At 53.9% G+C, this 491066-nt stretch overlaps 5 protein-coding genes and 3 long non-coding RNA genes across 48 annotated transcripts; 4 read left to right on the top strand and 4 right to left on the bottom strand.

Annotated features, from left to right (window-relative positions):
• Window positions 1–8762: 8762 nt before the first annotated feature.
• On the bottom strand, window positions 8763–21205 carry POFUT2 (protein O-fucosyltransferase 2). Of its 3 annotated transcripts, none has more exons than XM_074323570.1 (10): window positions 21037–21205; window positions 19578–19828; window positions 17181–17325; window positions 15439–15549; window positions 13524–13590; window positions 11997–12122; window positions 10919–11099; window positions 10556–10720; window positions 9837–10031; window positions 8763–9656 (listed from the first exon to the last, which is right to left on the bottom strand). In XM_074323570.1, exons 1-10 carry the CDS (start codon window positions 21165–21167, stop codon window positions 9640–9642), a joined length of 1389 nt encoding a protein of 462 aa, XP_074179671.1. In that variant the 5' UTR covers window positions 21168–21205; the 3' UTR covers window positions 8763–9639. The 3 variants fall into 3 exon arrangements, with proteins under 3 accessions (XP_074179671.1, XP_019571303.1, XP_019571300.1); XM_019715744.2 differs by having other exon boundaries at window positions 10597–10720; window positions 21037–21204; XM_019715741.2 differs by having other exon boundaries at window positions 8763–10031; window positions 10597–10720; window positions 21037–21204.
• A 121251-nt stretch (window positions 21206–142456) lies between these two features.
• COL18A1 (collagen type XVIII alpha 1 chain) lies at window positions 142457–188810 on the top strand. 3 transcript variants are annotated; one of them, XM_019715725.2, is made up of 41 exons: window positions 142457–143105; window positions 153200–153744; window positions 158901–158990; window positions 160382–160441; window positions 161218–161347; window positions 164247–164323; window positions 164629–164748; window positions 165117–165143; window positions 166265–166327; window positions 166438–166524; window positions 166906–166959; window positions 167105–167263; window positions 168068–168130; window positions 169102–169128; window positions 170872–171003; window positions 171589–171651; window positions 172181–172207; window positions 173070–173105; window positions 173598–173669; window positions 173935–173970; window positions 174171–174260; window positions 174796–174825; window positions 174920–174946; window positions 175224–175286; window positions 175613–175687; window positions 176632–176658; window positions 176833–176886; window positions 177223–177297; window positions 178265–178333; window positions 178882–178924; window positions 179316–179378; window positions 182716–182759; window positions 182970–183092; window positions 183720–183873; window positions 183957–184030; window positions 184523–184651; window positions 185078–185110; window positions 186428–186673; window positions 187053–187250; window positions 187598–187713; window positions 188393–188810. In XM_019715725.2, the coding sequence occupies exons 1-41, from the start codon at window positions 142472–142474 to the stop codon at window positions 188604–188606; spliced, it is 4449 nt and encodes a 1482-aa protein (XP_019571284.2). In that variant the 5' UTR covers window positions 142457–142471; the 3' UTR covers window positions 188607–188810. The 3 variants fall into 3 exon arrangements, with proteins under 3 accessions (XP_019571284.2, XP_074178667.1, XP_074178725.1); XM_074322566.1 differs by having other exon boundaries at window positions 142457–143849; XM_074322624.1 differs by lacking the exon at window positions 142457–143105 and adding an exon at window positions 151476–151578.
• A 1698-nt stretch (window positions 188811–190508) lies between these two features.
• Window positions 190509–209647, bottom strand: SLC19A1 (solute carrier family 19 member 1). Of its 7 annotated transcripts, none has more exons than XM_019715730.2 (8): window positions 209572–209647; window positions 209057–209215; window positions 208002–208318; window positions 203255–203466; window positions 198650–199418; window positions 198374–198566; window positions 197217–197358; window positions 190509–191610 (listed from the first exon to the last, which is right to left on the bottom strand). In XM_019715730.2, exons 4-8 carry the CDS (start codon window positions 203459–203461, stop codon window positions 191329–191331), a joined length of 1593 nt encoding a protein of 530 aa, XP_019571289.2. In that variant the 5' UTR covers window positions 203462–203466; window positions 208002–208318; window positions 209057–209215; window positions 209572–209647; the 3' UTR covers window positions 190509–191328. The 7 variants fall into 7 exon arrangements, with proteins under 7 accessions (XP_019571289.2, XP_074179007.1, XP_019571288.2 ...); XM_074322906.1 differs by having other exon boundaries at window positions 198781–199418; XM_019715729.2 differs by lacking the exon at window positions 208002–208318.
• Window positions 209578–267566, top strand: LOC141569497 (uncharacterized). Of its 2 annotated transcripts, none has more exons than XR_012493207.1 (4): window positions 209578–209716; window positions 211304–211656; window positions 212219–212425; window positions 266727–267566. It is a non-coding gene; the product is annotated as an uncharacterized LOC141569497 (long non-coding RNA). The 2 variants fall into 2 exon arrangements; XR_012493206.1 differs by lacking the exon at window positions 266727–267566 and adding an exon at window positions 237208–238988.
• On the bottom strand, window positions 231419–234821 carry LOC109436862 (non-POU domain-containing octamer-binding protein). The gene is given in 6 exon segments (XM_074322970.1): window positions 231419–232307; window positions 232310–232333; window positions 232336–232504; window positions 232506–233221; window positions 233224–233428; window positions 234284–234821. Coding segments are annotated over 6 exon segments (1407 nt in total). The 5' UTR covers window positions 234365–234821; the 3' UTR covers window positions 231419–232095.
• Window positions 267567–269230: 1664 nt separating the features above from the next.
• Window positions 269231–462209, top strand: PCBP3 (poly(rC) binding protein 3). 30 transcript variants are annotated; one of them, XM_074321464.1, is made up of 17 exons: window positions 269232–269392; window positions 303602–303757; window positions 339008–339252; window positions 402971–403096; window positions 431915–432069; window positions 433090–433113; window positions 433913–433945; window positions 434319–434435; window positions 435291–435422; window positions 436006–436134; window positions 439126–439269; window positions 442842–442883; window positions 454531–454609; window positions 455248–455307; window positions 458264–458316; window positions 460438–460607; window positions 461494–462209. In XM_074321464.1, exons 4-17 carry the CDS (start codon window positions 403087–403089, stop codon window positions 461528–461530), a joined length of 1185 nt encoding a protein of 394 aa, XP_074177565.1. In that variant the 5' UTR covers window positions 269232–269392; window positions 303602–303757; window positions 339008–339252; window positions 402971–403086; the 3' UTR covers window positions 461531–462209. The 30 variants fall into 30 exon arrangements, with proteins under 30 accessions (XP_074178072.1, XP_074178052.1, XP_074177565.1 ...); XM_074321400.1 differs by lacking the exon at window positions 269232–269392 and adding an exon at window positions 295379–295638; XM_074322297.1 differs by lacking the exons at window positions 303602–303757; window positions 339008–339252 and adding an exon at window positions 407043–407133.
• On the top strand, window positions 306883–311016 carry LOC141569154 (uncharacterized). The gene is made up of 2 exons (XR_012492583.1): window positions 306883–307005; window positions 309334–311016. It is a non-coding gene; the product is annotated as an uncharacterized LOC141569154 (long non-coding RNA).
• Window positions 418838–423447, bottom strand: LOC141569149 (uncharacterized). The gene is made up of 2 exons (XR_012492575.1): window positions 422312–423447; window positions 418838–419181 (listed from the first exon to the last, which is right to left on the bottom strand). It is a non-coding gene; the product is annotated as an uncharacterized LOC141569149 (long non-coding RNA).
• Window positions 462210–491066: the final 28857 nt, after the last annotated feature.

Genomic DNA, 491066 nt, shown 5'->3' with positions numbered 1-491066 from the left:
TGAAACATTAGCTCTCCTCCGTTCTATCACTGCCTTGAAAAACTCTTATTAGATCTTTGCATATGGTCGAGCCTCTATTTCTATCTTCTATGATTTTTCATCATCTCCTTTTGAGTTTTCACCTGTTTCTTTGAATGGTGGTCTGGTATAATTTCTTTGGACCCATTTTCCAATTCACTGTTTCTCTCCTCAGTTGTATTTAATCTGTTGTTTAGACACTGGGTTTTATGGGACGGGTCCCCTTTGTTCTCATGACTTTCAGTCACCAACTGCCTGTTTGCTGTGGAAGCACATCCTTGGGTGGAATTCTTTGAGTCCTTGACTTGGTCTTTTCCCCCAAAAGTTTCGCATTTGTTTCTGTCACCTAGGAGATGCCACCAAGATGAGGCGCTTTTTGTAAAGAATCAGCTTGCACTTTGGACCACACAGCATGGCTTTAGATCACCAACTTCATTGAGGTCTGGTTTGAGTTCATGAATTCTCAGGGGCGTTTTCTTCCTTCCTCATTGTAAGGGCTGATGTAGGAAAGGTTCCTGTGTCTGTCTACTTCTGTGTACAGGTTTTCATTCACCCTGTGAAGTCTCTGCTTTTCGAAGTGTCCTCGTCTATATTTCCCACCAATGAGAAGATTCCCCAGCCTTATTTCATTTCTCCAAGTCTGTGTGGTGTCACAGGTGCTTGAGAGTTTCAGGGCACAGCAGAAACCCCAGCTTTGAAAGCTGGTTTGGACCTCGCTGGCCTCCTGGGGTTCCGGAATTCCCGGTTTGGTATGTTGCAGTTTCATTGTTTCATGAATGCTCTGTGATGTGTTCTGTAAGTTTCCCTTTCACCCCATTATTTTCTTCAGAAGAATTGTTCAGGGCGTCCAGTCTGCTGTACGTAAGAAACAGAAGTCCCCACAACTGTTGTTCACTTCCTGTGTCCCTTTGGTGTGGCTGTGTTTCAGCCAGGGTTCCCTAGAAAACAGCCCGAGGCAAGGCTGAAAGTGCTGGTTCTTTATTTGGGACGTGAGAATCAGGGCAGTGAGAGTGTGGCCCGGGAGGTGACATGGGGACAGACGTGCTTGTGCGAGGTGAGTCTTGCTGAGCCAGCTGCTGCTTCGGGAGGAGCTGGAATGACCCAGCTTGGCAGCTGCTCCACTGGGCACATAGGACTTCTCAGGACAGGCTGACTGGAGGGAATGGCCCTGGGGGAGCCCAGGGGCTGGGGGGGGTGTTTGCCTGGCCTCCTCTAGCACCCACTTTCCATCGGTCAAAGTTTGCCCCATGGAATCACCAGCCCTGGGTTGCGTCCCCGGCCTTCTTACAACCTCTCTGGGCACCACGTAAGCTGTAAGACGGTGTGTCACTTAGGTCCAAACGTGGAGCGCACCGAGGTGGCCGAGGGGGCAGGAGGCTTGTGCTGACACAGGCTGAGCACTGGCCCCTGTGCACTTCAGGCGACACCTGCTGAACTGAGGTGTCAGTGCCATCACAGGTCTCTGATTTCTGGGTGACAGAGAACCTCACACTTTTGGAAGCAGCATGAACTGATTATGTTCCCAGCGCCCGCTCCCCGTGCTCTCGCCATCTTCCACCCACGGTCCTGGCTGCCCTGCCAGCTCCACGTAAAGTCAGAGGCTCTGTGTGCCGGTCAGCGGGTAGGGGAGGTGTGGTTCACTGTGTGCCTTTGAGGGTGAAGGCCCTGGGCCCCAGGCCGCCAGCCTGCAATCTGATGGGAACGTTCAGTTCACAGGGACAGCAGAAGGCTTGCTAGCAGGGCACACCTATCCCCAGGCCAGCGGCATCCTGGTTTTCACACCTTCCTGACTGCAATCCTTTGTGGACAAAACTCCAGACCTCCACAAAGTGCTGGGCGGGGACCTTGGGCATGCCCTCCACACCCTCATCCACGTCCTTCCCTGCCCATGAGAAGGTCACACGAACCCAATGGGGCCCTGCACAGACCCTGCCATCGTGACGTGGTCACCAAGGCTGTACAATGTCGGTCTGTCCGTCCGTAGGAGAACGTTCCCCCACAGATACACTGTGCAGAAGTCACAGTGACCGTGGAACGGCATCCAGTGGACTTGAGCTTGGGCAGCTTGGCCAGACTGGGTGCCCGTCCCCAGCCCTGGGAGGTTCTTGTCCAGGCCCAGCAATGACCTCCAGGTGTGGGAGGCGGGGTGGGGGGGCACAGGAGGCGCAGGGATCGGGACAACCCAGGCTCCTCTCAGGCCCCACGCAGGGTGTTTGGAGGACACGTGCGGTGTCCTGTCCGGCTGACAAGCAGGAGCTCACGGGAAGTTACAGCAGAGCCAAGTGCCGTGGCGCATGGACCTCGCAGTGAGGGAGTAGCGGGGGACTGCTTGAACAGAATTCACTATTTAAGGGACTGGGACATGCAGCGAGCCGTAACGGTGCGGGTAATGGGGCGGACAGCCTGCGCCGATTGCTCTCTGGGGCCGGAGGGAATGGTGTGGCCCTGCAGGCGGCAGTGCTTTGCCGTCCTGCTTGTTTGCAGGTCAACATTGTGAGTTCGCCTTCCCGAGTCCCCTTCTGCTCTGCGTGGCAGGAGCGCCCATGTGACACAGATCTTCCTGGGGTGGGGGTGGGGTCTCAGGGTCAGGGCCACTGCATGAGGCTCCTCGGTGATGTGGGAGGGTCCGTGCCTTATACTCATCGCACCGCGTGGCCCGGCAGTGGAGTCATGGGAAGCGCCGTTTAAGCTTCTTGAAACAAGAAACCACAAATATTGAAGGTGAGCTAAAAACAAGCTGGTTTCCAGAACCCATCTGAACGGACAAATCCTTTGAACTTTGCCCACGCCTTACACACCGATTCATTGTTACAAAGGCGGTTTTGTACTATTTTGACTTTTTCCCTTTTCACTTTACTTCAAATCCGATACTTGTCTCCATGCCTCGTAATTTCACTGTGTCTTTGATGTTCCCTACGCGTCAAAGAGAAGCACAGTAATTGACCAAAACAGCGTCCCCTGTCCCGTTGGTCATGCCCTGCTTGTCATGCAGATGACTCTGCAGTGACTTCTTCTCTGGGCTTCGGGCTTCGTTTTGGGTGACATGTGTCCCCCGCCAGCAGGACTGCAGGGTCAAAACACTCTCGTCTTTATAACTTTCGCTGCCCGTGAGCACAACTGGTAATAATGACGTTAAGTCCCACTTGAAAGTGGTTGTGTCCCAGAATTTTACAGACAATTGCACGTGAGAACCCACGACAGACGGTCCACAGCTCATCAAAGAAACATCGTCTATGGTGTCTGTTACATTATTCGCTAATTAACTGGGACTTTTCTGTTCACCACAGCTGACTCATTAGCCGGCTTCGTTTCAGACGATTTGTTGTTTGTACTGGAACACGCACGCGCTGACATTTACTGACCGCTTTTAAGTCCCTGGCTCCCCAGTAGGCTCTGACCACGAACGAGGCGCCTCCTAGGACAGTCCGAGGGGCCCTGTTTATTTTCTAGGTTTGGAACCTGCGCGTGGAGACTCACGCAGCCTGTTTGCAGCTGGCAGGGTGGCCGAGTCCTGTTGGTGACAGGCGCTGCTCGCTGGGCCACCAGCTTACAGTGCTGCTGATGTCTTCATCGGGGAGCTGTGACGAAAGTCAGAAAGTCAGCCCCACGCACCTGGCAGACAGGTGTCTGTCACTTTCCCGTCATGCACACGAGGTCCGGCAGCAGAGACCAGCAGGCACTGCCCTAAAATGTGCTCACCTCAGTGCCCTGGGCGCCAGCACAGCCGCGAGAACAAATGCTGGCGACGAGAGTGACGTTGGTGATGAAGGGAAGGGACTGTGCTTGGAAAGCGTGTTTTCCTATAGATTTAGAACCCAACCCCAACCTGGTGTCACTCTCCCCTGGAGGCAAAGGTCCACCCTCCTTTCTGGGTGACAATCTGACACTGGGCAACTGTCCAGCTCTGTCCCTGTGAAACCGACAGGGACGTCACATCAACTCAGTTCCCAGGGGTGGGTGGTAGCGTCCAGGCCGAGACCTGTGTCCCAGTGTGAGACGGCCGTGAACATGTTACTGACACCGCACAAGGGACGGAGCAGGGCAAGTCGGTGACAGGGCGCCTGACCTCAAAGTAGGAGGCTCTCCTGGAGTCTCGGGGGGCTGGCGGGATCCCGTCGGGGGGGAGGCGGGCAGTCATGTGGGAGAACCGACATGCCGTGGCTGGACTGGAAGAGGTGAGAGGACATGGTGACAAGGACACACACCATGCTGCTGAAAGCCCGAGGTGCGTGATGGTCCTCAGCACTCGGGGAGCTGGGGAAGCCCCCCTCTTCTGAAAGACAGCTGTCCCCATGCTGGGCTCACATCACCGTCAACAGAGGGACCTGGAGACCAAGGACAGGGTCCCACACAGGACAGGACAGGCCGCCCACCTTGCCTGCCTGGCCCACATCTAATAACGTCTTGTAACCGGAAGTTTTGTCTGCTGACATTTATTGGGATCTGATATGTTGGATTTGCCGACACTTTTCTCAATTGTGTTTTCTCATTTGTCATTTTCCCATGTTTTCTTCTTTCTTGTCTTCCTTTGGTTTGATTCACTCTTTTTTCTCATTTCACTGACTTCTCTTCAAACTATGTTGAGTTAGACTCTACTGCTATCATTCGGGGGGAAATTAAACCTTTAAATCTGCTGCTTACCTCACAGGTCCGAAGTGGTTCAGTCTCTTGCTTCTCGAACGTCCTGTGGTCCTTAAGACACTATCTCTGGCCACTGCTGTCCCCTGCTTGTTCCATCTTGGCTCTCAGCCCCACAAAATACACGTTTCACTGTTCTCAATTATGGAAGCAGATGGTTTAATTTTGCTCTGTGTATGGTCGCCTTCCTTCCATGTCTCCGTTTGCACCTTAAACTTTGTGATTATTTTCTACCTTTGGAGTCTTTATAATGTTTATCAGCTCCTTCAGTGCGGTCCATTTGTGGTTTTGTTTTGTTTTGTTTTGTTTTCTGCCTGGAAATAGTCTACATTTTGCTCTGATTTGGAGAGTTTTGCTGGTAACGCGAGTGCAGGCTGACAGTCGCCGTCCCCGGGTTTGAAGCCGTCACTCCCTGTCTCCAGGCCTCCATAGCTGTGAAGACGCCAGCTACGGTCGTATGGGTCACCAGGAAAGTCACCCTGACTCTTGTGGACTCGTAGGACCTCCCCGGCCTTTGTGCTTCTGCAATGTCATTGTCACCATCCAGGGTCTCTTGTGCTTAAGCTGCAGGGGCTCACGGGCCCCTGAATATGAGGATCACGTCTGCAAAATCCTTGCCGTTAACAGGTCCTTGGACACGACGTGCCTGCGTGTCTGTCCTTCTAGAATACCGTACGTGGAGATGAGACCGCGCGCTCTCTCTCTCCCATGTCCCTTTATGTCGCCTTCATTTTCTCTCTGGCTCCGGATCCCTTTCTGGGGCTGGTGAACCCAGGACTCCGACCTGCAGGCCCAGAGGCGCCGGTCAGAGCATTCGGCCGTCAGGTGCCCGTGGACTCACGCTTCTCGGTGGTGTCTGGCCTCTGGGGTTCCCCTTACATGCTCCTTGGCTCCGCCTGTATTCAAGAGACACCCCAGGACTGTGCATGGGCATCCACAGGTTTAGCAGCTCCCCCATGTCCTGCCCTGTGCAGCCCCCAGTGCTCCCAGCGGGGCCACAAGGCCTGGCTGTCCTCTCCGGGTCCACCCACTCCTCTCTGGGCATTTGTTGCATCCCTGCCAACGAGCTGTGCATCTCCTCATGGCTCACTGGGACACCCCCACTCATCCCGGCAGCAAAATGTCGCTTGTTCTACAACCACCATGTGCAGAGGCTTCTGGGTCCCTCTGTGACTTACTGTCCCATCACTGTCACTGCATCACTCATGTCCTTGCCACCCCCAAGAAGCTGAGGGTCCGGGAGGCAGTGGGAGGGGCCCTCACGCCCCAGCCACCACAGTCCAGCCTGTGCCGGGCACCAGTGGGCCCCATGGTGACACAGCACCAGCTTGGGGACTGGCTGGGTGAGGGCGGCTCATGGCTTCTCAGGTGTGGGTGTCAGGGCTTTCAATGCGCTTCCTCGGGGGACACATGTGGCTGACCCTGCAGGGTCCACATGCCTGTCCACGCCCAGGGCCCAGCCATGAGGGGCACGGCACCACCCTGGTGTGTCCTGAAAAGGGGAAATGAGAGATTCAATTTGTCACAGGCCATTTCTTACAGCATCAGCCTTCATTAGTCAGCTAATGTGGCCGCGAGGAGCAATGGGACGACCGCGGGGAGCAGATGGTGCTCGGTGTGACTGCAGGGCCGCTGGCTCCCCCAGGACACAGAAACTGGGTTACTGCCCACAGCCCGTCTGCTGACTTCTCAGGGGCCCTGGGCCAGCCCTGTCCTCCCTGTGGCCCCTCGTCCTCCTTCTTTTGGGTGTCCGGCCTCCGCGTGTCACCCTCGTGCTCCATGACCAGCACTCAGGGTCCGGATGTGGTTCCCACTGTCTTGCCGAGGACCAGAGAGGGCAGTGACAAGCCAGAGCGCACCAGGCTGCCCACGTGGCAGCAAGTGGCTCCTGGGGGCTCACGGCTGCCCATTTGGGGGGGGGGCAGTGGAGGCACCAAGAACGTCCTGGGCTCCCACCTGGGAGACACAGTGTTCTGCACTGTGAGGCCTGAAGCGCTGCCACCATCACCCCAGCCGGAAGGTTATCTCCAGGTCAAATCCAGTGAGCCCGAACTTTCACTGTGTTTTCAGGGAGGGACACGGGATGGTCACCTGGCTCAGGAGGTGGGTCCCAGGTCACGCTGGTCAGCACGCAGCAGCTCTGGGATTACAGCCACAGCTGCAGGTGGGGACATGGGGTCGGGGGCTCTGGCCCCCAGCGACGACAGCACCGGATGTGCTGGGCTGGGGCCTTAGGGGAGACAGAGCTCCTGGCGCAGGCAGGCCCCAGTGTCCGTGGGAGGGGAACCATGCCCGTCCCCTCGGCTTCCGAGGGGGCCCATGTCCCCAGCCCTTCTAGTACCACTGTTCTGGGGTTCTGTGTCCAGGAAGCTTCTGGTTCTCCAGGCCGGGGACAGGGGGCAATGCCAGCCGGATCCCCAGGCCCTCAGCAGCCTCTTCAAGTGAACTTCCTGCCCCATCCCCCTCGAAACCTCAATGGTCCGTGTACCCCCGGGCCTAGAAGTGGGTTTCATGGATGTGGGGACAGAGCTACGAGTGCAGTTTCCAGGCTCTTGGCCTCATGTGGAAAGGTGCTGGCTCAGGTAGTAAATGGCCATCAATTGTGATTGGATGGCCATCAGCTGTGGCTATTTGGCCGTCAGCTGTAACCAGTGAGCCAGTAGCCAGTAATATAACTGCTGCGGCTAAGCTAGCAGAAAATGGGGGCTAGCAAGAAGTAGGTGGCTGGCAAGCGCGGGTTGCAGTTAGCAAGGGGCTGGTTGGTTGGCAGAGGCAAGTGGACGGCAGGTTGCGGACAGTGTGGCTCCTGCTTCCTGTGTCTCCAACCCAGCCGCCAGTGAGAATATAGTGGTGTGACTCTCCTATCTATGGCTCCGTGGGTGTTCCTGTTTGGCCTCACCATGTCCTGCGTTCTTATGTTCTTACGTGGGGAGCGGGACCAGAGACCCTGCATGACAGTGGGCTGGAGGAAACTGCCCCTCTGCAGCTTTTCCTTCTGCCCAGTGCTTAAAAAAATGTGCAGACTCATTTAAAACCACACACACACACAGACACACACGCCGGGTGGGTGTGGGAGTGGGAGCTGAGTCTCCCTGCTGGAGGGAGGAAGGGGATGACACTGACGGAGGGCATGGGGCCGAGGGGCCGTCTGGGGCTGCAGCTCCACGGGCCTGAACCCCAGGGAGCACGCAGGGCGTGAGTCCCAGCACTGGGGTGAGGCCCCCACGAGCAAGCAGAGCTGCGCCCAGCTTGTGGCCCAGGCCTGACCTCCCTCAGCAGGTGCATCCACGCATGCCCAGCGGCGCTCTGCCCTGGAGGGCCGGCCGTGATCTCCCTGCGAGGTCCCTCTGGCTCGAGCTCAGGACGTCCTTGGCTGTCCTGCACGGAGGACCCCAAACATCTCAACAGCGGGACGTGCAGCCAGACCAGCGACAGGAGCCAGCAGCTGAATCATCACTAACAGGGCCGCTTCCTTCACTGCAGCCCCCGGAAATGTCACCTGCGGACACTCTGGGGGCCTCCGGGCCTGAGCGGGGCAGACTGATCATCAGAGAATCATCCCCACCCCTGTCCTCCATGCAAGAATGGGGACAAGGAGGCCACGTCACAGGTACCACCACCACCGGCAGTCCTCACCCCCGGTGGTCCCTCTGGGGTCCCTCCGGGGTTCAGCCAGGGCCCCTGAAGGGCCACCTCACGCCAGCAAAGCGGCCAGCTGGTCAGCGAGATTTGACGCGGGCGACTCATAACCATTGGCTGGCAAGCTGGGTCCCACAGTGTGTTGTCATGTCCTGGCCTCTTGGGGGACTCGGGGCTGGGCTCCTGAGCTCCCACATTCCCAGCGTCCCCACCCCTTCCCCGCAGGACACAGCTCGGGGCCATGCTGCCTCCTGGGCCTGAGGCTGGCAGTTCTCACAGCTGCTCCGACCTTCCGATGGCGGGACAGTGGGACTTCGGCCGCCTCTCAGCTCAGGCCCACAGCACCCAGCACGTCCCCACGTCCGGGCGAGCCTGCACGCCCACCACGCACGTCACTTCCCTCATCGCTCTGCAGGGCTCTCAGCCAACAGAAAATTCAAGAGTAAGAGGAGGCACCACTTCCAACATCCTGCTTTCTAGAAAATTCACTTTATTAATACTATCTGAGCGTACAAACGGAAATAGAATAAATATCTCGTTACTTCACTCTGCACAGCTGACAGTATGGGACACCAGTGCACTCACATCGAGTCTGCAAGCTCGGGAGGACACGGAGAGGAACCCAGGCTCTGGGCCGCGGCCCCGCGTGGCCAGACACAGCAGGGGGGCCCATGGCCGCACTCACCACCCGCGGTGTCCCTGAAAAGTCAGGGTCCCCGTCAGAGGAGACAGGGCCCATGGCCGCACTGCACCGCTGACAGGTGGCCCTGGTGGTCCCTTGGTGGCGGCAGTGCTGAAAGAGGGTTCCTGGAGACGCAGGGCTGAGGTGCCCCTGCTGCGAGGGGAGCAGGTGGGCGCTTCTCAGACAAGCGATCAGCGACAATCACAGACAGAGGCAGCCAGCCAGACACAGATGTGACGATGGACTGCTAGCTTCCTGCAGCCGTGGAGGGTTTCCGTGTGAACAAGACAAGTCACTGAAGATCTGCGGTAGAACTTTCTGGCACTCGGTTAAGGGGAGGAGAGAGAGGACGGCTTCACAGGCCCCGAAGGCCTCGACCGGCTCTGCGAGACCGCAGGCCCTGTGCCCTCCAACTCACACCAGGTCTCAGTCAGGACAGGGGCCACCACGGGGTCACGACGGCCACACCAGACTCCAATCACACCACGTCCCAAGGCACAGCCAGCTCTGCGTGGCCACTGGGATGGGAGCCGTTCGCAGGCCACACCTGCCCATGACACACGCACCAGGAGAAACACGCCGCGGGCCTTGCTGGCGGGTGACACACAGGGTCAAATTCCAACAGGAGACACAAGCAGGTTTCCCAGGAAGCGGCAGCTTTTTCACAGGCGGCAGGCGGCTGGCAGAGACACAGAGAATGGACGCAACTCCAGACACAATGGGCTCCCGCCATGGCTCACATGGCCGTGGGCTGTGCCCGCACGTGGCCTCTGGGACTGACACCCGAGAAGTGACAGTCTGACTGCCCAGCCACGGGCCGGGAGCAGGGGAGACCCCACGGTGACACGTTACCAGTCACCTGCATGTAAAACGGGCCCAGGCACTGGCCCCCGGGCCTGCTCAGTACGCGATCCTCCAGTGCGTGGGCTGCTCGCACACTGTCTCCTGGTCCCCACAAAACCGGTTGTACGTCGTGCTGGGGTCCAGGCCCAGGATCTCTCTCTCCTCGTGAATCCGGAAAGAAAATGTGGACACAGATGTGCCGATGAAGAACCTGCAAAGTGACACCAGAGGTCACACCAGTCGCTCGCTCCCACACACCTCTGGGCCCGGCTCCCAGCAGCTGGCACCACCGCCAAGTGGCCTGGACAGGCAGCACGGATCAGAAACCGGGAGAGCGCCAACCAGGCAGGGGGGCCCCAGCTGCGAGTCTCAGGATACAGACAGGTCCTGCGTGGGGGCAGACTCCAGACATCGGGAAGAAATGGCCTGCAGCCCCCTCCAGATGGTGGTCTTGCAATAAATGCAACGGAATCTGTCCCCAAGGACGTCCGCCAGACCTGGGTCTACCTAAGGCAGGCGGCAGAGCCAAGCTCACAACCTCCACGGAACCCAGGGGCCCAGAGCACAGCTGCCAGGCTCTCGCTCAAAGGCGCAGGGTGCCCGGCCGGGGCACAGGCTGTCAGCCGACACCCCTCCATCCCCACGGGGCTGAGCCCGCCCCTCACCCCGCAGGCAGCCCCTGGGGCCGTCCCTGCAGCCCCCAGCACACAGAGCCCTGTACAAGGACAGACGCACACGTCGAGCCGTTAAAACCAAAGGCGCGCCGCGCAGAGCACCTGGCGTGCGAGCAGACCCACTGGTCGATGATGGCCACGCCGCCGTCCTTGTAGAGCTCCAGCTCTTCCCACGTGGGCTCAAACCTCACCATCTCGGGCAGCAGCCTCTTGAGCTCCTCATACTCTGCAGAGCAAGGAGAGGCCGTCGCGATGGGAGGTGCAGGTGCCAACAGACAGGCGTCTGCCTGACGGGTGACGTACGTGCCCTGCCACGTGCTAACTTCATTCCTCGCACACCCAGCTCAGCGGGGTCCCCAGTCCGGTCTGCCCAGAACCCCACCAGGGCGGGAAGGGACACACGGCAGCCCGAGGGCCGGCCTACCTGTCCTGACGGCGTCGGTGGCCACAAACACCTTGTCCAGCCCATGGGTCTCCATGAGGCTGCGGATCTTCTTCACAGCTCCACCCAGACTGGGCACATCCTCCCGGTGTCCCCAGATGAAATCCTTCCTTCTCAGGTGAACGCCGAGGTACGGGCCCCCCAGCGAGGAGCCCAGCTTGACCTGGCAAAGCAGGACCAGATACACTGACATGGACCTTCGAGCTGTGTCAGCGTCCAGGCCCAAAACAGCAGCGGGACGGGGGACGCAGAGCGGATGAGCGTTCCACATGCAGCGTCCGGCGCCAGGGACGCTCAGGGGACAGGATGTCTTTCTAGGGCTGCGGAGCAGTTAATTACCACACTCTTCGATCTGAGTGCAATAAAAACCGTCAAAGAGACACTGGGAAAGAACACAAGTGCTACTTAATATTGTCTCTTCCCAGTAACGACTGTGCAAACACCTAATTGTCTTGGCTGGAACAATGCCATTCCACCTGCAAACAGTCTTGTGAAAGAACAAGCAGGGAGGCTGGTGCTCTCTACGGAACAGTTTGCTGGTAAAATCCCCACTGCAAGGAGAGCCTTAAAACTACGTGGCGCTGGAGATGCGTAAAGACAACGCCAATTTGAAAAAGCAGTGTATTATGTGGTGAAATTAAACTACAGGAAAACCCAACCTTTCCTTGCAGAAAAGATTTTTAAAAAGGATGACGCTAGGCCAAACGTGCTCGGGGAGCTGTGAGTCTTGCCGTTTCTTTCTCCAGTGCTCGTGTATCATGAAGCAAAACACGCCGACATGGCTCCCTCTCGCTTTCTGCTCTGGCATCTGTCACTGGGCTTTACTCAAGAGCAGCCAGACCTCTGTGCTGCCCGACCTGCAGTCATTTCTCACTTCACCAAAGGGAAACCTGACTGGAGCGATTCCCCAGGATGGGTCCCCAGGAGCCGCCTCCACGAGAATCATGGTAACACAGACTGTGTAAGGGAGGTGACACCTTCCGTAAATTCATTATTCGGTTCATTATTATGCAACTGAAGACATCATTTCCATTTGCTCTGATCAGAAAATGGACTCTACCTTCATCTTGGTCCAGTCCTCCTGGAAGGGGATCCTGTCGGCCTCGTCGGTGGAGTTAAGGTATTTGCTTCTGAACTCGTCACCCACGGCCCGCAGCTGCTTGGCAAACACCATGCTCCTCCGAGTCTGGGCAGAGACAGGCTGCTGAGCGCCCCGCACCCCACGCCCTGCGCCAAGCCCCTGGGGCCCAGCCATCTCCCAGTCCAGACAGAGAATCTGATGGAAATGCCCAGGACGACACCCTGGCTCTCGGGAAGGCGGAGTCGTGCACAGGCCACACTCAGTCACTGAGGCCACCAGCAGGGTGACACATCATCAGCTGTGTCAGTCGCTGAGGAGCGCAACCTCCTAGGCTGACACCCGAGGGTCTCCTCGCAGCGACAGGGTGCAGGCAGCCCAGGGACGAGGATAGGCAGTTACTTTACGGTTAAGAAGCAACAGGGCGCACCCCTCGTCGTGAATCGGGCGCACAGATCACAGAACACAGACAGCAATTTCCTGAACGCAAAATACTGTGTTTGCCTTTTTAAAAAACTAGCCCATGAAACCACCTGTGGCTCAGTCAACACACCTTGGAGCCGTGAGGACAAAAATCAAGCCAAGTGTGTGGTGGAAACCGTGCTGCTGCGAGGCAGCCAGGGGACGGGGCGCCGCATGCAGAGGGTCCTGGGAGCCTGTCTGCATGCGGGGCCTCTGGGAGGCAGCCGGGGGAGGGCGCAGGCCCGGCCGGACAGGCACCCAAACCCAACTGTGGGCACAGAAACAGCTGCCTTGGGGTGAGCCAGTGTGAGTCAATTCCAGCTGGAATTTACCTAAAAATGTCTATCTCTTTAGCAGCAAACAACGCACCTTCTAAGCATGTTTCTCTCCACAGACTAGGACCTGGGTGAGGCTGGGAGTCGAGCGGGGCTGGGCTGATCCGAAGGGGCACGTGCCCCCGCCCCCCAGGGTCCCTTGTCCCCCGATCCTTGCAGAAGCTGTGTGCCCCTCGTCCACAGAGCCCCCTACAGGCCAGGCCCCCAAGTCACAGCTGTAGGACACATTTCATGCTTTTGTCCCATCAGCAAGGACTGTGCCTCTTTTCCAAACCAGACGTCACCAAGGCGTCAGCGCATGCCACAGCCGGGAAGCCGTTTTCCAGGGCTGTGTCACCGCTCCCTCTGATGACGTGGCATCAGGTCACCCAGAGCCAGCTCCCCATCGAGGTGGAGCCCAACATGAAGGGGTCAGGGCAGGAAATGCCCCACCTCTTTCAAAGCTGGGGTGAAACGAGCAGGAAGAGCCCTAAACCCAGCCACTGGAAGCGGCAGAGGGAAAAGACAGCCCGATGCAGGGACAGCCGAGGCCGGGGCTGGCAGGCACCGAGGTGCCCTGCGTGCGGTGGGCAGAAATCTCTGCGGTGCCTACGCCCACTCAGCCCTTGCAGTCTCAGACAGCAAGCCTGAAAACAAGAGTTCTCGACGGCCTCACACTTTCACACACAAAACCAACTATGGAAGTGGCCCGGGAGACGCCGGCGGCACTCACGTCCCAGTACTCCTTCCCTCCGTAGTGGTCGTGCAGGAGGTTCTCGGCTCTGTCCAGCATCACCGACCTGCGCACAGCACGGAAGAGAGGCTCACTTTAGAAATGGCGCCAGCCACACGCTGTGGAGGACATCAGAGTGGGGGGCCCTGGGCCAGGGAGCTGCAGGATGAACTGGGGGCACTGACCTGGTGGGGTCAGCAGCGTGCATGGGGGCAAGTTACTGCCCAGCCTGAGGCAGCGGCCTGGCCCCCACACCGATTCGGAGGGTTCTGGGCTCCCCCTGTGTGGGCCTTCACCTTGGCCGTGGTATGGTGCCTTCCGATGGACAGAAACCCGAAATCGTAATGTAACTGAACGCCGATCTTTTCTTTTTTGGTTCGTGCTTTCCACATCTGCTGTAAGAACTCTCCCCACCCGTGGTCTTGAGGCTTTTTTCTCTTCAAAGCTTCGGGGTTTCGCCTCGCACACTGCTGTGTGCTGGGGTGAGCCCCTCCCTGTCTCTGGCTGCTGCCCTCCCCCTCGCAGGGGCCTTGCTCCTGACCCGAGGCTGCTTCCAGGCACGAGTCCTCCTCTGGGCTCAGCTCCGTTACGACCCATAAATGAGACCCAGGGAAAGTGACCGGCAAGCTCACACATCCTACAGGCCCACACTTCAGGCAGATCTGCTTCTGAAACCCAAACGTGTCTCGTGAGGACGCTGCCCTGGGCACCAGTAGAGCCAGAGCTCAACGACTGGGGCCTCGGCTTCTCCGCGAGTGACAATCTGATTCCTTGAGCAGAGGTGTGCGAGCCTTTGACGCGCCCACAGGCATCTGTTTCCAAAGGCCCAGCATGCCCCACGCTGGTCCTAACACGGAGAAAACGGGCTGAGGGGGCGGGAGGGTCCTGCCCAGCGCCCGGGCACCAGGGGCAGTGCCGTGACCCTGCCTGTCATCTGCAGGCACTCACGCGGGCCTTAGAGACACACAGCAGGCGGCACTGGGCTCCCGAGAGTTCAAGGGGCACGAGCGGGGCTGTCACAGGAGGCCCGCCCCGTGCACCTGCTTCCAACTCTGAGGGAGCCTGAGGGTAGCCAGCAGAAGGGGCTCCTATTTCAGGGTCCCCATGTCCCCCAGCACCTCCACCTACAGCAAAACTCCTAAGAACATGGCTGCCTGGCTGCCAAGCCCGTGTCGCCCTCCTGTCAATGTCACAAACCAAGCCACTCCACTTGTCCCTTCCCGCTGAGTCCTCGGTGCCACCTAGTGGCGAGGGATGGCAGCTGCATCCCAAGAGGGACCCGGGGCTGACACTTCCCGGAGGCTGGGAGCAGCCGCCCTCCTCTGACCCTCCAGGGTCAGGCTTTGGGGGTTCATGGGAGCGCCTCATTTCAGAAGTGACCCAGATGGAAAGCGTGTGCTCGTCCCCCGTGGAGCCCTCACCATGGAGCCAGCGCAGTCAGTCATTTCAAACGCCCCCTGGCTCTGCTCGTCCCACTCCCGTCCTTGCCCTCACCTGCCTCAGCCACACGACCCCACGGCCAAGGGTGCACTTTGCCATTATCCCGGCAGGAATGAAGTAAGTAAATGAGAAGGGTGCCCCCTTCCATTCACCCTACTTCCTTCATCCTCGTGCCTACCTCCCCGAGGTTCCCCTCACACCCAGTGCACCCAGCTGGGCCCCGCTCGCCACCATCACCTCAGACAGGGACCCTGGCGCAAACCGGGTGTGACCAGTCACCAGCAGTGTGACCCCTGAGGACAGCAGGCTGCGCTGGTCAACCTGGGACCCCCTGGTCTCGCCCCAAGGACACTCCATCCCAATGCCAGGCTGCCTTGCTGTGGCGTGGCTGTGGGGCAGGGGACGAGGTCACACAGGCCCCAGCCAGGTGTTCTGACACCAGCAGGACAGGTCCCGGGGCCCTGCAGGCACCTACCGTGCCGACGTGTTCCTCAGAAGCACAGGTGCAATGACAGAAGCCGATCCCTGAACAGACAGACAGGAGACGTTCAGACCCCTCGTTTCTTCATATCCCCAAAACCATCCCCTGGAAAAGAAGAGCCACAAAGCCCTGTTACTGCAGCTCGTCTCACTCGGGCAGCGAGGAGCATCCAGAGGCCTGTGCAGCTGGGACCTGCATAAACAGCGACTCCTGAGCGAGACCCACTGGCCGTGATTGAGGGACTGACAGTCCTGGGAGGGTTTTCAAGCAGCTGTGCACCTCGTCTGACGGAGGGGCCACTGAAGCTCTGCTGAGGGACGGACGGCACAGTGGCGGGCAGAGGGGCAGTCCGGAAGGAACCTGCTGGAACTGACATACGCTTGGGTGCCAGAGCCGTGATGGCGACGGTCCCTAAAACCACGCTCTTCCAAAGAGCTGTCCCTCGAGTCGTGAGAGCTGCTGAGGTGGCAGCTCTTCCACAGGAAGGCCTCTTGACAGCAACTTACAACTGGGGTGACAAGAGCGCCGTCCCCAGGGCCTCAGCAACAGTCACCATGTGGGGAGAGGTGAACGTGTCTCAGGTCTTTCACACGCCCGGACCCGGGCCCGGGGCCTCAGACCCAGCACGGCGCAGGCGCCCCGCAGCCGCACCATGTGGGGACAGGTGAACGTGTCTCAGGTGTGTCACACGCCCGCAGCCGCACCATGTGGGGACAGGTGCACGTGTCTCAGGTGTGTCACACGCCTGCAGCCGCACCATGTGGGGACAGGTGCACGTGTCTCAGGTGTGTCACACGCCCGCAGCCGCACCATGTGGGGACAGGTGAACGTGTCTCAGGTGTGTCACACGCCCGGCCCGGCCCGGGGCCTCAGAGCCAGCACGGCGCAGGCGCCCCGCAGCCGCACCATGTGTGGACAGGTGAACGTGTCTCAGGTGTGTCACACGCCCGCAGCCGCACCGTGTGGGGACAGGTGCACGTGTCTCAGGTGTGTCACACGCCCGCAGCCGCACCGTGTGGGGACAGGTGCACGTGTCTCAGGTGTGTCACATGCCCCGCAGCTGCACCGTGTGGGGACAGGTGCATGTGTCTCAGGTGTGTCACACGCCCGCAGCCGCACCGTGTGGGGACAGGTGCACGTGTCTCAGGTGTGTCACACGCCCGCAGCCGCACCATGTGGGGACAGGTGAACGTGTCTCAGGTGTGTCACACGCCCGGCCCGGCCCGGGGCCTCAGAGCCAGCACGGCGCAGGCGCCCCGCAGCCGCACCATGTGTGGACAGGTGCACGTGTCTCAGGTGTGTCACACGCCCCGCAGCCGCACCGTGTGGGGACAGGTGCACGTGTCTCAGGTGTGTCACACGCCCGCAGCCGCACCGTGTGGGGACAGGTGCACGTGTCTCAAGTGTGTCACACGCCCGCAGCCGCACCATGTGGGGAGAGGTGAACGTGTCTCAGGTGTGTCACACGCCCGCAGCCGCACCATGTGGGGAGAGGTGAACGTGTCTCAGGTGTTTCACACGCCCGGACCCGGGCCCGGGGCCTCAGACCCAGCACGGCGCAGGTACCCCGCAGCCGCACCGTGTGGGGACAGGTGCACGTGTCTCAGGTGTGTCACACGCCCCGCAGCCGCACCGTGTGGGGACAGGTGCACGTGTCTCAGGTGTGTCACACGCCGCAGCCGCACCGTGTGGGGACAGGTGCACGTGTCTCAGGTGTGTCACGCCCGCAGCCGCACCTGTAGTACTCGTGCTTGTCCTGTGAGTACAGCGGCGGGTCGATGCAGGGCCGGTCGTCAACCTTCTCCTCCCAGGTGCCCTCTTTCCACCCTTCTGCGTAACCTTGCAGAACATAAACCTGGTCGATGAAGGGCCCGCCGGACTCTAGAAGAGACCAAGAACCGAGAGTGTAACAGTACCCGAAGCGCATGGGTGGCACCTGTCAGACTGCCACAGACACAGAAAACTGTCACTTTATGTAATGCCACTTCCTCTCAAAAAAGACTGGAGAAAGCTTACGAAAACGGAGATAGGACAGAATAAATGATATCAGGGCACAGGGTCCCTGTAGCAGGTGAGTGGGTGGGGTGGGGGAGAAGCTTGTCCAGGCCCTGGCTGGGCCATGGGCTCCCCGCCCGGGACTTGCCCTCAGTCCTCTCCTCTTCCTGCCTGCACCCCACTTCCCTCCGACAGGGCTGGGCCTCCCGATGGCCGTCCTTCTCCTGGGCTGGCCTCCGTGGGGCCCCCACGGCATCAGCATGCTCCCGGCCAGGACTGCCCCTCCCAGGGCCCCAGGGTTGTCCCCGCCTTCACCGTCCCCTCGAGGGTTTGCTCTGGACCCGTGTGGCCATTCACACTTCCCCTCCCTGGGACACCGTCCCGGGCCATGGTCACCCACTTTCCTCTTGCTCCGTGGCACCCGTCACCTGGACACTGCACGTTTCCATGACTTGTTTACATTCTTGCTTTCTGCTCCCACAGGAGCCCCAGGAGACCAGGGCCTGTGTCCCTCTCACCCAGCACTCCTGCCCACACCTACGTGGCGGCCACATCTGTGGGGGTCAAAGATGTGTCCCAAGATGGAATGAACGAGCCCAGTGACGAGAGCCACAGCAAACGAAACGTGGTCTTTCCCACATTCGCTCTCGCGCAGGCACTGGCATCTCCACTAAGGACGGTACCTGATGCCATCCAGGGGTCCCTCAAACGGTAGGGGACAGTGATGGGACACTGAGAGGCTGGCCAGGTGCCCTGCTGCACACATCTCAGGATGGGCACCCATGTCTGTCCCCCTTTGTAGGGGAGGAAATAGCGGAGCAGTCAGCTGGTCAGACAGGTGGAGGCAAAGCCCATCTGCTGTCGCCCAAGGCGTCCCGTCCTCCCTGCCCCCAGCAGATCTGGCTCCAGGGGTGAAGTCTGGACAGCAGCAAGGAGGACACCTGTCTCCCATCCCCACACACCCTAAGCACTATCTCAGGTGGCTAAGGCCCAGACCTGTCCCATGCCCACTTGTCAGGAATGTATCGCCCACCCCGCAGGGAGGATCCATAACCAGGCTTCAGACCAAGGGCAGACAGCTTCCCAGAAGGCAGGCCGGACGACACACCCAGCTGCAAGCTCGTCTAGGGTCGGGCGCGTCTAGGATCAGGCGACAGAGTTCCGAGACTGCTTCGTACAGTCTCAGAGTTTGCCCGTAAGCCTGAATGAGATGTGAGAAGGTACTCCTCTGCCATTCCAGGCCTGCAGCATTCACAGGGCTGATTCTGGCACCGAAACATTTCAAAGAGACAGGGACGAAGGTGCAGCAAAAAGAGAACTTGAAAACGAAGTCGTGAAAGCCACTGTACTCAATGGGAGCACAGGTCTAAGGGGCCCAGGCCCCTGCAGAGTAAGAACTCAATCTACGTCACAGAGTATCTGCCACTTGGAGACAGGGATCCATCAATTGTTACAGAGTATTGGCCCCTTACAGACAGGACCCATCACTGAATGTTACAGAGTATCCTCTGCTTAGAGACAGAACCCATCAATCAGTGTTACAGAGTGTGGGCCACTTAGAGACTGTGACCCATCATCAATGAGGGATACAGAGTATCTGCCTCTTGGAGACTGTGACTCTCTTCTCAGGAAGCAGAAAGGAAGTTTCAGTGACTTTTTAAGTTTGTGTTTCCTAAACAAAACAACGGTAAACTCTAGCTACCTTACTCTAAGAAAAATCTTTAACTATTCTCTCTTAAAAGAATTAGAAAGGGAAGGTTAAGCTGGACTAAATGAAACAACGCATCATTACAAGTCCTCATTGCGGTGAGATAGCACAAGGTCAGTGTCACACACACGCCGTGTTTTCCTTCAGGTAAAAACGGCCTTTTCTACGCAGGAAGCTAGCTGTCTTGCTAGGACAGCTGGTCTCCGTGGCAGTGGCTGTGTCACGGCAGCTCTAACTGCATGTCCCTGATTCACCAGGCTGCCATGGTTGTCAGAGGCAAGGGGGCAGGAACCTGACACTTCAGATCTATTTCCCTGGAAGAATTACACAGACTGACTGCTGGTCGTGTGGGAATAGAAGCAGGGCCCCTCTGCAGACAAAGGCTACCATCACAGACAGGGAGACGACATCACACCGAACACCGCCTTACCCGCAATGAACTGCTCGTACTCAATGACCGGGATGTTTCTATTGAGACTTGGAAGATCGAAAAAGTCGGACCAGGGAATCCGGACCTGGTGAATGTCCGGGCTCTGCCAGTGGTAGAGGCGGCCCCATGGAGGCAGCACCAGCACCCACTCCTCAGTCTTCAGCAGCGTCTTCAGGAGGGAGGCAATGCGGATGTAGACATCCCTGCGTAGGTTGAAGCCCTCCGGGGGGTTGACATCATACAGCAGATACCTGGCCGAGGGAACAGGAGAGCACTGCGTCAGCACCCAGGCCTCTGCACAGAAAACCTGGACACGTCGAGGGGCCACGGGTGGTTGCCCACCGTGCACTTACAGAGGCTTCCAGTCTGGAATCTGACTGATTTCTTAGACTCCACAGCCGAAGCAGCACACATCTTAGCATCTGCTTAACTAGCAGCCTCACAACTAAGCCCAGGCTCCTCTTGGGGACCAGTACCTGACACGGCCGTCCAGCGGTTCTCAGATGCTTTGGTCTACAGCCTACTTTACACTCTTAACAATTACTGGGGACCCCAAAAGGCTGTTATGAGTTAAATCTATTGACAATTCCCCTACTAAAAGTTAATGAGTTAACGTAAAAACTTAAAAAAGTATTCAATATTTCCCTTCAGAATAGCAATAAACCTATTATGTTGTTATTAATATCTTTAAATGAAAATAAGTATATTTTTCTTCAAAACGAAAATAACTAGTGAGAGGAGTGACAGTGTCTGTAATTTTTTGGAAACCTCCTTTTGGTGGCGCGGGCGGGATTCTCACACCTGCTGCCGCACTCAGCGCGTTGTATCCCAGTGCGTGTGTGTGACGGGCGGGTCTCTGGAAGAACCACTCGGAGCGCCCGTGGGAGGGAGGAGTGAAAAAGCCTGCATTTACCAGAAAAGCGCTGCGCCGCCTCGGGGCTCCCGGACACACTGAGAAGCGCCGCCCCCACGGGACCGGGCAGGGTCCTCAGCGGCCGCGACCGCTCCCCCCGCGCCGCCCGTCTCTGCAGTTTTCCCCGCGGCCTCCAAACCCTGGAGGGGGGGCCTCCCGTGCGCCCCTGCACCCAGCACAGGCTCCGTCCTGTACCAGGACGACCAGCACGGACCCTTCGTCTACAGGCCGGAGACTCGAGCACCCAGCGTCTGGCGGGACACGGAAAGGCCGGGCGCGGACCCACGAGGCTGGGCTTCCCGAGAACCGCCCCGCTGACGATTCCGGGCTCCTCCAACCCTGGGCTGCGCCTACGCCGACCCGCAGCCAGCGGCCTTCCCTGGGGTCCCCGGGGCCGAGTGCGCCCAGGGCGAGCCTGGTTCGCGTCCAGCGGCCTCCGCCCCGGCCCATCCGCTCCGCTCCCATCCGCCCCCATCCGCGCCCCGGCCCCGCCGCCCGCCGCCCGCCGCCGCGGGAGCCCCGCCGATGGCTCGCGCGCGTGCTTACCGTCTGCGGGACGCCGCCCCCGACAGGATGTCCGCCGCCGACTGGCCGGGCCAGAACTCCTCGCCCGAGGCCGAGGCCGACGGCCAGGACGCCGCCCCAAGCAGCAGACAGACGACGCCGAGCGCCGCCATGGCCCAGGGCGGCCACGCACTTCCGTCAACCGCGCCCCGCCCCGGAAACGCTCTCCCGCTAGTCCCGACGGAGCGCGTCACCTGTAGCCACGGCAACGCCGCGGGACCCGCCCCGCGCATGCGTCGTGCGTCTTCCCGAGCCTGCTGGTCTCCAGGGCTGGTTGCGCAGGGAAGCTTGGGGCCTGGGACGAGCCTGTGGGCGGAGCCTGGGCGGGCCCTGGTGGGCGGAGCCTGGGGCGGGGCGGGGCCGGTCCTGGGGGAGGGCGGGGCCGCGCGTCCCGGAGCACGGAACCTCACGGCTGGCGGCTGGATCGCGGCCTCGGTTCGGTAGCTTCTCCTGGCCGGTGAGGCGGGAACGAGGCAGTGCTCGGGCCTTGCTGGCAGGCGCCGGGCCTTGCTCCAGACCCGAAGCCCCGTATGGTGGTGACTCTCCGCCTGCCTACTCCAGGGGTCGCGGGGCCCTCTGCGGCCCCCGCAATTGTTTCTTCCGGGAACACCTCCCGGAGAGAGAGGCCCGGGAACAGGCGAGCCACGCCAGTCGCCAGCGGCCCAGTTCGTCACCCGAGGGAGAGGCGCCCCCGCTGTCCCCCCCTCCCGCCTCTGCTGCTGGACGCCTGGATTATGGTCCTTAACGAGGACAGACCGGGAGAGGTTTTATGCATCTTTCATAGAAAGGAAAAGGAAATCTTTGTACAAATAGCTGGAAATAGCTTCCTTCTTCTGCGCACAGCCTCTCCCCGGCTAGGATTTACCGACTGGGTGTGCAGTTTGGAGAAAGCGCGCGCTCTCGCCGCGGCCACCCGCCGCCGCTTGGCCACACGAGGGCAGGAGCGCCCTTCCCATGCGCCTCCCGCCGGCGGGCGGGACCGAGGACAGGGGGCAGTGGCGACAGCGCCTGCCGGTCACAGACCTGGGCCACGGCCCTCTGGCCCTGGGAACACCCGGAGCCGCCTCTCCCAGGCCTGGCCCAGCTCCCTCAAAGGAGAGCCTCAGGACCCTCGGCTGAGGCGGGGGAAGGAACCTCATTTGGCCTGGGGTCTGTGAGTCCTGAGGCCACACCTGTGAAGCTAGCGCCCTTTGGGCCCCGGGTCTCGTCTCTCCCCACGCGCCTCAGAAGGGCCAGTGCTGGGCACCAGGGCCCCAACCCTGAGGTGGAGGAGGCATGGAAACTACTCTGAGTCCTGGAGTCTCTGAAGAGGGACAGAGATTCTTCTGGAAGCTGGGATTCCAGGGCTAGGCGCTAGCCCGAGCTGGGAGGGAGGGCTGTGTCCGAGCAGAGCACAGGGAGGGGGAGGGGATAAGGACCCGCGGGGGTTCCTCTTCAGAAGGGACACACAGTGCCCAGAGGAGCCCAGCACTCGGCCCCTCAGCTCGGTCCAGTCCAGTGGTGTCCCCAGGTTGCTTCCACATTCACAAACACCTCCCAGCCCAACCTGGGGTGTCCCCAGGGGTGGGACAGTCAGGGAGAGAAGGGGCAACCTTAGGACCGCCTGGTCAGCAGTCACAATGCTTGAGGGTGGGGACAGGGAGGATAGTTAGCCGGCATCACCATCGCTCCTCTGAGAACACAGCAAAGTTGCAGTGAATCAGCACAAAACCGTGAAATTTGACCATGAGACACGGGCTGGCGCCCACCACAGAGGGAGACCCGACAGTGGAAGATGACGCAGCTGTGGCCAGGCTGAGACTGTCCAAGGCCAGGACCCCTGAGTGGCTCTCCTGGGCACAGACACCCCATATGCACATTTCTCATATGAGGCACACCCTGCTTTTCAGGGTGCAAAGTGAGTTACCTGGATCCATATGTTACAGCTTCTGGGCTTGGTGTGGAATTCCACCCCCTTGCTTGTCACAGACCGCTGGCCAGAAAGTAGAAAGTCCTGGCTTGTGTCTCTGGAAATGCACAGGGGAGCTGACCGCTGTGAGTCACCATGAAGGGCGAGGGACTTCTGGTTTGGGTTCTGGGGCCACGGGCCACGCACCAGAAAGTTTCCTTAACAGGAGCATCTGGGGGCCACCTGCCAGGACACATTGCGAAGGCTGCCCATGGTTTCCTGGAGGCATGCCAATTCCTGTGGCCAGCGAGTGGGTGCAGCACCACAGGGGACCTGCCCTCTAGGATAGTGGTTTGCCAGGACTTGCAGGAAGTCTATTCTCAGGGTCCCAGGGGTCCACAGTGAGTGTGACAGGTGGTGTCCTGATGGCCACAGCAGGCCACCTTCCCCCGAAGCAGACAGGGCATAACTTTTCTCTCTGGGGTGCACATGGGCACTTGAACATGTCCGTCAGTCGGCCTACATGGGGTGTGGTTGGTGGGGGCAGGGAAGGCCTGGGGTGGGGACTCATTCAGGGGCAGGCCAGCTGCAGGGATGCTGGATCTGGGGGCACGGCCTCAGAAGTCCCCTGACTGCGTTCCCCAGCCTGACCTCCTCTCCTGGGATGTGAGGGCCTCTCCCTCCTGGGGGAAGTGGGGGAAACTGGACTCACAGTGTTGGGGGGTGAACTGCAGTTGTGGGAAAGCTGTGAGTGTGAGCGACAGAGCATGTGGGGGTGAGAATGTCCCACAGCCTTTCTGGAGTCAGGACACTGGCAAGTCAGTGTGCACTTTGTTTTATTAAACAGGCTGCTTATTTATGTTTGGAGGCCGGTTTCAAGGACTAGTCTTCTGCCCTCTCAGATGCTAGCATCAACAGAACCACAAGCAGACGGTGGGGGGCCTGGGGCCCTCCTTGGAAGGAAGCACTGAACAGGGACTCAGTGTGGCTTTGCATGAAGACGCCGCCACAGGACCCCTGCCCTCTTTGCTTTGGGCGCTGCCTCTGCCTAGGATTGCAGATTCTTCCAGCTGAGTCCCCAAAACTGCAGCAGTGGAATTTGGGGGGCTGCTTCAGACCCAGCCCATGAGAACCCGGGGATGGGTGGAGGGATAAAGGTGCAAATACCCCTCAGACCCCCAGCACAGGCCTGGCTGGGGACTCAGGCAGCACCTACAAATGGGGTACAGCCTGCCCATGTTCAGGGCTCCCAGAGAAGCTGCAGCCACGTGGAAGGGACAGTGAGGGCCAGATCTCCACATGTTGGTGGGTTTAACGTTTTCTTTTTCAAACGCACAGCCAACTGTCACATCATCATTTATTGAAAAAGGTATACTTTTTTTTATTATTATTAGCTTCAGGTGTACAAAGCAATGTAATAGTTAGAAATTTACACCCCTCACAAAGTGATAACCCCCCAATCTACTGCCCCTGTCACATCATATATAGCTGTTACAATACCATTGACTATTTTCCCTATGCTGTACTCCACGTACTGTGAATATATGTATTAAGCTATAGTTGACATTCAGTATTATTCACCTTCAGCTCTTCAGGTGTACAGCGTATTGGTCAGGAATCTATACAGTATATGAAGTGATCCCCCCGGTAAGTCCAGTGCCCATCTGACACCCTACATAATCTTTACAGCATTATTGATTATGTTCTCCAAACTGTATTTCATATCCCCGTGACTATATTGTGTCTACTAATTTGTACTTTCTAATCCTTTCATCTTCTTCCCCATCCCCACCCCCCTCCCACCCAGCAACCGTCAGTTTTTTTCCATATCGCTGAGTCTATCTCTGTTTTGTGTGCTCGTTTAGTCTGTTCTTTAGAGTGCAAGTAGAAGTGAGATCATACGGTATTTGTCTTTCTCAGTCTGAAAAAAGAAAAAGGTATCGTTTCTTCCCTGACATGAAATGCTACTTCACCGTAAATTAAATTCCCACAAATGGACAGGTGGTGCTGTCCCTGCTCTTTCAGTGCTGACCGTTACCTGTTTGTCAATTTCTGCCCAGGAGCAGCGTGTTCACGGTGATGGCCTCACAGCGCGGTCCCTCTCCGTCCTTCGAGAGGTCTGTCCCAGCAACTCCTGCTACTTTCCTCTCTCACATGAAGTTTGGAATCTGTTGTTTCAAAGCAGCTGTGTTGGGAATCTCACCGGATCGCAGCAACCCTGACGGGGTGTGGGGTCCTGCGTGGGGGTGGGCCTGTCTCAGCTTATTTAGAACGTCAGTAAAGTTTTCTGGTTTTCTTTTATGATGTCAGATTTGCTTATTTATTCATTTATTCTTGGGTTTTATTGCTATCATGAATGGGACGCTTTTCCTCATAAAACGTTATGTACGTTTTCATAAATGCTATTGTTTTTGAAGATTGATCTTGAAATTGGCCACTTTTCATTGTAATGGTTTTCCAGTTAATTGTTTTAATTTTCTAGGCAAATAGTCATATAATTATGCAAATAATTGTATTTTTACCTTTGCCTTTTTAGTGTTTATACTTCACATACATTTCCTTGTACCACTGCATTCGCTAGGATTCAAACATAAAATCAGGCATCTTTCTCTTGTTTCTGCCTAGAATGTGAATGGTGCTAGTGCAGGGCTCTGCAAACCATGGCCGGTGCCAAGTCCTGCCCACGGTGGTCTTTATGAATAAAGTTTTATTGGCACGCAGCCAGGCCCATTCCTTTACGTCATCTAATGGTTGCTTTCATACGGTAACATTGGTGTTAAGTGGTTGGGACAGAGACCATATGGCTCGAAAAGCCTAAAGTATTTGCTATCTGACCCTTTCCAGAAGTTTGCTCACCCCTGTTCTCATGTATTAAATACGATGTTTGTTAGAAGTTGAGGAATTTTCCCACTGTTCTCAGCTTCCTGGAGACCCTGTGCTGTGTGTGCTCCTTCAGTAATAAGCATTACGTTGACCAGATGCTTTCTGGGGACTGGCCGTCTGGGAGGATGGAGGATTTCCCTCCTAATCTCAAGAGAGCTGTGTGCACGGATTGTACAGTGTTGACTCACCCTGCATCCCTGAGCAGGGCCTCACTGCCTCCTGGTGAACTGGGCTGCTGGTCAGCGCGTCTGTTTAGTGTGATTATGTTCTTCTCATAAATTGTATGCGGATGTCTGCATCACGCCACCCTGGTTTGGCAGCTTTTTGACTCGCTATGTAGAGTGAGTTGTGATGCTTCTGTCTTTTTCTGGGCTGGGGAACAATAGCAACGCTCCACGACAAATCCGCTGTTCCTACTTGTTACTATGCAGTGGGCCCAGTTCTGTATCTTTTACATGAGTTAGGCCTTTAACCTTCAAATCATCCCTGTGAATTACGGACGACTCTCGTGCCCACTTGACGGATGAGGAAACAGGCACAGAGGGTTTACAGAACCTGCCCAAGGTCAAGTGCTGGTGAGAGGTGGATGTGGGATCTGAACTCAGCCCTGGTCTCCAGAGCCCCTGCTGCTAACCGGAGGCTATCCTGTCTCTCCCTGGCACACAGATTGTCTCTGACAGGTTGTGCAAACACAATACTACAATATTGCAGTGGAACTACAATAACTGCCTATGCTTGGTACCTTTTTAAGGCTAAACCTTTGGCCCCTTCCCACCATTGTACTAATCAGATTTTCTAGTTCTACTTGAGTCAATTTTTAAAATTAAATGTATTGGGGTGATACAGGTTACTAAGATTATATAAGTTTCAAGTGTGCAATTCCTTAATACATCATCTGTGTTTTCCATTGTGTGCTCGGCACCCAAAGCCTGGTGTCCTGTCACCACGTATCTGACCCCCTTTACCCTCTTCATCCTCCCCCCTCCCCTTCCCATCTGGTCACCACCATTCTGATGTGTTTCCATGAGGTTTGTTGGTTAGTTTGTTTTGTTTGTTCATTAGTTGCTTTCTGTTTTATACGCCACACACGAGTGAATTTGTACTTTATATTTTCCAAGAAAGTCATCCATTTAATCTAGCTTTTAAAACTGATCGTTATAAACTAGAACACGATAGTTTCATAATTTTTAAATCCCCATTCTCTTCTCCTTTCTCCCTTTTTGGGGGGATGGGAGACAGCGGGTGTGTCCCAGCAGTGGCCCTCTGTCACCACCAGGTCTCCTGGGTGAGGCTGGGGAGCAGGGAGCCAGCTGAGAACTGCAGGCCTTGGGTGTGGTCTGTGCTGCCGGGCGCGTGGTGCCTGCCTCACCTGCAGGACGTGGTGGGAAAATTGCTGTAGTCCAGCCTCAGCATTTATGCAAGTCTCCTTTATCACAGAGACTGACACATAACTGGGCTTGCAGATACCCCACAGGGAACGCGCCTGATGGCCCAGGGAAAACAATGGTCAGCAAGAAGTTGCCGAACATTTGCCAGTGATGACACACATGCAGTTTTAAAAATAACCCATTTAAAGTTACTTGAAGTGTCTCCTTCTCCGAGTTTTGTTAATCAGTGGAAATGCACTGAGGAAGGCACTTATCATAAGAGGTGTGTGTGACACCTACTAGTCCCAGTTCAAACTCTGGGAATCATCTAGTTAAGCGGTGATGCGAACATGCTGCAATGCCACCATACAAACAAGGTCTCAAAGGATGGAAAGGAGAGGCGGGAGCCTGTGGTCAGCTGTGGCCGGAGTGCCTGCCTGACTCAGCACTGCAGACCACACCGGCTGGCCCGCTGCCCTTTGGGAAAGATAACGTGGTTTAACATAGTCTGGCGGATGCTGCTGCAGCACAGTGAGGGCTGGAGAGGCTGCAGAGGCTGACTGGGGTGGGGGCTGGGACGGGGGGGCTGCTTCCCACAGTCCTCTGTGTGGGAACCTTCCAGACCAGAGAGTCATATCTGGGCAAATGTCTCCAAAGGGGCTTAGACTCAGAGCCCAAAACAGCGCCTGGAGACATGAGATGCTGGGTGATTTCACAATCAAATGGACTTGCTGTCAAATATCAAATATTAAAGCACAAAAATGAAACCCAACATGTGCTGAAGTCTTGCCCCCGGGCTGCTGCCCACGTGCACACAGTGGCTTCTCTGAGCTCCTCGGACCCCTTGTTGGGGGGGGGGGCCCTTGGGCTGCAAGCACAGAGCTGAACTCCAAGGGGCTTGGGCTGAGAGAATGCTCTGGAGTTTAGAGGTAAATAGCAGTGGGGGAGAGACTGAAATCTGGGCTCTGATGCTCCCTCGTCCTCAATGTACTGATATCTGCCTCTGTCCCCTCCTCACTCCTCCCCCTCATCTCCCCTCTCTCCCCATCTCTCTCTCTCTGTCTCTACCCCTCTCTCCCCTCCCCTCTCTCCCCTCCCCTCCTTTCCTCTCTCTCCCTTCCCCTCTCTCCCTCCATCTCTCTCCCTGCTCACATAGACACGCACTGCTCAGGGGACAGCCACATGAGAAGTTGGCAGGACACACCTCTGGGAAGATGGGCTGGGCACAGGGCACGAGGCACCAGGGAAAGCCTGGAGCCGCCCGTACGTTGACGACAGGTGGCAGAGACACCAGAATTAGGGGCCGTGGGAAAGCGTCTGGTTTTGCAGACACAGAATATTAGAAAACAATCAGGCCCTGCTACACCTGACCGTGCAGTGACCCACACCCCAGGCCCTGAGCAAGTGCGAGTCTACACTTGCACCGTCACCACCCAACCCCCAGCTGGTCCCCGAATGGTGCAGACCCCCGTCTGGGGGAGGTTTCCCAGAGCTGGCCGGTCCATGCAAACCCCTGCAGGCATGTGTGATCCTGTCACAGGGCAGGATGGAATGTCCATCGTCTCAGTGGACAGCTTACTGCAAACCACAACTTTCTATCTTAATCTCACCGAACTGGGAAAGCCCAGGTCATGAGAACATCAGAAAAATTCCGTTGACAGCTAGCGGATGCTGGGGAGCGGCTAAGGGATGTCAGGGTCCTGGGAACCTCCTCTGTCCCAGAAACGCCCCCTGCCCCTGTCCCCTGGGAGGGACGGGCACTCGAGGCCCCATCCATCTGCCCCCATGCAGCCCCCATCCTCACCCAGACTCATCCCCGTCCTCACCACCTTGCTGCCTCCCAGGGAGCCCCACCCCCACACCCCCCATCTTGCAGCTGATACCCTGAGGAATCTCACTGAGCACTGTCCCAGCGTCACCTGCACCCACGCCTGTCCCAGACACCTGACACCCCGGGTCCCATTCCCTCGGCCACTCCCTCATAACTGACCCTTCGCTATGGTTCACCCCAGCACAAGTACACCCCATAGTACTTCTCACCCCAAACAAAGCAAACCACACAGGAGGCTGTGCTGGGGGGAGCCGGGGCCTCGTCTGCCCTCTATGCTGTCTCTCCCCCAGGTCCTCACGACCCACCCCTGCCTCCCTGGACTCAGTGAGTGGCCAGCTCCACATTTTAAATCTGGGCAACTGTGACCTCACTGCAACCCCAAACCCAATGGTCTCCGTTGCCTCTGCTGTTGTATTTGGTTTTCCAGAAAGGGGTGCTCTTTGTCACTGCACGTTGGTTTCTTTCCCCATGGCTTCCCTCTCGTGTCACATGCCAGGTCCTCTGTAGATTTTGTTGAAAATGGGGGAGGGAACATCCCGGCCCCAGTGTCCCATGAGATCTGTGGGTTCTGCCTCCCAGGGTCCCTGTCCTCCTGCCCTGGAGAAGGGGTCAGGCAGGGTCAAACGTGGGCTGCTCCTGCCACACTTGTCTGACCTGACCGTGTCTTCTTCAGTCCCCATGGCAGCCTGGGGGGTCGCCCTCCCCAGGTCATGGGGATCCATAGGAGGTAGGAAATGCCCCCTGTGCCTGTTTCCCTGGGGTCCCCACGCCCAGCCTCCCACCCCTCTGTGTCCTCAGGGCAGACACGGGACCCAGATCTGGCTGACCAATTGGAATGACAGCCTCTGGGTTCTGAGGGGCTCGGCTCTGGCCAGGACCCAGGCCTAGGGGTCAAGGGCCCTGGGTTGGTGCCGATTCTGCCTCTCACACGTGTGCAGCTTTGGGCAGGCTGGCTGCCTTCTCCAGGACTCAGTTTCTTCTCACAGGGAGGAGGGACCAAGCCAGCGTGTCCCCAGTGTGGCTGCTCACTGTCATTTGGGGGCTTAGACAAAATCAGCGTCCTGGGCCTGGCCTGGGCTTCCTGGGGTGCCCATGAGACATCTGACAGTGGAGGCCAGACAGTGCTGACCTGCAGGGGCAGGCCCTGGCCCGATTGGCCACCACGCCTGCACTGACCATGAACCCAGGGGCAGGGCCTGTGGCAGCGGGCAGCCGAGTCCTGTGGTTGGTGGGAGGGCGCCCTGATTCCCGCCCGCTTGTGCTGTGCTCCAGAGACGAGGCTGCCGGCGCAGCAGGACAGGCTCACGCACCCTCCTCTGGCGTCCGCTGACGCTGGCAGCCGTTCACACAGCCAGGACCATTGTGGGTGCTGCCACCACGTTCTGAGTCACGGTGTCAGCCAACTGCCCAGGGCTGTGACACGGGCTCGACCCAGAGGAACCAGGCTTCTCTGGGCAGCCTCCAGGGCCAGGACCCCTGTGACCGGGCAGCTCGGACACGTGCCCATGAGGCCCGTGTGTGCTCTGGGTGCTGGGCCTCATCTGGCCGCTGGTGTTTGCCATGGAGACGGTCCTATGTGCCTGGGGGGGGCAAGACTGACCGGTGGGGGTGGGCGGGAAGTGGGGATGTCCACACGACTCCTATGAATGATTTCAGAATCAGTCCTTGTGTCCCTGCACTCAGCAGTTAAAATATTTACTTAGAGACGCTGGTGTTTTGAAGCCCAACTTCCCAGAAGCTGGGGGAAGGGGCGGGAGGAGGGACTAGGAGCATTTGTAGGTGGTTTTACCCCCAAAAAAAATTCAGTGCAGCAGCCACCCTCCCACGCAGAGGAAGTGGCCCAGCCCTTGGCAGGCCGACAGGGGAACTGTTCCCCCAGCCTCGCTCAGGCACCATAATGAGGCCGCAGGGACTGTCCCCAAATGCTGGCCTCACACCCTGGAGCGTGGTGGATGGGTCCTGAGCGTCTTGAAGGAGACTGTCATGGCTCTAATCAGGGCCGGATGGAAGGAGCAGGGTTGCCCGCGCCAAAGCCTGCTGCACCCAGGGCCCCAGGCGTGTGGGGGATCCATCAGCGTCTGTGTGGAGGCTGGAGGCTGGACGCCTTTTCCTTCTATTCCTGTAAACGCGTCTCTATGGGACTGGCCAGCGCCGGTGAGGCCAGTGGCTGTTTGTGGAGCACCGGGCACCCAGCTCCGGGCCAGCTGCACCCACAGAACAGACCCCACAGAAAGGGCCATTGGGGGCATGGCTGGGGGCACAGTGTGCTGGCGTGTGAACCCACGTCTGCCCTGCGGCCGTATTATTGGGCCACCTCACCTGACTTCTCAGGGCCTCGCTGTTTCGTGTCCCCTAAGCAGGAGAAAAGACGATTCTGGGGGCCCAAGGGTGGCAGTCCTTGAGTGGAAGATTGGGGACCTCACTCTGCACCACCCCTGGGGCCAAAGGGGCGGGTTCTGCTGGTCCTAGGGGAGCTCCACGGTCAGGCCGGGCGACAGAGGAGGGGAGGCAGAGGCACGTGGAGGGGGGACGGCCCTGTTCTGCCCTCGCTATCCCCACCTCACATGAGGCCATGGGGGCCACACAGGTGCTTGCTGGTCTGTAGTCCCTCACAATTTATTCGCAACTCAGACCCGGGACGGGGCCTCAGCCAAAGCCACTCAGATCATCCACTTGCAAGTGTGGGAGCTGCTCTGAGCACCCAGCACAGGGAACACATCTAGGAAGACTGTAGCCTGGAACAGTTCCCCTGGGGGCCAAGTGCCCTGACTGCAGCCAGTGTCCCGGGCTCCCCTGCAGTCTGGGGACAGGGCTCAGCCTGACGGGGGGGGGCCTCAGACACTGATGTGACAAGTGGAAGAACTGTCCCCCCCAGGGCAGGCCAGGCGGCCAGAGGCCCAGCTGCCCAGCAGCACACAAAGGGACCTTGTTCACGGGCATGAGCACCGCCCACTCCCGACCTCTCTGGACGTGATTAGGTGTGGGAACCACTTCCCCTGGGCTGCCTTTGACATTTGCCATTCACCCTGGAGGAGGCCTGTGGACTGAAGGGGGCTCCCCAGCCCCCACCCGCAGCTGGCTCACTGCAGAGGGTCCAGGAGCAGGTGGCCCTGGGCCCCTGCTCACCCAGCACCACTGAGGGGTGGCCTTGCCTGCCACTTCAGAACGGGAAACGCTGGTCTGGGGGCAGGGAGTGAGAGAACGGGAGAAAGAGGGAGCGAGGGCACAAGCACACACACGCACACACGTGCACACATGCACACACACACGCATACACACACAGAAATATGGAGCATTCCACGGAGTGGTGAGAGGTGTAGGTCCTTTCCCTGAGGAAATGGGCACACGGACGCACACTCTCGGGCCCCAGCACCAGTACAGCCACAATCTCAATGAAATCAGGAGCCTGATGTCCCCAGGAGCAGGGGGAGAGGTGGAGCTGGGGGGAGTGCCGTGCTCCCCTCTGTGCGATTCTGGCACCGTCCAGCACGACCGTGGGCCAGAGCTGTTGGAACTGCCCACCAAACCGCAACTCCACAGCCTGCGTGTTTACAGGGCCTGGGGTAACAGAAGAGCCTCTTGTAAACATTGCAGGAGAATTGCAACATCCCACTTTCAGTCCCAAATGCAAAGCAGGCGTCATCGTGGCGTGCAAGCGTCCTGGGCACCGGGGCCACGCAGTAGCCTGTGTTCAGGCTGGCCGGCCGCCGGCCCTCAGGCCTGCAGACAGCTGCAGGCAGGTGAAGAGCTGAGCCTAGTGGGCAGGGATGGCTGGCCACCTCGCTCGTCCTGCTGTCTGGTCCTCCTGAGAGTGGCCCCAGCAGCCCAGCCAAGCCCCGTCCCTCCAGGCGGCCTCGGCAGGACCTTTCCCCGGCCCTCTGCACAAGGGCTATGACCACCCACAGCAAGGTGTCCCCCAAGGCCCATGTCCATCCCCTGGAGCCCATGAATGTGACCTAATAAGGGACAAGGCATAGTTTAGGCTCCTGGGGTGAGGCTGTCCTGGGCCGTCCGGTGGGCCATCCGGTGGGCCCTACACACGTACAGAGAGAAGACAGGACAGACGCTCAGGTGGAGGCCACAGGACCACAAACACTGACCTGGAGCCACCAGGAGCTGGGTGGCAGGGGGGACCCTGACCTCAGAGGACTTCCAGCCCCTGCACTGAGGAGATTGAGTTTCTGTTTTGGCCGCCCTGGGACACAGGCAGACACTCACCTCAGAACCACAGGAGCACTTTTGTTCAAATTCCTCCAGAATGAAGGGTGACAGGCTGCTCAGAGAGATGCCCATCCAACTCTTCTGCAAGGAAATTCTTTGTGGACAATGAGTTATGACTTTTGAAATTTCCAAAATTCTCTCTTTTTCCTGGACTTTTAGTCCTCTCTACATGGAAAAATCACAACAAAACAGCCACGCCTGAGCAGCCAGCAGCCACCCTGTACTGTGGCTGGGCCGGCCCCAGAGGGGCGCCTGGGACGGGGGGCTTGGTCGGGACGCCAGGACTGGCCTGTGGCTCCAGCCTGACTTGTGTGCCTGGCTCCGCAGCTCTAGGGGCCAGGCCAGGAAGCCTTGCTTGCTGAGAGCTCAGGGCCGACGGCACACCTGCCCCGGCCAGCAGCCTACGCAGAGCGTGCCTGCCCTTAAGCTGGGAGGAAATGGTCCTGAAAGGGGGCAGCGACAGGGCTGAGGTCCAACGGCTGCTCCAGGGAAGCCAGTCCTTCCCACGCACAGGGCCACCTGCCCAGGTGCTTGGACTCCCAGACACGCCCGGGAATCCCAGGGTGCCTCTAATGCTGGCCTTGGACACGGCAGGAGGGTGCTGCCCCCGGATAGAGATGGACGGGACACCCATGGCCAGCACTGTCCTGGATGATGGACTTATGGCAGGAACATACATGTACACACCTGCTCACGCACAAACACACACACACCTGCTCACACACCACACACACACCTGCACACCAGCTCACACCTGCTCACACCTGTTTACACACAACCGTACACACCTGCACACCAGCTCACACACACCTGCAGTTGCACACACACAGTCAGTATGTCCGTACATAGAAGTGAGTGGGGAAGACGTCCCAGTCGGAGAGATAATAAGAGCACAGGTGTGCCCGGGGACAGTGGTGCGGGCAGGGGTGGCATGTGTTTGCTTTAGGATGCCCAGGGTGCCTGAGGTTGTCCGGACCCCCGACTCCCTGGCTGCTCCCAGCCGAGGTGAAGTAGGCTAAGTGCTCGGAGAAGAACGGGTGACCCTGAGTCCGGGTGAAGTTCCCCGTGCACCGGAAGCTCCCTTCCCGGCAACCCAGCTGACCCCAAAATCGGGGCTGGGCACTCTGGTCTTTCCCAGAGCCAGCAGAATGATGGAAGACTAAACAATTTCATCCACTTCTCATTTCCCGAAAAATCCTTTCAGCTGAAATAAATAGACGTCAATCAGCTGCCGGGTCGTCCATAGAAACACTGGTCGTCTCCAGAGACAGAAGCAGAAGAGCCAAATGGCAGAAGAATTCAGAAGGGCTCAAGGCTCCTGCGACATTTGCTTTTGCCTGTGGAGCAGGTGGGCAGCTGCTTCTTGACCCTTGGACACAGGAAACCCAACTCAACCAGAGGTGCTTCTCCCAGCTGCACAGCCCCCCTGAAAAGCGCAGGGCAGGGCTTTTGCAGCAGCCCCCCTCAGTTACAAGGCCACGCCGCCATCTGAGCACGCCCAGCTTGGGCTCAGAGACCTGGCCTCCATGTCCCAACCCCCTCAGAGGCCCTACGCACCTTCCCCCCAGTGGAGCATGGGAATGCAACCTGGGTCCCCAACCCTCATGGACCCTGCCGTTCTTAACCAATGTGCAGCTCTGGGGGGGTCCTGCCCAGGTCAGAGGTTTCACCCTGTCAGCTCAGAACATTAGCCCTCACCTTCCCCCAAACTTGGTTCTCTGTGATCCCCTCTGTGGTCTGTTTCCTTCGATGGGGGGCGGATCAGAATAGCAGACTCAGATATATATCCCGAGACTCAAAACTGAGAAAATGTCTCTTCTCCCCACACTGATACCTGTGTGAGAAGCAATCGTAGCCAAATCCACAAAGATTTTGATGGAACCTGACAGTAGGAGACAGTCAGTGTGTAAGGAGAACAAAGGCAGTTCTGAAAAATATCGAGGAAGCCAGCTCAGTCCTGAAGGAGGAGAACCGAATTGGAAGACCGGAACTGCCCGACATTGACTTACTGTCAAACTACAGCGATCCAGACAGTGCGGTATTGGTGACAGACAAGTCTATCGATGGAGCAGAACAGAGAGTCTGGGAATAGACCGACTTGAACACAGTAACTGACCTTGACAAAGGAGCAACGGCAACACAGTGGAGCCAGAAGTTCTCTCCAACAAAGGGTGCTGGAACCACGGGCACCCACATGCAAAACGCGAACCCAGACACAGACCCTACACCCGTCACAGAAACTAACTCAAAGTGGATCACGGGCCTCAATGTAAAATGCAAACCTCTAAAACTCATAGGAGAAAACACAGGAGAAAACCTAGATGACCTTGGATTTGGTAATGATGACGTTTTAGGCACAACACCAAAGGCAGGACCCATGAAAGAAAGAACTGGCAAGGTGGGCTTCATTACAATGAAACACTTCTGCTCTGTGAAAGACAGGGTCAAGAGACTGAGAAGACAAACTACTGACAGAGAAAATATCTGCAAAAGATGCGTCTGATAAAGGACCGCTACCAAAATATACAAAACACGACACGATAAGAAAACAGACAACCCGATTAAAAACTGAGCCGCAGACCTTAACAGGCATCTCCCCGAAGAAGGCACGCAGGTGACAAACAAGCACATGAAGATGCTCCCATCATGTCACCAGGAAAACACGAGTACAAACGACGGGACAGCAGCACACACCCACCAGAATGGCCCTCACCCGGGTCACTGACAGTACCAGGCGCGGCGAGGACGTGGCCCCACAGGAAGTCTCACTCACTGCCGGTGGGACGGCAGGTGGTGCAGCCACAGGAGGACAGTGGGTGGTTTCTTACCAAAGTGGACGTCCCCTCACCTTAGGACCCAGCGATCACACTACTTGGTATTGACCCAAAGTTGCTGCAAACTTACGTCCACACAAAACCTGCCCACGGACGTTTACAGCAGCTTTATTCATGACGGCCAAACCTGGACCCACCCGGATGCCCGTCCGTGGGTGATGGATAAACTGGTCCATCCAGGCGATGGGCTGTTATTCAGTGAGAAAGAGAAATGAGCCACGAAGCCATGAACAGACACGGGGCACCTTAAGTGCATATGACTGTGTGAAAGAAGCCCATCTGAGAAGGCGTCCAGTTCTGCGACATTCTGGAAAAGGCAGAACTGCGGAGACAGTGGGAGGTCAGGGGTCGCCAGGGGACAGAGGGAGGGGTGAGGAGGAGGAGCACAGAGGGTGCTCAGGGCAGTGACACGCTCTGTATGACACTGTGACAGTGGGCACACGTCACCGTACATCTGTCCAAACCCACGGGAGGCACAGCACCAAGAGTGACCGAACGTACATTGTGTGATGATAATGTGGCAGAGTTGGTTTATCAAGTGCAACCAGCACGCTACGCTGGTGGGACTGTGACGGGGGGCAGCTGGCTGAGTTTGGGGGACACTCTATACCTTCTGCTCAATTCTGCTGTGAACCTATAACTTCCCTAAAAGGGTATCAAGAAATAACTGAGAAGTACCGTGATAGACATTTAGACACCTAAGAAAAGCAGAGCAAATAAAAGAGGGTTTTCTGGCTGCAAGAATAGAGACAGAAGACGATGGAGCACAGCACTGCCCTGTGGGAGCTCCGCACAGGACGGGACGCCTCCCTCCCTCACCGGGACCTCCGGGGCCCCCCAACTACTGACCTCCACCACGGAGAGGGCGGCCTTGGCTCTGGCAGGACGGGTGCTGTCCTCTTAGCGAGAGCCCCACAAAGGGGAACAATGTCAGGGAGCAGCAGGGCTCAGGTCTGAGGGGAGCCAGTCTGGTGGGCCAGGCAGACTGGGGTTGAGTCCTGGGGTTGGCCGTGGGGCTTCCTGAGGTGCAGCCAGGGCCAGGGTTACAAGAGGTCCCCTTCAGGCCCCACTCCTGCCCCTTCAGTCCTCATCCCTGCCCTTCCCCCAGGCCTATTCCTGCCCCTCCACCAGGTCTCAGTCCTGCCCCCTCAGCCACACCCCTGCCCCTCAGGCCTCACTACTGACCCCCAGACCTCACCGCTGCCCCTAGGCCCTCACTCTTGCAGTTTTCGGCACTACACTCGCTATGGGACCTTTTCAGGTCTGAGTGCACCCTGGCAGTTCTCCTGGGCTGGGCTCCAGGATTTGGGGCGCCTCCTGGCCTGGAGGTGGAGTCACTGCCACCCTGTCCCAAAAGGCCATCTGGATGGGAGGTGGCCAGACATCCTGCAGACCCCGGGCACTGAGTGACCTTCCCTGGATGGAAGGGCTTTGGATGACTCATTTCTGAGTCAGGCCAAGGTCAGAGGGCACCAGATGCTTGTGGTTCCACAGACACAGGGAGCTGGGTGGGGCAGTGGGTACCAAGTGGGAGGGGCTGTGTCGGGGTAGGGAGAGTGTGTGACCGTACAAGTGTGTGTGTGTGAGAATGTGTGAGAGTGTGAGCATGTCAGAGCAAATGAGTGGTCCTGTGTCAGTGTGTGAGTGTGTCAGTGCAAATGTGTGAGCGTGGAAGCTATTGTCCTGGCCCCACCTGTGTAAATGTGTGAGCGTGTGTGTGTGTGTGTGTTTGTGTGCAGATGGAAAGTTAGGTGGAGAAACACACAGGAAATGGGCTTGTATCTTACTGGTGACAAAACCCTGTGAGGTGTCAGATCTGAAAGCCCCCAAGACATGGTCCCGCCCGGGCCCGGGGGAATCTGAGGGTTTGTGACCCTGGGTGGGAGAGGGCTGGCAGCCACCAGACTCAAGCCTGACGCTGCTGTTCAGCATCTCCACAGAGCACATGCCCTCACTCACACTTTATTGGTGTATGTCCACACCACGGGTTTGCATCCTTTGTTTTTATTCTACGCATTTTGAAACAGCATTCTAAGAATCCACAGTTTTCTCCAGATGGCCAGAGAGACCATAGCACATGAAAAGCAGCCCTGGGGTGGCCCCCGTGGGCAGTGACCAGTGGGCAGTGACGGGCCCGGGGGCCAGGACAATAGCCCAGGTCAAGCAGCCAGCACCTCCCTTCTGCCCGCTTCCCGTGGCCGCCAGGAGGAAGGAAGGCAGTCTGAGCGGGCCTGGCCAGCCTCCGGCCTCGCTGCCCTGGCGCTTTCCTCGCGACCCTGGCGCCGGCCCGGCCATAGGCCAAGCGAGGCTATTCTGGGAGCCTGTGTGGAGGCCCCGGGAGGCCCTTATAAGGACAGCTCAGTGCTGTCCAGACCCGAGGTCCACCCGCCACCCAGCCTGCAACTGGACCTGAGGCCTGCAGAGGCCCCACTGCTCTCAGCCCACCTCCTGAGGTTTAATGAGTTGACCTCTGGTCTTGGGGAACCTGGGAGAGCCATGGGGAGCAGAGCTCGGAGCAGCTCGGCCTTCCACATCCTTATATGATGAAGCGTCTGGTCTGGGCTTAGTCACAAGCACGGAGAGGTTGGCCGTGGGAGCCGGTGACCCGCTTATTTTTAGAGTCTCTTACCGGAACACCTGGGTTGAGCCCAAATTATACAAGCGTTTTAGTAGTTCCACAAAATAACTGTATGACAAGTCATCCAATGGGGAGACCATCAGGGAGAACAACAAGGCGGTTCCTGAAACTCACGGGCCTGTTTCCTCCCCTCACAGCTCTCCAGGGACCGAGGAGGACCCAACTCTGTCCAGGTGCGTTCCAGGAGGACACACAGCTGCACCTTGCGACACCATCATTTCTGTTCTTCTCACAAGGAATCAGTCACAAGGAATCGGGAGAAGGAGCCGACACTAGACATGAAACCAGGAGCAAATTTTTTTTTTTTTTTTAAAGATTTAATTGGGGAAGGAGAACAGGACTTTATTGGGGAAGAATGTGTACTTCCAGGACTTTTCCAAGTCAAGTTATTGTTGTCCCTTCAATCGTAGTTGTGGAGGGCGCAGCTCAGCTCCAGGTCCAGTTGCCTTTGTTAGTTGCAGGGGGCGCTGCCCACCATCCCTTGTGGGATTCGAGGAACGGAACCAGCAACCTTGTGGTTGAGAGGATGCACTCCAACCGAGCCATCCGGGAGCTCAGTGGCAGCTCAGCTCAAGGTGCCGTGTTCAATCTTAGTTGCAGGGGGCGCAGCCCACCATCCCTTGCGGGACTTGAGGAATTGAACTGGCAACCTTGTGGTTGGGAACCCACTGGCCCATGTGGGAATCAAACCGGCAGCCTTCAGAGTTAGGAGCATGGAGCTCCAACCACCTGAGCCACCGGGACGGCCCCCAGGAGCAGATTTTAACTGTCTTCCACGAGAGGGTTTATGGCTCGACCCCTGGCACCTGGCGTTGAACCTGGCACCTGAGGGTGTTCTGATGACACAGGGAGTGGAATGAATGGAGTGGGTGAGAGGAGCGAGCAGGCATCTTCAGAGCCCTGTGCGAGGTGGCTCTACACAACAGCTGCTCCAGGTCCCGATGGGTGGTGCCCAGGGCCCTCCTGTAGGGCTGACAGGCAGCAGGACGTGCTTACTGCCCAGGCGTGCGGCAGTCATGCCACCTCCCCAGGTGCCCCCAGGTGTTTCCACCAGGACTGAACGAGGTAGGCATTGCTAGGAAGTACTCGGGACACACCAGTGACAAGGAACTGTTGGTCCTCCCCTTGCCACTGTGAAAAGCCTGTGCCCCCAATTTCAGGCTGAGCCCTTTGGATGCCGCCATGTGGTGCCTGACCAGCCTCGGTGTCACCTTCCCAGAGCTCCCAGAATGCAGCCTCACGCCCAAGCCGATGTGCCGCTCTTCCCGCGGCCCCTGGAAGGCTCAGCGGGGCGGCTGTGGCCCTTTGCTGCCCGCCCAGTCCCCTCTTGTAGGCCTGTCCTCTCACCCCTTCAGCCAATGGCCCCTTTCAATCAGCGCCTCAGACACATCCAGCGCCAGCTTCCCAGCAAACGGGGAGTGTACCCCAAGCTCCCTGGGACCCTGCTGTCTGTCCTCATTTGTGTCCCACCTGCACAGCTGAACCGCTCAGCCAGCTACCTCCCGCCTTCGCCCGTGGGTCCCACTTGCCTCGTGGGCCCCACACACTCGGACGCCATCTCCACTTGTCCTTTCTGCAGCGCCTGGCACCTTCCACACACACGACACGCGTCGGCGCTGTATGAGGTGTTACCGTGCCTTGCCCCGCTGTGAAACACATGCAGGGTGGTGGGAGGTCTGTCTGCTTCGCTCCTGACGTGTCCCCAGGGCCAGGACAGAGACGCCAACACGTGGAGGACTCCACAAATCCTTGTGGGACGAGTGAAGGCCATGTGACATCCTTCATGGGACTGCAATCTCTAACCTCACGTCGCCCGACTTTGAGGGTTGAGGCGGTGATTTGCCCTTCAGATGCCCTTCAGCCACTGCACGTCTTGCTGCATTGTCTCTACAGCACCTGTGGGCTCCAGGTGGCCACATCCCTATCTGCAGTCCTGACAGGTGGAAGCTGCCCAGCCAGGATGTCAGCCGTGGACAGAAGCTGGCCTGGCACGCGTTCACCTGTCCCTGAGATGACCAGGGAAGAGACAGGATGAGCAGTCCGGCCCCCACCTCAGGGAGGTTCGGAGTTACTGCCCTGGAGGACCTCCCAAGCCACCTGCGGTCCCGACAGGGCCCTCGGGGATAAGGTGCCGACTTGCTCTGTGTCACTGGTTGCCTGGCACTAGCCGGAGCCACTGGAGCCATGGGCCTTCTCTGCTCTGCAGAGAAGCATTTCAGTTCATCCTTTCCCCAGACCACGGGCTGGGCTGGGGCAGGGTTAGGGCAGCACGTCTCCCACCCCAGGGCAGCCTCCAGGGCCTGCACCAGCCTCACCTGCCGGTCCCTGGCCCTCCCGCCCTCCACCCACCCCCCACACACCAGAAATGAGCCCTTCCCACGCCCCTTCCTCCCAAACCTGGTCTTACCTCACCCACCCCACTACGCCCTGACCTACTGCAGGCCTGAGGCAGGAGAGCCAGCAAACACGAAGCCCAGGAGCCTCCATGGTGGGGGGTGGGGGTGCCAGGCAACAGAGGGAAAGTAATGCGGGGGTGCAGCCAGGGCGCCGTCGTGTGCAGGGGCACCCACATAAGGGGGTAGGGGGCAGGCACTGGCTGAATGATGGGGAGCAGGCTGGCAGACGTTGGGACACAGTTCACTCTGGACAGGAAAAGCATGGTCCCCAGCTATGTCCCTAGAAGCGGACTCTGAGTGCTTTGCAGGTTTCCTGTCAGGGGAGGGGACCATGTGGATGCTTTGAGCACAGCTGAGTCGTCAGCTGCCTTGAACAATCAAGGAAGGCTCACTAAGCTGCCTGTGGAAAAACCAGGAGAGCCAGGGGAGGGCCAAGCATGAGATTGGGGGGGAAGGGCTCAGGAGAAAGGTACTGGGGCCAGGCTGGTGGTGGGGATGGTGGCGCAGTCAGACTGGGAAGATGCATAGGGACTGATGATGGATTGAGTGGAGTGTAGGGAAAGGTGGGAGGGAGGACGGGGTGTGGATAGAGGGGGATGGGGTGTGGATAGAGGGGGACGGGTGTGGACAGAGGGGGACGGGGTGTGGACAGAGGGGTCGGGGTGTGGACAGAGGGGTCGGGTGTGGACAGAGGGGTCCGGGTGTGGACAGAGGGGGATGAGTGTGGATAAAGGGGGACGGGTATGGACAGAGGGGGACGGGTGTGGACAGGGGGGGAGGTAGATGGGGTGTGGGCAGCTGGAGACAGCTAAGATTAGATAAGGCCAAGGCCATCCCCTAAGATGTCCTCCGGCCATGAGTGTCCTTTGAATGACTGGGTTGTGGCCACCACGTCAGCCTGTCCCCAGGAGCCAGGAGACCACGTTGGCCCAGGAAGTGGAAGCACTGGCATTGAAAGGGGCTCTGTCCTCCCCAGGGGCCTCGCCTGGAACGGCACAGAAGGGCTTTGTTCTCCAGCCTGGGCCCAGGAAGACCCCTCCTCCAGGGCCCTTGGGGCTGTCTGGCAGGACAGGACACTTCTCCACAGGGCCAGTGCAGGCTGCTGGGGCCCTTTAGAGTCACTGCCTGACTTGTGGCCCATTCACCTTCTTCCCTGGGACCCGGTCCAGGCCCTGCGGTCTCATACTTTCTGCATAGACCCAGCACCCCACCCCAGTCAGCGGGCAACATACCAGGAATGACACTGCACAGGACACACGCACGGACAACTCAGAACTTGCTGGAAGGAGGCTCAGAGGCCTCCTCGACCCCCGGGATCCCCACGACCCTTCCTGGCAGGGACCAGGGCGCCGATCCTCTCTCCTGGGCCCGGTTGTCAGTATTTTCTAACTTTTCTTCACGATATGTATGGTGCTTTGAAATAAACACAGGGCTAAAACATTAGCAGATGGGCCCTGTCCATCACATCTGAATCCCAGGTCACCCAGCGTCTGCTGCCCTTGTTCCCACCTAATTCTGTCAGTTCTGCTCAGAACTGTCCCAGCTGCCACATTCAGGGCCCCGGGACCCTGACCGCCATCCCACACTGGCCTTATTCATAAGCTTCCCCCCAAAATGCAGGTCATGTCCTCTCTCTCAGTCATCGCTGCTGACTCTCATCTCTGTGGGACAGTCCCACCCTCTGTGGTTGCGCACCAAGGTCCCCACGGTCCTTCCTGGCTCATTTAGTTCTCTCCCTTTCTTCTCTTCTCCCCACCACCATCCCCTACGTAGCTACACTTGGCTGCAGACTGTGTGGACCTGGAGAGATTAGTTCAGCCTTCGAAGCCCAGTTTGTGTGGCACTTCTTCCAGAAAGCCTCCCCTGACTGCCTGGAGGAAAATCAATCCTCCCCATCGAGGTGTAATGGAAGAGCAAGGATTTCGGAGTCCAACAGACCGAGAGTCCCTCAAGGCTGCAGCCGGCCCCCTGCACCCCTCAGATATCAGCCCCAGAGAGGCTCCCTGAGCCATGGGCACTGACACCACCGAGTGGGCCGGTGGCCCCTCAGACCGCGGGGGCAGGGCAGACCCCCTGGGTGTGGCCAGGGTGTGGGAGAGTTGAATTTGGCGAGATGGTGCATCTTCAAGGAACAGGAGATCAAGAAAGCCATGTGTTGCCCACGTACAAGGCCCCACGGAGGACCCATGGAGGTGTTTTGCTCCTGGAAGGACGTTCCTGACGCTAAAGAAACCCTTCGCTCCAGGATGCGGGCCTTTTCAGCAGAGGAGAAAAAGTTTTCAGGTACAGCTGGCCAGATTATGGCACAGTGTGAAACGGGAAATCCTCTTGGTCTGTTTAAAATGGCCTCAGTCCCCAGAAGTGCCACGGGGTCCCTTCCAACTTTCTGTCCCAATTTAGCAAGAACAGCTGACTGCCCACAGAGATCATTTCCCTAAAAGTGTCATTTGACAGATTGGAAAAAAGCTTTTGCCTTGAATGTCGTTCGCTTCCCAGAAGAACTGCAAGGACAGCAGTGTTCAGGTCCCACCCACCAGTTTCCCGCGTGGGAACGTTTCCATGACCGCCGGCAGCACAGCACATGGGCCCACACCAGAGAACTGTCACCTGCGTGTCACTATGGATAAACACTGGCCTCTGCTGGCATCTCAGCAGCCTTTTCCCAGTGCCCTTCTGTGGTGCAGGGTCTTGTCCAGGACCCACAGTGCGTGACGCAGCCGCTCCGCCCTTCCCGGCGCCCGGGCAGCCCTGCTCAGACGCTCTGTGGAGCGTGTGCACATTATACTTGTCTCACGTCTCCTCACAACGAGACGGAAGTGGAGGATGCGTGTTTGGCCAGAATGCCCCAGAGGTGAGGTACCCCTCCCGACACGTCACACCAGGGGCTCACGATACCCTCCTACAGGTATCGCTGACCTTGATCGTGGGGTAAGGCGGTGTGTGCCAGGTCTCCCTACAAAGTTCCCATTGTCCCCTTTCCCCACTTGATTCGTTGGAAGCTGCCACTAACTTCAGCCCCCGGGAGGGGGGGAGGAAGGGGTCCATCTCCTGAAGGGAGGAGTGTCAAAGAACGAGGGACACATGTCAGAACCAGGAGCAAGTCACAAGCACTGGGCGCTGTTTGCAGGCTGTGTGACCACCTGCTTCTCCTCAGAGGGTCCCTGTGGCTTGGGCAGCGGCGATGACGGCTGAGGGGGTTGGATGCTGGTTTCCGGCGTCCCCACTCCTGGTGCTCACCTCTCGGGTGCTCTGTGAGGAAGGAGGCCTCTTCCTTCGCCTGCCCTTACTCACTGGGTCACAACTCATTCACACCAGCGTGTGCTGTGAGCATTTATTTCACCCTCGAGTTGCCACCCAGTAGTTTGCAGGCCTTCACGACGACCTTTATGGTGTTGCTTATGGAGTCCCACTGATGGAAGACATGAGGGAATTTGCATAAGCACCCCACAATCAGGGTCCTGAACCAACCACTCCTCTCACTCGTAACCCTGGCAACCGCTGACGTCTTCCTCACTGTAACTTTGCCTTTTCAAGCATGACCATAATAACTGCAGTCACACAGCACGTACTTTTGTCCCTTTCATTCAGCAACATGCTCTGGCCCGTGCAGGTGCGTCCAGTCCGTTCCTTTCCTTACTGAGCAGCGTCCATGGTGCAGCTGGGCCACAGTTTGCTGAGCCCCTCACTGTGGAAGGACGCTGGTGGTTTCCAGTCTGGGGCAGCTGCCAACCCAGCTGCTGTGAGTGCCCGCCGGGTGCCGTGTGCAGACACGAGCGGTGGGCCCATCTTCGTCCCTCTGGGTGGGTGCCCCCCAGTACGACAGTGGTTGTGTGGGAGCTGCGTGTTTAGTGTTATGAGAAAGTGCCAGACCGTTTCCTGACATGGCTGCCCTGTCACGTTCCCACGTTTGGGAGGCACACAGATCCTGCACTACAGGGAGTCCCTCCCGCTGTGGGTGCTGCTCCCATCGGAAGCCAGCTCCAAACGCCTGCCGCCTTACCTGGGTTTGCCCCACACCCCCACCCCGTAGCCTTGGGGCCTTGCTCTCTGAGCGTCCACTCGCACAGCCTTACCCACAAGGGGTGGGAAGGCCGTTCTCTGATGTTCCATCTGCCTCAGCCTTAGGTGCTGGGAGCCTGGTCTCAGGTGTGCCTTCTCCAGCCATCCTCCCCCCTCCAGGGGCCCCTGCCTCAGACCTTCAGGAGCAAGAAACGGGAACTTCAAAATAAGGAGCAAGAAACGGGCACTTCAGCAAAGACCTTCCCTTGGATATCAATGCCCACTGATCGGCCTTAAAGTCTGTGACGTGATCATGGCTTCCGGACAAACCGCCCTGAGTACAAGGAATCCACTTGCCTCCGTTTGAAGCACAAAATTTAGAAAGTTCTGTGGTTTTCACACCTGGGAGAAACAGGGAAAATCTCCCAGGTGTGTTCATTGTTCCAAAAAAGGAGCACTCCTGGGCCACAGGTATGTCTGGAAACCCTGCGGCCTGCACAGGCTGCCTGCGGGATCCTGAGGAATGTTCCTCGGGACACAGGAGCCGCCCGTCTTCTCCCTGGAGGCGGCAGGAGGGTGAGAGCCCGGATGCGAGAGCTGACATCACCGCCAGGCGTGGGCGGAAACCCAGCCGCCAGGCACACAGTGGACCTCCCACCAGTGCCAGCCCCAACCTGCTAGCCCCGGGAGTGAGTCACCTCCACTCTGCAGCCCGGTGAACCCTGGATGAGGCACCAGGGACAACCTGCTGCCACCTACGCGAGCTGAGCCAGGAGCACCCAGCTGGCTGCTGAGGACAGAGAAGGGGACTGCAGGTGACTGTCCTGGGGCAGCTTGTTCCGCTAGCACACCATGCGTGAGGCGGTCTCCCGGCCGGGGGAAAAAGTCCTTTCCAAGTCTTTGCTCAGCCCTCGCTCACAGAGACGTTTTCCTGCTGGTTGCACTGCATCTCCCAAAAACGATGTGTTGAAATCGTGGCCCAGCACCTGTGCATGTGGCATGACTTGGACAGACGCCCGGGTCAAGATGAGGTCATGGTGGGGCCTAGGCCAATAGGACTGTGTCCTTATCAAAGGGAAGATGGACACAGAGATGGACACGCACGGGCGAAGACGAGGCAGAGACTGGAGGGGTGTGGCCACAGCCGAGGGACGCCTGGGGTTGCAGGGGCTGGAAGACACAGGAAGGAACCTCCCTGGAGCCTCTGAGGGGCGCGGCCCTGGGACACCTCGACCTCGGACTCCTGGCCTTCACTCCTGTGGGAGGACGAATGTCTGGTGTTTTAAGCCCTCGAGTTTGTGGCATTTTGTTGCAGCCGCCTCAGGACACTCACACCGATTTCTACACCTTCTGAGAGTAAATATAAAATCCAAATAAACTGAGCAGCACTTTTGTGGACTAAACCATCGCTGACATAGTCCTCGCGGTCTGACAAGGAGAAGGGCTGTTGTCTGAGAACCTTAAACGCTTGCAGCGTTTAGAGAGTAAACTTACTCTGAGTGGCCGTGGGTTGTTTACTGTCCGCGTTCAGGTTGTCACTACCAGATCAGCATGAGCTTCCTGAACTGGCACCACCTTGGGAAGACCCAGGAAGGCTTCTGCACCGGGTCACCACCAGGCCATCCTCGAGACGCCTCTGGTCCTGACACTCCAGCGACAGACCCTACACAAGGCTTTGAACTCATGAGTACACCCCAAGATGTGTAATGCAGCCGCTGCGTCATATATGACAGCGGCCTGAAGGACCCAGGCTGGCGTGTTACCCTCCTGGGGAATAATTTTAGGATGTTACAAGTTTTTCTCCAACTAAACACCTTGATTCCGGTGAACACGATTGCCTGTTGGTTGTGTTGTTGGCCGAACAAATGAGTGTAAAATGATATAAACATCAATGGTAACACGAATGTAGTGGATAAGGAGATTTTATGTTACAGATGTACTGCGTGACCTGCTGTTGAGTAGATTTCTTCAATAATATGCAGTCTAATTGCTTTGTGTGTGCATGATATTTTGCGATGATTGTGGCTCTTTAAGCCCTTCTGTGGCTTAAGCTTCTGTCCGCTTATTAAATGTTGCATTTGGTGGTGCTGGTGTTTTAGTATCGGGAGCGCCTGCCCACAAGCAGCTTTCAGTCACGAGCTCTCCCTGGGCCCTGGGAGGGGCTCTGTCTCGTCCCCTGTGACACAGGAGGCTCACTGTACCTTCAGAGTTCTGGGCAGGGTTCCTGGGGCCGCAGGGCCACGTGGGTCGGACAGGTACACGGTCCACACATACAAGGGTTATGTTAGACAAACCCACTCCGTTTTTCTGCTCACAGGAATAAAATGTGCAGTAGAACTGTGGGGAGATACACGTGGTTTTATAAAGGGAGGTGCCACGCTGTAGGTTATACACGGCGGATAGCAAGCGAGGCCCAGGAACTGTGTCTGTGCTTTCCTCATCTTGTTTTCATGTATCAGCCTTTAAATGGATCGCTCTGACTTTTCTGGTTAACCAGGCTTTTCCTTCCCAGCCCCACTGAGCTGTTTTCTCAGTCATGTTCATACACCACCTTATACTTACATGGCCACCTGACATGACACCCTGAAGTGGTCGATGAGCCTCCACTTAAAATGCAACTGAGCCTCATTTAAACACATTCAGAGGTGACGCTTTAGATATCAGTTGTGTTGCCACTTCGTTCTGAATTTAGGAAAAGCCCCCGTGGCTGACGCAGAGAAGGACAGGGTCTGGTTCCCCAGGGACACTGGTGACGCCTGGCCTTGTCCCTTCCTTCCTTTTGCCCAAGTATCTTGGGATTGGAGTCAGAGAGATACGGGAGGGGGTTATCCCTGGGAGTGCTATTTAAAACAACACAGCTCTCTGAGAAGAGAAAAGGCGTCTTTATCTTCAGACAGCCAGGGAGGGTCCCGTGTTTCAGCAGAATGTGAAACCTCCACACAGACGGGGCTGGACGCACAGGCTGGCGTTTGCCTGGAATTTGTCTTTGATTTTTTTTTTTTTAAATAACCTAGTTTGGTGTTGAATGCTAATACTTTAAAGAAACTCAGGCATTTATGTCTTAACGTGGGATTTGTGCAACGGCCTCTGAGAATGCCGGGGACCATGAGGAAGACAGATGGAAGCAGCACAATTCCCACTCGTGTCCTCAGAGAATTTACACTGCACCCTGGACATCGTGGTGTGGACTGCAAGTCTGCGTCCCCCAGAATTCACACGTGCATTCTTCACCCCCAGGCTGACGGTGTGAGGAGGCGGGGCCTTTGGGAGGTGACTCCAGAATGGGATCAGTGCCCGAATGAGAGACCCCAGCCAGCTCCCTGCCTCGTCCCCATCAGAGGACACGGGGAGCGTGCCCTGGCACCCTGATCTCAGACGTCCAGCGTCCGGGGCTGTGAGCAATAAGTTTCTGTTGTTTATAAGCTGCCCCGTGTGTGGTATTTTACTATAGCGGCCTGAACTAAGATAATTCAGGTGAAGCAATTGTATAGACCTTTATAATATGATAACACAATCTGTGCTCCTACAAATTCCTGTTTCTAAATGAAAGAAAAGGGAGCAGTTGTGTATGTTACAAGTCACTTACAGGCATTTACTTTGTAACATTAGGTAATGAAATGACTAAACAAAGAGTTACTAAAATGCCCAGTCTTCTTATACCCTATATTTCAAAAAGTTGACATGAAAGACTCCACATTTGACAACTAAATTGATTAATATTACCATTAGGAAAAAACATATCGGGTTTAGCAAAGAAGGACTCTGAGGTTTGGCTCCCTTTAAACACTTTTTAAAAAAATTATTAGATTATTTTTCAGGGCAGTTTTGGGTTTATAGAAAAGCTGAGTGGAATGCGCTGTGTCCCCACGTACCCCTGTCCCATGCACTGGGCTTCCACCCTTATTAACATCTTGCATTCGTTCGCGTGCTACCTTGTTACAATCAAGAGGCCTATTGATACACGATTATAAGAGAAAATGCATGGTTTACATTCGGGTTTCCTCTTTGTGTCAAACATTCCATGGGTTTTGACAAATGTGCAGTGACACGTGTGCACGAGTTTGGCTCCTTCTAATTTGGTTAAAAATAAATGGGGCTTTCTAGAGATTTAAATGTGGTGGTAATAACCTTTGTTATATTTCTCCTTCTGAAAATATTGGCCTTGGAAGGAAATGTTTTAACACCTGGCCACTCTTCCGCGTTTTGGGCACACATCCAGAGGCATGTTATCTTATCTATTTTGTGGCATGTTGCCAATTTACAGGCGAGTAGCTCAGAGGCTGTTTTTCTCTTCTGAGTGTAAGCTTATATTCAAAACAGCATCTTTGATTCAAAAGGCAGTTTAGTTTCATGAGAATATTTTGTTTTACTGGTTGGAATTCATATGGAAACTGATGAAACTTACAATCTCTTCCTTTGTAAACACTCAGCCACCCACTCACCCACTTATTTGCTCATTTGTTCGTGCTTTTCTGCCAGGAGTCCATCAGTCTTTCATACTAAGATTCCAGCATCAATTCGTCCTCCTAGGAAGCACCCGCTTTGTCAAAACAGACCAAAGCCCAGGTGAGCTTTCACAGCCAGGTGGGCTCAGAGCAGGCCCTGGTCACCTTGCCCCTCAGCCTATTGTTCCGGAAACCCCAGGACAGGGAGGGAGAGGACGAGGGAGGGGAAGGGAGAAATCAGCAAAGGGGATGTGGCTCTCATTGGAGGAGTTTGTTTGCTCAGTCGTCCCTGGAAATTTAATTTTAGCTCTTAAAACTTGACACTTGATACAATTGTGTGTAGCAAAATTATAACACATGCAAACTTGTCGATGTGAAAATTCCTGCGCTGTTATTGACAATATTTCTCCTGAAAGACGCAAGCTCTGTGTACCGTACTTACGCAGAAATTCTCTTAGAGTTTCTTGCTCCCAGTGTACCTGAGGTTGACACAGAAAAAACAGTTCAGCACAGAGAGACTCTCTTCCTCTTACCTGTTCAAGGCACCTGGAGGTTGGGAGCAGCCCCAGTGCTGGGGGCACATGCTTTCACTCTCCAGGGACCATTGGAAATGATCCCTGGCCGGCCATCGCCTGTGCCTCTTCTGGGAGGGGGCTTGCATGTGTCTGGTCCAGGGTGACCCCTGTGGCATCTCCCCAGAGCACAGCTGCCAGATGCTAAGGTTTGCCTGGGGACCCTTGGCCTGCCAGCAGCACACGTGAGAAGACAGCTTGGCCGCCTCTTCCCATCTCTAGCTCTGTCCTTGGGGACCTGGCACATTTAAACTTTGGGGAGGGAAGGAGATGAGCTTGGAGAGACGGGCCCCTCGGGAGCTCGTGCCGGGATCCCCCCCACCGCCCAACGCTGTCGATGCTATTGACGCCTGGCAGAATCTCAGCCCATGCCTAAGATCAGAGCGCACACTGCAGTGAGCCAGCCGGGAGCACGTAAGCACATGCACACACACGCACGCTTGCCCTGCGCCCCCACTGTCTGCGAAGGTGCACATGTGAACTCAGCCTCTTCTTTTTGAGCTCAATTTGTTTCCATCACCAGCAGACACATGTTTTATTGAAGTTTTATGGGTTCTTGCAGGTTTCGCACAGAGGAGTGTGTAGAAAAGCTGGAAGCATCTGCAGATAAATGCTTAGAAGTAAGAGTGAAGTTAGCACAGGCATGGGGTTGGGGGAGGATGAGGAAATGTTCTAAAATTGGTTGTGACGCTGTTGAAAATCCTGTGAAAATGCTAAAAACATTGAGCTGTACATCTTGAAGGGGTGAATTATATGGCTTGCAAGTTACATCGCAATAAAGCCATTACTTTTAAAAGTAAATTTAGCAAGTACACTGGATACGAGATAATATAAACAGTCACTTGCATTTATATAGATCTGCAACGAATAATTTAAAAAATGAGAATTTTAAAATGATAACATTTCAATAGCATAAAAATATCAACTGCTCAGTAATAAATCTAACAGAAGATTCTGACCCCTATAAAACATTTATTAAGGTGGAGTAAGCAAGGCCTAAGTACATGAAGGGAGATGACATATTTATAGGTTAAAAGACCAATGTGACAATGACATACAAATTGATCTATAGATTCAAGGTCATCCCAGTGAAAATCCCAGCAGGTGTGCATGCATGTGGCAGGGACATGCAAAGGGACAGGCGTAGCTAAGACAACCTTGCTGCCAGGGAGCACCAGGGCGGGGTGGGATCAGGAAAGGCAGATCTGGGACAAAACTGGCAGGAGGAGGCCGCTCAGGGCAGCCCTGCAGCCGCCCTTTCAAACTTCGAGGAAGGTATCAATGCTGAGCAACAACAGAGGTTCAGCGAACTGGCCTGAGAGGTGGGTAGAGGCCTGCAGCCTGGGTGGGATCTGAGGCCCCCAGCCGTGTGTGTGTCCAGCTCCCACTGGGGGCCAACTGAGCATCTTGGGTCTGAGGCCAGGCCTCCCGCCTCCCCACCTACAGCACAGCCAGACAGCGCTGGGGGCAGGGAGGGGAGCCCCTGCTTTCAGAGTGCACTTGGTCTGTGTGCGGCCTTGGGGGGCCGGACTCCCTCCCCACCCGACCCCACAGGTGCCTGGGGTCAACCTGCGCCCATGGTTTCTGGGGAAAGAAGGGTCCAGATGAATCAGTGTGGCCCACCCTTCCTGTGGGGGCCAGAGGGCTCGTCTGCCCCTCCCAGGACTGCTTCCTTCTTCCCACACTAGTGACCCCAGGGGCACAGCCTGGAAAATCTGACCAGCCACTGCAGCTGACCTCGTCTTTCCATACATTGTGAGGCTCATGCCTGGTCCCCCTCACCAACATCTGGCCCCCATTTCCTGCTGGTCGCTCACTGTCCGTCCTGGGCCGGGGCTAGCTGGACAGTCTGGGCGCCCTTTGCTGCCAGTCAGCCCGGCAGCCAACAGCCCACACAGAAACCGCCCGAGGCCAGGCACCTCCTTCTCCTCAGAGTGGCCACCGGTGTCTGGGGGCCCAAGACACTGTGGGGCTGAAGTAAAAGGGACTGTGTGGGGGCGACACCTGAAATGAACACACCAGAACCGGTGCTACACGCAGGGCCTTGTGGGAAAAGAGGGCGGACCCCACACCCTGGTCCTGCTGTCCCCCTCCTGCCCCTCCCAGGACTGCTTGGGGCCCCTCACCACCCGTCTGGCTCTTGGCTTCGCAGCTCTGCCCTGGAGCTGGGCAGTCACCTTCTCTCGACCACATGTAGTGCTAGTTCGAATCTCTGTGTCATTGTCACACCCCTGCCCACGGGGCTTCTCGGCACATGGCTGGAGGAGCCAGAGTGGCCCCAAGGAAAGTCAGCCCCGGGGGGGGGGGGCAGTGTGAGGGGAGGCCATTCGCTTGGCCTCCTGAGTACCCTGGTAGGTGCTCTTTCTTCACCTGTGTCCTTTCCAGAGTCGTGTGGTTTACACACACAAATACACACACGTGCACATGTAGCATGTATACACGTGTCCCCCTCAAAATTCACATGTGAAGTCCTGACCCCCAGCAGCTCATAAAGGGGCGCTAGTCAGAGAAAAGGTCTTTACAGAGTGTGGTAGTGTCTTGGGGTGACTGTAACACCAGGAATCGGCTTAAACAGCAGACATTCCTTCCCCCCAGGCCTGGAGGCCAGAGTCCGAGTCTCTGCAAAAGACAAAGACTAAGAATAAACTGGAACTTCCTGTTCCGACATGGGCCACCCATGACACGTCCACAGCTAAAATCACATTTCATGGTGAAGTAGGGAGTGTTTACCCCCACGTTTGGGAACAAGGTCAGGCTGTGTGCTCTGACCATGTCCACTCAGCACAGTGCTGGAGACTGTAGCCAATGCAATACGGCAGGAGCAGGAAGCCCGAGGCAGGTGGCGTGCAGAGTGGGCTTGCCTGTCAACAGGGTTGCCTTTCAGCCCAGACCTGCCCTCGGGTCTCAGCTCTGGGCGCAGACTCTGCAAACAGATCCACTGGTTCCCTCTCACACTCCACACACTTACATTCAGAAACGGGTGCTAGAGAGATTGCCACAGCCCCAAGGGACAAAAAGGCCAAGCGACTGAAGGAGACGTTGTGATTCCACTCAGTGTGTACTCCCAGACAGCACCCTTGACAGGAGGGGATGTTATTGGGACCAGCGACAAAAACTGAACGTGGACGTCAGTGAGATGAGTGTATTATACCATTTGGCAATTGTACAAGGATTTGTAGGCAAATGTGCCCCTAGGAGATGCACCCTGAAGTATTTAGGGGTGAAGGGACATGATGTCTCCCTCCTACTTTCCATCAGTTTTAAAAACACTTCAGAGAGAGGGAGAGGGAGAGAGCTGAAGGAAATGGTACATGATCTAGGCTATACAGAAGGTTCCCTCTCCATTAAGTCTGAAATTATTTCAAAATAAAACACTAAAAAAACACAAAAGCAGCTAAGTCAGGAAAACAATGACTTTCTTTCAAAGGGAAGTGGCCGTATGTTTGTAACCACAACAGAGAGGCTCCGATTCCCAGTTCACAAAGCTGCTTTGCTGTCAGAAGTGCTGAGGCTGCACATTTCAAAGCCAACCTTCGCTCGCCGCAGGCCCATTCCCGTCAGGTGCGCTGCACAGAGCAGGAATGTTCAGTTTTCACTTTGGTCTCACTGTCAGCGATGCTTTCCCGTGGGGCACACCTGCACACCCACCGCCTGCTTCTGTACGGTTTAGAAGTCACACGCCAGGCAAGGCATCAGGCATGGGCACGCCTTGAGGGGGACGGTGATCTCTGGAGCCTCGCGGCATCTCTGGGCTGCTGGGTGGAGAGGCCGAGTTCATCTCCTGTCAAGTACAGAAGGAATGGTCCAGGTCTCCCAGTAATGTGCTTTTCAAACTTCTCAGTCCGTTTGCCCACAGCAGCGTCGACGTAATGAAGATAAAGATGCAAGTCCCAGAAACGACGGTCCCGGCTTAATGGGGAGCTGGCCGGAGCCCTGCTCCTAGGAGGGAGGTCCCCATTGGCAGCCAGGGACTGGCCCAGGGCTCCAGGAGGGGCTCATTGTCACAGAGTAGCGTCTCCTTTGCCCAGGGTGGCCAACAAATGCCACCCAGTGGGCAAGGCTCAAAGAGCAGGGACACAGCCTGTCCTGAGCAGTCAGTCAGCACACTTCTCGCACGGCCCTTCATCATCTTGCTGTGTCTTGCGGGCACCAGCAAGTTCCTGCCATTGGGAGATCTGACCAGCGGTGACAATGGCTATCCAGGCTCTCAGTGACCAGGGCCACTAGCACATCACCCTGAGTAAGGCAAGGGCGGGGACCCACAACCAGCTCTGGAACAGAGGTGGGTGCTCAGAACCCATGGTCGCCGTCTGCGCTCCTCTACACAGGACAGAGCTGGGCGCAGGGCTGGTGGGAGAGGGGCTGTGGTCATTATTTGATTCCAGTGTGACCATGACGGTGAGCCTTTAGTCAGCACTGTCTGGGTGACAGTTCTACGTGCTAACTCACCCATCCTCTCAGAAGGTGGGATGCAGGAGAGTGGGGCGCAGGGAGGCCACCTAGCTGGGTGGCATGGTGCCTGGAGCTGACGCCCTAAACCACGGGCAACAAGGGCCGCTGAGGACCGTGCAGGACACTGTGCTTGAGGGTCCCGGTGGTTGGGGGAGCTGACGCGTGGGCGTCCTGGGGGCTGTGCTCAGAGGCTGCTTGGAGCACAGGGCCAAACACACAGGGACCTCCCCAGAGCCCAGGCCCCACAGGGCACCTTCCTTAGCACTGTGGTTACAGCCATGCCGGCCCCCACTCCCGCTCTGCCCCGGAGCCGCAGGCTCCATCTCCCACACCAGCCAGAAAATGTGAGAAACAAACAGGCCCTACCCACAACTGCAATCACCATCCCAGCACTAGGAAGGGAGAGTCACAACGTGTGTGGCCCAAGAAAGGAGACTTTCAAACTGCATCACTGTCTGGACAAGGAGATTTCAGCCTGCGGAGCCTTTGTCCTTGGGGGGGGGATTGGTGTGCTCCCCCCTCCATTCACCCATAATTATGGGCACTGCGGGTGCCAGCCACACGAGGCTCTGGGGGTCCTGCTCCTGCCAGACCCCCACATCCTGGTAAGTGACAAAACGTGAGACCATAGTGACAGCTTGGTTTAGGGTAGGAAGGAGGTAAACAGGGGCCACGCTAGTGTGGGTGGGAGGCCCCTCTGGGGCGGTGTCATTCTCAGGAGACCCAGAGAATGAAAAGCCATGGGTCGTTTGAAGATGGGACACTGACTTTCTTGGCTGAGGGGACAGCAGGGGCACAGGACTTTCTTTATCATGATGACAATCCCAGAAGGACTCCTGTAGAAGCTTAAAGTGAGTGTAAAATGCATTTTATACCTAAAAACTAAAGAATATAGGAGTATTTTAATGAAAAGAACAGTGAGGGGCGGGGAGCCTTACTGGAAGGACAAGCACCCCAACATTAATGTGAGGGACGGCATCTCGGGGGATGGTTACAGGTTCATCCCCCCAGGGCACATGGCTCTGCACCAGCCGTCACCTGGGGAGGGGCGGGGCTTCCAGCACGATGGCACCATGTTGGAAATGTCACCGTTCCAGGGGTTAGTGATGGTGGCAGCTCTGAGAAGGTGATGGGGCAGCAGCCTTTGAAAGCTGGAGAAGGCAAGGGGAGGGGTCCCCCGGAGCCAGCCTGCTGGCTTCCTACCTACAGCCCTGTGACTCGGACTCCAGGACTGTTAGGGAGTAACTTTATGTGGTCATTTGTCTTGGTGGCCATAGGAAACTACTACAAACATTGAAAATCACTTGGGGGTAATTGAAAATAAATTACAAAGAGGAAAACGTCAGGAGCAAAAGGCCTTAATTCCGTAAATACCGCATAGATGGATAGATAAACTGCTACCATCTGTGAAATACAGTAGTGGTGGGTCTGCGAGCCTCAGGAATTGTCCCATTTCCACACTGCAGCTGGGCACACGGGTTGGGCCAGAGCTGGGGACGTCCCAACAGGTGCCAGGATTGGATTCTGGTGTGTTGGGGGTGAGGGGCCCAGGGCACGGTAGCCTCTGCGTGTCTTCACTCTGCTGGGCCAGGAACTTTCAGGCCGTGGGAAGTCAGAGCTGGGGGCGGGGAGGGGCGCTGAGGAGCCTGGGGACACCAGTGGCTCTCAGAGCCCCATGGTGGCATGAGAGGACAGCTCCTCTGAGCTGGACGATGGGGAGGGAACTGTGCCCACAGCCAGAAGAGTGGAGTGGAGGCTGCTACAGGCTCCTTCTCAAGTGAGGGCCGGCCAGCACTGGGCAGCAGGGGACAGGCCGAGGGATGGAGGCCTAGAGTTTGGTGTCTGATCTGGACTTGGGCAGGAAAGAAGCTGAGTTTGGGCGCTGGCCGTGGACTGGGGTGACATGCTCTGCCATCTGGGGAACAGGGGGCTTCTCACAGAGACAGGACTGTGTGAGGGGTAACAGGCCAGAGGACGTGACAAGAACAGTCATGGACCCGGCATGGAGGCTGGAGGGTGGAGAGGCCGGGAAGCTCCGGGAACACTGCCTGAGCTGAGGACCCACCCCGGCTCCTGGAGCAGGGTGGCCCCGCCCAGCCAGCAGCAAGGGCGGCCCGGCTTTTGGCCCCAAAGCATTGCATGGGTCTCCAGGTTCTCTGGGACATTTGAACTGAGAGCCAGGCTGGGGCGTGAGAGGGGAAACTGAGTCTCTGGGCTTCACGGACAGGTAAAGAGGGAGCTGGGGGAGGCCTGCCTGCTGCCCGGCCATGGTCCTGTGTGGTCCTGCTCCCATCAGGTCCTGCTCCCTCCCTCCTTCTTCCTTCTGCACAGCGGCTCCTGGCCCCGGGCCCTCCTGTGTGGCCCTCCTGCGTGGCAGTCACAAACAAGGCCAAGTGGGGGCCCCAGCTGGGGGTCCAGCAGGGTCCAGTCTCTCCTATGGGGCTGAGGTGGTGAAAGCAGAGTGAGCCCCTCAGAGATGCCACAGGCAGCGCCCCGGAACACCCCGTGTTCTACCTCCTTCTATGCAAGTCTGACTCAGGGCTGTGAGCCCCAGGAGGTGTGAGGGTGGTGAAGAGGAGGGGCTGCGCTCATGTGACGCCCCTGGGGGTGCCCCAGGGCTCCTGGGCTGGGCTCTCTGAGCTTATAGTGGGGGTGGCTGGCCCCGGAGGCACCCCCCCAGCTGTCCGCCCCACCGGTCCCATCCTGTACCTCTCACCATTGGTGCCTTTGGGGTGAGGTCAGGGCTTTGGGGACAGAGTAGGACAGATGAGGGATGTGTAGGGGACTCTTCAGTGTGAGAAGGAGGAGAACCTCAGTGACCTCCTTCTGGGAGGAGAGGCCAGCGGGAACAGCCGCCAGCTGGGTCCATCCCGCTGCTTGGAGCCCAGGGCCTGGGGCAGTGAATGGGGAGTGAGACAGAGCATCTGGCCAACGGAGCTGTGGAGTTTTGTTCATCAGCATTTCTTTAAACTTATTTTTCCTTAAAACTCCCTGATCTGGTTTTGGATTCAAGGGGATCAGAACATGCCACCCGTAAACATGTCACTTTGGGTTGAGGATTATTTAGAGCTGAAGCAATTAGGAAACAGCAGACAAGGGAGGCGCTTCCTGCCCCCTTCCTCTGCCTAAAAGCTGTGCGTCAGGGGCGTTTGCACAGGTACCCCCAGGAGGCCGCAGAAGGAGCCGCAGTAATCTACCCTCAGCGCCTGCATTTCCTGCCCGTAGCCCCCAACCCTCTCCTTTCCTGCCTCTTCTCCACACTCACCCTTTGTTAAAACAGTGAGTGACCCTTCCGGGGTCTAGCCATCTGTTTGGAGTTTTCACTTCTTGTCTGTGAGGCCGCCCTGTGCATATAAAATAAACCTTTTCTTCCGTTAATCTGGCTTTTGTCAGTTTAATTCGCAGACTTCAGTCACTGAAAGCAAGAGTGTAGATGAAGGGTCCCCTCCCCTGCAGTTGTTTGCAGGACAGACCACCTCCACCCCTCTCAGCCCTTGGTACCCACCCAGAGTCCTTCTTACTTTAAACTCTGAGAAACCCTCAAGGATGTTTCCTTTTCTTTTAAAAATCAGTGTAGTGCTCCCCCAACCCCGGCCGGCAGGCAGCATGTCCCATAGGCAACGTGGTGACCAGGAGGTGAGAGGACAGCCACTGCCCCCAGGGGTGTCTGCACAGGTGTCCTGACTCCCAGACCCTCCACACGAGAGCTAGAGGCCATGCCATCACCCCCAAGTACATCACGTCACGTGTCTGGAAGCTCAGTTTGAACTTTTACAGGAAATGATTCCGTAGGGCTGGGGTGCAGCATGTGAGTGGACACTTCCCCGCATGTGCAGCCTGCCAGCGACCCTCCAGCATGAGTCACCGGTGGCTCGCTGGGTGTCCTCGGTCCTGGGCTCAGTGAGAACTCCACATGCAGGGCTGTGATTTGGGGGGGAGTTGGAGTCTTACCAGGAACCCCGTCAGCCTTTTCTCCTGCCAGAGAACGGGTTGGGAAGGCAGCTGTGATACGGGCCAAGTGAGTAGCCCTCCCCGCCCACTAAAAAACTAAGTTTTATTTCCTATAGAGATTTTAAGTTCCCTTTTCCTTAAGCTTTCTTTTCCCCAGTTTCTTATCTCCTACCCCCCGTTTTAAATAATTACCCTAAAACTTGTGATTTATGCTTGTTGATTGTAATCATTGAAGCCTAATGTTCTTTCCAACCCATTCTGGGCACAGCTCCTTTACAATTGACACCACCTGCGTGACCGGCTGAATGGCCACAGGCTCTATAGAGCTGACAGACTTCCCATCACATAGCCACCTCGCATCAATGGTGTGGGGACAGAGCCAGGAGTACAGATTCCAGGCTCTCGGCCTCACGTGGAAAGGTGCTCACTCGGGTAGTAAATGGCCATCAACTGTGATGGGATGGTCATCAGCTGTGGCTAGTTGTCCGTCAGCTGTAACCAGTGAGCCATTGGCCACTAATATAACTGCTGTGGCTACGCTAGTGGCAAAATGGGGGCTGGCAAGAAGATGGTGGCTGAGCTAGCAAGCGGCGGAGTGTGGATTGCGGATGCAGAGAAGTGGATTGCAGCTAGCAAGTGAGGTTGGTTGGCAGAGAGAAGTGGATGGCAGGTTGCGGATCGTGTGACTCCTGCTTCCTGTGTCTCCAACACAGCCGCCAGTGAGACTATAGCGGTATGACTCCCTTATCTATGACTTCGTGGGTGTTCCTTTTTGGCCTCACCCTGTCCTGCGTTCTTATGTGGGGAGCGGGACCAGAGACCCTGCAGGCCACCCTGCATGACACATGGTTTTAAGCTCTCCTCACTAAGCCAACACTTTTAAATTTATTAATTGAAATCTGTTTTTCCTCATTCAAGGGACTTGGGGACACAGGATGCGCAGCAAGGTTGCCAGTCCCGACCAAAGAAGCCAACACGGTCTTCCAAGCAGGTCTGTCTTCCAGGCGGATGTTGAAACCCCTTCTCATCTGAGATTAGATAGGGCGAGAGTTCCGTGAATCCCCCAATAGGCAGGGACAGCTCTACCCCTCTGCCCAGCAGGAAGCAGATACAGAAGAAAAGACCTTCTGACCCTCAACTGCCCCCAGAGATTCTATGGGGATCACATCTCACGGGGAAAACTAGGCAGGCAGTAGAGACAGGCACCGGGTCTCTGCATTCCTGCACCACCCACAGGATGTGACCTCCCAAAAGACCTCCCCTCTCCACCCAAAACTTCTCCTTTTCATTGTAATTATCTACCCCTATGAGGAACAAATGGGAAACAAAATAGCCAACTAGACTAAACCGGCCACTCACACCTGCTCGGTAAAGGCCGCAACAACTTTCATTTCACCTGGGCCTCATTATACCATCATTATAATGTCATACATATGTGCGGAAGTTCATTAATATCAGTATAACAGACTGAATTCTGGGAAGGAACACGCGCAGTTTATAAAGATGAGGTAATAGCCTCTTGTCAATCACAGGTGTCAGTCAAGTGGTCCCACACCTGGAGAGGAGCAGCCCATCCCAGAGAAGGAAAGGTAGGACCCCCAGATTCCTGTGAGCCGCTGCCCCTCTTGAGCCTTGTCTGTGCTTGGACCCGCTCCAAACCCTTTGGCGTGCACTTTTTCTTCTGATAACCTGCTCTTTCACCACGTTACCTCGGTGTCTCACTCAATTCTTTGCTCGAGACGCCAAGACCCTGGGCACCACGCTGAAGATGCCCCCCCTCCGGCAGCCGGAGCAGCTGATTCCCAGTTTTGCTTAAAGGCCCAGGTTTGATCCCCGGTCTGGGAACCTAGCTGGGGAACCGCCAGGGTTCGACCCCCGGTGTGAAAGCCAAGCCTGGACACCGCTCAGAGAAGGGCCCACTCTCTGGTAACAGCTGGGCAGTGACCCAGACCTGCCCTTTACCAACCTTCTCACAAAGTGGGGTGGGGGGCAGCCACGGGGCTCCATCCTCTCAGGGCTGGGTGCTCCTCCCTGCTGGCTCTGCTCATCTCACACACCTCCCACTCCTGCACCTCTGCCTGCCAGGGGCCACCCTCGGTCACCAGTGGGGAACTCTAGGGAAATACAATTTCCTCCCTGTTGAAAATAACAGAAGGGACTCCCCACCCTTCCTTCTTTCAGGATTGCTTTCTCTGTTCTTTGTGTGCAAATCTTCTTAATGGCCCCATAAGCCCCAGCCAGTCTCGTCAGGAATGTTTCCTGAAGCCTGGAGCCAGCTCTTTGAACTGTAATCAGCAGTGAGGGGGAGCCGTCCCCAGTTTCCTGGGAGGGCTGGGCTAATGTGTCACCTGACTCCAAACTGCAAGACCTATTTGAAAGTCAGGATCCCTTGTGTTTTCATCACTTTAGCGGGCCGTACCCCATTCGGGTTTAATGCTTATTCCAGAAGAGAATTGTGTTCATTTTTTTATCCCCCTCTGCCCCCAGAGCTCTGGTGGGCCACGGCAGTGGGAGGAGAGAGGGCTTGAGGCAGCCCCTGTCTGGCGCCAGGTAACTGCTCACTGCCTCACCCTGCAGGCCTCTGCTGTTGCTCATCCTGGCTACTGCAACAGTCCTTGTAAACAGCCCTTTGTCAAACTTTCCCTGCATTCTGGGTGTGTCTCCCTTGGCCAGGTCCCCCACCCCCAACCAGGGGGCCACCTTTTCAGAGCTGGTCGCTGTGTCAGCTGCATTTGGCCCTGGTGGTCAGGAACGGCCCAGCAGATGGAAGGCCACACAGTGTCTCAGGTTCCAAGGCTGGACCTCACCGTGGACCCCCTCCCCCCTGCCTGCTTGTCTCACCCTCCCCCACCCCCACCCCCGCCTGCTTGTCTCGCATGCTGTACCTGGTGTCAGGCTATGGGACCCTGGGGACCAGGACTCTGCTCTGTGTCAGGATGAGCGTGGACCTTTCCTCTTCTGTCCAAGGGCTCTTTATCACACTGGTGGGTCGACAGTTTAGACTAGCTGTCCCCACTCTGGGGGGGACAGTCCCGGGCAAACCCAGCCATGCTGGTCACCGGCCAGAGCACCAGCTGTCTCTCAGCTCCATCAACTCAACCCCCCACACACAGACTGGCCGCCTTTCCCACCTCAGGGGCACCCTGTAAGGAATGCTTCCCCAGCGCCCCTCCCTCCCTCAGGTCTCTGGTTGTGGGGGCAGTTCTGGGACAGAAGATGGCAAGGAGCATCTTCAGTGGCAGAAGGACCGCCCACAGCCTGGTCTTGGGAGTCCACATGGGTGCAGCTGGCCTCACAGATACACATCACGCATGCACGCGCCCATGCAGGCTTCCTCACTCACACTCATGCATGCACACACATTCATGCACTCACACACTCAGGATCACACACATTCATGCACTCACACACTCATGCATGCACACACATTCATGCACTCACACACTCAGGATCACACACACCAACACATGTTCTTCATGTACACATGCTCACACAGTTATACATGCGTGTGCTCACACACATGGATCTGGAATGAGTGACTGGGGCAGCGTGCCCACCAGGCCAGGTGTCTCGGGAGCTGGCACAGAGGTCCGTGAGGACCCAGCTGTGGGAGGAGGGCCCCTTGGTACCACCCTAGGCCGGAAGTGCCCTTGAGAACAGAAGCCTGGAGATTTAGCAGCTGTCTTGGGTGGGCCTGAGATTCCCACAGAACTGGGATATAGGCAGAGAGCCAGACTGGTTCCTTGTCTCCAAGGCCCCAGGCCAGGATGGTGCGGCCATCTGGGAGCAGCTCCCCTCCTCCCCCCACTAGTGCAGAGAGGGCCTGCGCTGCACCTCAGATGTTCCTGTTCCCAGGCCCCCTGACCCACCCGCCGACGCTGCTCTGAGCCTGGAGGGCTGCCCAGTGCACAGACCTTCCTTCCCTGACCTCCAACCCTGAGCCCAGTGCCTTCTGCTCTCACCCACCCTCGGGGAAATAGATGGCTGGTGCCCTGAGGACCAGGCTGGGGTGGAGAGTCTGGCTTTTGACTTCTCCCTTCCATCTGATGAGCTCTCTCTCAACGTGCGGCTAACACATCCGAGGTCCCTGTTGTGCCTAACCAGCCCCGGGCCTGAGGGAGGGAGGGACCTTACTCGGCAGGAAGGCGGTCCCGCAAGTGACCAGGCCTCTCCCATTTCCCCATCTCTCAGTGGGAACAACCTCCCCAAAAGTAACTGGCCAGCCGTCAACTTTTGTGTCACCAGTGTCCTTGAAGTTTGCACATGTCAAAGGGGACTGGCTGGGAGGCTGTCCCACGGCCTGTGCCACCTCGGTCCTCGTCGAGTCTGTGGGCACCAGGGATAACACAGAGGTGAGTGATGCATGGCCCTCTCATCCCCAATCAACCGTGCCTTGAGGTTTTCTTATTTAGTCAAAGCACAGGTAAAATAAAGCTGCAGAGAGGCAAACCAATGTGCCCAGAACTTTAATTTCTTTTGTGGCTAGCCCCCAAATGTCAGGAAAGAGGCACAAGCCAACAGAATTGGGAAGTCGGTTTGATTTGATGGAGGGAGGCGGTGCTTCCAGACCCCCCAGGCTGTGTGCCTGAGGACCACTCAGGGGGAGAGGAATGGAAACGGAGCCCCTCTCCCTGCCGGTCCCGAACCAGTCATCACAGATGCTGAGCACCTAAGGCATATACGGAAACCGGTTTAAACGACAGCGGATGGTGGAAACAGTCCTACTCTGTCTCTGGTCACTGTGCCAGGGACCTCACCCTGAAAGGGGCTTCCTACGACCCGGGACAATGGGCTGATTCCCCTGAGGTGGCTGCGATGGCCCCACGCTGGGCCAGACCTGCACCAGGAGACCCTGGCTCCATTCAGGGTGATCTGGTCTCTCCTGGGCCAACACCGGCCTCTCTCCAGTTAACATGCTCTGTCACTGCCGCCCAGCTCCCTGCAGGCGGGACAGCAAGCCTGACTGTGCCGTCTGTGGGTCGGTGCACGCGGTCCATTGGGCTCCACATGGCCCAGTCTCTGCGACGAGTGCCCTTGGGGACACGATTTCGCTGCCAAAGCCAGTCCCGACCTCCCCGAGCCTCGTGAAGGACGTTGTTGGGGGTCAAAATCTTTCACTCACTTCTCAAACTCCTATTTGCTCCCTGAGGCAGCTCGTCCAAACCCCAAACTGTTCCAACGAAGCCCTTTGGCTTCCACGACCTTGGACCGCTGACCACTACCTCCTGACTCTCACCACGTCCTTCTCTCTCGTCCTCGCTCCCCGTGCTTTCTCTAGAGCACATCCAGGCCTGGCTCCCTGGGAATGGGCAGCCCAGGACCATCTAATTGATTGTTAAGGAAAATGCTGACAGGGTGATTTTGTCAGCCCATCTCCCCGGGTCATTCCACATTACAAGCGTCACGGGATCCCCGTGTGATGGGAAAAACCTAGAACTAGGCCTTCAGAGTTGGCTGGTCTCCACCCCCCTGTTCACGCCCCAGCTCCCAACTTCCTTTGGTGCTAAATGAGCAGCAATTGCTGAAGGCTGTTTACCCCATCAGCACTCACGTGGCCTGTGTGACTCATCTTTCAGCCACTTCCTTCTGGTTGCATTCACCAAATACCCACTGTTTCAGTCCTGGAGGCCAAGAAATGTCCGTCTGTTCAGAGCACACAGTCAGGAATACGTCCAAACCCATCCAAATGCAAGGAACCTGTGAGTCAGCAGGATCCCCAGCACTGAGTAAACCTGGCCCTGACGCTGCCGCCGACACTTCCTGCTCACTCCCTAGGCCCCGACAAGCCGCCTCCAGGCCAGGAGCTCACTGTCCAGTGAGGGGAGAGGCTTAATCAAAGATGCTTTTAGAGAAAACATCTTGACTGAGGATGGTGCTCACACAAGTGGAGCTGTGCTTGGGCCAGGCAGGACCAGGGGCGGGAGTGAGGGCCAGCACAGCACTTCAGGGGTCCCACTTGGGCTCTGGCTGCCCCAGCACCACTTTCATGCATCGGCTCCCCACCTGGCTGCAGGTCTGTGAGGTATGCCACACTGCTGCATGCAGCAGGAACTGGCCCCATGGCTGCCGTGTCCCACTGTATGACTATGCCCAAGCATCCCACCCTCACATGTCCCATGTAGGGCACAGTGCACAGGCAGCTGCGAATGCCCCTAAGCAAGCCTTTGTGTGAACGAGCACGAGCAGGTGCTTCTGCAGCCACACACCAGGGAACAGAGTCACTGTCACACTGAGAGAAGGTTAAGCTTTAGTCAGTAGTGACAGTGGCTTTCCAGAGTGGTTGTCCCAATCTGCCCGTCTGCCAGCGCTGTGTGAGGGCTCCAGTTTGTCATGTCCTGACGACAGCTGGTGCTGTCCATCCCCAGCGTAGTCGTCTGGTGGGATGGAACCTTGTTTCCCTGATGAAATGGGGTGGAGTTCTGCCCCGCATGTTTGCTAGGTGTTCCCACCGTGAGGAACTGTTTTATTCTCCAGCCATGTTTAGTCTACAAGCCAAGTCCACGGGGCTGTGTACTTCATTCCTCTCGATCTGAGTTCCTCATACTTCTCCAGACAAACCTCTTATGAATTCTACAATGTGATGTGCACTCAGCACCCTCTCTCTCTCAGGTCACACTTTCCATCTTTCCATACAGTATTTATGGACTGTTTAGATCATGATTACGTATTTCTTTGTGTCATGTTCTAAATCTTCTTTGTTTCAACTTTCACCATTAGAGCGACAATCCGTCTGGAACTGATGTTTTAGTGTGAAGTGAGGTGGGGTCGAGATTCCTTGTTTCTGGGATGGATATCCAATCAAGTCAGCAGCAGACCCCACCCCCGCCCCCACCCCCGCCCCCGCCCGTCTGCACAGTGCTCCATCCTCATCATTTGTGTAGCTGCACTGCTCTCGTTCGTGTTTGGATGGTATGTTTTTGCATCTCTTACTGTGATCCTTTCCGTGTGTTTTCTGTGGTAACCTTCATAAGCAGAATAGTATTAGTTTCATTTGCTATTTCAATCCAGTCTGACAGTCTTTGAGAGTACTTGGTTAATTTGCCATCAATGTAATTTCCATTGTATTAGGGGTGACAACCCTCATCTCACAACTTATTTCCTCTCCTCCAGCCTGTTCTGTGTTCCTTCTCTCCTTAATTATCCTCTTTTTAACTTTGTCAACTATCTTTTTAGTTATTCCTTATTCTTCCTCCATTAGCTTGCCTGTTATACCTTTTAATTGTTCTGTCAGTGGCTACTTTAGAAATTAGAAAAAGCACATTTGACTTTTAAGAGTCTAATAGAAGTCGGTCCTTTTAGTGAGTTCCCAGATGCTGCCAGGACCTTGGAGCCCTTGTCGTCCCTTTATGACCCATGGAATGTAAAATGCCTGCCCCCACCCCAAGACGTCCACATTTTAATAGCAAAGAGCCCATGAATATAGAAAAGAGACGTTCCAGGTGTAATTAGGGTATGGACCTTAAAATACAGACATTACCCGGATTATCCGGTGGCCCAATCTAAGCACAGGAGCCCTTAGGATGAACTTTCTGTGGCTTCCATCAGAGATTCCGAGCAGCGAGCAGCAGAAGGTCTCGATGTGTGCTGCCAGTTCACAATGGAAGGAACAATAAGGAAGGCAGCAGCCTTCAGGAGCAGAGCCCCAGCTGACAGCCGCACAGGAAAGAGGACATCAGCCCTACAATGGTGAGAACAGGAAGTCTGCCAACAATGGGGACACTGGGACATGGGTTCCCCCAGGCCTACCGGCAGGAGCGGCCCAGCTGGTGCCTCGACTCTGGCTGTGTGCGACCCCAAGCAGAGGCCCCAGTCCAGCCCCCAGACCTAGGGCCTTCAGAGCTGTGAGATAATAAATTCATGTTGTTTGAAGCCACTAAATCGGTGGTAATTTCTTACGCGGCAATGGAAACCTCCCCTCCTGCCTTTTGTGCTATTGTAACCACCAAGTTCAGTCCCACCCGCGCTGTGTCCTACCAGACGTTCTTATTGGATGGCTTCAGTCGCCGTTCACTGCCACCACCCCTGCGTGCTGCCTTCATGCTGCCTGCATTTGTGTCACATGTATGCAGGGCTGCCTTCATCAGAACAACATTGCCCTCTGCAATTCCCCTTTAGTGCCGGTTTGTTGGGGGCAAATTCCCTCTGTTTTTGTTTTTCTGAAAGTACCTTTATTTTGCCTGGTTTTTGCAAGTATTTTTGCAGATTTATTGTACTTGGAGCAGCAACATAAGTGATGATATTATTGACTTTGACCCCAAAGAATGAGATAAATATCCACGAGTCCCTATTGACTTAAATGATGATTGAATATATAAATAAATAAGAGAGAATGAGCAACTACTCCTTATAGCAAATTCCAATTAATATACGTAGAAGGCATGAGGGAAACAGGAAAATTATTATGACACTACAGAAATTGTTGCTGTAGCCAAGATCCCCTGATAAACACTAAGCTTGATGGGCTCGGCGCCAAGCGGGGAGTGTGGAGGATAAAAAAATTAGGGGGGAACTTTAAAGGAAACCAGGATATTTGCAAAACTCAAAATAGTCATTGTTGTGGTGGTTCTAGCAGGAGCCACAGATTCCCTCACCCCGCCGTCTGCCGGAGGCCGACACAACTTACTGGCCCTGCCCCCAGTGTGAACTGCACTGAGCGACTTGCTTCCAATGAACAGAGCAGCAAGGGGAAACTCATCACCTCATGTGGAGGGCGCAGAAGCCACCGCATGTCCCAGGCGATGAAGGTTAACAAGCACCTGCCATCTGGTGCCCACTGTGATGTGGTGGGAAGTGCCCTTCCTCCGTGGGGGTCCTTCCCAAAGCCTGGGACCCCACTGTAATGGCGAGGAAGCATCAAACCAACCCCAACTGACAGTCATTCTACGAAATGCCAGTGCTTGTCAGGAATGTCAGTCGTGAAAGACAAGGAAAGGCTGAGAAACTGTCCGATTGGAGGAGACTAAGGAGATCTGACAGTAAATGCAGGAGGGGGTCCTAGAGCAGAAAGAGGACGTCAGTGAAAGCTGGTGAGACCCTCACAGAGCCTGTTGTCCAGTTAATAGTATTATTGCATCAGCGATCGTTTCCGGGTTCTGATCACGGTCCTGTGGTTACGTAACGTGTTAACGTCAGGGACTCTCAGTGAGGGACTGTGAGGACCCTTGTAACTCTCTCTACGAATAAAGCCACCTTACTTCAAAATGGAAGTTAAATTAATTAAAACATCGTGAAATCCTTGCTTGGAACTCACATTCTTTCGGCACTTGAAGGGTCTTGTTCCATCACGCCCTCACCACCATTGTCTCCTTAGGAGAGTTAGCTGTAGTCTTGGTTCCCTCTGAAAGAAGTTGCCGTTTCTCCTGCTTCTAAGATTTCCTCTTTGTCTTTATTTCCGGTGGTCTGGCTCTGATGTGCATGGGTGTGTTTACCTTGGTCTTGTCTGGGCATGTTCACCTGCAGGGGCTGGATGGCTGAGGACTGAGCCCTGCAGCACAGGCTCCCGCGCCCAGCTGACAAGCCCGGGCACGGTCTGATGCTGGTGGCACACCCATGGGCACACGCCCAGCTGCATACGCCTTCCTCAGGCCTCTGCTGACACCCATTGGCTGGAGGGTCACATGGCTGGGCCAGGGCACAACAGACCCCAACTTTCACGGCAAAGGTGGGGACCCAGGGCCATGGCTTCAATCTATCTATGCACCTGGTCACAGCCAGTGAGAGGCCAGCTCCCACGGAGGAGTGCTGTCAGGGAACTCAAGTGGACTGGTTGGGTGAGGGGCACCCCCGTGGGGCAGGGTTATCACGTGTTCCCCTCTGACGAGCAGTCAGGTCTCTTGCCCACGTCACACAGCAGTTTGGACCGTCCAGCTCCAGGGCTGCTGGGTTGGCCACCACAGTCTTCCGGGCACTTAATAGACAGGTGCCCCTGCCCCACGGCCCTCTGTGTGGGTAACACCCAAGCTGACCAATTGAGAAGGCCCACCCTACTTCATTCAAGTCCAGGCGACACCCCGTCACCCCCACTTCCACCATTCTTTTTCACACTCAGAGACACAGTAGTGTGCAAAACCTGTGGGCGGCCCACCTCAAGGGAACCACCCCCTCAGCTGCCAGGAGCCCATGGCCTTCCGCGTTCTTGGCCTGAAGGTCAGGGTCAGCATGTCCAGGAGGACGAGGCCCCTGTCAACCCCCTTCCAGTTCACAGCAGTCCTCAGGCAGAGCCCTCAGGGTGGTGTGGCTGTGGACCCGTCCCCACAAAGCTCGAGGAGGGCCTGGGGGTCTGTGTGGTGAGTGAGTGGCCGGAGCCCCTGGCAGCTGAAGCCAGAGAGGCTTGTGGAATCCAGGAGGTGAGGCCGGAGCCTGGGGCTGGGCCTCCGTGAGGTGAGGGCGTCTGTGAGCCCTCGGTCACCCTGCACACTGTCCTCTGCTGCTTGCAGAGGGCCCAGCCCAGGCTGGGGCAGCTCCTTGGTACATCAAGAAGAATCTGCCTTAGGAGGGTGCGAGGGGAATGGGCAGCTTTGGGGAAACTGAGTAACCCAGCAGGTGCACCCAGCCCCCAGCCTGCAGTGCGTCCACCATTAGGCTCCCAGCACTGCCCAGAGCAGAAGGACCCCCTGGAAGTGGGCGCCGTCCAGAGCACAGCCCACCCAGGAGGGCTGCCCAGGGAAGCAGAACTGGCAACCCAGACACAGCGTCCACCCTCTGGTGGATGCCTCCAGCCACAGCCCAGGATGGCTATTGAATCAGTGATAACAGCAGAAGCTCCCAAGGGTCCTGGAGACTCCACGGGACCAGGGAGGCCGCCGGGCAGCCAGCTGCTCGCACGCAGCGTCAGACAGGTGTTTTGACATCTGTGTTTCTTCCAAGGAGGAGAGCTGGCTGTGTGGGCGGCACCCTGCCTGGGGGGCTGGTGTGCGTGGAACCCTGGTCACAGCCATGTGTCCTTTGTCTGTGGTAGTTGGCCCCAACTATTGGAACGGTTTCTGTTTTCCCTCCCGTTACATGGCCTTGGCACGGAGGGGAGGGGTGGCCTCCTGGAAATGTGTGCTGCATTTATTGTTGCAGAGGCACAACTGACGTGGCCATGTTATGAGTCAGGGGGCCACGTCATCCTTTCCCTGTCACAAACCTGATTTTCCACACCAGCCTCCGTGTCTCGTGACACAAGTGAATGAGGTCTGGGAAAGCTGGGGCACACAGGGGCTGTGTGTGTGTGTGATGTGTGTGCAAATGTCTGTGTCAGTGTGTGTGTGTGTGTGTGTGTGTGTGTGTGAGTGTAAGAGGGAGTGTGATTCTTCTTGGACACCCTCCTTCATTCTTGTTCAGGCAGTTTCTCCTGTCAGAGACCCAGATTAGCGGTCACACTAGCTGGGGGAGGACAGAGGACCGTGTTTAGGTGCGTCCCCCACAGGCTCTGAGGCCGAGGTGCGCCTGGCCACCTGGCAGGCCTCCGTGGTGGGCTGTGGGTGTTGGCGGCTGCCACTCGCCCTTGGTGGGGATGGAGTCTAAGGGCTGAACCTCCTGCTGTGATGGGGGCTACTTGGAAGGGCCGCCCCAGACCCAGGGGTCAGAGGGCAATGAGCCAGCCATCTTACACTTTCTAAGACGCAGATGTGACATCAGCACTGGCGGGTACAGGGCCTTCCCTTGGAGGTCAGGGGTCCCAGCCTCTCAGTACGGCTGGGAAACAGTAGGTCAAGGGCTTTGGGACAGGGGCCACCCCAAGCCAGAGTGTGGAAACCCACCCAGGTCCTGAAGGGCCCAGGACAGAATAGAAGCCCTGGGGCCTGACTTCCCTGGACAAGCCACCCTGGGGCCTGTGCTGTGAGGGAAAGTGCCTCAGAGAGCCGTTTTCTCCCTCCATGCATCGGAAGCCTTGGGTTTATTTTTGTAGCCTGTCTCTGACATTTGTTGGAGCCAATATTTATTTGCTAAAGGAAAACAAACATTAAAACATTTGCTTTGTTACAAGTAAAAGCCACATTCCAGGAAGCAGACAAGGGTTTTACCCACAGAGATGACTTTAAAAGCCTGCCTTGTGACCGCAGCCTGTGACACGCCTCCACACAGAAGAGATTCCAGCGAGCCCCAGAGTCTCTGGACTGGTCCTTCAAAGACCCGAAGGGAACACAAGCTTCAGGAACAAACAAACACTCACCCAGCGGGACTCAGAATGTACACAAGCCTCCTGGAGGGTCCTGGGCAAGCTCACTGGGGTTTCAGGCCCATAGGCTCTGCTGGTGCTCGGAGCAACGGGGGTGGTGGTGGTGCTGCCTGGCCCCCCAGACCCCCTGCAGGACAGCCAGGCTGTGGTCTCAAGCCCACATGGGCCTGACCGCTGAGTCCTCCTAGGTCCTCCCCCTGGCTTGGGCTGCCCCCCGCCAGGGCACCCAGGTGAGGGAGCCCTGCCACTCAGGAAACAGGAGACCGGTGGTGAGGTACCACCAGTTAGTTCCTGGCCTTCTGTGCGGGTAGGTGAGTAGGATAACTCTTTAGTCCTGGATCAGAGTTCAGCCTGTGTCTCTGCATCTTGAGGCCTGCGTGTGCCTCCCCACCCAGGACACCGTCGTCCCTGCCTCTACACCCATGTCCCTGTGCCCCTTTGCTGTGCCCGACTGTCCAGCCCTTAGGTCAGCAGTCCCAGACTGAACCCTTGCCTCTGCCCTAAGCCACATCTGCGCACCTTGACCCCACGGGCAAGGGTACAGCACAGCCAGCGTGCAGCCAGGCTCTGAGCCCGGTGAGCTTGCCCAGCGCTCTCTCAACAAGCTCCTCAAACAACCACCAATGCCACCACAATGGTGGGTATTCTTCTCAGGAAAAACACACACTCCTTTTCCGTTCCTTCTGCCTCCATTTTTCCTTTTGGTATCTAACTCCAGGGTCGTTGTGCCTGCGCTGGCATAGAAATGTCACTGTGCTTCACAGACTTCAGACGCCATCCCAGTTTCAACGTCTCCGTATAGCGACGTATCTATCTATCTATCTATCTATCTATCTATCTATCTATCTATCTATCTATCTAATCTGTCATCATCTACCATCCATCTACCTGTCCACCCACCCAGCTACACACACATACACCCCACCCCCGCCACGCACACTCACTTGCTGTCTTTGCACCTTTACTCTGTTGTGACACAAGAAGCCAGCAGGCTCTCTGGTATTTCCTCCTAAACACACAGTCCTGCAGTCTTGGCGACACATTTGACAGCACGAGCTGACCCTTTCGCTGTGTCTCAGTAGCTGCTCTGTGCTCTGCTAGCCCCAAACTCCCCCATCTTCCCACTGCTCCCCCACTCTCCCCACCTGCCCCTCCCTCAGACACATCCAGTGGCCCCTCTCCTTCCACTGTGCCCATCTCTGCCACCTTGGCCCAGGTCCCCAGAACACTGGAAGGGAGGCCTATATGCAGAAGCTTTTTGGGGTGCAATCTCGCAGGAAGGAGATGGAAGAAACGGGAAGTAGAACAGGGTGGGACAAAAAAGGAGCGGAAGAAGGTGACAAACGCAGGAACCAGGGTGTCCCCCCAGGAGACAGAGACACAAGCCTGGGAGGACGCATCAGGGGTCTCGGCCATCTGCCACATGCTGACAGAGCCTCATTTTCTGCAGGGCCAGAGCTGACCGCCCTCCACGGACCTTGACCAGCTAGTCATGACCAGGCTGCTGTGCTACCATGGGGTCCCTGAAGGCAGGCACCGGTCAACAGGGAAGAATGAGGCAGGTCTACAGGAACAGGCCCTCCCTGTCGGGGGATGGGAAATGGCCAGACCTGCAGGGAGCACCCTGACAGTCCAATGTTGGTGTAAAGAGCGTGATCAGTGAAAAGTAGCCCCCAAAGACAGCAAGGCCTAACCTGTGGACCCGTGAATGTGACCTCATTTAAAGAAGGGTCTTAGCTGATGGGATTAAGTTAAGGGTCTTGAGATGGGGAGACCATCCTGGATTTCCCAGGGGGTCCCTAAATGCCATCATCTATCCTTATAAGAGGAAGTCAGAGAGAGAGAGATCTGACACGGACGGAGAGGCCGTGTGACCAGACAGACAGAGGTGGAGAGATGTGAAGACGCTGCCCTTTAAGACTGGACGTGGTGACACAGACAAGAGGTGCCCGGAGCTGCCAGGACCTGGGAGAGGCAGGGAGGAGCCTGCCCGCCCCTAGGGCCTCTGGAGGGAGCACGGCCTGCCCATACCGTGGGCTTGGACACCCAGCCTCCGGAACTGAGACGATAACTTTCTGTGGTTTCAAGTCACCCAGTTGGTAGTGATGAGTTCAGGCCACCCCAAGACACTCACAGAGAGGACAGGTGTGAAGAGGAAGGGGTCTTGGCAGAGCTGTCTGTGGGAGGGGCCCCCAGAAAAGGGAGCTGGGGAGGGGCAGCCGGTATGTGTGAGTGAGGCAGGGATTTCCCACCAAGGGGCTGCTCGCTTCTGCTCTGTGAGCACAGCGCCTGGTTGAGGAGCTGTCAACCCACCGTTGCTCATGCCTGTCCTCGTCACAGCCCTCCCCTGGGAGGGACCCCCCGGCTGCAGCCTTACACACGGCCATCTCCCTTCTCCCAGATGAGTGCTATCCCGCTAACACAGGACTGGCTTGATCTGCTCTTTGTAGAATGGGAGCTGCAGAGGGTGGGGGCTCTGTCACCCCAGTAGGCATTGCCCAGTGGGGCACACCCCACTGTCTTCTGACCCACACTCCCCCAGGCCCCTGAGGTAGGGTTGGCAGAAATGCTGGGCTGACCACTGGTCACTTGTGGGAATAGAACAGGAGAGTCCCTTCAGTGGCACAGAGGCTGGGCACCCAGCACCCCAGGAGTAGATGCTAAGGGCGCCAGTGAGCCCCTGAAGCAGGACTGTGTTATGAGGGTGACAACAGTCGTTCTGGTGTTCTACACTGCGCCCACCCCAGGTGTGCACCACTTGCTCTCAGGTAAGGCACTCTCTCCCTCCCTGTGCCATCTTTAGGCACACGCCCTCTGGTCCAGGGTCCTCAGCCCTGGTCACACATTTGCATCATAGCAGCTTGTCAAACACGCTGATGCCCAGCCCCGCCACCCAACACCCGGTCCCTGGTCCCTACAGGTGGGGCCTGGCATCGGGATGGGGTGGGGGTCAGCTCCCAGGTGACTTTCCACTGATTTCCAGGCCTGAGCAATATGGCCACGCTGCTCCCAGCTTCAGTGGAGAGGGACTTTGTCAACCCGAATCAGACAAGGACCCTGGTGTGGCAGGGACACAACTGCAGAGGGCACGCAGCCCACAATGTCATTGCCTGGATAGCGGCCCCAGCCTCCTGCATCCTTTCTTCGTGTGAAGGCAGCTAAGTCCTCTCAGACCTCCCAGGAGAGTCAGTGAGGGGCAGCCTACACCCAGCACAAGCCAGAAGCTCCAAAAATCAAAGCAGCTGGTTTCATGCCTAGGAGGTAAATTTTTTAGATGAACTACAATAAGAAAACCACACGGGTCAGAAATAGAGGCGTCTGATTTCTCTAACTCAGTTAACAGCAGTGCCAATAGAAACGCGGTTAGTGATGTCAATAGTAGAGAGCCCCGAAACGCTCGGCGGTGAAGGAAGTGTGCTTTGGGGCCCGGCCTTACTTTGGGGTGGTTGGACTGGGGGTAAAAGAAAACTTCTGTTCACCCTGGGCTCAGACCTGCAGAACCGGGCAGACACACTGCCATCAACAATTTCCAACTCCTGCAGGAAACTCTGTCCCCACGTTCATTATTCCTCACCAGAGGCCTTCACTGGAGCCACTGCCAATTCTCGCTCCCTGTCCTCTGCCACCAGAGCCAAGGATGAAACCACAAAAGTCAGCATGAGAAGCTCAGTAGTTGGGAGCCCTGGGACTGGCCTGTGCTCATGGTGATAGGATCTCAGGTCCCTTGTGTACAGCCTGGGTTGGTCACCATAACCATTTCCAGGGGCTTTCAGCCGCAAAGGGTTTGTGGCCCCCTTGGAGGCTACTCATTTATTGATACAGATAGGTGGAGCTACACTTAGGGATAGAGATGGAGAAAAAGATGAAGTTGGAGATGATGTGGAAATGAGATGAGGTGAGGTGAGGTGAGATGAGGTGAGATGGAGACAAGGTGAGGTGAGGTGAGATGAAGTGAGGTGAGATGAGGTGAGGTGAGATGAGGTGAGATGAGGTGAGATGAGGTGAGGTGAGATGAGGTGAGGTGAGGTGAGGTGAGATGAGGTGAGGTGAGATGAGGTGAGATGAGGTGAGGTGAGGTGAGGTGAGATGAGGTGAGGTGAGGTGAGGTGAGATGAGGTGAGGTGAGATGAGGTGAGGTGAGATGAGGTGAGATGAGGTGAGGTGAGGTGAGATGGTGATGAGATGAGATGAGGTGAGATGAGGTGAGATGAGGTGAGATGAGGTGAGATGAGGTGAGATGAGATGAGATGAGATGAGATAAGGTGAGATGAGGTGAGATGAGGTGAGATGAGGTGAGATGAGACGAGATGAGACTAGACGAGGTGAGATGAGATGAGATGAGGTGAGATGAGGTGAGATGAGGTGAGATGAGGTGAGGTGAGAGATGAGGTGAGATGAGATGAGATGAGGTGAGATGAGATGAGATGAGGTGAGGTGAGATGAGGTGAGATGAGGTGAGATGAGGTGAGATGAGGTGAGGTGAGATGAGGTGAGATGAGGTGAGATGAGGTGAGGTGAGATGAGGTGAGGTGAGGTGAGGTGAGATGAGGTGAGATGAGGTGAGATGAGATAAGGTGAGGTGAGGTGAGGTGAGATGAGGTGAGATGAGGTGAGATGAGATAAGGTGAGATGAGGTGAGGTGAGGTGAGATGAGGTGAGGTGAGATGAGGTGAGGTGAGGTGAGGTGAGATGAGGTGAGGTGAGATGAGGTGAGATGAGGTGAGGTGAGGTGAGGTGAGATGAGGTGAGGTGAGGTGAGGTGAGATGAGGTGAGGTGAGATGAGGTGAGGTGAGATGAGGTGAGATGAGGTGAGGTGAGGTGAGATGAGGTGAGATGAGATGAGGTGAGATGAGATGAGATGAGACGAGGTGAGATGAGATGAGATGAGATGAGGTGAGATGAGGTGAGATGAGGTGAGATGAGGTGAGATGAGGTGAGATGAGACGAGACGAGGTGAGATGAGATGAGATGAGATGAGATGAGATAAGGTGAGATGAGGTGAGATGAGGTGAGATGAGGTGAGATGAGACGAGATGAGACTAGACGAGGTGAGATGAGATGAGATGAGGTGAGATGAGGTGAGATGAGGTGAGGTGAGATGAGGTGAGATGAGGTGAGATGAGGTGAGGTGAGATGAGGTGAGATGAGATGAGGTGAGATGAGATGAGATGAGGTGAGATGAGGTGAGATGAGGTGAGATGAAGTGAGATGAGGTGAGGTGAGATGAGGTGAGATGAGATGAGATCAGGTGAGATGAGGTGAGATGAGATCAGGTGAGATGAGGTGAGATGAGATGAGGTGAGACAGAGATGAGATGAGGTGAGATCAGGTGAGATCAGGTGAGATGAGATCAGGTGAGATGAGGTGAGATGAGATGAGGTGAGACAGAGATGAGATGAGGTGAGATGAGATGAGATGAGGTGAGATGAGATGAGATGAGGTGAGAAGAGATAAGATGACAAGATGAAGATGCGATGAGATGGAATGATAAGAGATGAGACAGAATGAGATTGGAATAGAGACGGACATAGGTATAGGAGTAAAGATGGAGGTGGAGAGAGGGAGAGGGATTGGGGTGGGGTGTGGTGGAGACAGGGGCAGATCCATGCCCAGAGGACTGTGGGAGTCCCAGTGGGGAGGGCTCAGAGAAGGGGAAGTGAGATCCCGCCTCTGTGCTGCCCAAGGCAGGGCCCTTCTTGTTGGTGAGGGGTGCTGTCAGGCAGGTGTCCTAGCCAGGAGCCCATATAGGTTAGAGTGAGTAGGCTTTGACCCCCTCCCTCCACTTAGTAGCTGCTTTAAGGCCCAGTGGGGCGCAGGGCCACTCAGACCATGCTCTTGAGGGAACCCCCTTCAGATGTGCCCTGCCTTCTCCAGAGGTGCCTGTGGGTGCCCCTCGATGCCTTGCTGGGGCCTGGCAGACATGCCAGACGCTCCATGGGGCAGCAGAGCCTGCTGGGGCAGGGCGGCCTCACTGTGCTCCTGACTCGTGCACACAGATGTGACTTTATCAATGGGAAGGGGCGATTTTATTTTTTAAAAAACGGAAACCATACTTGAGGGACTACTTCCTACATAGAGGAATTGTAGCAATTCCTGCATCTCAGTCCCCTTGGACCATGACGCTGCCCTGAGGTGACCTGGGGCACAGGAGCCAGTTTGAAATGCACAGGCGTGTTCTCCGAGGAGCCCTTTCTCTGCGGAAGCAAATTCCAAGCGTGGCCCTGCTCTGGGCTCCCCCCTCCTGGGGATCCTCGGCTATGTGAGGAATCCTGTCCCGGCAGCCCCCACACGAATAGTCTGGCTGTCCCTGGGAACTGCATGGTGGGGTCGGGTCGGGTGCATCCCTTTCATTAGGAATTCCCCGGCCAGCGGCCAGGCCTTCCAGGCAGGCTCATGGCCTGGGCGGCCACCTGCATTGGCCCTCGCCTGCTGCATCAGGCCTGCGGTGCCAGTGGGGGACACGCCTGCACTGCTTTCTTGGGTGTTTTCACAGAAAGAACTTCAAGGTTTGATCGTGTTTCCACGTGGCAGGTCCGCTGAGTGCTGTGCAGATAAAAGGAGCTGTTCTGAGGGTGGGGAAGGCCGGAAGCGAAGCTAAATATCTAGTGAGCCCAGAAAGCGGGGTCCACCGTACGCCCCGGCCAGCCCTGCAGGGGCCCATCTGCTCACTAGCTCTCAGATCTAACTTCACAGTAGAATAGACCACGAGTGTCACCGTGACCTTGCAAAAGTTCCGACTATTTTTACATCAGCTGTCCCAAGGGACAGCACAGATGATTCATCCGTGACAAATCTGGCCTTTATGTTCCTCTTAAACCCACCATCCCTGGTCACACAGCCTCACAGGAGGCTCCACGGAGCTTGAACTTAGTGCCACGGACTAAGCTTCACACGGGGGGTGGGGAGAGAATTCTCTTCGTAAGTGGCATCATAAGGCTGACCCAGAAGGAGACGCAGCGATGGCGTCACCCCGCCAGGCTGTGCCAGGTACCCCGGGGCTCCTGCGGCAAGGCAGCCGGAGTGTCTCCTGGAGCAGCTGATGGGAGGTGGCAGTGTCGCTGGGAACTCGCACCTCAGGCACCTGGCACAGGGCCAGCCTGTAGGCTGCGGGCTCCACACAGCACCCATTCAGGGCGGACCTTGGATGGCGGGTGTCCTAACACTATTTCCCTGTTACTTCTAATCCAAGTTCTCCTTTAAGGAAAATTCACTTGTTATTCACAAGTTCCACGTCTGCAAACTCGCCACTCGCTAAAATTTATCTGTAATCACAAAATTAACGTGTGTGCGCTTTCGTGGTCACAGGCGGACGCCCACAGAGCTGTGAACAGGCTGGGTCACAGCGCGTTCCCAGGCTGACGGCCGTGCTCTGCTGTCCTGGTGCGGCCCTCAGAATGTGAACATGACCTTTCCGGGCTGCTTAGTGCTGCGTTTTTGCCGTTTTTGCCCCAAGCCATGCCAAAGTGCTATCCAGTGTCTGAAGCACAGGAAGCCCGTGACCATCCTCGCAGAGGACGCAGTTTGCTAGGCGCCCTCAGGCCTGAGCGGTGTGCCATCACGAGTCCCGCCTTCATGGGCCCTTGGTGTGTGTATCAGATAAGGTGTCTTCCAGCAGAAACACATGTTAGGGAGCTTATCCACCGGTGGGGTGATACAAACATGACCAGAGGCTAACCCTGCATTTCCCCTGGCGACAGTCCAGTGCTCGCTATTTGGTTTTTAAGACGATTTCATAGAACATGACCCCCACAAATAACTTCGTAGGCCATGCTGAGAACGTCTGTGAAACTCACAGATTTCAGTCTCCCATCAGATTTGACCGTTTCATGTTCTATCTCACTGTCAACATCAAGGTGTCCGTCCTGAAGCCAGAGGCCAGGCTGGGACCAGAGTGGGGACGTGCAATGCGAAGGGAGCCGCTGTGGATGTGAGGTAGCGAAGGGTTGTTCTCAGGTGACACAAACACCGGGGAGGGTGCCGCAGGCACCTCCTGGCACGCGTAGGCTCCTGTCTGTGCCAGATGGGCTCACCAGTTCAAACTGGGCACAGAGGGAAAGAATAGAAGTGACCGTTACCCTCTGCCCCTCCTTTGGGGCCCAAAGGAAGTTTACACGTCACATGTAGCTCTCAGGAATCCGGGTGTTTTCTGAAAACCGTGGTGCCTCTGAGCCCATGAACTCCCTGAGAACAGTGATGGGGCCAGCTGTGGGCAGTGACAGAGGCTGATGACTGCTTCTGAGCACTTCTGCCCTTCCCATGTCTGCTGGACACTGTCTCTGGTCCCCAGGGGCCCGTGTGCAAGCCCCCTGACCCCCACTTGTGAATCAGCCCGCCAGCCTTGTGTGCGCATTTGTTCCAGGCAGGCCCCTCCTCCAAGGTGGTCTCAGCTGGCCTGGGCACTGCCCTTAAAAGGAGCTCCCTGTGACCCCATCTTAGGACTCCCAAGCGGGAGTTGGAGCCTCTGTCCTCAGAGGTCTTCTTGCCCAAGGTCACGGCTCTCTGGGTCTGAGGAATTCTGGATGCTCCCCAGAGTGGCTGGCTGAGACAGGCAGGATTGTTCCAGCACATTCGAGCGCTCTGTACATGCCACCTTGCAGCCATGGGGAGTGGAGCAGGCACTGAAGCTGGGAACCACTCACTCAGAAAGAGTGAAAGGCATGAGGGTGCCTGCCTGCCCTCCCCTGTGGGCCTCGGCCTGCAGAGCTGGTCATCACCAAACTTGACCAGAGACACCCCCTCCCCACTGGTCCACAGGACCCTGCTAGCATGTTGTTGTTACTTTGTTACCTGAAGCAAGGGTTCACCCCAGGGAACAGTGGGGACCCTGCAGGACCTCCCTGCTACCCCAACACCCCTCCATTTCCTGCCCCACCAGGAAGACCACTGCGTCCCACTGGCCCCACTCCTTTGCTTTCTGTCTTAACTTGGTTCGATTGCATGTTGTGCCTTTTTTAAAAAAGATATTTTCTGTTTCAGTTGCTTCTAACCATGCTGCATGCGACCTGTAAGCTTTCCTTTCCTTCCATGTGTGGAGCTGTGACGCATGGGTGGGGCTGCTGCTTCTCATCCGTGGCTGGGCACCTCCGTGCTTCTCGCCCGGGTGCTTCTCAGGCTTTACTGCTGTGAGCACACGTTCATGGGCTCCTGTCACTCCCAGAAGTGCAAGTGCAGGGCCACGGGCTCAGACTCAGGACAGTATCAGAGTATTTCCCACAGTGGCCACACTGAATGCCCCCAGCAGTGACAGGAGACATCGAAGATGGTTATTCTCTCTGACCCTTGGTATTACCAGATTTTTAGTTTTTCTCCAAACACATGGGTGTAAACCATCGTCCAGTGCATGCCTGCTTCGCTTGTCCCGCCCACCGCGCCACTGAGCTTGCGATTCCTGCCACGAGCTTCCCATTCTGGGCGCTGTGTGCGTGTTTCCCTGTTTCTTTACTGACGACAGTGATCTCACTGCCAATTCAGGGATGCCCTGCCTGCCCGTTTCCAGCTGTGTGCACTGTAAACATCTTCTCTCCAGCACGGCTCGTCTTCCAGTTCCTCGGGATTCCCTCTGCGCACCACCGTTCTTCACGCCACACAATCACGCACGCGCTGAGCCTTCCTCTCCAGGTGGGCACGTGGCTCCCATCTGCCTGTCCAGCTCCCTGTCTCCTCCCAACTGCTCCGGCCACGGTGTGAGGAGGGCCTGCACAGGCTGCTGCCCTTTGGCTTGTGGTGGGTTCAACTCCAGGGGGCACCAGCAAGAGTGGAGACTGGCACAAGGTCAGGGACAGACGCCCCAGGACCCCCCATTGGGTCACTGAGGGTCCTGCCACCAAAGGCCACAGCTCCTGAAGGAGCCACTCTCCAAAGCTCCCTCTGGGTTCTGGCCAATGTCCCTCCCTGCTTCCTGGTGTCACTGCCCCGGGGGCCACATATCCCATATTGGGTTCCTTCAACCTTGCCCACACCTTTGCTATGGGGCCCAGAAAGTCCGCTGACTCGTGTATATGCATCTTACCTCTGTGACTTCGCCAAGCTCCCCTATTACTTATAACGACATGTCTGTGACCTCTTGGGTTTTAATGTGGACAGTGTCCCACACTGACCTGCCCTGCCCTTGGGCGGTTCCCCAGACTGACCCATCATCAGAACTGCACGAGATCCCCCAGCTGTGCCTCACCTCTGTGGATTCTGACCCTGTAGGGTCTTGGGCAGAGCCCTGGAATCGGTATTTCTAAAAGCAGTACTTGAAGGTGACTCTGACCATCAGGACCAGACCCCTGCTAGGGACCACCCGTGGGACCACCCTGAAACCACCCGTGGGATCAGCCCTGGGACCACCCGTGGAGAGCTGACGGGCTCTGGGTGAACCTCCCACCCACTAGACTGCAGAGGAGAATTTGCTACTTTGGGCCAATGGTAGAAGTGTGGCCCCACCTGCCTGTGAGAAGGAGATTTCTGGAGAACTGGGACAGGATTCCAGGCTGGCTCCAGGGATGTAGGAGAGGCAGTCATTCCCTGGCGGCACAGCTGACTCACTCACTCCACTGCCCCTTTCCCGTACACTGCTGCGGGACCCAGGGTCTGCAGCCAACAGCTGGGGTGGCCACATCTGTTGGCTTAAGGAAGCCCTGGTTGCCACCTGGTCTTCGGTCACACCCTGACATCCAGACTGGAAGTCTCCAGAGGGCTGCCAGCCACACTCAGCTGCACTTTTATTCCAACATAACACAGGCATCAAGCAAAGCCCAACAGTGCACAGGGATAGGTTACATGACGTCCAAGAGCAAGTATGGTGATAGCACGCGGTCACCTAGGCAGGGCAATAACTACAAGGGACATGAGGGGCTTCCAGGGCCCTGTAACATTCCATCTCTTGATCTCAGTTACATGGGTGTGTTTTCTGTGAAAAGTCATGGAGCTAGGCACTTATAATTTGTGGACTTGTCATATGCACGAGAGCTTCAATAAAAAGTTTACTTTTGAACAAGTTACATATAAGGTCACTAAAATAAGAACATTCCATATCACAACTTACGTATGTGCCCCAGCGATGCTCAGAGAGAAATTCATGCATTAAATGCTTTTATTATTAAATAAGAAAGAGTGAAAATAAATTGTGTAAGCTCTCAGTACTAGAAGTTTCTAAAAGAGGAACCAAATAAACCTAAGGAAAGTAAGAGGAAGTAATTAAAAGGAAGAGTTTGGGCCCTTATAATTTCTCACCCACAACTGGCAAACTACCCATCTCATCTTGCTGTCGCCATGCGTCCTCTTCCGCACGTCCTCCTCACTGCCCCTGAAATGGCCTTTCTAACATACAGATGTTCAGAGCCTCAGCAGGTCCCTGTTGCCACCCAACTTCTTGGCAGGTGCCGTGAAATCCTGGGAAAGCAGGACTCCCCACGGTCCCCAGACTGGGCTTCAGACTGACCACCTCATGGTCAGGGATCCATTTTAAGGGTACCTAGGGCTTGATTTAATCAGGAACGGTGAGACCGGCACACAGGGAAAGGCCTGTCCTGAAGGAAGAAGTGTGTCCTCACAGGTCCCTAGAAAGAGAAGGCAGGCCCCCGATGTGGCCGCATGGGAAGCACCGGGGTGGGTCAGGAGGCAGAGGAGGGCTGAGCTTCTGGGGACAAGAGGTTACTTGTGGGTCAGCAGGTTTGGATGGGCAGGCTCTGGGACAGAGGGGCTGTCCCTGATTGATTCCTGGCCCTGTGTGACGGGCCAGGGGGACAGTGGCCCAGAGCTAGGGCCCATAGAGGAGGGGGGTGGGCTGTGGGCTCCCATTGGTGGGTTTGCATGTGAAAGGAGCCCCCTCCCAGAGGGGGGCATCGTTTATCCTCTCTCTAGGAAGTGACTGACTCTAGGACAGCCCTCCAGGGTCCTGAAGGCCCAGGTGTCCGAGCGAGAGAACACAGAAAATAAAGACGCTCGCAGGGCACACGCACAGGGGATATCCTGCCCCACTCTGGGGCACCAGTGACGTACAGACCAGGTGGTGGGCGGCTTAATGTCAGCACTGGCCTGAGCTGCACAAAGCTGTGTGTCCTCAACGCCTCCTGCTTCTGTCCTTTCCAGACACCGTTCTTCCTACCAAACAGTCACCACAGCAAAGAGAGTTCTCCCAGATCAAGCATGGCCTCTTGGTTGGGGCCGTCCCCAGCGGGTTAGTTGCTGCCTCCTGAGCAGCCTATGGACACAGCAGTGGCCCGTGGCCCGGCTTTCCAGGCATAGTCATGCATATTTTCCTGGTGTAGCTTCACTCTCTCATGAGTGTCCCGGTTTACATAGTAAATGACATGGTCAGCCTATCTAATTATGACATTATTGTAACACTTGTTGTCCTATTTTGAAATTGTATATGGCTCTCTTCTAACAGAATATACGTTCCTAGATGTCATGCAGGGTGTCATGCAGGGTCTCTGCTCCCGCTCCCCACATAAGAACGCAGGACATGGTGAGGCCAAAAAGGAACACCCACGGAGCCATAGATAGGGGAATCATACCACTATAATCTTGCTGGAGGCTGGGTTGGAGACACAGGAAGCAGGAGCCACACGATCCGCAACCTGCCGTCCGCTTCTCTCTCTGCCAACCAACCTCACTTGGTAGTTGCAATCCGTGTGCTAACTGCAATCCGCTCTTGCTAGCTCAGCCACCATCTACTTGCTAGCCCCCATTTGCTGCTAGCGTAGCCACGGCAGTTATATTAGTGGCCAATGGCTCACTGGTTACAGCTGACGGCCAAGTAGCCACAGCTGATGGCCATCCCATCACAGTTGATGGCCATTTACTACCTGAGCCAGCACCTTTCCACGTGAGGGTGAGAGTCTGGAAACTGCACTCCTGGCGCTGTCCCCAAACTAGAGATGGGGGTTTATTTTCTATTGTTTTACTCCCGAACCTGGTGGTGTAAATACAGTAAGAATCAATAAATACCAGTTAAAGAATGGCTGAAATGCTAGATCTAGTTTTTTAAAGTGTATCTCCATTCCTCCTTGTAAAGGGGAGGGTGGAGGAGGTGTACAAACAGGTGGGGGAAGTGGGGCAGGAAACCGAGAGAGATCGGGGCAGGGAGATCCCACCTGTTTCACACACTGTAGCGTGTGTGTACTTTTCTTTGTCCCCCCCACAGTTTTCTGTATCACAGTTTTCTGTATGCGTTCTGCTGTAGTTTGGGCTACACCATGTGTTCACGTTTGTGATCCGCTGTTTTTTTTAAAAGGATAGTTTATTGAAAGCAAAGAGTCAAAACTCCCGAGTGGAAGGGGTTCCCAAATGGGGATGTCCCCTGTGATCCTTTTTATTTAATGCAGAGGATATGTCGCACATATTGTACAGACTTTATTATAGTCATTTTCAACACTGCATAATATTCCATTTGTTGATGTACCCGGACTTACCCAAGGAATTTCCAACAGTTGATCATTTAAATTTCTTGTGAGTGGAAATAGTATCACCAGTATGAGGGGTGGTGCCCAGACACTGGAACAGCTGGGAAGGACTGGAACTCAGACCTTCCACACACAGCGGGGCGGGGCCATGGGGCAGGGAGGCAGGTGGGTGCAGGCGCCACCAAGGCTGACTCCCTGTCACCGTATTTCTATAGCTTACAGCCTATGACTCCGGGCTGGCGGCCTTCCCAGGCTGGTTCCCTTTTCCTTTTGCCATAAATAAAACTAAGACAAGCTAAAGGCATCTCTACAGGGATCTTTGCACTGACTTGTCAACTACACAGAGAAAGGGTTCTGCTGCTGGAACAGCTTCAGGGCAGACAGGGAGCGTGAGCACAATCTAAGAACTCTTCTAGAACCTCCATCCCGATGCAGACAGAGCCCCAAAGCAAAGGTGACTGGAAGGAAGTGCCAAGTCCGGGCATCCCACAGGCCATGGGTCCCCCCTCTTCTGCCTGGCCTCGTGCCTGCCCTTTCCTTTTCCTTCATAGACAGAAAGCCCTGGAGGGAGGCTGAGGTGGAGAGAAGAGAAGGGCGGACAAAAAACAGGAAAAGGGGAAGCAGATGGGGGAGCCGCCCGGGCTCAGAGGAAGGGGTACAATAGAGAGAGGAGGGGAGGAAGGGAAGAGCGGGCTGGGGGGGCCTTGGGGGAGGCTTGGGGAGCGGCAAAGGCATCTGGGCCCAGCCCTCCTGGGCTCAGTCCTCACCAGCCCTTGCCCCATGTTGGACATCACAGCCCCTGGTTTTTCTCTGTGGCCCCTGCCAGCACCCCAGTTCTTCCATGTGTCAGGGTCAGGAGTGTTCACATGCCCCCATCACAGCTCCCAGTGGCACAGGAGGGGGGCCTGGTGTGGATGGCCCCTCTTCAACTAAGAATTTTCCTGGAGAGTTCACGTTTATCAGAAATATTTATTCATATTTGTAATTCTGGTCTTACATTTTTGTTTTTTGTTTTTAATTTACTTTTCTTAGTGTAAGAGGCACTATGCACCAGACGTGTGTTTATAATGCGTACGTGGAGTTTAAAGAATAACAACAATAATTGCCCCCAAACACACCACTGTGTCTTCAGGTTGCTCCAGAAGCTGGTTCTGAGACCTGAGTTCCTGGGAAGGAGGTGATCCCTGGAGACACAGGCAGGGCAGTGGGTATGTGACCAAACCAGCTGCCCGGGGTCTGTAGACATCTGGTAGACCCCAGGGCTCAGTCTGTCCACTGGATGGGTGACGGGCAAGGGAGCAGTCACTCCGGCTAGCTGCGTGCATGGGAGGAAGCCCTCAGGCGAGGGCAGATGTTGGCGGGGCTGTCATCCAGGGTGCGCCCTGAACTTGGAGGGCCCTGGAGTTTGGGTGGGGCCTCAAAGGTGTCGGCTGCCAGTCACCTCAAGAACATTCCAGCTCCATGAGCCCCTCCCCATGACTGTTCATTAGTTTCACCCCATCAGCATGGACACTTATAAATCATTCAGTTTTGCTCTTTGAGCTTTATAAAGAATCATGCTGTATGTCTTCTACTAACTTCCCCCTCCAGGTTATATTTCTGAGGCCTATTCGTGTTGGTGCACGTTCCTGTGTTACTCAGGCTATGAAATGTCAGGAAGACAACCCACACCAAGTAGGTCAACAGAGGGAGTTTAATATGGGGCTCCAGACACAGAGCCATGCAAAGCGCTGGAAAATGAAGCGGGTGCTGTGAGGCAGCCAGAATCTAGCAACAGCAGGACCACTACTGTCCCCGAGCTGGAGGGAGAAGCGAGGAGGTAGTGTTACCGGAGCTAGGAGCCAGTCCACCTGCCAGGAACCAAGGCAGACTGCCAGGTGGGATTTGGGACCATGGAGGAAATACGCCACTGGTGGACATGCCCCCTTGAGATAAAACAGACGGAGAAAGACCCTGGCTTCTCCCTTCCTCCCACCTTCCAGTCTCTTGCCAGCCTCTCCCATTGGCTGAAACTCTATGACAACCAGTTGACAAGGGAGCCTGGGAAATGTAGTGTTCAGGTACAGAACGGAGTGGAGCAGGGAAAGGGTGGTGAATGGATCCGAGCACAAGCAGGCCCTTGTCTGTAGCTCATGTTCGTGTTTGTATAGTTGTCCGTGTCTGAAGGACCCTGGTTGGTCCCAGCTTGTTTTTCCTATAAGCCCTTTTGTGCATGTCACCTGGTACACATGTGTATAAATGTTTCTCTAAGATGGTGTTTTCCATACTTTCTGACTGCAATATTGTCATGGTGATCCATGCATACACACACAACTGAAACCAATGGTTACAGAACAATACTTGCCCTTAGAATGTGCAGTATTTGCTGTTACTTTCTGTTCTGTTTTTCATTATTGCTATTGTTGTTATTACCATCACCACCATCACCACCACCACCACTATCACCATCACCATCATCACCATCATCATCATCACCACCACCATCATCGCCCTCATCACCATCACCACCACCATCACCACCACCATCACCACCACCACCATCACCATCACCACCACCATCATCATCACCACCACCATCACCACCACCATCATCACCATCATCACCATCACCATCATCACCATCACCACCATCACCACCACCATCATCATCATCACTACCACCATCATCACCACCATCATCACCACCACCATCATCACCATCATCATCACCATTACTGCTGTATCCCACTAAGTTGATTTGATCACTCACTAATGGGTCTGAAGTTTGAAAAACACTGTTCTAGGGTATGTATCTAAGAATGGCGTTGTAGCAGCATTGAGTATGCATGTTTTTAATTTTACTGGGAAATGTCAAGTAGTTGTCCAAGGCAGTGCCACCCCACATACCCACCAGCAAAGTGGAAGTGTTCCAGTCTCTGCCCAGCCTCACCAACATGGGCGTGTACCCACGGGAAGCTTATTGTGGGTTTGATTTGCATTGTTTCCTAACGAGGGAGAACTAGTTCATTTCTCTATGAGCCAGTCCTACATCTTCTCTGTGACATTTGTTCTTAACACCATCTTTCTTTTGCATGGTTGGGTTTTTTTCTCTTTTTACTTTGTAGAAGTTCTTTGTAGATTCAGGATGCTAAACCTTTGTGACAAGTGTCTTTTCTCACTTTGCAACTGGTCTTCTCACTTCTATTTTTGTGTCTTTTTATGAATAGTTCTTTAATGTAGTTGAATGTATCGATCTTGTTGATGAATGAATGTTTTGTGTTTTCTTTAAGAAATCCTTCCTCCCCTTGTGATCATAAAACACTCTTCTATATATACAGTTTAAAATCTTTCCTTTTCCATCTATTTGGAATTTATTATTATTTTAGGGTCATGATCTGACAGATTCAGTTTCCTTCTTAGCCACATGGATACTCACCATCCTGTGCCATTTGTAAGGCCTGTCCCTGCCCACTGAGCCCTAAGTGCCTGGTTTGTTCTATATCTGTGAGGCTGTGTTTTGGGTCTTTCTATCCTGTTTGGTTAATCGCTTTGTCTGTCCCTTTGCCGACATGAGACTATCCTGATTACTCTGTCTTTTAAGCCATCTTGATACCCAGCAGTGCTAATTCCCCAGCTGGTTCTTCTTCTAGAATGTCTTAAAAATTCTTGGGCTTTTGTTCTGTCATATAAATCTTAGATCTGATTTGTGAAATTCCATAAAACTTCTCTGGTATTTTATTTGAACTGCACTGAGTCTGAACATCAGTTTAGAGAGACTGGACATCTTTACAGAGATCTGGTCTTCTGATTCATGAGCCTGGCTTGTCTGCCCACTTAGAGATGTCTTCTTTAATGAAGGTCCCGGGGAAGAGGTCTGCTGCGTTTCTTCAATGGCTTGAGAGCTGCTCATGGGGTGGGGTGAGGATGGTATGAATTCCTCTTGTGAACCCCGGGAAAGAATCTGTCTTTCGAGATGGACACCCTGCGGTTAACTGGGCCTAAATTCCACACTGGAGTCTAGAGGCTGTTTGCTGATGGAGGCCACTCCCGTAGTCTGCATTCTGGGAAGACACAGCCTGAACCTCAGCCTCCCACTCTGTGCCCTGCCTGTTTGCCACTCCTGCTGCAACCATGTAGGGAAGTTCCTTAATACCACTTAACTAATAGACTGTGACCTGCCCTGACTAATCAGAACTGCGCAAATTGTACCCTCATTTGCATCTATACTGACCACACAGAACCAGTCAGACTTGAGGTCCTCGTTTGCATAAACAGACTTGAACCGGAACCTGGGAGGGAACTTTCTCTATAAAAGACGGACTCTCTCCTCTATCTCAGGAGAGCGCACTTTCAGTTTCCACTGGAGGCTGTGTCTCCCTGGTTTGCAAACCTTCTCTGAGATAGACTTTGTCCCTTTTGTATCTTTCTGGGAATTTTGACTGACATTCTGTACTTCCAGCCTGGCTCTGGCTGGAGGGTGCCTCGGGCTAAGAGATGCAGATGCCGGCAACAGACTGCAGTGGTCTTTGCTGAATGCCTGGGGGACAGGGTGGCAGTCAGAGCTGGGACAGCACAGCATCTGCCATCTGCAAGGAGCAAGATTTTCAAAAGTCATTCCTGCAACTGCAAGAAAAATCCCTTTGTTCACAGCCCATCATTTGCTGCAATGAGAGCTTAATTACTTCAGATGCAGACACAAATCAAGCATTCCATCTGTCACATTTCAGAGTGGCCTTCTAGGAAACAGTGGCCTTTTCATCTGCCCCACTGTTGCCATGTCACTGCAGTGCTTGGTGTACTGAGTCACGTAGTGTGCCCACAAAACCCGTGCCCTTCCCAGCAGCTCACTACGTGGACTTATATGGAAACAGGGCCACTGCAGATATAATTAGCTAAGTGGCGATGAAGTCAGGCTGTTGAAGGGCAGGCCCCCAATCCAAAGACTGGTGTCCTTATAAGAAAGGGGAAGACATATTGGGGTGATATGTCCACAAGCCAGGGAGTGCCAGGGGTTGCCAGCAGCCCCCAGGAGCTGGGAGACCTCTGGAATTCCCCTGAGCCTCAGAAGGAAGCAGCCCTGCCCACACCTTGATCTCGGATGCTGGCCTTCAGGCTGAGACAATAGATTTCTGTGTGTAGTCATGACAGCCGCAGGACACACATAGCTGCGACGGCTGTCTCTCACCTGAGCTGATCTGTCTTCGGTACCGTGCGGGGCCCAGACCTGGACCTTCTGTGGTCACATAGTAAGATGGGCCACCAGCCTGCACTTGCTGCAGAGAAAGCGGGAAAGAGAGACAGTGTGGCAGGAACTTGTGGACTCTCAGGGGCAGCATGAGAAGCCACGCACTGGCCGGGACCTTGTCATTGTGTCCAGCATGGTTAAGGATTGTTCGAGAAGGCTAGCAGTCCTGGGGTGGGGATGAAAGACCTCTGCTCACGCCCATGTGAGGAGAGAGGAAAGGCATTTGGCTTCTCCTGCAGCCAAACCTGTAATCACGTGGCTGGTTCTTTTGGGGACCAGCCCCCATCCTCCAAGAGTCACCTCATTAGTATAAACTCAGGTTGAAAAAGGGCTCGTTCCTATCACCCAGGGAATTCCAAGGGTTTTAGAAGCTATTGTCCAGAAACCGGAGCAGAGACTGAATGTCACAGGTGGGGCCCAGCCCAGCTCTCCTGCTCCTTGCGAGGAAGTTCTGCACCCCATTTCCGAAGGGCTTTCTGTCCTGTCCTCCACCTGTGTCATCCCAGAGCCCATGGCTGCGCTGTGGTGTCTCCCTCCTACCTCACCACCCAGTCGCCTCACCTGGCCTGAGGCTTGACTGGGGGCTTGAGCTTTGTAGGGAAGCTCCTGCTCTGGGTCCTTACGTCTGTCCTCAGAAAGAAACAAATCTCAAGCTGGTCTTTAGGTGCTGTTTTACCTTCTGAAGTTTAAATAAAGTTCATGGGTTTTGACCACCGCCACCACCACCAACACAGGGTGGTGTTGGTTCCAACCCCAGCCAGCTATCACGTACCATGTGCTCCAACCTCAAGCGGGCTGATTAAAATAACCAGCAGCTGAACCCGCTCAGAGGCAGTGTCTTTAAACAGCTTTACTGACGTGTAATCGGCACACGATAAACTGCACGCAAGGCGCTGTTTCACGTGGTTGACATCTGGGGCTCCCTCACCACCGCCCGCACAGCGGACAAACCACTCCGGGATTTGCGAAAGCTGCCTGTGCCCCTGGTCCCCTGTCCTTCCTGTCCCACCTGCTCTCGGTCGCACAGGTTAGTCTGCGTCTCCTAGGCTGTTACCCGAATGGGCTCAGTGCGCAGTCTGGTCCGGCTCCTCTCCGTCCGCACAGCGCTCTGACATTTCCTGCGCTGTGCTGCGAGGCAGGGATGAATTCCCTTCTGTCGTCAAGCGCTTTTTATGGTAGAGGAATTCCAGTAGCTCATCCACTCACTGCTGGATAGATGTTTGTTTCCAGTTTGGAGCTGTGACAAGTAAAGCCCTGTGCGTGTCGGTGCAAGTCTCAGTGTGGATGTGTCCTTCCGGTCTCGGGAGTGAGCGCCTGCCCGTGGATGTGGGGACCATATAGGCACTGTATGTCTAACTTTGGAGAAACTGGGAAACTCTTTTCCGAAGTGGTTGCTCCCCTTGCATTCCCTGACCGGTGGCGAGCGTTCAGTTCCCCCACAGCCTCGCTAACACTCAGGATAGTCGGTCTGCTAATTTTGGCCGTTCTAACGGGAGTGTCGGGTATCTCACTGCTGGCTCTTAGCTGTGTCGCCCTAATTAATGACTAATGGTGCGCAGCATCTCCTCAGGTTCAGGCAGCACAGATGGCACCTCTCTGCGTTGTCACAGGCCACCATTCGCCCTACAGTGTCACTGGTCTTCCCAGGGCCCTGGCATGAGGAAATTCAGAGAGAGGTTAAGAAACTTTCCCAGGTCACAGACCTAGTAAGTGCTAGAACCAAAGGTCCTCTGAGACAAAAGCTGAGCTGGTGAGCGTTGGCCCCTTGTGTCAGCTGGAAAGTGTTCGTGTCCCCAACAGCAGCTTCAGAAGGACCTACAACCTTTCCCAGAAGCTGCTGCCCACTGGTCCTCACTGGACAGAGATGTCCACATCACACGTGGCATCTGAGCTGCCCCTGCGGAGCCAGAGCCCCTGCATCCAGGCAGGGCTGTCTGCAACAGAGGAGATCATGTGAGCAGCTGGGTGAGGGGCCGCAGAGCTGGGGAGGAGGTGAGACCCCGCCCTGAGATGCACTGGGTGCTCTGCTGCTCAGTGTCTTGTCGGGGCTTTGCTCAGCTCTGCCAACAGGGGATGCAGTCACGCTCGTGTTTGCTTTAATTCTTGAGGAAAGAAGCCCATGAGGTCCAGAGGACATGGTATTCAGACATGGGATTAGATTAGAAGAACGGGGGCCATGGTTCCCGCTCGTGTTGGTTCCTTCCTTGCACACACTCCCCAGTTATCACTTGTTGCACAAAGCTGTCCACCAGACGGCCAGGCCCTCGGGCAGGGTGAGTCAGCGCCCATTTCTCATGACCCCAGGCAATGTCTTCCTCCCCACGCATGCTGCCTGAGCCCAGACTGATTTAGCAAGCATGGGTGTGGGTGCTTCTGAGCGAGCCAGCCAGCTGCCAAGGGGAGGGTGCTCCTGGAAGAGGAGCCTGGTGAGCGCATCGGGCTGTGAACCATTTGTCTGCACCATCTGAGAAGAAATGATGTGGGTGAGTGTGCAGGAATGTGGTGATACCATCTCAGCAGTGAAACTCTCAACAAGAAGCCGTGCTTCTGGAACTATCCGGGAGCCTCTGGACACTGGCACATTGAAACACATTCACTAACAAGCAAATGCACCAGGAAAGACAGGTTTTAAACACATTGCACTCAATCCACACTCAACACTAAGCCAGGTTGTCACTCAGATATTAAGGCAACCAGCATACATTGTCAAACGTGAAAGAACTTTAGGAAAACCCATCCATGAGCAGAGAGAAGCTAAGAATGACATCCCGCCAGAGGACAGCCGAGGAAGGCCAGCATGTGCCCCGTGCTGAGGCTATGGGGGTCCATATCATAGTCAGGATGAGAATATGGTGCCATGAGGGGGACGGAGGGGCTCCATGGCTGAGACCTGAGGAGCCGGCACAGTGACCTCGTGAAGAGAGGGGGTAGACATCCTGGCACAGGGAACAGCATGAGCAAAGCTCAGAGCAGGAGGGAGCATGGCCAGATGGAGGGAGGCTGAAGGGGGAGCTGGAAAGAGGCAGGGCCAGCAGCCGTGGTCTGCCTGCTGCGACACCGAGCTTGAAGAGTGACAGAGCCATCAACCTTGCATTCAGCAGTGTTGAAGCTGTCCTTTGGCTCCAAGGTGGAAGACAGTTTAGATAGGGAGCCCCGAGTTCAGAGTGGGGTAGCAGTGGCACAGACTGAGGTGTGATGGACTCAGAAGGAGCCCAGGAGACAAAGGAGGTACAGCTGGGGCGGGGGGACATGCAGCGGAGAGAGGAAGGTGACAAACTCCATGAGCTCTCTGAAACCTGCCATTGCTGTCTTGTTCTGGCTAGCCAATTCTAGTGGGTGAGTAAAGGATTAGCATGACCCTTTATCCTCTCCTTGGATGGGTTTCATATTGGTTTAACTTTCTAGCTCTGTTCCCCTGGGAATCTGATGAAAGTGGAACATTACCCAGGAACAATATGAATGAGAAAAATGGCCCTCTTGACATGGTCCAGCTGGGCTGGTAGGTGTCTGCAGGCACTGGGGATGCCTGGTGGGCTTGCCATCCATTGAAGTCCCCTCAGAGTATGACCTGTCACTGGGCATATTTCTTGATGGAAGTTGTGCCAATCCCTCTTGAGCTGTGTTTGGGACATGGGGCTTTGAAGCTGGGTGGCTTCATTCATTCTCTCACATCTGAGCTGTCACCTAGTTGGAGAGGGGGACATAAAAGACAGCTAGGCACCTTTGCTGAAAATCAGTTGACCATATACAGATAGATCTATTTCTTGATTCTCTATTCAGTTCTGTTGATCTATAGATCTATTCTGTCACCAATATTGCAGTGTTTTGATTACTGTAGTTTCATAATAAATTATTGAAGTCAGATAGGTACATTTTCCAACTTTTTTGTTTCAGCATTGCTTCGACAATTCTTGGGTTTTTTTTTGCATTTTTATATAAAATTTATAATTAGCTTATGAATATTACCAAAAAGCCTGCTGGGCTTAGCTTGGTATTGTGATATATATATATATATATGTATGTATGTATATATATGTATGTATGTATGTATATATATGTATGTATATATACACACATACATATATGTATATGTATGTGTATATATATACATGTATATATATATTTCTATATATATTGTTTTAACTTTTAATTTCCAATTGTTCATTGCTGGTATGTAGAAATACAATCAATTGTTTTTGCATTGCTCTTATATCCTGCAGCCTTGCTCAACTCACTTATTAATTCTAATAGCTTATATGTAGATCCTTAGGATTTTTGACATGACCCATCTCATGTGTGAATAGACACTTTTATTTCTTCCTATCCACTCTATAATCCCTTTCTCTTTCTTTCTTTCTTTCTTTCTCTCTCTCTCTCTCTCTCTCTCTCTCTCTCTCTCTCTCTCTCTCTCTCTCTCTTTCTTTCTTTCATTTTTGACTAAAGACCTTTCTTGTCTAAGATCTCCAGAACAATATTGAATGGAAATGATGAGAACAGTATTTTGTTTTATTCTTTGTCTTAGGGAGAAATCATTCATTTTTTTCAACATGAAGTATGATGTTATCTATAATAATAACTATTATTATAATATATTGCATACTGAATTACATTGGTTTTTGAATGCTAAGCCAACCTTGCATTCCTAAAATAAATCCTACATGGTTGTGATGTACTATACTTTTTATACAATACTGGGCTTTATTTATTAACATTTTGTTAGGGATTTTTGCATGTATGTTCATGAAGGATATCGGTCTATAGTTTTCTTTTCTTGCAGTGTCTTTGTCTGGTACCAGGGTAATACGGGCCTTATGAAATGAATAGGGAAGTGTCCCCTCTTCTGTTTTCTGTAAGAGCTTGTATAGGTTTGCAATTATTTCCTCAATAAACATTTTATAATAGTTATCAATGAAGCTCTTTGGGTTAGGGGTTTTTTTTCTAAGAAGGTTTTTAGTTATGATTTCAATTTCTTCAACAGATATAGAGCTATTTGGATTTTTAAATTTCCTTCTTGTATCAATATGGATAATCTGTGTCTTTCAAGGAATTTGCATACTTCATGTAAGCTACACAATATATTAGCATAGAATAAAATTCTTTATAATATTTTTAAATTATCTTTTGAAAAGGTGCAGGATCTGTAGTGATGTCCACTCTTTCGTTCTGGATATTGGCAATCTATCCTAGCACTCTTTCTTTCTTGATTAGTCACTCTCAGGGAGGCCAGAAGCCTCAGGGAGGCAGAGGGGGTCCTGTTCTGTTCCTTGGCACTGCCCAGTGGGAGCCGGGGGTGGGGTAGTGATGCCAGTTGGCTGATGGCATAAGGCTTGAGGTGGGTGGGTCTGGGCCACTGCAGAATGGCTGTCAGGAGCCATTGATTGTGGATGTGTTGAGTCAGGTTCAGCTTGGAGGCTGCAGGGCCGTGTCTGCCCCGTGTCTGCAGCGGTGTGTCCTGCCTGCCTGGCTCCTGCTGCAGGGGCTTCAGCTCGGCCCTCCTGGCTGTCCTCAGCAAGAGCCCCAGAAGGAGAACCTGTGTGCAGGCCTCTTCCTTGTTCTGGAATCCTGTGCCGGCAGACGGGGTCACTCCCAGGCTGACCGGTGACGAGGCAGTATAGGGTAGGGGCACCTCACACTGGGCCGGAGTGACTGGTGAGGCTCTGGCCACCCCCAGTTTCTGGCAGACCAGGAGGCCCTGTGCTGAGCACGAACCACGGCTGCGTCCAGTGGCCCAGGCGCTGGCCGTGGGTCAGGACTGACCTTACAGGGTGTTTCCTAGGGAAGGCTATCAGACCAGAGCCAAAGGCTCGGGACGATGGGGTGGGGGCTGTGATGAACGAGCCTGGCAGGGCCTGGGTCTGAACCGCACACACCATGTCTTACTGTCGGATCCACTAACTGGTTGTGGCGGGGCCTGGACTGCCAATCTGCAGACGTCACACACTATTTTTTTATTCATTCAGTCTTTCATTTAATTGTGTTCTGAAATACTCGTTTTTACATTTTACACTCTTCCTTTGAGTAGGTTCAGAATTAGCCACAGTTAGGCCTCCTCCGTTTTGAAACCAAGTTTAGAAATCTGTGCGATAGTACCAGGTTTTGGCAGCCGGGTCCCCTCCGTCTGCAGAGAACCTGCTAGCCTGGGCTGCTCTCCGTGAATGAGAGGCGCCCTGCTATTTTGGGGTGACTTGAGCTGGTGCGAAATGAGTGTTGGGAGGGTGCGTCTCAGCCACGGTTAACCACATCTTGAGGCCTGCCGTCCAGAGCGTGAAGGGGTCGGGAAGAGTGGCCGGTTCAGCTGTTTGGGAGCCAGAAGCCGGGCTGCCTCTGCAGGGGCCTGAATCCAGGTGCCCAGGGCCTCCAGGGTGAAGGGGGAGCTTTACTCCATGGGAACATTTAGACACCAGGGGACTGCGTGTTGGAAGAAATCACATGATTCAGTGCCGGGGGCAGAGTGGTCCTGCCGGGGACTGCAGGGGACCTGGGAGGAGAGTCGGAGACGACCCAGGACCCCTGGGGGGCCGGTCAGCTGGCAGAGACCCAGCCCACCCAATGGGCTGATGCATGGTGGGCTTGGGGGTGGAAGGAGACCACCTGAGATGGCCCTCCCTTCCTCTGAGGTCACTTGTCCTGTTGACCCCATGGAGCTAGCGTCTGACGTCTTCCAAGCTAGGCCTGAAGAGGCTGGGGTTCGGGGCTGGCATGACTGGACAACTTCAGAAGACCTCGCTCTCACCCCTGGCTGGTCTCTGCCGCGTCCCTTGGGCGAGTCCAGCCACCCGACCTCTTTGTCCGCCTGGTCATTGACTTCCTGTCCCCTGCGTGCATGACTGAGCCCCTTCTGTGTGCAGGCACCCTGACTGCCCCCAAAGATGGGGAAGTGACTGGCAGAGTCTCCCCTGGGGCCCCTGGTGAGTGAAGGATGATACGGGGGCAGTCTGTTCCCCGGCGGGCGGGAGAGCACATGCACTGCGGGGTCTGGCTTCCACTGACCACTTCGTGTTCTCACGCTTTCTGCCTTGGCACCCCCTCGGCCAGCATTGGGGCTGAGTGTGGAGGCTGTGGCTGGGGACCTCCAGGGCCATCTGTCCAGTTGGACAGCGTTAATTTACAGCAGCTTTCCAGCCCAGGTCGCTCTGGCTGGGCACTATCACTGAAACTCTTGCTAATTTGACAAATGGAAAGACACCATTTCAGTGTCATGTCTTGTGAGTTCTTAATGACGGGTGAGGGTTCTAAAGCGTTAATTGGCCACTGAGTTTGTCCTGGTCCCACCGTCCACTCTAGGTGCGCCGTCTTTCCTCATGGATTTGTTGCTTTTGGGGTCAGCCCTGCAATGGCATATTTGGGATATTTTTCTCATTTGTGGTCAGTCAGCCTTTAATTGGGGATGTGGTGTTTCTTGAAGCATGGAGTAGTTTTTTTCTCTAATTTTCATGGCCTATTCCGTTAGAGGTGGGACATAGGTGGCAGCGCGGCTCGGGGACCACTGCCGAGCTCATCGCAGCACCTGGGTGATGGGGGCAGTGAGGATTCCGTGAGTGAAGTTGTGCGAGGCTGGTTTGTGCCCGTGGGGGCCGGGGGCGCAGTGCATGTCAGCTGTGGGCCTCTGCCTTGATGAGTGTGGAGCTGGAGCTGGTCCTTGCGGAAATGACGCTGGAGTCGCTGAATTGTGGCCTATCGCAGCCGGAAGGTGCCTGGGTGTTCACTCTGTGTTCATGGATGGGACGTGTCTGTGGTCACTTGTCCAGGCTCCAGGCGTTAACTCCAACAGTGCCCCTGACTTGGGCAGGCTCCTTACCCTGTCTCTGACCTGTGAAATGGGGAGGGTGACAGTGGTTCCACAGTTAGCAGCGGGAGACTGACTAGCACATCCATGCAGGGCCCCCATCGCATGTCAGCTTCCTGGGACGTGTCCTGGTCATTCCTCCTAGGCTCTGGGGACACCACGATGGGGAAGGCTCTGACCCAGCCATGGGGCCTGGTGTGCACCGCGAGCCACAAGTGGGTCCATGTGACCGGCAGGTGGCCGTGGGCCTTGCCTACTGAAAATATCACGTTTTAGATGGAGCAACCCACTCGCTCCTACCACCCGAGTCGTCCAAGAGTCTGGGCCACGCCCACCACACGCTGCAGGGATCCAGGGAGCACACTCCTGCCTCTGCTTGTTGGATCTCGTTCCCGGCTGCTGTGTTTTTAAGAAATCTCCCACTGAGATGCCGCGAGGCTGTCAGGAGACGCCTGAGACGGTGGGCCTCGTGTTCTCTGTGAACGGTGGGGCGTCTGGCAAACTGGCCTGCACCTGGTTGGAGGCCCCGTCTGCTTCGTAAATCTGGATGCAGCCTGATGTGGTGCCACCACAGAGCTCAGAGGCACAGCTTCCTTTCTGTCACCTGTCACATCAGCCTTCCAACCAGAAGAAAGGTGCCATCAGTCCCCATCTGTGCTCACCTGTGGGGTCCCCTCCAGCTGGCCAAACTGCTGCCTCCACCCCAGGGTCCTCAGACACCACCTCTACGCCCAACTTAGACACCTTCCTCCCCTCGTGTGCAGCCTGAGGGTTTCAAAAAGGCAGATGCCCTAGGCCGTCCCCTAGGATGGGGTTGAGGAATCTCCTGTTCCAGGCGGGCAGGTGCCAGCATCCTGTGCAACCAGCCCATCGCTGCAGCTGGGAGAGGCTTTTTCTAAAAGAATTATTCCAGCTAAACAGCCTTCCATCGCCCCCAGCATGTGTGCACCTGGCCGGCGCTGAGCCATTGCCCCGCGCCCCCCGTCCCTGGGGGAGGAGGAAGGCCCTTTCTGAGTCCAGATGCCTGTCCAGGGCCCCAAGCCCTCCTGCCCCCTCTTCAACGATCTGGCTGTCACTTTGCTCCCTTCTCTGGGTCTCTAGGCTGACCCTCACCGAGTTGCAGTGGCCCTGGGAGTGACCCACCTTCATCCAGGGTCACCAGTGCCCTCGGGCAGCCAGAATCTTCCTGTCTTCTGGTTAAAATGAGCCTTCAGCCCCAGGGGACCTGGGGCCCAGCCTGTGCTCTGTCTCAGTACCAGGTGTCATTCATAAGTTTACATTGTGACAATACTTAGGATTGGCACAGAAGGTTTGGAAACCAGAAAAGGAAAAGCACCCATCCTAACACAACCTTTTCTGTCGCTGTGGGGGAAATCTAGACATCTTAGCTCCAGGCCATCTCCTGGGGCTCCTGACCCCAGCCAGGCCTGTGGACACCCCCTCTCTGGATGCCAAAGCATGAGGGCCCCAACAGCAGCCGTGTCACAACAGCCCCGCCTGCCAGTGAGAGGGCCCACGACAAGCAGGTTCTGACATCCAGCATCCCCACATTACAGATGAAGACAAAGACCCCCGTTCGTACTTCCCGTTCCACGGCACACGTGGGTGGCTGAATGACAGTCCCCGCAGACCGTGTCCTAACCCACAGAGCCTGTGAGCACTGCTCACGTGGTAGGAAGGGCTGTGCAGCTGTGAGTGAGGCCGTGAGCTGGGGAGGTGGCCCTGCATTATCCAGGTATGCCCTACCTGTCATCCAGGGGCCATAGGGGACAGGGCAGGAGGGTCAGTCAGGAAAAGGAGGTGCAGTGATGGAGGCGGAGCTGGCAGAGAGACTGGAAGACAGACCCCCGCTGGCTTTGAGGCTGCAGGAGGTGGCCACGAGCTAAGGCTGCAGGTGGCTTCCAGAGGCTGGGTCCTCCCCGGAGCCTCTGGAAGGAACGTAGTCCTGCCGACGTCTGCACTTCACACTTCTGGCTCCAGAACCATCTGTGGGAGAACTAACGTGTGGGGTTTTAAGCCACTAGCAGTGGACAGCATATCATTAGGTCATTTCAAGGGGTAGAATGATAGTACCTGCAAAGCCTGTCTTTGGCCAAGTGTGGCTTCAGTTTGGTGTGAACCCCTGATATGTCCTAAGGCCTTGGGACATCCCCCCCCCCCCCGCCTGTGCAGGACCCCTGGAATGCCCTTCTGACCGCTGAGACCGGAAGGTCAGCTCCTCCATCCTGCACACGAGCACCCCAGGCTGTGGGCAGAGAGAAGTGACAGGTGAGGGCCCAGCCTCGGAACCTTTCAGGACACAGTGGAACCTCCTGTCCCAGGCCCCGGGACAACCTCAAGAACAGCTGACCGAAGGGCTGTCTGGGGCCCAGTGACCTTGGAGGAATGGGCGGCTTAAACCAGGGAGGGAGGTGCCCATGGCGTCCTGCTGCGTGAACACCTACTCGTCACTGCAACCCTGAGGCTCAGTGGCTGCTGGAAGGGGAGGTGGGGGAGGTGCCTGGCTGTGCAGTGACCGTCCAGAGGCTGCTGAGAGCTCACCCAGCAGCCCCCGTGCCCCCAGCCACAGCACCTCCATGGGGCATCTCAGGAGCTGGGTCCTTTATCACTATGGCTTGAAAAATTCACCACATAATGCGGAGTTCAGGCAGAGCATTTGCACACTTAAGATGATTGTAAGCTAATTGCACCTCAGAAAGATGAGGTCATGTTTGCATTTCGGACGAGCTGGATATTGCACACAGTGTACAGACCTTCATGGGACATGTCGCCACCCAGGGGAGTGTCCCCGGGCAGTGGGTGCTGGGAACATGGTTCCTGGGTCTGCTCCATGGACGCTCAGGGACACCTGCCAGGCCAGGGCTGGTCATCAGGCAGGGGACAGGGACCTGTGCCAGGGCTGACCAGCTCCTCTCAGGCCCACGTGTCTTGGACAATCTCTGGTCTCCAAGTGAAGTAAAAGAGAGGACCCACGGCACCAAAGAGGGGTCTTTGGAGGAAACGCCTGGCTCGGGGAGTGTCCACGGGCAGGGGACAGGTCATGGGTGGTAGGTTGGGGGTGGGTTGGGGCAACGTCGGAGCTCACAACACAAGGGTCTCTGAGAGCTGAGCAAACTGAACGCCGGTCTCTGAGCTCCTGAGGCAGGCTTGCTTCCAGGTGCTCAGAGCTGATTTTCTCTGTCAGTGCCCCTATCGCACTGCCCCTTCTGGGATGCATAAGGACGGTGTTCCTGTGCCCTGGGTTGTGTACAGGCCCCAGGCAGGCATGTGGAAGAGCAAGGTCAGCCCACATGGCCAGGGGGTGGCAGAGGGCTTAGGAGCACTTAGAAGCTGGGGGGTCATTCAGAATGACAGCCATGCAGATGGGGGTGTGTGCTCAGCGCCTTCCCTTTCCACGTGCTTATCTGATCACACCTCCTCAGGGCTCCTGCTGTGCAGACCCCAGGGATGACCGTCCAGCGGGCCAGCAGGACTTCCCATGTCGGCCGAGAGCCTACCATGCATCCAGGAATCCGTCTGCATGCGAGCGAGTGGAGGCGTGCAGACACAGACAACACATGTGTGTGCACACACACACCTCATGTGCATGTACACAGACACACGTGCACACAGATACAGGTACATGACAGATACATGCACCGACACATGCGTGCACACGTGCTCACAGACACAAACACATCCACACCTAGACACTCACACGCACATACACGTGGAAAGCCCTGGGCGTGGATTAACAGGAAACGGGTGGGGAGACCATCTGACTTGGGCCGTGAGCTGTGTGTGTCATGGATGGAGATGAGGAGAGGGCATTTCGGGAGGGAGGGATGGTCCCTGCGTGAGGGGAGAGGAAGGCGCTCTGCTGTGGGTCAGCAGCTCCCATAGACACAGCGAGTGATTTTTGGTTCATTCCAAGGGTGCTCTCAGAATCCTGTGAAAGAGGCAGCCGTCCCTAGTGACTCACGGTGCTACTTACCTGTCTCCACTCAGGTCCAGGACTCTCTTCCATAATTTAAAATTCCCTCGCTGTCTGATAACATCCCGGAGGCGGAGATCCGGTGTGTCCCTCCCGCTGAATTTAATGGCCGTCAGAGACAGCTCTGCCGACTCGGGGCAGCCAGGCCGTTGGATGTGGGACGTGCAGAAGCCCTCAGAGATGGCAGTGGCTTGTGGGGTGCGCAGCAAGGGCACGCTCTGGAGTGTGGGGCACTGTGTGGACAGCCTCCCCACCCCGCGCAGGGCAGTGGCGGAGGTGCCCCCTGAGCCTCGCGCCTCACTCCTGGCTCTGTCCCCACACCAGGTTTCCCAGACACTCTGGTGGAAACATTAGTCAAGTATTAACTTCCTGGGTCAAGAGCCTCTATTGGAAGAAACACCAGCCCTGTGTGCCCCGTCGCGTGGCTGGATTCATAGACAGGACACTTGAACTTTGTTCCTGGTAAAGAATCCATTAAGCAGGACTCATGAGGACACTGGAATGACACTGGTCCTACAAAGGGAGCCGCCCTCCCTGCTGGCCGCATGGCTGCCTGTCCCTCCCCTGAGAGGCTGAGCAGGTGTCTGGCCCTTCCAAGGGGGAGACCACATTACTGCATAAGAATTTGGTGTCCCTCTGTGGGGAGCCTGCCTCCTGGGGGTGGGGTGAGGGATGCGTTGCTTCTTTCCATCGTCTTTTGTCCCACATCCTCGTCTGGGGTCGTCACCTTGTGTCCTCTCCTGTCTCTTGCCTGCTTTATCTCCTTCCTGTGCACTCGTGGTGCTTTCCCTGCACTACAACTGAGTGCCCAGAGCAGGGCTGGGCACACAGAAGCCAGTATTTGTTGAATGAAAGAAGGAAAGTATGTCCCTGCAAGGTGAAGAATTAACACATAGCCATGCAGTTTGTGTGGGGCCCAGAGCGGGGGGGTCCTCACTGCCCTGTACTCACTGTAGGACCTGCCACCTCCTGCAAGTTCTTCCTGGAGGAAGACAGGGCACGGCACCCACCTCCATGCCAAGCATTTTCCTGGGCGGTTAGGAGCATGCCAGGTCCATTAAAAGTCTGGAGCTGAGACGTGTGTCTGAGAGCAGGGCTGTCTGGAGCAGCAGGGCCTCTGGCTCTGGCTTCTGTGGTGTGTGCGTCCCCTCCCCTGTGGACTCTGCATCCCCTCCCCTGAAGGCACAGGCCTGTGGAGTGAGTGAGGGCCCTGCTGTTGGCGACATGCCGTGAGGCATCTGAGGACTCGGGTGGATGTGAAGTTGCAAAGGCAGCTGCAGCTTCAGGCGCCGTGCTCCTGCCCTGACTGGCCGTGATGCGGGCCCCGGAGGGTGGCGCCGGGGGGTGGCACTGCCCTAGAATCCTCGGGCACCGGGGGCTTGCCAGCCGTCTGGGTGGCTGTGCTGAGGCAGTCACTGTGGGTACCCCCCCTCTGTCTCTGGGGGAGACACCTGTTGCGTGCTGGGTGTTCCACGGTCAAGTGGCTATTTCTGAGTTCCTGCTGTGTGCCTGGGAATGGGTGAGGAGGAGACCTGCGTGCTGCCCGTGTGGTGGTCTGTACTCAGAGCGGGGCTCGGGGACCCCCAGTTGCCCTTGTCAGCCGTATGGCCCTGGTCAGGCCCAGTGGTTATGGTGTGCGACCTGGGGGTGTTGGTGGACTTGGGGTGTTGGCACGTGGAGGTGCTTGACTCGTCATCCCTACCTGACTGCATCGGCCGTCACAGGTGGGGGCTGAGCAGATCAGCTGCCCCACACCCTCCCTGTGGGAACCTGGCACATGAGACTGCCCTCCAGTCTCCATTAAACCCAGTTAATGAACAACCTGTGAAACGCTTAAAACCTGACCAGACCTGTTCACTGCTGACTGTCTCTGCTGGTCCCTCGTCTCTGCTGGTTGCTCCTCAGCCCTGCCCTCGGGACCCCAGCTCACAAGTGGAGCTGAGTTCTGGGGGGCCCCTTGCGGTGCTTGGGCCACCTGCCCCCGTGGCCAAGGCCTCCTGTCCTTCCATGTCTTCATGAGTTCTAGAGGGTCACGGGCTGGGGCTATGCTGTGCCCGTATTTGGAGGTTGTGGGGATGAGCCCACATTTAGCACTCACTTTTCCCCCACATCTGGAGGATGAAGCAGCAATGTGACACTGCAATGCCATGTGTCATGCGGGGTCTCAGCTCCCACTCCCCGCTCAAGAACGCAGGATAGGGTGAGGCCAAACAGGAACACCCATGGAGCCATAGGTAGGGGAGTCACACCGCTATATTCTCACTGGCGGCTGGTTGGAGACACAGGAAGCAGGAGCCACACAAACGCAATCTGCCATCCGCTTCTCTGCCAACCAACCAACCCCACTTACTAGCTGCAATCCGCGCTTGCTAGCTCAGCCCCCATCCACTGCTAGTGTAGCCATGGCAGTTATCTTAGTGGCCAATGGCTCACTTAGTGGCCAATGGCTCACTGGTTACAGCTGACGGCCAAGTAGCCACAGCTGATGGCCATCAATCACAGTTGATGGCCATTTACTACCGAGCCAGCACCTTTCCACGTAAGGCCGAGAGCCTGGAAACTGCACTCCTGGCTCTGTGCCCAGGGCCATCAGGACAGCCAGCGGAGGTGGGCGCTGCCACAAAGAGCCCAGCCCCCTCTCCATCCAGACCTTTGGAATTTTTGTCCTGATTTTCCAGACACATTAGGCATAAAATCACATTAGTGGCGGGAATTTCTAAGAATTCTCAGCATTGTGGGGATGAATGTTGGGAACAGGGCCTCGCTGAGACAGGTGTTTGCATGTGGGATGCCCCCACCTTTCAAGAGGGGACATGTTTCAGCTGTCCTAAAAACGTGAGTTCTCATCCCAGACAGCTAATCCCTGCCCTTTGGATGGAATGCAATTGATCGAATACTCTGTTCTGAGTCGGGGACACATCTTCAGGGCTGTGTCACCAGAGCAGCTCTCACTGCTGAACCCTGCTTTGGGGGGTGGACCAAGACCCCAGTACAGCCTGGAGAGGGGTCCTGGGCAGAAGAGATGGATAGCTGGCGTGCAGAGCACACGTGGGGCCTCGTGTGCAGTGTGCTGCTAAAAGCAGTGTGTGTGTGTGTATGTGTGTGTGTGTGTGTGGAACTGGCCTCCTTTGGAGCATTTACAGGGCCAGGTCAGCTGCAGCACTTGGGCTTGTGTGATGGTGCAGTGGCCCTGAGAGGGGAGGGGCGAGCTGCTGATTACATTTTCGTGTTTTCTCCCGTCTCATCACAACAGAGCTTCTACATCACGTCACCTTCCCCCCCGCACTGTCCCTCTTTCCTACGTGAGCACAAGGTTCTCAGAGAGGACCGGTGCCCTGGGCCCTTCTCTGCTGTCATCCCCAGTCACTTCTGGGCGTGGGCCCCAGGAGGCAGGTGTAGAGCCTCTCTCCAGTCACTGGCAGCCCCAAGGGAGTGTTTTCCCGCCCAGGCGCTGGCTGGGATGCTGCATGGGGAGGGCGCTGAGCCTGTGGGCCGGGCGCTGCCTCCTCTTGGGCAGGCCCCCTCCTGCCCGTGGCCCATTGGCCCTGACCTCACCGTCTGCCTGCGTGTCGGGACACTGCCATCCTCGGCAGGCGGGAGCTCTGGGAGGCTCTGCACTGAGGCTGGGCTCCGTGACTGGGTGTGGACCATGTGGCCTTTCCCTCTCCTGACCCGTGCTCGGTGCATCAGTTCTCCTGGATCTTGGGGTCCCACGGCCCTGAGCACCCAGTGCTGGCGCGTTCTGGGTTTCCCCAGGCTCTAGGTTCTGATTTCCGTGCTCAGTAGACAGTTTGCTGTGACTTGTTTCCAGTCAGCTGGGGGAGCGCTGGGCCTGTTGCTGGTGATGTGGGGCTGGCAGGACAGGGAGGGGCGAGGCCTCAGGAATGCGGGCTGGCACCTGGGCTACCAGCTCAGGTTTGACTAACGGGTGAGGTGCGGTGACTCATGGCCCCGGTGCCTCCAGTGGCTCTAGCTGCTCCCAGCAGCCTCCAGACTCCTGGTCGGGGCGAGGTGGACGGATGTGCTCACGGCACCTCAGGAGCAGGTAATGGATGGCCCTCGCTGCAGGAATGTCCCCACGAGGCACCGCAAACAACTTCCTCCTTTATTCGTGCTATCAGCTCATGATGCTGGATGATTTGGGTCCAATTATATCTGGAGAAGGAGGGGAAAGGTCGCGCTGTCTAGACTCTAACCCAGCACGATTGCGTTTCTTCCTTGGCCTGTATCCTGGCAACAGGACTCTGGCTGGTGGGGACCGGCATTCCCAAGGCCCTGCGAATCCTCCTGCTCTCAGGAGCCTTCCGGGGCCAGCAGTGGGGTATTGGCAGGAAAGACTGCACAGAGAAGGCCAGCTGCCCTCAGGCTGGCCACCAAGAGACAGCGGTGAGAAGGAGCCAGAGCTGCTGGGACCCTGGGGCTGCGGGAAGGCCACGCGGTGGTGGAGAGACTCGGGGAGGCTCGGCCTTGGCTGGGAGCTGTATGCGCCCCCAGCCCCATGCCATGGGTCCTGCCTTTCACCGGGATGGGCACTGTAGCTGAAGCCCCTCTCTGCTCCTCGCCCGTGTGCCCCCAAAGCTGAAAACTGGCCCCTCTCTCCAGAGGCTCCAGAGTGTTCCCTAGTGGAATCTGTACTGGGTCCCACTGTGTTTATGTTGGTTGGTACCCGTGCATATCCTGCTCAGTACCTCTGGGCTCTTGGAGGACAGACAGACAGACAGATGGGCTCTAGGCAACACTAGACTGTGCCCGGGAAACATTTGCTGCCCCTGCTGAGATTTTAAATTTAAATCCTGTGCCAAGTGCTTAGCCCCCTGCAAATACCCTGTGCCAAAGATTCGGGGCCTGTGCATGCGATTCCAGGAGGGGGGAGCAGCGGGACGTGGCGGGCAGCTGTAAAGTGACGATCAGCGTGGCTGTAGTGATTAGAAGGGGTGGGAAGCGGGCCCCAGCAAGTGGGAGCTGACCAGTAACAAGTGCTCCCCACTTCTCACTAGCGGGGCACACAGCTCCTGGCGGTCCACAGGGCCCTCCTCTGACTCTTGGGGACATCAGTCCATGACTTGTCCTGGCTCCATCACGTGGTCCCCGGTGCAGTCCAGGGCAGGCTGGAGGTGGGGGCGCCGGATGTAGCTGAGGGCATGGGCTCCCCCGTCCTCTGGGCACAGCTTCGCCTGCCTCTGCCAGGCCCTACTGGGCCCCTGCGCCCCTTCCCTGCTCTCCTGCCCGTCCTGGAAGGAGCCGGCACTAGGGGTGGTTGGCGCAGGCCTGGATCCTCCCAGGGCAGCAGAGACCTGGGCCAGCTGTGCCTGACCTGCTCCGTGGCGGATCCCTCCCCGAGCTGGGTAGAAATAGTTCCTCCTTGGGGGTGCTGGACGCAGCAGTGGTCATTTTGCAAAGCCACACAATGTATATGGGGTACATTGTACTTTACACCCCACACTGTATCTTTCCATCATACGATGTATCTGGACCACACAATGTATCTCCACACACCAGGTAGTCACTCTCAGGGAGGCCAGAAGCCTCAGGGAGGCAGAGGGGGTCCTGTTCTGTTCCTTGGCACTGCCCAGTGGGAGCCGGGGGTGGGGTAGTGATGCCAGTTGGCTGATGGCATAAGGCTTGAGGTGGGTGGGTCTGGGCCACTGCAGAATGGCTGTCAGGAGCCATTGATTGTGGATGTGTTGAGTCAGGTTCAGCTTGGAGGCTGCAGGGCCGTGTCTGCCCCGTGTCTGCAGGGGTGTGTCCTGCCTGCCTGGCTCCTGCTGCAGGGGCTTCAGCTCGGCCCTCCTGGCTGTCCTCAGCAAGAGCCCCAGAAGGAGAACCTGTGTGCAGGCCTCTTCCTTGTTCTGGAATCCTGTGCCGGCAGACGGGGTCACTCCCAGGCTGACCGGTGACGAGGCAGTATAGGGTAGGGGCACCTCACACTGGGCCGGAGTGACTGGTGAGGCTCTGGCCACCCCCAGTTTCTGGCAGACCAGGAGGCCCTGTGCTGAGCACGAACCACGGCTGCGTCCAGTGGCCCAGGCGCTGGCCGTGGGTCAGGACTGACCTTTACAGGGTGTTTCCTAGGGAAGGCTATCAGACCAGAGCCAAAGGCTCGGGGACGATGGGGTGGGGGCTGTGATGAACGAGCCTGGCAGGGCCTGGGTCTGAACCGCACACACCATGTGTTACTGTCGGATCCACTAACTGGTTGTGGAGGAGCCTGAACTGCAAATCTGCAGACGTCACACACTATTTTTTTATTCATTCAGTCTTTCATTTAATTGTGTTCTGAAATACTCGTTTTTACATTTTACACTCTTCCTTTGAGTAGGTTCAGAATTAGCCACAGTTAGGCCTCCTCCGTTTTGAAACCAAGTTTAGAAATCTGTGCGATAGTACCAGGTTTTGGCAGCCGGGTCCCCTCCGTCTGCAGAGAACCTGCTAGCCTGGGCTGCTCTCCGTGAATGAGAGGCGCCCTGCTATTTTGGGGTGACTTGAGCTGGTGCGAAATGAGTGTTGGGAGGGTGCGTCTCAGCCACGGTTAACCACATCTTGAGGCCTGCCGTCCAGAGCGTGAAGGGGTCGGGAAGAGTGGCAGGTTCAGCTGTTTGGGAGCCAGAAGCCGGGCTGCCTCTGCAGGGGCCTGAATCCAGGTGCCCAGGGCCTCCAGGGTGAAGGGGGAGCTTTACTCCATGGGAACATTTAGACACCAGGGGACTGCGTGTTGGAAGAAATCACATGATTCAGTGCCGGGGCAGAGTGGTCCTGCCGGGGACTGCAGGGGACCTGGGAGGAGAGTCGGAGACGACCCAGGACCCCTGGGGGGCCGGTCAGCTGGCAGAGACCCAGCCCACCCAATGGGCTGATGCATGGTGGGCTTGGGGGTGGAAGGAGACCACCTGAGATGGCCCTCCCTTCCTCTGAGGTCACTTGTCCTGTTGACCCCATGGAGCTAGCGTCTGACGTCTTCCAAGCTAGGCCTGAAGAGGCTGGGGTTCGGGGCTGGCATGACTGGACAACTTCAGAAGACCTCGCTCACCCCTGGCTGGTCTCTGCCGCGTCCCTTGGGCGAGTCCAGCCACCCGACCTCTTTGTCCGCCTGGTCATTGACTTCCTGTCCCCTGCGTGCATGACTGAGCCCCTTCTGTGTGCAGGCACCCTGACTGCCCCCAAAGATGGGGAAGTGACTGGCAGAGTCTCCCCTGGGGCCCCTGGTGAGTGAAGGATGATACGGGGGCAGTCCGTTCCCCGGCGGGCGGGAGAGCACATGCACTGCGGGGTCTGGCTTCCACTGACCACTTCGTGTTCTCACGCTTTCTGCCTTGGCACCCCCTCGGCCAGCGTTGGGGCTGAGTGTGGAGGCTGTGGCTGGGGACCTCCAGGGCCATCTGTCCAGTTGGACAGCGTTAATTTACAGCAGCTTTCCAGCCCAGGTCGCTCTGGCTGGGCACTATCACTGAAACTCTTGCTAATTTGACAAATGGAAAGACACCATTTCAGTGTCATGTCTTGTGAGTTCTTAATGACGGGTGAGGGTTCTAAAGCGTTAATTGGCCACTGAGTTTGTCCTGGTCCCACCGTCCACTCTAGGTGCGCCGTCTTTCCTCATGGATTTGTTGCTTTTGGGGTCAGCCCTGCAATGGCATATTTGGGATATTTTTCTCATTTGTGGTCAGTCAGCCTTTAATTGGGGATGTGGTGTTTCTTGAAGCATGGAGTAGTTTTTTTCTCTAATTTTCATGGCCTATTCCGTTAGAGGTGGGACATAGGTGGCAGCGCGGCTCGGGGACCACTGCCGAGCTCATCGCAGCACCTGGGTGATGGGGGCAGTGAGGATTCCGTGAGTGAAGTTGTGCGAGGCTGGTTTGTGCCCGTGGGGGCCGGGGGCGCAGTGCATGTCAGCTGTGGGCCTCTGCCTTGATGAGTGTGGAGCTGGAGCTGGTCCTTGCGGAAATGACGCTGGAGTCGCTGAATTGTGGCCTATCGCAGCCGGAAGGTGCCTGGGTGTTCACTCTGTGTTCATGGATGGGACGTGTCTGTGGTCACTTGTCCAGGCTCCAGGCGTTAACTCCAACAGTGCCCCTGACTTGGGCAGGCTCCTTACCCTGTCTCTGACCTGTGAAATGGGGAGGGTGACAGTGGTTCCACAGTTAGCAGCGGGAGACTGACTAGCACATCCATGCAGGGCCCCCATCGCATGTCAGCTTCCTGGGACGTGTCCTGGTCATTCCTCCTAGGCTCTGGGGACACCACGATGGGGAAGGCTCTGACCCAGCCATGGGGCCTGGTGTGCACCGCGAGCCACAAGTGGGTCCATGTGACCGGCAGGTGGCCGTGGGCCTTGCCTACTGAAAATATCACGTTTTAGATGGAGCAACCCACTCGCTCCTACCACCCGAGTCGTCCAAGAGTCTGGGCCACGCCCACCACACGCTGCAGGGATCCAGGGAGCACACTCCTGCCTCTGCTTGTTGGATCTCGTTCCCGGCTGCTGTGTTTTTAAGAAATCTCCCACTGAGATGCCGCGAGGCTGTCAGGAGACGCCTGAGACGGTGGGCCTCGTGTTCTCTGTGAGCGGTGGGGCGTCTGGCAAACTGGCCTGCACCTGGTTGGAGGCCCGTCTGCTTCGTAAATCTGGATGCAGCCTGATGTGGTGCCACCACAGAGCTCAGAGGCACAGCTTCCTTTCTGTCACCTGTCACATCAGCCTTCCAACCAGAAGAAAGGTGCCATCAGTCCCCATCTGTGCTCACCTGTGGGGTCCCCTCCAGCTGGCCAAACTGCTGCCTCCACCCCAGGGTCCTCAGACACCACCTCTACGCCCAACTTAGACACCTTCCTCCCCTCGTGTGCAGCCTGAGGGTTTCAAAAAGGCAGATGCCCTAGGCCGTCCCCTAGGATGGGGTTGAGGAATCTCCTGTTCCAGGCGGGCAGGTGCCAGCATCCTGTGCAACCAGCCCGTCGCTGCAGCTGGGAGAGGCTTTTTCTAAAAGAATTATTCCAGCTAAACAGCCTTCCATCGCCCCCAGCATGTGTGCACCTGGCCGGCGCTGAGCCATTGCCCCGCGCCCCCCGTCCCTGGGGGAGGAGGAAGGCCCTTTCTGAGTCCAGATGCCTGTCCAGGGCCCCAAGCCCTCCTGCCCCCTCTTCAATGATCTGGCTGTCACTTTGCTCCCTTCTCTGGGTCTCTAGGCTGACCCTCACCGAGTTGCAGTGGCCCTGGGAGTGACCCACCTTCATCCAGGGTCACCAGTGCCCTCGGGCAGCCAGAATCTTCCTGTCTTCTGGTTAAAATGAGCCTTCAGCCCCAGGGGACCTGGGGCCCAGCCTGTGCTCTGTCTCAGTACCAGGTGTCATTCATAAGTTTACATTGTGACAATACTTAGGATTGGCACAGAAGGTTTGGAAACCAGAAAAGGAAAAGCACCCATCCTAACACAACCTTTTCTGTCGCTGTGGGGGAAATCTAGACATCTTAGCTCCAGGCCATCTCCTGGGGCTCCTGACCCCAGCCAGGCCTGTGGACACCCCCCCTCTGGATGCCAAAGCATGAGGGCCCCAACAGCAGCCGTGTCACAACAGCCCCGCCTGCCAGTGAGAGGGCCCACGACAAGCAGGTTCTGACATCCAGCATCCCCACATTACAGATGAAGACAAAGACCCCCGTTCGTACTTCCCGTTCCACGGCACACGTGGGCGGCTGAATGACAGTCCCCGCAGACCGTGTCCTAACCCACAGAGCCTGTGAGCACTGCTCACGTGGTAGGAAGGGCTGTGCAGCTGTGAGTGAGGCCGTGAGCTGGGGAGGTGGCCCTGCATTATCCAGGTATGCCCTACCTGCCATCCAGGGGCCATAGGGGACAGGGCAGGAGGGTCGGTCAGGAAAAGGAGGTGCAGTGATGGAGGCGGAGCTGGCGGAGAGACTGGAAGACAGACCCCCGCTGGCTTTGAGGCTGCAGGAGGTGGCCACGAGCTAAGGCTGCAGGTGGCTTCCAGAGGCTGGGTCCTCCCCGGAGCCTCTGGAAGGAACGTAGTCCTGCCGACGTCTGCACTTCACACTTCTGGCTCCAGAACCATCTGTGGGAGAACTAACGTGTGGGGTTTTAAGCCACTAGCAGTGGACAGCATATCATTAGGTCATTTCAAGGGGTAGAATGATAGTACCTGCAAAGCCTGTCATTGGCCAAGTGTGGCTTCAGTTTGGTGTGAACCCCTGATATGTCCTAAGGCCTTGGGACATCCCCCCCCCCCCGCCTGTGCAGGACCCCTGGAATGCCCTTCTGACCGCTGAGACCGGAAGGTCAGCTCCTCCGTCCTGCACACGAGCACCCCAGGCTGTGGGCAGAGAGAAGTGACAGGTGAGGGCCCAGCCTCGGAACCTTTCAGGACACAGTGGAACCTCCTGTCCCAGGCCCCGGGACAACCTCAAGAACAGCTGACCGAAGGGCTGTCTGGGGCCCAGTGACCTTGGAGGAATGGGCGGCTTAAACCAGGGAGGGAGGTGGGTGGACTGAGAGCAGATGAGGGGATCGGGTGAATGACAATGGACAGTGCGAGAAGCCTGGGTGCTCTCCCTGCTGGGGTGCAGTGCTGACTGTTACTCAGGCCCCATTGGGGGCTGTCCTGGGCCCCACAGCCTTCACATGGTGGCGGGCGTGTGCCATCCTCCACAAGGTCAGACAGTGACCCCCTCTGTTGTATTTTTGGAGAGTGAGGCAAATGGTACAAAGCAGGCTCCCAGACGCCCATTCTGCCCAGGGCACCCGCCATGTAGGCGTTCGTAGCAGAGCTGAGCAGGTGTGTGGAGTGCTCGGTGCCTGCCACGCGGACAAGCGTGTGGGAGCCCTTGGTCGTCCACATGCCGCGATGGGCCTCCAGTTATCTGGGATGGCGCATGGGACCTGGGGACCAGACGGGGCTTACTTAGGAAAATAGCCAAGGTGGCCACATGCCTGAGACTGGACTCTTGAGACTTTTAAGTTACATCTGTCATTTCCTCCATAGATTGGACAGTTTTCACCTATCTTCGGTGCATGGGCCTTTTCTGAGAGTTCACGCATTTAGCAAAAGCAGTGGACATCCAGGCTGGGCACGTGGCCAAGAGCTGCCTGGTCCCCGGGCTGGCTTTGTGTCCTGAAGACAGCAAGGAGAGACCGCAGTGCAGGGGCTGCTGGGGGAGGCATGGGGGCTGGGGGGCTGCCCAGCCGCTTTGTGGGCACAGTTAACTCTCATTCTCCCCCCTCACTTGGAAGCGGATAGGCCTCCCTGGGCCCTTCCATGGGTCAGCAGCAGCCAGGGCTGGCCCAGCAGGACAGGTTACTTCTTGGCCAGAGGACTGGAGCTGCGGGCAACCTCCGTGTCCTCTGTGAAATAGGCCTTCGGACCTGAAGGGACCTTGGGGGAGGGGCAGGTCATTTTTTTCTCATATTCGGAAATCCAGGCCCTGATGACTGTGGATTCAGCCCCCCCCCTCCTTTGCGGGGCGTCCTCAGGACCCACGCTTGTCCTTCCCCCGGCCAATGATCTCTTGCCTCAGTTTCCCCATTTTGCCCCCATTGTCTGGGGTGCCTGGGGAGCATCCCTTCTGGTAGTGAGTCAGATGGACGGAAGGTCTAGGACTCAAACATGCTCCTGTGTGTCCTCGCTTGGAACTTCCAGTTTAGGGAGCATCTCAGTTGATCTTTGCTCCCTCTCTTTAGCAGAAACAGTTCTTCTTCCTCGTGGCGCTTTCACCCAAGGGCTGCGCTGAGCGACTCCGTGGTGGTCAGAGCTCAGGACTCACTCCTTAACAGTTGACACTGGAACTCGGAGGGAACGCCAGCTTCTCTACCCGGGCTCAGTCTGTCCGGAAGCCCCGAGCGCAGAGATGGCGGGCCCGCAGGAGACCCTCCTCACTCCTGTTCTTCTGACGCAGACCTGTCGTCCTCATGTGGAGACAGGGCTGCCTGTGTCTCGCAGCCGTGGTGCCTGTCGCTGGGCTTGCTGCTGGCCGAGCCTGGGGCTCCGCCTTCCTTTCCTGTGGTGGTTATGGTGGTCTGGGGGGGCCTCACCATGCCTGTTCCTGTGCCAGGGCTTCGGGGTCACCTGGGTCCCCCTCAGCTGCTGGAGCCATCACTCGTGGGCTCATCACTGCGCGTCTGCCATCTCCTGGGCCACGTGTGCCCTCGCACTGCGCCAAGGGCCATAGAGCTAGGGTCCTGCCAGGCACTTGGCCCGGCCGCCCTCCCCTCCCGTAAGAGTTCCCTCGTAGAAACCGTCGTCTGTGTCCACTTTCTTTTCTAAAAAAGTAAATTAAGTGTTTCAGTGGCATCTGTGCAGCAATTGAGAGACCTGGCACATGAAGCATCGTAAGACGGGGCTCTCAGGGACCTCATGTCCGGTTCTTTACCAGCCATGGACCTGGCCACTGGCCTCAAGCACCTATAAGTCAGGTGGCCGGTTAGGGCCGCCTCAGCTCTGTCATCTCTGTGGGCAGCTGGACAGATGACCGTTAGGATCCAAACGCTTGTTTGGAGGTCCTACACGTCCGTGTGTCCTTGTGCTTCGAGGCCTGGCCGCTGGCCTCCTGATGGGACTGGTGTCCACTCTCCCCGCAGAGCCCGTCTTAGAGAATGCACTTCTTGGAAACATTTGCACAATCCAGGTGTCATGGGGTTTTTAAAAATTTCCTTAGAAACGTTTTTCTTTATTGTGGAAAAGTATGTATAACATCAGATTTGCCATCTGACCCATTTTTAAGTGTCCATTCTTCAGCGGCCCTAAGTACCTTCATATGGCTGTGCCGTCATCACCACCATCATCTCCAGAACTTGAAGTAGAACATTTAACGTGAGAAGGTGACTCGGGAAGTTCATCTCTCAGTCCTGAGAGATGCGCTGGCTCAGCGGGTGGGTGTCAGTCAGGCAGCCGGCCTGGGGACGGTGGGCCAGACTCCCAGAGCCTTTGCTGGGCTCCAACCTGAGGGAAGGGATCTGGGGCCACCTGGTCGTATTGTGCAGTTTTCATGATTTTTAAAATGATTTCCCTTTGTAAAATTATGCAAGTCAAATAGGAATGCGCACTTACTATTTGAACCCCAAACAATACAGGACACAGGATACACGGTGACAGGCTCCCTCCCCTAGGTCACCCTGCCAACCCTGCTCACAGCTTCACTTTTCAAATATGGTAATTTGAATTGTTAAATGAGACAGTGGCCTGGGTCTTTGGGGGGTGGTGGGAGGGGCTAGGCCCATGTGATTCTGAGTCAAAATGGGAATTTGTTTAGATGCAGTTTTTTTTTTGTTGGTTTTTTTTTATTGGGGAAGGGGAACAGGACTTTATTGGGGAACAGTGTGTACTTCCAGGCCTTTTTTCCAAGTCAAGTTGTTGTCCTTTCCGTCTTAGTTGTGGAGGGTGCAGCTCAGCTCCAGGTCCAGTTGCCGTTGCTAGTTGCAGGGGGCACAGCCCACCATCCCTTGCGGGAGTCGAACCGGCAACCTTGTGGTTGAGAGGACAGGCTCCAACCAACTGAGCCATCCAGGAGCTCAGCGGTAGCTCAGCTCAAGGTGCCGTGTTCAATCTTAGTTGCAGGGGGTGGAGCCCACCATCCCTTGCGGGACTCGAGGAGTTGAACTGGCAGCCTTGTGGTTGAGACCCCACTGGCCCATGTGGGAATCGAACCGGCAGCCTTCGGAGTTAGGAGCACGGAGCTCTAACCACCTGAGCCACCGGGCCGGCCCGAGATGCTTTTAGGGCATGAAGAAGAATGAAAGGCCAGCTTCTGGGAAAAACCGCAGTTGGACAGATGGCACGATCCCAGGCCAGGCCTCGTGCTGACAACAGGCTCTTAGGTGCGCAGGGCTCCCCATGGGCCCCCAGGGTCCATGTGAGCCACACAGCAGCCCTTGGGGTCAGGAGGCGATGGAGGGAGCCACTGGTGGCCCCGGTCGGATGTGTCCGGCCTGCGGGGACCGTGGACAACACAGAGTTAATGGGGCGCCTCCACGGGTGCCAGGATCTGTGAGTTCTTTCATCGCTAATTGACGATGTGAGGTCCCCTGGGATGAAAGCCCTTTTGTGCCCAGCCTGGGCTCGGCTGACAGCCCTGGGCTCTGCTCGCACGGCACCTCAGGAGCAGGTAATGGATGGCCCTCGCTGCAGGAATGTCCCCACGAGGCACCGCAAACAACTTCCTCCTTTATTCGTGCTATCAGCTCATGATGCTGGATGATTTGGGTCCAATTATATCTGGAGAAGGAGGGGAAAGGTCGCGCTGTCTAGACTCTAACCCAGCACGATTGCGTTTCTTCCTTGGCCTGTATCCTGGCAACAGGACTCTGGCTGGTGGGGACCGGCATTCCCAAGGCCCTGCGAATCCTCCTGCTCTCAGGAGCCTTCCGGGGCCAGCAGTGGGGTATTGGCAGGAAAGACTGCACAGAGAAGGCCAGCTGCCCTCAGGCTGGCCACCAAGAGACAGCGGTGAGAAGGAGCCAGAGCTGCTGGGACCCTGGGGCTGCGGGAAGGCCACGCGGTGGTGGAGAGACTCGGGGAGGCTCGGCCTTGGCTGGGAGCTGTATGCGCCCCCAGCCCCATGCCATGGGTCCTGCCTTTCACCGGGATGGGCACTGTAGCTGAAGCCCCTCTCTGCTCCTCGCCCGTGTGCCCCCAAAGCTGAAAACTGGCCCCTCTCTCCAGAGGCTCCAGAGTGTTCCCTAGTGGAATCTGTACTGGGTCCCACTGTGTTTATGTTGGTTGGTACCCGTGCATATCCTGCTCAGTACCTCTGGGCTCTTGGAGGACAGACAGACAGACAGATGGGCTCTAGGCAACACTAGACTGTGCCCGGGAAACATTTGCTGCCCCTGCTGAGATTTTAAATTTAAATCCTGTGCCAAGTGCTTAGCCCCCTGCAAATACCCTGTGCCAAAGATTCGGGGCCTGTGCATGCGATTCCAGGAGGGGGGAGCAGCGGGACGTGGCGGGCAGCTGTAAAGTGACGATCAGCGTGGCTGTAGTGATTAGAAGGGGTGGGAAGCGGGCCCCAGCAAGTGGGAGCTGACCAGTAACAAGTGCTCCCCACTTCTCACTAGCGGGGCACACAGCTCCTGGCGGTCCACAGGGCCCTCCTCTGACTCTTGGGGACATCAGTCCATGACTTGTCCTGGCTCCATCACGTGGTCCCCGGTGCAGTCCAGGGCAGGCTGGAGGTGGGGGCGCCGGATGTAGCTGAGGGCATGGGCTCCCCCGTCCTCTGGGCACAGCTTCGCCTGCCTCTGCCAGGCCCTGGTCCTTAAGGGTGGGCATCACTGGGAGTGGGCAAATCTGAAAGTTGCTCAGAACGAGAAGCTGGGCTCTCTATCTGCTTGTCCTGCTGTTCGTTTGACTGGAAAATCTCGTCTTCCAGGTGGTCGCCCCACAGCTCTGGCTTGCATGGGCTGTGGGGGTCAGCAGGGGAATGAGGCTCAGGTCATTTCAAGGTCGGCCCTGTACGGTGGTGTCTTCCTTGTACAGACACCTTCTCTCCTGCCAGCTCCCAGGAATTAGGCAGCCAGACAGAGATATGGCAGAGCTGGAGGCACGCAGGCCCGGGGACCAGCTTTACAGGAGACAGCAAGTGCACCCCATGAGTGTGCTCTGCAGGGCCCTTGGGGTAAGTGCGCCTCCGGGATCTGCAGGCACTTGAGCCCAACCCCTGTGCAGGGGCCCGTCCTGCTGAGCCCCCGGCATTCAAGTGCAAGTCCAAAGACTGGCCTGGACGACTGCCTCCGCTGGGCTGAGTGTGGTCATTTGACTTCCTTCAGGAGAGTGGGTCAGCGTCCTTTCCTGAGTCCTTGTCTCCAAAGGGTCAACCCAGGTCAGTACCTTCTCCCCGCCCCGCCGTGGGCCTGCACGAGTCACCCAGGTGAACGCTGAGCGAGTGAGCCCAGGCTTGGCCAAACATTAACACACCAGCTGTCCAGAGCGTCCCCCCTTTTTTGGAAGGATGACTTCATTTTCACCCTGATGATTGTCCGGTGCTGATGGTGACTTTGCACTGGCTCCAAGGTTGTGGGGTGGAGCCGTCACTGGTCAGTTTGGGGCTGTGTCTGCAGTGTTGTCCCTGTGGGCAGTGGCTGGGTACAGCCAGCTCCCCTGTGCTGGTGACCCCTGCCTGGCATTTTGATTTGGAATCTAAGGCGGAACATCTGCTCCCACAGGGCTGGCTGGCTGGCAGACTCGGCCTGGGGAAGCTGGGCAGCCACTGCCAGGCCTGGTGGGACAGTCCCGAGGGAGTTGGGCGCTGGCACCATGGGGTCGGGAGAGGGTCTCGGGCTTGAGGACCCAGCAGGCCGCCTCCCTGCCGGGCACCTGATCTGATGTCCCTGCTAAGGAACACTTACTCGCAGAGCAAATGAAGGTTTACTGTTTCCTGAGCGCCTTCTGTATGGACTGCAGTGTGAGCACGCCTGGTGCCGCCGGAGGACAGGGCTCAGGCTGGGAGGTCAGAGGGACGGTCTGGGTACTTGGAGTGCTTGGGAGGGTGACCACACAGGCAGCCTGCTGCTGGCCTGGAGGCCACTGCAGAGAATGTCACCTCGAGCGACTGAGTGGCCTCTGTGTCTCGAGCTGCTCTGGGCAGGAGAACTCAGGAAGATGATGGTGACGGAGGGGGGTCCGTCTCCAAGGCCAGCCGCCGAAACCTGGTCCGAGGTGTGGGCCATGCCCCTGAATTCAGGGCACAGGGGCACTGGGCCACATTCTGTGGTTTTCGCCCTGCAGTTTGGGAGGAAGGCGCCAACCTCCACCCACAGCTCCTGAGAAGCCCCTCCCTCTGGGTGGCTTTTGGTCCTAAAGTTTCTGCTGGGGCCACTACTCCTGGACCCTGATCGTCCCCGTGGGTCTGCAAACGGAGGCCCAAAGTCATCTGTCTGTCCCCCCTTCCTGCCTCATGACCATCCGCTGTGATTGCCTTGGGCAGCACAGTGCATCCCCTGGAGAGTCACAGCCGCGGCCCCACCCTGGGGCCCCCTGAAAACCCCCGTGTCACAGTGGGACCTCGAGGAGGAGAAGGCGGGTGCCAGCCCAGGCTCGGCACACTGTCCAGTTCATGGGTGTCCCTGAGGGCCACGGGGCAGGGCCCACAGCCCCTGGTAGCAGCCTGGGCTGGGCCGGGGGTGCCTGCCAGGCAGGTCAGCAGGCTCCGTGCTGACTGAGCAGTGACGACCACAGAAACAGACTTTCCTGCGGTGGGGCTGGAAGCTGGCGGCTTTATTGTTACTTTGGGAAGGATTTTAAACTGTGTAACTTCTGGCCCACACACCTTTGGTTCAGCCCTCTTCTGGGTGTGTGATCCTGTTCCGTCTATGACTTCTCACTTTCTGAACCTCCTTCTCTCGTCAGGGTCAGTCCTGCACTATCTTTGTGTTTAATGCCTCGCGGTGCCCGGGGATGCCCGCAGAAGGGAGGGAGCCTGGGCAGGATGGGCTAACGTGGGGGCTCAGACTGCCCCCAGGGCCGCCCACGGGGACTCTGGTTTCTGAAGCCCAAAGGTCTCCTCAGCATATCCTGCCTCCCTACCTTTCCCGATGGTTCATTGTTGGGGGGGGGAAGGTGTAGAGCTCGGGAGCTCCAGATGTGGGGTGCCAGAAGGAACACCCTCCCTGATGGCTTGGTGTGGAGGTGATTATGAGGGCCTGTGGGACCCCCATGTCCCCCCAACTGACCGGGAGAGCACATGGTTTTAAAAATAGACCCAGAAGCTGAGGGCTCTTCCCAGGGTCCTGACGGGAGTGGCTGCACCTTCATGGGAACTGAGCGCTGTCTGTTAAACCCTCATAAAATTGAGAGAGATGGAGATGGAGATGGAGATGATGGAGACGGAGATGATGGAGACGGAGATGATGGAGGTGGAGACGGAGCTGGAGAGAGATGGAGATGGGGCAGGTAGAGAGAAAAGAAGGCACACTGAGCACCCGATGTTCAGTCAGGTTCATACTCATCAATTGAAAAGTGCAAATAGCACAATTGTGTTCACAGACTCCCGCGTGGGGTAGTGGACCTGCTCTCAGGGTCTTTCTTGTCTGAATGCCAAGCATGTGGCCCATGGCTCCTGTTGGCCTCTTTAACACGGGGCAAGAACTCGGAGGGCCTGCATGAGAACCCTTCCTGATTTTCCCGTCTTTCCTCAGTCACCTTGCCTACGTGTAAACTGACAGCAATTGTTTTAAGTTTTTTATCTTTAACCAAGTCTCTCCAAAGCATTTGCCTCACTCTCAGAGAGGCCGATCCTCCTTTTAGGGGCCATCCCGGTGGACTGTGTGTTAGCTGACGTGCTGGAACCAGGCTGACAGCGGCTCAGCTCAGCGGCCGTGGTTGAGGTTGTGATGACTCTGGGCCAGGGTGGGGCGGCTGTGACCCGTGGAGACCAGAAAGCATGAATGTTTCCTCTGAGGGATCCTCCATGTGGGGGAGCTTGAGGGGGACCCGGCTGCTGAGTGGACATCTGCCTGCCACCTCCTGCAAGTTCTTCCTGGAGGAAGACAGGGCACGGCACCCACCTCCATGCCAAGCATTTTCCTGGGCGGTTAGGAGCATGCCAGGTCCATTAAAAGTCTGGAGCTGAGACGTGTGTCTGAGAGCAGGGCTGTCTGGAGCAGCAGGGCCTCTGGCTCTGGCTTCTGTGGTGTGTGCGCGTCCCTCCCTGTGTCGGCTGGGCTGTGCCTGCTGGCCACAGAGGCCATGCCCTTTGGGTAGTGACTTGGGTACCTCTGGGCTTAGGGTTTGGCAGTGGTTTGTTGGTGTGAAGCCTTGTTCCCTGGCGTGGAAGCTGCCCTGCTGCCAGCACACACACCCCCATGGGGGCCCACCACTGCCCTTCCTCCCTGCAGTGTCCAGTGGTCCCAGGGCTGCTGGCTGCTGGGAGAGGGCAGGACCCCAGACCTTGGGAGGTGGCTGAGACTCCCTCAGGACGCTGGTGGTGGAAGTTGCTGCCGAGCAGCTGTGCGCAGCTGGGCTGAGCAGTGGTGTGTGTATAGGAGGGGATGGCCACTGTGCCCCAGGTGTTCTCCAGAACGCAAGGTGGACAGCCCTGAGAGAAGAGAGGTCCCTCCTTGCAGAGACTGTGTATGTGCATGTGTTCTGTGTGCACGTGCGTGCATGTGAGTGTGTGTACGTGTGTGGTGTCTGCGTGCATGTGTGTGGTATATACGTGTGTGAATGTGCGGTGTATCTGCATGTGTGGTGTGTACTTGTATATATGTGCATGTGTGGTGTGATGTGTGTATATATATGTATGTGTGTGCATGTGTGGTCTGTGTGTGGTGTGGCATGTGTATGGTGTGGTGTGTACATGCATGTGGGTGCATTGTGGTGTTTGTAGCTGTGTGTGTACATGTGTGGTGTGTGCATGAGCGTGTGTGCGCGCACGTGTGTGTGTGTGTGTGTGTGTGTGTGTGTGTGTGGAACCGGGCCTCCTTTGGAGCATTTACACGGGGCCAGGTCAGCTGCAGCACTTGGGCTTGTGTGATGGTGCAGTGGCCCTGAGAGGGGGAGGGGCGAGCTGCTGTTTACATTTTCGTGTTTTCTCCCGTCTCATCACAACAGAGCTTCTACATCACGTCACCTTCCCCCCCGCACTGTCCCTCTTTCCTACGTGAGCACAAGGTTCTCAGAGAGGACCGGTGCCCTGGGCCCTTCTCTGCTGTCATCCCCAGTCACTTCTGGGCGTGGGCCCCAGGAGGCAGGTGTAGAGCCTCTCTCCAGTCACTGGCAGCCCCAAGGGAGTGTTTTCCCGCCCAGGCGCTGGCTGGGATGCTGCATGGGGAGGGCGCTGAGCCTGTGGGCCGGGCGCTGCCTCCTCTTGGGCAGGCCCCCTCCTGCCCGTGGCCCATTGGCCCTGACCTCACCGTCTGCCTGCGTGTCGGGACACTGCCATCCTCGGCAGGCGGGAGCTCTGGGAGGCTCTGCACTGAGGCTGGGCTCCGTGACTGGGTGTGGACCATGTGGCCTTTCCCTCTCCTGACCCGTGCTCGGTGCATCAGTTCTCCTGGATCTTGGGGTCCCACGGCCCTGAGCACCCAGTGCTGGCCGCCGTTCTGGGTTTCCCCAGGCTCTAGGTTCTGATTTCCGTGCTCAGTAGACAGTTTGCTGTGACTTGTTTCCAGTCAGCTGGGGGAGCGCTGGGCCTGTTGCTGGTGATGTGGGGCTGGCAGGACAGGGAGGGGCGAGGCCTCAGGAATGCGGGCTGGCACCTGGGCTACCAGCTCAGGTTTGACTAACGGGTGAGGTGCGGTGACTCATGGCCCCCGGTGCCTCCAGTGGCTCTAGCTGCTCCCAGCAGCCTCCAGACTCCTGGTCGGGGCGAGGTGGACGGATGTGCTCACGGCACCTCCCCCATGCAGCCGTCCCAACTGCCTCCTCCAGTCCCTCCACGAACAGCCTAGTTGTGCTGTGCGGGGGTCTGGGGTGAGCAAGACCGTTCACCTCAAATGTGCTGTGTAGGGTTGACCACTCTCAGCCCAGGGTGCAAGTGGTGACCGGCCAGGCGAGGCCAGGGTCCAGCCTGGAGGTCAGGAGACTCCAGGACACGAGGGGGCAGTGTCCACTCATTCCTGCTCCCTCTTCTGTCAGCTGGGGAATAGTCAGGCTCCCTCTTTTTATTGGGGTAAAATTCACACAGCAGAAAATTAACCATGTTACAGTGAACGACTCAGTGACCTTTAGTGCCTTCACTACGTGATGTCACCATCATCATCTCTAGTTCCAGAATATTCTCACCTCTGAAATGTTGCCCTGGATCCGTGAGCCCCCCTCCCTGTCCCTGCCCCCAGTGGCTGGCAGCTAATACCTGCTTCCGTGTCTGGACATGTCACATAACTGGGGTCCTACAGGACTGGCCTTCAGGGCCTGGCCTCTGTCACTGAGCAGCGCGTTCCCAGGTCCATCCACGCAGCCTGTGGCACTGCCCCGTTCCTTTTCACGGCCGAGGGCACTCCAGCACAGAATCCTTACCTTTTAAACCAGTTTTTATGTAACGAAATGTCCCTGGACATACAGGACCCCAGGCTGGGGGGTGCAGGTGGGGGGGGCAGAAAGCAGGTGCCCCTAGGGCTGGGGGCTCTTCTGTGCAGCTCCCATCGGTGGCTATCTAGTGTCTAGGGTGGCTCTGCACAGACAGACAGACTGTGGGCATGTCTTCTTCCTGCCGTCCGTGTCCCCATCACCAGTGTCCTTAGCTGCCGCCTCAGCAGCTTTGGTAAGCTGGTCACGGCTGCAATGGGACCCTCAGCTGCTGGTCCCTGGGCCATATGCACCTGGGCTGGCTGCCTTGCTTGTTATTTCTGTACTCATCACGGTGCAGGGGCCAGGAGTGCAGAGCCCATGGTGTGGGGGGGTGGGACCCGGGGGTCTTGGTGTCAATATACGTCGCTGTGCCTTCCCATAGGGCAGGCTGTATGAAAGGGTCAACATGGCAGGAAGGGGGCCTCCTGCCACCCGAGGCCCTCAGCCACCTGCCTGGTTGCCCGGGAGGGGGTTCCAGGTGGGGTGCTCTGGCCTCTGCCCAGAGGAGGGGCTGGGTCCACCAGGGCAGGCCCAGGGTCACTCCTGGTGACCCTGCGTCTGGTTACAAAGGCGGGTGGAGCACCTGGGTGGCTTGCTTTCTAAGCCTCTGGACGTCCAAGAACATGGAGAGGGCTCGTCCTGGCCTCAGGTCTCGTGGTTCCTGGGGCGAGTTTGCTTTCATTTCTAGGCAGAGACCACACGGCGTGGCCTTCCATGGCTGGGCAGACTTCCGGCAGATGGCCCAGCCCGCCCTGTAATCAGGCCAGCCCTCAGTGGGGACAGGCGGCCCAGGAAGCCAGGACCACGAAGCTCCATCAGCACGGTCACCCCTCACCCCATGCTCACCCCACACACGGTGTCTGTGGGCAGCGGCAGCTCGGGACCAAGGCAGGGGGCGGGAATCTGAGGGAACCAGCAGAAATGCAGGCCTGCGTAGCCCGCTGTCCAGCAGGCACCTGGTCATTTGTCTTCCAGGTGATTTATTTGCCAGGCTGGGGGCTGACATCCCAGGAGGTCACATTCCACTCATAGCAGCTTATCTGGGCTGTCAGGCAGGCCTGGGAGGGGCCTGAGGCAGAACAGAGCCCTTGAGGCCTGGCCTCTCCTCTGCCCCACCCCCCCGGGGTTTGCAGAGACCTCCGACCTCACCTCCCATTGCTTACAATGGGAAGGACCTCACCTCCCATTGCTTACAATGAGAAGGGTGTTCCTGGTGGGCCTGATGGCTGGGGGGGGGGGGGGGGGAGAGGAGACTCATTCTCGCAGTGGTTCCTGATGCCTCCAGAACATGGTGACATTCTGAAGGCTCCAGTCATGCTGGGTACATGTCCAGGCCCCACCGAAAGCTCCTGATGCCCCCCAGGAGAACCCCAGCTGCTCTCTCTGGCTTTCAATGTCTGTTCCTTGAGGTAGTTTCAGGCCTGGGCCGGGACTAGTGCAGGGGGCTGGTAAGGACTGGGAGGCTGGGGCTGGGGCAGAGATGGGCCTTGGAGTAAAGCAGGGTGTGAGAGCGCCCCAGAGAGGCCAGCTGGCTTGTGGGTCTGTGGTGGGAGGCATTTCCAGATGGCTTCGGGGCCCAGCCTTCATGTCTTTGGGACACCTGGTCCAACCAGTTGTGGTCAGGTGTAAATGGTGCACTGACTGAGGGCCATGTCTCTTCTGCATCTGGACCTGCCTGCTGAGGGGCGCCGCCTAGGGTGGGAGGGCGTCCTGCAGGTCGGGGCGCCTGGGAGCCTGGGGCCCAGGACCAGCCCAGTGGGGGCATGGAGCAGTGGGCCTCCCTGGCTGGGCTCCCCCCATCTCCCCTGAGGTTCTGCATATGGGACGTCTCTTCCTGCACCTCACCCTTCAGGGCTCTGGAGCAGGTCACCCCACTGAAACCCCTGTCATACCCCTGGGGGCTCCGCGCTCGGAACACGCATCTTGTGACTTGGGACCTGCTTGAGGCGCCTGCTGGGAAGGGCCCGAAGCTCCCCTCCTGCCCGAAGCTCGCTCACTGCCCCATCGTCCCCCCTTCAGACTTCCGGAGTTACATCAAATGTGCCGTTAAGTTCAGCCCGAGAATTGCCCCCTAGAGGGCACCTCTGTTGTCCCCTTTTCCTATAATGACCGTCTGGGAAAATTCCAGCTAGGTTCTAGAGGAAACCAGCGATTGCACAGATGTTAATCCTCTTTGAAATTACTTAATAGTTTAGCCAAAGAAAATAATAACAGTTTCGTTTTGAAAGGGGTCACAGCTCTCTTTCATGTTTCATTTCCCCTGACCTGTAAGTATTATAGAAGAGTAAGGAGACAGAGACACATCAAGTTTGTTCAGATGTGCGGACGCAGTTTGGGCGATGAGAGGGAACATTTCGTTCGATTTTTTAAAATGAAAAGAATTCTTTATTTTTATAGGTACATTCCTAAAAGGCTTTCAAATAGGAGGTCAGTGCCACCCCCTGTGTGTGACTGGGACAGTCTGGTCCTTTTTGGGAGATGGAGACGCTGAGTTGGGTGGGGCGCTGCCCGGGGGCAAGAAGGCCTGGGGCTGGGGTCCTGCCGGGAACGTACTTCCTTCCATAACCCACAGCACCCTCCTGGCATGTGAGCCTGGCACAAGCACTGGGGTGGCTAGGTCTCCCACCCTTTACACCGGAACTGCAACGTGGCCCAGCGAGGGTGTGTTGGGGTCTCCGGCTCTTCTGGGGCCGTTTTATAAAGCCAGGACAATTTGGGGCCCTTGTCGACAATGTTCCCTCTGAGAAAGAACAGGAATCCATCTAAAATCCTGCCTTCAGTGCCTGTTTGGTTCCTCTGTCATCTCTTCAGTGAAACGTCCACCTGCACCTGGGTGACACTGACTTTAACAGTTATTTGCTTGGGCCGTAAGGTGGGAACCTTGTTTGAGAAGCGGGCCCGTTGGGAAGGCCCTCATGCACACTGCATCTTTCTCTCTGTGGGATGTGGCAGTCTCTGTCTGGGGCCCCCTCCAGCTGTACTGAGACAGGGCCGGCCCCCACGAGCCGGGGTGGATGTGAAGAGGGGCTGTGCCTGGTGGCCCAGTAAAACCAGCCTGTCTACAGATGAATCAATGCTCTTTTTTTTTTTAATTGGGGAATATTGGGGAACAGTGTGTTTCTCCAGGGCCCATCAGCTCCAAGTCGTTGTCCTTCAGTCTAGTTGTGGAGGGTGCAGCTCAGCTCCAAGCCCAGTTGCTGTTTTCAATCTTTAGTTGCAGAGGGCACAGCCCACCATCCCATGTGGGAATTGAACTGGCAACCGTGTTGTTGAGAGCTCGCGCTCCAACCACCTGAGCCACCGGTCGCCCTCAATGCTTTTTTATAACTTCCTACAGACCACATTTCTTGTGATTTTAAAGTTTAGTGAAATATCCATTTCCAGCTTTTATCTGGAATGAGAGGGGCTTTTCATTAGGTGAAAAGGTCGACTTGTCGGACGCCAGCGGGGCTGAGGCGATGGACAGAGCTGCCCAGGCTGCAGACAGGAAGGGGCCATTAGGACTGATGGAGTGTCCCCTGAGTATGCAGTGGGAGGCACCGTCCCCTCCGACATTTCTGCTGGTTCGAGTGCCCGACATTAGGGCACCCACTCTCACACTCACTCCCTCTCATACTTACACTCACACAAACTCATAGTCACACTCAGTCATGCACACTGTCTCACACACACACGCGTGCGCATGCACCACCACCCAGGTGGGGCTCCCAGTGGGGATGGGCGCCTGTCTCCGGCCTCCTCCTCTCAGAGCTCTTGCCGACATCTCCTTCCTCTTCCTCCAGCCTTGCCAGACAGCCCTCCGCCTTACCCGGGGCTGGGGCCCACCTGTATGGCTGGTGGGTCTGGTTTGCATGGGCAGCTTCCCCCCAGGAAAGGGAGGGTGGTCCTCAGGGTTCGAGCTTTCTGATGGCCTCTTGTTTACTGGCCGTTGAGGACACAGCGGTGTGTATTACCTGGGATGCTGGAGCTGTCGTTCTCCTGGGAAGAACAGTTTCCTGGTTAATGGGCGAGAGCAGCGTTGTCCGTGCGCTGGAAGAACACAGATTAGACCCCGCTGTGACAGGACAAAGATGAATTCCAGATGCTGACCCAGTCAGTGCCCCTGAGAGCGGGTGAGGCTAGGGGCCATGCAGCATCCATTTCCAGCTGTTCTGAGGTGGGCAGAGCCAGAGCAGCTACTTAGAGAAATTTATAGCCGTTCAGCATCACCGTGACCTTTTTACTGTGTTTTACAAAAGTATTTGCCACAACAGATTGAGGGGAAAAACTGGTCCTTGACCATCGTTTGAGAAGCACTGACTTGAAGGTCAACATTAGGGTGCCATTTAGGGGGACATTCCAGTGGCCGTATGGTGGGGGTGAGGGCAGACATGACAGGACCCTCAGAAGATGAGGATGGAGGGTCAGTGTGAGTAAGTGCAGGAGAAAAACCAGGACAAACTGGAAGGAAGCATGTGCCCTGAAAACAGGGTGCCTGTGACACGAGTGGCCAGAGCAGCCCCTGGAATATTGGGGCGAGGATGGAGAAGGGGCCCCTGAACGAGGAGATGCAGGTGCTGGTGATCATAGGCGAAGGGCCTCACCTCAGAGCAGATGGGAAGTGCCAGGTGGATGCGTGTCCTGGGGCCGCTGTAACCAGTTACACAGATTTAGTGCCTTAACACAGCACAAACGTCTTCTCTTAGCGTTCTCAGGGTCGGAGTCTGGGGTGGGTCTCCTTGGGCTGAAATCTGGGTGTCAGCAGGGCTGCTTCCCCCTGCAGCCTCTGGGGAGAATCTGTTTCCTGCCTTTTCCGGCTTCTAGAGGCGCCACTTTCCTTGGCTTGTGGCTCCTCCTCCATCTTTAAAACCAGCAGTGACCAGTTCAGTCGTCTTGGTGGTGCCATCTCTTTGGTTCTGGCTCTTCGGCCTCCCGCTTCCCCACTGTAGGACCCTTGTGAGGACAGTGGGCCCATCTGATGATCCAGAAGAATCTCTTTATTTAAGGTCAGCTGATGAGCAGCAACCTTAGTCCACCTGCAGCCTCAGTTCTCCTTTGCTGGGTACTGTAACCTAGTCACTGGGGGTGCGGGCATTATTCTGCCCTCTGGCCCCCAAACATTCATGCCCGTCCCACATGTAAACACACCCATCCCGGGCCTGCATGCCCACAGAGGAAACAAATGCACCAGTTCCCAGCACCTGTTGGCACTACCCAGGGGCTGCTTCCTGCACAGGGGCATGTACATAATGGGGTGTCATCCTTGGAAGAGACTCCACCCTCTCTGTTAAATTCTGGGATCTTCATCCCGTTAACCAGGTGACCCCATTTTGGGAATCTACTCCACAAAGCAAAGCATTCACCTGTCAGGACATGAGCTCAGCATCACTTAGTCACCAGCCCGACCCGGGGAGGGGGGAGGGGAGGAAGCAAGCGCACCTGCACTGCGGGAGGGTCTGGTGAATGGGCCGCCCGCGTTGCGCTCCTTCCTAACAACGCATGCGTATGCCTTGGTCGGCCTGGGGAGTCCTGAGTGACACAAGGTTCAGCATGTGCAGGGGGCGGGGTTCCTCCCTGTGCCTGTGGCAGAGAAGAGGTCACCTGGCCGTGGGACCCGGGGGTTATTAACTTGTACTTCCTCGGCCTTTATGTAGCACAACATGTACACTGCTTTTATACTTTGAAAATCCGGCCAAGTGAAGAACCAAGTGACCTTTGGGTTCAGCTCTCCCGTCCCGACCTCTACCTGGATGAGAAATCCCGGGTCTGGGGCGCCCCCTGGTGGTCAGTCGCAGGCGTGCCAGCCTGTCGCCTCCGCGGGACCCAGGGCGTCTTCCATCCGTGCACATATAGCCTCAGCATTTGCACTCCTCTTCACATTCAGCAAGGTTTTCCTCGAGTTGCTGCCACTTTGGACAGATTTGGACGCGTGAAGCGATTGTGGCTCGGGATTTGGAGGGACAGCTTTATCTGCGGTGACCCCCAGGCTGGCGTTTGATGCCGGCTCCCTGCATGTAAACTGGACACCCTGGGCCCTGGGTACGAGTCTGCGAAGTGATACGGCCGCCGGTGTGTGTTCAGCCAGAAGTGAAAATTGGAGTGGGGCAGACTGGAGTGTGTCTGGGTGACTTCCTGTGAAAGCAAACAGAAATCCTGGGCCAGCCGGTGGCTCTGCCACGCTGTTCCTTCCACCCCTTCTGTGTCGCCAGCAGCTGTGAGAGGGCTGGGAGCAGGGACCCACGTGGGGTGGCGCTGGCACGGCCATTCCAGGTTTTCTGGACTCCTGGCACCAACTTACCGCCCTGATTGCATTCCCAGGATTCCTAGAGGAATTACCTTTTCCCAGCGTGCACCATTCCTCCGGGCAGCGGGTCATTAAAGTCACCTGGGTTATGACACTCCCCTGGCTTCTTGACCTGTGGAGATGGCCCCCAAGTGAGTGGCTGAGCTCCGGACCAGAGCCAGCCTCTCTGTTCCACAGGCCTGGAGGCAGCAGGGCCTGTGTGATTTTATTTCATGCCCACCTGCCCGTGGGAGTCACCTGGGAGCTTTTCAAAATGTGGAGGCCAGACCCACCCCCAGCCCAGTGCAGAGACCTCTGGCCGCGCCCAGGCTGCTGTGGTGTCTAAGCCCCCCGGTGACGGTGACGAGGTAGGAGCAGGGCTGCGGCCCTGGTGGGAACGCGCCTTCTCCTGTGGAATCCAGTGCAGATGCGCATTTGGAGGAGAGGCCGCCATGCTGCCGTGGACACTGGCACCTCCTGCCGTCCTGCCGGCCAGGCCCCGGGGGTTACACAGGCGGGCCTCGTGGGAGCCCACCTCTCCGGCGCCGTTCTTTGGGCAGAATCTGCCCAGACCCTCGGGACTCTCCCCCATCTTCATTAGAAGTCCCCCTTTGTCATTTTCAGGGGGTGGGACCATTGAATGCCCCACCCCCTTTGTATCCTTGGACACATTTCCCTTCTTGCCACCCCCTTGGCTTATTACGTGGAACAAACTTGGTTTTATTTTTCTCTGGTGGGGGGCTGTGTCAGCAGAAGGTGGTCTGTCCCCGACTGCAGATCCTGGCAGAGCTGCCCCAGCGTGTTGAGGGGGTCTGGCCATGGTGTAGGAAGGGCAGAGCCCACTCCCTGATGAGTCCTCTTCTGGAGGTGGGGGAGGCTGGTCTTCCCTTACGGAGACAACTACGTTTGCTTCATCCCTTTAAGAAAATAGGACAATTGCTCCTGGAAATAGTTTCCCAGCAGTGGGATGGGTGTTTCAAGGGAGCCAGGTGAGGAGGCCGCGCTTGGCACTGGGACCCAGGCCACATGCCCCAAGCCCAGTGATGAAGGGCGAGAGGCTAAAATTTGGGAAACACATTGTCATATTTTACTGCAATGCCAGTGCAGGCAGGGACCCTCCCCCTCACCTGCCTGGGAGTCTGTTACTCTCTTCCCTTCCCAAAGTAAAACACAGCAGCGTCTCTGAGTGAAGATGGTGAGTAAACAGAGAAAAGGGGCTGAGAACAAATGAAGCTCCCGGGATGCACGTGAGTGCAGGTGACTATGGCAGGTGAGGGGGGTGCCCACGGGGCCGGAGTAGCCCATCAAATGGGGTCCTGTGGAGCAGCCTGGAGACAGCTGCTGGTGCGCAGGGGGTGGAGTGGGCATTTGGGCATTTTGCTGTTTTCAAACAAAAACATTGAGCCCGGGTGTCTGCGCACTCCCACATCTTACGTCCCATTCCCTACAATCCAAACCATAACCAGGAGGTCCCCCGAGCTCTTTAGTTGTTTCTCATCCCTGGATTTGCCCGCATTCTTGCTGTGAAGATTTCACAGCGAGGAGAAAACAGAACTTGTTGCAGCCTGCCTCTGCGGAGTATGTGGCCGGCGGGCAGGGGCAGGGCACAGGCTTCCCTCTGCTTCCTGACCTGAGCAAGCTGAAGGGCGCACTGCACTCACCCCAAGCTGATGGCCGAGCTCCATGAAGGTGAGATCACGTTCTTGCAAGGAGAGTCAGCAAAGACTGAGACCACCTCCCAGTAGAGGCCGCCTCCCAGTAGAGGCCACCGCATCGAGGAGCCTGGGTTGACTCCAAGAGGTGACCTGTACGATCCTCCTGCCTGGGAGTGCCATAGGCACTGACCCAGTGCTGAGCTGTGGTCGTCCTTGGGAGGGCCAGGTGGGCTTTGGTGGCCACTGGGCCTTTGCTCTGCTCCAGATGGCCTCACTTCACACAGATAGCTGGTCATGGACCCAGTATGCCTGGTGCCTGGACAGGGTCTGTTTCCACTACAGATGAGGGTGCCAGCACTGGCAGTGGGCAGGTCTCAGGGTCGTGGCCCTGCCTGCTCAACAAAGCCATCGGGCCCCAGTGGGCTCTGCTGCTGCCCTCCCCTTGCCCATTCCCCTCGGCCTCCCACTGCTCCCACCTGTCCTAGCAGTCCCTGGGAGCCCCTGGGGTTGCCATTGCCATTACCTCACTCAGGGGCCTAAGACAGCAGAAACAGATTCTCTCCCAGTTCAGGGGCCAGGAGTCTGAGGTCCAGGTGTCACAGGGCCTGCTCCAGGGGCCCCAGGGGAGGGTCCTTCCCGCCTCTTGTAGCTTCTGGGGCTCCAGGCGTCTCTGGCTTGTGGCTGCATCACTCCAGTCTCAGCTCCATCATCACGTGGCTTCTGCTCTGCATGTGACTCTTTCCTTATCTCTCTTATAAGGACACTTGTCATTGGATTCAGGGCCCACTCTGGATGATGTCATCTTGAGATCCTTAACTAGTTGCATCAGCAAAGACCCTTTTTCCTGATAAGGTCTTATTCACAGGTACGGTGGGGTTTAGGCATATCTTTTTGGGGCCACCATTCAACCTGCTGCAGCATCTCCAACACTTTTTGTCTCCTACCACCCGTGAGCCCCCAGGCCCGTGTGACATGGCGTGGACACGCATGTGGTCAGCCTTTGGGTCACGCCACCCAGTGACCCAGGAGGGCAGGAGGGAAAAAGTACACTCTGCCAGGGCAGCTTGGGGCTCCACAGTGCCTGGCCTTGGCACTGCCCTCTCCTGTCTGTGCCCTGTGCAGCCCTGTGGGCTGGCATTCAGGCCTGGGGGCACCCAGCCCAAAGCCGGTTCCTGCTATGTCTGAACCCAGAGATGCACACTCACCCCGGCCCTCCAAATCCCTCCCCTGCGGACTCTGCGTCCCCTCCCCTGTGGACTCTGCATCCCCTCCCCTGAAGGCACAGGCCTGTGGAGTGAGTGAGGGCCCTGCTGTTGGCGACATGCCGTGAGGCATCTGAGGACTCGGGTGGATGTGAAGTTGCAAAGGCAGCTGCAGCTTCAGGCGCCGTGCTCCTGCCCTGACTGGCCGTGATGCGGGCCCCGGAGGGTGGCGCCGGGGGGTGGCACTGCCCTAGAATCCTCGGGCACCGGGGGCTTGCCAGCCGTCTGGGTGGCTGTGCTGAGGCAGTCACTGTGGGTACCCCCCCTCTGTCTCTGGGGGAGACACCTGTTGCGTGCTGGGTGTTCCACGGTCAAGTGGCTATTTCTGAGTTCCTGCTGTGTGCCTGGGAATGGGTGAGGAGGAGACCTGCGTGCTGCCCGTGTGGTGGTCTGTACTCAGAGCGGGGCTCGGGGACCCCCAGTTGCCCTTGTCAGCCGTATGGCCCTGGTCAGGCCCAGTGGTTATGGTGTGCGACCTGGGGGTGTTGGTGGACTTGGGGTGTTGGCACGTGGAGGTGCTTGACTCGTCATCCCTACCTGACTGCATCGGCCGTCACAGGTGGGGGCTGAGCAGATCAGCTGCCCCACACCCTCCCTGTGGGAACCTGGCACATGAGACTGCCCTCCAGTCTCCATTAAACCCAGTTAATGAACAACCTGTGAAACCCTTAAAACCTGACCAGACCCGTTCACTGCTGACTGTCTCTGCTGGTCCCCGTCGTCTCTGCTGGTTGCTCCTCAGCCCTGCCCTCGGGACCCCAGCTCACAAGTGGAGCTGAGTTCTGGGGGGCCCCTTGCGGTGCTTGGGCCACCTGCCCCCGTGGCCAAGGCCTCCTGTCCTTCCATGTCTTCATGAGTTCTAGAGGGTCACGGGCTGGGGCTATGCTGTGCCCGTATTTGGAGGTTGTGGGGATGAGCCCACATTTAGCACTCACTTTTCCCCCACATCTGGAGGATGAAGCAGCAATGTGACACTGCAATGCTATGTGTCATGCGGGGTCTCAGCTCCCACTCCCCGCTCAAGAACGCAGGATAGGGTGAGGCCAAACAGGAACACCCATGGAGCCATAGGTAGGGGAGTCACACCGCTATATTCTCACTGGCGGCTGGTTGGAGACACAGGAAGCAGGAGCCACACAAACGCAATCTGCCATCCGCTTCTCTGCCAACCAACCAACCCCACTTACTAGCTGCAATCCGCGCTTGCTAGCTCAGCCCCCATCCACTGCTAGTGTAGCCATGGCAGTTATCTTAGTGGCCAATGGCTCACTTAGTGGCCAATGGTTACAGCCACAGCTGATGGCCATCAATCACAGTTGATGGCCATTTACTACCCGAGCCAGCACCTTTCCACGTAAGGCCGAGAGCCTGGAAACTGCACTCCTGGCTCTGTCCCCACACCAGGTTTCCCAGACACTCTGGTGGAAACATTAGTCAAGTATTAACTTCCTGGGTCAAGAGCCTCTATTGGAAGAAACACCAGCCCTGTGTGCCCCGTCGCGTGGCTGGATTCATAGACAGGACACTTGAACTTTGTTCCTGGTAAAGAATCCATTAAGCAGGACTCATGAGGACACTGGAATGACACTGGTCCTACAAAGGGAGCCGCCCTCCCTGCTGGCCGCATGGCTGCCTGTCCCTCCCCTGAGAGGCTGAGCAGGTGTCTGGCCCTTCCAAGGGGGAGACCACATTACTGCATAAGAATTTGGTGTCCCTCTGTGGGGAGCCTGCCTCCTGGGGGTGGGGTGAGGGATGCGTTGCTTCTTTCCATCGTCTTTTGTCCCACATCCTCGTCTGGGGTCGTCACCTTGTGTCCTCTCCTGTCTCTTGCCTGCTTTATCTCCTTCCTGTGCACTCGTGGTGCTTTCCCTGCACTACAACTGAGTGCCCAGAGCAGGGCTGGGCACACAGAAGCCAGTATTTGTTGAATGAAAGAAGGAAAGTATGTCCCTGCAAGGTGAAGAATTAACACATAGCCATGCAGTTTGTGTGGGGCCCAGAGCGGGGGGGTCCTCACTGCCCTGTACTCACTGTAGGACCTGCCACCTCCTGCCCTGAGCTCCAGTGGTGGGTTGTGAGGTTTGCATCCTCGGGGATGTGGAGTGTCGTTCTGATGCGCCTTATACACAGTGCCCACTAAGCGTCAGCCTCCAGCGCGTAGGAGTGAACACACAACTGTGTGCGGACTGAGCGGGGAGGGAAAAGGAAAACCGCATTTCCTGAAAGGACCGCGACGAGCTTGCCAAACATCATTAGCAGCAAAGATGACGCGTGTCCACTCCCCAGTTTTTAAAAGATGGCAGATACTCCTTTAGAAAATGAATACAAGTGCACAGGAATTTGTAAAGGAAAGAAATGCTTACGTCAAATATATTTTAAAAAATCTATTGCACCAACAGTCAAATAAATGCAAATTAAGCAGTGTTCAGGGTTGTGTGGCTTCAAAACTCTGACGCAGTCTCCCTGGGTTCTTTTTGTAAATGGCTCTGTCAACATGAATTCACACACCATGCAACCTGCTAGCTCACCGTCTGCAGGTCAGTGCTTTTGTGAATTCAAAGACAAGGTGTGACTTCATCACAGCCAATTTAGAACATTCCCATTATTTCAGAATTTCAGAAAGAAGCCCTTTCATTTTCATCCCCAGCCGTGAGCCATCATGAGCCTACCTGGTATGGACTTGCTTGTTCTGGGCTTTTCATGGACATGGGGTCATACCGTTGTGGCCTTCTGCGTCAGCACGTTGTAGCAAGTGTCAGGATCTCACTCCTTTTGATGGCCGAGTGGCACTCGTGTGTGTGGATGGGCCATGTTTTCTTTATTCACTCAGCAGTTGATGGACGTTTGGGACGTTTCCACCTTGTGGTTGTTGTGAATAATGCTGCATGGGCACTCATGCACAGGAGTTTGTGTGCAATATTTTCATTTCTCTTGTGTTCACATCTGGAGTGGCATTTCTGGCACATAGGATGGCTCTATGTTTGATAGTTTGAGGAGCCGCCAGACCGATTCCCGAAGTGGCTTCGTTTCACATCCCCACCAGCAGCGTGAGTGTTGTGACTTCGCCACGTCCTCGCCAGCACTTGTGATTTATTGTCTGTCTCTTTGATCCTAGTCGTGCCAGTGGGTGTGAGGTGGGCTCTCGCTGTGGTGTTGCTTTGCATCTCCCTGACGACCGAAACCAGTGAGCACCTTTTCCTGTGCTGCTTGGTCACTTGCGTGTCTTCCTCTGAGCTACTGCGTTTCCCGAAAATAAGACCCAGCCAGACCATCAGCTCTAATGCGTCTTTTGGAGCAAAAATTAATATAATTTTTATGTTATATAAGACCGGGTTATTATGTTATGTTATGTTATGTTACATAAGACCAGGCATTATATTATATTATAAGACCCGGTCTTGTATTAAAATAAGACCAGGTCTTATAGGAATTTTTGCTCCAACAGACGCATTAGAGCTGATAGTACGGCTAGGTCTTATTTTCGGGGAAACACAGTATGTCTACTCAAGGCTTTGCACACCTTTTAACTGCGTTGTCTATCGTTTTATTGTTGGGTTGTATGTGTTCATTATATATTTTAGATACAAATCCTTTATCAGATATGATTTGCAAATATTTTCTCCCAACTGTGGGTTTTATTTTCACTTTCTTGATGGTGTCCTTTGAAGCACAAATGTTTTAAGTTTTGATGAAGTTCAACTTATCTGTTTTTTTCTTGTGTCACTTAGGCGTTTAGTGTCATGTAAGAATCCTTTGCCAAACCCCACGTCATGAAGATTTATTTCTGTGTTTTCTTCTAAGAGTTTTATAGTTTCAGGTCTTCCATTTAAGTCTTTGATCCATTTTAAATTTGTGTGTGGTGTGAGATAGGGGTCTGATTTCATTCTTTTGCTTGTAGCTCTTTTGTTTTTCCAGCACTATTTGTTGAAATACTTTTCTTTCCCCACTGAATGGTGAGGGCACACTTGTCAAAAATCCATTACCATGGGTGTATGAGTTTCTTTCAGAACTCTCAGTTCTGTTCCACTGACCTCTGTGTCTATCCGTGGCTGATACCACGCTGTCTTGGTTTCTTAGCTTTGAAGTAAGTTTTGAAATTTGTAAGTGTGAGTCCTCCAGCTTTGTTCCAACCTCAACGTTCTAACCCAATACTATCAACAACAGTAGGTCAACAAATTAGATAACCTAGATGGAATTGACAAATTTGTAGAAAGATACAAACTACTGAACCTTAATAAGAAATAGACAACTTAAATAGATTTTAACAAGTGAAGAAATCGATTTAACAATCCAAAAACTAACCATAAAGAGAAGCCCGGCTTCACTGCTGAATTCTACCAAAGATTTAGAGAAGAATTAAAACCAGTTCTTGGGGCGGCCGGCTGGCTCAGTTGGTTAGAACGCGAGCTCTCAACAACAAGGTTGCCGGTTCAATTAAAAAAAAATAAACGAGGGCGAAACACTTCCTAACTCATTTTGTGAGGCCAGTATTACCTGGATTCCAGAACCAGACAAAGAAAGACATCATACACACAACAGGAAAACTACAGATCAATATCTTGTATGAATGTGGACACAGAAATGCTTAAATACTAGCAACATAGAAAAACAGTTCTACCCCATGACCAAGTAGGCTGTATCCCAGGATTGCAAGGCTGGTTTAATGTCTGAAAATCTAGGTAATTCATCATAGCAATAGAACAAAAAACGCAGATCACGTGATCATCTCAATAGACACTGAAAAGGCATATGACAAAGTTCAACACCCTCTCATGATAAAGACATTCAACAAAGTAGGAGTAGAAGGGAACTTCCTCAACCCTCTAAAAGGCATCTCTGAAAAGCCCACACCTAACATCAGACTCACTGGTGAAAGGCTGGTGCTTCCCACAAGATCTCGAAACAGACAAGGACGTCCCCTCACACATTGTGCTCTGTTCTCAGATGACGTCCTACATGTATAAGCCCTAAGGAATCCACTAAAAACCTATTAAAACTAATAAATAAATTCAGTAAGATTGCAGGATACAAGATCAATAAAAAAAATCAACCGTTTCTATACACATTTTGAACAATCCAAAAATTAAAAAAAATCCATTTTTGTAAGTCTCAAAAAGAATGAAATACTTAGGAGTAAATTCAACAAAAGAAGTGCAAAACTTATAAACTGAAAACTAAAAAGCAATTTAGAGGAAAATTGAGGAAGAGCTAAAGAAATGTATAAACCTCCCTTGTTCATAAATCAGAAGACTTGACGTTAAGATGGCATGCCACCCCCCCCATCAGAATCCCCGCTGATGTCTTTGTAGGAGTTGCCAAACCAACCCTAACATTCATATGGAATTTCAAGGTACCCTGAATAGCCAAACAATCTTGAAAAAAGAGCAGCAAAGTAGGGGGAACCCTTGGTTCTTAAAGGAGGTACTAACGTCAGTAAAAATTTCTGCTTTGTTTTGGGTAGGGGCTTGAAGGACTCCTGTGGATTCTAAAACTTGAGTCTGAGAAGGTACTTTAGGTCTTTTGTTTTGTGTACATGAACTTAAATGACAACATCCAGGGCAGTTGGTGATTCACTGGCCCCTGTGGTTTCAGTGGCAGACAAGGAGGCCCGTGCCTCCAGCCCCTCCTGGCAACCTGCGAGGGGTTTTGCGGGTGGGATTGACACCCGTGGGGTTGGGGATGTGGGCTGGTGCCTGGAAAGCAGCTCTTACCACCTCTGCTGAGCCACCTGCGTTTCTGGAGATAAAGCTCTTGAGAGGGTCTTCCAAGAGCTGAAGGGAAGAAATCTATGAAGTTCCCTAGGAACTTTTCACATCAGAACACCTCAAACCTACAGAACAGTTGAAAGGACCCTGCAATGTTTGCTCACAGATGTCCTTCACCTCGGCTCAGCAGTGTTAACACTTGCCACACTTTCCAGCCACTCTCTTCACCTGTCTGTGTCCATATCCGTGTCTGTACCCATGCATGAGTGTGTCTGTGTGCGTGCATACCTGTAGACACACATGCACAGGCACCCATGTGTGAGGACACGCACGTTATCTTGGCAATGGGAGTGGCAACACCCTGACCCGTCCTGACCCCTCGCCCTCGCTCTTCCATATGTACCTCCTAAAGCAAGGACGCTCGTGCCAAGTCTGTCCTGCCCTCCGACATATGGGCCCTACTGCAGTGTCATCCATGGTCCCAGGAACGTCCTGCATGAGGCTGGCTGGCAGCTCAGCTCGGTGGCCCTGGCGCCATCCCGGTGCGAACTCTGCTCTGGTGGTCGTGACCGCTCGGCCTCTTGCCTCGTCCAGCTGCTTCCTCACAGTTGCATTCAGGTGTTTGGTGAGCGTCCTGCACAGGTGACCACATGTCCTCCCCATGACATTCCATCGGGCAGGCGGAGGGCGCAGGTGTTACGGTGGCTACCAGGCTGTGCTAGACGGTATGCTTTCCCCAAGACACTTAACACCCGAGAATGTCTGCTCTCTACCGCCTTTCGCCTCCATGGTGACTTTTCCTAGCAGTTGGTCTCCCATCTGCCCTGGTGGCTTCTCAAGGGCCAGCTCCGGGGCACTGGGGAGGCCCAGGGTAAGCCTTAGGCCAGTGGTGGGGTTCTTGGAGTGGCCCACCCAGCGGAGGCCTGGGCAGTGACCGGTGTTTATTTAGGAGCTGAAAGGTAGGGTTCTTTTGGTTCCGCCGTTATCCCACAGAGAAATTGGGGGCTGGGGGCTGGGAGACGCTTCTTCCCAGCAGGCAGCACCGCCGCCCCAAACACTGGGGGCTAAGCTGAGTGACGTGTTGTCTGGCAGACGTAAGAAAGAGCTCACTGTGCGCATGGGGTCTGCTTGCCCCACTGGGGAGGGCATGGGTTTGGACCTCACTGAGAACTGAGGCACAGAGCAGCCTGCTGGTTAGAAATTATTAATAGATGGCGTTGCAACATTCCCGCTGCCACCTTAGATCTTTCGGCTGTCACTTGGCAGTGGGACCAGGAGGGTTCCTCGGTGACTGAGCACCCACCAGGGAGGGGAGGTGCCCATGGCGTCCTGCTGCGTGAACACCTACTCGTCACTGCAACCCTGAGGCTCAGTGGCTGCTGGAAGGGGAGGTGGGGGAGGTGCCTGGCTGTGCAGTGACCGTCCAGAGGCTGCTGAGAGCTCACCCAGCAGCCCCCGTGCCCCCAGCCACAGCACCTCCATGGGGCATCTCAGGAGCTGGGTCCTTTATCACTATGGCTTGAAAAATTCACCACATAATGCGGAGTTCAGGCAGAGCATTTGCACACTTAAGATGATTGTAAGCTAATTGCACCTCAGAAAGATGAGGTCATGTTTGCATTTCGGACGAGCTGGATATTGCACACAGTGTACAGACCTTCATGGGACATGTCGCCACCCAGGGGAGTGTCCCCGGGCAGTGGGTGCTGGGAACATGGTTCCTGGGTCTGCTCCATGGACGCTCAGGGACACCTGCCAGGCCAGGGCTGGTCATCAGGCAGGGGACAGGGACCTGTGCCAGGGCTGACCAGCTCCTCTCAGGCCCACGTGTCTTGGACAATCTCTGGTCTCCAAGTGAAGTAAAAGAGAGGACCCAGGGCACCAAAGAGGGGTCTTTGGAGGAAACGCCTGGCTCGGGGAGTGTCCACGGGCAGGGGACAGGTCATGGGTGGTAGGTTGGGGGTGGGTTGGGGCAACGTCGGAGCTCACAACACAAGGGTCTCTGAGAGCTGAGCAAACTGAACGCCGGTCTCTGAGCTCCTGAGGCAGGCTTGCTTCCAGGTGCTCAGAGGTGATTTTCTCTGTCAGTGCCCCTATCGCACTGCCCCTTCTGGGATGCATAAGGACGGTGTTCCTGTGCCCTGGGTTGTGTACAGGCCCCAGGCAGGCATGTGGAAGAGCAAGGTCAGCCCACATGGCCAGGGGGTGGCAGAGGGCTTAGGAGCACTTAGAAGCTGGGGGGTCATTCAGAATGACAGCCATGCAGATGGGGGTGTGTGCTCAGCGCCTTCCCTTTCCACGTGCTTATCTGATCACACCTCCTCAGGGCTCCTGCTGTGCAGACCCCAGGGATGACCGTCCAGCGGGCCAGCAGGACTTCCCATGTCGGCCGAGAGCCTACCATGCATCCAGGAATCCGTCTGCATGCGAGCGAGTGGAGGCGTGCAGACACAGACAACACATGTGTGTGCACACACACACCTCATGTGCATGTACACAGACACACGTGCACACAGATACAGGTACATGACAGATACATGCACCGACACATGCGTGCACACGTGCTCACAGACACAAACACATCCACACCTAGACACTCACACGCACATACACGTGGAAAGCCCTGGGCGTGGATTAACAGAAAACGGGTGGGGAGACCATCTGACTTGGGCCGTGAGCTGTGTGTGTCATGGATGGAGATGAGGAGAGGGCGTTTCGGGAGGGAGGGATGGTCCCTGCGTGAGGGGAGAGGAAGGCGCTCTGCTGTGGGTCAGCAGCTCCCATAGACACAGCGAGTGATTTTTGGTTCATTCCAAGGGTGCTCTCAGAATCCTGTGAAAGAGGCAGCCGTCCCTAGTGACTCACGGTGCTACTTACCTGTCTCCACTCAGGTCCAGGACTCTCTTCCATAATTTAAAATTCCCTCGCTGTCTGATAACATCCCGGAGGCGGAGATCCGGTGTGTCCCTCCCGCTGAATTTAATGGCCGTCAGAGACAGCTCTGCCGACTCGGGGCAGGCAGGCCGTTGGATGTGGGACGTGCAGAAGCCCTCAGAGATGGCAGTGGCTTGTGGGGTGCGCAGCAAGGGCACGCTCTGGAGTGTGGGGCACTGTGTGGACAGCCTCCCCACCCCGCGCAGGGCAGTGGCGGAGGTGCCTCCTGAGCCTCGCGCCTCACTCCTGGCTCTGTGCCCAGGGCCATCGGGACAGCCAGCGGAGAATTGGGCGCTGCCACAAAGAGCCCAGCCCCCTCTCCATCCAGACCTTTGGAATTTTTGTCCTGATTTTCCAGACACATTAGGCATAAAATCACATTAGTGGCGGGAATTTCTAAGAATTCTCAGCATTGTGGGGATGAATGTTGGGAACAGGGCCTCGCTGAGACAGGTGTTTGCATGTGGGATGCCCCCACCTTTCAAGAGGGGACATGTTTCAGCTGTCCTAAAAACGTGAGTTCTCATCCCAGACAGCTAATCCCTGCCCTTTGGATGGAATGCAATTGATCGAATACTCTGTTCTGAGTCGGGGACACATCTTCAGGGCTGTGTCACCAGAGCAGCTCTCACTGCTGAACCCTGCTTTGGGGGGTGGACCAAGACCCCAGTACAGCCTGGAGAGGGGTCCTGGGCAGAAGAGATGGATAGCTGGCGTGCAGAGCACACGTGGGGCCTCGTGTGCAGTGTGCTGCTAAAAGCAGTGTGTGTGTGTGTATGTGTGTGTGTGTGTATGTGTGTGCATGTGAATGAGGGTGAGAGTGCGTGCTAATCCCATCCTGGCTTGGGCTCTCCTGGGCTCTACCCTCTGGAGCCAGGAATCTGGCCTGGTGCCTCAGTTTTCTCATTTGTACGTTCATACAATGGCTGATGGCCATGCCGGGCTCTGGCTCCCGGAATGGAGGAGGCACTAGGGCTGTGCCCACCCTGCCTTACAGCCTTGTAGCAGCTGCAGCATGGCAGGGAGCTTGGGGCAGTGTCTGTCTACTAGGCACACTCCTCCAGCCACTGCCCAGAGCTGGGGACCCCATTCGGGCTGGGAATTCATAGGGCAGCATAGAGGGTGGGTGCTGGGTGGGCACTGGGGCCGGCCCGGCCCTGTGGGCTGGGTGACAGCCATCATCAAAGTCAGACACCAGTGCACGTAGTAGGTCCCAAGCAACCCCAGTGCAGGCACTGGCAGGACCTATGGCCACATGGCAGCACCCTTCCAGTGTCTTGCACAGAAGGAAGTGCTATCTGAGGTTTTACAAAGGGAGGGAATTGGGACACAGTGGGAACTGTCCAGCTGCAGGCTGACCTGGCTAACACCCCCTGGAGCAGTGGCAATGCCCAGGTCCCCTCCCTTCCTGGGACACTGCCCAGAAGAGGTGCCTGGTAAAGACACAGCTGAGAGGAGGTAGCTCCGGGGACCCACACTGGGCTGGCACCAGGGCTGTGGGCAGGGCTCGTGCAGCTGGGGTGCTCTACACACCGGTGGCTGAGCTCTGGGGGCGGCAGTGGCAGTGGTGGCAGGGGAAGATGTCTGTCCATGTGGAACCTGCCGTCGATGGTGACATGAGTCAATACATCCCATAATCTCCTTTTCCCTTGTGCCCAACTGCTGCTGTGTTCTGTCCCTTCAAGCAGTCAGTCCCCAGGGGTTAACTGAGACCCCCCCCCCCCACCTGCAGGACTTCGAGGAGTGGAGAAAGGGGGCCAGGGTGTTACAAAAGGTGGTGTGTCTCCAATGCTGGCCCCAGCGCATGGTCTCTGGTCAGATGGAGTGAGGGCAGGCTGGCGTCTGTGATGGGGTGGGGGTGATGGGCGCCCGAGGAGGGGAACCTCCAAGCAGGTGGGGAGCCCTTGTCCCTCATGGCCCCTCCCATGTCGGATGTCTCAAGCAACAATTGCAGTAGAATTGGGCTTGGAACTAGTTGAACATTTTCAGGTTGTGGTTTTTGCCCCAGGCCAGGCTTCCCAGGCTGTTCTCAGTTGGAGCGGCTCCAGTCACAGAAGGTGGTGGGCAGTGTGTGTGGGGGGGATGTCTCCGTATCCTGGGGTTCCCAGCCCTGCTGGACGGGCCAGGCGCCTTCTCCTGGGGCGGGGCTCCGCGGAGGGTGCCCAAGCTGCAGGGCCAGGAGGGGCTGCCCTGGGATGGGGTGCTGGCGCGGAGCCCTCACACCCCACGCAGGGATCCGCATTGGTGTGCTGAGGCCTCCTCTAGCTCACAGCCCAAGGAGTTGGGAATTCCATTGAATGTGCTTAAATGTCCTCTTGGCGTCTTGGAGACTGGCCGCTTTAAGGAGGTGTGATAACTCCCGAGGGTGACTGTCGCCTTGATATGGAGACTTGCGTCTTTTTCCTGCTGTGAGAGTGAGAAGGTGGAAGAGAGCTGCTTGGAAACCTGAATGGGGCCGCTGGGCCTGCCGTGGGCGGGGAGGGCGGAGCCGGGCTGGCCCCACCCCCGACTGCATGCGCCTGCCCGCTGTCCCGCTGTCCCACTGGCGCGCGCTCCTCCGCAGCGCACAACCCTGATGGCTCCGGACCCCAGCGGCCGCTGCCGCCTGCTGCTGCTGCTCGCCTGCTGCCTGGGTGCCGCCCGGTCCGATGGGCTGTGGTCCTTCACCAGGGACGCGGAGCCCACGGCCGCGCCGGTCTCCGGGCCCCCGGGCAGCTCACCCGCGCAGCCCACTGAGGTTAGCAGCACACACGTGGCCCCTCAGGATGGCCCCACTGAGCAGGGGACAGCCCCTGCCAGCCCTGAGCTGCCGCTGGAGAGGCTGGAGGCTGGCCAGGGCAAGGCCTCCGCTGCCCCCAACGCCTCTACCGCGAGCCCGGACATGAAGGAAGAAAACATTGCTGGCGTCGCAGCCAAGATCCTGAAGGTGGCTATGGGCATCCGGAGCGTCCTCCAGCTGTGGGGTGACATCACCCCCACCAAGAGCACGAACCTCACGGTGACCCCCATGCTCCCCCTCACTCTTCCTGGGCCCTCTAGCGCCTCCCAGGAGAACGGCACCACTCTCTGGCTGAGCAGCGGGACCCCAAGCTCTCCGGACACCCAGAGGACAGAGGCTGGCATGCTGCCAGTGCCCACCCAGCCACCTCCCTCCCCGGGCAGACCCCAGGCACTGCTCAGGGAGCCCTTGGTGCCACCAACATCCCCAGGTAGAGCGCTCTCCTCCGTGCGGGGCGGGCCCCCTCCTTGGGGAAGCTGGCAGTTTCCGGGGTGGCCCCAGGATCTGGACCACAAAGGAGCCTGGCCGGTGGCAGCCCATCCGCACCAGCAGCACCGTCGCCCTGACACTCGAAGGCGTGCGCTACTTCTGCTTCGCCTGGTGACGGGCTCCCCGGGTGTGCACACTGCCCCTGCGGCTCTCTCCTCTGACTCCTCCGCCCAGCTGTCTCAAATCTCACTCTCAGCTTTACCTGGGGACAGTGGTGCTTGGGTTCCCCACGTGGCTAATTCTGTGGGGCCTGGTCTTGCTAATAACTCTGCACTGCTTGGGGCCAGGCCACTGACCCCCACTGGGCAACCTCTCCGCCCCGCCGTGGGCCGCTGCCTGCCCCTGCCGCCCTCACTGCCGGTCTGCGGCCACCTGGGCATCGGGCACTCCTGGCTGCCCAACCACCTCCACCACGTGAGCAGAGAGGAGGTGCTGGTGGCCTGGAGGGCCTGGGGGGGCCTCCTCCAGACGCACTGCCACCGCTTCCTCTCCTGGTTCTTCTGCCTGCTGTTGGCCCCCCCCTGCGGTGCTGGCCCCCCACCCGCCCCACCTCCCTGCCGCCAGTTCTGTGAGGCCCTGGAGGACGCATGCTGGAGCCACCTGGATGGGGGCAGGCTGCCGGTTACCTGTGCCTCGCTCCCGGCCCAGGAGGACGGGTACTGTGTGTTCATTGGGCCGGCGGCAGGTAATGGCCAGCCCGCCTGCCCACCCACCCTTTCCTTTGCGCCCTGCCAAGCAAGCTCGGCCCAGGCTGGTGTGAACCTGGCACAGAGCCCTCCACCCCCAGTGCTGGGTCTTTATGGCTGTCACACCTCTAAGTGCCTATTACACCCTTGGGCAGGGGGGTGCCATGCCTCCTCTGCAGGGGAGGCTGAGCTCTGGAGAGGCCTACACCAGCCCCTAGCAGAGCAACCCCTGCCCAAGCATTTTAAGTCATTTCGTCCTCCCCACGCTCTGAGACAGCCCGTTACACACCCAGTCATGGAGGGGAAACAGGTACAGTGGCACCAGGCAGGATTCCGACATAATTCTGGCCACTACATCATAGTATCTGATGTCCTTCCTGTGGCCCCAGCCTGTGGGCAGAGGGGGCTGCAGGGTGGGGGCATTTGCTGCTCTGAAGGTCGAGAGGTCGCCACCATGCCAGTGGTCAGTGAGTGCAGAGCTCACATGGGGCCACCCCAGCCCAGGCCGTGAGCCCCAGAGCGCAGCCTCTCTGCCTCTCGGATGGGGGGGAGGGGAGGGCAGCTGCAGCCTTTCAGGCCCCACCAGCCCCCTCTGCGCTAAGGTGGGGGCCCAGAGCTGAGCCTGCTCCCCGATTGCCCTTCAGGGACTCGGCCCCATCCACGTTGGGCTGTGCGTATCCCCTCCCTTCCCCCGTAGCAAGCAGCCTTGGCCGCTCCTCCGACCCTGCGACCCTGCGGTCACTGGGCTTTGGACTGGGCTGTGGGGGTGGGGTGGCAGCATTGGCCCCCGAGAGGGAGTGTCCTCATGCTGGGCCCCTGAGGGATGTGTGTGGGTGACTCCCTGGCACACTGTGCCAGGCCCGGAGTGAAGGGAGGGGAGCTGCCAGTGCCCAGGCTCTGGCCAGAGCTGGAAAAAGTGCCAATGATGGGTGTGGCCCGGCCCCAAGGAAGGGGCACAGCAGGGGCTTAGCTGGAGGGGGGCTGGGCTGGAGGGATGCGTTTAAGAGCAGGAATAGACAGGAGGGTGTCAGGCGGGGCTGCTCTGGGAGGCCTGGTATGTGCAGAGAGGGGCCCTGTGGCTGCCCCTGTGAGCTGGGGGGGAGGGTAGAGGCAGGGCTGGGGGGCAGGGGTGGCCTCCAGAGCCATTGGCACTGTGGGCTCTGATTTGGGGCCACTGGGAGCTGCATATTCCCACATCCCACACACACTGGTGCCTAGAACACCCAAACATTGGGCTAGCAGCAGAGAACCCCTTCCTTGGTCTGTCCCCCCCATCCCCGGTCACCAGCTCCCCACAGCCCACCTGCTGCTCGTCCTCCAGGGGCCACTGGTGGACACAGCAGACCTGCTGTTGGGCCTCACACAAGGCCCCAGGTCTCCTTCAGAGGGGGAATGTCAGCCACACGGGGCGTGGGACGTGGACTCTCTCATCGCAGCTGGCCCGGTCAGCTGCGTGCCCTGCAGGGGACTTCCACTGGACACCCACATCACTGGCCTGTGAGGGAGGCTGTGTTCTGAGCCAAGCCCTGGCGTTCTTCCGCCAGTGCTCACTGAAGGTGGGCTTCAGACATTCACCTCACCAGGGACGCTCCTGGGTGTGGCCTGGCTGGGGAGGTCCCACTGGGAGCCAGGGCTGGGGGCTGGGAGTGATGCCCCTTCTCTGGCCTCAGCCCCCACCTGGCCCTCCCACCCCTGCATGCTGGGGGCAGGCTGAGGTAGAGGAAAGCCTGATGGGGACGGAAGAGACTGAGGAAGGCGCCAGCCCCTCTCCCAGTGATGGGCTTGGGGACGTGGTCCTCATGCTGGGCCAGTGAGGTGTGAATGGGTCACCTGGTCCCTGCACACCAGCCACAGCTCTGTCTAGACACTTGAAAGGCCTTCCTCCGTATCTGCTTCTTCAGTTTCCCCACAAGCAGAGTGGAGTGGGGGAGGGGTCAGGCAGGTGGTCAGGAGGGGAGGGCTACGTGGGAGCTCCATGCTGTGACTGGAACTGGCTGTCGCTCAGCACATGTTGGGGACCCCTACAGGCCTTTGCGGCCTGTGGGCGTGTCCCTCAGGGCCCAGAGAAAAGGGAGTGAGGGCCCACTCTGGGGAGGGCCAGAGCTGCTCCCAGGTCACCACTGTGTCCCTGCTGAGTGGGCCAGCAGGGGGACTGTCTGCCTTGAGGGAGCTCAAATCAGAGGTGGAGGGGGTGGGGCTGGGGGTCTGGGGGCCAGGTGGCTGTAGGCAGCCCTCCTGGAAGGGGCAGATTCTGCCCACGTGTGGCCCAGTCCTGAGTGGGGGGAAGTGTGCTGAGCGGTAAATGCTGGCTCTGGGGGGACCACCTTTGTCTGCCGCTGTCACCCTCAGGACCACCCGCCCCTCATCTTGTCCTCAGCTGCTTCTGTCCTGTGTGAGGTTTTTATCTGAGAACTAGCTCACAGACACACTGTCACCAAGAGGGCTGATGGCAGCTCCCAAGCCCCTCAGCCGGGACGGGGCATCCTTCCATAGATGCCTGTGTAGGAGTGACCTGGGGCTGCTGTGACGATGACCGCACCTAGCGGCTGACTACCATGCAGGTGTGCTCCTGTGACTCCTGGAGGTCAGAAGTCCAACACCATGTCACTGAAGGGGCCCCAGGGGTTTCCTCCCGGGGGCTCCTGAGAACACTCTGTCCCTGCCCTTCCCAGCTCCTGGAGGCGATGGGCTCCTGGCCCTGCATCCATCTTCAAAGTCGGCCAGGTCCTCATGCTGCCATCTCGGCGGTTCTCTTCCTTTGTCACAACTCTCTGTGTCCCCGCTGGAGAGCTTCCCTGCTGGAAAGGATGTGTGTGGTTAGGTTTGGAGAATGTCCAAGGGCCATAGCCAGTCACATCTGCAAAGTCCTGTTGGCTGTGTAAAGTGACAGCCACAGGTTCAGACATCTTTGGGGCCATCGTCCTGCCTAGTGCAGCACGTGTGTGTACTCGCGACTCTTGTTTTGCACAAATGGGGTCACTTCTGTGTCTGACACATCTCCTTGTGTCACTACAGGCAGACGCCCTCATTCTGCACGGCTCTGGTATTTCTTTCAGTCCTCCTCAGTGACAGACCTGTCAGGGTTTCCAGCTCCTCTGGTAACACAGGATGCCATAACCCTGCATGTCCCCTCATTCACGTCTGTTACCCACTCCCTGGCCGAGCACCCCTGTGGCCCTGACGCGGGCAATGGGTGGCAGCCTGCTCACCGCGGCCCACGCTCAGTGAGTCACGGCTTCTTCAGAGACCCATCGCATGTCCTTGGGCATTTTCTGGACGGTCAAAAATACCCCACTGAGGCCTTTGTGGTGGGGTCAGGTGGGGTATTCTAAATGTGTCTCCCTGCGTGGTATCTACCCAGGGACGTGGGACACCTCCATTGGCTCAGCGTGCTTCTTGGTCCTTCAGCCAGTGTGACCATTGTCGCTGCTCCTTGAGGTGTATGCTGTCTGTTTCTCTGCCATCAAGGGCAGGTTCTGCACCCAGCACTGCCGACACTTGGACTTGGCAGTTGCTGCCGACAGCGTCCTTCACTCTGTCTGCTCAGAAGCTCTTAACAGGTGGTCTGCTCTCTGCTCACAGGAGAGGGGGTGGGCGGGTGTCTCAGGCTCAGACCTGAACGAGGTCCCTCCCACTCACCATGTGTATTGGGGATACCAGGGTGGTACGGGGCCCATCATGTGCCAGGAGTGTGAAAAGTATCACTCCCTCGTCCCATTCAAAGGCTTTCTACTTGAATTCTGTTTTATCTGATGTTAGTGTTGCAATATTTGCTTACTTTTCATCATTTGCCTGATTTTTTTTAAAGACTTTATTTTTTTAGAGCAGTTTTAGGTTCATAGCAAAATTGAGGGAAGTACAGGGATTTCCCATTTACCCCCTAACCCCCCCCCCCCGGCACAGCTTCCCCCATCGTCAGCGTCCCCACCGGGTGGGGCCTCTGTTACAACTGATGGACCTACAGTGACACACACGTCGTCATCACCCAGGGCCCACACTTTACACCAGGGGCCCCTCTTGGTGCTGTGCCTCCCGTGGGTTTGGACAGATGTACAGTGACGTGTGCCCACTGTCACAGTGTCATACAGAGCGTGTCACTGCCCTGAGCACCCTCTGTGCTCCTCCTCCTCACCCCTCCCTCTGTCCCCTGGCGACCCCTGACCTCCCACTGTCTCCGCAGTTCTGCCTTTTCCAGAATGTCGCAGAACTGGACGCCTTCTCAGATGGGCTTCTTTCACTTAGTAATAATATGCACTTAAGGTGCCCCGTGTCTGTTCATGGCTTCGTGGCTCATTTCTCTTTCTCACTGAATAACAGCCCATTGCCTGGATGGACCAGTTTATCCATCACCCACGGACGGGCATCCGGGTGGGTCCAGGTTTGGCCGTCATGAATAAAGCTGCTGTAAACATCCATGGGCAGGTTTTGTGTGGACGTAAGTTTGCAGCAACTTTGGGTCAATACCAAGTAGTGTGATCGCTGGGTCCTAAGGTGAGGGGACGTCACTTTGGTAAGAAACCACCCACTGTCCTCCTGTGGCTGCACCACCTGCCGTCCCACCGGCAGTGAGTGAGACTTCCTGTGGGGCCACGTCCTCGCCGCGCCTGGTACTGTGAGTGTCCCGGGTGGGGGCCATTCTGGTGGGTGTGTGCTGCTGTCCCGTCGTTTGTACTCGCGTTTTCCTGGTGACGTGATGGGAGCATCTTCACGTGCTTGTTTGTCACCTGCATGCTTTTTTCGGGGAGGTGCCTGTTAAGGTCTGCGGCTCAGTTTTTAATCAGGTTGTCTGTTTTCTTATCGTGTCGTGTTTTGTATATTTTGGTAGCGGTTCTTTATCAGACGCATCTTTTGCAGATATTTTCTCTGTCAGTAGTTTGTCTTCTCAGTCTCTTGACCCTGTCTTTCACAGAGCAGAAGTGTTTCATTGTAATGAAGCCCACCTTGCCAGTTCTTTCTTTCATGGGTCCTGCCTTTGGTGTTGTGCCTAAAACATCATCATTACCAAATCCAAGGTCATCTAGGTTTTCTCCTGTGTTTTCTTCTATGAGTTTTAGAGGTTTGCATTTTACATTGAGGCCCGTGATCCACTTTGAGTTCGTTTCTGTGACGGGTGTAGGGTCTGTGTCTGGGTTCGCGTTTTGCATGTGGGTGCCCGTGGTTCCAGCACCCTTTGTTGGAGAGAACTTCTGGCTCCACTGTGTTGCCGTTGCTCCTTTGTCAAGGTCAGTTACTGTGTTCAAGTCGGTCTATTCCCAGACTCTCTCCTTTGTTCCATGGACCTGTTTGCCTGTTCTTTCAACAGACCACACTGTCCTGATTGCTACAGCAATAGAGCAAGTCTGGAAGTCGGGTGTTGTCAGTCTCCCAACTTTGTTCTCCTCCTTCAGTCCTGAGTTGGCTATTCCAGTCTTCTGCTTCTCCCCGTAAATTTTAGAATCAGTTTGTCAATAGCCACAAAATACCTTGCTGGGGTTCTGGTTGGGATTGCATTGAGTCTGTAGATTGAGCTGGGAAGAACTGACGTCTTGACAGTATTGAGTTTCCTATCCACAAACAGAATATTTCTGCATTTATTTCGTTCTTGATTTCTTTCATCCGTGTTTTATAGTTTTTCTCATATGGATCTTGTACATGTTTTCTTTGATTTATGCCTAAGTATTTAATTTTGAGGGGTGGTAATATAAATAGTGTTGTGCTTTTTATTTCAAATTCCACTTGTTAATTGCTGGTACACAGGAAAGAGATTGACTTTTGTATATTAACCTTGTATCCTGCAACCTTGCTGTAACCACTTATTAGCTCCAGGAGGGTGGGGTGTGTGTGTGTGTGTGTGTGTGTGTGTGTGTGTGTGAATTCTTTTGGATTTTCTACATAGATTACATCTGCTAACAGACAGTTTTATTTCTTCCCAGTCTGTGTACTTTTATTTCCTTTTCTTGCTTTATTGCATTAGCAAGCGCTTCCAGTACGGTGTGATGAGGAGGAGGGTTAAGGGGGCATCCTTGCCCTGTACTTGATCTTAGTGGCAAACCTAGTTTCTCACCATGAATTGTGATGTCAGCTGTAGGGTTTTTGTAGATGTTCTTTATCAGTGGAAGAAACTCTGTTCTATTCCTAGTTTACTGAGGTATTTAATCATGAATGGGTGCTGGACTTATCGGATGCTTTCTGCATCTATTGATAAGATCGTGGTTTTCTTTTTTAGCCTGTTGATGTGATGAATTCCATTAACTGACTTTTGAATGTTGAACCAGCCTTGCAGGCCTGGGATAAATCCCACTTGGTCGTGGCTGGCCTGTTTGCTGAAAGGGAAACTGTCTTCAACTAGGCAAGTCCTCTAATTCCTTGATCTGAGGGGAATGTGGGCCAATGAGAGGGGCTGCAGCTTGCCAGAGGTGTCGCCCACCGTGTTCTGGGAAGGTGTTCCTCTGAGCTCTGAGGGCATGGCATTTGCTTTTTGGAGAGATGTTGGTTTCCTGCCCCGGACAGTAGGCCAGCACTTCAGGCCACGCCTCCAGCGCAGCAGCTGCCGAAAGGTCTGCAGGGAGGTGGCCATAGCCTCCGCTCACGGTGCCTGATCGCAGTGTTGGGAGCCTTGCTCCCAACGGGAACCTGAGGAATTTTGTGCAGAGGAAATGGGAGAACTTTGGGAAGGAACCGCTCATGCATATTGGGACCCTGGGACTGCCCGTGTAGCACGCTGCTGTCTTCCAACCCAGGAAGTCGACAGCTGCTGCATCTTGTAGTCTTAATTTGGAAAAGTTCTAGCTTCCCAGAAGGAAGGGTGGTGGAGCATATCCATGTTTAACTTTGGGGACAGTGAGTCAGGGCACCAGTGCTTCTGGCACCCACGCTGGTGAGAGTCCTCTTTCCCAGTCTCCAAACATTTCCCTGAGTGGACACTTGGGCCCTGGGTACTTCTGATACAAAGGGACCGTCATAGCAATTGCCACCCTAGTGGACAGCAGTGTCTGTCTTTGAGTGGGAAGTGACCACTCGCCTCCCAGAGCCCAGGGTCTTCCTGTAAGGTCCCCCTGCTCCTGTGAGGGGCCGTCTGCCCTCGGCAGGCGCAGAGGCCAGGCCATTGTTCCACCAAGGCTGCTGTCTGTGCTGTGCTTATGTTCCCCACTTCCCATCTGCATGAGGGACTTACCTGCAAGGGACAGGGGAGGCCAAGGGGAACCCCCATGGCATGTAGTGCTGCCCACATAACGGGAAGTTGGGGTGTGCAGAGTGACCCCAGGTAACCAGCCCTGGCACAGTGCATGTCCCGGTGGTGGCCATTGTCTCTTCCTTGTTTTCAGTTTTTGTTCTCAGGGAGCTCTTGAAAGACCTGTCTTAGGAAGTTGGAGTACGGCATTTCTTCCCTCTGTGTGGCCCAGGAAGTCCCGGGTCAGCCTGGCCCTGCTCAGAGGTCCAAAGGCAGGTGCCCCCCCACACACAGACACACACATTCACACTCACTGTCACACACGCACACATTCACGCTCAGTCACGCTCCCATACACGCATTCATGCTCACTGTCACGGTCACACATGCACATGTTCACGCTCAGTTACACTCTCACACACACTGTCATAGTCACGCTCACATTCATGCTGTCATGTTCACACACACTCACACACATTCACACCCACACATGCTCGATCACTGCAGCTCTCCTCAGGACACGCACATGTCACAGCCCTCTCCCAGAGGAGCAGCTTGCCATGTGACACACTTTGGAGGTAGGCCCCACCAGACTGCAATTGGGAGGAAAGGCCTTAGGTCAGGACTCTTGGCCAGAGCATGGCCCCAAAGTCCAGAATCCGCCTGGCAAAGGGGGCATGTGGGAAATTCACTGATGAACGGGCCTCTCCTTGAGTTGGTGTCTGTCCCTGTCCTGTGTCCGGCAGTGACCACACTCTCTGGACAGGGAGGTAAGCCCTGCCCTCAGCCCCAGCGCTCATCACCACTGGTCCCCAGGGTGTGGGGTCAGGCCACTAGTGGCCCCCACATGCCCAGGAAGCAGTCTGCTCTGTGCTGCACCCCAGGGCTCAGGTGGGTCCAGGTGCATGGTCAGATTTGGCCCTGCCCCAGAGGCATGGACGGCAGAGCCTCTGGTCCCTCCCGGAAGGAGAAGCAGTGAGGGGAGAGAACCGGGCACTGCAGCTGCCATCCCCAGCCTGGGCTCACACTGCTGAGGGGTCTCCAAACGGTGGCATGTGGGTAAGAACTCGTGCTCCGGGACATTGATGGCCGAGGAGGAGGACGCACCGGTTGGTCTGACTGTGGGCTCCTGAGGAGAGTGAGCAAAAGGGCCGGGACAGCCGCCTGCCGTTCAGGAGGCAGGATGGCCCCGTGCGTGGCCACGCTAGTGTGAGTGTCAGTGGGTTAGGGAGAGAGCAGACCTCCCACTGGTGGTTCCCCCAGGACACAGTTGCTCTCAGGTCATCCCAGTGTGGACGTGGCAGGAGGGGAGGAAAGCCCCCACCTCCCAGGAGTCCCACTACCAGTCGTGGCCGGGCTGTCACACACTGTAACCCCCCCCACACACACACACACACCACCAACAACAACCGGGGGCCTGGGAGCAACTGGCTGTATTGAGTGTCAGGCTGAGCTTGGGGCATCCTTGAGGACGTATAGCCTCTGGTTTTCCACCTTCCCAGGAGTTAGATTCGTTTTCAGGCTGGTTCCTAATGTCAGTGAAGCTGCAGGGAACTCTCCACTGTGCAGATTTAGTTTCCTTTTTCGTAAGGGGTGACGTCATTAAGGTGTAACCGCCTGCGATGGGCGTGCCAGCCTTGCCCTGCATTGCTCCTGCGGGATCCCAGTGTGGGGTGAGGGTGGGGTCCCAGCGTGGGGTGAGGGTGGGGGCGGGTCCCAGCGTGGGGGTAGGAGTGGGGGCGGGTCCCAGCGTGGGGTGAGGAGTAGGGGCGGGTCCCAGCTTGGGGGTAGGAGTGGGGGCGGGTCCCAGCGTGGGGTGAGGAGTGGGGGCGGGTCCCAGCGTGGGGGTAGGAGTGGGGGCGGGTCCCAGCGTGGGGTGAGGACAGGTGCAGGGCAGGGGTGCAGTGGGTTGTCCTTGCCCCTGGAAGGAGCCTCTGTGCTCTGGTGGAACACCCTGCCCCCCTTCTGCCAGGCTGGTTTGGGGTGGTCCCTGCTGTGTCCACCTTGGACTTGCAAGCAGGTTGATGGGAGTGTGTTGTGGCTGTGGCCACTGTGTCCTGGCCCAGCAAGGCACCTGGCTGACACGCGGTGGCGGTCCACGTCCAGGCCAGCAGGACGCAGAGGAGCTGGGCGGATGCCAGGCCTGAGACTCCGAATTCTTGCGCGCAGCCTCATGCGGCGGCTTTCTTCTCTTCACAGAGAGCGTGGGCATAGAAGTGGGGCTCCTGCAGCTGCTCGGGGACCCCCTACCGCAGCAGGTCACCCAGATCGACGACCCCGACGTGGGGCCGGCCTACGTCTTCGGCCCAGACGCCGACAGCGGCCGGGCGGCCCAGCCCCACTTCCCCAGCCCGTTCTTCCGCAACTTCTCGCTGCTCTTCCACGTGCGGCCGGCCACCGAGGGCGCAGGGGTGCTGTTCGCCATCACGGATGCGGCGGAGGCGGTGGTCTCCGTGGGCGTGAAGCTGTCGGCTGTGAGTGACGGCCACCAGGAGGTGCAGCTGCTGTACACTGAGCCTGGCGAGGCTAAGACGCACACGGCCGCCAGGTTCCGCCTGCCTGCCTTTGCTGGCCAGTGGAGGCGCTTTGCACTCAGTGTGGACGGCGACAGCGTGGCACTCTTCGTGCACTGCGAGGAGTTCCAGACGGCACGCTTGGAGCGGTCCCCACAGGGCTTGGCGCTGGAGCCCGGCTCTGGCCTCTTCGTGGCTCAGGCTGGAGGAGCGGACCCCGACAAGTTTCAGGTAACGCCGGGGCTGCTTGGGGAGGGCTGGGTCGGCCCTGGGGGTGGGGCCCGGCCACTCGGACAACACAGTGGTGCTCAGTGTCCACTTGTTGTAGTCCCCAGGGGGCCTTGCTCCTTGGTCCTCCTGGCTCTAGCCTGCCTTTTATGCCCTGGTATCCTGGCCCCTTGGCCACCCCCAATAAGTGTCTCTCCGGCTTCACTGGCCCCTGAGGCCCCTTCCAGACCATCTTCCTAACTGGATGCCTGCCCTGCCACCGTCTGTGCACAAGTGAGGGACCCTCATTCCAAATGAAGAATTTCAAGATGGCAACATTGGAGGGTAGAAGTGGGGCCGGGCCTGGGCTTCCTGCCCAGAGCCAACATTAGTCGTCCTGATTATTATTATTTTCACCACGCTGCTGAGCGGCCTGCAGCTCCCAGTCGGTCTTCCCCAGTGGTGCTGGGCAAATGGCTGTCCACTGTGTCCCCAGGGAAGCCCCTTCTCCCCCGGGCTTGGCCCATGTGGGGGGAGACAGATCCCAGAGCTGGAGTGGGGTCTTTCTCTTGGGCCCTCAGTCCCTACACTTCTTAGAATCTCTAGCTGGAGCCACGGCCTCCTAGATGCACCGCGTGGACCCCCTCCAGGGGTGCTGATACAGTCTGCAGCTGGCACACCCCTACCCAGTGGTCCAGACAGGGGTCCCTGTGTCTGCTAACGGGAGATGTGTCCCCAGAGGACAGAAAGTTAATTATTGCCCAGACAAAAGCTGCTTGATGAGAGTTGTTCTAAGGCCTGGTGACTCAGGTTCTGAAAGCTGGCCTTTCACCTTTGACAGAAACTTGCACCAGTGGGGTCTGGGAGCTAGCGGGACCTTGCTACCAAACTGGGCCTCTTTGTGTTTTCCTTTTGATCCTCAAACATGATTAACTGGAATAAGTCAGAGAAAGTCATCCCAGCCAGGGAGGGGCTGTGTTTACTGGCAATTTACTGTGTGATCTCCCAGGCATTTCTAGATGGAAAAGTATGCCATAGTTCCCTCTGCCTTTGACACTTCAACAAAAAGCTGCCCATGTGCCAATGGGGACAGGGGCTGCCAAGAGCTCAGGGTGCTAACGTGCAGTGTGCCCCCCCATGCCTCATCAGACCTCGTCACCAGTGCTTGCCAGTTGGACACATAGGCGACTGATGGTGTTTTCATTGGCATTTCTTGGTTGTGAGCGAAGACAGACTAATTTTTTCACATGTTTGCTGCTGCTATCTGTCTTTCCTCTTTGTGATTGGCTTGTTTATAATTCTTGGTTTTGATGGCTTCTACCATCTCTTCTTGGTTTATACAAGCTTTTTACACATGAAAGAAACCAATCCTTTGTTCTGTATGCTGCAAATTTTATTTCCCAGTTTGTCATTTGTCTATTTATCTTGTCATTTTTTTTAAACCTTTGGGATAAAGTGTTTATATGGTTAAATCTGGCCTGGAGAAGACCCCCATGGCACTGACCGTCCCATCAGCGTGTTCGAAGGGTAGGAAGATGCAGACATGTTCGTGGACGGCCCTGTGTTTGGCTCTGGGCTGTGGTCCTGCCTCCTGGGGGTCCTGTGGCCTCTTCCCATTGATTTCACTGTCACATCCAGCTGAGTCAAGCGTGGTCTGGCTCCTGTGTCCCCACAGACTAGAAACTTCAGGAATTTTCCGTGTAGGTGTCTGATCAGATTCCAGTTAGGTGGGAAGAGAGCACATTGTCTGGTGGAACTGAAGACCAAATCAACCTAGTACAGGGTTTTTCTGACTTTCCGAATTGAAATTCTTGGGAAAGATTCACTCAGGTCGTGTGATTTATAAGATTTGGCAGAAACAGAAGCTCAGAGTGCTGGGAGGGAAGTGGGTGCCCCCTTGATGGTGTCCGCACGCCCTGCCCGGTGCTGACCCCACGGGTCCTTGCAGAACCCTTAACTGTCTTGTTGAGAAGGTCCTGGCACCTCACTGGGCTCTTCTGGCGTATCCTGCAGTCAGGTTTGGTAACTAGTGTTCCGGGGACATGTCCGTCCCACCCGTTGCTGCAGTGTTTTGATACGTCACTTGCAGCTCCTGGCAGTGTTTCGGTGCCTTTCCTTTTTGTGCCATTTCAAAGGTTCTGCAGTCACTTCCCTCAACTTGCTTCTCTGTGGATAGTGTCCCGTTTCCCCGTTCACTGTTTGCCTGTCTGGGGAGCCACCTCCTCTTTGCCTGGAGTTTCTTTGTGCTTCTCTTGGCCTCAGTCATCTGTTAGCAGACGAACCGCCCACGAATTGCCTTGGACCCTCGTCTGTAGCCTCCAGGCGGGCAGGGCTGGGCCTGCCCCCATTCCCAGCACCTTCCACGTTCACTTCTGTGTTCAGCGAGGTGCGTGGATTGTCACTGCTTCACACGGGGCTCTGTTGGCCTTGTTACATAAAAATGAGCGCCTGGCCACTGAAGACAAGAGCTTGCCCACCGGCCACCTAGGCTTGGGCCCCCGGGACAGGCTTGACGCTGACGGTGGGGGGGAGCAAGAGGGAAAGTGGCCCCCAAGCCTAGCCGCACCAGACCCGCCACTCTTGACAGACCCCTCTTACAACAAACACTTGGAACCCTGTCATTCATCAGAAGTGACATTCGGTGGCATAACCGAGACACTGTGCAGCAGTCACACGATGACCTGACTCCACGGAATGGAGAAGTAGAAGAAAGTGTGTTTGTAATGGAGGGATGTGCCTGGGCGTGACCCCATGGGAGGAAACCGCAAGGCGGCCAGATGCTGCTATGCAGACAGTCAAGGAGGAATCTGGGCAGGATGCCGGCCAGGTGGTCCCAAGTTCAGGAAATGGGACAGTGGGGGCGTGGCCCGGTCACAGCTACAGCTGTGATGGGTGACAAGGGATCAGGCCCATTTAAGGGGTCAGCAGCAGAGGAAGGAGGGGCCAGGAGGTGGAGGGGAGGCAGGCCTAGGAGTGCTGTGTTCCCCTACAGGCTCCCCAGCCCCTCTGCGCCAGCCAGGACATGGCTTTCCAGGTCAGAGGTCACCCCCAGGGGATACTGGGGAACCCTGAGGTCGGGGTCCCAGGGAGGCAGCCCCCACATCCTCCAATGACATGCTTGCACAGAGTGTGGTTCTGACCATCTACACACAACTGTAAGACCTGTGGTGTGGCAGTGACAAGCTTTTTAAATGGTCTTTATTAACAAAACCTCTGGATTTCCTAACATTAGGTTCTAAGTCCGTTCAATATTTTCAGTGGGTCTCGTGGCTTTTGCACTAGTTACGTCTTCCCCAACTAACCGTGTCCTTGGGGAAGCACCTACCCCCAGACAGGTAGCTGGGACCCACCACGCTCTTCTGCCCTCTTCACTCAGGCTGCGGTGAGCCTGGTCTGTCGGAGGTTCAGAGCCTCACAAATGGTGTCGGGGTGGGGAAGGCCGTAGTGGGACATCCAGCACCCTGACCCCCCACCTGCCAGAGTGCCCCTGCCCTCTTCCCACATACAGAGTGTCTCTAAGGAATGTTTAGAAGTGTGGTTTTCTAGAATTTTAGCATCTGGCCCCTCCTGCCGTCCCACAGGCCTCACCGTGAGCAGTGGGGGTGGAGTGGGCGCTGTGGAATCAGGGAGAACTGGCCCCCAGAGGGCCTAACCCTCCCCAGGAGGGAGTCCAGGAATGCTTCCTGGAGGAGGCAGCCTGAGCCAAGCTGAGAGACCAGAGACAGTGGAGCCTTCAAGCGAGGGCTCAGCTAGGGACACTCGGGGGTGTTTGTTTGTTTTGTTGTCACATGTTTCTTGGTGTGGAGCAGGAAGGTCGTGAGGTTGAAGGTCAGCTGATAAAGGGCATTTGGAGGAATAAACAGAATGACCTAGGTGGTTATCAGCACAGGGCCCGAGGACACATCCAGCCGGCTGCCTGTTTCCACACAGCCTGTGCGATGGAAAGCCTTCACATGTTTAAGTGGTTGGGAAAAAAGAATGTTTTGTGACAGGTGAAAATTGTATGAAATAAGAATTTCAGTGTCCCTACAGTTTGACTGACAGCCACTCCCGTCTTTTACTTATTATCCTCATCGATCACTGGGTACAACACAGTCCTTGTGACAGAGGCCTGGACGTGCTGACCGTCTGCCCTTCACAGAGAGTGTTTGCTGCCCTCTGACCCAGGCCTTTCTGCTGTAAGGGTGGTTAAAATGTGCACCTTACAGTTGGCGAAACATGCTCGCTGTTAGGAAACAATGCACTGAAGTCAATCCCAGTGGATGAAAAAGTTAAGTGAAAAACAGAAAATGCAGAAAAAGCATGTGAACACATTCATAATTTCCCAGTGGGGAGAACCTTTCAGCAAGTGGCATCCGAGACAAAATCATGAGCAGCTTGGCCTATTTTCTGTGTCCTGGGGACGTCACCTGCCAAAGGCGCAGGGTCCACCTCGCTTTGTGGGAGCCCTGAGGGTGCTGGGGGACTGCAGGGTCCACAGCCTCGCCTGCAGGCCCGTCATCCCTGCCCTTTAGGGACCACGGAGCCTCGCGGAGAAGGCCCTGGTGCAGTGATTCAGGTCCTCGTCACCCACGCTGCCCTCGCCAGTGGCTGTCCCCTGCTCCCTGACTCAGGCTGGGGGCCTCCTGCTGAGGCGGGGGTCCTGTGTCCTCTCCGTATGTACGCTGGACCCTCTGCACTCACACTTGAGGACGTCGTCTGGCTGCGTCTGCTTCCCTGCTGCCCTCCCCGCGCATCGCCTCACACCCCTCAGGGCAGCACATCTACCAACATGCCTCGTCCCGCTCTGACCCCTGCCTGGGCTGCTCCCCTCTTCTCCTCACCCAGGGCCCTGTCCCTGCCGCGGCCTGGTGCCTCACGTGAGAGAGCATGTGCGGAGGGGTAGAGAGGGCGAGCGAGCGAGTGAGTGAGTGACAGTGACGCGTGCGCTTGGAGAACCCAGAGCTGTGTTCCCAGTGCTGTGGGCTCAGTTTTCTCCTCGGTATCTGACTTTCGTTTTACAAGAAGGTGGCGTCAGGATTCCGCCCAGTTAATCTGACGCTGTTTCCTGGTGCGTCTGAGGTCGGACCCATTCAGGGGCCCCTCTCATTCCGGTTTATATCACCTGCTGAAATCTTGACCTCGAATGGTGCCAGGCTCCAAGCTGGCTGCCAGTGACTTCTCTGTCCCTCTGTGTCCAGGGCAGGATCGCAGAGCTGAGGGTGCGTGGGGACCCCCACGTGGGCCCCCAGCACTGCCTGGACGATGACGATGATGACGATGACGACGGGGTGAGTCTCTCTTCCCCTCCCTCCACCCCGTGGAAGGTGACCAAGGCAGAGGGGCTGGCCTTTCCCCAGGAACCCGAAGTGATGGGACCAGAATGGTCTCTTTGAAAGATGCCATTTTGGGTACAGGACCATGGTGACATTTTTAATTACCTGTAGCGTCAGAAAGAGCCTCCCCTTCCCTGCAGAACACACAGAATGTAAAGCAAATGTGGGAAACTGCCCCAGCATGCCAGTGGGTGGCACAGGCGATAGCAGTCACCTGGCAAAGGAGTGAGTGCAAGTGTGTTTATTGGAGACTGTGTGTGTGAGGATGTTTGTCACAGACTGAGTGTGCATGAGTGAGTGTTTATCACCGGTTGTGAGTGTGAGGGAATGTTTTTTATCAGAATGAGTGTGAGTGTGTTTATCACAGACTGTGGAGTGTGTGTGTGTGTGCCTGAGAGTGTGTGTGTGTGTGTGAGTGTGCCTGAGAGTGTGTGTGCCTGAGAGTGTGCCTGAGAGTGTGTGGAGTGTGTGAGTGTGCCTGAGAGTGTGTGTGAGTGTGCCTGAGAGTGTGTGTGAGTGTGCCTGAGAGTGTGTGTGTGGAGTGTGTGAGTGTGCCTGAGAGTGTGTGTGTGCCTGAGTGTGTGTGTGTGAGTGTGCCTGAGAGTGTGTGTGTGAGTGTGCCTGAGGGTGTGTGTGAGTGTGCCTGAGAGTGTGTGTGGAGTGTGAGTGTGCCTGAGTGTGTGTGAGTGTGCCTGGGTGTGTGTGTGAGTGTGCCTGAGAGTGTGTGTGTGCCTGAGAGTGTGTGTGGAGTGTGTGTGAGTGTGCCTGATAGTGTGCATGCACACAGTCCCATGGGATCTGAGGAAAAGTAAGTCCACCTGTTCCCGGGTGTGCAGGTCAGGACCGGAGGACAGATGTGTCCCCAGGGAGGCTTCAGATCACAAAACACATCACCCGGGGACACAGCTGTGACTAGAGTGAGGTCGTCCAGTCGCAGCCCCAGGGCCGCCTGCTTTCTGTTCCGTGCCCACTGTGCGTCCTACACGTGGACAGACGCGTGCCCAAGCACCCCTTGGCTGGGCCTCTCCTCTGGGCCGTTTCCTAGGACAGTGTCCCAGGAGTAGGATCGCAAGTGGAAAGAAAGGAACATGTTTTTCACGGTTCTCTGAATGTCTGGCCAGGAGCCAAACTGATTTCCAAAGGGTCGTTCTAATTGGTCTGATTGGTTGTGCCTCATTGATGACCAGCTGACACCACGCAGGGGAGGGCTGCACTCCCCCCCCCCCACAGCCACTCAAGGACCCCACTCCCTCCGCCTCCCACCAGCTGGGCTGGTTTGCTCTCTAGGCCCTGCTGGGGCAAGGGCTTCAATCAGCAGCTGCTTCCTGTCCTTGTGAACCTTTCAGGTGTCAGGAGACTTCGGAAGCGGGCAGGCGGAGAACCAGGAGCTGCTCAGGGAGGAAGTGGTGAGTGCTGAAGCCAAACCACCCTGCTAGCACCCGGCAGGGTCTCCAGGCCCATCCCAGCCTGGGCTGGCTTCCTCTCATCTTGGCACAGGAATGCTCTTTGAAAGTTGGTTTCTGATTCTAAATGTTCCTTGGGTCTCTGAGGTGACCTTGACATTCTGAATGGGATCCCAATAGCTGGTAGGGCCCCAAGGTACTAGTGGGTCGGTAAGTCAGGAGGGGAAAGCTGTGTGGGCAGCAGGCAAGGCCCGATCAGTGAGTGTCCCCAGCTCATGCCACCCGAAATGACACAGGAGGCGGAGACAACAGGAGGCGGTGACAGCAGAAGGGGTGTGTCAGGGATGTGAAAGGGGCCAGCCCCTTTGCTCCCGCCATGTGTCTCACGTTTCTTCCCAGGGCTTGGCACCAAAATGGGCTGGATGGCGGGCGGACCCCCAAGCATGGCGTGGGGACCCTTGGTCTTGTCCGGTGGAGGGGGGCCCGCCCCTCTTTGGGAAGCAGTGCCAGGATGCACGCCCACGTGCGTGTAGGGTCTGGTGCCTGGAAGGTCCCGAGACCCAGGTCAGTGGGTGGTGACCCATGACAGCCCTCCAGGGTCAGATGACCTGAAACTTATTCCTGCCTCAGATGAAGTCCTCATGGCTTCTTATTTTTCCTAAAATCTGGAAAACACTTATTTTGCAAACAAGCCTAAACCTGACATTTGCCAGCACACGTGTTCATAGGTCATTGCCTTTGCTGAGTAGCAAAGCTGTTGTCCCTCTCTCCCCCTCCAGGGCACGTCCCTAAAACCCAGCCTCCCCGCCGCTCTCCCAGTCACATCTCCACCCATGGCCGGAGGCAGCAACTCAGAAGATTCCAGAACTGAAGAAATCGAGGAGAATACCACAGTGTCTTCATTAGGAGGTAAAGCTCACTTCTGGGTGTGCTGTGTGCTGTGTGCTGTGTGCTGTGTGCTGTGTGCCGTGTGGTATGTGCCGTGTGCCGTGTGCTGTGTGTGGCCGAGTGAAGGGCTCCCATCACAACACACCCCAGCCTGGGGGTGGTCAGCACCTGCCTGGTTCCCTCGCCGCCCTGGCTGTGGGGTCGTCCACAGCACAAGCTGCCCCAGGAGACGTCAGGGTAGAGCGGCTGCGTGGATTCCTGGTTTGTTTCTTGTTTCGGAGGACCTGTGGCACCGTCTTGAGGGTGCTGCTGCAGTGACATGCCTCTTCCCAGCCTGGGGCCAGCGGGGCGAAAGGAGGACATGAGAGGGGGTGGTGATGGTGGAGGTGGCCTGGGAGCACAGACGGCTCTGCCCAGGACCTCTGTGAAATGGGCCCGCATGGGTCACCATTTGGGGGCAGGGATTCCCCCCGTGGCCTTGGAGGTGGGCTGGCCCAAGGGGGCAGCAGCGCAGACCTGCTGGGGGCCCCAGGGAGGGTCGGTCTCCACGGCTGTAGGATGAGGTCCAGGTTCCTGCTGCTCTGCCAGGGACCGTTCTCAGGTCCCACCTTCCTCAGCTCCTGTCCCCTCTTCCGGCTCCCCCTCCTCAGGACCTCCTCTCCCGCCTCACCTCTCCCGCCTTCCCCTTCTGTGTTGGGGCCTCATGCGATTACTGGGTTGCACCCTGATAATCCAGGATAATCGCCCTGTCTTAAAGTCAGCTAGTTAGTAGCCAATTACATCTGCAAAGTCCCTTCTCAGCAGAGCCTAGGCTGGTGTCCCACTGCATAAGCGGGGACAGAGATCTCGAGACATGTGTACACTTCTGCCGGCACAGACTCCCACGTACCACATATTAACACACACACACACAATACACTGTTGCCGGCACAGACTCCCACGTGCCACACATTAACACACACACACACATCATACACTGCTGCCGGCGCACTGATGTCAAGGTTTTAGACACTTATATAGACTTGTTTTTGTTTTCAATAAGAGCACTGACTGCTTTTTAAATTACAGCAATAAAACATGTTCAGTGCAGCCAGCTTAGGAGCGGAAGACAATGCACGAGACAGAGCCAGCCGTCAGCCCCCGAGGACGTGGTGCCTGTGGCATTTGTCACGGACATACTTCCCACGGGCACAACAGGCTGGGGAGGGGGGTGAAGTGTCCAGCCCCTCGGAGTCCTGAGTGAGGGGCACCCAGCCCCTGCCCTGCTGTGCTGTGCAGCCTGCGGTCCCAGCTCAGGGCCGTCCAGGTGGAAGGGCTGGGTCTAAGCTCTTCTCTTTCGCATCCACACGTCCACTTGTTCCAGCTCCTGTATCGGAAGCCTGTTTCTGGACTCTACTATGGCCACGACTACTTGTCGTGACGACAAGACACGCTGCCATGTTGCTGCGTCCTGTGCATTTGCCCGCCCTTCACAGAGTTCTGTGTCCTTGGCATGTTTGTAGGAAGCTTTGAATCAGTTTGTCACTTTCTACAAAAGCAGCCTGCTGGGGTTTGGGTTGGATGTCGTTGAATCCGTAAATCAGGGCTGGGAGAGGGGCGCGGACGTTTCAAGACGATTGAATCTCCAGACCCAGGAACACGCACCATCTCCCTGTGTCCTCAGGTCTTGGCTATCTCTTCTTCTCTTAGTGACGTCTTGCAGTTCCTCCCGGCAGGGGTTTAAGTTTGCCTGAAATCATGCCAATACTTAGAAACCGCCAGGGCGGTTTCAGCCTCACGCCATCCATGGGGAAGGGGCTGGGCTGCTTCCCTGGCCGGCTTGTGACTCATGCTGGGTCCTGGGGCGGGGGCTTCGTGCTGGTTGAGGCCTCAGCCAGGGCCAGGAGGCGGGGCTCTGAGCAGAGTGAGAGGGTAATGTGCTGGTCGCAGGGGGGTTGCCGCCCCCCACTGTGGAGCAAGCGCAGAGGCTACACATGGGTATAGCTGGAAATGGGGCAGGTGCCCTCAGAGCTGAACTCATGGAGACGCTGGTGCAGCTCCACCAGCGTGCTTCCTTGGGAGTCATCTGGTCCACTTGGGCTGAAAGGCCTCAAATCCTGTTCACTCCGTGAGCTCTGTCCCCAGCGTGCTGATCGGACTCTGGGCAGGGCAGACACTCTTGCAAACCGCCCTTGGCAGATGGGGTGTCCACCAGCCCCAGGAGCCCGCGGCCTGTCAGTGTGGTGGGAGGCCTGTGTTTTTCCCGTGACTCAGTGGTGCTGACGCTGCTAGGTGAAAAGTTTGGGGAAACGGCTTCAAATTTCACTCCACAAATTACTTGTCAGTCACAGAGAGGAAGATGTCAACACTGCCCCCAATGAAGAAATGGAGGAACTGGGGACAGGAAGGGGCAGGGCCGAGGGAGGGTGGGGCCAGGCCCAAACACTGCTGCTGGCATCTCGGACCTGGCTCTTCCCCTCTGCTGGCGGTGTCGTCATCTCTCTGGAGATATACGCCCCTCAGGGGGCTGATATGGCTGGAGTTGGCCCCCAGGCAGGACCCTCGGTGAGGCCCTGGTTCCCCCACTGTCATCATCCACCAAAAAGAACCTACAAAGGACACTGCTGGGCTGTTAGGTCACTGTATGTGACAACGCTGAGTTTCTGTAATGTGACCATCAGGTTGACAGAAAACGTCCTCGCTCTCAGGAGACATGTGACTTTCAGATGGGAAGGGTGGTGATAAATGCAAGGGACTCTTGGGTGGCACAGCAAGAAGTGGCCAAGTGTGCAAGTGAGTGAGAGAGTATGAGTGTGCGTGTGTGTGAGTGTGAGCGAGAGCTGAAGTGTGTGCTAAGGGGCGCTGGGCTCCGGGCAGGACAGAGCCGAGAGCAGGGCCACCGCTCGGGGTCTGACCTCTTCGCGCCCCCCCACCCCCTCAGCTCAGACACTCCCTGGCTCAAATGCAGTCACCTCCTGGGACGAGAGTGTCCGGAGCCCTGGGGACAGCATGGAAGAGGTGAGGCCACCTCCCTGACTCAGAACCGAGGGGCCCCAGAGCAGTCGGTGCCTCTGGTCCCTGGCGACCTAACAAAGCCCTGGGCTCACACCCTTCTTCTCTGTCCCCACCTCCACCCATGCCTGGCACCAGTGGGTGTGGCTGGGGAGGCTTGGGCCCGAGCACGAGGAGCATGTGGGCAGGGGTAGGGCAGACCCCTGTTGGTGTCAGTGCCACCAGCCTCGCCCATGCGTGTCTACTCTGTGTGTCCCTGAGCCCAGCCCGGGAAGCTGGGCCCCCCAGCCTGTGCCCTCTGCTCCTCCCAGGGTCCTGTAGGCCCAGTGGTGCAGAGGCCTGGTGCACAGCCTGTCCCCGGGCCACAGGGACCCCCGGGACCCCCAGGGCCACCAGGGAAGGATGGCGCCCCTGGAAGGGACGGTGAGCCGGTGAGTACACATCTCCCCTCGGTTCAGCTGGGGCAGGAGGCTTGACTGGAGGGGGAGAGAGTGTGGCAGAACAGCTCGGCTCTGAGGACCCTGGAGACCCCAAGATGGCACGTCCTGCGCTGGCTGCTCCCCTGCTGTGGGAGAGCTGGAGGGTGTCGGGCAGGCAGGAGGCAGAGCCAGCTCAGGCCAGCCCACTGCGGACGATGGCAGTCAGATGTTAGCTGGAAGGTTCTCAAACCCACAGACAGCTCTCCCGTGGGACTCAGGTCTGCAGAGGCTTTGGAGCCCCGGACACATTTCCATGTCAGATCACGTGGGGGAATGGAGCCTGGAATTCCATCACTAATGGTTTCTCCTACACATTTCAGGGTGATCCTGGGGAAGACGGAAAACCTGTAAGTTTGCTCTTCTCTCAGAGCCAGATGTTTTCTGTGACGTTTGTATAAGACCTATTTCATCCTGTGACACTTAAAACAGTGCAGTGAAGAGATTTTGCAATGAAGCCATTCTGCAAATGCAACTTTACTTTGTTAAAAAACAAATGTAACTGTTGATAGAAAAATTGAGATGTTTAGGCTAACTACCAGAAAACAAGACAAGGAAAGAACTAAGAAGTACAGCTTCCAGGTTTTCAGAGGGAAAACACACATAACAGAGGTAGCAAGGCTGCCCGTTGTGGGGCGAGGGGAGCACAGCTCAATGAACAGAACACACATCTGCAAGCGTCAGAGCAGACTTAGCCGTCACAGTCGATGTGAGACTTTCTATCTTAAAACACTTAGTTTGCATTTTTAAAAACCAACAAATGCTATTTCCAAGAAACACAATAAAATGACACAAAAAGGTCACAACTAAAGGTTCTGAGAAGCAACAGATCAGCAAATGGGCAGAGAAGGCAGGAAAGCACATTGCACAAGCAGCCCTGGACGTGCAAAACTCGAGTTTAACAACATTCCGAACAAGAAGGGCTGTTTCATGTTGACACCCAAATGACCCTTCCTGACTTCACAACTGACGGCAAAGCTTTGCAACGAGACCTCTAAGGTGTGCAAGGAGAGTGGCCAGTGCTGTTGTGGGGGCTTTGACAGTGCGGGCGTGAGCGTGTGTGTGCGTGCCTGTGCATGAGCATGCGTGTGGTGCCGGTGTGCGTGCAGCTCAGGACCCAAATGACTCAGATAACTGGCTCGCTCTAGCAGAGTGTTAACACTTCACACTCACAAACCCTGAACAGTCCGCTCCCAGTGCACATGGACATTCAAACACATTGACGGTCAGTTAGGCCGTGAAGGCCTGTTGCCCACTTGCCCACGGCACACACACACGCGCTTGCACACATAACTGGCAGAGCCCTGCTCTCTGCTGAGGTCGTCCACAGGACGCCGCAGTGAGCTCTGCAGCCTCTCCCAGGTGCTCTGTGGGGCAGTGGGCATTCAGGGTACAAAGCCACGTGTCTGGTGCTTGGATGGTGGTGGCAGAGGTGCCTTCTCCCTGACGGGGCTGCCTGCCTGTCTTCCAGGGTGACACTGGGCCACAGGGCTTCCCGGGAACCCCAGGAGACATGGGCCCCAAGGGTGAGAAGGTGAGCAAGCACCCTGGCTGGGGCCAAGGGGGGAGCGTGTTACTGTCTCGACCCCCCCGACCCACTGTAGGGCTATGCTTCCTGGTGTGACGGGTGTCTTCTGTTCTCAGGGGGATCCTGGAGTTGGGGCCAGAGGACCCCCAGGGCCCCGAGGGCCTCCAGGGCCACCAGGACCCTCTTTCAGACCTGACAAGCTGGTGAGTCTGTCCTTTTTCTCCCTGGAGGTTGGCCTGCTGTCCTAGAGGAGGGACCCTCCCGTCCCCTGCTTAGCTTCTCAGTGCCTCGCCCCTCAAATCCATAACCGGCCTCCCCAGGTGTCCTGGCCCAGGGGAGTTGGCGCCTGTGTGTGGGGCTCCCCAGCGCCCAGGCGTGGCCTCAGGTGTGCCAGAGCCCTCTGGGCCATCTGGGCCTCAGGTGGGCCTCTTTCACTTGGTGAGGAGCCCGTGTTCGCTCACTCTTTGCTTCCCGTTGTAAACGTCTTGACCTGTTGGAGACATGGGACAGCGCTGTGTGCAGGGCGGGTGGACAGGTGGCTGGATTTGGGCCTGGGTGACGCGTCTCTGGGCTCTTTCCCGCAGACCTTCATTGACATGGAGGGGTCCGGCTTCGGCGGTGACCTGGAGAGCCTCCGAGTGAGTGCCCTTCAGCCTGGTGGCTGCTGCCCCGCCATGTCCGTGCACAAGTGGACCCCGTGGGGATGGCAGGGGCCTGATCGGGCTGGGGTCACCCCTTGGCGCGTGCTGCCTGCATGCCTGTTCCCTGTTTCTCCCTGTCCAGGGCCCAAGAGGCTTCCCCGGCCCCCCAGGGCCCCCCGGCGTCCCCGGCATGCCCGGAGAGCCAGGCCGCTTTGGGATGAACAGCTCGGTCATCTCAGGACCCGCAGGCCTCCCCGGTGTGCCTGGGCGGGACGGGCGCCCTGGGATCCCTGGCCCCCAGGTAAGGCCTGCCTCCCTCAGCTGCCCTTTTCCCCATCAAGGTCGACTGGGAATAGGGGTGAACGCCAGGGTGGGGTTCTCTTCCTGTCTGGGCATAAGCCCCACTCACCACATCTACTCCACAGCCCTTTCCACTGCTCCCACCTCTGGGCCCCAGTGTGGGGCTGAGCCTGACCCGCTGGGTGACCGCATGCAATGCTGCTCACCTTTCCGGCCTTCATGGCTCAGCTGGCCTCACAGAAGCCATCGCTGGGAGTGTTTCCCATGGGTCAGGGTGGGCCCCACTGCCCGAGCATGGGGGCCGTGGAAGCCCGCCTTTGGCCAACTCACTGTTCACGGGGACCTCAGAGCCTGGCCGACCCCCTGCTCCCAGCACTGGGGACACAGTGGCCTGGGGGTGCCCACGGATGTCACTGTTGCAATCGGGTCACGGAACCAGGTGTGCGCAGCCTGGTTTCCACTCGACACTGTACTCGGGCCACGATTCCACCTTAGTGAGAGTCCTCCTGACATCACGGGTGAGGCAGCCCTGCTCCGTGGGGCTGGCAGCCCTTTCCATCCTCCCCACAGTTTGGTCAGCAACTCAAAAAAAAAAAAAAAAAGAAATTTAGAAATTTAAAAACTGAGCAGAGAGTGGCATGAGTACACTAACCCGTGTTACTGTGGGGTCTCCTGTAGCCACTGGACTCTGTGACGTGGCTGCAATTCCCAGGAGCTCTGTGGACGCCCAGGTCACCGGCTAACCCACCTCTCTTTCTCAGTGGCTGAATTCATCAGGGCCCACACTCTGCTTTCTCCCCACCAGGGACCCCCGGGTATTCCAGGAAAAGATGGGCGACCAGGAGAAGCCGGCCAGAAAGGCAGCCTCGTAAGTCACTTCCTTGGGTGTCCAGGGTGGATGTGACCTAGAGCCACATAGTGGAGCCAGAGAGTGACCAAACCCTGGGCGTGTGGGGGTGAGGCCATGGTAACCTCGTGGGGGAGAAATGCCATAAGGTCACCCAATGCTGTGGGTGGCTTCACTTCAACATATAACTGCTGCCCGCTACTGCCATCATGGTGCAGCAGCTGGGGGCCTGGGGCTTCCAAAGTTTGCTTAGAGCTGCGGCTAGCTGGGGCTCGTGTGGAAACTAAGACCGCATTGTCACTGCTTCTTCATGAGAGTTGGACTAGTGGTTTTTTAAAAAATATTGATGCTTCACTTGATTTGGAAATTTTATTTCAAGTTTCAATTCTGGTTGCATTGATAACAGAGACACTTATGAGGCTGCATAAACTTCGAACCATTGCTGTGGTTTCCGGTGATGAAACTGGGGTGGGGGGTGGGTTGAGGTGCCGACCTGCAGCCATTTGGAGACACTTCATGTGGAACCTTCCGTTGGCACCTAGCTGCTTTGCACTGAGCCAAGGGGACGCATTTTAAGTGAACCCTATCTGGCCAATGCTTTTGTTTTGGCAGCAACTGAGCTGGAAGGGCTCGCGTCCTGGGGAAGCATCTGCAGCTCAGCACCCAGTCTCGGGGTGACAGGGGGGCACGCTCATGGCAGTGGGTCAGTCCTGCCCCCCCCATGCCGACCCTCCCCCTGACACGAGGCGATGGCGTGAACAGCCCGAGGTGCCAGCACCGATAGGTGCACTTGGGGTTTCAGGCGCATGTGTTCTGGGAGCGGCGCTCAGGCAGCAGCTCCCAGGACCAGGAGAGGAAACTCAGAAGCAATGAACTCCGCGTAGGTGGGAAACGGGCCTCGTGGCCGGCATGAGTGAGCGCAGCGCTCGTGCTTTTCTCTTGCTGGCTGCACACTGGCCTGATTTGTAGTAATTGTTCTCTTTTCCCCACAGGGCAAAGCGGGCACCCCAGGACCTAAGGTACAGAGTCTTCCAGGTCGGGACTGGCCCCTTGGAGGAAGTGCCTCCCTGAGGGCGCCGGGGCGGGGCAGGTGGCTGTGGGTGCTCTCCGTGGTGCTGGTCGTGGGGTCTGGCCCATGAGCCCCAGCACCGGCCGAGGGGCTGGGAACTGCCCTGGAGGTGGGCCCCACGCTTGCCTTGCTTGGTCCAGAGTGGGTCCCTGATGTTCTCACAAGGGAGGCCACTCCAGCAGAGGCCCCACTGCTGCACCCATGCCACCCCCACAGCCAGCCCTGAGGTCCCCTCGAGGATCCCACCCCTCTGTGGGCCAGACCCGATGGGCCTAACCGGAAACTTCCCCAGCTCATCCAAGGGGCCGTCACCCGGGGAAGCTGCCCAATGTGAGGAGGAGGGTGGCATCGGAACAGCAGGTTAGAGGTCAGGAGGAGCGTCAGAGTAGACGTGTGTGTGCATAGATGTGTGTGCACGTGTGCGTGTGTAGACGTGTGCACACACGCAACTACAGGCCTTGGATGCTGAGGGTTATGCCAGGGTGGAGGCTGCAGCTGGGAGCAGAGGTGAGGCTGCAGCCCGAGACCAGGTCCCGCTGTACTTATGCCTGAGGGCCCTGAACACCAAAGTGATGTTCAGATACGAAGACAGCAGAGAAAAACCTTGAGCAGTGGGAAAGGCAATTCTAGGTCCCTGCAACCTGCGTGGGAAACGGGTGGGGGGAAGCATTGGACTACACAGAGGTTTCAAAGAACAACCTTTTTAATGGGATTCTTTTAAAGATCAAAAATTCGATGAGATTTTTAAATATAGGATGAGGCGATATAATTGGAGATTCTAATAAAATTAGCCCTTAGGTAAAGTGGGTGGTAAAAAGCCAAAAATATTAAATATCTGTTAAAATAGAAACAGACATTGAGCGGGGCTAAGATGTAGCCGGACAAGGCCGAGGAGGTGGGGACTGACGGTGCTGATGGGCGAAGCTGGGGGGCAGAGCAGCAGGCGAGAGCCAGGCCCGCCCATGGGGCCCCTGCAGAGGAAGCGGTGAGGGGCCCCCTCCTCACTGTGGGGCCAGTGGAGGAAGTGGAGCTGACCAGGCAGCGCATGGGGAGGGGTTCTGGGAGGACCTTGGCGGTCAGGCCATGGAGGTTTGGCACTGCCCGGGCCTTGGGACGGTAGCCAGGGGTCACGCTCATGCCCTTGCTGTGGGCCAGTGCGCTCGGTTCATCCCTTATCACCATTTACAGATGAGGAAACATGCTGAGGAGTTAGGTGGCCATAGGGGTGGGGCTGTGCCTTGCTGACGACTTGTCATGAGGGTGTCCCTGCCTCGTGTCCCAGCATCCCCACCCTGCTTCCGAGCCTGGCCCTTGGGACCTTCATGCTCTGAGTGGCAAGTCTGCGTCAGGCTTGAGCCTCATGTCAAACGTGCCTCTGGCTCTTGCTCTTCCCTGAGTCTGTGCCTCGTGTCCCCCACACCCCAGCCCCAACCTCGCAGTGGTTTTGGGGTCCCAGCCCCCCCTCCTGCCTCCTCCCTGGCTCCTCCCAGCAGCGCCCTCCCCATTTACCTGCCACAGCACCTCGTGCTATGAGGTCTGCTTGCTTCAAGGCATTTTGTGTATATCTGGTTCTGCAGATTTATAGAAGGCTCTGTACGGAACGTAGGTGTGTTGGGGGCGCAGTGGCTGACTCGGGGTTCAGCTGACACCCTGATGGCTGACAGTGATGACATTCTCCTTCCCACCTGTGCAGGGAACCAAGGGGGACCCCGGCCCCATTGGTGCTCCTGGGGAGAACGGCTTGACAGGACCTCCTGGACCAACAGGACCACCAGGGCCCCCCGGCCCCCCCGGGCCCCCAGGACCAGGACTGGCTGCAGGGTTTGTGAGTACCAGCTGCTCCTGGCCCCCAGAAAGTGGGTCTGCACCCCACAGCTCCCTCTTGGCATCCCATTCTGACTGGCACTTCTGGGCATTAGCCAAACGCATGTTGCCCCCTGGCCCCGCGTAGAGTCCTCACATGTGGCCTGTGAGCCGCTGTGAGGGCTCAGCAGGACAGGCTGGTTGGTCTCAGGGTGCAGTGGGTGTGCGGGTGCCTCCTGCCCGGTGGTGGAGCCTTGGGCAGTGGCTGGGAGCAGGACCATGTCCTGTGTGATGCTGAAAGGCTGCTCGAAGGGACAAAAGCATAAACTAAACATCATCGCACAGCCAGACCCCCGGCACACCAGGAATAAAAACCTAAACCCAGGAGAGGCTGGACCGGTGCCCACCCAGCAGCCCCTGTCCGCGGGCAGGCGCTTCTCATCCGAGGACGAGGACGGCTGGCTGCTGTCAGGCCACCCGGCCCTTGGGGCCTGCCCTGCTGAGCTGTGGCTGGGTCTCTGCCTTGGGCCAGCGGCCGGCCTTGGGGAGGGCATCTTCCTATAAGAGGAGATGCAAACCCTTGTGTCCCTCCTGTGCGTTCCTCCAGGACGACATGGAAGGCTCCGGGGGACCCTTCTGGTCGCCAGCCCGAGGCGCTGACGGGCTGCAGGTACTGCCTCACTGACCACTGGCCTGGTCAGCTCGGGGTGGGCACACCTGGGGCAGGGGCATCCCTGGGACCGGCTGGAGTGGGGACCAGGAGTGGCCTTGCACAGCTGGCGAGGCCACCTGTCCCGCGTGGGAAACGGCCTAGTGGCCAAGCTGAGAAACGGGCACAGTGATCCCCGAGAGTTGGCTCCTGTGACGTCTCAGCTACCGAGTTCTCCTATGGTTCTAACTTGGGGAGGTAACACGTTTTCAATCTGAGTAGACTTTTAATTAAATAAATGGGGCGCTCCTGTGGATGTGCCGCCTTGTTCTGCCCTGACCTGGACACGGTCAGGAATCGGAACAGCTGGCTATAGGTGGTGCTGAGGACAGGCCACCCTCTTGTGGTGTTTTGGGGATGGGTGCTGGCGCCTGGTGACTCAGTCTGTGTTCCCCGCGTCCACTGGGAGCCGGTGGCACTGGGAAGGCCTGGGCTTGTGGGAGAAGGGTCCTCCAGGCTACACTGAGGCCTCTTCCTTTCCTGCCCGCAGGGACCCCCCGGCCTGCCTGGAATCAAGGTCAGTGCGAGATTAGTTAGCTGCCTCCCCTGCCGCACTGCCCCCGCCAGGAGTTACGTGGGAAATGGCAGATTTCAGAAAAGCCCAAGGGGGGACGGCCGTCACACTCCCCCGTCTCAGAGCTTGCATGTTGGGGGGTGTCTGGTCTATCTTTCTAAACCTGCGTGACTCAAGACCCCTGGCTTCATACATCTGAAGTGTTCGCTGGCTTGGGGAGCAGAGGGGCTTTGGGAAGGAACCCCCACAGCCTCCAGGAGAGCAGATGGCACCCCGAGACCCTGGGGGCTCCTCTGCGCTGCCCCCCATGTTTCCTCCTGCCTGCTTGCTCTCTGCTCCTCCACCTGCCCTGAAGACACCAGCCCTTCTCCCTGGCAGGTGCCCCTCCCGCGGGTGGTGAGAGTGGGAGGGGCCCCCCTCAGGCCACTCTGTGCTTCTGCCACCCGCATGGGTTCAAGGCTGCAGGGCCCACTGTCAGACCAACCCCTGCTCTCACACCCCTTTCTTTTAGAATGTTTTGCTTTGATTGGCACAAAACTTTGGGACATTTTGAAAGTTGAGTTTTTAGAAGGATGTACTTGGTAGCTTTCTTAAATTGTACAAAATGAAGTCATCTAGAAAGAGATGACGGCATGGGCTCCAGATCGGTCCGTGTGCCCTTAGAGTGTGGCCGACCCCCAGCCATGCAGGGGTTCCTGCACACGCTGCTCAGTGTCCCGGGGACCCGCAGCCCTGAGCTGGGGGAGGGGAGCAGTGTGAGAGGCCCCCTGACTAACCCTCTCCTGTTTTCCTTTGGAGGACGGGTGGGCACCGCTGTGGGGGGCCAGCCCAGCACTGCACTCACACAGCCCCTTTTCCACTGTAGGGGGATCCTGGAATAGCTGGGCCAACAGGGCCCAAGGTAAGAACCTCTTTTTGGGTTCACGAAATCGGCTCTTTCCCAGCCCTGGTCTGGGGCAGGGAGGGGTCCCCAGGCTTGGGCCTGAAGCCCGATCTGGTCTGGGCCCCCTCGGAGCCTCAGTAATGGGTGAGTCTACACAGGGCCCCCCTCGAGCCGGGCTCAGCATCGTTCTCCCCCTGTCCCCTGGCTCATCCTTGTGTCACCTGGGCCCTGACTCAGTCCTTAGAATTGAACACATGCCTGTGCCAAGGGCACCCACCCCAGGTTTTCCCAAGTCCTGGACCAGCTTCTTCTGGCTCCCAGCGCTGTGGGAGCCACACCAGTCCTCTGACACCCCACGTCCCCAGCCCGCACGTGCTCCGAGGAGTCCAACCAGGTTGAATCACCCTTGGGTGTGAGCTAGTGACCCACAGAAGCCCCGGCCTGTCACCTCCCCAAGGCCAGGTCATGGGCAGTGCCTGACACACGGCCCTCTCCTCGTGTCTTCTGCAGGGAGAGGTTGGTGCAGACGGGCCCCCTGGATTCCCTGGCCTCCCTGGAAGAGAGGGCGTGGCCGGAGCCCAGGTAGGCGACTGCCCAGGGCTGCTAGGGGGGGTGTGACACCCTGAAGATGAGATCTGGCACCCCAGTGTCTCATAGGGTCCCCCAACCCAGTTCTCTGCACCCCCAAGGGGCCCAGAGACCCCACTCGGTGGGTTGAGTGAGAGGTCCAGGCTGCCCGAGGGGATTTTCTGCAGCCGCCTGCCTCCCTCCCACTGCGTTCGGTCTGGGTCTCTGGGAAGAGGGCTCATGTTCTGTTTATGATGAAACATTTCCTTCCTGTCTGCAGGGTCCAAAAGGAGAAAAGGGGACCCAGGGAGAGAAAGTGAGTGGGGGCTCAGGGTGCGCAGGCGGGGCCTTGGGGGCTGCCCTCTGTCCCACAGCACCTGAGGACCCTCTGGGGCCCCTCAAGGCTGGGGGCCTCTCAGAGGACCTCCTCACAGCCTGGGAACGGGGCACTGGGAACCCCTCCCAAGTCTTGGGTGGACTGTGGGTTCCCAGCTGAACGTGGGCTTCCTTTTCCAGGGCGACCCAGGGAAGGATGGGGTGGGGAAGCCAGGCCCCCCCGGACCACCCGGAGCTCCAGGCCCCATCATCTACCTGCCAGAGCAGGACGTAAGGACACAGCATGGGTGGGCACGTGTTCTGCCCGGACCCCCAGGGACCACGCTCTGACTCCAATGGGGGCTAAGAGGATGTCAGTTGAGCCATCAGCCCTCCCCCCATAGGGCGGCCCCCAAAGCACCGTGCTGTCCAGTCTATGGTTCTAAGGGGGCTTCTCGGCCATCGAAGCAGGGCCTTCCTGAGCTGCCCTGTTGGCAGCGCGTCCCGTTTGTCCAAGTATCACCCCTCCAGACGTTGATGTGTCCCCTCTAACCCCCCACACACAGCATGGGAGGCAGGGCACTGGTCCCCTGGTCCCAGGGTCATGGACGGTACAGGAGGTGGCCTCCCAAGAATGGTTTCACTTTTCGTCCGAGGGACTTTGAGGCAAAAGCCAGAGAGACTATTGAAAGCAAGATTGTGTCCCACATTTAATTTCTGGTGGTGTTCTTGGGTCTTGTGGCGGTGATATAACGAGAGTGGAATCTGAGTTGTAAATGTGGCTTTCCTTTCCTGTTATCCTGTGTTTCTGCTGCTGTGCTGACAGAGAGCCGTGGCGCTCACCCATGGAGCCAAGGTACGTGCCGTCCCGTCTGGAGTGCGGTTGACCGGGGGTGCAGCCGCTGTCGGCGTCTCATGTCGCCCACTGACGCTGTCACTGTCTCCCACAGGGCCAGCCGGGGTATGCGGGTCTCCCCGTAAGTAGCCTCAGCCCCCGCTCTGCCCCGGCGGAGAGGGGCTCTCCATGTGGTGAGGGAGCCCAGCGCCCGGTGGGTGCCTGCAAGGCTGAAGACCCTTCTGGTCCCTGAGCAGAAGCCCCCGGGTCCAGTGTGGGGGTGTCGGGCCAGGTGGAGCACGTCCTCCTCTGCCTGTAACTGGTCAGGACCGAGAGGCAGGCACTCCTGGGAGAGAGAGTGGCCATCGCAGGGATGGGGTCACTGGCGCAGCCCCTCATTCCTGCCTGTCTCTCTGCAGGGACCGGCCGGGCCAATGGGAGATGTGGGGTCCAGAGGCCAGCAGGGACCCCCAGGACCCAAGGTGAGGGGCTCGGCGCCATCACCTCAGGGCCCCCTTTGTGACCCTGAGGGGCAGTCTCAGTCTGCACACGTGACCACTCTCTGTGGTGGGGACCCGGCAGCCCCCGTAGCCAACCCAGACAAAGCCTGTGACGATTCTGACATGGGTTCTCCTCTCGGTCACTTCACTGTGACCCATGGAGGACCTGCCAAGATGCCCGACCACAGAGCCCCCAGAAGGGGAGGCTTGCTCACTGCCTGTTCTGGGTGTTGGTGTGGACGCCGAGTTGAGGCTTCGCTGCGGTGGGTGTGAGAGCCCCTCCCTGACCCTGCCACCTGATGTTCCAGGGTGAGAAGGGTGAACCGGGCGTGGTCTTTGGCCCCGACGGCAGAGTGCTGGCCCCTGCCCAGAAAGGAGCCAAGGTGAGGCAGCTACCTGGCGTTTCACCCCTTGTCCAAGCCGGGGAAGGGGGAGGCGGCAGGCGGGGTTTCCAGGAGCTGTAGAGACAGCATGGGGAGTTATCTTCCTGAGAGGGGACAGCTCATGCCATGCACAGGAGCCTCTCCTAGGCAGGATTCCGGAACCTTCCGCAGCCTGGGCCCCTTGCCCTTCCCTGTCTGTTCCTCTCACACAACCGCATTGGGAGGGCCCTCAAGGCCCCCAAGCCTGCATGCTCAGGTGGCCAAGGCCCGGCCAGCCCCTGGTCGTCCCCTGCCCCTGTAGGCTGAGCCCGCCCTGCAGAGGGACTGGGGAACTCGGGGCCACAGCTCTGGGCTCACTCCTCGGCCTGGCGTCGCCTGCAGGAGCTGGAGCCCCCAGTTTTGCCCACCGGGAGCTGCCCCTCGGCCTCTGGGGACTACTGTGGGGGGCAGGAGCCCTCCTTCCTCCAGCAGGAGCCAAGCATGACGGGCCAGAAGTGGGCTACTTGAGGGGCACATGCCCTGGGTGCCTTGCCCCCAGCATCTGACCCTCAGGCGTGCGGTCCTGGGGAGCAGCTGGGGGTGGCTGTGGGTATAAGCTTGCTGGGGCCCCAAGGCCCCCCAGGATTGCTGGGAAGGGCAATGGGACCTTGGACCCCAGGCCGAGAGAACTGCCGGCCCCACCTGGCAGCATAGGTGAGGTTGATGCTGTGCTTACGCAGCCAGGGCACTACAGGGCAACCCTCCCAAGCTTCAGGGCCCAGGGTGCACCTCATCCGTGCGCCTGCACCCCACACAAAGCTCTCTGCCGTTTCCGTCCATCCCTGGTGGTCAGCACTTTGGGTGCAGCCTGGGGCCCTCCAGATGGGCACAGTGACCTCTCGGGGGCTGCCTGGGGCAGGATGGCCTGCAGCCACCTAACACTGCTTCTGGTTCCTTCTATTCAGGGAGAGCCTGGCTCCCGAGGACCCCCGGTGAGTAGGCCACACCCCCCCAATGTCACACGTGTCAGAAAGGCGCCCATTACCGCCAGACTGCTGAGTGGCTGGACTTCACATCCCAGCTGCACCTTTAAAGCTCGGGACGGGTGTTGGCGGGAAAGCAACAGGTCGTGTCTGCTCCCCTCACCGGGCGCTTCCTGTCCACAGGGTCCGTACGGACGGCCTGGAAACAAGGGCGAGATCGGCTTCCCCGGGCGGCCGGTAAGGACCGGGGCCTCCTGTGGGGGAGGCAGGCAGGGGGCGGCCCAGGCCCGGGGGGGTGGCCTGTGCCCTGCCCATTGTCCTGCCCCGGGCAGCCCTGTCTGAGTGCGCACAGCTCTCTGGGGCGTGGGCCAGGAGGCCTGGCCCTGCTCATGGGCAGCTCGGGCCCCGAGGGGCTGACACCCCCAGAGGCCCTGTGTGTAGACAGGAGCTGCTGGGCCGAGGGCTGGGGTGTGCAAGGCTGGGTGTGGGCCAGACACCCGGTGGGGTCCGAGATGCCAGCTGAGGACGCAGCGCTGGCCAGATCCCAGCAGCCCTCCACCATGCTCTCCCCAGGGTCGCCCCGGGATGAACGGATTCAAAGGGGAGAAAGGGGAGCCGGGAGAAGCCAGTGTCGGATTTGGTGTGAGGGTGAGTGTCCCGTTAAGTGGTGGGCGGGCACGCCTGGGACGCCCAGGACCCGAATGGCCTGGTGGGAACGGCCTGGTGGGAACGGCCTTGGGTTCCCAGGCTCGTCCTCAGGAGGGTGCTTCTGAGCGACCCCGTGATGACCGCTGTGTGCTGGTCCTCTGCCACACAGGTGGACGCCATGCCCACGCACACAGCACACAGGGAACAGATAACCAGCGTGGTTTTCTCACAAGGGCATCCAGGCGGCTGTGAGTCTGAGCTGTGGGTTCTCATCACTCAACACCACGTTATAACTCGCAGTGACTCTGCCGCCCTTTGAGCCACGGGTTTTATTTCAGTAATGTCGGCAGTGAAAGGCACTTGTAGCTGTGTCTACCCGAGACTCAGCATGCTTGTGACATGCTGGCACCCTGCCTGCCACACTTGTGCTCTCTCCTGGAGGTCCAGCCCGGGTCTGTGAACCCACTGCCCACCTTGGCCCAGGCCCCCACACACACTCCTGTGAGCTCAGCCTGGGCCGGGGACCGGGGTCCTGAGCTCAGGGTTTCAGGCAGTCCACTCTTCTGGTTTTTCCTTTGTGGCTAGTTCTCCACCGAGGCGTCCTTCCTTCTTGTGGACTGAAACTCAGCTGTCATCCGTGAGAAATCAGGAGCAGAGGTGACATTTTGCAGGTTCTGAGGCAGCAGCAGAACCCTAGGCCACATTTGTCGACAGGAACGCAGACTCTAGAATTCTCTTTGGCTTGAGTCTCGGAGGCAGACATGACGTGGCTGTTCATGCACCTGCTCCTGCAGGTGGTCCCACTCCCGTCCTGCTGCCTGTCCCTCCCTCCTTGGCCGCTCCAACAATGGCTCAGGGAGTGACCACTGATTGTCAGACCGCCGCTGCCCACATCGGCCACGCTGGCCAATGTTGATGGCCTGACTGTGAGCATGGCTGACCACAGCTTTCTGTTCCCCCCATTCAGGGTCCACCTGGCCCCCCAGGACCTCCTGGGCCCCCAGGCCTCCCGGGGACCCCTGTGTATGACAGCAATGTAAGTCGCTCAGCACTCACCCTTCCCACCGCCCCACCCCCGTGCTCCTCGTACAGAGACCTCTGTGGCTGCTGCCTGCCTTCCCACTGCCACCGCCAACCTCCAGGAAGGGACAGCCCAAACCGTGGGGGGTGGGGGGCTTCTGGGAGGGAGCTGGGTGGTGGGACCCAAGCCGCCCGTCTCATGGTTGTCACAGAAGACAAACCCCTGGGGAAGTGCAAGGTGGGGGCAGGGAGGGCTGCCTGGCCCTGGACTGCTGAGCCCCGAGCCCCGTGGTCCTTAGGAGGGCGACCTCCCCGTTTCACAAGGCTCAGACGTGAAGTGACCCTGAGGAGCGTGTCATGTCACAGCCAGAACTCCTGATTACAAACTCCATGTCCTCCCTTTCCTTCTCTGAACCCTGTCTTGTGTGGGGGTGGCTGAGGGGTGGGGTGTCTGTGTGGCCTCCCAGAGGGTGCTGGGACTTCTGGGCTCAGAGACCCTCAGGAGGGTCGTGACCTCGGTTCCAGAGCGTCTTCCTCAGTGGCCATCTTTGGCCTTGTTTGCAGGCGTTTGTGGAGTCTCGCCCCGCTGGACCTCCGGGATTGCCAGGTGAGGGCTCTGGGGGCCTGGGGACAGCTGGGGTGCTAGAGGCTCTAGGACATGGCGCGTCCTGCTCCCCCAGCTCTGAGGCAGCGTGGATTCCCCAGGGCCTGACTGTGGGCAGGAGGGGACACTAAGCAGCCACCCCGTGCTGTCCACAATTTAGATTCGCTCGCTGCCAAGCAGGGGTGGAGACACCCAGCCTGTGTCTGCCCCATAGGAGTGGCCTCTGGGCGCCACTGCAGAGTGCCTCTGCTCATCTTGCTCTGATGGTCCCCAAGTCCCCATGCTGTCCCGTTCCTGGGTCCAGACCCTTCCCCATGCACTCAGTGCCCACCAGGGAAAGGGTATGTCCCTGTCACACAGTCAGTAATGGGCACTGGGGTGTCTGTCCCTACAGGGCTGCCGGGGCCTTCAGGACCAAAGGGTGACAAAGGAGAAGTGGGCCCGCCTGGCTCACCAGGTGAGTGGTCTGGGCAGCCTCAGGCCGAGGGGCTGCACGTGTGCTTACCTGTTCCTCCCTCCTGGAGGAAGGAAGCCCCCTGTGGGCGCCCGGAGCCCTAACAGGACCTCGGGCTGGGGCTGGACTCGGGGATTCCCGGCTGGGCTGGCCCCACAGCCCCCACGGCCCAGGGGGCGGGGCATTGCAAGGACAGTGGAGCCAAGGTAGTGGCCAGGCAGGGTGTCCTGTCACCCCACCCACTGAGGAGCAGGGCACCCCCTGAGCATCAGGGTCCTGGGGTGCCCCTTTCTTATGGGCTGTACAGGGCTTCGTTGGAGCAGGCCGTCCATGGGTGACGTTCCCTCAGATGGTGAGAATCTGCTGCTGGATAAAATACAAGAAACAAATGTGTGATGTTGGGGGGAAGCAGGCCCTCCTGACCCCCGGCACTGCCGACTACAAGGTGGCCCGGTGACGAGGGACTGCAGCACAGAGCAGGGTGGGACCAAGCAGGCACACAGCGCGGCCAGGATGGGCCAGAATTCAAGAGGGAAAGCAGATGACAGACAGACCACAGCTAACAGCGTTTCCAGACCTGGGCTTCCCTGAAATGATGTACAAGGTCAACAGAAGATGACACGTGGGCAGAGAGCTATGACCCGCAGCAACAAATCAGGTCTAGTTCTGGAACTGAAACTGTGCCCCCAGACCTGAGGGCTCTGCTGAGTTTGTGCAGATGACACGGGGTGGAACAGAGTGGCCCGGAGGTCAGCACCATCCGGCACATGCTCGGGATGGACAGTCCTGAGGGAGGAAGGACACGCGGCCGGCGGGCCAGGAATGGATGGCCACTAGCACAAGAGCATGTGAAGGCAAAACGGCCAAGTTTCCCCAAACTGAGGACAGATTCAAGGAGCACTTTACACAAAGGCTTGACAAGACCAACAGGAGTTCCCAACAAAATGAGACAAGCCAGAGATGATAAAAGGTTTCAAATGTGCCGAGAAAGTAACTGCTGACTTGACTTCATAAGGAGCATGAAGGAGGCGGCGAGGCCGTCCGGGATACCAGCCGTGATGGTGAGGGGCCCCTGGGAGGAGGCAGCGTGCTGCTGAGATGCGGGATGAAGCCAGGTGGCTGCCGGCACATTCAAGGCACGGCAGTGGGTGTGCAAGGCTCTGAGACCGACCCTGCCCTCATGTACACGGGACCCCATGTCGGGGATGTGCCATCCCCTGGGGCGAGCCAAGAGTGGAAAAGGAACATGCAGCTCATAGCCGAGCAGAAAGGAAGAGCAGCACAGAAGGCTTGTCCCAAAGGATGGCAAGAAAAAAGGAAAAAGGAGCACAGAGCAGGTGGAACACGTAGGAAATGGGAAGTAAACGTTGATTTAACCCAAAGTTACCAGTAAGTGCACGAAACCTGAATAGGCTGACTGTGCCTATTAGCAGACGAGAATCAGTAAGCTGCAAACAAAACTCTGCTGCTGACCAGACACTCCCGAAGTGGGAGGACGCGAGTGTGTATTGCAAGTGCAAGACTCAGACGTGAGTATCTTAAGGCAGAAACATTGCCAGAAATAAAACGTTCCAATGGCACAGGAAAACCCAGCGAAAAGGGGGAATACAGCCAGTCCAAATCTGTGTGCACTTCACAACAGGTTCAAGATATAAAAAGCAAGAACAACAGAACTAAAAGGAAAACACACAAACCAACCATTATAAGGGAAATTTTAACCCGGCTCTCAGTTAAGTGATAGGACCAGGAGATACAGGACAGGTCAGTCGGGAGATGGAGGTGACACCCTGGCACCAACACAGGGGACATGGCATGCTCACCATAGGGGCCCACACCAGGCGGGAGCAAGTCTACAAGTTGTGAAGAGGTGACATCATGCAGATTCTGTTCTCTGAGCAGTGGACAAAGCAGGAGGTCACACCAGGGACATAACTGGAAAGTGCCCACGGTGTGGTACCTTCCAGACAGACACTGCAGAACCAAGCAGAAGCTGAACACCCTGCACTGAAGGAGAGGACGCTAGCACGCAGGGGCTCTCAGCCCTCGCTGTGTGCCCGCAGTGGCCCTGGCGTAGCGGGACCCCCCCACACAGTGGGGAGGACCCAGAACTGGAGCCGGTGACAGCATGTCAGCTGGCTCCCTGTGTGGGCATGGACTAGCGCGTAACAGCTGAGATGAGCACAGAACAGCTGGGGCTCCCACCAGCCCTCCCAGGCCCTGCGCTGTCACCCAGTGGTCCCGCCTTCCAGCTCCGTTAGGTATCCAGGGGGAAGGCCGTGGGAGAAGGTTAACCCAAGGTCACTTTGTTAACTATTCATAAAATCACCTTTCTAAGCATCCAGATCAAGAAGTTAGAAAACAAATAGCAAATTTAAATTGAAGCAAACAGATGGGAAGAAATAATAAAGATCAGAAGTGAATGAAAAAATATGTAACAGGAAGCATCAACAAGTGAAAACATCAAAAGTGAGCCCTTTGAAAAGACTAATGATACTAACATGCCCTTGCAGACTGACAAAGGAAAGAGAGGCAGCAAGTGATGGGGGAGACAGCTCCGTGGATGGTTAGGTGACATGTCACCGGGCGTGAAGTGGGTGTCTGACCATCACTGCAGGTGGTCGGGCCCCAGGACAGAGGCAGGGGTGGGAAATATGTGGTGTGCATTTTGGGAAGGGAAGAAATAAACCTACCATTTTCACAGGTGACGTTTTTGAATATCAACCCAACATCAACCCAAAAGGAGCTACAGATAAACTGTTAAAAATTTACCAAGGTCACAGAGCCATTTATAGAGTCATGACCAGCCGTAAACACTGAAATTTTTAAAGGGCACCTTTTAGGAAAAGAAGAGATCAGCTCGGTGGTTACCAGAAGCGGGGGGATGGGATCGGATGAAAGGGGCAACAGGTGGCAGCTTCCAGTTCTAAGATGAATGAGTCCTGGGGGGTGACACATGGCATGGGCTACAGTTACACTTCTGTGTGGTGCGTTCGCTGCTAGGAGAGTGGAGCCTTCAAGTTCTCTCACAAGGGAAAGAAACACTTTTTCTCTTTGACCCGCACGAGAGGACGAAGTTCGCTAAACTGTGCCGATCACTTAGTGCGCTAAGTCAAGCCGTTCAGCCGCACACCGTAACTTACAGTGGTGTCAATAAACCTGAAATAAAAAAGGCACCGTTAACGAGAACACCCCAAAACTCAACTAACTGGGAGTAAATGTAACAAAATCAGTATCGGTCACCACAGAGATTAGAGAAAGAAGCCGTAGGTAGGGCTGGGCTGGGGGTGCACAGACCTGCCTGCACAGACATCTCGCTGAGCCCCTCCAATCTCCTCTGTAGGGCAGTTCCTGTTGGACATGCTCCAGCTGGGGGCTGAACTGAAGGTAGGTGACACGGCCGGTCCCTGTGCTCAGCCCTCAGACCGCGTCCCCCAGCACGACCCTCTGCCCACCCCATGAGGGGCAGCAGGAGGCCTGGGCTCCAGGAGCTCCCGCTGCCTCGTGCTGCCCCCACAGCTCGGGAGCTCAGCCCCCGCCCCTCCCCACGCCAGCACGGAGAGCTGGGCTGTCGCAGACGAGCGTTTCCACCCACAGGGGGAGAAGGGCGACCGAGGCGATGCCGGGCAGAAAGGAGAGAGGGGAGAGCCCGGAGGGGGTGGCTTCTTTGGCTCCAGCGTACCTGGACCCCCCGGCCCGCCAGGCTACCCTGGGATCCCGGTAAGTCTGGGCCCCAGGCTGCCCCGCAGGTGCCCACACACAGGCCAGCCCTGTGCCAGAGCCCAAGTCACTGGACATCCCTGGGACCAGGAGCCCAGGGCAGGGCCAACCCGGCCTGGACGGCCGCTGAGTCCCACAAGCTCGCCCCCAAATACCCCATCCGTGTTCCCTGCCCCTGTGGGGGCAGGTGGCAGGCCCAGTGGGGACACAGCCACGGCCTGTCAGGGTAGGCACACTGACCGGGGTGCCTCCAGCAGTGGAGGCAGTGGGGGGACAGGGTCCTCGTGCCTTACCTGCTGGCACTGTTCTTCCAGAGAAGGACCCATGGAGGTCCCTCGGGGACCATTGCACTGAAAGACTCCAGGGGACAGCAGGCCCAACTCTTCCTGGGGGATGGAGGGGGCCTGAGTGCCTCTGCTTTGGGGCTGCTATGGTCTGTGTGCTGCGATCGAAGCCCAACAAAGGGGTGTGGGTTGGGTGGGGCCGGGCGTCCCAGACTCAGGCCTGGGCAGGGGGCTGAAGCGGCTCAGAGACCATGCCCCCTGCAGGTACAACCCAGCCCCGCAGACTTCTGTATCCCTGCTGAGGGGACCTAGGTGACAGTGCCATGTGTTTTGTCCACCCTAGGGTCCTAAAGGAGAGAGCATCAGGGGCCAGCCCGGCCCACCTGGACCTCAGGGACCCCCTGGCATCGGCTACGAGGGGCGCCAGGGGCCTCCTGGGCCCCCAGGCCCCCCAGGGCCCCCAGGACCTCCTTCCTTCCCTGGCCCTTACAGGCAGAGTAAGTCCAGTGGGCAGTGGGCCTGGGCTCCAGCGTGGTCCAGCTGGGGCTGCCATGTTCCCACCTCTGGTTCTCTCTCATAGCTATCAGCGTTCCTGGTCCCCCGGGTCCACCTGGCCCCCCAGGCCCCCCTGGAACCATGGGCACCTCCTCAGGGGTAAGTGCCTCTCCCCGTTAGACCCTCACTGTGGGTGGGACTGCCTCAGCGGAGCCCTGGGTGGACCCCATAGGGACCCCAACACGAGGCTGCTTTGCCCTGGACAGGCACACAGAAGCCCTGAGCTGTGGTTTCGGAAGCAGAAGTGGGGTACAAGCTGGGACTGAGATGCAGGGGGAGGACCGTCCCTGGGCCACTGTGTAGAGGCTGGTGGCCCAGGGGCTCGCGGTGCTCATGGGTAACTGTGGACTTGGTGCCAAGCCCTCATCTTCCCGAGGACGGCCTCCGCCACCCGGCCTTTGCAGGGCGTTCTCAGGGGCCAGCCTGACGACACGGTGCCCACTTAAGTCTTAAGCACTGTCCCTTGTCAGGGCGTCTGCGTCCCCGGCCTTGCACCCTGAAATGTGCAAACTCAGCCCCCGACCCCCCCCCCACCTGTGAGCCCATCCTGCCTGGGTGTCAGTGGGTCCCCACGGACTGGGCCTCCCGCAGGTCAGGATGTGGCCCACGTACCAGGCCATGCTGGACAAGGTCCCTGAGGTGCCGGAGGGCTGGCTCATGTTCGTGGCCGAGAGGGAGGAGCTGTACGTCCGCGTCCGGAACGGGTTCCGGAAGGTGCTGGTGAGTTCTGTGGACGGCCTTCCCTGCACATGGAAGGGGCAGTGGCCTCCGCCCTCATGTTTTGGGGGAGGACGTGGGAGAAGGGGAGGGCAAGGTGGGGAGGGCCTGGTAGAGGAGGTAGGCCCCACGCCCCAGGACCCTCAGACCCATCCTGTTGGGTGGGCACCACGCCCACGCGGGGGCAGGTGACAGGTGACAGCCAGCACTCCTCACAGGCTTTCATTACATCAGTAGACTATTCTGAGCAGTTCCAGGTGTGTGGATCAGTGACCCTCTCTCACACTGTTTACAAGGACGCAGTAGATGTGGGGCTGCCAGGCAGTGGGTGGGCGCCACAGGCAGGCCTCCCGTGGGAGGGGGCCGCCGGCTGGGGTGCTGGCACTCAGCTCGCTGGGCTGAACTGACCCTGTCTGTGTCTTCTTCCAGCTGGAGGCCCGGACGCCCCTCCCACGTCGGATGGTAAGCTCTTCTCCACAGCTCCAGCCGAGCCGTGCGTGTCTCCAAGCCTGAGGGGCAGGCCTGGGTGCCCGGCCTGGGGGCTCGGCCAGAGCCACGTGGCGCTTTGGGGCCCTGGGGTCACCCTGGCTGGAGAGGGGCCTGCACAGACCATGAGGGGCTCCCTTCAACCCACACTGGCCATCTGTGTTTGTTGTCCCTCATCCAGAGTGCAGGGCGCAGGGACAGACCCTTCTAGGGTGGCCAGAGGGGAGGGGGCAGGGTAGATGGATGGGCTGAGTCACTTTTCGTCCCACTACTGTGGGGTCTTTGAGTAGAAGTCACAACTCAAATGGCCCAGGACGAGGCCGTGTCAAGTAGCGAGTTAGGGGTTCTGTGTGAGCCAGTGGCAAGTCCATTCCCTCTGGTTCATCCATTTGCTGTTCATTCATTCAGCGCAGTTGGGCCCCTCCCACATGCAGGGCGCTGTTCTGGACACAGGGTCCAGCTGTGCACGAACCAGGCAAAGCCCCTTCCCTCACCTCCCATCCCCCGCCAACATTGTGCAGGGGAAATGGGCAGTAAAGATAATAGCTTTGTCATTTTGTTACATGAAGCATGATGCATAATTATATAAATGTATTTTATGTAAATATGTGTAAGTGTATTGTATGAACTATAATCGTATTATAAACAAGTGATAGGTGCCTAATAGGTATGTAGGTAATAGGAATGAGTTATGTGGCGTGTCTGGCTTTCAGTGCTGTGGGGAGAAAGACAGTTGGGGCTCAGGTGGGAGCCCAGGGTTGGGACTATAAGGTGGAGGTGGCCTCTGCAGTGGGAGTGGAGCCCAGGCTCCTGCGGGCGTCCCAGCCCAGTGTCTGCGCTGTGGCCAAGAAGCCTCGAGGTCAGGACGTGTGGTCGCCCAAGGGCCCCAGGCCATCACAAGGAGGTGGCTTCCAAGAGCAGTGGAGCCGGGGGTTCATGAGCAGGGGGCCATCAGTGTGAACAGGCTGGCCGGGATTCCCCCACCCGGCACCCCCGGCTCCCCTGCCCGGCACCCCCAGCTCCCCCGCCCGGCACCCCTGGCTCCTCCGCCCGGCACCCCTGGCACCCCCGCCCGGCACCCCCGGCTCCCCCGCCCGGCACCCCCGGCTCCCCCGCCCGACACCCCCGGCTCCCCACAGCAGTGCAGCCCTCTCCCCACCAAGAGCACGAGTGGAGTGCAGGTGAAGGGCTGCCCTGGGCCCAGGCAGGAGAGTGGAGGCCGAGAGCAGCGCAGGGCCTCACTGGGGCTGACATGTGCAGGAGCCCATGTGCTGTCCACCCCTCGGTCTACAGGACAATGAAGTGGCCGCCTTGCAGCCACCTCTGGTGCAGCTGCACGAGGGCAACCCACACCCCCGGTGGGAGCCACCTCCTTCCACGGTGCGGTCCTGGCGGGCAGACGACATCCTGGCCAGCCCCCCGCGCCTGCCGAAGCCCCAGCCCTACCCTGGAGTCCCACACCACGGCGCCTACGTGCACCCCCGGCCAGCCCGCCCCACTGGCGCTCCTGCCCACACCCACCAGGACTTCCAGCCTGTGGTGAGTGGCCCCAGGGGCTGTGTGCCCACCAGCCCGAACTCACAGGGTGGGTTCTCCTGGCCTGGGACTGCCCTCTGCTGCCTGCCTCCTTCGCCGACGTCAGTCCCTGCTTATGTCCTGGAGAAGCCTGGCCAGTGGAGGTGGCAGCATTGGGCACATGGACCCTGCAGAGCCTTGCTCAGGAGGTGGACCAGGGAGGGTGTCCACTCCACGCAGACCGCTGCCTGCTCCCTGGCCCCCAGTGCACATCTGCCGCCTGTGCCGAGGGACCTCGGGCAGGGTGTCCGGGGCCTGGCCTCCGCTCCGACTGACCCCTACCGTCCATTCGGAGTGGGGGCGGCGCCCAGGCCTGAGCACACTGACCACAGCTCCCCCACAGCTGCACCTGGCCGCGCTCAACGGGCCGCAGCCTGGCGGCCTCCGCGGCATCCGTGGTGCCGACCTGCAGTGCTTCCAGCAGGCGCGAGCCACGGGGCTGGCCGGCACCTTCCGCGCCTTCCTATCCTCGCGCCTGCAGGACCTCTACAGCATCGTGCGCCGTGCCGACCGCTCCTCCGTGCCCATCGTCAACCTCAGGGTGCGTGGGACACCCCGAGTTGCAGGAGGGGCCTGGGCTTCGGGGAAGACATCGGGGTCAGGAAATGTCCTTGGGCTGCCCTCACTCATGTGTAGTGCCACGGCCACTGCCGGAGTCCCGTGCCCCTGCCCTGCACGTGGCCTCATCCCGTGGCTCTGCACCATCATTTGCCTATTGGGTGCTGTGGAGCACGACCGTTTCAGGCTGTAGGCGGTGGGGTTGCCCCAGATCTGGGGTCCAGGCTGGGGACAGTGCTGGTAGCTGCCCACCCTCGGACAGGTGCCTAGCCACGTGCTGTGGCGGGGATGGCTGGGGTCAGAATGAGCACGCCCCACTTGTCTCCACAGGACGAGGAGTTGTTTCCCAGCTGGGGGGCCCTGTTCTCCGGCTCGCAGGGCCAGCTGAAGCCCGGGGCCCGCATCTTCTCCTTTGATGGCAGAGACGTCCTGCAGCACCCTACCTGGTAGGAGCCCCCCGAGGGAGCACAGCAGTGGGGGCCCCCGGGTCTGGTCTGACCTTACACCTGACCTGTGATTGCTGTTTAAAGCTCACAAAATCCTGAAGAGCAGGAATAATAAAAAGCGTTCTTTGTGGTGGTGTACAAAACAGCCTCGCCAGCTGCTCTCAGGCAGGCTCCACCCCTCCTGTAGGGGAGCCCGGCGAGACTGACAGCACCCGGCCTGCATGGCCACCCGGCTCCCCTGTCTGTCACCTGGACCTCACAGCCAGTCATTTCTACTGTAAATCCCCCAACATGGAATTTTCACATCAGGACATGTGCACCTCAAATGCTGGCAGAAGTGCTGGTTGCCCACACCTGTCGTCCCTCCTCTGGCCAGGTGTGAGGTGCCTGTTCCCCCAACATTCATGCTCTCAAAAGGGTGGCTTGGGTGTCAGACTAGTGCATGGCCCCACCCTCACTGAGAAGTGTCCAGCCCCCAAGGACCAGCCCTCAAGGTTAGCGGTCTTGCGCCCCAGGCTGTGCCTCCAAAAGCAGTGGCAGCACAGGTGCCGTCTGGGAGGCGGTGCCCCCGTGGCTGGGCACGTCCCTCCCAGCGACCCCTACAGCCTGCCACCACCTCCGCCCTTTCTGCCCGGGGAGGAGCAGGGCCCAGGTGACTGAGGGCTGCTGTACCCTCTAGGCCCCAGAAGAGCGTGTGGCATGGCTCAGATCCCAGTGGGCGCCGGCTGACCGACAGCTATTGTGAGACCTGGCGGACTGAGGCTGGCACGGCCACAGGCCAGGCGTCCTCGCTGCTGGAGGGCAAGCTGCTGGGACAGAAAGCCGTGAGCTGTCACAATGCCTTCATCGTCCTCTGCGTGGAGAACAGCTTTACGACCTCCTCCTCCAAGTAGGGCTTGTGCCAGCGCGCTTGGACAGCTGGATGGATGGATAGACAGACGGCCGGGGAGGAGGCCAGGTGGCGGGGCAGTGGAGAAGCCCCCAGTGCCGGGAGGGAGTGTCGGCGGGCACCCCAGGGTGGGGACCCGGCTGGGACACATTCCTGTGTGGCTCACATTTCATGTAATCCTCCAGAAATAAAAGGAAGCCAAAGAGTATTTTTTAAAAAGTCTAAAACCGAAAGCCTGGTGCCAAGACTTTTTCTCCTGTCCCACCCTCTGCCACAAGCCCCAGCTGGCCTGGCCTGGTCATGCAGGGTGCTGTCCTCGGTGCCCGTGGAGCCATCTTGGCTCGTATCAGACCAGGGGGTACACCCAGCTCCGTTACAGCAAGAGGCCAACTCACTCACTCACTACCCTGGGGAGGTGGCTGTTTCCTGCCTGGAAGCCCTTCTTGTGCACAAAGCCCAGACCTGCTTGCAGTCCAGCCATGGCCTCTCTCCTCCCTCCCGGCCTGGCCCAGGAGCTACACCAGCAGACCCGTTCTCCTGGCCCCTTGCAGCAACCCCCTGGCTGGAGCAGTTTCCAGGCTCAGCGCCCCCTGCTGACCCCGGCTCCTGGGGGATCCCTTGCCCCTGGATGTTTTATGCACAGGTGGCTGGTGCATCCTTCTCCTGGAGCCAGCCTTGTCCCTAGGGGTCTCTGTCCCATGCTGGCTTCCGAGGTGGTCTATGAGGTCAAGCCCAGCGCAGAGCCAAGGCTGTGCGGGGTGTTGTGCGGGGTCCATGAACCAGGGTGTGGCAGCATCCTGTCCCCAGGCCCCAACCCCACACCCAGCACTCCTTTTGCAGGGTAAGGATCCCCAATGCCCGCGCTTGCCCAGCTCTTCCCAGGAGCATATCTGGGGACCCCCCCAGGTCCCTGGTCAAACTGCCTCCTTCTGAGGCAGCACCTGGGGAGCTGTCACTGTAGGCCATGGCGCTCAGAAACCACAGAAGCAAAGGGGACAGCCACGTGTGCCCCTCCTCCCCACAAGGACACAGCACAGCCAGCATGCGGCCTGCCCTGTGGAGCCCCGGACAGAGGCTGTGTGGAGGGGTTGTGGCTGGTGCAGGATGCAACTGGGCCATGTCCGTGAGCAGGCCACATGTACTCAGCCCCAGCTCACCACTGTCTGCACTTCAGACCCATGTTCTCATCCTTGTGGGAAGACTTAGACATTTGGGGTGCATATGGGTATCTCTGGGGGAGCTGGCAGGGGTCACTGTTGGTAGCCGCACTGGGAGGGGTGGTGGGTCAGAGCCCAACCATCTGGACCGAAGGGGCCATCCTGGTGGCTGACATGGTTCCAAATAGGCTCCCAAGAAAAATGACCATTTCCACAGACACTGGTTTGCAAGCAGCCATTATGAGCCGAGTCCTTGGAACCACCCTTACAACACCGAGGTGGCAGAGCACAGTGGTGCACGGGTGCAGAGTGATATGGCCATTTGTGGGTGTGTGTGTAAGACCATGGGTGCACACGATGTACCCAATGTGCGTGGATGACCTTCGCTTGGGTCTCCCTGGGGGGCAGCAGCCCTCAGGCTTACTTCCCGGCCGTGCAGGTATCTGCCCTGGGATGGAACCCGCTGTGTACCCCCACAGCTGCTGCAGCCCGCCAGGCTCCAGGGTCTGACCCGGAGGGGCTGGGACCTGGAGGCAGAGGCAGGACAGCAGGCCAGTGCAGAGTGGCTGCATAGGAAGCAGCAGCCCTGACTTCAGACCTAGGCGGAGTAGGAGCCCCTCAGCAGCCCTGCCCTGCTCAGGCACAGGGGTGGGTGTGGGTCCCTGCTTGGGCCTGGGCCCTTTCTTGGCCGCCCAATGGACCGCCCCCTCTCCCCGCAGGCCGGCACAGAATGCGCGCCCCTCCCACTCTCGGGTGGTGTGGTTTGTTTAATGTTTCAGGTCTCACATTTCAGAGCAAGGCTGGTTTACAGAGCTCCATCCAGGTGGCATGTCCTCCAGGCTGGCATTGAGAGCAGCCCCACGCGGCCCTGTCACCCATGAGGGAGGTGAGTGTTAACCCACTTCAGGAAGGGGGGGGACTAAGACTCCGCACCCAGCTTCTCCCACAGAAACAGAAGCCCAATGAGGATTCTCATTTATGTCACTTAAGACTACAAAGGAAGGCAGCGGTGTTTAAAATGCGAGTACCTAGACACCAGAAGTGTCAGTTTAGCCGTAGGCCCCTGGAATCTGGGCTCCCACCTCCACCCTCCCTACAGGGCCCATGACACTCTGCAGGGGCTGATGTTCCCTGGGTTGGCATCTGGAGCCACCTCACCGGTCCCCAAGGACAAGTAGGATCTGCCTTCCAAGGGGGGGTGAAGGCCTGGTGGACACGTGTAGGCAGGGGACACAGTGGCCCAGCAGCTGCTGGAGTGGCCCCAGCGGGGTACAGGTACTGTCAGAACATGAAGCCTGAGGGCCACAGGGCTCGGGCTGACGTGTGTGTCCCCCGAGGTGTGTGGCACGGGGACAGACCACACAGGGGCCTGCCCCACTGGTCATCAGGTCCATAATCTGAACAGTGGAATTCCAACAATGCCGTTCAACCTAGCTTGCTGACTCCAAGACGACGGGCAGCTTGCCAGGGACGTGACAGTCTGAGATGTCACCTGAGATGTGAAGACCCCAAGCTCAGTGAGGGGGATGCTGGAGGACCAATGGCAGGTTGCCTCTGGTGTCAGGCGGGTCATGCCTCGGCCTCAGGCTGCTGGCTCTGCTCCCTGGAGGCTGGTCCTAAGGGCTGCGTCCTGTCCTTGGGGATCAGTGGCGGGGCTTCGGGTGGCAAACTGTGGAGGTCCCCGTCCTGTATGCTCAGCGCCTGGGTAGCCTTCTTCTCCAAGGGGCTCCCCAGCTCCTGGGACACGGGCAAGGACTGGTGGCGGCCCCGCTGGAAGTGCCACAGGCTCCTGAGCGCAGCCCCCAAGTAGGCAACAGACAGCACCAGGAAGTACACGAAGTAGACAAGGAACTGTAAGAAAGAGGTGCAGGGTGGTGGGTGAAGGGCAGCGTGACACGGCCCCGGGGGCAGGGGCCATGGGAAAGGGGAGGAACAGTTGGGGCCAGGCCCTGCGGATCCCGCCCTCCCTCTCCCTCCTCCCGCTCAGAGGCCAGGACACCAGCCAGGGGACCCCTGCAGGGGTGGTGTGGGCGCCCAGTGGTCAGGCCAGCCCAGGAGCAGCTCCCATAGTGCACAAGGCCTGCCCTCTGCCTTGCTCCTGCCACATGGGACACCGCCCTGAGGGGCTCCCACTGCTTTCACGGAGACCCCCAGCACTTTGCTGCCCCCATGTGGCCTCTGTGGTCCCCCCAGGCACTTTGCTCATTTTGCGTGACTACAACCGTGCACTTCATTCCATCGGCAGAGTTCCCACACTGCTAAGGGCTTGTGGATATCCATGCGTGCCTTGGAGCCCGGTCGAGGACAGGCAGCCTGAGACCTAGGCAGCCCCTGTGCGCGGAGCCAGTGGCCACCCTGGTGACGGGTCAAGCTGCACAGTAGGAACGCAAAGGGATGCATGCTCAGCCCGTGGAAATGTCCCTCCTGATTGTCACGACCATGAGGAGACAGGTCGGGGTGGGGGTGGAGTGTCTGTGGGCCAGATCAGGCTCAAGTCCCACCCCAAACCCTTCCCAGCACCAGTGTCCTCAGCTCTTTTAGGAAAACTGCTTGTCTCACAACAAAACCAAGACGGGAACTGGAGGTCTTTGCTCCAGGAAGATGGAGTCGATGGGTTTCCCTTATTCTTCCCAGTGTGACCAAAACCTGAGATGCTGCAGAGCACATATAAGACTCTGAAGGTGGAGGCAGCCCAGTCAGAGACCCCCAGAGCCTGAGGCGCAGTATGATGACGTGTTACAGGTCCCAGGCTTTCTTTCCTTTTTGCAGTAGGTATTTTGGGACCAAAGAAGCCAGCAACACAGAAATGCCAACAAACGCAGAAAAAAGCCCAAAAGAAGCTGTTATTTCTGTCAACGGACCAGGACAGGGACAGCTCAGCAGGACAGGAAGTGACAGGAACTGCCCTGATCCCAGACCCCACTCTCGTTCCCCAGGCTGTAAGGAGGGTGGTGAGGTTGCTCAAGGGCCAGTGGGGACCTGGAACGGTCAGTCTGCAGAGACCACATGGAAAGTCTGGCCTTTCATTCCTACCAGGTGGTAATGACCCCCAACCCCACCCCTGTGGACTCACCCAGCAGTAGTGAGGATAGCCTACCCCATATTCGAGCTTCTGGAAACTAAAGACAAAGAGAAAAAAAATCTTGAAAGTAGCTATGAAAAAAACAAATGATACCTTACGGGGAAAACAATTAGGATGACAGAATTTTTCACAACAAACCATGAAGGCCACAAGGAAGTGACACATTTTTCATAAGCTGAAGAAAACTCTCAGCCCCAAAGCCTATATCCAATGACAGCATCCTTAAGGATGAAATCAAGACTTTCCCAGATGAAAAAAACAAAGCAAGGAGTTTGTCACAAGCACACCTACCCTGAAATGAAAATAATGGCTAAAGGAGGTTTTCTAAGCTGAAAAGAAATGATAAAGAAGCAGCCTTGGAGCAACAGGAAGGGGAAAGACCACAGTGGGCAAAATCAGGGGTAAATAGAATACCTTCCTCCTCTCGTTTCCTGAATTTAATGGTTAAAGCAAGACTTACAACAGGACAGCTGTACTATAAAACAGTGGGGGAAAGGTGACTTAAAAGGAGGTAAGATTTCTACACTTCACTCAAACTGGCCATTCAATACATAAAGCCATCATCAAAAAATGCTCTAACAAGAGAGACACTCAAAAACACAACTGATAAACCAAAATAAAACCCTAAAGAATGTGCAGTCAGCACATAGGAATGCACAAAAAAGAAAACAAACAAAAAACAGAATAAAGGGAAAACAAAAAATGAAATGGCAGACATAAGCTCTAACAGATCAACAATGACACTAAATATAAATGACCTAAGTACCCCAATTATAAGACAGAGATTAGCCAAGTAGATTTTAAAAAATGACAGCTATATACTGTCTACAAGAAACTCAATTCAGAAATACATAATATAGTCAGATTTAAAAAAAAGTATGGAGAAGGATATATAATGTGAATATTTATCAAAGGAAAGCAGAAGTACCCTGTTTATTAATCAGGTAAAGTAGAATTCAGAGAAAAGAAAATGACCAGAGACAGAAGGACATTGTATGCTGATAAAAGGCTCAGTCCACCAAGACACACAACAATCCCAAATTTATACGCAACAAATCAAAGAGCTGCAAAGGTGAAGCAAAATCATGATGGAACTAAAAGACGAAATTGACAAATCCATAATTATAGATGGAGATATCAACACCCCTCTCTCAACAATAGAACCTGACAGAAAATACACAAGGATGGAGAAGAAATCAACAAAAGGATCTAACTGGCACTTACAGAGTACTCTGCGCAATGACAAGTGTCCATGGAACATGTAACAAGATAGACCACATCCTAGGCCATAAAACAAACCTGAACAAATTTAAAATGATTGAAATCACATAGACTGACCACAAAGCAGAATCAGAATAGAAATCAGTAACAGAAAAATAACAGAAAAATACCAAAACACTTGCAAACTACACAATACACTTTGAAATAATCATAGGTCAAAAAGAAAGTCTCAGGGATTTCAAAAATACAAAGAAGTGAATGAAAATGAAAATAAAACAAATCAAAATCTGTGGGATGCAGCTAAAGCAGTGCTGAGGGAAATGTATAGCACTAAATGCAAACACTGGAAAAGAAGTCTCAGATCATTATCTAAGCTCCCAACCCAGAAAAAGAGCAAAATAAACCCAAAGCAAGCAGAAGAAAGTAAGTTATAAAAGCAAAGTTCCAGCCAGTGCGATAAGGCAAGAAAAGGAAATAAAAGGCATACTGAAAAGGCGGGTGCAGAAACATGTCACCAAAGAGGATGTACAGATGGCAAACCAGCACGGGGAGAGAAACATCACTTGCCATCAGAGAAAGGCAAATTAAAACCACAGAACTATCACTGCATACTTATCAGAATGGCTAAGCAAAAAAGTGACACCACCAAAAGCTGACAAGGATGTAGAGAAACTGGCTTTCTCACACACGACTTGTGGGAACGTAAAATGGTGCAGCTGTGGAAAACAGGTTGGCAGTTTCTAAAAAAACATGCAACTACCATAGAACTCAGCAACTGCACTTCTGGACATTTATCCAGAGAAATGAAGAACTACGTTCACAGAAAACCTGTAACAAGTTTGTTTTGTAGCAGGTTTATTCATAACAGCCAAGAGCCAGACACACCCAGAGTCCTTCATGGCATAAGCAAGCTGTGGCCACTCACACCACGGAGCATCACTGAACAGGAATGAATTAGATGCACACAGGACCTGGATCCATCTCACGGCAACTAGGCTGAGTGCAAAAAACCAGTCCCCAAAGGTTACGTACTATGTGATTCCATTTAAATAACACTCTGGACATGAGAAAATTATAGAAATAGCGGTAGCCTGTGGTTGCCAGGGGTTGGGGAGGAGATGGAATGGGGGTCAGGTAGTATGGCCGTGAAAGGGCAGCCTGAGGGACCCTGAGGGGAGGGAACCTTCTGTCTCTTGACCTCATACGGTCAATATCCTGGTAGTGATATTGCACCAGAGAACTGCAGGTTGTGACCAGTGGGGACCCTGGGAACAGAGTATGTGGATCTCTGCATTCCCTCTTACACTGCGTGTGAATGAACAGTTATCCAAAACTAAAAAGTTTACTTTAAAAGACAAGCACGCCAGGCCAGCCCCAGGCCACCGACCCCACGCGCTGTGGCCCCTCTAAGCCTGAACACCTGCCTCTGTTCTCAGTATTCAGGATGAAGTGAAGGGACACACAGAGCTCTGAACAGGAAGGAAGTGCAGGGTGAGCTGGAGGACTGACCTCCTGGACCCCATCAGTATTGCTGATTATGAAATAACTGCCCCACTTCTAGAGCTACTTTTTAACTCAGACATGAAACCAGACAGAGAAAAACCAACATCTTGTTCTCGATTTGACCCAACGTTGAGCCGCCATGTGGGAGGGGCTGCGACCAGCGCACTTGAGGAAGGCCTAGCCCTTGGGGAAGACTCTCTAGGCCCTTCTCACCCAGCCATGGGCCCCCTCCCCCCGGAAGCTCCACTGCCAAGCAGGGACAACTGGGGGCTCCACAGAAGGGAAGGGGCTGTGAGGACAGGTGCTGGGGCCTCTCCCAGGCCAGCTGGATGGCTGCCAGGCAAGGCTCCATGGAAAGGCCCAGGCCAAGGGTTCTGCCCCTTTTGGGGAGGTGGGGTGGTGGTGAGGAATAGCATCTGTGAAGGAGGCCCCGACTGGCCAGCTCTCTCCTGGGCACAGGGCTCACGCCATCCCAAAGGTGCAGCTGCACACACCTGTGGACTCCAGCTTGGACAGCCCGCTCGGGGTGATCAGTGCCCGCACTCAGCCAGGGAGGCTGGGGCAGGTGCCTGGAGGGCCCTGTACAAGCAGAGACCCGCCTGCCTGCGTGGACACGGGGCGCGAGAGGTTCTGATGTTTTTCACCTAAAGGGCATTTCCAAACTCCGCCATCTAAAAAGCCTGTTTCCAGTCAGGAGTGTCTGCCCCACCTGCCTCCTTCCTGATCGGCTACAGGGTCCCTGAGGCAGTGCTGACTGAGGGTCAGGACATCTCGTGGGCCCACCAAGCTCAACAGACGTCCCACCAGTGAGGCCCAGGCTCCAAGCAGGTGGAACCTGTGTCCCCCACAGGCCAGTTACTGAGGACCCAGGTACGACCCTCGTGTTGGCCGTCCTCTGCTAACCAGCTCGCTCAGAGAGGTCGTGCCTTGGCTGAGGACACCAGGAATCCCACGTGTGCGTGTCCCCACCTCACAGAGGACAGGCGTTCTCAAGCTCTTCTCAGGAGCACCAAGAACCTGACTAGGTTTGGGCAAAGGGAGGGGAGCTGGAGAGGACCCCGCACACACCAATGCCAAGCCCACCGGCCCTGCTTTCACCAGTCCTCTGTAAAGAAGACAAACAGGTGCCACGTGACCCAGGGCCCAGGTCTAACAGGTCTTAACATCATAGGCAGAGACCTGAAATGAGGGCAATGAGCTATGACAGCACAGGGAAATGGCTCACAGCACACCTCCATCCTTCCCGTGATGTCAGCCAGTGTGGGGACACCCAGGGCCAGGAAGACCTCCAGAAGTGACCTGCACCCAGACCACACTCGGACGCCATACTTGGCCAGACCTGGGGAACGTTACAGCCTTAACTTGGGCCCCAGGAGGGAGCAGAGCAGGTGGGCACAGCGGTGGCCAGATCGTGGCTTCCTGGCACCCTGCCCTCTGACCCTCGCCTCCCTGCTTGGGGCCTCTCACTTCCTGCTTCTGCTCTGATCCACTAAGTCTAGCGCATCCAGCTGGAGGTGCCCAGGCCACCCTGGCATGCCCCCTGCCCTTGGTGGATCTGTGGTCTGGGTCCCACAGAGGGGGCAACACTGCGGTTTGGGTGGGCACCAGAGGCCTCCCTCCCTGAGGCAGCAGGCCTGACACGGGAACTGACCTGTGAGTGGACTGAGAGGCCCAGGCCCCGCTTGTCGGAGACGATGAGGGTGATGATGGTATTCAGGATGGTGGCAAGCAACGTGTTGATTCCAAAGACCAGGGCACAGAGCTCTTTGGAGAGAGAAGACGCGATCTGAAAACTGAAGGGGAAAGCAGACCGAGATCAGCCTGAGCTGCGAGGGAGCAGGGTTTGCTACAGGCTCTCAGACAGGGGAGGTGCGGGCCTAAGGGGAGAGGGAAATGTGGGTGCTGGGTGCTTCTGGGAGCTGGCACAGGGGACAGGCCACCACACCATGGAGGTTGGCTGCACTGAGCCAGGAGGCTGAGGACACTGTTTGGGCACAAGACAAGGAGCATACGATGTCCTGAAACAGGTGTTACTGGGAGGACAGGACTGGAGATGCCAGGGGGGCGGGGGGTGCGATGGTGACAGACACAACTGCTAGGGGTGGGAGGCAGGCTCCTGGGTGCCTGTGTGGCATGAGCGTGTGTGGTGACCGTGCAGCTTTGTGGGAAGATCAGTTCAAAGGAACATAGAGGGTCTTAAGAGCAAGCAGGGTGGGGGAAGGTCCTGGAAAGCACAGGTAGGCCAATGGGCAGCTCTCAGGACGTCCTTGGGCAGGTACAGGAGGGTCCCCAGGGTGAGGAGAGCCCTGGGCAGAAGGTGAGCTGGGACAGCTGGTCACGCTGGCCGTGAGCCGCCATTGCCACAGTGGGAGCAGGGAGTATGAGAAAGGCCGTGGGGCTCCCCAAGATGGGACTGCAGCAGGGCCTGGGGCCTGGGAAATGACCTCTTAAGGACCAGTCCTGTGGGTGCCAAGTGGCCTCGGTAGGAGGAAGAGGCTATGCCACACAGGGAGGGCTCCTTGCTGAGCCTCAAGGTCACGGCAGACAGCCTGGGTGGTCACACTATGGACAAGGGGGCAACGGCCCCTGGCCAAAGGTGTCCAGGGTTCACGGCTCCTCCCACCACCAAATCTGCGTGGCACTGCCTGGCATACAGCCCTTCTCCTCCCAAGGTTCTGGAACGGAGAGAACACACAGACGCCCGCCAGTCCACACCCCACAGAACAGCAGTGCGTGGCCCTCCAGGGACCTGCTGTCCACCAGGGACTGGGCCAGGGGCCAGCGTCCACCCCGCACCGCCCAACTCACGTGGCGATGGGCACGAGGAACTGGTAAAAGCCACGGAAGAGCACGATGGCCGCATAGCACAGCCAGATGTTGCTCGTGCTGGACAAGAGGAAGACCAGCCCGGCCTGCACCGCCGTCACGACCCCGATGACCAGCTTCGCCCACAGGGCCCAGCGGATCTCCACAAAGCCGGCGGCAAAGGAGGTGAGGGCACCTGGGGAGACAGGGCGCGTCACTGCTGCGTCTCCAGGGCGGGAGGCGGGGCGGGGGCGGGGCGGGGCGGGGCTGCGGGCCTACTTAGCAACGTGGCGGCGGCGTCCACCGCGCCGTTGTAGACCGCCTTGGAGTCTGGGGTGAAGTGGACCACGGCCCACAGGATGTGCGCGTAGTACGTGATGAGGTAGTAGCCAGTCGAGTTAAAGACCCACCAGAGGCTCCAGAGGCGCAGCTGCGGCACCTGCAGGCTGGTCCCCAGCTCGCGGAGCATGCGCACGAGGACGCAGTCCCGCCAGGCCGCCCGCAGCGGGCCGAGCTTCCTGCGGGAGGGCGGCCCGGGGCCCGGGTGCATGTGGTCCACCTCGGAGGGCCAGGCCGCGCCGCGCACAGGCTCGCTGCGGTTGAAGAAGAGGCTGCGCTTCGGGCGCTTCAGGAAGAGCGCAAGGAGCAGGCTGAAGACGAGGAAGCCCAGCGAGATGTAGTTGAGATTGGTGAAGTCGACTCCGCCCACGGTGACGAGCAGCTGGCCCAGCACCGAGCTGCTGAAGACGCCCAGCAGCACGGACGCCCGCGAGTAGCCGGCCATGCGCTGGTAGTGCACCGGCTGCACGAGCGAGAAGATATAGGGGGCGTAGGCGATGCGCGCAGCCATGGTGATGCTATAGAAGAACTCCAGGAACTGCATGTGCAGGACCGTCGTGCCCAGCAGAAGCAGCAGCCACACGGACACGTAGCTCAGGCCCTGCAGCACCAGCACCGGCTTGTAGCGCAGGTAGTCGGTCAGCAGGAAGATGGGCACCAGCACCGCCATGTAGGAGTAGGACAGCACCGGCGTGATCTCGTTGGTGATCTGCGGGAGAGCGGGCTGCTGACGCCGGGTGGCTGGGCGCTGCAGCCGCTGCCATGCTCCTGGGCAGCCCCACCTGGCCCGCGCAAGAGCGCCAGCGCAGGCCTTTCAGCTGTCAGGACTGTCCAGGGCTGCTGGGGGAGAGAGAGAGACAGCCGGGTCCCCAAACCTCCCTCCACCCCGACGGCACCCTGGCCCACAGGCGTGCTTGTCACAGCGGCAGGGCACTGACACGTTAGCCTAGTGAAGACACGTCTGCCTGTCCAAACTGGTGATGACCACGAAAATAATCAATGGCATGCTGGGTCATGCTGCTCTAGGCTTACCTGTTATTAATAGAATAAAGACATGATTTCACATTAAATCTAACAACAAGGGAAACAGAGCTGTAACCAACATACACTCACTAACACAAGCTGCCTCAGTTGTGGAAGGACAGGCAGAAATGAGACTCAGGTAAGGACAGCAGAAAGATAACGGGCGACTTCATGTGAGGGGTTATGGACAACATGAAGGCAAGGAACAGAGAAAAGCACAGTGAGACGGGAAGAGGGGTGCAGGGCACGACTGCAGGCTCACCCAGAGCGAGAGCCAAACGTCCCCCTAGCTGCCCAGGGAGGGGCTGTCCTGGGCCCACCTGGCCTGCTCTGGAAGAGGCGGCCCCAGCCTCATGAGGCCCAGGTCCCTGGCCTTGCCCGCTTCCTGGGGTGGCCATGAAAGGTGCCTGTGCTTGAAGCATCTCCCGAAGCCGAGGCCCAGGCCTGGTGGCTTTTAGCAGGTGGCTCCACCAGACCCCACCCAGGGGCCCCAGCCATGGCTCAGATCCGTCCAGGTGGGCACCAGATGAGGTGCTGGCCTTGATGAGCATGAAGATGTGGCCTCCCTCCTGCCACCTGACCCAGGGCCCTAACCCTCCTCCCTCAGGCCTGGTAACCCATAACACCAGCGCAGGTGGCCCTTGGCCCCGCAAGGCCAGCAGGTCCCCAGGCCCCACTGCACAGATGGAAACTGAGGGCCAGAGTCAAGCGCCGGTCAGCACGTGGGACCCTGCCCCACCCACTGCTTACCAGCTGCTGGGAGGCTGGTTGGACCCCCACATTCCAGCCAGTTCACCCATGGTTTCTACAGCCTGGGCACCTGCCTGACCAGCCGGCTGGTGCAGCACGTCAAAGTCTGTGCCCAGGACTCCAAGTGACATGCACGCCAATCCTCCACAGGTTTAGAGGGAGGCTAGGGGAAGACCCCGACCAAAGCTCCCTGCCTGGAAGCTTTGAACCCACATGCCCATGGGAAACCAAGGCTGACCCCAAAGGCTGTGGTTCCTACAACATGGAGCACGGAAAGCCTGGGAATTCTGGAACATTCTGAATGTTGGTCCATCCCCTGGGGGAGCTGAATAACCTGCGCTGGGTCACAGAGAGCCATAGACCGTGGTTTTATAAAACTTTGGGAACATCAAACAGCCCCTCAATGAGACTTCTTGGCAGAGCACTTGCTCGGAAGTGGGGGGGTGGGGGGCTTGCTGTCAGAGCCCAAGGGGCAGGGTGGGTTCAGAGCAGAGGATCAGCTGGTGTTTCCCCTCCCCACCTCCCCCAACTCCATCTCCTCCCTTTCCCCACTGCAGCTCTGTGTCCTCCCTCTGGCAAACGGACAGGGAGGCCAACCACATCAAACTTGGAAGGCGCTGGGGAGTGGGCGCCCATGAAGTCCCTGGGGCAGGTGGTGTCTGTCAAGTGACCCTGCATCTGTACCAAGTCAGCCTCCTCCTACTGGCCCACGCCGAGTCTCCTGCATGCATTCCCAGCACCTGAGTGTTTGGATGGCAAGGCCGAGGCTGCTGGGCAGAGCGCAGGAGAGCATGGGAGCTGTGCCCAGATCTAAATCCAGGGGGCTTCAGGGCCGGTTCTCTGAAGGGGGGAGGCTCGGTTGGAGACCAAGGCTGCCAGGACAGGCAGGGGGTGGGGCCAGGGCCGTGGGGAGGGAGAGGTACCAGGATGGGTTCTGAGGACCAGTGGGATGAAGGGAACAGGGCAGGGCCAGGCCACAGATGACTGGCAATCCAAGAGGAGGCATCAGTAGCTGACACCTATCAGCACTTGGAGAGGCGTTGAGCCCCCTGACTGGAGGGACAGGACAGGGACCACGTGGAGGAGGATGCCAAGGATCCCGCCAGTGATTGGAGGTATCGGGCACGGGTCGGGAAGGACTGCCTGTGGGGCGGGACTGCGGGACTTGACCCGCAGCTCAGGTGCAGACCCTGGGTGTCACGCATCAGGGAGGGCACGTGAGGCAGCACCAGTAAAGCACCAGGAGGGAAATGTGGCTGAGAGGAAGCTGGAAGCTCCAGCCGAGGACAACACTGGCCTGCAGGAAGCAACATGTGACCCACACAAGCACCAGGGCACCCCACGGCATGAGAGGGCACGGCTCAGGGAGGCCAGGAAACACCGCGGCACAAATCGAGGAAATGCAAATCTAGCAGCTATCAGATGGGTGGAAAGTGACAGCAGCCTTCCCGGAGGGGTGACAAACTGGAGCAGAGACACTGGGTGACCTCTGGTTTGATCCCCTACGTCCTTAGCCCATGGGGGTAATGTCCCAAGCCAGGCCCAGCAGCCCTGCTCACGTGCCCTTACTTCCTGGAAACAAGCCTGCTGTCCCTCCAATGGCATCCAAGATTGGTGGAACGGCTTAATTTCTGGCACCTACTATGTAATCAGTTAATTTGCACCCAGAGGCAGGCGGATGGGACTTACAACTTGTCTGCTATGGAGCTCTTCCTACTGTTTCTTAACAGACAGCCACACATATGGTGAGCCCCCTAAGGAATCTGCACAGCAGATGACGGCCGCCTGTAAGGTCAGGACACTGTTCTAAGGAAGGAGAGCCCTCTCCTGATCAGAGCGAGGGGTGTGAGGGACTGGCTACTCAGAGGAGCACCGGGAGGGTCGGGGGGGCACAGATATCCAAGCCCCCCACCCCTGGCCTCAGCTGGGAGGTTAGCACTGGCCATGGGATCAGATGCAGTCACACACTGGCAGGACTCTGAATTCGTGTGGGCCAGTTACGTGGGCATTTCCATCTTAAAGATGGCTGCCTTGAGGAGACAGGCCTTGTTTGCACGGCCGCTCCATTTGACTTAAACAATTCGTGGGTCTACAAGGGGTAGGGGCCGAGCTCTGGGCAAGGGAGAGGCAGGAGCTTCCCAAAGAAATCAAGGGGCACAGCAGTGTCCAGCGACAGCAACATAGGGTACAGAGGCTGTTGGTTATGCTGGAGGAGCAGATGGAGGCTGAGGGCCTGGGGTGGGCAGCCCGGGACCAGCTCTGGGGCAGCGCTTGGTCTGCAGGTAGATGGGCTCGGACAGAAGCCCTGACTGCGTGATCAGCCCCAGCCTCCTTTGTTGTTTTATTTTATGGAGAAGCAAACCCTGGGCTGGAGCCTGCCTGCCCCGTTTTCCTCTCCCCAGGACTTACCTCTGCGGTAAGTTTACCAGTCAGGTTCCAATAGGTCCTCTGTCCCCTTGTGGGTCCCCCTCATAAACTCTTTAGTCAAATGGCTGCTAGGCCTCTGCTGGGAGCTGGTGTTGGGCAGGTGGGCGTCAGCCCACACTCTTCCTTCAGACCCACAGCTACGCGGAGCCTCTATGGCCACTGCCACTCTTCAAGTGGCCTGGTCACTAAGTGAGGGGCCCCTCAGCACCCCGGGGGGACGGGGCAGGGCCCAGGACACCACATGGCTGCCTACGTTCTGCAGCCTCGGCTGTTCCCCATCCGGGGAGCACTGCCTGCCGGTCCCCTGGTCCCCAGGTAAGTCCTGGCCCTACTGCACACACGTGCCTGCTTCTGTGTGAAGTTCTTGTCGGGGCTGAGGAGGTAGGGCGTGATGAAGCTCTCCCCGGGCCGCATCTGGGTCACAAATCCATAGAAGCAGAGGAAGGACGCCAGGAACCACTGGGACTTCAGCTCGCGGCCCGGCCCGGCCTCCAGAGCCACTGGCTTCTCCACCACCTGGCCAGAGGGCACCATGCTGTCCAGGCCCCCCATGGCCTCTGCAAGGAAAAGCCGAGAGTCAGGGCAGCTCAGCCAGCAACCCGCAGACACCTCCTCTGCGCCCCAGACCTTGGCTGAAAGGGAACCCACTTCTCACTCAATCAGGACCCTACATGGAGACCTCAGCCCCATGCTGAGCTCTCAACCTGGAGCTGGTAACAATCCGATGCCAGGTCTACCCAGACCAGGCTGTCCCCACCTCTAGGAGTCCCCAAAGCTGCAGTCCCACATGACAGCCACCAGCCTTGTGGTTAACTAAATGTTAACTAAAACTCAATGTAATTTAAAAATGGGTTCCTGGGCATAGCAGACTCATTTCAAGTGCTCACAGCAGGTTGCTGTGGCTGCTGGGGTGGGCCCACGTCCCCCCAGGGAGGGCTCAGGGACAGCCTGATCTGGCCTTCCTGTTGGCCCCAGGGGGCTTCATGAACAAGACTGGGTGACGGATGGGCTTTGCAGATAGAATCCAGAGCAGACAAGGGCGCAAAGGGAAGGCAGGAGCCCATGAGGGGCGGGCCCATGACAGGAAGGGGCCGCAGGGGACAGAGGCCCAGACCTGAGCCTGGAAGCAGGGCAGCCTCGCCCGGGGGCACTTGGGGTGGCGCCAGAAGCAGCGCCAGCTAGAGGGCTTTCTGGTTCTTTCCAGAAGCCTCCGTTTGGAGCAGGCCTGAAAGCCCCTTTCCTGGGGTCACCCATCACTCCTGCTGACAGAGGGGCTGTTAACGTGTTTGTTCATCCCAATACTTACCTGCTGTTTATTTTTGTCTATATGCCACATGACCTGGTTGCCCATTAAGGCACTGATATAAAGCTCCTTTTAAGTGAGTCAAAAACCACGCTGCCATGCAAACCGTGTCAGGCAAAGAAGGGCACCACGCTAAGCAGACACAGAGCGTGAGGAAGAGCCTACTCCCCGTAGCTAAGACGTGGTGGGGAGAGCCTGGGTGCAGAGAGGGGCTGGGCTGCAAGATGCTGCAAAGCTCTGTGCTCCGTCCTGCACAGCCTGTCCAGAGGACCACTGCAGACGGCCGGGTTCTTGGGGCATAAAAACTCCCTCCGATGTGGGACCAGCCTGGGTGCTCTGGAAAAGCCCCCAGTCCTCTGCACTTAACACATGTGGCTCAGAGATCACCTGAGCAGGAGGTGCTCCCACAGTCCTCCCAGGATGAGGCCGAGAAGCCAGGTGACAGCACACCCCAGGGGCCACCAAGGGCAGAGTGAGCCCTCGCCCTCAGGCTGATTATGCTGCCAGGCCCAGGGCCTCAGCAAAGGGACTGTGTCCCGATGAGCGAAATTCCCTCACCTTTTAAGCCCCTGTGTTTATTTCTGTGACTCAGGGGGAAGGGGTGATAGTGAAACCCCTCAAGAAGCCAGGCCTGATGGGTTCGTGGGGCCACAAGGAAAGGCAGCGTGGGGGCAAGGGGCAGCCATAGGAGTCCCAGTAGTTACAGGGTTGTGGGACGGCTCCCCACCATTTCATCGAGCCAAATGAAACAATTAGCCAGGCAGGGAGCACAAACTCGGCCCTCTCCCCAGGCACCCAGAGGCACCCAAGAAAGAGGTGGCCTCCCAGAGCTCACAGACACCCCCCCCCAGCTGCTTTTCCAAACCCCCTGGAGTTTGTACAAACAGCTGGGAAAGCCTTGGCCCCTTCGACAATGGGGGTTGGGGCAGTGGGGCAACCCCTCCCCCGCCTCAGGGTGCACACACGAAGAGCACCTTGGGTACACACACTCCCGACACCCCTTTCCAGCCCAAAGACGCCCACTCTGTTCACTTTCCCACTCCTAGTGCACTGTTCCCCGATGTCAGAGCAACGGAACGGTCATCCAGGTTCACCTACCTGGCCATGACAAACAACAAAGAACTTAACTAGGTCCAAGGTCCCCAGAAGCAGGGCCCCACCGTCCCCATCCCCCAGGGTCTCCGGGAGCCCTGCATACTTGACTCTCCAGAAAGCGTCGTCTCCAGAAGCAATGGGAACTTCCCCTACTCTGTGCCACAACATCCTGGGGCAATGGCACAGGTCTCAGGCACCAGTGCCAAGCACACATGGTTTCATTTCTACATCCTGCATTCCTGTAGCTTCTGAAACCCACAGCTGCTGCTTCTCAAACTAGTGAGAACTGGAAATGGGCTCAGGGCCCCACCCCAGGTGGCTGTCTGAATGTCTGGGGTGTGGCCCAGGAGTCTGCACCTTACCTCAGGCACGCCTGGAGGGTGATCACGCAGGCTCCAAACAAACCTGGAAGACACTGCCTCAGGAGTCCTGGCTGGTCTGGACGAGTGTGCCACCTGGACACTCAGCATCCAGGCTGCAGGAAAATCCCGACCCCCAACTGCCACTCAGATGGGCCCCGAGTTCTCCAGGGTGACAATGCAGGTGGACCAGCCTCACTCCCCAGAAGGCTGGACATGCAAGGAGCCACCCCAGGTGATGGCCAGGGAGCCCCTAATATGGGTGGAGCTCAGAGAGTGGGGGGACTATCTGCAGATGTCAAGGACCTGGGCAGGAGGGCTGGGAGCTCACATGGGACTCTCCTGATGGCTCCCCAAGCTGCCTCCTCAGTCCTATAAGCTCTGCCCCCCTCCCTCTCAGCCCCCTCAGGGCTGATCCCATCAAGTGCCTGGCCTCACAGGCCACTCCTCCCACTCCAATCCTGCAACCTGGAACACTGCCCAGTGCAGGCAGGGCTCAACCTGCTGGGCCACATAAACACCACAGTCCCCCATGACGAGCTAGCCCTGCAGGCCTGGGCAAGACCGCCACATGGGGCGCCAGTGATTACACTTCTTTGAATTAAAGGGATGTCCTGGGGACTCAAGGCTTGTGTCCGCTCTGGAATGTGCCTCTCTCCCGTGTGCATTTCCTGTACTATGCTGGCACTGTTGTACACACCCCTTCAGAAACTTATGAAACACGCTGAGGGCTGGATGACAGGGTGGCCCCGCAGAATGGGATTACGGGGGAAGGCAGGACCGTATTCTAGGAGCACTGGTGACCACGCAGGAGCAGGGGCCAAAATTCCAGGGTTTTATCTGAAATCCATTTTTAACACTGGCCATTATGAAAAACATGTGGAGCACCTCAGGACCAAAGGGTGTTTACAGAGCAGACTCCAGCCGGGCACCGCGGATGGCCTCAAGCCATGCTTAGTAATGACTCAGCATCTCCAGGAGGACGGCCACCTGTGTGGGGACTGAAGTCCAAAGAAAAGCACTGACACAGGAGCCAGGCTGGGCCCTGCCCATTCACGGTGGTGTTCGTCTGCTTTGAGACTATTCTGGCTGTTTATGCAACTCACGTGAGCATAATCGCCAACATTGGTAGGCAGTCAGCTGCCCCAGCTAAGCCCCAAAGTCCTCTGCTTGGAAAGCAGACGGCTCTTCTGAACACACAGGCCCTCCCAGCCTTCTGCTCCAGGAAGGTGAGGTGGGGGGACTCTCATACTCACAGCACAGAAACGGGCACAGAAGGCTAGTGAGGTGCCTGAACTCAGGGCCAGCGGGTGGCAGGCCTGGCCTGGACCCCACATGTGCTGACCGCAGCCCAGCCCCATGTACCTGCATGCCTGCCTTCAGAAGGCTCTCACGGCACCACCACCCCCATCTGCACCTGCCCTGGGGGCGTGTGGGGCTGCTCTCCTAGTTCTCCTCCCAGCAGCACCTGGGACCCAGGATCGCAACAAAAGCAAATGGCACCTCTCTCATTTCGTTTTACACCAGCTACTACTCTTGCAAGTTAACCAGGGAGGTTCCTTACATTTTAAAAACAACTGACAGTGAAAAAGAAAAAACCTTTGCACCCTCACCCCAAATCACATGGCAGAGTTGTGTTCCAAAGAGTAAAATTAAGCCCTCTGGCCACCACTGCTGTAGACACCCAACTCACAAGTGTAAGACACCCGGAGGCATTGGTAATCTCTACCCAGCACCAAGCACTTTCAAAGGGAGCGATAGCAGTGCCAGCGCAGGTGGGCCCAAAGGTGAAGGGGTGCAGTCCGGCCGAGGCAGCAGGAGACACGCCATCGGGGAACCCTGGGGCCTGGGCACTGGGCTCCCAGACCTGCAGAGGGAGGCCATTGGGCTGGGCCAGAGACACTGGTTTTGCAAATTCAACCTGGGCTGCAGGGGGTGCTCCAGTCTGCGTTAGGGCAGGGGTGCCTGGTCACTGCTTTGCAGGGCACCCAGCAGCCGGCAGCAAAAACTGTATCCCACCTGCTCTTTGGGCAGCCTCGAAAACAGCTTTTAGATGCATTCTAGATTTCTGAGCCAGCTCAGATTCTAACCGGTATCCTGAGACCAGGCAGGCTGGGGCTAGACACCCCGTTACATGAATGCATAGCGTGCGTCTGAGCCACTCCTCTGGATTTTCCAGAACAAGCGCTTCACACAGGGAAGCAGCCAGTACCCTCGGGGACAGTACAGGGGTTGGAAGGACCCACTAGGGAAAGGGCTGCAGGCACTCGAGCACAGCGCGCTCAGTGCCACCCGCGCCCAGAGCTGCTCCATGGGGAAATTCTTCGGCACTTACAGAGCTTTAGGCGCGCAGGAGGCGAACAAGAGCCGGCATAGGACAGGCAGGGCGTCAGGGACCACACAGGCGCATGGGTGGGCGGGGTTCCCCGCCCCCCATTTCCTGCCCAAACGACGCGTTCGCAGAGCTCCAGCAGGCTCCATCGCAGCAACGTGCCAGAGCGCGTGCGGTGTCCAAGCTGTTCTGCCCCAACCCGAGGAGGCACCCGGAGGTCCGCTGGGCCAGAGAAGGGTCCAGGCAACACTCACGGCTAGGGGCGACACTCAGCACCAACTAGCCGTGTTACCCTGTTACCGTAGGCAGAAAGAATAGGGCTACAGGGAGAGAGTGGAGGGAGGGAGGGAAGGAAGGAGGACGTGAGGGGGGGAGACAAGGAGAGGAGCTGAGATCATTCTTAAGAAAAGGTGCAGCTACAGCTCATTGTAAAGGACTGTAACAGTATTAGTATTGCAGGAGAAATCTCCACCCCCAATCGCCATGACAGTTCGGACAAGGGTTGAGTAAGAACGCGGGAATCCCACCTCCCCGTGGGACGGTATGATCAGCCAGGGTAGCAAGGACCGCCTATAACACCACTCCTAAAGCTTGAATTTTTCTCACCCTCACCCTTTTTTTCTCTGCCAGACCCGGTAGGGAGATGAGCCCGCCCTGTCACGAGGTTCAGAGCGTGGGCGCCCAAAGCACAGGGCAGAAATGCGGCAGCAGGCGCGGCTGGGCAAGCCCTGGGTCCCCACGTGGGCAGAGGCGGGGGCTGCACGTGGGGCCCCGGCCACCGCTGGCGGGAACGGGTCCGTGTCACCATGCGCCCAGGGCGCCCTGCACACAGCCCCTTGACCCGCGCCCCTGCATTCACCCCGCTCCCCTGGCCCTTATTCCTCTGCATTCACTCCGAAGACCCAGAACCCGCGCCCGCTCCATTCCCCAAGGCCTGCACCCCTCTGCATTCACCCCTGAGACACAGAACCCGCGCCCCACGCATTCACTCCAGGGTCCCCCAGACACATGCAGCCCCGGGCCCGCGCCCCCACACCCCGGTCCTGCAGGCCAATTACCTTGGTAGCGGAGCCCCGGACCCTGCTGCGCCGGGTGCTCCCGCCAGGGCGCGCACCACAACACCCACAATGCTCTGCAGCCGCGCCGCTGCCCGAGAAATAGGCGGAGTCGCAGTCGCTGGTCACATCTCCGCGGCAAGCACGCTGGTGACAGCGCTCCTGCGGTCGGATAGGCCATCTCGTGGGGTCACACACGCATGCCGTCGCGTCTCGTGTCGCAGTCTCTACCGGCCCGCCCTCGTCACCCTCCAGGTCACGCGGCCCCCTCGTGGCGCAGGCCTAGGCGCAGCACGGGGTGCCTGGCTCACCCCGGTGCGTCCCCCGGATCCAACTGCAGCCCCCACTGGACCACTCTCCCGGAGCCCCGTCCCAAGCCCCCGCGGGACCAACCCTCCCTCGGACCGCAGCCCTGGACCACGACCCCAGCGCCTTGCCCCATCCCCCAGTGGACCACCCCGCAACCGGCTGCAGCTCCCACTGAACCGCCCCCCCCACCGCAGTCCCCTCGCGCCTACCCACGCGACGCCCTGGTCACAGCTCGTGGACGTCCAGGAACCCTCCCGGACCGATTTGGAGAGAGGCACTCCCCGCCCCCACCCCACCTGTGACGCACCTTGGACGAGTGCCAGCCCCTGCCGCGCCTACCATCCTGAGCAAGAAGTTCGTGTGCTTTTCTTTTAGTCTCATTTTAAAACGTTCCATTCCTGGCTTACCCCCAAGCTCAAGCCAGGGACACTGGCCACTGTGCCAGGCAGGACAGAACTGTTGGGGTTTGTCGGAGTTGCCCTCCCCCAGGCAGCAGCAGACCCACATTTGGTCTGGTGGGTCAGGTGGCTGCCTCGGGACTCCAACCAGGCACAGACGCCTGCTCTTGGGGTCATGGACAGCAAACCCCCCACCGCACATGCGCCCAGTGCCTGGGCCTCACTGGTGCTTCCCCCGCGTTCCCTGTCCCCTCCTAGGACTGAGCATGAGCCAGCCAGGCTCTGTGCAAGGAGGCAGGAAGCTGAGGAATCGGGGTGAAGGGAGGGGGGTCTAGCTACCCGGCCTCCCAGCAAGGAAAGCCAATGGGGAGAGAAGCAGGTGCAGGCCTCAGAATGCATTACCCATTCTGTGGTGGCTGTTCACTGGCAGGCAGTGAAAGAATTCACGTCGGATAGAAATAGAGAAGATTTATTAAAGTAAGAGGAGAGTCGGCTTGGCAGAGTCTGCTGAAAACTAATGCCCTGAATCTTTGTTTCATCTTTAGTTTTATATTTTCTAGTCAGGATGTAAATTTTTTAAGCCTGTAATGGAATTTTCTACAGTTCGGCTTTGTCAGTTGGTGTGGGGGAAAGCACAGTTAAGCGGTTATGGCCACCTTGGCATATGTTATGTAAATTTAACCTGGAGTCAGGAGTGGATCCCACACAGATGCAAAGCCTTTCCCAAGTCACAGGGCCAGCACTGGGGCAGAAGTAAATAGAAACATTGAAACTGGTCTGCATAGTAGTTATATAGGAAGCAGAACCAGTAACGGTTGAAAGGAGGGAAAGGAAAGAAGGAAAAAAGCTTTCCAAAAGTCCCAAGCTAAATTACACTTGTTAAATCAAATTATACCAGAAATGTAAACCTCAAAACAGAAGATTTAGTGCTACCAAATACAATCCCTCTGTCTTAACAGTCACTGCAGGACACATGCAGGGAGAGGACAAAGGGAGAAGGAACCACTGGCTACCATTCTAGAGAGGCCCTGGGGGCCAGAAGCCCAATGCCACGTGCAGCATGCAGGAGGGGCCCTGCGGTCACTCTACCCTGACCACTATGTGGGGGCAGGCCCAGGCCTCACCCGTTGGGATGGACAAAATGGGGGGAGGGGCACAAAGACAAAGGGATGGTGGATCGAGGTCTGGCTGGACAGACCAGGAAGGGAGGCCAGCCTGGGGGGGGGGGGGGCCACCCTGTGGGATCCACCCCCAGGAAAGAAACAGAGGGTCCATACGTAGGCACCCAGTCTCCCTGCCAATGGCCCTCCCTCCCCACAGCCAGCCCCCACATCTGGACTGGGCCTGTCTGTGGTGCAGTGAGGCTCATGACAAGTAAGTGGCAGTGGCCAGGTCACTGGACAGTGAGCCCCACCCTCCAGGCTGCCTGCAGGTTGGGGCATGACCAGGGAGGTTGGGGTTGCCCAGGCTGTGACTCTTGGGCTTGAATTGTGTGGAGCCCTCAAGTGCACCCACTGATCTCCCCTTTTCTCTGCTGGGAAAGGAAGAACCCGAGCCTGGCCTCACGGTCTCGGAAGTGTCCGCTACACCCTCACACCGCTGGAAACAACCGCAGGCACGAAGGGGCGTGGCCACCAGGCACCCACCGCCAAGAGAGCCATTCTGGCCCTTGGTCTGGCCACGACAGGGAACGGGCCTGGTCATCTGTCCAGAGGATGGTGGGAGCGTGTGCTCAGCGGGCCCACCATGGCTGTGTGAGGACTGGGGGGTGCCTGTCGGAGCCCCCCAGGAACCCAGCACAGGGTCCTACACATGAGCGACCACCTGCTGCTCCAGCCTTGGACTGTCCTGAGGCCTTCCAGAAGGGCTCCTTAGTGGTGCCTGGTGTGGCTGGAGGTAAGGGAGCTGAGGAAGCAACAGGGTCCCTGGTGCGACACGGCTCTGTGTTCCTCAACCTGTGCTGGCTTCTCCACAAGTGGGTGGGAACCTGGCCACCCTTGGGGCCCCACTCAGCAAACTGTGCCTGGTTTGAACCCAACTGTACCCGCTCCTCCAGCCTCACAGGGAGGCCACGCTAGCTCTCCCAAGCTCTAGGGCGGCCAGAGGTAGAATCCTGCTCCCAGCAGCCGGCACCTGCCCAGGCCCCTCAGACTCTGCCTGGACCAGCCAGCCTCTAATTCAGGGAGTGGGCCCACCACCGAAAAGAGGGCCCATGGAATGGGGTGGGGTTGGGGGGTGACCTTGAACTGCACTTTGGAGAGAGCAGGAAGGAATGAAATTTTTAAAACCTATTTCTTAGTTTTATTGAAATTAAAGAAACATAGCAGTTCATTCAGAAACTAGAACAGAAAAGGAGCAAAATGAACAAAGAAAGTGGAGAAGAATGAAATGAGAAAAGCAGAAATTCATTACTATAATTGGAAAACAAATAAAACTTGATTTTTCTTTTTTACCCAAGAGATAGTTCCTAAAAAGAAACAACACATGGCAATAGTGAATGCTCTGGACGACTTGACTAAGAAATACAATAGAAAACGAATGACACGATTAGGACAGAGGCAGCAGCACTGCAGTCTGGGGGCTGCGACCACAACTGGCAGCGAAGCAGCACACCCTGCCCCTCACGCACGTGGAAATGGAGACAACGTCCCGCACCTGGGAAAACGTGAGTACTAACTGCGCCTGCGTGGAATGCAAGCATGGAGGCAGGGTGCAGCCGGCCCCAGGCTGCTCGCAGCATGGCCCTCACTCACCGTTGGAGCTTCGTATTGGGCCCTTGGCTGTGAACCAGCAGTTCTTAGTCCGCAGAGGTCAGTGCTTATTAGTCATTCGTGTATCTTTGTTATAAGTCTATTCAAATCTTTTGCGTATTTTAAATACTGAGTAGTGAGTTGTGAAGGTTATTTATGTATTGTAGGTAGGAGTCCCGTGTTAGATGCATGGAATATGAATATTTTCGCCAATGTGTGACTTGTCTTGTTGGCTTAATGGCACTCTTTGAAGAGCAGAAGGATTTAATTTTGATGAAGTGCAGTCTATCCATTTTTCCTTTCATTGCTTGCTGTCGCCTGAGAACTATTGGCCCACCCTACGGTTGGGATAACCTTCTCCTGTGTTTTAGTACATAACAGCACTGTCCAGTGGACTTTTCTGCAATGATGGAAATGTTCCATGTGTGTTCGGTCCAACCTGGTGGCCTCCGGCTACATGTGAGCACAAGTAATGTGGCTACAAATTGAAATTGTTACTTAATTTAAATGTAAGTACCACGTGTAGCTAATGGCTGCCGCAATGGAGAACACAGGCCCACAAGTTTTACAGATTTCACTTTTAAACATAGGTCCACCACCCATTTCCAGTGAGTGGTATGTGCATATCCCGTGGTTCTTGCGCTATTTGGTCTAGAGACTTCCTTCCCAAGATGAGTTATATCGACACCTCTGTTGAAATCAGTTATCCACGCTGAGTCTGTTTCTGGACTGTTTTCTCTCCCTGTGATTGTCCCTGTGTAGGAGCCCTCCCGCTCTGCTCTCCTTTCTCAAAATTGTGGCTACTGAATGTCCCTTACATTTCCATGTACATTTTGTATCAGCTTCTTAATTTGTACAAAATCAAAAGCCTGTTGAGATTTGATTGGATTGCACTGAATCTATAGATCAGTCTGGAGAGAATTTTCACCCTTCTGATCCCTGAATATGGCATATTGCCCCATTTCTTTAGCTATTCTTTCATTCCTCTCAGCAATGTTTTGTAGTTTTCACTGTAAAGAACATGCACATTTTTCATTAAATTAATTCTCAGATATTTTATGATTCTAATGTTACTGTAGACGCGTTTTAAAAATTTTGTTTAGGGGCGGTATGTTAGCTCAGTTGGTCAGAGCGTGATGCTCTTAACAAGGTTGCTGGTTCCATCCCCACATGGGCCACTGTGAGCTGCACATTCCACAACTAGATTGAAACAACTACCTACTTGACTTGGAACTGATGGGTCCTGGAAAAACACATTTAAAATAAATAAAAGTTAAAAAAAATTATTTTTTTTGCTTACCAACTATTTGTTGCTAGCATATGGAAACACAGTTGGTTTTTGTATATTAACTTTGTATCCTGTAACCTTGCTAAATTCACTTATTAATTCTATTTTTTGATAGGTTTCTTAGTACTTCCTGCACTGACAATTGTCATGCCTTCTATTTCTTTTTCTTGCCTTATAACATCAGCTCTCAGGTGAGAGCCAACATCCTTACCTTATTCCCAACATAAGCAGCAAAGCATCTAGTAGTCTTTTGCAACTAAAAGTATTGTTATGTGTTACGTTTTTTTAAATACCTTGTTTGCAACCAGCATCCACTGCCAGTGATTTGGGGGCTGGATGAAAACCCATTTTTGCCCCCAGAGGCTTTGTGTAGGCAGGGTGTCACTGCACGTGGGAACAGACGCTAGGATTCCAATGCTTCTGCAGGGCGGGAGCATTCTTACTTACCTGTTCTGGAAATTAAAACCAAGCAGGGCAGGCTTCAAAGGTGCTCACATTCAAACTCCACCTTGCACTGGCCGTTTCTTTCCTCTGGGTATTTGAATGTCTTTTAAACACTTTCCTCTTGTTATTTGATATTATTATTCTGTCAGCTCCACTGTGGTTCCAAAGAGGTTTAAACACCCCTTTAGTTACTGGAGGGCGGGCTCTTCTTGGCGAGGTGTGCAGGTTCTTGGCACCTCGAGCAAAGAATTGAACGAGATACCAAGAGATCCCGAGGTAAAGTAGTGAAAAAGCAGTTTATTAGAACACTTCAAAGAAATAGGAGCGGACCCAGGCAGAAAGCTGTGGTTCAAGAGCCATTATTAAAAGGGATAGTACACTCCAAAGAGTTTGGAGGGGGCTGAGCAAAGGAGGAGGCTCAAAAGGCCAAAAGGCCCAGAGGACCAAGGGCCCGGGCTCAAAAAAGGGACTGACTGGCGAAGACTTGGAGCTTTTTTCTTTTTTTCTCTAGAATGGCCGTTATTTTCTGGGTGTGGGACCATTTGATTGACACCTGTGATTGACAAGAGACTGTTACCTCATCTTTTTAGACTGCGCATGTTTTCCCAGAATTCAGTCTGTTATAATGAATGATATTGTAATGATGGTATAATGAGGCCTAGGTGAAATGAAGGTCGTTGTGGCCTTTACTGCGCAGGTGTGAGTGGCCGGTTTAATCCAGTTGGGTATTTTGTACCCATTTGTTTCCTCACAGAGATAGATATTTGCAATGAAAAGGGGAAGTTTTGGGCGGAGAGGGGAGGTCTTTTGGGCGGTCGCATTCTGTGGGTGCAGGAATGCAGAGACGCGATGCCTGTCTCTACTGCCTGCCTAGAGAGAAGTGATCCCCTTAAAATCTCTATGGGAAGTCGAGGGACAGGTCTTTTCTTCTGTATCTGCTTCCTGCTGGGCAGGGGCATAGAGCCGTCCCTGCCTATTGGGGGATTCACGGAACTCTCGCCCTGTCTGATCTCAGACAAGAGGAAGGGGTCTCAAGATCTACCTGGAAGGCCGTGTTGGCTTCTTTGGTTGGGACTGGCAATCTTGCTGGGGTATCCTCTGGATCCCCAAGGCTCCTAAATGAGGAAAAATAGATTTTAATTAATAAATCCTTTAGCTCGATGGAGCCTGTGGCCATTCAACCAGTCATTTATGTGGCCTCAGTTGTCCTGGAGCTTCGCCCAAAATGGGTTGGAAAGAACATTAGGCTTCAGTGAATACAATCAAAAAGTATATTGGCCTGGGGGGGGGGGGGTGGAACGGGGGGGGGGGGGGTCCGGAATGGCTTCTGTGACTCAGGCTGGGAGCAGTCTTTAGGCTTCAGAAACTGATTAGAAGAGTAATCAAAGCCAGGGGCTAAGGAGCTAAGAAACTAGGGAAACTGAGACTTAAAATTTCTATAATGAGGGGGCTCTCCCATATCATTTCCCCCCATCAGTAACTGCTGGGGAATTGCGGCCCGTTTGGTCTCGATGTGAGAACTGGAGCTCTGAATTAGCTCCAACCACTGAACCTGGCCCAGAGCCCCCTGTTGAAGTGTCATTTGGAAGTTGATGAAGAAATAAATTTTGTTAAAAGATTTAGGCTACAGGGCCCCCCAAAACAAGGGTTAAAGTGATCATTAGCAATGGTCCCACAAGGGGAAGAAGCCAGGATGCCCAGCTCCAAATCTTGGACCAGGATCCCCAAGATTTGCTTAATTGTTGGCGGATCCTAGATGCTCTAACTTTGAACTTTTGGGACTATGTCAGGCTGAAACAACAGTCTTTTTCTAAATAGCCCCCCTTTTTTTCAGCAGTTTTTCAAAGGAGTGGTTAGGGACTGATTATTGGGGGCTATTTTGATCTTTGGAGCCAAGTAGAGGAAGGTATAGGTTGCTATCCAGTTAGCTGGGAGGCACAGATAAGACGTAGTCCTGCAGAGAAAAAATATAAAGCAATATTGAGCAGCTCCAGCAGTTCTGTTTGAAGAGAAGCTTAAGGTCTTCAGCCGGCTCACAGGAACAGGAGTGACAGCCTTCCTTCTGGGGGCGTCCTGTGGAGACTTAAATAAAATAAGTTAGATTTGAGGGAAGTGGACTCAACCACTGGCTCTTTGTAGCCTGACAGTATTGGGGGTGCTCAGAAGAACTAGAAAGGGTCCCTTCCATTGAGGAGCTAACTGGCCTGTTGGAGACTTCTCCCTTTAGGAGTACTTGGTCCCCTATGTTTCTTAAGTGACTGTTGAACCTTTCCCAAGCTAACAACATAGGAGATAACAGAATTGAGGTTAGAACGTAAAGCAATGGGCAGCAATTAGAGCCAGAGTTTAGAGGTCTTCTGACAAAAGCTTTCTAGAGCCCTTTTTAAGTTTAATTTGCTTATTTTACATTTCCTCTAACGTACAGACCAACGATAAGGAACAGGCTGAGTAAAACAAGCCCAAATCCAGGGGCTGCCTTCATCGTTATGACCGAGCAGTTTTCCGAGGAAAAAGATCCAGAGTGAGCAGTTGAGACAGAATAAATGGCTTTTATGTCAATTAGGAAACTAACAGGCTTACCTGCCCCATCAGGGTCACCCACAGTTTTCCCTCTGGGATGAGAATACCTTGCAGCCTCTGGGAACTTCAGGCCCATTAGTGCATCACAGCCGCTTGTGGGACAGGAGTTGCTTCCTATCCCCTTCAGAATAGAGGGCAGTGCTTCTCCTGCCCTTTAGTTTGCACAATGGGCTCGGCTGCTTTGGCGGGTTAGGATTTCAGTGCTCTCGGCTTCCACATCCAAAGCAGGCTCCTTTATCTGGCGTTTCCTCTTCGGGGGCTTTTGGGGTGCCTTGAGGTGGCTTCAGCCCTGGGTTGTTTATAACTGTGGCCAAAAGTCTGGCCTGTCTCTGGTCTCACTGTTCCTTTATTCCTCGTTTCCCTGTCTTGGTTGTTAAAGACATTTAAACAGATTCCTGGCCTTCTCTAGGATCTGAGCCTCTTAATCAGGATGTAACAGTGGGTCGGAACCATTACAATTCCTGCCAGTTAGGGGAAGACACTATCAGGCTAAGCTTCCTTATGTTGGCCTATAGCTGACACCGAGGAAAGCACATGAGCTCTAACAGTTTTAAAATACAGAAGTTTACATAGTTATTAGCAAAACTTAGTTCTTAGATTTAATTTTCTTGAGTAACCAAGGATCTGATTAGGACAATATAAAACACAGAAGTTATCTTGATGACACGTATAGACAGAAAACTTTCAGTAGCAGACCAATAGTCTAACAAACTTTCTCTTAGTAGAGAGAGAAAACTTAACTTGAATTTTGCACCAGCTTACTTTTGCACAACCTTAATTTTTACTGACCAAGCAATTGCAGAGATGTCCTAAGATCTTACAGTTGCCTCTACAACGCTTCAAAGAGGCTGTAACAGGGAAGTGGGGGGACTTGCCGCCTGGATTTAAGTGTCTTTTTTTTCTTCAGTTACCTCAGCCTCAAGCAACAGCTGCAGCAGCCCCTTTTGTTTACATTTCAGGTTATCTGCAAGATCTTAGAGCAAAACAAACAAGTTACATAAACAAGAGTACCCACAGAACCAAATCACCCTGAAATGAGGAGCGGGGGTTTGAATTGGCCAGTTTTCTTGGTCACCCAGTTTGTATTGGGGTCAAACTACACTGCGAAAGAAAAGGCTTTTTTTTTCTTTAGATCACTGGGATCTAATTTGTCCCAGTGGTTATGGGTGCAGCCAAGTGGTGGTCCGACGGGGTTGAGGTTGATGGAAGGGAGCGGCTAAAGAGAGTCCATTAGTCCAAAACGGAGCCTCCAGAGTGTCCTCCTGAGGTCCTGACTCAGCTAGATTCCCAGACCAGGGCTCGAACCCGGGCATTCCAGTGGAACTGGGAATCTAGAGATGGAACCCCTGGGGCGTCCCCTGGAGAAGTTCCTGACTGAGGAGGCCAGATGTCTCTGGCCTTAGGCGGTGCCGGCACCGCTTTGCCTTAGGCTTAGACGCGGCACTCTTGCAAAGACTGTGCCCTACAACAACCTTTGGTATTCCTGGGTGGAGTGCTTGGCTCTTTGCATCTTGCCAGCTGCGGACACGTTCCTCAACTAGGGCTCTGTGAGTGGCCAAGGTCTGAGCAATAACTGTTAGGGAAGTTTAGAGCAAAGAAAATGGGGACGGCTCAACACCTTTCCGGTCCCTCTTTAAAATTTATAGGTGAGCAAAGAAAACTCATAATGACCCTAAATCTTGGGGGGGGGGGGGTTTAGAAAGAGAAGGAAGAGGTTTGAGGAGATCCTCTGAGTTGAGGAGACCACAAGGGCTGGCAAAAGAAAAGATGCCTGGGTGCCGCTCGCAGAGGCCTGGCTCTTGCGGTCCCTCTTCTGGGCTGTTGTGCCAAGCTGGAGGAGGGGGAGCCAGGTGGCAGAGGAGGGGCAGGCTAAGGTCCCCAGAGGAGTTCAGCAATAGAAGAGAGGGGATGAAAGATCACGTCTCCAGAGAGAAATTAGGCTGTACAAGCACAGACCTCACTGGTGCTTGGATTTGTCTTGAGCCCGGCAGGTTCTAAATGACCTGTTCCAAGACTGGGTTATCCTGTCACAGAAGTCTTCAAATGGCAGACACCCTAACGGCCATTTAACTGTCTGACCTGTACCCGCAAAGGACGGCAAACAAAAGAGGTTACAGAAGAATGAGCAAGAGGTTTTGAGGTCCCCTAAAAGGGGCTTATCCTGCCTGGCTCGCCAAAATATGTTATCGGAGGGGGGCCCTCCTTGGCACAGTGTCCAGGTTCTTGGCGTCTCAAGCAAAGAATTGAAGGAGATACCAAGGTAAAGTAGTGAAAAAGCACTTTGTTAGAAGAGAATGGCTCCAGGGCCTAAGATGGCATCATTAGGAGAAAAAGTACACTCCAAAGAGTGTGGAGCGGGCCGAGCAAAAGAAGAGGCTCAAAAGGCCCAAAGGCTCAAAGGCCCAAGGGCCCAGGCTCAAAAAAAGGGGCTGACTGGCGAGGATTTGGAGTTTTTATCCTTCTTTTTTTTTTTCCCTAGAATGGGCTGTTCCTTTCCAGGTGTGGGACCACTTGATTGACACCTGTGATTGACAAGAGGCTATTACTTCGTCTTTTTAGACTGTGCATGTTCTTTCCCAGAATTCAGTCTGTTATAATGAACTTCCGGGCATATGTATGATATTATAATGATGGTATAATGAGGCCCAGGTGAAATGGTCATTGTGGCCTTTACTGTGCAGGTGTGAGTGGCTGGTCTAATCTAGTTGGGTATTTTGTCCCCATTTCTTCCTCATAGGGGTAGATAATTATAGTGAAAAGGGGAAGTTTTGGGCAGAGAGGGGAGGTCTTTTGGGTGGTAATACAGAGACCCGATGCCTGTCTCTAACTGCCTGCCTTGTTTTTCCCTGGAGAGACGTGATCCCCATAAAATCCGTATGGGAAGTTGAAGGACAGGGGGTCTGTTCTTCTGTATCTGCTTCCTGCTGGATGGGGGCGTAGAGCTGTCCCTGCCTATTGGAGAGTCACGGAACTCTCGCCCTATCTGATCTCAGACAAGAGGAAGGGGTCTCAAGATCTACCTGGAAGGCCGTGTTGGCTTCTTTGGTTGGGACTGGCAATCTTGCTGGGGTATCCTCTGCATCCCCAAGGCCCCTAAATGAGGAAGAATAGATTTTAATTAATAAATCCGTTAGCTCTATGGAGCCTGTGGCCATTCGACCAGTCATTCAGGTGTTGTTAATTGTCCAGGAGTTAGGCCCAGAACCAGTAGGAGAGAACATTAGGCTTCAATGATTACAACCACCAAGTATGAATCACAAGTTTTAGGGTCATTATCTAAAGCAGGGGGAGGAGCTAAAAAACTGGGGTAAAGGAAACTTAAGGAGAAGAAAACTTAAAATTTCTGTAGGAAAGAAGTTTTTCAGTGTTGGGGGGCTACTCGTTGGCCTGTATCACTTTCTCTCATTAGATGGGCTATTCAGCTGTACATTTGTAACAGTGGACCTTTGGGAAACTTTGGGGAGGGGTCGGTGTGAATGGCCTGGAGACCACTTAAGGCTGTGCTGCTGCTGGGCCAGAGGCTGTCAACAAAGGCTGTTGCTTGCCAGGAGGGAAGGGAAGAGGGAACAGACATTCTAAGGATGATGTAGGTAGGACCCTGCTCCGGGGCAGGGAAGGGAGTGGAGGCGGGGGTGGGCCAGGGCGGGAGGACTGGCTTCATGCTGGGGGTCCTGCTCACCTGCTATAAGGAGGGCCCAGAGAGGCAGGGGCTCGTGGGCTGCTCGCTCGGAGGTTCAGTGACCGCTCAGCCACTGCCTGACCTCAAGGGCTTCAAGGTGGGGTAGTAAGGTCCATGGGGCCCCTGGCTCAACCACCCACACTTCCCTCCTACCCTCTGCATCTCTCCTGAGGGTGGGGGTTCCCCTGACCGGTGACCTGAGCATGGGACCTGGAGAGACCACGCTCCACAGCATCCTGTGGACAAAAAAGGGATCACAGGTGAAACCTGACAAACTCAGGAGAGGCCAGCATGGCAGGCCTTACAAACCCAGAGACCAAAGTAACTGCACAGGGTGATCTGAACACAAAGAATCCCCAACTAAAAGCGGGTTGTGGGGACAGAGTCCTAGAGAGCAGTTTCCAGGCTCTCGGCCTCACATGGAAAGGTGCTGACTCGGGTAGTAGATGGCCATCCGCTGTGACTAGTTGGCCATCAGCTGTAACCAGTTAGCCTCTGGCCACTGATACAACTGCCGTGGCTGCGTTGGTTGGTTGGTTGATTGCCAGGCAGAGAAGCAGATGGCGGATTGCAGATTGTGTGGATCTTACTTCGTGTATCTCGCCTGGCCACCAGCGAGATGGGTGCAGGAAGACCCCTTGTTGGGGTACTGGTGGATGTTTGCTCCCTGTGTTTCCAACCCAGCCTCCAGTGAGACCATAGTGGTATGACTCCCCTATCTATGGCTCTGTGGGTGTTCCTTTTTGGCCTCACCACATCCTGTGTTCATATGTGGGGAGCAGGAGCAGAGACCCCACAGGCCGCCTCACATGACACCTTGTCAACAAAAACCATCCAGCCTAAGGGAAAGTTTATAAGAGTTTATTTGAACCAAACTGACAACAATGGCCAGGAAGCAAAATCTCAATGGATTGAGGAAATGTTCCACAAAATGGTGGTTTGCAGCCTATTTTATACATAGAATCAAAGGAGGATGGTTACATGAAATCCATTGATGGTAGATTAAGGAGTGGGAGAAAGCAAAGTGGGAAATCTCTGGGATTGGATAAAAGTAAATTGGAGAGACAGGTATTTCTTTTACACAGTGTGGGGACAGAGCCCCAGAAAGTAGTTTACAGGCTCTCGGCCTCACGTGGAAGGGTACTGGCTCGGGTGGTGGATGGCCGTCGGCTGTGGCCAGTTGACCAATTGGGCGCTGATGTAACTGCTGCGGCTACAGAGGAGAGCTGAGGATTGCCGAGGAGAGCCGAGGAGAGTGGAGGAGAGTCGTCGGTCTGTTGGCAGAAAAATGGACAGCAGGTCGCACGTCCAGTGAACCCAGCCTCCAGACCTATGACTCCGTGGGTGTTCCTTTTTGGCCTCACCATATCCTGCGTTCTTGTGTGGGGAGCGGGAGCAGAGACCCCGCAGGCCGCCCCGCCTGAAAAATGGCGCAACGAGCAGGGTCTCCTGCACGACACACAGGTAGTACAGGATAGTTAATAGTTCACTTTATAGCTCATAAAGATGGTAATCTGGGCAAGAATAATAATGAGGGATTCTATAGTTTCCTGCTCTGGTCCAGAAAAAGGGATTACTGACATTCCAAGAATGTCATCTTAGGTGCAAAAAGACAATAGACAGGCCCACTTAAAATGAAGATTGACTTTATGAAGAAAGCTTCAAACTAAAGATGTGACTTCCTGCCATGGCCCACCTTAGTTATGAAATTTTTTATGCTCACGTTATCTTATGTGGTTATTTTCAGTCTCCTGAGTTTGTCAGGTTTAATATGTGGCCCCTTTTCCATCCACTCTTCCCCCTTTTGGTCATAATTCAATCCGAAGGCTGCACTGATGACCGAGCTGTTGGTTGCATACTGTGGTCCCACCGTGCTAGGCAGGCTCATTCCTAGGACGTCTTAGTGTCAGCGTTTGTCTTGCTGAATGTTGGACCTCATTAGGAGTGAGGCAAGACCATAACCTTAAGTCAAGGCTGAATTATTTATTTATTTAAAAGAAAAGGTGAGTCGGGCTGGCCCGGTGGCTCAGGTGGTTGGAGCGCTGTGCTCCTAACACCGAGGTCGCCAGTGTGATTCCCACATGGGCCAGTGAGCTGCGCCCTCTGCAGCTAAGATTGTGAACAACAGCTCTCCCTGGAGCTGGGCTGTCTTGAGCAGCCAGAGGTCGGCATGAGCTGCTATGCTGCAGTGGCTTACCGTGGGCTGCAGCCATTGTGAGTGGCCGGCAGCCGGCGACAGCTGAGGCCCATTTGAGGTATGGTGATTGGATTTTATCCAAATGCCACCATCTCAAGAATACAAATATGTATTAGTCATAATTTATATGTTGTCTCACTGGGTTGAGACATTTCAAGGAAATTGAATTTTCCAAAGATGACTTAAACAATGTCTTTATGTGGATTTCTAGAAATGGGCCACTACCCCACTAAGAGTGGAGTTTAATTCCTCTCTTCTTTAATCTGGAAAGGAAGGTTTTGGTATGCTTGCAGTTACGGTTTTCATTCAAATGACACTTGGGTTATCTTAACCCTTAACTTTTAATGCCACCTCAATGATTTTTTGTTGTTGAAAAAACAGCTCAAATAAAGTCAGGGCCTCCTACCTTAAAACAGGGAGGTCTGGAAATCCAGGAAAAACTCACCCAAGTTCACCCGTGCGAAGCAGGGAGCCGGTGGGGCACAATGGACCTCTGCTGGTACATGGCACTGAATCCAGTTCTGCAGGGTGGTCCTGGGGGGGCTGCTGTGGAATCCTGCCGACTGCACCAAGTAATGTCAATGAAAAACCATCCAGCCTAAGAGAAAGCAATAAGAGCTTATTTGAGCCAAACTGATGACAGTTGCGAGGAAGCAGAGTCTCAAAGGATTGAGAAAATGCTTCAAACAATGCCGTTTTGCAGCTTGTTTTATACGTAGAATCAAAGGAGAAAGGTTACATGAAATCCATTGGTGGTAGATTAAGGGGGTGGGAGAAAGCAAAGTGGGGAAATCTCTGGGATTGGATAAAAGTAAATTGGAAAGACAGGTAGTTCTTTCACATAGGTGGTACAGGATAGTTAACAGTTCACATAGAGATACTAATCAAGGGACAAGAATAATAATGAGGGATTCTGTAGTTTCCTGCTCTGGTCCAGAAAAAGGGATTGCTGACATTCCAAGGATGTATGTCATTTCCCGCGATGGACCACCTTAGGAATTTTTTTATGTTCACACCATCCTATGTGGTTATTTTCAGTCTCCTGACTTTGTCAGGTTTAACCTGTGGCCCCTTTTCCGCCCTCACTCTTAACCTACCACCCATGGATTCCCTACCTATGGTAGCCCCCGCGTCTCCTTCTTTGACTGTAATGTATAATATAAGCTGCACAACTGCTGCTCTCTGGAGCATTTTCTCAACCTGTTGAGATTTTGCTTCCCAGCAATTATCATCAATTTGGCTCAGATAAACTCTTGTAAGACATTTTCTCAGGTTGGACGTTCTTTCCTGGAGAGTCTGGATAACGTCCTCATCCCTGGAGCTTTGGGACACACTGCCCCCCACCAACTGTCAGAATATGTGAGATGAGCTGGGGGTCTGGGGCTCCTCACAGATGAGGGCAGGGCAGCTCTCCCAAGCCCTCGGGATACCCAACATCACCACCGCAGAGCTAGGGGAGCAGGCTTGGCCCCTGCACGACCCCTGGCGACCCCTGGGGGGAGGGGACAGGGTGGAGAAGAGGCACTTCTCAATGCTAAGAGGGCAGACAAGCAGGAACCTCACTAACTGCGTGTGCTAACACTGAACCAAAGGCTTTCCCTCTGGGGTGAAGCGTACCCTGTGAAGTTGAACTGGCCAGGAGAGTCTGCCGTTGGGGCACGGTGCTATTTAAAAGGAAACGTTTGGGCAACTCAGATGTAGCTAAGGTTGGCCTGGGCTATGTGAGCGGTGACACAGCGGCACTGGGACATGCCCGTGGGTGTTGGAACCACATCCAGGATGTGGGCACAGGGACTGCTGAACAGGCAGTGTGTCATACAGGTGCGACTGCAGGGTGCCCTTCCATTATGTCCTTCCAGTGTGTGCTGCTGCGAGCTGAGGGGGCCAAAGATGGCCACCCCAAAATGTGCTTTTGTGATATTGATTATCTTAAGATGGTACCTTTTAAGGAACAAAAGACTCAGGAAGACCCTATGACCATCCCTCTAACTAGCTAAAGGGATTCCGATGGGGCACTTGCTCCAGGAATGGAACTGTCATCACAGAACAACTGCAGGTTACTAGGAAGGAGTGTGACAGCAGGAACCTACCAAGGCCCCTTTGTTCACATCCTCTCTGTGTCCCATCAGTAAAGGTGGCTCAGCAAACATTTGTCTACCAAACATTTGCTTTTCCATCTCCGTGTAAATCAGCTTCCAGCCCTGTGAAGGCCCACAACGCATTCTCCCCACACTCCCTCCCCTTACTCCACCTGCCCCACATTCTTTGGGGACCCCCATGTATGTCAAATGTTGCAAGCGATTCCTAGGCTCACCGTCCAGGCTGCAGTCTCTTCCTGCAGGTCAGGGCGACTGACCCCTGAGAGACTCCCAGACCCCCAGGATCGACCTGGCACTGACTGAGACTCCGCGGTAGCCGTGGCACAAGCGAAAAACAGAGCACGCAAGATCTTACATGCCTTTCAGTATGCTCTTTACTCATCAGTCATCAATGCACCACCCAGTGAGGCATCAATCACCAATATACCACCCGGTGAGGCGTCAGTCATCAATACACACACAATAAAGCACACAGATAATTGTAAAGTATACAATAGTTGGGTAAAATAGAGTAATGAATCAGTCCCAAGGTCAGTCAGAATCCTGGTGGAGCGAGAAAGGGTAGCTGGTCCAGGAGGTTGGTCCAGCAGAGGTTCTGTCCAAGCTGAGCAGAGCTGAGTGGCAGTAGGGTTGCCTCTCAGCCGAGACCAGCTCTCTGAGCTGCAGAAGTCCTCAGTTCTTACATAGCTCTGAGTGCCTTCCTGATGTCACTTTGTGGGGCAGCCAGCCAGCGACCCTGAGGTCATCATATCTTTAGCAGCAAACTTTCAGAGTGTAGATGGTTACACCCAGTTACCAGGGCAACCGGGCAGCTTCCTGGGCGTGTCTGCTAAGTTCTCTGTGCATGTCCAAAATGGAGTCACTCCTGCTCACACAAAACTCAGTCCGACAGCTTCCAAGGGTGCTCTACGCAATGTACGTAATACATTTGGGCATTTTCTCCTGTGAACCTGCCTGATGCTCATGTGATTAGCCAGAAAAACCCAGGAGGGTGGCGGGAGGACTCTTCCGCCCCAAAGGCACACGGGTGAGTGTGTCAGGGATCTGAGAGGGCTTGCGATCTCCAGGTCCAGCTGTGGAGGCCCACAGGCGGCAGTGCCCCCGCCCTCCGCCTCTCCCAGGTGCTGACGCTGGTTCTCCCACCTGTTGATCTGTGTCACCTGTGGGCTCCTACCAGCCCCTTGCAGCCCCACAGGCCAGTCCCCTCACCAGGTCCCAATGCATGCAGACCTGAGTAGCTGCTGGCCCCAGGACAAGCCCTAAGGACCATCGATGGTGGGTCCTGTGCTGTGTGACTTATGCTGCTTTAACAGCTGTTCCATACACGGGGAAGCAGAATGGACACGTGTGAGAGCCTCAATGCAGGAGTGAGTGGCCACCACTAGGGGGCAGTGTGGCTCTGCCAGCGGTAGCGTGGTGCGCTGGTCCTGGGGACTCTTAGGGGACCGCTGGGGGCCAAATAGGCTGGCCACCGCTACCCTGCGAGCGCAGCTGGGGAGGGCAGGCCTCCTGCTTGGAATTTGGCCAGGGCCAGTGCCAGTGCCAGGCAGCTCCCAAGGGTTCGGAGACCTCGCCCCAGGGTGCAGACCTTCTGAGGGTCCAGTGGAGGTACAATCGGGCCTTCGTCATCAGGGACAGGAGCAGGTGCCTTGCCCAGAGCAGTGCCTGGAGGCAGAAACTGCGGAGCCCGAGCTGTGGGCACCATCCCTGGCCCCTCGCTGAGCCCTGTTCTTGCAGCCAGGCCATGGGGTTCTGCCCACCTGCCCAGCCTGTGCCTGCGTCTGGGGTGTAGGCGGGCGCCTCAAAAACACATAGCTGCTTTGTGTTCATTTTTAACATAAGACCTAGGCCACTAAAAGCTCTTTTTCTCCAGGAAAAAACAAGCAAACAGATTTCCCCAAACTGGAGAGGTGCGTGTCGGTGGCACAGTAAGCCTCCATGGCCTGGCCTTCCCAGAGGAGGTGTCAGCATGCCAGTGGGAATAAACACTGACCCGCCTGTGGCCAGGTGACTGGTCAGGACCCAGCCCTAGCCCAGGAACAGGCCCATGGTGGCTTGGGGCTGGAGGGCAGGGGGGCACTGCCTCCCACAGAAGGCCTGGGGGCAGGCACCTGTGGTCATGAGTCCTGTGGGTCCCTCTTTCTGTGGGTGCCTGAGATGCATCCTGCCGTCAAGGAGACAAGAGTCCCTGCCTAGCCAGGATCTGCCTGAGTGACGCAGTCCCCTGCCAGGTTGTAATGGACGTATCTGAGGCCAAGTCCCTCTGCCAGCCCTCCAGCACGTCCCAGGACAGAGTCCCAGAGGAGCTGGGCTGGGCGGCACCCGCACTCCCCAACTGCTCCCCCCACCTACCCCAAAGGCAGAGCCGCGTCCCCATTGTATCACCAGCTCCCAGCCTTCCTGCCATTGTTTTTATGTTGTGTTAAAATACACATAACGTATTATAAAATTCACCGTCTTAACCACTTTAAGTGCACGGTTCATTCACATTGTTGTGTGGCCATCACCACCATCTCCAGAACCTTCCTTCTCCCCACACTGAAACTCTGGCCACTATCTACTTTCTGTCTATGAATTTGACTGCTCTAGGGACCTCGTGTGAGGGGGATCACACGGGATTTGCCTTTCTGCGTCTAGCTTATTTCACCCAGCACAGTGTCCCCAGGGTCCATCCACGTTGTAGCAGGTGTCAGAATGTCCTTCCTTTTGAAGGCTGCGTGTACTCCACTGTGTGGACAGACCATGTCTATTGTCCAGTTATGGGCATGGCTATTGTGAGTGTGGGGACAGAGTCCCAGAGAGCATTTTCCAGGCTCTCGGCCTCATGTGGAAAGGTGCTGGTCGGTTATTAGATGGCCACCAGCTGTAATCAGATGGCCATCCGCTGTGGCTGGGTGGCCATCAGCTGTTACCGGTTAGCCATTAACCACTACTATAACTGCCATGTCTACGCTAGGGGGTTGGTTGGCAGAGAAGCAGATGGCAGGTTGTGGCTCGTGTGGCTCCTGCTTCCTGTGTCTCGCCCGGCCGCCAGCGAGACGGGGGTACAGGAAGACCCCTTGTTGGGGTACTAGCGGGTTGTTTGCTCCCTGTATCTTCAACCCAGCTGCCAGAGAGAATGTAGTGGTATAAACCCCCCATGACTCCGTGGGTGTTCCTTTTTGGCCTCGCCATGTACTGCGTTCTGGCGCGGGGAGCGGGACCAGATCCCCTGCAGGACAGTGACTAATGCTCTGCTGCAGTTTTTACTATTATTGTTATTGATAAATTGATAGGTGAAAACTCTGGTGATTGAGTTTTGTTTTACTTTTAACCTACTATCCAGATTTATCAAACCCTGGCATTATGCCTTGTTTCCATTTTTCAGTGGAAACCACGGGGAGCTAGCACTCCCCACCCCCATCCCTCTTCCTCTCCCCAAAGGACGTGTCATGAATTTGGGGTCACAGGCTGTTCTATGCTTTTATGTCTTCAAAATGTTTGACCCTGGTATTTCACCACTTTGAAAATTTTAAGTGGCACTGTGCTGGCTCTGGAACTCTTTTCTTTTACTCCTTTTTCTCAATGCGGAGCTGTTGAGAGGTGCCCGGGTTGGGGACGTGGCCACCAGGTGGCAGGAGGCTACTGGCAACAGGTCCTGGCTCCGGCTCCCCCTGGGCGACCAGGCGCAGCAGCTGCACATTGGAGCCTAAGAACGGGGCTGGATGTGGGCGCCAGCCAGGCCCCCCTCTACCCCCCCGACTGCGATCCGGCCAGTGGTGGGCAGGGAGGGGTGTGGAAGGGTGGGCTCCACTCAAGGGCAGGGACCTTGGCACAGAATGACCGACAGGGAGTTCCCCGGGAGCTGAGGGGCAAAGTGCGGTATCAGGTCCCTCCTGTAGGAGGGAGAGTGGACAGAGCTGTGCTGGAGGTCCCCATGGGCAAGCCTGGCAGGCATGGTATGTGAGGGAGGGTTGCAGACCTTGACGTTGTAACCCAGGGGTAGCCGTCACTGGTCGGACTGTTGGCAGATGGTCAGTGGGTAGTAAGAGTGCTCCGTGATGGACACGATGAGCTTGGCACCTGTGTCTAAAAATACGTCTATGGGGGGCGTCTGGGTGGTTCAGTTGGTTAGAGTGTGAGCTCTGAACAACAGGGTCGCCGGTTCGATTCCCACATGGGCCAGTGAGCTGCACCCTCCACAACTAGATTGAAGACAGCCAGCTGCCACTGAGCTTCCGGAGGGGAGGCTGGATGGATGGCTCAGTTGGTTAGAGCGCGAGCTCTCAACAACAAGGTTGCCAGTTCAATTCCCACATGGGATGGTGGGCTACAACCCCTGCAAGTAAGATTGAAAACAGCGACTGGACTCGGAGCTGAACTGCGCCCTGGAAAAACACACTGTTCCCTAATAGTCCCCAATAAAAACAATTTTAAAAATTAAAAATAAATCTGTCTGTGGGCGGAGCAGTTGGACTCAGCACTGGAAGCAGGTTTGCAGGAAGACATGGGATTGGAGGAGCCCCGGAGTCCCATACGGCCCTCCCCACTGTCACCTGCCCTCACCTGCTCACTCCTGCCTATACCTGCCCTCACGCCCCCTCACCTGTACTCAATGGCCCTCACGCACCTTCATCTGCCCTCACCTGCCCTCACCTGCCCTCACCTGTCCATACCTACTCTCACCTGCCCTCCTGGCTCTGGGACCCTCACTGACCCAGGCCCCTGGGGCCCTCAGAGCTGACAGCAGCCAGGTGGGGCAGTGTAATGGCCCTGAGGGTGGGGGTACCCCTCCTGGGACCAGGCGGCATGCTGACTCCTGAGGCTGTGGGCTCTACCACCACTTTTTGCTGAGTCTGAGCAGTCACTGCATCCCCTGAGATGGCCCCGTGTGGTAGTGCTGCTGACTTCTCAAACGAAGCCTGAAATCGGACGTATTTATGGGAAAGCCCTGATTTTTAACTAATTAAAACTTTTAAATTAGTTAAAACTAATTAAAATTGACTAAATTTGTACCAACTAAAACTAATTGAAATCTTTTCAGAACAGTGGGCAGACTGAACCCCAGCATGGCAGGCGGGGGATGGTGGCTGGGCGGGGCCTGAGGGCCTGAGCCAGGACCAGCCCGGTACCCAGGACAGGGCAATAGAAAAGAAGTGAGTCCATGTGGCTGTCACTCATGCCTGTTGGCCACGCCGAGGTTTCTAAATTGACAGAAACAGAGGTTTCTGGGAGTTGCTGGGGTAGGGCCAGGGAAGACGTGTGCTGGGTGGCCGTCCTTGCAGCAACCCCTGTGCATGCCCATGTCTCTGTTCTCTGGAACAGCGTCCTCCCGGCCTCCCTCGGCCCAGGCTGGCCTGCTGCTGCTCCTCTGCCCGCCAACGGGTGCAGCTGTGTGAGTGCCTTTTCCCTCAGGTGACGAAAGCCTGACACGCGTGGGGCAGGTGGGGACCAGCTGGTATGGGGTGAGCCACCAGGCAGATCATGGACTGCGCACCCTGGGATGGGTGGGGTCCTTGTGGCGGCTGTCCTCACTGCCCTCCAGATGCTTGCCCTGAGGGGATTTCATGGCCCTCAGGGTGACGAGAGGGAAGGGCTCATCACAGCTCAGGAGAGGAACCCACAGCTGAGCTAAGAATGCAGAGCCACTCAGGGCCAACAGAAACGACCCCGCGAGGCCTGGGTGACGTCCTGGGCCTTGGCCCTGAGACTTGGGCGGGGCCTCCCATGGCTAATAGGGAGGACGCTCATTGTTTCAACGCTTGCTCCCTGCTTGGAGGGTACAACCGGGCCACCTGCTCGGGGGCAGTTTCGGGGTCATGCTCTCCAAGGTAGGCTGCTGAATGGCTTGATTCTTTATTTAACTGTTCTCCTCCTGTAGCTTCATTGTCCCTTTTCTTTTTCATGCTTCACTTTACCCCTCATCATATTTTTTGAATGGGGAATATTGGGGAACAGTGTGTTTCTCCAGGGCCCATCAGCTCCAAGTTGTCCTTCAGTCTAGTTGTGGAGGGCGCAGCTCAGCTCCAAGGCCAGTCGCCATTTTCAATCTAGCTGCAGGGGGTGTAGCCCACCATCCCATGCGGGAATTGAACCGGCAACCTTGTTGAGAGCTTACTCTAACCAACTGAGCCATTCAGCCGCCCCTCCAGCAGCTCAGCGGCAGCTCATTGTTTTCAGTCTAGTTGTGGAGGGCGCAGCTCACTGGCCCCTGTGGGAATCAAACCGGCAACCCTGTTGTTCAGAGATTACACTCCAACCAGCTGAACCATCCAGCCGCCCCCACCCCTCATCGTTTTTAAACATTGTATTCCCATCCCCCACCCCTTCCCTTTGTCAACCATCAGTTCTCTGTATCTATGGGTCTGTTTCTGTTTTGTTTATTCATTTGTTTGGGTTTTTTTTTAGATTCCACGTATGCGATCATATGGTATTTGTCTTTTTTTTTTTAAGGCTTAAAATGTATTTTAATAAGTTGATGCTGCATGACCGCTTCATTTCCCAGAAAAATTCCAAACGGCATCAGGGACAAATCAAACATGGTACACCGATAAAAGCGCACAGCATAACTACTAAGATAGGCAAGGCTAAGAGCTACTGTCAGACCTTCTGCATACAGCAACCCTGTTCCCAGATTGTACTAGGCCTATCAAGAAAAGCTATGAACAGCAACAGCAGACACAAAGGGGCCACTCCTGGGTTGTCCTTACCCAAGAAAAAGATGGAGGCAAGTTAACACAAGATTTTTTAAAGATATACTAAAATGAAAATCTCTAAGAGAAAATGTCTTCCTTAGGACATGGAGGGGTAATATATGGGGTATAACAGAACCGTACATGTGTTATCTGCGACCTCTGCGGACATTTGCCTGAATTCCCCCCTGGGAGTGAATGGAGAATGAGACTAAGGTCATTGGGGGATGTTGCGTTTTTTGTGGTGGATGTGGCAGTGTCTCTGAGGTTGGGGGATTATAAAGAATGAGAACCCATGTAGAAACAGGATGGACGAAGAATGGAATGATCCAGATTAATGGGGGCTGTAACTGGATCCATTTTGCCACGATCCCCCCACCCCCCAATAATCACGAGACTTCAGGAATGCACCACAGTTTAGGTTAGTTAATCAACATACCACATAATTGACTTGTTAAATACGGCCCCTCCCTTGCCCTCTGCCTCCAGCATACTCCCTAGAGTAGTACAGGCAGGGAAGACCTAACTATTGGAGGAATCCCTAACACTTTTCCAGGGTAGAATTCTGGCTAGTCCAAAAAGGGTCCATCTTTTAAAGGTGTTGGGAAACTAGACACTGCAACTTTATTAGTATCGGCGACGTTTGGTTGGAGCGAATTCAGCTCCAGGAGCTGCACGGTTGAATGCAGGAGGGGTTCCACCGATTGCACCAATTCCTTCCATTGCAGCAGCTTGGCCAAAGCGTTCAGTTGTTGGTGGGGTCAGCCCCAAGGTTCCATCTGGCATCATAGCGGCACGTCCTGCAGGAGCTGTGGTACCAGTTGGTACAGGAGCAGGGGCATGGCACCTCTGTTGTTTATGCCATAGCACCTCCCATAGCCATCTGGCCCATCCGAGTCTCCTGCTCTCTCGCATCAGGGAAGGCTCCCTTGACTCCTTCCTGCTGTCGCGGCATCATTTCTTCCTGTTGTCGCTGCATCTCTTCCTCGCGGCGCCTGCGCTCCTCCTCCTGCCTGAGCTCCAGCTGCTTTCGTTTTTTGCACTTCTTGGTTGTGCAGCTCTTCCATTCTCCGAAGTTCTTCTTGACGCTGCATCAGATCCTGCCTAGTTAACATGACCTGGTGCTCACGGCGGGCGGCCTCCAGCTCCAGCTCCAGCTTCTCACGGGCCTCCTCAATGTTGTGGTCCACCTGGTCCTGCTGCTGCTTCTCCATCTCAGTGAGTGCCTTCCAGCGCCTGGCATACTCCTCAAAGGAGCCAGGCTGTGCGAATCTAGGTGGCTGCTCGCGCTCCTTGTGAAATTGCTGGTTCTTTATGACCAGCTTCTCTGGAAGTCCCTCTTCATCATCTAACTGGTCCATGGGCTCTATAGTCTCAGGGTGAGGAAACGTGGTTAGCAGGAAAGAGCCTTCACTGCATCTGTCCAGAGCTTTCCGAGCAGCTGGCTTCCCTGAGAACTCAACAGTGCCTTTTCCTGAGGGCTTTTCTCAGTCATCCACAATGACCACAGCCCTCTCCACGTGGCCGAACCCAGAAAAGGCTTCCTCCAGCAGCTCGTTAGACACATACTGAGGAAGGTTTCGGACCGTAAGGGATGCGCTATGGCAGGCAAAGCGCACACGCAGCTGCTTTCCACGGAGTGGCGTGTTGTCCAGCTCCACTTTGGCAATCTCTGCTAGGGTTTGTGTTTCCAGTCGGATAAAGCCTTTATCCTTCTGAATGAAGACTTCGCCTGCCTTCCCATATTTCTCAGTTTCCTCATTTCCTCCTCAGTGATGTCAGGGGGAAGGTCGCCCACAAAGAGCTGGCTCTGTTGGGTGAAGGTCTTCTCTCCGGGTTTCATAAAATTCTTCAGGTCAATAGTCAAGCCTTCATTTGGGCTGCTGGCTTGCTGCCCATTTGCAGGTATTGCTGTTGGCGGTGGCTGCTGCTGGTGCTGCTGCTGGTGCTGCTGCTGGTGCTGCTGCTGGTGCTGCTGCTGGTGTTGCTGGTGCTGCTGCTGGTGCTGCTGGTGGTGCTGCTGGTGGTGCTGCTGGTGGTGGTGGTGCTGCTGCTGGTGCTGCTGCTGGTGCTGGTGGTGGTGCTGCTGGTGCTGGTGGTGCTGCTGGTGCTGCTGGTGCTGCTGCTGGTGCTGCTGATGGTGGTGGTGGTGCTGCTGCTGCTGCTGGTGCTGCTGGTGGTGCTGCTGGTGGTGCTGCTACTGGTGCTGCTACTGGTGCTGCTGGTGGTGCTGGTGGTGCTGCTGGTGGTGCTGCTGGTGGTGCTGCTGGTGCTGGTGGTGCTGCTGCTGGTGCTGCTGCTGGTGCTGGTGGTGGTGCTGCTGGTGCTGGTGGTGGTGCTGCTGGTGCTGGTGGTGCTGCTGCTGGTGCTGCTGCTGGTGCTGGTGGTGCTGCTGCTGGTGGTGCTGCTGGTGCTGGTTGTGCTGCTGGTGCTGGTGCTGCTGCTGGTGCTGGTGCTGCTGCTGGTGCTGGTGCTGCTGCTGGTGCTGCTGCTGGTGCTGCTGGTGGAGCTGCTGGTGGTGCTGGTGGTGCTGCTGGTGGTGCTGGTGGTGCTGCTACTGGTGCTGCTGGTGGTGCTGGTGGTGCTGCTGGTGGTGCTGCTGGTGCTGGTGGTGCTGCTGCTGGTGGTGCTGCTGGTGCTGCTGGTGCTGCTGCTGGTGGTGCTGCTGGTGCTGGTTGTGCTGCTGGTGGTGCTGCTGGTGCTGGTGCTGCTGCTGGTGCTGGTGGTGCTGCTGGTGCTGGTGGTGCTGCTGGTGGTGGTGCTGCTGGTGCTGCTGGTGGTGCTGCTGGTGCTGCTGGTGCTGCTGGTGCAGCTAGTGGTGCTGGTGGTGCTGCTGGTGGTGCTTCCTTGCAGCATGGATTTACTTCTCCAAGTTAAAGGTTTTATTACTCTGCATTTCTGCACCCTTCTACCGATTGTTCCCTCTCCTCGGAGTAATGGCGACGGTATTTGTCTTTTTCTGTCTGATTTATTTCACTTAGTATGATACCCTCACAGTCCATCCATATTGTCGCAAATAATAGGATTTCATTCTTTGTTATGGCTGAGTAGTAAACCATTGTACAACCTCTTCCTTATCCAGTTGTCTATCGATGGGCACCTAGGTTGTTTCCATGTCTTGCCTATTGTGAATAATGCTGCAATGAACATGGGGGTGCATATATCTTTTCAAATAAATGTTTTGGATTTCTTCAGATAAATACCGTGAAGTAGAATTGCCTCGTTATGACGTAGTTCTCTCTTGAACTTTTTGAGGACACTCCACACTGTTTTCCATGGTGGCTGCACCAATTTGCAATCCCACCAACAGTGCACAGGGTTCCCTTTCTAAACCACATCCTCACCAATGCTTGTTATCTCTTGTCTTTCTGATGATGGCCATGCTGACAGGTGTGAGGTGGTATCTCACTGGTGTGGCTCGATATTTTCAACCGTGGCCACACCCTTATCCCAGCCTTGTCTCAGTGGTTAAGGAGTGGTTAACTCCCTTGCCCTCATCATGGTGGTCCCCAAATCCACACATTTATGAGGGCTGTGACATGGGCCATCCAGAACCACTGAGGTCATGGGAGAGGCACTGGGACTCTGGAGCCTGAGGACAAGCTGTGGCCATCCATGAGGCTGACTTGCCAGGGTCCCTGGGCAACCTAGACATGGCCCAGGACAGAAAGGAGCCACATACAGTGCCGTCTGCCAGCATCTGCACTAACCACCTTGACGCGCAGCGCGGTCAGGGCCGAGCTGCGCTCCCACTTTCATGGGGAATTCCTGTCTAGAAGATGGAGGAGCATCAGCCCAAACCCAGCTTGGGCTGGGCTCCATCGACTGTGGTACTACGTGGACAACCCAGTGTCTGAGGTTCCCCACCTTCTCCTGCACCTGCACTGTCCCCCACGGTGTCTGCTAGCCACGTTGTCTTTACACAGTAATTGAATGGAACCTGAGGTCAGTCAGTTCCTCAACTGCATGAGTCACATTTTGGTGCTCAGTGGGTGCATGTGATTGGGCAGCACAGACACAGACCATTTCCATCATTGCAGGGAGCCCCGTGGGCAGCACTGACCCAAGTGACCTTCCACAGCCACCTGGACATGACCCCCCAACTAAGGCTCCCCATGCCAGCCACTCCAGCCCCCAGATTGGGTCCCTCCCCATCCAGCTGTGTACAGCAGGAGAGAAGAAGGTGGATGACCACAGGGGCATGAGAAGAAAGAGGTGCCCCATGAGCCCAGTGGTCAGTGTCGGAGGGTCCTGCCTCTGCCCCATCCCACCGGCAGCTGCTTCTCCCTGGGGTGGGGGAGCCACCAAGGTGGGCGGGCAGGGGCGTAAAGGTGCCCTCGACATGCAGCAAGGTGGGGACATGGGAAGGGGTCCAAAATCCCATGTCCCACACCAAACTTGTCTGCAACTTGCTGTGGATTCAGACAACCCTCAAGAGCCAAACAAAACACCAAGAAATGCTAGAATCATAAGAGGATCAAGTAATGTAGCTAGTTAAATACGCATGTATGGACCTATTTTATATATAAAATGAGGTATACTTAGAAATCACATAAAGCAAAACTGCTGGAATTATAAGATGTGGACAGTCCCATCCACAGTTATAGCTGGTGATTTCAAAGCCCTGTCTTAACAAATTGACAGAGAACTCAGAAAATGCATATCCAACTTGAATGATACCATCAACCAAATTAGTGCATCTAGAACGTGCCACCCAACAGCAGTAGAACACAGTCCCTTCAGCTGCACACAGACAACTGACGAAAGTAGAACATAAGACCGTAATCTGGGTCATAAAACAATTCTCAATACATTTAAAGGGTCCAAGTCATTCAAATCAGTATACTCTCAGACCACATGGATATAACAAAACTGGATAACCTCCAGGTGTTTAGAGACATCAAACAGATATCTAAGTGACACACAAGTCAAAGAGAAAAATCAGGGACATTAGAAAGCATTTTGAATTGGATGAAGATGAAAACACAACCCACCAAAATTTGAGGGTTTTTTCTACCTTCTCTGTTTTAATTGAACATCTTATATGATTCCATTTCATCTCCTCTCTTAGCATATATTTTTTAATGTAAAAACTTTTAAATGTTAATCCTAGAGTTTGGAGCTAAGCCCACTTTCAGTGAGCACTAGGCTGCCTTGTGTGGAGTGGAGGTACCTTGTAAGAGAGAGTTCCCAGTTCCTCTCCCCCATCCTCAAGGCCACTGCTGGCACTTGTTTCACTTATCCATAATTCTAACCATGCAGCACAGTTGCTATTAGTACCTTAAACAAAGTTACATTATTTTAGATCAATTAAGAATAAAGGGGAAAAGGATTTCATTTTACCTTATTTCTTCTTAAACATTGTTCATTTCTTTATGTAGATCTGAGTTTCTGACCTATATCACTTCCTTCTCCCAGAAGAACTGTTTTTTTGTTTGTTTGTTTTGTTTTAACATTTCTTATAGAGCAGGTCTGCTGGCAATGACCTCCCTCAGTTTTTGTTTGTCTGAGAAAGTATTTCTCCTTCATTCTTGAAGGATAGTTTCACCAGATATAGAATTCTAGGTTGGTGAATTTTTCCTTTCAGCACTTTAAATATTTCACTCCTGTCTCTCCTTGGTTGAATGTAGATGCAGAAATTCTCAACTAAATGTTAACAAATTGTACCTGATGGTAGATGAGAATACACAGTGACTAGTGGGATTTATCCCAATAATGCAAGGTTGTTTCCATTTACAGACGTTTGAAAATCCATGTAATTCAACACAATAAGAAAAGGCATGTGGTCATCTCAACAGATACAGAAATGTTCCTGAGGAGCCTTAAATGCATATTGCTCACTGAAAGAAGTCAGTCTGAAAAGGCTCCATATTGTACGATTTCAACTATATGACATTCCGGAAAAGGTGGAACTATTGTGAAAGTCAGAGATATGTGTTGCCAGGAGTTTGTGAGGAGGGCTGGGGGTTGGGTAGGTGAAGCACTTGTTTTGTTTTAGCATGGTAAAATTATTCTGTATGAAACTAATGGTGGATATATGACATTATGCATTTATCAAAAACTTATAGACTTTTACAGCACCTAGAGTACACCTTATTGTATGCAAATTAAAAATAGTTTAGGAGGTTGGGGGCTCTCAGGATGCAACCCAACATGTGACAAAACAATCCAGCTGTATTAGAAATGATAAAAATCCTCACTGAAGAGGGTAGGCACTGACCTACTTGGGAATGGCCGGTTTGGGAGATGAGCAGCCTCAAGAGGGACTGTTCGGGAGGTGCCATGGGCCAGTGGCTCTTACTGCTGTGCCTGTGACGGACCCGAGCACCTGGGGGAGTGGATGGCAATGCGCCAGGTGTCTCCTGTGAGAGGGGAGGCTGCACGTAGCAAGGGCAGGAGGCTGGATGGTCCCTGTGCGGTGGCTCCAGCTTAGCTCAGTGTAGATGCCGACAGCTGCATACAGGAGCACGGAGGGATGTGTGTAGACACAGGCTGACACACACACACACACACACACACACACGTCTCCCCGCTCTGTCAGCTGAGAGCTCCTGGAAGCAACACCACCCCGGCAGCAAATCACACGCACACCGGCACCCACTTTCTTCCGTTCTCGAACACCTTTCTTTCATGAGAGGAACCAGGCTCCTTGGAGAAGTGACTGATTCTGGGACAGGGCAGGGAATACGCAAATGAGCCTGGAGCAGCTTGTGGGGCCAGGAAGTAGGAAAGTGCTAAACACACACAAACAAAACACCCCAGGCTGATGGGGTGCCTCAAAGAGTTACAGGAGTCAACTGAAAGCGCTCCCATGACAGAAGCTGCAGCAGGTCCAGCCCCGAGTCTAAAATCAACATCCACGTGTCACACAGACGTGAATAAATGACTGGCGAGTCCGTGGGGAGAAGAGGAAACTCCCGTGCAGACACTCCACGTGCCTTCTGTGGCCGCCCCATTCTCTGGGTGGGACACACTGTCCCCCTAGGTGTGGGCTGTGCACGGCGACCTCTGGCCACAGAGGACGGGGGGAGGGGGGAAGAGTGATGTGGAGTGGAGGGGCTGGACAGACTCCTCTCCGCTGGGGCCACGGTCAGCACTAAGGACGGTCATGGTGATGAGACGGAGCCTTGATGTGTGATGGGAATGCACGTGACCTCTGTGGCCTCCCTCCCGACAACCCGTGTCCCCAGTCCAATCACGAGAAGTCATCATGCTGACCCCAGGGAAGGGACATCCTACAAAATGCCTGACCAGCCCTCCTCACCACGGTCAAGGTCACCAAGGCCATCAAGAAAAGTCTCAGAAACTGTCACAGCCCAGAGGAGCCCTCGGGACACAGCGACCAAATGTCATGTAGTGTCCTGGCTGGGATGCTGACAGGAAAGGACAGTAAGTAAAATCTAATAATGTCTGAATAAAGTATGGACTTTAATTAGTACTAACATATCAATATTGATTCATTAACTGCAATGAATGTACCAGATGAATGGAAAATGTTTATAAAGTGGGAGATGGATGCGTGCCGTGTGGAAAACCTTTGTATTGTCATTACAATTTCTCTATAAATCTAAAACTTTTATAAAAATAGTTTTTTTTAATAAAAAACTATATTAGAAGATAAAAAAACAGCCAAGATTTTGCCCATGGCAAATAAGCACACGTACAGGGGTCATTATTCACTAGGGACAAGCAGACTAAGCCCCACAAGACAGCAGTGCACACCTGCTAGATGGCTGAACGGAAAGCCCGAACGTTCCAAGTGTTGGCCAGGTAGAGCGCCTGGCACCGCCCCCACTGTAGTGGGGAGGTCGCAGGCAGGACATCGGCATGGCCCAGCCACTCCACTCCTGGGTATGTGCCCAAGAGAAACAAAAGCATACGATCAGCACAGCTCTAGCTGTAATGGCCAGAAGCTAGCACTCGCCCAGTGGCCATCATGGGCTCACTGCAGAGTGGCGCGTCCACACCCGGGCAGACAGCAGCAGGGAAAGAGACAGGTGGTGGCCACCTGGCATCGCGGGGTGTCTCAGGGTGATCTCCCCGTGTCACACAGGATGCCCCCCGACAGGTGTACTTGCCAGTGATTCTATGGACAGGGCATTCTGGGGCATGTGGGTCAGACGACTGTGGCAGGGGCAGCAAGAAACTTGGGGTACATGTGTTCTGATCTTGATTGTAGTGATTGTTTCACAAGTGTGTGCAAATCAACTGTCCACTCTAAGTGTGTGGAGTTTATCCGTGTTCCTAGTAAAGCTGCAGGGAAAAGCACACTGCAACCCGAGAAACCAGAATTGTGGGTTTTGGTAAAATCTGTGAGTTGCTGGTGTTGCAGGCAGGGGGACGGTCGTAAGCAGCTGAGAGCACAGCGCTGCCTCTGGTGTTTACCTCGAGTGTGCGAAAGTCTTCTCGGGGTTTTAAAATGATAAACATGCTTTGAAAATGCCCTGATCGCAAACACAAATGATTGAAACTGGCGCCCACTGAGAGGAGCTGTGTCACTGGACCTGATTAAACGTCATCCAGCCTCGTGGCACGGCAAGCAGCTCTGATGGAGAAAGTCATAATTTTTAAAGCAAACGTGTCATCTGAATTCTGCCTTTGAACCCGGCTCATGTTTAAAAAGGAACCCATGTAAGAGCCGCCTTTTTCTTCCCCCCCCTTCTTCCGCACCCCCCCTCCACACTCTGGTTAAAGCCATTGTTTCTCAGTCTAGTTGTGTAGGACACGGCTCCCTGGCCCGTGCTGGTATTATGAGCCTTGCGCCCCCTCCCACCGCCCTGCTGAGGCAGTCTCACGCTGGCCGCCGGGTGCTCATGGCAGCACACGGTAGCCCACGGCAGCTCGTGGCAACTCACGGCAACTCACACCAACCTCCAACTGCTCACTGCAGCCCAGCTCCAGGGAGAGCTGTTGTTCACAATCCTAGCTGTAGAGGGCGCAGCTCACTGGCCCATGTGGGAATCACAGGGGCGACCTTGGCGGCGTTAGGAGCACAGCGCTCCTACCACCTGAGCCACCGGGCCAGCAAGAGCCGGCTTTTCTTTAGCAGCTGAGTGGAACCGCCCCACTGAGTTCCTTGGCAGGAAGACAGCACCCTGGGTTGGCATCCTGATTGGAGCGGAGGGCGGGGGGGATGATCAGATTTGGTCCCCAGAACTCAAATGGAAATTTCCAGAGACTTTTTTCCTTCGTCATATCTTTAATTTATCAAATGGATCTCTGCTGCTCTGATTGCCAGCTTTGCACAGCTGCCAAGGCAAGGGCTGGAATGCATCTCTGGGAGACGTTTGGAGCTCGGTGCTCCATCTGCCCACCCAGATATCAGGACCAGAGGGATGTGAGGACCAGTGCCGGGCTCCCAGCCCTGCTGCAGGCCTACCTCCCACACCACCCCTGAGAGCACAGCTTCTTTGGCGAACAAGTGTGGGGTGCTCCTGGACTCGGGGAGCTGTGCTCCAGGCCAGGGTGGGTGGCATGGGTTCTGGTCACTCTGCCCGACCTAGAGAACTGATTGACTGTCTCTGGGCCCCACTTTCTCCCCACAGGTGAGGGCTCCCTCCTAATCCAACATCCCAGGGCTCTGTGACCTAGATCAGTGCTTTTATGGAGCGTGGTGTGGCTGTGTTAGAGGTCAGCGGTCAGCCACTGGGCCCCACTGGACAGAGGGCACCTGGCGTTTCAGCAGAGGCAGTAGATTTAACTTAAACTTGGGGAGGGGCGCCATCTGAGAACAGCTCCGGGTCCTGGGATAGGATGGAGCTGAGGGTAAAGAGCTGGGTGAGGCCAGCCTCCCCACTGGCCCTGGCCGCCCCACTGCTGGACTCCCGCCACCTTACCTGGGAAGGGTCTGCCCTGCACGGGATCTGGGGCTGTCAGCCCAGCCGCCTTCTCCCGTTGTTTGGTAACTACCCCGATTTCCATGGATGTCCCTGCTCCTCCAAGCAGACTATGTTGGGGACGCTCACCCTTCCTCAGGGAGGGTGCCCTCTATGGCAGGGCTCTCATGTTCATATCATCTCTCTCTCTCTCTCTCCCCCCCACACACTCCTCCTCTCTGTCTCCCTCTCTCACTGTCCCCCCACCCCTGTGGGTGTGATGCTGGAACCAACAGCTGCTTGGATCATGAGGGAAGCCATGCTGAGGGTGAGACTGGGGGGGGAGGGCGGCATGCACTGCTGTCTGTAGACACATGACTGGAAACCTGATTACTCCATGCCTGAAGCCCGCCTGCCTTGACTGCCTGGTCACCAGAGTCAGCGTCTGCCACCGAGTGCGTGGGGAGCCAGTTTGAGTTGGGCATTCTGTTTCTTAGAACTGAGAGTGTTCACCCGCCTCTAGCACAGGGAAGCATGTTTTCTAGAACTAGAGGGTACCTTGACCCCTCAGGTCGCTAAAGTTGATCCTGCATTGATTCACACACAGAAATAATCATATAATCACACCATAACCAACCCCACAGTGGGAAGCACCTCTGTGTGACAGGTCTTCATGGCAGTAACACATCACCTGCCAGCAGCTTTATGAGGTAGGAACTATAATTACCTCTGTCTGTAGAGGGGAGGAGGCTGGAGAAGACGTGGGGCCACCGCCAAGTCCCCAGGCAGAGGGGAGGGCTGGGGCCACTGAGCAGCCACCTGCAGCCAACCCCTGAGGCCCCATGTGGCATGCACGAGGCAGTGGCCACCAGCGGCCTTTCTCTCGCTGGCGGGCTCTGTGCTGTACTCCAGGTTTTCTTTCTTCGTGGGAGACCCGCAGGTGTCTTCAGAACGCCTGTCACCCAAATTCCTTCCCATCATGCGTCTGGGTTTCTTGGTTTTGATGCTCTAATCTACAGCTGGTCAGTCAGAAGCACAGGTGGTGACCATGTGGACTTGTGATTGGCATCTGAAGTGAGGGGGCGGGGCCGATTATGGGACTGAGCCCTCACCTGTGGGACCTGCCGCGCTCCTGGGGTAGATGGTGTCAGGACTGGATTGAGCTGTAGGATACCAGTGGGAGTTGGAGACCCGCGTGTGGTTGTGGGGAGCAGCAGCCTCAGAAGGGAAGTGTCCTTGTGAGAGTGAAGGAGACACAGGAGTATTTTCCCAGCTCCCCTGGGCCTCACAGGACAGAGACGGAAGGTCTGACCAAGGCACGTGGGACCAGGCTCGGTGGGATAATCTGTGACAGTGTTTGCGTGAGTCCCGTGTCTGTTGGTGAGTCAGTGCCCACAGCTGCCTGGAACTTGTGTGGTCCTCACTGTTCCAGTAGAGAGGACCTGTGAGAGGCTGGCTGGCGACACCGGTGGGGTGGCAGGACCCCAAATGTCAGACCTGCACCCCCAGACCTGGCTGCTGCTTTGAAGGTCCATAGTCCACCAGTCCCACCCACTGCTCCCATCCCCTTCGAATGGAGAAACGCACGTGGGTCTGCTGGCCTCGCTTCTCTCTGCCAGGAGGGGAGGCGGTTACAGGCCCTGTGCGCCTGCTGACCTCTGTGGTCAGAAGCACGTTCCAGAATGGAGGCTTCAGATAGTCCTGGGGCAGACAGCTCACCCCTCCCAGCAAGACCACATTGCCCACCTGCCCGATGCTCCTACTGACCCGAAGCTTGTAAGTCTCTCCACTGTGTGACTCTGCCCGCTCCTCAGAGGATCAGCGTTGGGCTGACGCCCCCTCCTCAGTGCTCCCTGCCGTCCCTGAAGGCTGGGGGGGTGTAATGCAGGGTCTCAGCTCCCGCTCCCCGCATAAGAACGCAGAATATGGTGAGGCCAAAAAGGAACACCCACGGAGCCATAGATAGGGGAGTCATACCACTATATTCTCGATGGCGGCTGGTCGAGACACAAAAACAAATATCCGCCGATACCCCAACAAGGGGTCTGTCCTGCTCACCAGTCTCGTTGGTGGCCGGGCGAGACACAGGAAGTAGGATCCACACGATCCTCCATCCTCCATCCTCCATCCGCACTTGCTAACCCCACTTGCTAGCCAGATTCCGCCGCCCACTTCTCTGCCAACCAACCAACCAACTAGCCTAGCCATGGCAGTTATATTAGTGGCTAACGGCTAGCCGGTAACAGCTGATGGCCACCCAGCCACAGCAAATGACCATCTGATTACAGCTGATGGCCATCTAATAACCGAGCCAGCACCTTTCCACGTGAGGCCGAGAGCCTGGAAACTGCTCTCTGGGACTCTGTCCCCACAGGGAGCCCAGCACCCTGCCTGCTGGCTGAGCTCCAAAACGTCTGGCTCTGGATTCTGCCAGCTGCGCCCCTCCCCCGTGCCCAGGGAGTGATTTGCGCCTTTTTGCAGGCAAGAAGGGGCAGCTGTGGCCTGGTCCCACAGGGGGTTCACAGAAGCACAAAGCTTTCTGAACTCAGCTCAGCAAGAATGCAAGAAACTCAATTTGATACAGGGCTTTCAAGCGCTGGGGTTGAGGGGAGGGTTCAGCGGCAGAAGCTCCCCAGGAAGTGAGGAGGGGCATGTGGGGCCCCCTGACCTCTGAGGGCCTAGGGGCTCCTGCCTTCCAAAAAAGTAGTAAAAATTCTTGTCATGCAGGGTCTCTGGTCCCGCTCCCCGCACAAGAACTCAGGATATGGTGAAGCCAAAAAGGAACACCCACGGAGCCATAGGTAGGGGAGTCATACTGCTATATTCTCGCTGGCGGCTGGGTTGGAGACACAGAAAGCAGGAGCCACACAATCCACAATCCGCCGTCCACTTCTCTGCCAACCAACCAACCAACCCCGTAGCGTAGCCACAGCAGTATATTAGTGGCTAATCGCTAACGGTAATAGCTGACGGCCACTCAGCCACTGCGGATGACCATCTGATTACAGTTTGTGGCCATCTAATAACCTAGCCAGCACCTTTCCATGTGAGGCCGAGAGCCTGGAAACTGCTCTCTGGGACTCTGTCCCTACAATTCTGTTACAACTGCGTTAATATGAACAGCAGTGCACTAATATTATGCATGAAATATGTCCTTCCAGCTGAAAGTTGTTTTTCTTATGATTTAAAAAGTAATTACAACATTGGCGTGGCCCGGGTCCAGCATAGGAGGAGGACCTCAGAGACACTCGGGGTGCGTGTGGGGGGCAGTGGGAGGGGCGGGGCTGCCGCAAGCCCAGTGGGAGGGAGTGGGCACACGTGCGGAGCACCTGGAGCCAGGGCACAGCCCCCACCCCCATCCCAGCTGGTAAAGACTGGATCTGGGAGTATTTGGACCCGAAAGCAGGGACGGAGGTGTCTGCTGGGGGCTCCTGGGCCCCGGGCCGTTTGTGGCCTCCAGGCTGCAGTGCTGGGAAGAAACCCTGGTGGCTGGCTAAGCTGCTGAGAACCTTCTGGCACCTTGAGTGAGCCTGTCATGGCCCTGGGGGCTGGTGTGGCTGGTGTGAGCTACACCCCAGAACTGACAGACCTGCCCACCGCCTCCCTTCCCGTGGGGGAGTGAGGCCAGCAGGGCAGCAGGGCAACGGCCCAGAAGTGGCCCGGCTGTGGACCCTGTCCCATCCTCAGCCTCCGGGGTGGGGTTGGGCTCATGCTGGGCTGAATTGTGCCCCCCTCCCCAGTTCCTATGCTGAGGGCCTGATCCCCAGCAGCTCTGAATGTGGCCGCATTTGGAGGTGAGTCTCTAAGAGGTGATTAAGTTCAATGAGGTCTCTGGGGTGGGCCCTGATCCAACATGACAGGTGTCCTCGTAAGAGGAAGCGATCAGGACACAGAAACACAGGGACGAGCATGTGAGGACACGGAGCAGACGCCGTCTGCACACCCAGGAGCGGCCTCAGCCGGAACAGCCCTGGGACACCTGGATCTCGGCCTCCGGACTCCAGGAATCGGAGAGAATGAACTTCTGTGGTCTGAGCCCCCTGTTTGTTACAGCCCGTGGGCCGCACAAGCTGACCAAGACAGGGGCCCACTCTCAGAGAGGTGGGGGGGCTGTGTGGTGGCACCAGGGTGTGAGGGACCTGCCCCCTCCCCAGGCTGCTGCTCTGCTCCCTGTGAATTCAGCACCGGCTGCTTTACCAGGATGTGTGACGAGAATGCTCACACAAGATGAATTTCCTGATGGAAGGTGTGAGGGACGAGGGCATGGGGGCCGTGCGGGGGTGCCATGTGCCAGGCCCTAGGGGTCCGAGTAGACAAATCGGGGCGATGCCATGTGGCTCTGACTCCCACCATCTTGGGAGCAAGTGCGTTGTCTCGGCATTGAAGCTTTGTCATTTGCCCTGAGGTGGCCCTGTGCCCACTCCTATAAGGAGAGTGTGCTTTGATGGATCACCCCCGCTAATTACTGGCTAGAAGTTTACTCACCCCCCTCTGCATCTCCTTGCCTCCCACTCAGCCTTGAGAACAGAGCCCAAATGTCATGACTTCAGGGCGCCTCTTCTAGAGTCCTGCTCTAATCAGGTCCCTTCCCTCCCTCACATGTCACCATTGTCCTCTAATTCTTAATTCAGACAGTTATCTCCACCCTAGACTGCAGCTGGTGGAGAGAAGGGCTTGTGGGGGTTGGGGGGTTGGGAGGGGAGAGGGGGAGGAGTGGGACAGGGAGGTGTGTGACAAACAGACACCACAGTGCAGTGGCTGGCACGCAGCAGACTGTTGTCTGCTCGGTGGTCCCACGCGGGACTGCTGGCGGGTGTCCTCCCGGGAGAGAATGGGGGGTGGGCCCCACCATCTCGTGCCTCCTCCTGGCCGTATCAGTTGGCAGACGGGAGAGTGAGCCTGGGCACACTGGGAGAGCCAGGTTCAGGGCCACACATGGCCGGTGGTCAGGGGTGCAGCCTTGGAGGGCAGTCACCCCCCACCTACCCTGTCTTCTGCTCCTACAGAGATTGCGGGCAGGCATACACCTGAGAAGGGAGGGGACACATCCTACCTGCATGGAGCTCGTGGTGGTGGGTCACAAATGCAGATAAACATGCAGTGGGTCTCCTGGGGTAACGGGTGGTGGGACAGGCTCAGGGAGGAGGTGACATTTGAGCAGGTTCCCCAGGTGGGAAATGTCAGCAACATCCCTGGTGGCATACCTATGCCCCACCCTATTAAATGCAGATCCAGAGTCTGAGCCCAGGTGTTATATATTTTTGGTGATTGCGGGTGGTGTGGCCCTGGGTAGGGCATCCAATGACAAGGATAGGAGCCTCCTTTAAAGCCAAGACAGCCTTGGGTCTCTGTCACTTTGCAGCCAGCACAGCTGTCTTTGACAGAGAGAGAGAGAGACGTGTGACGTGGGCCAGTTCCATTTTACGGCAATGGGTCTAAGTATATCTTCATCTTAACCCACACCAGAGCCGGGGAAGATGAGACAGGGGCTGTGAGGGTTCTCAGGGATAAGGGAAGTGCGAGTCATACGAGCTTCTTCCCTAAAGCTTTGTTGTGTTTGGGCACACATTTCAATTTTTTAAAAATAAATCTTATTGGGGAATATTGGGGAACAATATGTTTCTCCAGGGCCCATCAGCTCCAAGTTGTTGTCCTTCAATCTAGTTGTTGAGGGCGCAGCTCAGCTCTATCCAGTCGCCGTTTTCAATCTTCAGTTGCCCAGGCACAGCCCACCATCCTGAACCGGCAACCTTATTGTTGAGAGCTCGATGTCTAAATACTGTGTTTCTTTTCTCTATTGAAAACAGGCTGGGAGTGATTAATTCTGTCACCTATTTGATTTTACACAGAGGCTGGGAAACCAACTGGATACCTTTTGCAAGGAGAGTTAATTAGTCAGATCTTTAGACTGGTTCTTCTTTTTTCCGCTCCTTGTTTTTTTTTAATTGGTGTAAAACTAACACGTGTGCATGATAAAATGTAAGCATGACGAAGGGAATACAATTAGAGCTACCAGTTCTGCTCTGTCTGGCCCCGCAAACTCTGATTCTATCCCCCCGCTGTAACCATGTGTAATCTTTCAGAAAGTGCGCACGCACAGGTGTGGGTGTGCACACACACACACACTTACAATCTCAACGAGTGCACACTACGCGGCACTGCTCTACATCTTGGCACAGTGAACAAGGGACACTGAGGAGGGCTTCCCTGATGGCACAGCCAGGCCCAGTGTGTTCCTTTATGTCCTGCTATGGTGGGGCTGTTGTTGAGAAAGATGCATAAACTCCCACTGTGATTGTGGACTCGTGATTCCTCAGTGTTTGCACACATCCACACGCAAATACACATGCACACGCTCCCACAGACATGCTTCTCACCTGCACCACCACACACACCCCCAGACATGCACACACACTTGCACGCACACACTGACACCTCTGCACACATCATCCCTGGCCCCACGGCTCTCCCCTGCTAACACAGAGGCTCTCAGCTGCTGACGGGGCACCCTGGTGGCCTTGCAGGGAGGCCACGGGGCAGCCAAGGGTCCCTTCTCTTCCAGGCCCCTGACTGTGGCCAGGGTTCCCTCCCCACTGCCTTTTGGGGAGTTTTGGGCCCAGGTCCAGGTTCCCTGTAGGAACTTTTGCATCTCCCTGGGAGACCTCAGACCAGGAGCCAGGACACTCAGGGACCGCTGTGCCCTCCAGCGCTGCCCAGCTCCAGACCTTCCCTAACACCTCCTTTTCTAGTGGGTTGTGCCTGAAATGCAGCATTTGTGTAAATAAACGGAGGGAGTCCTCACAGAGAATGGAGCTTTCCAAACCCAAGCCCCAGTGGCCATCAGCAGCCATCCTCTTGTCTCCCTGGGCAACCAAGACTGTAAACATAGGGGGCAGCAGTGCCCACGGCACAGTGTCAGGGGCAGTGGTGGCCACAGCACGCTGCCAGGGGTAGTGGTGCTTTCCTGGGACATGGTCTCTTTACTTGCCGCATTGATCAGCACTCAGCCCTGACTCCCGTGGACTCCCACAGCTCGCTCTCCCTCCCCCTCTCAGCTCCCTGCTCTCTGGAACTCAGCCCTGCAAATTCCGATTGCCTTGGCCTCTCCAAACTCCCAACTCTGTCTCCAACTCAGCAAAACAGTAAGCTGGGGGACTTAAAGGGCTCACCCTATTTATTTCCTACCTCTCAGAATCACGATCCAATTCTGCCTATTGTCTGGTATCTAAAAATCATTTTTCTCATGTTTTGTCCAGCTTTCTAGTTATTTGAGGTAGCAGAGTAGAACTGGGCCCACTTATTTCATTATGGTTAGTTTTTGTTTAACTATAAATGGTTTTGGTTTACCCTCATTCTAGAAAGGTAATTTCATGAAATGAACAATTCCTAGTTCAAAGTTATTTTCCCCCAGGCCTTTGAAAGTGTCCCTGTCCTGTGGCTTCCACTGTTATTGAAATGTCAGTTTGATTGCTGTCTAATTGAGTTACTCTTTCTTTTCTCTCAGCCACTTTTATGATCTTTTCGTCTTGGAAATTTTCCAGTTCCAAGGAGATATATCTAGGTGTGGCTTTCTTCATGTTACCCTATGTAGTTCATTAAACCAACAGAATCTGACAAATGGTGTCTTTTTTGTTCACTATCTCCTCACTATTCCCCCAGCCCCGTTTTATCTGCTTTCTTCTTCTGGAGCCTCGATTAGGCCATCTGGGGCCTTTTGGTTCCATACACAGTGTTAACCACTGCAGAGAGCTTGTTTCCCAACCATTGTGCTGCATTCTGGGTGACTTCTCCAACATATTCTCCAGTTCACTAATCTTACATACATCTGCATCTAATTTGCTGCTTTGCTGTTTGCTGAGTTTTCAATTTTAGTTATCCTGTTTTATTTTATACTTTCTTGTCCATCAATTTTCAATACTTCCTTTGATTTCTTTAAGAATATCAATCAAGTTACCACCAACCTGGGGCCATGTTGAACCACATTTGTGTCTTGGGTCCCTGGGGTCACTGTGAGGTAGTGTGACTACTGGCCTGCACCTGTGAGTCAGGCTTCATGCAGAGTTCTCAGAGCAGACCACTTGTTTTCTTCTTCATTTTTCTCTTTTCCTGTTCCACCCAGATCCTCCTGAGTGTCAGGGTTGTCCCTCTGAGTGTGTGTCTCTCCAGGAGACCCAGTGTTATGTGTGGGGTTTCCATGTGGGACCCCCTCTTTGCCAGGCTCTAGGCTTCCCCATCCCCACTATGATCTTTCACAGTCGGGGATCCAGGTCACGAGAGCTCAACCCCAGTGGACTCTCTAGTTGCTTCTGGATTCCACTGCTTCCCTTACAGCCAGCTCAGCCCTGCTTTAGAAATACTGTGAGTCTGTTTGTCAAGATATTTAGGTATTCTGAACAGAAACGGGGCCCTTCAGTGGGACAGCAGAGACTTGTTTTTCTGGAAAATGTCCATGTTCCTACCCCACTCTCCTGTAGTAGAGACGCAAAGAGAAGGGCATTTCCCACCCTGGAGAAGGAGCCACTGCTGGGAGTCCCAGTGGACCTTCCCAAAGGGCCTTCCGCCCACTTCACATGTGGAGGACGTGACGCTCATGAGGCTAGCTGGCCGGCCCCCAGTCACCTGTCCGGCGCAAGGCTGACCCAGGTCTTCCAGAAGGTCATGCTTTCGCTGTCTTGCTTCATGGAACTGGGGGATGGCAGGGAGCAGCAAACCCAATCACACCTGCTGCGGGACCTCAGGACTCTGTCCATTTTGGTTCAGACCTGGCAAGTCCGGTTAAGGGCAGACTGTAGGGTGGGGTGGGAGGACGGGGAAGCAGGACAACCATCTAGGGGGCTGTTGGCATAATGAAGCCATGATGGTGTTCAGCCTGTTGAGTGTCTGTTGGCCTTCCATTCATGACATTGAATATGCCACTGGAGCTGAGGGGAGTCTGCATCGGGCGCCCCTGTGCCATGGTGACAGTGAAGCTGATGAGCCCCAGGGAGCCATGTAGGAGGCAAGAAGGGGAGGGGGAGGGGAGAAAAGGGAAGGAGGAGCAGAGGAGGGAGGTGTGGGGAGGGAACGGGAGGGGAAAGGGCCTGAGGCCAGGCCTTGGGCAGCCCACCGTGCAGGGTCAGGGAGAGGATGGTGTCCTGAGGACCCAGGAGGGATGTTTGTCCAGGAGAGAGGCAGGGTCAGCTGCTCAAACCCCAGGAAGATGAGAATGGGCTGCATTTACACAAATGGTCATTTAACAAAGTTGCCTCCTCCCTTCCTTCCTGGTGTCTTGCTGCCCGGTCCTCTCCCTGGTGGTCACACAGTGACCCAGGGACCACCATAGGCCTGTTCCAGGTCCTTCCATGGTCAGGTCTCTGGCCAGGCATGGTTGGCTGGAGCAGTTGGCAGAAGCCTGTGTCATGTCCTGGGTCAGCCCCCAGGTGGCTGTTTCCTTCCCACACACCTTAGGGCCCCACCACACACTCCCCTTCACCCACAGCTGTGCCTGAGGCTCTCAGCACACCCACGCACCCACACACACACATACAGGTGCATGTACACACACGCACACACACACACAGACATACAGGTGCATGTACATACACACGCACCCACACACACATACAGGTGCATGTACACACATGCACCCACACGCACACACATGCAGGTGCATGTACACACATACATACAGGTGCATGTACACACATGCACACACACATACAGATGCATGTACACACACATATAGGTGCATGTACACACACATACATACAGGTGCATGTACACACACGCACCCACACACACACATACAGGTGCATGTACACACACACACCGACACGCACACACACATACAGGTGCATGTACACACACACGCACACACACATGCACACACTGCAGACACATGCACAAGGGTGGTCACCGTAGAGCTTGAAATAGAAAAGAAACCATCTACCTCTCTGTCTGTGTTTAAACCGACCCGGTAGGTTTGTGGCCAAGATGCGGCCACACTTGACCACACATGAGACATAGCCAAGAAAATTATCACCCTTGCGCCATCGTGATCAGGGCGCAAAAACCAAATGAGACAAATGGACACATGAATGTGACAACGACTTAAAAACTAACCCTGTGATGTCAGTCAGGGCTGCCCTGGAGAGCAGGGACCACGGGCAATGACCTTGGTCTGGCTGCTTTCACACCTGTGGGTTGTTGTTGAAAGTCCATGAGGTGCCTGCCCCACGCCAGCCCTTGCGATCTCAGCCCTGGTGGGCCTGCGCGGCCTGGCGGTCACCAACGGGTGCTGTAAGTGCTCTGCATGCCTGAGCATCTGTTTCTGCCTTTGACTGCAGTGTCTGCTTGCTAGATTTGGGGACCATACTCAGAGGCCCGCTCAAAGGCCATCTTCCAGGGTGGGCTGCCTGGCTGTGAGGGGACCCCTGAGGAGACCCCACTGCCGAGCCCTCCCCTCCTAGTGTCCTCACAGCCTGGCCCCACAGCTGTGTTACCACGACTACGCCTGCACTCTGGGGATGCTCTCTGGGGTCCCGTGCCTCCATTTAGGGCTTCCCTCACTGAGTCTAGTCTGACAAGTGTTCTCCTCGCTGAAATCCTTGGTTCCTTTACATTTGATGTATTTGGGTTTGTTTGTTGTTCCTCTCACCTGTTCCCTGCTCTGTCTGTCATGTTCTCTCAGAGTGATTTTTGATTCCATGTTTATCACCTAGTAACCTGCCAGTTATAACTTACTTTACTGTTCTTTCCGTAGCTGCCCTCGGCCAGTGTCTTTGACAGTTGAAGTCCAGTGTAATTAGCGCTGTCACCTCCTAGGGAATAGCACAGGACTCAGCACTGCTGACTCCATTTCCAACACACCCTCTTCTTTATTCTGTCAGTGTTTTAACCTGGGACTCACTGCAGTTATTTTACACAATAGCATTTGCTCTATTAATTCGTTACCTTTCCTCCCACCCTCCTTCCCCTCCCCGCCTTCCCGTGCCTCCCTTGGTCCCCTGTCTTCCTTGGTCCGCTCTGGATTATTCCGTTCCACCCCAAGTGCCCCCTTTCCGCCATGCGCGCCCACCTATGTGACCTGATGTGTTTTCCCGCCAGCTCCTGGAGACCCGGCCCGACCTGTGTGGTTTCAGCGCCCCCGCGTTCATTGAATTGTGTTTTCCAGGCTCTGTCCTAAAACCAGCTTCTGCTTGATGGGACCAGTCATTCTTTTTTTTTTTTAAAGATTTTATTGGGAAAGGGGAACAGGACTTTCCCAATTGGGGAACAGTATGTACTTCCAGGATTTTTTCCAAGTCAAATTGTTGTCCTTTTACTCGTAGTTGTGGAGGGTGCAGTTCAGCTCCAGGTCCAGTTGCCGTTGTTAGTTGCAGGGGGCGCAGCCCACCTTCCCTTGCGGGACTCGAGAAGTTGAACTGGCAACCTTGTGGTTGAGAGGACACTGGCCCATGTGGGAATGGAACCGGCAGCTTTCTGCGTTAGGAGCATGGAGCTCCAACTGCCTGAGCCACCGGCCGGCCTGGGATTAGTCATTCTGAGCCGAGTGGAAGCTGCTGTAGCCTGAAGTGACAGGGTCCACGGCTGGTGGCTGACAAGGACACGCTGTGGTTTCCTCTGAGGGCTGTGGGGCAGGGGCCATGAAAGACAGAAAACCTAAGTGAGTAAAGCATCGCGGTGCGGACGCCATAGGAGCCCTGGCTCCCTCCCGCCACGGCTGTGCAGACCCTGGGGACCTGTTGGAAGACATGCCCACTATCTGGCTTCATTTCCTGGATGTTTATTAAGCGAGTCTGGCACTGAGGCCCCAAACCTGGTTTCCGTGGCTGCAGTCTCATGGCTGAGCCTAGTGGAGATGTCTATATGGGGGACGCTGCCACCCACGCTGTCCGGTGCCCCACACAGGTGCAGAAGGCCCACACACAGCTGCCCCACACCGCCACCTGCTGTCAGCACCTGTGAAATGCATACAGATCCCACCACCTGTAGCCCCGCCCCCGCGCCCGCCCCCACTCTCCCCGACTTGTCCATCCCCAGACCAGGAAGAGAGGCCAGCAAACCCTCCACCTCTCCTCCAGCTGACGTTCCACCTTCTGTCCCATTGGCCCACCCACACAGCAAACACCTGTCCATAACCCGTGCCTGCCTCACTCCCAGGCCACGGGAGGGAGAGGAATTGATCCTCTGCTGACATGGCCAGCTTGTCACTTTTCTCACATAGGAGCTCTGGCTTCCCGCCCTCCGTCTCCACCTCCCTGTGACCCAGTCCCGCAGTGCAGTTTCATTTGCACGTCAAATTGTATTTAAGGACACGGCACATCATAAAGCACATTTCAGAAAAATGGGAAGTTTAAATTATACTTAAATTAAAGTTTGAATTAAATGGTCAGTTAACATTGTTCAAGTTCTGGCATGTAGAACAAGCTTCAGTTTCTGGAAAGAGCACGTCTATGCACAGCCACTCCAAGAGAGGTGACCAGACCCTGTCTCCCCACTTGCTTGACATGGCCTCAGCTGTCACCTCCTCCTGGACCTCTGGTGACCTCCTGTCTCCTAAAGGGGCCTGAGTCCTAGGGGGTCTCTGCACATTTGTGTCAGGCCTGTTTTACAAGCAAATATCCCTGCAGAGGTGTGGCTTGTGAGGGGGCTGGCGTGGAGAAGGACGCTTCTGTGGGCTGGGGCCAGTCCTCCCCAAGTCCTGGTAAGGGGGCCTGGGTGGGGGAGGCTGGGAAAGGGCTGCTGGGGGACCTGCTGCAGAGCTCTGAGCCGGGTGCTCCTGTAGCCGCTTCTGGATTGGTGCCCCAGCGCATGCTTCACGGAGTCAAGTGAACAGCTGGGTGTTACTGGCCCTCGTTAAGCAGAACCAGGACTTAAGGAGTGTGGGTTTCAGCATTTCCTAGCTATTGCGCCCTCACACGTGGTGAGTCGTGCCTATTCCCCCAGCCTCGCCTGCTCCTCTGAGGGGCTGGGTGATGGACGTCAGCTGATGGAGCGCTGGGGTCTCCCATCTCACCCACCACTCCCGTTCCCTCCCGTGGTCAGTGCACTGGCCCCCGGGGGCCACCCGAACAAAATCCCACTAACTTGGTGGCTTTTGCAAAAACAGAGAGTTGCTCTCTCACCGTTCTGGAAGCTGGAAGTCCGAAGTCAGTGTCTCTGGGCAGAACCAAGCTTTTGCAGGGCTTCCTCCCTCCACGGCTCCTGGCGTTTCCAGCCTCTGGCTCCATCTGTGGTTTGTGCCTCCATGGTCACACGCCCCCCCACCTGCCCCCTGCATCCAAGCTCCCTTGGCCTCTCTCATAAGGACACTTGGGGTCATTTAGGCCCATCCTCATAGTCCAGGGTAATCTTTCATCTCAGAATCTACAACTTACTTTCATCCACAAAGCCTTTTTCCCCCTATAAGATCACACGCACAGGTCCCAGGGGTGAGGATGGGGATAGCTCAGCATATGTACAGCGATCAGGCATGGTTTTCAGCGAATGACTGAGGCACAGGAAACTTTTCCCTCTTTGGGCAGGCAGACACCATAATTCCAGAAACTTCTTTCTGCTTCGGCGTCTGCCCTGTGGCCAGACTGCATCCAGGGTGGCCCATTCCCATGGAAACGTCTTCCACTCTTGCCAGCTTCTCCCAGCCCTGCTCCCTGCAGCTCTGCCATCATTAACTGCATCTCCCTTTAGTTTCCTTTCATTAGCTTGAAGCATTATCCTCAGAATGTGAGTCCTGGGGGTCCCTCAACACACTCGCTCTTCTCCACTGTTTTATAAACGGGCGCTGAGGCTTGGGTGGGCCGACCGCCTGTTTCAGCCTCCTCGGTGCAGGCTCCTACCTCAGTGAGTCCGCAGAAACCCCAGCAGGACACTCATTCTGTGTTCCAGTATGTTCTGGCATGTTCCAGCATGTTCCACATGCTGGGCACACAGTTGGAAACAGGGGAGGGACCTCCAGCTTCCATTCTATTATAGGAAGAGGTCAGAAATCTGAGATGGTGACAAGGGCAATGCAGGGAACCCACACGGACTGTGATGGAGATAAGAGGGACCGAGGCAGGGCTTTGGACCCTTGAATGCCCTAACAATGGCCACCAGTGACCAACTTTAGAGTGGAGAGGGCCGATTCTAGGGGCTTCTATGGATGATCAGAGAGGCTGCTCCAGGCAGTCTGTACTCACCCTCCACTCTCAGGGGTGAGAGGTAAGGGGACTGTCCCGAGGCCTTGCTGAGAACCAGCCCTGTGGGCGCTGCCTGGTTTGCACCACCTCCCCCCACCCCGCCACCCCCACCCCACCAATCATGCCACCAGCCTGGCTGACCCCCTCACTCCTGGGCATACTTAACACTCACATAACCTGAGCCAGCTGGTTCCACGGTGACCTTGTGGCCAAGTCAGGAGACAGATGTCCACACCTCCCTTGTGGAGAGGGAAACAGGCTCAGAGAGAGGGGATGCCTGAGTCACACAGCCAGAGGTGGTACAGCAGGGCTCTCTCACCCCTGCTGACTGCCATCCCTGTTTGGGGACCGGAGAGGACCAGGAGATTCCTAAGTCCTGGCCCTCCCGCTTGGCCATGTTTGACTCGGCAGTGTGACCTGGTCCAGTGATGCTGTCCCACACCTGACAGAAATGACGCAGTTGCCCTTGGAGGGTAAGGACTGTCACCGGCTGGGCAGCCGAGCAGGCTCAGTTGGGTGCCTTTCATGACTTCACTCCTCATATAAGCAGGTCACTCAAAGGGATACAATTTTCTGCCACTCAGGAAATAAATATCTTTGCTTTGTAAAGCCACTCTGAGGGCAAAGTATGTGCCGGGCAGCTTAAGGAGGAAAAATAAGCTTAAGCCAAATACTTTCATTTCAAGCGACGTGCAGCAGGGAGCTCGATGTGCCGCGTGTCCAGGACTGGGTTGAACCCAAAGCCCACGCCGCACCAAGGTATAAACCCGGGAAGGATCAGGCACTTCGTCCCCATCAAAATCATCACAGATTTTCCCCTCAAACATTTTAATGCTAAATTTGGTCCAAAGTAAGTGTCCTCTGTTATCATGAGTAACAGAGTCTGGCAGGACAGCCAGGGGTGCGGAGGTGGTTTCCTCCCAGACGACTTGCTTGAGGGGCTCTCAGGACTGATCCTGGGGGCTGGTCCCACATCCTGGGGAGGTGTCACAGAACATCACAGAACGAGCATGAGCGCTGTAATACGGAGCTGTTAATCCAGGTGCTTTGAGGATCTGTCCTAGCTTTGGATTTGCCTTCGTGGTTCTTTAAAGGAGCAGGCGCGGCCAGAAACCTGCACTGCAGTTTCCATTGTTTAACTACAATCCGGCCTGAGTGGCCTACCTGGTGACCATGCACTGGGTGGGTGGCTGAGGGAGTGAGGAGCATCCTGGAGGGTGGGGGCCAGGTTGGGAGATGCAGCAGCAGCTTCTGCTGAGACCAAGGTCTGCGACATCACAGACTTGACTGTGCGATTTCCCTCTGCAAGTGTCATGGGTGGGCACCGGCATTGCCCACTGTGATCCCGGCCTCCCCCGGTGCGGGGCTGCAGGAGGCACCAGGGTACTCAGCCGGGTACCCAATGTGAGTTAAGACTTTCTCATTCCTCAGCCCTCCTGGGGGCCTCCTGAGCGCTGGGAACCACACGGCCCGGGCGCTACCCATGGGCTGTGGCAGCAGGAGCTATAGTTTAAAGTCCCGGGTACACGTTTGTCAGTACTGAGACTCAGCAAGCCACTTGGTCTGGTTATCCGGAGCTGGCACGTCACCCCAACACCCAGGCCACAGAACAGCAATCATTTCTATTTGTCTGTTTGGTCCTGGGCTTGACTGGGCTCCGCTGGGCGCCTCTCACTCACTTGCACTCGGATGGTGGCTGGGGACCCCCGAAGGCTCACGCCTGTGCTGGGAGAACTCAACAGTGGGACTCCAAGGGAGCTCTCACTGTGTCCGTGGGTCTCTCCTCAGGGCTCCAGGCGATTGGCCCAGGAGAGGCAGAGCCGGGTAAAAGATGGATGGTCTTTTCCGGCCTAACCTCAGACGTCCTGCATCATGTCCACCATCGTCTGAACTGAGGCGTCCACAGGAGTCCACTCTGGTCCAAGGGGAGCGGACACAGGTCCCTCCTCTTCATGGGTGAGTGGCCAGTTCTGGAAGAACACATGGGCAGGAAATACTGTGGGTGCTGGGAGACTAGGTCTGCCCATTCCTTCACAGCTGGACTCGGGGCATGGGGGCACTGGTGTGTAGGTCAGACACCTGGAGTGTTGGCAATTCCTGCAGTTCAGCCTCATCAGAACAGCAGCCCTTAAGTGGAGATTACCACCTGCTGGGCACTAATGACTCACGTCTATTAATTCAGTCTGCACCAGGCCCCCAGTCATACTTTATTCTCTGCTGCTCCAGATTTTCCCTTTGGTATTTTCTGTATTTTTTAAAAACTGCTTTTAAAAAAATTAAAATTCTTTGATTTGATGAGTGGTCCTTAAAGTTTTTGGTCACCTACTCATCAGTAAAAAGCATCTGAGCAAATTCCCCCAAATATATGTAATCTATTTAATTAAAAATATGGATCTGACGAGCTGTCCAAAAATATTAAATATGTTACAAAACATACCTGAGAATGAGAAAGAAAAGGTGAGTAAAATGAAATAAGCGATATTTCACAATGTTCATTTATTATTAAAAACATTAAAAAAACATTTTGCACTCGGTTTAACATTATTACTAGTCTAAAGTTAATAATTACAGTACTATTTATAGGGCCACTGTGAGTGAATATGCGTCATTCCTCCCAACACCTGGTTTGGCACGTGGCGAAGCTGCGATTTCCGTGGTCTAAGACAGGCGTCTTTCACTACATGGCTGTCAGAGCTCAAAAGAACACCTCTGCATAGTAATACGTGAATTCAAATAAAAAGAGCATTGTCGGCTGCACTTACAAAACCATACTGTTGTTTATTTCAGTCCATCCATCAATTATGCAACAGCTTTAGCTGCAATTCAGCTGATAAATTTCCATCTTCCCCGACACTGGCTGCTGTCCTTGCAAACTAATTGGAAAGAGTTGCATTAGTATATGTTTTAACAAATTGGTTCAAAACTCACTGGAACATTTTATTTGAAAGACTTTTTTTTTTTTTAACAGATTAGAAAACAATGTTTCCACATTTTAAAAACGAGCCAATGTGAGAACTGTTGCAGGTGACAAATTTAACAGCTTTTGGTAACGAGTCACGGGATGTTACAAACAGTTCAAATATCCCTTTCCAAAGTACATCACCTGGTTTTCAAAAAGCAGGTATTTTTCTCAGTGATTGTTAAAAACTCCACATTTACCTGGAAGGATAGATTGCGTGAGGTCATTGGCTTTTTGTTAAAAACAGGTGCTAACACCCCATTCTCAGGCCTGATGTGAACATCTGGTGCTTTAGCCCATTTTGCCTTGTGCTGTGGCCTCTGGGAGCTGGTGGGAGTAGGCACGTGTCAGTAGCTCCCATAACCCCTCGGCTTGCGTTAGTGACATTGGTTACAGGCTGTGTGTGTGTGTGTGTGTGTGTGTGTGTGTGTGCGCGCGTGCGCGTCTTTTAAAGCCTACTTTGTGAGGGATGGTTATTAAGTGAAGCAACGTCTGTGAATCCACACACTTGAGCACAGGTAACCCGGACTGCAGCCCCCTTAGACCTGAGGGACCCCCTCACACCTCTCTGGCCCCACTCTGCCTCTCCCTGTAGAACCAGAAATCCAGGGGCTAAGGGTGTGTTTCCACCTCCCCTCTGGACTACGCCCGGGGTCCCCTGCCAGACTTCCTAGGAGCACTGCCAAGGCCTGTGTGAGCCCACTTGGTCACCAGCGTGTGCCCCAGGCCTGTGGTGGACCAACGGATGGATGTTTTCAGAGTGTGGTGGACAGTTTCATTGAGTGGGTTGGGTCGCCCACCGCAGGGTGGGACAGGGCTGGGGATGAGAAGGCGTGGGGCTTGAGGCTTCCACAGACCACTTAAAAGCCAGGTATGCCTGCCGCAGTAAACCCCACTGTGCCGAGAGAAGAGGGGACCACTGTCATTAGGGCTAGAAGGCTCCTTTGTGCAAAACAGAAGCACCCTCCGGTGGGGAGCCGTGGGGTCTGCCTCCCCACGTGGCAGTGGCCTGGGCCTGTGAGCAGCAGGAACAGCATGTCCTGTGAGTGGCCAGAGGGACAGGGCGCCTCCGCCCACCCCTCCACAGTGGAAGTCCCACTTGTCTCTGCCCCCGTGGGCAGAAGACTGGCCTGGTGTGGGGGCAGAGCTGTCACTGTGGTCATAGTGGCCTGTCATCCATCCTGACGGTGTAGGTCAGGGGCAACTGCAAAGAAGCTGCGGTGTCTCTCAGCCCCGGGTCACTCGGGGCGTCCCCTGGTGCCCACGTCTCACTTGGAAGGTGTGGGCCCCAGGGTCTGCTGTCTTAGCTCCACCTCACTTTCATGTTTCCCCAGATGGGCTGCTATGTTGTTGCTTATTTTATACCCGACACACATTCAGACCCAGCTCCCTGCTGCTTCCATCCCCTGCTTTCTTCTGGGTTCAGTCTCCCTCCAAGGGGCTGTGGCTCTTACTAACCACTTCAGAGGGTCTGTGATTCTCCGTCCTCACTGTCTGAGACCATCTCCAGCCTCCCTGCATGTCTTCTGGCTGCCATGCTGACGCCCTGGAAGAGAAGGCTCCTTCCTTCCGGCTGGCACCCTCGCTGCCAGTCACTGCCTGCCAACTGCATGCTGCCTCTTCCAGACACCGGCTTTTTCTTTCTAGTTTCTCTTCTTTTGGGGAATTCTGTTTTACTTTTACTTGAGTCTCAGAGTGCTGCTTTTATCTTTTTTCAATTTTCAGTCATTTCTCTTATGGGTTGAACTGTGTCCCCCAAAATTTATGTGCCGGAGTCTTAACCCCAGCACCTCAGAATGTGACTGTATGTGAAACTGTGTCTTTAAGCCCATTTTGGTAAAATGAGGTCACTAGAGTGGACCCTAATCCAATAGGACTGGTGTCTTTTGTGTGGGGGGGGTTAGGACACAAACACGCGCAAAGAGGCGACCATGTGAGGGCGTCAGGAGAAGACCCCCTCCACACGCCCAGGAGACAGGCCTGAGGAACCACCCTGCCACCTGGACCTTGGACTTCTGGCTTGCAGCTGGGACATAGTGCATGGGTGCTTTAAGCTGCTCGTCTGTGGTGCTTGGTTATGGCGGCCCCAGCAGATTGCGGCAATTTCCATTCTGGAAAGTTCTTAGTCATCCTGTCTTTGAACATCACCTCCGTCTCAGTCTCTCCTGACTGCTGATGTTGGATCGTGTCATTTGATTTTTCATGTCTCTTCACAGCCCGTATTTTAAATACTTTTGAATCTTTCCGTGCTGTTTCTGGATGATGTCCTCACCTCCGCATTCTAGTGTTGATGCTCAAATCCACACGCTCATCTGCCTCATCTGTGTCTAGCCTCTCCCTCGAGTTTTTAATGCCTATGATTACAGATTTCATTGCTGGAGTTTCTGAACTCTTTGCTTCTTTAAACATTTTGGTTTGTCGTTACTTATGTTGCCTTTGATCTGTTATCGTCTCCGTTCTCTCAGTGATCTTCAGTTCTTGGGGGACAAGTTGTATTGTTTCCTGCAGCTGTTATTTCTTCCCCTTATACAGCTTGAAGATTTTTGTTGTAAGCTTAGCGTCTAGGTTGTGGACATGTCTTTAGAGGAAAATATGTGTTTTCTTCTTCCCAGGCCCCGGGGATTTCAATCGCTAAGACGAGTTTTTTATTTTAATTTCTAAGCTGGAGATCCACGCATCAAGAATGAGTGGAAATTTAGACCTCACACTGTGTCATGCGAGGCCCTGGCCTCGTGTAGGAGGCTGCCATCCCAGCTCATGAGACCCGCAGCCATATTGCTCATCAGACTGCAGGTCAAGCCCAAGCTGTCGCCTCTACAGGGCCGGCCTCTGACCCCTGCTCCCTGAGGGCTGCCCTGGTGTCAGCTCCCATGACCACCCTGCCTTTGACTTCTCGCCTATTTCAGACACCGTCAATCTCTCTTCCTTTCTTTTGAGCAAGGCTGTGTAGTTAACATCTTATTATTGTTGTTCTCTGTTCTTTGCCCAGGCTCCCTAGGTAACAGAGCGGGAAGCAACGTGTCATATGCTAACATTTTCCTGGAAGTGCAATCCCAGAAGAGGAGAGAGGGAAGGGTGGGCTGAAGCAGGAAACCAAACATCAGGGGTCACTGAGCAGGACAGGCTGGTTGCTGTGTCCTCAGAGATGCCACACGGAGCCCCTGGACCTCTGAGCCGGCTGAGCAAGGAAAGGAAGAGGGTGGAGTTCCTCTGTTACTCGGCGCACTCACTGCTCAGCTTGCCCAAAAGGTGTTCAGTCTCTCACACCTGCAGGTTGCATGTTTCCAAGGTGTCATCTTGATGCATCCCCCCCCCCCAGAGGCAACAGGAAAACCCCAAGAAAGCAGGGAAGAGGCCTCCAGCATCAACTTGGGGGAAGGTGCTGTTGGGTGTTGTTTACATGGTGGGAAGGACTGGAAACAGCCAGCCAGTGGACCCAGTCATGTGTGCTGGCTGCAGGGGCAACAATAGCAAGTCCACTTTGAGTGCAAAAGCAAGGCCAGGGTCACAGGGCTGTGCCAGCCAGACAATGAGCAATTGCACCAGCCCGGATGGTCGACAAGCCAAGTCCACTACAGTCCATTCCTTGCAACCTCACCTGAGGACAGACGCCCTTATTTCCTGAGAGGCCAGCGCAAGTACGATCCTTCAAGATGTCTGGTCACAGTCTATCAGAAAGTTACACACAGGGCCAGCAAACTGAGCCACGGGCCCAGTGTGTTTCTGTGAGGGTCTTACTGCAGGTTGTCACTGCATTGTGTTCCTGTTTGTAGGATTGGCACCTCTGGTGGCAGGACAGGCAGAGCACTTTTACATGACTGGTGGCCTACCGTGCAGGGGCGAGGGTGGGAGTGTGGCCCGGGTGCCCCCTGGTGCTGTGAGTTCTGTGTCCAGCACATGGAGTACCTGCCACATGGACTGTGGGGTTGTCACCTCCCTCTGGGCCCATGTTCCCCTGAATGCTCCTGTAGGGCAGTCTGTTCCTCTCAGTCTTGTCGCCAGCACAAGCTGTCCTCCTGTTGGCCTTGGCCCAGAGGCCTCCTGGGAGGCTCGTGGCTGGCGCCCACCCCATCCCTGTGTGAATGCTGAGGGAGCTGCGGGAGCGCCCCTTCTCCTGGCTTCACGCAGCGGAGTCTGGGTCCTGCTGCGGTGACACCCCAGGTCCCCTCCTGCCTTCAGGGATCTCGAGCTGGGAAGGAGGCACCAGTCCCTATGTTCCAGGGACACTGTCACACTCTCCTGAGAAGTCTGTTACTCTGCCCCACACAGGGATGGCACTCAGGGTCCCCCCACTCCAGGCTGCCTCACCCTTGGGCGCAATTCCCTTGGAGCTTCTCTCCCGTTTGGTGGAGGTGGAGAGGTAGGAGGGGAAGCCTGTTGCCACTGACTGTGTCCTCCTGGTAAGGCAGTGCCTCCTAGGACTTCTGCCCCGCCGTCCTCTCCCCATGTGTACGGGGTGGGGACAGGCATCTGGTTTTAGTTTCAGCCACGGTTTCCAGAGTGTGGGTGTGTACATGTGTGTTTGTGTGTATGCATGAGTGTGGTGTGCATGGGTCTGTGTGCATGAGTGTGTGTACAAGTGTGCATGTGTGTGTACATGTTTACATGTGCGCATGTGTGTGTGTTTGGGGTGGGACTGTGCACGTCTTCCTCAGCTTGGCTTTGAAGCTGCCACCAAGCCAGCAGTCCCTGCCAGCACTGTGTCCCTGCATGTAAGGCGCTTTGCAAATACGACTTCAAATCTCCCTCTCTTCCCAGTCAGCCCCCCCAAGTCTCCTGTGGAAAGGGCCACGTGGGCCCGCCAGGTTAGATGAGGTGGCAAGTGTCTGGCACTGGTCTATGGGGATCCTGGTGCGATTGAGCCCCGTCCGTCTGCATTGGGGAGGGCTGCCAGTTCTGCTGGTTCCGTCCACCCAGGAGCCCAGACATGGCCGAAATGTGTGTTTGGACACAGCCGGCCTCAAACTCTGCTCCACTGCACGTGGCTGCTCCACTTCAGAGCGCACAGTGACCAGAAAGAAAATAATGGCAGCAGTAGCCCCTCGCACGTGTGCGGCACTTTGGGGTTGCAAAGCCTGGTCGTGTGCAGTAAGAGAGCCACTGACTGTTCAGCTCTCCTCTGAGCAGTTCACAAGCTCATCCATGTGACGTCCACACCAGCAGCGTCGTCAGCTCCTTCTGGGCCCTTTCAGCCAAAGACAGCAAGGGACTGGGCCCTGCTGCCCTCCAGGCTGGGCGCTATGTGGGAAGGGCTGGTGGCAGGGTCGGCCAAGGGGTGGACAGACCTGCGCCGGCCCTTGGGGCATGTACTCAGCTGTTCTCCAGGGAGCTGCCCTCAGTGGTCTGAGGCTCCTGGTGGCCATGGCGAGGGCTGAGGATTTTCCTCAGAAGGTGTAGGAGTGACCGGGGTAGAGAGACAACTGTCTATGAGTGAGCAGGATGGCCAAGGCAGGTGCAAAGGAGGGAAGGACCTCAAGCATCTGCATGTCAGGCTGGGGGAGGGAGGGAACCTGCCTTTGCATGCCCCCCCAGGAGAATCCTTCTGCAGCTCTGATGACTGTCCCAAATCTAGTGTGGGACCCCTGGCTCTGCATCTTAGGGGGTTGCTGGTATAGCACACTTGAGACCTTCTGAGGATTTGCTCCATAGCCTTGTCTTTCTTCACGGGTTTGCAAATTCCTCAGCTCCCTGCTGGCCCGGGGGTGTCACAGTGCATGGCCGGGCCAGGTCCCAGGCAGTGGTGGAGGGCTGGTAATTGGGAGAGGTGCTACTGGGAACTGTCTGTGACCCAGATTCCCAGCTTGGGGTCCCTGCTATAGCAAAGGGGTTTCCTCCTTAATGTACATTTTAATGGTTTATTTATCAACATTCATATTCTTGTATTTTCACCTTAAGATTCTCCTCAGGGGTTTTTGATGGCAGGAGTCAAAGACCAATAAAGTAGAAAGGGCACAATTGCAAACCAATGACATAGATGGAACCCTAAGAAAATTGGGGCCCCCAGTAAATAAGGGTGTGGCAGGCTGGACCAAACCTGTGCCCTCACCCTCTTTGTGTTACAAAGCTGTTCTGCTCATCAGATGTCTGTGTGTTTAAATCTTCTCCACGGACACAGCTGGACATGCTTATTTATGTCAACAGAAAGTTTCACCTGACCCTAATCAAAGAAGAAGCAGGAATTAGGAGTGTGTTTCAGACCATTAGATAAATGCAGGAAAAGCAGGGGTGTCCACTCACCCCCACATTCAGCCACACAACTTGGGGCACATTCTTCTGGTAGGAGTCAGAAGCCTTGTGTTTCCGTGCAGCGTCTTCCTGCTGCCAGAGTGGAGGGAGGGAGGGTGGCCCAAACAAACACAGTAGTTCTCACTGTAGAGCCTCAGTGGTGCCTCGGCCCATGGAGGCGGGCTGGGATTTTCACCCACCCAAAGTCCTGGAAACAACAGGAAAGTCAGATGACCCCAGTTACGGCTGCTCCTGCAAAGTGTGAGCAGATGTGCTTCTTTTCAGAGACCAAAAAGAAGGCAATACCCTCTCCTGTTTATGCAAAATGTTAGAAGCCTTGCACATAAAGAAAGCTAAAAGTGGGGCTGCTCGCTGGCAGTGGGGAAGGCCCCAGAGCCTGGCAAGTGCCTAGGGGCTTGGGGCTGGCTGGAGCAGCTTTCTCCCTCCCTTCCTCTGTTTCTCTTTGTCTCTCACCCTCCCTCTCTCTCACTGTCTTTGTTTTCCTCGGTGTGTGTGTCTCTCTGTCTCTCTTTCTCTCTCTCTCTCACTCACTCCCTCTCTCACTCTCTCACTCTCTCCTTCCCTCTCTGTATCTGTCCCTCTGCCTCTCTCCTTCTTCCTGCATATCTAGGATACCCTGTCCATATCCACCTTTCCTTCTGCAACACATTTCCAGCATCACCGTCGTCTGAGGGCACCTCAGAGGTCTGGTTGGCCATAGCTTAGTTCCCTGTGGGACCCTCCCATGGTGGTTTAGGAGATGCTCCTTCAGCAAGGGGCTTGGGGGGCAGGCACGGGAGGAGACCCCTTGATTGCCCCGGCCTAATCACAGTCAGATGCCTCAGCAGCTGGTAAGACAGATCAGGTGCTATCTTTTATTTCTGACATCACAGCGAGACACCTGTGTGCATAGACTGGTGTACCTGCCTTGCGACTTTCACTGCATCACTCTGGCTGTCACCTCTGAGCTCAGAGACCCAACCCTGTCTCCCCAGGCAGCTTTCTATGAGAACAGTGGGGCAGTGCTGGGAAGGAGGGCAGGCTGGTGAGACTTTAGGGGCTGCCTGGGGGTGTGGTCCTATGCAGAGGGCTTCTGCCTCAGTGTTTTGTGTGTGTGTGTGTGTGTGTGTGTGTGCGTGCGGGGGGGCATTTTAGTGGCAATGCCGTTCCCCACTGGGTAAACTGTGTCCTCGTGTTTTAGAGGAGCAAAAGGGGTGATTGTGACCACAATGTGAGTTCTCACCACGGCAGACCAATGTGGGGTGAGGTCCTGCAGAAAGCCAGCAGGTACCCTGTACCCCACAGCAGATCTCTCCCTGTAGCAGGGCAGAGGAGGCCCTCTGCAGTTGGGGTGCTGGGTGCCGCATGCAAGGGAGCCTGGGGAAGGCCTACACACCTGGGAAGACATGACACCAATTACCACTGGGACTGTTTCTGCACACAACGATTTTCCCGGCCCTCTTATGCCATCTATTGCGGAGCCAAGAAGGCTCCTGCCCCACCCCTCCAGATGCTCCAGCCTGTGGTAACTGACCACCCCCAGTTCCCTGGTGGCGGCGATGTGTGTGATAATAGGCAGGCCTGCTCTGTGAGACTTCTCAGGGCTTGATCTGACATCATTCCAAGCAGATAATTATGAGGCTCCTTCCTTCCCCCGCTCCCTGCATCCCCCAACAAGACACCATGGAGTTATTTATAAACGCAGGCCGCTGGATGCTCTTCTCCCAGGAAGGGCTGCAGTGACAGCCGTGAGCGCACAGGCTCGCACGGCGCTAATGGAGGGGAAGTGCAGGAACCGGGTAGTGGAGCCTGGAGGCGGGTTGGTCCTGATCGGGGCGGAGCACAGGCCTGCTGCGCCCCGCCCAGCTGCTGCGGAGCGGCCCTCGGGTCCGCAGTCCGGCTTTCAGAGATCTGCTCATTTATGATAACTCGCCCGCAGACGCGGACTGTCGTGTGTGTCAAGGGCGGAGGCTGGAGATGAGCTGCTTTTTTTCCTCCCGGGCTTGGCAGGAACTGGAAATAATTGAAAGTTGTTACGGTCCAACATGCTGTCCCGGAAACACTATCATTACTTTCCTAATGACTAACTGTGTCTTTCAGGCGATGAAGGCAGCTGAGAGGCCTCGGGCTCCTGGAGAGGACCAGGACGTAGGAGGAGGGCAGCCTGTAATCTGCGGGGAGGGTACTGAAGGCCCTTTGCGTGTGCCCCAGCCCTGTACTCTGGACTTGGGAATGGAGAGCCAGGGTCCCTCTGGCCTCTTAGCCTGCAGAGTCTAACTGAGGCTGATAGCCAGAGACACCAAGTGTGGACGCTGCCGATCCTTGGTCTCTGGGTCAAAGGCCTACGGAAAACGCTGCCACCATCCCTTCTGCACTTTCCAGCATCATGTTCCAGTGTCCCCACTCTGGGACCACCCAACCAGGGCCTCTGCCTCCCTCTCTTGCTACAGCCTCCTCCCTACCCCCCAGAGTGGTCGTCTAGAGCAACGGTTAACCAAGTCTCCCTGCTTGGAATGTGGCAGGTGCCACCCACTGCTGGGACGGTTCCTGTAGTCCCTGCTGCTGCCTTTGCAGGTCACCTCACCCACAGCACCTTCTTACCCTCCAGCCACCGCCCTTTCTTGTTTAAAGACTGTCTTTGAATTACACAAGTTACATGTGAAGACAAAGGAGCAGGCAGCTCTTTCTGACCTTTCCTCACCCCCATGTCTTTCTCCATCTGGTGTGGATCATCCAGAACTTTCTCTCTGGGTGTTGCCTGCAGTGTTGCCCAGTCTTGCCTGCTTCTGAGTGCTGGAGGTTCCCTGTATACTGGGGGTGAGGCTCTAGTACTAGGCCATTTCTAATACTTTCAAAAAAAGGTCATGTGTAGGTGCTTGACCACTGCACTGTACACCTGAAGCCGAATAATACTGAATGTCAAGTATAATTGAATATATGTATGGTCACAGGATGTGGAGTACAGCACAGGGAACAGAGTCAGTGGAACTGTAACAGTTATGCATATACCACGTCAGAGGGGTAATAGGTTGGGGGAGGGGTATTATCACTTTGTGAGGGGTGTAAACATCTATTACATTGCTTTGTACACCCGAAACTAATAAAAAAAACAAAGAAGAGGTAATAATGGTGAGCTTTGAGTGGGTGGGCTTCCTGCCCCTCTCCTTCTGCCCTTCACCAACAATGAAGCTGTAGGTTCTTGGAGGAGAGGCTGGGGCCATGCCTCCTGCCCGTCTAGAAGCAAACGGTGCCAACGGGGCCCTGAGTCGGACTGCTTGCGGGGGACACAGCCATTCCCAGGCTCCTCCCCAAGCCCTGCTCTGGTGGCCCCTTGCTCAGAGGAAAGCTGAGCACCGTCGGGGGTTCGGGGTCGCGCGGACCGACGTCAAGGGACTCCGCCAGATCGGCTGTCCCGCCCCCTAGGGACTCCCGAGGTTCCGAGAAATCCGCAGTGCTTGTGACCTGGCTAGTGCCATCGATGTTGGACTGCAAGAAGTAATCCTCGCTGAGGATAGGCCACAATGCACAAACGGGACACGAGAGTTCGGTGCCACGAAAATGACCGGAAAAGAAACAAGACAGCAGAAGGCAGCCCAGGAGGTGTGGAGAAAGGGTTATGACACGAAACACCCGGACATGGTCTGTCCCCGAGGACAGTCCAGCTCTTTAGTCTTCCAGGGTCCACCGTCCTCGGGTCACCTGCGGACAGCTGTGCCAACGAGGCACCTGCGAACATTTGTGCGCAAGCCCACCTTCTTCCTGGGTCCGTCAGGCGGGCAGACGGGCATACGTCGGACACACGGATTCTGGGGCGTGGAAGGAAGAAGGGACACCTGCGAGGTGCCGGGACAGGTAAGGGGCCGGGCTCGCCGGGGGGGGGGGGGCGGCGTCAGAGCCCCGCCCCGGAGGGGCAGGGGCGGTGGCCGGTGAGGGGGACCCGGACGAGATCTAGGGACCAGGTCCGGAGGCCGGCAGGACTGTCTGCTTTACTGACTACCCAAGGACCCCGGCCTGTGGGAAAGGAGGGTGCGGGTACCGTGCCCGGGCAGGTCCAGGTTCACACCGCGGGTCCGACCCTTGGACTGCCCAGGCCAAGACCGGGCCAGAGACCCGCCTCTCCCAAATCCGGAGGCCCACCCCAGGACACTCTCCGGGATAGTGAACCGCCTCCAACCCTGCCCCAATTTGTGGTCTGGCCGCACCCATCCCTGTGTGAACCACCCTGGCCCCACCCCTACTTGTGGTCCCGCCCCTACCCCCGCCCCAGGACTCTCCCTGCTCCGCCCCATTTACGGCCCCGCCCCACCCCGCCCCCCGCCCCGCCCTTCCAAAGACCCCTCCTCCTCCCCGCTCCAAATTTCCGTCACGCCCCCATCGCTATTCGCCCCGTCCAACCCCCGCCCCCGGGACGCTAATTGGTTGCTTTCTTTAGCGCTTTCTGGGCTCCGATTGGTCGGCCCCGTCGCCGTTCCGCCATTCGATTGGCCCGCGGCGCCCGCTTTCGCGGTGCCCTGCACTTTGGTGGGGGCGGGGCTAGCGTCAGCGGGCGGTGCGGGATTGGTCGGCCGCACAGAGGGGGTGGACCCACGCAGCGCGCTGCGCCTCGGCTGGAGCGCGAGGAGCGCCTACCGCCGCCTCAGTCGCCTGAGTCGTCTCAGTCTCCTCAGACTCGGTTACTTCAGGCTCCGCCGTCGCCGCCTGGATCTCCCCGTCCCCACCCCCGACCCTCCCCGGCCTCCCACCGGCCGGCCCGGGCACGGTCTCTGGTAAGTGAGTGGTCGCGGGCCGGGGGCGGGGTCCGGTGGTGGAGCTGGGGTCTGGGCCGGGGGTCGGAGGTCTGGGGTCAAGCCGGGGTCGGGAGGCGGTGGCCGGGGCGGCGACCTCCGGCGGCCGCCAACTTTGCCCGCGGGGCTCGCAGGCGGGGGGCGTACGTCTCGGGCCGACCGAGCCCCCCGAGAGGCCGAAAGAGCGGAAGACCCCGCCCGGCCCCAGCCAACTTGGGCGGCAGCTGCGGGCGGGCGGGGTCGGGCCCGCGTCGTCCCCGCCCCCAGCCGACCCGGGGGCGCCCGGCGGCCCCTGCGCGCTCACCGGGAGCCGGAGCGGGCCGGGGCGGGCGGGCGGCTGTGCGGGCCGGGCGGGGGGCGGGCGGGACTCAGGTGACGAGGTGCTGCCGGCCCCCCGCCCCTCCCCCAATCCAGAAGTTGTCGGCGGGGGCTGTGCCTTCCCGAGCGTGTTGCTGGGCTCGCCCGGGGGAGCAGCTGCCACGATTCTGCTCTGGACTTTGTGAGGCTTAAGTTTCCAACGGTTTAAACGTCCTCGCGCATGATTGGGAGGGATTCTGGGGGAAGAAGCGTCCGGGCCCGACGGGCAGGCGGGTGGGAGGCGCGTCCGCGGGCGCGCAGCCCCTGAGCGCGACCACCGCGCGCCCCGCGGCGGAGGAGAGAAGCGGCTCCGCGCTCGCGCTGTGTACCCTCCCTCAGGCGCCGCGTCCGCCGCGCGAACTCCGGCGTGTGTGTCTCGGTCGGCCCTGCGCCAAAGCGACGGGCAGGTTACGTGGGGCAGGTGCACGTTGCTCTTTTCGGGTCACTAGTTCCTCTTATTTGGGGATGGGTCGAAGCGTGTTTCTTACTGTTCCCACAAGTGTTCTGCCCTGGAAGTACTGTTTAGTGAAAGTTCAGTTTTCCTTCTTGCCTGGTGGCGTTTCTGATTTTTTCCTTCCTACTCTGAAGTATGTTACTCACGTAACAAATCCGAGCGTTACCAGAAGCTCTTCAGTCTTGCGCGCGGGGTTGTTGTCTTCCCCCTGCCTTCAGGGCAGCGCGGACTTCCGGCCTCTTCGCCCTGCAAGTGCGTGAGCTAACCGCGCTCCCTGGGTGCGGAGGGTTCGTGGCGTGCGATTCGCCAGAAGGAGCCCCAGGGCAGCAGGCCTTGGCACAGACCTTGGAGACTAGCCTGGGTTATACACACATCCTCCAGGTCAGACGTTCCTCTGGCACGGGCCCTCACACATCCTTCCGAAATTTAACTTTTAGGGGTGAACTGTTGCCCCTTTTCTGTTCTTCGAACTTGGCCTAGATGTGGGAACCAAAGGAAGTGTGCGGGGGAGCTTCCCTGTTGAAGAGAGAGGATTCTGTCGAGCACTGGAACAAGTCGTCATCGTAAAATGTCTCAGAGTGGCCAGTTTTGGTCCAAAGAGACAGTTTGCAGAACAGTGGCACTCTGGAGGGGCTGTTGGCCAGATCCCCAAAGATTTCATTAATCCTCAGATTAGAGGAGCTGGAACAGTTGTGGATGGTGTTTTCAGACTTGGAAATCCATCGGAAACAGAGGGGTCTTCATATCTAAATGCCGTCGCTGACCCACTGTCAGTCATTTTCAGTCCTGCTGTTTTTCACCTGGATGCAGGTGCTGTTGTTTATACAGTGCAGGTTCATTGCAAGTGTTTTATAATTTCATGTATTTTCTTAGTTAATACTCAATATTATAAAGTTGTGAAAAGGTTGGATGGTAAAAAGGTGAAAAAAATCTCCTATAACTGAAAAGCTTGGGCACCCTGTTTAGAATTCAGGGCTTTGTGACTGGCATTGCCACAGGTGGTGCTGGTTATGGGTGACATTGCACCTGAGAACACTGCTTTTCTAGATATCGTTATTAATACTGAGGGTTAGAGAAAATGAACAGCTTATGGTTACAGTTTTTAGGTATTTAGGAGAAGATTTCAACATGTGTTCCTTTTTAAACATTTAGATATTTAAAAGAAGCTATCTCTTTCCTTGTTGTTAGAGGGAGACTCAGAGCAAGCTGCATTTATACTTGAGAAGTCCCCTGAGGTCCTTGAAACAATCGAGCCATTCAAGGCTGGACACTATGTTTCAGTTTCAACAATTTCATTTCCTTGACCTGCATAGTCAGTTTCTGGACCCATAGCCATTTGCGGTGGCAGTGATTCCTAATTGCACAGAAATCTCAGGGCTTTATTGTAAAGGTGATTACTGAAGTAGATTTTGGTAGATGGAAGTTGTATATGTCTTTGGTGAAGAAGGCTGGTCCTTTGGGCCACAAGAAAGAAAAATACCTGCTCGTGTATTAGGACACCCCAAACTTAATCAGAATGAATACTGTAGATTTTGGGGCGGCTCTGAAGTCTCTTACGCATGGTGGCAGGGACTCTGACAGGGAAGTGGTGGGTCCACTGTCCATGGTGCTGAATATTTCATCTGTTTGTTTTTTTGTCTTCATATTTTCTTTCCAGTGTGAGAGTGGTTTTTGGAATATGTTTTAAAATGAGTTTCAGAATTCAAACTATTAAAGAAAAGTTGAACGGGGAGTTCTATTGAACCTGAAAGGAAGTGTGCATTTTAAAAACTCAAGCCGTGTTATTGTCTTTTTTTTTTTAATGGATAATGGTGCCAACTCAGCATTCCCTTTCCCTTGCTTAGTCTCCTCCCTAGGTGGGGATTTTCTTGCAAGAGTATGGACATCAAGTAACAAACCACTGAAATTAAATGAGACTCTGTTTGATTAACAACCATCCTCTTAAAAAATGTTGCTTTATTATAATATGTATATGTATACCTATTTGTGCATAGAAGCAATTTCTTTTTCCCTAAATGGGGTTGATTGTAGCACTCCTCACGTCACCAGCATGGTGCTTCCCAGCCTTCCTGGAGAAGGACCAGAGCCCCTGACGAGTATGTGGTGGGGTTGTGGGCAGCTGCCAGGCGTTCCCGCCTCATTGAAGTAATCTACTCTTTCTTCTCTAATTCTGAGAACATGTTTGTAAATCATGTTAGATAAGTCCTTTATTTCTCTTGAGGTTAATTTTGCCTGTTGCTTTAGAACTGCCCCCAGGTTAGTTACTTGTGGCACAGAGATTCTTCCACGTGATAGTAAATTGTGTCAAACTAAGCAGTGGATTGTTGAGGTGTTTTGTTATGAGCATTTCAACTAGTTCTTTGGCCCCATCGGTTGTATACTTAACCCAGGTTCCCCTTTGACATCTGTTTTGTTGAGAGAAACCCAGGGCAGCTTCCTTCTGCCTCCTCCCACCTCAGAAACACTCTCTCAGGGCCTGCTCTTTGCCAGGCCCTGTGCTATATGATCTGGAAACCCACAGGAGAATGAAGCAGGATTCTTTTTTTTTCTATTCTTTTTTTTTTTTAAATTAGTTTCAGGTACACAAAACAATGTAATAGTTAGACATTTATCATTTATATCCCTCACACAGTGACAACTCTCCTCCCCCCATCCACTATCCCTCTGACAAAACGCACACAGCCATTACATTTTCACTGTCTCTGTTCCTAATGCTGTACTCCACTTGTGTGTGTGTATATATATATATATATATATATATATATATATATATACACATATATATGTATATATATGTATGTAAAAAATTGTAGTTGACATGGAGCAGGATTCTTATCATTGAAGGACTCACCACTTTGGACTGAGGAAGGGACATGTAAATGGATGGTGACAGGGGGCCACGCTCAGTGCTGCAATTGGGGTACACAGAAAGCTAGGTTAGTGTGTTGAGGAGGGGCGATTCATTTAGGCTGGGAATCAGAGAAGACTTCAGAGAGGAGGTGGCCTTTGGGCTGAGCCCCGGAGGATGAATTGTAATTATTTGGGCATGGATGGGTATACATTGATTTGAAAAAGATAAGATGGTTGGTGTAACTGGAGAATGGTGTGTGGTGGTGCTGAGGCTGGAGTTGTAGGGGTATGGGTTCCACTAGAAGTGTGTGTAGGGGGGATAGTTGAGAAGAAGTTGTGTGGTGTACAAAATAATGGCCTTCTAAAGCATCCATATCCTACTCCCCAGAACCTGTCAATATGTTATATTACCTGGCAAAGAAGATTGAAGGTCGCACACGGAATGAAGGTTGCTAATTAGCTGATTTTAAAAATAAGGAGATTCTCCTGGATTGCTTTGGTGGGCCCGAAGTAATCACAGGGGCCTATTTCCTGTGTGGAAGAGGGAGGCAGAAGAGCCAGTGTTCTAGTGATGCGAAATGAGGAAGATTTCCCATCAGTGCTGGCTTTGAAGATGAAAGGGGTCACGAGCCAAGGAGTGCAGGCAGCCTCCTGAAGCTAGAAAGGGCGAGAAAGTGGGTTCTCCCCAGAGCCTCCAGAGAGGAGCGTGGCCCTACCGACCCCTGGCTATAGCTCAGTGAGGCCTGCATCTGACCTCTCATCTCCAGAGCTGTAAGGTCATTAATGTGTGCTGTGTTAAGCCACTAAATTGTGGAACTTTGTTAGAGCAGCCACAGGATGCAAGGTTGGGACTCTGCTCCAGGAAGTGTTAGCTGGGGAAGTGTAAGGAGGGAATGACGTGATCAGGCTGGCTGCAGAAGATAAACTGATTCGGCGGCTGTTTGGGAGGAGGTTGCCCCAGGTAAGCACAGTTCTGATCCCCGGTTTCATCTGGCAAGACTGGCATGTGATACTGTCTTACCTGGTCTGTGTCCCGCGTGCAGTCTTCCTCCCGGCAGCCTGCTCAGTCTCCCTGCTAATTCCTCGTCCCACTGGCCTACCTGCCTCTGTGCTGGGCGCTCAGGAGACAGTGGACCTGGTGTACGTCTGCAAGTGGGATTATGGGGGCACAAGGAGGCCCTGTTCCACCGCAGAGCTGTCGTCAGAGTACTTTCCGAGGCTTTGTTTCTTCACATCCTGGCTGATCCTCTGTGTGTTCAGATGTTGTAATTGTCAGTCTCGGAGATATGAACTAGCTCACTGTTTTAATTTGCATTTCCTTGATTACTAGTGAGTTTGAAGACTTCTTATCCATTTGGGTTTCCTTTGCTATAAATTGTATTCTTATATTTTGTCCACTTGTTGCTGGGGTTGTCCTTTTAATAGCTTTTTAGAAGTTCTTCATATATTCTGGACTCTATTTGTCCTCTATTTTTATCCTTTAAAAATGCTGTTTCGATGAACAGATGTTTGATTTTAATGTAGTCATTTATCAATCTTTTCCTTATAGTTTGTAGTTATTAAGTCTTATTTAAGAAATCCTTTGTTACCACACGGTTACCATAAGATAGCCTTCTCTTTAAAAAAAAGTTTGAATATTTGCTTTTAATATTCTACTTTGAACTTCTTTTTCTGTGAGGTGTGAGGTAGAGGTATAATGTTAGAATTTTCTAAATGTAGAACCCGTTGTGCCTGTAGCGGCGCTGGTGCTGTCCTTCCCCAGTGATCTGCAGCGTCACTTTTGAAACATACCAGATGTCCTAGCTGTGTGGCTCTGTTTCTCATTTCTCCTTGTAAATAACGATAACATCGTTTCTTCCTTCCTAGCTCTTAAATCTTTGTGTATTTGATTATTTATTTTTTTTCTCCCTTTGTTTGGACCACTAGACAAAGTTGTGATAGGCTATCCTAATAATGATTTTTAAAAATCATTACTAGATTTTGAATTTTATCAAATGGTTTTCTATATCTATTTATATTTAGATGATTTTGTTTTTTAAACTGTGACTGGGATGAAATATTTTAATCTTTTAATTTTAAGCCATCATTGATTTCTTAGATTAAACTGCACTTTGTCATGATGTACTACATTTAATAATTATATGGGATCCAATATGGTAATATTTCATTTAGGATTTTGGTACATATGCTCATTAGAAGTATTGGCCAATACTAATTCTTTCTTGTACTGTTCTTATTCAGATCTAATATCAAGGTGATGCTTCATTATCTCTGTAATTGTTTCTGAAAAGGAGGGATTTTTGTTCCTTGCAAGTTTTGCAAAATTGTTTCTTAAATGTCCTAGATCTGGGTCCTTTTAGAACATGGAGTCTCTTGCACCAGCAATTAATCGCTTTAGAAGGGTTGCTGGTCCATTCCGCTCACATTTTTGGCCAGAAGCAGTCATTTTGGCCACACCTAGTTTCAAATGGGCCAGGGAGGTGGGTCTTCTATGTCCGGGAGGTTTAGGACAACTGGATACTGGTAGATATTACTAATATTTACCACGCTATGGAGACTACTTGATGACAGTGCTACAGAGTTAGCCAAAACTCACACTGTGTTTCTCTCTAGGGCTTGTTTGTAGGTATTGTAAGTGTATTGGTCATCAAGAGACCAATGAAAAAGTGAAGTTAGACATCATGTTGGTTTGTGTTTGTTGTGAACAAACTGTCCTTACTTTCTCTAGAACTCACGGTGAGAATTTCTGCCCCTCTACCTCTCCTTATTGCAGAAGCAAAGTCTCCTTTTCTTTTTCCTTCCCACTGATCTGTCTCGATTATCCTTCAGGGCTGGCACAGGACATGTTGAAATTCGCTGTCAGCTCTGACCTGTGGTGAACTCTCCAATTTGTACATTACTCTACTGCCTCAGCAGGGTAGAGATCAGGGTTCAGTTGTGTTTGGATGGGTTGATCAGAAGAAGAGTCTTCAGATCCACCTGCAAGCTTTCTTCCCTCCTTTGCTTGGGCTCTGCAGTAGGAAGCTAGATATCGTGGAGAGACTGTGAAGGTGGCCCCACCATGATCCCCACCTCCTAGTATCCATGCACTTGCTGATTCCCTTACTTTGAAGTGGGACCTGTGACTTGCTTCAAACCAATGGAATATGGCAAAAGTGATGAGATGTCACTTCTGTGATTATGTTACATTATATACAATTTCATCGTGCTAGAAACTTATTTAGAGACTCTCTTAGCTGGCTTGAGTAAGTGGCTATGTTGGGGAAGCCCGCACAGGAAGAACTGCAGGTGGCCTCTAGGAGCTGAGGGTGCATGCGGGGACAGCCAGCAGGAAGCAGGGGCCCTCCTTCCTGACTACAGCAAGGAAACAGCTTATGCCAGTAACCTGAGTTAGCTGGAAGTGGATTCTTCTGCAAACGAGCCATCAGATGAGAACACAGCGACTATAGCCTTGTGAGACCCTCAGCAGGGGACCAGTTAAACCTGCTCAGACCCCTGACCCCCAGAAACTGTGAGACAACAAATGTATATTGTTTTAAGTTCCTAAGTTTATCACGGTTTGTTATGCAGCTGTAGAAAACTAATGTCAGGTCTCTACTGACCTCCCAGTTACCCTCATTAGAAGTGGGTTTGGGTTGATGAAGGGTGTTTAAAAACTATTTTCCTGTATATAAAATAATACAAATGTTTGGTGTAGAAAGATTGGAGCAAGCTGAAAGTATAAAGGACAAAAGGAACATTCTCCATAATCTTACCACACAAAGATAGCCAATACTTTTTTCCTACTTTTATGTGTATGTGATATCCATATCCTATGGGATTCAGTCCATAACAGCCTTTATGAACATTTTCCTTTGTATGAGATAGTGAGCATGTCCTGTCCTATTCTTGCTACAATATGATTTTGAAGGGCTGTATACTATTCCAGTGGGTGTCCCAGTTTATTGAACTTCCCTGTAGCTGGACATTTATGATGCGTTACAGTGTTTACCAGTATAAACAATGCTTTGATAAATATCCTGTGTAACAGTCCTTGTGTGTATCACTGATTATTTCTGAAGGATAAATTTCTAAAGGCAGAATTATTAGGTTAAAGCTTGTAGATGTTTTTAAGCCTTTTGATACTTAACCATCCAGCATTCCAGTGTTTCTAAAAAATAATATAAAACTCAAACGTCTGTTTCTGTAACTCACCAGGTTGGGATAGGACAGAACTATTGATTTTTGAACATTTAGGTTTCTGTTTTCTTAACCCTGTTTGCAAAGTGCTCTTAAATTATTCATTAAAGTGCAATATGGATTCTATTTATAGGCATGTTTGTGTATGAGATTGCTCCCTTAATGTCTGGGCAAAAAGCCTATGAATTGCTATTATCACATCTCTGTCTTTGCAAATCCTTTCTGCTCCTCCCCACCCTTTCTTTGTTCTCCACCAAATGGAGACACTGAGACACAGGTCTTGTAGCCTGGTGATTACTCAGATGAAGTGGCTGTCCAATGGCCCTTGTTCTTCTTGGCGTTCATTAACTAGTTGACTTCATAAAAATTAGAGATCAGCTGAATGTGAATTCAAAAATATTTTTCCTGATTCATAAAACAATGCTTATTTAGAAAATTTCTAAAATAAAGCTTATCATAAAAACCTTTAATTCTACAACCCCCAGATGACCATCATATAAATATAACTTGTTCGTACTGGTTTCTTCCTGTAACAAATTGATTAGATTCCAATGACTAATATTTTGTTTGGGATTTTTGCATCCATGTCTGAGTGAAATTGGCTCTTAATTTTCCTTTCCTGTAGCTGTTTTCTCTCTAATTTGAGGTGAATACTTAATTTATCAGTTTGTAGCTTTCCTCTTTTACTAACATGTGCATTTAAGGTGATACATTTCCTTGTAAATAATGCTTTAACTGTGTCATACAGAGTTTGATTTGAGGTGTTTTCATTAGTGTTTAATATATGCTGTACCCTGAAGTGTCCCCTCATAGCCGTAGGTTGAAGCCCCAACCCCACTGTGGTGGGACTTGGAGGGGGGGCCTTTGGGAGGTGATGAGGTTTAGATGAGGTGAGTGTGAGGCCCTTATAATGGGGTTAGTGCCTTATAAGAAGAGACCAGAGTGCTTGCTCTCTTTCTCTACCATGTGGGGGTCCAGCACGGAGGTGGCCATGTATCCGCGAGCTGGGAAGCGGGCCCTCGTCAGATCCCGCCCTGCCGGCGCCCTGATCGCGGCCTGCCAGCCCCTGGAACTTCGAGAAAGAAATGTCTGTTGCACATAAGCCACCCAGTCTGTGGCGTTTGTTACCGCAGCCCGAACAGACTGTGACAGTGTATTTTCTGATTTACATTATGACTTTTTCTTTGATTTTAGGCCATTTAGAAGAATATTTTGAAATTTCCAAACATATGCATATTGTCTTATTATATTCTTCTCCAGCACTAGTCCGCTGCCCAGAGATCTTGGTCTTTATGATTTTAATCCTTTGAAATGTGCTGCTGGGCCTTACAACCCAGAATATGGACTATATGTTTTCTCAGATGTTCTCGGGTGCTTGAAAAAATGAGATTCAGTGTACTGTATCATCAGCTCACTTGATAAGCATACTACTCACATCTTCTGTTTTCTTACTACTTTTTTGGTCTGGTTGTTATATCCATTACTAAGATACACAGATTCGTTATGATTATGGATTTGTCTGATTTCTCCCTGTAGTTTTGTCAATTTTTATTTATATGCTTTGAGACCAGGGTTTTAGGGGCATGGAAATTTACAATTGTTTTATCTTCCTGATAAATTGAAACTTTAATTATTATGAGTGGTTCCCTTTATCTCTAGAAGTGAACCTCTGCTTTGTGGTACAATATGTCTGATGCTAATAATGCCATTTGCATTATATCTTTGTTTTTTGTCATTTTACTTCCAACCTTATTATATCCTTATACTTTAGATATGTCTCTTGCAAAGGCAGTGCTGTTAGATTTTTGTCACCCAGTCTGATAATCTTTGTCTTCTAATTGGAACATTCCACTCATTTACATTGAATGTAATTAGTGATCTATTTGAATTTAACTCTACAATTTTATTATATGTTTGTCTTGTCCCATATTTTCTGTGTTTATTTTTCTCTCTTTTCTCATATTATTTTAAACTAGTATCATGATTCTTTAAAAAATCATTCTACTTTTCCCCTCTCCCCAGTACATTGGAGATTGTATTCTGTTTTTCTTTCCGTGGTTACCATGTAAATTAGACAGTGTGTTATTAACTTATCCAGATAACCTGTACCTTCCTCCTGGGCCATGCAGAGATCTTAGTTTCTTAGAATACTTCAACGCCATTCACCCCCTCCAGGTTTATATGTGCTTGTTACTGTGTATCTTAGTTCTGTGTGCTCTTTTTAACAGTGTTATTATTTACCATCATACCAGTTCGTTTAGATTCATTTATACCCTTATTTGTTCTTTGCTCCCTGACACTTGTACCTTCATTCTGGGGTCGCTTCCCTCCTGCCCACAGGGCCTTCTTTAGACATTCCTGTATTGCAGGTCAGCTGCTGGTAGACACTCCCTATTTTTTTTTCTTCCTGTAAGTATTTTGATTTCACTTTTACTCTTTTAAAAATTCTTTCAATTAACATTTTTTGGAATATAATTTATATGCCATAAAATTCACCCTTTTAAAGGTTATGAATCAGTGTTTTTTTTGTATATTTACAAGGTTGTGCAACGATCATTACTACCTAATTCCAAAACATTTTCATCACCTTAAAAAGAAACCTCATACCTGCTAACAGTGACACCCCACTCCTCCCTTCCTCTCGTCCCTCCCTGGCCAGCATTAATCGACTTTCTTTCTCTAAGGCTTTTTCTATTATGGACATTTCATACACATGGAGTTGTAAATATGTGGCGTTTTGTGTCTGGCTTCTTTCCTTAGTAGAATATTTTCAAGGTTCATTGATGGCTGAAACATATTACATTCTCCATACATTACATTTTCATTATTCATTCATCAGTAGGTAGACATTTGGGTTTTTTCCACTTTTTTGGCTAATATGAGTAAAGTGCCATGAATAGTCATGTGCAGGTTTTTTTTTAATGCGTACATGTTTTCAGTTCTCTGGGCATACACTAGGACTCCAGGTGCAAGTGTATTGCTGGGTCATCTAGTAATTCTCTGTTTAACTTTTTGAGTAACTGGCTAACTGTTTTCCACAGAGGCTGTATGTACCATTTCACATTCCCACCAGCAAGGTACGAGGGTTCCAATTTCTTTACCTCTTCACCAACACTTGTCATTCTTTAGTGTTTTGATTCTAGCCGTCCTGGTGGGTGTGAAGTGCTATCATATTGTGGTTTTGATTAGCATTTCTCTAACGTCTGATTCTGTTGAGCAGCTCTTTGCGTGCTTATTGGCCATTTATGTCGTCTTTGGTGAAATGTCTATTTAAATCTTTTGGACATTTTTAAATTGGATTGTTTGTCTTTTTATTTGTAAGAGGTCTTGATATATTGTTTACTAGTCCTTTATCAGAGATATAATTTGCAATTATTTCCTCTCCAACTGTGAATTGTCTTTTCACTTTCTTGGTAGTGTCCTTCGATGCTTAACAAAAGGTTTTAATTTTGATTTAGTCCAGTAGCTATTTTTTCTCTTGTTGCGTGTGCTTTAGGTGTCATTTAAGACAACAGTGTCTAATCTCAGGTCACAAAGATTCACATTTGTGTTTTATTCTAAGGGTTTTATAGTTTTAGCTCTTGAATTTAGGTCTTTGATACATTTTAATTTTTACATATAGTGTGAAGGAAGAGTTTTACTATATTCTTCTACAAGTGGCTGTCCAGTTGTCCTAGCATCATTTGTTGAAAAGACCATTTCCTCCTCAAATGGTCTTAGCACCTTTGTTGAAAATCAGTTGACCATAAAATACGGGTTTATTTCTGGTCCCTCATTTCTATTCCATTGATCTGTATGTCTACCTTTATGACAGAACCACACAGTCTTGATTAGGGGAGCTTTGTGTTAAGTTTTGAAATCGGGAAGGGTGAGTCCCCCATCTTTGTTCTTCTTGTTTAAGGTTGTTTGAGCTGTTCCTGGTTTCTTAACATTTTCATATGATTTTTAGGATTAGTTTGTCAATTTATGCATGAAAGGCAGCTGGAATTTTGATGGAGATTTTACTGAATGTTTAGACCAATTTGGGAGTATTGCCATTTTCACAACATTAAGTCTTCCAACCCATGAGCGTGGGATTTATTAGCTGTAATAGTTTGTTGTTGTTTTTTCAATTAAAAAATGTGTTTTTTTTTTATTGGGGAATATTGGGGAACAGTGTGTTTCTCCAGGGCCCATCAGCTCTAAGTTGTTGTCCTTCAATCTAGTTGTGGAGGGCGCAGCTCAGCTCCAAGTCCAGTTGCCGTTTTCAATCTTTAGTTGCAGAGGGTGCAGCCCACCATCCCATGTGGGAATTGAACCAGCAACCTTCTTGTTGAGAGCTCGTGCTCTAACTGAGCCATCTGGCCACCCCTCCCGCTGAGCGGTAGCTGGTTTCTTCAATCTAGTTGTGGAGGGTGCAGCTCAGTGGCCCATGTGGGAATCGAACCGGCAGCCCTGTTCAGAGCTTGTGTTCTAACCAACTGAGCCACCTGGCCACTCCAGCTGTAATAGTTTTTAATGGATTCCTGAAGGTTTTCTATGTACTGTATAAGATTATATCATCTGCATATATAGATAATTTTACTTCTTCCTTTTTGATCTGTATGCCGGTTATTTGTATTTCTTGTGTAATCGCCATGGTTATAATCTCCAGTACAGCGTTGAATTGTTCTGGCAAGGCTGGCTGTCCTTGTCTTGTTCCTGATCTTAGGGGGGGAAGGTTTCAGTCTTTCACCATTAATTATGTTGTTATCTGTGGGTTTTTGTAGAGGAACTTCCCTTCTATTTATATTTTGTTGAATGTTTTTATCATGAAATGGTGTTTTGTGGTCAGATGGTTTTTCTGCATCTATTGGGATGAATGTGTGGCTTTTGTCCTTTATTAATGTCGTACATTACATTGACTGGTTTTTGTGTGTTGAACCAACCTTGCATTCCTTGGATAAATCTCGTTTGGTCATGGTGGATAATTCTTGTTTTGCCCCCCTTTGGTATCTCTGCTTTTTTTCTTTTTTTAATTAAAATTTATTGGGGTGACAATGGTTGGTAAAATTACATTGGTTTCAAGTGTACAATTCTGTAATACATCATCTATATATCACATTGTGTGTTCACTGTCATGGTGGATAATTGTTTTTATATATTGTTGGATTCAGTTTGTTAGTGTTTTGTTGAGGATTTTGCACCTGTATTCTTAAGACATGTTGGTCTATCTTTTTTTTTGTAATGTTCTTGTCTGGTGTTGACATTAGTAATACTGGCCTCAGAATGAATAAGATAGTGTCCTTTTCAGTTTTTTGGAAGAGTCTGTGAAGAATCATGTTAATTCTTCTTGAATGTTTGGTACAATTCACTAGTAGACTTTTTCTTGTGGGAAGTTTTTCAATTACTAGTTCAATGTCTTTATTTATTTCAGGTCTATTCAAATTTTTCATTTCTTGTTGAATGAGTTTTGATAGTTTGTATCTTCCTAGGAATTTGTCCTTTTCACCTAGGTTGTCTAATTTGTTGGCTTCAGGATTTTTACTTGGTTCCTTTTTATAATTTCTACTGGGGGTGCCAAAAAAATGTATACATATGAGTTGTATTCAACTTTTGTTATCTGTATATGTTGAGTATTAAAATTTTAATGTAGTTTTTCCCTTTCTTAAAATGTGTATACTTTTTTTACACTCTGTATATTAATAATCTTTATTTAGTGAGACATTGTCATACTTTCCTTTAATCCTTTAGACATGATTTCCTTTAGTTTTTTGAACATATTTAAAATAGGTTATATGAGGTGTGATAAAAATATACAGTGAATGCTGCTGCCAAGTGCCATCCAGCAGAAAGGCAGGGATCTTCAGTATGGGAAGTGGCACATTGAATCTTAATGACAGTGTGTGACAAGTTTCAGCTTGTTCAGTGCAGTCAGTTGGGTGTGAACAATGGTTGAGAGAAGGTGTGTTTTAAAATTGGCTGTAAATCATGCTCCATCATGACAACGCTCCGTGTCACACATCACTTCTGGTACACGGCAATTTTTGTCAAATAAAAACATCACAGTGTGTCCTCATCCACCTTACTCCCTGGATCAGGCACCGTGCGACTTCTTGCCCTTCCCTGAATTCAAAATGACCATGAAAGGTAAACGTTTTGAATTGATTCAGGACATCAAGGCAGCCACAACAGCACAACTAAAGACACTCATGAAAGAGGACTTCCAGAACTGCTTCGGAAAGTGGCAAGAAGGACGGGAAAAGTGTGTTTGAAGTGAGGGGGAGCATTCTGAGGGGGATTAATGGCGATGTGTCTGTTACTGTACTATTTTTTTTTTTTAATTTAAACATTCACTAGTTTTTGATCACACCTTGTAGTCTGTGTAAGTCCAACATAGAGCTTCGTCGGGGACTATCTATTGATTGCTTTTTTCCTGTGTATGAGTCATACTTTCTTGTTTTTTGTGTGTCACAATGATTTGTTGAAAACTGAACATTTAAATAATATAGTGGCAACTCTGAAAATCCATTTCTCCTTTCTCCCCTGGGATTTTTTTTTTATGCTGCTGCTTGTTTCAGTAATTTTTATTTGTTTAGTGACTTTCCTGAACTATCTATAAAGTCTGTATACTTTGTCATGGGTTTCCCCTGAAGTCTCTGATTGGCTAGCTAATGATTGGACAGCTTCCCTTAAATGCCAGGCATCAATGAGTCCCAGTCTTTCCCACGGGGCTCTGTGTGTACTGGGGCGTCCTCAGCTGTAATCAGGCAGTTCACAGCTTCGTCTCAGCCGCACGCCCTGCTTGTGCACAGTCCTAGAGTCAGTGCGTGTGAACTCTCACAGCTTCTCAAATCTTTCCTGGGTGTTCACGCAGCCTCGCGTGTATGCACATGCGGCCTTCCTGGTCCCAGGAAAACGTTCGAGTTTTCAAATCCCCTGCAGACACTGCATCCCCCAGCTTTTCCTTTTAAGCTTTTGGGTCAATGTGTTTATTATTTACCTCAACTGTTGTCCGCTGTCTCAGGTGGCTACAAAATTAAACAGCTGCTTCTAACTGTTTTGACATAAACCTGTGAGAAATATGCTCTTTTGCACTAGGTAAGCTCTGACTCAGATAAAATAAAGACAGCCTTGCAAGTGGAACCCATCAGCTGTGTCAAATAATGACAGTTATCCGGGAGTAAGGCTTTGTCGGAGTTCCAACCCGCTTCCGCCCCTTTCTGTGGCTGCCAGGCTTCTGGGTGTCACTATGATTGCAGGCTGTTGGTTTTCAGGACTACTGTAGAGTTGAGGTGGAACTCGGGGGGTGGGGTGGAGGGGGGATATAGAGCAAGTTAAAATACCACAAATTTCTTCTTTTTGTGGAGATTCTACTGTTTTTCTTTAACAAATACTCACCGGATTGCAAGCCTTTGGTTAAACTCCCAGATTTCTGAAAAAGTTGAGGGTTACAATTTTTGCTATTTTTTCATTGCTTTTACAGAAGAGGGAATTTTGGAAGTAGTTAGTTTGCTATTTTCACTGACATCACCCTCTCACCTTTATTTTTAAAAGAACTTTTCCTGTATATTGAATTTTATGTTGGCATTATTTTCTTTTTGCACATTGAAGGTCTATTTCCACATGTCTGGCTTTTATTTTTCCTGTTCAGAAGTCAGTAGGCAGTGTACCTGCTGCTCCTCTGGAGGTAATCCAGGTGTTTCCTCTTGCTTCTAAAGGATTTTCTCATTGTTCTGGGTTCAGTAGTGTCACGAGGTCTCCTCCCTAAGGTCTGTTGGCTTCTTGTATCAAAGGCATAGCTCTCACCAGCCTGGAAAGTGTCCTGCCATTGTCTCTGCTTCAGCTTTCCCCTTCTTTCCTTCCAGGACTCTAATTAAAGGTGTTTTAGATTTCCAGCCATATATTCTTATGCCTTCTCTTGTATTTCCCAGGTTTTGGTTTCTCCATGCTTTTAGCTGGAGTGTTTTCTTCTGGCTTAGTTTCCAGTTCACCAGTCCTCCCTTCAGTAGCACCTAATCTGCTTTGAAGCCTGTTCACGATTTTTTTACTTTCAGTTCTAGACTTAAAAAAAATGTAAAACTGTTACTTGTTATAGCTTCTAGTCTCTCCTTTATGTTTTTGACCAGAGCAAGTGTAGTGTTTTTTTGTTTTTCCATTTTTTAATTGCAGTAAAATACATTAAACATCTTAACCACTTGAAAATGTAGTTTAGTGGTATTATGTACTTTCATAATGTTGTACAGCCGTCACCATCATCGTCTTCATAGCTGTTTCATCTTATAAAACTGAAACTCTCTATTTAACAATAATTTCCCATTCTCCCTTTTCTCCAGCCCCTGGAAACCAGCGTTTAACTTTCTCTCTCTGATTTTGTCTCCTTTATAAGTACCTCATATCAGTGAAATCATACAGTGTTTGTTTGTTTGTGACTGGCTTATTTCACGTAGCATAATGTCCTCCAGGTTTATCGGTGTCATAGTATATGTCAGAATTTCTTTCCTTTTTAAGGCCTAATAATACTCCATTGTGTGGATATCCTACATTTGTTTATGTATTTATCCATCAGTGATCAGTGGACACTTGGGTGGCTTTCACATTTTAGCTCTTGTGAATAATGCTGTTGTGAACATGGGGGTACAAATATCTCTTCAAGACCCTATTTTCAGTTCTTTTGGGTACATACCCAGAAGTGGGATTGCTGGATCATACGGTATTTCATATTTAAGTTTTTGAGGAACTGCCATACTCTTTTCCACAAAACATAGTGTTTTTTATTATGGTAAAATGTATATAAAATAGACTTCACCATTTTAAGTGTACAGTTCAGTGGTATTTAGCACATTCACATGGGCCAACCATCACCACCATCGTCTCCAGAGCTTTTCTTATCTTGCTGATTGAAACTGTCCTCGTTAAGCACTAAGTCCTCCCTCAGTCCCCTGGTACCACCATCTACTTTCTGTCTCTGTGAATATGATAACTCTAGATAACTCTTACAAGTGGAATCACACAGTATTTGCCCTTCTGTGACTGGCTTATTTCACTGAGCATAATGTCCTCAAGGTTCATCCATGTGGTAGCATGTGCCAGAATTTCCTTCCTTTTAAGTCTGAATAATATTCCCCTGTGTGCAGCCCACATTCTGTTTATCCGTTCATCTGTCCGTGGACACTTGGGGTGCTTCCCCCTTTCGGCTGTAGTGAATCATGCTGTTTAGAATACGGGTGTACAAATATCTGTTTGAGTCCCTGCTTTCACTTGTTTTGGGCGTATACCCAGAAGTGGAATTGCTGGATCATATGGCGATTCTGTGTTTAATTGTTTGAGCCACCACCGTACGCTTTTCCACGGTAGTGGCACCATTTTACATTCCCACCGACAATGTACCCAGATTCCAGTTTCCCCATGTCCTCCCCAACGCTGGTTATTTTTCTGTTTCTTTGATACTGACAATGCTAATGGACATGAAGTGATTCTTGATGGTGATTTTGGTGAACATTTCTTTTATGATCAGTAATGTTGAGCATTTTTAATATTTTTATTGGCCATTGGTTTATCTTCTTTATAGAAATGCCTATTCAAATCTTGGCCATTTTTTTTATGGGGTTGTTTGTTTTGTGTTATTGCAAGTATAGTTTCTTTCATAGTCTGTTGGCTAGTCCTAACTTCTCATGTCTTTGTGGGTCAGTTTTGTTTCCTGTGATTTCTACTATTTCTTGCTCATGGTGCTAGACATTGTATTTGCAGAATTATTCTGAGGAATAATTTGAGAACTAGGATGATTGTCTCTGTCTTTCTATTCAGGGTATCTGAAGGCATGGCACGGGTGGGAGAGAAGCTGTCATCTAATCTCTGTGTTACAGCTGCGCCTGCTTTTCCATCGAGGGGGTCTTCATGGGCTTTTCCTTCTCACAATGCTTTCAGCCTTCCGTCATACTCTTGGGGTGCAGAAGGAGTGGCGTTTCCCACTAGGCGAGCCCCATGTTTCTGGACTGTCGCTAGATACTTTCCCGTCTCTCTCAAGTCAGCCAGTTCTGGCCTCCGCTCACCTCTTTCTGTAGCGCCCGGTTAAGTATAACAGGCAGCCGTCGCCCAGACTGCAGGCACCCCCCCTCTCCTTTCCCTGAGCTGGGGGCTGGGCGTGAGTGTGGGCTGCCTTCAGGTGAGCCCTGGAGATGCTGGGCCATGCATCAAATAAGGCTTCCTTGTTACCAGCTGCCTGGCAAGGCCTTCCTATGGCAGCGCCCCTCTTCAAAGAATCCATTCTGTCTTAACTCATCTCTGTTGAAATGTGTATTTAATGATAGAGAAGTTAAAAGAAGGAAAAATCTGATCTAAACTCTTTCCTTGGGAATTATTTGACCCATTTTCTATTTCTCTTTCTCCCCCACTTGGAAATGAAGCCGTGCACTCATGGCAGCTTTCTGGGCGGGCCTTACAAGGGCATGGTCGTCCATCTTTCTTGTTTGTAGCTTTGTTCACTGGGGGAAATCAAGCCTTTTCTGATTTCTTTCAAGAAGAAAAAATAAAACACTTCAATTTTTCAGGGAGTAAGTTGGGATATAAATACGATAAATGAAATCGATGAAGAAAACCATTTTGAGCCAAGTTGCAGTGACGCAGAAGACTCCAGGGCAGCCCTCTTTGCCCGGTGGCAGGCGGGGCCCAGGCGCAGGGCCGTTCCTTGCTCTGAGTCTGCTTCTGCTTTGCAGGAAGGAGGCTATGAGAGCACTGTATTTCCTTTCAGGATATGGGCCTGTATTTCTCTTGGGGCCATTGTGGAAGCGAAATGAGGTGATAGACATGCAAACACGCTCCCTGGTAAAGCTCTCTGGTAGATAAGGCATTATTATTTCATCCTGAAGTGCTCGTGGGGATTAATAATGTATGTAGCACACTGACTTCCTCCTTGGAGGCCAGTTGCCCCTGCTGTAAGGTGCCGAAGCCAGCGCTGGGGACGTCCAGCCTCACAGGGAAGAGGCCAGCGAGCACGTCCCTCTGCGAGTGTTACTGAGCCGGGGGCTTTTTCCGAGTTCTGGGCTCTGTTCCTAATTACCCTCCAAGCACATAGGAAACAGTCCGGGGTGGTGGCACTTCGTAGGGTGCAGGTGACAGTCAGCTGCCCTGTGACAATGAGGAATCAATCGCCTGTAAGACTTCGTGTCCCAGCCTGGCAGTTGGAGTTTTCTTGGAATTTTAAACACGGGAGATTCTGTAATAGAACCATGTTTCTTACTAATGTCTTCCAGAGCCTTTTTTGATCGAACTGTTGCTGAATTTTCTAGACTTGATGAATTACCTCCTTAATTAAGTAGCTAATAATGATGCAGATTGTTTACATACTGAGAAATTGTTCATCTTGAGATACTTTTCCAGGTTTGTTTAGGAGGTGGACAGTTTTGGTTTAATGGTCAGAGTCGTGTGTTATCCGTGTGAGTAGCATGGAGGTGATACTGAGAGAAGGTGGAATAGCTGCTCTTATCTCAGGGCACGGGGATGACTCGTGTGCCACTGGCCCCTGCAGGGGTGTGTGACCCTCACTTTGGCTGCCTCTCTTCTTCCGTCCTGAGGCTCCTGAAGCTGGGCTCCAGCCCCTACCTGGCACCTCACGCCCCCTGGCACACTTGGGACCCAGGGGCCTTTTGCTTTTGGACACACGGAACCAGTCATTTCTGTTTCCCTTGCTCTGGGCACTACGACATCTCGTGGGCACAGCTCCTGGGCCAACGGGTGCCGTGGAACCAGTGCAGTGTCCCCACTGCCTGGCATTCCGCGACAAGGTCCCAAGAGACTCTCCCCTCTGCAGACCAGAGCCTGGCTGAGGCGGGGCCCTGTGCTCTCCTGGACTAGCTGAGGGTGGCCTGGCTTCAGGCCTCCGTCCCCTCAGGCCCAGCAATAAACGCCCGGAGCAGCAGGCTGTGGGGTCAGTACAGTGAGTGTGCACCGCGCTGCGTCACTGGTCTGCCTCTTGCCGGGGCCTGTCTGCCGCTGACAGGTCTTGTTCGGGCAGGCGTGCCCCACAGACTTGCTCAGTGTGGCTGGTCCAGCAGGGGGCCCGCGGGTGAGGCCCCAGCGCTAGGACCTGCAGTGCCCGTTAGGCCCAAGGACCAGACTGGAATGTGGAGCTAGAAGGAGTCACAGTTCCTGCCCCAGAGGGAGGACCAGCTGACACGTGGTCACAGGGCTCTCAGTTACGGGCCGGTAGTGGTCGGGCTCAGGCGAGGCCGGCACATGTGTTGCTTCTCAGCTCTCACCCCCGGTACACCCTGGACGCTGGTCTGTGGGCCTTCAGAGGCCCGAAGCCCTTGCAGGGCTTGGGGAAGTCACAGTATTTTCATGATGCTCCTGAGGCATCCCTTTTTCCTGGGTTGGCGTTTGAGCTGATGACGCAAAGGTGAGCGGGTGGCAGCACTGCCGGCCCCTCCCTCCTATTGTCATGGTGGCCTTCACCGCCACCCTGTCGCCTACGAAAGCCACCATCATTTAAGAATGTCCTGGAGGAGGCAACAAGAATGATTAGTTCTGTTAAATTTTGACCCTTGAGTGCATGTCTTTTTAATATTCCGAGAGGCAGAATTGGAAGTTCACATCCTGCACATCTGCGGGTGGGTTGCGACTAGTGTTTTGAGGAAATGCACTTGTGCTTTTCTGGGATTCGGAGCTGAACGCGCTCCTCTTCTCAGGAAACACTATTCTTACTTCAAAGAGTGACTGACTGACAAGCCATGGTTACTCGGACTCGTGGTTTTGGTGGGCAGCGTCTGAAAATTGAACTAAGTGAGCTGTCACTTCAAAGGAAATAGTTGCCTATATTTGTTTCAACTGATAAAATTTGAATTTTTAGTCAAATCTTAGACTTTTGGAAAACTCGTATCTGCCATGGTGAGCTTGACAGCTTCCCAATACTTAAAGGTGTTTTGGATGCACGCCGGTGATATTAACAAACATGAGCTTTTGACATCTTACACTGAAATGTAACATTTGGGAGAGCCGCGTAACTCAGTGAACCACTGTTTTCCAGATGAAATGCATGATGTTACAACAATCGTGATGAGCAAAGTACCTGTTCGAATGCAAGACTGACACGTGGCGGGGTGAATGTGACACAGCCCTTCAAGTTCATCAGGGGGGTTCCAGATCCCACGTTGCACCTAACGTTCAGGAATGAGTGCTTGTCGGGTTTTGATGTCTGCGTTTCTCAGAGGAGGGTATCCACAGTGATCTGATAACCCTGCTAAGGTGCTCCTGTCTCCAGCCACGTGTCTGTGTGAGGGTGGGTTTCCTTAACACACTTTCACCAAAACAACAATCACAACAGACTGAATACAGAAACAGACGTGAGAGGCCAGCTGTTGTGCAGTAATCCTGACATTAAAGAGTTCCAGACGTTCTTCTCACTAACTTATTTTTGTTTTGGAAAATATGGTTATTTTTATAAAAATGTTGCTTTTGTTATTATGTCATGGGTTTATTATTCATCGTAAAGAAATTACTGAATAAATAATGATGAAATCTCTATGTTAATTTCAAGTACTGTAAATCTCAATAGATAGAACCCACTTAAGAATAATTTAAGGAAATGAAAGTGGTCCTGAGGTCAAAAGTTTGAGAACTGCGGGTCTCGTGTCCTATGATACTGTGGTGCTTGAGTGGAAACACAGGTGGTTTTGGTGAAGAACCTTGGAAAACCGATTGGGTGAGCTGTCACCAAACACTGAGTCAGAGAGAAGACTGAGTTACCTGTTTTTAGGTGAATGTTAACTGGAAAGTAGGTTCAACTGAAAGACTGACATTGGAAGGAAATAGCCTGAGGGATTTATTTCAACTTCAATATTGTAAATAATTTTAGAATTTGATGTCAGAATTTGGCATCGGCTCAAAAGCCCTGCAGGTGGTTCTGCTGTGTGAGGAGCTCGACCCCAGACCGCTGTGTTACTAGCAGCGTCTGTCAGTCCCACCATCACTAGTGGGGTGTAGACCTCCGAGCTGAATGTCAAGTCGGAGATCAGAGGTGCTACAGATGGCTTTACTGTCCTAAGGGGTTGTTTCCAGTAGTTTCTGAGGGAGAGAAGGCTGTTAGGACCAGCCCGCGACTGAAAAGCTGCCTAGGAAGATACAGTGCGCCCTCCTGATCTGCGGGTTCTGCAGCAGAGGATTCAGCCATCCGTGGATCGGAAGTATTTAAAAAGTCGTGCTTTCGTCGTCGTGGGCTGTGTGATCAGGCCTACCATGCTGCGTCGGTACCGAGCAGGTGCAGACTTTACCTGTCGTCATGCCCTAAACAACCTACTGCAACGATGCTGACATAGCATTTATCACGTACCAGGTGTCATCAGTAACCTGCGGGTGATTTCAAGTACCCAGGAGGGTGTGCGTGGGTTACCTGCCAGCAGCACCCGTTTAATAGAAGGACGTGAGCATCTGTGGACATTGGTCCCGATACCGAGGGACAAGTGTAAGACAGGAGACCGGAAAGCTGTGGCTGAGCTGGGGGCAGAGGAGGAGGGCGTGAGCCTGGCCGGTCCAGAGCTCCGGCAGCTCAGACCCCTGGGCGGGGTGTCACTCATGCTGCTGCTCGGAAGCAGAGCATGTTGGCTGGCTCAGTCGAGCTTACTGGGGGCCAGTGGGGGGACAAAGGTGAAGAAGCGTGCCTCTCAGACCAGGAAGGTCTCTGTCGCGGGACTTGGCGTGGGCAGTGCTGGGACACAAGCCACGTGTCTGCAGAGGCAGCACCCTGTGCTGGCCCTGCTCTGCCTCAGCGCCTCTCCCTGGGCGGGACTGCGGGCTGGTGGCAGTGCTCTGCATGGAAGGGACAGTGAAACGGGCTGGTGGCAGTGCTCTGCATGGAAGGGACCGTGCAGTTGCTTCTGAGGGCAGGCGGGTGCACGCAGGCGTGCTGATAGCTGTGGATCCCTTCAGTTCCTAGGTCGTCCTGAGGAAACAGGTTAAACGTCAGGGTGGGTGTCATGCAGGAGACCCTGCTCGCTGCGCCATTTGTCGTGCGGGACGGCCTGCGGGGTCTCTGCTCCCGCTCCCCATACAAGAACGCAGGACATGGTGAGGCCAAAAAGGAACACCCACGGAGCCATAGGTAGGGGAGTCATACCACTATATTCTCTCTGGCGGCACTATACTCTCACTGGAGGCTGGATCCACACTGTCCGCAAACCGCCATCCACGCTTGCCAGCCCAGCCGCCATCTTCTTGCTAGCCCCCATTCTTCCTCTTTCTTCTCTGCTAGCATAGCCACAGCAGTTATATTGTGGCCAATGGCTCACTGGTTACAGCTGACGGCCAACTAGCCACAGCTGATGGCCATGCAATCACAGTTGGCCATTTACTACCTGAGCCAGCACCTGTCTATGTGAGGCCGAGAGCCTGGAAACTACTCTCTGGGGCTCCGCCCCCACACTCCACCCCTACAGGCTCTCGCCTCACACTGCCCGCGACAAGCGTCTTCCGCGAGGGGACCTGTGCGAGGAGCCTGGGGGTGAATGCAATATCCTGGACACAGCCAGGCTCTCTGGGCACAGCCAGGGTTTCTCAGGGCACCACCAGTGCTTCTGGGCACTGCCAGACTTCCTGGACTTCTTAGGGTACCACCTGTCTTCCCGGACACAGCCAGGGTTTCTCAGGGCACCACCAGTACTCCTGGGCACAGCCAGACTTCCTGGACTTCTTAGGGTACCACTAGTTTCCCCGGGCACAGCTAGGATTTCTCAGGGCACTGCCACTTTCTCTGGGAACAGCCACACTTCCTGGACACAGCCAGGGCTTTCAGGGCACTGCCACTCTCTGTGGGCACAGCCACACTTCCTGGACACAGCCAGGGCTCTCAGGGCACTGCCACTCTCTCTGGGAACAGCCCGACTTCCTGGGCACAGCCAGGGTATCTTCAGGGCTCAGCCAGACTTCCTGGACTCAGCCAGGGCTCTCAGGGCACTGCCACTCTCTCTGGGAACAGCCCGACTTCCTGGGCACAGCCAGGGCATCTTCAGGGCTCAGCCAGACTTCCTGGACTCAGCCAGGGCTCTCAGGGCACTGCCACTCTCTCTGTGCCTCTCAGGGTACCCTGCTGGAACAACAGCGACTCACAATCAAGGTGCTTACATATTCTCAATGGCGGCCAGTCAAGAGACAAAAGCAAATATCCCCCAGTTCCACTAACAACAGTTCCCAAACAAACAGTCAAGCGGTCCATTAAATTAGGGATGGAAGGCAATTCCCCATAGTCCATAGTCATTCACCAGGGCTGTCCTGGGGGTGAGGGACGACCTTGACCTCACCCTCATCTCCCATGGAGGACTCAGCAAGCACTACCTCCTGGGACTATAAGTCCTGCATCCGGGCTGCCTGAGCAGGAACTTCCCCGCCCACAGGGCTGCAACGACCTTCGCTTTCTCCGGCCTGTGCTGGTTGGGGAACCGTCCACATCTTTCCACCTCTCCACGGGGCTCCATCTCTCCAGCAGCTGCATGGCTTTTCCTGTGCTGGTGGGAGAACCGTCCACATCCTCCCACCCCTCCACGGGGGTCCAGCTCTCCGGCAGCTGCTCCTCCTGGTCTTCCAGAGACTCAGTGTTCATACACACAAACTGCTCCACCATCTTTTGGAGAGCTTTGGCCGGCACCATACCCTGCTCGCTGCGCCATTTGTCGTGCAGGAGACCCTGCTCGCTGCGCCATTTGTCGTGCGGGATGGCCTGCGGGGTCTCTGCTCCCGCTCCCCATACAAGAACGCAGGACATGGTGAGGCCAAAAAGGAACACCCACGGAGCCATAGGTAGGGGAGTCATACCACTATATTCTCTCTGGCGGCACTATACTCTCACTGGAGGCTGGATCCACACTGTCCGCAAACCGCCATCCACGCTTGCCAGCCCAGCCGCCATCTTCTTGCTAGCCCCCATTCTTCCTCTTTCTTCTCTGCTAGCATAGCCACAGCAGTTATATTGTGGCCAATGGCTCACTGGTTACAGCTGACGGCCAACTAGCCACAGCTGATGGCCATGCAATCACAGTTGGCCATTTACTACCTGAGCCAGGCACCTGTCTATGTGAGGCCGAGAGCCTGGAAACTACTCTCTGGGGCTCCGCCCCCACAGTGGGTTTCTAACTCATTATGTACAGTGTGTTAAACATGATTGAACCTTTCCAAAAAGCCAGGAACGGCAGCCCTTAGGGCATCGTTGCCCTTGGAATATTAGTGATCCCAGTGTCCTGCCGGGGTCACAAGCGCCTGCAGGGGCAACACTGCTGCTGTCTGTGTGGGTCTTGCCCCTGTTCCTTGGGGGTAGAAAGGAAGTCAGAAACCTGCTTCTTTCCCATTGTGACAAGCTGCACGTGCTTGTGTCTCTCTGGAAACTGGGTGCCAGTGAGGGCACTGTTAGTGACCAGCAGGAAGAGGCGTGTGTGGTTGAGACCCGGCCGGATGGAGGGGAGGGAGGGCAGAGGGAACGTGGCTTACGTGTAAGTGCCATCGTCACCTCTTGCTGGTTAAGTCACTCACAGGAGTCTCCAGAAAGAAAGAACAATGGAAATGTGGGAAATGATGTGGGCTTGTTAGCCCTCGGTGAGTTGGGAGCATGCCTGCCTGGGGGCTGATTTTCTGACGCCCTCAAAGGTGTGGAGTAGGTGGTCTGGGCCTGTGTGGGTACCCTCTGACACCTCCGTTTCCTTCATGTTTGGATATTGTCCTCGGTTTGTGGCCCGTATTCGAATTGTGCTGTAAGGTGCAGAGCTGTGGCAGGTGACGGTAACGACAAGCTAGCAGGTCTTTTAATAGCACAGCTCCCAGAAACAGAATCACCTGTTTCATAGCCAGATCGTGCCGACGATTGCTCCGGAGGGTTCTGAATGGCTGGTAGGACACTGGACAGGCACTGAAGTGCTCCTCACCCCCCGCCGTGAGCCATGACTGGCCGAGAACAAACCCCCACTTCAGAACCGCTGCTGGGACTGGGCCGGAATCATCCGTCACCGTACATTAACCTCAGGTTGCATCAGAATGAAGGATGGCCAAGCCCGAATCTTCTCCTTGATTCTGGGAAACTTAGTCATTTGTTCTCTGAGTCAGCTTCACGGCGGGTAATGTCACATCACATTCTTTTGGGGCCGGGCCAGGAACCAGCATGCTTGCCAGCTCTTCGGCGATGAGCTCATCAGCCTCTCGGCTCTCACATTCCTGGCCAGGAGCTGCCCTGGAATTAATGCTGTCACTGCAGCAGCCCTGAGCCCTCACCAAGATTGCCCTTTCTTTTCCTGTGTCTGTCATGTGCTGGCCCTTGCTGTCACCAGGCGAAGCCTAAACCTTCTCCTTCAGGAAGTCTTCCCAGGCTGAGGCTCTGAGATGTGATGCTAGGAATTCAGCCCAACCCACTGTTGCCTGAAGAGCCTTGTCCCGCGGACTGCTGAGGATGTAAACACAGGTGAGCGACGGCCCTGCCCCCAAGGAGCAGGGAGCCCCCAGTGGAGGGGACAAGGCAGGAACACCTTAAAGTGTGTGCAGCGGGCATCCGAGAAGAGCAGAGGGAGGGCACGGAGCTCCGCAGAGGGACAGAGGAGGCCCGCAGAGGACGGGAGCTTCAGCTTGCCCTTGGATTCTGTGCAGTGGGGCTGGCACGGAGTAAGTGTGTCTGAAAAATACGATCGACTAGGTTTCCCGTCACCAACAAGGATGTGTTCGGGGGAAAAAGAAAGGGTTGCAGCCCAGTGCGTGCACACATGGCAAGCACACTGGCCAGGATGGAGGGGTATTGATGGAAGAGGAGAGGAAGTTAGAACCACAGAGCTTTATTACGCGCAGAGTTCTTCCCGCAGCGCTCTCCCCGTTACCCAGAGGCGAGACTCGCCCAAGTCTCGCCCCCCACAGACCCTCTGACCAACTGTGTTTGCTCAGGTCCCAGCCGGTCTGTATGGGTGTGCGATGGGAATGGCTGTTGTCCTTTGTTTTCTAAGTAGTCAAATAGAAAAAAGGTCGTCTCCACATCTCCCAGGTGAGGCGACAGGCTCAGATGCTTGGGAGGCAGTGTGTGGGGAAGGCAGCCAGGCGACGTGGGTCCCTGGTGGTGGGTACACGATGACCAAAATGTCTGAGCCTGGTGACGTCCACTCTGCCTCCTGTGGCCACAGGACGGAGGGAACAGCTGTCGTTCATGGAAATCAGTAGTACATGTCTGATTAAAAACGAGGCATGGCTGCATTTCTGTCTGACGAGGAAGACACTGCAAGTAGGGCTTTTTAGAGTGTTTAGTGTGACAAAGGGAAAAAGTTAAAAAATCAATAGGGTGTTTTCAATGAGTTTGTGCCAGAGCAGGAGTTAAAGAGATGTTGAGAGGAGTTTTGATTTATAGCAGTCGGACTGTGACTGACCTTCACCAAGACAGGCCTCGGAGGGCATGGGAGGAGCCCTCAGTTTGAGGGGGTGTCCAGAGCCCTGCAGGAGGGCCTGGGGTTACCAGAGAGCCCCCGTGAGTGCAGCAGCCCTGCTCTTGAACTTCCGCTTTCCTCGGAAAGGGCTTCAGGCCTGGCCCACCACAGCGATCCGGCCCTTCCTCTTCCAGCTTTGCTTACAGCCCACGTGGCTGGTTCTGTTCCAGTGCTCACCTGTAGCCCCAGGTGCCTGCTGCTCCAGCTGTTCTCCCCACATGGGCACTTGGGACGTTTCCAGCTCGGGGCTCCTCAGATGAAGCTGCTCTGACTTTGGACCCTGCTGTCCTTTGGCTGACATGTACACACATTTCTCCACGTACCCAGGGAGGAATGGCGTCACAGGCCTGCTGTGTGCTTGCTTTAAGCACATAATTGCCAGACAGTTTTTAACGTGGTTGACCCAGTTTGCAAATTACCCAACAAATGCACGAGAACTGAGTTTCTCTTATTGTCGCCAGCACTTGCTGGTTTCTGTCTTTTTCATGTTTGCCTTTCTTGAGGTTGTGTGGTCGTATTGTATTGTGGTTTTAATGTGCATTTTACTGGTACTGTGTGTTTTCCCACACCAGCAAGCAATTCGCCGACACCGGTAGGATCTTGGTTCTGACACCAGCTTCCTGGGGTGAGCTCAGATCCAGATCCCACAGGCTAAGGGCTCAGTCCCACAAGACTGCCCCCCCACCCCAATTCAGATGCCATCCGCAAGTCCAGGTGGTCCCCTGTGCTTCTGACAGACTGCCTATAAATTGGATGGTCCCAGAGCCCCCCTCTTTGGGTTCAGTTAATTTGCTGGAGTGGCTCACAGAACCCAGAGAAACATTTACGTACATTTACCAGTTTATTAGAGAGGAGAACATACAGGACATTGATGAACAGCCAGATGGAAGAGATGCACAGGGCGAGGGATGTGGGAAGGGGTGTGGGAAGGGGTGTGAAGCTTCCGCGTGCTCTGGGTGCACCAGTCTCCCTGAATCTCCAAGTGTTCACCCACGTGGAAGCTCCACAAAGCTGGTCCCTTTGGGTGGTGGTGGGGGGCTGCATTACCTAGGCGTGATTGATTACATCATTGGCTATTGGTGATTGAACTCAAACTCCACCCCTTCCCCTCCCCAGAGGTCTGGGGGTGGGACTGAGGGTCCAACCCTCTAATCACGGGTGGTTCCCCAGTGACTCGCCCTACCCTGAGGTGACCTAGGGCCTTTCCCAAGTCACATCAGGAAATCCCAAGGCTTTTAGGATCCCTGTGCCTGGAAAAGGCAGTGGCTTGAGGTTTGCTTCAAGTGTACAAATCTTGGACATACTTGGTTAAATTTATCCTCTCAAATGTTTCATGTTTTTCGATGCTGTTATAAATAGTAGTTTTAAAAGATTTTTCATTTTTAATTGTTAGCTAGTGTAGTTTGTTTTTGTATATTGAACTTATATCCTCAATTTAGCTGACGTCATTTATTAGTTTTAATAACCTTTGCCCCCATGATCTTGTCATCTGCAAATATAGTTTTACTCCTTTCTAATATGTGTGCCTTTTAAAATTTTTTCCACCTTATTGTCTAGAACCTCTCTAGTATACTAGTGAGTAGAAGTGGTGAGACTGAGTCTTCTTGCCCTGTTCTTTATCTTGTGGGCAAGGCATTCAGTCATCCACCATTAATTGTATGTTAACTGCAGGTTTTTCATAGATCCTTTTATCAGCTTGAGGAAATTCCCTTCTTTCTCTTGTTTCCTAATTTTTTTTTAAATCATGAATATGTACTGAATTTTGTCAAGTGCTTTTCCTATATTTATTGAGACCACCATAGGTTATTTTTCCTTTGTTTTGTTAATTTTTTGAATTGCATTTATTGATTTGAATGTGAAACCAATCTTGCACTCCTCAGGCTGAACTCTGCTTGGTCCTGATGGGTGTTTTTACCTATTTACCTGTCTATCCATCTATCTGTCTGCCTGCCTACCTAGTACCTGCCTATCTTCTATCTTCCTGACTTGGAGTTCCTGATACTTTTGAAAGGACTGTTATTTATATCTAGGATCATGAGGGAAGTTATTCAGTCATTTTCTCCTTGTATCTTTGCTTTGGTTTTGTGATGGAATAAAGCTGGTTGCATTAAATGTACTGGACAGTGTTCCCTCCTCTAGTTTCTGAAAGAATTTGTGTCAGATTGCATTATATTTTTCTTAAATTTTTGATAGAATTCATCCAGGCCCCAAGTTTTCTTTATGGGAAGATTTTAAATTAAGAATTTAGCTTTTTAACGCTTTTCAGATTTTTGTGTTCTGAGTCAATTTTAGTGATTTGTGTTTTGTAAGGTATTGATTTTTTCTTGTTATCAAGTTCAGTGACATAAGGTTTCTCTTTATATTGATTGTTACCCTTATCGTTATTGTGTGATTTATAATGATGTCTGTTTTTTTACTATGGAGATTTGTAACATATTTTTTCTCTTTTTTTGATCAATCTAGCTAGCGGTTAATCAATTTTATTGACTTTTCAAATATATATAGATTTTACTTTCAATCTATAGATTTTCTTTCTCTTTTCTTTTTTTTTTTTTTTTTTGGTCCTTTCTTTTTACTGATTTTTATTCTTTATTGTTTTCCTTCTACTTATTTAGGATATACTTTGCTGGTCTTTTTCTAGCACCTTAAGGTAAAAGCGGATTGATTTTGTTTTTGTTTTTTCATTATTGATATTAGCATTTAGACCTATAAATTTCCCTCTGAACACTGGTTTAGCTCTATGCCACATATATTTAAACCTTTTTTGTGTGTGAAATAATTACAGACCCATAGGGAGTTGCAAAAATGTAGAAAATCCCAAGGAATCTATAAAAACAAAAATAAACTGGAATTAAGTGAGTTTAGCAAAGTTGCACAATTCAAAATAAACACAAAAATTAGTTTTATTTTTGCAGATTAAAAATACCATACAATCCCCAAAAAATTAGCACACAAGCATGTAGGTGTAAATCTAATAAAATATTTATAGGACTTTTATGCTCAAAACTACAAAATCCTGATGAGAGAAATCAAAGTAGATCTAAATAAATGGAAAGACATACCATGTTCAGGGATTAGAAAATTCAACAGTAAAGATGTCGCTTCTCCCCAAATTATTATACCAGGTTAATGCAATTTCTGTTAAAAGCACAGCAAAAACTTTTATAGGTGTAAACAAGCCGATTCTAAAATAAATATGGAAAACAAAGGAACCAGAATAGTTAAAACAATTTTGAAAAGGAAGAATAAAGGGAGAGGAATCAGTGTGCCTAGTTTTAAGATTTTATATCCACAGTAATAAGACTGTGGTATTGTCAGAAGGGTAGACACAGTAGAGGGAACAGTGTAGGGAACCTAGTATGGAAAGTGTGGGGATTCGCAGCAATATGCCCAAATGATTTTTGAGAAATTATCTTCTCAAATGATTTTGAGAATTGCAAAAGCAATTCAGTGGTGGAAAGTTAGCCTTTCTAGCAAATGGTCCTGGAGTAGTCAGACATCCATGGGCAAGAAATGAGCCTTAATCTGCCTTGCACCTGATAGAAAAATGAACTCAAAGTGATCACAAATTCAAATCTACTTAGAGAGAATAAATGTTTCAGGGCAAAGGCTGGACAAAGTTCTTAGACTTTACACCAAACAACAACGTAAGAGGAAAACTAATAATTTGCACTTCATCATTATTAGAAACTTTTTCTCAAGAACCCGTTAAGACGATGAAAAGAAAAGCTACAGACTGGGAGAAATAGTTTGCAAATCACATGTCTAATTAAAGACTGGTAATGAAAATACACAAAGAACCATCAAAACTAAAAAAAAACCAAAAAAACACAAGTGGCCGGATGGCTCAGTTGGTTAGAGCGCGAGCTCTCAACAACAGGATCGCGGGTTCAATTCCCACATGGGATGGTGGGCTGTGCCCCCTGCAACTAAAGATTGAAAACGGCGACTGGACTTGGAGCTGAGCTGCGCCCTCGACAATCAGATTGAAGAACAACAGCTGGAAGCTGATGGGCGCTGGAGAAACACACTGTTCCCCAATATTCCCCAATAAAATGTATTAAAAAAACAAAACAAAACAATTCAACTGGAAACTGCACAAAGACATGAAGAGACATTTCATTGAAAAGAAGCTACAGATGGTGGATAAATTCATGAAAAGGTACTCAGCATCATTGCCGCTTAGGGAGTGCCAATGAAAACCACAATGAGATGGCACTGCACCCATGGCAGTATGGCTGTGACGAAAAACTAGTGACACCAGCAAAGGCTGGCAGGGTGCACGGGTGGGCTGTCACATGTGGGGGATGCAAAATGCAGTGGCCACTCTGGAACCGACTTGCCAGATTCTTACAGAATTGGACTTGTAGCTGTACACCACCCAGCAATGTGACCTGGGAGTTCATCGCGGAGAAATGGAAACTGTTCACACAGACGCTGTTCAGGATGTCCATTGGGGGTTTATATGAAACAGCCCTAAACTGGGAACAGCCCAGATACTCCTCAGTGGCCGGACAGCTGGGGAGCTGTGGCCCCCCCATGGCGTGGGACACTGCGTGGTGACAGGAAGGAACACACTACTGACACACGCAGCAACCAACCGGGGTCAGGCTCTGGGGAATCAGCCGAGTGACAAAAGCCAGTCCCCGAAGGCTACACATGGGGTGGCCATTATGTGACATTGTTGAAAGGAGGAAATGACAGGAACGGAGGACAGGTGAGTGGTTGCTGGGCTTAAGGGGTGTGGTTGTGGTGGAGGGAGAGGCCCGCGGGTCCTTGTTGGGTGGAGAGACCTGTGCTCAGTGTCTGGTGGGGTAACGTGCTGTACGTTTGCAAGATGCCGCCGTCGGGGAAACGTGGGTGATCGCTGTCTTTTCACAGCTGTGTGTGTATCTACAGTTATGTCCAAATCAAAAGTTTACTTAAAAATACACCGATCGGCCGTCCTTCCGCCCAGAAGCGTCAGGGTCTCCCGTTACCCTCCTGCTTCCAGGCTGCGAGCTGCACACGACTCACCCCTGCCGCTCGCCCCGGCTGACCTAACCACATCAGCATCCTAGCTCCTCCAACACCGAGCACATCTTCCAAACTGCACCTCATTTCACTGGCCCTTTTACTTTGGTTTCCAGGAAACTCAGGTTTTGAGACCGACAGTTTTTAATTCCAATTGATGGGCACCCACCAGTACCAGGCCCATTCTAGCCGCTTGGGTGATGTGAGTGGATAAAGCAGGTAGAGACCCTGCCAGGGGGCCTTCCAGCCTGTTGGGGAGACAGGCAGCACGAACAGGAAGTGTGATAAAGGAGCAGCTTGTGATGGCGGGTGTGCAGGGTAGGCGGTGGGAGCGCTGGGCACGGGAGGCGGGCTGCCCTCATTGAGCAGGTGCCATCTGACGACAGACGTGGAGCCGGTGAGGGCGTTAGATGCGTGGCTACCTGGGGAGGACCGTCGGGCGGGGGGGGGGGGAAAGCGGGGAGGCTCGTGCAGTGGAACCTCCTGGAGGTGCTGGCGCCTGGGCCGGGGGCAAATAGTGGGCAGGGATAGGCTGAGCCTGTCTTGGGCTTTGGAGGTTGGGAGAGAATTTGACTTTTACTCTGCAGGAAACAGGGAGCCATTGCAGGGTTTTGAGAAGAACAGTGACATGAGTGGACTTAGGCTGACACAGGACGACTCTGCCCGCTCTTTGGGGTCGAGGACAGAAGGAGGAGCCTGTTAGGCGGTCATCTCGTTAACCTGGAAAGCGTGGCGGGCTGTGCCGTGGCTGGGCGCCCTCAGGAACATAGACGTGGGTCGGGGGAAGCAGAGTCGTCGCGGGTGATGCCTGGCCTGGCGGCCTGGATGGTGGCATGTGGTGCTCGGGTGGGATGGGGCAGCCCTCAGCGCCCAGCATGGGTGTCACCCTGGAGGCAGGAGCAGGTGCCTGCGCTTGAATCGGGATGGGGAGCGAGGACTAGGACCTGGAGATGGAGGTTCGGGACGCTGTGCATTTAGGGGGGTGGGCAGGTCTTCTGAAAGGGGTACAGACGCACGAGGACTCAGCACTGAAGCTGGGCCCTCCCATGTCGTGGGGCCAGGAGAAGACACGCTGCCATAGGAGGGGCTCGTGGCTGGGGGAGGGGCAGGCAGAGCCCTCCTGGAGTAAGAGGAGGAGGCAGCCATGATCATTCACTTGTTTTCCTGCAAAACAAAGTGTGGGCACGTGGTGGTGGTTGGCGGGGGAAGCGGGACCAAGAGCAGGAGCTCTTAAAATGCAGGACGTACTGGCTGCTATGAGCTGTGCTCAGCCAGCTGGCTGCGACCCGGGGCGCAGTGACTCCTCCCGCCTGCACTTCCTCCACACAGGCGCCCAGAGGGGCTGGGGGGAGAGCTGTCTGCAGCCCACGAGGTAATCGGATACGGGGAGAAGGTAGACATGGAGACATAAAGCACTGTCTAAATGAAGGGCAGTCGTATTTAAAGTAATTTGAAGATTGACAGGAAATTCATAAAGGGAATATGGACTTCCATTTACCACTGTGGGAGATGGCCGTGTCCACAGCGTCCTGACCTCTGGAAGAGCAGACGTGGCTGCTGGCAGAGTGCCAAAACATGGAAATGCGAAATGCAATTGAATAATCTCTCCTAAATCAATTCTGTGAGGCAGCTGACCCAGGGGGGATGAGATGCGGGGCAGGCCCAACGCGGAGGGCTCCCGTTTGCTGCGTGTATCACGACAGTTGATTGGGGGACAACCACATGCTGCTTCCCTTGGTTTCTGGGGGCCTGTGTGGCGCTCTTCAGCCAGCCTCCGCCAGGCCGTGTTAGGGAAACATGTCTCTGGTGTTGGCTGGAGGGGGCTGTGGCAGGCCCAGCAGGAAGGTCCCTGCCAACCCCCCATTGGCACCTGGGGCTGCCGTCTGCGCAGCCCGGGTCTACACTTTGCATCCCAAGTGTGAACCATTCCCGTGTCTTTGTCCCTCCCAGGACCAGCCAGTGCTGTGGCTGACCGTGGGCCCAGCACGGACGTTGCCTGAGTCCCACGAATGTCTTCAACTTGGGGCTCACTTTTGCTTGGCAAGGTTCTCTGAGGGCATCTTGGACTTTGCAATGGCACAGCAGGACGCATCCTGGGGGCATGGGGTAAGTGACCACCAGGGCCTCACCACCCAGGTGCCCGCGGAGACTTGTCCTGAGCTCCCCCGGCTGGCTGGTCCCCTTGTGCATGTAGAGACAGGAGCCTGTCCTGCGCCTGAGGGAGCTTGGCACTTGGTGGCTGTGCTTTTTCCTGAGATTCCTAGGATGACTGAGGATGTTTCCTCTGGCTGCACCTTTTCAAGGCATTTCAGGTCTTTTTTGGCTATGAGGTTGGCAGAGGAAGTGCCCGCCAGTGTGGACCCACGCTGGGGACATCTGGGCACCTATGGTGCCACAAGTCAGGAGTCTGAACATGTTTTCTGCAAAGGTCCACATAGTAAATATTGTAGGTACGTGGGCAAACATGACCTCTCTCATACATACATATTTTTTCTCAACCCTTTAAAATCACAAAAACCGTTCTTAGCTCACGGACCTGTGAAAACCGCTGTTGTGCCCTGACCCCTGTACTAGCCTGGGAGGCAGGAGTGAGATGTTGTCTGGGCTGTAGGTTCAGCAGTTTGGTCCGCTTAGAGGTGGGAGAGGACAGAGGGCGTCTAGTGTTGGGACGGACTCGCTTTTGTGCGCGTGCGCTTATGTCGTGGGAGCGCCAGCCAGTCTTGGAAAGGACCTTCGTCTTCTTAGACTTCCACCACTCAGGACCCCTAGTCTCCAAGCGGTCCCTTGCGCCATCACTTAGCAGTGCTGTGGTTTAGAAAATACCCCCGTAGCTGCAGAGCGCCGGTGGTGATGAGCCCTGGACCCTGTAGCCCCTTCTCCTGGAGCTGCCCTGCTCCACCCCGACTGCACTTGAGAGTCACCTGGGGCTTTTGGCGAGCAGCTGTGCCAGGTCCCCAGGCTGCAGTCCAGGGGGCAGGCTGACCCTCTGTGCTATGCTGCCCGGGTCCCAGGTGGGCTGCTTTCTAGCAGCCAGAGCCCAGCTCGCTGGCGTGTGGTAGAGGTCCTTACTGCCACTGGGGCTGCGCTTCCTTTCCCTGCCCACGCCCACTTGCTCCCGCCCCTCCACCCCTCCATGCAGGAAATGCTCCAGGATGAGGAAAGATTTGGGCTTAATCAGCAAGAGCTGGTTCAGTTAACACAGGTCCCAGATGGCACGGGAGCCTTTTCAGCCGCTTAGATGAAGAGGCCCCAGCCGGCTGAGGGAGGTGGCGTGGGGCCGCTGGGCGAGGGCTGAGCTCTCCTGCTTTCCGGGCATGTCAGGAAACGCCAGTGGCTTCCTCTTCTCCTTATTCAGTGAGACTGTTCCAGTTCCTGGTGGCACTTACCTCTAGGAACTGGGTGTTTGCTTCTGTAAAAAGTCAATAGTTATCTCTGCTGACTTTGATCAAACAGTACGAAGTGCTTAGAAGGAGGCTGGTGAGAAGATGGCAGGGAGCCTCGTGGTTCCGAGGCTTGTCAGCACACTTAGTTTTTCTTTTTACAACTCTTATTTCCAGGCCCTCGGAGCCAGTCTCTGTTTACTCTTCATACTGACTGAGTGTGTACACACGTTATTAATAGCAGGATTGGGGAGGAAAGAATGCTTTCTAGTCTGGAATAGTCCCTAACAGAAACCTTGCAATTGAAATGTGTTTGGTCTCTAGGGATCTAGGCCCGTGCTTCTCCAGCTTTAGTGTGCACATGAATTACTGGGATTCTAAAACTGCAGATTCTGACCCAGTAGGAGCGACGCCTGGGACTCTGCATCTCCAATGAGCTCTCTGGCCCTGTTTTGAGAGGCTGTGGGCCATTGCACATGGTCCACCTGCGAGGCATTATCAGGTTGGTCCTAGAGGGCAGTTGGACCATACAGGTTGTATTATTAGGAGCATGGCATACAGATGGTGGAGGTGATAGTCCTGCCTCAGCGTGCTGCATACTTGTTGTTAGGCTTCTGGGGAGGGAGTCAGAGAGTGGGGATGTCGCTGGCATGTGCAGGCAGATCTCCAGTGTCAAGAGCGGGGCACTGACCCACCTGCCCGGCCGCAGTGCTGAGTACTCACTCACCTGTGCTGCCCTGTGACTGCTCATGCAGCCCCGGGAAGCAGGTGACTCACACGTGAGGAGGACACTGAGGTTTAGAAGAGTCACAAGGTCGTTCCAGTGGTAACTGTGTCTAGATCCAGCTCAGACTTTTCTGACTGCCGTGCCAGACCAAAGAAGGCCAGTCCCACTTGGGAAAGGCTGTCCCTGGGAGGAGGCGCCAGCAGTGCCCTGCCCTCCTTCGCCCCTTCCCCACCCCCAGTGCTACGAGTGCGTGCTGTTTGAAAGGCTCAGATTTGGAAAAAGGATTGGACTGGTTCTGTGTGACAGCAGCACACTCAGGATCGCAGTGTCAGGTGAGGGAGGGCATTGGGTTACCGTGAGGGTGGGGGTGAGGGTGGGGCAAGTGGGGATGGGGCTCGGGCTGTGGCAGTGTTCCACGAGGCTGGGACCACCTTGTGGGAGGAGGGGGCAGAGGGAGGGTGGCCAACAAGAGTCCCCAGGCCTGGGCAGTTAGGTTAGATGACTTCTAAAAACCCCTTCCAATTCTCTGGGGAGACTTTGTGACTTTCCAAATCTTCCAGGGACCCAGTTTTTGATCAAGCAGCCTGGGAGGGGAACACCACTGTTTTTGCTGCTTGAGGTTGTGGAGCCATAGAACTTTTGGAAACTGAAACGGTCCTCCTGCTATTCAGGAAATAAAGGGAGAGGGCTCACTCGCAAAACATTGCTTTATCTTGTGGGGAGCCATGGTTACAGGAAAGTCTGAGCTTTGCAGAATGGCTCGGTTTATGCTACCTGTTTCCTCCCCCTGAGGCAATTGTCTCTGCCTGCACCTGAGGGGAGCTTGAGCTTGTAAGCTGCTGAGGAATTTGGTGGGAGCGGCCAGTTCCCAGACACAGAAGGCTGATGCCTATCAGGGCAATTGATAAGATAATTACTTGTGAGTTTCGGTGAATTTTGTATCCTCTATGTGAAAGCTAAAGAATTTACATTTGTTATGTTAATACATACTTGCACGTGCTCAAACTGCTTATATGGGTGCAGTAAAATAAACTTAGTGTCTTCAGGATCACTGAAGTTCCGCGATCGCCATCATATGTGAGAGTGTCTTTTATTCATTCCCACTCCCCCATTCGGGAACCCACCGACTCGTGACGGCTGGCCCGTCGCACTTGGCGCCCAACGTGGGGCTCGAATACGGGGGTAACAGTGAGGAACACCGCGTGGAAAGGGCCCCGGCTCATTAGAGCTGAATCAGTGGATGCACGGTGAGTGAGACACGATCCCCTCGGTTGAATGAATGTGTGAATGATTGATAGTTCCACGACTTTTTGTCACGGAGCTTGATTGGGCCCCAATCCAGAAGGGCACCTGATTGTTTCTTTGTTTGAAAGAAGGACCGAGTTAGGGAAAAGAATGGGTCACGCCAGCAGCAAGGACCTGTATGTTAGAGGACTTAAGAAATTGCTTGCCGCCCATGGCTGTCGGGTGAGCAGAGAACAGTTAGATAAGTTTTTAGAATTTATAAAAGAAGTTTGTCCGTGGTTTCCTGAAGAAGGAACGGTCAGTCTGGGAACCTGGCAGAAAGTGGGAAAACAGTTAAAGGATTTTTACACTGACCACGGGCCTCAGCAGGTTCCGATTGAAACATTTGGACTGTGGACTTTGATCCGAGACTGTTTGAACCTTAAACATGAGGAATGCAAATTAGAGAAAGTGAAACAAGCCGGTGATGAGGAGGGAGAGAGCGCAAAGTTGTTAGAGGGAGTTCTTAAGGTTAATAAAGAGCCTGTTTATCAGGAAACTCCGGTCGAGCACCGGGAAGATTTAAAACCTCAGGATCAGGAAAAATTAGAAGATGAGGGAGCCAAATATGATAGGGACAAAACCCTCCTTTAGTGGCTGTGGCTCGGGAGGACGAGCAACTTGCAGATACTGCACTTTCTCTTGCAGATCAAATAAAAAAGATTCAGGGACAGTTGATAGAACTTAAAGTTGCTGTAGACGGAGGAAATTGTCCTCGGGGTAAAGATCCCCCCATAGTTGATCCCTCTGCACCACCTCCTGAGGAGTCCTGTAGGTGGAGACCTCCGCCGCAGTCCCCGGTTTGGGACATGCCTGCAGAGCCTTCGCCAAGTTATGTTAAGCCAGGATCGGACTCTGTTGTACTATCCCCTCTTCAAATAGCTTGTGAAGAGGCTCACAAGCAAGGGGAATCTACAGAGCAGTTTGGCGTATATCCTATTTTTGAAAGATATGATCAGGCAGGACGTAGGGTTAGGGATTGGAGGCCTTTCCAGTGGAAGCAGATAAAAGAATTGAAAGAGGCTTGTGTGCAGTATGGACCTATTGCCCCTTTTACCATGGCAATTTTGGATGTTCTGTCTACTGAAGCCACCCCTCCAGAGGATTGGAAGCTTATTGCTCATGCTTGCCTTTCCCCAAGGTATGGCAAACAGCCCCACTTTATGTCAAAAGTTTGTTAGTGAAGCAATTGATAACACCAGAAAACAGTTTCCTTCTGTGTATATCATTCATTATATGGATGACATCTTATTGGCTTGTAAGAAAGAAGGAATGTTGTTAGCTTGCTTTGCAGATATGAAAAAGAATCTTCTAGCCTCAGGTCTTATTATTGCACCTGAGAAAGTACAGAGAAGTGAGCCTTATTCTTACTTGGGATTTCAGTTATTTGCTCAGTATTTCACTCCACAAAAAATAGAGCTTAAAAAAGATCATCTTAAATCTCTTAATGATTTTCAGAAACTGTTGGGAGATATTAATTGGCTGCGCCCTTCTTTGGGACTAACTACTGGAGATCTTAAACCACTGTTTGAAATTTTAAAAGGAGATTCTGATCCGACCTCGCCCAGGTCTCTTACTGAGCCTGCACGGAAGGCTCTTTCTAAGGATGAGGAAGCCATTCAGCAACAGCATGTTTCTTTTTTAGATTATTCTAAACCTCTATATGTGTATGTTTTAGACACCAAACATACACCCACAGCAGTGTTGTGGCAAGAAGGGCCACTTAGATGGATACACCTCCATGTGGCTGCACAAAAGAATCTTACACCTTATTATGAATTTGTGGCCAGTTTAATTCAGGAGAGCCGCTTAGAAGCTCGAAAATATTATGGAAAGAAGCCACATTTCATGTAATTAGACATTGTCTTGCTGCATTTGCCATGATTGGAACTCCTAAAAAACTTAAAACAGATAATGGCTCAGGTTATACCAGCAAAAAATTTGCTCTATTTTGCCAGCAATTTTCGATCAATCATGTTACTGGCATTCCTTACAATCCCCAAGGACAAGGGATTGTTGAGCGTACTCATGGTACATTAAAAGTTAATTTGCAAAAAATAAAAAAGGGGGAGTTATATCCCCTGACGCCTCATAATTATTTGTCTCATTCTCTCTTTATTCAAAATTTTTTGACCTTGGATGCCCATGGCAAGAGTGCTGCAGAGCGCTTTTGGCATCCTTCTACTGCCCCACAGGCTTTGGTCAAATGGAAAGACCCACTTACGGGCTCTTGGCAAGGCCCAGATCCAGTCCTCATATGGGGACGAGGACATGTATGTGTTTTTCCACAGGATGCAGAAGGCCCTCGGTGGCTGCCAGAAAGATTGGTGCGACATGTGGACCCTCAGCCCATTGATGATGCTACTGATGCTTTGCCAAGCGGAACCTGACCAGACGTATTGGGCCTATGTACCTGATCCACCAATCCTCCACCCCGCTGTGTGGGACGGTCCTGAGATTCCAGTCTATGTTAATGATACTCAGGCCTTAGGATTGCCCTCTGATGGACACATAAAACAACAACTAGAAAAGAATTTTACTTATAATGGTACAGGAACAGGTTTGCCTATTTGTATTGCAAATAATAGGTCAACATCTTGGTGCTTGCGTAGTTCTCCTGTCACTATGCACATTAATGACTCTTTAGTTGGATGGACTGTTCGTCTTAATATGCTAGGTGATTGGTCAGGAGGACACAGAATAAATCTGCCCATCCCTCCATCACATCCATCTTGCAATAAAAGATTGAAATTAAATATTGAGACTGTCCCATGGAGAGACTGTCCTGGCAATGATCCTGTTCGTTATGACATTCCTGGAACAGGCAGATACATCATTAACTGGTCAAGAAGTAACCAGTCAGGATGGGCTTGAGAACTGATTTCTGGACTTTGGACTTCTGATACACAATATCAGCAAAATTCATTATGGAGGCTTATGGGAGTAATACGTGAAGTTGTTCAAATAGTTGAGTTCTGTAAATCAGGCACTCCCTGCAGTCATGTGAGTGTCTTGAAAGATGGGACTAGAGATTGGACTACTGTTGCTAAGACTGTTAATATATCTGCTTGTGTTCCTTCCCCTTATGCACTGTTGATTGGAAATGTTAATGTACACTTTATAGGAAATCAATTTAGTGTATCCTGTAGTAATTGTTCTTTAGCAAATTGTATTTCTTGGGTACCATTAGGAACTCATGTTATGATACTTAAACAACCATCTTTTGTTATGCTTCCTGTTAATATTTCTGGACCTTGGTATGCTGAAAGAAGTTTGCAGGTTTTTAAAGAAATTGAGTATGCTTTGAGTAGGTTTATTGGGCTTCTGTGTCTGTTTGGTTCTGTGCCTACTCCCCATCCTCATTAGACATCCATCAGCTTGAGCTTAAGGCAAGTCTTAAGACTCTCACCCCTGTGCATTTATGAGGGACGGGTTAGTCAAGGACGGGCAAATACTTGGGAGCCGCTTCAACACCTAAGACAGGGCTTGTATGATAAAATATGAGTACCAATGACGGGTAAGTTGAGGCAGGCGTCCTGGGATGCCTAAGACAGGCGCCGTCACCTCACCATCCTGACTGGATGGATTTTGTTCATATAAAATAAAAAAGGGGGAGATGTGGGGAGCCATGGTTACAGGAAACTCTGAGCTTTGCAGAATGGCTCGGTTTATGCTACCTGTTTCCTCCCCCTGAGGCAATTGTCTCTGCCTGCACCTGAGGGGAGCTTGAGCTTGTAAGCTGCTGAGGAATTTGGTGGGAGCGGCCAGTTCCCAGACACAGAAGGCTGATGCCTATCAGGGCAATTGATAAGATAATTACTTGTGAGTTTCGGTGAATTTTGTATCCTCTATGTGAAAGCTAAAGAATTTACATTTGTTATGTTAATACATACTTGCACGTGCTCAAACTGCTTATATGGGTGCAGTAAAATAAACTTAGTGTCTTCAGGATCACTGAAGTTCCGCGATCGCCATCATATGTGAGAGTGTCTTTTATTCATTCCCACTCCCCATTCGGGAACCCATCGACTCGTGGCGGCTGGCCCTCACAGAGGTTTAGAAGAGTCACAAGGTCGTTCCAGTGGTAACTGTGTCTAGATCCAGCTCAGACTTTTCTGACTGCCGTGCCAGACCAAAGAAGGCCAGTCCCACTTGGGAAAGGCTGTCCCTGGGAGGAGGCGCCAGCAGTGCCCTGTTTGAAAGGCTCAGATTTGGAAAAAGGATTGGACTGGTTCTGTGTGACAGCAGCACACTCAGGATCGCAGTGTCAGGTGAGGGAGGGCATTGGGTTACCGTGAGGGTGGGGGTGAGGGTGGGGCAAGTGGGGATGGGGCTCGGGCTGTGGCAGTGTTCCACGAGGCTGGGACCACCTTGTGGGAGGAGGGGGCAGAGGGAGGGTGGCCAACAAGAGTCCCCAGGCCTGGGCAGTTAGGTTAGATGACTTCTAAAAACCCCTTCCAATTCTCTGGGGAGACTTTGTGACTTTCCAAATCTTCCAGGGACCCAGTTTTTGATCAAGCAGCCTGGGAGGGGAACACCACTGTTTTTGCTGCTTGAGGTTGTGGAGCCATAGAACTTTTGGAAACTGAAACGGTCCTCCTGCTATTCAGGAAATAAAGGGAGAGGGCTCACTCGCAAAACATTGCTTTATCTAAGTAATGTTTCTGTCATGAAGGCAGAAAAATGAAATCGGTGTCTCGTTTAAGTTGGAAAGAGAAAGCCAGCAACTGTGGCTGACGGGCGGGGACGGTTTAATACGGTAAAGGGTTAATCCTTCAAAGGTTCGGCAATACTTTTAGGGAATTAACGTCCAGGATCTAATGGTGTATTGATGACTGAGAGGCATGTGGTTCTGTAAAAGCTTTTAGACCCTGGCTGTGTTTCAAGGGCACAGACTCACGATGACTCCTGATCTTTCTCCATGTAGGAAGAATCTGTTGTTCCCCTGGGAACATTTGCAGTGTTCACAGAACTGTCCACCTGACCAGCGGGCTCTGCTCCATCGCCGGGCAAAGCCCTGGCTGGCAGGCCACCTCGCTGAGCCCTGGCTGTGTGCAGAGGCCAGGGGGCCACAAGCAGGACCTGGCCTGAGGGGACACACTGGCCCAGCCTCATTGCCTGGCTGGCCGGAGTTCAGAGATTGGCCCCCTGCTTACCGTCCACACAGCTGGTGGACAAAGCACTTAGCCTTTCTGGGCCTCAGTTTCCACATCTGGAAAATGGAAATTCTAGTCCGTCTTGCTGAGTTGGTGTGAGGAGAGTGGCCATGCTCACGAAGCACCTAGCGTGTCGTGTCAGAAGGGCTCAGCAAAGGGGGTAGATGGCTGCTGAGGGGTGACCAGCAAGTGTGAAGACATTTTCTCATGTCCAGAACTGGGAGTCTGTCTTCTAGAATATTCAGTTTCCCATGCTGAAATTCAGTGTAAGAATTAGAAATATTGAGGCGAAGCTGACACTTTGTTCTGCTTTTATTATGAAAGCAGATGACACGCCTGAGTCTGCGGGAAAACGCTTTGCCTCTTAGATGCTCCACAAGTTACATGGCGCCCCAGCGGGAGGCCCTGGAGCATTTCCTGTGAATTTGGACCTTCTAGCACGGACACCTTCACTCAGGCTTCTGCAACACTGATGTCCGAAGATACACGACAGTGTTTCTGAACGTGGCAGTGCTCTGAGAAAGGTGCTGTTTACACACTGTGAACAGACCACTGAGAACCTGGTGACTTTGCTTGGTTTTTCCTTTAACTGCTGGTTTTCTTAAAAAATAAGCTTTTTATTTTAGCACAGTTTTAGATTTACAGAATTATTATAAAGATAGTACAGAGAATCTGTGTATACCTCACACCCAATTTAACATTTGTCATAATTAACGGATAGATGTTCATACATTACTATTAACTGAAGTTTATCCTGTAGATTTCCTTAGTGTTTTCCTAATGTTATTTTCCTGTCCCAGAATCCCATCAGGACACCACATGACATTCAGTCATCGCGTCTTTTTAGGCTCTTTGGGTTGTGATAGTTTATTAGACTTCGTTGTTGAGGACCTTGACTGTTTTGAGGACTAGGGGTCAGGTATTTTGTAGCGTGCCCCTCTATAGAAATTTACCTGATGTTTTTCTCATGAACAGACTGGGCGTGTCGGTTGTCGGGAGGGAGGCCACAGAGGTCACGTGCATTCCCATCACACATCAAGGCTCCGTCTCATCACCATGACCGTCCTTGGTGCTGACCGTGGCCCCGGCGGAGAGGAGTCTGTCCAGCCCCTCCACTCCACACCACTCTTTCCCCCGTCCTCTGTGGCCAGAGGTCGCCGTGCACAGCCCACACCTAGGGGGACAGTGTGTCCCACCCAGAGAATGGGGCGGCCAGAGAAGGCACGTGGAGTGTCTGCACGGGAGTTTCCTCTTCTCCCCACGGACTCGCCAGTCATTTATTCACGTCTGTGTGACACGTGGATGTTGATTTTAGACTCGGGGCTGGACCTGCTGCAGCTTCTGTCATGGGAGCGCTTTCAGTTGACTCCTGTAACTCTTTGAGGCACCCCATCAGCCTGGGGTGTTTTGTTTGTGTGTGTTTAGCACTTTCCTACTTCCTGGCCCCACAAGCTGCTCCAGGCTCATTTGCGTATTCCCTGCCCTGTCCCAGAATCAGTCACTTCTCCAAGGAGCCTGGTTCCTCTCATGAAAGAAAGGTGTTCGAGAACGGAAGAAAGTGGGTGCCGGTGTGCGTGTGATTTGCTGTCGGGGTGGTGTTGCTTCCGGGAGCTCTCAGCTGACAGAGCGGGGAGACGTGTGTGTGTGTGTGTGTGTGTGTGTGTGTGTGTGTCAGCCTGTGTCTACACACATCCCTCCGTGCTCCTGTATGCAGCTGTCGGCATCTACACTGAGCTAAGCTGGAGCCACCGCACAGGGACCATCCAGCCTCCTGCCCTTGCTACGTGCAGCCTCCCCTCCCACAGGAGACACCTGGCCCGTCGCCATCCGCTCCCTCAGGTGCTCGGGTCCTGCGTCACAGGCACAGCTCACCTCTCGCACAGTCCCTCTTGCCTTTGCTCTTACAGACTCTGCTCATCTCCGGGTGACTCGGGGCAGCACCCTGTCCCCCCCAACTCCCCATGTTGTGTCCTGCATTTGTAACCCGTTCCACCATTCCATCCGGAGTGTCCCCTGGCGTCTAAGTGACCTTTTAAAAAGTTGCAGACATTAAGCTTTGCTTTTGTGCTTTAACGTTCTATGACTTCTGAGAAATGCTTACTGTGTTACTATCACCATCGCCCTAAAACTCCCTTGGGCTGTACCCTGCCAGCCCCTCCCCGAGCCCAGGTAACCACTGACGTGTTTGCCATCTGCACCTTTTCCAGAATGTCATGCAGCTGGAGTCATACAGCATGCAGCTTTCTCGTTGGCTTCTCGTACTCAGCAGTGTGTATTAAGATTCATTGGGAGATTTTTGTGGCCTGGTAGCTCCTTTCTTTTATTGCTGAGTTCCATTGTGTGAATGTGCCAGTTTATCCGCTCACGTATTGAAGGACATCTTGTCGCTTCCAGTCTTTGGCAGTTATGAATAAAACTGCTGTAAACATTTGTGTGCGGGTTTTTGTTTGGGCATTACGTTTTCAACTCATTTGGGCAAATACCAGGGAGCAAATGCTGGATCATGGTAAGACTTGTTTAGTTTTGTAAGAAGCTGTCAGAGTGGCTGCTCCGTTTTCCATTCCCATTAGAAATGGACGAGAGTGACGTCCTGCTGCCCTGAGCCCGTGTCAGCATTGGGTGTCGTCAGTGTTTTGAATCTAACAGTGCTAGTCAGTGTGTAGTTGTAGCTCGTTTTAACTTGTACTTCCCTAGATTCCCAAATGTTCAACTTTGCTGTGGTTTTCATTTGGCAAGCCGGTTTGGAAGACTGGCCCTCCTGTGTCTCTTTCAAGTCAGCCTTTTCTTTTCCGAATGACTTGTCTCCGAGTCTTCCCTCGACAGCATAAGCACTGGTGTGGGACGCCCCCTGCGTCTTATTAGCTGGAGCTGGTCCCCGGATCTCCATCTATGTGCGGATGGTGACCACACGTTTTTAGTGAGGGTTGCTTCGCTGTCACTTCTGTGTCATCTCCCCGCAGCCCCTGGGCATCTGGGGATAAATGGGTCACTTAGACTTGAGGAAGTTACTCTAGTAGTGGTGTAATTTCAGGTTCAACATGTCCCCACGGGGCTGAAGTTGTCCTTGGCAACCTATTATCTTCTGATAAAGCCGGAGCGCCAGCCCTTCCGCCGCAGTCTGGTCTTCTGGCCTCGGCCTGCGCTCGGCTCTCCGGCTCCACCGCCACCTCTCCTGCTTTTACTCTATGTTCCCATCAGACTGGGCTGAGCTCCTGAGCTGGTTCTTGTTTCCCATCCGTCGGCACTGCCCCTCTGCAGACTCTGTGTAGCCAGTCCTGCCCTCAGGGCCCGGTGCAAACATGCCTGGTCCGGCCTCGCAGCTCGCCCTGGCCAGCCAGGGGGAAGCCGTGTCTCCTGGTGATGACTGGAGCTCACTCGTTTCCCGCACGAGGCAGAGGGGGATGAATCTGCCCTGCCTGGCATTACGGCTGTCGGCACGCAGCTCTCGCCTGAGTGTGGGCCCCTGGAGGCTTTGCCCACCCTGTGGACTCTCTGTTCTGTGTGGGCTCTGGAGGCAGGACCCTGTCGGCGTGCTGCCGTGCCAGCTGTGCCAGGAGGGCCCGCGGGGGGAGGGTCTGCATCACCCCAGTTTGTGGGCTCTGCCTGATGAAGATGGCAGGGAGAGTGACAGTGAAGACGTGCACTTGGGTGGCTCCTCCCCCACCCTGACCTGGCCCGGTCAGCCCCATCCCACAGCTCTCCTGGGGCACAGGTGGAGGTGTGCCCTTCTGAGTTACACGCAGGTTGCTTTCTTCAGGGCCTGCTCTGTCTGCTTCAGTGAGTGGCTCCTCCCACCTGGCCGTCCTGGCTCAGCCTCTGGTTTCTGTTCGCCTCCTGCATGTAGTGGTGGCCTCCTTGTTGGCTTAGGGAAGGGGGCCTGTCACCAGGACAGCTGGGGGTGGGACATGCACAGAGCGCTCGATCAAACTCCAACTGTGTTTGTACTTTGTCTCAGTTTTGGGGGTTTGTTTCTGCCCTTTGCTTTGTCATTTGCCCCAAAGGGCTGATGGTCTCCGCACACAGCCTGGAATGCACTGGACGCTCCTGTGGCCAATGGTGCCTGCTCCTCCCTCGGGGCTCTCATCTCCCCCTCCACCCCCGCCCCCGTCTGCTCTGACGATCCCCACCCTGGGTGGGCCTCTCCCATCAGCGCTAGACAGGTTTGTCTTTTTGCCTATTTGGGCCCTCTAGTCGATGCCAGGCTGACAAGCATCTTGGATGTAACAGGTCCAAAACTGGAGTCTCGAGCTTCCTGTCGAAACTCCATGGCCTAGTTGCTAAGGCCAGCAGCCTCGGAGCTGCGCCCTCCCACTCCTGTCTCAAACCCTGCGCCACCAGCCCTCCAGGAGGTCCTGTGTCTCCGGGCACCCAGCGAGCTGAGGAAGACAGCGGTCTTAAGATTGGACTTAAACAATACAAGATCCGCTCAGCTGTTTTCAGTGATATTATTTGGAAGCGTGTCCGACAAGACATATACAGTAAATATGCCAGGCAGTTAACACATGCAACCAAACTGGCATAGCTCTGTGAATACCAGATGAATGCATAGACACACGAAGCTTTTTGATGTAAAATGTACTTTCTATCTGATGAGAAAATGGTCATGATAAAGATAGTCTAATTCAGAATTTATGTATACATACACAGTATACATAGTATCTAAACCTCAAAATGTATAGAAAAATTGGGTGAGTTACGAGGAGAAATGAACAAATCTGCAGTCATATGGGTTATTTTAATTCCTTTCTCAGGAATTGATAGGTCATATGCAAACATGTAAGTAAAATATACAAGATTTGAACCAGCGCTATCTCTTGGTCATATTAAAAAAAAAATGCAGCTGACTAGGGAATACATACTCTCTTGAAGCACGTGAAACGTTTTCAAAATCTGACCTTGTATTTGGTCACAAAGTCAGTCTCATTCAGACCATGCCCTCTGACCCGGTGAAGTTGAGTGAGAAATCAGCGATAAAAGCACAAAGAAGGAAAGTTTATATATTCGACATAAAAAAAGAAACACCCCACTAAAAATCATTCTAATTAAAGAGGAAGTCACAATGGAAAAACCTAGAACTGACTGACTAACAACGTAAAGTAAGGCTTGTCAATTGTGGTGGTGTTTGAGGGCAAATTTATATACTCGGAGTTAGGTATTTGAAAAGAACAAAGGTTCAAAATTGATCAGGTAAGTCTCCATGTTAAGTTAGGAGAGCAAAAGAAAACAGAAGGAAGGAAATTACAAATGTAATAACAGAAATCTGTGAAACGGGGAAGAGAGAAAATAGAAGTAGTAAAATAAAAGGCTGGTTCTTTGTAAAGAAAAACAACATTGTCAAACCTTTAGTAAGATTGATCAAAGAAAAAAAAGACCTAAACAGTGTTAGCTCTATTTTGTTAAGGATGTGAACAATCGATATTTAAAGAGGACATTTGTCAGTTAAGCTCAAAACCAGATCCTGTCAGTGCTTCGCATGGGTTTTGAAAAGCTGATCCTAAAATGCAGATGAACAGTAAGGGACCAAAATAGGAAGTAATTTTGAAAAAAGGAGACTTGCCCTTTCAGATGTCAAAGCTTATAGAGGTGTGATATTTAGGATTTGTATTATTGACCTAGGGACAGACAAATATGTCAGTGCAACAGAGTTAGGGAACGTACCCCCACACACACCCCCACAACCCCCCCACACCCGTACATACTCCTATCTACACCCATCCATCTATACACCCCCCTCCCCTGCCCCCCCAAAACACGCACACTCACACATAGGAATTCATAACCTTGGCTATTGCATTACATGTCCACAGGGAAAGGATAGACCTTTTGGTAAATATTGCTGGGATGATTGTCTGCCCGTATGGTGAGGAAAATTAGGTCCTCATCTAATGCTTCATACATGAGACTGAATTCTAGCTAGAATACAACCCTGAGTGTGAAAGGCAAAACTAAAACTTGTAGAAGAAAGATTATCAAAAAGACCATAGAATGTCAATCTCTGACATTGGATCTTTGACAAGGCTATCTGGGTGCAGATGAGTTTCTTAAACCAGGCACAAAAAGCACAAACTGTAAGGAAAAACACTGGTTTATTTGACTATATTAAATAGAAAAATCATCTATGGTAGATAATATTTATAGAATTAAAAGACAGACTACAGAGAAGAGGATATTTTTGAAAGTCATAGAACTTGAAAAGGATAAATATCAAAGATCTAGAGAGAATCTGTAAAAAGACAGAGTGAAATGAGGAAACCAGAAAGGTTATAAATGTATGAAAACTGTTCAATTTTTCCTATTAACCCGTGAACCATGGATTAAAACAATGAGAGACTGTTCCACATTTGTCAGATTGGCAAGTATGAAGTCAGTTAATAAATGTCGGTGAGGTGTGGAAAGTGGAAACCCTTACCCCTTGCTCTTGGATACTGATTGGTGTAACCGTAAGTGAAGTTGATAATGTGTCTGTCATGTGACCCGTCAGTGCCATTCTCAGGCCTTTGCTGAGGAAGAACTCACAGTGCCTGAGGGATGTGGTGCGACAGTGTTTGTAACGGCAGCACAGCGGAAACCGTCTCACAGGCCTCGGTACGGGAGCCCGGACACTGGTTTTATTCATATCGTCAAAAATCATTCAGCACTAGAATTAATGAATTAGATCTACGCGTTTCAAGATGCATAAATCTCATTAAAAAACCAAGTTGGGAAAGTGTGGGTGCGTATGGTGTTGTTGTTGGGTATCACATAGCCAGTGGCGGTGTAAACACGTACGTGTGAAGGACGGCGCCATCTTTCCCTGCCCTCGTTACCTACCTGTGAGGCACTGGGGTACAGGGCGCAGTCGTTAAGGACTGTTAATGGAGACCAGAGGCAAATAGAGCAAAATGTGACAACTGCTTGGTCTTCAGGGTATGACTTTCATACTATAAAATTCACCCCATTGAAGTGTGGAATTGAGAGGGTTTTGGTGTTGTCACAGAGCTGGGCGGGACGTTTTCTACAATCCATAGAAGCCCTGCAGCCACTAGCGTCCCTCCCGTTCTCCCTTCCCCCGTCCCTGGATGCATTAGTCCACTTTCAGTCTCTATGGGTTTGCCCATTCTGGACGTTTTATATAAACGGAATCAAACAATATGTGGTATTGTGTGTCTGGTTTCTTTCACTTACTATCACGGTTTTGAGGTTCCTCTATGTTGTAGCGTGTGTCAGGGCTTCAGCCCCGTGACGGCTGAATAATATTCCACTCTACGGATAGACTACAGTAGTTTACCTATCCATTCATTCATTGATGGTCATTTGGGTTGTTTCTACTTTTTAGCTATTATGAACAATTTTGTTAGGCACATTTGTCTACAGGCTTTTGAGTGGATTTCTATTTCCAATTCTCTTGGGTAAATGGGTGGAATTACTGGGTCACAAGGCAGCAATATGTTTAACTTTTTGAGAAACTGCCAATGTTTTCCCAAATGGCTGCACCAGTTAGCATTCCCGCCTGCACTGTGTGAGGGTTCCGCTTTCTGTCCCTCCTCATCAGCGTGCGTAATATTGTCGGTCTTTGTGATTCTCGCTGTCCTGGGGGGTGTGAAGTGGTGTGTTACTGTGGTTGTGATTTGCGTTTCCCTGGTGACTGGTGCCATTGAGCACCTTCACGTGCTCACTGGACTTCTGTGTGCGTCCCTGGGGAAATGCGAATTCAGAGCCTTTGTCCATTGTTTGAGTTATTTGTCTTTTTATTGTTGAGTTACAAGAATTCTTGTATGCCAGGTCCTTATCAGATTGGTAGACATTTTCTCCCATTCGGTGGGTTGTCTTTTCACTTTCTTGAAGTGTCCTTTGAAACCCTGAAGTTTTGAATGTTCTTGAAGTCCAGTATATTTTTTTCCCCGTTTGTCACTTGTGCTTTTGGTATGACATCTAAAAAACCATTGCCTAATCAATCCAAGGTCATGTCTTCACATTTTTCACGTTTTCTTCTAAGAGCTCTATAATTTTAGCGCCTACATTTGGGTCTTTGCTCCGTCTTGAAATAATTTTTGTACTTGATTTCAAGCAGTGGTCCACATGTGTTCTTTTGCGTGTGGGTATCCAGGTGTCCCAGCACTGCTTGTTGAAACAGTCTGTCTCCATGCAATTGTTTTGGCACCTTAATCACACCAGCAATTGACTGTTAAGTGTAGGGGTTTACTTGCTGATTTGTGATTCTCTTCCGTCGAAACAGCTAAATCTGTATCATCGATATCTATGTCTATTCAGGTTCTCTATTTCTTCTTGAGTCAGTTTCTGTAGTTTGCATTTATTTCTAGGGATTCGTTCGTTTCATCTAATTTATCTAATTTGTTGATATAAAATTCTTAAGACTTATTCTTAAGACTTCCTTATAATCCTTTTTATTTCTGCAAGGTTGGCAATAATGTTTCCTCTTTCATTTCTAAGTTTAGTAATTGAGTCTTCTCAATTCTTCAAAATTCTGTTTTTCTTAGTCAGTCTAGGTGAAGACATCAATTCTGTTGATCTTTTCAAAGAACTCCCTTTTGGTTTGTTTTTCTATTCTCTGTTTCACTCCTTTTTGCTCTAGGATTTGTTATTTCCTTCCTCTGCTTACTTGGGGTTTAGTTTTCTCTTGGTTCTCTAGTTTCTTAAGGTGGAAGTTGAGGTAATTGAATTGGGGTCTGTCTTCTTTTTTAATCAGGTGTTCCCAGCTTTGCAGGAGCACCCAGTGTCTCCTGCCCCTGCCAAGGCCAGTGGGGCAGCGCTGGCACTGGGAGGAGGGGCAGGGAGGAGGCAAGTTAAAACCCACACGCTGACTGTTCTCACCAAGATCCAGTTGCTTTTCTTGAATAAATAAATGATCCATGGATCACTGCAGGCCTCTGATTAATTTTCAGAGTTTTTAAAAAGTTCATTATGAACATTTTGCCATTGTTCTCATTGCTGTATTGGAGGAGTGAGCTGTCAGTGGTTATGATTCCGCCATTCCCAGTGGTGTCATCTACCAACCATGTTTTATAATTACAACTTTTCTAAAAATGAATGTGACTGCAATGGGATACTTTATGGAAATTGGTTGCTACTTCTAAATGTCACGAGGAAACACAGTGTATCCAGAGTAGCAGCATGGCTGCTTATCCCATTTGATATCAGAACATTCTGGAACACTGCAGACATCAGAGCAATGTGGTAATGGTGCTGAGACAGACAGACAGATAGCTCAGCAGAGCCAACTAGAGAATCTGGAATGTGACTCCTAAAAGGCAGAGCCGTGGGGAGAAGTGTGGGTCCCACCCGGCTGGGGGGCACACGGAGCACAGCCTGTCTGTGGGAGTTGCTCCCTTGTATCTAGCCGCCTTCACAGTTTCTCATCTTGAAGTGGGGTCGATTTTGCCTCACAATTACGGGCATGCTGTTGAGCCGAGTGACCGGAAGCTGTGGGAGGGGGTGATGTGTGCACAGCCCTTGGGTGTCCACGCGGAGGGCAGGAGCAGCCAGTGTTCTTGGGCTGGCCCGTGTGCCGTGGCCGGGAGGGAGAGGTGAGCAGGGACAGCCGAGGGCTGACCCAGGGCAGAACATGCTGGTCAGTGATTTTGGTGTGACTTCTCCATCGTGACATCAAACCGGGAAAGTGAAAGAACACCAGGTTTCCAAATTGCTGTAGGGAAGATCACCGCACACCAAATTCAGAGGCCAGTAAGGGAAGTGGGGCGTGTGGTGGGCATTTCCCGATGGGTCAGAACCAGAAACAAGCCCAGGGAACATCCCCCAGGCTTTGTGCCAGAGGAGCGCTTGCTGTTGGGACGTTACTTAGGGCTCAGTATGTTAACTATGCATTGTAATCACTTGTGAGACAATTGAAGCACTTAGGGGTTAGTCTTTAAAGTGCGTTAGCAGTAAGGGCCTGTAGAGATATAGTGATTACACAGTTTGTTAGTACATGTCAACCTTAGAGAATATATGCAGAATAAAAACCTGAGAGAATAAACCTTAGAGAATATATGACTTCTCCAGCACTGTTCCTTCCCCTCGCGGGGTTACAGTGGCCCCCAGGGACTACCTGCGCCCCAGCGCAGAGGGCGCTCCAGGCTGGAAGGCGAAGCTTTGCACTTCAGATAAGCCAGGTGGGCGGATGGGTGGTGTGATCGTGACTTGGGCCCTGTTTCATTCTCTGTTGTGCCAGCCGCCCGCAGCCGTGGCCCCACGGCACTGCCCCAGACGCCTGCGGGCACTTGCTTTCTGCTCAGAGCTCTGTGTCTCAGGCCCTTGGCTTCCGCCTGCCCCAGGTCATGGAGACAGCAGCTCGGCAAAGGTGTGCATGTGCGCTCGTGAGAAAGCAGTGTGGGAGGCTGAAACCGGGGCTCGGGGCTGCACGTGTTTGTGGTGGCCTCTGTCAGTGAGAGGACCAGAGACAAACCTTGTGGCCCTGAGTTCACAGGGATTTCCTCCCAGTTTAATTAGATTGTTATTAGGGTCGTTGAACATGTCTTATTCTAATATAAAAACACCTGAATTTGTTCTTTTCTACAATATATTTACGTGTGTTTGTTGAGCCTTTGGCCAGAAATTAATTCTGCGTCCTCCTTTCCTAGCGTTCCCATGTGTTCCATGGGCTGTCGTCTGGTGACTTCGCTGGTGGGTGCTGAGCAGGCAGGCCACCAAAAGAACACGAGTACCAGCAGACGGAGGCGCTGCGAACCTCACTGCTACTGAATAATGCAGCCCGTCGTTCTGGGACCGTCTCCTTGGCATATATTTTGAGAAGGTTCAGCATAGGAGTTTGGCAAGGAATCAGGGAGATTGGACTCTTACATGGCAGAGAGTGACTGGAGGGAGAGGAGGTTCTGGAAGGCCCTTTGTCCTGGTGGATCAGAAGCTTTAGAGATAGTCAGGCATTTGGGCTGAAAATTCTGCTCTTTAGAACTTTTCTTCAGGAGAATAGAGGTAACCACTAAATGTACATACACAGAATGTTCATGGCGTCATGAATTCAAATTAGCAGTTGGAAGCAGCCCGGATACCTGGCAGAGGGTTCCGGAAGGCCGTGACCGCTCTCACAGCCCGTGGAGTGTTAGGCGGAATGGTTCCCGGTGCAGCATCCCACCCAGCACATGAGGTCAAAGTGCACGTAAAACAACCCCTGTGATACCAGGTCCAGGCAGGTGTGTGCATTTCAAAGGCCTGATGGAGGTGTTACACAACCGAAGGCTTAGGGGTCTTTCTGAGAGCTGGAATCACCACTGGTATTTGTTTACACACACTCTGAGTTTTCCCAGTTTTCTTAACTGAACATACATCACTTTTATTCTCATAGGAGAAAAAACACATTTTTCTTGTAATCAGAGAAGAATTATGTGAAAATTAGTCTGATCTTTGATATGCAGAAGCAATTTTCTAAACAAAGACAATGTAAGTAATTTCAAATAATAGATAAGTTTGATTTTCATAGATAACTTTCTTTGAATATCAGTAAGTGTTAGTAAAAGGCTAAAAATAAGCTGTTATGAACATTTTCTACAAATATTACAGACATGGATATATTGCGTTGTTTTGAAAGCACATGCGGTTGATCTCATTTTGTTTTAAAAAATAGGTAAATGTTAGTGAGAAACTACTAGAAGAAAACACTGCTGCTGTCAGTACTTCTGTCTGGGAATTGCAATTGCTTCTAAATGTATTCCTTGCACTTTTCTGTACCTCCCACGCTGTACGCCAGGAGCAGGCCCCTGCGCCCCCCGGCAGCCTGCTCTCGGTGTCCCAGGGCACGGTGTGCACAGCCCGCGTCCTCCGCTGATGGAGAACCGCTCGTGTCTGAGGAGGTGTCCAATAGGCGTGTGGTGGGCAACCTCGGTGCCCTGTGAGAGGCCAGCCAGGTTTCCCGGGTCCGATTCTGCTGCGAGAGTGACCCGCTCGGAAAACCGAGAAGGTGAAAATAATGAAGTTTAAAATTTTAATTTAATAAGTCCCAGTGCTGAGATGGATATAAAAATCCTTTTATAAATGAGTGTAAGTTGATAGTGAATAAAGGATTTTATAATTTAATAATAAAAATTAAATAGTTGTAATTTCAAAGGACTGAAACACCGGTGTCCTATCTGCAACCACACACGGAGTGTAACCTGTGTAAGTAGGAAGTGAAACTGTGTCCCCTCTGGGCCGTGTGCACAGGACCTTGAGCTTCCGGCCGGAGGAAACTCGCTCCGCGCATGTGGGAGGATGGAGGGCAGCCGGCAGGTCAGGCGGGGCTCCTGGGCGGTGTTCCCTGGCCTTGTTGCCATGTCCTCACCACACACTGATTGGCCTGGAGATGGTACTTTTTGAGGTGGAGGAATGAAGAAGTCCAGCCCCTTTCCCGCTGCGGCCATCACCGAGAGTGTGGTTACGTAGAGACACTACTGCATAGGGCTGGGGGTGTGTGGTTTGTGTGGGGCTGAAGCTGGGTCTTCCTTGCCCGCCCTCCCCCCACAGAAGCTCTGGGGAACTGAGTGACCCCGGCTCTGTGGGTGCCGCACAGCTCTGAATTTGCTCTGCGCAGGCTGAGTTCATGAGACACTTGGTCCCCCAGGTTGGGAGAAATTTGGAGTCCAGGCTGGCCTCCTGCAGTCAGAGGTCGCTGTGGCCTGTTTTGTTTTGGGCTAAAACCATGGTATTTGCTCTTCTTCCTTGGTTGAGGTCTGTCAAAAGTGTGAGCTCCCATTTAGCACACATGGGGCCCCCAGGGCAGATGCCCCCGAGCTGCTTTTGTGAGTGTGCCTGCTGGGCAACCCGTGCCACCCGTCATCATGAAGTGGTCTTAGGAAGTCTTGGGCCAGCATGTTCCGTGGGTGGCCCCCGCCACTGCCCCGCTCCCTGCAGGTCTCTGCTTGCTTGTTCTCTCCTGACAGGGGAGCCCCAGAAACCAAGACTTCATGTTGGAAGGAAAGAGCCGCTCCAGTGGAGCCCTTGGGGTGCCAGCCCTGCCCCTGCCCAGCCAGGTGGGCAGCCCCTTCTGTAAGAGAACGCCTCAGTGTCTAAGTGCCAGATGACAAGGGCGGCACCTGTGTGGCTGTGTGTAGGTGGCCGGGCGGGGCAGGGCCCCGGGGCTGGGACAGTGCCTCAGTGGGGTCCAGAGGAAAACCCTCCCCTTTGCCGGCTACCGGCAGTTTGCAGGCTGTTGGGACACGGGCTGTGGGGTCTGAGAGGGGTGATGGGAGGACAGCACTGTCCCTCAGAAGGGCGGGAGGGCGTCCGCTCCGGTCACTCTGGCTGCTGTACTGGAAGATTCCCTAGATTCCTCTGCGCCTGGAAGCAGGGAAGTTACAGGCAGTGGCTCAAACCAGAGCAAGACTGCCAGTGCACGGGCGGCTGCTTCACAAAAGGGATCAGCTTGTGCGTGTTCATTTTCTCCTTTCTCGTTTGTGCTTGCAAAGTGTCATCCCAGCGGTAAAATCTGTGGCAAGTGTGGTTACATACACGATGCTAGGGTGTCACACTCAAACCCATGACTGCGAGAGCCTGGCCGGCGTGGCCAGCGGCAGCTGTCACCCAGGACACGTAAGCACGCAGCACCGGGGGGGGTGGGGGGTGGGGGCGGGGGACGGCTCAGCAGACTGTCTGGAGTGTGCTTTTCCTGAGTAGTTGAAGTACAAGCCTCCTGTGGGGACAGTGACTTCTCCTTTCCCATCCACCGTTACTGCGTCCTGTGATGTTGTTGAAGAGAGAGTCCGCAGATACTGACACACGCGGGGGGGGGGGGGCTCCCATTTCCTTACAGCTCTGTGACCTCTCCTGGGAGTCCTGCTGCTCAGGGACAGGGTCCCCTTGGTGCCGCTGTCTGTCTGTGCATTTGTCTCCTCGAGCAGGTACCTGTCCAACACGTGCTGCGGGCCCACCTCCCATCCAGCGCTTTTCTAGGCGCGGAGGAGGGTAGGGCACTGTCCCTGCCACCATGTGGCTCATTTCTAGTGGGGGGCAAGAGACCAAAACAGGACATGGCGTAAAAACACAAGCCAGCACGTGACAACTGGATTGGAACAGAAAGACTGACAAAAAGGGTGAGGGGAGACTCCTGGCAGGTGGTCCAGGGAGACCTTTCTGAGGAGGTGGCTGTAGAGCTGGTGGCCACACACTGTGTCACCAGCTGGAGCAGTGGCGCTGGAACAGACCCCAGGTGGAGTGGAAAGGGGGGGCAGCTGGGAGGTGGGGAAGGGGTGGGTGGGACGCGCAAGAGAGCTGTGTCGCTCTCCCACCGAGGGTCTGGGTGTCATCCTTATGCCCTGGGGTGTCAGGGCCCCTTCCGTCCCTTTCCTGAAGTTCACTGGCTACAGCCTGCAGGGGAGCAGATGGTGGACTGAGATGGGGGTGGTGCTCAGAGCTCAGGGACTCGCTGGAGGAGGGTCAAGGAGGCGGGCTGAAGAGGGGGGCCAGGGGCCTGAGTAGCTGAGACAGGTGACCTGGAGGGTCAGGATTGGGGTGGGAGGGAGTCAGGACTGGTCTTGGACTTGAGGTCTAGACGTCCAGGTGGCTTGGTCAGGTGGCAGATGGCCGGGATAGGAAGGTCGCCTTGGGGAATTAGCAGGAAAAAAGAGTATTTATGGCTGTAGCCCAGGTGGGTTCACCTAGGGAAGTGAGTGTGCTCAGTGGCGAGGAGCCGAGGACCCAGGGCCGCCCCCAAGCCTGTGGCACGAGCCCCCTGTGGCCCTGGCTCTCCTACCCAGGTCCCACTGTGCTCGTGGGCTTGGCGGTGCCCACACGCTCACGTCCCCCCAGGTCCGCACTTGCTGCCATCAGTGCCTCACTAGCCGCCAGCCGCAGGGAGCACCGGAGCCGACCTGCCCTCCCTGGCTCTGCCCAGCAGACAGCTCGTCTGTGGCTGACGTTTATGTCTCCCTCTTGGAGGTTTGTGCATCTTAGATTTCTTCCACCATGGCATTCAGGGGGGGGGAAAGGTGTCTCCTTGCCTCCCCCCCCCACACACTCTTGGGCGGGGCTCTGGCCTCTTTCGTGTGCTAATTATTTGCCTGCCATCGGTATGTTTCCTTTGGTGAAGTACTGGATCAAACATTTGCTCATTTTAAAAATTAGGGTGTTTCTTAGTGAGTTTTGACAGTTCTTTATACATTCTGGAGAGAGTCCTTTATGGGGCACTTGTTTTGCAAATATTTTCTCCCAGTGTGTAGCTTGACTTTTCATTTTTGTATCTTTCGAAGATCAGAAGTTTTAAATTTTGATAACATTCAACGTATCAAGTTTTTTCTTATATACATCATGTCTTGTATCATACTTGAGAATTTTTTGTGAAACTGGAGGTCTGTAAGATTTTCTCTTATTCTGTCTTTGGGAAGTTTTGTAGTTTTGGCTATTACATTTAAGTCGGTGTTTTATTTTGAATTAAATTTATATAGGATTTGAAGAAAATGTCAAGGATTTTTTTTTCCTTTTTTTTTTTGTATATGGTGTCTTGTTGTTCCAGTACCATTTGTTGAAAAGGTTATCATTTCCCCTTTCAATTATGTTGGAACCTTTGTCAAAAATCAATTGACCATATGTGTGTATATGTTTTTAAGGGTACCTAGGGCTTGATTTAATCAGGAACGGTGAGACCGGCACACAGGGAAAGGCCTGTCCTGAAGGAAGAAGTGTGTCCTCACAGGTCCCTAGAAAGAGAAGGCAGGCCCCCCTCCCTTGCTGCCGCATGGGAAGCACCGGGGTGGGTCAGGAGGCAGAGGAGGTCTGAGCATCCGGGGACAAGAGCTTAATTGTGGGTCAGCAGGTTTGGATGGGCAGGCTCTGGGACAGAGGGGCTGTCCCTGATTGGTTCCTGGCCCTGTGTGACGGGCCAGGGGGACAGTGGCCCAGAGCTAGGGCCCATAGAGGAGGGGGGTGGGCTGTGGGCTCCGATTGGTGGGTTTGCATGTGAAAGGAGCCCCCTCCCAGAGGGGGGCATCATTTATCCTCTCTCTAGGAAGTGACTGACTCTAGGACAGCCCTCCAGTGTCCCGAAGGCCCAGGTGTCCGAGCGAGAGAACACAGAAAATACAGACACACTCAACAAAGTGTGGACTATTTTTGGGCTCTTTTCTGATGCTTTGATCAATTTGTTTATGACTAGCTTCATCATGAAATAAGACTGTAAGTTCTCGCACCTTGTTCTCTATTTCAGAGTTGTTTTGTCTGTTTTAGTCCCTTTGTATCTCCACACACATTTCAGAATCCGCTTTGCCTGCTCTGCTTTGACTGAGATTGCTGTGGCTCGATGGATCACCTTGGTGCGGTGGGCATCCTGCTGCCTAGTGTCGAGAGGGGCATCCTGGCTTCGCCCTGGTCTTAGGCGTCAGTGTCCGTCCGGCACCCTGGGCATGTCAGCAGTGCTGTGAACCTGAGCTCCTTCATCTGGTTCAGAAAATGCGCTTATCGTCCAAGTTTGCCCAGATTTTCATGAGTGATACTGAATTTTATCAAATGCTATTTCTGCATCTATTGAGATGATCATATAGTTTTTCCTTTTTAGTCTGTTTATATGGTCCATCCATGTAAAAATAAATTACATTGATTTTTTAAAAAAACATTAAGCCAATTGCATTTCTTGTCGAAATCCACTGTCATGATTTTTTTATACTGTAGGGCTTGGTATGCTAAAATTTAAGAATTTTTTATGTTTGCATCTGTAGTTATGAAGAACATTGTGTATTTACTTCTAGTGTCGTTTTGTGGTTTGGGTATCAAGTTTAATGTTTGCTTCCTAGACTCAGTTGGGGAAGTGTTCTCTTATACTCAATTTTCAGAACAAGTTAGTAACGAGTCGGTATTATTTTCTTCCTTGAATATTTGGTAGAATTCACCATCGAAGCCATCTGGATTGGTGCTTTTATTGATGGGAAGGTGTTTAGCTTGAATCCAATTTTTTGAAATCATATATGGTTATCTAATTCTTCTTGAGTGAGTTTTGATAGCTTGATTTTTCTAAGAATTTGTTCCATCTAAGTTGTTAAATTTACTGCCATGTAATAATTTCTAACAATCCCTTATATTTTATTATTCATTTTTTATTCAAGTAAAATTCACATAACACCCAATTAATCAATTTAACACGTGCAGTTCAGTGGCATTCACAGTGTTGTGCAACCACCACTCAGTTTCAGAATTTTTAAAAACTCATCACAGAAGAACACTTCATATCCATTAAGTAATCACTCTCCCTCTCTCCCTTTCCCCATCACATGCACACCAGTAACCTGCTTTCTGTCTCTGTGGATTTACCTATTCTGGATATTTCATTTAAATGGAATCATATGGTAAGGTGACCTTTTGTATCTGGCTTCTTTCACTTAGCACAATGTTTTCAAGATTTATCCGAGTTGTAGTGTGTGTCAGCACTTCATTCCTTTTTATGACTGCAGATTATTCCATTGTGTAGCTGTATTACGATTTGTTTATCCAGTCGTCCGTTCATGGGCATTTGGGCTGTTTACACCTTTTGGCTATTGTGAATAGTGCTGCTGTGAACAAGCATCTGATTGCTGCCGTTTTCATTTGTTTTGGGTGCATACCTACGAGTGGAGTTGCTGAGTCATAGGGTAATTTGATGTCTAATTTTCTGAGGAACTGGCAGACTTTTGCACAGAGGTTGCACAATTTTACATTCATACCAGTGATGTGTGAGGTGCCTGTTTCTCCACATCCTCATGTTACTTGTGATCTTTTATTTATAGCCACTTTAATAGGTGTAAAGTGGTATCGCTTCATGGTTTGACTGCTTTTTAATGTCCTTTGTATCCACAGTAACAGTCTATTTATAATTATGGATACTGGTAATTTGTATTGTCTCCCTTTTTTTTCCTGATCAGTATGGCTAGATGTTTATGAAAGAACGAACTTTTGGTTTCATTAATTTTCTGGTTTTTCTTATTGCTTTCCAGCTCATAGATTTCTACTCTTTATTTCTTCTGCTGTCTTTGGGTTTAATTTGCTCTTTTTCTTTCTAGTTCTGTAAAGTAGAAGCTTAGATTATTGATTTGAGATCTTTTTTTCCCCTAATCTAGGCATTTTAGTGCTATAAATTGCCCTCATAGTACTGCTTTTGCTGCATTCTACACTTTTTGATACCTTGTGCTTTCATTTTTACTCAGGTCAAAAGCTTTCTAATTTCCATTGTGATTTCTTCTCTGACCCATGTGTTATTTAAAAGTGTGCTATTTATTTTCAGGTAGGTGGAGGATTTTCAAGGTATTTTTCTGTTATTGATTTCCAATTGAATTCAGTTGTGGTCAGGGAACATTTTCTGATTTCAATCTTTTAAGTTTTATTGGAACTTTTTTAATGGCTTAGATGTAGTCTTTAAAAATATTCCATAATCACTTGAAAAGAATATATATTGTGTTGTTATTGTGTAGAGTGCTCTATATCTGTCAGGTAAGTCATGTGGGTGATAGTGTTGTGTGAATATCCTATATCCTTTTTCTGATCTCTTTAGTTAGTTTGACCCCTTCATTATTATGTAATGCTGTTTTAAAACTTCTGATAACATTCTTTGCTCTGAAATCGACCTTTTTCTGATGTTAATATAGCCATTCCAACTTTCTTTTGATTAGGGTTTGCATGGTATATATTTTTCCATCCTTTTTCTTCAAACCTATTTGTATGTTTATATTTCAAGTGGGTTTGTTATAAATAACATATAATGGGGTCCTTTGTTTTTTTTTTTTTAATCCAATCTTAAAATCTATTTCAATTAGGATGTTTATACCATTTATGTTTAATGTCGTTATTGATATAATATGCTGTTGGTTTTCTATGTGTCCCATTTATTATTAAATCCTCTTTTCCTGCTTAATTTTGGATTGCGTACGTTTTATGATCAGTTTTATCACCTTTACTAGCTTATTGGTTATCACTTTGTTTTTAGAGATTATTTTGGGATTCATTGTATATGTCCTTACTTATCACTGTCTGTCTTCAAGTAATATTATACTGGTTCACTTGCAGCATAGAACCCAGCAACAGTAACTTCTACCTCACTTCTCCTGGCCTTGATGCTGTTGTTGTCATGCCATTTTACTTCTGTATTGCTACAAACATTTATTTATGCTTTAGTCTGTTACCTCTTAAAAATTAATAAAAGAGGCATTTCTATTTATTCATGAATTTTGTGTTTCTAGTGCTTTTCATTTCTTTTGTAGATGAAGATTTCCTTATATCATTTTCCTTTTGTATGTTGGACTTAGTTTAATGTTATTTGTGTGATAGTTCAGGTGTGTTAATGATGAATTATTTTAGCTTTTGTTTGTTGGAACAAGTCTTCATTTTGCCTATGTGTTTGAAAGTTATTTTCACTTCTATGGTATTTCAGGTTGACAATTTTTCCTTTATTACTTTAGAGATGTAATTTCATTAACTTCTGCCTTGCATTATTTCTGAAAAGTCCCCTGCCCACCGTGCCTGTGCTTCTCCCTCTGTGTATGTTTCTTTTTGGTCTGGCTGCGGTTGAGATTTTCTCTTTGGGTAAATCGATTATGGTGTGCCTTGGTTTAATTTCCTTCATGTTTTCTTCTGAAGCTCAGGGATTATTGACCTCCTTAGATCTATGGGTTCATAATTTTCATCAATTTTGAAAAATGTGTATCATTTCCTTTTTTTTTTTTTTTTACCATGTCTTAGACCCCATTTCTTTAAATATGTTTTTATCTCATCCTGCCCTCCCCTGTAAGTCTTCAATTTCACATAAATTTCTTTCTTTCTTTTAGAGGAAGAGTGGCTCTTTCCTTCTCAGGTTCATTTTATTTTTATTTTTTTTTATTTGGGGAAGGGGAACAGGACTTTTTTTTTCTATTGGGGAACAGTGTGTACTTCCAGGACTTTTTCCAAGTCTAGTTGTTGTCCTTTCAATCTTAGTTGTGGAGGGCACAGCTCAGCTCCAGGTCCAGTTGCCATTGTTAGTTGCAGGGGGCACAGCCCACCATCCCTTGGAGTGGGAGTCGAACCAGCAACCTTGTGGCTGAGAGCCCGCGCTCCAACCAACTGAATCATGTGGGAATCGAACCGGCAGCCTTTGGTGTTAGGAGCACAGAGCTCTAACCGCCTGATCCCCCGGGCCATCCCCCTCAGGTGCATTTTAGACACGTTCTGTCTGAGAGATTGTTTTGCCTGCACATTGACTCATCTTCCCTTTTGTAGTGTCTGATGTAACAGGAATCCCGTCCGGTGCCTGTTCATCTCTAGGTGTTTGATTTGGGTCTTTGTAAATGCTTTTCATGTCTCTCCTTAGCATGTTATGCTTTCCGCTGTCCTCTTAAACATACACAGTGCATTTACAACAGCTGTTTTAGGGACCTTGTGTACTAATTATTTCCATGTGTAATATCTGGATCTTTTTCTTATTGATCAACTATTCTCATTATGAGATATATTTTCATGCTTTGTTTGCATACCTGGTAATTTTTGAATACATGGAAGACATTGTGAAATTCATGTTGTTGGGTTCTGTATTCTTTTACATATTTTAAACTTTCTGTTTGGAATGCATTTAAGTTTGCTGGAAAGTTTAGATCCTTTGGTGGTTTGTTGTTAACTGTTGTTAGACCTTTCCCAGTTCACTCCACCAGTTTTCTCCTTACGTGGCCCTGGTGTAGTTCCAAGAAGCCGGCGCAGTGGCCCATGTCATGAGGTTCCCCGGCCAGTTGTTGGGCATGAACCATTCCTAGAGAGAGGAACCGACAGCCACCGGTATCTGTTTCTTGCTCTTGGCCCTTTCTGGCGGCAGGTATATGCTCACTCCCACGTGCTGGCCGGGTCCAAATGAAGACTCAGGTGCCCCCCCACCCCCCACCCCTTCCCAGGTCTCTGGAACATTTCCCTGTGGCTCTCTCCTTTCTGGCCCTCTGCCCTGCTCATTCCAGCTGCTGTTGCCTTCCTGAATCTCAACCCCGTTTCCTCATCTCAGGCCTCCGCCTGGCTTTCCTGGATTCCCCCTTCCTGCACTGTGGCCTGGAACTCTCCCCACACTGCAGGCTGGGCGATCAGGCTGTGTCGCATTGTTTCTTTCCCTCGGGGGTCACTGTCCGACGACCGAACACACTGTCTCAGGTCTTTTGTCTGGTTTTCACTGTTTGATGTAGGAGAGTCAGTCCGATCCCCCCTTTTCTGTCACAGATGGAAGTGGACACCCTCCTGTGGCGGTTTCTGACACCCCCGCCTTCAGTGCTCATGCACAGAGGCCCGTGGGCGCCTGCAGAAGGCGCTGGTGGTGCTGACCTGCCTCTGACGGCTTTGCCCGGCAGGCTCCTCGGCCCTGTGGGCTGAGCAAAGCTCTGTTCAGGCTGGAGCTGAGGGAACACCTAAGCAGTCTTCTCTACCACTCCCCACAGATTGAAACGCCTTGCGAATCCCCTGCCCCAGACCTCTGCCAGCTTTAGGGCTGTGGGTCAGGGTTTAGGGGAGTCTGGGACTCCGAGTGCTTGTCGCTGTCTCTGAAATTCCAGACTCAGTTTCGAGTCTCACCACTTTTTGAGGAATTCTTTCTTTGGGAAACTGCCTTTGACCCTCCAAATAACTGATTTATGATTACATTTTTAAATCCATGACTTTGGTTTGATAAAATCTGGTATCTAAGGTGACAGGTCATTCTTTGTGTTGTCTACCTAGGATAGTTAGGACAATCTCTAACCCGCGTACAGGGCTCTCGAGCGGCCTTCAGGTGTCCCCAGGGAAGCAGCGGCCCTTACAGCTGGCACCGAGCTCACGTCTTTAAACCGAGTGATTCTTTCTACAGCCGTCCATGTTTAAAGTCTTGCTTGCGTGTGAAGCCACGTCTTGCTGCCCCTCCTTGTGGCCTGGTTTTGTGTCACACGAGGGACCTGTTAAAGGTCAGGGTGCAACAAGAGTGTCAGTGCTATGCACGATTTCCTTCTGGCTTCTGTGGAACCAAGATTTAAAGAGAGGCACTTTCCGCCTTTTCTATTAACCTTCCTTCCAAGTCAGCCTGAGCACACTGTCCCGCAGGGGGCCTGAGGGCCGTGAGTGTACACTGAGCCCACGCTCGCTCTGTTTGCCCCCTGCTCCTGCACGTCCCATGGGCTCGGCAGTGATGAGTTTGCACTGGGACCGCGATGGCACGTCCGGGCTGTGCGGGCACCTCTTTTGTGGCTGTTACTCCAGTTTTGCAAAACTACCTTGAAATGATTCCTTTTAAATTTATCCTGAAGGTGTCTTCATTTTTCTAAAACTCACAAGTACTACTTCCTACAAGTTTTCAGCAGTGTTGTGCGCAATACTAACGTAGTCACAGCAGCAGCTCAAGTTCATGAAGCGCCTGGTGTGTGTCAGCCGTGATGGTCAGAATACCTCGCTCCGTCCTCAGTGTCCACGGCGCGGGGAGGTGACGTCACTGTGGTTGTCAGTGGTGAGACGGGGGCTTGATCCGCGGCCTGCGCCCTCGGGAGCCCGAAAGCCGCTTCATGATGGCGTGAGGTGGTGTGCGGTGCATGACGCGGTGGGCGCGCGGTCATCGTCGATGACAGCCGCCTACGTGACGGACGCCTCTGTGTGCTTCCTGATGGGGGGTGTTGTGCGGGAGACCCTGCTCGCTGCGCCATTTGTCCTGAGGCGCGTCCTGCGGGGTCTCTGCTCCCGCTCCCCACACAAGAACGCAGGATATGGTGAGGCCAAAAAGGAACACCCACGGAGCCATAGGTAGGGGAGTCATACCACTATGGTCTCACTGGAGGCTGGGTTCACTGGACGTGCGACCTGCTGTCCGTTTTTCTGCCAACCAACCGACGACTCTCCTCCACTCTCCTCCCCAACCCTCGGCTCTCCTCCGTAGCCACAGCAGTTACACTAGCGACCAATTGGCCAACTGGCTACAGCTGATGGCCAACCAGCCACAGCCGATGGCCAACCAGCCACAGCCGACGGCCACCCACCACCCGAGCCAGCACCCTTCCACGTGAGGCTGAGAGCCTGTAAACTACTTTCTGGGACTCTGGCCCCACAGGGGATAAGCGGGAGCTGCGCGTTGGTGTGAGGGCGTCCAGAACTCAGCGTCTGCCCTTCGCGGGGTCCTGAGGGCAGCCCCTTGTGGCCGCCGTGGAGAGCCACGCAGGCCCAACCCACTGGGCTTCCACAGCCACTTCAGCAGCCCCTGCGGGAGAGACGGCGGCGGCGGTCGGGAGCGCGCGCACGTAGGTGTCGGGCTGGTGAGTAACCCGACTCCTGAGACGGTGGGAGGGGAGGGTCCTCGCTTAACAAATGGCGTGAACGTGATCTTGTCTGCTCTGCAGTCCGCAGATACTCACTGGGTGCCGGTGACGGCCAGGCTCTCTTCTGGAATCCCGCCTCCTTTAGCTTCCGTCCCGTGGGGCCTACGAAACTTAACTGTGAGGAGCGACACAGTGTGGCAGGTGGTGGCGTGTGCTGTGGAAGAGACAGGGCGAGGCTGTGGGAGCGCTGAGTGGGGTTCTGCGTGGACGGTCAGGGCGCCGAGAGGGGGCCTCGGGACAGCCTTGACGAGCTCTGGGTGATAGGCCTGGTGGCCTCAGGAGCGGCAAGGAGGCCAGCGCCGCAGGAGGTGAGGGCAGAGGGCAGCGGGGATAGTCGGGCCTGGAGGGTTAGCCGGAGGCCAGCGGGCTCACTCTGTGCTGTGGCTGGGCGGGCAGCCAGGCAGTCTGTTTTCTGTCTGTGTCAGGTTGTTTTTTCCAACTCACGCTGTTACGCAGAGGACACCCAAATCTGTCCTGGCTTGGGGCTAGTGTTGTAATTGTGCAAATCTCGATCCGGTTTTCCCAGAGCCTGAAGGACCGTCCTCTGGAACTCAGGCCTATAAACGAGGCCTTGTGAGCTGGGCCTCTCCCCTAGGCTTCGGTGTTGTCCAGATTCATCCTCCTGGCTGCAGTTCTGGGGATGAACCTTGTCTGGGGTTCAATCACCCGGTCTGTGCTGCAGTCTGTGGGCCCCCTGCCAGGGAGCCAGAGACAAGCCGTGCGTTTGGGCCACCAAGACCTCCATTCGGAGGGCTGCAGCGGGGATCTGGGAATCCCTGAGGCTTGGCTCAGTACAGGCATCCAGCTTCTTATAGGGCGCCTGTGGCCGCTTCTGCAGGTGGGGAGGGAGGGAGCTGTTAGGAGCACTGAGCTGGTGGGAACAGAAATGGCTCTGCTTCCTTTAGCAGTCTTGGTTGAGTCCTGCAGTGTCTTCCCGTGGGATTCCCCCGGGAGGGAGGGGGGGGGTGTGACGAGCAAGAACAGAGCTCATCTGCAGTGGATGGTGCCCAGGGGAAGTGGTAGCTTTGGAAGGACTTGGATTTCATTTGCACATCTTGAGAGCTTTCCACACTTCCTTAGATGGAGGTGAAGGGCAGCCCAACATAGGGAAGCCAAGACGGCCTCGGCCTCTGTGCGGGGCCTGGCTGGACCCAGCTGGGCATGTTTGACACAGGGGACTCCGGGCTCCGACAGCTGGTTGGTGGTGCAGCCCACGCCGGGCCCAGCTCAGGACTGATCTTCGACTACACCGAGACAGGAAATTAAGAGACAAAAATAACAGAACTTGGTTGAAGCTTGTACTTACTTGGAGGTCTTTTTATTCTTTGGAACACTGAATTGGTTATTTGCTTTTCACAGTTTTTCCCCGTCTGTTGCAGTAAGGTAACAGCTTTCACTAGAGAATTGGAAAATTCAGAAAGTATGAAACAGGACTTCGAAACTCACCTAGAGTGAGTAGGGACGGAACATGCAGAGCTCCCTGACCAGGCTCCTCGTCAGGGGCCTTCCCGCTGTGTCCTCCTTGGTGACGCCTCAGCCCACAGCCTGCACGTCACAGGCAGCCCTGTGCTCACATTCTCACAAACGCCGGGGCTCCTTCCTGTGGTTGAGTCTGCTGGGCACAGTCATAGCACGGTTCCCCAAGAGACCACACAGCCCCATGGACTGGCTGCGGGCCTTGGGATGGCCTCCAGCCCCTGCCAACCCAGCCACACCTCCCTTGGGGCGGGGGGTTGCTTTATCTGAGGCCATTCTGGTACATCTGGTCTCCCTTTCTCAGATCCCAGTCTCAGCTGATGACCACGGGCTCATCCCTCTCCCTTGGAGCTTCCAGGGTGGCCCCCTGCTTGCTCAGGGACTTGCTTCTGCTCCTGTGCTATCTCTCCTGGGCCTCAGTTTCTTCTCCCTGACAAATCGCTTCTGTTAGCATCCAAGTTGACTCAATAGTTCTCATCTTAAAAAATTCCTCCCTTGATATTCCGCCAAAATGGCAGATTAAATTCACCGTGACCTTGCTTCTTTAAAAACCCACAAGCCACTAAGGTTGAGAGATGACGGGATTTGGGAAGCACACAAACAAGCAGGGGACCTTGCAGATCTGAAACACGGAAAGCGAAGAGGTGTGTGTGTGTGTGTGGGGGGGAAGGCAAATGCATTGCAGCCGGCCTTGCCCCCACGTCTCAGGAATGATACTACCATATATCTCTGAAATTGGGGCGGGGGAGGCAGTAAAGATGGGCTGAAACAGGAAATGGGTGGAAAGCCTGTTGACAAGTAGTCATCTGCCCAGCTCCCCTCCCTGCCAGCCTGCAGCCCTTTCTGCAGCCTGGCTGAAGACTGCAGGTTCCTCCCCTGTGGGGGTGGGGGGACCAGGAACCTGCTGGCACAGCAGAGGGAACTGTCCTAAACAGGAAGTAGGGCCAGCCCCTGCCCTGTTGGTCCCAGAGCACTGGAAGCCTGGGATGGACCTTGGATGTGAGTGGAGGGTGCCGGCCTGGGAGCAGGGAGAAGTGGCCCAGGAGGGGCTCCTGGGCTGTTCCCTGCTGTGTTTGGGGGATCCCTGCCGTAAGCACGAAGCCTGCAGAGCGCTCAGAACACACTGACCTGGAGCTGGTCCTGCTCTGAGAAGGGGGTGCAGCAGGAGGAACGAATCGGGTCCCAGAGCTCTGCGTGCACCCGACACTGGTGGACGGAAGGAGGGAAGCGTTAACACTGAGAGGACCAGAGAGGGCAGGGCAGGGGCGGGGCTGGGAGGGGAACGTCGGCTGTCATAGGAGGAGGTTAGCCAGTGATGAGAACGGAGGGCTGGGGAGGCGAGAGAGAGCACCGCGAACCTGGGAATTAGAAATGTGCAGATAAAGAGCAAAGAGGGTGAAAGAACCCGTAGAGCTGCCTGTGGGAGGGGACCCTGTTTCCACCCTAAGCTCGTGGAATTCTTTGATTTTTAAAACGTACATTGATGATTTTCTTAAAAATAAAATGAAGAGGTTATATAGCAAATACTGTTTTATAAAAAAATAAAATTATGAAAGCAGGGCCCCTTCAGCCATGGCCAAGCTGGGCCGTGTGGCCATCTGGTCCTTTCCAGAGGGGCATCCTTCGCACCACTTGGCCAGCTCGGTGGCCTCTGCCCTCCCTCCCCAAATTTGTGGGAAGTGTCCCCCCCTCAGCTCGAGAACTCTGTAGCTTTAGTCCATAGAGCGACCCCTTCCTGTGGTGTGTTCTTTCTCAGGTACCCCAGGTTTGTTGTGTCACCTCCTCCTGCATGCGTCCCCCTTGCCCCCCAGTGTGATTCGCTCCGCCACTGCCACAGCCCACCCTGCTGTATGGCTGACTGGTGCAGGGGACTCCGGGGACCATGGCACGGCTGCAGACATTTCGGTCTGTTTCACTCCAGCCTGTGTCAGGGAGTAAGATGCCTACACACTTCTGTGCCCTGCTTTTAAACTGCATGCTGTGCTGCAAAATGTTCCATGTTCCCCGGGTGAAAATAGAATACCATTGTCTAAAGGTTGCATAGTTTCCACTGTATGGATGTAGGTATTTATTAAATCATTCCTTTTTTGTTTTGTAATTTGTGTTTTTCTCAGCTCTGTTGCTAATGTGGGTAGTAGAGAGGCGGGCGGCCTCGTGCAGAAGTCAGCCTCGTCTCCGTGAGGCGGAAGCAGTGTCGTCCGTGTGGAGTTCCTGGGTCAGAGCACGTGGCTGTTCTAGAAGAGGCATAATGTGTAACTGCCAGACTGACCTCACGATGGCCGGCTGAGACCAGAGGAGGTGCCTGTGTTCTGTATCCCCGAGAGCACTGCAAACAGAGCAGTGGACAGCTTGCCTTAGAGTTAGTCTTTTCCTCACTTGTAAAACAGTCGAGTTTTATTGAACACGTTATGCTTTTAATTCCGTGGCATGTATTTTCCCCAGTCGACTCATTCACCTTTTAATCTGATGTTGGCGTTTGGGGCAGTTATATCAATATTTTCCTTTGTGATGTCCTCTTCTGGGTGTTCACCTGCAGAAACCTTCCCCGTCCTGAAATATGGGTAGTCGCTTACATTTCCTTTTCTGCTTTAACTTTTTGCATTGACCTGTGTAATCCATTTAGGATTTATTAATAATTTGATATATACTATTAGGTGAAGGTGTAAGTTATTTTTTTCTTCTAATCATTAAAAACACTATTTATTTAAAAATACTTTATTTTCCCAATGACTTGTGCTGCTACTTTTATCCTCTATGGGCATCTTACATGAAAATATTGTATATATAGTGTCTGTTTCTAAATTCTCTAATTGATCTGTTTCTTCTTGTGCTGGTACAACTATTTTAATTATTTTAGTTTTATGTTATATTTATTTGCTAACCTAATTATTTAAAAAATATTTTGGCTATTCTTGGCTACTCATTTTCTAGATGAAATTTAGAATGATTTTCAAGTTAAAAAAGTTAATCAGACTGCAGTTTCATTTCAGATGGATCAGATTTATAATTTAAATTGTAAACAGCTGAAATTTTAACAATATAAATTTTTAGTATAGAAAGATACTATTTCTCCATTTAGTATGTTATTAGCTTTCAGTTACATTTTATAGCTTTCATGCTATAGGTACATTTTCTCTTTTGAACTCATTTGCTACTTATTTATGTTATCTGGTTACTGTAATTGGGACTTTCCCCATTACATTTCTTAAATATTTAAGAGTGTGTACAGGACAGCTGTCAATTTTTATGCATTTGGACGTGCCTGCTGTTAAAATGCTTTTAGTTGCTGTAGGTTTCTAGTTGGGTTTTGACTTCTGCACTTGACCCAAATGCTTTCACCAGGAAGCGTGCTTGCTGTCTGGTGAGCGCTCTTCTTCAAGTAACAGAAGTCGTCTTCTAGCGCTAGTCTCTTAAGTTGTTTGAGTTTTTTACTAAAGGAGTTCATTGCTGCTATTCCAATAGTCACGTGATTTTCTCCTTTCATCTCCTAATAGAGAATTCCCTTGATGAAATTCCAAGTGTTGATTCTTGGAATAAATCCTATTAGTTCTTCATTGATACTTTTTAATAGTCTTCCAATTGTAATACCCTCCCAATATTTCATTTGAACTAGGATAAGGGTTAGTAATAGAATTAGGGCTGGAGGTCAGGTTAGTGCCAGGGTGGGGTTAGTGTGAGGGGTAGGGTTAGGGATGAGGTGATACTGCCCTATACGTTCATTTGTTCCCCTAATTTTTAATTTATTTCGGTGTCATGTAAATGATAGCATGCTTCCATAACATAATTTGAGAAACTTTCCCTATTTTTCTATCCTTTGTTTAACACATTTTTTATCTTCTGTTTGGGAAAGCAAATATTGTTGGTCTAACATATGATGGAATTGCTCTATCAAAGCCTCTAAGCCTGGAGCCTACTTTGGAGACTGAGTTTTGATGCCTGTGCAGTTTCTATCATGGGTATTGATCTTACCCATCGATCTTTTCCCCTTAGAAAATAGTCCATTTCAGGGATGTTTTCAGGTCCATGGGTACAGATGTTGTGCTCTTACACTATTTCAGTCTTTTCCTTCTCTCTTGTGTTCTCTTCATTTCTAATACTTAGTTTATCTTTTTAGTCAGATTATCAAATTTGTCTTCATTTTGCACTTAGTTATGTTTTGTTGTTTAATAGCTGTTAGTCATATTGATTATAATTTTGTGTACAGTTAATTTGTCATCTAATGCGCATTGTGTTCTTTTCCTTCCTTCAGGGTTACGCTGGTATCTCTCTAGTCTCTTGAATTGTTCTTTGGGACATTTTAACTTGTTTTCTAATGAATGCACCTGACTCTCAATTTTCTTTTAAAGAACTTTAAACTCTACCTGTTGGTTTTGGTGTGACCTGTTCTCATTCAGCTGCTTGTCATTGCCAGTCTTTGTTCTAAAATTTTCTACGTGATTCTTCCTCTGTTGAGGAAGACTATGCTTTCTTTTGTTGTTAAGTTACCGCTCTTAAAGCTTCACATTCAGAGAACGTGGCCTGTCTGGCTCAGTGAGGGTGAGCACAGGGAGCCCGTGAAGCTGTGCTTGTCAAGTAGGAGCAGTGACCCAAGCTTGGCCAGGGGCTGGGGGCCTGCAGAGGAGGACACTGTATCAGTCACGGGGGTGAGGGTGGTTCGAGAGTGACACCCAGGGAGTGTCACACCTGGGCCCCTGGGAGATGGTAAGAATGCATGCAGTGGGAAGCGATCTGCAGTTTGGGAGCAGATTCACTTCTGTGTGGGGTCTCAGGGAGCGTGTCCCAGGGGCTTTTGGATCCCTGCACGGAGCGGGGGCGGGGGTAGCTAAAGACCCGAAGAGATGCATGTGCCGAGAGCATAGCCGTGGCGCGGGGCTGCACCAGGGAGAGGTTAAGCTCCCGAAACACGGTGGTTTTCATTGGATTAAGTTTGTCTCTTGGGCATACAGCCCTGGCTCTGGGTGGCCTGCCATTCTGTGTGGTTCTGACAGTCTGTTGGCATGACCTCTGATAGACCAAATGCACATGCATTTCCTGTGGAAGCGGAGATGGCACATGGAGAGCAAACAACAGCAGTTCAAGCCAACTTGTATCATGGTACACAGACCACTGCCACCAGCTGTGTTACACAGACCACTGCCCGCCAGCCGTGTTACACAGACCACTGCCACCAACTGTGTTACACAGACCACTGCCACCAACTGTGTTACACAGACCACTGCCACCGACCGTGTTACACAGACCACTGCCACCAACTGTGTTACACAGACCACTGCCACCAGCTGTGTTACACAGACCACTGCCACCAGCCGTGTTACACAGACCACTGCCACCAGCCGTGTTACACAGACCACTGCCACCAGCCGTGTTACACAGACCACTGCCACCAACCGTGTTACACAGACCACTGCCACCGACCGTGTTACACAGACCACTGCCACCAGCCGTGTTACACAGACCACTGCCACCAACTGTGTTACACAGACCACTGCCACCGACCGTGTTACACAGACCACTGCCACCAGCCGTGTTACACAGACCACTGCCACCAACCGTGTTACACAGACCACTGCCACCAACTGTTACACAGACCACTGCCACCAGCCGTGTTACACAGACCACTGCCACCAGCCGTGTTACACAGACCACTGCCACCGACCGTGTTACACAGACCACTGCCCGCCAGCCGTGTTACACAGACCACTGCCACCAACTGTGTTACACAGACCACTGCCCGCCAGCCGTGTTACACAGACCACTGCCACCGACCGTGTTACACAGACCACTGCCACCAACTGTGTTACACAGACCACTGCCCGCCAGCCGTGTTACACAGACCACTGCCACCAACTGTGTTACACAGACCACTGCCACCAACTGTGTTACACAGACCACTGCCACCGACCGTGTTACACAGACCACTGCCACCGACCGTGTTACACAGACCACTGCCACCAACCGTGTTACACAGACCACTGCCACCAACTGTGTTACACAGACCACTGCCACCAGCCGTGTTACACAGACCACTGCCCGCCAGCCGTGTTACACAGACCACTGCCACCAGCCGTGTTACACAGACCACTGCCACCAGCCGTGTTACGCAGACCACTGCCACCGACCGTGTTACACAGACCACTGCCACCGACCGTGTTACACAGACCACTGCCACCAACTGTGTTACACAGACCACTGCCACCAACTGTGTTACACAGACCACTGCCACCAGCCGTGTTACACAGACCACTGCCACCAGCCGTGTTACACAGACCACTGCCACCAGCCGTGTTACACAGACCACTGCCACCAACCGTGTTACACAAACCACTGCCACCAACCGTGTTACACAGACCACTGCCCGCCAACCGAGTTACACAGACCACTGCCCGCCAGCCGTGTTACACAGACCACTGCCACCGACCGTGTTACACAGACCACTGCCACCGACCGTGTTACACAGACCACTGCCCACCGACCGAGTTACACAGACCACTGCCCACCGACCGTGTTACACAGACCACTGCCACCGACCGTGTTACACAGACCACTGCCACCGACCGTGTTACACAGACCACTGCCCACCGACCGTGTTACACAGACCACTGCCCACCGACCGTGTTACACAGACCACTGCCACCGACCGTGTTACACAGACCACTGCCACCGACCGTGTTACACAGACCCCTGCCACCCACTGTGTTACACAGACCACTGCCACCGACCGTGTTACACAGACCACTGCCACCGACCGTGTTACACAGACCACTGCCACCGACCGTGTTACACAGACCACTGCCCACCGACCGTGTTACACAGACCACTGCCCACCGACCGTGTTACACAGACCACTGCCACCGACCGTGTTACACAGACCACTGCCACCGACCGTGTTACACAGACCACTGCCCACCGACCGAGTTACACAGACCACTGCCCACTGACCGTGTTACACAGACCACTGCCACCGACCGTGTTACACAGACCACTGCCACCGACCGTGTTACACAGACCACTGCCCACCGACTGTGTTACACAGACCACTGCCACCGACTGTGTTCACTGCTACCAACCATGTTACACAGACCACTGCCACCAACCATGTTACACAGACCACTGCCACCAACCATGTTACACAGACCACTGCATGCTGATGCCGTTACACAGACCACTGCTATCAACTGTGTTACACAGGCCACTGCTCACCGACGGTGTTACGTAAGACCGTTGTATAACAATATGTGGCATGGTGGCCCCTGGCTTCCCTGTGGCTGGGCCATGCCATCTCCTGGGTGGCCCTGTGCTCAGTCACTGCTGTTGTCATGAAGGAGGGAGAAGGGATTTGGGGACAGCTAGCTGTCTCCCACAGGCACCGATGAGGCATGCAAAGCTTGTCGCTGTACTTCAGGGCGAGGGAGGGGATGAGCGGGTGGGCTGTTGTTTGAAAGGTAGGGGTGGAGGTAGGTGTTACACATGCTGCTGGGCCAGGATGTCCAGCCTGGCCCAGGCAGTGACAGATTTGGGGTGACACTGCTTGTGCCACCTGAGGGAGCATTGCCAGGGCCCTGGCCTTCTTCCAGCATCTTACTGGCAGCAGTTCTGGCATCTCACTGTCCCCCCTGCCCCCCAGGATACCATCTCATTGTTACAATGTGGGCCCAGGACTAGGAAGAAGAGTAAAGGTGTAGAGGTTGTGGCCTCAGGAGAGGAGGACATTTTTACGTCCTCTGCATAGAGCGATGGTGACGTGGAGGTGGCATTGGCGCCCTCCTGAAGTTCGGCCGTCTCACCCTTCATTATATATTGTGTTTACTGTGGGCCTAGGCCCCCGCTGTGGAGCTCCGAGAGAGCCGAGCGCCCAGCTGCCCTGGCCACACCGTGCCGCAGGGCCCACAGCACCCGGCCCTTCAGCCCTCCTCCTCCAGCTCTCCCGAGGTGAGTGACATTTGTTACGGGCATTCGTCTTTCTTTGTCTCTTCCCTTTCGTGGGGGCATGGGAGCGTGCTGTGCTCCCAGAGGTTTAGACCGTCCTGCAGCCTGGCAGGAAGGGGCTGGTCGCTTCCCCACCACAACTCATTCTGTCCTCCCCTGCTGCCGCTGCCAGGCTGTCTGGTGGCCCCACATGCAGAGACAGTGATGGATCTGAGAACTGCGTCACTGCTCTCTGGTGACCAGGGATGGTGTGTGGGGGTGGGGAATGCGTCCCCTCCTGGAGACAGTCAGACAAGCCACAGCCAGCCTGTCTGTGCACTGCCAGTCAGGACCAGTGACTGCAGCAGAGCGGTCGGGGCGCCCCGGCCTAGACGGCTGTGAGCCACCTCACGTCCTCCCTGGGCTGTGTCACGGGTCCAGGATGCGTTGCGTCTGCCTGAGCCAACTCAGTAGTCTGCTAACGTGAGGCCTCCGTTTCTTTCTCCGGAAGTCCAGTGGCACTTCCGGTTGCACCATCCGATTAGTGTGTACCTTGTGCCACCTTGGGTCCTGCTGTTTGTATTGTGGAGGCTGCCTCATCTTGGGTATGAGGGCAACAGTGACACTCCAGCCACGCCGAGGTCGAAAGGGGCGTTCGGTGTGGGCCGTGACCTTTCCAGCGCTCGGGCTGTTTCGCTCTTTCAGGACACAAGACACCAACCCTACAGCTTCATTCACCCCGGAACTGAGGAAATGTGACCGCTTTGACCACCTCGTGAGCCGCTTACCCCACCGAATCTATGGCCCCGTGTTTGCAAGGCCTGGCCTCAGCCCAGGGCCAGCAGCGCTGGTCGCAGCTGGAGCGCTGCTGTCGTCACCAGCCCCTTGTATGCATTTGGCAGAGAATGAACAGAAATCATGGGAGAACTTTCTGGTATGAGCCCCTGCGGAACCAGCGGGTCCAGAGCTGCATTCTGCCTCTGGCTCTTGCCCAGTCACCCAGAAACCTTGGCGCGGTCCTTCCTGTGTGCTGCTTCCCCATCTGAGACTGGGTCTCCTGACTGTCCTGCGCCATGAGGGCAGGCTCCTGTGTAAGCTCCTGGAGGGCCGGGCGTTGGGGTGTTTCCAGGAGTAAGTGTGTGGCCCTCTGGGAAGACAGTTTCCCGTTGCTGTGTGTCCCAGCCCCATTCCTCACCCCGTCCCACAGTTCCAGGGTCTTCGATGAGCCTGCTTTATCACAAAGGAACTTGAAGTCAGTAACCAGAGCAGAGTCAAGTCTGGAGCTCCCGCCTGCACTGCTCTTAGCTCCTTCGCTTCCTTCCTATTACATTGTACCAAGTTCAGATTTCAAGTGCTCGAGGCCAAATTCCCTTCCAGGAAACCGGATCACGTTCCATGTTCTCAGCAGTTCCGCAGAGGGCCTGTTTCCGCGTGCCCAGGGTAACAGCGTGCATCGTCACAACGTGCTTTTTCCCTTCTCCAGGTTGAGAAGGGAGGGAAGTGCAGTAAGACGAGGACTGGAGGTGTCCGTTGGCTTTGGCGGGCTGCGCGCGAGCCCCGTTCAGTGTTGCCGGAAGACAGCGGGCTGCGCGGGCCTGTGGGGCCATTCTGCTCACGGGTGTGAACGTGGGGGTCTGGCACAGAGCTGCGGTTTTTGCGCAGTAGGAGCAATGTGAGCATGTTTAGGACCGGAAGAGGCTAAGTTAGCAAAGAGACAGAGGTTGACGAGTGAAGCGACCGAGTGTGGGACACACTTGGACATCGGTGTCCGAGGAGCACGCAGGGTTTGGAGCAGAGGACGCAGCCTGCTGTGCACTGAGCTGGGCCCTTCTCCTGTTCTTCTGTCCTCGTTGACCCACGCGCACTCTGCCCTCCGTGTCTCCTGCTCAGTGGTGGGCGTCCGGGGTGGGGGGTGGCCTGCAGTGGCCCGTGCCTTTGGTCTCCTTCAGTCTGGACCATGTTCGCAGCCTTTCTGTCACTTTTATGACATCGATATTGTGAAGAATACGGTCCCTCCCTTCCATCGGTTCCTCATGCTGAGGTCCCAGTTGTGCGTTCCTGGCTGGACCCGCCGTGTGTGTGTGTGTGTGTGTGTGTGTGTGTGTGTGTGTGTGAGAGAGAGAGAGAGAGAGAGAGAGAGAGAGAGAGAGAGACGGGCCTCCTCAGGGCCTCATGTCGGGACACACAGAACGGCCGTCTGCCTGTTGGGGACGTGGAGCTGTTCTCTCGGCCAAGGACACGCCCAGCCGCCCCAGGATCCTCGCTGCTTTTCCCGGCAGTTAATAAGCAGTTGGGGGGAAGGCCTTTTAAGAACATGCGATACCCTGCTTTTCAGGAAGCTGCTCCCACGTTTAGAACCCACCATCGACCTTTGCCTAGACCAGTCTTTCCTGTGCGGTCGCCAAGCAGCGGCGCCCAGCCCCAGCCCTGCACACATGCCTGTCAGCGCCTGGCACCTGCTATGAGCAGGTCCCCGCGCTTGTTTACTTATGTTATCACTGGGTTGCACGGACTCCTGGTGTTGACTTCACCACTCTTCTACTTTGTAATTCCTCACTCTCCTCAGTGGTTTTGGTGCTCACGTTGTCCCAGATCTGCGGGAGCCCTCCAGTGTGCCTCCTGGCCCTGTGTGGGTCCCTGTCACTTCGTTCCAGTCTAGGTCCTGCCTCAGTCTGTTTCGGCTGTGGTACTGAATGCCACAGACTGGGTGGCTTACCTGCAATGGACATTTCTTTCTCTGCGTTGTGCGGGCTGGCAGGCCACCATCGGGGCGCCAGCAGGGGGCATCTGGCAAGGGCCCGCTTCCTAGCTTGCGGATAGATGGCCGCCTTCTCCCCTAGCCCTCCCGTGGTGCAGAGAGCCAAAGCTCTGTGGGTCCCTTTCCTAAGGGCAGAGCCCCACCAGGAGGCCTCCAGCTTTGTGACCTAACCAGCTCCCAAAGGCCCTGCCCCCTAAAGCCATCGCATTGGGGGCTAGGTTTCAACACAGGAATTGGAGGGGGACGCAGACATTCAATTCATAGCACCCTTCTTTCCTCCTTCCCTCTCTCCCTTTCTTCCTTTTCTTCCCTCTTCCTGTTTTTTTAAAATTTTTATTTTTAACCTTTCCTGTATCATGTTTCCAGCTCATCTTGTACCTAACCTGCCCAGCTGTGGAATCAGCATTTCTTTGAAGAGTTCTGCTTCCTTATGGTATGGAAATATTATGAGACTCCAGAATCAGGGTACTTAGGTGTGCTGGTTGCTACCCTGGTGTCTTTGCTTCTAGCCCCTGTCCATGGTCAGAGGTGGGAAATCTGTGCGGTTCCCCTGCGTAGGTTCCCTGAGTTTGTCCAGTCAGTCCGTGAGGTGCGGGGCGCTTAAGCGGTGGGCCTTGATCTGCAGTTGCAAATGGCTGTGAGGACAGCCTGGCCTACATGTATTTCCCTGGTGTGTCTTCTGGGCGAACCCCCAGGATTCAGTGGGACATGCAGGTGTCATTTGCTAGGTATTTTCAGATGCCCTCTTAGCAGTTGTCCCCATTCCCACCACCAGCAACGCAGCTGCTTTCGCACTGCAGCCTCACCTGCCTCTGGAGTGTATTCTTAAGTCATCGGTTTTTGCCAAAATGACAGGAGAGGAGAGCAGGGGTAGCTCAGTGTGGTTTTAATTTGCATTTCTTTTTTTATGCATGAAATGGAATGTCTTTTCCTAGGTTTAGACATAGGTTTCTATCATTTTTCATGTCTTTTGCTTATTTTAATATAGGATTTTTGGTCTTTTGTTGCCTCAATTTTAAAAAGTTTGGTGTTTTTTTCTGTTCTGTTTTTTGTTTTGCATGTTAGGATTACTATTTCTTTTTCCTGTGACATATGCAAATATTTTCTTTGTTTTATTATTTGTCATAAATGTTTTTGCCATGCCAAACAGTTTTATTTTTTATAAAGTCAAATTTATCTGTCTTTTATTGCATCTGGATTATTTAGTCATGGTTAGATAGCTTTTTTCTACACTCAGATTAAAGAGAAAACCACTTATGTTTTGTCTTAGTACTTACGTAGTTGTAATGAATGACGAGCAGGGGAAAACAAAGGAGCACACACGCAAGTTTAAAAGGTTTCAATATGTATATATGTATGTGTGTGTGTGTGTGTGTGTGTGTGTGTGTGTGTATATATGTATATATGTATATATGTGTATATGTATATGTATATTTACTATTGATCAAAACTCACCTGGCTAAACATACAAAGTTAACAGGGTGCATCCAAAACCAGTAATAAATTCTATAGGATAGCAGCTATTACAGTAGGTGCCAAAAGCTCATCAAACCATGGGGAACAGCACTGAGCAGATCTCACCAGGCCGCAGCTGGTGATCAGGGTGCCCCCTGATGCTGCAAGCTGCATACAAGTTCCCAATAAAGGCAGTTAAGACTAAACTATACACATTAATAACTATGTTATGTCAGAGAAGCTCAGCAAACCGTGGGGAACAACACTGGAGAGGTTGGGAACCAGCCGGCCCTCACCAGGTCTGCGGCTGGAAGTCAGGGCGTCTCCTGGTGGTATAAGCTGCATGTTGTATACGAGTTTCCAAAATGTTAGACTGATGAAGAATCACCAGTGACAAATGACAAAATGACACTGCCAACTGAGGTCTGTTGTATATGTTTTCTCAGATGTTCCCCAGAGCCAAGCTCCTTGTCCCTGCCTCCCCCTCAGGGAATGGCCAGTCCCGGGAGGGTTTGGCAGTTACTGTGATAAAAATACTATTTATCCGGCTGAAGGGCCAGTTCATTCTGACAAACAGTGCGTACTGGTCTCGCCTGGGTCCATTGGCCTAAGGCCTTCCAAAGTCTGGCAACGTGCCTGTCACGTTACTCTGATATAACTTGGTTCCTTCTTCACCTCACCTGCTGATGGTGAAACAGACAGAAAGCAACATCATCCCATATTTCTCCTGCCGGGAATGAGATGAGGGAGAATTTTCTTAACCCTAACCCTAACCATCACCTCGCATGAGGGAAAAACAACAGCACCCCATGTGAGGGAACAAAAAGCTGACAAAAGTCAACATCAGCCAATGAAGGCGAATTTTATTAACCTAACATCTTTCTAGCCTAACATGTTTCCCACAATAGTTTAATTTTTTGTTTAATTTTTAACTAAAATTTTCAATGTTGATTTTTTTATTTTCCTATTTCATTAATTTCTGTTTTTATTTTTTCCTTTTGTTTTTCAGGGTTCATTTTGCTGGTCTTTTTCTAATTTATATTGGATGTTTGCTCGTTAATATTCAGCTTTCTTTTCATATAATAAGCATTGGAAGTTAAATATTTCCTTCTAATGTAGAGCTTGTTCAAGCGCACAAATTTAGATACCTAGTACTTTTATTATCCTTCACTCATAAATGTCTGTTTCCACTGTGATTTCTTTTTTGACTTAGGAGTTATTTAGGAGTTTCAGTTCCAAACACATCGAGTTTAAAAAACATTACATTAAAAATGTACTTATATTTATATGTACAGTATTTTCAAATATTTAATTTCTTGGTCACCACATTTTCTGCAAGGTGGTCTGTGTGTGTGGTTTTTGACAAGCAGGTGGATGGCTGTGCGGCCAAGCGTCCCTAACTGTTCTGTGGTTCAAAGTGGAACGTGCCCTCCTGGTTTGGAGTATAAACTCTTATGTGTGTAGGGACGCCTGGTAACCTTGTTTAAAGCTTTTCTGTCCTTACAGATATTTTTCTCTGATACATCGATCTCTGTGACAGTTGTTTTCAAACCAGCCTGTGCGATTGTGGATTTGTCTGTTTTCTTATATTGCTGTTCATTTGTGCCTTACATAAAATGTTGGGACTTTGTTTTTGGGTACATGTAAGTCTGGAATTGTTGTGTCTTGCTAATAAATTGAACCCTTTTATCTTATGTATTGTGGTCTGTATCTGTATGCTTTTTTGCCTTAAAGTAAAATTTTCTGATGTGTTTGCCCAGGATATATTTTTCTTCCCCTTTCTCTCAGTCTCTTTGTATCTGTAGGCTGTAGATGTATCTAATGGCATTTTGTTTTATCCTCTCTCACAGTTTTTGTCTTTGAAAGACTGGAGCGTTCAGTTTACTTCCATTTGCTTTGATCACATATAGATTTGGACTCCTTCCTACAGTCTTACTTTGGCCTTTCTGTTTAGCTCAACTTTCTTATGTTTATGTTTTCTCTTCTCATTTTTTGATTAACAAATGATTTTTTTCCTCATTTAGTTTTCTCCTTTGTTGTATAAACGTGGTTTCCGTTGTTTTCGTGTTAGTCAAACACGTAGACTCGCTTTATCGGTGTCTAGAGTCAGTATTTGGGCCATGTCCCAAATGATACCGTGTTTCACCGAAAATAAGACCTAGCCGGACAATCAGCTCTAATACGTCTTTTGGAGCAAAAATTAATATAAGACCTGGTATTATTTTACTATAAGACCGGGTACAATACAATACAATACAATACAATACAATACAGTAACAAATACAGTAACAAATACAGTAACAACAAATACAGTAACAACAAATACAGTAACAAATACAATACCTGGTCTTATATTAATTTTTGCTCCAAAAGACGCATTACAGCTGATTGTCTGGCTAGGTCTTTTTTGAGGGGAAACACGGTAGGAGAAGCTCCCGGTGCTGTATCCCTGGGTGTCGTCTGTGGCGTTTGGCTCCCACGGCTGTGGAGAAGCCGTCTTTCAGTCTAAATGATGTGCATTTCAAGGAATTTTTAGAACTCCTGTTACTTTTAAGATACCCGTTTCGCTGGTGCAGTTTTACCATGTGTCTAGGTCACCGCATTGTCTGTAGTTTTCTCTATATTTATCTTGCTTGGGATTCTTCATGTGTTTTTCGCATTGTTTATTGAGGAATGATTTATGTAGTATAAAATTCATTCTTTTTAGGGATATAATTTTATGAGTTTTGATAAACACGTGCAGATATTAGCTGTCAACAAATCATGATACAGAGTATTTCACCACCCCAGCCAAGTTCCCTCATGCCCCTTCTCCCTTGCCCTCGTGCCCCTGACGAACACCTCCTGACAATCCAGTTACTGTAACTGGATGCTGCTCCCTCAGAGTGTCCCGGACGTGGACTCACGGTGCAGGTGTGAGTCCGGCCTTCCCTTCCCTGTCATGCTTTGAGATGCACCCTATTGCAGCTGAGTGACATTTAACGAACGCACACAGTGGTTATTCATTTACCAATTGAAGAAAATATGGAGTTTTTACAGTTTTAGAGATTATAACTAAAACTGCTATAAGCTTTCCTCATTTTTCATAGATAAATACCTAGGATTGGTCCTTTCTAGATCATCTGATAAGTCTGTGTTTAATTCTGTAAGCAACTACCAAGTTTTACAAAGTGACGGCACGATTTGCACACCTGCCGTTTGCATGCCCGCCATTTGCATGCCCTCTGTTTGTGTGCTCCTCATTTGCATGCCCACTGGCACACCCACTGTCTGCATACCCACCAATTGCACGCCCAGAGCCATGTGTGAAATCCCATTGCTCTCAGAATGGCTAGCACTTGAGGTCAGTTGTAAAATTGTGTTCTTTCTGGTGGGTGTGCAGTGTCACCTTGTAGTTGCCCTTTGCATTTTCCTGATGACTAATGACATTGAACAGTTTTTCCTGTGTTTCTTTGCCATCTGTTTGTCTTGTTTGGTGAAACGTCTGTTCGAGTATTTTGCCTATTACAAGTTTTGTACTATCTGTGTTCTTATTGAGTTGTGAGTGTTTGTTATACACTTGGGATACCAGTCATTTATCAGATAAGTGTTTTTCAAATATGTTATCCTAGAGTGTGGCTTAAATATTAATTTTCTTAACAGTGTCTTTCAAAAAAGCAGAAGTGTTTACCCGTAATAAAGTAAAACTTGTCAATTTTTTTCTTTTATGGTTTGTGCTCTGTGTCCTAGCCAAGAATTCTACATTTTCTCCAAGTTCCCAAACATTATTTCCTATGTTTTCTTCTAGAAATTGGATAGTTTAGGTTTTACATTTTGGTCTCTGATCCGTTTATTTTGCCTCTGATCCATTTTGAGCAAATTCTTTACAATACACGTTATGGGGAACGTTCCCCTGTGGATGTAATTTCAACATTGTTTATTAAACGACCATTATTTTCCCATTGATTATTTTTGTTTCGTATTCAGTCAACCACATACGGCTGGGTCTCTTTCTGGGCTCATACGTTTATTTGCTCTGTATGCTTTTCTCACCAGTTCTGCAGGATTCGGGTTACTGTAGCTTTAGAATCAGCCTTGAAATGCGGTAGGATGAGTCCTGCAGTGTTGGTCTTCTTTTTCAAAATTGTTTTCCTGCTCTGAGTCCTTTTCTTTTCCATATAAAGGATAGAATCAGCATGTCAATTTCTACAAAAGACTTGGGTTTTGATTGAAATTGTGTTGGATCTTTATAGGTTAATTTGGGGGTAATTGGCATCTCTTTTGTTACTATTTGTATTGCTATCAAGTTCACATATCATAACATGTACTATTTTAAAGTGTAAAATTCAGTGGTTTTCAGTATGTTCACAGGCTTATACAACCATCACCACTATTTCCAGAACATTTTCATCACCTGAGAGGGAACCCCATACACATTTGCAGCCACCCCATTCCTCCCAAGCCCCAGCCGCTGGCAACCACTAATCTGCTTTCTGTCTCTCTGGATCTGCGTATTCGGGACATTTCACATAAATGGAATAATATAATACTTCACATTTCATGTCTGGCTTCTTTCACCTGGTATGTTTTCAGGTCCATCTCTATTATAGCATCTATCAGTCCTTCATTCCTTTTTTTGTGGCTGAGTAATAGTCAATTATATGTCTATGCCATGTTCTTTATCCATGTGTCAATTGGTGGGCGTTTGAGTTGTTTCCACTTTTTTTTTGGGAGGGGGAGGGAAACAGGACTTTATTGGGTAACAGTGTGTACTTCCAGGATTCTTTCCAAGTCAAGTTGTTGCCCTTTCAATCGTAGTTGTGGAGGGCGCAGCTCAACTCCAGGTCCAGTTGCCGTTGCTAGTTGCAGGGGGCGCAGCCCACCATCCCTTGCGGGAGTCAAACCGGCAACCTTGTGGCTGAGAGGACGTGCTCCAACCAACTGAGCCACCCGTCCGCCCCTTTTTCCACTTTTTGGCACTTATGAATATTCTTGTACAAGTTTTTGTACTAATATGTTTTAATTTATGTTGGGTTTATTCTTAGGAGTAGAGTTGTGGAATCATATGGTAAATCTGTGTTTCACTTTTTGAGGAAATGCCTAACTATTTTTCAAAGTGGCTGGAACATTTTCTATTCCCACCAGCAGTGTTTGGGTGTTCTGATTTCTCGGTATCACTTGCTGTTTTCTGGGTTGTTTTGGTTGTTATTTGTTTGTTTTGATTCTAGCTATGCTGGTAGTGGGTGGGAGGTGGTATTAGTGGGCATTTCTCTAATGACTAATGGTGCTGAGCTCTTTCCAGGTGCTTGTTGGCCGTTCCTGTGACTTCTCCGGAGGAACGTCTGTTCACATTCCTTGCTCACTTTTTAAATAGGATGTCTTTTTATTGTTGAGTTAAGGAATCTTTACATATTCTGGATACTAGACCCTTACACATATAATTGATATAAGCTTTCTTCCATTATTTGGATTATCTATTCACTTTCTTGGTAGCATGCTATTTGACATAGAAAAAGTTAATTTTTATGAAGCCTGATCTATGTTTTCTGTGGTTTCTTGTGCTTAAGAAATGGTTGCCGTATCTAGTGTCATGAAGCTTTTGTCCCATATTGACGCTAAGAGATTTATCGGCTTAGCTCTTACATTTAGGTCTGTGACCCATTTTGAGTTAAGTTTTGTATATGGTCTGAATTAAGGGTCCAAGTCCATTCTCTTGCATGTGGACGTCAAGCTCTCCCAGCACCATTTGTTAGAAACCTGTTCTTTTCCCATTGAATGGTCTTGGCAACCTAGTTGAAATTCCCTTGACCACAGTTGTATGGGTTTATTTCTGGACTCTCAGTTCTCTATCTGTATGAATATCCTTAGCTAGTATCACACAGTCTAAAATGCCATAGATTTTGTAATAGGATTTGAAATTGGCAAGTGTGAGACCTTCAACGTGGTTCTTCTTTTTCAAGATTGTTTTGGCTTTTTTTTTTTTTGCAATTCCATGTGAATTTTAGGATCACCTTGCCCATTTATATAAAAAAGAGCAGATAGACATTTGACAATGATTGCCTTGAATCTGTAGGTAAATTTGGGAAATATTGCCTTGTTAAAAATATGAAGTCGTTCAGTCTAGGACCGCAGGATGTCTTTACATTTATTAAGGTCGTCAATAATTTCTTTCAATGATATTTTGTAGTTTTCCAGTGCAAGTCATGCATTTTTGTGAAACTTATTCCTAAGTATTTTATTATTTTCCCTGCTATTGTAAATGTAATTGTTTTCTTAATTTCAGTTTGAATTTTTCTTGTTATTGTGTCTAAATGCAACTGATTTTTGTATATTGATCTTGTATCTTGCCACCTTACTAAACTTATTAGCTCTGGTATTTATTTATTTATTGCAGATTCCAATCCATATGCTCTTCATTACTTTTGCTTCCTTTATCGCATTTACCCAGTACGATGGTGATTAGAGATGGTGAGAATGGCCGGCTTCCCCTTGTTTCTGATCCTGGAGGGAAAGCATTCACTCTATCAGCGTTAAATGTGATGCTAGCTGTAGGTTTCATAGGTGCTCTTCATCAGGTTAAGGAAGACCATGAGGAGCTTGGTCATGAATGCTGGTTGAATTTTGTCAGGTTCTTTTTCTACATCTATTGAAGTAATGGGCTTTCATTTTCAGTCTATAAAAATGGTAAATTACATTGGCCGCTTTTCAAGTGTTGAACTAACATTATTGGGTTAAATCCTACTTAGTTATGATGTATTATATAAAAGGGATTTTTGTTAGGGGTGTTTGCATGCATATTCATGAGGGATTTGGGTCTGTAGTTTTCTTTCCTTGAAATGGCTTTCTGTGGTTTTGCTGTTAAGGTAATTTTGACCTCATAAAGTGAGTGGGGAAGAGTTCCCTTCTTTTTCATTTTTAGGAGGAGTTTGTATAGAATCGACATTTTTGTCTTTCTTAATTGTTCATAGAATTTTTCAGTAAAGCCAGTGAATGTGCTTTGTTCGACAGTTTTAAACTGTCAATTTAATTTCTTTAATTGTTAAAAGATTCTTCATTTCTTTGTGTAGATCCAGGTTTCCATTTGATATTATAATCCTTCTGCTGGAGTAGCTTCCTTCTCTGGTCGAGTATTACTTCTGCCACGTTCTCTTCTTCACAAACCCAATTGCATTTTGTGTCAGGCTTTCTTACTCCACACTTCTCATCACTTCTTTTCACCATCTTTCTATGGTTTTTTTGCTATTATATAATCTGTGGTAATTATCCACAATGCAGCACCAAGAGACAAAGCAATATAGACAGTGAAAGAGAGGATAGGAGACTTGGAGAGAGATTGGAAAGGCATGATGGGACTCACTGGTGTTCCAGAGGAGAAGAGAGAAGACTGGGGCAGGAGTAATATTTGAAGAGATAATGGCTAACAGTTTTCCAGAGTTCATAAAGCCACCATTGTACAGTTTCAAAAACCCTAATAAATCCCAGTCCAGTGAAGTGAAATGTTTCTGTGTCTAGCCATACTGTGGTGACTCTCCAGAATATTAAAGACAAGTAAAGGACCTCAACAGAGAAAAAACATTGTCCGAAGAAGGAACAGTAGCCCATCAGAGGGCTTTCAGCTGCACCATCGGAAACAGGAGGATGGTTGGATCTTCCACATGGTGGGAGAAGTCACCCAGTATTCTGTGCTTCATGGATAAACCTTCCAGGAACATGGGCAAAATAAACGCATTTCATACAAAGAAAAACAGATAATTTGATACTTATAGACATTTCTAAAGAATCTATTTTGGGAGGAAAGAAAGTTGTCGCATATGGAAGTTGTAAGATTTAAGAAGAAATTAAAAACAGAAAATTGTATGCAAGCAATGAGGCAAATGTCTTCCAGGGTTTACAACAACCAGTGGAACTAAAATACACGAGCACAGGGTCACGTCTGTGGGGAGGGGGTAGATTTCCACGGATTTAAGACCTCCCGGTTGTCTGGGTGGGGGATGAGGACATCGGCCTCTGAAAAGTTAGGGATGCAAGGGATCGTGTCTAGTCCTTGAAGTAAAACAAATGTGTAAAGAAGTGGACAGGAAATCTGAAAGGAGGCCAGAAAGGAGACTTACAAGAAAATGGAAAACAACATACGATGGTGCCTAAGTCCAGATCTGTCAGAAATTTCTACAAACATTAATGGTCTACAGGCATTAAGTTCCCCAGAAAGAATTGTGCTCACAACTCCATCGTCCCATCGATCGCGTCATCCTGCTGAAGTTGGGCAGCTCGCTCTTCGTCCTGGGATTTTATAAATGTAACCAGAACGCTCACTGGAGCCTGTGTTCATTCCTTCTGGAACTTACGGACCTTCTGGTGTCTTTCATCCCTTCTTTTTTCTTTCACTCTGCGTGTTGGGAAATTCCTTGGCTTTGTCTTCTGTCTTTCCACTTTGCTCTTCAGCTGCTCCGTGTACCTTTATGCTCACATACGCGTTTTTGCTTTGACAATATTTTGCCCTCTCAAGGTGTCTGCTTGTTTCTCTCTCATGTATGGGATAGATGTCGTGTCTATTATCTTGAACATATAAACTAATGCTATTGTTTGCTTTACAATTTCTCAGATGACCTTTCTTATTTTGCGTTTGGTGTCTCTCTTTCATCACCTCGTTTTCTTCAAATATTGTTTCTTTGCTGGCAGATGAGGTTTGCATTTTGAGAACGCCTGTCTCTGGTGACGAGGGTGGGAAGTGGGGTATGCAGCTAGGGAGTTTGCTGGGTGACTTGACCTGTGGGGATGTGTTGGGGCCGTGTCTCAAGGGGCGCAGGCGTGGCCGCCTCCGAGCGCCTGCTTTCACCTGGGGACACTGGTGCCCAGTCGGGACGTTGCTGCACACGTAGCCCCCATGGTTGGTCCTAAGAGCAGCTCCTGCCCCCGTGCAGCTTGGGTCTGGTTTCCCGCCATTTGCTTCCCCAAGGCAGGCAGTCTCTGGCTTCCTGACACAGGCGGGTCCTGCAGTGCTTTACCATCGCGTGCCAGGGACCCTCCCGTCTGCTCTCTTGCTGGTGGTGTTCTCTGTTGCTGGGTAACAAATGAACCCACACCCGAGTATTAAACCACAGGTACGTATTATCTCACGGTTTTTGTGGGTCAGGAATTGAGCAGTGGCTTAGCTGGAGGTTCCGCTCGGGGTGTGTCCTGAGGTGGGTGGATCCGGTTGCCTGAAGGTTGACTGGGGCTGGAGGAGCTGCTCCCACGCGGCTCCTTGTGTGGCTTTAGGCAGGAGGTCGGTTCCCCACGTCGGGCCTGTCCACAGGGCTGCTGGAGTGTCCCTGTGGCCTGGCCTCTCTCTCCCCCAAAGCGAGCGATCCCGGAGAGGGAGCAAGGAGGAAGTCCCATCTTATGTCCTAATCAGTGCCAGCTCACTAGGTGTGTCACCAAGTGCAGGTCCCTGAGGGGCGGGAGCTATGCTCTCGTGACAGAACCGTGACGTAAGGGTGTCGTAGACTCTGTGGACATACCTGAAACCACGTCACTCTCACAAGGACTTCCTCCAGTGGGACCCCGGTCGGAAGCAAGGAGGTGGCCCTGGACGTGCATCTCCCCTGCGTCCCGGCACAGCAGACCTGTCACAAACCTTCAAAGCGCCAGCATGGGCCGGGGCTTTTCCATGCCTCAGAACTGTCGTGGTTGTTTTCATCATCTTTTGTTACAGGCTCTTGTCTAGGTAATGTGACTGAACGACAGTATGTGTCTCACTTCTTTCGTGCTTGCCTTTTTTCTTGTTTATTATTGAGTTTGACACACATTGCTTAGAAGTTTCCAAACTGGGTGACTCTGGGACAGACAGCGCCTCCCTCTAACTGGCCGCTTAGCTGGCGAAACAGTAACCCGCGACGGCTTTTCTAATATTGGGGCAGTTTGGCAGAGCTCGTTGCACTGTGTGAAGTCCATTCCCGTTTCTGACCCAGATGGCATTTGGACACGAACTCGTTTATCCACCATTCATTCCGCTTCGCGGGCTGCGTCACAAGGTCTCCCGACGGCCCGGGGTTAACGGAGAGGACAGACGCTTCTGTGTTGGTGCTGTGATAACCGCGAAGCGTGGGGAGAGCCGTGAGGGTGTGTACATGTGGACTTGTCACTGTTTTCCTTTCATTTTCGCTCTGATGTCCTTTCTTCCTGTGAATCCTCTCTGCATAGAGTATTTGAAGGACAGATGGGTGGCAGGCGACAGAATTAGCTGCAGAGAAAGTTTGGTGTCAGAGAGGAAGAGAAGGAAGCGGAGGGTGTGACAGTGGTCAGGCCTCAGCCGTGGGCAGTGGGGGGCAGTCCCCCCACCCGCACAGCATCCTGCTGGGACTTCCTGACCTCGGGAACCCCCGGACTGCTCTGCACGTGTGGGACATGTCTGTTAAATACAGCCCCTTTTCGCCCCCCACCCGTGGCCTCCTGCAGGACACCCACTCTTTCCTCCTTGGTCATCATGCTCCTGGAGGCCGTGTCTGGTCACCGGCTCATTTTGGTTCGGTTCCGCCTGCTCGGATTTGCTCACTAACAGGCTGGATTTTATCTGCATCTAACAACCAGTTAGTTGAGTTCCTAAGCGCGCGATGTGTGTAACACTGTACGTGGCTTTCATTATTGGAATAACGGTAGAAAATAGCTTTTTATTAGGAGTGTAAAAGTCTGGCTCATAAGCCTCCTCCCCCTTTTTTGTCATTGAAATGATTGTTTCTGTAATGCAGAGTTTCTCGGGTACCACTGTGCAAGAGCAGAACCAGCTGGCTGTCTACTCATTACCTCGTGGGTGGGGGTGTGGGGGTTCCCCCGTTTCTGCCTGTGTCAGGTCATCTCACGGACGTTGTGAAGCCCCACACAGAAACCCACCTGTAGGGGAGGCAGGGCAGCCACGGGGCAGCAGCTTCTGGCCATGGACGTGCCCTGGCAGACAGGAGCCCAGGGACAGTTTGCTGGGCGGGGACAGGCAGATGTGGTCAGTGTGTGGGGGACACGGAGGCAGCCAGCTCAAGGGTGTTTTCATGCTCTTCGTTTAAACAAAGTCACAGAAGGTAAAAGTGAGGCTTAAAATACGTTTTTCTGTGCTGCCTTCTGGGGTCGGAGAGAGCAGAGAGCGGTGTCACTGTTTTCTTTACCAAGTGATAATTACAAGTGTGGGGACAGATGGAGCTTCCTGGGAGCCGATGAGGCTGTGCTCACCCACTCGGGGAGGGAGGAGGTGTGGTGAGTGTGGGCTTGGAGCTGCAGGGGAGGAGCTGCAGGGGAGACCCAGGGCCATCGGGGCAGGCCCCCCGCTCACTGCTCCTGGTGGGCACGGCCTGGCCTGCCCGGAGCACCTCTTCCAGACGTGGCACGTGCCTGGCGCAGGAGCCCCCAGCCCAGCCGAGGGCTGCAGGGACCGATGTGCTCCCCCAGAGGCCTGGGGCTGCTCAGGCCTTCCTCCCGCATCTCCGCCTGCCATGCTGCTTGAGAGACTCGGCCTTGGCCCTCGCGGGGGGAATGCTGTGGAGGCCCCCAGCCTCTTCCTGGGTTTGGGGAAAAGCCAGAGGTGCCGGTGCCCTCCTGCACAGGCGCACTCGGAGCTCACTCTGGCGGGGCAGGTCTGCCTCCCAGTGAGCAGGAAGGGCTGATTGGAATGGGGCCCCGGCACCTGCCACCCTGTTGTGGCTGGGAGCAACTTGCCTAGTCTCTCCTGTGGGGGGGGGGGGGCGCGGGAGGGGCGGGCGGGCAGCTCAGGCAGGTGCCTGGCCCAGAACCTGGCCTGCAAGGTGCCTTCAGTGCGGCCCCGTCCTCCCTGTCCATGGCCACTCATCACAGCAGGCCTTCCAAATAGAACAGGCAGTGTCCCAAGCCCTCCAGGACCTGGCTCTCCCTGGGGCCCCTCTGCGCGGCTCTGTGAGCGCCATCTGCTGGCAGCGTCCAGTGTGCCTGCGGCTCCGAGACCCACACGGGTGGCCCAGGTCTTGGCGCTGCGTGTGGCTGAGATGAGTGAGTAGGCAGCGCGCTGCTCCCTGGGAGGTTAACCGGGGCAGGTCCCTCCGTTTGAGCCTGGCTGCCCCACGTTTCCTGGTGACCTTGACTGCTGTCCTCCGGCCAGTGCCCAGAGTTGCCATCCACAGAAGCCCGCATGACAGTGCCTCCTGTTGGGGCCAATGCCACGTCCCGCGAGCCGGAGGAAGCGCTCTTCATCTTGCAGGAGTCCTTTTTAAAGAAGAGTTACGGGAAACATTTAGCACACACGTCTTAACGTGCGTTTCATGGATGAGCTGACGCACATTTGAGACTTAATCAGCTTTCCAGATGCTGGCTGCAAAGATGTGTGTGTATTTGGTATCTTGTGTGTAAAATAAGACCTGAGTGTTTGCGAGCTCCATGCCTGTCCCTCGCGTGCACGTGCACACACATTTCTAGTAGGCGCCCCAGCACGGACCCATCGTGGGCCTGGCCACATACAGCCTGTGCCCGAGCGGTTTGGGGGAACCATCTGAGTTATTTTTCTATCTTTAACGCTAAGTCAGAGGCCAACTGATTTTGCTTGAGTCTGGGATGGTCCACCCTCGAGTGGGACTGACGCAGTGCTGGGTCCCTGCTGCGGCAGAGTTGTCTCCCAGGAGATGGTGGCCCTCTGGGGGTGGTGACGGGGCTGTACTCCAGGTAGGCAGAGCAGTCAGCATGAGCGACTGCACATCGCGGCGACTCCTCCAGGGTTTGCGGGGTGCCGCTGTGGGGCAGGGGTGCTCGGTTCCAGCAGCAGCACGCACCCCAGGTGGGTGTAAAGCAGGGAATGACTGGTCAGGTTCTTTTATTTTAAAACAACTGTGTTCCCGAAATGAAGAAGTTGGTAGAAAGAACAGCTGAAACTGGAAGGCCAGCACAGGTAGACGGGAAACGCCCAGGTTAGGCCCAGCTCCGCCGCTGCCCTGCAGAGCTGGGACTCCAGCTGGCCTTGCGTCCCCAGTACGTTCCGCTGAGGTGCTGCGCTTAGGGTGTCAGCCACCCCGGCTGTCACGGGGCTCCAACTTCCACACTGGTCACCAGTGTCTGCCTCACTTCTGGCCCAGGCACAACTTCAGCCCCCTAGGGACTTGCATGGGGGCCACGGACCTCCCTTGTCCAGAGTTAAGTAGCCACCCCCCCAGCGCATTGCATCCCCCAGGCCTGCCCACCAGTGTTGCTGCTTCTGGCTGGCCTGTTCTTGACACTTACTGACACAGGATTACCCGTACGGGGCCTGGCTGCCTTCACGGAGCGCGTTTTCGGGGTTTTTCCGTATTGCAGCAGGTGTCAGAACTTCACTCCTTTTTCGGGTTGAGTGATGTTCCCCTTGTGGAGACGCCCTGTGTGTTCATGTTCATGTGCCCCCTCCACCGATGACCAACTGGGGTTCTACCCTTGGCACCCGAGAACCCTGCTCATGGATAGTCTCGTGCAGGCTTTGTTTGTACACCTGTTTTCACGGCTTTGGGGCCTATCCCTGGGGGAACTGCTGGGTCACGTGGTCATTACCTGTCTCACTTACTGAGGAACCGCTAGATGCTTTCCCAGCAGCTGCAGCACTTTCCTTGCCCAACGGGGCACTCTCTTCCAGTTTGGATAAATGGAGGACCTGGCATGTGAGGGGGTGGGAGGACGGCCCAGGGTAAGACAGCCCTCCGGTGAGAGACAGGTCTGTGTTGGCCTGTCACCAGGAGGCCGTCTCCAGGCCCCTGTGCCCTGCAGGCACGTCGGTGCCCTGTGTGTACCCTGCAATCTGGGGCTCCGGGAGGAAGCGTGACCCTGCCGGGCCTTCTTGGGCGGGAGGGGCGCAGCCGGCCCTCTGAGGGATGAGCAGCGCGGACAGGGAGTTTAATGGGCTCCTGGGTTCGGGGTGTTCAGTTGTTTAATAAGGTGCCCATACTTTCCAGGCCCTGCTGCTACCCAGGTGTCCTTGCCAAGATGTGCCAGCTGTTGTCTTTCAGGCTTCTCCCTGACACCCTGGTAGGATCCTCTTCTCCCCTTTATAAGGGGTCCCCCAGGCCGAGCCCTGCTGAGAGCGATGCCTGCCCAGCCCTGTGGCTCCCTCATGTGCACACAGCCCTCAGCAGGGAGAAGGGTCCTGCCAGTGGGGACGCCAGCTGCCGGGGCCGCGGCTGTTACTTGGCTTCGCTCTGACTGGCACTCAGCTGTTGAAGGCGTTTCAGTTACATAGTGAAAACCATTTGCAGAAGTCGTGCTACTTAGCATCAGACTGTGGGATTTAATCGTGGGTTCTTAGGGGTGGCAGAGCAGATACATAAGAAGGGAGATTTATTCAAATTTCCCAGGATATCATTATCACATCCTGTGTGATAGCTTCCTGGTAATTCCACTTGACTGAGTCTAACACATCAGCATGACTTCTGTATAAGCTGTGGAGATTTAAATTTGTTCAGCAAAAGAAACTCAGGCCGCGAAGACACTGCCCGAGGGGCTGATGGCCTCACCTCCTGGAAGCGTGCACCCCTTTGCTGAGAGGACAGAAGCAGGCAGAAGTGCACTGTGTGGATGGGCCGCCGCCTCCCCTCTGTGCAGCAGGCCACTGCCACCACCCGCCAACCCGGTGTCACAACGCCAGCGCGGTCCTGTGTGAGCAGGAGTCTGCAGGAGGCAACGGCGGGCTGTTCCAGAACAGGGGAGTCGGCACCCACAGGCCCAGGGGCGCCTGGACTGACTTGTACACAGTCTCCCTCTCTCCTTCATTCACCCCCACTTGCTCCTTGCACGTGCTCCCTGTCTGGGCCCATGGGGGGCTGGGCACCCTGCTGCAGCCCCCTCCCCACCTCCCCCTGCAGTGCTGTCCTGCGCGCGCTCTGACTGGATGGAGTCCAGTGCACGTGTGTTTCCACTACTGAGAGAGTGTGCTGGGGAGCTCCCAGAGCTGTGCTGGGGTTCAGGGGTTCAGGCACCGCTCCCTGTGTGCAGTGAAGGGCTGCTGTGTGGCCTCCAGGGACAGCCTTTGCGGGGTGACACCCTGGAGTCCCCTGGAAGCGCAGCTGTGTGTCCCCATCAACAGAGAGGGAACTGGCGCTTTGATGTCGGAAACCTCTCAAATGCCCCAAAGTGCAGGTGCCCCAGTGGAATGCAGGTGGGCCCGGCTCTGGTCACCCCGTCACAAGTCCTCCCTCGTTCCCAGAGGCCTGCGTTTCCTTCACAGTTTGTCCAGACTTTGTCTCAAGCTGTTTTAAATTTGATTGTAACTTTGTTTCGTGATGTCCTTATTTCTCTTTCCTTTCAGATGGCCAGTTTATGATTTTTTCTTGTTTCATGAGTTTTTGTTTTCTTTCTCCTCTCTGGAAGCACGTGGCAGGCTGCTGACTGAAACCACACATGTTTCCTTTTGTACATATTTGTGAACATATGTTCTGCTTTGCCTCCTGCTGTGTTTTCTTTATGTGGCAGGATGTTTTCATGGCTTCTGTGTTTTTTCCCCTTGGCGCCTCCCTGAAGGAGAATCCTGGCCTGGTCCCCCTGGACCCTGAAGTGTGTGTGCACGCGTTGCGAGGCCCTCGGACTTGGAGCTGGGTGACAGTTCACTTGGATTGGGCCTCATGTCACTTTGGAAACCAGCAGTCGAGACAGGATGCTGAGAGGAGGCTCCGTGGCACCCCATTTGGCTGGGACCCGTGTCTCCCACCCCCCCATCTCCCTTCAGGGCACTGGCAGGTCTTCAGAGGGACCTCGGACTCCCAGCCATCCATGCTGTCACGTTGGTGCTCACGGCGAGGCCTCCACGTCTGTGGCCATGAGTGGTTCCTTTTCCTGATTTCTTTGCTTGACTCATTGGAAGTTTGGGCGACGGAGGGTGAAAAGCGTGTGCTCGGGCCAGCGGCCTTCCTTCCCCAGCCCTCCCGTCCTGGCTCAAAGCGCCTGCTCTTTCCTCGCCCTCAGCCAGGGGTCTGCGTGGCCGCCGTCAACAGGACTGTGCCTTCCTCCCGACACTGCTGTCCTGTGGCCTTGAACGAGGCTGTGGATTTTGTAACATTAAGCTTTTCCTGCGTTCGTGTCTAGTAGATGATGTCTTTTGAGGCCAGGACGATGGGCTACCCGACAGTCCATACAGGATCCCTTAGGTGACGTGGTGAGTGAATTCACTAAACTTTGGTGTTCAGTGAAGACGTAGAGGTTTGGGCCGACAAGCAGCTTAATGCGCAGTGTGGTGTGGTCGGTGAGAAAAAGTAAGTTTCAGCTCTGAGCGCTCTCTGAGCAGCATGTCGTCCCAGACCAGGCAGGGGCTGTGTCACTGGGACAGTGTGCCCATGACAACAGCCCTTGTGAGTGCAGCCTCCACCCACATGGTATTGGCCAGGTCACAAGCCCTGTGTGTCGCTCAAACACGGCAGAGTGGGGGTGAGGCTGGCGCTGGGGGCAGGCCCGAGAGCAGGGCCGACAGCTGGGCTGTACGCAGCGTAACTGGAAGGCTGGTGGAAGCTAAGGGCTGCATCGTGTGTCGTAACGGATGAAAAGAACATGTGCAGTCTAGAATTGGAAAATGCAGGCTCTGACATGAGAAAGGCATGGGCTGTGTGTAACCCCACAGAGCGCAGGCTCAGTGAGGGCAGCTGTGCCCTGCAGCGCATCTGTACTGAAGCAGGGACAGAGGAGGCGGACGCGAAACGGTGTGAGCCGCCCATGGAATGGAGGAGGGTCCACGGTGGGGCCAGAACAGCTCCGTAGATCAAGGCCAGGCGTGTTCCCAAAGCACTGGAAGTTACCCAGACTGGATTCGTGAGTCAGCTACCCGGCAATGAATGAATGAAATGCGAGATAGCAAACAAGAAACACTTCTCACATCTGGGCACATCATTGTTTGGTGACAACTAGAGACAGAGAGTCTTCAAAGCAGTGGGAATTCAGGATGGCCCTGGCTCGGAGTGGGTTGCCACCCGCGGCCTGTGCACGTCTGCTCTGCTGGGCGAACGTTCTGGATCTTTCATAGTTTGTACTCGGACCAGGGAAATGCAGACAGTCCTCATGTGATGACTGTTCAGGCAGCCGCCTTTCTCCATAATCGCTCTTCAAAACTACACCAAATTTTAGAGAGCTACATCTTTTTTCTCCCTTCCATATGATGACATTTTTAGCCCAAAACAAATTAAACAAACTACCGTATTTTGCCGTGTATCATGCGCACCCATGTTTTTGGCCCAAACTTTCAGGGAAAAAAATCTTTCGTTTCAATTCAAAATTTTATTTGTTTACATTTAGGTACTTGTTTTTTGTATTATAAAGGAATTTTAGTATTTATTTTTTGAAATATGGTACAAGAAATTTCATGTACTGGTAACAAATTTATGATATTTACGTATCATAGGAGGCCAAGAGCTCTTCGTTGTGGCAAGTTCGTCTCAAGTTTAAAAAAAAACATTACCATAGTCCAGGGTATTATTTTGCATATGGATATTGTTATTGATTTTAGAGTTACTCAAAATTTTACCTTATAAGCATAAATAAAAGAATTAAACGCAGTTATGTAGATACAGAATTAGTACTGCCCACGTATAATGCACACCCTTTGCCCTCACAAATTTGGGCATAAAGCTGTGCATTATACCTGACAAACTACGGTTTATAGAGTGATATATGGCCTTGTGGTTTCCAAAAAGAGACACTTACCAATTTCTTGATATAACCTGTTCCACCAGGAACTATGAGACGAATGTCATTGTGTATAGCGTACACAATGGGTGAATGCCACACAGTTTCGTGTGACATCGTGTGAGGTATCTCCCATCACGCGGTTCTGTTGCGAGTCTCTCCGTGTGACCGTGTGCCGTCACGTGTCCTCACGGTGCTGTGCCGTGGATGCACTCAGAGTGCAGAGTAACCCGAGCCTCAGACACGTTGGTGAGGGAGGTGACAAGCAGGAAGCAGAGTGGCCACCAGAGGCGGGGCCCCTCCCCCTGGCGCTCCCGCTGTGCTGGTCTCCTGAACGTCTACCACTTTCATAAGTTTGTTTTCACGGTTCAGTTGGTGGATTTTTCTACCCGTGAAAATTTTCTGGTTTCCTTTGCTTGGGACTGAACACATGATTTTCCGTTACAGCGAGTGGCTCCAGTTCTTCCCGTCTAGTAGACGGGTTTTCAGAACCAAGTAATAGCCTGTGACAGGAAAGGGTTAAGCCCCGTGAGTCCTTGGCAGACTTGTACTTTAGGCAGTGTAGTGGGTGTGTATTTACATCTATTTTTGGTTTTAATTTGCATGTCTTTGATCACTAAAGAGACTGAGCACCTTTCCTTGTGCTCATTGGCCATTTGGTCTCCTCTTTTGTGGAGCGCTTTTCTGTTTTTACCCAGTTTTCCTCTTGTGTCTAGTGTAGAGCAATTGGGCTGCCCCACAGCGATTTTCGTGCTCGATGAAAGTGTAGCAACGCATACAGAATCTTGGGAAAGAAGGCGTTTTCTCAGCCGTACATTGTCAAACACGTGAAGACCTGGGGAGAGTGATGCTCACGTACCTCCCGAAGGGGCTCCTCGACGATGGGTGGCACCAGGCTCCAAAGGAGCCAGGGCTCGGGTGACAGCTCCGAAAGACCGCACAGTGGACACGGAGTGTTGAGAACAGGGTGTGCATGTCCCAGGAAGCAGCAGCACCAGACGTGACTGACGGAGGGGACGGCTGGGGGCGGGCAGGCCCAGGGGACCGAGGGCACCCTCCACCTGCGTCCTGCTCTTTCAGGCCACTGGACCGATACCCGGGGCATTGAAGGGCATCACGCAGGGGTGGGTCATCAGTAACAGAGCCAGAGCTGTGGGCCTCACCCCAGGTGTGGGTGTGTATGCGAGAGAATCCCAGACAAAGGCCACGGGCAGGCCTGGCCCACGCACACGAGGTCCACATGGTCAGTCACCAGAGAGCTCAGCCCCACTAAGAATGTTGACAGTTTTAAAATCTTAACAGTTAAACCCACGAGGTCACCTTTCACCTTTCCATCTGTCAAGGATCAAAATATGGGGAGTGAATGGCGTGGGTGATGGCTGTAGAGAGCACCGTGACCTTGACGGTCTGGGATTTGCAGAGAGCTGCCTGCAGGAGAGTGCTTCATGTCTCTGAGATTCACCTTGTGTAGTATTTCACTTCTCCTGCCGAGGTTCCCTGCATGTACCTGCAGGCGTGTTGTGCGTCTCCTCCTCGCGCAGGACACCCTGGGTGGTCCCCCAGGGGTGGGGACAGCAGTCATAGTGGGACAGAGTCTTCCTTTTCTTGGTTCCTTTACATTTGTGCGTTTTGTACTTAATTTATCTATCGTTTTGAAGAGCTATAGAAACCCGTAAGACCAGGAAGAGTTTTAATAGTTATTACTGCTAAAAGGAGATACGTGAGTTGCCAAGCTTAGACAGACTCATGGTTCATTACTATTATTTAATAACTGAGAAAACCTGAAACATGGGTGAAGTAATTCACACCCCCGCCCCCCTTTGGAGCATGCAGAGCACAGAATGTTCTGGCATCATCACTGCTCCTGCGTAGAAGGGACACAGAATTACAGTCATTAAAATGCCGTAAATAGCATCGTGTCCTGAATTTACCCTCAGCCTCTGAAGGATTCTCCCGCCTGCTCCCTGCACAGCAGCCTGGGTAGAGTGGGACCTGCCCACCTGGCGACCCTGACAGCTGCGCCCCCTGCCCCCCACCAGCCTGACTCCCCCTCTGTAAAGAAGGGGATGTCGTACTTGCTCCCGATACTGGGTGTGGGAGCGTAAACAGGGAGGTGCTCGGAGGAGCAGTGCCTACGGATCGTCAGCCCCTGAAGACTGCGTGTCTTCCGACCCGGCCTCTTTCTGGAAGCCAACTCGTCAGGTGTGGTAGGATAATGACCAGGTCTCGAGTGTTAGCCCCTGAGTGTTTCAGAGCGTTCCTGCCGCCCAGCCGAGCCCCCTGAGGAGCCGCTCCCAGGACGGCGGGGCTGCCTGCCCTGGGTTCCCGGGGACCTGTGCACGGACAGGGCCGCCTCCATGAAAGGTGACAGGGCTGCTTGGCTGGGGTCCACAGCACGCCTGAAAACAAAGCCGCCAGGTTTCTGAGAACCTGTTTCTGTGTGAGTGAGGGCACGTGCTGTCCCTGCAGGAGCTGCATGGGACAGCTGTCGCTCCGAGGTGCAGCCGGGTGTGCTGGCTGCGATGGAAGGTGAAGATCTGAGTGACCAACGCACAGCAGGAGGGAGGGCACCTCGGGAGACGGTGGGGACACCGTGTGGGGCGTGACAGTCGGGGCAGCGCTGTGACATGTGGGATTGTGTGACAGGTGCTGATAGACGCAAACCAAATTTCCAGTCTATGAGGTGTCCCGTGAGCCCCAGATGTGAGAATGACACGGCCCTGGGGCCGAATGGGGTTTCCAGCGTGCGTGACGTTGGCCTTGCTGAGTTTGTCAGGTAACGTGACACTTTTTCCTTGCTTTTTGGTAGCTGGACAGTGTCCTCACCCTTGGGGGAAGCAGGGGGCTGGCAGGACAGGCGTCCACAGGCCGGGAGGAGGAGACACTCCCAGGTACTCTGGTCTCCCCTGCTGGTGACCAGCCTGCCCAGCCCCCCTTGCAGGCGATACTCACTCACCTGGGACCACGGCCTCCACTGCTCTGCCCACCTGCCCTGCCTGCACCCACCTCCATGCCTGTTGGTTGACCCACCGCAGCCCTGTTCTCCCTCCCGACTCGGGGCCTGGTCCTCACTTCCGGTTGCTGCCTTTGCTTGCCCACTTCTTTTGAGGTTCTTGACCCTGAATTGCACTTGGCTCCCATTAATCCCTGATGGAGTGAGTGCACCTGCTGGAGGTCACACTTGTTGGCTGCAGACCTGCTCCTCGTCTGTTCATTTCCTTTAACAGGGTTATGTGTAGTGACACGAGGACGGCCCTCGGGAGTGCCACCTGCAGTGTGGGTGCTGTTGCTCTGCGCCTGCGCGAATGTTAGTGCTGTCACCCACCACGGGCGGGTCTCTTCTGGTTGCAAAGAGTGGAGGGAACGAGACCTTCCGAGTCAGAAGTATTTCAGGAATAATTCTAACGGAGGCTGGGAACATTAACTGCTCTCAGATTCAGCCGATCCACTCAGCAGACAGATGAGACACATGCTCTGTGCTGGGTCCATCAGCAAGCACAGTGACAGGCGCTGTCCCCAGAGACGGCCATCAGAGGTAGACTGCACACCTGAGAAATCAGGTGATGAGCTCCATGGAGAACGGGAAAGGCAACAGGAGTGAGTGCGTGTGCGTGCAGTGGGGGGTTACCTGTGGTCAACAGGGCTGTAGGGTGGGCCTCACGGAGAAGGTGACGTTTAAGTAAAGGAGAGGGTGTGAGTCATGGATGGAGAAGCATTCCCGGCAGAGGGAACAGCCAGTGGGAGCGTGAGGCCCGCCGGAGAAGAGCCAGGGGCCAGTGTGACCTGCTGCTGAGCCCGGGGAGAGGCGAGGCGGGCGGCTGCAGCCTCGTGAGAGCTGTCACTCAGCTGGGAGGGGAGGGGCCAGAGCTGGATTAGACTCTTGCTCTGGCTTCTAGGTGAAGAGACTCTCAGGGCACCCAGGGTAGAGGAGGGCCCGTTGGGGGCGCTGCTGGGGCCCAGGTGAGGTGCTGAGAGCTGCTCAGATCCAGACATGTTGGAAGGCAGAGGCAGTGTGAATTCCCGACCAACCGTGGAAGTGACGTGAGGGACCAGGATAGCGAGGGAGCGTCACAGGGGGCAGAGACCTGACAGGCAGGTCGGGGGCGGAGCCAGAGATCTGTGAGGGAAATGCCGGCCGAGCAGACAGCCGTGTCAGGGGCGACAGTGAGGTCTGAGTCCGTCCCTGCACAGACTGGGGAGGGAGAACGGGGCTTCCTGCGGGTTCCTGCAGGTCAGCAGCGGCTTGAGTGTTTTTAGTGCCCCGAGGGGGGAGGGGGACGAGAGCAACAGAGGAAATGGGCAGCGGGGGCAGGGTTGTGAGAGTTTGCTGCGGAGGGAACGACAGCACTAGGGGGCAGGCCAGTGGGAATAGCCATGGCTGGCTTCTGTGCTGGTGTCACCAGCAGCGCTGTGTGGGGGGGACATCCAGTGTGGCTGCAGGCATGCGGCGATGGGGTCTGTCCCAGGAAGCCCTCCTGAGACAGGAATTGGAATGACATATACATCGTCCTCAGGAACTGCCAGTATCCGCACATCCGTGCCATCAAGTGGAAGGTGAAGTCGTGTGGCCCACTTCCGGCCTGTGCCGTGCTGGGACATTCAGGAATGGGGCCGGCTGCGGCGTGGTGGCCGGAGTGAGCGGAGGGCGTTTGCGTTTTCTCCAGCGCTGGCCGCTGCCCGGGGGGAAGGCGGGGGCTGGGCAGTTAGTTTTTCACAGGGTCGTGGCTCTTGCCAAGCAAAGGTGGAGGGAGCCGAGCACCCATGCAAAGGGCAATGCTGGTGACTCCCTCCAGTGCCATGCAGAGAGAATTGAGCAGAAGGTCCCAGGGAGGAGCGGGGACACCAGCAAACAGCAGCTGGCCACACCTGACCTTCTTTTCAAGTTGGCGGCAGTTGTAAATCAATCTCTTTCAAAGTAGAATACAACTAAGAATTTAAACAAATACTACTGCCTTTAGAGAACAGTACTTGGTCCCCATGGGAACTGCCAACCATGTAACTCCGTGGCACAGGGCACCTACAGACAACCGGGAATTGTGGGTGCATTCGGTCAGTACAGAGCGCTGCAGGGTGGGCTCTGCTCCTCGGGGAGCGTATGTCTCATTTGTGCCTCGTCTGCTCCGAGCCCCTCCTGTGCCCTGCTCCAGCCGGGCAGTGCCTGCTAGCAGGCTGCTGCCACCGCTTAGGGTCAGTCCTGCCTGTCCTGTCGTCTGCACTGGGGCCCTTCCTGCCCTGTGCTCTGTGGGGCTGTCCTTCCCAGGGCCATGCTCGGGGCTCCATGCTGTGGTGTTGACAGGATTTTATCGACCACAACTTTGAAAAGGGTGCTTCGCGACTTTAGGTAGCTTATCACCTGGCTATGAAAAGAAAATCCAGGTGGCATTTTCCCTCTTAAAAGGACAGTACAGGTCACTACACAGATAAGTCTTCTGCAGATTGAACAGGGTGGTTCCCTGAGAGCAGTCACCTGTACAGAGCCCCCCAAAGACAGACGTTCTAAGACAGCAGCAACAGCAGAGACTTACAGCATTCATGGGTTAGTGACAACTGCAGGCAGAGGATCAAACGTTCTGATCACGCATGAAGGGATAGAAACACATAAAGCGCGTGGAATCCAAACATCCCAGAAGACACTGGAGATGCCCGGTGTGCTAAGAATGGGAATTCGCACACTCAGCTCAGGACCAGTGGACACCAGGGTGGACTGGCAGCCCCTCGCACCCCCTGTGGTGTGCACGGCAAGCTCAGGGTGTGCCCACTGCCAGGTGCGCTCTGGGCCAGGGCGGCCGGCGGGGTGTCCTGGCCAGCCGCCAGCTTCAGGGACGAGCAGGGAGCTGCTCCAGAAAACAGATCTTGGCAGGCCGGTCTGAAGACCCCCGCCTCTTCCCTCGGCAACCCCGGAGGCAGACCAGAGAGCGAGCTGGCATCCATGGTTGGCAAATTCACCTCTCAGAAGCAGAGAGCTGTGGGTATAGCCAAGAGCGGTCATGGCTCTGAGCAGAAGCACCAAATGCGGAAAAGAAGATCCTCAGGATGAGTTCATGGCACGAAGAGAACTCACAAGAGAAAATATCGCTCCTTCAAAAAAACAACCAAAGGTTTTGAAAAGAAAAGTTAGTCAAAATGGAGCACTCAGGGTGGCTTGAATCACAGAACAGACAGAATGAAGACAGAATAGGTAATGGGGCGAATGAGCCGACGCTTAGTCCCGAATGCAGACCTGCAGGCTGAGGCCAGAGTGGGTTTGAGGAGCTCCATTTTCTGTTGCGTAGGAGACTGAAGAGAAGAGAACAGAGAACGCTGAGGAAGGATAGTGAGAAGCTAGTAGAAGGACCTTCTCAGAGCATGGACGTCAGAGGGCTGAGTGTGGAGCAGGGGAGGTGAGAAACCACAACTGCCCAGAACATCGGGCCACGTTTAGGACCAAACACGAGCAAACCCCACAGTGGTCAGCGGGAGCAGCGAAGACCTGGCTCGCAGTTGGCATCAGATTTCTCTGTGACACGTTTGTCTTCTAGAATTCATTGGATCAGCATCTTCATAGTACTTGGGGAAAAATGATTCCCAACCGGGACTTTTAGACACAGCCAGGCTCAAATTCCCATCGAAGGACCAAGGAAAGGTTTTCAGACACTCAAGGACTCAGAGGTTAGCAGCCTCACCCCAAAGACTCTGGCAAAACTACGAAAGGACAGCTGTCTCTAAAGCGGCGATGTTTGGTTCCACTGATAATGGTGGGGAAAGAATCCTGTAATCCACGTAGCTGGCTCTGAAGAATTGTTGATGCATATTGGGGTGCGAATTCAAATAATGGCTGAAAAAATCTGATGTATGGACGTTTTCATAGTGGCGAGGAGGAGAAAAGTTCAAGTCCCCTAGTCTGCGGGTCTTTCCCCGGGAATGTGTATGTGCTGCTCCTACAGCCCACGGGGTGTCACTGCAGTTAAACAGTGCCGTTTTACAAGAAGTGCCTGTCAGGCACAGATGGGGCGCTTTCAGTCTTGTACAGGAAAAACTGGAGCAAAGGAAACCTGACTAAGTCACCAGCGGTAGTGTAGAAGGGAAAAAAATAGAAATCATAGCACTACATACGGGAAGACATCACATAGGCGTTATTCAAATACATATTAAATGTCTCTATTTAAAGAGGCAAACTCGGATTGTCTTAAAAATGACACAGGAACAGAAAATTTATTCATGGTAAGAAGCGTACTAAGCAAATGCTAATCACTGGAAAGCAAGGTCATTTTCAAGGAAAAGATAAAAAGCATTAAATGGGACAAAGATCCTTCATTTTGATAAGTTATAATCCTCTAAGAAGATATGATATTCATGAACTTTTATGTGCATAATTACACAGCTGTAAAATTTATGAAGGAAGAACTCATAGGACAGGAAATGGACAAATCCAGTACCGTAATAGGAAACTTTAATTGAAAAATCAAGAACACACAAAAAATTCAGATGGTTATGAAGGATTTGAATAGCATTCTTAACAAATTCTGTTCCCAACATAGAATATACTTTTCTTTCTCTTTTTCCCTTCTCTCTCGCCTTTCCTCCTGCCTACCTTCCTTCCTTTTTTTCAAACATACCAGGACCATCCACCATGGTTTTTATTGTGTTTTTTAATTTTTAAAATCCATTTACCATGTATTTGATTTTAAAGAAAATCTTATTTTTCAACAGCAGAAGTCATTAAGTATAATAAAAATGGGAATTAACCACAAAATGATAACCAAAAAGAATTTATACTCCGTTGTATACTTGGAGATTTGGGGATGCTTTTAAATAAAGCATAAACTGTGTAAAAATTAATGAAAATGAGCTAACACTGCATATCAAAACATTAAGGGTGCTGCCAAAACAATTCTTAGTTGAAAATCAGAAAACCAGAAACACTGAAAACGAATGGACTGGCTCTGGACTCTGCACGTTAGAGAATTGCAAAATAATTTAAGATGAAGTCGGAAACATTAATGAAGGTAAAGTAGAGATGAAAACAGTAGCACCTGAAAACTTCTTGCTGGTGTAATAAATTCTGGAAGAGGACCATAAAATCCTTTAGACTGTCAGCAGCTTTGATCGGCGGGGGAGAAAAAGCAAAACCGCAAGACCTGGCTGACCAGAAAGTAGCTGTGACTGCAGATGTGGAGGCTGTTCGCTTTCAGAGGCTGCTATTCACAACTCTGTGCAAAGAAATTGCAAAATCTAGATGAAATGATTAATTTTCTAGAAAAATGTAAACCGACCAGATTGCCTCAGTATGATGTAGGAAGCCTAAACAACCCGTCACCGTGGAAGTGGCAGACGGGCTCAGAGATCTGCAGTCCCCGTGCCACCAGACGCGGTCCTGAAGGACATGGGACTGTGACGTGTGCACATTATTTCCGAGTACAGAAAAGACTGAAAGTCCCCGTGCCATTTATGAGATCAGCAGCCTTGTGACATCAAAATTGTGCAAGGAATCTTCAACTAATCCATAGGAGACTCTGCTTTCTGAGACAGACGCGCCTCCCAGAAGTAAAGTGTTAGCGGACTGGATCCGACAGTGCATTTCGTCTTACATACGTTTCTGACTTAAGGAGACTTCTCTGTGTGGACTTCTTTCTGTCTTCTTTACGTGTCACGTTTCTTGAATTCTTCTCATTGCTTTTTCTTTTTGATTCTTAAAGGTTTTCTCTTGTTCCATTTTCCTCTGTTGTGTTTATCTGATCTTGTGTCTTCCAATCTCATCTTGGCATTGAAATATTTTTTTCTTTTGTTTCTATTTCCTGAGTTCTATGACCTCATTCTTGAGTTTTTCTAATTCTGATTTATGTCTTTTTCATCTTCTGTGTTATTATCTTAATGCCTTTTAATCAATTTAAAGAAATTAGATGATGGCTTTTCTATTTTTGTTCTCGAGTGTTTATTGTCAGTAGGGATGTCATTTTGGTTCTTATTTTCTTTTCTCTTTTAAAAAACCTCTTATAGGCTTTGATTTCACATGAAAATCGTTTTCCTGAACTTAATAGGGCGGCATGGTTTATAATAGCATTTCTAATTTTACGGCTCTAAAATGCCCTCTCCTGTTATTTTTATGACGGGTTAAAATGACGTTAGAGTGTGTCTGGTGGTGGGGTGAGGTGAATGGGTGGCCAGGAAATTGTGTAATAGTCTTGTATCGATGTGAAATGCTCTAGTTTTGCTCATTGTACCTTGTTTAGCCGAAGTCCTTGGTTTTAGGAAACACACACTAAAGTATTTGGGGTCAAGGAGCATGATGTCTGCTACCAGTCTCAGGTGGTGCGGATCCATAGGGAGGATGAGTGAGTGAGTGAGTGAGTGAGTGAGTGAGTGAATGAATGAATAAATACATGCCTGGCACACAGGCCTAAATGGGAACAACTAAGGATATAGAGAAGTTCTTTGTATTGTTCACACCACTTTGCTCCGGATTTTAAATTAAATCACAGTCAAAAGCTTCCCACTAAGCAAGTGCGATGACTCCTCAGTGGGGTCGCCTTGGCCCCTCCCCTGTCCCCCTCCTGACGGGCATCCTGCCAGCCTGGGGAGGGGGGCCTGCTCAGAGGGGTCACCGGGCTGCTGTAGCCCGGCTTTCTGTGTTAGTTTCTTCATGTTTTCCTCAAGCTGGAATTTTAATTAAATGCCCCAGAATATGATAAATGTGATGAGAAAAGAACAAACAACCACTTGGCATGTCGTTGGGGTCCCGAGTGCAGGAGGGCGGTTTGCTTCTGGTGACAGTATTTCCTGTCGCTGAGCCTCATACTGGCACCACGGCCACTTTTCTTCACTGTCAAGTGTAAGACAGCCATCGTCCCACGGTTCTCCATGGTGCGTGGTGCCCACGCTGAAGCAGCACTGACGGCTGGGTGGCAGGGAGGCCACAGGACAAGGGGTACAGCGCGGTGGGCTGGGCAGAGCCCCAAGGCTGGGCCGGGCGCTGGGCACTCAGCGGCTTCTCACGCAGAGCCAGACGTCGCTGGGGCCCTGCCTGCTGGCTGGTGGGCTCTGAGCTACATGGACCAGGTCTGTGAAGTGGCGACGACATCTCTTTCTCTAGGCACAGGCTGCAGTGGAGGAAGAAACCCATCAAAACCGAAGAAGCTGCGATTTCTGCCGGCAGAGCATGAAGTGGGTGGTGCGCCAGGCACGTTGTGTGCTCGAGCCCTGACACGGGGCTCAGGCCTGGCCGCACCGACACGTGCGCGTGATCGTGTCCCGGAGGCCCCCTCCTCGCCAGGCCTCTTGCACAGACACCGCCAGCCCTGGCCGCCTCCTGCCCGGCGCTCTGCTGCCCATGGTGGCCGGTCCTCTGCCTGTGCTGCCGTGCACACAGCTGTGTTCTCGCCCGTGCCCCACCTGGCTGGGTCCTGGCGTCCTTCTGGGACATGGCATGGCTGAACTCGGAAGTCCTGGCCCCAGCCCATTCTTGTCACCATGCCCACTGACCTGACCCCGGAACGCTGTCCAGCTCAGCCCACAGCGTGGCCTTCCTTACCCACTATCTTTGTCCCATCCACCTGCAGAGGTCTCACCCTGGACGTAACTGCTTGAGGAGAGCTGTGTGGGCTGGTGCATCTGTGACTCCAGCCTTTGTGAGCGCTTGCGCGGCCCGGTCCCTCTGTCCCTGTCTGGAGGATAGCTAGTGTCCCCGGCCAGCAGGCTGCGGTGTCCTCTCCATGGGAAAGGAGGTGACGGGGGAAGGGGCATCGGCCCAGCTGGGATCCCACACACACACTCCACGTCCTCGCGGCATCTGCTCATCTGCGCCGTGTCACAGGGAGGTCGGTGACCCACCCCTGGCAGTACATCGTCACTTCATTGTGTTCACCTCTCCGACTTGACGACCACCCCTTTCCCAGCATCTGACTGCAGTAGGCCACTTGTGTGCGTGCACGCTGTCCGCTCCCGGAAGGACTTCCCTTGGGACGGGATCCGAGACTGCGCGCTAATCAGGCCCCTCACTGCGTCACTGATCTGCTGATCCCTCACCTGCAGAAGACGCTTGTCTCGTGGAACCAGAAGGGAAACAGCAAACCCACGTGCTTATTACACGTGCGATGTACCAGAGCTGAAAGTAATTGTATCATCGGACCCGAGCGTGTTTGTAATTCTCGCCCTGTGTGTCCCTCCCGTGTGTCTGAGTGACGTTACTGAGCTGACCAGTTGCCCTGTGGCGCTGACCGCCCCTCTGCCAGCTCCCCTCCTGTGCCTTGAGGTGCCTCCCGGCAGGGGGCTCGTGCTGGTCCTCGCAGGGCGCCACCCAGGAGCATGGCAGGCAGGCCGGCCGCACAGCCCCAGCTCTGGGGCCTGGGGAGCCAGGCCAGGGCCCCTCCTTGCTGTTGTCTCGGAGCCATGGTCCTGTCCTCTGGGATCAGGAGGAGCTTTCAAAACACAGACCAGCTCTAATGGCCTAACCTCCATTCCTTGCCTCCTCTTGGCTTAATAGTCCTTACAAGTATCTGTATTGTCTCCTGGGCTGAGAGCTCAAGGCATGATGGCCCAGCCCTCAGGCCTGCACAGGGCTTGGAGGGTGGGGTCAGCAGGGTGAGGGGAGGGGCCTCGGAGCCTGTGTGATGTGGGGGTGTGTGGGAGGGGCGGAATCCCCTGGGGGACTGCTACTTTCCCCCCCGGGCAGATCCCTGTGGCTTCAGAGGGAGCAGGACCCCAGGGCAGGGCTTCTGGGGAGCAGGTGGGGTATGAGAACACTGGTGGGGCACGAGGAAGGCCTGGAGGGGCGGGCGCCCACCACAGGGACACCTGCGTAGGCCACGTAAGGATAAAAGTTTTACCCTTCCCGCGTCCTCAGGATTGGCTCCTTTGTACCTTTTTCTTGTTTTCAGTAAAGATTAACTCTTCCATTTGTATTGGACAGAATTATAATTTGAAATCAAAAGTCTTTAGTTTGTTGTGAAGGCTTTTGTTCTGATTCTTTATTCCTTGAAAGTCCCTTGCAGAGCCCCTCAAAACGGGGACTGGGTTGCGTCTTCGGTTCCTGTAACAGCCCTGCTGGCAGCTGAGGGGCAGAGCCGCCCTTCTCTGGGTGTGGTGACGGCACGTGGGTTTATGTGCTTTTTGCTTGTGTGCTGGCCAGACTTTTCAAATAATCTTTTTAAAAACCTTGCTTACGATTTTTCACTTACTTTGTTTTTATTCTGTTATGTTTTTCTTTATCGTTTGCCCCTCAGGACAGTTTGGCCAAAGACAAGAGTTGTGTTTTGTTGTTGCTTCCTGGTGTAGAAGTAGGGTGCTGCTGCCGCCAACACTGTCCTGCGGGAGGTCGGGAGCCCTGGTTGGTTTTGTCCCAGGAGTGCAGGAAGCACAGTACCAGCTTTTATCACTTGTCCCCAAGAGGTTCCATGTGTATAGGATGCGAGGCCGGGGTTCTGGGGGTGAAGCTCAGCACTCACTTTGCCAGACTCCGAGTTTCACCCTCAAATCCTGCAGGCCAGCTGTGCCCGGTGTCCAGCTGTCAGCAGAGGAAGGGATGGAGGGAGCTGCTGTCAGTCTCTGCCAGTGGCTGGCTGGGCCACGTTCTCAGCCCTGGCTTTGGGGACACCCCCCATGCCCTGTGCCCTTGGCGGGGGAGGGTCTTGTCTTTGTGTGACTCAGGCTGTTGCTGGGGTTTCAGGAAACCCCCCTCCCCCCAGCTGGGTGGGTGATGGGCAGGGCAGGAAAGTACTTTGAAGAACATGAGGGAGCGGGGAGTGGCAAAAAGTCGGGTCACCCCCACCCGCAAACCAAGGTCAGGCGCCCCAACCAGTCCCCAGTGTGAGTACAGAGCACCCCCCAAGCCACTGCCTCCTCCTGTGTCCTGCCTCCAGTGGCCCTCCCAGCCTTGTGGGGCCTCTTGGGGCAGCGTCGTGGAGAAGGCCGCACAGAGCTGGCTGCAGCTGAGCTGGGGACCTTGAAGGTAATGCTGCCTGCCTCCTCTTGGGCCTCCATGAGTGAGTGAGGGCATTTCCGTGGAGGTGGAGGTGGCCTGGCAGGAAGGAGCAGCTCTTCCTGCTCCCGGCCCTGCCTGCGTGCACAAGCGGGAGTGCTCAGGGGGCCTGTTTCCAGAGACCCGAGCCCCCAGCGAACAGTGCGCCCGGCGCTGTTCGGCCTGGGCCCCTTCGAAACGGTGCAGTGAGCGCAGTCCTCGTACGCTGCTCCCTTCTGACCTGCTGTTCTCACGCTAGGATCGTCCTGGGAGACTGGGGCCTGGCGCTCCCCCCCGTGTAGCCCTGTGCACGCTGCAGAGTACTTGGCAGCGCGGGGTGGGTGTTCTCTGTCCTTATTCAGAGTGAGGGGGTTAGCCCAGCGGTCTCTGCACAGCACAGCCCAAGGGCTGGGGTCACAGACTGGAACCACCAATCCCCAGGGGGTGTCCCCTCACCTCGGGAAGCTCCCCCAGGCAGTGCTGGTGGAGATGCTGAAGGGGCCACTTCGCAGCAAAGGAGCTGCCTCTGCCAGGGCCCTTCCCACCGCCACACTGAGGGGCAAAGGACAGGCCGCCCATTGGGGAACAGACCCAAAGCCAGCCCTCCAGGTGTGGTGGGCAGACTTCCCGGATGGCCCCCGAGACTTTCACCTGGTGTGCCAGCCTCCTGAGTGGACGGCACGTGGGACCTGGCCTTGACTAGGTCGTGTTGCCTGGCGGAGGGATTGTGTAGATATTAAGGCCCTAGTCTGCAGCTTTGGAGTGGGTCAGAGGCCGGTGAGCTGGGTGGCCTGACCCCGTCAACGTGGGTGACAAGTCGGAGATGGAGGAAGCCAGAGATTGGAAGCACGAGAGGTGCCAGGGGATGCTGGCAGCCATGGAGGAGAGGACGTCAGTCCTGCAGCCACAGAGGGTGGTCTCGGCCGGGGAGAGGCTGGGCTCCAGGTGGGCACGCAGCCACTGAGTCGCGCACGGTGGCCTTTTCCCTAGAGAGCCAGCTCCCTGTGTTGGCCTTGGTCCCCGGGGCTGTGAGCTGTAGGTGGGCGCGGTCGGAGCCCTGAGTGGTGCCCATTTCCTGTCCAGCAGTAGAGAAGCTGAGCCGGGGACCTTGGAGGCAGGTTTGCAGGCGCAGCCCCAGCACACACACCAATGCCGCCCCTCCGGCCCCTGTCCTTTGTTGCCTTTTATTGTAAAAGGACCAGCCAGGTGTCTGAGTGCGTGAAAGGACCGGCCAGGTGTGTCAGGGTGTCGACAGTCAATCAGTTTCCCTGCTGAGGGGAAGTGTCGCTTTCACCACAGTCACTTACTGCCCGTTAGCCCTCTCGGACACATTGCATCTCACAGATGTCTGTCTGTTTCTGCAAAACAGCCACCGTATGTACCATTTTACTGTTTGTTCTCCAAAACTCTAGTTGATTTCGGTTCTCTGTGTTTCCAGGCGAGCATTAGAGCCCCTCGGTCAGATCTGAAAACCGCAGTTGGGTTTGGGTTGGCCTGCCATCAAGGTGGTGCATTTCTCTTGGGAGGGAGGGTCTTCCAGTTCAGGGAAGCGGCAGGCAGTGCAATTTGACGGTGTTCTTGTGAAGCGCTTGCACACTGCTTATTCCTGCTATCCTTGATCATTTTATATTTTGTGTTCTTGGCTTCCATTGTAATTATTACTGATAGATAGTAAAGGTATTTATTTTTGCCTCCTTACTTTATCTGCCAGCAATAAACTGCGTCCTGTTGGTTCTCATAAGTTGGGACATATTAGGTACCGAACCACATTATCACAAATAATAACTTTAATTCCTTTCTTTTTAAGTATCTGTGGCTCCTAGTTACCTTTAACTGCTTGGGCCAAAGTTTTAGAAAAATGCTGAGCTGCAGACTGTCTTGTCCGCGTTTGGCCAGACTCCCACCTCGTCCCTGCCCAGAAGCTGTGGGACGCAGCTTACGCACCACCTGCCGAGTTTTAAAGTCCCTGAACTATTGGCTGTTCTGTTGCTCCTTTCTGAAAACCTCTCCTCTCGTGGCTAATGCCTCGCCAGCCCCACCTTCCCACCCCTGGGAACGCTCCTTCCTGGCCCCACGTGTGTTCTTTTTCTTGTCCGCCATTGAGTGGCGCAGTGTTACTCACCTGCTCTGCCAGGCTTTCCCCTCACAGGGATGTGGCGTGGGCACCTCTCGCTCGAGATGCATTTGGCTTGGCCCACTGTCCTCCCCCAGGGTCTTCTTGGGCACCTAACAGGAGCCTGACCCTGAACCTGCTCCTGACCTCCCGTCTGCAGGCTCCACCAGCCCTCCAGGCCTGTCCCCGAGTGCCTAGCCACCTTGCCACCCCCATCCCAGCAGGAGCTGAGGGTCCTCAGTGTCCTCTGAGCACCTCCTTGTGTCCTCAGAGGCTTGGCCTGCATGCAGACTGTGCAAAGAAGGCCACTGATCAGGAAGGCAGAGGAATAATGGCCCTTGAAAATGAGGCAGAGGATTACTGGAGCCACAGAGGAGGAAATCCTGGCCAGTGTCCAGTGAGGGGCCCAGCCTCCCTCAGCCCCAGGAATGAAAAGGGGGACAGGGGAGGGGCCGCTTCATAATGTCGCTGGCAGATGTGGGCTGAAGATATGGAAGGGCGACCAGCATGCTGGGGGGCCCTTGGTGCTGCTGGGGGAGCCAGGCCAGGCTCCCATCTGGGAGAGCAGCCTGGCTGTCTCCAGGGAGGTGGAGGATTGCCATGTCACCAGGACTCCACAGCCCTGCTGCTTGGAATACACACGAGGAAAACGAGGCGTCGTGCACAGGAGACACACCTGAGTAGGTGCCTGTGCAAATATTCGGAAATGTCCAGTTTACATGGGACTAGATACAGCAGTCCCCCCGCCCATCAACGGTCTTGCTTCCTGTGGTTTCAGTTATCGTGGATTACCTGCAATTAACCATAGTTCAAAAATAATAAATGGAAAATTCCAGAAATGAATAATTGCTGAGTTTTAAATTTGGTGCCGTTCTGAGTGCTCCATCCCGCCTGGGACGTGAGTCAGCCCTTTGTCTGGTGTCTCCGTGCCGTGGATGCTGGCTGCCCGTTAGCCACTTAGCCATCTTGTTGTCAGGCCGACTGTGGGCACCGCAGAGCTTGTGTTCCCGTCACTCTTATTTTGCTGAACAGTGGCCCCAAAGCACAAGAGTAGTGGTGAGGGCAGTTCGGATGTGCCACAGAGAAGCCGTGCAGTGCTTCCCTGACGTGACACGGTGAAGGCTCTCGACTTAATGAGGAAAGGAGAAAGTTGGGTGCTGAGTGTGCTGAGATCTGTGGTAAGAATGAATCTTCTATCTGTGAAAATTGTGAAAAAGGAAAAAGAAACTCGTGCTAAATTTACCTTGCGTCTGAAACTGTAAAAGGTCCAGCCATGCTGCATGATAAGTGCTTAGTTAAGATGGAGAAGACATTCAGTTTGTGGGTGGAAAGCATGAGCAGAAAACGCGTTCCGGTTGACAGCAGCATGTTGTTAAAAAGCATCGAGCTTATGCAAGGACTTCAGCAAGGGACCCCCTGAAACGGGCGACACCAAGCCATGTACTCCCTGGAAGGGATTCAGGAGCAGGTTTGGACTGGAAAGTATAGAATTACTGGAGAGAGAGACCACATTCGCATAACTTGTATTACAGTATATTGTTATTGTTCTGTTTTACTGTTAGTCATTGGTAATCTCTTACTGTGCCTAGTTTGTATATTAAACTGTAGGGCTGTATGTGAAGGAAGAACCTAGTTAAATTTAAATAGAGTTTGGTTCTATCTTGGTTTCAGGCGTCCGCTGGGGCTTGGTAGGGGTGCTGTGTATAAACACACGTCACACAGAGTGAAGACAGGCCCGCGTGCGTCTGTGGGATCCGTCCTGACGGAAGCAGCAGTGTGACATGCGTGGTGTGATGCATTGGTGCCGCCGACAGGCGGGCGATAGGCCGTCTTGTTAGGGGCTCACGCAGAAGCCAGCTGTGTGCCGGGTGGGGCGAGAGACAGAGGGAGAGAGAGGGGGCTGCTGGGCCAGGGCTCTGCAGTCTTGTGTTTCGTTTGTTTGAAAACAGGCGGAAGCAATTAGAGCAATGGGAACATTTGTTGCTTCTTAGGGTCGCGTACACTGGTGTCATCGTTTTTAGTGTTTCGAGGGTGAAATAGTTCGCAGTGAGAAACCAAAGCTACTTTTTCATTCTGTAAATCCAAGGGCCCCTCTCGCGGAGGGAGCTGCCTTCCAACCCACCCCTACTCGGTGCCCGGATATCCTCGGCCGTGAGGCTCAGAGCGACCCCACAGGGCGTGCGGGGCGCCTGGGCAGGGACGTGCCCTTCTCCTGTGGGGGGAGGAGTCACCGGGAACCCCCTGCGGGTCCTGCTCAGTCAGGCGTGGGCAGGCAGTGTCAGGGTCACCGAGCTGGCTGGCCCTCCTCCCTTCCTCAGAGGCCAGTCGGATGGGGTCTCCAGAAGGTGCCTGAGGCCACTGTGTCACCGAGTCACCGAGAAGCATAGTGGCATGCCCCTTTCCCTCTAAAAGATAGGCCCGCAGATTAGAGTTTCTCACTCTCCTGTCTGCCATCCACGTGAGTGTCGCTCTGAGCGGCATTCTGTCAAATGATTTTTCTTCTGTTAAAATGATAATTTTCTGCTATATCCTGTTAATATGGTGAATTATATGGATAGATTTTCAAATGTGGAACCAATTTGGCATTCCTGGTATAAATCCTACTTGGTCATGGTTCTTGGATGGATTTTTTTTTAACTGATGTTTTGGTGAGTTTTACATCTTATTGTCACAATAGATATTGGTCTGCAGCTTTCACTTTTCTCAAATCTTTGTCAGATTTTAATCAGAGTCGTGCTTGCTTTGTGTGACGACTTTGGGTTTATTTCCTCTCCTCTGTTTTCCTCAAGGAGTTTGTGTGAGATTCGTGTCATCAGTTCTGTGCACGTTTGGCAGGATGTCCAGGGCCAGGAGTCTTTTTGGCGGGAAGGTGTTTTACAACAAATTCAGGTTTTTCAGTAAGGGCATTTTTCAGTAAAGGCATTCAAATTCCTTTCATAGTTTGTGTCAGTTTCAGGAGTTGTGTTTTTTTTAAATTGTCCAGTTCATCTAAGTTGATGTACATGTTGGCCTGATGTTGTTTGTCATAATATCCCACGTGATCACTTTGATACCTGTCGGGTCTGTAATGACAACTGACCTTTCATAATTGTCATTTGGGATTTTTCTTTTCTCTCTTTTTCTCTTCATCCAGGAGTTTTTCTCTTTTTTTATTATATTTCTACATTACTGTTTTCCTTTCCTTTGTTGTCTATGTTTTCATTCATTTCCATTCATATTCATCATTTCCTACTGTGTTCGTTTCCTATAGCTGCCTGTAAATATTACCACAGACTTAGCGGTTCAAACCACACAACTGTACTGCCTTCGAGTTCTGTAGCGCGAATTCCAGCACGGTTCTCCCGGGGCTGCCCTCGGGGGACGCAGGCCTCTGCCTTTCGGGAAGCTCTGGGGGAGTCTGCTTCCTGGCCCGTGCCGCCCCCCCACCTCCTGCCTCAGCAAGGCTGCTTGCCTCTTGGACCCTCCATCCAGCTTCCACTGTGTCACCTTTCCACCCAGCTCAGAGACGTTCTTCCTTTAAAGGGCTCCTGTGACCAAAGTGGCCCGCCCGGTAGTCCGCTAGGTAGTCTCCCGTCTCAGGTCTGGAAGCTCAGTCACAGCTGCAGAGTCCCTTTGCCAGATGAGGCCACATGTTCACAGGTCCCAGGGGCTATGGCAGGGGTGTCTTCGGGGCAGGGACGTCACTGTGCCTGCCACACCTGCCTTCTTTACTTGGGACTTAATGTGTTGTCTTTTTTCTAGCTTCCTAAGGTAGAAGCTGTCATTGATTTTGGCCTGATCTTCTTTTCCAATATAATCCCACATTTTTCTCCAAGCTCTGCTTTAGCTGCACCCCACAAATTCTGATGTGTCGTTTTTTTTCAAAAGTCATTCTGTTATCAAAATAGTTCTAATTTCTCTTGCAATTTATTTCTGTGAACCGTGAGTTGTTTAGGTGTTGCTTAATTTTCTGATATTTGGGGAGTTCATGACATCTTTTTGTTGGTTCTTTTTCTTTTCTTTCTTTTTTTTTTAATTGGGGAATATTGGGGAACAGTGTGTTTTTCCGGGATGTCAAGTCGTTTTCAATCGAGTTGTGGGGGACGCAGCTCACTGGCCCATGTGGGACTTGAATGGTAACCTTGTTGTGAAGAGCTCACACTCTAACCAACTGAGCCATCTGGCCGCCCTGATTATTTTTCATTTAATTCTATTGTGGCCACAGATACACCCTGTGTGGTTTCAATCTTTCTGAATTATTGTATCATTCTCTGGGCTAGAAGATTACTATAGTATGCAGCGTTTTCAGACTGGCTTCTGTCATTTAACATGACACACTTTGTGTTACTCTGTGTTTTTTCACACAGAAAAAACTCATTTTTTGTCACTGACTAATAGTCCATTGTCTGGCTGAGCTTTTTAAAAAAAATGTATTCTAGCACGTTTCATGGAAAGAATTCCAGGAGTTCTGCACACCTCTGCCACCCAGATTGTGGTCTCTAAGCTCTGTTTGTTTACTAACAGGGCACGTTTCTTGGAGATGTGGTTTGTTATACAATCAGAGAAATGTGCACGACGGCCTGGAACAGCTGGTTTGGGCTAAGAGTAAGGCAGCTCACAGGACTGATGAGGTCATTTCAAAATCACACATGGCCACCTTAAGGGCTCTGGGTACCAGAGATGTGACGTTGTGACCTCAGCAATAACAGTGGACTGACGCACAGCACATACGTAGTAATCCGTGAGTGCTGACGCGTCTGCATGGCAAGAAGAGACGTGTGCTCGTTCTGGTAAAGCTCCTCGCTGTTCTAACCAGCAGTAAGTAGCAGGGAAAGACTCCATCACGCGTCCTCTTTTTCTGCGAGACCGAGTTTCAAACAGTGGACGAGGCACAGTTCTTACTTACAGAAGCGACTGGTGACAGAGAGACCACCAGCCCCTCTCGTCAACAGCGGCACCAGGAGAGGGGCTGCCCTGCTCTGACCGTGGGAAGTTCACAGAAATTCTAGGTCAGGGGACGGACATTCAAAATCTGAGCGGGCACTCAGCCAGATGTAGAATTTGGAAGATTCTAAGATGACTTGTATATTCAACAAATAAAATGCATGTAAAAAGAGAGGGGGCAGCTCCAGAATAAAATGTCAGAAAAGCCATCTGGAAACCTGATTTAGTTATTACTGAACACAGCAACTGTGAAAAGGCATCTGTGGGGAGGCTGGAAACGTGAGCGGAGACTGGGTGTTAGGTGACATGAAAGAATCCTTGATCTGGATATGTGTGAGAACTGCATGGTGGTGACGGAAAGTATCTGAGATTAAATGTGTACCTCGTGTGTGTGGGTGAAGTGGCCGCGGTGAGAACCTTCCAGCCAGGCCCCACGCATGCGTCTCGGTTCAAGGCTGCTCTGGGTTCGTCTGGCTTCTCTCCTGGTGGCTTGCAGGAGCCCAGGACAAGCCGCTGGCAGGAACCTGTGTCCGGCCTCCTCGTCCATGAAGGTACTGCTGGCGCAAACAGGTCATGCAACCAGGCCCAAGGTGGGCGGTGCAGGAGTGTTGGTCACACCACTGCCCAGACCCACTGCTGTGTGGTGCGGGATTCCCTGGGGGGGGGGGGGCGGGCACCTGGTCCAAAGTGCCACAGATCACAGCAGAGCAAAGGACGCAGGAGGCGCCCCTGAGCGGAGCTGGCACATTCTGACGGTCCTGGTACTTGGGGTGCTGTGCTAGCAACTCTGTATTCATTTTCCTCTGACTTCTAATCCGTCTGGCTGTGCATGTTTAAGCTTGCTCTTCTGTGGGGACGTGTCCTCTGTGCCACTAGAAATCGCATCCTTGTCTGACTCATGACTGCTTCTGGTTTGGGCGGGTTGAAAACATGGCAGTCTGGTGTTCATTTGCTTATTTTTCACTCACTTGTTAATCTACGCCCTATCCTCCACTTGCAGAGAGAATGTTTAGACTGATTGTCAATCAGCATAAGAGCAGGGGCTGGCAGGCTGCTTAATCGCCGATGCCCAGATTGACCGGCGATGACGTGAGACTTAAAGTGGACCAGTCACCAGCCACGGGTGGGAGTTGGGCACCATTCGGTGCTCCTGTAAGACGCAGGCAGGGAAGGGGGAGCAGCCAGCGTGGGGCCTCTGGAGCAGAGGGTGGAGGGGCGGACGGGCCCCGGGCCCGCAGCCTGACTGGCGGCCTGTGCACTGTTAGCCTTGCACGCAGCCCCTACTCACCCTTGAGGCAGGTCACGTCACCTGTCCGGGCTTCTTTCTGGTCATAATAGCGACTGCTCATTTGAAGAGTTGCCACAGACGAAGTGCGTGGCCCGGCGCCTGGCCAGGTGTGGGGCTGGCTGCAGTTGTCACAGGAGTTCCGTGCCCGCCCTTCCAGTTGGACGCCGGGGGAGCTCCAGCACATTCAGCACGCTGCCCGCCTCACGTCTCCCAAGGAGAGGAGAGGTCAGAGGAGCTGCGCGGCTAGCTTGCCGTGGTGACTGAGAGGTGGGACAGGCCTTGTGTCTTGGGACTTACAGGTGTGGGGGAATCTGAGCTGTGTTCTGAAGGATTTTAAGTTGAGGCACTAACCTGAGCGAAGTAGACGAGGTCTGACAATTAATTTGCGGACTTGCCACCGTGCGCTTCCATCGGCAGCCCTGTACTAACAGCTCGGGAAGGTTTCATAACCTTGGTGTATCAGTGTCCCACAGCTGTGTTCGTGTCGCTGTGTGGCGGTGTCTTGCCGAGTGGTGTTCATTATTGTTGTTGCATGTTTTTGTGTGCCTTAGCGAGAATGTCTGAGCTTGAATTAGAGCAACGAACAAACATTAAATTTCTTGTTAAACTTGACAAGAGTGGAAGTGAAACCAGCGACGTGTTAGTTCAAGTTTATAGGGATAATGCCATTAAGAAAACGCAGTATGCAAATGGATTAAACGTTTTCCTGAGGGGAGAGAACCCATCACTAATGAAGAGAGGTCAGGGTGGCCAGTATTGAGCAGAACTGATGAAAACATTGCAAAAAATTTGTTGAATTGTGTGGCAAATTTTTCGGCTGTGAGAAGCATAGCAGACCAAGTAAACATCCATACAGAAAAAGAAAAATCTTAACTGAAAATCTTGGCATGAGAAAGGTGTGTGCAAAAATGGTCCCAAAGGAGCTCAGCGATGAACAAAAGCAAAGGAGAGTCAAAGTTTGCCGAGACCTTTTGGAGAGGCAGACGATGTTTTGGGCCATGTTATCACTGGTGATGAAGCATGTGGTACCCATATGACCCTGAAACAAAGCGTCAAAGTGCACAATGGAAGTCAGCCAGTTCTCCACGACCAAAAAAGTTCCGTCGGTCCAGATCAAGAGTCAAAACTATGTTGCTGACCGTTTTTGATATCAGACGGATTATTCATTATGAATTTGTACCAACTGGACAAACAGTTAACCAAGTTGACTATTTGGAAGTGCTGAAAAGGCTGCGTGAAAAAGTTAGACGACCTGAACTTTTCGCCAACAGCTCATGGCTCTTGCATCACGACAATGCACCAGCTCACACGGCACTGTCTGTGAGGGAGTTTTTAGCCAGTAAACAAATAACTGTATTGGAACACCCTCCCTGCTCACCTGATCTGGCCCCCAATGACTTCTTTCTTTACCCGGAGATGAAGGAAATATTGAAAGGAAGACATTTTGATGACATTCAGGACATCAAGCGTAATACGATGACAGCTCTGATGGCCGTTCCAGAAAAAGAGTTTCAAAATTGCTTTGAAAGGTGGACTAGGGGCTGGCGTCGGTGCATAGCTTCCCAAGGGGAGTGCTTCAAAGGTGTCTGTAGTGCTATTCGGCAGAGGTGTGTAGCACTTTTTCTAGGATGAGTCCCCGAACTTAATTGTCAGATGTCATATTCGTCAGTACTGCCATATAACAAGTGACCTCAGGGTATAGTGGCTCACAGAAGTGAGGCTGGCTCGTCGAGGCTTTAAGCACGTGCTCCTTGTACTAGGAGCTGCTCAAGCCGTGTTCTTGAGGGACTGGCAGAAGCAAAGAGAAAAAGCCCACACTCACAAGCGTGTCGAAGCCTCTGCTGTGAGCATGTCAGCCAGCATGCCGGTGGCCAAACACCATCAAGCCAGTGTCAGTGGGGCAGGGGAGAAAGTGCAGAAGAAAGGGGCAAGGGTTCAGGAGAGCTGGAGAATTGGGGACAGTGGTGCATGCATGTGTGGGGACAGGTCTGTAGTCCAGCATACCAAGGGACAGACTGTGAGGAGGACATGGTTCAGAGAAGCTAAGAGTAGGTGGCATGAAAGTGGGTGACAGGAGAAGGTAGGTAGGGGACAGATGGTGCAGAGCCAGGCTGGGAGGTCTGACGTGACCACAAACATCAGAAGGACCCACCACAGCAGGGAAGGAACCGGCCCAGCTACCTCTCGCTACTTTAAAACTCACCCAACAGGCAGCAGTTTCAGTAACAGTGTATCTGTCCACGTTCCGTGCGTGGGCCGTCCTGAAGCCTCAGGCAGTGGACGTTCGAGACGGCCCGTTGGCGCGACTGTGGCTGATGCTGGCTGTTGGCTGGGAGTTCAGTGTCACATGTGATAAGTCCTCAGCAGGCCCTGGTCCTGCATTCATGAGGTGAGCAGTGCAGTGGTTGGCGTATTTACTTGCCACCTCGGAATGTCCAGTTGCTGCAGCATCATTTGTCGAAAAGACTGTGCTGCCTGTACTTCGGTACTTTTGCACCTTTGTCCAGAAGCATCTGGCGGCTGTTCTGTGTGGGTGTGTCTCTGGGTTCTCTGTTCTGTGCCGTCGATCTGTGTGTCTGTCCTTCTAGCAGGTCCACACTGTCCTGATCGCTGTAGCCGCATCGAAAGTGTGAACAACAAAGTGATTTCTCCCACTTGGGGTTTTCAAAATTCTTTTACCTACTCTAGTGTCTTTGCCTCTTTATGTATGTTTTAGGGGAATCTTGTCTCTGCAAAAATTATTACTGGGATTGTGGTAGGAAATGCATGAGACTCATAGATCTATTTGGGGAGAAGTGACATTTTCACTGTGCTGACTCCTCCATTCCTTGATCATGATGTGTCTCTACACTTATTTAGATCTGTGATTTCTTTCATCAGTGTCTTGTAGTTTTCAGCATATCAGTACTTGCATGTTTGTTAGACTCAACACCAAAGGATTTCACTTTTTAAGTGGTTGTAAATGGTATTGTGTTTTTGTTTCCATGTGTTCGTTACTTGTCTGTAGAAATACAATTGACTTTATATGTTGATCTTGTATCCTATCCTGTGACCTTCCTAACCCTGACTGCTTCTAAGAGACTTTTTGTAGATTTCGTGGGATTTTCTACATGGACTATCCTGTCATCTTCAAATAGAGCAGTTTTATTTCTTCTTTTACCATCTGTGTGTCTTTTATTTCCTTTTCTTGCCTTATTGCAATGGCCAGGGCTCCAGTGCTATGTTGGATAAGTGGTGTGAGCGTGGACGTCCTTGCCTTTCTCCTGACCGAGGTGGGGGTAGAGGGGAGGAATGTTCAGTCTTTCACCATTAAGTGGGGTGTTAACTGTAAGTTTCTGTAGATGCTCTTTGTCTAGTTAAGGAAGTTCTTCTCTATTTCTAATTTGCTGAGAATTGTTATCATGAATGGGTGCTGGATTTTGTCAAATGCCATGTTTTCCCCAAAATAAGACCTAGCCGGACAATTAGCTCTAATGCATCTTTTGGAGCAAAAATTCATGTAAGACCCGGTCTTATTTTACTGTAAGTCTGAATATAATGTAATGTAATGTAATGTAATATAATATAATTCCGGGCCTTATATTAATTTTTGCTGACGCATTAGAGCTGATTGTCCGGTGAGGTCTTATCTTTGGGGAAACAGGGTGCTTCCCATACACCAATTGGTACAATTATGTGACTTCTGCTTTACTGTTAACATGATGGGTCACATTGATGAATTTTTTGAGCAGTGAACCAGCCTTGCATCCCTGGTATAAATCCCACGTTATCATCATGTATAATTATATGTATATAATTCTGGATTGTATTTATATTTTATTGAGGATTTTTGCATCTATGCTCATGAGGAATATTGGTCTGCAGTTTTCTTTTTACTTTCTACCTTTGTCTGGGTTTCTGATTAGGGTAATACTGGCCTCTTGAAATGAGTTGAACGGAGTTCCCTTGTCTTTTATTGTTTGGAAGAGATTGTGTAGAATTGGTGTTAATTTCTTTAAACAGTTGGTAGAATCTCCAGTAAAATCAGCTGGGCCTGAATATTCCTTTTTCGGGAGGTTTTTAAGCCAAGTTCAATTTCTTTAATGGTATAGGTTTATCCAAATACTGTATTTCATATTGGGTGAGTTATGATAGTTTGTAATTTTCAAGGAACTGGTGTATTTCTTCTGAGTTGTCAAATTTATGTGTGTAGAGTTGTTTGTAGCATTTCCTTGCTCTCCTTTTAATGTCTGTGGATTCTGCAGTAACAGTCCTTGGGGCATTTTAAATATTGGTACTGTGTCTTTTCTCTGTCAGTCTAGCTAGAAGTTTATCAATTTTGTTGAACTTTTCAAAGAACCAGCTTTTTTTTCCATTTTATTTTTTCCATTTATTTTCTCTACTGTTTTTCTGTTTTCAATTTCATTGATTTTTACTTTTATAGTTACTATTTCATTCTTCTGCTTGATTTGGGGTTAGTTTGCTCTTCTTTTTCTAGTTTTTAAGGTGAGATCTTAGCTTCCACATTTGAGGCCATTTGTCTTTTCTAATTTAAGCACTTTGTTCTAAAATTTCCCTCTCAGTACTACTTTAGCTGCATTCCACAAATTTTGTTATATTATATTTTCATCTTCATTCAGTTCAATGTACATTTTAAATTTTTCTTGAGGTTTTCTCTTGGCCAATGGATTATGTAGACGTGTGTTATTAATTTCCTAGTGTTTAGAGACATTCCTGTTATCTTTCTGTTCTTGATTTCTAGTTTGATTTAATTGCAATCAGAGAATGTACTCTATGATTTTAATTCTTTTAAACTTATTGCGGTTAATTCCATGGCCCAGGGTATGGTCTGTCCTGTGAACAGTCCACAGATGCCTGGAAATAATGTGTATCCTACTGTTGTTGGGTAGAGTGTTCCACAAATGTCAAGCACCTCATTCTGGTAGATGGTCATGAGTTCTTCTGTATTGTTGGTGATTTTCTGTCTAGTTGTCCTAGCACTTGTTGAGAGTGGGGTGTTGAAGTCTCCAACTATAATTGTGGATTTGTCTATTTCTCCTTTCGTTCAACTAGTTTTTACTTTATGAATTTTGTGGCTTTGTTGTTTGGTGCATACAGATTTAGCATTGCATGCTTTTCATGGAGAGACTTCCATGAACCATGTAGTGTCTTGATTGTGGAGTGAATTGAAGTGTATTTTTTCTGACAGGACTTGAGAAAGAATACGTCTCTATTAGAATTCACATCGCCAGTGTAACACGGAGCGCCATGAAGCGATGGGCAGACACACGCCTCTACACGCACAGGGCGTAAGGGGTCTGCGTGCCTTCAGTTCCTGCAGCATGAAAATGATTTCTAAAGTGAAGTTAGAGACACACCAGAGGTCCTGTGAGTGTGTGCATGGATTTGAAAAGCTGTGAGGACGTCGGCGTCGTGGCCGGGAAGGAGCTGAGGCTGGCACAGTGGAGTCACAGGGCCCTTGGCACAGGGGTGCCAAGAGAATTACTCACCTGTCACCTGTCAGCTGGCCTCACAGGTGGCCTCTGGGCCATTCAGGTGGCAGGAGCTAACCTCCTAGGGCTCTGAGAGCCGGATGAGGCTAAGAGGAGAGCCCACGTTGGGAGGGGACGATGCCCAAGGGGGACTGCCGCCTGTGGCGTGTGGGTGCCTGGGGGTGCAGGGGGATTTGGAGGGGCCTTGCTTTCGTACCTGTCTAGACTTGGGTCCTGTCACATCTTGCCTCAGGGCCCAGGCCCGGCATGACAGCAGCCTGAAGTAGTGAGCCCTCACCCTGTGACATGGATGAACAAGGTCCTGCCCTGGGTCCTTTCTGTGGCTGAGTGTCGGGGACACTTCCTACCCTGTGGATGGCACTGGGCCCTTGGCTGGGCCAGTGTGTTTGGCCGGCATCTCTGGGGAAATGTTAATTTGAACGTTATCAGTGGGGTAAGAAAGACTGACAAAGAGCAGTTTCCGTATCGTCAAGGTGTTTTGTTTCCTTGTTGAATTATGTGGAATGTTTTCTTTGGAGACGGCCTGGCACTTGGTAACAATGAGCACAGATGTCCCACTGGCCTTCCCCTGGTCAGAGTGCGTCCTCATGCGTTATTTCCCTGCACGCTTGCCACAGACCTTGGCGGGAAGACGTCAGAAATGACCGTTTTCCAGATAGGACACTGCTGCTCCCGAGGCCTCAGTGGAGGTTGGTGGGGCTCTGACCCTGCTCTGGGTGTCAAGTCCCCACTTCTTCCTGTCACCCCAGTGCTTTGCGGACGTTCTGGAAGCGCAGGGGCATCTGCAGGTGTGGTGGGGCCATGAGGTGGCCTCTGGGCTCGCTGGAGCTCAAACCCACCCTCACCTTGAGCATTTGCAGAAGCTGCGTTTGGAGAGCAGGTACTGCGGCTCAGAGACGTGTGCAGACCCCGCCGCGTGGGGGAGGGCTGCCTCGTGTGACCAGCTGCGCCCGCAGTCCTGGGGACGTTTCCGTGTGAGCACCCAGGGGCTGGTGGCTGTGAGGGGCAGTGAAGGCGAGCTCGGTGGCTGGGTGGCCAGGTGGACATAAGCCTGACCCAAGGGTGCAGCTAGCGGGAGCAGGTACGTCACTGCCGTGTGACGGAAGCTCCTGGAGGCCAGGCCCGGGTGGCACCCGGATCCCAAGCCGGTCGCTGGGACGTGGGCTTGGTGTGTTCTGGGTTACCGAGGGTGGAAGTACTGAACAAAGGCTGTGGGTCCGACCCGAGAGGCAGGCCCCCGCAGGGGCCCACGCAGACAGACTGACCGTGTTCTGCGTGGGGAGGTTCCGGGGCGGCTCTGAGGGCCTGCCTGTGGGCCGTGGCGCTCTGCTGCCACCCAGTGGCCGCAGCCTTGCCACACAGCCAGCCCTCTTCTGCTCCCGCCGCTAGAAACACCCTAATGGGAAGTGCGTTGCCTGTCTTTGTGGAGTTTGCGACATTCCGTTGGTCTCTTGGAGAGGACCCGATGGGAGGTCCCCACGCTGGCACGCCCCATTTGTCCTTTGTCCCAGAGCCACTTCCTTTTGGACAAGGAGTCATGCTGCAGAGCTGGCAGGTCGCCCCGCACGGGCCTCCCTCCAGAAAGCACCTGGCCCTCCTCCTCGCTCCCTCTGCTGCTTGCTGGCTGGCGGGCGCTGCCTGCGTCACCCTCCTCCTCTGCTTCCCGCTGCCTCGTCCTGGAGCCTCGGGCCTGGTGGGCTTGGTGGGCCTGGTGCTCCACCCCAGCGCATGTCGGTGCCTCACCTAGGGAGCGCCTCGTCCTGTCAGCGCCGTGGGTCTGTCCCCAGCCACTCACCCCGAGCTCCTTCCGCCTGTCAGACTCCTGCCCGTGCCGGGAGGTGGCGGGGGGGGGGGGGGGGGGGCAGTGGCTGCCCCCCGTGTTTGTGTCCGGGGCTGACCTCCAGCTTCTTGCGCTTGCCCCCGCACCCTGCCCCTCGCCCCTCTCGTCCATGGCTGGGCTGGCCCCTCGTGCACTTGACTTCTGCAGGACGTCTTGTGTCTTTGGAACACCCACAGCGCTCCAGACAACTCTTGTGACTGGTTTCATCGTCACCAGCATCACACACGCCACACGCCTGTGTGCGTTCGCACGTGCACACCAGCCGTCAGCACGGCTGGCGGGTCCTCATCCCTGGAGACGTCCGCCATGTCGCTGAGCAGTGCGGAGCTGTGCTACCGCCTTAACCAGTGGCGCCCTGGTGACTTTCCTGCTGCCAGGAACTGGGACCTGTCTCGTCCACAGTGCGAGCGCTCTGCTCGGTGTCCCTGTGTTGTGTGTCCGGCTGACGGCTGAGGGGCTGCGCCGTGGGCCAGCATGGCCTGCTCAGAGGGTGTGCTGAGGCCAGGGCACAGGAAGGCCCGTCCTTTGCCACAAGCTTTTCTGGAATAAGCGCTTCTCAGTCAGTTACACAAGGCGGGATCAAAAACCACAGCAAGGCAGCACCCGCCCTTGCTGGAATGGGGTCCGAGGAGGAGAGCAAACACAGACTTTCATCCTGAGTCACAGCCCAGATCTCACCTGAGCCTCACTCAGCACCTTGAGGAGCGGGAAGACCTTGCTCGAGAGGGAAGTGGCCGTCAGCAGTCGCCCACGCCGAGCTGAGCAGGTGGTGAAATACCTGACGAGGCTTTCAAAGACACCTTCGTGACAGTGCTTCTGTGGAACGACACACACTTGAAATATGTGAAAAACTACAATGTCTCAGCAGTTTTAGGTTCAGAGCAAAATTGAGGGAAGTACAGGGATTTCCCATTTACCCCCTGAAACCCCCGCAGGCACAGCCTCCCCCATCGTCAACGTCCCCACCGGGTGGGGCCTCTGTTACAACTGATGGACCTACAGTGACACACACATGTCATCACCCAGGGCCCACACTTTACACCAGGGGCCCCTCTTGGTGCTGTGCCTCCCGTGGGTTTGGGCAGATGTACAGTGACGTGTGCCCACTGTCACAGTGTCATACAGAGCGTGTCACTGCCCTGAGCACCCTCTGTGCTCCTCCTCCTCACCCCTCCCTCTGTCCCCTGGCGACCCCTGACCTCCCACTGTCTCCGCAGTTCTGCCTTTTCCAGAATGTCGCAGAACTGGACGCCTTCTCAGATGGGCTTCTTTCACTTAGTAATAATATGCACTTAAGGTGCCCCGTGTCTGTTCATGGCTTCGTGGCTCATTTCTCTTTCTCACTGAATAACAGCCCATCGCCTGGATGGACCAGTTTATCCATCACCCACGGACGGGCATCCGGGTGGGTCCAGGTTTGGCCGTCATGAATAAAGCTGCTGTAAACATCCATGGGAAGGTTTTGTGTGGACGTAAGTTTGCAGCAACTTTGGGTCAACAGCAAGTAGTGTGATCGCTGGGTCCTATGGTGAGGGGACGTCACTTTGGTAAGAAACCACCCACTGTCCTCCTGTGGCTGCACCACCTGCCGTCCCACCGGCAGTGAGTGAGACTTCCTGTGGGGCCACGTCCTCGCCGCGCCTGGTACTGTGAGTGTCCCGGGTGGGGGCCATTCTGGTGGGTGTGTGCTGCTGTCCCGTCGTTTGTACTCGCGTTTTCCTGGTGACGTGATGGGAGCATCTTCATGTCATCTGTGTGCCTTCTTCGGGGAGGTGCCAAATTGAAATTTTAGAAGTGAGAAATACAAGCCCAAATATAAAAACTCAGGTTGTACACTTTAAATATAGGCAGTTTTATGTGTATCAGTTACACCTCAGTTAAACTGTTAGACAGAAAATCTCAGATTTGCTCCCAGAGGAGTCCAGTGACGTGCTCTTTATAAGACTTAAATGACCAAGACAGTTTAAAGTTAAAGGGGTGGAGGAAGTTACCAGATCGATGCCAGCACAAGGAAAGGAAGGAGACGTGGAGCCCACATGCAGAAGAGCACTTTGGTGCCCCCGTGGTTTTTAAAGCGTAAAGGGGTCTGGAGAGGAGAAGCCGAGGCGGCCGCCCTCCTGGCGGGGAAGGCGCGTCGCCCCCAGGCCTCCTCTGGCCGGTGCGGCCGCCAGCCCATGGCCCGTGCTCCTGGCTTCTCCTCCGAGTACCTTCTCTGGGAACGAAGGCGCCTCCTCACTGGCAGGAGGTTTCTGCTGCTGCTCCACAGGCCCTGCCGGAAGTGTTCTGTTGTGCTCTGCTCTCACCCCGCCTCTGATGTCACTGCCCGGCCCATTGTGTGGTGGCCCCCTCCCCAGCGGTTTCCGTAGCAGTCAGCGTGGCTTGGGCTGCGCGGAGGCCGCCTGTGGGACCCGGGTCACATCAGTCCTGATGGACATCTTCGGGATGCCTGTCACCAGGGCGGAGAAGTGACCTGTGGCACCTTTGCTCCATGTGGTTGGCAGAGCAAGTGCTTGGCCATGTGTGGCACCCGGCCTGGGGGACTTTGCCCCGCTGCGGAGTGTCCCACCCGCCCTCTGCCCTTGGGCGCAGGCTTAGCATAGCTTGTGATGCGGTGCATTATGGGAAGTGGTTTGTAACGTGGAACCAGCCGCGCTTCCCTGGATAAGCCCTGCTTGGCCGTGGCCTGGGGTCTTCACATTGCTGGATGCTGTTTGCTCATTTAAATTTGATTTTCTTAGTGTGTGTCTCTGTTCATGAGAGAGATTGCTCTGTAGTTTTCTTTTTCCTACTGTCTTCACCACTGCTTCTGCTGTCAGGGGCATCAGAGCCTCACAAAACGAGCTGGGAAGTATGTCCCTGTTTTCTCTAAAAGATCGTCTAAGGGTGGTGTTCATTTTCTGTAAATGTTGGTGAAAATTCTCCAGTGAAACCAGCTGGGCCTGGAGATTTCTTTTCCTGGAGCTTTTCAGGACAGATGCAGTTTCTTGAATGACTACAGGGATATTAAGATGACCTGTTTCGTTTTGACTGACTTGGGTAGTTTGTTGGCCGTTCTTCGTATCTCCTGTTTCTTTGTGAAGTTTGTAGAGACTTGTTACAAATATGTTCATAAAGCCTCTTTGAAGCATTTTTACCATGGCTGCTTTATGCTTTAGAGTCCTTGCCAGAGAATTCTGACTTCTCTGTCCTCTCAGTCAGTGTTCAGCATTTGTGTGTTTGGGTTTTCTTTGCGCTTTCGTGTTTCCTTCAGAGTTAACGTCCAGAGTGTTTAGTTGTACTCACCAGAAAGAGCAGGGGAAACACGTCTACGCCGTCTTGTCCAGAACCAGAGGCCCTCGTCTTCCTTAGATGACTTACAGCATCTGTTCCTTCTCGATTGTTCTTCTTGATCAGTGTCATGAGCGGGGTGTGTATTTTTACACCTTTTTTTGAAGAACTAAATTTTATATTTGTTCATTTTCTCAATTGGCTTTTGTTTCTTAGTTTCTGATCTATTCTTTATTATCACCTTCTTTCTACTTTCTGTGGGTACTTTCTGTTATTTTTCTAACTTGCTAAATTGCATTTTTTCTACTCACTAATTTTTGGCCTTTCTCTATTTGTGATGTAGGCTTTTAAAAAGCTGTAATTTCCTGTGAGTTGTCTTGGAGCTGCTTGCCTCAGATTTGGGCATGCAGTCATTTTGTTACTGTTGTGGTCTGATTATTTTCTAATTCCATTATGTTGTTCCTGTCCATTTCTGATGGTGAAGCATTACAAAGAGATCTGTCCAGGGGAATTAGAAAGCTTATCTTTTGCTGATGATTTCTAATGTAATTGCCTAGTGGGTGGAAAGCCTTCTCTGTTGGTTTCCTGTCTTTATCATTTGTTAAAACTTGCACCGTGAGCTAGGAGCTGCTGCCTTTGTTGTCTGAGAGCTGAAGGGGGTTGAGCCGTTCAGCGGCCGGTGCAGTGTCCCGCACACACACACCTCCGTTTTGTGTTGGTTCTGCACCCGCATTACGCTTGCACCAGGTGGCTTGTGTTGAAACATGATGTAGCCTGCTTCGTGTGTTCTCAAAGCCCTCGCCTAGCCTGCTCTTCTGCAGATCCCACCTGCCCCCGTTCTTACACTGGCCTAAATCGCCCCAGCCAGTGCGGCCGCTCTCGCAGGAGGGCGTGGGGGAGCCCAGTGGGAGCAGGTGGGACAGTTCCGGCCTCACGCTCGTGTGAGGTGGAGCCCAGTAACCACGTGAGCTGCTCGTGCCCCGTGTGCACACGTGCAGCTCTGCGTCTGCCAGTGTGTGGAGTTTGCAGCCGAATGGGCTGTGCCCAGGAGGGATTGTCATGTCCTTGGGGACGTGTCCTTTGAAGCTGATTTGTTTTGGCAGCCTGTTCAGCAGACGTTGAAAACCATGGCTTCTGCTGTCCTGCGGGGCCGTGTAGCCAGGGAGGGCCAGGCAGGAAGGAGTGCGTGGCCCCCTCGGCTTCTCTGCCTCCCTCCCTGACTGGGCTGAGTCCTGAGCAGAGAGCACCAGAGCCTGGTACTGGTGTCTAACCCCACGGGCTGTGGCGTGTCCCCAGCTCCCTGAAGCGTGTCGGTGATGCCAGAAGAAGCGAGTCACTGCATGAATGTGTCTGTCACATCACTGTCCAGATTTCTGGTCTCGTGTTCTTTACTAATTTAGTGACATATCAGGGCCACTTATGTTTAGTAAACTAGTTCCCTTTTTAGTTTCTAAAATGATGTAAATTGCCCTTAGGTTCAAGTTCATTAATTTCTGCTTTGATTGCATTGTTATCAGAGACTGCTGTCGGTACTGTTTCCATTTTTTGTGATTTACTGAGAACATAATTCTGTCTCTGGAATGCTGAGAGCCTCCTGGAGAAGGGGCAGGAGGGCTCATTCTTTGTTTTCTCCGGCGGGACACTGGTTTTCATTTCAGCGCCTCACTGCCTTCAGCCCTGCTTGTTGTCATTCCCTGAGGGAGGGTGGCACCCTCAGGACGGACCCTCCAGCTGTCTCGGAAGAGGAGGTGCTCGCCTGGTGACTACGCGTGCCCTGGGGCTTCTGGGGGGCTGGATGCTTCCTTCCAGGAAGTTGGAATTATGACTCTTGCTGATTCCCTGACCTCCACCTCCTACGTGTGGAGCCGTGGCAGCATTCTAGAATGCGGGGTGTGCGGGGTACGCTCCGCCAGTTTCCTGCCGCCTTCTCCTCACAGCCAGAGTCCTTGGCTGGCCGCAGCTGTCACCACTTCCCCGCCCACTATCCAGAGGCAGGGCAGTCGCTTCTGCTGACTTTTTAGTGCTTGTGAGTTTGTGCCTTTTCATCTGAGGCCATGTTAGTGCAGTTTCTGTGAGGTGGAGGTAAACATGGTAGTTCTGCCACATTTGGTGGGAGGTTTCTTCCATTGCTTTTTGAAACTTTTGAGTATTGCCTTTGTTTTTACATTTGAGTCTAATTCATGTACCATAAACTCACACTTTTAAAGTGTGTGTTTTAGTGGTTTCTAGAATAGGCACAGAGCTGTGCAGCCATCACCGCTGTCTAATTCCAGGGCACGTTCCTTGCCGCAGAAGGAACCTCGTGCGCCCGTCCCCCCCCAACCCCCCCACCCCAGGAACCACTGCCCACCCCCCTCCTTCCCGTCTCTGGATTTGCCCGTCTAGCACATGTCACGTGAATGGGGGCAGAAACTCCGTGCCTCTCTCTGTCTGGCTGCTTTCCCTCAGCATCGCGTTTTCTAGGTCCCTCCACGCTGCATCGATCAGTCCTTCGTTCCCTTGCTGTGGCTGGGCCACTTGCTGTCCATCCATTCGTCAGATGCTGGACGTTTGGGTTGTTTCCACGTTCTGGCTGTTGTGAGTCATGCTGTTGGGAACATGAGTGTGCAAGTTCCTGTGTGAACACAGGTCTTCAGTTCTCATGGCTGGAGACTTAGGGATGGAATGGCTGGGTCACACGGTAACCCTCTCTTTAATTTTGTGGAACTGCCAGGCTCCTTTCCAAAGCAGCTGTACCATTTCATATCTCCACCAGCAACATGTGAGGGCTCCGCTTTCTCCGCATCCTTGCTGACACGTTCTTTTCTAGGTCTTTCTCTCCCCACCCCTTCCTGTCACTACTGCTGTTATTGCCATCCTAGTGGGTATGAGGTGGTATCTCATTGTGGTTTTGATTTGCATTTTTCTGATGACTAATGACGCTGAGCTGCTTTTCATGTGCTTATTGGCCATTTGTGTGTCTTCCTCAGATAAATATATATTCAAGTCCTTTGCATCTTTTTTTAATTGTTGAGTTGTGAGAGGTCTCTATGCAGTCTGGATAGCCGTCTCTTCTTAGGTATATGATTTGCAGATATTTTCTTCTATAGCTTATATTTTCACTTTCTTGTTAGTGCCCTTTGCTGCACAAAAGTTCTTAATTTTGAGGAAGTCTAGTTCATCTATATTTTTGTTTGTCGCCTGCGCTTTTTGGTGTCATAACCATGCAATCATTGCCAAATTCAATATCATAAAGATTTTTTGCAATGTTTCCTTCTAAGAGTTTTGTAGTTTTAGTTCATAATAGGTCTTTGATCCATCTTGAGTTAATTTTTGTATATGGTGGGAGGTAGTACACCCACTCTTTTGCATGTGGGTGTCCAGTTTCCCAGCACCATTGTTGCAAAGACTGTTCCTTCCCCCGTTGAATGGTCTTAGCTCCCTGTTACATGTTCTCCCATTGCTTTCTGGTGGATTCCCACACGTTGACCTTAAGGCCTAACTCCACAGTCCAGGCCCCTCGGACCTTCCAGTCAGGCCGGTTGAACCTTTGAAGGCACTTGTGTGACTCCCCCATGAGATGCTGTGTGCCCACGTGAGGAGGAGTTTTACTCAGCGATAGCTTTCATGGTGCTCCCGTCCGTGTGTTATTTGCTCACGTAGTCCACTTTGATTCTCAGCGTATTATATGGATAGGACAGTTCAGCTTGAAATAAACTCAGCCAGTTCTGTTGCTCGTTGCCTAAAGCGGTTCCCCCAGCGACTCGGAGAAAGGCAAAGACATTTATTTCATAGAGGTTCCCATGAGTTTTGGTGCTCGGACCTCCGAATTCCAAGTGTTGGGATGCTCTTGTAAACAAGCCCTTTGCCATGTCTACAACAATAGTTTTAGGTGTCATAAATAAACGTCTGGGGGAGAGTAAAACACACAGCAAAAAGGGTAATGTCATGAAAATGGGTGCTCGTGACTGATGATTACATTTCCAGTTGGAGCAACCAACATGAATTCAAAAAGTAAAAAGTCAGGAAATTTAGACCAAAGTGAAAAGAGTGCTCTGGAAAAACACAGGACGGTACAGAAGACAGCTGTTTGGACAAAACGACTGAAAGGGAAGGGTTTCCATTAGATGATGACACCAGCTATGAAAGTGGAAAACCAGCAATGCATTTAAATTAACATATAATTTCATAAAGGTTATTTAAAATTTAGTATATAGAACATAAGTATACTGAAAAGTATAAGTAGCAAGTTAACTGTTTTATTTACAATCTTGAAAGTTTGTACAGTTTTACCAAAGAGCTTTTGGACCTGGCACTCGGAGGTGGAAGCTGCCTCACGGGGGGGAACGGGCAGCGTCCCCAGGCGGGGCTCTCACTGGCTTTTCATCTCCTTTCCCGCACGTGTCTCGTGGTTGAATGCTGAAGGCACGTGTGCTGCCCTGTTGAATCCAAGAAAGCCGTGGTGTGGCAGCTCGGTCCTGATGGACCGGCCGTCAGTGTGGAAGCTCACTTACCCTGTGTTTCTCTGTTTCAGGTCGGTGGGCGCCACAACAGGCCTTCCGTGAATCACCGCTTCGGTGCGATGCTCTAAGCTCCGACAAGTCTGAACGTTGGTGTCTATGGATCTGCTCTGACTCCTAGAGCCTGCTTATGGGGGAAGGTGAGTTGCTACAAAGTACCTTTTGTTTGCTCCTTTGTTTTGTTTTAACCAAGAGTGTACATGACACTCAGCCTCACATGGTGCCGTCTGCATTTTACCCTCTGCAGTCTGTGACGCGGTGTCAAGTGGGGGGAGTGCCAGGGAGAGAGTGCCAGGGAGCAGTGCCGCGGAGAAAGGCCGTCGGCACCGTGTTGTGGTGACCTGGGAGCCTCGTGCCGTTGGCTCCTGACAATCACGCTGCGTCGAGTTGGCGTTTGAAGGAGCTGGTCTGAGTTTGCAGGACAAGTCTACGCTGAGGCGGAAATGTTTTTCCATGGCTCTTTCCTTTGAATTTTTGAGGAGTGTGGGAACCCTTAGAACTATTTGCCCCTAAGAGTTCCCCGTTTCTACCCCTCTAGACCTTTATTCTGCCATTTTGCAAAAAGTACTGGCTGGAGAAGCTGTTGTCAGTGGCTTTCCGGGTTCCCTGTACGTGAGCACCAGGCCTGCCATGTGTGCAGGGGCGTGCGTGTGGCTGTAGGAGTGTGTGTGCATGTGTGTAGGAGCATGTGCACAAGTGTGTGCACCTGTGTAGGCAGGTGTAGGAGTGTATGTGGGAACGTACGTGTGCAGGTGCACAGGGATGTGTGTCCAAGTGTTGGGACGTGTGTGCAGGTGCGTGTGGGAGTGTGTGCGCGTGTGTTCCGTGTGCCCCTTTGTGCTCCCCACCCTGACACCCACGTGCTGCGCGCCGGCCTCTGCCAGGCTCAGCCTGCAGGACTGCCACTCTCCAGCCTCAGTTGCGCCCAGGCTGTCCGAGCGCGTTCTCCTGCATCTTCTGTTAGGAGGGTGTTGCCACAGCCTCAGCGTCCATCCGAGGGTGCTGCCCTCACCGGCGGCCGCAACGGGGGCACAGGGCGCCTGCTGTCAGCTCTCTCATGTATAATCCAGATCACAGGCAAACTTCTGTAGCTTCTGAGTTCACACACCTCACCGGTGGTTGTCAGAGAAACACTCGCATCTTTAAAGAGTCAACAGACTTAATAATAAGGGACACTGGCCCCCGGCCCGCCAACTGAATTGTTCACCATCCTCTGAGCACCAGCCCCTCACCCACCCTGCCCAGATGTTGTCTGCTGGTTTGGGCTCCACATTTGCAATCCCGTGGTGCTTGACCCAATTCCATAAGCCCATATCCTGTGCTGTTTTGATCATTGGTTTGTTTGTTCTTCCTTCCACGGAGAAGGTTAAAACCATTTGAACCTCCAGGTGTCTGTGGGCTGCACGTCACATGAGGGATGCGTCACAGCGGACGGCGGGTCTGCTCTGGGCTTGAACGGGAGCCGAGGCAGCGGCGCCTGTCACATGACTGGTGCATCCCCAGCTGTGGTCAAGAGCAAGGCCAGTTATGGAAACCAGAGCTGGGGCTGACCAGGGTTCTTCGGTCACTTGGGAGGAGGGTCCAGCGGCACCCCCAGGCCAGGCTGTGGCTCACCCCAGGCGAGAGCCAAGGGGCCCCTGGCTGGGCTCCCTGCCCCTTCCCTGCCCCTCTCCCATACCTGCGCCTGGAGCCCTGCGTTGCTTGTCGGCCTCCCCTCTGCCTGGCACCCACATGCCTGGTGGTCTGGGCATCTCCCCCATGTACGGGCCAGGACATGGCCACAGACAACCCACAGCTGTGGGCGAGGTGACCGAGCCCTGAATGCAGTGCATCCCAGGGAGCACGAGGCCACGCGCACGAAGTGCTGCCTTCTGTGCGGCGCGGGGCTCCCAGGCCTCCCCGCCCCCCAAACTGCCCACGTCACGTCCTCACTTCTTGCCCTGGCCTTGGACTCTCAGCAGCGTTCAGGCAGCTTGCCTCCCCCTGGGCCCTGGGTGCCACCATCCTCCCATTCTCTTTGGCCTCGGGCCATGCCGCCTCATCTCCCTTGGGGTCCCCGCACCCCCCAGCACCTCCTCTTCAGCCAGTGACCCTGGTCCCTCATGTCCCCCGCATGTTGCTTCCTTTCCTCACCCCTTCAAGGGTCTGGCTCCTGCCTTGTCCCCACTTTCTGCCTCCTTCCGCCCACGCATGAGCAGGCAGCACACCCCTTGGCAGCTCGTTCCCTTGCAGTGACCACCCATCTCTGTCCCCTTGACCGCTGGCCTTGCTGTCACCACTTGCCCACTTTGCCCCAGACCTGCCTTGTCAAGCCCACAGACCTGCGCTTGCCAGACCCAGCGGCCAGTGTCCTTCCTCCCCACATTCTCTCAGGACACTTGATCCTGTCAGTCACTTGGTAGGTGAGCGTGGGCCCTCAATGACCCGGGCGTTATGCGCATGAGCAGCAGCCACAAGTGACTGCTGCTCCTTCCCGCAGAATAGGACGGATCCTATGCTGAGAGCTGCTGGGAGGGGCACTCTGGCAACAGTGCCAGCCACAGCGGCCGGGCCGGCTTACTGTCCACCATAAGCACCCTCCTCCTGGACACTGACTGGTGACGTCCAAGCCCCTCGGCGCCGTCGGGCACCCATGCCAGAGCCTGCCCGGGGTGGGCGTGGGGGTGGGAGGTGTGCAGCTGGCTGAACATCTGCACTGCGGGTCAGAGCTTCAAGCGTGTGTGCGCTTTGATCCAGACATTTTATCCATAGGTTTGTATTCCGGAGCCGGACAGGAAGAGGCACCTGCCCAAAGTTTGTTAAAACACTTTAATGGGACAACTCAGAAGCTGGCACTCAAACATAGCAGATTGGTTACATTTTTCTGTGCAGAAATGGGGGTTTGGTCACTATTATGTAGATTTAAATATACTGAGATAGAAAAAACATTTTGGATGTAATGTGAAGTGAGAAAAACAGGACAATAATGGGTGATCAAGTCCTATTTTTGTTAAAAATACAGTAACACACACCTACTGGAAAAAAGTCTGAACAGGTAGACTTCAGACTAGCTCACTGTCACTGGTGGTCTTTCTGGATAATTACAGGTTAATTTTTACACATTCTGTTCTTTTCTGTAAATGAGCGTCTAGCACTTGTGTTACTTACTTTTTTCCTATAAGGAACCGTCAGGCTGACTGGTCAGTGCCCCCCTTTCTCTCTGCGCCTTTGCTGGCGTTAGAAAGCCGCTGCTTGTGCTGTGGTGCCGCAGGAGCCAGCTCGGTGCCCCCGGCAGCTCGCTCCCTGTCTTCATGGCCGGCGATGGCACTCTGCACCCATGTTTTTACTGTTCCCCGCTTGTGTTATTGTTTATCTGCACCTGATTTCATGTGAGATGCTGAGATCAAGGTACAACTCCATAAAAGTAGAGCTGGAGGGCGACTTTCTCCTGCTTGGGGACAGAAGTGCCAGTGCTGGAGGGTGCACCAACGAGCATTGTGCACGTTTGTGCACGTCCTCTGGTGCTGCGGGGTCCTGGTCCACCCTTCCGTTCCTCCCTGCCCAGATCAGAGCCCTCACACCTGAGAGGTTGGCTGTCAAGGACGCATGGGCTCCACCATGTCGAAGCTTATGTGTGTGGCTGGCTTCTAGGGCTGGACCCCGAAGCTCCGGATCCCGATGGAGAACTGGCAGTGGGGCCATTTCAGGCACCTCATCCTGGTGGGAGCAGCGTCCCCTGCATTCCCGGGACCGAGCCCGCGTGCGTCGGGAGGCTCGTCCACAGGCAGGCAGCTGACAGCACAGTGACATTGAGAGCTGCGCTTTGATCAATACTGGCCCTGAGGTTCCCCCACCCACCCCTTCCTTTTCCAAGGGCTGCATGGCCCACATACATGCCGATTTGTGCAGTGGCCGCTTTTGGGGAAAGGACACATTGAAATGACAGCGCATACGTGCCAGGCGCACCCATCAACAGCACGAGGGGAGCCGGGCGAAAAGTAGGTCGCATGTGCCTGGTCCCATGTCACGAGGTTTCCAACCTGAGGCCAATGGGATTTGTAACCTCCTTCGGTTTAGAACAAAACACCACTCTAATTTTCTCCTTAGCATTTCATCTTCTCTAAACGGGGAGAGTGACCATCTGTCTGGTAGCCCCGTCCAACCGGCCCTGCCCGACCTCCATCCGCTTTGTTCTGAGGTAAGGGGTGCTGGGGGCTGGCCGAGCCTGCCCTGGCGAGGGGGACAGGCTGAGTCCGAGGTGGGGACAGGTTGTTGCAGTGTGCAGTGCTTTCTTGGGGACAGGAGACTGGAAATGGTGTTGTGCTTACAGATTTAGACATTCAGGTGACGACATTTACATTAGGCCCCTATCTTAGTAATGTGCTTCCTTTCAAGGGTTAAGGTCAACTATTAACAACCTATAATGGAAGTGTTATTATGGAGCAAAATGAACATGTAACTTCTCAGATGTTTGTCTTCGGTGATGCTGGGGTAGGTGTGGGAATGTGATTCTCACCCATAGAAACGTGGGTCACCCCCGGGCCCTGAGTGCCCAGCGTGGTGAGTGCCTTTGGTTGCGAATGTTGACCTGTCAGGTAAACGGGTGAGCTGCTGGCTTCCACTCGTGAACGCCACGTGTCAGGATGAGGCTAATACTTGTGTATTATTACTGTATGGAGAACATGCCCTTTTGGACTTTGATACTTACTTAAGAAGTAACATAATTCTTTTATCTTTGGGAAGGCCAGCGAACGTGATTCCTTCGTGAAAAGCAGATGTGAAATGAACATATACTAGTTTAAACATGTTTGTAAAACTCACCTGCGTTTTGTAGCTTATAAATAACACAATCTCGTTTTTTGCCTGCCCTACAAATGACTAAGGTGTTCCATGAGCTGTGGGTCCTTCCAGTGAACATACTTTGAACAAGTAATGAGTAGAATATCAAATGTGGGCAGTATCTGTGCGGCGGGCTGCCCGCTGGGGCCGTATCTAGGCAGAGTGTATGCGCCTGTTCAGATTTGCTGGGAAAATTGTTTCCAGGACCAAAGCCATAATGGAATTTGATTTCTGTTCTAGCAGAAAACAGTCTTTTGCCCCTTCATAGATAAAATGTTCAATATTTGCATTTTAACTAGCTTTCCAGGAAACGGGTCCATGGCCATGTTCACTGAAGTAAATGTAAACACTTCAGATTATAAATTACTCCACATTTTAGAATAATTTGTTACCAAGCTGCCCCTTTGGGAACAAAAGAAGCCTTTTTCTTTGTGAAAGTAATTCCTGTGGAATGTTCCTTGCTTAGGTTCCAGTTCATTCCAATTGCAGCCTTTGCCTGAGTCTCATGACATTTCTAAAGGGCTCTTACCCACCTTCCAGTATGAAGAAAGGGAAATGTTTTTACCATTTCATTAGGACAGGACAGAAAATTTCAATGTTTTTCACATTTATGATTATAAACATTTCTTTTATGCTTGGACAAAGTCCTCATGTATTTTGATACTTTTTTTTTTTTTATGTTTAAGCTGCTTTACTCAGTGATCTTCGCTAGCACTTTTTTTTTTTTTTTTAAGATTTTATTGGGGGAAGGGAACAGGACTTTATTGGGGAACAGTGTGTACTTCCAGGCCTTTTTTCCAAGTCAAGTTGTTGTCCTTTCAATCAGTTGTAGAGGGTGCCGTTCAGCTTCAAGTTGTTGTCCTTTCAGTCTTAGTTGTGGAGGGCGCAGCTCAGCTCCAGGTCCAGTTGCCGTTACTAGTTGCACCCCCACCATCCCTTGCGGGCGTCGAACTAACAACCTTATGGTTAAGAGGACACATTCCAACCAACTGAGCCATCCGGGAGCTCAGTGGCGCTCAGCTCAAGGTGCCGTGTTCAATGTTAGTTGCAGGGGGCGCTGCCCACCATCCCTTGCGGGTCTCGAGGAATCGAACTGGCAACCTTGTGGTTGAGAGCCCACTGGCCCATGTGGGACTCAAACCGGCAGCCTTTGGAGTTAGGAGCACAGCACGGAGCTCTAACTGCCTGAGCCACCGGGCCGGCCCTTGATACAATTTTTAAAAGTCTATTCCTGTGGCACCTGGCATGTGAGCCTGTGACAAGGATAATGTCACCACTCGGTCATCTTATGTGGCAGCCAGACTGAGACGCTCAGGCGTGACCACTGTGTGTGTTCCTGTTAGTAAAAGTGTCGTTACACCCCGCGTACTACCCTGAGAGGATGAGAACCACTCTCCGGCCAGTGTCCTGGGATGTGGATTTCCCTGCTTACGGGAGCTGACTGGAGTTTTTCCAGAAGTGACATAAATACCACACTGCAGAAGCAGCTGGTAGGAGCCCTTTGCATTTCCCAGAGGAGCGTCCTAACACAAAGCAAGGGGCGTGTGTGCCGCCCGTGCCCAGTGCTCACGTCCTCCTCTCACTCTGACCTGGCCGGGGAAACACCAGGCTGGCCTCCTAACAGCATGGCCATCACTTTTGGCCTTGACTCCTCTGGGAATGGAAGGCCACACGATGGAGTTGGAGTTGGGCCTGCCTGGCCTTCTGCAGGTGCCCTCTGACCTCGCCACTCCCGTGTCCGTGGCTTGTGCGGTCTGTGTGAGGCCCCAGGCTCTGCGTGAGAGCAGAAACCCACCAGCGTAAAGCAGATCGTCACCATGCGCGGAAGGTTTGCGGTCCTGAGAGCACCCCATAGCTGGGGCTCTTGAAGACGCATCTTCACTCTGGCTCAGGTGGGGGCCTCAGTGGCCAGTGCTGTGAGCGGGGGCTGCCAGGCCGTTCCTCAGGCAGAGCCAGCACTGCGTGTGCCACATGAAGAGCACAGGGCTGCCTTCCCTGAGCGCCGCTGCAGTGTTTTCTGAGGAGCACAGGGCAGTGGGTCCCTGGACGGTCCTAGACCATCCGTACCACCTGAGAACTTGCCGGAAAGGCAGATTCTCAGCTATCCCTCCCCAGACGGCCCTGGTGGGGCGTACTCTGTGACTTCCCAGACCTTCTAGGGGATGCTGATGGCACGTGAGTGTGACAGCCCCTGGACTGGCTGCAAAGTGTATGGCGGGCGATGGTCACTGGCTCCGGGTGCAGAGGCGTGTGATCTGTGGCCCCGGTGGATGCAGGCTGCGCGAGTCCTAGCTGAGTGATTTCTCGTGCACGTAGCCGCTGACGATTCGTCAGGTCAGATGGGAGCGTGTGGTGTGGCCTGAGGGCTGTGTCCGTGTGTGCCTGCACACCCAGCAACACCCCATCGCTAGGCAGTGCCCCTCCGCCCAACTGCCAAGCAGGAGGCTCAGGAAAAGCAAAAGAGAAGGGACATAGCGAGACAGGGCCTGCTCGCGGGGGCTCAGGCGGCGAGAGGGAGCAGCTGGAGAGGCCCTGGCCGGCCGATGCCTCAGGGCGCCCTCGCCTGAGACGGGGTGAACACGGGCTATCTGCGGGGTGGCCAGGGGGCCGTGTCTGGGCATCTCCAGGGGCCTGGCTAGGGGGAAGGGGTCGAGCTCCGGAGAGACAGTGGGTGGCCAGCTCAGAAACCGGCTGCTCACACCCTGTGTCCAGCCCTGGGTTCAGGGGCTAAGTCCCCTGAGCGTGCAGCCCCCACACTAAGGTGTGTGTATGTAGAAGAGGGTTGCCTTCATTGAAAACAATCCAACAGGCTCTAAAAGGGAAAAAAACTATGTGAAATACATCCTCCTGGGTGCGAGGTGGGTGCTGGCCAGGTGGGGAAGGGGTCTGGGGGAGGGGGCCTTGGCCTTGTTCTGTGTCCTTTCCTAAACTAGTGCTACGTGCGGCTACAGCGCTGGGAGTGGAGCGTGCTCAGCAGTGGTGCGCCATCAGCTAGTAGCCATTAAACACACCCGATTTAGAGCCTCCGCTCACACTGAACACGAACACCGTGTATTTGAGATGGAGTAACGAGAATGCACAGCACCGAATGTGGAGTTTTTAAAAGTTTTTTGGGTAAGGGCAGTCTGCAGTGCCCGCCTACACCCCTGCTTTGAACGCCAGCACTCCGGTCCTCGGTGTGGGGACCCGGCAGCCCGACGACAGCAGCGGCTCTGGGCACAGCCCACGGTGCTGCCACGCTGGGGGCACAGCCCACGGTGCTGCCACGCTGGGGGCACAGCCCACGGTGCTGCCACGCTGGGGGCACAGCCCACGGTGCTGCCACGCTGGGGGCACAGCCCACGGTGCTGCCACGCTGGGGGCACAGCCCCATGGACACACCTATAGGTCTTACATGCAGAACAGGAGCGAACCAGGCGTCCCAGATGACAGTGCCTGGGAAGCCCCCTTGGGGCAGTGAGGCGTGGGGGGGTGGAGCTCTGTGCCGTCCATGGGCGTGCGTGCTGTGCTGTGCGTCTGGACGTGCGCGGAGCATCCGTGTGTAGACTTGTGAGACCGCATGTCCCCGCGCAGACGTGCACGGTGCTCTGCAGCTGGTGAGACCCCATCGAAAGGAGAAGGGGTCACCCCGTGGCCGAACCCCTGCCAGGGAGCCCCCGTGGCAGTGCGGGGACCTGCGAAGAGCGTGACTATGTGCACCTGACAATCTAGTCACGGAACACACAGTGCGCGACGTGCGCAAAACGCGGCGGCAGGGTGTGTGTGGAAATGCTCTGAGAGGAGTCCGCTGACTGCAGCTCCTGCCCCGGTGGTGGGGGTTCTGGGTCCGCTGTCCCTCTGTCCTCACGTCTTTCGGAGCCTCTGGGGTCCTGTGTCCACCTCTGTGGTGTGTGAGGGGCCGTCCGCCGCTGCCAGCACTCGCCTTTTAATTCTGTGCTTCTTCCTGCTTTTAAACAGGATCCTGCTGCTCTTACAGCCCAGTCTTTGAAAAGACGCCATCTGGGCGACTGAGCACACCTGTCTTTCGCTTGCTGAGCTTGAAATTGTTTCTGAGCCTCTAGAGTGGCATCTGGGAGTAGACAGCTGGCTCCAGCAGGCGACACCCTGGGCTCCCTGCCTCAGGCTGGGCTGGGATGCACGGCAGGGGCGCTGGCCTGTCCCCTGGCTGCGTCCACAGCGACTGCCTCCAGGACAGGTGCTGGCCAGACTTTTAGAAGCACAGAGAGCCCACCACTGCCTGGCCAGGCTTCCCCGAGGTCACCACCTTCCCCGCCCCCCTCCTGTCCCCTCCCGCACGTATAGATCCCAGGCCCTGGCGCTGAGCGGGGTGGTGGGGAGCCTCTCGCTCATGAACTTCAGGCCCCTCTGCAGCCAACCCCTTTTGCTGCAGGACCGATCTCTCCGGATATCCTCTTGGCCTCCATGTTTGTAAGGTCCCCTGTGTCTTGGCGATGGCAGTACGGGGGGGGGGGGGGGGGGTCACGCACTGTCTGTACCTTCCTCCAACACACAAGCAAATGAAAACGAACCAAACCCATTGCAAGTAAATTAAATGTGTTGGCCGCTGCAAGGTTTTCGGATTAAGGGTCCATCAGGAGATTGAAGTCAGGGGATTAAATTTTATCTGGAGCATCAGCTGGGAAAAGCATGCCCCTCCCCAAGGCTGGTCAGTGCGGTCACTGCTACGGGAAGGTGATGACCTTGCTGCTCCCCATCTCCTCTGCTGAGTCTGCCGGGGCCCCTCATGTGCCCAGGGCTCATCTTCAGCTCTCCCCTCCCTCCCCCAGGGTGTCTGGCAGAGGGCGGGGATCGCCTGGAGGCCCACACTGTGCCCAGGGCTTCTTCCTGCAGCATGAGACCTGACTACAAGTTCAAACCCTTTAGCGCAGTTGGGGGCATGTGGGAATGGGCCCACCACTGCCCCCTCGCTGTCCCCTGGCTCTTCCCACTCCTGCCCTCTGCTTCCCTCCCAGGACACTGGCAGCTCGTGCCAGAGAGGGGACAGGGTAGGGCCTTTGTGGGGGGGGGGGGGCTTTAGCCCTGCCAGACCACAGGTTTGAGCATCTTGGTTTCTGGAGCCTGTCTGTCCCCAGGCCCAAACTGGCCTGTGTCCACGATGGGTCTTCATGGCCCCAGTCCATCCAGAAGGCGAGGCCCAGGCACCAGCCTTCACCCCGCTTTATCAAAGCCACTGCACATGGTGCTGGGCCCAGTTCCCAACTCATGGTAGTCTCAGCTTTTTAATCTGATTTTTTGTAGTCTTTAGGCTTGAATAAAAGGTCTTTTTAGTTTCTTACCTAAATTGTCTTGCCTTTCCCCCCTGAATTTATTTTAATTTTCAGTTCTCGTGCTGTCTCTACCTTCTTAACCTTTATAAATTGTCTACTTTCAACTACTTGAATCACTTACTTTTTCTGTTCTCATTTTTATTCCCCTTAGAGTTTTACTCCCATTTGTTGTCTTTATTTTTATTCTCCTTTTTTCTCAATTTTATTGTCCATTTGGGAAGGTTCTTAATGATTTTAGTTGCTTTAGCATCTTTTAAAACAATATTTTATTTCAAGCAGATGCTATTTGTCAGTGTTGTACTAACATTATTATTCAGATATTACGACACTGAAAGAAATGCCCTGCTGACCCAGGTCAGCCTGCTTCCCGACGTGGCCAAGAGTACGTGGGATTCCGCCTGTGATGCTATGAATCCTGTAAGCACGAGGGCCCACGTCTGCAGGGGACCTGCCAGCAGGCAGCTGAAGTGGAGCCTGCGTCCCAGCTGCCTGCTGTCGTTGGGCTGTTCTGTTGCCATATCTCTGTGTCATGCTGCTCGTATTCTAGATGCCGAGATGACCCTGTGTCTCTTTTAGGAAAGAACTCCTGACTCCAGAGGGGCTCTCACCTGTGCGTACCCCGTAAAGACACCCACCAAGGACAGGGCCCTGGGCCCACGCCTGGGAGGGCGGGCACCCGTGACGGGGCCCCGCCTCTGCCGCCTGCGCTCAGAGTCCCCTCACGTGAGAAGACCACCAGAGGTGCCTGAGCGCAGGAGGCCGGCCACGTGCCTGCCTCACCCCTGCCCTGCCCCATCATCGGATGGGCACTGCTGCCCTGACTGCCTGGCAGTCCCGGACGGTGCCAGCCTCCCTGTGGCCACTGCTCGCGTGTGAGCTCTGGGCTCACTGGGCCCACAGCCACACGGCTGCCAGAGGAGGGACAGTCCCGGGCAACCCCTGGTCGCTAGCCTGCGCCTCTTGCTGGGGAGCGAGGGTCGGTGGCCTCTGCAGTGCTGCACCAGGGCCGGGCGCGTGCCCGAGGTGACAGTACTGGTCCTACTGCTGTGTGAGCGCCTGGTGACCCGTTCCCAACACGAAGCAGCGCTCGGCTCCTCCGTGGGCGCAGGAGTGGATGCGAGTGAGCTCAGGTCCATGCGGGTCCACGCAGACGAGAGCGGCCCCGCCCTAGCCTGCTCCTTCGTGGCCGCCGGCCTGTGTTTCTCCTTAAAACTCTCACGTGCCCAGCTCAGCTCAGCTCAGCCCAGCCCCCTTTGCTTTCCATGCTAACAGCGCAACACCCTTTCCTTAGTTACAGTGTTTATCTGCAGTTCCAACAGTGCCACGTTTCTCTTGGCACAGATTGCCATCTCTGTTCCTTTGTTGTAACACAAGTTGGAGGTAAGCGCTCTATGCGTTCCCCAGCCCGTCCCCAGTCCAGAAGAGGCACCAGGACACAGGTTCAGAATCAGTGCTCTGCTTTTGGGGAGTAGACATCTTACTCAAGACCTTCCTCCTCTCCCTACTCACCTCACCTCACCTCACCTCACCTCATCTCCCCTCCCCCTCCCCTTCCCTCCCCTCCTCTCACCCCTTCCCCCTTCCCTCCCCTCCCCTTCCCCCCTCCCCTTCCCCCTTTTCCTCCCCTCTCTTCCCTTTTCCCCTCCCCTCCCCTCCTTTTACCCCTCCCCTCCCCTCCCCCCTCCCCTCATCCCCTTGCCTCCTGTCCCCTCCTCTCCCCTCCCCTCACCCTGTCGTCCCCTGTCCCCTTCCCTGCCCTCCCGAGGTGGCTGTGCAGTTTTATTAAGTGCCTCTCCAGCAGCTGTTGAAGCAGCACGTGAGTGCTCAGGGCAGGGCTCCCAAGCCTGCCCCGGGCTGTCCCAGTTCCCCACTTCCCAGCTGTGACCCCCGGCCCTGTGTGTGTGGGGGATGCCTTCCTAGCAGGGCTGCAGGGGGGGACTGTACCTGGCCCACGGTACTCACAGTGTCAGCGTTAGGTTTTGTTTATTATTATTTGTGTGCTTGAGTTCCTCTTCTAATTGACTAACGATGTGGACAGAATTCCTGACATGAAATCGCGCATGCGTTGCAAGAACAACCCTCCTTACGGTCCTGTGTATTACACTCCTCAGATGTGCCAGTGCTGTTAGTGTCTGATCAGAGTCTTAGTTAGAGTTTCTGCTCTGAAGCTGGGAGCACGGGCTCCTAGTGGGCATGTGGCCAGCCTCAGGGGGACCAGTGTGAGCGTGTGTGTGTGAGCAGTGGCTGAGCCTGGGGGCTTCGCGGTGGGGTCTGTGTTGTGATGCGTTGCGTGTCAGTGTCCTGGTGTCCAGCCTGTGACTGAAACCTGCATTCCCTCATCTCTGATGATGGCAGCTGCCTTCAGACTCATTCATCGGCCGCTTGGGGTGTGCCTGGCCGGGGCTCTGCCCGCTTCTCCGTGGGCAGTCTACACCGAAGGACTAAATGAAGGGCAGATATCCGTGCCCACTCTCTAGGCCCCTTTCCTCTCCTAACAGATCTTCCTTGTAATGCGGTCCATTATATCAGTCTTTTTGGAACGTGGAGGTTTTCACGCCAAGTCAGTCTGTCCTGGTGCCACTTGATGCATTAGTGTCCTGTTGTCTTGTCGCGTAGACCCCCAGTCCACTGGGGTTGATTTGGGGGTGGACTCCATGGGGCAGGGCTCGGGGTCCCTTCCTGCACCTGCCAGCCTCTGACCAGCACCGCACGTGCCCTCATCTTTGTCTGCCTGTCTTGGCCTTAGTTGCTGGTCTGTTCCCGTGCCCCCGTCACACGGGCTGACTGCCCTCGCTGTCAGTAAATAGGTCTTCTCCCTTGGTTCTTTCTCTCAGGCATGTCTTGGCTACGCTTGGCCTGAGGAGTTCTTCACGTGCATTTTAAAACCACTTTGTCTGTGGGACTGAGTCTGCCGGTCCGTCTGGGGAGAGTTGGCATCTTCAGTTCCTAAGGGCCCAGGTCCGCGGGCATGGTGCGTGTCTCTAATTCTCAGGCCTTCTTTAATGTCCCCTAAAGGTGTTTCGCAGCGCTCTGATAGAGGTTTTACCACCTGTCTTTACATCTGTCCCACCTCTGAGTTTTTGAGGTTCTTGTACATTGAATCTTCTTTATCTTCCAGCTTTGCTGTATAAAGACGTGTCATTCCGGTCCCCTGCTAATCCTGTCCCTTCTTATAATCATTTGGGGTCCTGAGTGCCTGATTCTGGGTCTTAAGTGCCCGATTGTGTCATCTGCACCCGTCTTTGCTGGCCTGTCGCTATGTCATGGGGGCGCTCGCCTGCGGAGAGCCTGTGGGGGCCCTGAGATGCAGGGAGCGCAGACCCACAGTGGGTCTGTGCTCCCCACACGGGAGGTTATAGGAGGCGGGTGCAGTGCGGGGGTGTGTGGTCACAAAGTAAGTTACTAGACCCAGGCGGCTGCCATCATAACCCCGACTCAGCACCTCCTTTTCTCAGCATCTCCTGGCTCGTTGGGGGCATCTCAGGAGTCACTGTCACATGGGACCCACACAAGCCCCTACGAGTGCAGCAGCGTCTGTCCCCGGGCTGCCCCTCCTCTGTTGTGCTGACCGCCTGGCTCCCTCTGACACCGAGGGGCACCTACCAGCAGCGCGGTCGGCGAGTCGTCCTGGCCTCACCCGGCCCTGCGGTCGGGCAGCACGGTTCTGTGCCCGCCGGCACCCACACGCTGCTGTCCGTCAGCTGCGTTGGGCCAGGTGTCAGGACCCCCGCAAGCTGCAGCGGTGCAGCAGCAGGCCCCTCGGTGGGCGGCCCGTGTTTCTGCCATTCTCTCTGACTCCTGATGACTGGCCCACGCCTGGCTTTCCCCTGTGGCCTCAGACGCCTTCCATCCAAGGCGAGGGCAGTGCAGTGGACACGGGGAGCAGGCCCCAGCCTCTCCCCTCTCGTCTTGTCAACCCTGACCCCATAAGAAGCTCTTGTTTGCTTCCTTCCAGTATAGGGACTGGTGGGCACCGACTTGTCGGGAGCACGTGTCTGGGGGCTGATCTAGGGATGGTGGATTTCCAGCCTGGGAACTGCCAGCCGTCCCGTCCTGCAGTCTGATTTCTCTACCAAACTGAGAGCCGCCGGGACGTGATGACCATGCTCCGTCGTCCTGTCCCCTGGTGCCAGGCTCCTGGTAAGATCCAAGTTCGGCCCGATGGCCTTCCTATGGTTGGCCTCCCACTATGCCCACGGGTCCTCAGGAAGATACTGTGCATGCAGACAGACGGGGCCCTGCCAGGCACACGAGCTCGTCAGCACAGGGGTGGCGGGTGTTAGAGCCAGGACCAGGCCTGGTCGCAGGAGACCCGCCTGTCTCCACAGCACAGCTGCTGTTCCTCTTGATTCCGTGTTTGCAGTAACTGAAAGGTCTGTAAAAGACACCTGTGACCTGGTCACATCCTGGACCCTGGGCACTCCCCAGAGCCAAGACTGGGGACAGCTGCTCCTGCCAGAAGCAGGAAAGCTCTGCGCGGGGTTGGGGGGGGTGGGGGGGGAAGGGCGCAGGCCACTGGCTGCCCAGCCCCCTCACATCTGTGCACACAAGTGACAAGCCAGCAGGCTGTAGAGAAGGCTCACTGAGTTAGGCTGTGTAAGGCCTCGCAAGGTCTTCCCGTGCTAAACGAGACTGGCAAGGGCACAATAGGACAGAGCTGTCCCCTCCCCTCCATGGCCCCAAGGACACAGTGTGCATTGTGAATCTCTGAGGGAGCGGGCGGAATGCAGCTAATGCGCTCTGGCGGTTTCTGCCACCCTGACCCCCGCAGCCTGATGGGGCACTGAGCTGTGAAACACGACAGAGCAGATCTGGTTCGCCCTGAGGTTCCTGCCAAGCTGCGTCCCCCACAGCTGAGGGCTGGGGCGCAGCCCTGGCAGATCACAGCTGAGGGCCTGGCAGAGCCCGCTGCAGCCGTGTGCGCCTCGGACGGCACTTTGCTGGCAGGACTCCTGCTCCCTTCTCTGGGCGAGAAACCTCATGTCGGGGAGAACAGGCTGGAACACTTGCAGAGCGTGTGACACTGTCAGAGATTTCACAGACAGCGGTAAAAATACTTGTACTTTAATACCCAAATCTGTTTGCTCCCACCCCTACCCCTACCCCGGAAAAAGCCTCACAGCTTGGAAGTTACATGCCACTTTCAACCACAAGACTCTCCTTCAAGCCTGAAACAGTGTCGTCCTTGGTTTTTGTGCGACTAGCCTGGAAATGGAGTTTACCTGTCGGGTTGTCAGGAGCTTGACTGGAGCCAGCCCGCTGGTCGCCATTCACTGTCACGGGCCCTGGCCCCCTGCAGTAGGACGGAGGGCACTTGGTATGTGAAAGTGCCAGGTGTGCTGGGTGCTGCTCCCGGCTGCTGCTGACAGTGTTTGTTTATCTTACTAGAATTCTGTTGATTTGAATATTCTTTTCAAAAAGGAATGATTGGAAAATTTGTTTTATCAGCATTTCACTAAGTAGAGCTTATTGTTCATAAACAGATTTTGCCAACTGAATCATTTTGGTGGTCAAAATGGAGTCAGCGCCCCCTACAGCTTGCCTGATAGTTCGTGGTGAAAGACCGGGGCCTCCTGCTAAAATCCTTAACCAGAATGTCTGCCCACCACTCCTGCTGAGCGGCGGGCATGCTCCAACTTCTGGCCAGCTCAGGAGGACACAGAAGGAAATAAAAGGCATACAGACTTGGAAGGAGGAAATAAGCCTGTCTCTATTTACAGATGACATGATTGTCGTCATTGAAAATCCCATTAAAACTATTTTAAAAACCTCCTAGAACTAATAAGCAAGTTTATTTGTTTAAGAATAAGAGGTCAACACACAAAGATTAATACTATTCTATATACCGTCAGTGAACAATCAGAAACCAGAATTCACAACAAAATCACTTACAGGAACTCTAAAGTTATATACTTGCTGTCCGTATGGTAAAATATGCACAGCGTTTGTATGCTGAAAACTGCAAAGCACTGATGGGAGAAATCAGAGAAGGCTTGAATGACAGACATCCTGTGTTCATAGATTGGGCCACTCGGCATCGTAAAGATGATGATGCTTCCCGAATAGTCTGTGGGTTCAGTGCAATTCCTTTCAAAATCCCAGCAGGGCTTTCTTTGTACCTACAAGCAAGGTGACTTTAAGTTTACACTGAAACTCAAAGAAACTAGTTAACCCAAGAGAATTTTGAAAAATAATAAAGCTGGAGTAATTTTAAGACACTGTCACAGTAGTGGAGACGGTGTGGTATTGGTGCATAGACAGGCACATGCATGAAACCAGAATACAGCCCAGGATTCACCCGCACAAGTATGGACAACTGAATTTTGACAGCGGTAATAAAGCAATTTAATACAGAAAGGGCAGTCTTTTCTAGAAAGGATGTTGAAACAGTTGGATATCTGTATGCAAAAAAAAAATAAACAAACCAAAAACAAACAAAAAAACAACCCTTAACTTCATACTTTATACAAAAATTAACTCAATATTGAAATGTAAAATACAAAACTGTGAACTATTTAGTAGAAAATATAGGAGGAAGAGTTAAGCACATCTACAAGATAAGAGTTTTTTTTTAAAGCCATAAAAATTAAAATTGAGACATAGCACTTCGTCACAGAAACGTTTGCTCTGTGAAAGATCCTGTTAAGAGCTGAAAAGACAAACCAGAGCATCAGAGAACATCTGTGACTCACGTCCAACGAGGCCTGGACTTGCCATGTGTAGTAGGGAACTCTTTAAGCTCCACAGTCAGGAAACAAACAGTCCAGTTAGCAAATGAGCGAAAGACTGGGGCAGACACTTCTTCAAACAGGACGAGTGGGTGGGAAACAAGCACATGAATAAGACGTTGGGCTGTGAGGAGAAAGCAAACGAAAGCACAGGCAGACATCACCGCAGGCTGTTAGCCGGCTAGTGGGAACACTGACGACCCCGAGGGCTGGCGCAGAGCAGCACAGCTGGCGTGACTGCCCTGGTGAGGACGGGAGGTGGCAGCTTCTTACAAAGCTGAAGGCACACCTTGCCTACAGCTCAGTACTCACAGTCCTGGGTATTTATTTATCCCAGAAAAATGAACACTTAGGCTCACACAAAGGTGTGTCCTCTGTTGTCCCCAGCTGCCTTCGTGTAACTGACAGAACTGGATGCCACCAGGTGTCCTGCCAGGTGGTCAGCCACACACGCCGTGGTGCAGCCGTTCCGTGGAAGGCTCCTGGGCCACAGAGAGGGGCACGTGTTTGTTCTGTGCCACGACTTGGTAGCTCTGAGAGCGCTATCACATTGAGTGACAAAAGCCACTTTCAAAGAATGAAACTGGACTGCTGTCTGTCACCACGTACCAAAATTAATTCAAAATAGATCAAAGACTTAAGCATAAGACCTGACACAACAAACTGCATAGAAGAAAACATAGGTACTAAACTTATGGACCTTGGGTTCAAAGAGCGTTTTATGAATTTGACTCCAAAGGCAATGGAAGTAAAAGCTGAAATAAGTGAATGGGACTATATGAAACTTAAAAGCTTCTGCACAGCAAAAGAAACCATCAACAAAATAAAGAAGCAACCAACTGAATGGGAGAAGATTTCTGCAAACAGCACCTCCAATAAGGGGCTGATATCCAAAATATACAAGGAACTCATACAAATCATCATCAAAAAAACAACCCAATTGAAAAATGAGCAGAGGACCTGCAGAGACATTTCTCCAAAGAGGACATACAGATGGCCAATAGACATATGAAAAAATGCTCAACATCACTAATCATCAGAGAAATGCAAGTCAAAACCACAATGAGATATCACCTCACCCCAGTCAGAATGGCTATCATGAACAAGACAAATAGTAACAAGGGTTGGAGAGGCTGTGGAGAAAAAGGAACCCTCATACACTGTTGGTGGGACTGCAGACTGGTGCAGCCGCTATGGAAGGCAGTGTGGAGGTTCCTCAAAAAATTACGAATAGAATTGCCATATGACCCAGCAATCCCTCTCCTGGGTATCTACCAAAAAATCTGAAAACATTTAGAGATAAAGACACGTGTGCTCCAATGTTCATTGCAGCTTTGTTTACAGTGGCCAAGACATGGAAACAACCAAAATGTCCTTCGATAGATGAATGGATAAAGAAGTTGTGGTATATATACACAATGGAATACTATTCGGCAGTAAGAAAAGATGATATAGGACCATTTGTGACAACATGGATGGATCTTGAGAGTGTAATGCTGAGTGAAATAAGTCAGACAGAAAAAGCAGAGAACCATGTGATTTCACTGATATGTGGTATATAAACCAAAAACAACAAAAGAACAAGACAAACTGAAAGAACAGAAACTCATAGACACAGACAATAGTTTAGGGGTTACCAGAGGGTAAGGAGGGAGGGAGGAGCAGGGCTCTAGAAGAGTGTAAACGGGGTCTAATATATGGTGATGGAAGGAGAACTAACTCTGGATGGTGAGCACACACTGTGAGATATAGATGGTGTAATACAGAATTGTACACCTGAAATCTGTAACTTTACTAACAGTTGTCACCCCAATAAACTTGAAAGAAAAAAAAAAAATCCCATTTATTTGATTGGATTTATGAAAAGTTCTTGAAATGACCAAAGTGCAGTGACACAGAACAAATCAGTGGGTGCCTGGCATTGAGGTTGGGGACAGTGAGTGACTGCACGGCAGCTCTTCGCAGTGATCCTGCTGGTGCTGGTCCCAGAGAGCCAACATGCGATAAACAAACAGAGACGCGTGACGAGCTGGTGAGTTAACAGTGTGCCGCCTACGTCGGCCACTGGTGCTGGTCATGTCCCACAGCGAGCGTGTCCAGGGTCCACAGAAACAGCATGATTTTCACAAGTACTCAGGGATCTACAGTTATTTCAAAATTATACACACACCTATATGCACATTCGTTAGAGTCAACAACTATTAAATCTGAGAATATAAAAAAAGTAAATTGTGTAAACAGACCAATTCAAAGTGAGAGATTATCAGACTGGATTAAAAAAGCAAGGTCAATCTATGTGTAGTCAGCCAGACACCACCCTGAAAGCCACTGCTATTAGCTGGTTAAAAGTGAAAGGACATTGGGGGGAGGGGGGTTCACACAGTGTGAGGGATATAAATGATAAACGTCTAAAGTTTTGCTGTGTCTTGTGCACCTGAAACTAATAAAAAAAATTAATTAAAAAAAAAAAAGTGAAAGGACAGAAAAAGATACATCATGTGAACACTAGTCCAGAGCAAACCTGAGTGACTACGTGAATGTCAGATGACGTCGGCTCAGGACGAGGATGATGACCAGGGGTAAGGAAGGACACGGCAGGCAGGCAAAATGACCAGTTCACCAGGAAGACGTTTCAGCCCCAAGTGTACGTGTATCTGTCAAATAACAGCCTCGAAATACGTGGAACAAAATTGGATAGAGGGAAAGGACGAACTCACAGGTTCCAGCTCCCCTCGCTCGGTCACTGACGGAACAAGAAGACGGACACTCAGCAGGGTGAGAAGTGGTGAGGCGCACAGCCCTCCGCTGGGTCCCGTAGGACGCTAACCCCGCAGCAGAAAGGCCCTTGTGTGCACGGGCTGTTCGCCACGGTAGGCCATGGTCTGTGCAAGAAACTAAACGCCTCACGAAGTCAAAACAGCTGACATCATAAAACGCCTATTTCTGTCCAGTGTGGAATTAAACTAGAAATCAGTAACCAAAGATAACTGGAAATTGTCCAAATACTTGGAAATCAAAACACACACCTCTAAATCAGGTGCTGGTCAAAGGGGAAGTATCAAAAGAAATGAACTGCTTTGAGCTCAGACTTATAAATCTGTAAGATACAAGTAAGTCAATGCCCCTAGTGAAAGTTATACATGAAATGCTAGACTCTAACAGAGAAGATCTTCAAACAATAATCTAGGCTTCCACCATAAGGAACAAAAAGAACAGGAGTAGAAAAAGCAAGCACAGGTGAGGGGACTAGTAAAATAAGACCAGAAACGAGAAACTGAAAACAGAACTAAGCCCTTTCCCGTTGGACCAGCTCAAATAAAGACAGGAAAACAGTCCCAAATTTCGAGAACTCGGAGAATGTGGCAGTCGTTTGTTTTGTTTTATGAGGCAGGATTTGGTTCTTTTTTTCTTGATGTTTTTCTGCACCCTTTAACTGGCCTTAACCAAGATGTGTTTCTTTTTTTTTCTTTTAGGTTTAGGTGTACAAAACAATGCAATAGACATTTATGCCCCTCACAAAGTGAAATAAGTCAGTCGGAGAAAGACAAATAACACATAATTTCACTTATTTGTGGACTCTAAAGAACCGACCAGATGAGCAAACTAAACAAAAGTAGTCTCAGAAATGTAGAGAAAAAACGGACCTGATCCTTTTTGAGTGTCTCCCCCACCCTCTGCTGGGAACTGGTGAGCTTGCAAATCAGACTGAGCTGTGATGGAGAGGGGAGGGGATGGAGGGACGGCCTCCAAGGTCCCCTTGTCCCTGCCCTGCCTGTGTCTCTGGCTCTGCCTGGCTAGCTGGGCCTTCTGTCCCGCAGGGAGCCCCTCACACCCCAGCACACAGCAGGCCCCCAGCCCACCCTCAGTGACCGAATGAGGAGTGAGGAGGCGAGTGGACTGGGAGCAATGCAACGTCATCTTGGGTGTCTCCTGAGTTTCCGAGTCTGGAAATGGCTGGGTTCTGGCCCACAGTGGCCGTGGGAATGGAGGTGGGCAGTGCTCAGTGTAGGTGCTCACGCAGCCTTTACGTCCGTGCTGAGGTTGGACTGCCCTCCTGTGCTCCAAACTGGGGGTTCAGTGTTGAATGAAGATGCTAAGCGGGTCCTCTGCCTACAGTGCGGCAGGGTCAGGGCTGTGGGGAGAACAGGGCCCAGGAGGAGGGGGCGCTGGCAGTTCGGGGATACAGGTAGAGCAGGAGAACGCTGCCTCTGTCCCAGGGAGGGAGGCCAGTGGGACCACATGGGACTTGGAAGTGCAGGCAGTGAGGGCAGCGCTGTGGGGAAGGCCTGTTGAATTGCTTAGGCCATGGAGAGATGCCGGAGGGTTTTAGCAAGGGAAGAATGGCTCGATTTGAAGTTAGAAAGGTCACTGGCGATGGGAAGCAAGACGTACCTCCGACGTGTCCAAAGCGAGCCAGGGCCACAGTGTGGCTGTTGGGAGGCCATGCCCTCTGAGCACTGTGTCCAGGCCCAGCGGGTACCACACACCGCTGCTCTATCTGCCCTGGAAGGAACAGCTGCAGAGTCTCAGTGTCTCCCCGGGGCCTGGGGCTCAGCTGCTACGGCGGGGCTGCGAGCCCTGTTTCCCTTGTTTGGGAAGTTTGGAGGCACCGCCACATTCCCACCACAGACTGGGGCAAGGTGACGTCGGCCTGCATGGTTCTTAGAGTTGTGGGTACCCTTGTGCGTCCCCTAACACTCCGTCCACATGCACAGGCCCTGCCTGTGCAGAACAGCCGATGGCACACAGAGTCCCCTGGCCAGACCTGCACAGAGGCCATGCCCTGTGCTACTGGGCCCCCGAGTGACCTGCGTCTCCCTGGGACAGGCTGAGGCCAAGTTGTTACTAGAGGTTCTCAAGGGACACGCCTGCCGCAGGCCCCACACCCATCCAACCTAAAGGGGTGACGGGAAACACCCGTGTGTGAGACTGTGAGTGTGCACGTGTGAGTGGGTGAGTGAGGGCGGGGCTGAGTGAGTGGGTGTGCGCATGTACGAGTGGGTGAGGGCAGGCATGGGCCTCTGGCAGCATCAAAGCGGGAACCTGGTCACAGTGCTTTCCCTCGGAGGGGCGGCTGATGCGGGCTCCCTGACTTGAATTTTTAAGTAATTTCCACGTCTTCGTACAGTGTCAAGATGGTTATTTTGTTTGAATTATCAGAGGAAATATTTGGCTCCTTTACTCTCTCATGAATTGTGAGTTGTCTGGTACAATCTCAGGTTTGTAGTGGCTGCTTTTTTAAAATAAAATTTTGTATTTCGGTAACTGTAGGTTCACATGCATTTGGAAAAACAGTATATTCCGTGTACCTCGTTTCCCTCAGTGGTGACATTTAGAAAACGACCAGGATGTTGACGCTGATACCGACAAGATCCAGAACATTCCATCCCCATGAGGGTCCCTGTGCTGCCCTTTCATAGCCACAGGCACTTCCCTCCTGTCCCTGCCCCTCCCAACCCCTGGCAGCCACTAACCTGTCTTCCATTTCTGTCTTTTTCGCATTTCAGCAATGTTACATAATAGCCATACCGTGTATAAGCCTTGGGGACTGGCTTTTGTCACTCGGCCGATTCCCTGGAGACTACCCCGATTGTTGAGTGCATCAGTAATTTGTCCTATTTTGTGGCTGACTGGTGTTCCATCGTCAGCCCTCCCCCCTCCGCTCTGCCCTGCGCCGTGTGCTCATGAGTCTCCCTGTCCCCCACTTCCTCACCCCATCACCTCCCACAGTGTGCAAGCCCCCACTTTTCCCCCAGCCCACTGACGCTCCCGATTTCTTTCACAGGACAAAAGCAGGCCCTGAGCACCTGGTCAGTGGGTTCTGTGGTTGTGGGTTCCTATCACTGGCAGCCTACTGGGATTCCTGATGGATAGAGGGGGAAAAAACTGGATGGGAATTAGGGCCAGTGGTTCCCCAGTGTGGCTTCACCCAGGAGGAATCTGGACAAGCTCAAAATGCTGTTTCCAGGGCCACCTGGGTCTCCTGGATGAGGCCCTAAGGGGCACACACCCCATCCAGGTGACTCCAATGCCTAGGCCTCCCTGCTCTGTCACAGGATGGCCAGGTGAGCCCCAGGATACCAGGCGAGCACCAGGCCACCAGGTGAGCCCCAGGATACCAGGCGAGCACCAGGCCACCAGGCGAGCACCAGGCCACCAGGTGAGCCCCAGGATACCAGGTGAGCACCAGGATACCAGGCGAGCACCAGGCCACCAGGTGAGCCCCAGGATACCAGGCGAGCACCAGGCCACCAGGCGAGCACCAGGCCACCAGGTGAGCCCCAGGCCACCAGGTGAGCCCCAGGATACCAGGCGAGCACCAGGCCACCAGGCGAGCACCAGGCCACCAGGTGAGCCCCAGGATACCAGGCGAGCACCAGGCCACCAGGTGAGCCCCAGGATACCAGGCGAGCACCAGGCCACCAGGTGAGCCCCAGGATACCAGGTGAGCCCCAGGATACCAGGCGAGCACCAGGCCACCAGGTGAGCCCCAGGATACCAGGCGAGCACCAGGCCACCAGGCGAGCACCAGGCCACCAGGTGAGCCCCAGGCCACCAGGTGAGCCCCAGGATACCAGGCGAGCACCAGGCCACCAGGTGAGCACCAGGCCACCAGGTGAGCCCCAGGATACCAGGCGAGCACCAGGCCACCAGGCGAGCACCAGGCCACCAGGTGAGCCCCAGGCCACCAGGCGAGCACCAGGCCACCAGGTGAGCCCCGAAGTACCAGGGAGCACTTAGCAGGGCCTCCTCTCCCAGACTCGAATCATGCAGTTGCACCGCCCTCCAAGGACAGGGCACCTGTGTGACTGCTGTCCTGGAAGCAGTTCTGGGAGGCGGGTGACAGGCCTTCATAGAGCTTCCCCCAGGAGCCCTCAGAGCCCCAGGTGCAGTTGCCTGAGACTCATCCCAGAGGCTCCACACGGGGCAGGGCGTCCCCCATGTGAGCCCTGGGCTGTGGGCCGTCTTCCTGCTGCTCTGGCTGTCACTGTTACCATAGTGATCTGTTGGCAAGGCCGTCCTGTTTGTCAGTCTTTGTAGGACAGCACACTGCCTGCAGCTTACTAATTGACAAGGAAATGCTTGGTGAATTAACAAAGTTACTGATTACCAGTCGCCTCCATGTATTCATGGGTTCCTGGAGGAAGGTGCGCAGTCTCTGGTCCTGGTGTCGGGCACCCTGGTGTTTGGCGTGCCACATCCAGGGGGGGCAGGAGGGGCTGTGCCATAGTAGCCACAATTTTCCAGAATCGATAATAACTCCAAGGTCACATATCCAAGAAACTATGGGATGGTACCTCACAATTAGACTGAGCAAAGGCAAAGCCAGTGATGAAGAGAGAAACCTTTAAATATGCCAGGGAAAGGCACACTACCTATGGCAGACCAGGGTGAGGCTGGAGGGGGCTTCTTGTTGGAAACAAGATGAGTGAGGGGTGAGGACAAAACCTTTCCAGGACCGTCGACCTAGAATTCTCTACCCGCCAAAGTAGCCTCACAACCGCAGAGAAAGGACAGGCTCTTCAGACAATCAAAAGCTGAGAGAATTCATCACCAGAATACTTGCACTACCAAAAATATTAAGGGAAATTCTTCAGGTAGAAGAAAAATTACAGCAGGTAGTTTGAATCTTCACAGAGGAGTGAAAGCTACATGGTAAGAATGAGACGAGAGACATTTTCTCATTCTCTAAATCGCTTTAAAAGATAATCAACTGTGTAAGTGAAAAATGGTAATGCATTACAGGGCTCATAACAGGTGGGACTTAAACGTGTGACAATGACAGCTCAGGCTGAGCGCGGAAGCAGAAGCCGACTGCTGAGAGGCGCCTGTACTTTGTGAAGTGGCAGAGACCACTGGACATTGCACTGTAGTAAGTTCAACCCGAAAGCAACCGCTGTGATGATGAAACACAGAGTTACAACTAGTAAGTGGACAGAGGTGGTAAAGTGGCATCATAATATGACGCAGTTACTACAAAAGATGGCAGAGAAAACCCATAGAAACGGGGGACAAAGAACAGATGGTGAGTGCAGGAACTAGAACGATAAATCGAAACTCAGCCGTCTCGGCAACCACTGTAAATGGTCCACACAGCCACTTACAAACCAGAGATTGTCAAATGAGATAAAAGGAAAGCAGGTCCAACTGGAGGCTGCCTACAGGAAACTCACTTTAACTACACAGACACAAAGTGAAAGGTGGAAGGAGATACACCATGCTGGCACTAACCAGAAGAAAACGGGTTGCTGTAGTAATAACAGACAAAGTGACTTTCAGAACCAAGGGAATTAATTACCAGAGATGAAGACTGATCTTTCCTAGTGAAAAGGAGTCGTGCACCGATAGATCACAGCAGTGCCAGACGTTCCGATGCTAAGAACAGCTTCAAAATACATGAAGCAAAAGCTGGTAGAACTGCAGGAGAAACGGCCACAGTGACAGTCTGAGATTTCAGCATCCTGCCTCAGTGCTCCACAGAATAAGCAGGCAGGCCAGCACAGGATCCCAGGGCTGTGGGAGGCTCGGACAGCACAGCCCTCCAGCATGCTCTCGTGGATGCTTGTAGAACGTTCCACCCTCACACGAGCATCACACTCAGCAAGATGGACCCCATTCTGCTCTTTCAGCAGCTCTCCATAAATTTAAACTGTCCCAAGCATCACAAATATGTTCTCTAACCACAATTAGAGATTAACAAAAGAAAGGTATCTCAAAAATCTCTAAATATTTGAAAACGCAGTAACACACTTTGAAGTAGCCCATGAATCAAAGAAGAAATCAAAAGGGAAATCTGAAAGCATTTTGAAATGAGTGGAAAAAAGCACAGACATCACATTGGATGCAGCCAAGACCGGATGAAGAAATGCACAGAACCGAACACCTATTAGGCAAGAAGTAAGGTTTGAAATGGGTGCCGTCGGCTTTCTCCTGAAGACACTAGAAAAGGACACAACTTTCCACCCTGCGTCCACACACCAGGGTCTGCGAGTGGATGGGATGGGGCAGAGGGGAGAGGCGTGGGCCTGAACACTGGGCAGCAGGCAGAGGGGTCACTGCCAGACGCGGGTCAGGAGTTCCACTGGTCGCACGTGTGGACTGTGGGTTCTGTTAGAGACCGGGGCGGCGGTGCAGGGCAGGCACGTGGCGTGTGTCCAGGGCTCAGGAATATCCATGGATTTGGTCAGCACAAAGCGGCATTTACACCACAGACTGGGCGGGCAAGAAGGGAGGCCCCTGCTAGGCCCTGTGGGAGGACCAGGCCTGCTTCTCTCCCCCCATTAATGAATTGAAAATATAATAAATCTGCAGCACTAAAGAGAACAGAAGGAGGTGAAGAGATCTGCCCATTTCTGGAACACCCTCTGACTTTTTGTGGGTGATTGTGACCACGGGAGTCCAGCTGAATCCTCTGTGCATCCCGGGCAGCCGTGGCCCCTGAGGTGGGAGCGAGGCCCAGGTACTCCAGGGGTTCCCTGTGATGAGTGGGTGTCCTGGGGCCTGGTGGGACTGCCAGAGGACGACGAGCCCATGCCCACTGAGATCCCACGATCCTGAGGGAGCTACCTGCCCAGTGCCACTCGCAGGCTGGGGGTTCTTCAGGGTCAAGGGTGCTGAGTCACAGATGACTAACCCCTACCCAGGACTGCCTGTTCCCGCTGTCCTGCAGAGGGCTCTGGATGCTCACGCTGGGCCAGGGGTGAAGGAAGGTGCTGGCTTGTGTGACTGAGGGCACTCGCTGACCCACTTTTTCCATGCGGCTGGAAACGCTTACATAACAGCTGGCCAGGGGGCCCTGCCATCCCGTGACTCAGGAGGACATGCCCCCCCCACCCCCATGTGATCCAATCCCTTGGCGCTGATGGCTGGGCTCAGCTTGACTGCGGTGGGAGGGAGCCCTGCTCCCTGGTCCACGTCAGTCAGTCCCTGGGGCTAGAGCACCCGCCTCCTCTCCCTTCTGGGCCCTTCCTCCCGGGCCCTCTGAGTGACAGACGCTCTCTGCCTGTGCTCCTCCATAGGCCACCAGCCACCTGAGGCTGTTTACTCAACACTTCCGTGTGACTAGTGACTTTTTTGCTTTAGCTGTAACTAGCCCATGTGGCTGCCGTACTGGGCTGAGAGCACGAGGATGCAAGGGCAATTTTTAAAACTGTTTGCTGGGTTCTGTGCCTTCATGTTAGAACCCTTGTACTCAAATGTGTCACTGTATTTTGAATAACTAGAACTAATTGTGTTGAAGTTACCCATAAATACTTTTTTAAATGCAAGTGTTTATTGCAGACATGCACCGGTAGCTGTCATTTTGCCCACGCCAGGAGTCACCTGTCATGGCCCTTTGTAGGTGTCCCCAAACGTCACACAGGTGATGGGATGCACTTTGATTCCGCTTTATGTTTTCCTTTTAGCATATTTTTCAGCAGAGCTATCTTGATGAGAAAACCAGTTTTTTGCCCCCAAAACCTGTAAGTTAAAGGAGAAGGTTGCTTTTCCCACCTGTCATCTCCTGTGTACAGACTCAGCCTCTCACCTTTGCAGGCGCCTCACAGGGCCGGTGGGCAGGCAGCCTGGGGGCACATGGGGGCACACGCAGCTTCCAGAGGACCTCTGTTCCTGACAGACTGAGGCAGCCACGCTGGCACTGGGACATTGTCACTCACTGGTGAAGGGACTGAGTGTGGGCTGGTGTGCGGGCAGCTCTCAGAGAGCCGGCCCGAGGGTCCTCTCCCGGCTCGCAAGGCCTGGTCCCTCATTGCCCCAGCAGCTCCGCACACTCTCAGGGGTGCACCGGGGCAGGTGGCAGCTCCCGGAGGCCTCTCGTGGAACCCCTGGGCCTGGAGCCGCCCCTGTGTCACCTGGAACCTGCCTCCAGCGAGGCCTGTCTTGCCTTTCTATCTAACAAAGACACTCCGCTGTCAGACCCTGGTGGCCCCGCTGCCCGCCCTCTTCAGACTGGTGGGTACCCTCCTCCCATGGGGTCTGCTTGTGCCCTTGTGTCCCCTCCTCTCTGCTCCCTGTGGACCCACAGCCCTGCAACGTCCCCGTACACATACCCTGCACCCCGCCATGTCCGGGCCCCCATTTGTGCACTGCACAGAGGGGCTCCCGGAGACTTCCTGCTTGCGCTCCCAGAAAGACCACACAAACACGCACACCCTGTGACCCCTGTGACCCGTAGAGTGAAATAGCGCCTCCCAGTCCTAGAGTCAAGGTCTGGTGCACCCCTGGCAGTTCTCCTAGATGTCTCCCCGGCTGGTCTGAGTTCCCTCCCCTCACTGTGCACTCAGCCTTCCCTTGGCCTCGCTGGCGCCTGTCATGTGAGGCCACTCCATACGCCGCGGCAGGGGTAACCTGTGTCTCGGAATCTAGCCCGAAGGAGGACCTGGATCCTTCTGAGAAGGGACTTTGGCAGACCTGGGTGGGGAGCTTGGACTCTGTCCTCCCCCCTCCCCCTGTTGAGGCCAGATGCTGTGGACCCGAGCCAGCAGCGTGTAGCGGGCCGCGTGGCGCTGGCCCCCGTGCCTGAGCTCACTGCCTGCTCAGGCCGGGCCTGCATCTCACAGCGGGGCCAGCGTTTTGCCTGGTAGGCTGAGCACTGGACGTGCAGGAAGTCTGCCCCACACACCAGTGATGTGGGTATGGAAGGAAAGCTCCTGACGGGGAGGGGACGCTCAGCTCGGCGCGGCGGCAGTTTCGTGATAGAGACTAAGTCCCCTTAGCAGTGAAGATTGCCAGGGAATGTCAACAACGAAACGGGCATGCCAGCAGCTGAAATGGCCTTGCTTTTAAGAGCGAGGGAAGCATGGCGGGAGAGAATGGGAGGGACTGACCTCATAGCACAGCGGACACGCGGGACATGCACGAAGCCCGGGCTTACCCACTGGGTGACCTTCCTCCCCAGCAGCGCGAGAGCTGTCCCTGTTCCCCCACTTACAGAAGCGGGAGCTGAGGCAGAGAGCTGGATGACCTGCCAGGCTTTCCCCTGCCCAGCAGGTCGCTCCACTCCTGCACTAGCCTCTCCCTGAGCCCCTGCCTCACCTCGCCAGCAGCCTCCACTCCCCGAGAGACCAGCACGTCCCCGTGTGTTGGTGTTCTGGTCAGCAGCAGCTGTGCCTTCTCTTTGCAGGTGACACCTTCTGGGCCCCATCTGTCCTTCCTCACGGCATCCTCAGCACCTTCAGCCACCACCCCCAGCTGCATTTTGGGAGGAAGATGGAGTCCAAGGTCTCAGAAGGTGGCCTGAATGTGACCCTGACAATCCGCCTGCTGATGCATGGAAAGGTACAGAAGCTGAAGACCTGCCTTGGTCACTGGGAGGAGGGAGGCAGGACATGGCCGTGCCTAGGGCCCTTGTATTGTATATTGTTTCCTAAAACTCGAAGCAAGCTCAGGTGCAATGCAGCCTAGACGTTTCTCCCGGAACCTTCGAGACTAAGTAACCGAGCTGATGCCCCATCACCAAGTACCTCAGTGTATTTCCCACATGCTTGGTATTCCCCGTCACCAAGTCAGGACATTGATGGAGATCCGTTGCGGTCACCTGACCGCACCCCAGCCTCAGTCTCCTGTATCCCAGCACTGTCCTTCCTAACAGATTACTCAGGGTGGGCTCACATTCCATGTCCTTGTCACATGTCTAGTCCCCTTGACCCTGGAGGACTTGCTCTGGTCTTCCTTTGCCTTCCACCTTTGAAAGTTTCTGACCAGTTCTTTTTTAGAATGTTCATCGTGGTGGCTTTTTCTGATAGTTCCTCACCGTGGGCAGGAAAAGTCACAAAAGCTTTCCTACAGGTGGCCCAGATTTCAGGGTGTCCCATTACCAATCACCTGGTTGATCTTCTAGTTGTCTCCACCCAGAGCTGCTGTCCCCCACGGTTACTAGATGGTCATTGCCGGGGTGCTTAGATGCTGTGTAGATGTCCCATTTGTCACCAAGCTTTCAGTGCATGCATTCGTGTCTGTGTAGACTCAGCGTTTGCTGTTTTATCCATTTTATTCCTCATTGTGTCGTTACTTATTTTGATGCTCGTTTTGTTCCTGACATGGCCAATGGGGGCCCCTCCAGGCTGGCTCCTGTGTCCTTGTTTAGCTGGAAAGCAGCTGGCCGTTCTCCTTTGCTTGGCTGTCAGTCAGAGGCTGGGCTGGGGTCGGCCGTGGCCGTGTGGGCACGGAGGCAGCCTGCAGCTGCAGGGCCTGCCTGCACACCCCTCCTGACCGGCTAACTCCCCTTCCTCACTCACAGCAGACAGTGTTTGGTCATTCTGCTGTGTGACATCACCTTTCTGTGATTTTTTCCTACAGGAAGTTGGAAGCATCATCGGGAAGGTGATTACTGAATGACCTCTTTGCCTCTGTCGCGGTCCCTGTGCTGGGGGTGTGCCCGGGCACGGTGGCAGTGAGAACCCCAGAGGTATCCTGCATCTCAGGCCAAAAGCATCCTGGTCACCAGTTCTGACAGCCCGGGAGGCCCCAGTAGTCACTGCTGCAGCCCCACCGCCCACTGCCCTGGTGGCCAGTCCTTCCTCCTGGGTGTGAGAGCCCAGGCAGGGTTCCTTCCCTTGCATCCCTCCGAGCAGTCGCCCCCTCTGGCCAGTGAGCGCTGGTGGTCTCCTTGTGTTTCCTTTCAGAAATAGAAGGACCGTTCCCGCAGGGAAGTCACAGCCAATTTGGGAGCCTGTGCCTGTGGGAGAGGCAGGGATGAGGCATCACCCTCCCGTTGGTTGCTTTTTGACTACCTTTGGGGTTCCAAGTGGTTCCTGTCCAATGGGGGCCTCTTCTGTGCTCAAGTCCAGCTCTTTGCATAAGTGCCTCTGGGGCCGCCATGGTCCTGCCCGTGATGACCATGGGGTTAGTTAGTTCATTCCCGTCTCCACACTGTAGAACAGGTGCCCTGGCCAAGTGTGGTGCCCAGGCAGGTGCCTGGGTCCCAGCCCGCCCACCCTCAGTGCCGTGGGCCCCTGGGCTCACGTGACAGGTGTGCTGAGGGCTCATTGGAGGCACAGCGTGTGTCAGGCTCTCGGCAGCCTCGGGTGCTGGGGGGAGGTGGCTCCTGACACTGCACACTGCCGCTCTGAGCCCTCTGTGTGCCTGACCCATCTCCCTGTTGTCTAAATCTTTATTCCAGAAAGGAGAGACTGTGAAAAAGATGCGTGAAGAGGTGAGTTGGGGTGTCCTCAGCGGCATCCTGTGTCCTGCGGGCGGGAGGGCCTCCAGCGGCTCTGCGCTCGGACCAGCTGGGAGTCCTGCACAGGGGTGTCAGGGCACCCCCGTGCGGTCCCCTCAGTGCACGCGGGGCACACAGTGGCACAGAGGCTTCTCCCCAGGCCAGCTGCCCTAGAACCGCTGGGTCCTCTCTCATTAAAATTTCCCTGTAGAGGGCAGTCCCGGAGAGGATGTCCTGTTGAGTGCTGAGGTCTGCCCATCACGTGCCACGGGACATGTCTGCATCTGTTGTGTCAGGAGGAGCAGCCAGCCTGTCACTGCCCCGCGGCTCTAATCCAGTTTCTGGGCTCTGCTCAACTCCCGTGTAGAGTGGTGCCAGGATCAACATCTCGGAGGGAAACTGCCCAGAGAGAATCGTGACCATCACAGGCCCAACCGACGCCATCTTCAAGGCCTTCGCCATGATCGCCTACAAGTTTGAGGAGGTGAGATCACCACCGGAGACGGGGGAGGGCAAGGTCATAGCCCAGCCCACCAGGAATGCCCCAACTCCTGTCAGCTCCTGTTTCCCAGGACTCCCCACACCCCTCAGGCCAGCGTTGGGCCCACCCACCTCGCTGCTCGCCTCCCCTTCTCTAGAGCAGCTGGCTTGACCCCGGGTGGACCAGCTTGGTTTAGGAGTGACCAGATAGAGCAGAGACACGTGACCAGGTCCCCCGCTGGCACACATGGATGTGTATGCGTTTGTGTGTCTGCTGCAATTTTCAGAGTCACATCTCAATGTTTTCATGTGTTTTTACTTTTTTTGAAATTGCCAGAAATGATTTAGAGATGCATTTAGAGTTTTTATTCAGAGGGTGATCAAGCTAGGGAATAATTTTTTCTGTCAAAAGAGTCCCCCTGTCTGTCCAAACCACCCATGCCCTGCCACGCCTGTGGACAAAGGTGAGGCCCTGTGTGTGGGCGCCCTCTGACTGGTGCCCTGCCCCGTGCACGGCAGCGCCATGACCAATGTGACACGTGTGCCAGTCGCTGCTGTCCATCCAGCTGTCCCTTCCTTGTCCTGAACCTGACCTGGTCTTCCAGCCTCTGTGACCAGCCCCGCCTGGCCACTGTGTCCCTTCTCTGCACGCTCGGCCATCTGCCAGGGTGCATGCACCTCCCTCCAGGCCACGTGCGTTTCCACGCTTGTCCTCCTCCCGTGGGCGTGGCCCCTGCCCCCCATGGCCCCCCGAGGCCTCTCGGAGCTCATCACACGACTTTCTCCCAGAGCCCCTCACTTGCTCTCTTGGTGTCCAGAGCGGGCATTGTTGGCCAACACAGGCACCCTCCTCCCCCAGGACATCATCAACTCCATGAGCAACAGCCCCGCCACCAGCAAGCCGCCCGTGACACTGAGGCTGGTGGTCCCCGCCAGCCAGTGCGGGTCCCTGATCGGCAAAGGCGGCTCCAAGATCAAGGAGATCAGGGAGGTAACAGGACCCCCCGCCCAGTGGTGTCCGGCGACTGGGTGGGAAAGGAGCCGCACGCCGAGGTCATGTGGCTCGAGGGTGAGGGGCCCTGCCCCCCATTTCCTGGGAGAACACGAGCCATCCCAGTTGGGATGGGGTTGGCGTGAGGTGCACCTTCGACAGCCACAGGTGCACTCATTTCAAGGAAAACCTGAGCCCTTCCGTCCCAGGAGGGTGATTCCTTCTCGTTTAGGCCCATCTAGAACCCATCTTTCTTTATGGCCTAACCGCCCCAGAGCGCATAGAGTTTCACGTGTCGGAAAGAAGTGATTCCCTTTCTGTCTTCTCTCCTGCAAATGCCGATTGCCGGTTAAAACACTCCCTGGGCAGCCCTGTTTGTCCTGTGCCAGCTCTATGCTGGGCAGACCCGCCCACAGGGCCCCCCAAGGGACATGTGGAGGGGGTGCCATGGGGTGACGTCGGGGTGGGCTTTCCCCAGCACACTGCCCTCCAGCACGCCCACGAGCAAATCCGGAAGGGCAGCTCTAGCCTCGCAGCCTCCTGGTCCCTCTCCTGTTCCCCTCCCAACTTCTGCTTTCTCCAGTCCACAGGTGCCCAGGTCCAGGTGGCCGGGGACATGCTGCCCAATTCCACGGAGCGGGCGGTGACCATCTCTGGGACCCCCGACGCCATCATCCAGTGTGTCAAGCAAATCTGTGTGGTCATGCTGGAGGTACGGTCTCTGCATCCGTGCTCGTGGCCGGCCTGCCCTCTCTCCACACTGGCGATGGCTTCTTAGTGTCGGTGGCGGCAAAGGCTTGGGTGCCTCAGCGAGGTCAGGGCCGTGTGGGGGCCAGGCATCGGGAGCGTGGCCCAAGGCGACCTGACTGGGAGCCATGCTGGGTGTCTGGGTGCCTTGGGAGGGGCAGGGCTGCTGCCTGCCACCTGGGGGTCTGTCGTCGTCACTGGGGAGCCGGGGGAGAGAATGCATGGGGAGGCAGGCGCCTCTGCCTTCATTTCTGGAACTGGATGTGGTGAGGGGCCTTTAGTAAACAGTTGGGCCTTAGAAACAGTGCAAGTCTGCGCTGAAGATAGGTCTGCCCAGAAGACAAGCCTGCGTGGAGAGGGGTCTGCGTGGAGATGAGGAGGGGAGGTGGTAGGCGACAGTGCTGGGCCGGCCGAAGGCGTCAGAGCCCCACCCAGGAACAAAGGGCAGGACTTAGGAAAAACAGTCGGAAATGCCCAAATTGTAAAGACAGAGAAGGAAACAAATGGATTAAAAACCGACAGAGAAGCAGAGATGGTACAGCTAAGCAAGGCAAAGCCTCCTTTGACATTTTTGGGGATGAAAGCCCTGAGATTTAAATTTCAACCAGTGCCCCAAGTACAGCCAGACGCGTTGAAGCTGTCAGTAGTTACTGGTCTCTTTAGCTCAGATGACGTGGTGCTGCCTCAAACGAAAAGTTCCAGCAGCTGTGCTGGGGGCCCGGCCGCCTGGGCCCTGAGCCCACGGCTCTGCGGGAGTGACCTCCACGCAGTAGGAATGGAACCCTCGCTGGGCAGCTGTGGCTTTATCCTTCTTTTTTACTTGACTTGGTGTTAAAACCCATGTCCTTCTCTTTAAAGAAATTTATGTAGTCTTATTTCCCTGAAGTACGGTATTTTGTGAAGTCAAAAGTAGTTTCTTAGATGTTATTGTGAAGTTGCCCCAACCACTGGTCATGGTGCCAGTTGGCACTGGCCCATGTTCCCGAGCCCCCATCTGCTGGGACCCCAAAGGGCCGCATGGCAGACGGCGATGGGCCTGGGACTCTGAGTGCTGCGGGACGCGTGGCAGCAGTGAGCACCTCAGGGTGGCCGCGTGATCTGAACGGGTCCCGTGGCTGGCGAGGCAGCCCCCACCCACATCCTCCTACACCCTCCCTTGTCCCCAGGCAAGGGTCAGAACAGAACATGTCATCTCCTCAGAACTCTTCCCACGGGGCGTTGTCTGCACCACGTTGGTGGCCAGACGGCCCCAGAAGCAGGTCTGACCATCGTGGGCTTTGGGGTGCTGGCGCCCCCGGGGCCGTGGCTGGGACAGTCTCCTTCCTGATGGCCGCAGGCTCACGTGGATGCTGAACGTTGAAGCACACGTGGCGAATATGAACAACACGCGCTGGGCTGAGGTGACGCTGTGTCGTTGGCGTCACGAAGGTCTCGTGGTCAGGAGCAGCTTTGCTGTGTGAGGACGTGGATTCACCGCAGCTGGGGACCGTCTGGGCCACATCGAAGTGGAGAATGACTGGGCGAATAGAGCAGAGGCTCTGGGGACTTTCAGGGGTGGCCGTGGGGTAGGCCTCACGCCCTCAAAGTCACTGCCAGCGGGGCTGAACCTCGGTGCCAGCGAGCCGGGTGGCCCTGTGGAGAGCCAGGCCTGGCCGCGGCCTGCCTGGGAGGAGCGTGGATGGCACCTGTGCTCAGACAGCCTGGCCTCTGTCGGGAAGCCAGGAGTCACAGGCCAGAGGCGGCAGGACAGGCTGGCAGAGCTCCCGATGCCAGGATGGCAGATGCTGCCATCGGTGGGGTCCGAGGGCACCATGGAGTGAGGTGACGGGCTGAGGAGCATGCTGCCCGGCTTAGGGACAGGGCGGCAGCCAAACTGAGTTCTCTGCTTGACACAGTGCAAATGGTCACTCGTTCACTCTCGGATCAGTCATGATTTTTCCTCGGTGAGCCCCGAGTCGGGTCTGAGATCACAGTGAACCCCAGTTTGCACAGAGACGTTTCTGGAGGTGCTCAATCATAACCCCAGAAACACAATCCCAGGCGTCAGGATCAGATCACAGGCCTTCTCAGCAGCCTTTCTGCTTTACAGCAGGGTCACACAGCACAGCCAGGGTCACAGTGACCAAGGTCAGATAGCACGGCCAAGGTCACATAGTCTGTTCAAGGTTGCACAGTATGACCTGGGTTGCAGAGTTGAAGCTGCTGCCCACTGCTGTCCCCATCTGGCTCTGTGTGTCTGAGGTCACACCCGACTGACTGGGGTGGGGGCTGGGCTTGAATGGGCCGTGGCCTCCACAATACCCAGCAGGGATGGCTGCCCTGACCCCCGACCCACTGACTCGGGGACTCCCAACTCAGTCGCTGGGCCTGGCCTGTGGCCTCTGCAACCAGGGAAAAGCACCCACTATCCCACCCCCCAGGGGACAAGGAGAGCCTGACTCTCTGACCAAGGGGTCAGGCTGACTTTATCAGAACCTGGAATGGGACAGTATCATTCACCAAAAGATAAGAATTCACACTTCTGGACACAGAATATTGAAAGGAAATTATAGTAAACCTCACTGTGACTGGAATATCTCATTTGGACTCGAAGCCACCTCGGGCTGACGGGTGTACAGTGACAGTGCCACAGTCCGTCTGTGCAGCGTGTGGGGTCATGTGCTCCCCTCTCACCCGTCCTGGGCACCATCCTGCTGTGTGACCGACGCCCACGCGGGGCGATCTGTGGTTACGAGGAGGAGGGAGGCGGCCCCTAGAGGGACCGGGGGTGCTGAGGCGTGGTTCTCGGCAGGTGGCCCTCCGCCCTGGGGCGTCCCCCCAGTACTGCTGGCCTGGGGGACTGGGTTGGGCGGGGGTACAGTAGGAGGCGGGCTCAGGAAGAGGCTGTCCCCCCCCACTACTGTCACACTGTGAGGCTGTCTAACGTTCTCTCTCCCTCTCCTGTCCCTTTTCCTAGTCCCCACCGAAAGGTGCCACCATTCCCTACCGCCCAAAGCCCGCCTCCACCCCTGTCATTTTTGCAGGTGGTCAGGTAAGAGCCGACCCGCTCGCGGCCTCCACTGCCAACCTCAGCCTTTTACTGCAGCCCCCGCCGCTGCCCGTTAGTGCACTCAGGTTTTCTCCCTTCTCACGTGCACGTCTCCCGCCCCTTGCACCCTGGACGCAGAGCTCTCTCAGCCGACTGCCGGGGGGAGGAGGGGAGCATGGGCTGCTGGTGAGAGAGGCCGAGCTGGGTGGTGTCAGAAAGGGCCAAGGTGGATGCCCTGGGTCCCAGCAAGTGTTCCCCTTGACCTGGCATGGGAGGACCTGGTTCCGTGCTCACCCAGGGCTGCCTGGGCCACGCCTGCCCAAATCTGGTTCTCCAGGGTTTTTAAGGAGCTTAGGTAGCAGGGCCCGGAGTATCCCAGGTGCCTGTTCGGGCTCCTGATGGAAATAACCAGAACTGGAAGAGCTAGGGTCCCATTTTCCAGAAGCACACGCTCCTAGCGTCCCTGGGGTGAGTCCCAGCCAGTAGACAGCCTTTCCGCTCAAGGCAGGCCAGGACGTCCACTCGCCACACCTGTCGTTTTGGCTGGAGCCACTACCCTCCTTTCTTTCCTACCAGGAAGGGGCCTGAGAGGCCAGCAGCCACAGAGAAACTTAGTCTGAGGCCAGCAACTCACTCAGTAGGGCCTAGAGAGAGCGGAGTGGAGAAGTTGTGCCCCATTTCCTCACAAGTGCCACCTCCCGCCATGGGGTACCTGGCCCAGCGCGTCCCATAGGAGCTTGGCCTGCCCCGCCACCCCAGGGTCATGGAGCCGGGCAGAGGGACTCTGCACGCAGCCAGACAGTGGTGCCTGGAGGAGCTCTGCGTCCAGTCGGCAGTGATGTGTGTCTTGTTCAAGGGAGAGTTAAGACAGACTTGCCACAGGGGACCCAGGTCGGGAGAATGGCCACGGCGTTTCATTTTATCACTAAAAAGAAAGAAGAGGGGCAAATAACACATTTTTCCATGCTTTTCTATACTACGGAAAGGAATCTTACCTGATCTTAGCCTTAACTTACACATTAGGTGAAGGATGGGGCGCTGTGGTCCCACGTCTTCAGTAGCATTTGAGGGACGCAGTGGCTCTGTGTGGCCTGCATGGTCCCCCGGCTTCCCTGTCCGACGCTGCGGCCCCAGGGGTTCCACACTTGGGGCATCTCTCCCACCAGCCCAACTCACGCTAAAGTCTCCCGACAGCCCTGACTTTTGTCTTCACGTCCATACAGTAGCCCCAGGACATGGACACGTCCCCATGTGACAGGTTGGAAAGCAAGGCTGAGGCCGGGACCAGAGGACCCTTGGCCATGCCCCACTCTGCCGACCTGGGGGGTGAGGAGGCCGAGTCAGAGTCACAGCCGACGCTGTTGAGAGCTCCGTTTCCTCGCCCACAGTTGTGGTTAGCTAGCAGGTCACTTTCCTGTGTGCTCTCCATCCTGAGGGGGGACAAAGCCATGATGCCGTGCAGTGTAGGGTGGGACTTTGTTCCCAAGGGAGGCACATTGATATTACCACAGATGGGGGCCCGGAAGCTGCATGGTCAGCGCCCCGCCATCAGCTCCTACCCTGGAAAGCAGGACTGTTGGCCCACCGCCCAGTCACCATCGTCATGGGCACCTGTCCCGAGGCTGTCAGCATCTTCACCCAGTGCCTGTGCCCTTGGGAGAGTCTGGTCCAGCCAATGGCTGGTCTTGGTCATCTGTGAGGGGGGCGAGTCACAGGAGAATCACCACTCCTGCGGGGAGCCGGGCAGAGGGCACAGTGCAGACTCAGGACGAGGGTGTGGATGGGACCTGGCGCAGCAGCGAGCCCTCCAGCACCCGCACGACACACGCTGCAAAGCCTCCCTGCAGGGACGTGTGGCCGGAGAGGCTCGCCCTGACTTTCCTCAGTGATGATACTGTCCCTGTAGGTGGTCTGCCTGTGCTGGCGGCACATGCACCTGGAGGTCTGGGCCCATGGCACAGCTCAGCCATGGGTGCGGGCCGCCTGCTTCTCAGGGGGCTCAGATGGTGCAGGTTTCCTCCCAACACCCTCTGTCTGCCTGCCAGCCTGCCTGCCTGCCTGCCCAGAGGGACGGTCAGACAGCTGAGGACCACAGCCACCCAGCAAGTGAGAGATGAGTCAGCAACCTGAAGTGTGGGGCCAAGAGCTCCAGGACGCACATGCTGTCCACTCAGAAACGCAGGCTGCAGGTCCGACCTGTCACGGACCTGTGTCGCTCGGGGTGGCAGGGGGAGGGCAGCATGTGTCCAGAGCCTGTCACCTTTGATGACACATTGGAGCATGGCCCAGTGGCAACTCTACAAAAGCTGAAGGCGAGGTCTGGATGCAGCCTCTGTGGGCTCCGTGAAACGGTGCCTTGTCACCAGGACACCTGCCACATCTGATAAGATTCCCTTTCCTTCTTCGTGAGATGCCAGTGGGCGGGCTTAACCCAGACTGGGACCCCTCCTCCCGTGGTCCCTGGCCAGTGGCTTATGATGAAATCAGCAGACTCAAGCCCTGTGGTTGGCAGGACTATGGAAACCACTCTTGGTTTGAGGGCCATAGGAGTGATTCGTGGACTAGCCTGAAGTTTCCCTCTCAATGCACAGGGACCCCCGCGTGTGGGCTCAGGTGGGCGTCAGCTGTCCACTTAGGATGTAACTTAGGGGGAACCCCACACGGCCGGGTGCTGGAAGCCATGCCCCTGCACACGTCGCAGGCCTGGGGCTGGGGTGCGCTTACCACATCACCGAGGCTGATGGCAAGTCTTTGGTCTTGACTCTTCCTTGACTCCGTGTGGTTTGTTTGTTGGCCATAAGTTTCTGGAAGCATCTTAGCTGATGGCCTGTTGAAGCAGGTAGGGGTGGGCGGGGCCTCTGCCTGTCAGTGGGGTTTGGATAGTGTGGGTGGGAGAGGCAGCAGGGCCCACACTTGCTGTGACTGGTCCCAGTCACTGTCTCAGAGGCCAGTGAAACTGTGAAACCAAAATGAGGCCTCGGCACCCAGCTCGACCCTATGGGAGCTGTGCTGTGAGCATGCTGCCCCCCCAAGTCAGAACAGCCAGCCTGGCGTCAGAGGCTAGGTGACGGGCTGGTCGATCCTGTGGCTGATTTGGGTGCATTTCTTATTTAATTGTCTTTTGCAAAATTGGTTTGGGGGTCACCTTTTAAAGGTTTCTTTTTTGTTTGGTTTTCTTGGAGTAAATATTTCCTAAAAGTGTTTACTCTCATTGTTGATTAAATTTTCAAAAGGTTAATACTTAGTGATTCTGTAACGGGGGTCAGATAATTCATAGGTAGTTTCTTTTAAGAAACTAGGGGAGTGGGAGTCGGAAGCATTTAGGGTGAGTCATTTCCCTCCCTCCCCGCTGACTTGGCCAGTCCCAGCTTCCTGCAGCCCTGGGAGGAAGTGGGGTGCAGCTCCCCAGCTCATCAGTCTGGTGGTAGCTCTGGCCAGCCCAGTGAGGGGCGCTGGCGAGGCTGGATGCCAGGTGCCATGGGAGGACTCCCCTTTCCTGCACAACTGGGCAGTGGGGCTGCACTGTGGGAGGGGGCAGCTGTAACCAGAGGGCACGGGCCTGCTCACATCAGAGCCCCACCCAGGAGGGAGGCTTGTTGAGAGGAGGGCCCTCCTTCGCGAGCTGACAGTCTCTCTCTCTCTAGGCCTACACGATCCAGGGACAGTACGCCATCCCGCACCCAGATGTGAGTTTTCACTTTGTCCCCTCCCCTCTCGTCACCTTTTACTATCTGCATGCTGCTGTGAACTGCTAAAATATTAATATTATGCAATAATATTAATACCGTCCTCTCAATGTTTCTGACCTCTGTCGTATCCATATGACCTTGAATAACCTTTAATCTCTTAGCACTAATTCTACTCACATGGAGGACTTGGCCTGATGTCAAATTGTTCCGACTATTGCAGCCGTGGGGCTTCCCTCCACACACGGGGCCTCGGGCTGTGACCGCGGGACAGCCCTGTCCCCGGCGCCGGCCCCACCCCATGGGCAGGAATAGCACAGAGCCTTCCACGCACCTGAGTGAGGAGATGTGCTGGCAGGCAGGTCTAAGGGGTCAGAAAGGGCCTTTGCATGTCCGTGAGGGTCACTCCCCTTTCAGAGCCCAAGTAGGAACACGGTTCACATGTCTGTGAAAGCCAAGGGGACAAGCCTTGGTTTTCATTCTAGAGTTAGTGACAGCCACATGGCACCCAGGGGACTGCTGGGACCTCTCCTGTGCTGTGTGAGAACAGACGGCGGTTCTGCAGGGCCTGGGGTCCAGGGGACAACGTGCAGCTCTCAGGGCCGAGATAGATACAGGGCAGCGACATGAACACAGGGCTCTCTCCTTGGGGCTCGGGGCCACGAGTGCAGAGGCTATGCTGGCTGGGCATGGGAAAACGGGGGGCAGGGGGATAGGAAGGGAGGAAGCAGGAAGAGAAGAGACCAGTGGGCGTGGTGCTGCTTTCCACATCTGGGGCAAACCTGCAACTGTGTCAGGAAGCCTCGTGCTTCTCTAAACCAGCTTTGCATCCTCTGCTGAGAAAGCATTTCCCAGCTGAGAGCCGAGAGACACCATTCCCCCTCAGGGAGGTGCCACCGGGCCCGAGATGCTTGGGCATCTTCTGCAGGTCCTGTGCTTTGAAGTGGGCAGCTGAAGGGAGGGTCGTCTGAGTAGGATCCAAAGGCAGGCCAAGGAGGCCCAGAGGTTAACTCGTGCTAAACAGTGTGTGTGTCAGAAATGCAGAGGTCAGCCCACTCACACTGCAGGACAGAAATACTGATGGTTTTTCTCTTTTTGAAAAAAGTCCTCATTAAGCAACACACATGGGAATTCGGATGATAGAGGACGTGGTGAAGAGAAGCCCCTCCTCCCATCATGCCCTGGGCACACACCTGCCTGTCCCCACTGGGAAGCCGTCCTCCTGCCCAGAACACGCCGTTAGGGCTCCACGTGTTAAGTAGAAGCTGACGGGGCGTGGTGGGGGGGCACAGCTGGCCTGCGCCAGGTGGTTGGTGGGGTGGCGCCCAGTTCTGTCCCCAGCTCACTGCTGTCCCCCCGCCCACCCAAGCCCACTGCTACAGCTGCCCACGGTCACTTCGGCCTCCCCCTGGCGGACAATGTGACACCAGCCCTGCTGGCAATTGCCCCCACACCCCATTCTGTTATTGGGGATGCTCATCACCCTTCTATGAATTTAATCAGGTCTCTGGGAGGTGGGGGTGAACCCATTCCGCCTTCTCAAAAGAGCCACAGCAGCTCTGGGAAAATGCTGGTGTCTCGTACTCCCAGGTTGATGGCGTTGTCTGTGAAAATGAGAGCAGTGGGGCTGTGAGCCCCCAAGAGCGGTGGGGTGGCCCTATAGCTCAGGCACATTTGGGAGCCCACACAGGTAATGCCTGTTCAACGTCCTCTTAGCCCACAGGACTGAGGCACATGTTAGCACCTGGTGGAGGGCTGCCCGTCCCCACATGCAGGAACGCTGGGCAGGGTGAACGCAGGTGGGGCTGGGGTGGCGGCACCGCGCTGGGCAGCTTCCAGGGTTCCTAACGGGATGTCCAGAGTGGTGGGGATGGACATCAGCCTGGGGCCAACGGACTGTGTTCCTGGGGTGACACGGCCGTCACTCTCTCCGGGACAGGGTGGCCTGTGCCGTCAGGAACACGTGTGCAGAAGCGGGTTCACAAGCCTGGTTCTTCGACCTTTTCGAAGCTGGAGAACTCGGCAGCGGCCTGGCTCTTAAGCGTCAGTCAGTTGCCCCAGAGCAGCTATAGGTCCGTGGCCAGACCCGCAGGCCCACCAGTGAAGAAGGGCTGCAGTTTCCGGGCGCCTCTGAGCTGGCACTGTCCCCAGGTGTGAGCCCGTGCAGCCGTGTGAGGACGTCGAATTTGGATTGGCTTGGAAGACAGATTTTGGCTATCAGTCGGTTGTTTTACTCTTTCCATGTGATTCTCAGTTTGTTTTAAGAGTGGGTACTTTAGCAGGCTCCTTTCCAGATAGCTTAAACTAACGACTTTCCATAAGTGCCTCCTCGTTCGTTGCGCTTGGTAGAGATCTGAAGTACGTGGCTGTTGACTGTGAAGTGCTTTCTGTGCGAATGGTCTGCTCTCTGGGCCCGCATGGGGGAGGGGCAGCGGTCATGACGCGGCTGGCCAGCGGAGCGCTCGGAAGTGCTGCCCCTGCAGACACACCCAGTTGAAGGCACTTAGGTAACCCATTCAAAATAAAAATAAAGTGACCTTTTGGGGACAGAGCTGATGATGGCCAGGAAGGCAATTTTTATCCGAGCCTCAAATTCAGTAGTAAGTTTTAAAGCTTCATTCCTGGAAACCCAAATAAAATACCTACAGGAACCTCTAGTGCACACTGCGCATAGTGTAGCCACAGTTCTGACACGTGGTACGCAGCCACGCTCGTCTCGCAGCAAACCAGACCTTACCTGAGTCAGACACAGACTATGAGAAAATGCACTTCTTAGATCTGAGTGGTTTTTTATTAGAACTAGATTACACATGTTTCTGTGCCCACTTTAAAGAATGCTTTGGTTTGTCCTTAAGAATCATCGCCCACGCCCACCAGTTTCCCTGCAGGTTTTCGCATGCCACCTGCATTGTTTTATCGACTCCTCTGGAAGCTTACCGCTCTGCACATTCCAGAGAGGCGTGGGGACTACTAACCGCTAGAGTGCTGGGGCGGCTGTCTGTCCCCTTCCGCGGGTCCTCCCCAAGGGGTCAGGCAGAGTCCCCGACAAGAGAAAGGGGGGGCCTCTACGTGGGGGCAGAGGCAGACAGCTGCCAAGCCTGGACACAGTGCAGTAACCACCCCGTCTGTCTCTCACTGACATTTCTGCCACTAGTTAGGGTAGTGTGTAGGGTTTCCAGGCAGGAATTCCTGCCTATTCTCAGGAATTTTTTCACTTTTCCATTCCCGAATCCTGAGAAAAGTTGGTCGGGAAATCAGGAAAATCAGCTCCTTGAACCCAGGTGGTTGGCAGTATCACCCGTCACTTTGTGGAAACGATTCATCGTGGAGAACAGAAAACAGTTTATATCTCGGGATTCAGGAATAGGAAAGCGAAAAAAATTTCTGAGAACGGGCGGGAATTCCCGCCTGGAAATCCTAGTAGCGTGATTACACCAGTAAGTACTTGTTTTCTTCTGGAAGAAATTAGTCCATGTCAAGCATCCCCTTGTGTGTGATCTTTATTTCCAGTTTGCAGTTTCCACGTCACTTCCACTTAATACCCCCTGATTTAGAGGTGGTGCTGATGTGTGAGGTGACAGCAGCAGGACATGTGTGAGGTGACAAAGGACTGGCCCTCCTTGCTTCCCTCCCTGAGCCCTGCACTAGCGTGTGAGGTTGCTGCCGGCACCGTCGTTCAGTTGTCACACCAGGAAGTATCTTGCACTAGCATGTGAGGTCGCTGCCAGCACCATCGTCTGGTTGTCACGCCAGGCATTGGAAACGTCAAGAGGTCCCTTGCCCAGAACTGAGGAGCCAGTGACTAAGGGAGCAGGCTCACTCCCCACGCTGCTGCATCTGGTGGAGGGAGTTAAGAAACTGGCAGTCAGATGGTGCCAGTGTCTGCCAGGAGTCTCCTGTGCAGAGTCTGCAATGGGAACTGCAGAAACACGCGAGTCACAACAGAAGCGGAGACGTCTGGGAAGGCCATATGGTGACATCCTTGTGGGGCTGCCGGGCTGTGCAGCGCTCTGAACACAAGGGGAGCCGCTTCCTTCATGTTTGTGGGACGTGGCGCAGAGGCTGCTCATCACGTTTCACAGGGACCGCATGGAAAGACAAGCCAGCACTGTGCTCCATAGCCACCAACTGATGGCTACACATCTGGCTCCATTCTTTCCAGATTGAGTAGCTCTGAGTGAGAGAGGTGCCCATGGCCCCATCTGCTGCCAGGTCAGGGCTGCTGCAGTCATTGCCCTAAAACATGAGGTCTGGGTCAACTGTCACCTTCGCTCAGTTAACTCTTCCTTTCTCTGTCCCCTTTCTCTGGGATTAGACAAATAGATCAGCACCCTCTCCTGCGGAGCTGTTCAGTGGTGGGGGTTCGGGTGGGCCATTCCTCCCAGCCAACCCCTTCACAGTCAGAATCGGCATTTTCACAAGACCCGGGTGACCTGTTTGCACATGGGAGTCTGAGAAACGGATGACAAGGACTGTGAAGGAAGAACACATTCCGGCTGGAGCCCCAGGAAGAGAGAACAGAATGGAATGAGGAAGATTCTAAGAGATAAACACCAAGAATTTTTCAAAGTTAATAAAAGACACCAATCCTCACATTCAGAAATCCCCAAAAACTCCAAACAAGATAAATAAAAAGAAGTCCGCCTTAGAGAAATCAAAGCAAAATCACACAACACCAAAAACCAAAAGTAAATGTTCAAAGTAGTCAGAGACCAAAAGAATATTACAAAGAACAAGGGTGAGCGAATGAGTTGACTTGTCACCAGCAGCAGTGGGAGCCAGGAGATGGCATAGTAAAAGCAAGTCATTGTCAACCTCAGATTCCACCTGCAAAGGGGCCTTCCAAAGGCCTGAATAGAGACATATTCAGACAAACAGCTGTGACCAACAGGCTTCTCACGGGTGCCCTTCTGGAGAAGGGAAGTGATCCCAGAAGAAAGGCTGGAAAGACAAGAAGGAATGGGAGCAAAGACAATGACCGTTTCTTTCATTAACACAAGCACAAACTGTAAAGAAAATATTGATTTCGACTACCCTAAAATACAAGCATTTGGGTAAATGAAAACTTTGTCCACAAAATCAGTGCCAATGCTGTCTGATTTGTTGGATTAACATGCCAGAACTAAATGGACAAAAATAGCCTACGTAAGATTAGGATGGGCTGAGGGGAATTCAAACATTCTGTAGGTCATTGTATCATCACGAAGCAGATAAAGATGTTGAATTTAAGCTTTAAATGCACATGTTAAAATATCAAAAGCAACTACTAATAGAAAAGAGTTCAATTATACGAGGCATGATCATAAAATATGGTGAATGTTTAAATAAAAAAATTCATTACAGTAAAAAGCACATTGCCATTAATGACCCTCAGAATACTCCCCCTCGCTTCAAACACACTTTCTTGCCAGCGTTCTTGCCATTCTCTGAAGCAGTTCTGGAAGTCCTCTTTTGTGAGTGTCTTTAGTTGTGCTGTCGTGGCTGCCTCAATGTCCTGAATCGATTCAAAACGTTTACCTTTTATGGTCATTTTTACTTTGGGGAAGAGCCAGAAGTTGCATGATACCAGATTCGGTGAATAAGGTGGATGAGGACACATCGTAATGTTTTTCTTTGACAGAAATTGCCATACCAGAAGCGATGTGTGACACATTGCCTTTCTGTTGTGATCACAAAATACAGTGAATGCTGCTGCCAAGTGCCATTGAACTGAAAGGCAGGGATCTTCAATACGGGAAGCGGTGGGTTGAATCTTAGTAACAGTGTGTGACAAGTTTCAACTTGTTCAGTGCAGTCAGTTGGGTATGAGTTACCGTTGAGCGAAGGTATGTAGTAAAGTGTGCCATAAATCATCCTCCATAATGACAACACTCCATGTCACACATCGCTTCTGGTATATGGCAATTTCTGTCAAATAAGCATATTACAGTGTGTCCTCATCCACCTTATTCACCAAATCTGGCACCGTGCAACTTCTGGCTCTTCCCTGAAGTCAAAATGATTCAGGACGTCGAGGCAGCCACAGCAGCACAACTAAAGACACTCACAAAAGAAGACTTCCAGAACTGCTTCAGAAAGTGGCAAGAACAATGGGATAAGTATGTTCAAAGCGAGGGGGAGTATTCTGAGGGGGATTAATGGCAATGTGTCTTCCACTGTACTAATTTTTTTTAAAATTTTATTGGGGAAGGGGAACAGGACTTTATTGGGGAACAGTGTGTACTTCCAGGCCTTTTTTCCAAGTCAAGTCATTGTCCTTTCAATCTTAGTTGTGGAGGGCGCAGCTCAGCTCCAGGTCCAGTTGCCGTTTTCTAGTTGCAGGGGGCGCAGCCCACCATCCCTTGCGGGAGTCGAACTGGCAACCTTGTGGTTGAGAGGACACGCTCCAACCAACTGAACCATCCGGGAGCTCAGTGGCAGCTCAGCTCAAGGTGCCGTGTTCAAGCTTAGTTGCAGGGGGCGGAGCCCACCATCCCTTGCGGGACTCAAGGAGTTGAACCGGCAACCTTGTGGTTGAGAGCCCACTGGCCCATGTGGGAATCGAATGGGCAGCCTTCAGAGTTAGGAGCATGGAGCTCTAACCGCCTGAGCCACCGAGCCGGCCCAATATTTTTTTTTTAAATTTTAACATTCACCATATTGTTTGATCACACCTTGTATAAATCCTATAGAGGTGCAGAGGGGAAGGTGAGTGAAGGGGGGAATTATTAACCATTATAAAAAAAGGAAGGAAAAAGAAAATGAGAAAATCAGGACAATTTGAAGTGAAAAATAACACAGCAGACATTAATCTGCATCTTGGGTAATTGTGATCAAAGTAGAAGAGATTTTCCAGTTTAAAAAAAAAACAACACTTTTTTTTGTGTTTTTGTTTTTTGTTTTCAAGAGACACACCTAAAGAATAACCACCCAAATAAATTGAAAGAATAGAAAAAGCTATTCTAGGAAAATCCTAACCAAAAGAAACCCAATTTACAAATATTAATATCAGTGTCGGGGGGGAAACAAGACTGTAAGGCAAACTTTTTATTCCATCATTACACACTGATAAAAGGTTTAGTTCCCTAGAAAATACACCAATTAAAAATTTATATGCACCTAAAACATAGCTTCAAATACATATAAAGAAAAACACTGACAAACCATAAAGAGAATTTGATAGTCATCATAGTGGCACCTTAACATACTACCTCTCTTTCAATAAAAGTCAAGTAGACAGGAATGAAGGCGATATTAACAGTACAATCAGTGAGGCTGATGAGATTGACATATAGTGAACACTACACCCAACACAGCTGTAGAATTCATGAAGAGATTTACACAACTTGATCACATTCTACACCATAACCAAGACTCTGTCTCAGAAAACTGGAATCGTATAGGCTGTACTTTTACCACAAAGCAGCTAAGCTGAAATGAGTAACTGGAAGATGACTTTTAAGAAACATGTGTTTATTGAAAGTTGGAGATGAAAACACCAAAACAAATGGAGAGACATACCACGTTTGTGGAGAGGAACACTAAGTATCTTAATTATGTTAATTCTTCCCAAATTGAAGTACAGATGCAATACAATTGCAGTCAAAATCCTGACAGGCTGTTTTAATTTTTACATGGAAGAGCAATGGCCAAGAACCATCAGTGTATTTATGAAGAGGGTATGTGATGGGGTCTGTCCTCATGAGGAGAAGGCCCGCGGAAGGCTGTGTGAGCCGAGACACTGGTTTGGCTGCAAGGAGAGACCATGGGCCAGTGGGTCTGAGCAGAGAGGCTGGGCTCTGACCCACGTGGGTGAGGAAGCCTGGTCTGTGAGAGAGACGCCGGGACAATGACCATCCACATGGGGAGATGGATCTTTACAGCATAAACAGAAAACCACTCCTTGTGAGTCTAGTACTCCAACACCACAGATGCACTCAGCACTCCTGGAAGTCACAGTACGATGTCTCTGTACACAGCTCAGGGATGGCCTTCTTACCAGGACACGGGCAGAAATCATAACGTACTAATTAACGTTAACTACATTAGAATTTTAAAATTCTGTTTCTCTGAAGATGCCATTAGGAGAGTGGGGGACAGAGCTTTTCAGCAGATGTAACTGAAATACATAAGGAGTTCTTGTAGCTCGGCAAAAATCAACCCAATAGAAAAATGTCAAAGACACAAACAAGCATTTCACAGAAAGGAGACACGATTGACAGACTGCGATGGTGGTCTGTTCACGCCTTGGAGAGGTAGCTGCATGGCGTGTTCGTTTTGTGACAACTCATTGAGTTATTTACTTATGGGTACTTACAGTTTCAGTAATTGTCTCTGTTTAGCATTAGTCTATGTTCTTGTGTTCCAACACAATGTTGAGTGGAAAAGGCAAGTTACAGAGAAATATGTAATAGGACATCTCCGCTGGTCGTACCCCCCCACCCCCATCCTCTCTGCCTCCCATCCTCGTGATTTGTAGGCACTGGTGAGCACTGGAAGTCTGATTTTTTTGATGGCAGAAATACCTCAAAAAGCAGGAATTCCCCTTAGTACTTGTCTTTTCCTCCTTTAAAAAATGTTGAAATTGAGTCCCAAAGAGGTGGCACGCTTGACTAAGTAAGGGCAGAGGCGAGACAGGAGACGCCAGTTGACACCCGTCCATCCGCCCCCTCGCTGGACTGGTGTTTACCCAGGCACCACGGTGCCAGTCCTGCACTTCCCTGCATTCGTGGGGGAGTGGGGATGGGGGTTTGTTTGCTGGTGTGGCCATTGCTTCGTAGAAAGCAGCCAGTGCATTGCAGGGGGACTCGCTGACTTCCCCGTGTCAGCTGCAGCCACCCCAGGTGCCTCATCTGTTGAACTGTGAGAGAGGTGGTGAGAGGTCCAGGGGCCTCTTAGGTCGCATCCTGTGCACGGTGGGGTGGGAAAGCCCCTGGCAGTTTCCATGACTATTCACCCAGCTAACGTGGACAGCCCAACACAGCCTCCACTTGTGCGCACAGATTCCCCCACTGCACATGGGGACTGGCAGCCCACGGAGACCAGCCAGGCCTGTCCCCACAGAGCTTTCAGGGTTGGAGCCCACTCAGGCCGGTTCTCCTGCCTCCAGAGCTCCCCTCTCCCGTGCTGACCTGACCAATGCACAGATGTGCACTCTTGGGGATGCAGGTCTGCCCCCATGGGGTGCGTGCCAGCTGGGCATCAGATGCATGTGCAGGTGACAGGGTGAACTCAGGGACCAGGAGCAGAGAGCAGCCAGCCAGGGCTCCTTAGGCCTGCCGGTGCCAGCAGGCCTCACTGCACCGGGCCTCCCTGGGGAGGGCAGAGCCCCCAGGGGCCGGCCACACAAAGGCCCTGCTCCCCTCCAAGCACCCTGTCTGCGTGGAAACCCCGGGGCTGGTCCGAGCATGCTGCGTGCCCGTCCTCGACCAGGCTGGCTGGCCGTCGCTCTCCAGCTTCAGTGTGTTATCTCCAGAAGCGGCTTCCTCTGAACCCTGGGAACCTAACTACCTTAGACCCAGTCCCTCTCCCGTGTGGGTGGGTCCAGAGCACAGCCCCCCAGGTGCCCATGACTCCAAATGACGTGCCATGCACGGGGGCTTGTGGCTGCCCACCCCCAGGCCCACCATGTGGTAGGCGGGGTTTGCAGGGTCAAGTTTGCAGCTCAATCCCCAGGAGGCCTTGGCACCCCTTTGGGTTCTCACTGTCTTTCTCCAAGGCACCTTTGTGTCCTTTGCTAGGCCGCCCAGCCCCCTTAACTACAGGGTCCCTCGGCCTCCTCACAGCACCCCCTCCTCCCCCTGAAGGTACAGGGCATGTAGCCAAGTCTCACTGCTTGTGCCGTGTCGGTGTCTCCCAGGCACACTCTGCTGACACCTTGGTCTGGGACTTCAGTGCCTATCTGCTCAGGTCACTGCTCAGTCAGGTTAGGTCAAGGGACAGCAGGTGGCTGTCAGCCCAGCCCTCGTGGTTTTGACCAGCACCCCGCACCCCTACGCCACTCCACCCCTACCCCTGGGGGACTCAGAATTGAATCTGAGCCCAGGACACCAGGTCCCCTAACTTTCCTCTTTGGGACCCCAGGCACAGTGGCTGGGATGAGGCCAGCTGTCCCCGAGCAGGCCCACCTGAGTGCTGCAGGCCAGGAGGCCATCCCAAGAGAGAGACAAGAGACGGGAGATGCCTGGGTGGGGAGGGCTGCTTTTCGGCTGCTCTCAGCTTTCAGGAGGGAGGGAGGCACACACAGCTCTGGTGCCGGGAACACAGACCCAGCTCCCCAGCCAGCCGCTTGCACAGAGAAGGCTCCTCCTCCAGGTGAGACCAGGGCGCCCCAGACTGGTCATGACCCTGCTTTGGGCTGCAGCCAGGGTCTTCACGCCTCCTCACACCGAGCCCCCAGCCCGTGGAAGCAAGCGGAGGCCGAGCTGACCATCCAGAGCACCCCAAGCCCCTGTCCCCACAGGGTTGGAGGATGAGGACAGGACCGTCTGGGGGCAGAGGTGATCCTCAATGCCCTGGACAGGGGTACTTGGTGTTTATATGGGCGCCCGCTAACTTGTTAGGAGAACGTGCCCGGCTCCCAGGAGGCCGGCAGCAAGCCGCTCATCCATCATCGAGGGCTTGTCTGTGGAGGCGCTGGGACGTCGGAAGTCCAAGTGCACAGCCACTGCCTCCCCGAGACGTTCGTGGAGCTGCAGGAGCCCGGGTCCTGCACGGTGGGGCACGTGGGTGGCTGGTCAGATCCTCGCATCCCCTGGGGATGCCAGCTTCACTCCGAGTGCCGTACCTGCCAGCCTCCCGGGGCTCTGCCGAGGCCCCCGTCCTCGCCTGCTGAAGGGTCCCCAGGGGCTCTGGGAGCCACGCTGGGAGCCTTCGGGCCAGCTTCCTGCTGGGAGGTTGGGAGTTGAGGACATTTTACGGAATGTGCTGTCCCACCCCCTGCGGCACCTGGAGGCTTGGACCCTGTGGGTGAGCCAGGCCTGAGGACGTCCAGCTCGGCGTCACCAAAGGGTCCTGAGCATGTGACCAGCCGCCTTTGGCCCCGGATGTGGCCAAGTGTCACCACTTTTACCTTTTTGTTACGTTTAGTTTTTCTTCAAGCAATGAGACTCATAAAATAACCAACTGTTTGTTAAAGGCACCCCAAAGTCTAGTGGCTGGGTGTGGGGGACAAGAAGACACGGTGGGCATTCTGACACACGCCCTCCATAGCCCCTTCCAGCACTGCTTTCTGGAATCCTAGCGGTGACAAGAGGCGGCGTGTGAGGCAGGGCTGGGCAGGCGAGCTTTGCAGAAGAGCATTGCAGGGGTTCCCCACAGGTGCACGCGAGCTCTGAGTGATTGCGTGACTGACACTCTTAGACGCCCAGCCAGGCCTGTTCTGTGTCTCCCCGGTTGCCCGGCAGCCTCCGCACAGCTGCCCACGCCCAGGCCCCTGTGACCGGGGAAGCCTGGCTGCTCAGGCCCGGGAGCCGGGGAGAGCAGTACTGCGCCCGCCAACACACCCATTGGTTGTCCAGGCCAAGTCCTTGAGTCTGCCGCGTCTGCCATGTGTCCGCATGGCCCCTTTAGTCTGTGTGTACAAAGTTCTGTTACTGCCTTTTTAATTTGGTGTGACTTGTACTCAATGACAATAACCTTCTTAGCTCTCGTGTCCCTCCTACCCCAGCAGTTGACCAAGCTCCACCAGTTGGCCATGCAGCAATCCCCCTTTCCTCCCCTCGGACAGACCACCCCCGCTTTCCCCGGTACGTACCCAGCTCCCTTCTCACCTCCTCTCTTCTCACCTGGGGACTTTTCTCTTTCTGAACTGTCTTTATTCAGGGCAGTGAGCAGAGCAGGTACAGCCTCAGTTAACACGCGGGCGGGTGGCCTGTCTGTGTCCCCGAGGTGGGTAGTTGCCTCCCCGCTGGCCATCTTGTGGAGGGACGTCTGCCCCTCGAAGCTGCGTGCCTGTTTTCCCTGCTCACACGTGTCCTGGGGGCCCTTCCTGCTGGACACGTCCCCCGGCCAGCCCTCTTCTCTCCAGGAGAGAGAGCTCAGGCAAGCGGACGGGGCTGTCCTGCAGGAGGCCAGTGCCCGTCCCAGGAGTGACAGCCACCCTGGATGGCACCTGCCCGCCCCTGGGAGCCGATAAGCCAGTCCCCAGCCCAGGGTGTAGCGGTCATCAGTTCCCCACTTGGTACCAAATTGGTGGGCCTGAGTGTGGCTGTGTCTGGCCAGTGGGTTCCTTCTGATGGCAGTACCGCCTTGGCAGCTGTGGCCGGTGAGCCCGCCAGACACTGGTCTGCCGCCGCCAGTCAGATTTTGAGCTTCCCTAGTTGAAGGGACCTTGCTTATCTCCTTGAGGGCAAAACATTAAATCTGTTTCTTCTTTGCTCTCCAGGAGAAAAGCTGCCTTTACACTCCTCCGAAGAAGCTCAAAATCTGATGGGCCAGCCCTCAGGTAAAACAAAGCGCTCTCGGGAGAGTCAGACCTGGGCTCCCGCATGACTGGTGGGAGGGGACGGCCATGCCTCAGTGAGGGGACAGAGCCCACGGGCCAGCACCAGATCTGCGCCGTGGTCCCAGATGCTGCCTTGGTCACTGCCGGGAGCGTGGTGGTGGGTCGTGGGCTCCAGTGGGACGGAGATCAGAGCACGCTGCCCGTCATCCAAAGTCCCTGAACGTGGCATAGCCACCGTCTCTGTTGTCATTGATTCCCGTTGGTGTGCAGCGTGTGGGGACCCACAGTGCAGCATTTCCCGTGATGGGGGCCGTCCCAGGATGTGTTCACTAGGCGACAGGAGCACACCCTCACGGGAAGAGCCACTCTGGGCACCCCTCTGACCTGCATTAAAAAGGCGTCGGGACACCGCAGGCGGGCAGAGATGTGGGGATCCGTTACCCAGGTGTGGAGCGGTGAAGCCACCGGTTCCCTCTGAGAGTGGCCCCTTCGCTCTCCCGTCAGAGCAGAGGAAGGGGTGTCCAGTAAAGGACGTGGGGGGGAGCATTCCCAGTGGTGTAGGCTGTCACCCAGTGGTAGGGCCTGGGCCCCAGTGGCTGAGGCTACAGGAAGCCCGAGGGCTTGCTCACCGGGGCTGGCGGGCATGGAGGCCGAGGCACCATCTCTGACGCCCCGGGCACTGGCGATGGGCTCTGGCTCGGAGCCTTTAATGAGTTACTGCGGAATAATGAATGAAAATCAGAGGAGGACGTTTATGGAAGTTTCCAGTGTGAACGTGGACACCGACCCTTACAGGGATTATACCTGGTGATACACAGGTGTCTGTTTGTACAGCTCCCTGCGGTCTGTCGTGCGATTCGTGTGGTTACCCAGTAACGGGTTCCTGGACATGACTTGGGGACCCCTGGGACCCAGGCCACACACCTCCACCTGCCCCACCTGCTTGCACAGCCCCTCCCCCACGGCCTGCAGGCCTCAGACGTGGGACTTAACGCCCCATGACAACCTCCCACCCCAAGGCCCTGTGGGACCTGAGTTCTTGCGCGCGCACGCGTGCGCACACACACACACACACACACACAGACACACACACGTTCCACCACCGCAGCAGGTCTAGCTGGGCCGTGAGGACAGGCGGTAGTGGTTTGACAGGACCCTGGAGGACAGTGGTCTTGTTGCTGCCGACCCAGGTTCGGGGGGTGTCGGGAGCATTGTCTGTCCCAGAGTGTGGGGTGTCATCACCCAGACAGACATTCGCCACTGGGCTCAGCCCTGACACAGGAAGGTGAGTTTTAAAGGACGTGCCTTCACGTTCTTAGTTCCACTTAGCTGCCTTCCTTCAGAATACACCACGTAGGGCGGGTGTGACTCGGGCCAGCTTGTTAGGGGCTCCTGTGCGGGGCTCAGACAGGACTGAGGAAATTCCTTAAGTGACATTTTAAGTGTCACTGTGAACTGTGTATAGATGGTTGAATATGCAAATCATCATACTAAAAACACCTTTATTAAAAGGTAAAGAGCAGAGACTCGAGGTTACCTATGCAGAAGAAAGACAGCAGACAATTTGGGGTGACTGGTTCTTGTAGCACCTGCCCGCTGACTCCCCGTGTGGCTGGATGGGCCCCAGGACAGCCCTGCCCTCGCGGGCTCACTCAGGGCAGCGACACCATGGCACGGTGTTTCTGGCTGCGGGGGCACAAGTGCTGTGGAGGAAGGAGCAGCTAGAGGGGTGGGGGCTATGGGAGGGCAGGAGGTGAGGCTGCCCTGCTCCAGGTCGGGTCGGGTGCTGGGGGGAGGCAGGGGGAGCCATTAGCGGCTTTTGAGTCTCCAAGGCACATGATCTGCGTTTTGTCAGGACGTCTCCAGGCCACGTGGAAATTAGACTGAGGGGCAAGGTTAGAGGTAGGGACCAGCATGGAGTGGAGAGGGGGCTCAGGTTCTGGAATATTCTGAAGGTACATGAGCCCGGTCTGCATAGTTGGCTGTGGGTGGAGAAAATGGGAGGGGCTGGGGGCTCAGGGTCTGGGCTGCGCTGCAGGATCCGAGATGCTGAGACCATGTGGGGCCTGGGAGGGGGTGGGGCAGGATCTCAGCTGTGGGCTCTGGGTTTGAGCTGCCTCCCGAGAAGGCGATGACAGCGCTGGGTACAGGGAGCCTGTCTGCCTTGGCCTTTGTCCCCACTGATTCCCCCACCAGTCCCCCTGTGCGTTCTGTTGTCACTGTTTGCAAAGCAAGAGTAGATCTTGTCCTGAACCCTGAGAAGTCGCCTTTGACGTGGGGCGGTTCCTGAGCTAAGATTTGTCAAGAGAAAGATTGGGGCCTGTGCCTTCCTCTTCAGCACAGGACACCATACAGATGTGCAGCGTGCGTGTCAGGCAGGGCAGCCCCACAGCGAAAGAACCGCACGCGGTGTGGTGGCCTTGCGCAGCACAGGGCCAGAAGCGTCAAGAGGCAGCCGACACCGCCATGGGGCCCGGCGGTCAGCAGAGGAGGAGGAGCGCTGTTGGGTCCGGGAGACGGAAGAGCAGAGGAGACCAAGAGCCGAGGGAGGATGGGACCCAGGATCGCAGGGAACCCTGTGGCCGGAGCCCCATGGAATCCCCAGGACAGCTGCACCCCGAGAGTCACTTAGGACAGCTTCCGGGTGTCTGCAGGGCCTCGAGAGAGATTGTAGCACCTGGGATGGAGCGTGGCATGGAGCGAGGTCATGGTGTGCCCAGAACGGAGAAGTGAACTGTCATTCTGCTGGAGTTTCTTTTCTTTGTTTTGAGAGCGACAGGGACTCGGCAGCTGCACTGCAATTGGGCTCAGAGCTCACAGGGCCCTGGGCCGCCAGCTCCACTTACCTTCCCCCTCGGGCCAGCCCCCGGCCCTGCCCTGCCTGTGTGGGCTGGGCACTGAGGTGTGACGTAGGCAGCCTTCTGCCAGCCTAACCATGTCCCCTTGCTGTGCCCAGGTCTGGATGCCAGCCCCCCGGCCAGCACTCACGAGCTCACCATTCCCAATGATGTGAGTATCCCCCAGCCCTGACCCCACCGTATGTGACCTCCCCTTCCTTTCCCACGTTAAATGGCTTACTGCACAAAAGACCCTGAGGTGCCAGACAGAAAAGGAGCCAGTGGGGGGGCTTCAGGGCTCATTCGGAATTCAGATGCAATTCAGATGCGGGAGCTGTCTGCGGTCAGGTCCCCCTGAACCTGGGGAAGGCACTGCTCTGGCCCATGGTCAGCCCTGGAAGAGCGGGTGGCCAGGCTCCCTGGGTGGGTGTCTGCAGGGTGTGGGGACCTCACAGGATGTCTGGACTCCTGTATCCGGCACTCATAGTCTCAGCTCAGCTGAGGGGTGGCCTTACGAGCTCCCTCCACACCCAGTCCCCCCACCACCCCGAATTCTTGATCATCCTGAGAACGTTGACTCGGATCCCAAACCGAGACACGGGGGTGGGGGTGGGCCATGCATCCTGCAGGGGCAGCTCCCCGAGCAGTACGGACAGGCCGCCGTGTGGGGCACGTGCCTTTCCTGCCTCAGGAACCCTCGCTGCTCTGCCCCTCACACCGGGCCGGCAGTTAGTACCTTGTCTTCCCTTCAGTAGGCGAAGCACAGGGAGCACAGACTGGCCTGGGGAGGCTGCCCTGCGTGGAAGCAGCTGGGCGTGGGACACCTGGTGGGGGGGCCCTCCAGGAGAGACCCCGTGTCTCGCAGGCTGGGCTGCGACCAGCATGGGGTCACGTAGCCCTGCGTCCTCAGGGGGAGAGGGTTTCTGCTCGCAAGGGCGCCCACACGCCCTCCCTGCTGGGCCCTCAGCAGCGGCCCCAGCATCCTGCTGAGTGTTCTCACCCATGGGGTACGTGCAAGCCGCCAGTCTGCTGTGGGCTGCCACCTTAGTAGACTTTTCCTAAACCCCAATTTCTCCAGCACCAGACATCCGGCCTTGATCTGGCCTTGGTTTTAAAACTGAAACGAACCTAAAAAGCAAGAGGATAAGCTTGTTGGGAGAGTCGGCCTGTCTCCCGGGCCCCTCCCAGCGCATGGCTGCCAACCTCCTGCTGGGGGCGCTTCTCCGGAGAGGGGCGCCTTCTTGGACCTGCAGGAGCACACGCCTCCACTCTGCCTGGTAGAAGGCTGTCCTGCAGGGGGCGGTGTCTGTGACCGCAGGGCCTCCTGCCACCTTGGAGAGAAAGAAGTAGAACCATGTCTGTTAGGACACTTGCCTGTCATCTCGTTCATCTTTGTCCCTTGGTCAAGTTTAGATCAGACAGGGAAATTGTGCCCGCAGCCACATGTCACCACAGGAAGGAACTCAGGACGAATGTGGTGACCTAAATGACACACAGGTTTCACAGCACAGCCAGCCTGCCCTCCTGTTCACAGGGAACCAGGCCCAGCACTGGCTGTGCCCTCACTGCCTGTTACGCAGCTTGCCTCGCTCACGTCACTGTGGATGTGACAACACCATGCTCGGGCCCCTTTCCCTGGTCCTAATCCCGGAATCCCCTGGGACTTCTGCTGGGACAGGGACCCTGAGGGCTCGCACAGGCGACTCCAGGAGGTGTGGCAGGGTAGGTGGGGTTTGGCTTGGCTCTCTGGCCAGGAGGGGCTGCATTATTTGAGAGTACCTCTGTAGCCTTTCTTTACATGTCCAGTGGAGGCACGAAAGGTGAGGCGAGCTCGTCCCTGGGCTGGATGTCTGAGGGCCCGGGATCCTGCGAGGCCAGGGAAAGGGCAGCCCAGCGTGCCTCCTGCCGGAGGAGCCAGTCCCGGGCAGGGCTGGGCGCCAACACGGCCTCTGCCCTGGCGCTGGCATCAGGCCTCCCAGGCCCCCAAAGGCCACTGGGTAGGTGACGCAGCCACATGACTCCCCAGTCTCATCATTTGTCAGGACCACTCGCAATAGGGTACCAGGCAGGGCCAGGTACCCACAGCTCCCATCCCTCCTGCAGAAAGACGGGCACATGCTTTCCGCCTCCCTCCTGGGGTGGGCAGCGTCTCCTCCTCCTGGAAGCGTGGAGTTGGTGGCGTGGGGTGGAGACCAGGCTGGGCCATCCCCACAGATTTTCCCCAGGGCTCTGCATACTCCACTTGAGGCTGCCATGGGCTCTTCTCTAAGAAATTCCCTCTCCTTTTTTCTAGCTAATAGGCTGTATAATTGGACGTCAGGGAACCAAAATCAATGAAATTCGACAGATGTCTGGAGCTCAGATCAAAATTGCCAATGCCACGGAAGGGTCGTCGGAGCGTCAGATCACCATCACGGGAACCCCAGCCAACATCAGCCTTGCCCAGTATCTGATCAATGCGAGGTGGGTGCCGCTCAGGGATGCCGCTGAGACTGCTCGCTGTGGGCATGGGTGTGCTGGGCGGTGCACAGGTCTGCACACACGCAGGGCCTTGCCCGTTCGACCTGTCACCCTAAAGGATCTTAGTGAGGGGCCCGCAGCGCCTCCATGGAGGTGGTGGCCAGCCATCCGGGCCCGGGGTCAGCCACACCCCCTGGGCTAATTGAAATTTAGCGGAAAGGGTGCTGTAGTTTCAGAGATGTTACTAGATCATTCTGCTCTCACACGTCCTGTGGTTGTAGATACCCACCAGCCAGACACTGCAGAACAGTACGTCAGGGAACCGTGCGAGGGTCCCAGGTTACGTGCTGTGGGATGGGAGGTCCTGCGGCCCCTCCCAGGACATGCTGAGGAGCCCAGGGCCCGGTGGAGAACACGGTGTGACCTCAGCCAGGGAGGTGGGACCTCACCCGAGGGCCGGAAGAAATCCTACCTCCTCTTCACAGGGCCAGGCCCTCCTCCATAGCCCAGAATGCTGAGGGGTCGGAGGGGGGCCCAGGTGGGTGGAAAGGCAGCCCCCCCACCCAGTGGTTGCCATATAAACAGTTGTGGCCGCCTGTGATTGTCCAAATGGTTCTCGTCATGTCCCTGATATGGTGGCAGGCATGTGGGCCCCTATGGGCAAGGAAGGAAGACCCCATGGGTTTGGTCCCTGGTGGGTCATCCTCCCTTTGCTGGGCTTTGGTCTCCAGCTCAAGGCCACTGATCCCCGACCTAGGATGACTTAACCCAATAGAGAGGGAGACAGATGCCAGTGCCATGAGGGTGCCACAGAGCAACACATTTCGTGTCGAGTCCCATTTGGTGAGAACACTGTGACCTGTCTCCCCTGTGCTTTTGTCTCTTCCAGGCTGACATCTGAGGTCACTGGGATGGGCGCGCTCTAATCCCGCCCAGCGTCCTCCACGCTGCGAACCCTGGCATCCAGCCGGCTCGCGCGCTCTGTACAGACAGCCCGCCCTTCGTCACGAGTCCAAATAGAGGTTTTCTTTACTAACAGTGGTCTGTGCCGTAGAGGTCCACACAGCAACCAAGCAAACCCTCCACTGTATGTGAGCTCCAGGCCTGGCCCTGCCACCTCTCCCGTCTGTCCATTGCATGGCCATGCAGTGTCACTTCTTTTCGATGCTTCGGGTGTTCCCATCTGTGCCACTTTACCAGTGTTGTTCCTTAGTGTCAGTATAACTGTTCAGAGTTGGTTTGACGTTTTGACAGCTCTTCCTACAAGCCGTCCTCTCCTCAGCCATCTAGAACTGTGACTGCCCCTCTCTCACCGGCCCCACCTGCTGACTTTGTTTCCCCTCTCAGCCTTGCTTGTATTGGCCCATGTGTCCATGCAGGTCCCTTGCTGGGGTAAGGGTGCACCCTTCCCCTTGTTCCAAGGAAGGAGAAGGAGGGTGCCGGGGTCCTGACCTGACACACAGGTGAAGTGGGGTGCTGGGGCCCTGACTTCACAGAGGTGTCACTGGATGGGGAGACATGGGGCCGCTGAGAGGCTGGAGGGTGCAGACTGGCCAGGAAGCACCTGTGCACCCCATCAGAGGTCAATAAAGGTCGTGGGCTGCCTGCGCTGGCTCTGGCTCCTCTGTGCCCCTCGCTCACACCCCCTTCTCGCATGCGCACGTGTGTTTACAGCCCCGGAGACCCAGCTCTGCAGTGGCCCACTGTCCAAAGAAGCTGACTCCACACGAATTCCGATTTTGTTCCCTCTTCCCAGCCCTTTTTTAATGTTTGACTTGCACAAGTCATTCTAGTTTTACTTCTGCAAAACTACTTAAAATGACAATAATAAGAACTCAGTTTTTGCCCTGACACCAAAGTGCCAGTTTCTAATTTGTGGAACTCACGTCTCCCACGGCCTCCGCAGGCATGGTGCCCCCAGCCATTTCCCAGTGTTCACAGCACACCCTCTCTGCGAACTCTGCTCGGCTCACCTGTGCTCACTCTGAATGGGCCCACTGCCCCATCTGGACACTGAAGCCCTGAGGGCTCCCTGAAGCAGAGGTGACCAGGCGGAGCCAGCAGAGACTGGCGGCCTCTCCCAGAGCCTGCCAAGCATCCAGTGGCCCGGATGGCCTGCCCAGCACGCCCGCCTCTCGGCAGGAGCTCCTGCCCACCTGCCCTGTGTGCCCAGGCTGCCCGACACACTCCCCTCACCATCCCCATAGTCCCCTGGTTGAGGGGGGTGTGCACACCATGGCAGGGCCTGGCCACACCACATACCTGGTGGCTTAGGGCCGTGAAGTCCACACACCCACTGGACACAGGCCTTCCTCTGTGTGGCACGGGGGCAGCAGGTGGCCAGCAGGCAGGTTAAGTGCCTTGAAAGCGATAGATGCCGGGGTGAGCTGACCCAGCAGGGGAGGGCATCAGAAGTCCCGGAATAAGTGGGTGGGCAGGGTGGGCTGAGAACACGTGAGGGGCGCTGGAGCCAGTGCAGGCAACGGGGCAGAGGCACCAGCATGATGCGCGGGGTTGTGCCCGGCTGGCTCTGGAGGAAGAACCAGCGGGATTCCTGACAGGTGAGGTTTGGACTGGGAGAGAGGGCAGGTCCGGGCAGCCCAGAGGCTCTGGGTGTGGGCTCTGGGGAGGGTGAGGTGTGCCAGCCCATGATGGAGACGTGAGCTCTTAGGGCTGCGACTGGAGCAGTCACGGGGGGAGACTTGGGGAGCACGGAGGGGGCTCCACACAGGCCACCCGGCAGGAGTCGGGAGTGCCCCAGGTGACACCTGCATGGGGGTGGCAGGGAGCACCGTCACCACAGCCAGGAGGTGTTGGTCAGCGCGGGCTCACACTTGAGCGTGCACACACAGAGCTGCTGTGAACATTCATGCATGAGTCCGTGTGGACGTCTTCCGTTCCTCGTGGGCAGGTACCTGGGAGTCAGATGGCTGGATCATACGATGGGGGTGTGTGTCACCTTTTAAGACACTTGTGTTTTCTATGCTGGTCGTACCATGTCACATTCTCTGCATGTGTTCTCTGTTTCCTTTTTCTTCATTTTCTGACTTCTTCTGGATTCACCTAGTGTTTGTACGATTCCAGCAGATCTTTAGTTAGCTTATTAGCTATAACTTTGTTATTTTTGACTTGGGGTTTGTAAACTTTTCACAACCTACTTCTAGTGATAAACTGCGTCACACAGTGTACGGACCTTAAGGTCAGAGCCTTTGCTGGAGTCCTTTCCATGCACACATGCGCTGATCAGGGCTCTGGGGAGGGTCTCTGCAGCCTTGGCCCTTCCCATACGCGCTCCTGCACTCGCACTGCAAACCCCTTAGAATTTAGGAGTCGCGACAGCTCACGTTTCTGGATATTGTTTGTGTTCCTCAAGCCTGAGTGAGGTGCAGTGCTGCCTTGTTTGGCTTGTGTGCCTGTTTGTGCTGACGGCCTCCTGAGTGCACTGAGTCTGCGGGGCCCTGGGCCACACAGGCCACACTGTGAGTCTGTAGGCTTGGCAGCGTCACTCACGAGTTGATACCCGTCTTCACACTTTTTTTCCAAGGAGTTTTCCTGTTTGTTTTCCATGTGAACATAGAATAAACTTGCTTGTTCCAAAACAAAATCAGTTGGTATTTTTATGGGAATTGTATTAAATTTATGAATTAGGGAGAATTGACAGCTTGATGTGCTGTGTCCACTTCCAAGAACACGGCATGTCTCTCCCTTGTCTTCTGTTCTGCTTTTGTGTCCTTCCATGGCGTTAGCGTTTTTTCATCGTGGAGATCTTACACGGTTCTTGTTAATTTTATTCCTAGGTGTTTTTTTCCTTTTTGTTGCTGTTATAAATGGGGCTTTTCTTCCATTATATCTTCTACATGATTGCTGCATGTCTAAGTGAAAGCTAGAGATTCCTGTGTATCAATGTTGTGTCCTGCCATCTTGCTTGGTTTATCATTTGTAGTTGTTTTTCAAATGACTTTTGTGGGTTTTCCCAGTGTGGGCTGTATCGTCTGTGGCTCTGGGGGCAGACTGCCAGGATCCAACCCCAGCTCTCCTGGCTGTGTGAGCTTGGACAAGCTATTTGGCCTTGTGCCTCAGTTGCAGCTTCTGTAAAATGGGGAAGTCACAACACTTCCCAGGCAGGATTTTGTTGAGGACCAAGTGAATTACACGCAATGCACTTAAGACAGTGACTGACCCAGCAGATGTTGTGTTCAGTAGTGTTTCATAAAACACATAGTTGTTTGGTCTGCAAGTAGGGTGGGTTTTACCTACTGTGTTTCGGTTTTTATGTCTAATTTGCTTCTTTCCTGCTTTCATTGACTAGAACCTCCAGTAGATAGCACACTCTAGTGGTGGGTGGGGTGGCCTTCACCCAAACAGGATGCTGGCCCGTGGACCGAGGCAACGTGGGGTTTTCAGTATTAAAAAGTATCCATTGAGTGGGCATCCCAGTTTCGGGGAACCCCTCTCATAAGACAGCTGTACTTTTGCTTTAATAAAAACGTTTGCTCCTCTAAAAAAAAAAAAAGTATCCATTCTTGTTTTATTTAGTCAGTAATAGCTCTTGAGTTTTGTTAAATGCTTTTTAAGCATCTATAGATATAATCTGATTTTTCTCCTTAGATCTATTAATATAATGAATGCTACTAATAGATTTCCTAGTAATGAACACTCTTTGTGATAACTTAGTTATTACGTGTTCTTTTCTTTTTGGTTTACTGCCTGGCTCTGTTTTCCAGTATTTTATTTGGGATTTTCGCACTGATATTCATAGGTAAAGTGTAATTTCTTTTTATAGTGAGTCTTTGTCAGGTTTTGGAGTCAATGTTATTCTCACTTCTTTAAAAGAATGTGAAAGTTTGCCCTTGTTTTCTACAGCTGGGAGCGTTTCATAGCAGTAGTGCTATGTGCTTTTGGCAGTTTTAGATAGTTTCCCCATAAGGCAAAAGTGATCACTGACGACAAGTCGCAATATGATTTTTTAAATTAGAAATAAAAGTGCTGTGAGGAAAAAAGGGAATTTTCCTGTGCAATGTTTTGGACCTGGTGTTTGGGGAAGAGAGGGAGTTCAAATGCCTCTGTGTATTTTATGGAAATCAATCTGTTTAGATTTTTTTTTAAATCTCTTCTGTGGTCTGTTTTGGTAAATTATCTTTTCCTAGGAAATTGTCCATTTTGTTGAGGATTTGAAATTTCTTTGTACAGAGTTTTGTTTTTACTTAAATATACAGCAAGTGAAGGGGGAGGAGAGTGATCCCCAAAGAGCCTGGGAGGGAAGTAAATTTCACCTGCACGGGAAACAAACCAGACTGGCAGAGACGCCAAGAAAAAGAGGTGCTTTCCGAAGGGTTTTGTAAAGAGAATATTGTGATTTAAATGGTATCTTTTTAACCATGTTTGTGCCCAGGCAAAATAGACCGTTCAGAAATACATAAGATTTCAGAGAGTCCACAAACCGTAACACTCCCCAGTCCAAACCGCTGATGGACGTGTGTCACCCGACAGTATCTTAATGACCTGTGAGGACGATGTGTCGCTAAAGAAACGCCGCCTGTCGGGGGGCCCGGGAGCACCTGCAGGGGACCGAGGGTCCTGTGTGTCGGTGGTTGGCATTCATGAGGATGCAGGAGGCTTCTGGGAGGTGAGAACCTCCAGCCCAGGCCCCGCCCACCGTGCCCTGCTGGTCCCGGCCACAGCCGCCGTCACAGTACTGAAACCGCCAGTGTGGTTGTGTCCTGGTGTCACTGGGAATCGGCACATTGCTGATCTTCAGAAGTGTTCTGTGTGTTGGGCTGTGAGGCCAGAGGGTCCTGGCAGGAGGCCTCCCGAGCATGTCTGGGTGGGCACTGGTGGCTCACCCCCTGCTCCTCAGGGGATCTCTGGGCCTCTTCCATTCCCAGGAGGCTGCACAGATGGATGTGCAGGCCCCGACAGGCACCGTGTGGTGGGCTCTGTGCTGGGCCCAGAGGGGTGCTCACCAGATGTGTGCCTTGAGCCAGCTGCTCCGTCACTTGGGCCCCGTCTTCCTAAGGCCCCTCCCCTCACCGGGTGCCCAGGTGCTGCCATGGAGAGAAGGTACCCAGCACGGGAGCCCTCTGCCCTTCACGTGGTGGCCTGGCTTTTAATGCCTCGAAGCAGAGTCCCATGTCAAGTGAGAACTTGCAGAGGTAATTCACGTCCATGGGATCTGTGTTGGCTGGCACTGTCCCCACGTGTCCCTCCCTGGTAAGGACCCAGCCAGTGCCAGTCCTGGAGGGCTCCCAGTTCCATAACCCAAAGGCCTGCCAGCCTGAGTCTTCCTTACAATCCAGGAATGTCCCAGCACCTGCTTTCCTGGCTCCTATGGTTTGACTATAATTAGTAAGAGATGGTGTCTGTCTATTGATAAATATGCCTCCAATAGCGTGTGTGTGTGTTTGTATGTGTATGTGTGTGTGTGTGTGTTTGTATGTGTGTGTGTTTGTGTGTGTGTTTGTATGTGTGTGTGTTTGTATGTGTGTGTGTTTGTGTGTGTGTATGTGTGTGTGTTTGTATGTGTGTGTGTGTGTGTGTTTGTATGTGTGTGTATGTGTGTGTCTGTGTGTGTTTGTGTTTGTGTGTGTTTGTGTGTGTGTGTTTGTGTGTGTGTTTGTATGTGTGTGTGTTTGTATGTGTGTGTTTGTGTGTGTGTTTGTGTGTGTTTGTGTGTGTGTTTGTGTGTGTGTTTGTATGTGTGTGTGTTTGTGTGTGTTTGTGTGTGTGTGTGTTTGTGTGTGTGTGTTTGTGTGTGTGTGTGTGAAATTTAAAGGTCATTTAGAAAATGTGTTTTCTTATGGATAATTGATTTGCAATAAAAGGAAATCATTCAAATTGTACACTTGAAAACATTTATGAAGTCTGACAATTAAGTTCGCGAACTCATCCTAGGAAAAATGCTACATGCCTCATTGCTGAATATCACTACAGTCACCTTCGAAGGACTCCCCTTGGGAAGCTATGCACCAACACCAGCGCTCAGTCCACCCTTCAAAGCCATTTTGGAACTGTTTTTGGAATGGCCATCAGAGCTGTTGTCATTACCCTTGATGTCCTGAATGTCATCAAATGCCTTCCTTTCAATATTTCCTTCATCTTCGGGTAAAGGAAGAAGTCATTGGGGGCCAGATCAGGTGAGTAGGGAGGGTGTTCCAATACGTATTTGTTTCCTGGCTAAAAACTCCCCCACAGACAGTGCCCTGTGAGCTGGTGCATTGTCGTGATGCAAGAGCCATGAATTGTTGGTGAAAAGTTCAGGTCATCTGTTTCAGCCTTTTCAGCACTTCCAAATAGCAAACTTGGTTAATTGTCCAGTTGGTACAAATTCATAATGAATAATCCCTCTGATATCAGAAAAGGTTCGCAACATCGTTACAACAAGTTGTGAACTTCATTGTCGGACCTCTTTTATGTGGTTTTAGAATCACTGGTGAAATTTAAAGAAACCAGTAAAGTCATTGGTCTCTCCATGTCATTTAAAATTCAGAAAAAATCATCCTAAATTCATAAGAGCCAAATGAAGTTGAATACAAATGGGAGGCTGGTCAGTAGGTGGTCAACACCAAAAGCTCCCTCCGTGCTCAGGTCCCTGAGAGCCCCCAGGTTTCCCACCGTGTGTCTCGGGATTGAGCACTGGCCTTCACCTGCCCCCTAGGTGTCCGTCACAGGCCCTGTCCCTCAGGCCACCTCCATACTTCAATCGGGTGTCCAGGTGACAGCTGCAGCTACCAAAACTCCTGCTCAATACCTTGCAGTAAGGACAGTGCAAAGGACAGAAATAAGGCTGAGCAAAGTACGTTCTTGGTTCCATTTCTAGAACTTTCCAAACAGATGCAGAGCCTATTAACAAGGAGCACAGCCATCCAGCTTGGAAGGAGCAATTGGAAAACTATTAAATTCTTTCAGCTTAGGAATTTAGAAATTAATTTCAGTCCCAGATGTTAAGACCTGTCTAGTTATTTTCCTCATGGCATTTAAAAATATACTTTTATTATAAAGTTTTAAATATAAAGAAAATGTGAACAATTATACTATTTTTGCTGGGGTTGCGTTAGTTCTGCCTGTCTCTGAACCTCATTCTCTCTCTCTCTCTCTCTCTCTCTCTCTCCTCTCTCCCTCTCTCCCTCTCTGTCCCCCATACACCCTTTTCTCTCTCTCCCTCTCTCTCTATTTGTAAGAAATCTGCAGACATGTTGGCACTGCCCCCTGAGTATGTCGGTGTGGGTCCTTTTTCTCTTAAAAACAAGGGCATTCTCTTACAAAAACGTGGCATCATCGTCACACTTTAAAAATGTATCCTCTCATACAGTTTCTAGTCTGTATTCAGCTTCCTCTGCTTATCCCCGAGCATGTCACGTGTGGCTGTATTTTTCTGAAACGGGGTCCTATCTGGGTTCATACATCACATTATTTTTATGATTTTTGAGTTCCTTTAAAACAGCTCTCCCAAGTTCTCCCCCAGGATGTGGACTTTTTACATTTTTATTTTCAGTTTGTGTACTCCCAAATTCACTCTTCGTGACATTCAGTTGTGTGGGTTTGGACAAAGGCAGCACCAGTCAAGAGTCAAACCAGGGCCACCACCGCCAGAGTGTCCTGGTTTCCCTCTAGTCCAAGCCCCTCCCACATCCACGGAGCCACGAATCAGCTGTCTCTATAGTTTTGTCTTCGCCAGAAAGTCATCAGATGGCATCATACTACATGGAACTGTAGGGGTGGAAACATTTCCTTCTTCCCTTCTCAGTTCTTTGGCTGGTCTAATAATTAAATTGGCACAGGTCAGATTCACAGGAGAAAATTTTAATTTCATAGTATGGGAGACCTACAAAAACAGGAGACCAAAGGCAGCCAGGCAGCCGAGGTCTGTAGCCACCAGCGAGGAGGAGGGGGTGGGGGGCCCCTTGGAAGAGAGGGAAGGTGAGTCATGGGACCAGAAGAGCAGGTATCTGGTAGTCGGCTCTCTGGCCCGGCCATGCATGTGGGTCTTCAGACAAGAAAGTTACCTCTGGTGATAGCTCTGCAGACCCCTCTCTAAATGCCATTAGGCAGTTGAGGGAGAGGTGACAGTTTTTCCTACATCTGATGGGCCCCAAGTGCCTTCAGCTCACACAAGCCACATGCAAAGTGACAGAGCCTGGGATGGCACGTGCTGCTCCTTGTGATCTTGGAGACTGGCATCTTTGGCTTGTACTTGGGAGACGCACCCATCGTTTGTGCCCATCTTCTGGCTGATGCTGGTGCTGTGTGCACACCGTGGGTGCTCAGGCAGGCACCCCAGGACATTTGGGCTGTCTGGAGTTGGGGACGTGCAAAGGAAATCACTGTGAACATCGGTTCCAGGCTCCCGTGTCCCTAAGTTTTCATTTCTTTAGGATAAATTCCCAGGAGTGTGGCTCGGGGTGGATGCTAAGCATATGTTTCATTTTTAAAGAAACTGGCAGAGTGATTTTCAGAGCAGCGGTGCCATCTCACGTCCCCTGGCTACGTAAGAGAGTGGCACTCAGTTCCCAGCCCTGTGTTCAGCGTGCTGACAGATGCTACTGGCATCTTACTGTACTTTTAATTTGCATTTCCCTGGTGTTGAGCGTCTTTTCGTGAGCTTAGTGACCACTCATACATCTTCTTTGTGACATGTTAGAATATTTTGCCTACTTTTTATTGAGCTGTTTGTTTTCTTATGTTGCGATTTAAGAGTTCTCTGTATTCTGGGTACAAGTCCTTTGTCAGAAATGTGATTTGCAAGGCTTTGTCTGACATTTTATTTTTTAGTTCTAAAATTTCCATTAGGTTCTTTTTATAGTTTCCTTTTCTCTGCTGAGAACGCCTGTCTTCCCATTCATTTCGTGTCCACTCTAAGTTACCACTGGTGTTACTGTCTGACAGTCCCATCTTCTGGGACTCCTTGGGGCTCCCACCCGCTGCTGGTCTTTTCAGTCCTGTTCACATTTGCCTGGTTCTTTGAGTGTGGAGCGATTTGGACTGGCCTGGACACTGGACCGTGTCTGACACTCTGGGTCCTGTTGAAGCCCTCTGGGAAATGTGGCTTCCGTTGCTGTGTTTAGCAGGAGAGGCTCCCACTGCAGGTTCTGTCTCACTGTCCATTAATGCCGGTCCCAGCTCGGTTCACTTTCAAAGCCTGTGCCCTGCCATCTGAGTCTAACCAGCAAATATGCAACTCGGGCTGGTCACCTCAACTCCAGGACGGGGACCTTATAGGAATCCCCCGTCCTAGCTCTGCCTGATTGATTCCACACTGTTAAAACATAAACACTGAAGGCCAAAAGGTGAGAAAGGAATGAATTTTCAAAGATGTCCGTATCCGTGTGTTTCCTGGACTGTTTTAGGTCCCTAAAGCAGCGGGCAAGGGGCTGAGCTAAGCAGCGATGGCTGAGAACCAGTCCTGGCACAAGCAGTGTTCTCCAGTCACCCTTTGACAAAGCTGTAGCCCTGGTCACTTGGTGGGTGGAGACTGTCTGCGTGTGAGCACTGGGCTGCTGGTGGGCCAGTCCGTTCAGCTCAGTGACCTGGGAGTGTGTGTCATGCGGTGCTGGAAGCACCACACTGCTCCGCGAGCCAGCGCACCTCTCGTCCCAACTCCACGCTCAGTGACCTCACGTTCTGAGCATCAGTCAGCTGTGGTGGGATATTTATATCCCAGACGCAGGCCCATGTTGCAAGTCACCCCCTCTCCAAGCCGGTTTAAAGCATTTACCCATGCGCCACAGTGGCGTGTCCCCCGGGCCGTCCCAGTCTCTCCCGTAGGGGTCCAGTTAGAGCAGGAGAGGCCATGGCCACTGAGAGGGCACCCCGCACTGCTCCTGGAATGTCACTGTCGGCTACACTGGTGCTCTTTTCTCCCCCTTCTTCCGCTCCCCCCCCCCCACACACACACACTCTGGTTCAAGCCGTTGTTTCTCAGTCTAGTCGTGTAGGACACAGCTCTCTGGCCCATGCTGGTGTGATGAGCCTTCAACCTCGGCATTAGGAGCACGGTGCTCCAACCACCTGAGCCACCGGGCAGGCCCCCATTTTAACCATCTTTATGTGTACAGTTCGGGGGCATTAAATACACTTACATTGTTGTGCAGTCATCACCACCATCATCTCCAGAACTTCCCATCTCCCTACATGAAAACTCGGCCCCCATTAAGCACTACCCCCGCCCCCTCCCCTAGCACTGGCAGCACCGTCTACTTCCTGTCTGGATCTGACTCCCGGGGACCTCACGTAAGGGCCTCATACAGTGTTTGTCCTGTGTCTGGCTTGTGTCACTCAGCATCATGTCCTTTAGGTCCACCCACATTGCAGCAGGTGTCAAAATGTCCTCCTTTTTAAGGCTGAGTGACATTCTACTGTGTGGACAGACCACACTTCGTTTATCCATTCACCTACCGATGAACAATTGTTACTGTATTTGATACTGATTTTTCCTGGAAAAGTAATACATGTACGTAGGTTTCTAAAAGTCAGGTGCCACGCAATGAAAAGGAAGCCTTCCCAGTACACGGACCCCGACCCTCACAGCAGGGACCACGTAAGACACACGGAAGCAGTCGCGCTCTGCCCGGCCTGCAGCGGGCATCCATGTGCCCACCCCACAGTTTGCTGCCACACATGGCTCTGCAGTGAACAACTGGCCTCTGACTCCCAAACCCAGGACTATGGACAGTCGCAAATTGGAAACTGGGTGAGATGTTTTACTGGAGGGAGAGGAGCCCTCCAGTGAGTCTCTCCTGCAGAAACTGACTTGTCTCAGCTTCCTTTTGTCTGTGGGTCAGTTTTAGCTATTTCTGTTTTCTCAGAAGATTATCCATTTCATCCCTCTGTCTCAGAATAGCTAATCCTTTCATTTCTTCTATTTCTACATTTAATTTCCTTTTCTCTTTTCAAAATTCTATTTTTGCTTTCTTTTTCTGTATTTCTTGATGGCGTTATCTAGTGTTTGTATCTATTTTATTGTTTTTTCTCCCAACGATCCACTTGTACATTTATTCATTAGTCCTATTATTTTTCTATTTCAAATACTTAATGTTTAATTTATTCTTCTTTTCTGATTTGCTCCTTTTAAAATTTGTTTTCTTATCACATTAAAAAACAATTTTGTTTATGTCTGTCTGTTTCCACCTCTAGTAATGTAGCTATTTTAGGATACGCATTTTCCTGTTAACCATATTGTGCTGGCTACATGTCATGCACCGTCTTTTTATTTTTATATTATTTTCTAACTGGCCTGTCTTTGGGGCTATCGTTTCTTTCTAGAATCAAGGACTGTTGGAAAGTTTGAGGACTTTTCCTGGTAGTGTCTTCACCCTGTTTTCATTATTAGTGCTTTTGAAAATGTTTACATTTGAACTAGAGAATGTGGTCTCTAAATTGACCAAGGTTTTCTTTGTCTCCTTCAACACTTGAAGAGCACGTGTTTCCTTTTTCTCTGGGTAAGGAATTCTCTGCTGAAATAATAGCAAAGGTCTGATGGATTATTAACATGAGTGCACAAAGGTCTCCTTGCTCTCGGCAACCATAGGACTAACTAGAAAGACCTCAGTCAGGGCTCTTTGCCTCATTTGTCTGAGGCTGAGTGGGAATCGGAGCCTTGTTACTTCCGTGTTTCTATCCTTTTCAGGTATCATTTCGTGAATTTTGACAAGGTTACTGGTGCTCTGCTTGTCCAGAGCTAAATCTTAACGTGGCTGTTCCTTTGTCATGTGCGGTGTCCCCCTGGCTGACTTAACATGATGCAAGTGCTACGGCCCCCTTCCTTCCTGGCATGTCCAACCTCGACCAGTTACCCCCTTTCAGGTGTGCCTCCTGTAAAGATTTGCTTTTCCACACTTCCCTAAAAATGTTTTCTTGAACATAAAGTGGACAGGAGAGGAAGGACAGCAGCAGGGGCTCGGAACCCCACCGACTGGCCAGGACACCCTCAGCTCCCTAATCAGGGAGCTGTGCCTGCTCTCTCCTCTCAGTTCTGGGGCACCAGCCCCACATGGGATGTATGTCCACTGCCTGGGGCGTAGTGGGGTGCGGAGTGAGAGAAGGAGCAGCCAGGAAGGGGAACTGCGCCCTCAGTGTCTCAGCCCGGCCAGCTGCTTCCACCTGCCCCACCAGCCCCGCCTGGTCCCCACCAGGCCCTGCACAGCCCCAGGCCTGTGTCCCCACCTCCCTGCTTGTGGACCATGAAGTCTCTGAGTTGGCTCTCCCGCACTCTCCTCCCTCGGCTCCAGCCTTCAGCTCAGGGAGGACCTGTGGACACTGCTCTCCCTGTGACCCCTGGCTGGGTCTCCTTCCACATGCTGGCCCTTCATGCTACTTACTGCTCGTGGGGGTTTTAGTGCCAGTAGCTCTTGTTTGTGGACGTTCGCTAAGACTCACTGCTGTCACTGCACAGTGAGCAGAGAAATGTTTATTCTCTTGCTTTGTCAACTATGTTCTTTCCTCTCAGCATGAGAAGTGGGCATGTGAGGTAGACGGACATCCCTCTAGGACCAAGGGCACCTGGTGGCCCCTGGCTCTGGGCCAAGGCTGCCCACAGGCAGGACCTTCCATGTCCACGTGGCCTTGAAGGTGCGGTTGCCATCTTGTCCTGTCCTACCCTGAAAGCCTGAGGGTAGGAAGGGGCACGGGAGATGGGCCAGGTTGGGGATGGGGAGATGGGCACCTCCGCCCTACATTAGGCCTGGGGAGGGTCCTAAGGTACCAGGATGCACAGTTGCAGCAGAGGGGTTGGGGGCCGGGACCAGCATCCCCTCTTAACCCCCCGAGGCCCAGACACTGTCAGGGTCCCCACTAAGGATTGGGTGAAGCTCCTGGACCCTATCACCCTTTGGGTGATGGCCAGTGCTTGGCTGGGTCCCTTAGTCACTGGCTCCCGGGGAAGGCTGGTGGAGAACTCATCATCTGCCCCCATTAGCAGGGCCTCCCTGTGGGTGCCAGGACGCGGGGGCCAGAGTGTGCTCTGTGGGACTTTTCTGAGGAACTGGTAAGGGGCCACCCACTCGGAGGAGCAGCCACGTCTCTTCCCACTTGGTCGTGTGTTTCTGGCAGCTGGGACACGGGCCCAGACTGGCTCCACGTCCTTAGGATCAGGTCTTTTCACTGCGTGTGACCTCACATCTCAGCTCAGCAGCCCCAGCATTGGGGGATGCAGTTCACATTGTCTAGGGGATCCTTCATTCAGTAAACTGGGGACTCTGGGTCATAGGATGGGACCCCAAACACAGGCCGGCAGGACCCAGCTGAGAGCCACAGGGCTGAGCCATGTGGGGGTGTGGGTGCCTGGCTGCCTGCACTCTGGTCACCCCGTGTCCCCCACAATGCATGATGGGCCCTCTTCCCAGGCTGGCTGTGCACCCCCAGCCCCACTGTGTCGGGCCCCACATTCCACAGACAGTGTGGAAGGGTCCGCTCCCTCCTGGCACACACCTCCTCAGTGTCCTCCCATTCCCTTCCGGCCTCCTCCCCAGAGGTCTGATGATGTGGGAAGGGTGTTGGTGGCTTTGCCAGACTGACTCTCCATCGTTTCCCAGGGGCCTCATGAGGATGACCCCAGGTCGCTGGGAGGGGCGAGGGGGACCGTGCCCCCAACGGGAGCAGCTGCAGAGGGCCCTCGCCAGCCCTTCCCTCAGCTGCACAACATGGCCCTGCCACTGGGTTCCATCTGTCTCATCCTTAAGTATCTTTAGCAGGAACTAACTTGAACACAGTCAGCCACATGGCACTGGGGTCACTGGTCTGGTTCTCAGGTAGGATGGGCGCCTTCCGTGGTTTACAAACATCCTGGTTACTGTCGTCAGAGCACGTGCTCCGAGAGGCCCAAAGATGCTGTGGCATTTGTGCCAGGTCCCAGTTTAAATAAGAGTGAAGTGCTGTGTCTGATTCCCAAGGTGCAGGCTTCCTGACGGCTCTGAGCTCCGGCCACATGCACGGTTGGGGAGCCGCCATGGCCCCAGGCGCCCATGTCTGCGGGTCAGGTCAGCATCCTGACAGGAGCGCTGCCGGATGTGGCTCGGCTTTATTTTTCAGTTACCTCTGCGTTTGTACTCCATTTTCCCAACCTCGGGAAGCAGCCCCTCTTGGGCCACCTCACGTCTCTGCGCAGAGCTGTTGGCCCGATGACCACCAGGCATGCTCCCCCGCTGCCCCGACCCCTCGCTGATGAGGTTTGGTCCAATGATCCCTCACCTCCGGACCCTCAGACTGTGCCTCGGCCGGAGGCCACAGCACCACCTAGAAACAGCTTGTCCACTCCCAGGAGTGCCGGCTCCCAGCAGGGAGACCCCTCGGAGCTTTCCTCAGTCCCTTCCCTCTGGAGGGAGCCGGCAGCCTGAGGCAGGCCACCACCAAGTCACATCACAGAGGACGTGGGGGCCCAGGGACCAGGCAGGCCATGCTCAGCCGGGCACCCCGTGTGGGGAAGAGAGCCCCCTACACAGGAAGGTGCGAGGTCGCTGCTGACCTCGGGCTGCCACTAAAGCTACTGTCGGGCTTGCTTCTCTCTCTACAACCAGCGGTTGGACTGATTCAGGAGATTCAGAGGCCGACAGGAGCTGACGGGCCCAGGTGCACACTCATCAGGTACAGCCTGGACTCAGATGAGAGCACAGAAGGTATGGCCTGGGCCAAGGTATGTGCGCTCAGCAGGTGGGGTCTGGACTCAGGTACAGTGGTACCTCGGTTTTCAAACGTGATCCGTTCCGGGAGCCCATTCGAGTTCTGAAACGTTCGAAAACCAAGGCACGGTTTCCCCATAGAAAGTAATGCAAAATGGATTAATCCGTTTCTGACCTTTAAGATCAACTCCTACAACTGCAAATTTAGCAGGAATTTTACTATCTAATGATACTATAGATCCATAAAATTTACAGCATTTGTAAACTGAAATGTTCGTCACCAGAGACGTTCGAAAACCGAGGTACCACTATATATGCATTCAGTGGGTGGGGGCTGGGCCCAGGGCTCAGGTGTGCACTCAACAGGTGAGATCTAGGTCTTCAGAACATATTCATGGGGTGGAAGCCATGCAGTGCTAATTTGTGGAGATCGGGATTCTTATGTGAAAACTCACGTTGGCACGTAATTCAATAGTTTTACCCCCAGCCTAGGCCACCTGTGGGCTATGTCTGTCCCAAGGGGCTCTGCATGCCACCTCTAAACTGGGGCCTGAGGTGTGCTGGGCCTGGCCAGCAGCTCACCGGAGTGTGCAGGTGGCCCCATCCGTGTACAGGCAGGGCCCAGACCCCATGCCACTCGGTCTCATGGGAGCAGGGTGGGACAGGGCAGTGACCACCGTGTGGCTGGGGGTGTGGCATCTGCCTGGGGCTGCCCCGAGGAAGTTTGCGCACCAGCCAGGAGATGCCCCCAGAGGTAGGGCACCCAGCGGGGCCTCTGGAGAAGGGCTGGGCTCTGGCCCAGGGCCAATTCTGGAAATAACATCCAGCCACTGCTGCCAGCAAAGGTCTGGAGAAGGAGACGGAGTCACAGGGACATCTGTGTCCTCCCTCTCCTAGTAGCAGCCATAGGGTGGGGCTGGCGCCGAGACCGGAGGAGCCCCACCGGGTGGGCAGGGTGGCGGATGCGGCCCCCATCTCTGGGCGGGCAGGAGACCAATCCGAGTGGTCAGGGCAGGGTGCCAGGCCTGGCGAGCAATCTGACTGCTCACAGCAAGGCCCAGCTTCGGGGTCCTGATGGATCTGGGGCAGGCGCAGGGCAAGGCCCTGTGGTGGGCTCACAACCCTGCTGAGTCAGGCTGTGGTCTCCCTGCCTCCGGGGACAGCCGCAGTGGTCAGCCACACCACCCACGTGGCTCCCATCCCCACGCACTTGGGGGGCTGCCCAGCCCCAGACACACCCGAGGGCCCCCTGGTCCCCCACAGTAGCTCCTCCCTGCCTCCCTGTCGCCTCTTCTGGTCTTGATTACATGCGGGGGCTCCCGCTCTCTGACGTGTGACGGATGGGGTCCAGGTCCCACTTGCGCTCACAGTGTCAGGAAGGGGCACAGGAGGCTGTGTGCTGGGCCAGGCTGACCAGGTGCCTTCAGAGCTGAGCCCTGTACCCCACCCGTTCAGGGGCAGCACATGCTGATGCCCTGCAGACCCACGCCTGTGAGCACACGTGTGCACACACACACACTCAGGCCTGACGCCAAGCTTGTCACAGTGGGAGTCTCAACCCCAAAGGGGCTTTGATATCAAGAGGGCAGGGACCTGGGAAGGTGACCTGTCATCTCAGGAGCAACGTCTGCAGTTGCCGTCCTGGTGTGGTCCAAGCTTGGCCCGATTGGGTGGCCACCTCTTAAGGGCACGCCACTGTCCTGTCACCAAGCCTCCTGCACAGTCCCACTGTGTCTGCTGTGTTACAGACCCTTCTGTCACACAGCCCTTCGCAGGGGGTCTCTGGCCACATTTCCCAGACCACCTCCCAATGTCAGGTGGAAGCAGAGGCCCATGGAGGCCCCCTCAGAAGCTGCCCCTGGTGTGTGGAGCAGGTACCCACGAGCCCTGACCCTGTCCAGGCCTGACCACACGTGTCCATCATGTTTGAGGACAGTGAAAAGGAGAGAGGGTGGGCCCGGGCTGGATGGAGAATCGGCTTCCAGGAGGCGGGCATCACTCTGAGGCCACCAGGATGCGTAGAGTCAAAGGCCAAGCATCAAGGGGACTGAGCGCTCTGCCTCACAGGAGGCCACCAACAAGCCAGGAGTGCCAGGAGGAGGGTGGGGACCCAGACCCATGATCCTCGAGACCGTGGGGCGGGGGGTGGGTGAGCCCCTGCATGACGGAGTCGAGGTCGGGGACAAGTGATCAGGGCAGACCACTTCCCGTGAGGGAATCTGCTCTTCAGCTGGGAGCACAGCCACCTCCACACACAGGAAAGGAGCGTGACGGTCAGTCAGCACTGTGCACACAGCATGTGGAGCCCTGCGAGGGCCCAGCTGATTAGTGCTTTGCAGTCCCGTCACAGTGCCCTGGAGGGCGCTGTCAGCGGCCTGGCTGTAAAGTCACGGCTTTCTGCTTAAGTCACCGAGCTCACAAAGAATTTTACAAAGTCATTTAAACCCAGGATCATATATGTTCACAACCTCTGTTTCTATTTATGCCCTAACAACTATCCAAAATGGCATCCAGCCAATGTGTGAATTTGAGTCTGACTTTGAAAGTTTGGCAAAAACCCAGCCGCCCTCATTATGCTGCACAGGCTCACAATGGGGTTTTGTGAGCTGATGGAGGAAAGGAGGCACCCCACATCCCTGTCTCCCCGGGCGTGTTTCTAATCTTCAAATAAACAAGGTCTGAAATGCATGTGGTAAAGACCAAGAGAGAGAATATCGCTGATGCAGAACCCAAGTGAAAGGGTGAATTGAAGACAGGCGGCGGGCGTGGCTGCTGGACCCAGTTCAGATGCAGCCTGAACCCTGGCCCTCCCTCCCTGGCGCCACCCTCATCCACATGCTTTGTGCAGCTTCCAGATGGGGCTCATTCCTGCTTCCGGGCGGCTCCCAGCCAGGCAGATCCTGTTCCCTGAGGATGGGGAGATGCATTTGTTCTGGAGGGAGAGAGTGAGGACACATGGTGACCGAGAGGCACGTCCACACACAGAGAAACAGGCCACTCCACTCCTGGGAACCCTCGCTCTCCCAGCCTGGGAGGAGGAGGCTGCATTGTTGGTTCCTCACTGGAGCCCCAGGAAAGCAGAGGAGCCTCCTGGAGGGGGCCTTATGTCCCAGTACCAACCACAGTCGAAAACGCACCTGTAGCTGATGGGAGCTGTAGAGATGTGTCAACCTGACTTCAGGTCCACCAAGGGGAAGGACCACATCTGAGAGACCTACCTGCTGACACAGGGAAATACCAGGGACACACAGGAGCCTGGAGGATGAAAATTTTGAGGAAATGTTACCATTCCCAAAATAAGGCCTGGAGTGGGGAAGGGTTGTCAGGTGTGGGAACCTGTGACAGCAAGAGGGAGAGCCACACCAGTTAAATGCAGGAGAAGGTGGGGACAGCATGGGCTGCTTTAGTACCATGCGAGCTAACATTTGTGAGTAAGATTTCATAAAATAGAAAGAAGCAAAGAGGAGAGAAACTGGGCTAAATATTACCCCTCACCCAGAGATCACCCATTCTTTGTTTTGTTTTGCTTTGGTTTGGTTTTTCTTCCTTTTAAAAATATATGAACTGGGGGAAGGGGACTCCTGAAATAGCAGTGTGAGGAGCTCAGCAATACCTCTTCCCCAAAGAAATACCCAATGCAGTAGTCAAAATTAGCAAAGGCAATCATTTAAAGTCTTTGCAGATTAACCGAAGGGCCCAACTGACAAATTTAGAAGCATTTGCTCCACAAAATTTATGGAAACTCATTAGGAGCAGGGGAAGGCAATGGCATCAGAGGTGTGGATGCAACCACCCTGCTCTGGTTTGTGTAAAAGCTATTTGGTGGGCTCAGCAGGTCAGTGACAATGTCCATCTCCCCAGGTCCCAGGGTGGAAGAGCCAGCATGGCAGCCAGTGGATGTTGGCACACTCTGCTTCTCCACTATGTGCTGTGGGGGAACTATATTGTGTGTGGGGGGCAGGCAGGTAAGGGTGGCCATCTCCCCCATTCTCATAGCTCCCACTCCAAACCAAGCACAGAGGTTCTGCTGAAGGAAGTGATCAGAGAAAACTGCAAACATTTCCTCCCCCACCCAGCTTCTTGTTTGTTTAATGACATGGTTGGACTAATTCAGTGACTAAAATGTCCAGTTTTCAACAAAAAAGTGTGAGACATGCAAAGAAATATAGTGACCTATGCCTATACATAGAAACAGAAAAGTGTAAAAAAAAACAGGCAACAGAAATTGTCTTTGAGAGAGCCCAGATGTTGAACTTAGCAGACAAAAATGTGAACTATTACTATGTTCAAAGATCTGTCTGCGATAATATAAATAGAGCCACTTTAAAATGTACCCGGGCTGCCATTCCACAGGAAATTTCTTGCATGTCTTACTCATCAAATCTTTGTAATGTTCTAACGGGGTAAAATAACCTTTGGACTGGGACTAAAGCAACCTTACGCCCCAAAGAACTGTTTGCAAAGATAACAAGAAAGCAGACATTCTGACTGACGACTTCCAGACTGAAAATTAAAAAAGGTGTTTAGAAAAAGCATCACTATGTTATGTGCACTATAGAGCTGCTTCCTTCTGTTGATAGAATTGTCTTCCTTCCCCTCCTCATAAACACCCCTCACCTTTCTCTCCTCATCGGAACACTATTTGGGTTCTGCCTGAATCAGTGCTGCCCAAATAGCTATTCTTAATGATCTCAAATAAATGCTCATTGCCCCTCACTTTGAAAGACCTTCTTATGTTTAAGTTAGTGGAACTAAAGGAAACCATATTTAAAGAAGTAAAGGAAAATATGATGGCACTGACTCATCAAATAGTGAATATAAATAAAAAGATAGAAATTATCAAAAGGAACCAAATGGAAATTCTGGAGTTGAGAAGTATAATAACTGAAATAAAAAATTCACTGAGGGACTCAAAAGATTATTTGAGCTGACAGAAGAACAAAATGAGTGAACTTGAAGATACATCAATAGAGATGATTTAACCTGAAAAACTGAAAGAAAAAAGGATGGAAAATGAACAGAGCCTCAGGGAATGTGGGACACCATTAAATGCACCAACATGTGCATAATGGGAGTACCAGAGGAGAGTTAAAAAAAAAAAATTCAAAGAAATAATGGCTGAAAACCAAATTTGATGAAACAACGATAATCTACATATCCAAGAAGCTCAACAAATTATTAATATGATATATACAAAGAGCTCCACATCCAGATGCATTAAAGTGAAAATATTAAGCACAATGAAAGAATTTTGAAAGCAGCAAGAAAAAAAAAGACTCCTCACATACAAGGAAACCCCAATAATATTAACAGCTGACTTCTCATCAGAAACAATGGAAGACAGAAGGCAGTTGGATGACATGTTCAAAGTACAGAAAGTAAAAAACTCAACCAAGAATCTTATATCCAGCAAAACTATTATTAACAAATAAAGATGAAATAAAGATATTGCAGGTAAACAAAGACAGAGGCAGTGTGTTGCTAGTAGACCTGCTATACAAGAAATACTAAAGGAATTTCTTTGAGATAAAAGTACATGACCCCCAAACAGTAATTCAAATTCACACACACACACACACACACACACACACACACACACATCAAATAACTCTGATAAAAGTATTTACTTAATTATAAAGACAGTGTGTTTACCTATATCTTCTCTTAACTGACTTAAAAAGCAATTGCACAAGACATCTGTAAAATTGTATTGTGAGAAAATAAATGTCTGTTTTTTGCTCCACCCAGTCTGTGTATTTCGTTGTGGCAGCCTGAGCAAACTTATACATGGATAAGGGCATCTGTGAAAAACCTACAGCTAACATCATACTTAATGGTTAAAGACTGAATGTTTTCTCCCTAGACCAGGAGAGGACAAGATGTCTGCTCTCACCACTTGTGTTCACTTGTACTTAGAGTTTCCATCAGGGAGGGCATTTAGGCAAGGAAAGGGAGTAAACATCCATATTCAAAAGGAAGAAGTTAAACTATATTTATTCAGAGATGATGTGATGTTATAAATAGAAAATCCACTGGAAAAACTTGTAAAAACTAATAAATTAATTCATTCAGGTTGCATAGTACAAGATCAATATACATGAATCAATTGTAATGTATACACTAATAATGAACAATCCAAAAATGGAACTAAGAAAACAATTCCATTTATAATAACATCAGAAAGAATAAAATGCTTAAGCTGAATTTAACTGGTACACTGTGTACTGTGAACACCTGAACACTAAAAACTACAAAATGTTGTTGAAAGAAATTAAAGAAGACCTAAATGCATGGGACGGCACCCCCTGCTCATGGATGGGAAGACTCAGTATTGTTAAGATGGAAATACTCCCCAAATTGATCTACAGATTCAACTCAACACCTATCAAAATTCCAGCTGGCTTTTTTACAGCTATTGATAAACAGCCCTAAAATTCTTATGGGAAACAACCTTCAAAAAGAGCAAGGTTGGAGATACACACATCCTGATTTCAAAACTGACTACAAAGCATCAATAATAAAGACAGTGTGGTGGTGACATCAGGGCAGACATGCAGTTAATGCAATAGAATTAATAGTCCAGAAATAACTGCTTGCATTTATGGTCAATTGACCTTCAATAAAGTTGCCAAGATGATAAAAGGAGTGAAAAGACAGTCTTTTCAACCAACGGTGCTGGCCAACTAGGTACCCAAATGCAAAAATGAATCTGACCCCCACCTCACACCACACACAAACTAACTCAAAATAGTTAGCAGACCTGAATGTGAGAGCTAAGACTATAAAACCCGCAGCAGAAAATATAGGAGTAAATTTGTGTGACCTTGAATTAGGCAATGATTTCTTAGATACGATACAACATCATGTTATACAAGAAAAAAATCAACAACTTGGACTCCAACAGAATTAAAAACCTTTGTGCTTCAAAGGACACCAACAAAAAAGTGTAAATTCTACCTATAGACTGCGATGCTGCGTTTTGCCCATTTCTAAGTGTTGATAGTAAGTGCGATCAAGCTGACTGCCTTTTCCGGGGCGAGCATTTCCAGTGACTTTACATGTGGGGGCTGACGCTGCAGTCCATTTTCTCAGCCGAGCAGCGCTCCAGGGTGTGACCACACGTGTGCACTCCACTGCAGATGGATTGGGGTTGCCCGTTTCTGCTAGTTTTTTGTTGTTATATGAAGACTGCCGATGTGAACATGCTCCCGGGCCGCCCGGTACACAGGCACTGGGGTTTGCACTTCATAGATGCACTAATGTTTGGACTGTCCCCACGCACAAAATGGGTTGCCCATGGCCAGGGGCAACAGGCCCTTGGCCTGGGCCACACAGCTGTGCCCGGCCGCCTAGCAGGGGTCCCTTCTCGGGGCTGCGGGCTGGGTCACTCTCCAGGCGTGTGCCTCTGGGGATGCGCATGTGGAGCTGACTGAGCCCTGCCCAGTGCTTCTCCGAGGTGGATGTGCCATCAGCAGGGCTGGGCGTCCCTGGGACTAGGTAACTTCTTGTTCCTCTGTGGGTGTAAATACCACCTGTGTTTCTGCCTTTCCCTGGACGTAGCATGGCCGGGCTTCCCTTCATCTGATCAACGACTTGTTTCCTGTGGTGAAAAGTATGTTCGTGGCTCTGGCCATTTGCTAATGACTGTCTGTCTCGCTCACCCCATTTCAGGAGCTCCTTATGTATTCGGGGCACTGTGTGTGCCGCCATCACAGGTCTCAGTGTGCGCTCGTGCTAGGACAACGTCCAGCATGTGTGGATGGATAGCCCAGTCAAATCCACCCTCCGCTTCTCCATGGCTTGTGAGTTTTTGAGTCTTGTTTGAGAAATTCCTTTCTTACCCAAAAGGCACACCCCCCGGGCCATAGTGACAATGGGGACGCCACACAAGGCAGCGGGAGTGCAGACGCAGGAGTGAGGGGTCTCAGGACTAGGGGTGGCCAGCAAGGCAGTCACAAGGGGTGCACAGCTCAGGGTCCAGGGTCGGCCTGGAGCTGGGGGATCCACCCCTCTTTTTGACCCCAATTCCTGCCAGCCAAGTCTCGTATTCTTTCCAGAGATGTTAAAACCCCTTAAGGACAAAGTATGGTGGGAAATTGGGGTTGCGTATATTAGGGCATCAACACATTTTGGCTGAGCCGACTTTCGGGATCTGGGAAACTGGCATTTGTACGTGTGTCCCTGAACGCACCCTCTGGACGGGTTTCATGGAGGAAGTGCCCTCGCATTCCACTGCCAAGAGCAAGCCCGCTGGCATCCCATGCCTCCCATGGACCCCCCAGCTGAGCCAACAGCGCGCGGGCTGCCGGGGCCTCCTGACCTGGGCGCCAGCCAGCGAGGCCACAGTGACCTGTCCGCTCCTGGCTCCGGGAGTTAATCTCCGACCACTTCCTGTGCGATTCCTCGTACGCTGTCTCACACCGACATCCGGAGGCTGACGGCAGCTCCTCTGGATGGACCCATCACGAGAGCACAATGCCAAACAGACTCAGACATTTGTGTGCAGAGATGGTCACGAGTTACTTTCACAGCAGTGACCAACACGAAGGGAAAGTCAGGACAATCTGAGTAAATGCTGACCTGGTGGGACAGCCACTGTCACTGGAAACACCTCCCACACCAGAGGAGATGGCCGACAACCTGTTCTTTGGGAAACAGTCTCCAAGGGCTAGTACTGCGTGGTTCCACTTTTGCTTTAAAAGTGTGTTGTTTTAGGCACAGCTGCTATGGCTCGGGTCAGAGTGTCAACCTGACTGGTGGCCATCACCCGCTCTCTGTCACCTACTTTTTGTGTAAGCATTGACAGCATAGACCCCAACACGTCCCCTCTGGACGAGGCAGTTAGGAGCGTTGTGTCTCCTGTCAGTGCACGGTGCCATCTGGGGAGCATACAGGCAGGACAGGGACCTGGTTCCAGGGCCTGCCACCGCGGCACCCTCAGCACATCAGAGGCGCGGCCACCTCTTCACATGTATGCTGTGGGAGCGGCTTGTATTCAGGGTTGGGGGACGGGGAACGCGTGGTGTCGGGGATCTTCACATGGGCTGCGGGAGGCTGCCTGGATGGCAGCGCAGGGAGGAGGCAGGCCAGGGTCACTGCCCTTCACACTCTGGGTGGGAGGCTCGTGTTTCCACCCACTGGAGGGTCTGCAGAGAAAGGAGGGGCCCTATGAACTTACATGGAACGGTCCACGTGATGGAGGGAAGGTCTGTGTCCCCCAGATTCACAAGTTGAATCCTAACCCCCACTGTAATGGTGTCAGGAGGTGACTTGGTAATGAGGGTGGGTCCCTCGTGAATAGAATCTGTGCCTGTGTGAGAGGAGACTGGGAGGCCTCCCTGTGTCCAGCACTGAGGACATGGTGGGAAGTGGCTGTCTGCACACCAGGACCCGGTCAGCCCCACCTCGATGCTGGAGGTGCAGCCCCCTGTGCTGCGGAAACGAACGCTTGTTGTTTCAGCCGCCCTGTTACGACAGACCTGGCTGACTGAGACAGTGATTTCAAGGTATGTCGATAAGTGAAACAAAGGTAAAGTACATGAAATGAGAGCATGCATCTTTGGGGCAAGATGAAGAGAAATAAGAATGTGTGTGTGTCTGGTTTTGCAAAAAGAAGCAGAGGTCAAGTCAGAAATGGTTGTAATTGGTCCCACAGGCCCCTCCGGGTGGGGTGGGGAGGGGTGGGCAGCAGCTCCAGCGGACAGTCTTTCTGCAGTTGTGCATTTCACACCTGTGTTAGTGCTTCATGTGCTCAAAAACAAACAACTAACGTCAAAAAGGGAGGGACAAAATACAAATAAAAATAAAAGAAAGGGGAGGGGAGGGGGCCAAACTGGAATATACACCTAATTATATTTCCAATTAATAGAAACACACTGACGGTGGGGGAAAGGGCGAGAGCTAACCTTAGAAACTTTTGAACAAAGTGTGTTGACTGTATATTCTCAGGCTAAAGACCAAAAACGTACACAAATATCAAACTCTGCTTAGTAGGTTTGCTTTTTCATATACAGATGGATTACAGCTCAGAGGCCACTTGTGTGTGTTCTAGAACTGATCAAAGAGATAAACATCGTGTCTAAGGGGAGCCAGGATTCCCACGGTCGGAGAAGAGGACCGTAATTGTGGAAATGAGCAGGTCAGAATAACCTGGTGGATGACAGGTATGTACACAGGCAGGTAGGTAGATAGATCATAGATAGATAGACATAGATGTATAGACAGACAGAGAGATAGATGATAGAAGATGATAGAAGAGCGACAGATGATACATAGATACAGCTCAACGACAGCTAGATGGTGGGAGATAGTGATAGAGAGACAGATGATACATAGACAGATGTTCGTAGATGGCAAATGAGCACGAGGACTCACAGAAGCCACCCCCCCCCCAGCCCTGGCTGTGGCCCTGGTCCAGGAGCAGGTGGGGGGCTCACCTCTAACATCCTGGGTGCCCATCTGCCCCCCCCAGTCTCCAGCCTCTGAGCGCTGGGTAAGGGCCCACTACACCTCAGCCAGGAGTGTCCCCCACGGTCCAGGGACACCTGGCCTGGCCAGGTCAGGGCTCATGAGCAGGGTGGAAGCTTCTGGGCAGTGGCTGGAGGCTGGGAGCAGGGCTGGCCAGGCTAACTAGAGCCGGATGCTGACCCACATGTTCTCTGCTGAGGCTGCGGACCACTGACCCTGGTGGGGTGGGGTCAAAAGGCCCCCCTGCCGGAGGCCTGGGGGGGAGGACTTTGAGGCAATACCTGAGCCAGCCACACTGCGTCTCTGGCAAAACTAGGGCCATCGGGGGTCACACGAGTCCCTGTCCCCAGTGGAAGCCATGTCCCACCTCCGTATCTCCAGGGCACCAGCAGATCCAGGCCTAGAGGTGGTCCCAAGGCGGCCCTGCCCCGGGGCCCAAACTGTCCAGTGTGAGTGCCCCGGTGGGCAGCAGAGGGCGCCCCAAGCCCTCCAGTGCGCAAGTCCAGGTCTCAGGGAGGATTTGAAGGGAGGGAGAGGAGGATGCGGGCAGCTGTGCAAGCAGCGGGCACTGCCACCGCAGGCTGGGCTGTCCCGTCTGATGGAGCAGAAACAAGATGACTGCACCCCCGGCCCCTTGCACCCTCTGCCCGTCCTCTGCCTTCCTGTCCTGTACCACAGAGCCCTCTCAGTCCCTACGTGCTGCCCCCAGCTCCACTCAAGAGCACAGCCCCACACCTGATGCCGGTTCCGTGGCCTGGACAGTGGCTGTGGGTCCCATGGACAGGCACAGCCTGCATTCCTCCTTCGTGGCTGTGTCCCTGGAGCTGTGGTTCCAAAGCTGGGCTGCCTACAAGCACCTCCCACGGCCATCCAAGCCCTGCTGTCCAGACCTGTGTTCTCCTCTCACCGCAGGGCTGTCCGGCTGGGACCCAAATGGGAGAGGTGCTCCCTGCTGACCCAGTGCCTCCCACACACCCACCAGCTGTCCGGCGAGGGGCCACATTCTTCTCAGCCTCCTTCTCTGAGCTCACCATCACAACCTGACTGCATGGGTCCTGTGTACGGGAGGACCCATGGAGACCCCTCATCCTCATGCTGACTCAGGGGGCTCGGCCTTCCCGGGTCGGGGTCAGAGGCCCAGGCACCTCATTCTTTACCCACTCCTGAGACCCCAGGTCCTGTGTCCACCCCAGGCCCTGCCTGTCCCACACCCCAGGGGCCCACAGAGTGTCCATGGGAAGCTTTAAGATGCTTCTTTGGGTGACATAAAGTCCCCAGAAGCCATGGGGCAGGAGGTCACCCCTTTTCCGTGGGACAGCAGCATTCTCCCCGCGTACTGTTAGGGTCAGACTGGACGGTGGAAGCGATGCAGGCCGCAGGCTTGCTCCAGGTGTGGCCCGAGGGACCTTGTTGCTGGCCTTGGAGCCATCATGGGGACATAGGTGGGGTGCAGGTCTGGACTGATGTCTGCATCCCTCTCGGCCTGTGGAGAGCCCAGTCTGGACACCAGGAGGTCACCCTGTCCCCTCCACCAGCTTCTACTCCCTGAACACGTGTCGGGATTTCTCTGGTGCTTCTGGGAACTAATGTGCCTGAGGTCCCACAGCCAGTAGGTGACAAAGCTGGGCCCTGACCCAGCCTGACTGCTCCCGTGTCACTGGGGTACCGGGTCTTGGGGTACATCGGGCAAGATGCCATTTACTTCCCTGCACTGTGGTGTGGCCAGGCTGAGGGACGGGTCTGGCCAGGTCTGAGTGGCCCCCTGCTCATACCAGACTCTCGGAAGTGTCAGGAAGGAGGCGAGGGGAGGCTTGCTGGGCTGCAGCCGCAGTGACAGGGCTGAGGTCACTCAGTGCCTGTGCCAGCGGAGGAGGGTACTGCCTCTTATTGGGTCCTGTGGTCTGGAGCCCCCCCGGGCTGGGGTCCCAGTGTGGGGTTAGGGCAAAATGATCACTGCCCCGTCTTGGAGGAAGCTTGGGGAGGGGAGGTCCCGAGGTCCTGGCTGAGGAGGTCAGCTTGTGGGGCCAGCCCAGCCCCTGTGGGACCACCTGTGGGGGAAGAGTGGGACCCCCCACCCCAAAGGCCTTCTGGGCGGAGGCGCCCCAGACCTCGGTTTAGGAGCCTCGATGTACCTCCCTCTCAGCCGCCAGCCGCCAGCCCTAGGCCGGCCTCACCGCCTTGGGGAGCTCAGCCCTAAGGGTCAGCAACACAGGAAATGACTCTTGTTCTCAGGAATGCTGGCCTGGCTGCAAGGACCCGTGGTGGGCGGGCTGTGGCTGAGGCTGCCTGGGAAGCCCCCTCCCCCAGGTGCCGGCTGGGCCTCCCACTGGCTCCCCAACCCCATGGAAGTCTGCACTGGGGGAAAGCAGCCAGACTCCCCCCCACTCCCAGGCTCCGACAGCCGTTAAGGAAATATCACTGCCAGATGCTCTGCTTTTTCCACAGAACCAGAGGCCAGTGTGAGGTAACTGGAAAAAGATTAACCCCTCCACACCCACAGTGGAGTCACACCGTCTGGGCCGCAGGGTGGGCCCCCTTCCAGGGTGCCCTGCGAGGGCCGGAGCCATGGCCTCCCATGGACAGACCCCACGCTACCCGCACGCCTGGCACACGACAGCCCCGTGGCTTCTGGAACCGCCTGCTGGCTTCCCTGGAAGGTCCCTGACCCCCTCTGAATCAGGACCAAGGCCTGTCCTGAACCCACTGGACACATCAGGGCGCCTGGTGAGCTCGGAGGGCCAACCCCTCCCCCAGCCCACTCGGTACAGAAATACACCCTCTTCACAAAGGTGGGTGGGGCGCCCTCCCTGAAGACACCACACTGCCGAGGCCCCTGGAAACTTGATGAAACAAACAGTTGTGGGGGGTCAGGGCCTGACCAGCCTCTGACGGGTGCAGCAAGTACCCCCGTTGCATGCCAGCCCTTTCCCACACTGTCAGGAATGTCCTCTGTGACCTGGTGAGGAGGCTGCAACCCCCGTCAGGCCTCAGGTTTCCACCTGTGATTAGACCAGGAGTGGCTGCCGTGCCATCACCCAGGACAGTCGGGTTGGCCACTTACGTGGCGTCCGTCACCCCATCCCTGCTTGCCTTCCTTCTTTTTCAGTGTTTTTTTTCAAATGATGGTGCTCACACCACAGTCTCCATGTCTCATCCCGACCAGAAAGTAACTTAGCTCTTGGGCAATAGAACAAGAATAAATCCAGACCATGTGTGAGGCCTGGTACAAGCCTGGATGCTGGCGATGGCTCCCGGCCGCTGTCCCCGGAGGGCGGGGGCAGAAGGCTGACATTTCAGAGCCGGTTCTCGCTGAACTAACACAGGCATAAGAGCAGAAAAACAAGCAGTGGACCAGGGACACGGGTCCGTGGTGAGAACCAACGTCCCCTCCTGGCCTTGGGCTCACCTCCCCCCATTACCAGAGGTGTCCCTGACACACCAGGAGTCTTGCTGGCCCTGCCACGCTCTGAGGTGACATCACCGAGCGCCCGTCCCACGCTCTCGTGCCGCCCAGCTCCTGCTTTTCATGTCAGCCTCCAATTTACGGAGCAATCCCGTTGCTGACTGCTAAAGGCTGCAGTCCTGGCGATGAGCCTGGGTCACCCACACCCACCGCCCAGCGGACCTGGCAGCGAGGCCACAGCCAGGACCCTCCCTCTGAGCAGTGGACACACGTGGATGCCGTGGGACCCACCCTCCCAGGCTGGCCTCTTTCCTCTTGGTTTTGGCCACCTTGTTGCTGACTGCAGCAGGCTTCTGGTCAGTTAGGACCTGAGTCCTCCCCTGAGGGATCTGCCTGCAGGACAGTGTGATTCAGAGGCACCCACAGGCCTGGCGTTTCCTCCTGTGTGGCCACCTGGCTGTGACCAGTCCACCCCAGGGCTGGCCCCGCCCGACCCCAGCAGGGGATCTGACACCGCTGCCCATCCAGCTGACTCATTGTGCCATAGGCTGGGGGACAGGGCCGTCCTGTTCTAGGAGCCCCAGGCCAGAGCACCGGCCCTCACGACTGGCCACGAGGGGCTACCCGGAGAAGAGAGAGTCTGAGGGGAGGGACAGAGCCCACCTGTGCCCTGAGGGGTGGCGGGGGCGGGGGCTGGGGGGGGACTCTGGCATCTGCCAGCTCCAATGCCCCAGTCACTGCCATGGAGACCACATGTGTAACCCGTGGAAAACACGGTTTTCCTCGATGAATCATGTTCTAAGTTGGGAAAATTCACTCAAGAGTTGAGGCATTAAAAAGAAATCAAAAAGGATTTTGTTCAACAGATGCTAAGAGGGCTTGGGTCTTTGGTGTTTATAAATGAAGGTGGCTTTCCATCATGCATGCCCCCAGGAAGAAGTGGGATGTTCCAGAAACACCCTCCGTGCTTCAGGAAGGCGGGCT

This window comes from Rhinolophus sinicus, linkage group LG01, assembly GCF_036562045.2.
Source record: "Rhinolophus sinicus isolate RSC01 linkage group LG01, ASM3656204v1, whole genome shotgun sequence".
Taxonomy (NCBI): domain Eukaryota; kingdom Metazoa; phylum Chordata; class Mammalia; order Chiroptera; family Rhinolophidae; genus Rhinolophus; species Rhinolophus sinicus.
The sequence above is the reverse complement of the archived record's forward strand: the minus strand, read 5'-3'. Positions and strand labels throughout refer to the sequence as shown.

What these genes read in the sequence shown, in the direction of transcription:
- POFUT2 (XM_074323570.1), bottom strand. Translation starts at nt 21,167, where the DNA reads ATGGCGGCGCTCGGCGTCGTCTGTCTGCTGCTTGGGGCGGCGTCCTGG. An exon ending in GGGGCGGCGTCCCGCAGACG is followed by an intron (nt 19,829 to 21,036) that starts GTAAGCACGCGC and finishes TCCCTCGGCCAG; the next exon opens with GTATCTGCTGTATGATGTCA. An exon ending in CTGAGGAACACGTCGGCACG is followed by an intron (nt 13,591 to 15,438) that starts GTAGGTGCCTGC and finishes TGCTGTGCGCAG; the next exon opens with GTCGGTGATGCTGGACAGAG.
- SLC19A1 (XM_019715727.2), bottom strand. Translation starts at nt 209,234, where the DNA reads ATGGCCTATCCGACCGCAGGAGCGCTGTCACCAGCGTGCTTGCCGCGG. An exon ending in CGCCGCCGCCACGTTGCTAA is followed by an intron (nt 198,567 to 198,649) that starts GTAGGCCCGCAG and finishes CTGTCTCCCCAG; the next exon opens with GTGCCCTCACCTCCTTTGCC. An exon ending in GCCTCTCAGTCCACTCACAG is followed by an intron (nt 191,611 to 197,216) that starts GTCAGTTCCCGT and finishes TCTTTCTTACAG; the next exon opens with TTCCTTGTCTACTTCGTGTA.
- PCBP3 (XM_074321310.1), top strand. An exon ending in TGAAAAAGATGCGTGAAGAG is followed by an intron (nt 433,946 to 434,318) that starts GTGAGTTGGGGT and finishes ACTCCCGTGTAG; the next exon opens with AGTGGTGCCAGGATCAACAT. An exon ending in TCTGTGTGGTCATGCTGGAG is followed by an intron (nt 436,135 to 439,125) that starts GTACGGTCTCTG and finishes CCCTTTTCCTAG; the next exon opens with TCCCCACCGAAAGGTGCCAC.
- COL18A1 (XM_074322566.1), top strand. Translation starts at nt 142,472, where the DNA reads ATGGCTCCGGACCCCAGCGGCCGCTGCCGCCTGCTGCTGCTGCTCGCC. An exon ending in CTGGGATCCCTGGCCCCCAG is followed by an intron (nt 167,264 to 168,067) that starts GTAAGGCCTGCC and finishes TCTCCCCACCAG; the next exon opens with GGACCCCCGGGTATTCCAGG. An exon ending in TCTACCTGCCAGAGCAGGAC is followed by an intron (nt 174,261 to 174,795) that starts GTAAGGACACAG and finishes CTGTGCTGACAG; the next exon opens with AGAGCCGTGGCGCTCACCCA.